This window comes from Scleropages formosus, chromosome 3 (genome assembly GCF_900964775.1).
Source record: "Scleropages formosus chromosome 3, fSclFor1.1, whole genome shotgun sequence".
NCBI classification, from domain to species: Eukaryota; Metazoa; Chordata; class Actinopteri; order Osteoglossiformes; family Osteoglossidae; genus Scleropages; species Scleropages formosus.
In genome coordinates, this window is record NC_041808.1 from 12,594 (window position 1) to 565,440 (window position 552,847).

General features: G+C 50.2%; 19 protein-coding genes and 1 long non-coding RNA gene across 49 annotated transcripts; 6 read left to right on the top strand and 14 right to left on the bottom strand.

Moving 5' to 3' along the window:
- Positions 1-13,768: 13,768 nt before the first annotated feature.
- tmem101 (transmembrane protein 101) lies at positions 13,769-25,238 on the bottom strand. 6 transcript variants are annotated; one of them, XM_018736480.2, is made up of 9 exons: positions 21,421-22,396; positions 20,787-20,900; positions 18,434-18,566; positions 17,615-17,750; positions 17,442-17,478; positions 17,013-17,155; positions 14,888-16,437; positions 14,676-14,800; positions 13,769-14,201 (listed from the first exon to the last, which is right to left on the bottom strand). In XM_018736480.2, exons 3-9 carry the CDS (start codon positions 18,513-18,515, stop codon positions 14,148-14,150), a joined length of 2,127 nt encoding a protein of 708 aa, XP_018591996.1. In that variant the 5' UTR covers positions 18,516-18,566; positions 20,787-20,900; positions 21,421-22,396; the 3' UTR covers positions 13,769-14,147. The 6 variants fall into 6 exon arrangements, with proteins under 6 accessions (XP_018591996.1, XP_018591994.1, XP_018591995.1 ...); XM_018736478.1 differs by lacking the exon at positions 21,421-22,396 and having other exon boundaries at positions 13,769-13,914; positions 14,145-14,201; positions 20,787-21,326; XM_018736479.1 differs by lacking the exon at positions 21,421-22,396 and having other exon boundaries at positions 13,769-13,917; positions 14,145-14,201; positions 20,787-21,326.
- A 5,298-nt stretch (positions 25,239-30,536) lies between these two features.
- On the bottom strand, positions 30,537-39,198 carry lsm12b (LSM12 homolog b). The gene is made up of 5 exons (XM_018736218.2): positions 39,029-39,198; positions 32,805-32,938; positions 32,435-32,544; positions 32,157-32,283; positions 30,537-30,798 (listed from the first exon to the last, which is right to left on the bottom strand). The coding sequence occupies exons 1-5, from the start codon at positions 39,153-39,155 to the stop codon at positions 30,706-30,708; spliced, it is 591 nt and encodes a 196-aa protein (XP_018591734.2). The 5' UTR covers positions 39,156-39,198; the 3' UTR covers positions 30,537-30,705.
- Positions 39,199-42,962: 3,764 nt separating this feature from the next.
- On the top strand, positions 42,963-52,667 carry g6pc3 (glucose-6-phosphatase catalytic subunit 3). The gene is made up of 7 exons (XM_018736386.2): positions 42,963-43,103; positions 45,499-45,717; positions 45,982-46,088; positions 46,263-46,353; positions 46,963-47,081; positions 47,218-47,359; positions 47,589-52,667. The coding sequence occupies exons 2-7, from the start codon at positions 45,500-45,502 to the stop codon at positions 47,929-47,931; spliced, it is 1,020 nt and encodes a 339-aa protein (XP_018591902.1). The 5' UTR covers positions 42,963-43,103; position 45,499; the 3' UTR covers positions 47,932-52,667.
- A 78-nt stretch (positions 52,668-52,745) lies between these two features.
- On the bottom strand, positions 52,746-112,918 carry LOC108924809 (histone deacetylase 5-like). Of its 3 annotated transcripts, XM_018736383.2 has the most exons (27): positions 112,572-112,918; positions 100,207-100,424; positions 92,676-93,183; positions 74,035-74,315; positions 73,521-73,665; positions 73,030-73,135; positions 72,776-72,909; positions 70,346-70,477; positions 69,299-69,411; positions 67,383-67,499; positions 66,601-66,835; positions 65,873-66,087; positions 65,185-65,505; positions 62,535-62,709; positions 61,960-62,093; positions 61,691-61,811; positions 59,653-59,702; positions 58,729-58,836; positions 58,480-58,535; positions 58,226-58,313; positions 58,017-58,136; positions 57,593-57,690; positions 56,808-56,926; positions 54,402-54,535; positions 54,222-54,306; positions 53,950-54,103; positions 52,746-52,954 (listed from the first exon to the last, which is right to left on the bottom strand). In XM_018736383.2, the coding sequence occupies exons 3-27, from the start codon at positions 92,827-92,829 to the stop codon at positions 52,915-52,917; spliced, it is 3,435 nt and encodes a 1,144-aa protein (XP_018591899.2). In that variant the 5' UTR covers positions 92,830-93,183; positions 100,207-100,424; positions 112,572-112,918; the 3' UTR covers positions 52,746-52,914. The 3 variants fall into 3 exon arrangements, with proteins under 3 accessions (XP_018591899.2, XP_018591900.2, XP_018591901.2); XM_018736384.2 differs by lacking the exons at positions 92,676-93,183; positions 112,572-112,918 and adding an exon at positions 110,029-110,194; XM_018736385.2 differs by lacking the exons at positions 92,676-93,183; positions 112,572-112,918 and adding an exon at positions 76,028-76,174 and having other exon boundaries at positions 100,207-100,233.
- An 825-nt stretch (positions 112,919-113,743) lies between these two features.
- Positions 113,744-124,359, top strand: cyb561 (cytochrome b561). 4 transcript variants are annotated; one of them, XM_018736243.2, is made up of 6 exons: positions 113,744-113,961; positions 116,290-116,504; positions 120,439-120,537; positions 121,729-121,832; positions 123,597-123,754; positions 123,838-124,359. In XM_018736243.2, exons 2-6 carry the CDS (start codon positions 116,297-116,299, stop codon positions 124,028-124,030), a joined length of 762 nt encoding a protein of 253 aa, XP_018591759.2. In that variant the 5' UTR covers positions 113,744-113,961; positions 116,290-116,296; the 3' UTR covers positions 124,031-124,359. The 4 variants fall into 4 exon arrangements, with proteins under 4 accessions (XP_018591759.2, XP_018591760.2, XP_018591757.2 ...); XM_018736244.2 differs by having other exon boundaries at positions 113,744-113,893; XM_018736241.2 differs by lacking the exon at positions 113,744-113,961 and adding an exon at positions 114,217-114,445.
- Positions 124,360-125,939: 1,580 nt separating this feature from the next.
- On the bottom strand, positions 125,940-240,917 carry tanc2b (tetratricopeptide repeat, ankyrin repeat and coiled-coil containing 2b). 5 transcript variants are annotated; one of them, XM_029250453.1, is made up of 26 exons: positions 240,848-240,917; positions 205,401-205,500; positions 185,225-185,407; positions 169,132-169,280; positions 164,185-164,374; positions 162,510-162,758; positions 159,170-159,295; positions 155,843-156,124; positions 154,420-154,544; positions 153,120-153,351; positions 152,802-152,971; positions 151,888-152,495; positions 149,157-149,265; positions 148,744-148,866; positions 148,219-148,455; positions 147,674-147,859; positions 146,140-146,233; positions 145,551-145,684; positions 144,761-144,884; positions 144,084-144,259; positions 143,833-143,965; positions 142,751-142,780; positions 141,355-141,446; positions 138,611-138,757; positions 138,223-138,323; positions 125,940-130,771 (listed from the first exon to the last, which is right to left on the bottom strand). In XM_029250453.1, exons 2-26 carry the CDS (start codon positions 205,465-205,467, stop codon positions 128,662-128,664), a joined length of 6,177 nt encoding a protein of 2,058 aa, XP_029106286.1. In that variant the 5' UTR covers positions 205,468-205,500; positions 240,848-240,917; the 3' UTR covers positions 125,940-128,661. The 5 variants fall into 5 exon arrangements, with proteins under 5 accessions (XP_029106286.1, XP_029106287.1, XP_029106288.1 ...); XM_029250454.1 differs by lacking the exon at positions 142,751-142,780; XM_029250455.1 differs by lacking the exons at positions 205,401-205,500; positions 240,848-240,917 and adding an exon at positions 195,661-195,902.
- A 10,782-nt stretch (positions 240,918-251,699) lies between these two features.
- cntd1 (cyclin N-terminal domain containing 1) lies at positions 251,700-256,988 on the bottom strand. The gene is made up of 7 exons (XM_018736305.2): positions 256,695-256,988; positions 256,243-256,318; positions 255,942-256,113; positions 255,639-255,801; positions 252,525-252,669; positions 252,319-252,415; positions 251,700-251,813 (listed from the first exon to the last, which is right to left on the bottom strand). The coding sequence occupies exons 1-7, from the start codon at positions 256,900-256,902 to the stop codon at positions 251,700-251,702; spliced, it is 975 nt and encodes a 324-aa protein (XP_018591821.2). The 5' UTR covers positions 256,903-256,988.
- Positions 256,989-257,795: 807 nt separating this feature from the next.
- On the top strand, positions 257,796-264,662 carry vps25 (vacuolar protein sorting 25 homolog). The gene is made up of 6 exons (XM_018736245.2): positions 257,796-257,914; positions 259,665-259,810; positions 260,508-260,561; positions 260,697-260,785; positions 263,059-263,134; positions 263,871-264,662. Exons 1-6 carry the CDS (start codon positions 257,868-257,870, stop codon positions 263,981-263,983), a joined length of 525 nt encoding a protein of 174 aa, XP_018591761.1. The 5' UTR covers positions 257,796-257,867; the 3' UTR covers positions 263,984-264,662.
- A 2,511-nt stretch (positions 264,663-267,173) lies between these two features.
- On the top strand, positions 267,174-310,838 carry wnk4a (WNK lysine deficient protein kinase 4a). Of its 4 annotated transcripts, none has more exons than XM_029250286.1 (21): positions 267,174-267,279; positions 267,666-268,212; positions 289,678-289,850; positions 290,204-290,424; positions 290,914-291,071; positions 293,975-294,063; positions 295,795-296,014; positions 296,107-296,497; positions 296,895-297,049; positions 297,244-297,311; positions 297,973-298,108; positions 298,599-298,715; positions 299,674-299,850; positions 302,168-302,222; positions 304,309-305,018; positions 305,136-305,217; positions 305,953-306,057; positions 306,179-306,683; positions 307,793-307,998; positions 308,818-308,912; positions 309,137-310,838. In XM_029250286.1, the coding sequence occupies exons 2-21, from the start codon at positions 267,700-267,702 to the stop codon at positions 309,137-309,139; spliced, it is 4,179 nt and encodes a 1,392-aa protein (XP_029106119.1). In that variant the 5' UTR covers positions 267,174-267,279; positions 267,666-267,699; the 3' UTR covers positions 309,140-310,838. The 4 variants fall into 4 exon arrangements, with proteins under 4 accessions (XP_029106119.1, XP_029106118.1, XP_029106120.1 ...); XM_029250285.1 differs by having other exon boundaries at positions 309,143-310,838; XM_029250287.1 differs by lacking the exon at positions 305,953-306,057 and having other exon boundaries at positions 308,818-310,838.
- Positions 291,441-293,710, bottom strand: LOC108924808 (uncharacterized). 2 transcript variants are annotated; one of them, XR_001965339.2, is made up of 3 exons: positions 293,402-293,710; positions 292,509-292,637; positions 291,441-292,377 (listed from the first exon to the last, which is right to left on the bottom strand). It is a non-coding gene; the product is annotated as an uncharacterized LOC108924808 (long non-coding RNA). The 2 variants fall into 2 exon arrangements; XR_001965340.2 differs by having other exon boundaries at positions 292,488-292,637.
- A 138-nt stretch (positions 310,839-310,976) lies between the features above and the next one.
- LOC108924806 (cytochrome c oxidase assembly factor 3 homolog, mitochondrial-like) lies at positions 310,977-313,548 on the bottom strand. The gene is made up of 2 exons (XM_018736381.2): positions 313,293-313,548; positions 310,977-311,412 (listed from the first exon to the last, which is right to left on the bottom strand). Exons 1-2 carry the CDS (start codon positions 313,489-313,491, stop codon positions 311,309-311,311), a joined length of 303 nt encoding a protein of 100 aa, XP_018591897.1. The 5' UTR covers positions 313,492-313,548; the 3' UTR covers positions 310,977-311,308.
- Positions 313,549-313,850: 302 nt separating this feature from the next.
- On the bottom strand, positions 313,851-344,394 carry LOC108924805 (rho GTPase-activating protein 12-like). 2 transcript variants are annotated; one of them, XM_018736378.2, is made up of 19 exons: positions 343,948-344,394; positions 339,103-340,127; positions 326,174-326,665; positions 324,793-324,999; positions 324,006-324,086; positions 323,636-323,758; positions 322,992-323,081; positions 322,804-322,866; positions 320,728-320,789; positions 320,320-320,407; positions 319,513-319,614; positions 319,204-319,302; positions 318,873-318,918; positions 317,295-317,414; positions 317,117-317,215; positions 316,221-316,298; positions 315,821-315,952; positions 315,627-315,732; positions 313,851-315,363 (listed from the first exon to the last, which is right to left on the bottom strand). In XM_018736378.2, the coding sequence occupies exons 2-19, from the start codon at positions 340,060-340,062 to the stop codon at positions 315,186-315,188; spliced, it is 3,126 nt and encodes a 1,041-aa protein (XP_018591894.2). In that variant the 5' UTR covers positions 340,063-340,127; positions 343,948-344,394; the 3' UTR covers positions 313,851-315,185. The 2 variants fall into 2 exon arrangements, with proteins under 2 accessions (XP_018591894.2, XP_018591895.2); XM_018736379.2 differs by lacking the exons at positions 322,804-322,866; positions 322,992-323,081 and having other exon boundaries at positions 313,852-315,363; positions 343,948-344,389.
- A 4,728-nt stretch (positions 344,395-349,122) lies between these two features.
- On the bottom strand, positions 349,123-370,605 carry plekhm1 (pleckstrin homology domain containing, family M (with RUN domain) member 1). 3 transcript variants are annotated; one of them, XM_029250494.1, is made up of 13 exons: positions 370,273-370,605; positions 369,845-370,184; positions 368,517-368,604; positions 367,842-368,089; positions 365,488-366,132; positions 363,069-363,459; positions 362,498-362,672; positions 359,015-359,935; positions 358,497-358,642; positions 353,570-353,763; positions 353,199-353,262; positions 352,161-352,318; positions 349,123-351,232 (listed from the first exon to the last, which is right to left on the bottom strand). In XM_029250494.1, exons 3-13 carry the CDS (start codon positions 368,583-368,585, stop codon positions 351,124-351,126), a joined length of 3,120 nt encoding a protein of 1,039 aa, XP_029106327.1. In that variant the 5' UTR covers positions 368,586-368,604; positions 369,845-370,184; positions 370,273-370,605; the 3' UTR covers positions 349,123-351,123. The 3 variants fall into 3 exon arrangements, with proteins under 3 accessions (XP_029106327.1, XP_018591987.1, XP_018591990.1); XM_018736471.2 differs by having other exon boundaries at positions 369,845-370,605; XM_018736474.2 differs by lacking the exons at positions 369,845-370,184; positions 370,273-370,605 and adding an exon at positions 369,565-369,810.
- Positions 370,606-390,365: 19,760 nt separating this feature from the next.
- LOC108924755 (interferon alpha-6-like) lies at positions 390,366-391,406 on the bottom strand. The gene is made up of 5 exons (XM_029250089.1): positions 391,293-391,406; positions 391,111-391,209; positions 390,799-390,948; positions 390,561-390,668; positions 390,366-390,461 (listed from the first exon to the last, which is right to left on the bottom strand). Exons 1-5 carry the CDS (start codon positions 391,404-391,406, stop codon positions 390,366-390,368), a joined length of 567 nt encoding a protein of 188 aa, XP_029105922.1.
- An 18,802-nt stretch (positions 391,407-410,208) lies between these two features.
- On the bottom strand, positions 410,209-413,276 carry cd79b (CD79b molecule, immunoglobulin-associated beta). Its single transcript, XM_018736348.1, has 5 exons — positions 413,166-413,276; positions 412,231-412,539; positions 411,929-412,047; positions 411,520-411,573; positions 410,209-411,022 (listed from the first exon to the last, which is right to left on the bottom strand). The coding sequence occupies exons 1-5, from the start codon at positions 413,215-413,217 to the stop codon at positions 410,921-410,923; spliced, it is 636 nt and encodes a 211-aa protein (XP_018591864.1). The 5' UTR covers positions 413,218-413,276; the 3' UTR covers positions 410,209-410,920.
- A 3,642-nt stretch (positions 413,277-416,918) lies between these two features.
- On the bottom strand, positions 416,919-444,996 carry scn4aa (sodium channel, voltage-gated, type IV, alpha, a). Of its 3 annotated transcripts, none has more exons than XM_018736422.2 (26): positions 444,797-444,996; positions 437,643-437,944; positions 436,714-436,832; positions 436,104-436,193; positions 435,743-435,871; positions 434,939-435,030; positions 434,301-434,531; positions 434,095-434,158; positions 433,600-433,741; positions 431,930-432,130; positions 431,500-431,667; positions 430,970-431,102; positions 429,719-429,957; positions 429,348-429,521; positions 428,431-428,787; positions 425,943-426,413; positions 423,627-423,756; positions 422,926-423,080; positions 422,538-422,711; positions 422,192-422,314; positions 421,722-422,000; positions 421,441-421,494; positions 421,157-421,294; positions 420,860-420,964; positions 420,319-420,589; positions 416,919-420,151 (listed from the first exon to the last, which is right to left on the bottom strand). In XM_018736422.2, exons 2-26 carry the CDS (start codon positions 437,895-437,897, stop codon positions 418,893-418,895), a joined length of 5,553 nt encoding a protein of 1,850 aa, XP_018591938.1. In that variant the 5' UTR covers positions 437,898-437,944; positions 444,797-444,996; the 3' UTR covers positions 416,919-418,892. The 3 variants fall into 3 exon arrangements, with proteins under 3 accessions (XP_018591938.1, XP_018591935.1, XP_018591936.1); XM_018736419.2 differs by having other exon boundaries at positions 442,909-444,856; XM_018736420.2 differs by lacking the exon at positions 444,797-444,996 and adding an exon at positions 439,844-439,906.
- A 1,829-nt stretch (positions 444,997-446,825) lies between these two features.
- ghrhr2 (growth hormone releasing hormone receptor 2) lies at positions 446,826-452,192 on the bottom strand. Its single transcript, XM_029250090.1, has 7 exons — positions 452,189-452,192; positions 451,390-451,525; positions 450,869-451,059; positions 450,499-450,709; positions 449,833-449,904; positions 447,574-447,748; positions 446,826-447,209 (listed from the first exon to the last, which is right to left on the bottom strand). The coding sequence occupies exons 1-7, from the start codon at positions 452,190-452,192 to the stop codon at positions 446,970-446,972; spliced, it is 1,029 nt and encodes a 342-aa protein (XP_029105923.1). The 3' UTR covers positions 446,826-446,969.
- Positions 452,193-457,900: 5,708 nt separating this feature from the next.
- LOC108924846 (myosin light chain 4) lies at positions 457,901-463,277 on the top strand. Its single transcript, XM_018736456.1, has 6 exons — positions 457,901-458,761; positions 461,607-461,634; positions 461,752-461,901; positions 461,990-462,163; positions 462,795-462,872; positions 462,976-463,277. Exons 1-6 carry the CDS (start codon positions 458,657-458,659, stop codon positions 463,002-463,004), a joined length of 564 nt encoding a protein of 187 aa, XP_018591972.1. The 5' UTR covers positions 457,901-458,656; the 3' UTR covers positions 463,005-463,277.
- An 18,231-nt stretch (positions 463,278-481,508) lies between these two features.
- LOC108924753 (microtubule-associated protein tau-like) lies at positions 481,509-500,508 on the top strand (the record flags this gene model as incomplete). The annotated part of the gene is made up of 7 exons (XM_029250093.1): positions 481,509-482,652; positions 483,859-483,908; positions 485,538-485,619; positions 486,928-487,184; positions 494,246-494,327; positions 495,379-495,485; positions 497,725-500,508. Coding segments are annotated over 7 exons (1,938 nt in total), but the record flags the coding sequence as incomplete, so codon positions are not given.
- A 704-nt stretch (positions 500,509-501,212) lies between these two features.
- On the bottom strand, positions 501,213-548,584 carry kansl1a (KAT8 regulatory NSL complex subunit 1a). 7 transcript variants are annotated; one of them, XM_029250252.1, is made up of 15 exons: positions 548,236-548,584; positions 530,024-531,521; positions 508,960-509,101; positions 508,637-508,738; positions 507,747-507,859; positions 507,267-507,462; positions 506,783-506,954; positions 506,348-506,548; positions 505,509-505,691; positions 505,036-505,190; positions 504,283-504,404; positions 503,955-504,012; positions 503,622-503,734; positions 503,239-503,491; positions 501,213-502,966 (listed from the first exon to the last, which is right to left on the bottom strand). In XM_029250252.1, exons 2-15 carry the CDS (start codon positions 531,433-531,435, stop codon positions 502,751-502,753), a joined length of 3,438 nt encoding a protein of 1,145 aa, XP_029106085.1. In that variant the 5' UTR covers positions 531,436-531,521; positions 548,236-548,584; the 3' UTR covers positions 501,213-502,750. The 7 variants fall into 7 exon arrangements, with proteins under 7 accessions (XP_029106085.1, XP_029106090.1, XP_029106089.1 ...); XM_029250257.1 differs by lacking the exon at positions 548,236-548,584 and adding an exon at positions 544,899-545,399 and having other exon boundaries at positions 507,771-507,859; XM_029250256.1 differs by lacking the exon at positions 548,236-548,584 and adding an exon at positions 544,899-545,398 and having other exon boundaries at positions 504,283-504,401.
- Between the last annotated feature and the right edge of the window lie 4,263 nt (positions 548,585-552,847).

Here is a 552,847-nt window from a genome sequence, read left to right on the forward strand (position 1 = left end):
GAACCCTAACCCTAGCTCCGGCCAAAACCCTACCTCCAGCCATAGGCCAGGCTCCGGCCCCGACCCTATCTCCAGCCCTAACCCGAGCTCCCAGCTGAACTCTGGCTGCTGTGCAAGCCACAGCGCCGGCCCCGCAAAAAGCTGAAACCCTTAGCCGGGCTCCAGCACTTGCCCTAGCCCGAACCCTAACCCTAGCTCCGGCCAAAACCCTACCTCCAGCCATAGGCCAGGCTCGGGCCCCGACCCTATCTCCAGCCCTAACCCGAGCTCCCAGCTGAACTCTGGCTGCTGTGCAAGCCACAGCGCCGGCCCCGCAAAAAGCTGAAACCCTTAGCCGGGCTCCAGCACTTGCCCTAGCCCGAACCCTAACCCTAGCTCCGGCCAAAACCCTACCTCCAGCCATAGGCCAGGCTCCGGCCCCGACCCTATCTCCAGCCCTAACCCGAGCTCCCAGCTGAACTCTGGCTGCTGTGCAAGCCACAGCGCCGGCCCCGCAAAAAGCTGAAACCCTTAGCCGGGCTCCAGCACTTGCCCTAGCCCGAACCCTAACCCTAGCTCCGGCCAAAACCCTACCTCCAGCCATAGGCCAGGCTCAGGCCCCGACCCTATCTCCAGCCCTAACCCTAGCTCCCAGCTGAACTCTGGCTGCTGTGCAAGCCACAGCGCCGGCCCCGCAAAAAGCTGAAACCCTTAGCCGGGCTCCAGCACTTGCCCTAGCCCGAACCCTAACCCTAGCTCCGGCCAAAACCCTACCTCCAGCCATAGGCCAGGCTCAGGCCCCGACCCTATCTCCAGCCCTAACCCGAGCTCCCAGCTGAACTCTGGCTGCTGTGCAAGCCACAGCGCCGGCCCCGCAAAAAGCTGAAACCCTTAGCCGGGCTCCAGCACTTGCCCTAGCCCGAACCCTAACCCTAGCTCCGGCCAAAACCCTACCTCCAGCCATAGGCCAGGCTCCGGCCCCGACCCTATCTCCAGCCCTAACCCTAGCTCCCAGCTGAACTCTGGCTGCTGTGCAAGCCACAGCGCCGGCCCCGCAAAAAGCTGAAACCCTTAGCCGGGCTCCAGCACTTGCCCTAGCCCGAACCCTAACCCTAGCTCCGGCCAAAACCCTACCTCCAGCCATAGGCCAGGCTCGGGCCCCGACCCTATCTCCAGCCCTAACCCTAGGTCCCAGCTGAACTCTGGCTGCTGTGCAAGCCACAGCGCCGGCCCCGCAAAAAGCTGAAACCCTTAGCCGGGCTCCAGCACTTGCCCTAGCCCGAACCCTAACCCTAGCTCCGGCCAAAACCCTACCTCCAGCCATAGGCCAGGCTCTGGCCCCGACCCTATCTCCAGCCCTAACCCTAGGTCCCAGCTGAACTCTGGCTGCTGTGCAAGCCACAGCGCCGGCCCCGCAAAAAGCTGAAACCCTTAGCCGGGCTCCAGCACTTGCCCTAGCCCGAACCCTAACCCTAGCTCCGGCCAAAACCCTACCTCCAGCCATAGGCCAGGCTCAGGCCCCGACCCTATCTCCAGCCCTAACCCTAGGTCCCAGCTGAACTCTGGCTGCTGTGCAAGCCACAGCGCCGGCCCCGCAAAAAGCCGAAACCCTTAGCCGGGCTCCAGCACTTGCCCTAGCCCGAACCCTAACCCTAGCTCCGGCCAAAACCCTACCTCCAGCCATAGGCCAGGCTCCGGCCCCGACCCTATCTCCAGCCCTAACCCTAGCTCCCAGCTGAACTCTGGCTGCTGTGCAAGCCACAGCGCCGGCCCCGCAAAAAGCCGAAACCCTTAGCCGGGCTCCAGCACTTGCCCTAGCCCGAACCCTAACCCTAGCTCCGGCCAAAACCCTACCTCCAGCCATAGGCCAGGCTCCGGCCCCGACCCTATCTCCAGCCCTAACCCTAGCTCCCAGCTGAACTCTGGCTGCTGTGCAAGCCACAGCGCCGGCCCCGCAAAGAGCCGAAACCCTTAGCCGGGCTCCAGCACTTGCCCTAGCCCGAACCCTAACCCTAGCTCCGGCCAAAACCCTACCTCCAGCCATAGGCCAGGCTCCGGCCCCGACCCTATCTCCAGCCCTAACCCTAGCTCCCAGCTGAACTCTGGCTGCTGTGCAAGCCACAGCGCCGGCCCCGCAAAAAGCTGAAACCCTTAGCCGGGCTCCAGCACTTGCCCTAGCCCGAACCCTAACCCTAGCTCCGGCCAAAACCCTACCTCCAGCCATAGGCCAGGCTCCGGCCCCGACCCTATCTCCAGCCCTAACCCTAGGTCCCAGCTGAACTCTGGCTGCTGTGCAAGCCACAGCGCCGGCCCCGCAAAAAGCTGAAACCCTTAGCCGGGCTCCTAGCACTTGCCCTAGCCCGAACCCTAACCCTAGCTCCGGCCAAAACCCTACCTCCAGCCATAAGGCCAGGCTCCGGCCCCGACCCTATCTCCAGCCCTAACCCGAGCTCCCAGCTGAACTCTGGCTGCTGTGCAAGCCACAGCGCCGGCCCCGCAAAAAGCTGAAACCCTTAGCCGGGCTCCAGCACTTGCCCTAGCCCGAACCCTAACCCTAGCTCCTGGCCAAAACCCTACCTCCAGCCATAGGCCAGGCTCCGGCCCCGACCCTATCTCCAGCCCTAACCCTAGGTCCCAGCTGAACTCTGGCTGCTGTGCAAGCCACAGCGCCGGCCCCGCAAAAAGCTGAAACCCTTAGCCGGGCTCCAGCACTTGCCCTAGCCCGAACCCTAACCCTAGCTCCGGCCAAAACCCTACCTCCAGCCATAGGCCAGGCTCGGGCCCCGACCCTATCTCCAGCCCTAACCCTAGGTCCCAGCTGAACTCTGGCTGCTGTGCAAGCCACAGCGCCGGCCCCGCAAAAAGCTGAAACCCTTAGCCGGGCTCCAGCACTTGCCCTAGCCCGAACCCTAACCCTAGCTCCGGCCAAAACCCTACCTCCAGCCATAGGCCAGGCTCCGGCCCCGACCCTATCTCCAGCCCTAACCCTAGCTCCCAGCTGAACTCTGGCTGCTGTGCAAGCCACAGCGCCGGCCCCGCAAAAAGCCGAAACCCTTAGCCGGGCTCCAGCACTTGCCCTAGCCCGAACCCTAACCCTAGCTCCGGCCAAAACCCTACCTCCAGCCATAGGCCAGGCTCCGGCCCCGACCCTATCTCCAGCCCTAACCCGAGCTCCCAGCTGAACTCTGGCTGCTGTGCAAGCCACAGCGCCGGCCCCGCAAAAAGCTGAAACCCTTAGCCGGGCTCCAGCACTTGCCCTAGCCCGAACCCTAACCCTAGCTCCGGCCAAAACCCTACCTCCAGCCATAGGCCAGGCTCCGGCCCCGACCCTATCTCCAGCCCTAACCCTAGCTCCCAGCTGAACTCTGGCTGCTGTGCAAGCCACAGCGCCGGCCCCGCAAAAAGCTGAAACCCTTAGCCGGGCTCCAGCACTTGCCCTAGCCCGAACCCTAACCCTAGCTCCGGCCAAAACCCTACCTCCAGGCCATAGGCCAGGCTCGGGCCCCGACCCTATCTCCAGCCCTAACCCTAGCTCCCAGCTGAACTCTGGCTGCTGTGCAAGCCACAGCGCCGGCCCCGCAAAAAGCTGAAACCCTTAGCCGGGCTCCAGCACTTGCCCTAGCCCGAACCCTAACCCTAGCTCCGGCCAAAACCCTACCTCCAGCCATAGGCCAGGCTCCGGCCCCGACCCTATCTCCAGCCCTAACCCGAGCTCCCAGCTGAACTCTGGCTGCTGTGCAAGCCACAGCGCCGGCCCCGCAAAAAGCTGAAACCCTTAGCCGGGCTCCAGCACTTGCCCTAGCCCGAACCCTAACCCTAGCTCCGGCCAAAACCCTACCTCCAGCCATAGGCCAGGCTCTGGCCCCGAGCCTATCTCCAGCCCTAACCCTAGCTCCCAGCTGAACTCTGGCTGCTGTGCAAGCCACAGCGCCGGCCCCGCAAAAAGCTGAAACCCATTAGCCGGGCTCCAGCACTTGCCCTAGCCCGAACCCTAACCCTAGCTCCGGCCAAAACCCTACCTCCAGCCATAGGCCAGGCTCCGGCCCCGACCCTATCTCCAGCCCTAACCCGAGCTCCCAGCTGAACTCTGGCTGCTGTGCAAGCCACAGCGCCGGCCCCGCAAAAAGCTGAAACCCTTAGCCGGGCTCCAGCACTTGCCCTAGCCCGAACCCTAACCCTAGCTCCGGCCAAAACCCTACCTCCAGCCATAGGCCAGGCTCGGGCCCCGACCCTATCTCCAGCCCTAACCCTAGCTCCCAGCTGAACTCTGGCTGCTGTGCAAGCCACAGCGCCGGCCCCGCAAAAAGCTGAAACCCTTAGCCGGGCTCCAGCACTTGCCCTAGCCCGAACCCTAACCCTAGCTCCGGCCAAAACCCTACCTCCAGCCATAGGCCAGGCTCAGGCCCCGACCCTATCTCCAGCCCTAACCCTAGCTCCCAGCTGAACTCTGGCTGCTGTGCAAGCCACAGCGCCGGCCCCGCAAAAAGCTGAAACCCTTAGCCGGGCTCCAGCACTTGCCCTAGCCCGAACCCTAACCCTAGCTCCGGCCAAAACCCTACCTCCAGCCATAGGCCAGGCTCGGGCCCCGACCCTATCTCCAGCCCTAACCCTAGCTCCCAGCTGAACTCTGGCTGCTGTGCAAGCCACAGCGCCGGCCCCGCAAAAAGCTGAAACCCTTAGCCGGGCTCCAGCACTTGCCCTAGCCCGAACCCTAACCCTAGCTCCGGCCAAAACCCTACCTCCAGCCATAGGCCAGGCTCGGGCCCCGACCCTATCTCCAGCCCTAACCCTAGCTCCCAGCTGAACTCTGGCTGCTGTGCAAGCCACAGCGCCGGCCCCGCAAAAAGCTGAAACCCTTAGCCGGGCTCCAGCACTTGCCCTAGCCCGAACCCTAACCCTAGCTCCGGCCAAAACCCTACCTCCAGCCATAGGCCAGGCTCAGGACCCGACCCTATCTCCAGCCCTAACCCTAGCTCCCAGCTGAACTCTGGCTGCTGTGCAAGCCACAGCGCCGGCCCCGCAAAAAGCTGAAACCCTTAGCCGGGCTCCAGCACTTGCCCTAGCCCGAACCCTAACCCTAGCTCCGGCCAAAACCCTACCTCCAGCCATAGGCCAGGCTCGGGCCCCGACCCTATCTCCAGCCCTAACCCTAGCTCCCAGCTGAACTCTGGCTGCTGTGCAAGCCACAGCGCCGGCCCCGCAAAAAGCTGAAACCCTTAGCCGGGCTCCAGCACTTGCCCTAGCCCGAACCCTAACCCTAGCTCCGGCCAAAACCCTACCTCCAGCCACTAGGCCAGGCTCCGGCCCCGACCCTATCTCCAGCCCTAACCCGAGCTCCCAGCTGAACTCTGGCTGCTGTGCAAGCCACAGCGCCGGCCCTGCAAAAAGCTGAAACCCTTAGCCGGGCTCCAGCACTTGCCCTAGCCCGAACCCAAACCCTAGCTCCGGCCAGAACCCTACCTCCAGCCATAGGCCAGGCTCGGGCCCCGACCCTATCTCCAGCCCTAACCCTAGGTCCCAGCTGAACTCTGGCTGCTGTGCAAGCCACAGCGCCGGCCCCGCAAAAAGCTGAAACCCTTAGCCGGGCTCCAGCACTTGCCCTAGCCCGAACCCTAACCCTACCTCCGGCCAAAACCCTACCTCCAGCCATAGGCCAGGCTCGGGCCCCGACCCTATCTCCAGCCCTAACCCTAGCTCCCAGCTGAACTCTGGCTGCTGTGCAAGCCACAGCGCCGGCCCCGCAAAAAGCTGAAACCCTTAGCCGGGCTCCAGCACTTGCCCTAGCCCGAACCCTAACCCTAGCTCCGGCCAAAACCCTACCTCCAGCCATAGGCCAGGCTCCGGCCCCGACCCTATCTCCAGCCCTAACCCGAGCTCCCAGCTGAACTCTGGCTGCTGTGCAAGCCACAGCGCCGGCCCCGCAAAAAGCTGAAACCCTTAGCCGGGCTCCAGCACTTGCCCTAGCCCGAACCCTAACCCTAGCTCCGGCCAAAACCCTACCTCCAGCCATAGGCCAGGCTCCGTGCCCGACCCCATCTCCAGCCCTAACCCTAGCTCCCAGCTGAACTCTGGCTGCTGCGCAAGCCACAGCGCCGGCCCCGCAAAAAGCCGAAACCCTTAGCCGGGCTCCAGCACTTGCCCAAGCCCGAACCCTAACCCTAGCTCCGGCCTTAACCCTACCTCCAGGCTCGGGCCCCGACCCCATCTCCAGCCCTAACCCTAGCTCCCAGCTGAACTCTGGCTGCTGCGCAAACCACAGCACCGGCCCCGCAAAAAGCCGAAACCCTTAGCCGGGCTTCAACACTTACCATTCTCTAACCCTAACCCTAGCTCCAGCCTTAACCCTATCTCCAGCCTTAACTCTAGCTTCCACCTAAACTCTAGCTGCTGCACAAAGCACAGTATCAGCCCAACACCAAGCTGCAACCCTAAGCCTAGCTCCAGGACTTACCCTAACCCTACACCCTAATCCCTAACCCCTAACCCCTAACCCTGAACTCTAACCCTATCCTAACCCTTAACCCTAACCCTAAACCCTAATCCCTAATCCCTAACCCCTAACCCTTAACCCTTAACCCTAACTCCTAACCCTTTCCCAACAAGTGGAAAGTTACTCACCGTAATTGTTATACCCAGAAATTAATTATGCATGACTTGACAAATAAAAGAAAGCAATCAAGACTGATCGGGGAGACACCCAGTTTCTGGGGTCCTCCCATCGGCCAATGTGAAAAGTCTTTCCTTGTCTGAGTTCGCTTCTTTCAGTGTCTCCTACGGCTGAACGGAAAGGAGAAAATTTCTTTCACAGGAGAAAATTAAATGTTCTAATAAATGTAATTGCAACTTTTATGACCCCCAAACACCAACTACCGGTAAACCAATATAAGAACGCCACAGGCATCAGGAGGACAGCAGAATGGTTCCCACCATTACAAGGTCTCAAAGTCATATCCATATACAACAGAAACCGAAATGTAAGGGATCTACTGGTCAGGCCCAAATTCACATTAGACACACGCAAACCCATATCACCACTTCTGAAACACCTCAAACAGACAAAATTTCTTATTTATTTTATTTTTTATAGAGCACTCTTCTTACACAGTGACACAGAGCGCTTTAACACACACACACACACACACACACACCTTCTGAACCGCTTGTCCCATACAGGGTCACGGGGAACCGGAGCCTACCCGGCAACACAGGGCGTAAGGCCGGAGGGGGAGGGGACACACCCAGGATGGGACGCCAGTCCTTCGCAAGGCACCCCCAGCGGGACTTGAACCCCAGCCCTGCTGGAGAGCAGGACCCGGTCCAACCCACTGCACCACCGCACCCCCTACCTTAACACAGACATAAGGCAAGAAAAGAAACAAACAAAGAAGACGGTCAACTAATGGTTACCATAATGAAGAACTTATTATAGAGCTATAAGTATACCTACTGGCCACTGGGAAAAGGAACAGAAACTCCCAACTGAAAGTTGAGGGAGAAAAAAACCTCTGGGGGCCCACGGGCCATTGGTAGCCCACCCCTCCTGGGCATTCCAGAAAATAACAATTTGTAGGCCAGTGTTTAACAAATAATTATAATGTTAGTAAATGGCATCTTGGATCCCCGACTCGGCATGGAACGTCTCGATCATCACGGCAGATGGACATCATCCTCTGTCATACATACATTCTTACAGTGGAGACAGGGGAATATCGATCCGACAGTCAGTGGACCTGTCTACCAGCAATGGGGTATACATGATCACGTGCAACAGATGCAGTAAAAGGTACATGGGGAAACGGGGAACCAACTCAGGGTCAGATTCAACATCTATATAGCATCAACAGAGGAGCAAGAGACTCAGCACTAGTCAACCACTTTGTGGAACATAAAATGGACAACCTGAACATAGCAGGTCTGGAAGCAAACATCCAGTGGACCACCAGGGAATGATGCAGGGAGAAGTGGAGCTGGACAAACATAGCCTGCACTTGGACTCCCAAGGGACTTAATGAGAGATAAGGGCATCAGGAGAATAATACCAAAAACACCCAGACGTGAAAACAAACCTGCAGCCTTAACCCCAACCCCACTCATAACCCCAGCATCAAACCCAGTGCCCTAACTCTAGCTCTAATCCTAACCCCAGTTCACACTTCAACCCACAAGGCAACAGGGACAATGGAATGGCACAGGAGTTGTGGCCTCTGAACTGGAAGGTTGCAGGTTCAAATTCCACTCCAGGCTGCAATACCTGAGGAAAAGGGATATAGCCCAAATCAATCCAACAAGAACTACCCAAAAAGGAAAATGCAACACACACACACACACATATTCAGAACCGCTTGTCCCATACGGGGTCGCGGGGAACCGGAGCCAACCCGGTAACTCAGGGCGTAAGGCCGGAGGGGGAGGGGACACACCCAGGACGGGACGCCAGTCCATCGCAAGGCACCCCAAGCGGGACTTGAACCCCAGACCCACCGGAGAGCAGGACTGTAGTCCAACTCACTGCGCCGGAAAATGCAACAGCAGAATATAAATAAAAAAAATAAAAAAGCAACTACATTCTCGGTAACCTCCCTAAAATGACCACAGGGTGGCGCCAGAATACAGCATTTTGAACGTTTCAAAACACGAATCCGCTCCTGGTGTACTTACCCAATACATTCTCTCTGTCATCCACAAGGGGGCAGTGTACAACGCAAAACGAAGGAGTTTACTCACCTCTATATATCTGGGTGCACAACAGTTGCCCAGAGAAAGGAACAGAGCTGGAAACGCAAAAAGAGGGAACAGTGATGAAGCCGGCAGAGCAAATGAAACACAACACTGGTTATTTTTTAAAAAAACGAACCTCTCTACCCTAACCCCCTAACATTGTTCCTGAATGCGTCTTTGTCCATAGCCTGTGGAAAAGCATTCAGGAAAAATTTTATGATACCTGTACTTGTACCTACAATAAACTTGAACTAACTAACACTAACCCTCGAAGCTCTGAAAAATTCGCACTGATCTACATAGTTTAAAAGTTACCTTTTTTGGTTTTGTTACATACGCACAAAACAGTTCCTAAATTATCCCACTAATATTTCCAGCTAGCTATTTTGATAATTTGGTAACTGAACGGACAAAATGACTCGACTGTTAGACTTTCAAAGTGTAATTTACTTTTTACACGATAAGATCACAGCCACGCGCTGCTGAACGATTGACTGCACATACGACGCTGGTCCCATAAAGATTATGAGCTGAAAAATTCTCATCGACCGGCGACGTCGTACTCTGCAACATGTTACTCAGATGTTCGTGGTGCTGCTGCTCTAAAAACAATCTGCTGCGCTGCCAGTTGTAAAAAAAGTACAGCACATAAAATTGTATACAGTACATAATACTTGCTAATTACCACCTGACTGTTACTGCTTTATGTATTTACTACTGTACTTTTTAATCGTTATTTTACAGTGTACTCTTTCTACTTCTAAAAAAAAATGACTGTAAGTGTACTGAGTTGTTACGCCAGCAGCAGTGTCATAAATCATGCGTTTATCGCGTGATCTATAGGCTATACCTCTAGGTGTGTATAAGTACGCTCTACGACCGAGGCTATACCATCTAGGTGTGTATTATACTCTGTGATGTTCGCACAACAACGACATCGTCTAACGACGCATTTCTCAGAACGTACCTCCGTCGTTAAGCGACGCATGTCTGTATTTTTTTACTTAAAGCGGAATGTATCAGATTGTAACCGAGCGTTCTTGTCGGGTTCGCCGAGACCGTTAGGGCTTCAGAAAATAACAAACGCTACCCATCCGGGTTGGTTTCCAACACCTTCGAAATCTTTATTGGATGCCACACGTGTATAACTTATAAAAAGACTTGCTGATACACTCCAGTGCGCATGTAGAGTCCAGCCTATAGCAAACCCCGAGGGGAGAAAAGACTCATCATAGACACATATGCATCACTAGTGAACAGTCTCCCAGTGTCACCACATCCAAAATTAAATGTGTTACAAGATTGTTGAACTCGTACACAATTCTTAGGTAACTTTGATACTTTCAATTGATTAAACTTCCTTAGTATTTTGTTTAGTTCGAGTAGAATTGCTTGAATAAAAAATCAAGAAATACAGTTGTTGCCTCAGCCATCTCTGCGTTAGAGAAGTGGTAAATAGATTATACTTAACGGAGGTAACAAAGTACACGCTCACACCATCGGTTTTCTTAAACCGGAAGAGAAGAACATTTATTTACATACGTGCTTCATCAGAACACATCGCATACAAAGGTCATGTGATCGATACTTCACCAACATGAGAGCACACTGAATAGAACCTCCAACACAGTTTATTGTATTTAATACATGTGTGAAATTCAGGCAAAAGGTACCTTGCCCCCTTGAAAGAACTGTACCCCCTAAGCCTATATCCAGATCAACTATGTGGAGTACTGCTGTGTCTTCCAGCAGAGTCTGATCCTGATAAAGGTTCCAAAGATTTGAAAAACATCTGGGCTGATACCTGTCCCCAAGAGAGGTCACCCTACAGAGTCAAATGAGTAATAGCCAGTGATGATGACCTCAAATATAATGAACACTTGAAAAGACTGGTTGCAGCACAACTTAAAACACTGGTCAGGACTGCACTAGACCCCTTCCAGTTTTCATATCAGGGTACCATACTGGAGTTGAGGATACCATCATGTGCAGGCTGAACAGAGCTCACTTCCACCTGGACATGATAGCAGTACTGTTGTTGATTTCTCATGTGTTGAACACCATACAGCTGGAGCTTTTGGGGGAGTGAAGCTTCAGGCCATGCAGGTGGACCTGTCAGGAGTGTCCTGGATTCTGGACAACTCGACTGGGAGACTGCACTTTGTCAGGCTGTGTGTCTGACATGGCCATGTGCGGCAGAGGCTCCCTTCTTCTTCACCCTGTAAACCCCTGATTCTAAGTGCAGCACCAAGTTGTGTCACAGAAGATCTCAAAGGATACAAGTGTTTCGTGCATCTGGGACGGACAGGCAGACGAGTACAGGAAACTGGTAAAGGACTTTGGAGCGGTGCAAACTGAACCAGCTGCAGCTTAACACCAGAAAGACCAAGGAGATGGCTGTGGATTTCATGAGGTCCAAGGGTCCAGTGTGTCCTGTAAGGATTGATGGAGTGGAGGTAGTGGGGATATTTAAAATACCTGGGGGGGGGGGGCATCTGGACAAGAAGCCGGAGTGGACATGAAGCATGGAGGCCTTACACAAGATTCTTCAGTGTGTGCACGTTAACTATTGGATATATTCTACCAGTTGGTTATGGCCAAAGCAACTTTCTCCGCAGTGGAGTGTTGGAGCGGTAGCATTGCCACAGGAGATTCCAACAGACGCAAAAAAGATAATGAGACATCTTGCTCTGTCCCGGGAGTGAAGATGAACATGGTGGAGGCCATAGAGAGATGGACTGAATAAACTCCAGACCATCCTGGACAATGATTGACACCTTTTGCCATACCAAAATAGTAAAACAGGAGTACTTTCAGCAACAGGATGGTCCAGTTGTGGTATTCCAAGGGGCTACCAGAGGTGATTTGTACCAGCAGACATCAGGCTCTACAGTGAGTTCTCGTGCTGCCTGGCAGTGGGGTAATTTCAATGATCCAGCGGTACTGAGCTGCTATGTCCCACTACATCCTTCACCACATCAATTCACTCCTCCCGTCCCTTACATTTCAATATTTGTGTGTTCTTTCACTCTTTAACTTATTTTTCTACTTATGTTTGGTTACTTTTGGTGTGTATGTATGTCACACCCACATCATCAGCACAACAAGGAGCACCTGAGGCGGCTCACGGGGCAGAAGCATAAAAAACGTGAGCGGAGCAGGGGCGAACACAGAACTTCGTTCAGCCTTGCGACTCGCTCATCTTTGTTACTCAGCCTTCTTACCTTCCCTGTCCTCCTGTCCTTGACCTTGACCTTGTTCCCTGCCCCTCTCCTGTATTTCCAGAACTTCATGGTATCTTCAACCTTTTGCCAGTTTCTACGGATTACAGCTTTCGGATTTCCCTTTGACCACGTACACTCATCGGTGACCATTTGCCTGTCTTGCGACTATGTCTTTTGGATTCTTCTAATGAGCACCGTTGCTCTGCACTTGGGTCCAACGACTTCCTTCCGGAACGAAATCATGACAACGTACCTGTACATATATGTCATATCTGTTTATGTATGCATGTTGTACATTGTACGCTGCTGCAACCCAACAGGAATTGCATTATTTCATTAATTACTTGATTGATTAATTAATTCATTCATTCACACATGCATGATTCTTGAGAAATCTGCATAAGGTCACAGGAGTTTACATTCAATAGTTGGTGACAAAACAAACCTTGAGAAAGAACAAAATCAATAACAGGAGAAGCAAACAAGAGTAAGTTTTAATGCAAATAAGAAATAAAAAAGTACTGTCAACTCAGTGACACTCAGACAAGGGATCTGAATATGAATTCCAAAAAGCAATCCAAAAACAGAGGACTTCTGATCTAAATAGCTGTGGATGAGAATGAGCTCAGGTGGCATTGCACAGTTCTGTTATGCTGAGTTTCTCTCAATATTTTGTAGTATGACTAATGATGTAGAGCTCTCACCCTAGCTGGAAGGTTGCAGAGGAAGTTTTCTTTTAAAAAACTTCCAGTTATTTAAAGTTATTTTTCATTTCAATGAAGCTTAAATTTAATAAACATTTTGATGAAAAAAATCTTACTGTATTTATTTATAGCCATGTCAGAGACCTTTATATGTCCTACCCAAACAAAGGAATCAAGGTACATCTTTTCTTTTATTCATTTAAAGCAACTGAATGATGCTTATGAATGATGCATAATCTGTTGCAAGTTGATAAAAGAAAATCTTGCAATGGATTATTTTCCCTGTGTTGTACTTTGTGGTCAGCTCTGTAACACAGCAACGCTCCATAGATGAGGGGCTGATGACAGTGGAATAAATAAAAGGCTTAGAGTGAAATTTTATTTCATTATAGTTCTATGTAAGGTTCATACGGAACCTAACCATTTGCATAAATATAAAATCTTTAAGGCTTCTTATGTCTCATCATAGAATCTCCAAAAATGAGGAATAGTCAGAAAAAACCATTCCAGCAGCGTTTCTGGTTCCCTTGTCTTAAAGAGAGCCACTGTGAAAACCACCGAGGGTCATCACCTCTTTTCTGTTTTGATAGCTAAACAGATGGGTTGTTATGGCCCACCGTAGTCCTTAAATCGTTGGTTAGAGACCTGGTGTCCTGGTAAACACATGCCAATGTCTGGGAACAACCCTGGTTTTTTAAGAGGTTGGTTGTTCTCACCCCAGCTGGAACGCATCGTTCGTCATACCACAAAATATTGAAATTGTCAGCATGACAATATTGTGCGACGCCTGGGCTAAAGCAAATCTGAACACACCTCTGTCCACACAGTTTTGAAGGAATTCAATAACAGCCCATTTGAAGCATGCGTCATGGCACAATGCCAATTTGTTGCACTATTCTGTCACGCTGCAGTAGCAAGTGGCACATTTCAAATTGACCACAGAACAGATTGTAGACGTTTCCTGTTCATTTTCACTAAAGCATATCAGTAAACTACCTACTTAGCTAACTTTATTTTATTTTGGCTTTGCTTCTGTTTTATTATCACCTTTTTTGTGGGAACTGCATGTTTCCTTTGTGTCTCTTTATGTGTCTCCCAGTACATAAAAGGAAACTTAACCGAATAGAATAAACATGTGCAGTGTTTGTTGGCACTTTAAACTTCCTTTATTATCCTTATTTTCATATCCTTGGCAGCAACACACCTGTTGTTCCACACTTTTTTTAATTGGGTGTGGTTTAACTGCTTTCCATTGGCTCGATGAAGAAACATAGGTCACGTTCACTCCACTGCTAAACAGAAATTTCAGTAAATAATAAGAAACTGGAACTTGTTGGAATATTAAAAAACACCTGGATCTTAAAAAATTAATGATTTGATCAGAACTTCAGGAACCATCGTACATTATTACAATTTCATTCTGCATTATTGTCTCAGTGTTTTAGTTATACTGGCTTTTTAAATGAATTCTTCATATGCTGTTCATAAAAATTCAAAACATAAGTTTACTGTAACATACCTTTTAGAATTTCTTCCCGTTCTTCAGTCCTGCCTCAGACCCAGATATGGGGTCCACCTTGTAATTGCAATTATAATAAAGCAAGAGACATGTTTTTTCTTTACCTTTAAGTCACCACTATAATATCTGCAATGTAAGTACCTTTTTCCCTCAAAGTACCGACTTCCACCAATAATCAGTAAAACTGACAAAAGACTTCATAAACTCATTGTTGCAAATGTGCATACAGCTCAGGCAGCAACATATCCTCTAGCTTAGTCTTGAGCACCATGAGCAGGAACCCAAATATCCTATTGTTCATCCTAGATTAAACCAGAGACTAAGGACCATTTTTAATTTAACGATAATCTAGATAAAGGTTAATGCAACAATGGTTCGTTATGAATATGAATTTCACTGCATATAAAAGTAATATATTTAAAGCATAAGGGGCATATTTCAAATTAAAACATTTTAAAATTGTAAAACCATACATTCTAATACAATGATCGTCTTTAATTGCTGACTCGCAACCTTGGTCAACATGCTTACCTCAACCTTAGAGCCACTGCTAGATCTGTGGTTTGTGGCCTTTGTGTTATTGACACCAGAATATTTTACAGCTGATGAAAGAGGTGTGGACTCACAGATGTCTTTAGTCTCAAGGAACTCCCAAACTGTGGACACACAAGAATGGCAAAGGGTAAACCGCTTCATTTTTTGTCAGTCACATTTATGTGTGTGCAGTCAAGTCAATAACTTACCTTGGTTACAGTCATCTATCTTCTCTGGAAGTAGTTTCATCACTTCTTGGGCCATAACTGTAATTAATGATTCTATGCTTGGACTGCTGAGTTCTAAGGAGGGCTTTGAGGCTTTCTGGGTGCTTTGTCCAACGTGGAGGTTCGAAAATTCATTCTGAGATGCTGGACTTGGCATAACCTGTATGAGAGTGCTTGAACTTGCAGACGTTGTTGAAATTTTTTTGGGGCTTTGTCCACTGGGAATGGCTGAAATGTCACTCTGAAATGGTAGACTTGGCATGACCTGCACCAGACTGCTGGAAGTTACAGGAGTGGTACAAACTACATCTTCAAAATTATCGGAGTGAGGAGGATGAGGAAGACAGTAGAGGCATTCCTGCAACAGCTTCCTCACACATTTCTCCGTGAATATGTAAACTAACTCAGAGAAAGCTTCCCTGGCGAGCTCCAACCTTCCACCTCGTCCCTTCGAAACTGCCGAATCAGAGTTGACTCTGCGTGCTGCTAATGTAATGACAGGGAGGGCACTGTTGTCCTCCATTATGAGGCGGTGCACTCTGCCAACAAGCTGCGGTGACAACATTTGAATGTTTTCTTTAGAGAGCAGCATATCAAACCTCAGATCTGAACCTGATTTACACATTCTGGGAGCAGCAGGTGAAATCTGCTCTACATCTTCACTAATCCAGTGCAGGACAATGTCTACAATATTGCTAGCAGTCCGTTCAGCTCCTGAGACTGGAGTCTCTGCCTCTGCGTTGAAAATGCTTGTTGTGGTTTTTTCATCGCAAGACTCCTTTGAACTGGAACGTCTTGCCAGTTTGCTGAGGGATAAGGGATGAAGGTCACTAAAAAAGTCCCGTATCCTGCAACGCACAGTTTCAAAAATACTAGTCTTGGAGACCGGCAGAGTTGCACTATCTGATAGAATGGGTGTACTAAAATCATCGAGTGACTGAACGGTCTCCGATAAGCTCTGCAGATCTTGCAATACAATTGTGACAATGTCAGATGCTGTAGAGTCTGCATCTGTATCTGATTTCAAGGAAACAAAGCTTGTTCCTCCAGGTACGTCCTCTCTGAGAAGAGGCAGAGCGATTTCACTGCTAACAAAGTCAGATGATATGTCACCTTCATGCACAGCTGTTGTGTGGAACCACTTACTGGAAAGTTGGTCAGTGATACCAGCTGGACAGCTGATGGTGGATATTTTAGCACTGCTATCAATACTGCTCTCTTGTAGACTTTTTGCAGGTGGTTGACAAGGTTCTTGACTGTCAATCAAACTGTTAGATAAGTCAACGGCCAGGGTGGAACTCTCAAAAGAAGCTTCCAGGGACACAGCAGAGCTTCTTTCTTCAACAAAGGGAAGACTTAATTTCTCTGCATCCTCTGACTCCAAAGTGCTGATATCTTGGGAAGCTAAACCTCCAACAATATTCAGCAAAGGAGCCCGACTTGAAATTGTCCTGGATTTTTTCTCATCTTGTTTTGTATCAAAGGAGGACTCTTCACCTGAAAGCTCCTTCATGCTCTCAGACTCTTCAAATCTACTATTAAAATTGACACTCATTACATTCCTCATTGAATGACCATTAACTTACAGAAGGACCCTATAGCCAAGACATTAGAAAGGAGAAGCAATAATATAGCCGCTACTTTAAGGTGCTTTCAGAATTGTGTGTGGATTTCAGATATAAACCAAAAGCTTCAGAAAACAGTAATATAACGGTCAGTTGTATGGTATTGAAATATACCAGTGCTCTGAAAAAACACACACACACACATTTTCAGAACCGCTTGTCCCATACGGGGTCGCAGAGCCTACCCGGCAACACAGGGCGTGGGGCCGGAGGGGGAGGGGACACACCCAGGACGGGATGCCAGTCCGTCGCAAAGCACCCCAAGCGGGACTCGAACCCCAGACCCACCGGAGAGCAGGACTGCGGTCCAACCCACTGCACCACCGCACCCCCCTTCTGAAAAAACTGTTAATCAAAAATTAATCAACTTATAACATAAAACTGCCTACTTCTTAAAATATCTAAACCTTTACAGTAAGACATCTGTGTAACACAAGGAGTAACTGGTTACAACAACAGTATTCAAGACGAGTTATTCTGACCTTGATATAGGCGAGGAAGAACTGCTCTCAGTGATGGTGACATCCAGCACAAGAGCAAGTGCCGGTAAGATGATTCTTGTGGCTGCTTCTGACACCCATCCTACGATGTCTGTGCACAGTGTAGTGAACCGACTTCTTGTCATCTGTAATTCAGAATACAAGGACACCCTGTATATGTGTAGTGCTGAAGGTCTTAAGGTGATACAGTATATTCAGTATTGGCTGTCTTTTTATTTGTATTTTGTATGATCTTTGTATTCTATTTAAATGATGCCTAGTGTTCTCTCCCAAGTGTGTTGAAATATCTGTTTTTTTTTCCTACATACATTTGACATTTTTCAATATGTGACTCTTCCACAATACATAGCAAAGGACTACAAAACTTTTCTTTGCATTTTAAAACTAATGTTAATAAAGGAGAAAGCTTACAGAGCTGTGCATGCTTTCCTCAATTCTGTCCCATTCCCTACAAAATAAATGAGAAAGATGCCCATATGCTGACATTTGGCAGGACAGTATGCATCATGAGCTAAGGATAGAATTCCCTCCAGGCTTATCTGCTTTAAATTAAAACAATGACAGGTAGAAGACTGTAAACTTACTCATCATTTAGATGCTGAAGCAATGAAAGGACAACCGGTGAAACATTCAAGAAGTGCGAAGGTGTAAATGACACACCCCTGACCTTGGGAGTGGATGCCTTGTCCTCGAGCTTCCCAGAGTTACTCTCGGAAGAGTCTGTACACACAAGGAAACATGAGAAAAGGGGAAACGCTCACACAATTTTTTGGCAACAATGACTCCTGGAGGAGATCGGGAAGCTCTCTTCTCTGTTACACTAATTCATTCAGCAGACATTTTTCTCCAAAGTGACTTAAAACATTAAGGATACAATTATTACAAGCTTACAGTTATTTACACCTTCATAGAGCCAAGTAATTTTATTTGAGCAATTTAGGATAAGTACTTTGCACAAGGACACTACAACTAGAGGGGAGAAGTGAACCTATAACCTTCCAATCCAAAGGCAGTAGCACTAACCACTACACTAACTGCTATGAGATACCCAACCCTTGCCACTATTAACTGAAACCATGTACGCTGTTTTACTTGGAAAGCAAACACATTCATAAAAAGACACTTTGTAATTCCAGACAGACAAGCAAAACAAGAAGAGTATTAAATTCAGCAGTTTTTTTTCCACGGGCCAAGGAATCCTAGTCATACGCTATATTATGCATTCATTGGCTTTACAATTTGTTTTCCTTTCCACTTATAGACTGCAGAAAAATAGCAAAAGCAGTCTTCAGCTTCCCATAGCAGATTACCCCAGGTATCCACCGTAACTGAAAAATACAGGAAATTCCTTATAGCCTGGAAAGTAAAAAAAATAAAAGATCTGTTGAGTACGAGGCACTGACTTGCAAGGTTTTCCATATCCTGTTCATCCTCACTGGCTCTGCGGAATATGTTTTTACGCAGAGTGAAGAGTTTTCTCATCATCCTGGGGCTCTGACTTTCTGCTGCTATAGACTAATGTAGTTCTTGAAAATCCTAACAAAACAAATCACATTATTAAAAAAGTATGTGTTATGGAACAAGCAAGGCAAACAGAAATTGACAGCAAGTGACAATTCCTGAATGTTTTCTTGAAACACGAGAGCAACAGTTGTTTTTGCAAAATTTCCACCGAAAACTGACAATGCAGCAAATTAGGGCAAATATCTGTGCACTTATGTTCAAGGTGAACTGAGGCAGGAAAGTCCACAATAAGAATGTTCTCTGTACAAGATGCAGGAAGAGCAAACGTTGGAACAGGGTGCATGGTTGTGTGTAGCTTAGACGACATCACTGCAAGTGTTTCTGGTGCTTAATAGAGTTGTGAATGTTCTCTTACTGGAGAATTTTCTAAAGCATCAGGACTCTCTCTGAACCTCAACAAATGTGAATTAGTGGCTATCTAGAATAATACAGACCCAATATATGTGGTATTCCTGTAAAAAAACAAGTGACATATTTGGGTGCATTAATAACTAAAGATGGAAACATAAGGTGTCCTATAAATATAAATGCAGCTATTGAGAAAAGTCTACTGACAAAGGCAGAAGGCCTGTCCAGACTGACATACGCTGGTCTTTCTCCCCCCATCGATAATCCACTGACTAAAACTATTGACAATATGCTTTTATGTTAAAAACATCTGTAATATTGAACACATATACATGTGGGGGTATGAATTTCCTTGACTTTGCAATATGGAACTGGCTCAAACAGTTCCTTAATACTCCATCCTCTATTCAGAATCTCATCCCTCATTATGTCTTCTCTAAGGTAGGTGGCCTCCGAATTCTCCTGAAGTGTAATTATAGTGTTAGTGAGACCCCGTCAAACTCACATTTCCATCAACAGGTGCTCTTAGCCTGGTCACAGGCTTATAAACACAACTTCTCTCCAGATAAATATGTCATCCGGAACAACAGGGATATTCTGTATAAACACAAGTCTTTGTTTCTTGAAAGCTGGGTTGTTGGTGGAACAGCTCTTTAATTCTAGTGTGCATCTGATGCGTTATGATGAATTCCTGACTAAATATAAGATACCTGTTACAACAAAGGACTTTGCCATAGTTTTTGACGCAATGCCTTCAGGTGTCATCATGCTGCTAAAAAACAACCTTCTTTAACCCCTGTCGCTCCAGACATGGATCCGTGTTCCTCTCCTGGGGGGAAGATCTGTTTCTGTTTCATCCAGTTTTGCAGAAATAACAGAGCGATCAGGGCCTGGTTCTGAACTGGAATAAATTTATGGATAATATCCTTTGGAAAAAGGTGTGGGCGTTACCCATAAACATTTCTTTAATGTAATTGACAAAGTTGACCCAACCCAACAGCAGGTGCTCGTTTTGTGAAGGTCCCTCAGAAGCAGCTCTTCACACCTATTTTGGTTCTGTCAATTCACACAGAAATTGAGGTTGGACCTTCTCCATGCAGCAGAAACCTGCTTTTCCTCTCATTTCTCCTTTACTGTAGAGCATCTTTGGTTTGGATTTCACAAATGTGAGAGATGACAATAGGTACCACATAATTAACCTTATTTTTTATTAGCCAAATATTATGTACATAAGTGTCAATTTAGCCACGCAAAGCCTTCGTTTCCCGTTTATAAGAGAAATTAGATGTCAATTAAACATCTGCCGAGCGAGTAATAAGTGTGAAGAAGGTGAAGATGGAAAAAAAACGCTGTAACATTAGAAAAAAGGCTACACGTCAGAAATCGCTTTGAATGAATGCAAAGAGCATTTTACATTACAGACAGTACTGAAAAATAAAGGAAAACTATATAGCGATGAGAAGTTTGAAAATTTGTTATTTTCCCAGCACATCTTTTTTTGCTGTAGTTTACATTCTGATAGACTTTGTACTGTATTGTCATTTCAGGTATGCTATGCTTTTTTAGGCAATTATACTAATTCATGTGCTCATAAATTATGTCACTCAACCCCATTTTCCCATTCAAGCTCATTTTTATTACGTCAATTAGCAGAACATGATGTTTCACAGAACACAGCTATGGCGTTTTAGCAGGATGATACTTCTCTTGTTTAACTGTGACGTATATTTCCAGGCCTCAACCAGAAAATCTGATATATTTTTCTTTCAGGAAAAAGGGCAGACACACACAATTTCGTTTCACTGGTTAAACGACTGCAGAAAATTCTAATAAAATGGAAAAGAAATGAAATAGAACAAGTTTGTCTCAAGTAATATGTCGTACCTCTTCTTGTTCAGTTTCTCTGACACTTCCCTCGTTCTTCTCACAGGATGATGGTTGGACCCAGATTTGTTAAATTCATTAGTGGACTTTTCCCCCAGCAACATGGAACCAGAACTAAGTCCAGAGAAAAAGGGCAAATAGGAACAGATGAGTAATACAGGCTTGAATTTCAGAACTGGATTTTCTGGTTCTGTTCTTTTTCTCAATTTCAGTTAGCAGCTTCTCACTGGGAAGCAGCAGTTTAAATAAGAATATTGGGAGCCATGACAACTATGTCTTCGTTTACTGTAACTAGGTGTGGGTGTGTGTGTGTTTTGCTGGAAAGTGGCCAGGACAACCTGGCTGAACTTGGTTCTGCCCCGTCCTCCAACATAATGAGTATAAATGAAAATCATCTTTTGCTAAGTTGAACAGGTTAGATAGGCTTAGCAGAACATCTTAACATTTACATTTATTCATTTAGCTGGTGCTGTTCACCAAAGCACCTTACACTATTAAGATAATTACCATTCTTTACCCAGTCATGCAATGGGGTCATTTTTACCAGAGCAATTTAGGGTAAGTAGCTTGCATAACCATACTAAAGTTGGGATTTGAACCTGTAAACTTTGGATACAAAGGCAACAGCACTAACCACTAGACCAGGAGCTACTCCTCAACCTGCCATTAAGAAATTGATATGCTGGGGTTAGGGTTAGCTCCCTCCAGCACTCTTCACAAGAGACGTGTTCCACCGTCAGTTCCCACTTAGTTCAATGCTCCCTGCTGTCCTACTCATTCCTTCTGCTGTGTCTATCTCGTCCTGAATCAGCTTCTTCTTCTTTCTTTTAGCCTTGTTATAACTCCATACTGGAACACCACCCAGACCAGCCATTCCAAACACCACGCTGCCGGGAGTGAAGCCGGGACTGCAGGTGCACGCTGCAGTCAACACACTCGATTTTGCACCTGTCTCTAAGAAGTGCAGTATTTCCATTATCCGTTATTCCAAACGCCTCTTCCCAGCTCCTAAACAATCCCAACAGTTTTTTTTTTTTTAGTCCAATTATATACCTCGTGACTTTTACTGGAGCAGGTCAGGTACATTCCGTGCCCAAGAACAAAAGCTTGAGGATTTACACACAGTCCTTTGAATGACAAGCAACAGCTCTATCCAATATGGTACATGCTGTTATTCCATTTATGCTGCCATTTGATTACACACAATTTCAGTCAGGAAGCACAGATCCCTTCCAATAAATGAACTTATAAGCACAGTTGTAGTAAAAAGTGGATTTCTTAGTTAGGTCTGCAAGATAAGGAATCCACAATTAATGAATAGGGTAATTGAGCATTCAGCATACTTTAAAATGTGATTCTTTCAGAATTTTAAACATTAACCAACAAAGTCTGAGTAATTCTTTTGGTGAAAATCTTTCTCTAATCTTAACGCAACAATTTTTAACATTTTACGCTGTGTATTATTGTATGTTTGAATTAAAATTACAATTATCCTGCTTATGTTATTATGGCTGATGCTGAAAAGATTTTTCTCTCACAAAATATTGGGCATTAGATTTGACTTCACAGAAAAACAGGAAGCAAAATTATTCCCTTGAAATAAACTAGTAGAAAAAAATATATAGATAGATGAATAGGCAAGTTATCCACAGCAAATAAGTCACCTACAGAACATCTTATTTTACCTGTCTTAGACAGCAAAAATACAGCATTTAATATGAAATGGTCAAGTCATAAAATACATACACAGGTGCAGGCTCTGTATTTGTACAAGTCTACATACTGAGGCTATATGTTATACAAAAGTACAATCCATTGTACCTTGAATATGATTAAACCAGAAACGAGTAAATGGAACTTAAAGTACATGAAAACCATTCAATGGACATTTAGATAAAACCTTTTGGAGAACTGTAGAGTTGTAAAACTAGCCTTCTGAAAATAAAATTAAACCCATGTCTTAAACAATACAAATAATAATCTATAACTTGAGACTCAAATGTATTCTGTGTTGGACACAAAATTAATGTGTGTAAACTTGACCTGTTTGTGATAACTAAACATTACAAAAAGAACCTAAGCAGTCTTTCCTAAGGCTCAGAAGGATGGTGGCAAGATGGTGGTCAACACCTGAGAACTGGTCCTCACTTTTTTCCTTTGTGAAGAGGAAGAGGGGTCTCAGCCATCAGTTGCCAGAATAAGTGCTGCGCCAAAGATGCCAACATTCTGCCCAATCAACTTCATCTGGTTCCAGAACTCAACACGTTGGGTGTGGTGCCAGTAGCCCACATTGCCATCGATGAAGAGTGCCACTAGAGGCAACACGGTTGCCAGGATCTGGGCAGAGAGGCTCACATAGTAGCCCGAAAGGAAGGAGAGGGCAAGCACACCATAGAGTACAAAGAGCAGCTGTAGAGTGAGCTCCCCTCCAGGAACGTGGTTCAGGTAAGCCCGCCTGTCTTCCTGGCTGTGCTGGAGAGAATATGCCTAGCAGAAAGCACCAACACCACAGTGAGAAATTATAAAGTACAGTCCATTTGCTATTGCCACATAAAGAAATCTGAGTAAACGCAAATTCATCTTAAATCCAGATGGTGAACGTTTAGGCCGCAACAATTCTTACCACGCATATTAAGTAGATACCCAGGAAGACCTGTCCGGTTGACTGCAGGGATCTGGTACGCGGTTTCTGACGGTAGACTTCACCTGCACCACTAGCCAACACAAGGAATCCCCCAATGATGGCGAAGGCCCTGGAGTACATTCTGACCTGAGAGGACACAAAGGTGGTAAAGTGATGTGCAGAAAGGCCTGTTTTTGCACTTTCAAGTCATGTGTTACTTAAACACTGACCTTCAGCCAATCACCATAGTGTACCTGACCGCCAGTGTAGGACACATAGGTGCTGATGGCCAGCTGCAAGGCAGCACCAAGCGCAAACCACCTCCTCTTCACCCCGAAGGACATGAAACTGGCACAAAGTACAGCGGCTCCCATGTCAAAATAAAGATAGGGCACAGGGATATCAGGCTTCCTGGAAGCAGATAGAAATATCATTGACTATGTGCAGCGGTCTCATGCACACAGAGGACAAGAATATAAAATGTATCCTTATTTAATTCTGGCACAAATACAAATGACAGACTGGACGCAATACACAGGAAGCAGATAGCGCAGTGTTTGGAGAGCTGCCTTGCAATCGGAAAGTGCTTCAGATCTACCTTCTGATTAATTAAGGTACTTAATGTTGCACAGCAGCCCTTAAAAATACTGAGCCATATAAATACGTAAATTAGTGTAAATAGCTTTGGACATATGCCTAACACTGTAAGCAGCTTTGGACAAAGTCATCAGATAAATAAGTAGCGGACAGAAGCTGAAACTGATCGTTTCCACTTCTTGTTTTAGTGCAACATGCCTTCTGACTTCTGGCACTCAAATGTAAGAGTCAAAGAATCAAACATGTGGCATATGGAAAAAATATGGGGAAAAGTCACTTAAAACATTAAAAACAGTGACCAGTGATTTCAATCTGGTCATCTAATTCCAGCCCTTCTCGCTCGAGTGGGACCGCAGGCATTCCTGAAAAGAAGGTGTGCAGCTCAGGCCATGTGGATGGCTGGGGCTGTTAGTATTAGTGGGACAACAACCTTCAGCAGGAGTTCTTAATCACGGCATCAGCTCACAACGGACACGAGATTTGTGGTTCCAAGACAGAAATAAGCAGGGAGACACACACTGTGACACTGTGCTTCACAAGTTCTGCACTCTGGTGCAGCAACATCTCCAAACGACCATCAAGTCTTCAGTCGCTCAGCAGCATGAAAACTGTGTGACACCGAAGCCTCTTGTCACATCTGTGCTTCAGCCATCATGGTATCGTGGTACGTGGTACTTACACAGTGCTGTGGAGTCCGATTCGATTGGAAGCAATTAATTAATTACTGGTTACTGGAGTCGGAGGTTTTGTGTGTACCGAGTCCAGCACAGCCCTGGCTGGTGGTACTTACTACATACCCTTCTCAACACTATTTCAGAGGTCTGAATCAGACTGATCGATCCTCTTCAAAGAAAACACGACACGAGGCGAGCGTGCGCACGGACACACACACAGAGAGAGAGAGAGAGAGAGAGAGAGAGAGAGAGAGAAAGAAAAACACACACACAGATACATACACATATATAGACACAGATATGATGATGCCATGATCATGATCATGGCATGCGTCCATGGCATGGGACAGAAGAGAAGAAACACAGGAGGATGAAGCTGCTCAGTGTTAATTACTTACGGGACCTACTGTTTACTTACCGTTTAACATCGGCGCGTTCAGCGAACAACATGAGCATACTGAAACAATTCCAGAAGGCAAAACGGCTCAGAATAAAGGCTCCGAATCGAGAGAGCAGCCGGAACACCTGCTTTCTGTTTAAGGAAGCCATGATGTTTGTAGGAAGAAGAGTGTGGAGCTCCCGACTTCCGCTTCCTGTCCCGTCCTTCGCGCTCCCTCCAACTTCCGGTGAATGTGCCGCGCGGGAGCTGTGTGTTACTCCTGTATTATTGTATTATTGTATTTAACAGTTTTTTTTCACCCATCATTTACCGTTACGGCTACTCACTAAGCACCAAAATAAACAAAAATTCTCACACAATTACAACATGAATCAACAACATTGTAAACAAACATACGTACAACTGATTTTCTTCTTTTTGCCAGCCTTTAGAAATATTTTCACACAATTATACAGTTCAAACAACTGAACAGGACTCCGTGTGTGTGTGTGTGTCTATCCTGCCATGGACTGGCATCCTGTCCCCCCCAACGTCGCTTTGGAGAAAAGCATTTGCTAAATGAATAAATGTAAACGATATTTACCAAAGATAATACACAGATTTCTTAAAAATATACATTAATATCATTATGCTTAAACACAAGAAAAATATCTATCTGTAAAGTTCACGTGTACTCTGCGGTATCTTCGTCGTAAATGTACCGTGTTAGCGAAACAGCTGGGGGTTGGCAGGCTGTACTTGTTCCAGTGCCAATATATCGACATGATACACTTAAAAGAAACACCAGACTTGAACATTTCAAGACGAATTTGTACAGCCCAAGATGCGCGGCCCAAGGCCCAAGGAGCGCAGCTAACCCTTCCCTCCTGCCGGAGTCTCGGCTGCAGGTGCGAGGAAACTCTATTGAATGGCGTGACGGAGGACAGGAGTCGCACATTTACATTTACATTTATTCTGCTGGCCTTGAGTTTTACCGAGACCCTCCGTAAGGCACTGAGCAATAGTTTAAAAATAATGTGTGACTTACTACCTCTTTCTGTGATTTCATCTGTCATGATAGAGAATGTATACATAACATGTCAGCGTAAAATATAAATGCGTACATTTACTTCACTAATCATTTAAGTCTATTCTTATTTACCCCCACCAAAATACAGAACACTGGAAAACCTTGTCTTTATTTAAGGAAATCCGTGATGTTTTAGGTATTTATTTGCAAGTAATTAATGAATATCGATATTTATTCATCGAACGCCTGTAACCAAGGCAAGTATGTGAGCAGCTCGACCTGCACAGGGGTCAAAATTACTGGTAGTGCATGCCGGTTCAGTCAAAGATTTGAGTTCTAATGAAAATATACTTAAGAGCTCAGTCCCCAAAGTGAGCATTCGTGATCATGGTCTGAAAATGACACGGTGATAAACGTGCACCGCCATAGCGCGTAGCATTAGCTGGGCCATAACTTTACACCAATTCATTGGATGTAATTTTATTCATTTACCAAATGCTTTTCCCCAAAGTGACATACACCTCAGCAAACAATCGTGCATTACACCAACAGGAAACATCTGGATGCAGACGTGTGTCTTGAGGCTCAGCCAGCTTGTGTCATTCCACAGTATAAACCGGTGTACATCGGTGGCTGTATATAGGGCAGCACAGTGGCACGATGGCACAGCGAGCAGCGCCGCTGTCTCACAGCGCCTGGGTGGCATGAAAGAACGTGGGTCTGATCCCTGCTTGGTCCGTGTGGAGTTTGTATGTCCTCCCACAGTCCAAAAACATGCTGTTCAGGTTCCCCTGCTTTGTGTGACTGCCACAGAGAGAGTCTTTTCTACTGATGTATGAATGAGTGACCCATTGTAAACAGTGTATCTAGCAGTGTAAGTCACCTTGGTGAATAAGGCGTGTGGGCTGATGACACCAGAGCTCACTGGAAGTCGCTTTGGAGAAAAGTGTCTGCTAAGCAGATAAATGTAAACATAGGATTTTCCCTTTATTAAAATGTACTAAACATAAACACGTACACGTTTATCGAGCACAGAGGTGATCGGGGAGAAGTGACTTTGACCCTCCCAACTCTGAACTGCTGAATCTCTCTCTACGATTAAGAAGGGTCTCAAAATTCACCTCTTTCAATCCACCACATTCACGCGACAACCAAAAACCTTTGTGCTTTTCATTTTGGAGCTCTTGCACCAGGGACCACCAGCTGAGCAGAGTTGAGGAGTGTAGCCGTCTGGTTGGGGTGTAGCAAGTGATCAGGTCTTGTAGATATTGGGAAGCAGATCCATCGATGCTTTTGTAGTCCGTAACCAGTGTTGGATTTGACCCAGACAGCTACAGGAAGCCCACGCAGAGAGACGAGGAGCGGGATACATGGGAATGCCTTGCTAGGTCAAACACGACTCATACAGTGGTACATGAGCTGGAGAGGCTTGATGGCAGTAGCTGGAAGGCCAGACAGGAAAGAGTTGCAGTAGTCCATATGGGGTATCACCATGGTCTGCGCCAGGAGTTGTGTACAGTTTGTTCTGTGATATAGGGGTGGATCCTGCAGGTGTTTTGCAGGATGTATCTAAAGATCCAGGTTGCGGGTTCAATATGTAGAGAGAATGAGAGATTCGAGTCAGTCGTTGCTCCCAGGCTCTTAGTCAATAAGGAAGGTGAAAAAAAGCAAGTTGTCCAGTTTTCATTACAGAGTTCTCGACAGGAGGGAGGCGAAGGATGTCTTTTTTGGAGAAGGGTTGAGTTGCAGGTGGTGATCAGACATTCGGGCAGAGAAGTGCGACAGACAAGCAATGATGTGCGAGGAAACGTCTACAGCTCCAGGTGGAAAGGAGAGGTAGAGCCAGGTATTAGCGGCGTAGCAGTGGTAGTTGAATCAGTGGGAGGTGATGACAGAGGTGTAGTCTGAGAAGAGTAGGGGGCCCAATACCAAGCCCTGTAGGATAGTGCTTACATATATTAATTTGTTAGGTAAGTTCCTGCTGTGGAAAAGTAATATTTCCAAATTTATATCTGAATTACCTTTTCTTTTGAAAAACATACTGTACCTCTTATAAAATATATCTTACAACATACTGTATATCTATTATAAAAAAAATTTTGGTATGAGGGTATGAGGATTTGTCTATCCTGTGTTTTATGCACATACTTGAACAATGAACCTCAGTGCAGCAAGTGGTAGGCAACAAACTAGATTTACCTGAGTCACATGTCTGCAGCTATGTCTCTTTCTCTTAATGTAATGCATAAATTGTACTTTTGCTGAAATGTACAAAAGCATCTGCTAAATGAATAAATGTAAATGTAATGCAAATGTATTTTGTAATATTTTTAGTATAAATTGTTTCTAACTTGCTGTTTAATGTGAAATTTTCATTCGTTTTCAATAATCCGCTGTTCAATGCAGGGTTGTAGAGATACAGGAAGCATAGGATATGAGGCAGTATACACCCTGGACTGAGACTTTTGATCATTTGGCTGATGTGTTTTTTCTTCTCACCCCACAAGGGGACCAAAGTAAAGGTAAAATATCCACAGCAATGTTACATTATTGTAGATATACTGTGTGTAGCCAGCATGCATGTTCTCACATCAGACACATTTAATTAAGGGACCAAAGTGATGACATCACAGCTATGTCACTAATCCCACCAGATGTCACAATTCCTCTGATTCTTTTACATAACAAAAATAAAGGCACCTGACTGCCATAAAGCCTGACAACTGACAAAATTCACTCATCCCTAAATCACCACACATCAATATAAAAATATTAGCAGCGTTATCAGTAGTAGTAGATTTACATTCACCTGACACTTTTCGCCAAAGCAACTTACAATGTTAAGCTCACAATTACTACATGCATACAATCATTTACCCATTTATACAGCGGGGTAATTTCACTGGAGCAATTCAGGGTAAGTACCTTGCTCAAGGGTACTACAGCTGGAGATCGAACCTGGGGTCCAAGGGCAGTAGCTCTAACCACTACGCTACCAGCTGTCCCTAGTACTACCATTACTGTTATTTCTTTACGCAAGCCAGTATGTACATGGCAACTGAATTTCTTAGTTCGCTGCACAACAAATGCAGGAATCAGTTTGAATGAATTAAATGTCCACATTGTCCTACAGGTTTCACAACTCACTGTGCTTCTTTGCCTTGGAGGAACTGTTACTGCAGCAGATTCAGCAATAAATTGTCATTTAAGCAGGAAAAAGACAGGGGAAATAAATCCTACTTGCTCGCTGCTGACCGAAGGCCCTGGATTTGTGAGTGTGAGAGAAAGACAGAAAGACATGTGTCCAGCTGGGCTTTCAGGACTCTGGACAGCTGCTCTTTGTGTCCTCTGCTCTGTCTCCCTCTGCTGGAAAGGCTGTATCCACAGAAAGGGGGGATTATTGACCTTTCCTGTGAAGCTCTGAATGTGTCCAGGTAAGTGCAGATATTAACTGAAGAATCCATTTATTGTACTTCACAAGACTTGGGTTCTGTCTGGTAAGAGGTATCGTAATGGGAAAGAAGACATTTTCAAAGCAGAACATGTACCTGCCTACTGAAGTGTGAGGTCACCACTTTTGAACCTATTCCATGCTCTTACGGCTGATTTTCACCAACTTCCCGCAAAATGTTTTCAGAGCTTGGACTGGGCACTTTTACAAGAATATTATTACCACTACTAATTGTAGTTTTGCTGAGATGTACATCACTTTGAACAAAAGCATCTGCTAAATGAATAAATGTAAATATATGAATACAGTTTGGTGGAGGGGCAGCAGAAAGGCCCAGAAAATAAAAATGTGACCATTCAACAAAAAGGTCTTTGGAAAGGGTTAAAATAAACCACGAAATTCAGAAAGGGACAACTTCCAAACACATCAAGCACTAGAATCAGTTTAAAAAGGCTGATTACCACCAATGCACTTGTCCCAGTTGAAAAAAATGGTGAAAGCAGCTAAGCTTTCCCCTGCACAAATTACCTTGGGCTCTTTCAGAAAGTCATTTCATGTCAAAAATTAATCCCTTTTCCTTTTAAAGTGCATTTTTTAACTTCACTTGACCCTGCAAAGTGGACATCTGCTACTACAATATTTAAAATAAAAATTCTTTCCCAAAAACACTTACAGTATTATAGTCAGAATTTTTGTTATTTTTATTTTAGAAAATGTCCTTTTCAAGTGTGGTATTTCAAGTCACATTTTGTTTAAAATACAGAAACTTGAGGAACATGGAAAAAGGTAAATGAAACCAGAAAAAAAAAAAAAGAGCTAACATTTCTGACTGGTCTTTTTTCAGCAATGAAATGAAATAGAGAACGGGAAAAATGAGGGGGCGGAAAAACAGGTTTAGGGTCAGGGAAGGGAAATGGAAAGTTAGTTAAAGAAACATTATGGTTTTTCTCTTTAAATTATCTTTAAAAACTCTAATTTGAGAATTTTAACTTTATCTTTTTTTTTTTTTTTTTTGCCTTTTTCTTTAATGTTTCCGGTCCCCAAGGCCAGAGGCCCTGGCCCTCCTCGTGGCCTCGGACAGTGGCTGTGGAACACGGGCCTCCTCTGGAGACGAACTGCATTGGTCGTCGTCCTCTTCCTGCTGGGCCTCGAAATCTGGGCCAGCTCAGGACGATAAAGCGGAGTCCTTCTGTGTTTGCTGTGCTTGTGAACGCTGCAGGGACTTCTGGCTTTCCACATCTCTAAAATGTTTCTCAACCTGTGAAGGAAAGGAGAACAAGCAATGCCTTGTTTACTGTGCAACTAGGCACGGGGGACCTTCACCAAGGGAATACAAGGAAATGTGCACCTTTAGAGGGAAAAGTGAGAACATAGAACCACTGCACTCAGCTCACTGCAGGCAAGGAGAACCAGGTCTGTCAAATTACCTTTATGGGTTTGGTTACCTATTTTATTCACCTCTGCAGGGAACTCCAAGTAAAATGTGACATAACTGCCCCCCCCCCCCTTTTTTTTTTTTTTTTTTATTAAAAAAAAAAGTGCCATGACAAAACTGCCTGCAAGAAACACAGGAGGCGAACGAACATCTCAGCGAAAATACAATTTGTACATTACATTGAGAAAGAGACATGGCTGCAGACATGATTCTGAAGTAAATCTAGTTTGTTACTTTCCACTTGATGCACCGATTTTCATCACTCGAGTAGGTGCATAAAACGCAGGATAGATGGATCCTGATCACCTTCCTACAAATTTTTTTTTTTTTTTTTTTTTATGAGGTACAGAAACATTCACATACAATGCAGGAGTAGCGGCTGTGTAAAGGCTTATCTGGTGATAATCATAAAGTTACGGTGCATGAACATTTACACCATGAGCTGGAGAGATCTAGATTTCAAAAATACATTTAGCTACCGAAGAACATCCGTACTATTGTACACACTACAAATAAATTACATTAGCAGCGATGTGAAACAAAATACATTGGTTTGAAAAAGAAAGTGCACCTTCGGAGAAATTCCAGAAAACCCAAAAGCTACATCCAGGGCTCTGCAGGTTTCTGACGACAGTATTTAAGTGTTTGCGATTTCTGTAAGAAAACACTGAACAAGTACAGCTAAAAGCCCTTCTCTCCAGAAAGAACTTTTGCAGCATGGCTTAGGATTGCAAACTGCTCCTGAATTGCCCCGATGGAATGTAAGATAAACATACTTAATCATACATGGCTGCTGCATGTCTACATGTTTAAATCCATAATGATCCATTTGTTCCATTTATGGGACATTATGTCCTACTGCAAGAAAAGGTGTTTTACAGTGGTTTACAATAATCAAAATTATTGCTAGGCAATTTGTAGAATGGAAAAAATTCTCCTGGTTGCTTTAAAGATCTGGCAGTTTGATATTCAGAGTAACCATCTGCAGAAGGAAAACACGATGCATTATGGATCGATTGCTTCATTTCGTGTCTTTTGCAGACTGCTGTCATGGTAGCTCTTATTACAGCTCAAGCAAGCGTAATTTGATTTGTTCAACAAAGAATGCTAAAAAGGACTCATTTTCATTTGTAGATTCTCATAATACTTAGTAAGCTGTAACTAAAAAGATGGACACTCACTATTTTGCGTACATGACTTAAAGCGCTTCCCTCTTTGCCTTTACAGTTCTCCACCTGGTAAGGCGGTGAGATGATGACATCATCCATCACAACAATGTTCTTCTCCTGCCATTTACAGTCTTTGATGCTGGAAAACCAGAAAAAATGTTTACACCGACACACCATCATACACAAGGGAGTGAGGCAGTGCAGTTCACTATTGCGTTACTTTACAAAGTAGATATGACTACAGTCTTTAAAGGCGACTATGAAAAGAGTTCATGGTCAGAAGCACTCACGTTTTATGTATAGTTTGGAAAAGCTGCTGGCCCTCCACAGAAACTCCTGCACTAATTGCATATGCTTGGGAAAGTTTGTCTTCCTTTTCCATCCGCGCCCGAGTTGCAAGCTGGGGGGGGGGGGGGGGGGGGGGGGGGGGGAGACAATTTGTTAAACAAATATAAAACACCAGTAGGTGTGCGATGAAGAGAGCACTGCACAATAAAGGTAATACAATCACCATCTGTCATATCTTGTCAACGTGGTTTATAAACTTGAAAACTGACAAAATTGTTTTCTTCAATACATTGCGCTGAGGGGAACTAAACATAATAGTCCAATAATAGCCCAAACCAATTCCAATGACATTCACTAACCGTTGTCTCTTACCTTGCTAACATTCAAAGATGCTAGAGGAGGTGGTGTTTCTGTGCGGTCGTTTATTATTTCCACGTCAGAAACATAAGCTAGGTTGATCAGTATGACATCGCAGAGGTTTGGCTTTCCACTAGAGGAAGCACATTCTGATGGAAAGCTGGAGTTAAGTCCAATAGTGGCGTTAAACAAGCAAGAAGCACAACCCTTAATGAATGAATCGATGAATGAATCAACACTGGCTGCCTGCATTGGCTCTGGCTCTCGAACATGTTACTGTGAAAACAGGGCCACCCTCAGAACGAAAGAAGTGGAAGATGGAGCAAACAGGTCCCAACGACACGAAGGTGGAACACTGGGGCCGTTGTCGTGTCCAAGGTGCGCAGCGACACTGCCAGTTGCATAGTCCCAAACGGAGGACGTGGGGATAAAATGAGAAACTGGCTAGCGTGATGTATGAGCAGGAGTGAAACCCTGTACTCTTACAAGTCAAAAGTTTTAATGCAAACAAAGTTCTGCACTTCTCACACTGCTCTTTTTCAGAGCAAGTGACAATAAGTAGGAAAACCTGCAAAAGAAGGGTCTTTGTGAAGCACATACTTTTGAAGGGAAAATCCAAGAGCTGCCACTATGGCAGTCAGCTCAGTTTAGACATGATCTAGGAAACCAACAGCTGTATTTGGCATAAAATCATGAGACCATTTCACCAGGTTCTTGCTGTTAACTTCTTTCAAATGGTCTTGTGTACCTATAGTTACAGCTTGTGTACACCATCTTCAAGGTGAAACTGATCATATGGCACCAATGAAGACTCCTCTGAAGTAAGCCACATGTAAATTTAGTTTCACCTCTACAATTATCAGTTCATGCTGTCATTTACGAACAAATTCACCCACAGCAGTTAAATTAATTCTAAGGATTTAAAAAGCCCCTGAATTATTGAAAATAGATGCCACTCAAGAACACTGAAACTCCCAAATGAAATGAGTCTTGTGCATTAAGGTAATTAAATTTCTGTTTTGTAATTTACAACGTGATATGAACTCTATTGTCAAATTCCTCAATTTTTTTATGCATTGTAGCAGCTCAGTCCTTCCAGACAATGCCATATTACAGAAGAGTAACACACAAGAATATTACAGAAAAGAAAAAAAGAAAATGACAAATTTAAATGTAATGTACAAAAAACAACTGAATTAATAAATAGGTTAGAATATAAAATTACGCACAGTGATTTTCAGTGTGTCACAAGAGTGGCTGGAGAATTATTTTTTGCCATATGCTTCTACCAGTAAGAATCTCTCGACATTACATTTACATTCAGTCATTTAGCTGCTCCTTTTCTCCAAAGTACCTTACAGTGTTGAACTGCTTACAGTTATTTACCCACTTACACATCTGGGTAAATTTAACTGGAGCAATGTTAGGGTAAGTACCTTGATCAAGAGTACAGCAGCCCCCTGTGCTGTAGAGACCACAAGTTACAACTTTGGTAGAGGGTCAATGCACGCTAACAAAACAAGGCTGTTGGGAATAAATACTTATGAGAAAAAAAAACTAAACAACTGTCCTGACTTAAGATCTGTGAAACATCAGAAGCATCCATCAAAGTCGCCGATCAAGTAGACCGAACATTTACATGGTCGAGTCACATTATGACGACCACCAGCTAATATCCAGAGTAACCGCCGTGTGCAGCACGGACAGCAGCTAGACGGGCTGGGAGTGACTCAGTAAGGTGCTGTCAGGTTGTCACAGGTATCTGGAGCCATGATGACTGCAGTGCATCCCACAGCTGCTGGAGGGTGCGTGGCAGAGGATCCATAGAGTGAACGCGGCGATCGAGGTGGTCCCACAGAGGCTCAATTGGGTTCAAGTCTGGGGAATTAGGGGGCCAGGGAAGTACTTAGAAGTCTTGGTCGTGCTCTTCCAACCACTGTCGGACATTTCAGAAATACTGCCACCCTTAGCCTGAAAGTCGATAATCATCCCTTTTTGCAACTCTGATAAATCGCCCCTTTTACCCATGACAGCAACGAGTGATATGTGGGCAGACGGCCTATCGCACACCTTATACCCACCAACCAGCTCACGACACGCGACGTACTTCATGGGCTACGCGCTGCCGACGTCAAATGCAGGAGGTGGTCATAATGTGACTTGACCGTGTAGTTTTGAGAGGAAGGTTTGACATTTCACGCCAAAGGTGGCAATGAGTAAAACAAAAACACTGATGCCTCCAAAAAAAAAAAAAAAAAAAAAAAAAAAAAAAAAAAAAAAAATCCATAACACAAAATGTAGCTACAATTTATAGAATGGAGAGAAAAAAAAAAAAGGGGTATGGCACACACATATGTGAATCACTGTCAATCTAAAATAAGCTGAGTACACAGAATGGGCATTTTACAATTTTTATTTACCTGAAACCTTTAAAAATGAAATTTGTACAATGACTTACGCATCTGTACAGCTGAGCATTCTTACTCCAGTAATTTTAGGTAAGTACTTTGCTCAAGGAAACCACAGCAGGAGTGAGTTAGTTGGGGTGGTATTACATTTACTTATTTAGCAGATGCTTTTCTCCAAAGTGACTTCCAATGAATTCTGTAGTGTTATCAGCCCACACACCTTATTCACCAGGGTAACTTACACTGCTAGATACACTACTTACAAACCCCATTTCCAGAAAAGGGACACTTTCAAAAATTCCAACAAAAACTAAAAACTGAAAACTAATCTGTTCATTCACTTGAACCTTTAACAGACAAAAGGACAAAAAAGATTCAGTGTTTTCACTGATGAACTTAATTCTGTTTAGAAATTGATGCCTGCAACACACACACACACAAAAAAAAAAAAAAAAAAAAAAAAAAAAGAAAGTTGGGACAGAGGCATGTTTACCAGTGGGGTCACACCAGCTTCTCTTTTAATTACACTTTGTAATCGTTTGGGAACTGAAGAAATCAATTCTTGCAGTTTTTCCAAGTGGAATTTTTGCCCATTCTTGCTGTATGCGAGACTTGAGCTCAACAGTCCGTGGTCGCCCTTGTCCGATTCTCCTCTTCATGATACACCATACATTTTCAACAGGAGACAGATCTAGAGTGCAGGCAGGGCAGTCAAGCACACGCACTCCATACCTCCGAAGCCACGCTGTTGTAACTCGTGCAGAATGAGGCCTGGCATCATCCTGCTGAAACAGACATGGAGTTGCCGGGAAAAGACAGCGTCCTGACGGCAGCACATGGCTCTCCAAAATTCCAGCATAAGCCTCCGCATCAATAGTATATTCACATATATGCAGATCACTAATGCCGTGGGCACCGATGCACCCCCATATCATCAGAGAGGCTGGTTTTTGCACTTTTCATCGGTAACAGTCGGGATGGTCTTTCTCATCTTTGGCATGTAGAATCCGATACCCATTTTTCCCCAAAAACAAGCTGAAACGTAGACTTGTCTGACCACAGAACACGTTTCCACTGCCTTTCGGTCCATCTCAAATAACTTCGGGCCCAGAGAACTCGTCAGCGTTTCTGCACAAAATAAATGGCTTCCTCTTTGCATAATACAATTTCAAGTTGCATTTCTTGATGCAGCGGCAGACTGTGTTGAGCGACAATGATTTTTCAAAGTACCCCCGAGCCCATGTGGCTATGCCCATCACGGTAGCATGTCGGTTTCTCAAACAATACCGCCTGAGTGCTCAGTAGCCATGCGCATTCAACAGCGGTTTCCGCCCTTGGCCTTTACGCACCAAGATTTTCCCTATCTCCCAGAATCTTTTCACGATATTATGAACTGTAGATGGTGAAAGACCTAAATTCTTTGCAATCTTGCACTGAGAAACACCATCTTTGAACTGACTGACAATTTTCTCACAAAGTCCAGCACAAAGTGGTGAACCACGACTCATCCTTGCTTGCAAAGACTAAGCCTTGGGTGGATGCTCCTTTATACTTAATCTTGATAACCTCACCTGTTATCGGTTAAACTGCTAATTGTGGAACCTTCCAGAACAGTGTTACTTGTAACCTTTTCAGTCTTGTTTTGCCTCTGTCCCAACTTTTGAGTGTGTTGCAGGCATTACATTCTGTTTTTTTATATTTACAAAATACAATTTACATTGTTAGTGAAAACACTGAAAATGTTTTCTCTGTACTTTTATCAGTTAAATAAAAGTTCAAGTGATTGAACAACTAGTTTTTAGCTTTTGTTGCATTTCTAGAAAGTGTCCTAACTTTTCTGTAAATGGGGTTTGTACAATGGATCACTCATCCATACATCAGTGGAACACACACACACACACACACACACTCTCTTTCTCTGTCACTTACACACTACGGGGGAACCTGAACAGCATGTCTTTGGAATGTGAGAGGAAATCAGAGCACCCAGATAACATGCAAGCCTCACACAGACCGACTGAGGATTGAACCCATTTCCTCATGCACCACCCAGACACTGAGAGACAGCAGCGCTACTCACTGCGCCACCGTGCCGCCCGGTATGTCGAGTATTTTCAAGAAGCCAGATTTGTGGCTTTCATGGATGCATTGTTCTTGCTCCAAGGATTGTAAACCATATAAATGCCAACAAGAGACTGGAGAGAGGTGCTCTCTACAACATACATCCAGGTGTACCATGGCCTTCAGCAGCAGGACCCTTTGAGAGGAAAGCTTTACACCACTGCAGCACCCATCACACCCAGAACAGCTCACAGATACCTTATTAAATTATTTAATGCACTCCTTCCTGCAAGCTGGCTTAGAGAGTGAAACATCTTTACACATTTACACAGAAGGGTTTGCACACTGGAGTAAATCAGGGGAAGAAGAATCCTCACGGATATTACAGGAATGAGAGCTGCACCTGAGACTCAGATTGTGAGGCAACGGCCCTAAACACTACATTCCTGGCGACCAGGAAGCTGCGCACCTTCACGAACAACACTGGTGAATGTTCTGGAAAAATGAAATGGGAGCCAAGAGAACAGCAGTGAAAGGCTTGTTACAAAATACACCACCACAATTGGTGCTACCCAAACTCTCCATCCAAACACATGTAAGTCAGAGATCTCCTCTTTACATTTACTTACTTAGCAGACGCTTTTCTTCAAAGCAATTTCCAATGAACTCTATGTAGTGTTATCAGCCCACACACCTTATTCACCGCAGTGACTTACACTGCTAGATACACTACTTACAATGGGTCACTCATCCATACATCAGTGGAACACACACTCTCTCTCTGTGTCACTCACACACTATGGGGGAACCCAAACAGCGTGTCTTTGGACTCTGGGAGGAAACCAGAGCACACAGAGGAAACCCATGCAGACACAGGGGGAACATGCAAACTCCACACAGACTGAGTGGGGATCAAACCCACGTCCTCTCGCACCACCCAAGCACTGCGAGACATCAGTGCTACTCACGCTTCCTTCTACAGCACGCACGTAGGCGCGCGCGCACACACACACACACACACACACACAGAAAATGTGACCCGTCGGCTAACAGAACAGATAAATCTGGAGACATGTGACAAGATTTCAGCTGTTAAAGATAAGGCACCTCAGGAAAACTCCCACCGTTATGATTAAGAGTGCAGGTTATGTGTATTAGGTATGACTGAGTGCAGAGCTGAACTTTTCAGGGACACTGTTACACTGTTAGCTTAGCTAACGCCACGGACAGCTCACAGCCTGGGCAGGCAGCACAGCACTGGCAGGAGCCCCCGCAGTCACAGCAAGAGAGCCAGAGCTGCCCTGCGAAACAATTCCAGAAGCAGTTTACTCACTGCGAACTGCAACGCTTCACCTGTAACAGACCCTGAGAAGGAGCCACCACGGTGCTGCGAAGTGCAAGTGGGCAGCGCAGCCCAAGTCAGCCATGATGCTCTGAAGTCAGCTGCCAAATAGGGATCGCCACAAAGCATGTTCCGGCAGCTCAACACATGCATGATGGCGCTCACGAACACGGGCTCCAGACCAGCCCCCTCATCCAACGCTAAGTGAAACCTTCATGAAACACGTCCCTTTACAAACGGCGAGCCTAAACATGTTACGTTAAACAAATGCAGAATGGCACTCATCTGTTACTCGGTCGCTCGAGCGCCGACTGCGCCTGCGCGGCTCACTATTTGGCAAGTTCGGGCCGGTTACCCCTACAGGCCCCTCACAGCCAAAAGGAGCCCGCGAAACAAGAGCGGAGCGCAGCAGGGATAGAAAAGGATACTCAGAGTCAACATCTTGGACTGGTAGTCGAAAGCCACGACCTCCCCTTGCAAACGCTGCCCCAAGCAGGTGAGGCAGGAGACATGGCTCCCAACGCTGAAATACTCCCCCGGTCCAGGAGCCGCCATTTTCTCCGCCAGGAAACCGGAGCGCCAGCCTCACGTAAACGTACGTACAACGCGTCACAGAAAGCGGGGGTGGGCGTGTCACCGTGTGATGAGCGTTCATTTCGCTGATTTCAATTGGTTGTGGGATAAACGCGTCATTTGAGCGATGTCTTCGACAGCCCAATAGCAGCACTCCTGTACACCAGACGTACTGCACTCACTAGAGTACAGCGTTTATTCGTAGAGCGCAGTACGGCGCCGATAGCGCATTTCTATGGACGCAGGGAGGGGAGGTCGAACTATTTCTCAGTCGTACTTAAAATTGAATATTTCCTCCAAAAGAATCCTTCGGGTTCCTCCTGGGTCCTACAATCTCCCGGGAGCTGAAGTGGGACACCTGTCGTCGACAGTGTTGACTCCATCATCATGTGAAGTAAAAAAGGCCCAACACTGCGGGATGTTCTTCCTTCGCCAACTGAACAACTTGTTCAACAAGTTGAACCCGCCGCCGCAGGACCTGCTGATCCGGTTCTACTCAGCTGTCGCCGAGTCTGTCCTGCGCGCTGCTGTATTATACTGTCTGCTTTGGCTCGGCTACAACGGGACAGAATTTGGATCAGAGGATCATCGGTGCCCCCCTGCCGACCCTCCAGCCCCTGTACGAGTCCGGAATGCGGGGGCGGCAAAATCATCACTCACTGACCGCACACCCACCCGGTGTAATGATGACGTATTATGGTGGAGACCGAGGGGTTGCGCGCGCAGGCTGATATACTTGGTCGTGTACACGTTTTGTGCCTCGCACGTTTTGGAGTTTACTTTAATGTTGTTTATTTCATCGTGAAGACAGCTGTGTGAAATATAAGTCATCCATAGTTGCCTACAAGATATTAAATGAAGAGCTTCCATTTTTTCCGTGTCCGTCTGGGTTTGTACACGTTGGTTGGAATCCACGTGAGGATCTGGGCTACCTGTCCTGAGTCTCAGTACTCATTCATTAGCCAGATCGTTACACCGGGCACAAACTCTTCGCACTCTTCCCCCTGCCCTGGCAGGTGTTGCAGAGCGCTGTCCGCCAGAACCGCCAGATACGAGGACATTTTTTCCCTCGGGCATCGCATTTATTTATATTAAATATAAATATAATATTTACATGTATTTATAATCACCCCCATGAAGAGTCAAGTCTCCCTAGGTCTCCTATCAGTACAATATATCCCATCAGTTTTGCAATTTACTTGTTTTTTTGTCTTGTCTTCATTCTTCTTACTTTGTACTGTGGCGCAGTGTGTATGGATGGGCGGGGAAAGAAAGGCGCACAGGCTGCATTCATCGCGAACGTTTTATATTATTAGAGCAGGGCAATAATAATGCTCTCGGTCCGAGGTCCCCGTTTCTTCTGCGCTTATTTATTATTTTTTTCTTCGCCAGCCCACCAGGGTGTCTGGTTCCACACTGTTCAACTCGACAGGAAAAAAATTCTCCATTCATCATTTCCGATCATTCAAATCCTAATTCAATAAATAAATGAATTCTAAAAACTGCCATTCCAATGATAAAATAAAACAATAAAATCAATACGACCAGCTAATGCCTCATAACCCTAGCTTCAGCCATAGGCCAAGCTGGAGCCTTAACCCTATCTCCAGCCCTGACCCTAGCTCCCACCTTAACTCTAGCTGCTACGCACACCACAGCGCCGATCCCGCAAAAAGCCGAAACCCTTAGCCTGGCTCCAGCACTTGCCCTAACCCTAGCTCAAGCCTTAACCCTACCTCCAGCCATAGCCCAGGCTCCAGCCTTAACCCTATCTCCAGCCCCGACCCTAGCTCCCAGCTGAACTCCGGCTGCTGCGCAAACCACAGCGCCGGCCCCGCAAAAAGCCGAAACCCTTAGCCTGGCTCCAGCACTTGCCCTAACCCTAGCTCGAGCCTTACCCTACCTCCAGCCATAGCCCAGGCTCCAGCCTTAACCCTATCTCCAGCCCCGACCCTAGCTCCCAGCTGAACTCCGGCTGCTGCGCAAACCACAGCGCCGGCCCCGCAAAAAGCCGAAACCCTTAGCCTGGCTCCAGCACTTACCCTAGTCCGAACCCTAACCCTAGCTCCAGCCCTAACCCTAGCTCCCACCTTAACTCTAGCTGCTGTACAAACAAAGACCGCATGACAGAACCTTTAAAACACTAAAAACATACCCCAAGGTTTAAAACCATAAATAGTTAAAAGGAACTTACCCGGTAACATTCACTGCTCAAGAGGGGCGGTTCCCTGGCCTGTTCCCAGGGTGTTGCCATACACCTTACCTACCGTTTTTGGGTGATTCCCTTTTCGCAACCCGTCTCCCCTATTAACATTTTAGTGGGATAGGTGAGGGGGGCGCGGTGGCGCAGTGGGTTGGATCAGGTCTTGCTTTCCAGTGGGTCTGGGGTTTGAGTCCCGCTTGGGGTGCCTTGCGACGGACCGGCATCCCGTCCTGGGTGTGTCCCCTCCCCCTCCGGCCTTACGCCCTGTGTTACCGGGTTGGCTCCGGTTCCCCGCAACCCCGTATGGGATAAGCGGCACAGAGAATGTGCGTGTGTGTGTGTGTGTGTGTGTGTGTATGGGATAGGTGAATGATAAACATGCATATGCAGAATTAAAAAAAAAACATGCAGCCACACAGCAAACTAATCTACACTAAACTATACATAAAAAATATAAATAACAATAAATAAATTGATTAATACAAACACACCACACACGTATTTATGCCTACTTAAAAGTGCAATAAGTGCTATAAATTTTAAAAATGTGCAATTAAATAAAATGTGCCATAAGCATTATAAACTCTACACCTAACATAAAACACATAACACACCACAGAACGCAACACTTACATTCACCAAAAATAGAGGTTTCGGTGTTTTGTAAGTGCAAAAGGACGTGTGTTATTTACCCCAGGATGGAGGATCTGCCACAAACCTGCAGGGTCACAGCCAAAAGAGGCCCTTCCACCTCTCTTTAGCTTCTGAGTAACCCCATTGAGTGACATCTTTCTCCATCCTAAACGTTAGGTCGGCCCGGATTTTATGATACACACCCTGGACGCCCAAGTCTACCCCTGTCTGGACCAGCTGGGTTCTTGCGTTCCAAAGCATTTCCAAAGCAAAAGGCCGAGAGTATCGTAATACCTTTGATAGCAATCTTGATGGTATAACATACAATTCCGGGAAAAGCTTTTACGTTTTTCCCATAATCCAAGTATTTACAATGAACACATTTTCCCGCTCAAACTCACAGTAACGCGGGTCGTTGAGCTGCTCCTCAAAGTTCCTAAAAAAAGTTTGATATATATGTTTATAGTGCTGCCACTAGTTTCTACTACATGTCGACTCATAGCTTTACATACTAAAATAACCTCAGTTGACATTGTTGTGAACTTGTTGCGGTGCAGGTGGTGCGGTTTTATTTTTCATTTACTCAATTATGTACTCAATGTACTCAATATCCCATCGCTTTTTAGTTTACTTCTTATTTATTTACATTTCTTGTATTTATACTACTGTTTATATTCTCGTGTTTGTATGTATACTCTGTGTAAATATGTTATTTAATTTATTTATTCTGTAATTCTCTGTCAGCGGCTGGTGTTGTCTAAATACTGGAAGCATCAAGAACCACAGCAAATTCCTTGGCCAATAAAACTCAATCTCTCATTTTCATTAATTGATTGAAGGAACTTATGTGACGATTCTCTTGAACACATTTCAAAATACAGTAATAATAAAACGCAGATAATGCGGCGTCTAAATAAAGTTTGTCCCTTTTCGCTCCCCGTCCGCGAGACCAGGAAGTGTCCTGTGCACGTGAGCTCACCTCCGAGCGCAGCATCCCGATGAAAGGGGAGGAGAGGGGCGACGTGGCCGCTACAAAGTGCCACAGACATTCGTCTTGTCTGAGAGGCTGGTTCCGTAAAGGCGCCCTTAGAAAAGTAAGACATATTCAAGTTATAGTTTATATATGTATCTATTTGCATTATTTATGTCGTCTAGCGGCCAAGACTTGAAGAACGGCTCGGGTTGTTCTCACTCAGAGAGACACTGTACACCACAAACTTGGCTTGATTATAGACACCACTGTGTTTAATTCAAGTATTTTATAGGTTTCGCTTAGGCAGCCAGGAATACAGTCAGCTTTATTTGTAGGTGGCACAAAATTAATAGAAAAAATGAACGCAGCACACGGTCAGGTGAGGGGTGTGTGTTCAGGAACGTCAGTCCTGGGGCACCGTATTGCTGCATCGTACATGATTCCCTACCCTCCCATGCCATGGTAATGTTTGTATGAGTGGAGTGAGAACATAAGGAAAAATGGGACAAAACTATTTAAAAATTCAACTGGGCTTCGCCAACATTTGATGCACTTTTTTTCTGTTTTCTGGCACCTCTGGCTCTGATTGTGACAGCGGTTCAGACATGTCATTTTATAAATTTGTGATGGAAATTTCCATGAAAACTCTGGTTGTACCAGTTTGTTTTGGTGTGGTTCACCTGTCTTACACTGAATTAGTGTAGTGAAAATTAGCTAGGTGTATAAATGGAAACACATGTCTTTGGACTGTGGGGGGAAGAAGAACATGTAACTCTGTGCAGACTGAGGACGATTCGAAGCCACGTCCAAAGGCACAGCGCAGCTCTTTCCTGCAGCACTGTGCCACCATAAGGCACAATCAGCAAAAGCTCCCTCACTTTACTTGAAGTTTAGGTTCTGCAAAAATCTCAAATAGCTGAAAAGTGCCCTGTAAAACTTCAGGACAGTCTGTATTAAAAGCAAAACTAGTTGAAAATTACTGAAAACGTATTCTCCGTATGTGTGTGGGTATGCTCTAGGTGCTCTGGTTTTCTCGCACTCCAAAGAGACGTGTTTCAGGTGAAGTGATGCCTCTAAATTGCCCTTTAATGGACTGCTGTCCCATCCATGGTGTTCCTGCATCACACCCCGTGCTCTTGGATAGACTCTGAACCACATGACTGTACACTGGACAAGTGACTATTGATGATAGATTCAGATATTGTTTACATTGTAGAATGATTCATATGCGATGTTTCTCATTTTCCTGCTGCTTTCAGGTTTGTTTATATCGTCGTGGTAATGATACTCCTTACTGGTGCTATTAAAATCAGTGTATACAAACAGCAGACACAAGGTGTAAAACACAGTGAGGAGGTGAGGTAATTATGGAGGTCCCACAGTCCTATTCCATTTGGCTGCTCTTTACAAACATGCTTCAGTTCAACAGGTAAACACAGGTTACACTCTCTGCTGTACAGACAGAAGTTTTAGAAGTAAAATGAGTGTGAAGAAAATGGACAATTTCTTTGGGGGAAAAAATAGAAATGTACAGTGAAAGATTCAGAACCCTACAGGTTGTAACTTGATGAGTTGGTGTGTTATTCCAGTGAAATGTGTTATTTACAGTTCTTCTGTGTATTCCTGTTAAATCGCAACTCAGTTTTTTAGATAGATATTTTGTAGGATATTTGCCATTTCTTGGTGTACTGTCTCTACCTACATGTTGCAGTGACCCTGTTCTGTTCATAAAACTAATTTTAAAAAGTACAATTGTACATTATGTATTTGAAAAAGTCATACAAATCTGGAATATTTTAAGATGGATATTTTGATGATTCTAAAGGAAGCTGCACAACACAGGTTCATTAGACATTTGGCAAAGAAATGCATTTGGTTGCTATGGTCTACATCAGAAACTCCCTCCACAGATAAAGAATTTTGAAAGAAACCACTTGTAGTGCTACATGACCACCTTTTCTCATCATTTCACTTTTGTTGTGACCCACTTCTGCTCTGTTGTTTAATTCAGTAATGAAACATAAACACATCTAGAGAAATAAGACAATTTCTTGTTCAATTAAGTGTTCTTTCTTTTTTAAATTAACCACAGCACACATCATACGCCCAGTATCTATCAAAAAAAGAATCTGGGTTGTGGTTTAATAGGATTATCTGAGAACAAAAAAGGTGTCTTACCTCAAGTCTTTATACAGCCGCTACACCCTCATTGTATGTGAATGTTTGTTTGTGTACCTTATTATTTAAAAAAAAAAAAAAATTGTAGGAAGATTATCAGGATTCACCTATCCTGCTTTTTATGCTCCTACTCGAGCGATGAACATCGGTGCATCAAGTGGAAGGTAGCAAACTAGGTTTACTTAAGAGTCACATGTCTGCAGCCATGTCTCTTTCTCTTAATGTAATGTACAAATTGTATTTTTGCTGAGATGTACGTCGCTTTGGAGAAAAGGGTCTGCTCAATGAATAAATGTAAATGTAATGATGCTGATGCTCTATCGAAACCACTTTTTCAGCATGGAAACGGTGTACACGCAAGGTGTGTGGCTGGCAGAAGCACTTCAGAAGAGAGTGATGAACTATGAGAAATTCTGGCTGTTTGTGACACATGTGAGCGACCCAAAGGCTGCCTTCCTCCTCTGTTTCCCGATGGCCTACTATTTCAGCCGGCGGACTGGAATTGCTGTTCTCTGGGTGGCGGCAGTTTCCGAATGGCTAAACCTTGTTTTCAAATGGTATGAGTGAACCCTTTTGTGCTCTGTGGCTGCCGGTGTCCAGTTGGTGAGCAAATGGAGAGTGGAAGTTTAATTGTAGCATGGTGACATGTCAACACCAAAAGTCTTGTTACCATGCAGTGTTTTCTCATTAGGAATCTTCCGTGATTGTCTTTTATGTCTCCAATTTCATTGTGATAAGAGGACAAATATTGACACATACAGACTGTCGCTTCAATTAGTGATCACTTTTCAAGTGTATTCCCTGTTCATAAATTATTACAGGATATTATTTGGGGAGAGGCCATTCTGGTGGATTGGCGAATCCAGTCTATTCGAGACAAAGCCACCCCAAATCCAGCAGTTTTCTTACACCTGCGAAACGGGTCCAGGTGAGTCAAGCTGAGATGTGCTTAGATGCAAAGGTAAAATGGCTGAAGAAGTCCTCATCGTGTGTCACAGCACATTGTCGTAGAGCGAGTAGCGATGCATTGAGTTAATAAATGCTTGAAAAAGGAACTTTCATGTACCTCTCACCTTCACTGTCATTTCTGTGGTATGAGCAGGAAGTCCTTCAGGCCACTCCATGGTGACATCAGCGGTGTGGTGGGTGATGGCTTCAACACTGGCCTCCTTCCTTTACTCGTACACACGCAGGTCTGTCCATTTGAACCCATCTAAACCTCTCAGAAAAAGAAAGACTGCAGATTGGAAAACTGATTTTGCAGCAAACACTCTTCTAGCAAAATGTCCTTTATACCATTTATAAAGGTTAAGTTTGTCACATTTGTATTGGTTTCGGGTTGTTTGTATTGTGCTCTTCTACTTTTCAGTTTTGTCCTCTGCACGCTTATGTCTCCTAGAAAGTGTAGATTTTCACACTGAACACAAATTCTTCAGTGTGGCACTAATGGCAGGGAAAAAAACTGTTCTTAACTGGGCCGTTTTCTTGCCTTTATTAGCAGTTTACAAAATGAACGAATGTATTACATGCACTCGTGACTTAACAGTAGTTTAGAAAAAGAGAGGAAAACCATGGAAAGATGATACTTTCTTGCTTAGTTATCTAATATGAAGAAGACAATTTCCTGTGTCACTTGTGGTTTTCCTTTCTTTTGGGTTGCTGTTAAGGAAAGGCAATGTCATTCAGAAGAACTCTTTAGATGAGTTCAGGATACATCAAGAGTGCTGCTCTCTGTAATTTTCAGGATCTTCAACACTGACACACATTGAACATTTGTAAGAGAGTTGGTTTTTTTTTTTTAGCATGCTATTGATGGTGGTACCTTACCTGCTGTATCTCATGGTCCTGGTGGCTGTGGGCATCTCTAGAGTGTTCATCCTTGCACACTTCCCACACCAGGTTGTCACTGGGACCTTGACAGGTCAGTGGTGGAGGGGCAGCCTCTGAACAATCTCCTAAAAGAAATCCTACCCGCTAGAATGCTGTGTTGCTCTTTGTCACACCTGGAGGGCACATATATCACTGCAGAGGATGTCACTGTCCTTCCTCTCTGGCAGGCATTGTGATAGGAGTGATTCTGAACCACCGGGTGCCAGATTTGCGCCCTCTGTCCTTCTTTGTGCACATTTCTATGGGTCTGCTGCTAGGGGCTTTGCTTTTCCACGCCGCACTGGAGCGCTGTGGCGTAAACCTTTCCTGGTGAGTTCAGCCCATTTGAGATCTTCTCACTCTTCTCTCCCCCCTGGCCCAGTTAAACCTCAGGCTCAGATGCATGAGAGTCTTTGCATAAAGATGTTAAGAAACCAATGATGACGATAAACTCCTGAGCAGCAGGGAAGCCACAATTTAACGACTGGATAAGAAGCGTCAACTCCTGCCTCGTCACTGGAAGAGGGTGTTCTGTTCTGTCCTCTTCTCATTCATCCAGGTCAATTGCACTGGCTAAGAAGTGGTGCTCACACCCCGAGTGGGTCCGCTTGGACACGACCCCGTTCTCATCGCTGGCGCGGGACTGTGGTGCCATGCTGGGCCTCGGGCTGTCCCAGTACTGGAAACCTGGTGGGTGGGCCCTCCCCCGGGCCCCTCGGGCGCTGTGCCTTGCGCTCTCTGCCATGGTCCTCTACCACTTCAACCGGATTCTCCTGCCCACCTCCCCACCATTGCTCTTCTACTGCCTCTTCTTTATCAGGTATAGCCTGGTGCCCCAGGTGGTCATGGTCTTTGTGCCAGGCCTGGTTCACCTCCTCACAGAGAAGAAGAAGAACAACTAAGCCTCTCACTACTGAAGGCATTAGCGGGTTTGAGAGGTTTTTACTAAAAATGGAAGACTTTTTTTCAAAACGTCACTGCCCTGAATGTGTTGAACTTTAAGTTTGCCGGAACTGATAAGTGAGCCGTACGTGTACATACTTGGCCGCAGTCTCCTACGGTGGTGGCGTTGGCTACTCGGCTTTGTTCGATTTTCCCAGGCAGCGCACCATGGCATTTCAGAGGCATTTCCTGTCATCTCCAAGGAGTTCAATAAAATGATCTCCCTTCTAAAAGTGTACTTACTAGGCTGCAGTGCCTTCTCCATCAGCTTTTTAAAACTATCTTTGTAACTATTCCACTGTGGACTCTACATGTACTATGTAAGCTTGGGACTTAAACATGAATGGGACCTTGGATCTTGCCAGAAACTAATTTATTTACACAAAGACAAATGTTATAACATGATACAAAATACTCCAAAACATTGAAGAACAAAGACTAGTAAAATGTTTCTTTTTAAAAAGAGAATCTCATTGGTTTTCTTTTGTAAAAGAACAAAAGAAGAAAGTGACAAAATTAACATCTGGTACAACACATTACAGATCATAAACCACTGTAAGGACACACTTGAACATAACAGAGCACTCAATATTTGGCCGTGACCACCACGTTATTTTATACAAAACAATTTGTAGTTCTTCAGACAACAGGAAATTCAAATAAAACACCTTGCCAATTTAAAGAGAAAATAAAATTGGACAAGATTTGCTGCTTGCCCTTATTGTAAAGATGGCTTCAAAAGTGCCACATCAGTTTCTTTTCCCCCAGAAAAAAAAAATTGATTTTTTTTTTTTAACCATGATATCAAGTAAACGCTTCAATCAAATGGCAACAAGAAAGTGTCACAGAGACAGTGGTTAGCAGGGACCGTTAACACATGACATAAAGGAAAAGCCAGCTTTGCCCCAGCACAAGATCACATATGCAGCTTATTACAGTCCATATCACTGGTGGCATGCACCGGCAGGGTAGCTTATCCTTGCGCCATCTCAACATTCCGACAGATTTCCTTGTGTTTACATGGCTGACAACTCAGAATGCGGTTACGCTGCGGGTTGTGGGAAAGTGCTACATACAACACATTACCCACATCCTTATTACTGATGATAAATGCATATTGTATGAAGAATTTTCAGTAACTCCTGCTATAGCTGTGAAAGCAAGAGCACAATTTGAAACCAGGCATTTCAGTGTTAATATTGCTCACTCTATTTTATTAAAATAGAGCCGAGTGGGAGGCCCCTTACACATCAAATGTGATGCTGTGTCCATTTATGCCATAAGGTATGTTTGTGTGGGCATAATTATAGCAAGTGGAGAATTTGTGCAATATCGGTGGATATATTTGCACAGACAGACTGTATGTGAGAAGTGCGATTCAACTGTGCGTACGAGCCTTTGGAAACTACCCTCAGTGCAGTAACTGATTCACTGCCCTCCAAGTTGCACATAATGGCGTAACAGCGAGGATGCCAACACGCAATTCCTTTGTGTCACAGCAAACCGAGGGGACACTCAATGATCCAACAGAGCTGCTGGTTCCCGTTTTATTTTTTTTATTTTTTTTTTAAATGAGGCACCAAGAGGATGTGAGGTGACAGGTCACTGAATTATGCTTAAGCTGTTATAAGGGCTCCAACTTGTCAAATGAGAAGTAAAGCCAGGCTGCACTCAGAGAAGGTGTAGAAAGTGCAGCACAAGACCACAAGCTGGCTGTCCATCACCTGCTGACTAGCATCCTTGGCCAAGGCCCAGTGATGAAGGGATAAAGCATTTCTCTCAAGGACAGAGAAGGCCGCTCTGCGGAGAACGGCACAAACACAAATCTGTGCTCTGTCCTCAGCGTTGCATTCAGAAGCAGTTCTTCAAGCTACCGTAAGATAAGAGCGTAATACATGACACATCAGAACTGAAGGAAAGGATCAAGGAGAAGTTCCCCATCCATGTATATAAACTCTTAAAATCAGCAGATTTATCCGTAAAAAAAGTGTAAAAAGGATCCCGAAAAATAAAAGGAACTATCGAACTATATTGCTGTACAATTGGCAGAAAGACGTCCCAAACGCGAGTTGGATGTTGAACACTGTCTGCTTGCGAGAGTTGTAGCAGTAAGGCCTGTTTCCCTGAAAACCTACACACAGGTTAAATCCCCACAGCCGACATGCCACCTAGTGCCCACGTAGCGTACTGGCGCGCAACCTAAATGGGAAGCGCTTCCTGCTTCCTGCACAGCTCTATCGAGGCCTCACCCTTCGGCGGACTCCAGCACAACTGAAGCCTGGGGAGCTTCGCTTCACTCTGTATTGTAGCTGAATCGAGTTATTGAGTTTCTGAAGAAACTGCAGGCTCTGCATGTTATAAAAAGATAAAGAAAATACTAACAGGCAAACACAGTATAATGAGAATCATAGCAAAAATGTTTGTTTCAATTTACACCCTGAAATCAAACGAGACCTAATATTCCCTTTAAAATCTAAGATGGTATTGCACCCGTTTACCTTTGAGGAGTGTTGTAGGCAATTCAAAGGAAAAAAAAAAAAAAAAACATAAAAGGGACAATGATTTTTCATTAAGGATATTCACAGTAATATATTACTTAATTGTGCAATACAATTACATTTGTATGTGTGTATACATATGTAAACATACATAAACACCCATACGTGTATCTTACATACAGTATATTCTACAAGAAAGCATTTTAATGGACAGTAAGGAATGTGCTTTGATAATTCTGATTTATGTATTTAACATAATCCAAACAATTTATATTTTCAAAATAAATGTTAGAAAATGGTCACATATTTTTAAAATCCAACCACAGTGCATGGAGATTCAAACACCAGAGGGGTGGAAGGGCACGATGTGAGAAACAGACCTCTCTTAGCAAAGTCAAAAAATATACAATTACTCTTCAATCATCAGTCACTAATACCAGTATGCACAACATATGAAATATCAACAAATATACATATTTACGAAATAGCAAAATAGTGTGGGCACGACAATAAAGCCATTTCCAGGCTGAATCATTGACATTATACAAGCATGTGTTCCAGCACACAAACACCCATCTCTGCCATCACACAGTTTTTTGTTTCCTGCCCATGTTTTACCGCAGCGGGTACCGGGGCAGTTCGGGGCCGACGCCGGCAGCCCCCCAAGAGCAGCACAGGCTCCGGTTCTCGCCCAAGAGTCCCGTGCGGTGCGGAGAGGAAACGCAGCGGCACGCGACACAGGTGCGGCAACAGCGGCTCCGTTGAGAAGCGGCCAAGTGCGTCCAGCTGAGGAGCTGCGCTGCTTGGGAACAGCTTGTGGATGGAAGGGGGCTTCGCTGTGCCTCGGTCACTTCCTGCGCTCTGGTTCGAACGACAGCTTCAGAGTGCTCTTGGAATTGGCACCTGTTCTCTCTCTCTCTCTCACACACACACACACACACACACACACACACACACGACGACGACTACGACTCTGGGTCCACAGTGTTTCACCAAAGGACAGCTGAGCGGGACTCAAGTGCGCAGTGGTTTGTTTTTTGGGGGCAAAGATTCTTTAGTGTGACACTGTGCTGTGAACAGCTCTTTGACTGTGTTCTCCCAGAAGTGTTTTCCAAGATGCGCCAAACAGCCCTCAATTAAAAAAATACACTTTGTATTCATTAAATAATACTTTCACATTAGACGCGGCGCAAGCGATACTGTCTATTACAGTACCGTGTTTCCTCCTGAAAAAACGAAAAACACAGACAAAAACGTGAAGAAGGATGAAAATGTCGATGGAACTATTTACAAATGGCAAGGAAAACATCGACACAGTTGGTCATCAGATCCTGCATTTGCTCAGAAAGGGTCACTTAGAGAGCAGCACGGACATGTGACGAGGAAGGAGACGGCGGCCCAGGGGACGAGAGAAGCCCTTTGACCTCGTGTCTCAAGAAGGGGAAGAAGGAGGGGAGAAAAGAGGGAGACGGACGACTTCAGCCACCTGTGTTACAAGACGACTGCCCAGTTGGCGCATTTTCTTCAGGAAATTAAGGCATTTTACAGTAAAAGTGAGAGTAACAGTTGTGTGGATTTTTTTGTTCCATGATCACTGTTCCTCGATATTTCTCTTAACATTTTCTATGAAAAGGCACCAAATTCCTGTCGCGCCTTCACACTCGGCTCACTTTGGCACCGCTGCCCTCGCAAAAGGAGCCAGAGGAGCCAAAAGGCGCTTGATCGCGCAACGCATCCTGACGTAAGGGCTGCCCGGGATCTGGTTCCCAAACAGGAAGGCCTGTGCAGCCGCCTTTCAAACCTAAGTTCACATTCTACAACATAAAAAAAAGACAGACAGCAGAAAGGAAAATACACAGCGTATGCATGTGCACACACGTGAAAGCATGTACCGCAGTAAATGCCTAAACATATATTGTCTACATCCAGCGTACGTGTCTTTCTATACGCAGTATGAACAGGAAAAAACAAAAACGAAACAAAGGTGAACAACACACACACACACACACTCACAGACAGACAAACTTATGAGACAGATATGCATTGATTCAACATGTTCTCAAAATGTTCTCTTCCTTTGTAGAACTTGTGCAGGAGGGAGGGAGTGTGACGGTGTGCTACTCCTCGCTGGCTCCTCACCCCAAGTGTACGAAGGAAAGGGGCTTTTTGGGGGGAACCCCAGGAAAAAAAAAAAAAAAGTAATAATAACAATAATAATAATAAATAAAATAACGGAAGGTGGTCAGGAAGTGCCGCGGCTGCCGTCCACTCCTCCCCCTTTCCAGCGCCAGCTTCCTGCCAGCATCTCGCCTACTGTCAGTCATCTGAACCGCCACGATGGCAGTGGGTGGGTTGGGGGTAGGGTGAAGGATCCTGGGCGTGTCCCGAAGGGGTAGCGATGGGGTTTGCCATGGATATGGAAACACAGCTCGGCCGCAGCGCCCCCTACAGCGTAGGTTCCTCCTCCATGGGCTCCTCCGTGGGCCTATAGGACAGCAGAAGCGCTCCACTGAAAGAGCATCTTGGGCAGCGTCTCGCACTGGTCACAGACAGGGAGTGCAGCGTGTGTGGACCGTGTGTCAGCTGATGGCGGTCATGCGAGAGATTTATGACTGATGCCAGACTGCGTCAGATCTCTAGATGCTATATCAGGGCTCGACATTAACTGACCGGCTCGGCCAGACTTGCGATTTGCTGCCATTTTCACAGTCGGACAGGTAGAAACTTCCTGATGCTCGTTCGACACGCAAGTGGCGCACACACCTTAAGGTAAAACATATTCTGAAATTCGACAACAGGAGACGTCATACTAACATACCGTGTGACGACACTAATTATCGGCATTCCTACAACGCTGACATTTGTCGAAAATGTAGCAGAAGAGGCTCAATATTTAGCACATTTGGGTAATTTACGGAAAGGCTGTTAGTACTAGTACACAATCAGCCCAAACAAGTCACTTTGTTTCGAATAAGAGAATAAATGAAATTACAAGCAGTTGAAACATAAATTCTTCACAGGAAGAACGGTTTCCTGCCACGACGGACACACACACAGCGGTACCTACACTTTTTGTGAGGGCAGCTGGTAGTGTAGTGGTTAGAGCTGCTATCTTTAGACCCAAAAATTGCAGGTTTGAATCCCACCTCTGACTGCAGTACCCTTAAGCAAGGTACTTACCCAAAAATCATTCCAGTAAAATTACCCAGCTGTATAAAAGGGTAAATAACTAAGTCACTTTGGAGAAAAATGTCAGATAAATGTAAGTGTTCCAAAACTGCACAAGTGCAGAGTGTGATGGGGCAGTCAAAATGTGCCTGTCTTGTGGACAAGCAGAAACAAACAATTAGTGTGGAGCCCTTTTACGTCACGATACTCTCTGCGGAATGTACCGGAACTCTGCGTGCGTGTGTGTTTGTACCGGGATGACACACGATGAGACTGCAACATCCACAGAGCATCAGCGTGTGCTGGACGTACCTGCAGGACTCCTGGTTGCAACCCTGCTCGGGGTCCACGGTCAGAGAGGCCATGGCGCTCACGGTGTCGGCCTCCTCCTTCTCCCGGCGCTGCGCCTCCACCGCGGACTGAGCCACCGTGGGGGCAAACCGCTGCACAGAGCTCCAGTGCTTGCCTGTAACGAGGAGGAAGAAGGGCCGAGGAGAGCCGTGTCACTCTTGACACTCCCAGCGGACGCTAAAGGCAAAGCGCAACAGATGGACGGATGTTCGGTGCTCAGCGCCGCCACTCACTCTGAATGTCGATGACCTTCTCGAGCGACGCCACGGCCTTCGGGCAGGGTTTCTGCTGCAGCACGGCTTGAGGCAGGGGGTCTGGCTGGGTAGGGAAGAGCCAGAAACAGCTGTGAGAAAAGCTGCGTTCCGGCACGGCCGAGCCCCCTCCCCGGGTTTGAATCGCTCGCGGTGCGGTACCTCGTCCCCCAGCAGGGCCGAAACGCAGGACTCGGAGGCGTCGCAAATAGCCGTGAGATCGTGTCCCCCCTCGAGTGCCAAGACCACGCGGCCTCCAGCCAGTTTCATGAGCTGCTTGGTGAGGTGACCGAAACCTGGAAAGCAGCGATCGGCGTGTCCACGTCAGTCGGACTCCTCTCACGGCGACTGTGTAGCACACTTTTTGAACATAGATACATTCTACATAACATCCCTTTGGTACTTTGCACACAGTCCATGTGGACGATGAATGCTGTCAAAAGGAAACAAACGTTTTGCTTATTTTTGGGAAAACCTCTACAGCGACTGTAGGCTTCCACGCTAAATCAGTGGTTTGGGAAATCAGTGTTCTTGTATCCAGCTCATGGCGAAAGGCTTTAGTCACCAATTAGTAGCACAAATAGAGGGAGACGGAGAAGAAAACTCAGTAGAACCCAATAGAACCCAGTAAATGAACTCAGTAGAACCCGGTAAATGAACCCAGTAGATGACCCATCACCCATCACACTGCCCGGTTCGCAATGGACCTCCCTGCAGAGTCATGCTCTTCAAATTCAAGCCACTCTCTGAATCTGAAATCTCCGACGTCCTGATGTCACACAGAGCCACCACCTGCTCGCTTGATCCGATCCCATCGTCACTCCTACTCTGATTTCCTCATCTGGAATCATCTCCTCGGTGGATATCAGTCTGGTTTCAAAGTTAGTCACTCCACGGAGACGGCGCATCTGTCCACAGTTCTCATCCTCCTCGATCTGTCTACACCATTGGAAACTGTCGATCACCAGATTCTACTCTCCTCTCTTAGTTAGCTCGGGATCAAAGGAGCAGCATTAAGATGGTTTGAGTCCTACCTACATATCTGACAGATCCTATCAAGTGGTCTGGAGGGGCTCTCGTTCTCCTCTGCCTCTCTCAACCGGTGTCCTGCAGGGCTCGGTACTGGGTCCTCTTCTCTTCTTGAGCTACACCTCCTCCCTTGGTCCGGTCATCACCTCCCATGGATTCAAATAGCACTGCTACGCTGATGATACCCAGCTCTTCCTCTCCTTTCCACCTGGAGCATCAGACATTTCCGCACATTGCTGCCTGCCTGTCGAACATCTCTTCATGGATGTCTGATCACCACCTCCAACTCAACCTCTCCAAAACAGAGATTCTTCACCTCCCAGCTGGCCTGTCCTCCTGTCACGATCTATCAATTAAACTAGACAACTCACTCATTTTCCTACCTCCTCGGCTAACAGCTGGAAGTGATGATTGACTCAAGTCTGTCTTTCTCTCAGCACATCGAAGCCACAACCCGGTCTTGCAGATACCTCATACTTCTCCGCCCGAATGTCTAATCATCACGTACAACTCAACCCTTCTCCACAAAAGACATCCTTCACCTCCCAGCTGGTCCGTCCTCCTGTCGAGAACTCTGTATGAAAACTGGACAACTCACTCTTTTCACCTTCCTTACCAACTAAGAATCTGGGAGCAACGACTGACTCGAGTCTCTCCTTCTCTCTACATATTGAACCCACAACCTGTATCTGCAGATACCTCCTGCATAAAATCCGCAGGATCCGTCCTTACCTCACAACTGACTCTGCCCAACTCCTTGTCCAGGCCATGGTGACTTCCCATCTGGACTACTGCAACTCTCTTTTGTGTGGCCTTCCTGCTACTTCCATCACATCTCTACAGCTGATACAGAATACCACGGTATAAGTTGTGTTTGATTTGCTGAAGCGTTCCCATGTATCTCCTCTACTTGTTTCTTTGCACTGGTTTCCTATTGCAGCCCAGATCAAATTCAAGACCCTGGTTATTGCCTACAAATGTATCAACAGAACTGATCCCAAATATTTACAAGACTTGATCAACCGCTACACCCCAACCAGACTCCTTCGCTCGTCTACTTCTACTCGCTTGGTGGCCTCGCACATGAAAAGTAAAGCATGGAGGTTCTCGGTTTTGGCTGTGTTGGGGTGAGACGACCTCCCCCTCTCACTCAGAACTGCTGAAACCCTGTCCACATTTAAGAAGGGCCTGAAAACTCACCTCTTCCAGACTCAGACCCAGTAGAACCCAGTACATGAACCCAGGAGATGAAACCAGTAAATGAACCCAGCAGATGAACCCAGTGCAATGTGTGAGGACAACAACTCCCCACCTCTCGTCTACAGTTTAAATGCAACAAAGGGCAAACATGGGGGAATATAACAGCGCTCCTAGAAGAAAAGGTGAGCCCACATCTTGGTGCACCTTGAACAATGTCCCCATACAGACGCATGCACACACGCGCACACACGAGCGCGCGAGCACACACACACACACACACACACACACACACACACACACACACACCAAGGGAGCTTAGCCTTGGCGGGTGTCACTTACACTTGGCTGTGACTGAATAGCCCCCCAGCGGAGACTGGTGACCTTCGACAGCGTCGAACCCAGCTGACACCAGCACCACATCTGGAGAGAACTCGTTGGCAATGGGCATCACCACCGTCCTGTGCCGGCAGAGACACAGAGTGAGGCGGAAGGCCGCCGCAGGTTGGCAGCATGGAGCAGCAGGCGCTGGGCTCAGAGAGCAGCCGTCACATCGAGCCACGGTGGCAGAAAAAGCTCTTCGGTGCCGCCAAACACTGTACCCCCACATTGCGACACCAGAATGTCAGTGCTCGCCGGTTACTCCCTCTCTCCTTCTTCGAATGGACACACGGCGTGAAACGTCAAGGCCTTTATTCCTTCCAGGTGTCCGTACAAAGACCATGCTGGGAGATGACTCCAAAGAGAAGCTCCCCCCACAACACATCTTATCGATACATATGTATGTGTGTGTGCGTAAGTGTGCGTGTGTGTTATGCTGTAAGGGAGGGACATGAATATCAACCAGTGGAAAACTACCAAAACACAGCACCAGTGACGGCTGCACATGTCTGTGAGCACAAAGGGCGAGTGCCGAGACAGTGTGTGCAGGACAACTGGGAGGCAGCGCCGAGGTGTCCAGGAATGGCACCCTTGGCTAGACAACAGCAGTCCCACGTCATGGACAACACGACTGCACTGGACAGAGGACAAAACGTGTTGTGCGTCACTCTTTCTCTGTCTCAGTGTGTTTCCTCGGTAGCGCTACTGCCTGCCGGAGCACGTGAGCAATGAGCACCGTTTCATACCTGAAGGCGGTCAGATACTCAACGTCCCCCATCGGGGGCTCAACGCCCCCAGTCCAGGCAATGTTGACGTTGTACCCGACCCCTGGACCCGTCCCCACCTGCAGACATAGAGCAAAGCAGCCTATCGCATTGTCCCCGAGGTCTCCAGGGGAAGAGAAGAACTAACACACCTCTTATGTGTGAAGCCACTTGACAGGTTAGGAGTAAAGGGGAGGTAGAAACACAGGATAGATAGACAAGCCAAAGGATGGACACAGGGGTGCACATGGACACATATGAGGAACGGGAACACGGAGGCACAGATGGACACATAGGGAACGGAGGGGGGCACGGAGGCATAGATGGACACACATGACGAATGAGGGCACCGAAAGGCGCAAATGGACACAGAAAAGTGGGCAGACAGAAAGCACAAGGGGCCAACCTCTTCTGGGGCTCCACTGCCAGGGAAGAAATTGCCGTCATCGTACCGATGCAAGGAGACGTACAGCACGTTCGGGTCGCTGTAGAAGGCCTGCTGGGTACCATTGCCATGGTGGATGTCCTGCAGGGGAGGACAGACAGACTGATGCTCACGCTCACTCAAGGGCAGTATGACAGACAGGCTGAGACTTATGGTGCTCTGTGACTCACCCAGTCCACTATGAGGATCTTGCCCACGCTGAGCTTCTGCTGCAGGAGCTTGGCTGTGATGGCGACCGAGTTGAAGAAGCAGAATCCCCTGCGGAAGTAGCGCACGCGCAGGCAGGCAGGCAGGCAGGCAGGAAGGCAGGCAGGCAGGCAGGCAGGCAGGCAGGCGTTAGCGCCGGGGCTCGGGACCAAGGGGGACGAGACTCCGTTACACACATCATTTTTAAAAGGGCCGCATTGCCCCCTGGGATACATACATGGCAGTGGACTCCTCTGCGTGGTGTCCCGGCGGACGCACGACCGCAAAGCCGTTCTGTGCGGGAGCACAAGAGACAAGAGGGTTGGGGGTGCAGTTCGGGGCTCTTGCCTTGCAATCCCATCCAAAGATCTCACGCTCGAATCGCACTCCCGCAGCAGTGGGGTGGGGGGTGTTTTTCAGACGGACGGACAGGGAGACAGAGACGGAGAGAGACCTTTCCCACCCCACCCAACAGGACATTTCTCACCTTGAGCTCTCCGGCAGCCACCTTGAAGGCGAGCTCGATGACGCAGCCCACAGCCATGCGCACGGCGCTCGACGAGTGCATCTCGTTCCACACGGTGTCGCTGTCCACCTGCACGGGCACAGTGCGGCGCTCACACCGTTCTCACCGTTATATCCCTCCCGGCGACTTGAGCGAGATTCCAAAAGACCACGAGTTCGTATGTCACGTGACGCGTGTTGCGGACTTCCAAAGTCGGGTGCAAGTTAAGACCAAAAACTTCAGCTATGACCAAACACTGATAAAAATGACCAACTCAGCTTAAAATGAACATGCAGAATTTCTTTCTAATTTTTTTTTCTAAAAAGGCATCATTGACAGTGCAGCAGTTACCTGTACAAAAAGGGTCTGAAAACTCCCCTCTTCCAAACTGAGTCATTTCATCCATGATCTCTAAAGTTCAAGCACTATAATTTTAAGATCATCCCTGGCTAAACCTTTACACAGCCACTCCTGTAATGTACTGTAATGTTTGTGTATCTCAAAAAAACACAGTAGGAAGGTGATCAGGAATCGTCAATATTCTGAGTTTTATGCAGCTACTTCTGTGATGAACATGGGTTCATACAGTGAAAGAAAGTAACTGTACTAAAGAGTCACACGTCAGTGTCTCTTCCTGCTAACGTAATGCACACATCGTATTTTCTATGAGATGTTCGTCGCTTTGGAGAAAAGTGTCTGATAAATGATTACATGAAGATATATGTAAATGTACAAGTCGTGCTGTCGTCGCACTGACACCTATCTAACCACACAGCGGCTCACATGGCGAGGGCAGGTCACTGCGTGGCTCCCGGTTGGCCGTGCCCAGAACCGCACGGCGGGCGTGTGCTCACGGCCCCCGGTGCCACCCTCCCGTATACAGCTCCGTACCTATGAGTTACTCACCCCGATGCCGCCACAGGGGAGCACAGCATACATCTTCTGGCTGATCGGACCTGAAAGCCGCATCAGATGAGAAAGAAAAGGTCAAGGAACGCAATAATGGGCTCAACTGGCTCTTGCTCTCTGAATTTAGAGGCATCGGGCACAAACCGCTGCTTAACAGCAAGAAAAGCAGTGCTGAGCAGGAGCAGCAGCAAGAGCAGTGCTAAGCAAGCAAGCAAGCGTGCACAACGTTGTAAAAAGCACAGTAAAAAGAGTAACTGGAAGCGGCTTCCTGTGGGCTGTCATGAGTCATGACTGATCAGGCATCCATTTGTTCTGATATTCACTCTATAGAAGGCTCATACAAGCAAACACATCGCTACACCCCAACCAGGCTGCTATGTTCCTCCACATCTGCCCGCTGGGTGGTCCCACGCATGAAAGGTCCAAAAGCAAAAGGGCGAAGGCTCTCGGTTCTGGCTCCGATGTGGTGGAACGACCTCCCCTTCTCACTCAGAACTGCTGAATCTCTCTACATTTAAGAAGAGTATCAAAACTCATCTCTTTCCAAGTCACTTCTCCCCGACCTCCGATGTGCTTGGTAAATATGCTCTATGGTATCGGTTTAATAATTTAAAAAAGGCCTATATGTAGCTACTCGTGTGATGTACACTGGATTATACCGCGGTATGTAACAAATGGACCATACTCTAGAATCACGTGTCTGCACTCAAATCTCTCCTCTGTTGCTGTAATGCACTCGTTGTGCTCTCAATGAACAAAGGTACATGTGAATGCGATGACTGCGACCACCTGTGGTCAACAAGACCGAGAGCTCCAGCTGGAAGCAGCTTCTAAGGGGGTAACGGAGAGAGAAGAAGGAGGTGGTTTCAGTCCTGAAGCGCTGTGCACATCCAAGTCCAGCCCTGTTTACTTTAGACTTTGCTTTCTTCGGTTCCGTTTGGCCCCATCGACGGATCTCTGCGTTTTGTTGCATTTCCTGCTTCTTGTGTTCGCAGATGACGAAAAAGAAGAGCTTCCGGCGGGTGTACTCAAACTTTTGACTGAAACCGTACATGTAAATGAAAGTTTAAATAGTTTCTCCAAGACGGAAAGAGAGCATCTGAGCAACAGAAGCGATTCGGGTCACACAATAAAAAACATAACGGTCACATTAAGAGCTCAGTTGTTCCCAAACAGGAAGTGGTTTCCATGCCTGTCAACAGCTCCACTTCCAGCGTCCAAATATCTTTGTTCGGTTCCTTTTTTTTGTTTAAACGCAGAGGCTCTCATGTTCCTCACATGCATCATTAAGGTACCTGCACCTGTGTCAATAATTAATGCTGCTAACGCTAAGCGAGCAGGAATAAGCAACTTCAAATGGACATTCTGTATAAACTGGGAGTGGAGGCATCTTCTTGCCCCCCAGCCCCAGCCCCAGCCCCGACATGGATGCCTCTTGTCTTGACGCAACACACTTTGTTTTGATCTGTTTTGTGCCTCGCTGGAGAACTGAGAGCTGCTGTAGCACACAGACAACACTCGTCCAGTTTGGATCATAATATCGCAACAGAAGGAAAGATAAAGCAGGAGAAACTCATTAGTTTTTTACTCAGATAGTATGTGAACTGGAGAAGATACAAGGTACAAGAGAATGTCCAGAGAATGTCCAGAGAATGTCCAGAGAAAGTCCAGGTGTTCTCCTCACAAAGTCAGCTGAGGAGCACAGGCAAGTCAGTGGACAGATCAGCTGCTGTCTGCATCTGGACGAGACATCCATCCTCCAGAAACAGAAAGCGATGATTCAGAGGCAGAGGAGGAGGTGGAGGGGCGGGGTGGATGGGGGGGGGGGAGTCCCCCACGTCTTCCAGAGCTAAAAATACTGAGGGCTCTTGGAAGCAGTCATCTCTCCGAGTGCATCAGGCGGCAGCTGGCTGAATTTATGGCAAAGCAAAGCTTTTTAGGGTGAAGACTTGGGAGTTCTGGAAGCAAAACACACACACACACACACACACGCACACAAAATATAGTGAGCAGCCGCAGAGAGCTGATGGCTCACCTAAGAGCTTCTTGCTGTCCAACTTCTGCCTGTTGAGAGGGCTGGTGCCATACAACAGTGTATGGTGCTCCGAATGGACTGTCTGAATCTCGTCTAGTGTCGCCTTCCTACCCCTGATCCTCTGCTCACACCAGACCCATCGGGGGGGGGGACAGAGACAGAGAGAGCGAGAGAGAAAGAGGGAAATGAAACAATTACAAAATCACTTTCTCTGTTAACAGGATGTTTAAATTGGCTGAAGGTCCTCCGGCCAGCAGGGGGCGCCTCACCTCGCAGCGATTGAGCAGCCCTGTCTCTTGCAGCCGGGACCAGATGCTCTGGATGCGCCCAGCGTGCTCTGGGTGTATGTGGGTGTTGCCGCACATGCACTGGTGCTTCAGCATGAAGGTGTCGTACACCACACCTGGGGTCGAGGCAGAGCACCATGGTCATCACAGTCATCAGGGTCACCGACAGCCGACAGCCTTTCTCCGAAATACTACAATCGGAGCACAGAAGGCGTTCCTCCGATACCCACTTCGGGGAGGAAAGGTCTCGACCAGGGTGAACCCCAGGAGTGCAACCCTGCGACCCCAGGAGGACCATGTTTTTGTTTACATTTCAAAGTCTTTAATTCCGATGTGACAGGTGACCATTCAAGAGGGGAAAGCAGGCCAGATTTAATACTTTTTCGTGTAAATCTCTATATCTAACCATCAGCACAGGCAAAATTCTTCATATTAGAAAAAAAATAGAAAAATAAAGTTTTCAACTGGCACAAACAACTGCACCGTTCACAGCAACGTCACAAGTTAGCGTAACACAAAAACACAAGCGTGCGAGCGAGTCGCGGCTCACGCCGAACCTGTCGTGAAGAGGTGCTTTACGGGCAGTTCGCACCCGGACGCGGCCTTGAGGCTCGCGGTGGCCGGGGACGACTGGGCCCTTCCCAGAGGCCTGTGGGGCACGCCAGACATGGACAGGGAGGCCTGGAACAGGTGGAGCTGCTGCAGGTGCTGCTGCTGCTGCTGCTCTGCAAACTGAGGAAGCAGAAGGAGGTGCAGGAATTATGCCGAGACACACGTGACCACGAGCCTTTCGCCGTGACCGTGGACGGGCAGCAGCGCCACTATTCTCCCCCTTAGAGAGAGCAACACTTTATAAAAGCGGCTCCCTCGCCGCTCAGGGACAGAAGGTGTCGGAGAGCCAAGGTGCGTCCGAGCGCGTACCCTACGTACACACACAAGTCGGGGGGTGGGAGCAAGGTAGGGGGGGGTTCTGTTCTCAAGCGCTGCTCGCAACCTGAGGCACAGTGTGCTGGGAGCACTCAGCCCCCCACACAAGGAGAGGAAAAGAGGAGTTTGCAGCCCCCTTTGTGTATGTGCCCGCGTGTGTGTGTGTGTGTGTGTGTGTGTGTGTGTGTGTGTGTGTGTGAGACATGTTTAAGGCGAACCGCGTCCTCTGTCCTTGTTATGAATGGGAAAGTGGAGCGGCGGGGGAGGGTCTGCGGTTTCCACCACTTCCGTTTCCCTCCATTGAAAGACACCTCTGTCGTCGGCGGCGGCGAGGAGGAGATGGGTATTAAAGATGGAGGGAACACAGATGCCAGTGGGTGGGGCAGTGGTGGCACTGTACTTGAGCGATGTTCTTAAGCAGTGCCTTTGGATCGATCCCCTGCTTCTTTCTCACTCTGTCTCTCACACACAAATAAAAATGCAGCTGCGAACCCCTTCAGACAAAGTGGGCTAAAATTGAGGAGGGAAAAAGGCGCGGGTGAAGGGGGGTGTGGGAGTGGGCAGAGCGTTAGTCACCCAGCAATGCAGAGATGACTCACAGAGATGAGCCAATTCGCATCTCTCCGCTCACTCAGACATGAGAAGGCAACAAGGAGGGAGAACGTGTGCGTGCGTGCGCACGCGTGTGCGTCTGTGTGTGTGTTTGCGCGCGTGCGTGTGTGCGAGCATGTGTGTGCTGGAGACAAAGCTTGCCCTCCCAGTCCCTTTCTTCTGACAGTTTCATTCCACGCCTGAGACACTTCACCAGCTTGTGAAGACACTAACTGCGGAATTCCTACCCCACAGAAACACACACACACACGCACACACACACACACACACACACACACTCCGAGAAGCAAACAGAGGACCTTTTCAATGTCCTATTGCATTTACTGGGCAGCAGGTGGTGTAGTGGCCTGGGTTCGAATGCCTGCACCTGCTGCAGCCAGCTTGATCATGGCACCAACTCTAATACAATAAACATTATCCAGCTCAATTAATGCGTAAATTGGTGTATTGGTACAGCTGATAGAGAATACCACGGTACAAGTTGTGTTTGACTTGCCGAAGCATTTGCATGTATCTCCTCTTCTCATTTCTCTGCAGTGGTTTCCTATAGGTCTCTCACACACACACACACACACACACACACACACACACACACACACACACAGTCTGAACCGCTTGTCCCATACGGGGTCGCAGGGAGCCGGAGCCTAACCTGGCCACACAGGGTGTAAGGCCGGAGGGGGAGGGGACACACCCAGGACGGGACACCAGTCCATTGCAAGGCACTCCAAGCGGGACTCGAACCCCAGACTCACCAGAGAGCAGGACCCGGTCCAACCCACTACGCCACCAGGCCCCCCTGCTTTCCTATAGCTGCCCGGATCAAATTCAAGACCCGGTTATTGTCTACAAAAGCATCAACAGAACCACTCCCAGATATCTACAAGACTTGATCATTTGCTACACCCCAACCGGACCCCTTCATTCTTCCACACCTTACCGCTTGGTGGTCCCACACACGAAAGGTAAAGCACAGAGATTCTTGGTTCTGGCTCAGCTATGGTGGAACGACCTTCCCCTCTCACTCTGTCTACATTTACGAAGGGTCTGAAAACTGATCTCTTCCCGACTCATTTTTCCCATCATCTCTTAAGTTCATGTAATGTGTAAATGTTCAGGCATCATAACTTTATGATGATGCCCAGATAACCCTTTACACAGCTACTCCTGTACAGTACGTGGGGCGGCACGGTGGCACAGCGGTTACAACTGTTACACAGACACCATTCTTTCACTGCAAGCGCCTGAAACTCAGACTAGGGACACCTGAGACTGAAAACGACAGGCAAAACCCAAGCATCACTTCCCCAGCACCATGCCAAGGTATCCGACTGCGCACCAGTCATCACAAGCCATCCACATGTTGCAACCCTGACGCTTGAATGAAGTGAATGCAGGAGTGGGTTTCAATCCCAGTGTCCGATTGCTGCGTCCCGCAGCGAAACTGACCCCTCCATGCTACAGCGCCGCCAGGGAAAACCATGGCTTCCCATTGTAGTCTCCAGACCAGGGATGCCTCAGCTAATACGAAAGACTTGCCGAAACAAGAGTACCGTATGTGCTACACGCTACTGGCCGCAAGGGTTCCTCTGCGAAGGTGTGTGTCTATGTGGACTCCTCCCCGAGAGTGTCTAGTGATGGGTGAGAGGAGAAACTCTACTCCTGTACCTGGGTGTAAGGGCTGCCCTGTTCTTCGCTCTCCCTCAGATCCTCGTCGTCATCCTCCTCCTCCTCCTCCTCCTCCTCCTCCTCCTCCTCCACATCGCTCTCCGCATTCTCCTCTTTCAGAGCGACCGGCTGCTCTGTGGGCACCGGGATCTCATTCGGCCTCTCGTGCACAGCATCCTGCTGCAGAGGTCCCTCCCTCGTCACTTCCGGCCCCAGCTCCTGTTCATCATCCTGCATCTCAGCTGTCTCTGTCAGCTCCTCCTCCGTCTCCTCGGGGTGGCTGGGTGGCTGGCGGGGCAGCTCTGCCCCCTTGGAAAGAATCTGGACGATGAGAAGGGGGTCCATCAGGAACACGGTGACCACAGGTGACCGGGAGCACCAGGAGCTCCAAGGTACTGACGTGTCCCACAAGAACAGGACAGCAGCAGCACGGAGCCAAGTCTGTGCCTTGGACAGGGTCACAGCGACTCCGAGACATTATGAGGTGTTACACCGCGAGACATCGTGGCTTAGACAAAACACACCTCTGGCGTCTTGACAGATACATACCCCGGGGTTCTGGAACAGCAGTCATTCAGAAAGATCACAATTAAGTGATGAACGGGCACAAAGGGCACGGTGTGAGGTCCGTCTCAGGAGGGCGGAACCGCAGATGCAAAGGCTCTCGGTGTGTGTAGGCGCCTCCCACCTTGAGCTGCACGTGCTGCTGGTACTGCTTCTGCTTCTCCAGGAAGTGCTGGTGCTGCTGCTGCATGACAAGCTGCTGCAGGGCCTGTGGGCTTTGGGGCAGAGGCGCCGACTGCGTGCGGCTCAGTGGCCGGTGCCGGGGCATCTTGTTGACAGCGCGCATGCCCGCGGATGCCCGCTCACCCGTCACCAGGGGCGACTGTCCATAGATGGGCACTGGGAGAATGGGGTGACGCAGTTAGCTTAGCGTGCATCTGTCGTTCACAGCCATCGTGTCATACATGATGAATAATTCTGCTTGATGAGGAAAAAATGGCATCATTTACTGAGAGGAGAATCTAGTCTACATGTACAGGCTGCGTAAACTGGTGTAAATGACCGTCTTCTCAGCCCCTGAGCGCTTGCTCTGTGTTCTGTTGTACCCAGAAATCAGCAGAACATGACTGGAGCTGTGCGAGTTAATGCCTGTGAACAAACGTGTGTGTTTGGCGGGGGCTGCATCTGCTCTCTGTGTTCAAGGGACACAATGAGGCTTGCAGTGACACGTCGCGCACATCTGCACCCGAATGCACCGGGAGGCTGCGCGGTCACAGAGCAGCTGGACGTGTCAGCATGTAGGTATGTTTGGGGAGGGGAGACACACACCTGGTGACAACAGGTGGAGTTAGGGGTGTACAGGTGCAGATGTGTGTACAGGTGCAGGTGAGAGAGTGTGTGCAACCAGGGCACCTGCAAGCAGCGCACTCTGCTGGCGGGCCTGTTCCAGCAGCAGGACGTGCTGCAGCAGGGACGAGTGGTTGTGGGTGTTGGCGGATGGCGGCTCCGAGTCGTGGACCACGCCGGGGGCAAGGCAGGCGGGAAGGGCGGAGGTGCTCACGAACTTCCCCGTGAGGGCGCCACCCTGCCGTATGCTCTGGATGGCCTGTCGCTCTGCCTCCTGCTGGGCCGACAGCTTCTGCGGAGCCTGGGGGGGCGGGGTGAGACGCAGAGCCGCCGAGTAGCATTACGACGACAAAACAGGACACCCTTCCTGACAGAAAATCACGGGCGGCAGCTGGAGTCGCACACACTGAGCTCGAGAGACACTATTAATTTACTTAGCAAGGAATCTGCTAAAGCCTGGCAAAGGCACCTGTTTGGGCAAAACGTCGGCAACTAAATAAAGAACATGCCTGGAGGGTATGGGGTGTCACTAAAAGCAGTGGTGCTACCAAATGGTATGAGCACTCCATGAAGAGCACACTGTAACACACACTGCGCTCACTGTCAGAGCAGTGCAAGGGATACAGGGGCTTCCAGTGGCACAGTGAGTTTATCACTAATAATACATGTTTACATGTGTGCAGCCCTGATAAGTTCATCACAGAAGCCAGCATGTAACCAGACTGAGCCAAACTCCTACAGTGTGTGTGTGTGTGTGTGTGTGTGTGTGTGTGTGTGTGTGTGGGTGCGTGTTTGCGCGTGCGCGCACACGCTTACATTCCCCCCATGAACCAGGGTGCAGAACTCACAGTAATGCTGGATGCCGGCAGGCCCAGGGAGATGTTTGGCAGCGAGGGGGACGTGTACAGGCTGAGCTGGCTGACCGGCCCGTCGGTGCTCGTCGTCTGCTGCTGGGAGTGCAAATGCTGCGGGAAGAGAAGACGGTCAGCGACTCCCAGCAACCCCCTGCGACCCTCAGCAGGCACAGCACCCTAGAATCATTTACTCCTTCCTGGTACTTACCGCTACACATGCATCCAGCGTGTGTGCATACTGGGGCCACGTAGCACACACCCCATACCCAAGAAAGCATTGCTGGCATTTCACTAACAAATAACTGTACCACACCAGCTGGCATTAAAAGCACACAGGGTCCACTACTGAAATCCCACTGGTTCTTTGTTTTAGTTCTGATGCGGTAGAATCAGAGCCCAGTGTCCCTCAGATCTGCTGAATCCCTTGAACCCACCTCTCCGAGAGCCACTTCTCTCTTGACCGCCTGACAGCTAAATAAATGAGTCCAACACCATCGGCTATGACGATCTCTGTACTTGCCTTTTGAATGTCACTTCTATAGGAGCTACTGAAGGGATGAGAACCAGCAACATGGTGGTGTCTCACACACACGGGGCTGTGTGTCCATAGCTCTGGGTCTGCTGCTGATGCACTTCTGTTTACTCTGAGTTGTATGTCGCAGCCAGAGCCACTGGCACTCCACACAGAGACCACTGTTGACCGGAGCAGGGCGGTCGTGCCATCACGTGAAACCCACTTAGAGCTCTGGACCTGCCATCGTGGGGGGTGGGGTTACATCTGCGGTTGTGACATGAAGCCGCTTTAACGAATCGCAGTTCAATTATCATCACTTCCACACCACTGCTCAGCCATTTGTAGATACCGAAAATAATTTGGTGTGATACTGCCAGAGGCACATTATTTGTGTTTGTTTTCCCACTAAACACTTTTTTATGTAGCTGTAGCTGCAAGGGGGGTGAGGGAGCTCGCTGTTAGGAATAAATGCGACGCTCGGCCGAACGCAGGCGACCTCCAGACTGGCTTTAATAAGCCTCATGAGTCATTTCAGCCTATCGGGATCTGACGACAGCTAATCAGCGCACAAGCGGGCCTGAACCGTCGATACGAGTGTGTGCTTGCGCACGTCACACCCAACTGCCAAACGGCAGCCGGGCTTTCGGCCCAAAATAAAGCACATTTCGCACTGTCCCTGCAGCACATATTTATTTGATAAATTCATTCCCGAATGTTATGGAAAACAGAAGCTTGAGAGTGTCTCTCTGTCACCTTGGCGCATGGCAAAGAGAAACCCTCCACTGACACACTCCACACATCACTGACTGAGTGCGCGATTGCTCTTTCAAAGTGGGGCCAGTCACTGCAGACTAAGGTCATCTAACTCTAACTGTAACCCTAACCCTAACTCAAACCCTAAATCCTAACCCTAACCAAAAACCCTAACCCAAAACCCTAGCCCTTACTCTAACCCTAACCCTGCTGAAAGACCCCTGGGATGAGTTAGGGTTCACTCATGGTCGTGCACATTTAACAGCAGAAACTCAACCACAGGTTGCAGCAGGAGCCGTCAGTGACCCCCCTGCCCACCTCCCGGCACCCTGCAGTCAGCACAACGGGGACTCGAACAGGGGGACGATCACAGCAGCACAAAGGACACAGCGGCCTCCTACGGGTATGGTACGGTACGGCACAGTACAGTAGTCGGCCTCGCCACATGGTACAGAAATTCGGAGCGTGGCTGTATGTGTAATCCGGTGACCGGTGGACCGGACTCTGCTGCCGAGGGTAAACGGCAGAAGCATTAAAACTGGAAGCGAAGGAAGAGCAAAAGTATCAGCAGATACTGAGGTATTTGGTGACCGTGCAGCTGTGTAGAAGGGAGGATCCCTCTGCGCTTCGGCGTCCCTCGCACCTTGTTGTGGATGTTGGGCACGGAGCCGCTCGAGCCGTTCTCGGAGATGGCGCTGTTGGAGCTGTTTGGGGAGCTGGGCCCGGAGCCAGGAGCGCTGCTGCACATGGAGGACACTGCGAGGACACACAGAGGCGTCGGAGAACATCTTCCGGCTCGAACCTCCGCTTACGTACCCGACCACAACCAGAAACTGCATTCTAGGAGCAGCTTATCTGAATGACGTTATTAAATGGGTCAAATTCAACAGAACACACAAACACACACAGCTCTTTCCACTTCTTAAGCTGACCTTCCGTCTACAGGGATTATCTAACTTATCTTCAGCATCCCCCTGAAAACAAAAGATGTAAATCATCTGCTTATTTGAGCTCAACAAACACGGTCCTGTGGCTCCGCCCGCATGGCTCTGCTGCCGCCTGAAACTGAAACTGAAAGGAAAGGAAAAGAAAGAACGCCTGTTTTATCCAAACACCCTGGCTTCATCAGCGAAATCGGAGCGAAACAGCAGTATTGCCAACTGAATGTTGGGAGGTACTATACCTGTCCAGGCTACGAGGCCCTGCGCTGCGGGTTCGACGCTGATCCTTGCAGAAGCAGCCGGGTCCATTGACCTGTGCTGCACATTGTATTCGTTTATGAAGAATGTGTGTGTGCGCGTGTCAGCGAGTTACTAGGCGGTTCATCTAATCAGGTGGCTAACACACACTTCAGCGCCCTGGCAACACACCTGGGCTCCCATCTCACAAATGTCACACGCTGTATGGCAGGCAACAAAGAGCACATGACCTGCTGGTTGACTCAGTGACGAGCTGCAGCAATAACTGGTTGACTTAAGCAGAATGAGGTGCCAAAACACAAGGAACACACTGACTAGTAAGAGGTTCACCATCGGGGGAAGACAGTGCATACAATAGTTTCACCAACTATGACAAGTGAAAAGCTGTTCGCCAAACCACAACGAATGTTAAAAAAAAATAGCTCCAAGAACAGGACAAGCAGCTTTACTCGCAGCTTTTACTCAAGGCTGAAGGGTGTGTCGACTCCCACCTGTGATCTCGATGGCTCTCTTCTTGAAGGTGCTGATGACCGTGCCGTCTTTACGCCTCAGCAGTGGGCTGCTGCGCCGCTCCGCCACCTTCTGCTTTAAGCGCGAGCGTACCTTCAGGTTGGGCTCCGAAGCTGGGGGGACGGGCAAGAGTTTTAGAACAAGGGTGTGGAGTCGAGTGGCCACTGCAGCGTTCCCAAAGCCATCGCTCTGGCTTCGATCCTCCACATGTGGAGTGGGGTGCGGGCACCAGGGGTGGCACAGCAGCGCAGCGAATCGTGACGGTGCCTAACAGAGCCTGGCCTGTACACCTGAGGGGGGATTATGTAGGTGAGTCTGGCTCAGTCTCTGTAGAGTTTGCGTGTTCACAGGGGTTTCCTCCAGGTGATCTGGTTTCCTTCCACAGACCACATACATTTGGCACATTTTTCATGTCAATTTGTCATGCTAAATTGCACTGTAAACGTGTGTGTGTGTGTGTGTGTGTGTGTCACACCGCTCTGGTGTACAGATGTGTCGATGACAGCAGGGGGTTCACCGCAGTCTATCTAGCACAGTAAGTCACCTGGAGTAAAATTTTCAGCTAAATATGAGTTATGACCTCATGTCGCTTTGGAGAAAAGTTTCTGCGAAATGGTAAAACGTGCCACTACTGATCGATTGCTCGCTGGCTGCCTGAGGCTGGGCTTCACCCTGCACCCTGACTCTGTCTCCATCAGCTGAGAAGACAATTCCTTCCCCACCATTACCACTACCCACTTACCGCTATCAGCTGAAGCACTTCACGGTTAGTTCTCCAGTCAAGGGTCCAACGATAGAGCCTTGGAGTACCACTTCGGTTTCCGTAAACAGCATTAAATAACACAACAGGGCCACGAGCTACAGCTCCTATTAGCAGGACATAGAGGCAACAGGGCCACTACATGTTTGTGTGTGCTGAGAACAAGCATATGGAAGTGATATTCTGATACCAGCACATACCAACAGCTCTAATAAGACCCTTATCAAGTATCAAGTAGTCTGGCAGTAATTTGTGGAAAATGCTACAGAAACGTCTTGGAGTAGCCTATGGGCTGGTTAATGTTGCAGTTTAAGGGCTGACTGATGAAGACTGAAAATTATCAGCAGAACAACGACAGCCTGCAATCAACAATCATTCGCTCGACCATTGACGGTCTGACTAACAACATTTGGTTTGACTCGTGAAATCTGACCCGTACTGAGTTATCTTTAAACAAAATGTGTCTCATCTTGCCTGGACGGATTAGGTCACGCTGGCAGTGCCTGACATTTTTCACATATGAAGCATCACTACATGCAGCCACAGAGGAGCGAGGAGACACAGAGCAGCGAGCTCTGCAGAGGACTTTGGGCGAGGCCATCAAAGCCGTGCCGCGCCAGGGCTTTCCACTCCGCACGGACTCGCATGGGAGAGAATGAGGAAGTCAGCATCATGCTACCCGTTACCATACTTCATACACACTATACTGAGAAACATAAAGCTTGACGTTTCAGCCACAGCAGATGAACAAACCAAGTTCAAGACGAGTAACGGTACTGTGGGTAGCACGTGTGTCAGCACCACGGACAGCGACACCGCGCTGACAGCCAGACTTATAATGATCCAAATCATAACTGATACCGAGGGCTTGCAGAAAGGCTTTACTTCTCTTAATTCAGTCAAGGAAAAAGACCCCAGACAACACGCAGGTGAGAAGCTCTACACTGTGATAAGTACCGACAAAATCCACTTCAATAGCTGCTTTGTCTGGGTTTCTCTTCTCAACCCATGTGCTGTGGTTCAAAAGTAAGCGAGGTGTGCGTTCTGCCAAAACAGTTGCCTGCTTTCAAACACTCTGCATCGAGCAAGTGAGAAAGGCACTCGGAAGCAACTGGGACAATTACGCAGGAGGCTCGAATTAGTTCGGCACAATTAGCCAGTGCTGTGGCTGTTGGAGCTGTTGGGGCCGTTGGGGCGCTCGGTACGTGACGTCTGCAAGTGCGTCAGTGACGAGCTGCAGTTCATTACCCCTAATACAATTAGTGGCTTTCATACACATTTCATCCTGTTTAAGAAAAACAACTCACAAACTATGTGTGTGTGTGTGTGTGTGTGTGTGTGTGTGTGTGTGTGTGTGTGTGTGTGTGTGTGAGAGAGAGAGAGAGAGAGAGAGAGAGAGAGAGAGAGAGAGAGGGGGCGGGCCAGAGCAGGTTACATTACAACATCAAACACCCCAGCAGAGAGTGGTCTTCCTTCCAGACCAGGGTACGAATAATGCAGCCCAAGCTGCAGAGTATGAGAACGAGCCATACTCTCGATATATCGGCGGACAACTGTGGAATTTAAGAGAAGCAGAAGAGAAGAAAAGAGCTGCACACGTTCACAGGTGGTGTAAAGACCCTCCCAGGGGTGATCAGCATGGCACGCTCACCCGTCTTGCGCAAGGGGAAGTCGTCCTTGCTGTCGTACGTGCCCAAGAGAGGGGGCAGTTTGTAGGAGGGCGGTGTCCCGGGGGTGTTACTCTGGGGCGGGGAGCTCTGGTCGAGAGACGTGTGGTGGGCCCCCCTGCGGTGCCACGGAAGAACCACTTTTACTGCACATCTGTGCCTTTTCTTCCCATAGTGACACAATACACGGTGGAAAGGTGTCCACAAGGCATCGCTGCACTCTGGCTCAAACACTCACCAGCACTTCTGGGGGAAGGAATGGTTGAGTCCGCCTGAGGTCGGCTCTTTCTTGCTCAGGAGAAACTCCTGAAGCTTCAGCTTCACCTCGGTGCTGGCAATTGCACCTGCCGGGGCGGACACAGAGGTCAGCGAGAAAATGACCGTCATCAACCACAGGAAGAGCATCCTCACGACATTACTGTGTTTACTGTGAATGTGTGTGTCAACATTCTTTCAGGTCTTCCTGACAAATAAAAACAACTCTTCCAGTTTCTTAGACTAGTAAGGGGAGTACTGGGCTCCTTGTAAGCAAACTCCAGCACAATGCACCATGGGATGAGTCTAGCTAAGAGACACAGTGTGTGTGTGTGTGTGTGTGTGTGTGTGTGTGTGTGTGTGTGTGTGTGTGTGCGTGTGTGTGTGTGCGTGTGAGAGAGAGAGAGAGAGAGAGAGAGAGAGAGAGAGAGAGAGAGAGAGAGAGAGAGAGAGATGCGGCTCGGCCCGACTCACTCTCTTTTCCTTTCTCCTTGTTCCGCAGCATGACCAGCTGCTGCTCCAGACGCTGCTTCTCCAGCTCCTCATGCCGCTGCTGCTCCAACTTACGCTTCTGCTCCAGCTCCTGTTGCCTCTTGGCAGCCAGGATCTCCTGCTGCTGCTGCGCGTGCACGCACACACACACACACACACACACACACACACACACACACACACGCCGCAAGCAGCATTTGCACAGAGAACGACTACATATAGACAATGCACCTTTAAACAGTCTACGCTGTTTACATGTAGTATGCTTCTACAAAGTGTAAACAAGCACACCCTACACACAGTGCACCCTCCACACACGAAAGGCTGTCAGAGTGCACCACTGAGTGATCCCCCCCAAGACGTTCTGCACTGAACATCCAGATTTGTGAACTGTGGGCCAGTAATGGCAAGGGAGCCACCCCTGTGACCTAACTTCCATTGCCTGCTTGGGTGAGGTGGCCATTGGTCAGCTGGTGCGGGAGCGGGTGCCGCTCACCTTCAGGTGCTCCTGCAGCTGTGCCTCGTGCTGCCGCGTGAGCACCTCGTGCTGTTTCTGAAACTCGGCGAAGAGCATCTGCTTCTGCAGCTCCTGCTGCTGCTTGAGGAGAAGCAGCTCATGTTGCAGCTGCTGCTCGCGCAGGGCTGGGTCCGCAGTCGCCAGGCCCAGCCGGGGGTCCGTGCGCAGGTCCACGGGCTCACCTCCGCCACCCCCCTGTTCGCCCCCGGAGCTGGGGCCGGCGCCGGGCATCGCCACCGGGAGGGGTGTTTTCACCTCCACTGCAGGGGGAGCAAAGGGGTCCAGTTGGCTCACAGAAATGCCAAATTAGCCAAGGGCAAAAGAGGGTAAAATACAATAACACAGTAGAACAGCTTTATTCTGGTAACACAACAGAGACACAGCTTCATTCTGGACAGCTCTGTCTGCCAACTGGACTACAATTCCTGCATAAAAGCACACAAAAGCATTGTGCTGAAAAGAAAAAAGGCTGTAAACAGAGAGACGGGACAGAGCACTCCGTGCGGTCGGGGGCAGTTTGCCGTGCTGGAGATGGATCTCATGGTTAGCGAGCGTCCCACAAATTTCCCCTAGTATCAGTCGCTCATGGGCTCAAAGCCTAAACATAATGTTATTCTGGGCTGTACATGAGTTACTGTGGATAATGTGCTGCATCTAACACTAATCACCTGGATAAAAATGGTGTCGCCACACACTAAATTGTGCTTGTGCGTCGCTCCAGAGAAAAGCGTTGCCTAAATAAATTAATGAACATGAAAAGTCACCAAGGTCTTGCTCGGAGGACACATGGGACGTAAGGGTCCAAGTCTGACAGGATGGCTACGCTACCTGTCTGTTCAGGGTGACTGTATATGCAAAACAAAGTGCAATCAGAAATGTATCCAATCATTTAAAATCTGACTGAAATGGTAAACTCTCTTAGCTCATCCTTTATCAGTCACGTTTAAATGGTATCTGGTTTTTACAGAAACCTTTGCGACTGTGTGATTCTGTTCAATGAAGCAAGTAAGTTGTCTTTCCTTGGGTTGCAAGGTACTAGCATTCAGAATGTTAATTTCTGGGTCCAAGAATGGCCAAAATGAAACAGCTTTCTCAAGAAAAACGTCATTCTACTTTTTTTTTTTGCAAAACAAAGGGTATCTCATGCATTAGACTACCAAGAAATTGAAGGTTTCATACGAAGGTGTCCACTGCTGTCTTGAGAAACGATGGCAAACTAGATCTAATCATGAGAGAAACTGAAGCGAAAGGCCCAGATACTACACAAGAGGATAACCACATCAGAGTCTGTAGTTTGAGAAACAGATACCTTACAGGTCCTCAGCTGGCTGCTTCCTTAAATAGTATATGCCAAAGACCTGTGTCACCTGCAACAGTGCAAAGACAACTTCGGGATGCCGGCATTAGAGGCAGGGTTTCAAAGAAAAGCCATATCCAAAACTGGCAAATAGAAAGAATAAATTGGACAAAAAAACATAAACACTGGACTGTGAATGGCTGGAAGGGAGTATTATGGACAGATGAGTCTAAGTTTGAGATGTTTGGCTCAAGGAGGAGAACAGATGTGAGATATAGAGCAAATGAAAGGATGCTGGAGGAATGCTTGATGCATTCTGTCAAGCACGGCGGAGGAAGTGTAATGGTACGGGGCTGTTTTGGTGCTGGTAAGGTAAGAGACTTACACAGAGTGAAAGGAATAGTGAACCGGAAAGGTTACCACTATTTCACAACATCATACCATCCCACAGAGGGATTTCATTCACATTCACATTTCGTTATGCAGCAGAACAATGATCAAAAGTGTACTTCTAAGCTATGAAAAATGTATACGGTTATACGGTGAAGAACCGGGAAGCCAGAGTACTGTCTTTGAACGACTGACCAGCACAATCACCAGTTCTCAACCCAGTTATATCTTGTGGTACAAGCTTCATTGTAAGGTCAGAGAAAAAGGCCTAGAAGCCAGTCACACCTCTAGGGAGAGCTGCAGAAGACGTAGGTTGAAAGTTCCTCTGAATATCTTCAAAAACTGACAGCTAGAATGCCAAAGGCCTGCAAAGCTGTAATTGCTGCAGATGGAGGATTCTTTGATGGATGCAAAGTTTGATGCATAGAAGAGCTGTATGACATAAAAATAAAGTTATGACATTGTCAATGTATTGACCATCCTTCGTGATCAATTTAATGCTACCTTAGTGAATAAAAACATTAATTTCTATCAAAAACATGAACATTTCTGGATGATTCCAAACTTTGAAGTGCTAGTGTATAGAACGCCCTGTCTCCAAGAGGCACACAGACTAGTGAGGTAAAGAAAGAAAAGCTGAGATCCCCACCCCTCGAACCCAAACAATCTACAGTCCAGCCATAGCTATACTGACAAGGAAGAAATATGACCACATGTATTTGGTGGTGGCGGAAATCTGCAGCTCACAGCTAAAGGGATTACTTTTTTTTCCCTAATGTAACATCCAAATATTCAAGTCAATTCAATGTACTCTTATAAAGCTTTTCTCAAGCAGTGACAGAGCGCTGAACACAGCATAGAGCAAAGAAACAAATACATCGGACAAGGAAACAGAGAAGACAGCTGACCACAAATATACAGCAACTTGCTGCGAGGGGCCTGTAATGGATCCCAGACGCTGACGTCAGAGGCGTAGTGAAGTGGCCCTTAAATAGAGAGAATCTCTGATTAGATGAGCGCAGACAGAGGTTCATCTCCGGATGTGGCTCTGCTGTTAATTTACATTTACATTTATTTATTTAGCAGTTGCTTTTCTCCAAAGCGACTTCCAATGAACTCTATGTAGTGTCATCAGCCCACACACCTTATTTACCAGGGTAAATGCAAATGAATAAATGTAAATGTAGGTGACTTACACTGCTAGATAGAGTACTTACAATGGGTCACTCATCCATACATCATTGACAATTTACTACCGCAGTTTTTTTTTTTTAAATTGCATGAATGAGCAAAAACAGGATTTAAGAGATGTTAGGGACTTACGGTCACTGGTTAGCATGGACTAATTTACAATTATTCATTTAGCTGACACATCTTCGCCAAAGTGACTTACAGTTTTAATGTACCTACCGTTATTTACCCATTCGTAGAGCTGGGTAATTTTACAACTTGGAGGAAGTACCTTGCTCAAGGGTACTATTACAGCTGGAGATGGGATTCAAACCTGCAACCTCCTGGTCCAAGGGCAGTGGCTCTAACCAAATGTATTTTATGCTACAATGTGCACTCAATGTTCCTTCTTTAATTTTGAACTTTCTTGCATTTACAGTAGTCGGGAATATGTGGACACCATGGTGGAAGTTACCGGATAGTGTTACGTTGCAACATGTTGATCTTTTGCCCTCATTTGGTGCTTGTGGCAGTATTTAACTGAAAATAATTTCTCGCTGCGTTGTTCCTGCGCTGCTGTGACTCTGCGCTGCCCATGTAACTCATGTCACATTAACAGGAAAGGGGATGGTGGGTGGGTGGGTGGATGGGGGGGGGGGGCGGCAGCGTAGCAGGTTTGGCTGGGGCCTGCTCTCTGGTGGGTCTGGGATTCGAGTCCTGCTTGGGGTGCCTTGTGACAGACTGGTGTCCCATCCTGGGTGTGTCCCCTCCCCCTCTGGCCCTGCCCCGTGTTGCCGAGTTAGGCTCCAGCTTGCTGCGACCCCGCTTGGGACAAGCGGTTCAGACAGTGTGTGTGTGTGGGATGGGGGGCTGCGCACCGGCACTCTGACACCCAACAACAGATGGAGGACTCCGTGGAGGGAGCTGCTAGCGTTACGAGGACAGGACTCGCACCGCACTGTGGGATGGTTCATTTTGGGGTCAGAACGACGAGGGATCCGACATTACGGAAGGATTCAAAAAAGGCTTTGAACAAATGAAGAGCGCCGGACCACAGCGTCCACTCCACAACCGCAGCTGATTCTGCGCCACGTATTCCTGCGCACGGCTTTCCTAGCAGCGGCCCGAGGGCCACAAGTTAGGTCAAAATGAGATCATTTTAAAAGGGGTACGAGAGCAGGAAGGAGCTGAAATAGCCTTTGTGGTTGAGGTAAAAACCCGGTGCGACTGCCAAAGGTCTGCACTGGGTTGTGGCACTAAGGCTGTTTCCCGGCCCATCCAACTTGAACACGGTGAGGAAATCCAACCGGAACGCACAAGGAGGGTCAGCGACGGGAAAGCGGCTAGACGGAGAGCGTCTCGCGGAGCGGCACGGCTATAAATACACGGCTGTACGGGCTGTCGAGTAAAACAACAACTGATTTGAAGCATTCCTGGGAAGCGCCCTCCAGGTTTACACTGGAAGAAGCAGGACTGCTTTAGCCTTCCCATCTCAGCTTACTCAAGCTGATTTCACAAAAGCATCTCTTGCAAGATCTGAGACATGAAGACAAGGGCAACACCGAAGAAAAATGGGGAATATTCCCTCACCGCTGCGCTCTGCTTCCCGCCTCTTGGTGGTACCAAAGGTGCCCGACAGGCAGGAGACGTGCCTCCTCATCAGACTTTGGGTTTATAGCTCTGATTGCCTCCTCCTCCTCCTCCGTGGCCTTAGTGTCACCAAGGAGCAGGGCGGTGCTAAAAATAGCCGTCGCTCCCCAGCAGCCGTTTACATGAAAGGGAGGGGTGTGTGCATGGGGGTGAGGAGGAGGAAAAGTACAACTCATCTTGCTTTGGCCATAAAAAATAATGTACCGGGTCAGACCGAGGAGCAGCGAGGAGCAGGAAGAAATGGCCACGGGGTCAGAGCGCGAGAGCGTTGCTGTTCCATCGTGTGTCCCGTCCCACACGGCGGTGGCGTCGTCCTCTTCATCGCAGCCACGGCTCGTCATTGTCACCACACGGCGGCATAGTGAACGCTTTTTACCAAAAAGCTAGCGAGCGACCGAGAAAACGCACCGAGTACCGCGGTAAAGCAGGGGGGCGCCTACAGGACCAGGCCGACCAGCCTTGGGCTCAATGTGGTGGAACAAACTCCTTCAGTCATTCCAGCCATGTGAGCTCCAGCACTTCAACTTCTTTCAGAGAACTTGTTCATAACAGAAATGGGATAAACGGACACGAAGCGCAGGTTCCTCCCAAGAGCCCGGACCCAGGATGCTGCCGGCGCTCAGCTGTGAGCTCCCACCGCCTGCTGATCTGAACGCAGCTTCTCGACACACTCAAGGAGCTGCTTTAATAATATCGCTTCTTGTCGTTGTCTGGATTTCCATTAATCCAGTCGAAGTCGAGGTCTGCGATTAACTCGAGTCGCATTTCAAAGTGTGTGGAAAAGACATGAGACGTGAGACACAGTGCCTTGTGGGAGCTGCGTACCCACGTTGTCAGCTGTGTTTCGCAATAGTATGCTCTTGCTTGTGTGCTCTCTCCCTCTCACACACACACACACGTTATGAACTGTGATCCATACTGATATTATGCATGACTTTTTGCGTGAACTTGAAATGGGTTTGGAACGAATTAGAATTTTTCCCCATAGGAAAGGACTGGATAAGTGATTTTGTTATCCAGTTCTGATATTCCATCAATTTCAGGAACAAATCAGCACCGGTTAGCAGGGACAAATGTGTCACCTGCCGGCACGTGGGCGTAGCGAGTGGCGCTGCTCTCTCACAGCGCCTACGTGGTGCGGGAGGACACGGGTTAGATCCCCACTCAGTATGTGTGAAGTTTGCATGTTCTCCCCATGTCTGTGTGGGTTTCCTCCGCGTGCTCTGGTTTCCTACCACTAGGCTTCCACGCTAAATCAGTGGTTTGGGAAATCAGTGTTCTTGTATCCAGCTCATGGCGAAAGGCTTTAGTCACCAATTGGTAGCACAAATAGAGGGAGACGGAGAAGAAAACTCAGTAGGACCCAGTAGAACCCAGTAAATGAACTCAGTAGAACCCGGTAAATGAACCCAGTAGATGACCCATCACCCATCACACTGCCCGGTTCGCAATGGACCTCCCTGCAGAGTCATGCTCTTCAAATTCAAGCCACTCTCTGAATCTGAAATCTCCGACGTCCTGATGTCACACAGAGCCACCACCTGCTCGCTTGATCCGATCCCATCGTCACTCCTACTCTGATTTCCTCATCTGGAATCATCTCCTCGGTGGATATCAGTCTGGTTTCAAAGTTAGTCACTCCACGGAGACGGCGCATCTGTCCACAGTTCTCATCCTCCTCGATCTGTCTACACCATTGGAAACTGTCGATCACCAGATTCTACTCTCCTCTCTTAGTTAGCTCGGGATCAAAGGAGCAGCATTAAGATGGTTTGAGTCCTACCTACATATCTGACAGATCCTATCAAGTGGTCTGGAGGGGCTCTCGTTCTCCTCTGCCTCTCTCAACCGGTGTCCTGCAGGGCTCGGTACTGGGTCCTCTTCTCTTCTTGAGCTACACCTCCTCCCTTGGTCCGGTCATCACCTCCCATGGATTCAAATAGCACTGCTACGCTGATGATACCCAGCTCTTCCTCTCCTTTCCACCTGGAGCATCAGACATTTCCGCACATTGCTGCCTGCCTGTCGAACATCTCTTCATGGATGTCTGATCACCACCTCCAACTCAACCTCTCCAAAACAGAGATCCTACACCTCCCAGCTGGCCCATCCTCCTGTCACGATCTATCAATCAAACTGGACAACTCACTCATTTTCCTACTTCCTCGACTAAGAGTCTGGGAGTGACGACTGACTCAAGTCTATCTTTCTCTCAGCACAACAAAGCCACAACCCAGTCCTGTAGATACATCCTGCAAAATATTCGCAGGATCTGTCCTTACCTCACAACTGACTCTGCCCAGCTACTGTCCAGGCCATGGTGACTTCCCATCTGGATACTGCAACTCTCTCCTGTGTGGCCTTCCTGTTACTGCCATCAAACCTCTACAGCTGATAACAAAGCTGATAGGGGCAGCTGGTAGTGTAGTGGTTAGTGCTATTGCCTTTGGCTCCAAAAGTTGCAGGTTTGATCCCCTCCTGTGGCTGTAGTACCCTTAAGCAAGGTACTTACCCTAAATTGTTCTAGTGAAATTACCCAGCTGTATAAATGGGTAAATAATTGTAAGCTGCTTTGGAGAAATGCATCAGATAAATGTAAATGGTATAGAATGCTGCTGCAGGAGTTGTGCTTGACTTGCTAAAGCATTCCCATTATCTTGTTTCTCTTCACTGGTTTCCTATAGCTGCCTGGATCAAATTTAAGACCCTGGTTATGGTTACGAATGTATCTCAGATATTTACAAGACTTGATCATTCGCTACATCCCAACCAGACCCCTTCACTCTTCCACATCTTACCGCTTGGTGTTCCCGTGCATGAAAGGTAAAGCATGGAGGTTCTCGGTTCTGGCTCTGTTGTGGTGGAATGACCTCCCCCTCTCACTCAGAACTGCTGAAACTCTGTCTACATTCAAGAAGGGTCCGAAAACTCACCTTTTCCGGACCCATTTCTCCCAAGATCTCTCCAGCTCATGTATGGTGTAAATGTTCATGCACAGGAACTTTATGATCATCCCCAGATAAGCCTTCACACAGCCGCTACTCCTGCACTGTATCTAAATGCTTGTGTATCTGTGTATGGAAAAAAAAAATTGTAGGAAGGTGATCAGGATTAGTCTAGTCTGAGTTTTGTGCACCTACTCGTGTGATGAACATCGGTGCATAAAGTGGAAACAAACTAACTGTACTTAAGACTCACACGTCTGCAGCTATGTCTCTTTCTCCTAATGTAATGAACACATTGTATTTTCTCTAAGATGTATGTCGCTTTGGAGAAAAGCGTCTGATAAATGAGTAAATGTAAATTGCCCTGCTCACTGGGTGCAGCTTACATCTTCTCTCCAAGTCCTGGTGAGAACCAGCCCCAAACAAGAGAGACGTTTCATGGTCTTCTTCCTTGAGCACCTGGACAAAAGCTCTCTCACTGTAGTCAAATGATGAAACTCATTAGGTGAGAGAAGATCAGCGGCAAGACGGACACAACGGAGCCAGAAGGAGCGGTGCTGTAGAGCATGCTGGGAACACAGTGCCACTGTGCGAGGTGTGTGGTGCCTCTGCACCCGTCTCCGGTTGTGTGGAGAACCTCTCGTAGCTGAGCACAGGAATCGGGAGGGGACACGGAACCCGCTTTGCTCCAGCCCGTTTCAGCTTGCAGCCCTCGCAACGCCTTCGCCAGGCGTTCCCCTGCGCACCCCTCCAGCTTCTTACTCCGACTTAGTCCTATACTTCCAGGGAAAATGAATGTTGGGAAGCAACAAGGAGCTAGTTTGTGCCATCGAAAAAGTAAGCTATGAAAAACATTTCATTAATGATGCGCGCTCTCTCTCTCTCTCTCTCTCTCTCACACACACACACACACACACACACACACACACACACACACACACACACACACACACACACACACACACACACACACAGAGCAACGTTCAGGGACTAAACACTGATGAGGCCTTAGAAGGCCTGGACACCCATGACTACCCCACCTCCCATCACATCGCCCTGCAGCGCTATTCACCGGGGTGTGGTAACACCAGGCCCCCCACAGCCCGAACGCGAGGCCTCGCAAAGTTCACATACCTCCGTCTCTCGCCAGCCTCCAACAGCGGCCACAGCGTCCACTGCGCACTCAGGCCATGGGCAAGAGGTCAGAGGAGGAAACGTACCCATGCGTTTACGCACGCACGTACGTGCAAACAAGCACAGACAGACCAGTTATTAACTGTGAAGAACATCTTGCAGCAGATGTTTGGGTGATGCTGACATTTTGGAAGTGGACTGTTGAGAACAAGTTGAGAGTACGTCACACATCCTTCTGCATTTCACCTCTTCAAACAATTAGAAATCTATCTTCTTCACAATTGCTGGAATTATGCATCCAGAAATACTGCGGAAGAGTACTTGTGTATTTGCACGTTATTTCAAGGATTTCACTGGCTTCCATTTCATCTGCTTTAATACCTTTTATCCTGTGGTTTACAGCAGAGAAACCTTTCAAATGCAGCTTTGATGACACAATCGCTAATTCTTAGTATACTTAAGGGAAAAATAGCAAACATAAGATTAGTCAATGAAAACAGATATCCAAAAGCTCTCCATGTGTTTGTGAATAACAGCCATGGGGGGGTGCGCGGGGGGGTTTCCACGCAGAAAGACAAAAATGACAGCAGAAGAAGGAATTATTGACATTTATCATTTATTAAAGTTCTGTTTCTTTCCACCTTGCTTAAAGAAATACCCTCCCCAAGTCAAACGTGGAGATGCCGTATCCATGGCGACCAGACCACACACCCATTGCGATGTGTACATTTACCGTGCTGCAAGACTACATGGCACTTTTATGAATCACAGCTCCTCGTCACTTCTGTCTTGTATCAAAATATTGACACCACAATGCCATTTCATTTACACGTATTCATGTGTTCATTTCTCAGACGCTTTTCTCCAAAATGACAAACATCTCATAGAAAATACAAAAAGGAAGAGACACTTAGATACAGACGTATGATTCTTAAATACAGTTAGTTTGTTTCTTTCCACCAACTGAACCAATGTTCATCACATGACACACACACACACACACACACACACTGTCTGAAACCGTTTGTCCCATACAGGTTCGCGGCGAACCGGAGCCTAACCTGGCAACACAGGGCGCAAGGCTGGAGGGGGAGGGGACACACCCAGGACGAGATGCAAGTCCGTCACAAGGCACCCCAAGCGGGACTCGAACCCCAGACCCACCGGAGAGCAGGACCTGGTCCAACCCACTGAATCACCGCGGCCCCTCGATAAGATTCCTTCCTGGTAATTTCTTTTAATATATATTGTGTATATATATATCTTATTAGCATTAATTCATTAATGATGACACCCTTATCACCTCAGTGATGAATTGTAAACTGCTTTCTCAATAGCTTATGAAGTCATGTTGAGCTTTATTAATATTGTTTTTTTATTCCATCTTGAACTGCTGAGGTTCTGTCTAACAGGTACTGCTGGGGCAGCAGGGGGCGTAGTTGTTTGAGGTGCCTCCTTGCTCTCAAAGGACCAGGTTCAAATCACCCCTGCTGCTGTGGTATACTTGAACAGGGTACAGTAAAAATTACCCTACTGTATAAATGGATAATTAAATAAGTAGCTTTGGAGAAAAGTGTCAGACAAATGATGATGATGAAACAATCAAACACATAATGTGGAAACAGGAAATAGAGAGTGACGTTTCACTGACAGGCAAATTCATCTGAAATATTTCCTTATTAGAGTGGCATAGACCACGTTTTTGCTGTGAATTTTGGACAAATTAGATCATCCATCCATCCATCCATCTTCCTCCGCTTTTATCCGGGGCCGGGTCGCGGGGGCAGCAGTCCGAGCAGAGTACTCCAGACTTCCCTCTCCCCGCACACCTCCTCCAGTTCCTCTGGGGACACCCCAAGGCGTTTCCAGGCCAGCCGGGAGACATAGTCTCTCCAACGTGTCCTGGGTCTGCCCCGAGGCCTCCTCCCAGTGGGACATGCCCGGAACACCTCCCCAGGGAGGTGTCCGGGAGGCATCCGGAACAGATGCCCGAGCCACCTCAACTGGCTCCTCTCGATGCGGAGGAGCAGCGGCTCTACTCCGAGCTCCTCCCGGGTGACCGAGCTCCTCACCCTATCCCTAAGGGTGCGCCCAGCCACTCTGCGGAGGAAACTCATTTCTGCCGCTTGTATCCGCGATCTCATTCTTTCGGTCATGATCCAGAGTTCATGACCATAGGTGAGGGTAGGAACGTAGATCGACCGGTAAATTGAGAGCTTCGCCTTATGACTCAGCTCCCTCTTCACCACAACAGACTGGTACACACACACACACACACACACACACACACACACACACACACACACACACACACACACACACACATTTTCAGAACCGCTTGTCCCATACGGGGTCACGGGGAACCGGAGCCTAACCCGGTAACGCAGGGCGTAAGGCCGGAGGGGGAAGGGGACACACCCAGGACGGGACGCCAGTCCGCCGCAAGGCACCCCAAGCGGGACTTGAACCCCAGACCCACTGGAGAGCAGGACTGTGGTCCAACCCACTGCGCCACCGCACCCCCCACCAGACCGGTACAATGACCGCATTACTGCGGCCGCCGCACCGATCCGTCCGTCAACCTGCCGCTCCATTTTTCCCTCACTCGTGAACAAGACCCCGAGATACTTAAACTCCTCCACTTGAGGGAGCAACTCCCCCCTAACCCGGAGGGGGCAATCCACCTTTTTCCGACTGAGAACCATGGCCTCGGATTTGGAGGTGCTGATTCTCATCCCCGCCGCTTCGCACTCGGCTGCAAACCTCCCCAGTGCACGCTGCAAGTCTTGACTTGATGAAGCCAACAGGACCACATCGTCCGCAAAAAGCAGAGACGAGATCTCGCGGCCACCAAAACAGACACCCTCCGTTCCCTGGCTGCGCCTAGAAATTCTGTCCATGAAGATAATGATCAGAATCGGTGACAAAGGGCAGCCCTGGCGGAGTTAAATTCGATCATACTTCCAAAAATTAAAAAGACAACTTTTCAATTAAAATTAAAGCACATCATTATAATTAACATTACATTTATTCATTTAGCTGATGCTTTTCTCCAAAGTGACTTACAATGTGAAGGTTACAGTTATCACAAGCTTACAATCATTTACCCTTTCAAAGAGCTGGGTAATTTTGGCAGAGCAATTTAGGGTAAGTACCTTGTTGAAGGGACTGGAGTCAGAGGTGGGGCTCAAACCTGCAACCTTCACATCCGGAGGAAGTGGCTCTAACCATGACGCTACCAGCCGTCCCTAACTATAAATTTGACTCTATTGTCTAGAACAACTTACAATGTTAGACCATCAGCTTCAGTGTACTGTAAATTTACTTATCTACACAGCAGGGTATCAGTGACTTCCTAATCAAGTAGTCGGGGGATTTGAACCAGGATCAATCCTGCACATTGTATTTAAAAAAGTAAGAAAGAACTGAACACTACACATATTTCAGTTATTTATATGATACATAAGCACACCAATGGAAAACACACTGATGGAACCGGGTACAACAGGTCATTTCAGACACTCTACTTAGAGGAGAGTGCGGTGGCGCAGCGGCGCAGCGGTGCAGCGGGTTTGGTCTGTGCCTGCTCTCTGGTGGGTCTGGGGTTCGAGTCCCGATTGGAGTGCCTTGTGAGGGACTGGCATCCCGTCCTGGGTGCGTCCCCTCCCCTCCGGCTTTGCGGCCTGTGTTGCCGGGTTAGGCTCTGGCTCGCCGTGACCCCGCTCAGGGCAAGCAGCTTCAGACAATGTGTGTGTTTACTTAGAGAAGCTCATTTAAATGCAGAAAAAGCAGCGCATCAACGGTCACGTTCGCACAGTGCTGGCGTTCGGTCTCTTTAGCCACTAGTGCGGATCGTGTGCGTCAGGGCCAATGAGTCCATTCTTGGTGGCCCCACAGGGAGTCCTTCTACAGTTCCGCTTTTCCCCGCGTCTTCTTAGCGCCAAATGCCGTGTCCAGCTGGCGTGTCTCCGTCGGGCTCCCAGCAGGCGTACTATAGCGCTTCCTTCACCCCGAGCTCACTTCAGCTCACTCGTTCATGTCGTAGTAGCTAAAGAGTGTGACACGCGTGCGTAGAGTTGCCCCTGAGATGCACACATCCCTGTCAGGAGAACCGAACTTTGCGAGGAGTCTCATTTGATAACCACCTTCGCTTTGCGAGGAGCGACTTTGGTCCTCCACACAGACGAGCAGCAGGAGAAGAGCTCCATCGTACGGTCGTCTGCTTGGTCACCTTCTGACTCGTTCTGCGTTCGGTTCTCACCCCCCACGAGTCCTTGTTCTAGTCGCAGCTGTTCTAGTGTCAGTGATCATGTCCCCGTTTGGACTGTCCAAACCACATCCACTCGTCCACTGAGGGTCAGTTGTTGACGTTGACGTTGACGTTGTTTTCGCGGATGTCTTTTCTCCTTCCTGCTCTGCTCTTTTTGCATTAAAGGTTAAAATAATACTTGCACATGTTAAGGGAGGGAAACTGTCCCGCTGCGCTACGAGAACTACTGCTAACTGCTGAAGAAACTGTTTAATGGTATTTGTTGATATTTTTACCCCACTGGGTTTGAGTTATGGGAACGAACCTTAATTATGTCATTCGTTCATGAGAATTCACCTTACGAAGGGTTTGCCAGGAACGACTGACCTTCGTAAGGCAGGGCAGCACCGCACACAATGAATACTCTCCTGCAAAGAGCTCCTTTCGGCAGCTGGAATATGAAACGAGAGCAGCCGCGTCTGCCGTTCTTTACGGGAACTATAAATGCTCATTCACTGACGTCAGTCGCCTGCAAGGAAGGAATTTTGTTTTCTTTCAGCACCTGGGTAAACGTCTCCGACTCCATTTCCACCGCCGCTCAGACGAGCGACGGTTGCGGAATCAAGCGCTCATCATGCTCATCAGCACTGGCGAGGGAAGTGCAGGAGGAACACGCCACCTGCCTCTCTGAAAAAAGCACAACTGTTTCAAGTTCTGACTCGAAAAGCAACGTTAACGGAGCACAAAGCAGCGTTTTTGCAAAGTAAAAGCATTCCAGTGATTCCTGTCCTCTTGTGCCACCAGAACATGACGACTGTTTTGCAGCGGTCACCGTCCTTTCCCTCGCGGCCACGCCACCGCGGCTGAGGAAACCAGCTCCGGCGTCCCTCCGAGTTGGGGGAGCAGCACGCTGCCGTTACATACTGCACGTGAACGATAATGAAGGCGGGTTTGGAACCACAATGTGATGCAAGACCCCGCTCGAGACATCGGAGGTGCCTCACGGCAAAGAATAAACTGGCACGTGAGTGAAAGTGTACCGGCTCATAACAGCGGAGCGCCGTTTAGGGTCGGGGAAAGGTCACCTCACGCCAACGTTAGAAAACACAAAGGGACACATCTGATCCCCTTAAAGGGGGCTCAGTGGGGCGGCACGGTGGCACAGCGAGTAGGTTTTCCTCCCACAGTCCAAAGACATGCTGTTCAGGTTCACCCATAGGGTATGAGCGACAGAGAGTGTGTGTGTGTGTGTGTGTGTGTGTGTGTGTTCCACTGATGTATGGGTGAGTGACCCAGTGTAAGTAGTGTATCTAGTAGCGTAAGTCAGCGCGGTGAATAAGGTGTGTGGGCTCATAACACTACACAGTATCCATTGTAAGTCACTTTGGAGAAAAGCGTCTGCTGAGTGAATAAATGTAAAGGATAAACCAGAAAAGTCCTTGTGTGCCTTTAAATAAAAATTGTGCACGCGATTCATTCGGTGTTGTTACCATGGAGATTATGATTATTATTATTTTATTTTTTATAGAGCGCTCTTCTCACGTAGTGACACAGAGCGCTTTAACACAGACATAAGGCAAGAAAAACAGATACAAACAAAGAAGACGGTCAACTAATGTTGATGTTTCTACAAAGTGGCCAGCAGACCTTTCCAAAGTGTCAGACCAAAGGACTACGGCCCCTGTGCGGGACTCTGAGACACGGGTCTGCTTAGGGCGTCGCATTTCCTCCCCAACCCACATTTGGTACACGTACCCAGGTATCTCAGCCAGCCTCACACAGCAAAGAAGATGCATAACAGTTACGTGCACACCTCGACACTGAAAGGCCTTTGTCAACAATGGTTTCTTAGCAAACGTAGTGGTTTGATTGCTCTCCAAATGAACACCACCACTGCCATCACCCTTTGTACACAGGATGCCTCATACAATGTGGTGACCAGATGGAGAACTACGACTGAAAACCTTGTCGTGCCATATGTTGCTAATATTTTAAAAAAAAAAAAAACAGTAGCATACAGACAATCTATTCCATACGTTCGCTTGGCACAGCGACAGTGTTCACAGGCATAACTGGAAGGCCAGCATCTGGTCGAGCAGCACCGTCAGCTTGTTCTGGGGTCAAGACGCCCGGAAACAGCACGTGAAAACTTGCAGACTGCAGTCGGGACGGTGCCCCCCGGCGCCCTTTGCGAGGGACTACAGAGGCCACCGTCTCACTGCAGAGGCAGCCAATAAGGCACAGGATGCACCCGCAGAGATACAACATGGCCGCTGATGAGTCATGGAGCTCGACACCTAGAGACGGGGCTTCCCTGGGGGAAGCGGGGCTTCTATTCCCACATGATGTCAGCACACCTCCACGCTGCCCGCAGAACCCAAAAACACTGCTCCAGGGTCCTGTACCAAACAAGAGATCCTGGGGGACTCGTGCACGTTTCCACAAAGCAGCTCTGCATATTACAGGTTTTGGACATCCTAATGCTGACCGCAAGCTGACTGCAAGCTGACCGCAAGAGCATCACTATCTGTGCCAGTGACACACTGCGCCGCTGCCCTCCGAGTCCTTGCGAGGCTCGCGTTGCCTTGTGCAGTTTACGTCTGGATCCGCTTGTGGTGACAGTTCCGTCTCGAAAGAAACCGTAAGAGCCTGGGCTCACGTTGCTTCAGCGCTCTGCAAAGGTGGCACAAATGAGGGATGCTGGGTAAAAAGGGTATTCATTTGCCTGCCAGGAGCTGTCTAGGCCAGAGGTTTTCAGTTGAAGGGATAGCCCAAAACGCCACTGCATCCCTTTCTAGTGCTTTCTAGCGCTTTCTAGCGCTGCCCGTCACAGCACAGTCCAGCACCCGGGGACCGAGGTGGCAGGGGGACACACTGACAACCAGTAAAGGGGAGCTTTCCCCACCAGGCCCCGAAATACCGCCGCTTACAAAGAGAGCGAGTGCGGGTGGGCAGCTGGTGGGGCTATTTTTAAGGGCGTCTTATTTTAGCGTCCTCTTGGAAGAAAAAGTACAACCTTGGCAGACGGACCCATGAATGTTCTTTGACCGCCGCTTACCCCGGCCCCCTGGGGTAACGGGCACCTTGCACAGTCCCGTCTTGCCAACCTGCTGCAGGCACCGCCCCGGCGGGCCAGGCCACGGGACCGAGTCCGCTGCAGCCAGCATCCCTCGGCTACCGCCACCATCGGTGCCGACGCTCCGCCGATTCCAGCCATCGCTAGGGTGCGGCCGCAGGCTCTCCTGCAGCAGCACTAAAAGACGCCTGAATTTCAGGCCTGATGGCAGTAATTACAGTTCTGGTCTTGGTCCCCAAAGCCCCAGCCCTACCACCACCTGTAAGAGCGCTGGGCGGCCAGGGCAAATTACAGGGCACCTGCTGGTTCCCACACATGTTTGCACCCCAGCTACGAGAGTAATTACAGGCTTGGGAGCAGCGCACTGGACAGGCCCGCACATCTGGAAGCCAGCCCTCCTCCGGCATGGTGGTGCGACCTGGCCCCTCTGGTTTCGTAACAGACACGCCTCACTGTGCGGGACAGCCCAAGCGGGAGCCACGTGTACCATCGCACGAGCCCCTGCGCGAGGAACGCTTTCGGACATCGGACACCTGTCGCAAGGCCTGCAGCTCTTCGCATCGCCAGCGGACTACAGACCCCCGCCGTGTGCACCTAGGGGTGGTATCATTTCAGCAGCCTGGCGAGGGCAAGCGGCCGGCGAACTTGGTCCGAAGCGCATCCGTCCCCTTTGACGTCGGCGTGAACTGTTTGACGGGTCCGTGTCGAACATCTGATGGCTCCGCAGACATACGGACGGAGAGCGAGACCCAGCCAGAGCACAGGGTGCACTAAATGGACACGGAGCACACGGAGAGACGAGCGGTTGTTAAGCGGTGACCAAGGCAGTCCGCTTGCCTTCAAAGCTATCGCAAGCTAAGGGAAAAGTTGCCAGTTTCTAGGGTCCACGTAGGACCACAAGGCGCCACCCGGCAGGTTAGTGCTGAGCAAAGTGCTCACGGCTCAAGCCAGAGTCTCATCTGTGCAAAAGGAAGCGGAGTCTGCAGCCTCGAGCCGGAAACGCACTTCAAAGCCAATAGAACTAGCAGCACCGGCTCCTCTTGCTCTGCTGAAACAGGGACCGAGGAGGTGAGCGCATCTCGCTGTGCGCGTCCATCCGCTGGTCTATCCCTCCCTCCCTCCGTCCGTCCGTCCGTCCGTCCGTCCGTCCCCCAGGCACGCAGTGAACCTCCTCTATCTGTTCGCAGAGCACCGACACGACCCAGGCCTGAATAATTCATGGTCATAATTCGACCTTCTCGGCAAAGCCTACCGGTTTGTACCTCTTTTCCTGTGCACAGGTGCAGATGCCGAAAAGATGTTCCACATGAACGCTTGTACAATCGCTTTGAAAAGACAAGCACAGTGGACTTAGTCATATTATAATCACACTTTTTGAACCACTTGCAAAAGAAGATCGAGAACTGTTTGCCTGCACTTCAGGAAAGATACATTCACAGGCCTACCTGCGTTTGGCGTTTGTGTACGAACACGTGGGAAGAGCAAGTGTGCAAATAGAGACCCGAACGTGGCACAGACCGGCAGAAGAGCCACAAAGAAAACAGAGCATCGTTTATTTCTTCGTCAACACAGTATGCGGAGTAGTGATGCTGCCCCCCGTGTTGCAGCTGTCGCACATCACTGCACATTGCAGAGGACTGCAGTGAAGGCGCAGTGTGCTCTTACTGGGAGCCCTACTAATGCAGTTCCTTCCCACACACGTTCCACTTACACTTTTCCTGTTCCTCTCATAGTGCCGCAGGCCCGTTCGCCCGTTATCTCCGATGGATTGACTCATATGAGTCAGGCTGCGTTGTGCAGGTGCTCGACACCAAAGGCCAACGCGGGTCCTGTCAAAGCAGCTCACAGCCCACAGCTGTAGTCGTGACGATACACACACTGGGTAATTACACTTCACGCCATAATGCTGAGCACATCGCTGCACTAATAAGGCTCAGCTTGCTGTTTTTGTAAGGAGACCGCTTACACGCAGCGTGTAAGCGGTCGGCGTCAACCGACGAGGGCTGCAACACCAGGCAGCCGAGTGGGCGCTCTGCTCTTTCCCCAAACGAGCAGGGCGGTACAGGAGTGCGGAGGGCAGCCGTGGCACTGCTGCCTTCACTGAGCAGACACGGGAAGGTGGCGGCAACCTGTCAGCGAGAGACACCGAGGGAGCAGATGGGAACGCAGACGTCACACAGAGAAGGCATACGTTAGTTTCGACCGCTCTCGAGGAGAGCTGGACTCGAGCCGCAAGGAACTGGCGGCGCTCCGGCTCGCACAGGAGGTGGAAAAACTTCTCAGAGTGGAAGCCAAGGCAAAGCCACTTGGCGCGTGTTAAGCAGCTCGCGTGAAGTCGGTATTCTGTCCTTCACCATAAGAGGAGGTGTGTCTCCATGTCGGCCTCTTCTTCTTGTCTTGACCGTTGGAACCCGTTACTGCTTTTCGACCGCGTGGACACCGACAAGCAAAGGGCGCTTTCGCCGAAGCCGGCTTCTCCCGCTGCACACCATTGTAAAGTGTGTGCACACAAGTGGATGCGACTGCTTAAGAGCACATGCTTTTCACAACACCCACAACACACACGACACACTCAAAACTGCAAGTTCCTTGCTTGCTGTTTGCTCGGCTCTGTCGGCAAGACAATGCCGATGAGCTTCGGGCCAAAACACACAGGTAACCAACAAATGTCCCAAATCTCAGTGGCGCTGCTCTCCAGCTGAGACTCACCAGCGCCGGGAAAGCCTTGCGCCCTGGACCACACGGACAGCATCTCCAGCGGTGGCTCCCAGACGGACACGGCATCCGACGAGAAGCAGGGTTCCATTTCGTAAATAGTCTGCAACATAGCGCGCAGCTCCGGCACCGTTGGCCTCAAAAGCATGCCAGTCCCAAGGCAGTGCAAGGCGTTTGCTAGGAAAACATGGGCTCACCAAATAACCCGGGGTGGGAGCTCAGTAGCAGCAGCAGGCACAATTGCTCCAAAAAAGGAAAAAAAATTTTAAGTCAGACATCCAGACCACAGGCTGCCATTCGATTACGTCCCAGAAGGACGAGCAAGTTCCGGAGACAAGCAGAATCCGTAGACGATGGACGACTCCGGCCAGCAGTCTCAGCACTGAGGTGCCGCAGCTCCGAGTCTCCTTCGGCTGCAGGCAGGACGGTTGACGAACAGGCAGGGTGAAGTGGTTGGACGAGGAGGAGCAAGGGACAGAGAGAGGGAGGGAGGGAGGGAGACCTGTAAGGAGACCAGAGTTGCTGAACTACAGTTAGTTCCGGTCCTGAGCTGCAGTTCCTGTCCCGAACTCCTACACGACTGCAGCGTGAACCCTGTCCACCAAGTACATCCGAAGGCACGCGGTACGTTTACAGCACACTCTTCAACCGTGCAGCACGTGTGAAAACCTCTCGAAGCCGGCAGCCTCATCTACCTTGGGAGGACAAGCCGGAAAAGAGGCGAGCGGTCAATAGCAAAGGCTGCAGCTGCCTGTCGCAGTGCCCAGGAGCCCAGAGTCCAGGAGAACGGCACCCGACACGTTGGGTCACGTCTTTGTTATGGTTCTCAGCGCCACCCCCAGACCCCGCTGCGAGGACAGGACAGGACGCTCTCGGAGTTTACAAACAGAATGGAACTGCTCGGCAAGCCAGGAGGCTGGAAATAGAAGCGGAGCTGCGGGTGGTGGGGGGGGCGACACTATAAATAGGACCCGGCCGAGCTGAGCGCGAGGAGGGAGCAATTTTCGTGTAAGCTGTGCTGGCCAATCAGGCGAGCCGCCGCTGTAGCCTGGGGGACCGCAAACCCTGCCTGTGCTGGTGCAGCAGACGAAGCCAGGAAGCACTGGCTCGCCGTGTACACACTGCTACAGGGAGACAGACACGCACGCACGCACGCACGCACGCACGCACGCACGCACGCACGCACGCACACTCTGGTTACTTTGCCTAATAAAGTCTGTGATGACTACTGCATAACTTAAAAATTTTTTCTAAAATTACTTAAGCCCAGGCAAGTGAACGAAAGAAACATTTGGGTTACGAGGACAGTTTTGGGATGGAGGAGCGCTAAGCCTGAACTCAAGGGGACGTGGAGGTGGAACACATCTACTAGCTGTTGACCCAAACCCCCCTGTGCAGGCACTGCGCAACCTGCGTTCGACTCTGCAGGCTCAGCACACTTTTCTGACGAGTGTGCGGCAATGTTAAGTATCAAAGCAACACATTAAAGGGTTAAAATAACCCGGCGTAAACGTAAAACTGTATTGCTAACACACACACACACACACACACACACACACTTTAGGCAGACTTCCCATAAACCAAGTGTGCTGAGGTTTTGCGTGTGTGCCTGCGTGGGCGTCTTTGCTTATGTTTGTGACGCCCGCCTGCCACGGTGCACTTTGAGAACCTGCTTCCAGGGGAGGTGGCGACTGCCGGAGTTTGGAGCTCGCTGTTCTAGCACAAGGAGCGGAGGCAGTCGGGGACGTCTACCAACGGGGCTCCGCAGAGCCGAACCCGTTACTTGTGTACACAGGTAGTTGGGCTCAGGGTGGAGCACGAAGCGTGTTCTGTAATCTTGAGTGCGACGCATGCAGGTCCGCATCGACCCGCAGCCGCCACCGCCGCTCATCGAACGCCTCCGATCTCACTTGGGCGGCACGTGGGGGCCGGAAGGAGAGCGCCGCCCCGTAGACACGGCGAAGGGCCCACGCCGCCGCACGCGACTCGTTCTCGTCGGCAGACGCCCGGCTCGGAGGCGCTCGAGGCGTTTCGCTCGCTGATGCGGCTGGACACTAAGCGACGGAGGCGAGCCGAGCAGTCGGGCGGCAGAACTTCCACCGAGGACCGGAAGTCGGCCACCTGCCTCGAAGGAGGCGGCTGAGGATGCCTTGCTGTGCCTGACGGCCGCCTGCACTTCCTCTCTTCCCCCCCCCGTCAATAATTTACAACTACTGCAGTTATTTATAGGTGAATGTACTTTTCTTGTTGAGTGATGTCAGTTGGGCTTATATTTAGACCCAAGAGGGAGGGGGGCTGGATAGGCTGAGGCTTGTTTTGTGTGGATGAACTTGTCGAGTTAATGTCAAGGACACTTGCTTGTTCAAAAAAAAAAAAAAAAAAAAAAAAAAGGTTAGTTGACTTCACTTTTTGCCTTCCTTCCTTTCTTTCTTTCCCCCCTCACGCACCAAATTAAGGACCAAAGCACAAAGCACCTCGACGGCTCTGCTCAGGACAGGACAGGAAAGGCTCGAATCACGCAGAGAACCGCTGCGTTCACATCACCATCTTCCCACACAGCACCTACCGCCCTTTGGGTCTGTGGCACCGTGTTGCCCACAAAACAATGTCTGAGTTCAGACATAAGTGTTATGAAGGTATGAGGAAATGATTCCCGTCCTCCAGAAAGACCATGTCAACCTGCAAAAGCACGAAGATTTGAACTTGGCTGAGGAACTGCTAGAGCCCATGACACAGAGCATGGAGCAGGTTCTGCACAGTTCCAGGCTCACGGACTGAATCAAGAACGCAGTCAAGGAGAGCAGAGCTGGAACACGCATTTCCATGGTTTCCATGGTGACACAACTACGCAGACAGAACGAGATGTGTACGTGCCAGGGTACCAGGCTACTCCCTGAGAAAGACAGCGAAAAACCTGCAGAACCCGCGCGATGGCCGGCTGAAAGTTGAAAGTTGTCTAATCCCGATTTAAAAACAAATTTTTTTTTTTTTTTTCTTTAAAAACATTTTTTCCCCCGCATATAAACACTTTTTTATAAACACAAAGATTACACTGACTCAGACTGTGGAGTACCATGTTCGGGGAGAATAAAAGCCCGAGCCACACGAACAGAAGCGCATCACGCCTAGAATACAACACACTCAAGACGGCACGGCGCTTAGAAGGAAATCGCCTTCTCACCCTGCAGACTAAACCCCTAAGAGCCCTTTACTCGGAGTGCCACAGAATAAGCCATGTTGCTGGATGTAGAAGCACCTGGGAGGAGGAGAATGAGAACATTCTGCTGATCTGTTAAGTGGCCAGCGGCTGTCCAAGCGTCCGACCAAACGGCAGGACACGGACGAAGCGCCAGACACAATTAAACTGTCATTTGCGGAAAGAGCAGGAAAAATACACAGGGCCAGGAAGGAGGGAAAGGGAACAGAAAGGGGGGGGGAGAAGAAAGGGAGAAAGGGAGAGTCAGAAATTCGTTTTCCTCAAATAGAACGCGGCAGTGACTCACTCCTCGCTCCGCTCCACTCGACCCCAACAGCAATTTTATAGTCTTGAAGATAAGTTCTTTTTGTCACATAAATAGTCGAGGACCACGTCAGCCACCTGGGGAGAGAAGAGCACGGTAGCTGCTCTTCCGCACGGCGAAAAGCACGTCCGTCTCCGGTTCTGACCCAACACGGACCCTTCTGCAAGGCCGCTTCTCGGCACAGGATGACTCACCGACGCAGCGCAAGAGAGCGGGGGCGTCTTCTCAGCGCCCGGGTCCTTCGCTCATCGTCTGGTACGCCAAGGAGGACCCGCAAAGCACGCTTACTCGCCCCCTTCGGACACAGCGCTCGCATCCCGCCGCCTGCGCAAACGACGCCTGGTCTGCTGACCCGTGTGCACCGAGCATCCGAGCTGCGCGCAAACAGCTCTGGCTGAATGACATGTCAAGCGTTTCAGGCCTTTCAGCAATTTCTGATGGAAAACAGGGAACAGCAAACACCGGGATTCAAAACGAGCAAAGGTGAACAAGGAAGCTGAGAGACGGCATAATATCCGCACCGCTTACCGCACGCGATCAAATCGGTCGGCGGAGAAAAGTGCGGCTCAGCGAAGGAAAGGAAAGGAAAGGAAGAGCAAACTTCACGGGAGCTTCGTGTCATGTTTTCACTTAATGAGAGCAAAAGGAGACTCCTGAGATCTCCCGTTGCTCCACTGACAGGCTAACCTGGTGGCCCACAATCTCGCAGCACCACGATGCCCCGGGCGCCTCGAGCCAAACGGGACTCGCGGGTCAGATGGGGGCAGACGCTCAACGTCCGACGTGGAATGACAACAAGTGGAGGAAACGACTGATTTTTAGCAGAGACCCCTACGATGCCCGGGGTCACGCGATTTCTACACACTGGCCTTCTGAGGAACCTCAACCTCTGTGGTAATGAAACCTTATCACGCACACGCCGTCTACCACAGCAACAAAAAGAATGACCCTCATTTGTCAAGATGCAGCTGTCCAGTGTCAGTAACGTGCAGCCCACTAGGAGGTGGAAACGGAGAGCGCGGCTGTCAAACGCAAACAGAGACACGGGAAAGGTAGAGGCAGCGGACAAATAAAAACAGCGTGCAAACAGGAAGAGCCCTGCGGCCTTTCCAGATCAGGGACACGAAGCGCCGCGCGAAGGTTGCCACGGCACCCAATGACATTCAAAGACGTCATGGACACAGAAGAGGTCAGGAAAGGTCCGGGTGGTCGTCACCACGTCTAATTATAACCCCAAGAGATGGCAGAGAGGCGGGCGGCAGGAGAGATGGGCTGCGAAAAAGAGGGAGGGGAGCGCGAGAGCATTGAGAGACAACCGTCACTGTGCTCCAGCATGCCGCTGATGCCCACTAGAGACCCTCTGTGAAGTATATCGAGTCACGCAGGCTTCCGCGGCCGTTGTCATTAGACTGGAATTTAGCATCTTCCGGAGTAGACCGCGTTGTCGTAGAGACTAATCCCAACGTTTCGTTTCCTATGTTGGAAACATCCTCAGGGTTCTGCATCGTAAACCGTTAGATGTTGTCTTCACGGATCATTGATGTAGGAGTGGTGAAGCTCCACAGAGAGCGGAGGGCAGCAGATCATTTCCAAACTGCTCCTCTAGCTCTGTCTGTCTGTCTGTCTGTCTGTCTGTCTGTCTGTCTGTCTGTCTGTGCGTGCGTGCGTGCGTGCGTGCGTGCGTGCGTGCGTGCGTGCGTGCGTGCGTGCGTGCACGCTGGACGCCTGCCTTGCTGTGGCATTCAGAACCTTCCAGAATCAAGACCCTGAACCCAGCGCACAACCAAGGCACTTTAGCTTTTACCACTCGAGTCTCCCTCTGCCCAATGCAAGAAGTACCAAGCGAGCAGAGAGAAGATTCTCATTCTTTCTGTGATGCTGAGGAGCTGCCGGCTGGATCATGACTCGGCTAAAAGGAGTGGCTGTACCACACACTGCATCTTGGGGTTGGAGGGGGCTGGAGTGGAAAGGGCCGAGCGCCACAGCGGGAACACATGGAATCACGGTAAGAGCCACTTGCCCCGACAGACATGATCTCATAATCTAACGCCCCCTTCAGGACAACTGACTCACGACAACAAACCCGCGCAGCCGCTGGCCTTCCTCAAGAACCGCGCTCACGGTTGTGGTCGTTACAGAAGACTCACAACTGACGAAGCCTTTAAACTGGTGACTCACGCATCTTTTACTGCACATTTCTACCCAGATAATGACGTTTGCGCTACTGGCTACTTTCGGTTCAACGCAACGTCACCTTCAAAAACCTGTCGGCTCAAAGCAAAAAATACAGGGCAAACCAAGACACAACACCCTGGGCGGCACAGTGGCACAGCACCTGGCTGGTGTGAGAGGACATAGATTCGATCCCTGCTCAGTCTGTCTGGAGTTTACATGTTCTCACGTTTGACCGTTTCCTCCCACAGTCAAAGGACGTGCTGTTCAGGTAAACCGGTCACTTGAAGTCACCATAGTGTGTGAGTGACAGAGAGAGTGTGTGTTCCACTGACGTATGGATGAGTGCCCCATTGTAAGTAGCGTATCTAGTAAGTCACCGTGGTGAATAAGGTGTGTGGGCTCATAACACTACACAGAGTTCATTGGAAGTTGCTTTGGAGAAGAGCGTCCGCTAAATTAAGCAACGTGAACGTAAACATCCACAGAAGGTTCATGCAAACGATGTGGCCACTACGGTGGAATAAAGCAGACGCGTGTTTATCGCTCCAGTCAGACACCAAGAGGCGCTCTGAGCATCTTGCACGGGTGCCACAAAGAAAGCAGCGGCTGCTAACGCACCTGGGGTGACAGCAGCTTCTAGAAGGAAGACGACGAGCACGTCCGCACGGGGCGTATGGCAGAAACATGCAGCAGGTCCCACTGCAGCGCAGGGAGCCAAAGTTTGAGATGAGAAAAGAGAGACCTCGGTCTCTCCACCCGGTCCTGGTTGCCAAGGGATGTAGAGAAGCAGGAAATGGGCACGATTCCAGGCGCTCCGAGAGCTCGGTTTGGTTAAAGCAGCATGAGGCTTTTTGTTTTCCCGGAAAATAAGAAACTGAACAAGTTAGGAAACTGAACAACAGGCTCTCATTCCAGGATTGCCGTTCATGAAAGAGAAACTGAGCAGCTCCCTGTTAATACACAGATCACATGCAAACTTGCAGACATGCAAATGATTCCAAAATAAAAGTCACAGGTGTGGAAAAAAGTAAGAAACCGTGAAGCCTGTGCTGTCTGGATGGAAGGCAGTACTTATGAGGCAAGTGTGGAAAAATATGGCTATGATATGCAGGCACTTGGACTGCATCTTGCATAACTTTGTCTTAATTCCATGTGTCCTTACACAATAATAATAAGCAACAAGTAATAGCAGTAATTCTTTGGGAAGTAACTCCTAAATATACTGTTATCTACTGGCCTGTTATAGAGCAGTGGGTCCACAAGTATGCAGGTATACGGGAGGCAAAATATAGCACTCCCACTCCCACTCCCACTCCCACTCAGAGACACATAGGCACACTGCTGCATCCTATGCTTTGTGCTTCCTGCAGGAACTTCCATACCTCACCGGACACAACGAAAGAGCACAGTGATGTACTGGTCCTGAGTGAGTCACTTTGCCCTTTTCGCACAACTTTCTTCTGCACTTGGGGAACTGCCGTCATCGATCGATAAAAGACAAAACTAAAACGAATGTTGTTCTGCCATCGCAGGACAGTGACACAGAGCAACTAACATCGAGTGACATCTATCCCATGTCGGAGAGTACAATGCCCAGCAATAAAGGTTTTACACATTTATGTTGCAGTGTGAATCTAGTTATCTTTTTTTATTGTTCTCCCTGAAAATGCTTTGTAGGAAGTGTCTCATCCAAAAAGTAGTTGCAGATGTTACCGTGAGTTTCGATCCAGGGAGTACCGTTACCAGCCACAGCGACAGGCAGACCTAGCGCCACACTGACAAGGGTCTAGGGAGCTGCACTTGACAGATACGCCCTGAACAAACCTTACCTGGGGTGGTTGGCGAGCTCATGGGTAAGGGGTTCAAATGAGCTGCTCTGCTGTCGCCCTCGTTCCGGTGGCCTCTCGGACCACAGCGAGGGCCAACGCGTCGACGCCAAAGTGGCTCGTGAAGGCGGGGTGTCGGCAAAGGGCACCGCGTTCTAAAGGGAGTCTTCCGAGTTGGCCATTTCCTCAGTCAGCGGATACGGGGGCCCACGGCGTCACGACTGGGAACAAAGCAAAGAGGAATTAATGGGCTTCGTGTGGAAACAGAGACTCACCAGGACCACGCAGCTTCTTAAACAAGTCGCTATGACCACACGACCACACACAAATAAACAGTTGGGGGCCAAAAAGCTTGGATGCTTGCATGGATGTGGGAATTCTGGAGGCAGGAAATGGCACTGTGGCCCGGGTTCCATTGTTCAAATGCCCACTGCTGCCGAGGCAAGAATCATCACCGTCAAAGAGTTTTCGTGGCACAAGATCATCCATCCTGTCGACCCAGTTTCAAGAACCACTTATGAGAAGGGTTGTGGTGAACTGAAACCTATCCCAGATGCATAGGGCGTGAGGCTGAGGGGAGGTACACCCTGGGTGGAACACCAGTCCACTGCAGGGAAGCAACGCGCACGCGCACGCACGCGCACGCACGCATGCACGCACGCATGCACGCACGCATGCACGCACGCATGCACGCACGCACGCATGCACGCACGCACACCAAGGGCAATTTAGAGTCACCAATCAACTTGAACTGCAAGTCTTTAGACTGTGGGGAGAAACCAGAGCACATGAAGGGAACCCATGCTGACACAGGGAGAACATGCAAAATCCACACAGACTGAACGGTGATTGAAGCCACATCCTCTCTCACTGCTCAGGCGCTATGAGGCGGCAGTGGTACTCGCTGCATCATCATCTAATTTCAAATGGCTTTTCATTGCTCCACTGCTAATTCACACTAACCGTAAACCTTGACCCTAAACTGTAAACCCCTGACCATAAACCCTAAGCCCTAACCCCTTGAGCATAAAGCCTAACCCTTAACCCTAAGCTCTAACCCCAAACCTGGACTATACCCTTAACCCTTCCCAAGTAAACTACGGTCGACCTGCAGTCTCAGGAAATCCAGGAAATAATTTGCGACAGACTTTATTTTGCAGACAGAATGTGAATTGGCTGCTGTCAAAAACTTCTTGGAAGTGCCCTTTCACTGAAACAAAGGTGTTTTTCTGACATAAAAGCACAACAACAAGTTACACTAACTGTGTCCGTCTTACAAAAGTCCCCTAATCTACAAAACTATCACCAAGAAAAACCTTCATCTTGGAGTTCTCCTCCAGCGCTCCGACACGGAGAGGCATTCGACACAAGGGGAAATAAAAAAAAAAAAAAAAAAAAAAAAAAAAAAAAGGAGAGCTCCTAAAAACAGCATCGGAAAGCAGAGCCACGTCGAGCGGGAGAAATGATTGCTGCGCCGAACCAGAACACTTCTGCCATGATTAATGCGATGACTCAGACACACTCCTTTCAGCTGCGTGGGGCCCAGAGACAAGGCGGCTCGCTGCAGGTAAGAGCGCAGGAGGCAGCAGGCCGCCCACAAGCCAAGCAAGCCCTCCGCCGGGAGCCGAAGCCCGGGCAGGAGGGAAAGGCACGTAAATAACTGTAGCACGCCGAGGCCGCCCGAGGAGGGGGCGGAGACGGGGTTAAAGCAGCCACGGCTGGGGCTGATTTCATCCCCTATTTCTTCCCCGGTGCCCAGCAGTAGAGAGAAGAGACCGAGGAGGAGAACCAGACCGAGACGACCGCAGACCCGAACCCTGACACGAAGCCCACGTCCCGATCGACCCGACTCCCAGCCAGCACAAAATCCTTCCCCCCTACCTGTTCCCTGCTCCCCCTTTCCCATCGCCTTCCTTCTCCGCTGTCTAGGCAAATAAAAGCCCACAGCTACGGGCGACTGCATCTCCTGTTTCCTGCCTCGTCTCTTACAATAACATACGAGGAGAGGAGGAGGAGAGGAGCTCAGCGCCACCGAAACCTGCAGTGTGACAAGGTGTCAGTGCAGTGACACAAAGGGCCACGACGGCACCAGTGCGCCAAGAAGGAGCGAAGCGGGGGACGGGGCCGACACAGCGCCACGGAAGCGCAGAGGGCCGAATACGGTAGATGGCCGGTGGCCCGTCTCAGCAGGGTCTCAATGGCTCAACGGCAGGTGTCTGAGAAGATGACTTAGAGAGATTAAGACACGGGAAAACACAGGGCTTGTACTTCAGTGGCCAACGTCCCAGGGTACCATTACTGTTCATCCTCCCGGTGGGCAGAAACATTTGTGACAAGCTCCTGCACGGCAGAATTAACAGCGAGACGCTCTTTAAGTTAATTTTTTTTTTTTAAAAAGCCACACAGAACCCAGGAGTAAAAGCTGGCGAGCGACACGCAAAAGTTTTCAAGACGACGACGGAACAACACAACCTCGCTTTTTCAAAATGTGTGAGCCACTACGTTTTTTTCCCCTCCGACCAATGACTTGAGCGCTTCAAAAGCCGTACAAATAATCTCCCGGCACTGCAAAAGGCACGTCGGGGACAACGGGTCGCAAAAAACGTGAGAAGAGAGTCGTGTGCAACATGCTGCAGGCGTGCAGCTTTACGGCAGGTCCTCAACCTGAGCTGCACCGCTGAAAACAAGCGGCTCGGGAATTACAAGCTGCAACATGTGGCGTTTTGGACAAAGTCTCCCGCTAAGCGTCCAAATGAGACGCACTTTTGCAAGGCCTCCCACAGTGACAGCTCTGGTCCCGCGACATCAGCTGCTGGGCACTAAGGGCAGCGGCACAGCGACCTCAGCGTGTCGCCATCGCTTCACAGCAGCCTTCCTTCTGAGCATCCAGGTCAAACGGGACGTCATGGCAACGGTCCACAGCTTCGAAATGTGCCTCAAAGAGCGCGAGGAGCTGAGCGCGAAAGCAGCAATCAAGCTGCAGTACCCCGGATGCTGGCAAGGAGATGGCAAGGAGCAAACGCCGGGCTCTCGTGCAGCAGAGAGACGAGCGGGTCGCGATCCCCTCTGCTTCACGTTGCGGCAGGAACACCTGGCACAGTCCCTCAGCCGGCTCTCCTACGCCGCGCTAGACTTCCTCTACTGCGGAGGCAAAAGCCTGCAGCTTGTATCCAATGCTGGAGGAAGAGGGACATCTGCCGTGTGATTAAGCATCAGCCTGCTTAGCAGCAGTTCCGCCAATTTATCGCTCCTTGGAAGCTGTCCTAGAATCGTAGCGCCATTCACAGAGGTAACAAAGGCAGCCTGGGCAGCAGGAGACAATGTGCGGATCTCTCTGGAACGCTCTGAGGACAAGCCGCTCCCCTCCCCTCCCCTTTGCTCCGATGTGTCGCAACGGTTGCGAAGCGCCACATTCTTGTGCCGGGCAGAGCCGGTCCGGCTTCTCCTCTTCTCCCGGGACCTCGGGCTGCCCCGAGCCAGGTGCCCGCCGGCACACCGCTGCGTGCGCGTGTAGCGAGATGCGGTGGAGGTTTAGGCAGCCGAAGCGGCAGGCGTTGGACGACAGCGCTGCGAGGGCATTATCGAAATGACACGCGGGCGGGGATTAGAGGCACAGAGAGCCCAAAGAGAGGCCAGCAAGCAGCGGAGGCTCTGCCCTCCTGCTCCAGAGCAGCTTGCCCCCCCAACCCAAATCCAAACCCAAACCCAGGAAATCCGGCGAGTTCCGAGCACTTATTCTCCCCGCTTCCCACGCTCCTTTCTTCAGACTTCGAACCTGCGCTCGAGATCAAGAAGTGACAATTTGATGACACGTATTACAATGCCTAGGCTTCCCATAACAATTTTGGCGTTCGCTGCCTGTATTTGTGTATCACTCCAACTGGCAGCAAAATCATCATTTATTCGACGCGTGTGCCATTGCACCCCTGTCGTTATGCTGAATGTGACAAAGGAGGACAGGAAGAAATACATGGTGGATTTTCCCCACTCTCCCTTTCTGTATTTTATAGCCTACAATCTAACACAGCAACACTTTTCAACCAAGGTCAACAACCGCTGGTGTCGTGCGGGGTCACGGCGAGCCGGAGCCCATCACGGAAACGCAGGGCGCAAGGCCGAAGGGGGAGGGGAAACTCCCTGGACGGGATGCCAGTTCAGCGCAAGGCACCCCAAGCAGGACTCGAACCCCGAATCCCGAACCCGCCACACAGCACTTTCCCCATTCGGTCAAATGCTTTTCGTGCTGGCCTTTTTTAACATGGAATTATATCAAATAGGCTCACACACCATTTGAAATCACACATTAAATTAATAATGCTTCAGCTTGTCGTTGACACAAAAGATCTCAAAGTCTGCCCTATTAACTTGCATTGGTGTCAAAGTGATAAGTAAGAAATATAAATGCACATAAATAAGCCCTGGAGGGAACCCACCAATACACAATTACTTTGACCTTCAGTTAAAAAAACTGTAATTAAACTTTGCTGTTCAGCACATTGCCTACAGGGATGTCTCACTCCCTAACAACCAAAATTAGCTTTTGGGGCTTTAAGAGTATATTTTTGTTGCATTCTGAAGTTTTTTTTTTTTTTTTTTTTTTTTTTTTAACCGTATTTCAAAGGAAGGGGGCGTGGTGGCACAGCGGGTTTGACCTGTGCCTGGTCTCCGGTGGGTCTGGGGTTCGAGTCCCGCTTGGGGTGCCTTGTGATGGACTGGCATCTCGTCTTGGGTGTGTCCCCTCCCCCTTCGGCACTGCGTTGCCAAGTTAGGATCCGGTTCGCCATGACCCCGCCTGGGACAAGCGGTTTCAGACTGTGTGTGTGTGTGTGTGTGTGTGTGTATGTGTTTGTTTCAAAGGAGGGCCAGAGGAATCTCATTCTCGGCTCCACCAATCACGTCATTATTTAAGAAGTGTCCTGTACATTTGGCAGAAGACACACAGTTTTAAGGGATATTTTTAAAGGTTGTGGCAGGAACTAAGAGCTATTCCCCCAGATTGTGCTGAGCTGAGCGACCTCTGTCCTGGGCCTGCAGGACTTACCAGCCTTACTTTTCACATCTCATCTGCTCACCATGAACGCATCTCCTCGATCAAACAGCACGAGCTACAAAACCATCATTACAACAGGTGGATCATAAGCAAATGAATGTTAATAACTCCTCGTTTCCTTTTTTACACTGTGGTATCGCTCATCTGTCTTGACTACTTCTTCAGAAGCGTCGCAGCTGTCAGTTTTAACTTCACGCACGGCCTGCAACTGGATTACAGCTGCAGTGTGCCGTATCGCCACTTCGCTCTCCCGTTGCCCTCCGGATGTCTCGAGGCGTCTCAGACGACGCCGGAATGTGACGACGGGCAGCACGGCGGCAGCGCACGGCACCTGGTCCTTCTAACGTGTATGGGAAGGCTGTGCCTTGAGGAGAACAATCTAGGTGCTGCTGCGCGCTCAGCAAAGTCACAGCAGGGAGACGTACCACCTGCTCCGAGAGGTGGGCCACAGCGGCTGCTCTCGAGGTCAGAGAAGCGCATGCGAGTGCGGCCCAAAGCCGAGCCCTCGGCCACCGCACGACGTTGCTGGAATAAGGTGCCCGACGGCGGATCGAAGCACCGGAGATGCCTTCGGCAATACCGCTTGTCTGACAATGTCTGCAGCCTCCATACTCAGCTAGAGAGCCCAGAACTCAGAGTGAACAGTTCATAGAGCGGCAAGAGTCCTGCCGCTACACAGCAACCAGGTACTTAGACTGCAGCATTTTTGGGGCGTGAACTAATAATGCTGCGGTGCAAATAAAGGAATACCCAGACAACTTGTTAACCAGGTTACAATTTCAGTGTCTCACTGCTGAGCACATGTGGCCACACAACACACCTCCATATTTTCGTACGGATGAGCCGAGGGAAATCAGGGACAGCTGGTAGCCTAGCGGTTAGAGCTGTGCCATTCGACCCAAAGATCACAGGTCCCACAATCAATTCCGACCGTATGACCCTTGAACAAGGTACTTACCCTAAATTCCATCCATCCATTGTGAAAAAAAATCGCTTGTCCCAAGCGGCGTCGCGGCGACCCGGAGCCTAACTCGGCAACACAGGGCACGAGGCTGGAGGGGGGAGGGGACACATCCAGGACGGGATGTCGATCCATCACAAGGCACACCAAGCAGGACTCGAACCCCAGACCCGCCAGAGAGCAGGACCGGGCCAAGCCCACTGCACCACGACGTCCCCCAGTAAACAGATGTAAATGTTGAAATGCACCATGCCTCGAGCTGGGGCCACTTTGTTCGTCCTCAGCATGGAAATTACATTATAATGTTCAGTTTATTTGTTGTTGCCAGACAAGACTTTACTGAGCTGAAAACAAGGTACGTACGTACCAAGGCCACCAATATTCTGTATGATCTTCAAGGTACTTACATTAGTAGAGGCCAAGCGAGACGTATGGTTCCGATATGTGTGCTGACAGCAGGCAAAGTGCTGCTCTGCTGGAGCACAAATGAGCAGAAATCATCACAAATACAGTCGTGTTTTATTCTTTAACGTTACATTAAAAGGCCAATTATACCAAAAATAAGTTGTACAACTATCAGCACTGTAGCAGCCCTGCGTTCACAGGTCCAGGTTACTAAACAAAGCACCATGGTGCTATAATGTTTTAAAAATGTAAATGTGAACCTCAGCGTAAACGGACTAAATATACACAGGTGTCAAAGCACGTGGCAGAGCCTCCGAAAACCACGGAGCCGGGAGGAGCCGAGATGTGGGACGTGTGGGTGGTCCCCTTGCAGGTTAAGATCTGCCGTGTGTCCAGAGAGCACCGCCATGAGGCGTCTGGACGAGGCGAGCGCGTTACAGCAACCATTGCACGCTGTGACACTGTCCTGGAGTTACAGGGACACTAACACACACGCACACGCGCACACGCAGAGTCCAGCAAAGCGCTGGCATCCTTTCAACGGGCTATCAAAACACACAAAGCAGCGCCAGGTTGTCCGACACGCCAAACAGCAAAAACACATTTGTTTACTTGACAACGTGTTCATGTGGACCTCTGCCCTGTGCTACGGAACGCTTTAGAAGAACGGCATCGATCGAGACATTCCATGCCGAGCTGGGGATCTAACATGCCATTTACCAACATTATCATTATTAATTTGTAAGCCCACATTGGCTTACAAATTGTTACTTAATCTAGAATGCCCAGGAGGGGTGGGCAACCACTGGCCCGTGGATCCCCAGAGGTTTTTTTTTCTTTTTTTTCCCCTCCCTCAACTTTCAGTTATTAGTTTTTTGTTCCTTTCCCCGGTGGCCAGTAGGTATCCTTATAGCTCTATAATAAGTTCTTCATTATGGTCGCCATTAGTCGACTGTCTTCTTTGTTTGTATCTGTTTTTCTTGCCTTATGTCTGTGTTAAAGCGCTCTGTGCCACTGCATGAGAAGAGCGCTCTATAAAAATAAAAATAAAATAAATAAATAAACGGCAACACGACCCGTCTGATGGAACCATGAGAGGGGTCTCTAAAAGATGGTGAAACGAGGCACTTAAGTGTGTCACGCAATTTAATGGCGATAAATAAGAAACAATAATTACACAAGGAAAAATGCAAATAAATAAATCTGCTAATTCAACCCCTTTGGAGGCAAAGTGAAAGAAAGACAATTCCAATATCATGTAATTTTACGTACATCTATAAAGTGGAGCATTTACATTTTTTTATTTATTTATCTATCAGACGCTTTTCTCCAAAGCGACGTACATCTCAGCGAAAATACAAGTTTTTACATTTCATTAAGAGAAAGAGACATGGCTGCAGACATGTGATTCTGAAGTAAAACTAGTTTGTTTCTTTCCACTTAAAGCACCGATGTTCACCGCTTGACTAGGTGCACAAAACGCATATCAGTGCGACTCCGGTTGAAGATGCAAGTGACCTCCAAAATTCAGCATGGAAAACAGGAGTGTGGGAAATGCTTCTCTCTCTCTCTCTCACACACACACACACACACACAGTAAAAGTAAGTGGACAGTTTGGAGTTTTGCTTCTTCACCAGATTCTTGCCACTTCCAACACAACAGGCAGGTTCCATGAACCACGGTAAAATCACTGTACACAACAGTAAACATGGGTACAAATGTAATCTTTGCTGACGACACCATTGTGGTGGTGGGCCTGATCTCTGACAACAACGAGAAGGCCTACCTGGAGGAGACAGTATGCCTGGAGCACTGGTGCCAGGAGAACAACCTTCTCATGAACGTCAGCAAGACTAAGGAGTTGATTGTGGACTTCAACACAAAGCAGGAGAGGAGCTACCAACCCCTCATGATCAGTGGGACTCCAGTGGAGAGAGTGGACACTTTCTGGTACCTGGGTGTTCACTTCATGCAGGACTTGTCATGGTCCTATCATGTTGCCCAACAGCATCTCTACCACCTTAGACACCTGAGAGACTTCAGACTGCCCTCTAAGGTGCTAAGAAACTTTTACACCTGCCCCATTGAGAGCATCATGACAGGAAGCATCGCAGCCTGGTTTGGGAACAGCGCCCAGCAGGAGAGACGGGCTCTACGGAGGGCGGTGCGCTCAGCTGAACGTACCGTCCGAACGGAGCTCCCTGACCTGCGGTCCATCTACAGCAAGCGGTGCCGGGACAAGGCCGGGAAAACGGCGGAAGACCTCGGCCATCCGAGCAACGGAATCTTCTCCCGGTTGCGGTCAGGGAAGCGTTTCCGCTCCCTAAAGGCCAAAAAGGAGAGGATGAAGAGGAGCTTCTTCCCTCAGGCTGTTGGGGCCCTCGACCGATACAATACCTAGGACTAGAAACCAGTGACCTCCAGGAAGCCCTTCAGCTCTGCTATTCCATTTCATATACAAACTCAAACTGAACTACCTGCGCGATCTTGCACATTACATGCACTGTTGCACACCCTATTGCACTACATCTTATGCCGCACAAATTTTTATAATTACGTATTTTGGTTTTACACACACACACACACACACACACACACACACACACACACAGTATATTTATGCATATTTTTTTTTCTTCAGATTTTAGTACCTGCTATTTGTCCTTCTAGATTGTTATGTCGGACAGCTGCATGAAAGCACTTCACTGCACGCCGTGTATGGTTGTGTAGGTGACAAATAAAATCTGAACTTGATTCTCCTGCACAGCAATACTGTACTGCAACAAACATTTCATTCATGGTTTATAGTGTCTGAAGATTTGACAGACACACACACACACACACACACACACACACACAATAATGCAGCCAGTCAGTGAGACACCAAATGCCTTTTACATTCAACACCAGAAGTTAGACCTTGCGCTTATGGATCATTTCATCATCGTCGCGATCATCATCATCATCAGTCATAATTTACAGCTCCTTCCCGCCACCGGCAAAGGTTAAGGTACCAGTTATGACACCTCTCTCTCTCTCTCTCTCACACACACACACACACACACACACACACACACACACACACACACACGTTCGCGCTGAGTTCGCACCGGGAGGGAAACTAAACTTAAGCCCAACGGACACAGTAAAAGGGGCTGAAGGGACAGAAGGAGGAGCCACAAGCGAGTCCGTCCGCCTGAGCACTGCATCATCATCATCATCATCATCATTATCATTTTTGATTATCATCTCCCCCCGCCAAACCCCCACACACAGTTAGACCCGCGGTCCCGCACTGACTGAGCGTCCGACCGACCGACCGACCGACCGACCGACCGACGCGGAACCGTCCGGCGACGAACGCAACGACGGACGGCGCAACCCGGTTACCGGACCGCAGCCACCTACCAGATTATAACGGCGGGATCTTTCGCGCTCACGCTCACGCGCCGCCGTCTCGTCTCGTCTCGTCTCGTCTCGCGGCGCTCCGTCCGTGCAGCGATGCCGAGCGGCGCGAGCCCGTCACCGCAGCCCGTCCTCCATGTTCGCCGCTGCTCTTCCACCGACAACAACATTGGCGCTGACGTCACCGCAGGCATCACGTGACGCAGCCGGCGCGCTCGGGCTAAAAATAGAGGCGCGCGCAACCGCCGGCGAGTAGCTCGCGTTCTGCGGGAAGAGCGCGCTCTGTGTCCGCGTGTCCGACGCGCTGTCCGCAAACATCATACCTGTGACTGCACGAGCACGAGCGGACAATATGCGGAAATCGCCAGATTCAAGTAAACCTCCGAACGCAGAAAAGCGGCGGCAACGACGACGAGATGAGCGCGCGAGCGCTAACTTAACTTACTGCGCCGTCGTCACTCACTGTGTGTTATTAGCGCGTCTCCTTCTTTTTTTGCCTGACGATCTTTGTACCATAACAGCATCTGCTTTCACTCATTCACCCATTTTTTCAGCAGCAGCAGCAGCAGCAGGGTACTTTGTTTGTTTATTTTTACTGTGCCGTCACTGTATACCCATTCATTCGTTGCGGGTAAAATAGTGGGGCTACCACTCCGTGCTCAGCGGAACGAGGAGGGATTCGAACCCTGGGACCTTCACACTGCAGTTTGTGGAGAGCATTTAGGGGAGCTTCGCATGATTCCATTTTCGTGAAAGTAACACCTCCATTTACTGGTGGTCAAGTATCGTTCCTGTGATTTGATCCCTCCGTCATCACAGGCTTACTGAATGTGCTCTTGTTGCGATGCATCAAGTGTCAAAATGCGCTTCCCATCGATCCCCTCTGTGCAAAAAAGCCACAATACTGCTGCACACCTGCCCTGGTAAAAGTCTGCGGCCGCGGCGGTGAATCTGCTGAGGAATCACAAGACTTTACCAGCAGCCTGGAAGTGGCTCAAGTGCGCGAACATGATCATCAGAGCCGCACTGCACTGGTCATCGCGCAGTGTAACTCACTTTTTTAGTTTATTCACTGCCTTCTCCAACTTGGCACTTTACAGTACAGTGCCACATCATGATCGGCGTTACACTGATTTACCCATTTATACAGCAGTGTGTTCTTACGCACTGCCAATAACTTCAGGCCAACACCATGGTGAACTGGGCCACATTCACTCAGCTACACTGTAGTGTATCCTCTTCTTTCACACTGCGATTGTGCAAATATTTCACTTGGGTCACTGTGAAATGAGCATTAATCAATCACTGCTACAGTGTGCTTTAGGGAAGGAAAAAACAGCGAGCAGGACTGTGCGCTTCCAGTCCCCGTGGCGACAGGCTCTCGGCGGTTGCCATGGTTTCCGCCGGCCGCGCGCCTGCACCGCATTTTAAGCAGCGCGGCTGTGCGTCGGATTCCCAAAGCGAGCGTAACAACACGACGCTGCAAGTCAGTGCTCGCGCCATAACGAGTGATACCACAGTTATGGAAGCGAAAGAGGAGTGCGGTCGGTTCATGACAGCCGCTTGCACGCGCGACGCACTACTGCCACCTCAGACATATGAAATCTCTCTCTCTTTGTCTCTCTCTCACACACACACACACACACACACACACACACACACACACACACACAGTCTGAAACCGCCTGTCCCAAGTGAAGTCACGGCGAGCCAGAGCCTACCCCGCAACGCAGGGCTGGAGGGGACACACCCAGGACGGGACGCCAGTCCATCACAAGGCACCCCAAACGGGACTCGAACCCCAGACCCACCAGAGAGCAGGACCCGGACAAACCCACTGCACTACGACGTCCCCCAGTAAACAGATGTAAATGTTGAAATGCACCATGCCTCGACCATGTGAAATCATGGTGTCATTTTCATTGCTCAAATCTGCAGTTATTTTTTATATTTTATGTCAATGGATTTCGGATTTTTTTCAGTTGAACAAACCTGCTTCACGGCGACTTTCAGGTGGAAGTTAGAAAGGAAAGCGGACTGCAGTATTTACAGGGGTAACAAATAGCGGCGCCTCATTTAACGGCGCTCAGCGCGCCCCCGCTGCAGTATCCGTGCGCGTTCTCGGCGCGTTTCCATGGGGATAGCTTGTCCTTAGGCTGCCTACGTCGGGTACCGATGTGTTCTGAGTCGGAGCCAGTACGACCCCCGCTGTGTCCCTGTAAGTCCAGTGAGGATCACAGTCCCCTGATAAGTGACTCGAAATCTCCAACAGTTACCCTCCGCTGCGAAACTCTTACCATAGTATCTCAAGAGGGGCGTTCACTTGTAAAACAGGAGAGGAAAAAGAGACAAATCGGTGAGAAGGCGGACCCTGCCCTTATTAATGCACCCATTAATGCATTCATTATATTGCCCTTATAAATACACTTATTAATGCCCTTAAATGCACTTATTATGTCCTTACACACCAGTATAACGGTAACACAGCTAGCTATGTACACTTGTACATACAGTACAATAATTGCATAGTAAAAGCGCGCCGATACCTCCTTTTACCAGGGTACCACTGCACTCACTGTCCGACGCGTCCGCTGCGCACCGCCGCAGTTTGTGTCTCTATTGCATCTGGAGAAAGAAGATTTTCAGCAGTTAAAATGTTCAGTGCGATAGTAGTTAATGGGTTCAGCCTGGAGGACACAACTTGATCCCATCCAAAACAAGGGTAACGGTAAGAATGAAGGTAAAAAGAAGGACATCCGTTCGTTTTGCTGGACAAACAAAGAGAGAGGAGCGCGGTGCTCGGTTCGAGACAAAACTTGCGGCAGAATATTATACTGTATAGTTTGGAATATTTCACGTGTGTTCACTTAGCAGACGCGTTTGGAGGACACTGCCTACGCTACAGGTCATCTGGAGCAACACACACACACACACACACTGATACTCTCTCTCGCTCTCTCTCTCTGTCCACACACACGCTCACTGTAAGCAGGTCAGAGCCCACATTTCACTTCAAAGAGGCTTCGCTTCCCCATCCTTAAGTCCCCGCAAAGACTGCGCAGGGGTCGACACCAGCGCTACTCGCTGGCCACTAACCCAAACCCATTTATTTATTTATTTAATTTTTTTTTTTAGCCGACGCTTTTCTCCAAGGCTGCTGACACCGATTTTACCCATTCTTACACTGCCAATTCAGGGTAAATCCCTTGATCAAGGGCACTGCAGCAGGAGGTGGGATTCCAGGCTGGGCCCTACCACCATGCCCCACATACGATCCACCGTAATAATCGTGACAGTTATGTCCACCGCCCCACCGTGAGCACGCACAGCTCGCGGGCTGGGCACGCGCCAGCGAGAAACCCTGTTAGGGTGTCGCGTGGTGGCGCACATCCACCGATCAGTCACGGAGCCCCCTGGGGTGACGCGCGCCAATCTGTTGCGTTCGATGGGCCCCGCGCCAGCTGGAAAGCAGCGAGCGCTTCCAAAGTGCCACATCCCATAATAACAATGTCAGGGCTAACGATCGCCGGGCGCAGGAGCAGCTCATCGCTGCTGTTCGGGTTCCGTTCGGGTTCCGTTCGGCCTGGAACGACGCGTGCGGTGCGTGGCGTCCCCACGTGGATCTCGACACAGTGAACGAGCGACGCAGAACACGCTTACAGAAGCGGCTCAGTTTCATTCTCTCCTGACAATGGGGAGGAGGGAGGCAGGGGGCGGCGCGCTAAGCAGGCTGGGAAGGTTGCTGTGAGGTGCAGGTCCTGGGGGCGAGAGCTTCATCGTTGCCTTCTGTCCTGTTCTCACGTGTGTCACTGCGGGTCCAGTAAACGTTCCCAGTACAGCTGGATTATTTTTACGCTATCGATTCAGGGTAAATACTTCGCTGAAGACTGCATCCTGCACATGTCCAGTGAAATGCATCAGCTGTGAGAGTTACAGGTGCCTTTTCACTCGTGTACTTTCTACTCAATTATTTGCGATACGGTATTTTAGGAGACGCTCACTTGGAAAGGAGAAAAAGCACATCAGCCTGACCCCTCGGTTTCCATGGTAACCACAGGGTGGGGCTCCTTCCCGCTCCAGCCAATCACCATAGCGAGGCTACCTGGACCCTCCTCCCTAGGCCCCGCCCCTCTCCCGTACGAGTGGCGGTGCTGGCCGAGGGGCGTGTCCTTTAGAGTCGGGACCGCCCCCTCCCGTCCTCTCCGGTCCTGCGCTCCTGCCGGCCGAGAGGAACCGGAGCGGAACCGGAGCGGCGCTGTGTGGCGCGGCTCTTGCGCTTTTCCTCGCTCTCCTTGCAGTCTGTTGCCTATAAAAGCGCTCCGCCAGACCGGGTCCTTAAAAAGCAGGAGGAGCCGCTGCGAATAGATAGGGCGGCACTCAGTGCGCGCGCAAGCAAACGACAGGTGCGCCATACAGCCAGGTACGTGCCGTCCGTCCGTCCGTCCACGTGCCTGCTTGCCTGCCAGTCCCGAGTTGCGCGTGCCGCAGCTCGGGCTCCTCTTCAGCGAACTTACGTTACTGTAACTGTGCTTGTGAGTTTTGACACACCTGGCTGGAGGAGGGTCTCGACGTAACGAGGGAGTCACACACGCCACGGTCACTCCGTGTGTGTTTGGTCGTTAGGACCACAGCTTATCAGGATCAGATACCAGGTTACAGGTAGGCCTCGTGTACAGCAGTGTGTGTGTGCGTGTGTGCGTGTGTGCGTGCGCTAGGGTGAGGCAGTGTTTACTCGGGTGTGTTTGGTCACTGAATGGATGTGCAAACATTGGCCTGCTTGTGTAACGTTCTTACCTGCAGGTTCCAGGGATGCAGTTGGACCGTAAACTGAGTGGCGCTCAGTAGCCTAGGCAAGTGTCGTGTCTTTGTGGCAAATACTGCGTACGATGGATGGATGTATAGCACAAAACTTCTTCACATTATTATTTCATTTAACTGACATCTTTCTCCAGAGTGACTTACAGTGTTGGACTTGTACTCTAAGGCACTTGCGGTTTTTACCCTTTCTTTACCCGTTTGTACAGCCGGGCACTTTTTACCGTGTCCTTTCAGGGTAAGTGCCCTGGTGTTGGTCACCGCGCGGTGTGAGTGGACACATAGCAAATGTTTAAAATCACTACACGTTGTTGCACTGCGAGTCCCAGTTCTCTGCACACATGTAAGTACGTCATGTTACTTGCTGTCACTTTGCACTTTTTCTACCACCTGTCTGAAGTTGTAAATATCCATTCTATTATCCCATATGATTATCTTGTCTTTGCCCTACTGTATTGTCCTGTCCTGCACTTTTTTTTTTTTAATTTCTCCACTGTCACCCCCCCCCCCCCATGTGTATTACTGTAACTTGTATTCATCAAAAATGCAACAATATAGCTTGAAACTTATAAGCATTATAAACGGTGAACCACGTTTAACTTGTCTCTTGGTATCTACATTTTTCCATGTAGACTTTTACCAAGTATCGGTAACTTACTAGGGATTTAGCTCTTCTAGATTCGACCACATCGTGTAAGACATAGGTTCCAACATTTCGCTTCCCTTGCTGGCTGCAGCGTTGAAACCAGAAGAGCTAAATCCCCAGTCAGCTGACACCAGCCGCAGAAGCCTACGGGTTTTGATATCAGTAACTTCTTGAGACTGGATCATTCAATGACAGCTGGAAGACTGTAACTGTAAAATGACTAATATTTCTTGATGTTGTACAAGCAAGGCACCAGCACTCTTGTAACTATATATCTTTGGCTTTGGAATTTTTTAAATTAATAATTTTAACAGGATTCACATACTGAAATACAAAGTTATTTACTCCTCTGAACTGCTACTTGAACACGTTTTCTGAGGGTGTAAGACCACCTGCCGAGAGATGGGGGGGAAAAAACCTCAGGGGTTCGAGGTTTTTTCAGTCCAGGTCATGTTACAGTCAGTCCCCTGAATTACTGAGATTTACCCAGAACTGGAAGAGCTTATCCATGCAGTTCATATGCTGTTACACACAAAAGGTCATTTTAAGAATAATCTTACAAAGCAGCTGGTTCAAAAGCAGCCTTTTCTGAGCAAATAAAGCTGATTTTGGTGGATTCTTTGTGGAGTTTTACTTTGCCACTAGTGTTCCTGTCTGTGCTTTTCTTGGAAATATTACATATGACCAGTTTTAATATCTGTGTAAAACATGGTCAAATTTACATGCTCAGCTGAGGAATTTCTACTTTGTAAAAGACTGTCTTGCACTTGAGGGTGTGGTTGAGCTGTAACCGTCTCACCCAGCAGGTCGATGGCAGACAGTCCGCTCTCAGGGTCCAGTCCGGCCGGGCTCCCCTGGTATGTGGCCGGCTCTCAGGTCCTGGGCCTTGCCTGCGTGGTCATCACTGGCGTGTGGATGGGACGCTACCGGGGTGGCTTCGCCTGGGACGGCTCCAGTCACGAGTTCAACGTTCACCCGCTCTGCATGGTCCTGGCGCTGGTCTTCCTTTACGGAGATGGTCAGTACTGCCCTGCAACACGGTCTGTGTCACCAGGATGCTCCACGGCAAGTGTACCAACTGTCCTGTCCCAAAACGTGTATCCAAAAGTCCCCTGAGAAAGAGGAATCATTGGGTGCGGTGCATGCAGTTCAGCTCTGCTGTAGAAACCACTTTAATCCTGGAGCCAGAGGCACCAAACACTCAACGGCTTGTGTTGGAAGTCTGTTCTAAACACCTCAACTGTTTTCAGAGCTCAAAGTTCCAAGGGCGGATTGATTCGAACGTTTGGAGGCCAAACCTGTCGTAGCGGACCTGAACAAGCCTGAACATTGCTTCGGGGTTGGGGGGCCTTCTCCTTCACACACTGTATGCTTGTTCTCGACACCCTATTCTCTCACACAAAAGCATTGTCTGAAACCGCTTGTCCCATACGGGGTCGTGGGGAGCCGGAGCCTAACCCGGCATCACAGGGCGTAAGGCCGGAGGAGGAGGGGACACACCCAGGACGGGGCGTCAGTCCGTCGCAAGGCACCCCAAACGGGACTCGAACCCCAGACCCACCGGAGAGCAGGACCCGGTCCAACCCACCGCGTCCCCAACACCCTATTTACTGCTGCAAAAAACTGGTCAGACATGCACAGCGGACAACCCTTTGAGATTGTCTTCAAGTCATGGCCTTTTTCTTTTTTTTTTTTTTTTTTTTTTTTTTTTTCCCCCCCATCAGTTCATGAACGGTAATGCTTGTTCTCCCCAGGTGTAAAGTCATCACTTACTCTTTCAGTGTCACTGCCTTTGAGATGCCTCCACTGCCCTACTCATTCTCTCTCTCCCTCCCCCACACATTTGGTTCAGCGTTCGTCACATCACGGTTTGCACAGCTGAAGAAACATTCCTTGCACCACCATCTTGACACTGGGGTTAAATAACTGGGCATGACAAGTAGGAGACTGAAGGGAAAACAGTCCTACTGGTGGTACTTGGTCACAAGGCCTTGACTTTAACCCCCCAATTACTGCGTAGCCCCAGTGCATACAGGACATGTGCAGTACAGTTGTTCTCAAGGAGTCCTTGTGAGCTAATACCCAAATTATTCCTTTCATTCTGCTGTTAAAGTCACTTGGATGTTAAGAAACGCAGGAGTGCGACGCAAAGTGCGACTGAGCAGTCTTGTGAGACGAGGCTCTTGCTGTAGGTCGCAGGCATTCAAACGACGACCCTGTGCGAATGGACGGTGCTCACGGCAAAGGCTTTTCTGTCATTCTGAGCAGCTGGTCTGAAAGTGCTTTTGAAATTGTCGACCCCGCAAAGTGAAATGGGGCTGCTGTGGTGCAGTGGGTTTGGCCCATACCTGCTCTCTGGTGGGTCTGGGGTTCGAGTCCTACTTGGGGTGCCTTGCGATGGACTGGCGTCCCGTCCTGGGTGGGTCCCCTCCCCTACCAGCCTCATGCCCTGTGTTGCCGGATTAGGCTCCGGCTCCCTGCGACCCCACTCGGGACAAGCGGTTTCAGCAAGTGTGCGTGCGTGCGTGCGTGCGTGCGTGCGTGCGTGCGTGCGCGCGCGCGCAAAGTGAAGTATGCAGCAGGCTATGGTGACGGAGTCATTTGATATCGGTGAGGGACTTCAACTGCCGCTGCAGTTATGCACAAGGCCTTCTTGCATGAAGGGGGTGCGGTGGCGCAGTGGGTTGGACCGGGTCCTGCTCTCCAGTGGGTCTGGGGTTCGAGTCCCGCTTGGGGTGCCTTGCGACAGACTGGCGTCCCGTCCTGGGTGTGTCCCCTCCCCCTCCGGCCTTACGCCCTGTGTTACCGGGTTAGGCTCCGGTTCCCTGCGACCCCATATGGGGCAAGTGGTTCAGAAAGTGCATGCGTGCATTCTTGTATGATAACGAGGATCTCGCATTAATGACAACTTCCGTTGACTGGCCACATCTTCTGTCCTGTTGAGACTGCAGAAGCACTGCAAAGTAGGATCAGCACATGGACCACGACACTTTGGGAGGGGCCTTGAGGTTGCGGAAGTGCTTGGCGCACAAGTGTCCTTTAGCTCGTTTCTTCATTCTAATGCCACGCTTGTCCCATACGGGGTCACGGGGAACCGGAACCTACCCGGCAACACAGGGCGTAAGGCTGGAGGGGGAGGGGACACACCAAGGACGGGATGCCAGTCCGTCGCAAGGCACCCCAAGCGGGACTTGAACCCCAGACCCACTGGAGAGGAGGACTGTGGCCCAACCCACTGCGCCACCGCACCCCCCACGGCACAAATATTGAAATGCATATTAATGTTTGTCATTTTTACATATATTCCAAAGGTTAGGTTCTTGTGGCACTTCAATTGACTCGTTTCCTCTCTCCCGGTTGCACATCTCCGTCTGTCCTGCGTTAATAAGGCAGGAGTGCATTTTGGGGTTTATGAGAGCACCTTCCCTGCGAAAGCAGAAAGCTGAGCTCGTATTCAGCGCAGCAGCAGATGTGCTTTTTGCTTGTGACACCAGCTGGGTGGGGCTCTCGCTCCTTCTATGACTCACTCCGTTCCTGAGGGATGACTGCTGTCTTCTCAGTGGTGCTGATGCAGAGACTATGGAGGTGGCGACTGATCTGAGAGAGCTGGAGCAGCAGCGCTTTGGCCTTCGGACACTGTGCTTTTCAGATAATTTTCCTGATGAAAAGTTTCCTCGTTTGCCAGGAACTGCGTGGAAGCGGAGAAGCCATTAGCTGGCAGATCCATCAATTAGTGCCGTTTTGGGGCTCGGTGATGCCATCGAGTGGCATGATGGTGGCCCTGTGGTGGTGGAGGTGCTGGTGACCAGGGGTGGAGGAAGGCAGTCTAAAAACAAGATAGGTCACACAGCAAATTGGAGTGGCAGATAAAGCTCACATGCGCAGCACGAACTGACATTGAAGTGTGTGTGTGTGTGTGTGTGTGTGTGTGTGTGTGTGTGTGTGTGTGTGTTCGCTCGCGTGCGCACACACACAATCAGGAAGAATCATGCTCAAGCTACAATTCTCTGCTTATAAAGCAGTTTGCCAAAATGTATCAACGAGTAAATCACTTTGTCATCATATTGAAAGAAAAATCTTCTCTGTAGCCCGTTACCCAAATGCCCCATCTGTCTGAAGTCACTTTTCCATTAAATTTAGAGCAAAACGTGGTGGTGGTGGTGGTGGTGATGATGATGATGATGATGATGATGATGATGATGATGACGACGATGACATCTCATTCATCATTCTTTGCTAATGTGTGTACCTGATGACCAGTGTCGTGCAATTACACAGTTTTGCCTTATGTGGCTCTGGAACTGATCACATCAAGCGGAGCTCCAGGCTCTGAAGTGCTGCTGCTGTAATTCTATTGTAGCCGAACCTTTAAAGGACACGCAGCCATTAGTGTGTCACCATCAGGGCAAATCGAATAAACCGCAGACATCGGCGTCAGGCCTGAAGGTGCAGGTGGAGCCGAGCTCAGCCCACATCGTGAGCAGTCCCCGTTGACCCCCGTTGACCCCCAGGTTTGGCGCTGCGTGCAGCCCCGTCACCGTCGCACCGCTTGCCTGTTTTCAGGCAGCTGGAGCGGAAGGAGCTTTTGCATTTGCTCACCTTTTCGCAAACTTCCGTCACTTGCGGAACTACATATGTTTGCGTGTTTTGGCCAGTTTAACGCCACTTTAGCAAAGCAGCTTGATGGCATTTACAGTAAGTCCCTTAAAAGTCACAATGACCGGAGGAGTAAATTCCACATCGAGGCCTTAGCTTAGTTGAAAGCAGCGTCGGAGTCCCTTGTGCTGAGTGTATTTCCGTGGCCCTTCCTCCAACGAGGACTTTACCTGTGCAGGTGGCGGTGCTGCGTCCATCACACCAGTGTATCGATTATCCTTCGGGCTGCATCAAGCTCGGCTCTCTGTACGACACTGTCTCAGTCTCTCCTTTCCTTCCTTCTCACCATCTCCCAGCGATCATGGTCTACCGGGTGTTTCGTAACGAAAGCAAGCGCAGCGTGAAGATTTTACACGCCGTCATCCACCTCATTGCCCTCGTCATTGCTGTGGTGGGTAAGTGTGTTCCTGTGTGTCGGAGCCAGTGCTACTCCAGGGTGTGCAGTGCTGTCCAAAAAATTTTTGCCACTTTTTTTTTTTTTTTTTTTTTTTTTTTTTTTTTTTTTTTGTGAAGCCTTTTCACATTAAATTTGATCCGGTCTTATTCTCACTTTCATTAGTGTGTGAAGAGAGCAAGCGAGAGAGAAAGAGAGAGACTTTAACCAGTGTTGTTATATCACTTCCTCGGTGCGGAAAATAAATGTGACTCATGGCATACGTGTTGCTTTTCGAGAGATTTTGGCAGGACGGCCACTCCTAGGTATATTCGCCACCGTTCCCACCTTTCTCCGTTGGACGAGTGTGGCTCTGACTATGGTTCGACTGAGGTTCAGAGCATTAGAAATGGCTGTGTCACCCTGTCCAGACTGACCTGAGAGCTTCAGCAACTGCTCTCCAGAGCTCTTCACAAATGTCCTTTGAGTGTCGCGTGATGTGTCTCTATGGATCTCGCTTTTGCCAACCGGACAGTTATATTGGGCAGCGCTGCCCGACTCGGTTAATGTGTGTACTCCTTTAATTCGGTTTATTAAAGTTAAAGTGCAATTACGTTTGTCTTCCACACGAAGAAAATTGCATAAAAACAAAACCTCTCTCTCTCTCTTAGGCTCCATTCCAAATACCTATAAATTGAAGTTAGAGAGAAATTGAAGTTGCTGTTCCCCCGGTACTTTAAATGTGTGTGCTTCTCCATGTTCTGCCTTTAGTGACTTATTGTGTTTAGACAGAGATGCCTGCTTTGCCCTGGGTTATTGCTCCTTTATGGTATCAACCAGGGATCAGTAATCTGTCAGAAATAATACATCCGAATCTTTGACATTTTATACGCTCTGCTTCCTCTTATCCTTAACATTTGTTATCTACAGGCTGAAAAGGCAGGATCTAATTAAATTTTTAGGTCCATTTTCATTTTGGCTGCATGTTTAGTCTGTCCTGGTGATCTTTGAAGGTGGAGTTGGGTCTGTCTCAAACCCCCATAAGTGCAAACCATCGATGAACGGTGCCACCTGTACAACCTCGTCTATCTACTGGCGGCATACGTAGCGCTGATGGATTCCAAACGTTTTGCACTTGCAAATAACTTCAGCATCTCTTATGAAATCAGTTGTCTGATTTTTACTGTTAATGGTTTCTGCCATCCATGCCCAGGTTTTGTAGCAGTTTTTGACTTCCATCGCAGTGCCAAGATCCCCAACATGTACTCCCTGCACAGCTGGTGTGGCATGGTGACGTTCATCCTCTTCTCTTTGCAGGTAGTCACTCGGTTGCACTTCCCTGCCGTCTCTCTCTCTCTCTCGTTGTTGTTGTTGTTGTTGTTGTTGTTGTTGTTGTTGTTGTTGTTGTTGTTGTTCCACTTGTTTTTGACACTGATATGCTGTATATTACTTGTTTTAATAAATCCTTTAAGCAATGTAACAAAGGCAGCAGATAGTGTAGCGTTAGGGCTGTAGCCTGAAGGTTTCTTGCTTGAATGCACCTTGAGCAAGGTACTTATGGAACTGCGCCAGTTAAAAATTACCCAACTAGATACATGGTCAAATCATTGTACGCAGCTTAATATTGTAAGGTCCCTAATTGGTAGTGATTTGTGTTTTTGTTGTTTTACGACACGAAACCATAATGGATTTAATTAGACTTTGTCACAGATGAACTGAGAGATTAGGAAAAACTACATCAAGAAGACAAAGGAACAATCTAACCAAATTCACAGCAGAGCTGGGGAAGGATGTAAGACAGTTTCCCAGGCAGTGAGTATCCCTTGGGTGCCATGATGGCGCAACAAGTAGTGCTGCTGCCGAGAATGTGGGTTTGATCCTTGTGCAGCCTGTGTGGAGTTGGCGTGTTCTGCGGGTGCTCCTGTTTCCTCCCAAATTCCAGCTGCAGTTCAGGTCAATTGCTGATGCTAAATTGCCCTTAGTGTGTGAATGGCTGAGTGACTCTGCATTTGTGGCTACTCTGTAATGGACTGGTATCCCATCCAGGGTGTACCCCGTTTAGCCTTGCACCCCGTGCTTCTGTGATCGGCTTCGGTTCACTGCAACCTTGCTCAGGATATCCATTGATGGATGGATGAATATCCCTAGGAGTACAGTTAAGTTGATAAATGATGATTAAAAAATGTAAGCAATATGGCACAGCTGTGAATCTGAATAAAGGAGGCTGTCCTCAAAAACTGAGTGATCGGGCACAACGAGCACTTGTGAGGGAGGCTCCCACGAGAGCTGTGTTAACTCTGTAGGGGTTATGCTCTTCTGTGGCTAAAATATGAGAGATTGCCTGGGTGTATCTTAGCTTTATGGTAAAGTGGCAAAAAGAAGTCAATTTTTGTTATCTCCGCTAGTGTTTGTCAGAAGACGTAGGAGAGTATGAAACAAGGTGAAAGAAGGTTCTATGGTTCTGTGCCATAGAAAAAGTCTAAATCAATTATGGTTCAGTGCTGTAAAGGCAAACACTGCCAGAAACAAACCATGACTAGTGTGAAGCATGGTGGCGGCAGCATCATGCTGCGGGGAAACTTTGCCGGCCCTGAAAGGCTCATCAGAATAGAGGGTAACGTTGAATGCAACAACGTACAGGGAAATCTTGGAGAGCCTGCTACTCTGCAATGTGGAAGAAACAAGCAGGGCAATGACCCCAAACGCAGATCCAACGCTACACAGCAGTAGCTTAAAAACAAATGTCAATGTCCTGGAGTGGCCGAGTCGGAGCCCTGATCTCAATCCAAGTGAAAATTTGTGGCAGGACTGGAAAAAATTGCAGTTTGCTTATGGTCCCCATCCAGCTCAACAGAACTTGAGCAATTTTGCAAAGAGGTATGATCAATAATGGGCAAAAACTGCATTGTCAGTATGTGTAAACCAGATACAGACTTGGTCAAATATACTTAAAGCTATAAATACTATTAAAGGTGCCTTTGCTAAATAAGTCAAAGTAACGGGTTGAAAGCATTCAGTCATAAGTATCCCTGCTCGCTGTCTACGGCAGACCCTGATTGGCTTTTTTCCCCACCTCCACAGTGGCTGATGGGTCTGAGCTTCTTCCTGTTTAGCAGAGCCTCTGCTCAGCTTCGCAGCTGGTACCTCTCTCTGCACGTCTTCTTTGGCCTGACTCTACTCGCTCTGTCCATCGCCACCTGCTTGCTGGGAATCGCAGAGAGTGCGATCTTCAACATCATGTGAGCCAACAACCCCTCCCTGCAATGCCATCCGAGGTCTAGCGTCTAGCGTTGTGCTTTAACTCCTCGCTTTTCTTTTCCAGGCCCGAGTATGTCAGGTTTGCTCCAGAAGGAGTGCTGGCTAACACTCTGGGGCTGCTGCTGGTGGGGTTTGGGGTCGTTGTGGGTTATGTTGTGACACGGGACGATTTCCGGCGACCCCAGCACCCCGAGGAGGAAGCCTTGTCCATGCACTTCAAAACCCTGACGGAGGGCGGAAGTCCCAATTCCCCCTAACTTCTCTTCCTTGTAACTCTTTGGTCTGCCAAAACTGAATGGAGATCAGTGAAAGAAGAGTATAGCTTTAGGTAACGTATATACCCTGAACAGATGGATCTCTAATTTCAGCCCTGCAGACTTAAAGGTGTCTTCAGTTCTGTTACGTGCCTATTAAGACAGTGAGTCTAAGTTGGATGTCCTTATTTATGTAGTTTTCATACATCCATGCCTCTATGCGACTGGCTTGGTGTCAAAATGCATGATTGTGATGTTGCTTTCAAATAAAATGTCTCGTTTTGTGAAAATCATACCGTAAGTTTTACGAGTGTGAGTTTAAAGTGGCAAAAAACTGAGGAAAAACAGGGATAAGCATTTACGTCTACCACTAGTATAACGGGAGCTAGTGGTTGCAAGAAGTTACACGATGTTAAAATTTTGTATTGTGCAGTATTTGTATGATTGATTGATTGTATGAACCTCAGTGCAGCAAGTGGTAGGTAACAAACTAGGTTTGCTTGAGACTTGCATGTCTGCAGCTCTTTCATGTCTCCTCTTATTGTAATGCATAAATTGTACTTTTGCTGAGATGTATATTGCTTTGGACAAAACCGTCTGCTAAATGAATATATGTAAACGATTGTAGCATTGCGCGCTACTCAAGAGCGCCCCTAGGGATGGGGAAGTACATTGTAAAACATTTGTTGATTTGCATATGGTGGTTCATCCATCATTCCATCCATTGTCAACAACTGTTTGTCCCAGGTCATGTAAAGAGGTGTGCAGCCATCGCGGGGGCTGCGTGTTGGTCTGTTAGTGTCTGCCTGTGTTCTAGGGAGGCTGGCCTGGGGTATCAACTTATAACTGAAAAGCAACATTTCATCCATCATCTGTTTCCATTTATTTAGCAGATGCTTTCTTCCAAAGCAACTTCCCATAAATTCTATATAGTGTTATCAGCCCATACACCTTTATTCACTACAGTGACTTACACTGCTAGGTACACTACTTACAATGGGTCACTCATCCCCACACACACACAATGATAAACCAATGATCCATGTCTTATGTTTATTCACTTGGCTGATGCTTTCCTCCAAAGCTACTTATCCTTATTTACTGATTGATTTACACAGCTCAGTAATTTTACTGGAGCAATTTAGGGTAAGTACTTCGCTCAAGGTACATTATAGCCGAAGGAGGGACTGGAACCTGCAACCTTTGGATAAGAAGGCAGTAGGTCTGTTACGCCACAGGCTGGCCGTCTCAAGATGCCAGTTGGTCACTCGGTCAGTAAGAGGTCATCCACCTGCAAAGTTTTTTTTTTTTTTTTTTATTTTTATTTTTTAAAAACAAGCACTTTCACTAGAGTATCTTTTTATGTAACAGTTTTTACTTAAGTGCAGTTTTGGCTGCTGCTTCTGCCTGTATTATGAGTGCCAAAATGATCAGTTGCAGCCTTTTCTCTTATTGTTACTATTTGTATGTTCTCTTTTGCAAACCTCATCTAAATCTCCTTTTTACTGAAAAACAAGGAGAAAATGGGACTTCGGTGTTTTCATCCATTGAGTTATGATTAATGAAGAAAAATCCGGAACTCACCATGGGAGAGAGGCTTTCTTTGCACGTCTGCTTTAGTAGTTGAGGGTAGATTAATGTGATTGTTTTGCTGTTTGGCAGAGATGTGTTTTAATCATAACTTTGACGTATTTGGTGGTACACATAGTATATGTGACTACAAGTCTGAATGAGCTTGCACTCTCAAAATGAAGAACCTGAAATACTTATGTAAGGTTGTACCTCTTTTATAAGCCACAAAAGAAGGAAAAGAGCAGACACTTTTTTTTTTCTTGCAGTTTTCAAGCATTTATAAGGGACCATTTAACTGGTTCAGATATTTTTTGAGTGTTACAAATGACTGCACTATTCATGAGATAAAAACGCATTCTTTTTTATTGGGCTTTTTCATTAAACTTTATCACAGCGATCTGACAGCTCACATTTACAGACAGAACTGAGCTCAGCAAGCAAATACACTGAACTGAAAATGAACGAATAAAAAAGGAAGTTTTGCACTTGTCTGGTGAGGCTGCAGAGAGGAGAGCGAGGGGAGTCCTGCAGAGGAATTCCCCTCCAGTGCCTCCTCTCTTCCCTACTTGAGTACAATATTGATATCACAAACCATAATGAGGAAATATATACTCATACTTATGTGTCAACTCAACTTATAGAAGGGAGAAAACATGCACCAGAGTATGTACAGCAGCAAAAGTCATTTACACTGGGAAGCTACAAAAACACGCCCCAAAACATCCTTTGTCTTCATGTCCCTTGTTGCAAATGCTGCCGTTTCGCTGTCCAGCGATTGGGTTCCTGACAGCGTTCACGGAAAGGAGGCCCGGCTGCCGGGGGCCTCCGATACAGCAGAGCCAGGAGCAGACACTCCTCCTGCGGGCCGCCTGAACGCATCCTCCCTTCGCTCTCAGCACGGCTCCACAAACTCATTTCTGTCGCGGTAAAAAGAGTACGAAATACATCATTATCACCTATCCAGCAGTGGAAAAAATGAGTAAGAAGTACAAGATGTGAAAGCGCCAGGCTGCCTTTGTGCATCAGCATCAGCAGCTCCCAAGTAAGATGTTGAGGGACCGACGGAAGGAAGGAAGGTAGAAAGGAAGGAGGCTTTGCTGGAGGTTGGAGGACCGCGGTCACAACTCTGAGAGCAGCGTAACGTAACAGAAATCAGTACGCTTAGACACCCGACAAAAACGGTGTAAACCAGAGTACTCTCCACACCAGCTCCGTGGAAGAACATCCTCATTAATCTCTCCTATTAATTGGACATGTTGGACCGTCGTCCGCTGCAGGACCGTACTGATGAAACCGAACGTCAGCCCGGAAGCTCCAGTGCGCTCGCATCCGAGGTGCACCAAGTCCTTCTAGAACAATCCTACCAAAGGGATGGATTGAGCTCAGTATTTCCCGCCTGCTCTGAAAAAGGACAGCTGAACAGTTAGAGATAGACTGGACTAGAGCAGATTCTGGGAGCACTGGGCGCACTGGGGGCGCTCAGTTTCTCAGCGCTGGACGGTGAAGCGCTCTCCTGTGACGGGCTGCATGTGAGAAAGGAGGAAAATCGCTGAGAAAACTGGGAAAGGGACATTTTGGCCAGTATGTACAGCAGATACACTTTGTGCTATAAAGGCCTTACATCTTCATTCGTTTAGAATATTTAAAAATTTATTAGAATTATTATTGTTGTTGTTTTTCAGTTACTTGCTTCAAAAAGGTCCACCAAAGACAATAACTGATTGTTATTTGCTCTTAATTCTCACAAACATTGTTTCCAGGATCGTTGTTGGTCTGACAAGACGCCTCAACCCACCCAAAATGCAACATAAAAAAACGAAACAATCATGATAAATGAATGAACGGTAAAGTGCACCTTCTATAGCAACTTCACAGGCATTTAGTGCAGAATTCGGTGAACGTTAGAAAAGAGACAAACAGAGTAAAAAAGGTAACGAACGAAAGCTGACGGGAAGAAGGATCGCGACGCGACCAAAGCCATTTCTCCATGAAAGTGGTTTGTGTTCCTCCAGGGGCCAAAACAGCACGACTGCATCCGCATCCAAGCATCATTGTGTGTCCTGGTCGGGGACATATCCAAACGGGACGTTCGGACACACACACACACACGCATCCCAACGGTGGACACGAGAGCCAGGAAGCGAGATATGACCGGGAAAGGAACACAGCCGTTCTGCGCTCTTTCTGAGGAACACGAAGAGACGCGCACCGTGTGCTCGGCGTTTCCTAACACTCATACAGCGGAGCCCTGAACACTCCCCTGTGCAGCGTGATGTCAGCGAGGACGTACGTGTACGAGGAACTCTTTCCACCTGTGGCACCGTAGTCCTGGGTCCAAGCTCTAGCGCACACTGCAGTGCACACACTGCTCCAGCACACACTGCACTGTGGAAGCGCTCCCTCTGTAACTGCCGTCTCAGAAAAGAGTCAGCTGTGAGGAAAATTCAGCAAAACGCTGCTCAGGGAAAGTTACACCAAGGCAAATTGACACAAAACGTTTGGAGATGTCGCCTCCTGTACGCTTCCCCTGTCAGCTCCTTATGCCTAAAATGAAAATTGTATGAAAACTAATGATGAACACCAAAACAAACCAAAACGTATGCAAGTGCATACATCTATATACAGTAAGTATAACTTAAAATTATAAATATGACTTGTTACCATTTCCAAGTACACACTTGTTACTTTTACAGTACAGAACATTCCACTCTGCTCTAAGAGCACAATTTTTCTCAAATTCTAGGGAGACAGTAGATCAATAGTTTGTCTTCCACAAATAAATTAAGGGCTTCCAGCATCCTTGTGACATGGGGGGTGGGGGTGGTAGAGCCGAGATGAACCGCAGCTGGAAAACCACACTAATACATTGGTTTACATGACATGTGGACCAGCCGTTAATCCCCACTGTGGACAGAGTGTAATTGAGCGCTGCAAAGCGCTTCCTTAAGGCTCACAGACGCGTGCAAACTTAGGCTCAAGTTAGCAAGCGTGGCGCCGTCTGTGCGACGGCTCCACGGCGTCATCGTCCTCCTGGCCCAGGGTCCCCGCTGTCACCCGCGCTCTCACACATTGGACTCCACGAAGGGTCTCTTTGGTTTGATGGGGGAAGTGGGGCCCTGCCTGGAATCGCGGGAGAGCTGCCGGTACACGTTGTCCTGGAAGGCCTGTGCCACCGGCAGCGTCCGCGCCACCTTCACGTCGGGGTAGGTGGGCACCTGGCTCACCCGCTCCAGGATGTCCCCTCTCGAGCCGTTGGCCAACTTGCCCAGTGACGACGGCTGTGCAGATGCGTAGTAGTCGTCTTCTAGGAGGTGCCCATTCTGGGCATTGTTGGTCTTGTTGTAGTAGGCGATGTTTCCAAGGGAGGTGGGCGGGCTGTAGGAGCCTCCGCCCCCCTGTTGAATCAGATTTGCACTAGAGGTGGGGCTGGTGATGACCATGTCCAGCGAGGACACGGCCCAGGGCCGCGAAGGCTGGTGCAGGTACTGCTGGGTCCGGGCCGTCTTGTCAATGATGCCCATGAAGGGCGTGGTCCGCGAGCGGGCGCTCTCCCCTGGGTACACGCCCCCTGCCCGGCCCTCACCGCCCTGCGAAGGAGAGACGGGCGAGAGGTCATCGCAGGCACGATCGTACGATGGTTGCAGCGGGATCTCCATCTGCTGAACGGAGGCGGAGGGCCGGAAGCCGGGGGCCAGGCTGCAGGCAGAGCCGGCGGCGATACTGCTGCTGGACGGAGAGAAACGCAGGCCCACGCTCTGCGAGTGGATGAGAGGCCGCGGTGTAGGGGGGTGCTGCTTTATCTCAGCCGTGTTGGCGCTGACAGGCCGGCGCACCAGGTGGGGGATCTCGGGTGAGCCCAGCTGGCACGGCGGCAGGCCGGCAGCACGCTCCAGCTCGTGCTTGGAAACAGGGTAGTAGGCCGCCGACTGGCTGCGGCTGATCTGGGGAGTCTGGCCATAGCGCAGGACCCCTGGTCCCCCGCTGCCGGAACGGTACGCGGAGGATGGCCGCTGCGGGAGCTCATCCTTCACCAGTCCGGAGTCGACGGAGCCCGGCCGCCCACCGTGCTGACACAGCGCTCCCGCGCTCAGGCTAGCCTGCACTTGCGCCATGGGCCGCCCATCCAGGGAGGGCTGGTACACAAGGCGACTCTCGATGTCCACGGAGCTGAGCGCGTAGCGCCCGCTGACAGAGTGTGCCACCTGGCTATACGCGCTGCTGCCCAGCACGGCGCTGGAGTGGACGGCCGAGCTGGGCTGGTTGGTTCGCACAATCTGGGCCATGGCGGGCTGCAGCCGGAGCGCCTGCTGCTGCTGGTGCTGCTGCGAGGGCTGCGAGCTCAGCTGGAAGGAGCGCTGGCTGCTCATCTTGGACAGCGGGGACTTGGGCCGACTGGGCAGCTGCTCCTGCTGGTAGCGCACCGGGGAGCCCGACTGTGATCGGTACAGGCAGATGCTCTCCACGGGGGGGCTGGACCGGTACTGGGTGCCTCTGCGCAGGGGGGAGGGTGGGGGGCTCTGGTAGTCTTTCCCCTGCCCGCCGCTTCCTACCCCTCCTCCCCCTCCAGCACCTAAGGGTGGGGGGCTGAACCGGTAGGAGGAAACCTGGTGTGCTGGGGAGGTATGCGGCGGGCTTGGCCTGTAGTGGGAGTTCTGGTGCGTGGGGGAGAGGGACGGTGACGTCGACTGGTAGCCCTGTCGGGTGGGTGACGACATAGAGGTCGGACTAGGCCGGAAGTCAAAGGCCTGGCCCAGAGGGGAGCCCCCTGACAGGTAGGCGGAGTCACGGTGGGCTGGTGAGGACGGGGGGCTCTGGATGATGGGCAAGCTGGCTGGACTGGCTCTAGGCTCTGGCGGCAGGCCGATGGTCATGCTCTCCAGCTCCTGCTCCAAGTAGTCCTCGTCCTCAAAAAGGTCCTGCACCGGCTCCATGTCCTCCAGCCGTGGCTCCGGGGGTGGGACCGGGGATGGGGGCAGCTCCTCTGCTGGGGGTGGAGGAGCAGGCGAGGATGAGGGCGGCTCCTCGTCCAGCTCTTGCTGATGCTGCTGCTGCTGTTGCTGCGTGACCTGCCTGCACTCCTCCTCAACACGCTGCAGGAGCCGCTGAATCTCCCGGTTGTTGGGACATTGTTTGATGGCCTCATTCAGGTCCTCAAGAGCTTCTTGGAACTGCCTGCAGATGGACGTAGAGGAAAAGGAAGTCTTTCACATTAGGAGTAAAGAATGAGTTGGAGTCATTGTGCATTAAATTTTGCGTTGGAAGTGCATCGCTGCTGTTCGTGGTGTTTCGGGTAAGCGTAGTTGTTTTGCTTTCGCTTTTTCCAGTCGCGCATTCGTGTCGTGTAGCTGTGCAGGTTGATAGATAGTCGGTTGTGTGTTTGTGTAGCATTGCGTGGCACTGTAATTATTTTGTTTAAGTAGTATTTAGTGGTTTGTTAAGACGACTGTTCTCTGGATCATTGTCCCGTAGCGGGAGTGGGCGTGACTCCGTGGTTTGATTAATCGTGTCTGGTTGGTTGATTGTTTTGGTCGCCATTGTTGGTGTAGTTTCAGTTTCGATTAGGAAGTCAGCTGATAGGCAGTGGCCCAGTTTAAATAGCAGCTGCTGACCTGTAGTGGCAGCGGTTGTGGCAGCCTCTTGGTGTGAAGACTTGGGGTGCAAAGACAAGGGAGTCTATCTGCAGGAGTCCATCTGCAGGAGTCCACTGAGGAAGGCCACTGTTACAGTTGTCCTCAAGGGAACATGCGTCCAACATGTCGACCATCAAAGTCTTCTACAGTAAGCAAGCCGTGTGATTTCGCCACCGCCGGAGACCTGGGCGCTCTCGCTGCCACAGTAATCTGGTTTATCCTCACCTGTCAAACCTTTCATCTTGCTTTACTTTCTCCATGGGTCTCTGGAACTGCCAGTCTTCTGTGAGAAAAGCTGACTTCATACCAGCCTATGCCTCCCATCTCTCACTGGACCTCGTGGCCCTAACCGAAACCTGGATCACCCCAGACAACTCAGTCACACCTGCAGCACTCTCTACAAACTACTACTCCTCTCACACTTCTCGTTCCTCTGGCAGAGGTGGAGGCACAGGCCTGCTCATCTCTCCCCAGTGGGAATATTCTATTCTTCCTCTTTACCTGCTTGATCTGTACTCCTTCAAATTGCATGTTGTATCTATCACTGCCCTGATCACTCTTGTTATAGTTGTTCTTTAGCGCTCTCCTGGCCCTCTTGGCCACTTCTTTGATGACCTTGACATCCTGTTGAGCTCTCTGCCAGGGGACAACTCTCCGCTGATTCTCCTGGGTGACTTCAACCTGCATATCGATGACATTCATGCAAGCGGCCTTCTGTTGCTCCTACAGTGCTTTGACCTCTCCCTGCCCCAGTCCCCTGCTACTCACAAAGCGGGCAACTGTCTTGACCTTGTATTTTCCCACAACCATGGCTGTCCCGTTCTCTCTGTCATGCCGCTGCTTGTCTCTGACCACTTCTTCATTTCCTTTCAATCCTCCCTCACCACTAACTCTTTGTCTCTTCCTGCACCCGTTGTCACCTTTCGCCACAACTTAAAATCTCTCTCACCATCCTGCTTTGCCTCTGCTACTCTGGCCACTCTCCCTTCTGCTCCACAATTCTCAGAACTATCTACAGATGATGCCACTAACACTTTCCTCTCTGCCTTATCTTCCTCCCTTGACTCTCTCTGTCCTCTGTCTTCTAGATCAGCACGCCCCATTGCTACCCCATGGCTGTCTGATACGTTACGTGCTAACAGGACCAAACTGCGGGCTGCAGAGCGAAGATGGCATGAATCCAAAACTCCATTGGACCTGGATGCTTACCAGTCACTCTTAGCTGCTTTTCAGTCTGCTGTCTCTTCAGCTAAAACCTCCTTCTTCCACAACAAAATAGTCTGCATCTAAAAAACCACACAGACTCTTTGCGACCTTCTCATCCCTTCTGTGTCCCCCGCCACCTCCTCCTCCCTCTTCTCTCACTGCTGAAGACTTTTCTTTGTTTTTTCAGAGACAAAGTCAAAGCGATCACTGATAAATTCTCACCATCAACCTGCCTGGTTCACGCTGGACCTCCTTGCGAAGCTATCCTCTCCAACTTCAAGCCGCTCTCCGAATCTGAAAAAACCCTCCCTGGACCCCAACATGGTTGAAAATTACAGACCGGTCTCCTTCCTCTCCTTCCTGTCTAAAACCCTAGAGCGGGTGGCCTGTGATCAACTGTCTGATTTCCTCACCCGGAACCGTCTCCTCGATGGTTATCAGTCTGGTTTCAAAGTTGGTCACTCCACTGAGACCGCCCTTCTGGCGGTATCCGACGCTCTCCAAGCTGCTAGAGCTGCCTCCCTCTCCTTGGTCCTCATCCTCCTCAATCTGTCTGCAGCGTTTGATACTGTCAATCACCGGATTCTACTCTCCTCTCTTAACCAGCTTAGGATCAATGGTGCAGCACTAAGATGGTTTGAGTCCTGTCTCTCTGACAGATCCTGTCAAGTGGTCTGGCGGAGCTCTCATTCTTCTCCTCTGCCTCTCTCAACCGGTGTTCCACAGCGCTCGGTATTGGGTCCTCTTCTTTTCTCCATCTACACCTCCTCCCTCGGTCAGGTCATAGCCTCCCATGGACTCAAATACCACTGCTATGCTGATGATACCCAGCTCTTCCTCTCCTTTCCACCTGGTGCATTAGACATCTTAGAATACTCTTAGTGGGCCTGCATTGATGGCACTGCTCAGCTGGCGACTCGCTTACCTGCTCTAGCAATCTGGTGTGCTGGTGTTTTTGTTCCTTTGTTTTTGTGATTGCTTTGTACATCTTTTTAATTGGACTCCAAAAGCATGTGGATGTTTTTGCATGTGGTGAAAGTTATACTATTTATCGGATTGTGTTTGTTTGTGTAAACGCCGGGCGTGTGTGATGTTGCCAACATGGAGCGTTGGCATAGTGCGAGACAGCCAGTGATTAGTTATAGTCGGAACATATTCCTGGCTCTCTGGATTCCAAGGGGATTGATAGACCAAGCGGCACCCGGGCTACTGGACAACATTCCGAATGATCTGAAACAACCGGCAGGACGCATTGAGAGGCGGACCGGGTCGACGGCTTTCGGTTGTGGCAAGTCCAGTAGATCAACAGCCCGGAGGAGAAAGCGCGGCAAATGGGGAGGAATCAGGAGGAGACTCCGGTCACGGGGATCCAGACCGGCATTACCTGCTATAATCCTGGCTAACCTGCACTCCATTGAGAATAAAATGGAAGAGATAAGGACAAATGCGAGGTATGCTTTTGAATTTCGAGAGGCTGCCCTTCTTTGTTTTACTGAAACTTGGCTGCAAGTGGCTGCCCCAGACTCTCTTTTTGATATAAACGGCTTTTCACTTATACGAGCAGATAGGAACAAAAGCTCTGGGAAAAGCCGGGGGGGGGGGGGGGGGGGGGGGGGGGGTATGTGTTTACATAAATGAGCAGTGGTGTCGTCAATATTCTGTTAAATTGGTATTATGTAATAATGATTTTGAATTGTTGGGTATTGGGTTGAGACCATTCTACCTCCCTCGGAAATTTGGTTGCATCCTGCCATTTGTTGTTTATGTTCCACCATGCGCCAAAGTGCATCGGGCTGCAGCTTTAATAGTGGACAATGTGTGCAATTTACAACAACAATTTCCTGATGCCCCCACCGTTGTTCTTGGTGATTTTAACATCTGCAACCTGGAGAAATCTTTGCCAGGATTTCAACAGGTTGTAAAATGTGGAACGAGGAAGGATAATATATTGGACAAATGTTACATAAACATTAGTAATGCCTATCATTCCAGAAGCAAACCACCAATAGCCAACTCTGATCACAATGTGGTGTATCTTATTCCAACTTATCGGACCAAACTAAAAAGTAATAAACCTTTGAATAGGGTGGTAAGGCACTGGACACAGGACAGCAAAGAGACTCTGGGAGCCTGCTTTGACTCTACTGACTGGTAGGTGCTGAGGGAGGGCACTTTGGACTCAGCATACTCAGTTACAACTGATTACATCAATTTTTGTGTTGAGTCTATTATTCCCACAAAACCAACTAAAGTGTACCCTAATAATAAATTCTACATAACCAAAGACATTAAACGTATAATGAATCAGAGGAAAATAGCCTTTAAAAATAAGGATAAATTGGAGCTGCAAAAGAGGGACAAGGAGGTGAGAGATAAAATCAGGAAGGCAAAGGCTATTTATAAGAGATATCTAGAAGAGTCTTTTAAGGCTAATAATCCCAGAAAAATGTGAGAGACCATGAAAAGCATGCCGGGTATGCCCAGTAAACAACAGAAGTTATTGGTAACAAACGATGAGGTGGCCTTTGCTGTAGAGTTGAATGCTTTTTTTCCAGGTTCGAGACTTCTGGGACTGTCGAGAGCTGCAGTGATGTGCTGAGATCAGTACTTATAAGGCCTGATGATAGAGTGAAAATCGCAGCAGGACAGGTGGCCAACGCATTTAGACATCTTAATGCACGTAAGTCCACTGGCCCCGACAACATCAGTGCCTTTGTTTTGACGAACTACAGTGAGGAGCTCGCCCCTGTGTGGCAGCCCATTTTCCAGCAATCGCTGGATACATATACATCCCCACAGCCTGGAAAACTTCCTACATAATCCCACTTCCTAAGAAAACATGTTCCAAAGAGTGTAATGATTATCGACCTGTAGCACTTACCTCTGTATTAATGAAATCTATGGAAAAAATCATTTCCCATTTGCTCTTTCAGTCTATGCAGGATAAATTAGATCCCTACCAGTTTACTTACAAGCGTGAGCGCAGCACTGAAGATGCAGTAGCTACTCTTATGCATTTTGTTTTAAAGCACCTGGATACACCAAAAAGCAAACCTTATGCTAGAGTATTGTTTATTGATTTTTCTTCGGCATTTAATACAATCAAACCAGACTTGTTGCTTTCCAAAATGTATCAGTCGAAGATAAATTCATGTCTCATTCATTGATAGAGTTCTTTCCGCACTGACAGACAACAGTTGGTTAAAATTAATAATACATATTCCCCTCTGCTTATAACAAGTACTGGCGCTCCTCAAGGTTGTGTCAGCTCACCATTGTTATTCACTATTTACACTAATGATTGCGTCATTAGTACTAGCCTAACCTAGCCTAACCATTATCTCATTAAATTTTCTGATGACACAGCACTGGTAGCATTGATGACTGAGGGGGAGAGGCCAGACTCCTATTTTGACAGTGTGAACACAGTGGTCCAATGGTGTAATTAGAACACCCTCATTTTAAATCCCATTAAAATAGAGGAAATTATTTTTGGATCCACACAGCTCACATCAGCCCCAGTCATCATTTATAATAAATCTATAAAGCAGTCCTCATCCTTCAGATATTTGGGAGTGTATGTGGATAATGCTTTATCCTGGTCATATCATGTGGATTACATATGTAATAAGGTCCAACAGAGAATCTACTTTCTGAGGAGACTTGGAGTCAGTAGGGAGATTATTTATTTATTTTTCTGCTCCACAATTTGCAGCATTCTGCTATATGGAGGCCCAGTTTGGTTCTGTGGCCTCTTGGTTCAGCTGAAAAGCAGAATTTTAAGATTGCTGAATATCTGTTCAAAGATGGTGGGTCATTCCTAGATAGTTGCATCAAGCACACCTTTAGAGCGGCGGAGAAGATCAGTTCAGATCATTCTCATGTTTTACATGAGGAGTACCAGCCTCTGCCCTCTGGGAGGCGCTTTACGGTGCCAGATTGCAAGAGGAATGAGTATAAACACTCCTTTATTCCTCACTCCATCACACTACTGAACCAACAGGGCAGGTTAAGGAGGTGACTCTCCTTTTTTCACGCACACATACACACATATACACACATACATACATACATACACACAGGTACACATACATCCCATGGACTGGTTATATACGGACTGATGTACTTGCACTAAAAATGCAAATGCAGATTTATCCATGTTGCTTTTGAGGATTTGTATTTGATTTTATGTAATGGCCTTTTACCATTTTTGGGATTACAACAAGTTGTTTCTGTCTTACTTGTGTTTCTGTGATGTAATAAGGTGGATGGATTGCTGAGCTGGAGAAGCAAGACAAATTTCTGTGTAAACAGACAATAAAGTGTTATCTTATTTTATCTTATCTCCGCGCACATTGCCGTCTGCCTGTCAGACATCTCTTCATGGATGCATGATCACCACCTCCAACTCAACCTCTCCAAAACACAGATTCTTTACCTCCCAGCTGGCCTGTCCTCCTGTCACCACCTCTCGATCAAACTGGACAACTCACTCATTTCGCCTAGCTCCTTTGCTAAGAGTCTGGGAATAACGATTCATGCGAGTCTGTCATTCTCTCAACATATCGAACTCACAACCCGGTCCTGCAGATACATCCTGCATAATATTCGTAGGATCCGTCCCTGCCTCACTACTCACTCCGCCCAACTATTTGTCCAGGCCATGGTGACTTGCCGTCTGGACTACTGCAACTCTCTCTTGTGTGGCCTTCCTGCTAATGCCATCAAATCTCTGCAGCTTCTACAGAATTCTGCTGCATGAGTTGTGTTCGATTTGACAAAGTGTTTTCATGTATCTCTTCTACTCATTTCTCTGCACTGGCTGCACAGCTATAGCTGCCCGAATCAAATTCAAAACCCTGGTTACTGTGTACAAATGCATCAATAGAACTGCTCCCAGCTATTTACAAGACTTAATCAACCGCGTCTCCTCAGCCAGGCCCCTTCGCTCATCTACTTCTGCTCACTTGGTGGTCTCGCGCACGAAAAGCAAAGCTTGGAAGTTCTCGGTTCTGGGTCCGTTGTGGTGGAATGACCTTCCCCAGAACTGCCAGTGTCCCTTCTCCCTTTTCTCTCAAAAACTCTGGAACATTCAACCTACAGCCAGTTTTCAGAATCACCAGTAAGGACTCAAGACTGGCTGCTCTACAGAGACGTCAACACTCCTCTGCAGTGATGTGAGACCCTGGACAAGAGCTAGAGGAAGAGTTTAGTTGCGGTCATTACAGCTAAAGGTGACACAAGCGGCTATTGACCGAGAGCATTTCACACCTACGATTGAACGTTTCGCTGTGTTCCACACCAAGGAGATGATATGAAAACAGCACTGAAGTCCGGCACTGGAGTCCCGCTTTCTCTCTCAGGCTCCAGTCACTCACCGCCGGGACTGACGGAAACATCTCATCGCATTTAATGTCCAGCAGCTGGTAAAACAGAGACAGCTGGACGCGGGAAAGAGTTTTTGACAGCACTGTAAGTGAAACAGGAAATTCAAAAATACGAGAATCCAAAACACGAGCTGCTGAACTGTTGAAAGTGAAAATGTGTACAATCGGTGTCCGTACAAAGTGTGAAAAACAGACGGCTCAACGGGACAACGTGACACTCGGCACTCGGTAAAAGGACAATCTCCGAAACAATTATGTTTGAAAAGGGAAAGTGCCCTCCTGGCTGACACACTGCTAGACATCACTTGTGATGTTGAATAAGTGAGCAACAATACAGACAGGTCACGGGAATGACAAGGGCCCCCTCTCCACGTTCCCCCCCACGCTCCCCCGCGGTCACCTGCTGCTGCGCTTGGCTCGAGCTCTGGCGTAGTAGGCCTCGTACGACTTGGGCTTCAGCTCCAGGGCCTTGTTGGCAAACTCCTCGGCCATCCCAAAGTCCTGCAAGGAACAGCAGCGGGAGGGTCACGTGCCGAGTCAGCGGAGCAAAGCGCTTGGACGCATCAGCTGTGCCGGCAGAGTCTCTCATGCCACACGAATCGCTCGAAACGCGAGGGTGACAAACATTGACCAAGATGCGCGTGCGCATGTGTGCCCGCTGCCTAATCCCTCAGGGGTTCGAGCGCCACCGTGTGCGTAAGACATGCGTAAACACATGGTACTGTATAAAGGCAGCATGACGGCGATCAGAGTGGGTGGGATGCATGATGGGAAATGTACAGACTCACGTTCATCTTCCTGCGGCAGCGCGACAGGTTCAGCAGCAGGGACACTTTGAGTTCGCGGAACGTCTTGAGGTCCTCGCTGAAGCCCTCGCGAGGGAACTTCTTCAGAGCATACTGGTAGCGCTGGGCAGCCTCCTTCACTTTCCCCTTCTGTCAGACACACACACACACACACGCACACGCACACAGGGTGTTCCTTATGCCGAGCATAAATATCATGGTGCCATACATGATGCAGAAAAAATCTCATATGTATCTTATACACAGTAAAACTTTTTCTCATACAAAATGCATTATCAAAAGCAACGTGTATAAAAAGACACAAAGAACAGAAAATATAGAATAATACAAAAAAGGTTTTTACATCAATGACATGTTAAGGCTAATTGCTTAAATATTAACACATTTCATCGGAACGATTATTTCCACATGATAGTCATATTTAAGGCAACATTCAGTGGACAAGTGTGCAGAATTGCCAGAGTGGTGCATATTTTTTACCAGGGTCCACGTCCAATATCAGCAAGGAACGGCACTGAATTGAACTGAATCCCCAGCCATGACGGACGAGACGTCCCTTGCTGATCTGGGGATTTAACGTACCGTATGGCAACAATATCATAATTACTTGTTAACTGGCTTAGAATTGTTACTTAACCTAGAATGCCCAGGAGCGGTGGGCAACCACTGGCCCTTGAACCCCCAGAGGTTTTTTTTTCTCCCTCAGCATTCAGGTGGGAGTTTTTCTTTCTTTCCTCTGTGGCCAGTAGACATACTTATAGCTCTATAAAAGTGCTATACTATGGTAGTCATTAGTTAACGGTCTTCTTTGTTTCTTATCTGATGCGTTTGTGTTTCTTGCCTTATGCCTGTGTTGAAATGCTCTGTGTCACTGTATGAGAAGAGCTCTATGAAAACATACTGAATTGAGTTGAACTGAATTGAATTGAACTGAATCGAAGTGTGTTCCACTGACGTATGGATGAGCGGCCCAATGTAAGTAGTGTATCTGGCAGCGTAAGTCACCGCAGTGAATAAGGTGTGTGGGCTCATAACACTAGAGTTCATTGGAAGTCGCTTTGGAGAAAAGCACGAGCTACACTGTAAATGTAATGTACTGTAAATGGAATGGAATGGAGCTGCTCCCGATATCTACAGTACCTGCTCACCCCCTACACCCCAACCACACTGCTACGTTCCTCCACCTCGGCTCACTTGGTGGTCCTATGCACAAAAGTTCCGAAATCCAAAGCACAAAAGCTTTTTGGTCCTGGGCCCAATGTGGTGGAATGAGCTCCCCATGTCACTCACAAATGCTGAATCTGTCTCTACTCGTCTCTTTCGGACTCACGTCTCCATCAGTCTCTTAAGAGCATGATATACATGCAGATGTTTATTTAATAATCTGATTATTAAATAATAAGAGAAATGATCAAGAATAAATCATTGATCTTGATTAGAAACTGGTGAATATGGATCAAGTTTTACGCAGCAACTCATGTGATTTATACTGGTTCATGTGGTGGAACCTGACAAATTAACTGAACTTTAGAATCACGTGTCTGTATCCAAGTCTCTCCTTCTCTTTAGCATCGATTAAATGAATAAATATAAATGCAAATGTAAACTGAACTGAAATTAACTGAATGGAACCAAACTGAATTTAACTGAACTCAATCCAAACTGATTCGAACTGGATTGAACTGAATGAAAGAGAATTTAATCTCACTGAATTGTACTGAGATTAACTGAAATGAACTGAATTTAATGAAACTGAATTGAATTCAACTTAACTGATCTGAACTGAGTGAAACCGAACTGTACTGAAAAGAATGCAACGGAACTGAATTGAACAGAACAAAACTGAACCGATTTGATCTGAACTGAAATCGACTGAACTGAATCAAACTGAATTGAACCAAACTGAACCGAACTGAATGAAATTGAACCAATTTGAACCGAACTGAACCTAGCTGTACAGGACAATTCTTTTTGCTTCACTACAGCTGCACACAGGGCTGCGGGACATCTTTTTTGCCGTTTTCAAAGGTGAGCAACCTGAGAACATACAGGCTTCGTGTGGAAAAATGTGGAGAAAGTCCCTGAAACGAGTGAAATCATAACTTGGACCGAGTCTGTTTGAGGGAAACCCTGAAGTCAGAGACCGCGCTAACGGAGCTCTCGGCAGGCGGGCTGTAAACGGAAAGAAACGCACATGTGCAGTGCGCACACTCTGCTTGAGCCTGGCAAAGGGAACACGTCCCTGAGAAACCTTCGTGACACAAACTCGGAGACATTGTTACAGCTCATTTGCGCGTATGACATCAAGGTAAATTAAGCGACACGGGTTCGATCCACGCTCAGTCTGTGCACAGTTTGCGTGTTTTACCTCCCAAAGCCAGCTGTGCATGTGTGTGTGCGTGTGCGCGCACCGTACCTCTGCTGCGTGACTGTAGGCGGTTCACTGTATCTAACAGGAAGGCACCTTGGACAAATTCAATAATCATTCCAATTTGCTTGAGAGAGAAGCGGCTGCTAAATGAATAAATGTAAACGTGTTGTGGCGCTCAGGCGTCAGGAGGGACTCGAAGCCCAAACTCGCTCCTCGGAGATAAACCCAGCAGGGCTCTTACATTCGAGCCCCCGCCAAGCGGAATGCCGTGTCCGTCTCCGGCTTTAGGGTCTCCGACATCAGATCAAGACCCGGAGGGCGCGGTGGATACGGTCGCGGTGCGCCTAAAGCTCACCTTGTAGAAGCCATCCCCTTCCTCGATGAGCTTGCTCAGCAGGATGATCATGATGTCCGGCTTTGAGGTGGCCATCGCCCAAGTTGCTGGACCTGTGGCACACAGCGTGCATGATGGGTACAAAAAGGCCCGAGAATGCAAACGCGCTCTTGACACAGAGAGCAAGAGAGAGAAGGAAAGAAAGAGCACGAGCAACAACGTATGAGTTACGAAAGAACGAGAAGACACACCGGATGGATTGATGGCAACAACAAGACGGTGGAAAAAGGTCACGAAGGAGAGGAACGCGTCTGCTGCAGAGAAGTGTGCTTTCCTACAGCTCACGTGCCCTGCTGTTGTAACGGCTCAAAGCCGCTGAGCATTATTACATTATTATTATTACTGTTATCATCATCATCATCTTACGGCGTGAGCCTCGTCTTATTCACCCATTTATAGAGCAGGGTATTTTTACTGCACCTTCACACACAAGGCAGTGGCTGTAACTGTGGTGTGTAAGAGGGCCTCCTCAGGGCCCCCGGAACCTTCCTGCACTGCCCGATTCCGTTGTACCATTGAGCGTCAAGAAGAGCCGCCTTCTACCGGCGTCGTTTCCCGCAGCGCCCAGTGCGGTACGGCACCGCGAGTCACCTCACCTCGTCGCCAGCGACACGGAGACCTGGGTCATTTCATCGGGCGGCGGCAGAAATCCTGCTTTGACGGAGAAAAATGTTCCGGAAAGAAAATATTCAAAAGCCTCCAAGGAAATAACTAGACGGACCATTTTTGGCTGGGAATCGCCAAGAAAGTTAAGTTCACGTGACTGGAGCAGCAGTACCACGGTAAGGCAGTGTAGCTGCAGCGTAACCCCACGTGTGGCACCTTTCTCTGCAACACGGTCAACTGACACACACACACTTGGACTGAGAGCAGCAATGAGGCAACGAGAGACTGCTGTCGCACACAAGGCGGTCAGGCGGCAAACTGGACACACGCGTGGCCTCAGACAGAAACAAGGTGTGCGTGCACCCGCAGGCATTAGCGGAGACCTTGGCCGGAAGCGTGATCGTCCCCTTTCGCGCAGGCCGACACGGGCCGAGAGAACAGCCGACGGCGGGCGGGGCCGCATGCAGCGGGGGGGTGGCGCATGCGTGACGGTGCTGATGACACGGTGAGGGAGGGGCCGGCGAGCAGGTGACACACGGGCGCTGGGGACTCGGTGGGGGGCCGTGTCTCACGCCGCACAAGGTTCGGTGCTAATACCTGCAGGGGGCCCTCTGGGGAGGAGCGTCTTTGTTTGTTTGCTTGCTTGTTTGTTTGTTTGTTTGCCTGCCTGCCTTGCCGAGGCACCACGACACAGAGAAAGAGAGCGGAGGAGGGAGGCGCGAGAGCACCCGGCACACTGCCTTGGCTTTACCTCGAGGCCGACTGGGGAGCGTCTGACATCCTGGTACCGCAGGGAGAGGCGGGGCCGGGGAGAGTGAGGAGCCGGTGTCGTGAGTGAAGGGGCATGGGGGGTGGGGGGATCGCCATGACACACGAGAGGCGGGAGGGGTGTTCGACACAGGGGGTGGAGGCGGCGGCGGCGGCGGCGGCGGCATGAGGAGAAGAGCAGAAACAAGCAGCCGTGAGAAGCAGGACCGAGGGCCTCGGAGCGGGAAGAGGAGACAGAAAGAGCCCGGCTCGTACCCCGGATCGTACCGCGGATTTTACCCGTTTGTACCATGAATCGGACCGCAGCTCGTACCACGGCTCGCCCCACGTATTGTACCGCAATTTGTACCACAAACTGTACTGGAGATCGTACTGTAGCTTGTACCACGGCTCGTACCACAGCTCGTACCGCGGCTCGGCATGTGGGGCACATGGCATAAAGCGGCGCACTGCAGGGGGCAGCGTGGGGGACATCAATCCCACAATGCAGCACACAGCAGCAGCCAACAGAAAGGCACCAGCAAGGGGAGCAGCTGTGGAGGGCAGATGAAGGGACCCTGTTACCCTCTTTTACCCCGTTACCCGCCTACTGAGCAAATCTTAGCACAGCTGCAGAGAGATGCCTGTCAAATTTTGATGAGATGAGCGAGACCTTGGCCACCCCCCAGCGCACAGTGGCATGCTGGGATTGTGAATGGACAGCAGGAGGTGCTGTTGTCGCCGCAGGATCACTAGTAAGATGAGCGGAGGAGGAGCCCACTGGGGGCACAGAGGTCACGCTCTCTGTGGGCAATAGCATGTCTGCACAGGAATACAGTGCTTACATCTATCCACAAAGGGCTTTGACCCAGCAGCTATGCGGTGCCACAGTAGCCTGGACAGTACCGGGTTCAGGTCTGCCCCGCTGCTCTCTGGGCGACTGCCACACTTTCCATTTGTGGTTGTGAGGAAAGGCCGCTTCGTGCTGTGTGTTTCCTGTTCGATGCCCGCGTTGCGCCACCTGATCCTGCAGCCCGAGGGAGTCAGGTGAGAGGAAGCCAACGCGCTGCCATCGCTCAGCCCTACCTATCTTGGCTCCCTTCTTGAGCAGGGCCACCACCACGGAAGTGTTGCGACAGCCGACCGCACGGTCCAGGGGCCGCATGCCGCTGTAGTCCACGTGCTCGACCACGGCGCCGTGATCCACGAGGAACTGGACCTGCAGCGCATGGGAGGGAGACGGATGCGGAGGACGGCGGTCGATGACGTGGGGAGCTGCAGGAATGTGGGCCGTCACATTAACGGGGTGTCGGACCCCAGGCTGGGACCCCTCTCACCACTTCCGCATCGCCATAGAAGGCCGCCAGGTCCAGGGGCGTGCGCCCGTTCTTGTCGGCGTGGTCTGTTGCCGCCCCCCTCTCCACGAGGGCTCGCACCACGGGCAGGTGGCCCTTGAGACACGCCCAGCTGAGCGCAGTCAACCCCTCCTTGTCCGTCAGGGGCAGGGAGGCTCCTGGGGAGGGCAGGTTCAAGGTACGACTGACTGTTTACTTTTACATGCACTTACGTAATGGATAATGATGAAAGCATTAAGAAAATGTAAATGTACAAATGTGGTCATGCACTTTTCTCACACTTTTCTCCAAAAAGTCACACTGATCTACCATTTACTATACGGCAGGGTAATTTTTACTGTATCGCTTCAGGGAAAGTACCTTGAGCAAGGGTACTAAAGCAGGAGCTGGGATCTGAACCCAGGTCCTCGAGTGCAAGGCTGCAAGTGTAACCACTGCTCCCCTGCTGGCCACTGACTTTGACCTGCTCACTTCACGCTGCGAGCACAGCGTTGTTTTTTGGAAAGAGCACGCTCTACCTCAAACCGGACCCTGGCCGAGTACGTTTGGCTTCGAAAGGCTTTCGGCAGCGCCCGGAGCGGCAGAGCCGATAAAAGCCAGGCTGCCGAGCGAACGTGTGCTCAAGGAGCGGGGGCCCCACGTGGTCACGCGGTCCTCACCCTGCGCCAGCAGGAACTCCACGGTGCCCAGGTGGCCCTCGGAAGCCGCCACCATGAGCGGGGTGCGGCCCTGCTTGTCCGCCACGTTGACGTCCGAGCCGTGGGTCAGCAGCACGTCCACGATCTGGCCGAGGGACACGCAGCACAGGTGTGGTACTACGTTACTGTGGTACTCAGGGTCGCTTGTACAGCTAACGGAATGAAGTAGAGTCCAAACACTGCTTCACACAAACACAAGCACACTTTCGTCGCTGTGAAGATATGTGAGTTTACTCTGTCACGTACTGACTTACCCTGTCAGATGACATCAGTACATGTTTTTATTCTAAATAATCTATTTTAGATCAAACTTTTCATGAAAACGCTGCAGGATTTGTTAGTAGTCCAGACAAAAAGTGACGGTAAAATAAATACCACTAGAAGTGAAAAAAAAAAAAAAAAAAAGAACACACACACACACAAAATCATCTGGTCAGGAAAAAATTAAAGCAGCATCTAATCTGGGACACGTGATTCTTTTTTGGTCTCATGCGCAGCGTTTGGGCTGAAAACCACTGTACTCAGAGTACTGAATATGGGTGATCAATTAGGCTTATAGTGATCGAGTGCCTCTGTTACATCTCTGTCTGAACTTTAGGGTTACAGTTAGGGTTAGGGTTAGCACCGAGTTCGGTACACTGCCTGCAGACATGAGCACACTGCGCCACTGTGTGTACCCTCTCTGTTCTTGTGTTGGGACCGCACCACGTCCTGCCCAGCGTATAAGGGTCATCGAGTGCAACGAACCCACCTGCCAGTGGCCTTGGCGGACGGCACTGAAGAGGGGCACGATCCCGCGCCGGTTGGGCTGCGCCACAGCCGCTCCCTGCTCCAGCAGCAGCCGACACACGTCCAGCTTGCCTCTCCCTGCCGCAGCCGTGAGAGCTGTGGAAGCGCGGCATCTCGTCAGCGCAAAGGCGAATCGCACGCTCACCGCGAGGTCATGGGGTCAGCGGCAGGGTTAGGGTTACACTGTGGCTGCGCTGCACTGGGGAGGAGAAATAAATGATGGCCCTGAAGCTCTGTTAGTGGACCTGCAAGTTCCCAGCCACGTGCGCGCTGCTTCTGAGAGACGTGGACACACCACACATCCAGCAGCAGCACACCGACGTCCCTCTGCTGGTAGCGAAGTGAAACTAACTGCAGTTAAAGACTCGCTGGTGTGCGGACGCGGTGCTGCGGTACCTAGAGGTGTTGGATAAGGACAGGAGTGACAGGAGCAGGATTCCACTGTGAATGTACAAGGGGAGCAGGGGAGTGCCTGTGTGGGCTCTGTATACATCCACACACACACACACGCACGCACGCACGCACGCACGCACGCACACACCCGCCTCTACCTGTCTCTCCCCAAAGTGAGTCGAAGCTGTTGATCTGCGCACGCTCCACCTCCTCCTCATCCTTCTCTGGCAAGTCCAGCAGGTAAGACACGATCTGTGGGAATAAAGTGAGCGAGTGACCTCCCGGGACACAGCGCGCCGCTCCGGCCCCAGCGTGTATGACGGACAGCGTCCCGGTTACGCAAAACACCTGCGCTCATCAGACACACGTGAGCCACGCACGCTGTCCAAGGTTTTCAGGCAGTGCATCTTATGATTCTCCTCCCAGTTAAAAGGAAGAGTCCAGAGCAGCAAGATGATAAGGCTGTGGAAAAGAGTTAATGTTAAGGTTACGGTTAGGGTTATTATTTTTGTCACAGGTCCATCATCAGCACACGGCCAGAGCTCCGGGGACTGGAGACTGGAATGATTCCACAGTCCAGTGCAGTACAGTATTATTTTTCATACATTTTACAGGATTAAAAACAATGGAACAAATCGGCAAAACGAGTGATTAACCTAGACTAAACTTATAACAGTAACATTTAAAAATTCTATTATAAAGAAACATTTAGTAGAAAAGTTTTTAAAACGGAGGGGGGTGCGGTAGGTTGGACCGGGGTCCTCCTCTCTGGTGGGTCTGGCGTTCGAGTCCGTGCTTGGGGTGCCTTGCCATGGACTGGCGTCCCGTCCCGGGTGTGTCCACTCCCCCTCCGGCCTTATGCCCTGAGTTGCCGGGTAGGCTCCGGTTCCTCGCGACCCCGTATGGGACAAGTGGTTCAGAAAATGTGTGTGTGTGTGTGTGTGTGTGTGTGTGTGTGTGTGTGTGTGTGTGTGTGTGTGTGTGTGTGTGTGTGTTATAAAGAAACATTTAGTAGAAAAGTTTTTAAAACAGAGGGGGGCGCGGTGGGTTGGACCGGGTCCTGCTCTCCGGTGGGCCTGGGGTTCAAGTCCTGCTTGGGGTGCCTTGTGACGGACTGGCGTCCCGTCCTGGGTGTGTCCCCTCCCCTTTCAGCCTTCCGCCCCGAGTTGCCGGGTTAGGCTTCGGCTCCCGCGACCCCATATGGGACAAGCGGTTCAGAAAGTGTGTGTGTGTGTGTGTGTGTGTGTGTGTGTTTTAAAATCCCTTTCAACATGGTAAATCTTCCAGTGTGGTACCTGCCCTTCATTGTCTTATTTTTTCATATTATGCCAGGTTTTGTTTCAAGAAAAAAAACAAATACTTCATTGATGTTTAGGAAGGTTATTGTAATTTAAAAATTATTTTGAAAAAATCACATATAAGGTACTTTGACCAGACTCCCCTCCAGCCCATGGAAATAGATGCTGTGTAAATATAACCCAGTGTGAGTAGCTCAACAGTGTCCTGTTGTTATTTCATTTTTTTTTTTTTTTTTTTTAAACTGCTTCCTTTAGAGAAACAGTGACTCAAGGGGTTAAGACTGTACAAAGCAGAAGTGCTCGCAAGGTTACAAGATGAGAGTGAGACGATGAGAATCCAGGACCGAAGTACGGTCACCGCGTAGCCGCCAGGACGATACAGGTTCACGCGCACCTCTGTGAAGCCCATGCTGGCTGCTGCGACGAGCGCCTGCTGAACAGCGAGGCTCTTGCTGAAGACCCCTTGCTGCTGGCCTCCCAGGGTCCAGTCGCACTGGATGAGGAACTTGACCACCTCCATGTGGCCTCGGAGGGCAGCGTGCACCAGGGCGCACTGGCCATTCTTGTCCAGATGGTCCACCTAGGCCACGCAGGCAGACAGAGCATGGTCACGCAAAGGGCCCACAACCGACCACGCCGGTCTTGCTGCGCGCGCATGGCATCCCTCTCGGGTGGCAGAGAGCAACCCTGGACCTGAAGGTGCTCTCTACCCCCGCCTGCTGAGAGCGACTCCTGGAGCACATTCTTTGCGACACGTCAACGTTCAACAGTAAACGGTTTGCAGAAATGTGCCAAAATGTGCCGAAAGTTCTCAAGGACAACGCTCTACTCGTGGGTTCGCTCTGCGGGCTTCAAATGGCACTTCATACAATGTTTTTACTGCCTCCTGCCGCTACTTCGGTGTCGGCCGAAGGCTTGCGTGTACTCGGGGAACGGCACCTTGGCTCTCCTGCGGCACAGCGCCGTCACGATGGGCAGGTGTCCCGAGGCTGCGGCGTAGCCCAGCGGCGCGAGTCCGCTCTCCGAGGTGGCGTCCACAGAGGCGCCGAACTCCAGCAGCAGGTTCACCATGTCCATGTAGCCCAGGTGGGCGTGCGCGCACAGGATCGGCGCGTTGTTCAGCACCTCCGTCCGGTAGTTCACGTTGGCTCCGCCCATCATCAGCAGCCTGCTCACCTGCAAGCACTCGACGCGTTACTGGACAGAAGACAACTGGGCAAAGAACACACTTCAGATCACGTGGGACGAAGCTTTTTTGAAGCGTTTTTTTGTAGCAACGTGACCATTTCGACTTCGACAGGCGCACTGGCTCCTTAACTTACCGCCGAGTGGAGAACTTCCCAAGACTCAGCACCCCCCTCCCCCCATACTTACATGGTAGAGCGGCGAGCGCCCAGACCAGGCGCACGTTTACGTAAGAGACCGTCCGCTCAATAAAGACCGTTTCCCTGGAGGCCGAACTACCTTGATGTTCGGCGTGTAGAGATTTCGCAGCGAAGCCAGAGCAGAAGAGAGGCCTTCTGTGCTGTAGGAGACCCAAAGGCCCTGCAGGATGGAGGAAGAGATGCCGACCTTCTTGCTGAGGCCCTGGCAGACGAGACGGGGGAGCGTCAGCGGCGGGAAACGTACCGCGGCACAGCAGCGCCCGTAGAGGGCAGCAGAGCCACACAAACAGGTGAGTGAGTATCTTCACAGCACAGCTCAACACGGCATCGTCGGGGGCTCTTTAGAGACGAAAGTGAAACGGCGGAAGAACCCATCGGGCGGTCCCACAGGCCACACGCGCTGCACGTCCGAGCCGCCCGCAGCGCGTCTCTGCCGACGCGTCCTTCTGGACCGCGGTGACTGTTCCGAGTGTGAGGCCGAGCGGAGCTCACCTTGAAGATGTGCGCTTTGAGGATGTGGTGGCCCAGCTCGATGGTCTGTTGCCTGTTCAATTTGCCTTCGTGGCGCGAGAACCAGAAGGCCAGCAGTGTGTGACCGCTCCTGTGTGTCAAACGCACGCACACACAGCATTCGTGAGCACAGGAAGCACCGCAGGGGACCTTCCTTTTCATAACGCTTGGCAAGTTACATAACTGCGTTGCACATTATGCAAGAAGCTGACAATGCGACACAATTTCACAGTTTCAAAGCCGCATCAAGCATCTGCAGCTGATCTTAAAAAAGCAGGTGACAAATTGTGCGCAATATTACAAAGAACACAAGTCATTTCCATAAATACAAGAAGCACGGTTCAATTTCTTCTTGAGACAAATAATTTAAAAAGAAACAAAAACAAGTTCTTTGTAATGCTATTGGTGCTTGTGGAGCACAAGTTTTATGAATTTTTATGGGACAAGCGGTTTCAGACGATGTGTGCGCGCGTGTGTGCGTACGCATTACTACACTAATCCATCTGGGCTTGAGATGATTTCTTGCTTAAGAAATGGGCTGCTCAATGAAACAGTGCTGTAAGAGGTCATTGATTCATTTGTTTCAAAATTTTTATTGTTTTACTGTAAATTATTATGGTACACTGCTCAAAGGAGTTAAACAAAAGAGCGCTTATAGAGACACGGAGTACAGAGACACTGAAGAAACGCAAATGGACGTCAGAGCCCGCAGCACACGTCACCCAGAGGGGAGGAGAAGTGAAATGCAGAAAAATAAGGATCAAATGAAAGGCGTCCTCAGAGAAGCTGAAACTGCTCGCGAAAGGGAACGCCGTCTGCAGAGACAGAGATGCGGGAGAGGCAGACGGAGATCTTCCAGAAGACCAGAGAGATGAAGAAAGAAAGAAAGAAAGAAAGAAAGAAAGAAGTTCCAGCCGTGACTTGGCTTGCACTAAGGTCTGAATGGAAAGGGGACAACGGAAAGAGGAGAGATCAAACAGGGATGGACAGAGAACGGAAGATCTGCGCTGCAGAGATACCAAGAGCCAAGACACGCTGGAAGAAAGTCCTTATGAACAAGAACCTTTGACAGCAGAGAATGACGCAAAATGAGCACCGAAACCAAGGCAAGAAGAGAGGGCACTGGAGCAGAGGTTCCTTCAGCAACAGAAGGGGAACCGGTCAAGGTGCTCACTGATGTACGGCAACAAATGTGGAGAATTGCGCACACAGCGAGCAGGAGACTGGAGAAGATCAGTTCACATCCCAAACCAAAGGAAGGAGATACGACAGACTTTCGCACGACACCCTCAGCGCCACGCGCCAGCAAGGTGAAGGTCGTGGTCACCGAATGCACGGGGAGAGAACTGCCTGACGCCCAGGCCGGTCTCCGAGAAGGACCGGCAACACGAGACATCGCTGCTGCTGTGAGGCCCATAACTGCAGAAGCCAGAGAAGATGGACAGGAGCTCTACGCGTGTTTGACTGACTGCAGAAAAGCCTTGGACTGAGATGACGGCATTAAACTGGGAAAAATGGAGGAACCAGAACTGGCAAAGAAGTAAAGCAGGGTTGCATTCCATCCCCTAACCCTTTCACATTGTGAGAGAAGCTGGACTAGAAGAGGAGGAAGATGGATTCAAAACCGGTAGAAGGAGCACCAACAATGTTTGACACGCCGACAACAGCACACCCAGCAGAGGATGGAGAAGACCTTAAAGCCACGATTCAGTCTGAAAACAACTGGAACAGCAGGGCACGGGACTGCTAATGGTGAAGACATACAAGCGACTGAGAACTTCTGCAACTTGAGCTCAGTGATGAGCAACAAGGGATCCAGCAAGCAAGAGAAGCACTGAAGACCAGCACTTGCAGAGCTGCAGTGAAACATCTGGAAAAGGTCCTGAAATGTGCTGATGTTTCCACAAGAACGAAGACTAGTCGTGTCCACTCAGGGCGCGTTTCCTGTAACACTGCGTGGAGGTGCTGGCTGGAGGAGACTTTTAAGGGCACCACGGAGAGCCAGGAAAACAAAAAGAGATGGATGCCGGATGAAATGAAAGCAGAGCTTTCCCTGGAAACATCAGTTATAATGCTGACATTATTGTACCGAATACGTTGTGAGAAGGCTGCACTTTCATAAAAAGATGGAGGAAAAAGAAGAGGACCAGCAGCAATTAGATGGATGGACTCAAGCACAGTGACGTTGGACACAGCCCTTTCGTGGAGCACAGAACTTTCTCGAAGGACTCTGTATACGCGGTCAATGAGAGTCAGAAGTTTTGCAGAATCTGCATGCGCGCGCACAGTCCGAAACCACTTGTCCAAAGTGAGGTCACGGCGAGCCGGAGCCTAACCCAGCAACACAGGGGGCAAGGTCGGAGGGGGAGAGGACGCACCCAGGAGGGGACGTCAGTCCGTCGCAAGGCACCCCAAGCGGGATTTGAACCCCAGACCCGCCAGAGAGCGGGACCGGTCAGACCCGCTGCGCCGCCGCGCCCTGTTTTGTAGAATGCCCTTCAATAAATTCGGACACTCATTTCAATGAGAATATGCTGAACCAGAGGCTTTTGGCCATTTCTCCAGCGAAAGCTCATCAGTTATGATGGAAACGGTACAAAGAATTTCAAGCGAAAGGCATTCATCTCAGACGTAAACGTGGTACCGAATGACGGTCCACTTAAACTTCCTGTTCCCCTGACCTTTAACCTCCCAACCCTGTAGACCTGCTCACCTGGGGTCACAGAGGAACTTGGTCTTCTCACCCTCCTCCCTCCAAATGAGCCACTCCCTGAAGGACGGGTGCACGAACATGCGCGTGCCATCACGCCTCTTCACCAGGAACATGGCCAGGTTGTCCATGCGCTGCAGGAAGTCCTCCCACTCCAGGGTGCCCTGGACAGCCCCAGCGTTGATGGCCTGGTGGATCTGCTCATCCGTCAGCGGGTGCAGCGAGGCCACGGCCACGTTGAGCAGCGGAAGCGCGCGCTCGAAGGACGACTGTGTGGGGAAGCGCATGTTGCACTGCAGCAGGTAGACCTCGGCCAGGTTGACCGGCACCACCTTGTAGCTGGAGCTCTTCAGCACCAGGTAGCCCTTCTCAATGAGGTCAAAGGTCAACTTCAGGTACAGGTAGGAGCCCTGGCTTAGGGCCTTCAGGTGGGCGCTCAGTTTGCCGAAGGTGGCGTTGTCCATCTTGCCGTTGAGCGAGATGTTGTTCTGAATCTCTGGGCTGCTGTGGATGCGGTGAAGGATGTAGCCCTGTAGATCCTGGTCGATGGCCTCGTTCTCCTCGAAGCGGTCCAGCGAGATGCGATGGAAGGGGAGAAGCTTGGTGATCTCCTGCAGCGGTCAATGCGGTAAAACAAGCCGGAGAGGTAAAACACAAACAAGTGAGCAACGGGAGAATGCTGGGGGTGGGGTGGGGGCACTTTAGCTTCTTTCAGCAAAGAGCATGACGACGAATGTGAATTTTGGAATCTGGCATCAAAGAAGATTTCAAGAATGATGAGAAAATATTAATGATACTAAACTGCACAAACTGGATTTCCATTATAGCTTTCCTTCTTCTCGCAAAGAGTGGCCACAATAATGACATACCACGGTACATGGTACATGTGAGTGGTGGCGAAAGACCACGCAGCCCACCTGCAGTGTGGTCCTCACGGTCACCACGAGCTTCAGCCAAGGAGGGAATTTGCTGATGGTTCTGTTCAGGAAGGAGACGATGGTGTCTCCGTAGTCCGGCTTGTGGAACTCGGCCTCGTTGAGCCCGTCAACCAAGACGATGAGGTCTTCATTGCTTGTGATTTTTCTCTCTGAAAGGCAGAGCTTAGCGTCTGTCGACTGAAAAAAGTCTCCCTTGAGACACGAGAAGGCGCCTGCTTGTACTACTTGTATGTTTTGGAAGCAGCAAAGGTCAGCTCTGAACTCCAGCAGCGTGTCCGGCGCCAAGACGCTCCCTACCTTTGTAGAGGGCATCTAGGGGCTCCAAGACGCCCCGTGTGAAAGAGGCCAGGGGGTCCTGGACGCAGGAGCGCAGGCTCAGCACGCTCTGCAGGTGGGGCTCCCGCAGCAGCTGCTCCCGGTAGGCGACGAGCTGAGGGGAGCGGCACAGGAGCGCCGCCACGTTGTGCACAAACTCCGGCACCAGGCACGTGTAGGCATTGTCCGCCTGGCAGTAGTGGTACGCCACCACCTGGGGGCGACACGGAGACGTTCACAGGGAGAGCAAACGGCTCACAAGGGGTCAGGTTCAGAGGTCCGCGAAGCTGGATCCCCTACGAACAACATAAATGAAGAAAACCTTATGATCCGTTTGTGCTACATTTGTGCCGATTTCTGCCGTTCAAAGCGCGGTTCTATCTCTGTACCAATTGGAGATAATGGAGGTTATTTATGTGGCACGTGAGGTCACCAGCCCCCCCCGTACCAGTTTTAGGGGGGCTGGAGTGACGTCACTTCTGAAAAAAATAAATGTTAGTATCTCAAAAACTACAACGGCACAAATGATCATTTTTATGCCACAAAACAGCACAAATGTAGCACTAATGAATCATAAGGTTTTCTTTATTTGCGCTGTTTGTAGGGGGGCAACTTCACGGAGCTCAGGTTCATAGGAAGAGCGGGGCAGAGAGGAAACGAGATGGCGTGTGAAATCAATCGATCCGCTCAGGACGCACGGACCTCGCAACAAAGTGCAGTTCGGAACCCAAGTGCGCAGCACCGTAACCCCGTGGCGACAGACTGACTCCGACTGCGAGTCTCCGTCAGCGCAAGGGAGCGTCGGCGCGCCGGAACGGGACGGCCGCTCGTGCACAGGGGTGTCGGCGAACGTCCCCGGAAGGAAAAGAAGCGAATAGAGGCTCCTGACAGCTAGCGCCACACGTCTCCTGCGGGACACGCAGCACGTAAGCGGGTGTCGATTTCAGACGCCGGGGGGTTAAGACACTAAAGAGAGGGAGAGGGGGAGGGGACCAGCGCAATTATTAACGCTCTGAGTTAACGAGGAATAACAGCCCGACTGAAAACTGCTTTCTGCTCACATGAATATTTCATCAGGCTTCACAGCAAAGTTGTTTTTTCTTATTAAACACATCTCCATAATGCGGTGCAGCAGTACCAGGGTGCAGATGGCCACATGGCAGGGTGCGCAAGGCCTGGCCACGCCCGAGAGCAGCCGTCCCCCTTTCCTCCGGCACGGATGGACAGTCATTGCGACTGGGGGCTGCGATAATGCGGTCGCGTCGGCCAGCTGAGGCTCTACCTGAGACGCCAGTCTCCTCATGGCCTCCTCCTGGCGCCGTCTCATCTCGGGCGTCCCGGGACAACTGCCCCCGCCCAGCGTACCGTGGGGGGGCTGCGGCTGGCTCAGGGGAACGCCCTCGGCGTCTGAGTGATAGGAGACAAGGGAGAGAATACTTCACAGCTGCCCTAGAGCCCATCACACCAAACCAAACATACATTTAGAAGAAAAGCAGCACAAGAGAAACGCATGGAAACATTCTTTACACTTACATTTATTCATTTACATTTATTATTATTCAATCTATTCACCCACTTATGTCATTTAGTCACTTAGTTACAAACATGTGGCTCACATAATTGACAGGGTTACTTGGTTCCATGACAACTCCCCGTATTACCATCATTTCTTCTGGGACAAAACAGAATCGGATGAAGGACAAAAATCTATCGCCGAAAATTTTATCACCAAATTAAAAGGCATGAGAACCGTAACACCGATATTTTTTATATTTTTAGATATTTTCTTCTAACAAAAACTTCTTCCTGTTTTTTATGTTACACTTTCATTCATTCACTATCAGCAATCGCCCATTCAATGCCTGGAATTTTACTATAGTGTATTTTAAACATGGTTTCAAGAACAGCTAAAGAAATGGAGCTTTTCTGCACCGGAGAAACTTTGTACCAACAGCGAAGGAAAATTATGTCATTTAGTAGTGTCTCTTTTTTATCTTTTCTTCTTATTGGTACCATAACGTGTTTTCAGGAAGACCGCAGTTTTACCCTGTTCCTGGACAGCTTGTGTTGTAAACGCTGTAGTTGTGTTTGTGAAGAAGTGCTTCACTGCGAGTGTTCTCTTTTCCTCTTGTACAATTAAACACACCGGTACTCAAGGACTCCTTTCTGCAGCAGCACTGGGGCTTAGTGCGTGTCTAGTTTTCCCTAAAACGACTGTCTGACTTAACGAAATCTGGACAACGGGGTTGTTGAACGCACTTTCTCCAACCGTTTCCCTCAGCGACCCGCGTTGCGTAGCGGAGTACAAGGCGAGCCGAAGTGCCGGAACTGCACCGCTCCTTGTCCGAAAGGGTGCATCTCTATTAAACGTACAAGTAAATGTAAGCGTGTGCCTTCATAAGCAGCTGTCACGTTTTGCGTGGTACAGGATCACGTTACACGCGAGTAGAGGCTGAAAAGGAAAGGAAAGAAGGGCTCCGGTACAGAGCTGGAGTTTCTACACCTGATCTCGGAGACGCCTCCATACCGGTACAAACCATAGGCGTGCAAACGTACGATGCTGCGTGAAAGAGAGCTCAGTTTATAGACAAACGGCGACAATCATACGTTGTGACACAGAAATTCACACCATTAAGGGAATAGATGCATTCGTGTTCATGTTCACGTTCGCACTGGCCCAGACTGGGCCGTGGAGGGAAGCCTACGTTTGGGCGATGCGTGGGGGCTCTCGGAGGCGATCTGACGCATGCGGGTGCCGTGGCAACTGAGCGCCACCAGGCGCGAGACGATGGCCGTCTTGCCGTAGCCGATGTTGCCCACGACCACGACGCCGCGGTTGGTGCTGCCGTCGGAGCTGCTCAGCCGGGCGTCGATCTCCTGGAAGAGCCAGTCTCGGCCCGTGAACACCGAGTCCACGGTGATGCTGGGCACCTCGAAGAGCAGGGGCTTCAGGGAGATGTCCGGGGCGCGGTAGGGAGCGAAGCGCACTGGGGGGGAGACAGGCAGGACTGCGCGTTAGGAAAGAGCAACACGCGGGACCGCGTCCTCCATCGATGACCCCGCACGGAAAAGTGACGTCACGCGATCGATGGCCACCGGAGACGAGCTCCACTTACACCGTCTGGCCTGCGAGCGCCGCAGTACTTCTCCTCAGCGTCCTTTCGTTCTTCCCCACATTCCTGGTTCACGTGCGGCCTGTGTAGCCCGTGAGCATCTTCGGTTCATTCCCAACCGTATCACTGACATGACGACGAATCCCCAGCGCAGCTTGTGTGGCTAAACACGCAAGTACATTGCAACATTCACACGTACGGTACGTGTAACACTTGATGGCATCCCGTGACAGTGTGAAACACTGTGATATTTCGGCGTGAAACTGTCTGAAAGGAACAGTAACAGTCCGCTGCCCACAAAGCAGAAAGAAGCCTTGATTTGATGGATGTGAAATATTAATGTACTCTGACAATAAACTGTAGTCGATGACACACCGTTATGTGAATGACAACACAGGTTACCCATATGCGAAGGTTCCTCGTGTTTATTGCTAAAATGACACATCTGCGCTGAGCTTCGACTCTGCAGTACCACCGTCCACCGGGTGGGGGGGGTGACCTTCAGCCGTAATGACTGCAACTGTGCTCATTTGTGTAACAAAAATGTCATCGGATCTTTTCATTTCTGGATACAGTGCCAGTGCTACATGTGCTCTCGTTTCTATCGTGAGCACAAAGACTGCACATGCTCATAACTGGTTCACGTAGGCCGATTATGAACGCGTGTGTTTTGGGAAGACACCGTCCCGTCTTAGGGTCAGGATAAAAAAGTGGAACCCGAGCAAAGACGGCACGGCTGGTGAAGACGGTGCTGAGGGGCTCAAGAGAAGAGAGGAGACATAGGCGAAGGCAACGGACACATGTGGATGCTAGCGGGGGACACACACATTTACACTTATTCACTTAGCAGATGATGATTTTCTCCGAAGCAACTTCCAATGAACTCTATGTAGTGTTATCAGCCCACACACCTTATTCACCGCAGTAACTTACACTGCTAGATACACTACTTACAGTGGTTCACTCATCCATACATCAGTGGAACACAGTCTCTCTGTGTCACTCACACACTATGGAGAACCTGAGCAGCATGTCTTTGGAGTGTGGGAGGAAACCAGAGCACCCAGATAACATGCAAACTTCACACAGACTGAGTGGGGATCGAACTCACGTCCTCACACACCAGGCAGGCACCGAGAGACAGCAGCGCTGCTCGCACACACACACAGTGCAGAGAGCAGGCACAAAGCTGTGCCAGGGCTTCTGGGGCCCGGCGTTCTCACACCACACACAACCACGCTGCCCCAGGGCTACAGGAGTCCATCTTTCAGATGCTCTCTTTCCACACCCAGGACAGGCAGCTGAGTGCATGTGACCCTCTGCTGGTATACAGCTTCTGCTGCGCTGATGAGCAACTTGAAGTCCCACCTATTTACACAACGGGAAATGTTGACAGAACAGAACTGCTCACGTACCATAGTACCTCCACGGTGCTCAACCACAACTTCCTCCCAGCAGTAATATAAATCGAGAAGAACTCAAATTAAAAACAAGTCGCAAGTGACAGCTGTGCATTTTCTTTAGCTGACTTCATACATAAATAAAGTTAACCGCAGAAATACAGCAGCGTAACAGCGCCATCAACAAGCTCGAGCTCCGCTGGCAGGTGACTGGCCCCGCGTTCCCCTAAGGGGGGTTAGCTCTACACACACAACTCGGCACGAAACCCTGGGGGTCAGGAGCGGCTTCGCTGACAGGTAGCGCGCAGTGGGTCTGCCGCTGCATTAAATATTTAGAGGTGCACAGCATTATGAACAACACACACACGCACACACACACACACACACACACACACACACACACACAGAGTGCTCAATGGATAAACACAGCTGCGACAGCAGCCTGTTTGTAAAGTCTTTTATTTGCTAGATAGGTTCTGTAAAAGTCTTGGATGTAGCCACAGTAAATAAAAAATACACTGTAAACCTCTTACTAAACAGTTTTTTTTTTTTTTTTTTTTTAACTTTGAGAGCCACATCAATATTAAAAAAAAGCAGTTTAAAATGACCGAAAACAAATCATCTCCACAAATTCACGTTCGGTGCTGACTATTCATCGATCCACCCCACAGACGTGCAACACCTGTCCTCGAGTCATGACACTCGGGAAGAGCAGACAGGAGCTGTAAACGCTGCAAACGACTTCACTTGATCCACCCACATCCCTAGTCTGTCTGCCTGCTCTTTACTGTCAACTAAACAAGTGTCAGTAGGGGGGGAATCTGGTACCATAGTGGTTAGCGGTGCTGCCTTTGGGCCCAAAGGTCGCAGGTTCAAATCCTCCTCCAGCTGCAGTACCCTTGAGCAAAGTACTTACCCTAAATGGGTAAAGAAATGTAAGTTGATGATGAGAAGTAACAGCTAAATGTAAACTAGAGGCTGTTTGTAGAAATGCAGGTTGTGTTCGCTCTGGAACAAACTTTTTTTTCAAAACGGAGAGCGGTGTGAGCGAATCCCATCTCCTGGCCGGAAAATTGTCCAGAGAGGCTGGAGCCCTTGGGGGCCTTGAGACATGATGGCAGAGGGCACAGTAACAGCAGAGAGATCCCTGCAGTGGAAACACTGCCGTCGTCGCCGCCGCCGCCACCGCCGCCACCGCGCAGCCCAGTAAAGCAGCAACGCCCTCTTAGTCCACAAGCCAGTACGCCGTGAGACGTCCGAACTAGTGACCAGAGCAGCTGCACCTGTCCTCACGGAGCTACGGGTGAGCGCAGCCGGACGAGCGGGGAAGCGGGTTTGTCTCTCTGGATTCCACCTGGCCGAGGGGCCGAGAACACATTTACCACACCAGGCTGCTTTGATGTTGAGTAGTTGTCCGTCATGGTTCACAGACAGAACGCTCAGGCACACACACACGCAAAACAGCCTCTTCGCAAGAGGGTCTGGAGCTGGTGTAGGACGGTGTGTGTCACCTCCTTACCTCTCAGGTCCTGCCCGGAACGGCCGGTCACCACGGTCTGCCGCGGCATCCGCAGGGACGTACGCAGCGGGGTGTGTCTCTGCTCGTCCAGGTAGGCCAGGTCTTCCAGGTGAGCCGAACTGGTGGCTACAGTGATGAGGGAACGAGAGCAGTGAGTGTCGGGATGGAGAAGGAAGCGGCCAGGTAAAGAGGACAGAAGGCAGAGGGATGCAGAAATGAAGCAAAGAGGGAGGACAGGGAGAAGAGCACTGGGACAGTCCTGCAGCGTTGGTCTTGTCTTGTGAACGTGGACACCCCTTGGACACCAATGTGGATTTACTCATTAGATCCCATCGCAATGCGGTGGTCCCAGCCCGCATCTCCTAGGCCTTCGTGGAGACGAAGCCAACGCCCGGCTGTCTGGGTCTCAACGCCGCAGGACCCAACCCGAGTCACAGCGAAATCTGCAATGCTGACAAACACCAAACATCCGCTGCTCCCTCTTGATCTTACTGCTTGTGGACTCGACCGGTGTGTGGAGGAGGCGTGGCCTTGCTCATTGTGCCGCCATGGGGCGGGGCTCGCTGTGGAAGGAGGAGGAGCGGACACTTTGGCAATGGCAGGAGGATGAGAATGAGAAACGCAAACAGAGTCGAGATCTTTCTTATTTTCTTCAGCGCAGCAACTCGAGCGGGTGCAGAACCCAGAGGGGGGGAGGCAGACGCACTCGAGAGCTTTGTCCTTCACGAAGAGCCCGGCTAACTGCGTACGGCTGCGGCACAGATCTGAGCAGCAGAGACGGGACGCAGGCGACGTTCGCTTCGCTGCACTTGCCGACGTGTCGAACCCGTGTCTCTTTGCAACTCCCTGTCACTACTCCGGTGGAATATGACTTCACGACTTTTCCTTGCTGCACACACGCACGCACGCACGCACCGTAGGGAAACGACAGACAACGCAGCTGAGGTCCAGCGAGAGACTGTTGCCGGGTTGTGTCCCCAGTCCCTGTGTGTGTGTACATATCAAGGCTCTTCACGGACAAAGAGCAGTGGAGGAAGAGTCAGCAGAGCCCTTCTCTGGGCAGCTCTGGATGAAAAGCTGTTTTGAAGGAGCCTCTTTGGCCCGGTTCTGATCCAGTGACTGGTGCCACTGAGGTGCGCACCCGCGTTCACAAGTTTGTGCGTCAGCATTTCCGTGAGTACGAATGGCGTGCGGTCACGTGCGAGCCTGTCACACACATACGCGCTTCCTTCCCAGATGCCCCAGCTTCTATTTCCTGCCAGAGATACCCAGGAGTCCTGAGCCCTCGCAGCTGGACATTCTGGACATACAGCATCCCACATTCCATTGTCCAAGCTGCACAGATGGATTGTGGGAGGGGGTAAAGATCTGGGTGTGTTGACCGTCTCTCCTCCATCCCACTCAACAGAAGTAGTGAAAATGAAATGTGCATCACAGGTATGAAACAGTAACTGTCCCTTCACACTCAATAACTGGTTGGACACCTTTAGCAGTAATGACTGTAACTAAACCCTTCCTGTAGCTGTTGACCAGGGTCTCACATCATTGTAGAGGAGTTCTGTCCCACTGCTTCATGCAGAACTGATTAGGCAGAACTTTCTTCCATAACTAAATTTTTTTCCCTTGTACTGCACCGAATGGTCCCCTTGGGGTTCAATTTGGGGTTCAATATCAGACGGGCACTAACCCTTACAAATTTCTAGTCTTACAGATTTCCGTTTCGTCTCATTTGCAGACTAATTGGGCGAAAAGTAAATTCTGATGTGTTCATTCTTCTTTATCTAAGAGATATAAATGTGAACTATTTTAGCAAGAGAAGAGCAGCTGCTGGGGCTGAAAAACACATGATATAGTGCATTTTCGCATGGAATGGGAGACACCTGAAATATGTGCTGAACAACAAACACGGGAGTCTTATGAAAAGTTTGGGATTATGTATTTTGTGTTAGAATGTTGTTTGAGCTGCGTGGCCTTTTCCCATGTCAGTCTTCCCGGATAATCCCTAAAATGAGTTACTTTGACATGAAGTGACACACACCTGGATTCACTCACACACAAGCCGCCGTTCATGTGTGTACCACGCAGCAATCACACGAAAGACACAAGTAGGGTGTCATTGTGTTCTTCCAGAGGAGAGCAGCTTCACACTGTATGAGGCATCTCTGAGCCTCCATTCATCAGGGCGTCGAGTTCCACGCGGTTCCACGCGGTTCCTGTCTACGACGAGATTCCGACTACCTGCCTCAAGCAGGAGCGAAGCTCAGGGTTCAGTCGCTGCTGATGGTGTCTCCTTTCACACGTGACGCGTACACAACTGGAGCGCCATACACTTTCTAATACTGACCGACCAATGTCAACGACCGCTTGTCCCGAGCAGGGGCGCTGGAGCCTAACCTGAGAACGCAGGGCGCAGGGCCGAAGGGGGAGGGGACAGGGGACATGCCCGGGACAGGACACCAGTCTGTTGCAAGGCACCCCAAGCAGGACTCGAACCCCAGACCCGGCGAAATCTCCCCACACCACCATGTCCCCTACTCCATACACTTTCTTTCCAGACTAGTCAACTTCCAGTCTGGCCGTCGGTCTTTCTTGTATTTTAAGAACAGGGTTAGGGATTGGGGTTAGGGTTAGGGGTTAGGGATAAGGGTTAGGGACTAAGATTTGGGATAAGGATTAGGGGTTAGGGTTAGGCACTAAGGTTAGAAATAAGGATTAAGGGTTAGGGGTTATCGTTAGGGACTAAGATTTGGGATAAGGATTATGAGTTAGGGTTAGGGACTAAAATTTGGGATAAGGATTAGGGGTTACGTTTTAGGCACTAAGGTTAGAGATAAGGATTAGGGGTTAGGGTTAGCACTGTGTCTGCCTGATGCAATAAAGGGAAACACCCTTGATGGGATCTTTATGCTGTACTGTATTTAATCTAGGGGGTGCGGTGGCGCAGTGGGTTGGACCACAGTCCTGCTCCCCGGTGGGTCTGGGGTTCGAGTCCCGCTTGGGGTGCCTTGTGACGGACTGGCCTCCCGTCCTGGGCGTGTCCCCTCCCCCTCTAGCCTTACGCCCTGTGTTACCGGGTAGGCTCCGGTTCCCTGTGACCCCGTATGGGACAAGCGGTTCTGAAAATGTGTGTGTGTGTGTGTGTGTATTTAATCTATTTTCGTATCACACTTGGTTGCTTTATATTTGCTCTCATACTTCAATATTTTTCCTGTAGTGTTAAATGTGTGTGAATGCACATCCAGCACGTGAGAACGCCAAAGAGTTCTCTTAGTCTCGGACGGGGCCGGCAGGGCGGCAACAGGCAGGATGCACGCGCTTCGCATCCTGGGACACAACTCACCTGCCACAGAGTTGGGCCGAGGCATCAGGTACAGGGGGATCGACTGAACCGAGTGGCACGAGATGCTCTCCAGGTTCCTATCGGGGATCTTGTTGAGGCTGTAGGTGGAGGCGGTCATGTTCTCGTCCACGCGGTACAAGCAGGAATCCATGCCTGACTTCTGGGACTGCCACAGCTTCAGGTTGCCCCGGTAGCCCTCGCCGTGTTTACCGCCCCTCTCCATGTTCTCAGAGTAACTCGTCAGGGTGGCTGTAATGAGGCACAAATGCGCAGAGAGCTGCTGACGCCAAAGACGGAGCCAAAGAAAGCGTACAGATGTGCTGCACAAATGAATGATACAGTTACAATGAATACACTGGTTCCTCATCTTACAAAACTAACAGGGACTGGGAGTCTGTTTGTAACTCAATTTGTTCATAAATGCGAAGTCACTGTTACCACTAATTCACAGTCACTAAAAGCTCATTAGTACAGACACCCCTGACTTCATTTGCTGATTTTGTTGTGCGAAAACCTCTGGAAAAGGTATGATGAACAAGATCATCTCCGCAACACATATTTCGACAGTTTTATAAACATCAAAAAAAATTCCAATTAATTTAGAATTACTGAAAAAAAAAAAAAAACCCCATCATTTCCATGAGCACCTTATCAATCAACAGATTCATCCCACAAAAATGCAATGTTCAGCAGCTTTCCTTATTTTCTAGACTGTCAAGTAAAATTTTGGGCAAAATGTAACATCAAAAGTAAAAAGAGCATGGACTTTTGGCATTTTTATTAAGTTTGGAAAAGTGCATTTTCTGCACAAATTCCTGCTCACTGAAATCTGTGGGCAATTGATCGCATAAAATTGTGCAGTGTCTGTTATTTGGTCATTGATCACTGACCCTCCGGAACATGAGACTGGAGCTGTAAACACTGAGGAAGGGAGCTGAATTACCGTGGTCCCAAACTGCTACCTTGTTTGGCTGCTCTTCGCTCTCAGCACAAATGCACTGTCCTCTAGGAATCACGTCAGCATCCAAATCTCTCCTCTGTTGGTGTGATAGCATTTTTACGGGGACACCTGGTAACGTAGTGTAAGAGTCCTTGCCTTTGGAGCCAAAGGTTGCAAGTTCGATCCCCACCTCTGGCTGTAGTACCTTGAACAAGGTTCTTACCCTTAACTGTAAGCTTGCAACTGTAATAACTGTAACCTTAACAGTGTACATTGCTTAGGAGAAAAGTGTCTGCTAAATGAATCCGTGCACACGACACGGGGCGACAGTGTAAACGATGTAACGTGCAGTCCGTGTGCTGCGGGGGGAGGGGTTGCCGACGCCTTCTTCATCTCAGACCGACTGCGATCGGCAGCTCCACTGGGGAGGAACTGAAGTGGCACGATGCTGCCACAGAGGTTTACAGTGACTTAGTGAATCCACGCAGGCAGGTTGTCATGGCAACAGACATGCTGATACAGCAGCTGCTCTCCAGGGAACTGTGTGTGCAGCGAAAGCTATAAGACGGCGAGCTCCGCTCATGTGGAGAGCATGCGGACGGCTCTGAGGGCGGAGCCGCCGCCAGCCGAAGCCGCTCGGGAACCCTGGAGACGAGTGTTGCGAATTTCGAAGCATCCAGTCCGGTGGCGACGCCCTGCAGGCTGCCCCTGCCCCCCCCCCGGGCCCGAGCTCACCAATGATGCCGCTGTCCCGGCTCTCCAGCGTCGACGTGGGGCTTGTCACGGAGCCATAGGCGCAGTCTCTGCTGCCGGGGTTCCCGGGGCCAGCGGGGGGCAGCGTGGAGCAGGGGCTGCTGGCCGGTGGCGAGGCAGTGCTGCTGGTCAACGTGGAGCAGGGGCTGATCCGCTGGGTCGCTGCCACACCCTGAGACGAGCCACGGGTGAGGACCGAGAGAGGGAGCACACGTTTATTCGGGCCTTTGTCCAGCGCTGCTGCTGCAGTTCGGCCTCCCGGAGAGGAAGAACACAGTTTACTGCAGCAACACGACGCAGGGCAGAGGGACAGTGCTTACAGAAACACAGTGTGCCGTAATATACCATGACGTGCCACGACACAGCATAACAACACGCGAGACACGTACTCGCTGCCGTTACTGTGCGATTGTTCAGCATCTCTGATTTGTTGCACGTGACCGCAGCGCTGTGTGTGAGGTAAGGCACAGCTGTGGCTGGCAACACGTGAAATACAGTATGTCCGAAAGGTGTTAAAGTGCGCAACACCAATCAGTCTGTCAGCTTCGCAGACTGACAGAAGCGGAGAGCAGAAAACACGCTTGAGACATAAAGATCATTCCCGCTATGAGAATGTGTTCCAGTACGAGCAGAAACATCAGAGAACGTTTGTGCAAAATCAACGCAGTTCCGCAAGCGGGGACAACATGACACGGCGGAGCAAAGTGACGAGAAGCGCTCATGTGCCCTTCACAGTCCCGCCACCGCCAGGACCTCGCATACGGGTCAGTTACTGCTCATTTACCGACATTCTGTGTACAGCTTCCCCTCAAGGTGGCTTTGAAGACAAACTTCGCCTGCCTTGGCAAAAAAATTAGGAAACTCTAGCAGGAGGCAGGGTTACCTGGGTGGACAGCTCCCCACAGCCCCCCCTACACACACACTAACTGCCTACTGAGGACAGCTGCTGCCTGTTGAAAGGGAATCAGGAGGGACATTAAAGCAGCTGGTCTAAGGACTTGGGGGAGACCTTAGAGAGTTCCCTAGAAGGGAGCCTGTGCTGTTATCTGTGTGGCCTGTGCTGAGGGACACGGTCCAGGAGGTCAAGGAACCCATCTGCATGCTGAAGAATAGCAAGGCTCCAGGAGAGGATGGCGTGTATGCTGAGATGCTGAAGGCAAAAGAGCAGGAGATGCCACGTACTCTCCAGCGTGTCCTACAAGAAAAAAGCCTCTGATGACTGGAGAACTGGCGTCATCATCAAACTGCCAAAGAAGGGAGACCTCAGAGACTGCAACAACTGGAGAAGCATCACCAACAAGGCCTTCGCCCGCATCACCTTCAACGCATCACAGCAGCGGCGGATGCCGTACTACGCCAAGAAGAAGCTGGTTTCAGGAAGGAGAGCTCCTGCATCGACTACATCTTCATCCTCCAAGAGATCCTTGAGCAGTCTCGTGAATGGAACAGCCCACTCTACGTGGTGTTTGTGGACTTTGAAAAGGCATTTGAGTGTCTGCACCGTGCCTCACTCGTAGTGTAAGATCCTCCGAGACTAAGGCATTCCCCAGAAACCGGTCAGCATCATCCGGTCCCTCTATGGGGACGTGGAGTGCTGGGTCATCCACAGCAATAAGCTGACGGAGCCATTCAAGGTGGACACCGGGGTGAAACAGGGATGTATCCTGTCACCGTTGCTGTTTTCCTTGGCAGTCTGGCTTCTGAAAAGAGTCACCCAGGGATGGCGACAGGGCATACGGTGGACCCTGAGCTCTGTCTTCAAGGACCTAGACTATGCAGACGACTTGACGTTGCTGTCAAGTAGGCAGCAAGACCTCCACCGGGAGACAGAGAGCCTCAGTGAGACAGCCAGCACCTCTGGACTCAAGGTGAACACCAGAAAGATGCAGGTGATGAGGAAGAATGCCAAGAATAGTACACCATTCACAGCGAACAGGAGGACAGTGCAGGATGTAGAGGAGTTTGTCTATTTGGGCAGCAAGGTAACAACAGATGGAGACTGCGCCAGAGGAATCAACACCAGAATCAGCAAAGCCAACTAACCTTAGCCATGCTTAAGCCAATCTGGAGATCCACTGGCCTCGGGGTCCACGCAAAGACTAGAATCTTCAAGAGCAATGTCCTCAGCGCCCTCCTGTATGGATCAGAGTGCTGGAAGACCACTGTCGCTACTGAGCGAAAACCTGAAGCATTCCACACCAAGTGCTTGCGTCTCCTCAAGATCTTTTGGCCAGACACCCTCTTCAACGAAGACCTCAGGAACAGGACAGGGATGGGCACCGTAGCGGGGACACTTCAAGTGCGCAGACGGACATGGTTGGGACACGTCTACCGCATGCCACCCAGCTCTTTACCCAGAACAGCACTACGCTGGATGCCCCAGGAGAAGAGAAACCGAGCGAGACCCAAAGAGACCCGGTGTAGGACAGTCGAGAGGGAGCTGAAGATGTTCATGTTCACCCATAGTGTGTGTTTGTGACAGAGCGAGTGTGCTCCACTGACGTATGGATGAGTATCTAGCAGTGTAAAGCACCGCGGTGAATAAGGTGTGTGGGCTGAAACACTACACAGAGTTCATTGCAAGTCGCTTTGGACAAAAGTGTCTGCTAAAAAACGAAATGTAAATGTGCAAAGTGTGTTCAATTCATTTCATTCAGCTCCGTTGTGAACTTGTAATACAACAAGTCAATATTCTTCATTTACACGTAACTGCAAAAAATGTTACATGTGTTTATAGGTTGTAGGGATCTATAAGAAGCATTGTGTGTACACAAGCGGGGGTGCGGTGATGCGGCGGGCTCGGCCCCTGCCCGCTGGTCTGCTGGGCGGGTGGGTCTGGGGCTCGAGCTTCACCCGCCGGACTACGCTCCGGCTCACCGCGACCCCACCCGGGACGAGCGGCTGCACGCAGCGCAGCGCAATGTACGCAAGCCACATACATCATAAGGCACTAAGCGACTGGCTCTGCATTAGATGAGCACCTTTTGTCGGAAGCGGTACAAATAAGCAGGAGAGCGCACGTGTGCACAACATGCAGAAGGAGCTTCCCCAGAAGCAGCTCCAGTCGCTCACAACTCGCTCTTTCCTGGAAAAGTGTCACCGGGACACCGAGCTGCTCGTATGTGCGCTCCGAGAACCCGCCACGCTTCCTGTTCCACGTTTTTCCTCAGCTGGGCGCCTCAAGTGTCCCACTTCCCACTACGCATCAAACGCGGGAGAGAGGCTGAAGCACCGCGGTACTTCTTACAAAACAAATGCCTTCCGGTGCAAAATGTCCTGCAGGGTGTGGGAGCGGCATCTGCTGCAGTGTGGAACTGCCGACAGCCAATAAATCATGGCGAGTTAATTGATGTAACAGTAATAAAAAGGATCCCTAAGTTCCCGAACGAGAGCTGGATTTGCACGGTGCCACAAACGTGCCGCGGGACTCTTTTTCTAGGACTCGGTGGGACACACATCTTGCTTCTGTCGCAGCCCGACAGTGGAGTATTGACAGGTGTGTGCCGAGAGCTTGCAGGGACCGCCTGTGACGGTGGCTCCGCACGAGCGTTCGCACCCGACTCCAGCAAAGGCCGCGGCGCCGCCGGTTCGCACCCGGCCCGGACCGGCAGGGACGGCACGCGGACGTCGGGAATAAATGAGCAAAGTAACGAGACGTCCAAGCGGCAGAAGGGCGGGCGGTTGGAGCGTGCGAGATGGCCGAGACCCCCGGCGGTACGTCGGGAGGGTGCCGTAAGTCCACACGTATCACTAGCCCTGAGCCTAAGGGTGGGGAACGGAAGCGCGACGCAATCCTCAACCTGGACACCGAGCAGACGACAGCTGGCCCGTGGGCTTTTCACACTACTGTGCTTGGACGTGGACTTGGACGTGGACGCAGCACGAGACGTAATGGGCACAACGATGGCGAGACTTCCTGTCAAGTGACTCCGCAGCAGAGGATCGTCTGTCTGTCTCTGTCCATCCCTCCGTCCGTCTTTCAACTGGCCAAGGCGAAAGCACCATCAGCCGGGGCGCGTACACCTACGACCGGCTCGTGGCACGGTGCACGTCGCGGCAATGCGAGCCGTCCTTATGGGCCCGTCACCCTGGTGCGATCGTCACAACACGAGCTGCAGCGGTCGTGAGGCCCGAGGTGCGCGTCTCACGCTGGGCGACGCCGCATCAGAGAGAGCAAAAAATTCTGAAGCGCATTTACGCAAAATTCATTAATGTCACTTAAACAGCGACTGAAAAGTGTGAGCGTAACGACAAGCCGAGCTTCTCCGACGACAGAAGTATCATTTTGCTCTATTTAGTTGGTCATTAAACGCTGGCTACACGGGACAGCAGGCAGCACAGTGCCTGGCGCTCCTGCCTTTGGACCCAAAGGTCGCAGGTTCGATCCCCGCCTCGGGCTGTAGACCCCTTGAGCACGGTACTTTCCCTCAACTGCTCCAGTAAAATTAGCCAGCCATACGTAGGGGTAAATAAGTGTAACGTTGCAAAAATTGTGACCTTAACGTTGCCAGTGGCTTTGGAGACAAGATTCCGCTGTAAGTGTACGGTGGCTATTTCCCGAGCGCCTTGGAGTCGGAGCTCGGAAATCTCTCATTCTTAGCGTTTCGGTCGGTAAGGAGCCCTTATGCGTACGGACACACGCTCGAGCGGAGCACGAGAACGACACGCTAAAGGCGCGTTCCGTTCCGCTCCGCAGCGCTCGGGTTCCTCACGTGTCCCGGCGGCGCACCGAGCTTCCAGAGAAAGCCGTCGTCCGGAGCACGAAACGAGAAGAGCATCTCTGGCACAGCGAAACGGTGACAGCGATGTCACACTTGTGACACGTTTCCTTTGCTTGTGTCTTTGCATCACGGTGGCACGAGAGCAAAAAAGTACAACTCAAGAGGACCCGCATGTGCGTGCGTGCGTGCGCGCGTCTCAGAGTCCTACCTGGCTGTCGTCCTGCTCCTCCATGGTGAACCGCACCCCCGGCTGCCCTTCGCTCACTTTCTCTCCCAGCAGGAAGCCGAGCCGCGTCATCAGGGTGTTGGCCGCCTCGTCCACCGACGGGGGGGGACCCAGCTCCTGGGTGGACTCCCCTGCGGACAGGGACGCAAAGTGGACACGGAGCGTCAGGCGGGACACGCGCGCACACACACGCAAGCAAGAGAGAACCCAGGGCCAGCGCATGGTGAAGTCGTTAGGACTGCTGCTGTTGGTGACAGGTTCGAATCCCAGCTGTAGGAAGTACAAGTAGCGCTAAGCGGAGTAACACTAAGTCGCTTTGGAGAAAAGCGTCAGATAAACGTAAGATGTAGAAACAGAGAAACTGTAACAAGAACGAAAGACCACGGTGCGAACAGCACACGCGGCAGCCTTTCACCTGTGGAGCGCTGCTCCACACGCGGTACTACCGCGGTACGGGGTTCACGACACGGTAGTGCTGCGGCAGCCGTCCGAGGCGAGCGTGGCGCGTGTGAACTGAAGAGCAGCGCTGCAAGCACACGAACACCGCAAGGCTCTCTGCAAGCGCTTTTGAAACACTCGACACACTTAATGATGTAACCTGGATTTCGCCAAACTGACCTGAGACCAGTTTGTACCTCAAAAGCCTCGAAGCCAAAGGGAATAAACAGAAACACAACCAGAGTTAGTGCTGGTGTTGGTGCTGCTTCAGCAGCGAGTTACCAACGCCTGCCTTTCTTTCATTTCACAGAGCAAACGTAACGGAGCCCCGTGTCGCACTCATCATCGCTCGTCACTCATCGTTCGTCGGACATTGCCTATCGCTTGTCTCTTGCCACTAATCGTTCGCCACTTGTCACTCATCACTTGTCGCTCATCGCTCATCATAATTTGTCACTCGTCGCCTGTCGTTCATCAATCGTCACTCGTCTCTTGCCATTCATCACTCATCAGTTGTCATTCATCATTTGTCTCTTGCCACTCATTACTCATCACTCATTGTTTGTCACTCATCGCTTATCACTTGTCTCTTGCCACTAATCATTCATCACTCATCGTTTGTCACTCATTGCCTGTTGTTCATCACTTGTCACTCATCTTTCAACATAATTCGTCACTCATCGCTTGTCATTCATCAATTGTCACTCGTCTCTTGCCACTCATTACTTTTCGGTCTTCGTTCATCACTCGTCATTCATCACTTCTCTCTTGCCACTCGTCACTAATTGCTTGTCACTCATCGCTTGTCGTTCATCACTTGACACTCATCACTCGTCTCTTGCCACTAATCGTTCGTCACTCATCATTTTTCACTCATTGCTTGTCACTCATCATTCATCAAAATGTATCACTCATCGCTTGTCACTCGTCTCTTGCCACTCATCGCTTGTCATTCATTGCTTGTCACTCATCGCTTGCTGGACATCGCTCATTGGTCATTGCTCATAGCTGGTCTTGCCACTAATCGCTTGTCTCTCATTGCTCGTCGCTCATCGCTGCTCCTCTGGAGAAAAATGAGTTCTGGCCGATAACAACTCGCGTGCAATTGCCACAGTGTGTCGCTGCATGTTACTCGCCACGTGTCACAGGCCAGCTGGGCACCATCATCACGCCTCTTTGTGCAACACGGGGGGCCACGGAGCAGCAGGTCCCACCGGAGCCGCGGATAACGGTTCCCGCAGGCCGGTCTCTGCGAGAAGCGGGTCTCTCTCGACCTTGGCCCCCCGACCTCCGACCCCCTGTCCACACGGCCACAAAACGAAAAAACGACCGTCCGTTTCCCCCGAAGCCCATTTGCAGGCGTTCGCGTTCCAACGGTGCCGTCATGTTTCTTGACTCAGAGATGCGGCCAAACGGTGCAGCGTCTTGTTGTATAACAAACACGGATCCACCGGCGCCGTTCGGGACGCCGACACGAGCCCGCGGAGCCCCCCTCCCCCCTCCGGATCCCTTTGCTGCAGTAAAGGAAGACAGATGGTTGTCATGGTGACTATCGGTGTGCCAAGGAATGCACTGCTGCATGGTGTAACCTCCCCCCCAACCCCGAGGGGCGACCGAGGTCTTCGCAGGGAGGTCTTGGCTGCCAGCAGGGGGCGCCGTATGGCTCGCAGCGGTCTGTCGCACGATGGCCTCTCAGCCATTTCCACAGAGCCACATTTACAGCTCGCTCTCCTGGAACCACAGCGCGGTACGTTATGGTAAAATGTGCCCCGTACCGCATCCATTTTTATCCGCACACCTACGGAGAGGGAGAAGCAGCAGGAGGCAGAGAACGAGCGTGAGTCACTTTGTGAAACACATCTCATTTCAACAAAGAGCACCCGAGCGCACGGCACCATCTGTACCGCGCTAAAACTCTCCGGTCTCATAATTACCTTAGTTCTGCGAAAGGTCTTTCAGAAATGACTGCTGACTAATGGCTCACATGAAGCCCACGTGTAACTTACTGATGTATTACCGTGGTAAGGACTGTGGTAATGCTTTGTGAGGTGCAGGAGGAAGTGACCGGCGGGGGGGGGGGGCTATGCTGCTGCCATGTGGTACTCAGCCTATGGGGCAAAGAACACACACACACACACACACACACAGAGCAGGGGAGTGTGAGTTCAATGCCTCAAAGTCATTCACTGAAAACAGCACCAGGACAGTACTACATCTTTACAGTGTATTTCTACTGTGTCCTGAATGAGATCAACAGCGACATGTGATGCGAAACACCACCAGGCCTCGAAGAACAGGCCACGTGTCCCACTGACCCTGTGTCCTCCTGTCCTCGTGACCTATGCCAAGCGCAACACAAGCAGCTCCGCCGGGAAACGTCCCACAAGTGCTCAGCCCCGGAGCCCTTTGCAGCGGGGTAGCAGCAGGTCAGTGCAGTGGTTTGGGTTCGAATCCTAGCTCCTGCTAAAATTCCTCTGACCAAGGTACTTTACCTGAACTGACACGGTAAAAATTACCCCGCTGTATAAATGGATAAATGGGTGTAAGCAGCTTTGGAGGACAAAGTTGGAAAAATAAATGAAAGCGAAAAGAAGGAGTTTCTGTGATCTGGGGTGCTGGAACATTTCTGTGTCGTGACATGATTCGAACCCAGTGAGAGCGAGAGACAGTGACAGTGAGGGTGACAATGAGCGAGTGAGTGACAGTGCCAATGAGTGACAATGACAATGAGCGACGGTGAGTGACGGGGACAGGGACACTGAGGGTGACAATGAGCGATAGTGAGTGACAATGACAATGAGTGACGGTGAGTGACGGGGACAGGGACACAATGACAGTGACAGACAATGACAGTGAGGGTGACAATGAGAGACAGTGACAGACAGTGACAGACAGTGACGCTCCTCTGGTTGAGAGAGGCAGGGCTGCTGTTCGTATTTACCAGTTGCACATGAAGCAACACAGTGGAAGGAAGAATGATGTGGTTGACGACACACGCGCACACACACACACGCGCACACACACACACACACACACACACACACTTTACGGTGCTCACACACACAGCCCCCGTGAGACACACACAGAGCAGAGCTGCAGCAGCATGTGTGGCTTGGGCTGCTGTTCTGGCCGTAGGTGCGAATCGAGCTGAAAGCGTGACGGTGAGGAGTGCGAACGCTGTCGAGCGCTCCGTTCTCTCCTGGGGGGGCAGCGGTAAAGGACGACACGTCGCTCTCCGACGGTAAAGTGTTTTGGAGCACAGGGCAAACGGGCTGCAACTAAAGGTCCAGACAAAGCGACTAAGGGAGCTGCCACAGAGCCCCAGGACACACACACACACACACACACAAAACCACAACCACGATGCTGACTCTGCAGTTGTGAGACACACTGGTTTTCACTGGGGGGAGGGGAGGGGAGGGGGGACAAACAGGACAGGAGAGGACAATGCATGTCCTCCACACACTCTGGACCACACATGAAAGTGAGAGAAGCAGCCTGTGAACAGAAACACGGTGAAATGAACCACAAGCGTGAAGGTGAAGGGAGTACAACGCACCCCACCCCCAGCACGAACCGTCAAAGAGCCGTGTGGAACGGAGCTGCGTGCACCTCAACCTTTTCTCGAACAGCTCGAGGAGGACGGGGGGAGCCATGTTTGGATCGTCATGGCGATACAGAGACACAAATAAACCGGGTTACAAACACAGAGCGTCGGAACGCTTCAGGAACACGGTTGCAACGCAGTGGGAAGATGTTAGGAACGCTTTAGGAACACATTGGGAACACTGTAGGAACATGTTAGGAACACTACAGGAACACTAGGAGTGCTGTAAGAACGCTGCAGAAACACTTTACAAACGCTGTAGGACCACTACAGGAACACCAGGAACGCTTCAGGAACGTTGCAGGAACACTGTAGGAACACTTTAGGACCACTATAGGAACACCAGGAACACTTTACAAACGCTATAGGACCACTGCAGGAACACCCAAGGAACACTATAGGAACACTAGGATCACTTAAGGAAGGCTTTAGAAACACTGTAGGAACACTAGGAACACTTAAGCAACGTTGAAGGAACGCTGCGACAATGTCACCGAGGGACATACTTGCGAGACACATGGAGCAGCACAAGTCCACCAGTTGCTTGAAGACGGAGAAGGTGTGTAGAACCCGGCCGCTCATAGCGGCGTAGCGGCGGCTGCGGGTCCCGATCAAGCTGTCGGCGCGCGTGTCCGCGCGGGACGAGAGATCGCCGACGAGGAGCTGCCGTCCCGGCCGGCAGCGCGACCCGGGGCTCCGTCGCACACTGGGCCGACGCTTCTTTGTGTTCGCCGAGGGAGGGAGGGAGGGGTCCGCAGAACCAGAGCCTCCGATTTGAGCAGAAAGCAGCGGAAACCCGAGAGGAACGACCCAGCGGGCGAGTGAGGGGTGGGGGGGTAGGAAACCATCGAACCAGTCGAGCGCAGGGCCTGGTGTCAGTGAGATGCCGCCGGGCATAGCACACACTCTTGGACAGAGGAGTGCGTGCACACACACACACACACACACACACACACACACACACACACACACACACACACACACACACACCATACGGAGGGACAAGAACAATGAAAGGGGCTCAGTATCCCACCAGAGGAAGAGCACATGTGAGTGTGCAAACCTTGGCTGGGGAAACATGGAGTGTGTGTGCCTGTGTGTGTGTGTGTGTGTGTCAGGGAGCAAAGCTCCAGTTCAGGAATGTGAGGGCTCTCCACAAACTTTGCTTTGCTCAGGAAAGCTGGGATTAGAGAGCGTACACACATTCCCTTTGTCTCTCTCTCTTACACACACACACACACACACACACACATACACACACACACACACAGAGACAGGGTGAGCAAAAGGGAAGGTCAGACAGTGACAGAGGCACGTGGGGGGGGGTTGTAGGGTGCTAGGAGCAGTGCACAGATGGAACTGCTTATCCACTGTGTGTGTGTGTGTGTGTGTGTGTGAGAGACAGCGCTCATGGGGCGGTACAACATGAGGTCATGTTTCACTGCTCTAGCGTGCAGCGGCTTGGACACAGCTCTGGGCTCGCGAGTGCTGGAAAGGGGGCTGGGGATACAGGCTCACTGTGGCACAACAGAATGAGGATGGTCCATCGTCGTCACCATGTTCACCACGTTTACCACAGTCAGCACATCGGCGCAGCATGCAGGGAAAAGCGCTGGGGGGAACAAGAACTCCCCTCCTAGTCTAAACACAAGAAAGGTCATCACATAACATGAGGTCAAGGCTCAAGGGTGAAGGGTCAAGGCTTAAGGTGAACCACTGCTGCGAACACTCAGTACTTCTGTAAAACACACACACACACACACACACACACACACACAGAGCAGTAGGGGACAGTGGAGCCTGCGAAAGACGCCTAGAAAAGTGCTGATTTAGGGAGAACATGACTAAGGGCCTGGAGCGCGGCACATGACTGAGGTGTGCGGTGTGCGGTTTGCTGCTTGCTGCAAGGCATTACTGCACCTGGGTTCAAGTCCTTATGCTTCATTTTAACGGTCAATGGAAGCGGTCGTACCGCATCACACACACACTTATTCGTTCAGCAGAGGCTTTTCACCAAAGTGACTTCCAGTATAACACTCTCTATGATAACACTATGCAGTGTTACCAGCCCACACCTTATCCACCAGAGTGATTTACACTGCTATACACACTACTTACAACTGGTCACTCATCCATACACCAATGAAACACACTTCGTTTGTCACTCTCACACACACTATGGGTGAATTTTAATCCACCTGAACAGCATGTATTTGGTCTGTGGGAGGAAACCAGAGCACCTGGAGGAAACCGACGCGGACATGAGGAGAAATTGCAAACACCACACAGAATGAGCAAAGATCAAACCCATGTCCTCTTACACCACCCAGGCGCTGTGAGACAGCAGCGCCACTGGCTGTGCCACTGTGCTGCCCTGATACTCCAGCAGAACTCCGGTACTTTCTGGACAAACAGTATTTTTTAGAGAACCTTGTAAAGAAAAAAATGCTCTTTTACTCTGGAACATTTTTGTGATCCTCTTCTTGTAATTTCTGAATTTTTCCCATTTTATGTCTAAGTCTTTCTCAGTCAGTGTCACCGCGACTCAACATTGTCTGCACATCTCCCTGCTAATGACAGCTGTCAATCACAGACGGTTTTACGGTGAACCAGTGAAAATGTTTCCTGTGTCACATCTATCAATGTCATTGGCCACAATTTGCCAGCAGCTGCCAATCAGAGTTCAGCGATGACCAATCAGAGTTCAGCGATGAGCAATCAGAGCCGGAACTGAGTTTCCTCCCGCCTTCATCATCAACATAGTTCATTCGGGCCAAGAAATGGAAGTCGGGGGAAAAAAGTGAGTCCCTCCTGTTATTTAAGTGTGTGGACAAACAAATGGCATTCTGCATGCATGCCTCCAAGATGTTAACAGTGAGCTACACGTCTGAAAAGAACAATAAAATATTATAATCCATTTAAATACATGAAGTACATGCGGTTTGAAAAACTTTTAATTGCTAGTGGAGAGGTACGAGTGAGCCTGTAACTGTAACACTACAGTCTGTGCTACTTTTATTTTACTACATTTGCATGATCTTCCCTTGTTCCAGCGTGTTTCCTCCCACTGTCCGCAGATGTCTCATACTGGTGACTCTAAATTGCCTACAGTGTGTCTGGGTACAATACCATGCACACTGGTCTTTTACTTGGCATACCACATTTTGTTTACTGAAATGATACGGAGATACACTTTTCCATGAGTTAGGACTATATTTAAACCGCCAAGAGCCTTCTTCCCACACTCCAGCATCATCCCCCGTAGAAGTGACACGGAGGGGGGGCTGTTGCACCACCAGCCCGGCCCGCACTGGTGCTGCAGGATATAGACATCTCTTCAAAGCCTCTTTATTCAAATGTTTTTTGGTAATGACTGTGGGGCCTGAATCACAAGGAGTGATAGACTGCAGGGTGAGTGACAGCCAGGATGCACCCTTTTGCTGGGCTCCCCTCTCTTTGGCAGGAGGCCCTACTGTTCAGGCGATGGGATCAGGGCCAAAAGTGTGGAGATCCTGAATGGCAGCTTGGCTCGCTGCTGTGCTCTCTGTAACCAGTGCAGGAACACCGCAGACAATTCTAACCGCTCGTGGGAAACCTTTACTATGGCACACATCAGTTGAGGGAGTGAACGTGGCCTGGTCTTGCGAACATGATGACATCCAGCTAAAATACAACTGGCAAGTGAAATGCCAAGCTCTGCTTGATCTCCGTTGGAGATCAGATGTCACTCACGCACGACCTTGTCTCCGCTTCCCAGCCTTCTGCCTGATTTTCCTTAGTGACATCAATGCACGTTTGCTAATAACAGGAAGCGCTGTTACGCCATGTCCTGGAGATGCTCCCTGAAGAAAGCAGCTCTCCAGCTTCCCTCTTGTGTACTGCAAGCTCAAAAGGCCACGTCACTGAATAGGCATAGTCAGTGCACACTGGTGGTGGTGGCGGCAGTGTAATGCTGTGGGGAATTTTTTTTTTTGTCAAATTAGGTTTTTAGTAGCAACTGGGCATTGTCTGAATTCCACAAAACACCAAAACACTGTTTCTGACCAGGGGTGTCCATTCATGTAGCTTTTCTGAAACTTGTGCTTCCAGCATGATAATGTTCCACAATCATGACACACCAGGGCTTGAACTGTCTCCAACTTCCAAGCCAGTGGAGCATCTCCAGGATGAGATACAATGTGATGTCAACCACCAAAAAATGTGCAGAAACTGTGTGAAGATGTGAAGCCAGCACAGACCCAGAGCCCTGTGGAGTGTCTCCCCCACCTTGTTGTGGAATTCAGGCTGTTCAAGAGACAAAAATGAGTCCAAACCTGCACCGGATAGGTGTACCTAATAAAGTGCCCAATGTGTGTTTTTTCATGAACGAGTGTACAAATCACTGCTGCTAGTCATGAGGCCTCTGCAAGCCTGGGCATTTGGGGTCAGCACTTCCTCCTCTGGCAAGGCTGTGAGACAGACATCAGGACCCCTAAGAAGCCTTTAGTCTGTTACAGAGCCCTTGGACAAGGCAGCATTTGAACCTTCAGAGCCAGTGAAGTAACATTCCACGTACCAAGAGCCAGTTTCTGTCACAAGGGGCCGTGACGCCATGCACCACCCCGCCCCCTCCCGCTGCCTGATACACATTGCACCCGACCCCCATGATGGACCTTGCAGGTGGTGGGCCCACATGGCCCCCCCACGATGCCTTTTCGGGCTGAGCCAGGTAAGGGGAGAGAATTTGCCCCAGGTGGAGGAGTTCAAGTATCTTGGGGTGTTGTTCACGAGTGAGGGGAGAAGGGAGCGTGAGATCGGCCGCAGACTGGGAGCAGCGGCAACAGTAATGCGGTCGCTGTACCGGACTGTAGTGCTGAAGGGGGAGCTGAGCCATAAGGCGAAGCTCTCCATTAACCGGTCGATCTACGTCCCTACCCTCACCTATGGTCATCAACTCTGGGTGATGACCGAAAGAATAAGATGGAGGATACTAGCGGCCGAAATGACTTTTCTCCGCAGGGTGCTGGGACTCACTCTCCGTGACAGGGCGAGGAGTTCGGACATCCGGGAGGAGCTCAGAGTAGAGCCGCTACTCCTCCACATTGAGAGGAGCCAGTTGAGGTGGTTCGGGCATCTGATAAGGATGCCCCCCGGACGCCTCCCTTTGGAGGTATACCGGGCACGGCCAACTGCGACGAGGCCCCGAGGTCGGCCCAGGACCCGCTGGAGGGATTATATCTCACAGTTGGCCTGGGAACGGCTGGGGATCCCCCACGTTGGGCTGGAGGAAGTTGCGGGGGACAGGGGCGGCTGGGCCTCTCTGCTCTCCCTGCTGCCACCGCGATCCTACTAGGACAAGCGGGATGGAAGACGGATGGACCTTCAGAGCCAAAGGCATCAGCTCTGACCACTGCGCTACCAGCTCCCGTCCATCTGTCCACCTGTCTGTCTCTCCGTCCGCCCCCTCCCCTATAACAATGTCCTGTTAGACATTTATTTGTCAGCCTTCAGCAAACTGGACAAAGAGGACAATGCCCACATGTCCACTGGTGTTCTGTTCTCTGCGGCTGCGCTGTGCGTTACAAAGAACAAATGGATTGATGAAGGTCCCCGTCTTGTCTGATGACAGGTGTAAGTTCACATTCTTCACGAGTGGAACTTCTATACTGGGCAGCGCGGGTACCAGCTGTTCCCTGCAACAAGATGGGCCACAATCCACACCCTGTGTGTGTGTGTGTGTGTGTGTGTGTGTGTGTGTGTGTGTGTGTGTGTGTGTGTGTGTGTGTGAGAGAGAGACGCCATGTGGCCAGTGCGAAAGGCTCGCAGAGATGTTTATTCCTTTTTCTGGCGCAGACCTCCGTCCTACAGCAGTCACAACATCTGCCAAAACAAACAGCTGGAGCGCTCAGGCAACAAGACGAGCCCTGTGCACGAGGCCATGAGAGGACGCGGCTGCGTGTCCCACTAGCTGAGGTGCGAGCCAGAATGGTACCTGACCCAGCCGGCGAAGATGGAGCAGATGGAGTGAATCACGGTGCAGCTGGGTTCGAAGGGCAATCGTAGCCTCAAGGAGAGCGGTCAGAGAGATGCAGCCCAACCCTAACCCTAATCATAACCTTAACCCTAGCCTAACCCTAACCCGGACCCGTGTGACGAACACAGCGGACAGCCCAGTAGTATTGTCCTGTGGCTTCCCAGCATGCTTTGCTGTGAGAGGAAAGCCCAGCGATTTGCCCCCTTTCTGTGGCACGCATGGTGACTCCCGGGACCCCGTTTCTCAAGAGGACATGGTCCTCAGTTGGGCCCTGCGCATGCAGACACAGGGACACGTGCATGCGCACGCTCACACACACACACACACACACGCACACGCACACATAGGGTGTTGCTAAATAAAGAGATTTAGTGAGGGAATGAAAAATAAAACAACGGCTAGAACGTCCAGCACCCGACACTCAGGGTCTCAGATCCCAGTCCAGCAGTTTCGCAGTCGTGTCATTATGTCCAGCGGGCCTCGTCCCACAACACATGGGTTCAGGAAGCCACTCTAGTGCAGCTGCAGCGGCGCCACTGTCTGCCTTTGTCCCACCCACACACACACACACACACACACACACACACACACACACACACTCTGGGGTAGTTTGACCAGGGAGACCACGAGGTGAAACTGAATGATGAGGAACGTATCCAAGGACAGATACGGGACACGCTGCAGGAGCTCACAGCTCACCGTCCTCTCGGAGAGGAAGTAGAACGAAACGAATAAATGAGAAAAAATGAAAAAATCAGTGAACAAAAGCTTTCTGAAATGAATTTCTGCTCTTTATTTTATTCCAGTTTTAATTATCATTTGAATCTGTGAATTGAAGACACGGAGCTACAAAGAAAGACACAGCACTGCAGGAGCAGGAAGAGGACATCTACACTCTCTGTGTCCTCAACTCTGAAGTGTCCATAAATGGAGAAAAGACAGCTCTTCAGTCTGGGGCTGTTTGGGAATCATCTGACCAAACCAGAGACAGGGAAACATTGAAATGAGACGCACAGAGGGACACAGAGAGAGACAGAGACAGACACAGAATGAAACAGACTAAGGGACAGAAAGAGTGAGGCAGAGAGACAGAGAGACCAAGAGACCTGCTGCCCGAACTCAACGTTTCTTTAACTGAACTGTTCCACTCACTGTCTGTCTGGGCCATTTTACACCAGTGACAGATTAGGCTTTAAGGACATGTCACTGTCATTGTTCCCACACAGTTACACACATTTCGAGCATGAAAATGAACATAAAGTAAGACTTGTCCACACACACGCACACGCACACACACACACAAGAAAACCAGCTGCTGTGATCTGCAGTTAATGGTGCAGTTGCTGATTTACCCATCATGTGGACATGGACACGTCCCCCACGGAGAACCTACACACTCCGGATGTCGGAGCCCTGCGAGCGACAGAACGAACACGATAAAAAGACTCGGACACGTGGCGCCACAGCCAGGACATAAACACCGTTTGCACCCTCGTGTGGCCCCCCCTTCGCCGCACGACGGTCAGCGTGAAACCTGCGTTCCTCAGCAAAGGGCTCCCAGATGTCACAGAACACACTGACGCACACAGGCGGGGTGGTTCCACGCACGACGGGGGGCATTATGGACTGTGGAGTGACACTAACTGTGCACAGTACACCACAGTACCCTACGGTATACCACAGTACCCTGAAGTCAGAACACTGTACAGTGTACCACAGTGATCTACAGTACCCTAAAGTAAAACCACAGGACCCTACAGAGTTACAATTTAATTGTAATGTTATTATTAATTGATTTTATGCTTTTCTTCAAAGTGACTTACAATGTGAATTTACTTACCCTTATTTACCCATTTGTACAGGCAGGCAATTTTTCCGAAGTAACTTAGGGTAAGCACCACTGTCCATCCACCATAAGTACCACCCCATCCCGTCTAGATACTGCAACTCTCTCCTGTGTGGCCTTCCTGCTCCTGCCATCAGACCTGTACAGCTGATACAGAATACCACGGTACAAGTTGTGTCTGATTTGCCGAAGCGTTCCCATGTATCTCCTCTGCCCGTTTCTCTGCACTGGTTTCCTATAGCTGCTTGGATCATATTTAAGACCCTGGTTATGGTTACGAATGTATCTCAGATATTTACAAGACTTGATCATTCGCTACATCCCAACCAGACCCCTTCACTCTTCCACATCTTACCGCTTGGTGTTCCCGTGCATGAAAGGTAAAGCATGGAGGTTCTCGGTTCTGGCTCTGTTGTGGTGGAATGACCTCCCCCTCTCACTCAGAACTGCTGAATCTCTGTCTACATTTAAAAAGAGTCTTAAAACTCATCTCTTCCAGACTCACTTTTCTCATCATCTCTTAAGTTCATGTAATGTGTAAATGTTCATGCACCATAACTTTATGATGATGCCCAGATAACCCTTTACACAGCTACTCCTGTATAATATGTGGGGCGGCACGGTCGCACAGCGAGTAGTGCTGCCGTCTCACAGCGCCTGGGTGGTACGAGAGGACGTGGGTTCGATTCCCACTCAGTCTGTGTGGAGTTTGCATATTCTCCTGTGTTTGTGTGGGTTTCCTCCAGGTGCTCTGGTTTCCTCCCACACTCCAAACACATGCTGCTGAGGTTCACCCATAGTGTGTGTGTGTGTGTGTGTGTGTGTGTGTTCCACTGATGTATGGATGAGTGACCCAGTGTAAGTAGTGTATCTAGCAGTGTAAGTTACCGCGGTAAATAAGGTGTGTGGGCTGATAACGCTACATAGAGTTCATTAGAAGTTGCTTCGGAGAAAAGCGTCAGGTAAATAAATAACTGTAATATGTAAATGTTTGTGTGCCTTTCAAAAAAGGAAAAAAAAATGTGTCGGAAGGTAATCAGGAACTGTCGGTATTCTGAGTTTTATGCAGTTATTCGTGTGATGAACATTGGTTCATATGGTGGAAAGAAACAAACTAACTGTACTAACAGTAAGTATCACATGTCTGTATCCAAGTGTCTCTTCCTCCTAATGTAATGAACACATTGTATTTTCTCTGAGAGGTCATTTTGCAGAAAAGCCTCTGATAAATGAACACACGTACATGTAAAATGTAAAATGTAAATGTTATGTAACTTGCCAGGGTTGGGATCTGAACTTGTGACCTTTAGGTCAAAAGCTGCAACCACTACGCTACCGGCTGTTTCTTCCAGTACCCCAGTAGTGTACATGGCAATACACCGTTGTCCACTGTTCAACACCACTGTGAAGTGATGTACACTGCTGTACCAAACTATATATCACAGTACATCACTCTATAGCACAGTACACCTCAGTACACCATTTTACCGTACTCCGTATGACACTGCAGGAACGCAGAATCAGATACGCACAAAGCCACACAGCCTGAGATTTACACACACACATACTCTGTCACCTCTGTGGTCACATGACCAGGCAGCGACACGGACACAGAGAGAGGGGCACAGGTCTTGCAGAGGAAGACTCACCGGTATCACTCCAGCGCCCACGCAGTACCCGCCCCGTGCTGGGACAGCAGGCCCGTCGGTGCCCGGCCGCCCACACCAACCGCTCCGCGGTCCGGGGACACGAGCAGCTCGGCTCCCTCTTGCACCCCGGGCCGGCAGGCGACTCGTCACCGCGCAGAGCCCCAAACAGGCGGCATCACTTCCACGAGGCTGCTCCTGGACAGCAAGGAGGATGAAGGTACGGCAGAGGACGGCGAGCGATGCCTCTGCTCCTCCCTCCCCGCCTCCCTACCCCTGCGCGGACGCGTGTGTTTGTGTGTGTGCGCATGCGTGTGTGTGAGTGAGTGGCTCTGTGGTGGGAGTGTCGGTGGGAGCTCAAGTCCAGGGCTGAAGCAGATGAATGGTGCAGTGCTGCTGCTGTCATGGCAACCATGCGGGGGGGGGGGGGTGTTCGTCGCTGGAGGAAGGGAGGAGGGGCTTCAGTGGAGCGAGCTGCAGCAATGGCTCCCGAGGGGCGTGGCCTTTTACGGGGACCTCAGCCTACCATACTCGCAACTGTGAACATGGCCCTCGAGCGTCCGCGTGGTCAGCAGCTCACCTGTGTGGCTGACCGCCGCACCCACCTCCGCACGTCTCCATGGTGACGTTCTGCAAGACGGCGCTTGCGTAACATCTCCACGTGGAGAGCTGAGAGCCCGAACGCGCTGGTGCGTCTCACCTGGCAGGCGTCTCGTGAACCACAGCGCCATCGCGTGGGGAGCGTGGCAGGGGGCGACTCTGCCGCTCGTTCCGACGTATCTCTGTGCGGTCACGTGTACGTCTCATGTACGCTACATACGTGAGCTTACTTAAAAGTGCCGGGCCGTGCACTCGCTGTGATCTGCGGTCACGTGCCGAGGAACCACACTGGCCGAATCGCGCCCGCAACACACACAGTGAGACTAAGCAGGACCGACACAGAGGACTGGCCACACGCTGCTGTTGCGTGTAAAGTACATGTGCACACGCAACACGCAACATTCACCGGCAGCAGATGGGTGAGCTGAGAAGCATCTTCATCCCAACAGCGGCAGAGCAAGAAACACCAGGAGGACAGAGATAGGCAGTCTGACCACAGGGAGATCTGTGTGTGTGTGTGTGTGTGTGTGTGTGTGTGTGTGTGTGTGTGTGTGTGCGCACACGCACACATTTGTATAACCATGTGAGGACAGTGGTGGGTGGGGAGATGTCAGCAGGCAAGCGAGCAAGGGGGAGAGAGAGAGAGAGAGAGAGAGAGAGAGAGAGTGGGAGGAGGAAGCGGAGCAGTGGGAGACGGACAGAGGACCAATCCATGGACTGTGTGCTGGGGCTGTGGAGCGGACAGCACAGGGTGCAAGACACACACTCAGAGTGAAGATGACATGAGTGTGTGGTGCGGTGTGATGTGCTGGAGGGATGATGGTGCCCAGGTGTTCAGTTGAGCTGTGGAACCTGAGCCGCTGCTCTCGGAAGGACCGACCGACCGAGTTCTGGTCATCGCTCCACAGAGCTCTCGGTAAACAGGGCTCTCGCACCTGGACCCGCAGCCCGGGCAGCCGTGGGACCGCTAGACCGGCATTTGTGCGGCACACAGGCCCAGCAAGTGACCGTGACTGTGCTGCTCGGTGAACTTGAACCGAACGGAGGAAGGAGGGACAGAAGAGGCGTGACGTGAGCCGCGCGCGTGACCGTTTCTCCCGGATCGCATGACACAGTCGGGGCATTTCAACACGACATGTAAACGGACACTCGGGCCTTTTCCCATAATGCAAAGGCGTTCGTAGGAAAAGGGAAGGACATGGGAAAAGCAGGCAGCGGCGCCCCCCTGTGGTGGACCCTGAGTACGCAGCTGCCTCTCCCACTGCAACGCTGTACAGGTGACCACGGAGACAGAGACAGAGACAGAGACGCCGCACTGCCTCCCTGTCCAGTGCGCAGGGATACAAAGCCCCTCGCTGCCCTACACCGAGCATCGCGCTGCCACACTGACACACACACACCGACACGGAAACACACAGACGCACACTGACACGCCTGAGCACCACTGGTCATGATATGTTTGGCAGTGTGTTGGCGTGACCACTCTGCTTCAAGCCCCTCCGGGCCGCAGAGAGAGACCGTTCAGACGCTGCACCGGGATTGAAGGGGTGACAAGGACCGGGACTCAGTTTTTGTCCCGCAGCCCTTCAGCTCGATGCCTCGCCCCACCTAAAATTAACGCAGCTCCTCGCGCCGGTACAGCCGGCACGCCGACTCAGCGAGTCGAGAGCCGTGCGGGTCCCACGTTAGCATTAACGGGCAAATGTGTGATCGTGAACGATGAGCAGCGACGCGTCAACATGACACAGAAAAATGAGCCAGTCCCAGCACAGAGGACGGCGTCCCCCTAATTGGCGGGGGGTCTGCACTCCTTTCCCACAAACTAGAACCGCAGAAAATGAACGAGAGCGCGGTCGTTGCCGGAGGAGCCCGGGGGCGAGGACGCGGCTGCGGGCGGGAGGGGGCGGAGCCTGCCGGGCACTCACCTGTGAGCTTCTTCATGGGCTGCAGCCGCACGCTGATGGTCTGGTGGGCGAGCAGCGGGGACGAGGGCAGCGAGCGGGACACGCCTTCCATGACGCGGATGTGCTGCATGCCTTCGCTCACGGGCAGCGGGGGCACGGCGTAGTCTCCTTCAAAGGCACAGTCGCCGTCCGCGGAGCTCCCTCCTGGGGGCCAGGAACACATGCTACATGTTACACGAGGCATCGGTTAGCGAGCAGTCGCAAACAGCGCCCCCCTCGGCATCGGCGCGTTTCTGAAAGAAGTCCACTGTCTCCTTAACTGTCCTCCTAAGAGCAAAGGCGCTTTGATAAGTGAGAGCATCGAACGCACTCGTCCCCGATACGACACGAACGCTCATTAATAAGCGAAACGTGGAAACGGGGTGAGGATGCAGGCAGACGCGAGAGAGCCTTTGCTTTCCAAACCCCGCAGCCGAGCGGCGGCCGTAACTCTTCTACCGCGTGGCTCAAGTGTTCCGGAACGGTTCCGGCGAAACGTACGGGCAGCGAGACGCTCGGTTTGCCCCTCCGGCTCTCCGCCGCTGAGGGACGGAAAGGGCTCCGCTCGACCGCCCTCACCTTTGGCACGGCACTGCTCGAGGTGGAGCCGAGAAGACGCCGCGACACCCCAACTGCGACAGGACGCTCAGATGCAGGGGGAACACGGAGACCGTGCGCTGGGAACGCTGGGTAACGGCCCGGTCTTCGCTGACCCTAGGGGAGACGACGACTACATTTCGTTCCCGCTGCGAGATGAAGTCGAAAGCACCGAGCTCCCCGTTCAGCAGCCAGGTGGGCACCAGGTAAAAGCCGCTCTTCCCGGCCTTCGGAAAAAGTGCAATACCGGTCATTTCAGGGGGCACAGCGAAACCCAACTCGGGACTGCGTGTGCTACGAGCGCAGCTTCCCCGCTCAGACCTCTGTCTCCTGGTCAGATGTTTGCTTTGGTTATCCTGTGGAGCGTGGAGTGCAACGGGCGACTTGACCACCCCCCCAACGGGGCAATACGGACACTTTATTTCTATTTGTTTTCGCTAGTTACCCCAGCTCTCCCAAAGACATCAATGGCTCTGAGAATCTCGAAAACGACAGCGGCTTCCACAGCGAGGACCACCGCTCACTTTGAAGAACACTCTTTGTTTCCGGTGGAGGAACTGGGAGGATGACGGCAGCTTCGCGGGCGAGTTCCTGTCGCCTCGGATGTTGTTTAGGACTCCTGGGCCTCACCGTGGAGGATGTGGTCTGTGGCGCTCTTGTTGTCCTTCGCAGGTTCTGAAGTCATATAGGATGAACACCAACTATCTATGTAACTAACCACCTCATGCCCCTGCTCCGGCCCACGTCTTTGACCCCTTTGTTTTTTGGCAGCATCTGTGGGAGCCTTTCTGGAAGAGTTTGTTGACGTTGTCGGTGGACACACAGACGTGCAGGATGAGCTGGGCTTCCGGAACGGGCGGAGACAGGTCCGGGTACGTCTCCACATTCGGACCCCGCGGGGACTGAGGAGGAGGGTCTGCAGGCAGATCCCACACGGGCAAGGGATGGACACCCATGTTTTGACAGGAAAGCTGGCTGTGAGGCTTACAGTGATGTCACGCATTACACTGCTAATAGGAGAGATGTGACGACACACGTGTCTGTGCTGCTCCCTCACACACACGCACACCCCCCCAGACAGATGCGTTTGGTGGAGAATCCCAGAGGCGGGGCCAGGGGATGAGTGGCCACATTGGGGGGCAGAGGGGATGGCAAACACTGTGCTGCGAGAAAGGATTCATCTCTGTTTTTACAGTTTTTTTGACACTGAGCTTCAAAAGATCTTTTTGGCAGTTCCAGTGGTGCTTCAATAGAGCCCAAGGGTCAAAAAGAGCTTGAAAACCTGCCAAAGTTGCTGAGCAGTTCTCAGCATGGAGAAGTGGGACAGAATTCTGGTGCAGTGATGTGAGACCCTGGACAAGAGCTAGAGGAAGAGTTTAGTTGCGGTCATTACAGCTAAAGGTGACACAAGCGGCTATTGACCGAGAGCATTTCACACCTACGATTGAACGTTTCGCTGTGTTCCACACCAAGGAGATGATATGAAAACAGCACTGAAGTCCGGCACTGGAGTCCCGCTTTCTCTCTCAGGCTCCAGTCACTCGCCGCCGGGACTGACGGAAACATCTCATCGCATTTAATGTCCAGCAGCTGCTGAAAGAGAGACAGCTGGATCGGAGGAATCTAGAGCAAAAGGTGGAGGAGAAGCACGAGCAGAAGGAAGCTGAGGAACAGGAGCAGCACTGTTGACCACAAGGCTGAACCACCAAAGGAAGAGAACGGTGATGTAGCTTCTGTTCCAACCTGCCTGGCCCAGTGTGACTCGGATGGCGGTCCACATGGGTGGGTCGCGCAGTGCCCCGCCACGTCTTCGCTGCCACCATCTGCAGACGGGCAGACGGAGCAGGTGCTGGACGGGCACAGGACCCCCAGCACACTGCTCACACAAAGCGTGTCCATCACATGCCACCACGGGGACCTTTGGGGCAAAGTGGCCGAACGAGGCCTTGAGAAGATGTGCCAGCCAACGGCTCCACCCCACTGCGCCAGAGCATCAGTGCCCTCCTTCTGGGTATAAGGCTGCTCCTTCTGAGGCCAACAGCTGCATTAGCTGGAATGGCTGGACACAGGGCAGCTGGGGAGATGTCCCACAAAGGTTCTCTGATCCAGATGTTTCCGAGTCACTCTTCAGTCCTCCCCAGCACCTCCTCAGGCCCCCGGTGCTCAGGGAGACCACAGTCGCTGTGGCATGCAGCCGGTGGACTGCTGGATGTTCGGGAAGCATGTGCTTCTATCGCTAATGACCTAATGATCAATTGTGCACAGGCACTGACCGCGTCCACAGAATGAGCAGAGTCTCCCGAGGGGGCGGGGGATGGGAAGGAGTGCCGGATCGATAGGCTACGGCCCCCATCGATGAGAACAGACCAGAGACCGCTGGCGAGCCCTTCGCACTGATCTCACACACAGGGGGTGAACGGCCAGATCTCATGGGGGAAAGGACAACAGGCAGAGGATAGAGAGCATGCGTCTATCCAGCAGCACATCCTGGACACGGACACCATGGGTCACGCAGTCCGAGAGACGGTGTAGGTTGGCGTTTGACTGAACTTCTGGACACATCACCAGGGCCTGCTGTGCACTGGCCATGGTTTTACTCACATTTACCCCGTTACCAAGGCTTTACTCGCATATACGCTTCAGTTCTTGTACCCCAGTGGAACGCTTAAAAAATTATATGGTGACGCACTGGCCGGTCTGGTCATCACAATATCCGCTCACCCGACGGGCAGTCGTGTGGATGACCTGTATAATAAGAAGGGCACGGTGGTGCAGTGGGTTCAGCTGGTGCCTGCTGTGTGACAAGTCTGGGGTTCGAGTCCTGCTTGGGATCCCTTGCCATGGACTGGCGTCCCGTCCTGGGTGCGTCCCCTCCCCCTTCAGCCTTATGCCCTGTGCTGCCGGGTAAAGCTCTGGCTCGCCGCGACCCTGCTCGAGACAAGCGGTTGTTGACGACGGATGGATAATAATAATAATAATAATAGTAATAACACATCATATTCCTGGTTGCATGCATGTAGGTATGTAGGTGCAGTGAGAAAGGTCAACCTGTCCTGCACTTCTCCTGATCTGTTACCCTGCTTCACCACAGTAGTGTCCCAACGGGAGGGTGGCCTCCGCCAACTGCAAGACTGCAGCACGAGCTGCGCAAATGACTACGCCTGCTGGCAGTTTGCAGCCGCGTTCCTGCCCTGCGGAACCAAGGTCGACTTGTGCAGATCGAGCGCCAAAGGGCCGCCGGCACGGCGAACCCACGAGCCGTTTGTCACGTGCGTGTTAGCGAGCACAGCGAGACAACAGAAAAGCTGTCAGCTTCTGCACCGTTGCCTTGAGAAAAGACCTGAGTGGGCAGCTGTACAACTCCCCCGGGTTCCCAGAATGCACTGCAAGCCCTCGATGTGGGAGAGCGTAGCGTGGAGCAGGGCTGGGATGGGCAGAGGCTCCGAGCAATGCAAACGCTCTTCTCTCGTTCAGACGCGGTTTTCAGACATCTAATTTACATGTGCACGTGTTCATTTATCAGATGCTTTTCTCCAACGCGACAAACATCTCATAGAAAATACAATGTGTTCATTACATTAGTAGAAAGAGACACTTAGATGCAGACGAGTGATTCTTAAGTAGAGTTAGTTTCTTTCTTTCTACCATACGAACCAACGTTCATCTATGTTCAGATAATCAACTCCATTCTTCTGTAATCTGATGTCCTCTATTCTATTCTACTCTAGTCTGTTCTAATCTACTCTAATCCACTGTAATCTCATCTCTCCTCCTTTCTACGCTAATTACTGTATTCTTATCAAATCCACTGTATTCTACTTGAATCCACTGTAATCTAATCTACTCCATTCTATTATAATTTAATCCAATAATTTAATCTATTCTATTCTAGTCTGATTCACTATATTCTACTCCAATCTACACCGCTGTGCTCTACTTTACTATTCTAGTGGAGGTGAGAAAGATCACTGGGAAACATGTTTTAATAACAAGACGCCTCGCCCTGTCACACAATGTGGACTTTTCTCCAACTCGTAACCCCAACTTCTCTCTTTAGTTTGCCAAGTGCAGCGCAGCGCAGCACCGGATCAACGGTGTGCGAGAGGAGGCCGAGCTCATAAACGCACTGTGATCGCAGAGGACACACACAGGACGGGGACACGTTACCTAAGAACCGGCAAAAATGAGACCCCACGTCTGAGGGAAAGATGTACACCTGTCCCCTATAGACATCAGAAGCCCCTAATCCAGGCTATATACCGCAGTATGCCAAGGATGCACCTCTACATGTCCAGATGTGTACGAAGGGGTGGCACGGTGGCACAGCGAGTAGCGCTGCCGTCTTGTAGCGCCTGAGCGGTGCGAGAGGATGTGGGTTCGATCCCTGCTTGGGCTGTGTGGAGTTTGCATGTTTGCTGCAGGCGCTCTGGTTTCCTCCCACACTCCAAACAGATGCTGCTGAGGTTCCACCATTGTGTGTGTGTGTGTGTGTGTGTGTGTGTGTTCCACTGATGCATGGATGAGTGACCCAGTGTAAGTAGTGTATCTAGCAGTATAAGTCACCATGGTGAATAAGGTGTGTGGGCTGGTAACACTACATAGTATCCATGACTAAGTCGCTTTGGAGGAAAAGTGTCTGCTAAGTAAATGAAAGGGTCAGGGTTAGCTTGAAGAGTAAGGTAAAAAATATTGTTATGGTTAGTGTTAAGGATAGAGTTGCGGTTGGGGTTCCGGTCACGAATAGAGATGTGGTCGGGGTTCCGGTTAGGCCTGTGATGACCTGCATAGGTGGAGATCACCCTGATAGAAATTTCTGACAATAGACAAGTGAAGAAAAAAAGTGAACAGAGTTTCAGTCTGAAAATTGTTCAACATTTTCAACACACTCCCAGCGTACCGGAAACATGAACACCGATTCACTGTTGGCTGACAGAGGCAGAAGGACGGCAGATCCGCACGCGCGCACACACTGACGTGGGCGCAAGCGTCAGCGCTGCCCGCCAGGCTGCCTTTCAGCAGGTACTGGACGGAGGTGTCAGTGGAACAGGAAGGGGGCGCTCTGCCAGCCATCCCACACACACCGGGCGGCTAAGAAAAGCTCTGTGTCACGGCGCTTCCCAGCGGGCAGCAGCACGAGGTCCTGCTGGGTACGCTACGCTACGCTACGCACGCACGCACGCACGCACGCACGCACGCCAAACACTGACGCGCTGGCAAAGAAAAACACACACAAACATGCAAACAAACACCAAGATGTAAACACACACAAACAGGCATTGCGAGAACTAAAAAAACGTAAACTGCCAGACATGTGAACAGACAGAAGGTTTACACCATTAATGATGTAATAAATCGGAATCCTCGCGTTTGTGTGCGTCTCAACAGCGTTGCTCAATGACTGCAGTAGGCCCACGTCAGCGTAAAACTACCACGTTTCGGGGCGGTGGCCGGAGCCCGCCGTCAGCGCTGGGACACGGGAGGGAAGACTAGGCCCGCGCAGCTGCTCAGGGTCGCCGCCCGTACCGCGGTACCGTGCTCCACGTGCGAAGGTACGAGGGCGGGGTGCACGGCGGCACCTCCTCCAAGTCCTTCTCCTGCAGCGGCCTCTCCAGAGAGCGTCTTCTCCCCAGGGTGCTCGCACACGTCCATAGGCGAGTGTGACACACAGCGCCGTCCCCAATACAGCGTGTGAGATCTCAGCCCTGAGCCCCGCGAGGGCACCGCCAGGAATCTGCTCTTTCGGGCGTTTGGCCCCAGTGACACCACAGAGGCCGAGGAAAACGGAGCACCGAGGTCAGAAGGTCTGAATCGGGTGCTCCCGAGCCACGGCCCTGCGCCGAAAACTCTCTGTCCAACAGCCGCTGATGAGCGCACGCGCTGCACGGTCGGGGGACGAGGGCTGAAACACTCCATTTATGCCCCGTCTGCATTCCGCTCCCGCTCCCGTCCGTCCGTCCGTCCGAACCACTCGCCCCATACGGGACACGGGGAACCGGAGCCTAACCCGGCACACGGGGCGTAAGGCCGGAGGGGGAGGGGACGCACCCAGGACGGGACGCCGGTCCGTCGCAAGGCATCCCAAGCGGGACTCGAACGCCAGACCCACCGAAGAGCAGGACCAGGACCAACCCACCGCACCACCGCACCCCCTTGCTCCCACTTCACTCTTCCTTTAAATTATCTAAATCATCGTACTGGTGCCATACTGTGTTTTTAGGAATAGCACAGTTTTACCCTGTTCCTGGACAGCTTGTGTTGTAAACACCGTAATTGTGTTTGTGGAGAAGTGCTTCACCGCCGAGTGCTCTATTTTCCTCTTGCACAATTAACCACACCGGTACTAAAGGGCACGAAAGTGTTCGGCTGGGGGTGGGGGGGCAGTTGCGGCAGCCGTCCGAGGCGAGCGTGGTGTGTGCGAACTGAAGAGCAGCGCTGCAAACACACAAACGCTGCAAGTCTCTTAGCACTTTTTAAACACTCAACACACTTATAATGAGCTAACCTGGTTTTCACCAAACTGACCTGAGACCAGTTTGTGCCTCACTGTTTACCCTACAAACTCCTGACTGCAATCGCTGAACGCTTCACACGGAGAGACGGGCAGCACGGCGGCACAGCGAGTAGCACTGCTGTCTCACAGCGCCTGGGTGGTGCGAGAGGACATAGGTTCGATACCCACTCAGTCTGTGTGGAGTCTGCATGTTATCTGGGTACTTTGGTTTCCTCCCACACTCCAAAGACATGCCGTTCAGGTTCCCCCATAGTGTGTGAGTGACAGAGAGAGAGTGTGTGTGTGTGTGTGTGTTCCACTGATGTATGGAGGAGTGACCCATTGTAAGTAGTGTATCTAGCAGTGTAAGTCAGCGCGGTGAATAAGGTGTGTAGGCTGATAACACTACATAGAGTTCATTGGAAGTCGCTTTGGACAAAAGTGCCTGCTAAATAAATAAATGTAAATGCTACTCAAACGGTTCGACCTGATCGATATTGCTGAAGAAGGAGCTGCATCTTCACTTGGAGCTCCTCTGGAGTTATTACTGTGGTATGTGCACAGTGGAGTGGTGGGGTGTGGTGCTGGGAAAGGCAGAGTGCATTCCTTCAGAATTCCTGTTGTACATTTGCAGCAAGGGGTGCAGCCACCTTTGGACTCAAAGGACCAAGGTTCAAATCCCACTCCTGCTGTGGAAGCCTGAATCAAGAAATGCACACTGTAGTGACACAGTAAAAATTACCCAGCTATGTAAACGGGTTAGTGTAAAATGAGACACTGGTGTGCCGTATGACCGCGTGAGCAGTATTCTCATAGTGACCGCAGCCTCCCACACGACCACACAGGCTAAAGGAAGTGGCCCTCAGTTGCCTCTGAACTCTCTCGCACGCGCACGCACGAGCAGATGCTGTCGGACACACAAAAAGCGCAGTGTGAAGTGTCACTCCTCTCCTGCAGGGTGAACAGCTATTTCTGTGCCTTTTATTTACTCTTTACTGCAGCGTTCATTTACTGCGAACACCTTTTCCACATGTATTCACGCGCTATAAAGTGTCCCTTCGTGACCCCGTGCGCAGTGGGGGGAGGGGAGGGGAGGGGGGGCGTGTCCCACATGTACAGGGTGTGAGAGGGCGGACAAAGGAGGCGTCCTCAACCAGGCCTGCGCAAAATCAATCTGTCCCATTTCATTTATTACCGCAAATTACCAACCGCACTCTAGAGCTTTGTTTGTCCTGCTTAGAGTGCATTAAGGAGCCGGGTTCGAAGCCCACCTCCTGCTGCAGTAGCCTGAAGTGATACAGCGAAAATGGGTCAACAAGCGAGTGAGCTCAATTTCAAAACGGAGAGGGTGTTGAATGTGCTATTTCAGTTGCGACATTACCGCTTACCGAGGGTACGTTTACCTGCATTCACAGTATGACTGCGTGACACTGTCAGCGCAACAACTGACGAAGGTGGTACAGCATCAGGCGAGAACATGAGGGGAGGGGAAAGCTAAATCCTGGAAAATTCAACAGGGTCATATATTCCTGCCACCCGTCAATCCGTCCACCCAGAGGAGTAGATCGAGGTACAAACGAGGTACAGACAGATACTGACAGGATACAAGGGGATATGAAGAGGATATGAAGAGGATACACGCGAGGAGGATATGTGAGCTCTGGGAGATGTGCACAGGTGCCAGGGGACGGGGACACAGACACGCCGCCTCTCCCCTTTAGTTTTGCACCCGGAGCGAGCGAGCGAGATGCTGCCCAGGTCAGCGGAGAGCAACGGACGGACGGACGGACGGACGGGGGGGCAGGGCACTGTGGGCGCCAAAGAGGACAGCTGTGAGCGCAGTCTGAAAAGCCCCCCCAGCAGAAAGGGAAGGATCCGCTGCCACGTGGGACGCCTCGCCTCCATCAATAATTGAGGTAAAAAACAGAGGGCATTGTGGGAATCGACACGCAGCAAGGGCACGGCAAGGAGCCCACGGGGGGCCGCTGTGTACAGCTGGGTGCTGAACGCCACCCGAGATGCAGGCAAGAAGCGCGCGCACGCACGCACGCGCTCACAGAAACAAAGCAAGCGCTCTGTCACTGTGCGTGTTACAGTGCAACGTGTGCCGAGTGTGTCGTCACCATGTGCGGCGACGGCCACCCTCCCGCGGACACCCTGCCTCCTCCCCCAAGCGCTGGCCCGCTCACCTCGGTCTGCCGGGCGCTGGACTGCAGGACCACGGTACGACAAGGTGAGAACGGCGTAGGACAGATGGCGCGGTGCGGATGCAGGGAGAGCTCCGCGGCGTGCCGAGCGGCAGGTGTCGGTGTGCGCGCGCGGGCGCACGCACACAGGCGCAGGCAGGCAGGCGCAGGCGCACGCGGCCATATGCCCCTCCCCATCTCTCTCTCTCTCTCTCTCTCTCTCTCTCTCTCTCACCCCACCAGCTCTTAACTCCTTCAAGACACACATCCCTGAGTAGCTCAGCAGATCCAAAGCAGTATTATTATTATTATTATTATTAACACCTTTGTCTTTGGCCACTGATCCACTGAACCCCTCAGTATAAATTCACACCGCACTGGTATTTTACCCTAGAAAAGACCAAATCATTGAGTCAATCATTAACGTTTGCAAACATCCACGGCTGTATCCGTGCGTGTGCCTCTTTACATGCCCGGGAGTTGTGAGGGTTTCACATAAGGTGCTGGACCACCCTGGCGCCATGGTGCTGCAAGACCCCCCACCACCCCGCCCCCCCGCCAGTGCTTACCTGAGCCTCAAAATGAACAAGAGCGAGAGAGAAGCGTCACACAGACAGACAGACAGAGAGGTGACCCAAGTCACAACACCAGGTGCACATGAGACCTGCACCGGTACCAGAGCGCGCCCACACACAGTGTGTGGATAAACAACGAGCAGCACCGAAAGCTCAGCTGCACCAGCGCACTGTGGGAAAATGAGGCCACGCTACGGGGCCCACGGTAAGGGAATGGACACAGCGTCCCGGCCCGGCGCCGTTCTCGAGAGGCGAGCCGCACCGACCCTTCGGCACCAGAGCCGGCTGCCGGCACAACCCCGTGACTCCTGCGGCGACATTCCCGACTATCGCCCAAGTGAGGCCATCGTGGGGGGCCACGAACCTACTGCCCCGCCCCAAAAACACCAGCGGCAGTCCGAGTACGCAGGAACAGAGTGCAGTGCGGTAAAGGAACAGGCCTACAGTCACTCTTCGCTGTCCTACATGGCTAAAGCACGAGAGCATCAAGAGACCTGTGATGAGGCACAGGGAGATGAGCATGAAGCAGCTCTGCCCACACACTGCAGTTGAGAGCGAGCGGCGACTCACCAGAACGTCCACACACTCACTCCAGCGCTTCTCCTCTCACTGTCATCGCAGCCTAAACATCTCTGCCACCGCGTCCTGGAACTGCTCCACAGGTGGGAGGTGCCCCGGCACAGATGGGCCATTCGGGGTATTCGCTGCGCGCAGAGATGTGAGCGAGATGTCCTCAGTCCTCACTGCAGAAAAGGCCCAGACGTCAGAGCTCCTGTCCGCGATCAGCTGCTCCTCGCAGCCGGTGGGAGCGATGACACGCGAACAGAGCTCTTCGCCCCACTCATCTGTGAGTTCAAGCTGCTGCATCTTGCTTGACTGAAGTGTGGCACTCGGTCGTGGTACAGATCACCCGTACCTTCTATTTTACTCCAGCCCACATCACCTCCCTGTCCTTGTGAGAGTCCCAGCAGAATATACAGAGGTGCTTGTCTCCATATTGATGGGGTCAATGAGGTGATCACACCCGTGAACCTCGGTGAAAGGCTTTTCACACACATCAGCCCACACGTTTCCAAGGTAGATGGACTGGTAGCCCTACTGATCTGCAACCTTTGATTGACGAGAGTCGTGTTGGAATCCAAACCCCAAAGCTGAAACCTCATTTTCCTCCTGGATGAGAAGGCCATCCTGCCCAAGGAGAAGCATCAAGTGAGCACCACAAACAAGTTAAGAGAAAGCAGAGTCCATCGCTCCGCTTTCAGACGAATGGCTTTCGTGCCCCTAACATGAAGAAGGCCCAAGGCAGGAGAGCTGATCCTCCTGTGATGGACGATGGACAGTGGTCATTACAATGGTGAGGAACTCAACAGCAGCCACAACACAACCCTCACTTCAACATGTGCCCTCGTCATAATATGACGATTAAGTAAGCCATCCCCAGTCCTTAGACAACTAATAGTGTAGTGAAGGCGACTGGCAGCCAGCAGACTCTCTGTCGGTACATCCTAAAAACACAAAGCAGTGTGCTGGGGCTCAGTGATGTTTCTTCTTCGTCAGCGACCACTGCTGTGAAGGAAGTCGACAATGATGAAGTGAACAAAGGTCTTCTCCATGCAAGCACTCGGAGGACTCGAAGAGGAGCAGTAGGGTGTGGACAAACCTAGAGAAGACGCAGAAGGCCCAATACACTCCTGCCTCCATGCCTTACATCCAAGGCAACCATGACCCTCAAAGGCAGCCGCCATATGGAACTCAAGGAGAGGAGGAGAATGGGGACGAATGAAACCATCATACCTAAAGCCTCAAGAGAAGGGACTTCACAGAGTAAGACTAGGGACATGAATGTCCCGTTGGACGAGCGCAATGAACCGTGTGTGGAGAGCGTGCCTCCTGTGAAAAGAGCAACAACTGGAGAGCTCCGGTGAACCAAAGCACAGACAGTGTTCATGTCCCAGACTAGGGCCACATGACTTATTCATGAACTGCAGGGAGCAAAGAAGCTCAACACAAGCAGTCCAGCGTCATGCATCCTGTGCCAAGTCGATGCAAAGCGCAGCAATTCACCACGCAACCAGTACGATTCTCGCTCGCCTTGGACTTGGAATTTCTTCATTTGTCCTTCAACCTTTAAATGCTAGATCAGAAAAACCCTTTAATTTCCCCATGGTATTTTATCATGGCTCTGTACTCACATGGCACAACAACAACAACAATAATGATAATAATAATAAGAAAAAGAAGAATACTAACAGGGGAGAGGGACATCTTTCAGAAGGAGCCGTTTACGGTTGTACGTGGATCTCCAGACCCTCAGTTCATTCTGTGGGGCACTTGCTCAAGGAATGGACGTGAGGTCAAGTGCAGAGGTGCTGTCAAGAGCACTGATCTTCTCAGCCTCTCACTGCACGGTGGTCCACTCACAAGAGGTCCAAAATTGAAAATCAACTGGTTTTCTGTTTTTTTCCACCCTGCAGTAGAATGAGCTCCCTCGGTCCCTCAGAGCTACTGAATCCTTCTCAACATTCAAGAAAGGTCTTAAAATTAATCTCCTGAAAAGTTAGGCCTCCACAACCTGCTACCTTTTATCGACCCATTTTCTTACTCGTATGTCACTTTTATTGGTAGCCAAGGGAGTACATGTGCAAGCTTCAGTCATCATGTCTTTGTACCCTAGTGCCTTTTCAGTTGTTGAGGCACTTTTGTTTACTCTGAGATGCACGTCAGCTTAGAGAAAAGTGTACAGACATTTGTGTCTCCGAAACATAGAACAACCTGGATGTGCAGCACTGAGATCTACGGGGTGGAACTGACCTGTAGGCTTGAGATTTTGCCTTCATGAAGGAATCATGGGAGATCCATGTAACAGTAAGCATTTCAAAACCAAGGAGATCTTGTACTTCACCAGCTCCTGGATCTGACATTGTGTCTGTGCTGTTAAGGAGGAGACAACTTGCACTCAGGGTAACGCTGGTGTCGTGCGGAGGGGTGCGTCATGCCTTTACTAAACTCTATGAATAATGCATTGACTCATGCCACTAGTGGAGGCCTGCAAGATCCAGATATAAAACATTTAATTTCCCTCTGTATATTAAGAACTGAATACATGTCAGCTGCAATATAATATTGTCTGTGAGTGGAAATGGATTTCATTTGTAGCAGTATTTTTGGGGTACATTGTGGATCAAATCACTGCTTTGGTTGAGTGTATGCAGGATTCTCCCAAAGGAAATTCCTCAACAGCTGTACTGTCCGCTGGAAAGATCAGCTTTGCGAGCTCCTCCCACGGCTCTTTTCACACTTGAAGTGAACTGTGGAAAGAGCAACACTATGCTACACCTCACATTTCATTCAACAACCTACATTTCAGCATCCTATTTCTCGAAAAGCTACTGTAGCACGCCGGGGCGGGCTAAGGGCCAGCCGGGGGGGGCGGAGCCACAGCACCGGATTCTAATCAGGTCCTCTATTTCTTCCCTCGGGCAGACCAGTGAGAGAGAGAGTGTGGAGCCTGGACACCGGAGACGAAGCTGGAGGCCCAGGAAGCACGAGCGAGAGCACACAGCCCTCGATTCCACGCCCGAAGCACCACCCCCCCGACACCAGTTCCCTGTGCCCCCTTTTCCCTCTTGTCCCTCTGTCCCCTGACCCGTCTACCCATTAATAAAACCCCGTAACGAGCACCGCACGTGACCCTCTTGGCCTCCCTTCCGTTACAGCTACTATTCTGTTAGATCTCATGAGGTTACTAAGCGACCCGAATTGCATTCATTCACAGTTCAACTGGTTTATAAATCCAAAATCACTTTAACTACTAACTCAAAACAAAAGTGTAGAAATACAAACATCTCTCCATTTATTCGCTGTCAAGGTTCTGTACAAAATTGCAGATAAAGCTATAATACATTTGAAAACCTCTAAGAATTATTTTTAATAACTTCAAATGACTTTAAAGTTAAAAATAATTTACAATTGCCAGACAGGAGATGATTGTTAACTTCAGGAGAGAATGGAGCGTCCGTTCTCTGCTGAACATCGACAGCTCCTCCGTGGAGATCGTCAAGAGCACCAAATTCCCTGGTATTCACCAGGCATAGAACCTCATGTGGTCCCTCAACACCAGCTCCATAGCCAAGAAAGCCCAGCAGCGTCTCTACTTTCTGTGAAGGGCTGGGAAAGGTCCATCTCCCAACCATCCTCTCCACATTCTACAGAAGGACTATCGAGAGCATCCTGAGCAGCTGCATCACTGCTTGGTTTGGAAATTGCACCATTTCAGATCTCAAGACCCTGCAGCGGACAGTGAGGACAGCTGAGAAGATCATTGGGGTCTCTCTCCCCTCCATCACAGACACTTACATTTATTCATTTAGCGGACGCTTTTCTCCAAAGCGACGTACATCTCAGCGAAAATGCAATTTGTACGTTACATTAGGAGAAAGAGACATGGCTGCAGACATGTGATTCTTAAGTAAGCCTAGTTTGTTACTTTCCACCTGATGCACCGGATGTTCATCACTCAAGTAGGAGCATAAAATGCAGGATAGATAAAATAATGATCACCTTCCTATAATTTTTTTCTAACAAGATACAGAAACAAACATTTACATAGAATGCAGGAGTAGCTGTGTAAAGGCTAATCTGGGGATGATCATAAAGTTACAGTGCATGAACATTTACACCATACATGAGCTGGAGAGATCTTGGGCGAAATGGGTCCGGAAAAGGTGAGTTTTCAGACCCTTCTTAAATGTGGACAGAGTTTCAGCAGTTGTGAGTGAGAGGGGGAGGTCGTCCCACCCCAACACAGCCAGAACCGAGAATCTCCATGCTTTACCTTTCGCGCGCGGGACCACCAAGCGAGCAGAAGTAGATGAGAGAAGGGGTCTGGCTGGAGTGTAGTGGTTGATCAAGTCTTGTAAATATCTGGGATCAGTTCTACTGATGTATTTGTAGACAATAACCAGGGGCTTAAATTTGATCTGGGCAGCTATAGGAAACCAGTGCAGAGAAACGAGTAGAGGAGATACGTGGGAACGCTTTGGCAAGTCAAACGTGACTTGTACCGTGGTATTCTGTATCAGTTGTAGAGGTTTGATGGAAGTAGCAGGAAGGCCACACAGAAGAGAGCTGCAGTAGTCCAGACGGGAAGTCACCATGGCCTGGACAAGTAGTTGGGCAGAGTCAGTTGTGAGGTAAAGAGGGATCCTACGGATGTTATACAGGACGTATCTGCAGGACCGGGTCGTGGCTTCGATGTGCTGAGAGAAAGACAGACTTGAGTCAATCATCACTTCCAGACTCTTAGCCGAGGAGGTAGGAAAATGAGTGAGTTTTCCAGTTGGATCGAGAGATCGTGACAGGACAGGTCAGCTGGGAGGTGAAGAATCTGTTTTGGAGAGGTTGAGCTGGAGTTGGCGATCAGACATCGAAGAGATGTTCGACAGGCAGGCAGCAATGAATGTGGAAATGTCTGACGCTCCAGGTGGAAAGCAGAGGAATGTGTAGGTATCATCAGCGTAGCAGTGCTATTTGAATCCATGGGAGGTAATGACCAGACCGAGGGAGGAGGTGTAGATCGAGAAGAGAAGAGGACCCAGTACCGAGCCCTGCGGGACACCGGTTGAGAGGCAGAGGAGAAGAACGAGAGCCCTGCCAGACCACTTGTCGGAGAGGTAGGACTCAAACCGTCTTAGTGGCACTCCTTTGAGCCCAAGCTGACTAAGAGAGGACAGCAGAATCTGGTGGTGGACATTTACACCACACACTGCATCCGCAAAGCCACCAGCATTGTGGACAACCCCATGTACCTGTGACACAAACTCTTCGCGCTCCTGCTGTCTGGCAAAAGGTACGGAAGCACTGGGGCCTCACGGCCAGACTGCGTAACAGTTTCTTCCCCCAAACCATCAGACTCCTCAACACCCAGGAACTAGGATGACACCACCCCACACACATGCGCACACACCCACAGAGGAACGATGTGTCGTTTCACTGTATAATGTATATTGCACTGTATACCGTACCAGCTGTAGGTTATAGGGTTAAGAAGACAATAAAGCCACAGCCCCTAACGGCACACGTAAGCACAGCCAAGTCGGTCCCATGTGTGCATTTTGCTGCCAACTACAGGCCAGGCATGGAAGCGCAGCTCACTTTCACTGTGCAACGCAGAAATTTCAGAAAACAGTTGAGTGAAGAAAATGCTGCTGAAAATAAATAAATAATCTGGAAAATATATCATCAAAAATTTATAACACAAATGTTTGTGACACAAGCAGCCAGTGTATGACTACTTTTAAGGGGCAAAAGTAAGACCACCTTTTGTCAGCCAACTAGTGACAGGGGCAGCTGGTAGCGTAGCAATTAGAGCTGCTGCCTTCGGACCCAAAGGTCGCAAGTTTGAATCCCGCTTCCAGCTGCAGTACGCTTGAGAAAGGTACTTATCCTAAAATTGCTCCAGTAACAGTACTCAGCTGTACAAAAGGGTAAATTATATGACAGTAAGTATGTTGCTTTGAAAAACACGTCGGTGAAATCAATAAATCTAACTAGCTTACTTATTCCTGATCTATCAGCAGTTTGTAGAAACAACAGAATTTGCATCTAAAAGTATGGTTCAAACATGAAAATTATTATGCACTGGATTCAAAAACCTCCACCCATGGCTTAGTCATGGAGCATTTGGTGGGAAAGAATACCCTGTGCTGTGACTCCTAGGGTCCAGGGTTTGAGAGGGTGACACCAGGTTTAAATGGACATGATGGGAGGATCCACAGGAAGCTGTAGCAAAGCAACAGTCCCAGAGATCAGCAAGCGGAGCGAAACTGATATGGATGTCCTGTGTGCCATTGAAACGGCGATCATTAAGTACACCGCTGGCGACGACTCCCTGAGGCGTCAGCCGAACACCAGCGGAAACCTTCTGTCGCACGACAACAAGTTATGACAAGTTCAAAGTTCAGTGGCATTACACATTTGTTCTGGTATTCAGAGCAAGACCATGACTAGATGTATGGAGTGACTGCACACAAAGAAGGCGACTCAGAGCTCTTCTGCTCCGCTGATCCACGTGAAACTGAAACGAAAACACAGCGAAAGCAAACGTCCTACGAGCCGCTGTCGCCCGAGTGTGTGAGCGCGGGTGGGTGGGTTCAATGCCAACAGTAACGCTCGCGAGGTACCCCGAGTTCCGTGCTCCTGCTTCGCACAGCAAGCGGTGAAGGACCACGCGTGTCAACATGCCACTGGGTCCAGGAGTGTGCCTACCACATGCGTGTGTCCAAACTGTAACTGGCAGCGTCACCCAGTGATGCAGCTTCCCCAGAGGAGACGAGCGAGTCCGTCGTCTTCACAGACTCGTGTTTCCACGTGCGTAAACGCTTGCACCGCAGGCCGCAGAGACTGGTTCGAAACAGAAATGAGAGGGACTCCAGGTGCGAACACGTGTGGAAGCAGCACGCGGTGACCGGTCAGCTGTCCGCCCGTCCGAACCCAGGGCTCCAGAGAGCCGCTCACGGCTCATGGCTCACGGCTCACGGCTCACGGCTCAGCTCTCCTTTTGACCGTGGGGAGGAAGTCAATAGTACGCAGCCAAGGCAACACAGGAGGAGAACTTCCCACTTGACCCACACTGGCAATGTCCAGGCATTAAAAGGAAAATGAATGAGTGTGCAGACACTCAGCTGAGACTCGCACGCTGTGTGTCGCTGTGGCCACAGGTGTCCCTCGTGTTCCCAAAGATATTATTTACATTGTTGTAGCTTCTCACACGACAACTGGGCTCCAGGATTTATGCATATCCAAGCTCATCCACAGCGGTGCCAAAACATTCGCCACGTTTCCCAGACACGCTCCATGGCGCCTTTGTTGGTGGGCTCCCTCTCCGTGCCCGCCGGCGTGCCCCCGTGTGCCCCCCACATGCGGCAGTGTTCACACGGACGAGTTTGACCTCCAGCTCAGAGACGCTCAATTGAGTCGATAAGCAGTAATTGCCGTGTCCCGCCCGCGGCCTCGGTCTTGGACCCGCCTCCCGCCCGCTGCCATCGTCTGTCAGTGCGTGTAATTGACAACCGAAGGCGACGCCACGCCTCCTTGGCCTGCCGCATCACTTTGAGGCCTCTTGTCGCCTGAAGGCCACAAAGAGGACTTGACCAGCAGCTTTAACGTGGAACCACCGGAGCTGGTAAATCAAAACGTTTTCCAAACAGACAGCGACACTCCTCTCTCTGACCCACACCTGATATAGTATATTTGCTTCATCAATAACCGTTTCAATCACACGTGAGTCAGGTTTCCGCAGTCACCGTGACGACAAAGCAGTATCCCAAGCAGAGGGTGGAGCGCTGAGGCGCCTGGCACGGCCACCAAGGCAGCGGAAGAGCTTCCTTTTCTTCTTCTTCCTCTTCCTCGCCATTCCTCTCAACAAGCAAAGCGGACGCCGTGGAAGCGCAGACTCCCTGCAGGCTGGAGACGAAGCTCTACTCTCCTCTCCTCTCCATCTCTTTCAGTTTACCCCACATTTTATTTGCAGGGGCTCAAGAGGCTCTCAGCAACGACTGCTTGTTTCTGTGCAGAAAGAAACCCTTTGGGGTTGCCCTTCCCGCACGGCAGACAGCGGGCACCACGAACGTCCTTCAGGCGCTGCTCTCTCACAGATGCTTGATTCTGCTCCACCCGAGTCCCCTGATGTCTCTAACTTCAGGAGGTCTGCTGGTCCCGTGGTGTCAGAGCTTCCGGAACCTCGGCTCCTGCAAAGTACGAGCTGTTACTGGACACCGTCCTCAGTCGAAGCTTCTTGTCTGTACTGCCATGGACGACACTGTCCAGCTAAGGAAGGATCTCCTTCCTTGATCTCCTTCGTGCCAAAGGAGGTCTTTCACCATCATTTGCCTTAAAGCAGAACCTTGCCGCGCCACAGAAGACAACAACTGATGGGAGCAAGCAAACCAGGCACAGGCCAAACCCTCTGCATTCTCCACGTAACACAAAGTTTATGACACAGATTTGAATTTGCAAAAAAAAAAAAAAAATAGGGGATATCATGCAGAAACATTTCATTCACCTATATTGTCCCCCAAAATGAAAGCCATATGGGACAAGCGGTTCAGACAATGTGCGTGTGTGAGAAGTAACCAGACGCCCACATCACAATAAAAGTGATGGCCACGTTACCAATTTTCAACAAGATCTGGGCCCACTGCATAATACTCTGCGTAGCCCTCTAGGTTTCATTACTGCTGGATCATCAACGGTCACCAGAAACGCAGACCCTGCGCAAACCGGAAGAGCTTCTCCTCGCCCCTGTTTCTATTTCACGAATTCAAATTTGCGTGACAAAAAGTGTGAAACAGATCAAGGAGGAGACGAGGTGCGAATCCTTTTGAGGACACTGTATTTACAACGTACCATAGTACCACGTACGATGGGAGTATGCCATGCCTTGTGCTGACCTCAGGGAGATGACAAAGTAGAGAGTGCAGAGGGTCTGGCATTCGCCTTGTTCACTTGGTCCCATCAGTTGTTGCCCTTTGAGCTGCACAAAGGGGACAGCTGGTAGCGTAGGGGTTAGAGCTGCTGAATAAATGAATAATGAATAATGGCTAAATGAAGTTGGCCACACCCATGTTCCATCCTGCCCTAGAAGGCCACAAGCCTTCCAGCTTCACCTGCTGAAAAACCACCTTCTCCAAACTTTCTTCTAATCTGTCTGTAATGCTGGGAATCTTTCTGAGTTCCATCAAGATGCTTGGAAAGCTCCACAGCTTGTCACTTGGTCTTCGTGACAGCGTATCTGACCCGATGTGCGGTTTCTAGCTCTGACATCTTGCAGTGAGGAATATTTACTGTAAAGTGCTGCACCTAAAAACAAATGCTCAAAAGGCGGGCTGCATTTGAGGGGGTGAATACTGATCAATTTAGGCATTTTCTTCTTTAAAAATACGAATACTTTAGTCTTCATGCTCTTCCCCGAATCTGAGGGTGTGACAGTGGTGTCACTATCAGCAGAAAAGGACGTCCCTTATGTTTGCCAGGCAAAGCAACCTAGAGCGGCGGTGTTTTCCGGAAGCCAGCGCTCGTGACAGGGGTCACACTGCGGCGCCGGGCAGGTCTAGCGAGCCGCAGGAAGACGCTCATCGCTGGGCTGCGACGACACGCGCCGGTCGGTTTGGCCGCACATTTAGAGGCACGGCGTGAAAACGGCGCGAGAGCTCGCGCTGCCTGCGCTCACACAGCCGCTGGACACCACGAGCTCGCGGCGACGCATCTCGCGGCGGAACCGAAGCTCGGACGGAGGAGACGAGGCCACTCACCACTGTTGCGGTTCTTGCGGCTCGATTTGCTGCCGCTGAGCAGCATCTTCAAGCTGTTCCGGAACATCGCGGTACCGGAGGACTGGGCTTACGGAGAGACCTGTGGAGAAAAGCAGAGGCGGAGTCAAGAGCGCTGTGCGCGTGCACACGGTGCCGCACCAAACGGCCGCACAGGACCACGACGCACACGAGGCAGAGTGACCGCACAGGCCTCAGCTTCTCAACTGATTGCCATAGAGATCCATCTGCAGCTGTGTCCAAAGCCAGCTGCTGAGTGACATCCAGCTGATGTGTTTTTCATGGACTGAGGGACAGAGAACAAACATCACGAGAAGGGAGGACAGAGACAGAGCTGCCGTCGTCAAAAGTGCGCTTGCCACCAATAACACATAGTGCTAGTGCAGTGGCTAGAGTCACCATACTGTAACTGAAAGGTTCGAATCCCACCTCCTCCTCTAGCGTCCTTGACCGAGGCACATTTTACAAATGGGTAAATCACTTTAAGTCGCTTAACGCTGCCTGTGACTTTGGAGAAGAGCGTCAGCTGAAGGAATAATCAATAATTAAAAACGGCACCGAGTGTGCTATTTCAGCCGTGACAATACCTTTATCAGAAAGGAGAGCTGTGATTGCGGTTGCCGCTGTCAGTGTGACAACTGCTCCGGTAAAAGGCATCCAGTAAATCATGGTAAGTTGCTTTTGAGAAAAGCACCAGACAAATACATACATGTGAATGCAATTAAGGTAACTGCTGAACATTCCTGATTCTGTCCACTTTATTTAGCCTTTCAACTGCCACGACAAGTACGCGCAACGTGTTACGAGCGACTCCTGTAGCCGAGCTGCGATCATCTCCCCCCTTCACAAATGACCACTCGCGACCGAGAGACCGGGGTGAACTCCCCTCTCGGACTCTGTACGGAACAGCAGGAATACCACGGTGGGAGCCGAGTACTACTCAATTAACGTTCACCACGTGCTGCAACCCGCCGGTGTTACTGTGGCTCCAGGTTGACGGCAAGCAGCTTTAATCGCACGGCAAACGCAACCGCTTTCGCCGAGCGGCCCGATGCAGTCGGGCGATGCGCACCGTTGGCCTTCGTGAAGAGCTAAACCTCTGTGCGACATGAAAACTGCATTACGGGAAAAAGACACAAACAAAAGCTCATGTATAATTGAGCGGTGCAGTGCGGTTGCCCCCTGTTCGCATGGCGGCGAGGTGATGCGTCTCCGAGTCTGCAGCTCTGCAGCTCTGCGGGCTCAAGTACAACATGAGCGTGTGCTCCCCGGGCACCACGGCACCAGCTGCGAGGGACACGTCTCCGTCGGTGCCACTCGGAAGGCACTCGCGAGGAACGGAAGGAGCTTTCCGATTTACGGCGATCCGTAGAACAAACGTACAAAAGACTCACCCTGAAACGGGGCGATGCAGGAGCGCTCATCCTATCAATAAAGGCTTCTGTAAATGGTCAGATAGACGGACACCAACAACAAAGTGGCCAACAGTTAACTGGCACAGCCAATGTTCACAGAGTTGCACTCCATCCACTTCCACGCGGGGTTAATACAAGGTATCGATCTCCTTAAACGAGAGAGAAACGAAGGCCTCCAAAAATGTTAATGATACATCAGCGAATCCCAACAAAACATCCCTCGGATTGCGCCGCAGCTCCAAAACGCAGCATAATGGCCGGTTATTCCTTCAAGCGACATTTAGCCTCTCTGCTCTGGCTACTGACATAGTTATTGCTCAGGAATGTACAGTCGTTACTTTACAGTGCGGCTACCACAGCTATGAGCGCAGCAACCAGCCCCAGACATGCGGTCATGCGCCGAGGGCAGCGAGTCGCACAATTCCCTTCAAGTCAATTCATTTCTATAGAGCTCTTCTCACGCAGTGACACGGCGCGCCGAACGAAGGATCGCACGTAATACAAATGAAATAAAATGTTGGCCATACGTTGAAGTGCGGCAGCAACTACGTAATAATTAAAGCTGTAACCCTAGTAAGTGACCCCACTGGCCACGGAGCAAAGCAATAAAAAGACTCCACGCTGAAAGGCAAGGGAGAAACGACCTCTGGGGGTCCAAGTGCCAGAGGCTGCAGAGCATTCCAGACTAGAAAGCGTTTTGAAGGTCAATTTACAGCTATTTACGACACAGTTGCTAAGCGCCAATAAGACGATGTCCCGGTTCACATCGACACGTGACACGCAAGTTATCGGCTCCCGTCGACATGGAGTGCCGCCATCACGAAGACCTTCAGACGACACTAACAACAGGCAGAGGGCAGGACGAAAGGGCTGAAATTAATGAAGCACAAAGAGGAGACGCACAGGAGAGCGACACGTGAGCCCGAGACCTGGGGAACCTACGAACGGCCAGAACTGCACATAGCGCCCCCCGTCTGCCACACAGCGCATTCTGATTTGTTAATCATAGAAACTTTTCATACCCCATCGTTACTCTGCAGATGCACGTACGTGTGTTATAAGCACAACCCGACAAACACTTGACGTGAGGGAGGGGGAAAAAAAGAAAAAAAAAAAAAAACAGGGGGACAAATGGCACCCAAGCAAGCAGTGTGAACACCTGCAGCCCCCTTCTGAAACCAGAGACACATGTCCAGGGAAGGAGGGAGGGAGGAGGGTCCGAGCCGCCCTAACCGCACGTGTGTAATTGCGCCGTGGGGGGAGGAGGCGGCCTCTTCCGGGCAGACAGCGCTGCCTCCCGGAGGTGTGTCCTACCTTGGAAACGCCTGCTTTTGCCTTGCAGTCCCCTGTCCAGCAGGAAGGCAGCTGCGAGCCCCGACCCCGAGCGTCGTACCCCGCTCTCGCTGTGCTCTGTCGCTGGGCGCTCCGTGAGCTCCGAGCACACACTCTGAGCTCTCCGTGTAATGAGTCGGGGGAACAGATGTTCCCTGTTACACTGGAGTGACTCAGCAGGCTCCCCGGCAGGTTTCGGGTCAGGCGGAGGCGGCAGGGGGGCCCATCGAACCCAAACACAAACAACATTACGAGAGAGAAACACGGACTGCCCCTCCCTCCAAAGTGCACGAACGATCCACCCCTCTCCCTCCCGGTGCTTCCAGGAACCCCAGCCTCCAGCTGGCCCCCCGCTGGCGCCCCGCTCGCCCCCCATAGCTGCAGCTACATTACGTGGCAGAACAAAAACACAGCCACAGTTAACTCTCCCTCTCCCCTGTGCTTGTGTCTGAGAATTTCTGAGCACGCGGTGAGCGCTCCATTGTCATACATGTGTTCGCATGCCAGTCCTCAACCATGGAGAGGTCCTGCAGGAATCTTCCCGAGCGCTTGCTGGGACACCGATTCGGGGTGCTTTTCCCTGACGGGAGGCCGAAGTACGGATATTGGCGCAAAAATCACAAGTACGAACACATGACCCTCTGAACCCCAGAGAAAACCTGGTTACTCTCACCACCACGTGGGCACAAACGGCGCGTTTAGGGCCAAGGTGACACGCACGTCCGATACGCACGAGCTCCATCCACAGAGACAAATGGCCCTCGTCAGAGATCATGTGCCAGACAACGGTGCCCGTGAAGGTGATGAGGGTGGGCGCCGGCTGCGCGGCGAGACAGCTCCAGCACACGGTCCGAGGACATTCCCCTAACCAACAATGGCGCCTCCAGGACCTGCAGAGGCAGCATGGATAACGTAGATGCGAATTAAAGACAAGGCCACCTGGCAGCCCTTCCCTTCCCTTCCCTTCCCTTCCCTTCCCTTCCCACCCACGCACACATGCATGGAAAAAAAGTGATGTGTGGTTCCCTTTGGGTCTCTCCTTTGGCTTCTGCAGTGTCCTTATAAGTAGGACCACGGTACAGCTCCGTCTCAATGCATCGCCTGGCTTGAAGCATCATCGCCCCGGAAACAATGAACCGGCTCCACGTTCGCTTATGGAAACTGCTGCATGTTTACATCTCCACATGCACACAGTTCTATTAAGAGACAGAAACAGCAGCGATGGCCACCACTTAGCTACCACGGCAAAGCTTGAATAACATGCCAAGGGCTAAACACCGGCCCTGGGCTAAATTCCCTTCCTGTGTCACAAATGCTTCAACATGACCGGGGCGGTTTGCTGACAAATGAAGAAATTCACCTGCAGGAAGAGACACCCGGAGAACCTAGTTTGTTACCTACCACTTGCTGCACCGAGGTTTGACGTTCAAGTAGGTGCATAATTTATACCAAGAAAACCTGCGCACGCACGCACGCACAGAGTGACTGAAACAGCTTATTCTGAGCGGGGTCATGTGGAGCCAGAGCCTAGGGCTGGAGGGGGAGGGGACACACCCAGGACAGGACACCAGTCCATCACAAGGCACCCCAAGCAGGACTCAAACCCCACACCCACTAGAAAGCAGATATAGGACAAACCCACTGCGCCACTGCACCCCCCTACCTGCACACTGCCATTTCTCAACTGTTTAACTACAATGGTTCTAGTAACAGGGCCTCATAACACAGGACAAGTCCAACAGTCTCGTCTTCAGTGATTAGTGTGATTACTGATAGCGTTCTAGTCTTGAACCCTGACATCATTCGGGCAACGACTGTACATCCACAAGTCTTCAGTGAGCACCCTGGGCCAGGGCACGACACACTGAACTATGTGGGTCAGAGCTATTTGCACCTTTGTTTCTTGCTACAACAGCTACGTTCACTTTTGTCTGTCGCTACAAACAGCTACGTTCACCTTTATCTGTCACTAGAGCAGCTACATTCACTTTTGTTTCTCACTACGAACAGCTACATTCACCTTCGTCTGTCGCTACAAACAGCTACGTTCACTTTTGTCTGTCGCTACAAACAGCTACGTTCACCTCTGTCTGTCACTAGAATAGCTACATTCACTTGTGTTCTCACTACAAACAGCTACGTTCACCTTTGCCTGTCACTAGAACAGCTACATTCACCTTCGTCTGTCGCTACAAACAGCTACGTTCACTTTTGTCTGTCGCTAGAACAGCTACATTCACCTTTGTTGGTCGCTACAAACAGCTACGTTCACCTTCGTCTGTCGCTACAAACAGCTACGTTCACTTTTGTCTGTCGCTAGAACAGCTACATTCACCTTCGTTGGTCGCTACAAACAGCTACGTTCACCTTCGTCTGTCGCTACAAACAGCTACGTTCACCTTTATCTGTCACTAGAACAGCTACGTTCACTTTTGTTTCTCACTATGAACAGCTACATTCACCTTCGTCTGTTGCTACAAACGGCTACATTCACTTTTGTTTCTCACTACAAACAGCTACGTTCACCTTTGTCTGTCACTAGAACAGCTACATTCACTTGTGTTCTCACTACAAACAACTACATTCACCTTCGTCTGTCGCTACAAACAGCTACGTTCACTTTTGTCTGTCGCTAGAACAGCTACATTCACCTTCGTTGGTCGCTACAAACAGCTACATTCACCTTCGTCTGTCGCTACAAACAGCTACGTTCACCTTTATCTGTCACTAGAACAGCTACGTTCACTTTTGTTTCTCACTACGAACAGCTACATTCACCTTCGTCTGTCGCTACAAACAGCTACGTTCACTTTTGTCTGTCGCTAGAACAGCTACATTCACTTTTGTTTCTCACTACGAACAGCTACGTTCACCTTCGTCTGTCGCTACAAACAGCTACGTTCACTTTTGTCTGTCGCTAGAACAGCTACATTCACCTTCGTTGGTCGCTACAAACAGCTACATTCACCTTCGTCTGTCGCTACAAACAGCTACGTTCACCTTTATCTGTCACTAGAACAGCTACGTTCACTTTTGTTTCTCACTACGAACAGCTACATTCACCTTCGTCTGTCGCTACAAACAGCTACGTTCACTTTTGTCTGTCGCTAGAACAGCTACATTCACCTTCGTTGGTCGCTACAAACAGCTACATTCACCTTCGTCTGTCGCTACAAACAGCTACGTTCACCTTTATCTGTCACTAGAACAGCTACGTTCACTTTTGTTTCTCACTACGAACAGCTACATTCACCTTCGTCTGTTGCTACAAACGGCTACATTCACTTTTGTTTCTCACTACAAACAGCTACGTTCACCTTTGTCTGTCACTAGAACAGCTACATTCACTTTTGTTTCTCACTACAAACAACTACATTCACCTTCGTCTGTCGCTACAAACAGCTACGTTCACTTTTGTTTCTCGCTACAAACAGCTACGTTCACCTTCGTCTGTCGCTACAAACAGCTACGTTCACTTTTGTCTGTCGCTAGAACAGCTACATTCACCTTCGTTGGTCGCTACAAACAGCTACGTTCACCTTCGTCTGTCGCTACACACAGCTACGTTCACCTTTGTCTGTCGCTACAAACGGCTACGTTCACTTTTGTCTGTCGCTACAAACAGCTATGTTCACCTTCGTCTGTCGCTACAACGGCTACGTTCACCTTCGTCTGTCGCTACAAACAGCTACGTTCACTTTTGTCTGTCGCTACAAACAGCTACGTTCACTTTTGTCTGTCGCTACAAACAGCTATGTTCACCTTCGTCTGTCGCTACAACGGCTACGTTCACCTTCGTCTGTCGCTACAAACAGCTACGTTCACTTTTGTCTGTCGCTAGAACAGCTACATTCACCTTCGTTGGTCGCTACAAACAGCTACATTCACCTTCGTCTGTCGCTACAAACAGCTACGTTCACCTTTATCTGTCACTAGAACAGCTACGTTCACTTTTGTTTCTCACTACGAACAGCTACATTCACCTTCGTCTGTCGCTACAAACAGCTACGTTCACTTTTGTCTGTCGCTAGAACAGCTACATTCACCTTCGTTGGTCGCTACAAACAGCTACATTCACCTTCGTCTGTCGCTACAAACAGCTACGTTCACCTTTATCTGTCACTAGAACAGCTACGTTCACTTTTGTTTCTCACTACGAACAGCTACATTCACCTTCGTCTGTCGCTACAAACAGCTACGTTCACTTTTGTCTGTCGCTAGAACAGCTACATTCACCTTCGTTGGTCGCTACAAACAGCTACATTCACCTTCGTCTGTCGCTACAAACAGCTACGTTCACCTTTATCTGTCACTAGAACAGCTACGTTCACTTTTGTTTCTCACTACGAACAGCTACATTCACCTTCGTCTGTTGCTACAAACGGCTACATTCACTTTTGTTTCTCACTACAAACAGCTACGTTCACCTTTGTCTGTCACTAGAACAGCTACATTCACTTTTGTTTCTCACTACAAACAACTACATTCACCTTCGTCTGTCGCTACAAACAGCTACGTTCACTTTTGTTTCTCGCTACAAACAGCTACGTTCACCTTCGTCTGTCGCTACAAACAGCTACGTTCACTTTTGTCTGTCGCTAGAACAGCTACATTCACCTTCGTTGGTCGCTACAAACAGCTACGTTCACCTTCGTCTGTCGCTACACACAGCTACGTTCACCTTTGTCTGTCGCTACAAACAGCTATGTTCACCTTCGTCTGTCGCTACAACGGCTACGTTCACCTTCGTCTGTCGCTACAAACAGCTACGTTCACTTTTGTCTGTCGCTAGAACAGCTACATTCACCTTCGTCTGTCGCTACACACAGCTACGTTCACCTTTGTCTGTCGCTACAAACAGCTACGTTCACTTTTGTCTGTCGCTACAAACAGCTACGTTCACTTTTGTCTGTCGCTACAAACAGCTATGTTCACCTTCGTCTGTCGCTACAACGGCTACGTTCACCTTCGTCTGTCGCTACAAACAGCTACGTTCACTTTTGTCTGTCGCTACAAACAGCTACGTTCACTTTTGTCTGTCGCTACAAACAGCTATGTTCACCTTCGTCTGTCGCTACAACGGCTACGTTCACCTTCGTCTGTCGCTACAAACAGCTACGTTCACTTTTGTCTGTCGCTAGAACAGCTACATTCACCTTCGTTGGTCGCTACAAACAGCTACGTTCACCTTCGTCTGTCGCTACAAACAGCTACGTTCACTTTTGTCTGTCGCTAGAACAGCTACATTCACCTTCGTTGGTCGCTACAAACAGCTACGTTCACCTTCGTCTGTCGCTACAAACAGCTACGTTCACCTTTATCTGTCACTAGAACAGCTACATTCACTTTTGTTTCTCATTACGAACAGCTACATTCACCTTCATCTGTTGCTACAAACAGCTACATTCACTTTTGTTTCTCGCTACAAACAGCTACATTCACCTTCGTCTGTCGCTACAAACAGCTACGTTCACTTTTGTCTGTTGCTACAAACAGCTACGTTCACCTGTCTGTCTGTCACTAGAATAGCTACATTCACTTGTGTTCTCACTACAAACAGCTACGTTCACCTTTGCCTGTCACTAGAACAGCTACATTCACCTTCGTCTGTCGCTACAAACAGCCACATTCACCTTCGTAGCGAGAAACAAAAGTGAACGTAGCTGTTTGCAGCGACAGACGAACAGCTACATTCACCTTCGTCTGTCGCTACAAACAGCTACATTCACTTTTGTTTCTCACTACGAACAGCTAACCCTAACCCTTTGCTGGCTGCATTCACAATTTGCTGACGTCAGTTGCAGTTGTTCTTATTTTCGTTAGCCAGTGGTAAAGGAGAGCCGGGCCATCAGGCCACAATTATTACCACCAATACTTTCAACGAATGCATCACACTGCAGTGCTTCTCAGTAAGCTGGGAGGACGCACTGGAATGGCGCCGCACTACTCTCACGCGGTCAGGACAGACACATAGGGACAGAGAGGCGATGATGGATGCACACGGAGCCCCATCTGACCTCCTAGAGCCGCTTCAATAATTCAGGGTGGTGCGCTGCGCTCTGCAAGGGAGCCCCCCGCCAGGACGGCTCTGCCCGCGCCGGTTCTCCACAAAGTCCAAACACTCCACAAAGTTCTCCACAAATCTTTCAGAAATGTGGACGTCTGAGTCACAACTATTTACAGCTCTGATGGCAACTTCAAACTATGAGTCCCAGCAATTAAAGTAAAAATACCACAGTATAGATGGTTTTACTATTGTGGCCAGTGGGGGAGCCACACGCAACCTCTCACTGGCTGCTGATGACAAGCTCCCAGTTTAGTGAAAACCAGTGGCTTATTCTTCCCAACTTCATGTGCAGTGACTTAAAAATACACTGGACATGGCGCAGTACATTATTAAAGCGTGTCTGTTCAAATCCACGGCCCCTGGTGTCGTACTGCGGTGTGAGGAGGGGGCCGTTCGCTCAGGTACGAATCACCATCACCATCACCAGGCCAGCGTGACCACGTCCACTGGTGGGTGCGGGGAAAGCTGGCTGAGAAACGCGTCCCTGAAGGAGCAGGATGATCTTGGAGTTGAGGGACTCCGGCAGCCATCAGTCACTGTGCATTGCCACTGACCCCCGTCCCTTGCCACACCTCCTATAACTCACATCCGTCTCCTGGTTTGAGACGGCATCCAGACAGGCCACATTAATCACATTAATATCAATAAGGGGAAGTGCAGCACACGCTGGTTAATCGGCACAGGGGTTACGTTTCAACCATCTATCGTCACCGGTAACACCGCTTCGCTCCTGGCAGCACTTGGACAACTAATTCATCACGGGGGGGGGGGGGTTTGCGACAAACCGTGCAGGGGGTCCAGCTCCTGCGGCTGACCCAGGCCCTGCACAGGTGCATTACGGGGGGGGTGGCTCTCACTTCAACGTGTGACTACGACTTGCAGAGCAACAGAGGTCAAAGCGCATAGGTGTGTACGTGATGTCTACGATCGGCTAACTGCGAGTGGGGGGTGACGGCAGCTCGAGTGCTAAAGTGCCGCCCCTCCCACAGGGAGCTGCAGGACATGGCGGCCGGACACTGCGGGAAGCATAAAACGAACACGCGCACCTCACCGCACGTGTGGACGGTGCAGCGACAGCTCGTTTGTGGAGAAAGCGCACGGCACGGCAGGGTCCCGTCTGGTCCAGTCGATGCCACCTCCCGAGGGCGCGTCTATCGACTCATCGGGATGGAGGCCAAATAAACACCGATCGAAAGACAAAACTCTTCATCTACTCTTGCAGCTCTAGAGCGTGGCCCAGTGGCCCGCAGGCTCTGCAGCACCGCCTGCCGAATAGCACCAGGGATCCTGCACTGGGGATCTTCGCCGGCAGTCCAGGGATCGGGGCTTAACCTTGTAAAAACCACTAACTAAATCAATGCTAAAAGTAACAACAAACTTACTGTACTGTTTACGTTCGACTAATTCCAACAGAAACCATTACGGGAGCTACGCGGATGCAGAGTGTGCGTCCTCTTGGGGTGTCTCTTCGCTCACGGACCCCCACGTTGCCCTTGTCCAGCAGCTCACTTGTGGCCGCAGCCCTGCTGACTTTCTTCATGTCCTGCTCCACGACATCCTTGACTCTTGAAATGGAATGAAATTAAGGATGTCACTGAGACTCGTCCCATGTTGGGAACACGATAGCTAATATCTACGCAGGGGGGAAGGGGGCACATATCGCTGGGCCCTGCACTCGGGTCTCTGCTCGGCAGGGAAGGTCGCTACTCTGATTTCGAAGACATCTCGAGTGTAAACCAACAACCTTCAGGCTCTGGCAGTGCGACTTGTCTTCCCCTCAGCTCCTCCATTAATGGGGAGAGCAACGGTGAAACGGTCCAGCGGAGCACAGATACTTGAAGATGTGACACCAAGCGGAGCAGCGGTTAAGGACTTTGTAGCCTGAAGGTTCAAGCAAAATCAAAGGTCTGTAGGTTCTCGGTTCTAGCCCAAATGTGGTGGAATGATCTCCGTGTCCCTCGGAACTGCTGAACCCGTCAACATTCAAGAAGGCTCTCAAACCGTTTCTGACAGAATCACTCCTCTCCTGATCTCCTCACTGCTCCATAAACTCACATCACACCATTTGTCAGTTAATGTCATTTACACCACTAATGCCACGTACACTACGCATGTCATTTACACCGCTAAAGCCAGGTACACCACATATGTCATTTTCACCACTAAAGCCAGGTACACTGCTAATGAAAACCAGTGGGAGTCTGGCACTGGCACTACAGCCTGCAGCACTGCCAGAGAAGCCTGGAACGAAAAACCTTGGCAGAGCACTCGGTATATGTGTGCACACATTTTATGATGAATGAATAATAAGTTACTGACTGAATGAATGAAAGTATAACATGAAAATACATATAAAATACGTGCGGGGGAGCGTGGTGGGTTCAGCCGGTGCCCGCTGTGTGGTGGGCCTGGGGGTTCGAACCCTGCTTGAGGTGCCCTGTGATGGACTGGCCCAGGGTGCCCCACCCCACCCCACCCACACTGCGCACGTAGTCAGCACCTTTAGCCAAAGTTAACACCACCAGACTAATCAATAACATCACACTGACGGTGTCCCGAAAGGGGCACAGATGATGTTCTGCTTGGAAGGACTCCTGGATGCTCAGCGCAGTCCTGAGGACTCCGTGTGAACCTTGCCTCCTCACTGCTGGGGTGCACTGGCTAGACACACACACACACACACACACACACACACACACACACACACACACACACACACACACACACGCTCAAGGACCCCTTTCGATGCCATTTGGAATTGCAAAGAAATTCAAAATTTTTCAGCCTGACAGCAAAAACACAAAAATGACCCTGAAAGTAAAAGTCCCAGCCGGACAGACGGTTCCGGTTCCGTCGCTCACGTGAGACGCCAGTCCACTCCGTACGGTCCAGTTCATCGGCAGCCTTTCGCGTCCCAGCTTCTCCGTTCGCTTCGCCGCGTTTAGGAGAGGCACAGCGTGTCCCACGGAACAGGGCTCCACCGCACGGCGCCCGTGTGGAGCGCAGCCAAGCCCTCGCCTTCCATACTCGCAAGTTGATGAAGTGTCACGAGAGCACCGCCCTGATAAGGGGGTCCTTGTGGAGCGCGGCCGGCGATGAACATGCACAAAGTTGTCTCTGAAAATTGAGTGTAGAAGGAAGTCTTATTCCACACTTACTCCGCCGACCTGCACGTCTCCGTTGCCGCGTCTCTCGCAGGAGGCAGGAGCGGAAGCGGCGAGTAGAGTTCCGGCACGGAGCCACTTTTCTCGAGCATCGGCGAGAAACCAAACTGTACGTCACCCAGAGAAGATACCGTCTCTTCTGGGCTTACCTTGCGCAGCACAGTCCTCTTTGTCTCAGGAGGACAGTAAATCCTGCTGGTACCCAGTTACAGTGAGCAGCGAGCAGAACGCGCGAAGTTCTCACCGCGGTACAGGCTGGTCGCACTGCTATCCAGCACAGCCCCAGGAGAGGGGGCATTGCGCTCGAGCCCATCCACAAGTACACACTTGCGCTCGCACTCATGTCGGACGGTCGCTCGGCTCTACGCTTTCTCCTGTGGTTAAAGCCAAGCTGGGCCCTGGACACCTCTGACCTCGACTGCATGCGGGCAACGAGCCGAACGCGGCGCCCTTGACACAGTCGCCCCTCCACCCCCCGCGGTGTGCCTGACGGGTGACACGGTCAAGGTTATGACTCGTCGCCGCGTTGAATTTAAAAGCAAGAAGATGAAGAGCGCCAATTAATAAGGGCATCCGGCGCAGGGACACGAAGGGGAACCGCCGAGATGTTCAACACAAATTCTCAATCACTCGTACCCTCGACTCTTTGAGAGGCAGCGAAGACAAAAGCAGAAGAAAAAGCAGAAGCACATGCTGAGCAGCACGAGTCGCTTCCTGGCCAACTTGTCACACGATGCACCTTCCTTGTCGTTGCAGGAACGCATCCTCAAAGTGCCCCTCGCTATTGGGACGCGACCCAATCCTGGACGAGCTGTGGACGCGCTTCCTCACAATAACGCAGTAACGGGTCTCCGCTATGAACCCTTATGGAAAACTGCACGGATCCTTTTGCATGAGAACCGGCTTCTAACGTTGTAAAACAGCCAAAAAAACCACATTGTTACAAAAGTTTGCGCTGCAAATGTTCAAATTTGAGCCGATTTTTCAGTTCACGTGTTTATGTTAAACTTCACTTTCTCCGTGTTCTTCCTGAACTTTCCGTCTGCCACCTGCATTTCCATGTGCGGCCATTAGTGGGCAGTACAAGCACACAAGTTCGGCCGCAGAGCCCCGCCGCCGCCACACGCCTTACTTGCACGTTACGCTCACTTTCCTTCATTTAGGGACGGCTTCTCCCCGAAGCGACTTAGAGTGCGAGTCCACCTGTAAGGAGTTACCTGTTTACACAGCAGGGTAACGTTACTGGAGCAATTTAGGGTAAGCACCTTCCTCAAGAGGCGAGATTCAACCCTGTGACCTTTGGGTCTACAGGCAGCAGCTCTAACCGCTACGCTACCAGCTGTCCGTGTCCCCGTCTCCCCGTCCCGTCTCCTCTTCTCGGACCTGGTTCCATTGAGCACCAAGCAGAGCACCTGCCCTCCTTCCCTCCTGCCTCCCGCCATCAGCAAAGCTCCAGGAAATGAGCACAGTGCCAGCTTTTTGTCTGATGAGCACTCCAGTTACAAATTATTCTTCAGCTTGTTTTTAATATCATCATCTTCACCAGACTCTTCGTACGACGTCTCCTGTTCGGCAGAAGACACCTGCATTTCCACGGCAGGAAGTCTCGTGTAGGCCTGCCGATCGTGCACAGTGCAATGCATTGTGGGTCATCGACGTGCTCCGACCCTGTGACAGAGTGGGACACGTTGCTCGGGGATCACGCTCAGGTCAGAAGAAGAGGGTTTTACCGCGGTTCCCCCTACACTGGACGACGCTGCCCAACAGAGCGGCCCGTTCATCGCTTTCGAGCAAACGCACACGAACACCAACAGGACGGCGAGATGCGCCTACAGCTTTTCTGAAGCGGCGTCATAACAGCTTCCTGGAGGAGCTTCCGTGGGCTTCTGTCCTTCCCGATCCGATGCTCTTCTTCGCCGCTGTGCTTCAGCCGTTTGCTCATTGCTGTCGCTGCCAGTTTGAAACCCCAAAACATGCATGAATTTTTCATCACCTCAAATTAAATTTCATTAATGTTTCATCATTTAACAATGACTCTGAAGCCAAGGTAACACACCGAGTGTGGTCAATTCGCTGTAATGGAGAGAGGAGTCCACAGCTCAGCCTCGTGGAGCCCTTCCTCAACCAGCGAAACGCAAATCGCCATGTGTGTTGAGGATGCCGAGATCATCCGAGATGTCTTGTAATGATGTGCAGCTGCACGGGAGATGCGTTTTCTGATGATCTGAGAAATTCACCCTTCTCAATTTTCCATTTTAAAATCTTACTTACATAACCACAACAGCACTGCACAGACTGCACAGACTGCATAACCCCCTGCATTTACATACCATTCCCTATTCATACAAATGTGACAAACGCAGTTAGTATGGGTAAACTGACCACGAGTCCAAAATAAGGAAGAAGAAAACACAGAGTGGGGCCACTGGCAGCCTGCAGAGCTCTCGACTTGACATGGATGGACTTCACTTCCAACTGTGGTGCTGCTCCCAAGTCCATTCAGGGACTATGACTAACCCTATATTGCCTTATATAGCTCTATATTGCCCTGTGTAACCCTACATTGCCCTACACTACCATATATAACGTAATATAGCCCTATGTAACCCTAAATAATCCTATACTGCCCTGTGTAACCATAAGTAGCCCTATGCAACAAGAAATAACCCTATATTGCCCTACGTAACCATACGTAGCCCTTTATACCCCTTTGCAAGCCTATATAACCCTATACAACCCTATATAGCCAAATACAGCTACACGTAACCCTATATAGCCCTGTATAACTCTAAATAGTCTTTTTTAACCCTATGTAGTCCTATATAACCGTATGCAAGCCTATACAGTCCTATGTAACCCTTAGCAAACAGCACTGAGGGAATACAAGACACACGGAATGCGCCCACACGGCGCCGGCCCACGCTAAGATAAAGACATCGCTACCAAGCTCGTCGCTGGCAGCGACCCGAAATGCCGCCGTCCTGTCCCGTACCGCTAGGATAAGCTCTCCGCACACAGATCATCCTCCCCGCGGGACACGAGTGTCCCGACAGTCACTTCCTTCTGCTTTAAAAGAGCCGCGTGGAACGACAGGAGCCCATTTGTGTTCTGCTGGCAGCTGTACGAGTTCCACTGCGGCCCAGTTACCCTGGAGGAAAGGATCCGTTTCAAGGGGTACGGTGCGAGCTAACATACTGCCGAGAACCTTGCGGAACCTCACAGCCTTACTGTGCACATCCGCACATGACATCTGCACCCTTCTTGAAAGTAATTTACACTGTCTTTCGTGTCTTATGGAGGCAGTTTGTTCCCCAATTCGCACAAGTCCAAGGCGTGACCGTCTTGAGTGTCGGTGCCAATGGACAATTTCTGTCCATCAGTTACTCCATAGTACTGATTACGTATTAATTCAGCGTCTCAGTGCAGGCACATCTCTGGACACGTAAATGTAAATCTGACTCTTCGCTACCGTAGCGAGACCTTCATTCCCTGGTACTTGAAAATACCACGGTATCACCCTCGGTGGAGGGAGAGAGAGAGAGACGGAGCTCACGTCACGAACGGCCGCTGCAAGATGGCGAGTGGTCCTTAGGGGCACGGTCAGCAGACACTGCGAATGCTGCACTGTGGACCTGAAGAGCAGAAGGACCATCTGACTGTGTTTTACCCCATATCTCCTCAGGGGCTTCATGCGGACCTTTGGACGCACCTGGACGGAGTAACTGAGCCCAAGATGACATCATATTTGCCTGAATATCGTCGGCACCTCTCCTCCATGACGGTCGCTAAGGACGCTCGTCTCTGGGGCCTTTCAGCAGGTGCTCTATGCTGTGCGCCGACGCTCATCCGCGTCCCCCGTGACGTTGCAGGGGACCACGTGGCCTGGACGGGAGTCGGAGCCCGAGAGACCGTCTGCGTTTCACCGAGATTTTCTCCCGCTGAAACCCCCCGGCGTCCAGGAAGGCCCTCGAAGCCACTTCTCTACCCTGAGATCTCCTCTCAGCTCCATCAATTAGTTGCATGGAAGCGCATGTCACTTTGAAGGAAAGGGTCCTACAAAGAAAGGGATGTAAATGTAAGGGGGCACGTTCTTTAACTATTTGCAGAAGGCGACTGCGCTGGCACAGAGAGAACAGGGGCACTTCTCTTTTCTACAGTGTTACTGCCTTCACCCTCTTTTACATTTTTATTCATTTGGCTGATGCTTTTCTCCAAAGTGACTTACAGTGTTGAGATTACAATTATTTACCTATTTATACAGCTGAGTAATTTTACTGGAGCAATTTAGGGTAAGTACCTTGCTCAAAGGCACTACAGCCAGAAGGGAGGCTTGAACCAGCCACCTTTGGGTCCACAGGCAGTAGCTCGAACCACTACACTACCAGCTTTTACGTGGTTTGACTGTGTTTCGCGAACCACAACCGACCGCGCTGCCATACCGCACCTGTACGGAAATGGAACGCAATGCAAAACGTGGAGTTCCGAGTCCTGCGAGCACAGAAGAGGACGGCGGCGCTTCTCCACCACGACACCGCGCCGCCCTTCGGGTACGAGATGAGATGCCAAAGCGCTGCGGCGAGTATTTTGTGCCCAACTTCACCTGCTTCACACAACCAGGCGGAGTCAGGTGAGCCGCGGCGACGGAGCCCCGGATACACATCCCACGAGCCCAAGGTCCCCATGGCAACGGCGCACAAGAGATGTGCCGGCTGACAGAAGGAGGTCGACCGGAGATCAGCTCAGCTCAGCCACATGAGGACCGGCGTACAAACACATGCCACGCTGGACTGATTACCTTCACCACGTTCCGCGCCCTTTTTGCTGAGATGACGGCGAAGGAGCGCCAAAGCCCCTGCAAGAAATACCTTCACCAGGGCAAACGCGCGGCTTAAAGGCACAGCCTGGCGAATTCTAACAATAATATTTCCAAGCGGCTCGGGGGTCTGACGCGCGTTCCCGGAACCGGCCACCGGGGGGTGCCTTTGGACACGGGCACGGTGCCCTTCGCCGCGTTCCCATCAGCCCCTCAGGCCGCGGGCAGGGCGACTGGTCAGCTCTCTGGGGATTACGAACACTTGAGATGCTCTGTCCTGCTTCTGGGGTCCCACACGTCCCGGGGACTGCGTGTGTGTGTGTGTGTGTGTGTGTGTGTGCGCGCATGTCAGCCTGCTTGCTGGAAATCTGTCTCTGTACGATGCCTCCATCCGTGTACCTTACCACACCGTACCACACCTTGTACTGTGCCCCCCAGTGGAGGATACTGAGACCTCAGGGGTCACACCTATGTGACCTTTGGGACACCGATGGCCTCAGATGACCCTGAAGCAGAGTTCCAGCAAGATCATGTGAAGACATGGGGGGGTGGGGGGTGTCCAGGCAGGAGATACATCTTCCTGGTCGTCCTCAATGCCATTCTCCACTTTCAGAGCTACAAGTCTCTAGAGTCCACAGAAACACGGTCATACTTGGGTCCGGTTTCCCACAGCCACAGGCGGTTCACTCCACAATTACTGACACAGCAGATCTCTCAAGATCAGGGAAACATTTACACCCCTTTGCCTGAGAGCATTGCGGTAAAGCGAGGTCAACGTCGCAGCCCCCAGCAGGCAGCCAACTCGCTTCGCAGCATCTCGCTTTTTGTCCGGCTCGCTCGGGTTCTGACCAACGACTGACCGCTTTCGTGAGCGACCATCACACGGAGACCGATGTTTTGCTGCCCATCGGGCCGGGTGCCGGGATCGAACCCGAGGCCGCAGACTGCCGTAGAGCGACCGCCCCACGAGCACCGCTCCTTCCCATGCTGCAGGGCTGCGACTTTGACGGCCCGTGCGTCCCACGCCAGGTCGACCCCGAGCGACTCCGGCAAGGTCATCGGGACACACGTGTCCCATTAGAGCCACTCGGCGAGTCGCGCCCACGTGCGGTTGCTCGATCCGAGGACTTTGACCACTCGACGCCTCGCTTTAGCAGCAGATCAAGGAATAAAGACTGATAGAGAAGAGGTGCTGTTGGCAGGGACTGAGACCGTAGAGCAGCGTCTCTGTCAGTCCGTCTTCCGGTGCTGTGTGTTCAAGTGTGCAGTTCCAAACTTCCCTGTCCCACCCTGGCCGTGACCGTGGCCCTGACCGTAACCTTGGCCTCGTTATGAACCACAAAACCCGGCAAGTAACACTGGTTCATGTTCATTTTTCCCCCAAAATACTTTCAATTTTTTTGCCCACATGATTTCCTCATTATTCAGCTGCTTTGCAAACAATGTTACCAGAAGGGTCTTTTTACCACAGTACCAGTAACTGCGGTAAAAACCTGCCAAAAGGGCAGAAAGTGGCAAACTGATCCAGTCCATCACCGCTACACTGTCTGCTCGCCCCTTGTTTACCGCGTTCCTCCGGCTCACGTTCACTCTGGCGGTGTGACACACACACACTCACGTACACGTGTGTACACACACACACACACACACACACACACACACACACACACACACACACACACGCGGCTGCTACAATAGGACAGGAGTGTGTAGCGTGTCCCCCAGCGAGGAATCCGCACACACCCCCGTGTCCTCGAAGCCACGGTAAAGAGCGCAGTTACACCAGAACTCCTCTATTCATTGGTTCAACGTGAGCGCGAGGGAACACGGCGATGTGGAAGGGAAGACCCTAGACGTCCCACGCAGCTCAAACTGAGACAGTGAGACAGGAGACACCGCAAGAGCACGCGTGCGTCCTCACGCACGGCGCGGAGACAAACCGGACAGAGTGCGACGACTGCTCACCGCCACCGAGCCAGAGTCACCGGGATGCAGCGGCGCCAGGACGAGAATGACGACGACGACCGTAGGGATGTCGCCACGAGACACGCCGACCGGGCGAAGAGGGATGGTGACGGGCAACTGGACCCAGCTGGACGCCCCGTGCCAAGCGCGAAGGCTCCTCCTTACCCTGCGGCCGAGCGTCCTCACCATGGTTTGCAGGAAGGACATTTCTGCGCTCGGGACAGTTGCTGCAGAAATGTTACGACGTAACAGAATGTACTTGAGCACGATGCAGCGTGTGTGTACTTGTGTGGGGGGTGGGTGGGTGCAAGATGGAGACAGCGCCCCTTGACCCCAGTGGTGCTGGAGGGGCCTTGGACGGGATTCCCACGATGCACTGCTGCAGCTTCAGAACAACAGGGAACCGGAAGCATCCGCGCAAGCAAACACGCACGCACGCCGATGGAGCTTGGAACAGGAGCCAATGAAAGGACCTCGACAAGCGAGAGCAAGACGCGTCCAACGTCTCGGCACAAAAGTATGTCCGCGCTCCTTCCAACGGCCGAGCGACACGTGGGACCCGGGGCTTCCGGGCTACTCACCTGCCTGCGGAAGACGTGGACAGAGGGACGGAGGGCAGGCGCTTCGGCAGCACGAAACCTCCCGATGCTGCAAAACCTGCTGTTTCCTTGTTTTCTTCCCACATTTACACTTATTTATTCAGCAGACAATTTTCTCCAACACAACTTCCAATGAACTCTATGTAGTGTTACCAGCCCACACACCTTATTCACCGTGGTGACTTGCACTGCTAGATGCACCATTTACAACGGGGCACTCATCCATACATCAGTGGAACACACACACACACACACACACACACACACACACACACACACACACCATGGGGGAACCTGAACAGCATGTCTTTGGGAGGAAACCAGAGCACCCCCACACAGACATGGGGAGAACATACAAACTCCACACAGACCAAGCGAGGATTGAACCCACATCCTCTCACACCACCCAGGCAATGTGAGACAGCAGCGCTACTCGCTGTGCCACCCACCTTCTAGTCACAAAGCAAGAAGGAGATAAAAATAAAAATACGAAAACTGTTTCTTGCACTCAAAGGAGCGACATAAGTGTAAAACGGATCCCTCAAAACCGGTACAATTTTGACACAAAAACATAGAGCGCGTTGCAGTCACTGAAAGAGGCAGAGGTGCTCACCTGGTGCGCCAGGTGTGTGTGTGAGGTGACACACCTGCGGCTCTGCTGCCCCCCTGGGCTGCAGTAAAGGCCTACGAGGCAGACGCCAAACACACTAATTAGCTGGAGGCCCAGCCGTCTGAGCCGGAAGCTGTGTGTGTGTGTGTGTGTGTGTGTGTGTGTGTGTGTGTGTGTGTGTGTGAGTGAGAAAGACGCCCCTAATCCCAGCAAAACACACTGTGCCCGGTAGGAGAGACCACCCTGATGGGAGAAAGCTGCTGCCCAGCTACCGCAACAGGAGTAAAGGTGGTAAAGAGAGAGGAAAAGGGATGCCACATGGGCTGAATAAGGGCAGGGGCCACCTGCTCGGTAGTCAGTGACATCACAGGCAGGGTGTACCGCAGTACAGACACCAGTACAGTAGGGCACTTTTTCTACTGTTTTAAAATGAACTACTTAAAAATTTAAACAAAAACATGTCTTTACGAGCCCTGTTCAGTGCACATCGTTAACTGATGGAGCCTAAAAACGCAGCCGTCCGAGGCGAGCGTGGTGCGCGCGAACTGAAGAGCAGCACTGCAAACACACCAACGCTGCAAGTCTCTCGGTGCTTTCTGAAATTAGTGCAGCGGGTAAAAGCGCTGCTTTTGAACCCGAAGGCCATGGGTTCGAATCCTGCCTCCAACTATAGTACCTTTGAGCAAAGAACTTCCCTTCAGCTGCCCCGGTAAAAATACTCAGCGGCGTAAATAATTGAGAGTCACTTTGGAGAAAAGCGTCTGATAGATGAACGCAGGTACATGTAAGCGTTTCCCTCACCGAACCGTGTTGTGTACCGGGGTACAAGGCGACTTGAACTGCTCCTTTGGAGAAAAAAAAAGGCCACCGGGGCTCCGGCAGAGACTCTTTTGGAGCCGCTGCTCTCCAAGTTGCAGACTGGCGGCGTAACGGGCAAAAATGCTCTCGTACACATCTGAAGCTTGTTGTATGAAAAAGGCTGTATATTTTCATAAGCCCTTGTAGCGTTTCTGCCTTGTCCGGGAGCCCGTCGCATGAAGACTCTGTGTAATACCATCACGATACACAGTGACATTCCCTTCCGCTCACTGCAGCACAACGGTTCGTGTTAAGAACACAGCTGTTTATTTCCTGCACCTTTTCTTCACCTGTGGCCCTTGACAGACACACATGGTTTGGGGGAAGGGAGGAGGTGTGTTTGAAGGTGACCTGCCCAGGGCGGCGCGGCGCAGCACAGCATCGCCATGGCAACGCTACGCAAAACATGCACGTGCGGAGGGAGCCCGTGACACGGGCAGGAGGACACAGGGGGCTCCTGGCATGAGTTCTCATAAAAAGTGTTATTCCATAAAGCAGCTTCTCACAGGAACAGCGACGTGCAGAGCAGAACGACGACGGAGCAAAAACAGAGTGAACTACCAGAGCCATCTAGAAAATGAAGCAGGAAGGCAACACAGCGGAAAGCGAAACGATGGTAAAATGCGGTGAGGGAGAAGGGAAGAGAGAGGAAGCGCAAAAATGTGTCGCCTGAAGGCGGTCACTGCGACCGTGCGGTCGAGTCTGATGCTGCCCAGAGCGGGAGGTCCCCTCGTGTTCCTGGGAAGGAAGGGCACAGCTCACACGTCATCTGTCCACCATGTGCTTTGTGAGAGAAGAATAAGGAAACGCAGTAAAACGATGGTACACATGAAGTGCACGACGGCTGTGCTCTAACTGCTGCGGAAAGACCGCCGTGAAGAAGCAGGATGGTGATGTGGTGAAAGGGCACCGCCAACTCAAAGGGCGAACCGACCCTGGCTGGGGCTGAAAAAGGCGAAAAGAAATAATGTTGGCAGCTTGAGAGATAAGCTGGGGGGTACAGGGTGTACAGGTACGTACGTACGTACGTACGTACGTACGTACACACACACAGACACACACACACACACACACACACACACACACACCACTCACTTTAGCCTGTAGGAAATGGAGCAGATAAGTAAGTAACATATTAGAAGAAACAGGAGCTAAATACATTTTGATCACGCAGGAAGACAGCCAGTGAAACATGTTATCATGTATGTAACAAGCACTTTTGGATCTGTATAGTGTGTGTGTGTACGTGTGTGTACTGGAAGCTCAGGCAGACTCCCTGCACTACGACACAGCGGACTCTCCCTCCAGATGAGGTGAAATACGGTAAGACACTCTCTCCTATCCTGGGTCCTGTGTTTGAGTTCCCTCAAATGTCTTCCACAGGTTCTCTTCAACGGCAGAACAGCAAAGCGACAGGGTAAAGCGTGGTAAAACTGGGTTTTCCCCCTCTGCTTACAGCAAAACACTTGCAGAGGAGGGACGTGCGACTCGCTGACGCTGACCTCTGACCCTGGTGCAGCGGAGCCTGTTGACCACCTGTCCTGTACGGCAGCGAGCGCAAACCCCGCCAGGACCAGAACAGAAAAGGCAAAACTGGGATCCTGATCCGAAGCAAAACCGCGCGTTTTCACAACCGCACACGCTGCCCGAGGCACATGTGAGCGACACGCACCGCCGCCGTGTTCAGGGAAGGGACACGGGAGCAGGAACATGCCGAGACACGTCCCACGCTACGCGGCAGGATGTCGATGAGCACAGGTGCGTGGCTCCCTGTCGTGGAGCAGAGAGGCCCCCGAGAGCACGCGCGTTGCACTGCACGGCTCCGACGACCGTGGTATTTCGCTCATGGAATCGAGGGACGAAGGACACGGCCGTGTCTTTGCTGCAAGAGAAGAGGGACGCCCTGCACGGCATGCTCCCCTCTGCCCCTTTCACTGGACATAGCGTTTCAGGCCAGAGGTGCAGCGGTATTTTTGTCGTGGCCGAGGCACGTGGCGTCCCGGAGGAGCGGAGGTCTGAGCGCGGACAAGGACGAGAGTCGGTATCTGGAGGCAGAGCGGCTGACATTTGCGTGTGCGTCGAGCGCTCTGTGCAGGATGACAGCCGTGTCACATCACATGTACATCAACAGAGGACCAAAAACCCTCATTTCTTGTGTCTCTCATGGCACATTTCAAACAGAAACACAGTACTTCCTGGCAGGAGCACAGTACTTATTGCACCATGTTCCTGTTCACCGAACCCTCAGAACTTTCAACAAAGAAATGCACAACGAAACACACTCAACGCTTTAGGAATGTGGCATCAAGTAGCCAATATACATCCCTATGCTGGTGGGAAAACTCCACATTTACCTCACAGAACACAGTGTCACACAACAGACCCTGAGGCCATCTATAAGACTTTCTGGTCTGAAGAGACTGAAGTGGAGCACTTTGCTCTGAAATGCATGCAGATATCTGACACAAACCAAGGCCATCAGTCAGACATCACCGTTCCTACCAACAAACATGGTGGCGGCAGCATCATGGCCTGGGGCACTTTTTCAGCAGCAGGCGCTGCCAGTCTTGTTGCCATCAAGGGTTTGATGGATGAAGGCAAACGGGCCAATTGTGCAGGAGAACCTCTTCCGGTTGCCAGAAAACCTGTACTTAGAGCAGAGTTTTGTGCTCCAATGACCCAAAACATGGCAAACACTACAATGAAATGGCTTCAAAAGAAAAACGTGAGATTCTGAATGACCAACAAAAGCAAATACTTTGAAAAATGCTCTCCACCAGCACTCTTCGTGTCCACGTTGGAGCACACTGGAGGCACGGACAAAAACGATAAAAATGCAAAGCTTCTCTCCACAAAGACTGAGAGGTGCAACTGCAGAACAAGACCCATCTGCAAATATGTTGCCAAAAAAACAACAGTGTTAACAATGTGAAGGCAGCTGAATACTTCCTCTGCGTGGAACACGTCTTCTCACTAACAAATGAACCAATGTGCAGCTTCCCGTGCCCCTCTCACACATTCTCAGCCCAGAAAAGACACTCCTCATTTGTTCCCACAACAAGAGAGACCATTTTCTTTGTTGCTCCACTCCAACCATGTTCTTCAGCCCAGCAGAGCATCTGCAGGACTGACATGAGCCCCGTGTCCTCGACTTGCTCCGGATCGCACCGGAACACGCCGAGCGGAACTGGGACCTGGAGGGAAGGCTGAGCGCAACACTTAGTCACCTCCTGCCTCATGGAACTGGAAAACGGCGAAGAGGAGGCAGCAAAACGCAGTTCCTTCAGGCCCACGGAACGCCGTCGACAAACGTGCTTCACACAGCCTGCGACGCACGGCGCAGTCATGAGGTCTTCGCCTCCCCCGGACCGGGAACTCAAAGAAGCCGCGGTGGGCGCGGTCACTGCCGCCGCCACCGGTGGAACGTCCAGCAGCTCTGCTCCAACAGGCCACGGGCCCTGGGCTGCAGAGCACCTGAACGCTGAGTTCCCTTTGACGTGCAAAGGGCTTCGTGTGTTTGCCTTCGAATACAGAACAGTCTTCGTTCCACATTGACTCGTTTCTTCAAAGTGACTTACAATGCTGGGCCACCTGCACTTTCTTAGCCAGCTGTTCAGACGGGTAAGTTGTACTGGAGCAACTGAGCTTAAAGTACCTCGACCAAGAGAACTAAAGCACTTGGGGGGATTTGAACCGGAAACCTTTGGATGAGAAGGTGGCAGGTCTGTCCACTTTGCCACCTGCTGTCCTTCAAACTCAACATTATACCAGCGCTGTGGAGACGGAGCCGGAGCCGTAAGAACGACCGGGTTACTGGAGTCGGACGACTCCATGGCCCTGCTTCACACTGCCTCTTGCACCTCGCTGGACTTGCGGGAAGACTACCGCGGGCATAAATGACGAATTTCTGCTCTCTACAGCAGCTCAAATAGATAACTTTTCAAGCCAGCATGCTGCCAAAACCAAGTGGACCCCGAGCGGCAAAACAACACGGAGAAACAGAATTGTCCGAACCACGCACCGCTCCTCTTACACACTTTGCATCATTGCAACTGCAGATGACAAGGGCACATAAATTAGCTGAAATGACTCTTAAATTCATGCTCATCTCAACGTGAGATCCTCACGCTTGGACCCATTTCTTTGTTGCCTTGGTTTCTCGAGCAGTCGAAGCAGGATCCCCATCTCCGTTGTTCTTGTGGGAGTGGGATCTGAGAGGAAAATCATGGTGTGCAGAACAAAGGCTCTTTCACAAAACCTCGGAGCACTTGGAGCATCTGTTTGTCCTTATTGCACATGATACAATGAAAAAACATCCTTGTAATTTATATTAGAGAAGAGTCCAGGGCTCTTGTGGAGCTGCAGCACAACTAAGAGGACAGAAACTCAGCAACGGAGGAACAGAAAGCGCACTTTCGACAGCACTCGTACGCATGCAGCCCACTGCGCTTAGAGCGAACAGAAATGCAGAAAACGGCGGGCAGGACCACGAGCGCGGACTTGCAAAGGCTCCGTTCTGCTTCGCGGTCATCGTTCCGCTGTAAACGGCCAACTGTCTCCGTTAGCACGGGACAGGCATGTTTACATGACCGCTTCCATTTCTCCAGGGTTGGGGATTTCACCTGGAGCCATGGGGCTCCTGAGGGTCTCTGCACAGCAGGTTTACCTGGGAGAAAGAACGCAGCGTAGCGTACCTACGTAGAGTTTAAAATAAAATGTAATGCTGTTATAATGACAGTGGAGTTTATTTACAGAGACTACAGCGTAGCCTGCAGAGTGAAACATCTCCAGATGAGCACAGGACGATGAACGCGCGCGCACGCGCACACACACACAGGTAAGGAGAGGGCTGAAAGGAACCTCTAGGACAATAAACAACAGCAATCAAGATCTTGGGAGCTTCCGTCACATGACTCGGGAAGCGCTGCGTCCGTGGGTGTCCTTCTCAAGGTAACTTCGGCAACATGATGGAAGCCAGGTGTTCAGGGAGACACTCAAAACAGAGAGGGAATTTCAAGCACATTCCCGAGATGTAGTCACTTGGGTTCTCGACCGCTGTGAAATTACCACGTGCAGCATTAACTGTAGGCAAATGAACTCAAATACGAGTGCAGTAAAGGTATTGCAACGTTTATTTTCGGACATTATTCCAGGAGAACATCCCTAGAAGTTCTTTCACATCAGATTCTCAAAGGGGCCCACGGCCCAGAGAGGGTGAAGGAACTGCTGCGGAGCGGAGATGTTCCGCTGCCGGAGGCCCTGCGGGTTCAGAATCCGCAATTGCGTGTGCTGCTGTACATCACTGCTGCGCTCTCCTCGCATGGTTCTGTGGCGAAGCCTCACTGCGAGGAGCTCCACCTTCCGTGGAGCGGAGCTCCTACCGCGTCACACCGCCTTCGGCACAGCCTGGGAAGCCGGCGAAGCACAGGGAGCCCAGGTCGCGAAACTCCAAGGCACCAAGGAGGAGTAACGAGTCCCTGTGACGAGCTCCACTACTTCCGGCAGGGGTACGGGGACCAGACGTCCGCGGAGGCAGCGGCGCCGGGAGAGAGCCGGGGCCGAGCCGGAGGGATCCGACGCGAGGCCGACCGCTTGCCCGGCGGGTGTCGGTGAGCTCCCGGCGCAGAACAGCCTCCTCCTGACTGCAGAGCCCGACCGCAAGCGACAGCAGCAGCCCCCTGCTCCGCATCGCATCGCATCGCATCGCATCCGACCATTAGAAAACAATACATCGTGGATCACGTTACGCTGAACACGAGGGTGAGCTCATTCCTGGATGAAATTACAGGAGTACAGATGCCGGCGCTTGATTACCTGCGTCGCAAAATGAAAATGTGCAAATGAGCTGCGTGACTGAGAAGGCCACACAGCCCATGAGAAAAATATAAGTGGAACCGAAACCCGAAAGTCGTCGCTCGCCGTCTTCGGTGTTAACGTACGGCTTGACGCACATTTTTAAGTGTTTTACCACAAATGTTTACTGCCAAATAGTTCAGCACCAGAGTATTTGTGGAATCCCAAACACACGTGCAACTTGCTTGGCAAATCCGGCATCACGGTCCGCTTGATTTATGGCCTCCGGTCCCGACAAACGTTCAGGGAAGCTCTCCAACACCATGAAGCCTTTTTTAAAGCAAATTGCGTGAACTGTTTTGTACACAAATTGACTTGAGGCACGTGGGAGGAGCTTGGAGACACACCGGTCCCAGGCTGAAGGGGCAACTTCCTCGAGAACAACGCTGCTCTGCTGCCTTTTCGCCAAGGTCAAAGGTCGTGCCAACCGCTCAACTCCATTAGGGTCACACAGCCTCTTCCACACTTGTTTTTACGGGACAGAAGTCGGAGACGTACAGCGGCAGAACGAGAGAAAGGTAAATCAAGGTGTCGAAGTACTGTGGAGTCAAAGCTATAGGTGCCACTTCGAAAGGCTCGTTTGAAATATGGTGCAATTTGGAAACTGCATCCGTCTCATGTTGCAAAAAGAGGCCGAATCCGTGTACAGCGGACGTGTGTTTCTTTGGGGCAACGCGTGGCTGCCAGCGCAAAGGCACGAGGCCGTTGGCTCGGCCACCGGGCGACTCACACATGCAGGACTAGAAGAGGGAGCGGCAATCCCACTGCGAGACGCCGGCCGAAAGCCTCCTGGCGGAGCCCTCCTTCACCCAAGAGCCTGTCAATGTGTCTCCGCAACGCACACGCCTGTCCCCTCCGCTGTGTCTGCGCAGGGTTGCTCGTCAGGGGCACGCTCCCATCTCGAGCCGCGGTCAAACACGCCCCTTTAGAGTAGGGGACGTTCACCGTCTGTCCAGCACTGGAGCCGACAGCACGGACGGCAGCAGGAACACACGATGCGACACCAGCAGCAAGGCTCCCCCCCGGCTCCCTCCGGACTCCTGCTCTTCGCACTGCTTCGCTGCTCCGATCCATCTGTGATCATCGGCAGCCAAAAAGACTTGGTATCAGCAGCTCACGGTAAAGGTTTGGCTGAACCAAAGTACACTGTACCTGCAGCCTTGAGTCTTTACTCATATTAACTGCGCTTATTCCTCCAAGAGGGAAGAGGGAATTACATCAGAGGTGTAACACTACGCAGTGAAATTCAGCGCTAAAAGAAGCACCAAGGAGAGCCCCGTGTGCACGTGGCGACAAGTCCAACGGCAGGACCGTGGCGGGGGCTGACCGGTGACGAAATGCAGCCAGGAATATTGGACTGTCAGGAAAGAGAAACTATCGAGGCGCGGTGTGTGCGCACGGCTCGCCAACCGTTCAAGGCGTCCCGCGCCCCGGAGCGGGAAGCTGCCATGTGACACCGGCACTAGTGGATGCGACACGTTGACGAAGAGGGGGACGATGCCGGGAGCGCCGAGCCGCGACCGTGCCTCCAACACCACCGAGCGCTGCCGTGCCGTCCTCCACGCACACGGCACGCCAAAGAGGACGGGCATGTTCACGAAGAGACCCGTGCGCACTGCTGCACGCGTGTATCGGTCCGTTCCCTGTTCAGAACCCCAGCAACGTCCCGTTTTCCCCATTTGCCGGTGCCCAGTGTTTACAGGGAAGACGGCCCATCGAAGCTTTTCGCTGCGAAGTTCTCGTGACAGATAGCTCATTTGCATAATGGACACGAGGAGAAAGGAAGCAGGTGGAGGCGAGAGCAGAAAGGAACGATGCTGCCGGCAGTGTGGGGGAGGGGAGCCATTCACCTGCCAGGTGTAAAGCTGCAACTCCCAGGGAAGTAAGCGAGGCACCGCAGGGGCTAAGGTTGCAAAGCGCAGGCTAACGCTCGCAGAACACCGGCGTCTGTCCTCCTCCGGGGAGCAGGAAGGCGGAACCGTACCGGGAAGCGTACGACAGAGCCGGGCGTAGCCGTGCCACCGTGATCCGACCGTCCCCCCGAGCCCCGGCGCGCGCCACCGGGCAACACGCCAAACCGCAGCGTCTAACGTCACCGGGCAGGCGTGCACAGGCACGCAAGGCGTGTTGCAATGGAAACGTTTTATAGAAGCCATAATCCGGGAGCTTCCGCAGCCCATAAAGGTCTGAGCCGAGCTGTTTCTGGTTGCGAAAGCACATCTAACCGGTATTTCCCGGAGCGAGCGGCAGTTGGGACAGCGTCCAAGTGGTGCCGCACTTCGCGGAAACTCAACGATAACGTGGTAAACGTGCTGAGCATAAACGGTGCCGCGGTCAAAGGTCAAGCTATTGGCTGCGGCGAAACATGGCGACCAAGATGCGGGAGGCAGCTTTCAGGGAACAATTACGAGCGGCGCAACTTGTTCCTCCCACCTGCACCCGGTCAGGGTGCGAGAGAGCGGCACAACAGGACCGCGAGGACCGCCAGCTGGGGGTCCCTCTGTCGCCCGCTATGGAGCCATGGTCCCAGGAGGGGTCCCATCTCCACACGGGGAACACAGGCAGACGTGAGGTGCGTGCATCATGCGCGCGCGCGCACACACACACACACACACACACACACACACACACACACACACACACACACACACACACACACCATCTACTGGACCGTAAGCAAAGAACGCATCTTTGAGGTAAACGCATTATTGTTCACACACAGAAACACTCACTTCCAGCAGCGAAATAAATGAGCCTCACACTCCTACTCCCACAAGAGGCCTCACAGCATTAAGGTGACGCTGCGGGACTCAAGTCGGAAAGAGTTCAACGTGACATTTGGGCTCAGAGACGCGACGCACAAAGGGGGACAACATGTTTGCACGCTGTTCACCGGAGCGAACGGGAACACGGCAAACTAAAAGAAGAGAGACGGTCACTCGGGTGTGGCGCACTGCCGAAAGCGCGGTACTCCAGAGTAAATAACAGGAAAGAAGCAGCTAAATTTGTACCGGGGACAAAAGGAGGTCCTCGTCTGGCCTGTTCGGTGCCACACCGCTGCCTATCACACTCGGCGCATCGCTAAGCGGAGTACAGTTTCCCATCAGCACAAAATACCGAGCTAAAGCGCTGCGGGCGCCACACAAGAGTCCCGCTTCTATACCACGGCACGCAGAGCACCCTGGTAGGAGGGAGGTCCGGGCCCAAACCCACATCAGCGGGCCACCAGTACCATGTGGGGGGGCACGGAGGCCATGGGGCACGAGGACCAGCTTTTCCCCTCTCTCTGTCTCTCTCTCTCGCTCTTTTCCCCACCTTCAACTCCCTTCTTCTGCTGTCCCCTCTCACCGTGACACCAAAGCAGGGCTCAGAAATGCACAAGTACCTTTCTCACCACGGTCGCCATGACAAGCAAGGTCGGGGGGGCAGCTGAAACAATGAGCCGTGCGTCTGCTTACATCCTCGGAGAAGTATGCGTCCAGCCCGATGTGCCGCACCTTCCGTCTTCGCTCCGATTAAGCCGTCGAAGGCAGGATGGCAGCAGCCGCTGCCGCCGCGCATCTCCGAGCATCGTGTCCGAGGAACCGCGGCTCGATGCGTTCGGCACAGTCACCCCGCTACCTCAAATGACACTTTCTGGGAAACTTAATGGATATATTTTAAAGAGCAAAAAGACGAACGAATTACAATGACTAAACACGCAAAGCCGAAAGCTCGACACAAGTGTTTCTGGCAAACCTGTCCGTTCGCATGGAGTTCGATGGCCGCCGAGCGGCATCGTGGATCGGACCGTCCGCCCGAGAGATGCGCCGCAGGCCATCTGTGCGAACGGCACTATGACTCCAAGGAACAAGCGGGCAACTTTTTAAAAGGAGAGAGAGCAGGATTACAGAGACACGGGGCAAAACGGCAGCATAGCGAGTAGCGCTGCTGTCTCACGGCACCTGGGCAGCGCGAGAGGATGTGGCTTCGATCCCCGCTCAGTCTGTGTGGAGTTTGCATGTTTGTTCCAGGTGCTCTGGTTTCCTCCCACACTCCAAAGACATGCTGTTCAGGTTGTTCCCCCATAGTGTGTGAGTGACACAGAGAGAGAGTGTGTGTTCCACTGATGTATGGATGAGTGACCCATTGTAAGTAGTGTATCTAGCAGTGTAAGTCACTGCGGTGAATAAGGTGTGTGGGCTGATAACACTACATAGTGCTCGTTGGAAGGCAGTTCGGAGAAACACGTCTGCTAAATAAATAAATGTAAATGTTGTTGTCCGCAAACACATGAACACCGTCCGTAGTCAGACCTGTTTTTCCACTTGATCATTTCATGTGAAGTTAAAGGACACACTGCCCTCGAGCCCAACAGCAGATGAGAACGTGGCACGAGCACAAGAGCGCCAACGGCACCACGGTTACCCACCAATGTTACAAGGCACATTTGTGACAGTCGGTCAGTTAGGGAAAAGATAGCGACTGCACGTCTTCCCATCATTTCCTCTTACACACTGCTACCCGCCAGGGAGGGTGTGTCTGTGTGGAAGACAGAACAGGCCTGCTCATTGTGTGCTACAACGATAAAGAAGAAAAGAGCATGATAAGCGGAGCGCTACAGAACGCAGGCCCACGCGGTGCACGGAGCGTACCGTGGTGCAGAGTGACCGACCGAAAGAGGCCGGCAAGGCAACGCAAGACGCGGCGAGGAGCCCTGCCGAGTGCCACGGACCGGGGCCGACCGGAGGGAAGCGCGGTCACGTTGCAGCCACGCAGGGTCAGCGCGCAGGCAAGTCAACCTCGAGGGTGGAGGAAGCAGGAAAGGAAATAGCACCACATGGGTTTGCAGGAACAATGTGTGTTTGCGTGCGTGTGTGCGTGCAGGGATGGCAGACAGCACGGGGGACGGGAGGGTGTGGACGTCACACTGCAGCGGAACTGTAGTTATTGTCAAGTTACTTTAGGCAAGGTATGACTGCCGTTCATCCGCGGCCTGCAGAACGTCACCGAGGTGCCCCCCCCAACGGTCCACGTGGGGCCGCGGTCGGAGACGAGGCGCGGCAGCGTCGGAGCCGCGGCACTTTTTCCCAAAGCAACACATCGGCGCTGGCACTTCCGGCACGAGTGCGGAACAGCGCGAGACAAGAGAGCGGTGTGCCCGACGTATGGGTCAGTCCAAGCAACGTTCACACTTTCGTGCGTTTCAACGGCGCTCTCTGGGCACAGCTGCCGAGGTGGACCTGCCGCTGCCTCGCCGCAGCACTCGAGCGCATTCAGTCACAGCCCTGCTAATGGGGGAGGATGAGCTCACCGCTGGCTCAAAGCCACAGCAACAAGTAAAAACACTCATGTTCCCACAAACTACCTTACTCGTGGAGGCCCGGTCACACGTCCAACAGCTCCAAAGAGACAGGCTCCAAAAGCGAGCTGCGCCAACATATAGTGCCAGTTTTGTGACGTGACGCTACTCCTCTCCTCTACCGGGGGGACCGGGGTCCGTCTGAAGGAGCCAGCCGTTGCACCGGGCAGCCAAAGCGCATCCGCCGTGGCTCCTCAGGAGTGGCCCGGCGCTGAGGCACAAAGCCGGCCGTGCTGCGCCGTACCAGGTCTCAGCTCGCAGGATCTCACCATACGGCGAAGAGCTGGAGGCCGAACCGGGCCAAAGGTGCAGGAGTCGTGCTGGAATGACAACAAAGAGGCGGCACACACCGCACCGCAGCACACCGCAGTGTCAGCCCTGCCGTCCCCACACACGGTGCTCACACGGGGGTCGCAGGGCCATACAGGTCCCCCGTGGGGAGGAGGCAATAAGCTCCAGCGTGTGGGGGAGGGGGAAGCTCTTTAAAAAACAGATGGACAGATGATCTGTCTCAGGAACATGGAAAGATTTAACCACCTTTTACCGCGGAGGTAATGTGCGCACTGGGAAAGGGTGTCACGGGGAGGGGGGCTCAGGCAGGAAACCCGGAACCCGGTTGTCTCTCTGGGGCTTCGCTAGCGCCTGCTGCTCTTCCCCCGTCGGCAGGTAAGTACCGTATGTCCGGTACAGCTGACCGCCAGGCTGAACACGTGGGTGCCCATCATTATCTCCCCCGGTGTTCCTCCGTAACGCCTCTCCCCCCACACGATCCAAGCGCTGTTCCTACGAGCCCCGCACACGGGTGCGCCCCAAAAGAGACCGCAGCCTTCCCTTCGAGCACAGCTGTTGCGGACAGCCAACTGATAGCGCAGGTGAACCGTGAACACGCCGCGACACTCGGCGAGCATCACGAGAGCGCTGGGGGTGGGGGGTAACGCAGGATGAAAAGCAGTGTGTGCCCACACAAGAGGAAAGAAGTCGCATGGAGGAGAAGTCCACGTGAGCCCAAACACCCGGTCCACTCGGCACGGCAACGCACCGATTTCCCCACAACACGTAACTACGTACACTGACGACAAGAACGTGGCAGCACAAGTGTCGCAGCTCGGGGGAAACGGCACAGGACAACAGCCTAACCCTAACCCCCAACCCCTAACCGTCGCAGTTCGGGGGAAACGGCGAGAGCCCTGAACGAGAGAGCGCCGTACAGGCAAGGACCCAATGAGCGCAGGCTGCCATCACGGTGCCACACGGCCTCCCAACGCTGGAACTCACTGCCCACAGCGGTAAACGCTCGCATTTATTCTTTCAGAAGACACTTTTCTCCAAAGCAACTTCCACTGAACACTGTGCAGTGTTACCAGCCTATACCTCATTCACCAGGATAACTTACACTGCTGTACACACTACTTACAGTGAGTTACTGCTCCACACACCAGTGAAACACACTGTCACACACACTGGTTGACTTCAGAGTCACCAATACACCCACAAGCAAACTCCACACAGACTGAGCGGGGATCGAACCCACATCTTGCTGCACCTTGCCTTTGAACCCAAAGGTCACAAGTTTGAATCCCACCGCTGGTGGTAGTACCCCTGAGCAAGGTACACACACACACACACATTTTCGGAACCGCTAGTCCCGGGGAACCGGAGCCTACCCGGCAACACAGGGCGGAAGGCCAGAGGGGGAGGGGACACACCCAGGACGGGACGCCGGTCCGTCGCAAGGCACCCCAAGCGGGACTCGAACCCCAGACCCACTGGAGAGCAGGACCCGGTCCAACCCACTGCGCCACCGCGCCCCCTGAGCAAGGTACTTACCCTAAATTGCTCCAGTAAATTTACCCACTGGTGTAAATGGGTAAGTAACTCCCCACTGCCCAAAAGACGGTGAGAAAGAGATGGTGCAGGTCTACGGAACTTGAGTAGACTGGGCAGCAGCAGTGGTCGGGGGTTAACTGTCCCTGACATTTTTCTGCAATCAGATGGGACCGTTTTACCACATTTAACCCATCTGTGAACACGACCTCGCTGACTCCAAGAGTACTGCGCTTTAATGTAAGAGTCGTGGTAACTGCGTAAGGGCACAACCCAAATGCGCAACCGTAACCCTCGTCGCTCTTCATTCTCCGTAGATGCTTCTGTTGACTCAGGCGCCCTTCGTCGAGTCGTTCGGGAAAAGCGTACCACACCGCACCGGCTCAAACGCACGGTGCCGCGCACAGCTAAGGAGCACTGCCACTCCTGAGCCAGTCAGTGTCATTCTGCACCGCACCATCTCATCAGCTTCTTGACCCTTCGGAGGTCGTACCGCGGTCGTACTCCCCGAAGCGACACGCGTGCGCCATCGTACACGCGGGATGGCGTTACCGCGGCTTCGCGTGCTCCTCCCGAACGTGTCGTGCCGGACCCGCCGGGAGATCCTCCGAAAGCGACACGGCGGCAGCGGCGGAGCTCGGTCACCACGGCGATGCACCGTCACGCTGCTGACGGCGGCCGTCACCTCGTTCGTACGGCATCTTCACACGTGTGTCTCACACCATCCTCACCTGCTGTTTCGCACCGCAGCGCAAAGCGGTCCGTGAGGTCCGACCGGAGAGATGGAAACCGGGAACAAAGCGGCGTCGCCTCTCGCGCCGACGGAGAACGACAACCGGACGCGGTCGCCCTCAGAACCCCCAACCGCCGCTGCCGCCCAGGAGCGCGATGGGCCCGGGACGCAGCGCTCGCCCGACCACGCGCACGTCGTCCTCGCGCGTCTCCGGCGCCGGGGTGCGGCGTCATGCCGGCGTTTAGTCTGGCTGCACCTGGGGGGGGGTGGGCCTTGGGAGGATGTCTTCGACACTGACATTCACGCATACGCACACACGTTGCACCCTCACGCAGCCGCATGAACGCGTCACACAGGTGTGCGATGAGCAGCAGTGACTGCGGCACAACAATGGGACACACCGCATCACGCGCACACTGCTACACGGCACACACACTCGGGAGTGACGTGTAACACAATCACACAATGTGCTGTTTTTGTGGGAGATCATGGAGGACAGAGTTTGCTGAAGGGGTGACTGTACAGGAAGAGTGTGTGTGTGTGTGTGTGTGTGTGTGTACGAACAACAGAGGCAAGGAACACTGCACTGGCTGGTCTGGAACTGTGCGCTCCTCCTGCTACTGCGTTTTTACCGTCTTCCCACACAGTGACACAGTCAGCTCGCGCACAGATGAGCCACCCTGTCCGCGACACTCGGGGGAGAACACGCTGCGCTCAGGGCGCGCACGAACACACAGTACTACGGTACAGTCAGTGTGTGTGTTCGTTCGGTTCGTACCTGCCTTCCACACACACACACACACACACACACACACACACACACACACACACACACACACACACGCAGGAACTCACCCCCGGGGGGCCGCTGTCCGCGCGACGTCTCCTCTCCGCTCCGTGCGCGCGCTCCCTCCGCTAGCTCGCGCGCAGCCCTTTGTTGCCGAGCACGCGCATTTCGCCGCCCAACGCAACGCCAACGGCCCTCGCGCTGCCCCTCGTTTCAGGGACAGGGTTCGGAGCGCGACGCGGCAGTTAGCCCGGCACCGTGTGTGTGTGTGTGTGTGTGAGTGTGAGTGTGTGTACCGTAACGTGACTCTGCGTGACCGTGTAAGAGGCGGAGAGACCGCGCGCGCGCACACACTCCAGCATTATTATTCATGAGCACCAGAAGCGGCGGCAACAGAACAGGAGCGAAACAACGACAAAAAAATACATTCAGTTTTCGTGAAGCCGATGTGATACATTCATGTAATCAGTATGTTATGTTACTATGTGTGTATGTAGAGCCCGTCACGTGATACATTCGCGTGTTACTGTGTTCGTAGCGCCCGTCACGTGATACATTCATGTGTTACTATGTGTTCGTAGAGCCCGTTACATGATACATTCGCGTGTTACTTTGTGTTCGTAGCGCCAGTCATGTGATCCATTCATGTGTTACTATGTATTCGTAGAGCCCGTCACGTGATACATTCGCGTGTTACTGTGTTTGTAGCCCCCGTCATGTGATACAGTCACGCGTGTCACTTTGTAATACATTCATGCACGGTACTATGCGTGTGTTACTTCACATCCAGGTATCGGTGCAGTGCATCACTTTGCTCCGGCCCCAGTCTTCATTGCCAGTGAAGGGGGTAAATACAGTGAAGTGCATTGGAAGAAGAAACCTACCGATTTCCCAGAAGCAACAGACACCCTCACAAACACAGACTTAGAGCAAATGCTCCCTAGGTACACGTACGAACATATTAAGTGGGTCTACTTGTTTCGGTGGTCCAGCCATGGAACGGAGCATGTTAATTCCCCTCCAGTGTGGGTATTGGTAATAGCAAGTCAATAAATAAACATTCAGTTCAATTAAATGTATTTTTATAGCAGTGACACAGAGTGCTTTAACACAGGCATAAGGCAAGAAAAACAAATACATCAGATAAGATGCTGATCATAAAAAATTTGTATCTGCTTGACACACAACAATGGCTTCATAGCGTCATCCGTCTGAGAACATGGATAGAGCACACATATTCCATATAGGACACATGTAAGTGAGACATCTTTTATTTATGGCACTGCTGCCAGCACTATCAGTGGCACATTGTGGTGGAAAAAGGAGCACAAGAAGTCTGGCAAAACACTCCTCATATCCGTATCTTCGAACTGTGGAATATTTTCCGAAGGAGCATTCAGCCCCGAGCGCATGCGTGCGTGTGTGTTTCATCTGATCTCAGCTGTTTCATGCAAATAGGATTTATCATATTACACAAGTGAGCGCCTGCACAGCTTCAGTGCAGCAGCTCCACGCATGAGAACAAAGGGAGACAGAAAGGTCATTTGGAAAACGTGCGTGGTGCAGTGATGCCCTGTGACCGTTGCCCACGGTGATTTCTGGTGGGTTAGTAATAGGAACGTAGCTGAGACTGCAAGCACATTCACTGGAATTTCACTGGATTTCTGCCACTTTCATGCTCATTCTCAGTTTAATTTGGTGAGATGTTGCTGCCTGATGATGATTTTGGCTCAGAATTACGAGCATAAAATTATGGGCTGCATGTGTGGAGCAGCGGTGTGGAGCCATTCGCATCACACGTGAACACACTCCAGAGCTTCGGTGCGAGGTGTTCGCCGCCGGTGTTGGGAAGCACTTTGCTGCACTGCTGCTCACGAGACACGAAAGACAAAATTCCAGAGACTCCAGTTGTTGAGATGTGATGAGCTCCATCAGTGTGAGGGAACACGTTGGAGGAGCGTGGGCCTTTGCGTGACGTTGCATACGCTGCACTGAGGCACACGTCTGCTGACCAAAGGGGTTCACGTGAAGGAGAGCGCAACGCGAGGATTTACCCCAGGTAAACTGTAACAATGCTTTGCATTTCGATAACCATTCACACGTGTGGGTTTCCTCACTGTAAATGGAGGGACGGTGGCTGTCATCTTCTCAGCAACATGCAGGTAGTCTACAAGTTTATGAATTACCGCAGTAAACATGGTGAAATGATGCTCTGCATGTCTCTTAGCAACTGCACTGTGTGATTTTGGCGGTTTTGCCCCTTAACCTTGTGTGCTGTAGCACGGAACCCCACAGACCCTGTGGACACAAGAACACACGGAGGGAAGGGATGGTCAGGAGAGTCGGACGTGCAGTGACCACACACCCCGCGATCGCTCCACCGAACAGTGCCGTTTCACGGTGCATGTGTGTTCTATTTACGTTCTATTCAGCAAAGTGTCACAACAGGGAACCAGTCCATGAGCCAAGACAGCTTGGAACAAATCACTCTGTTGCTGTCACATCGCAGCATCATTGTCATGTGACCTCGCTGGAACCAAGTGTCACTCGCTTCAGGGTCCCTGGCCCACACACACCGGTCCGCCCGGGTACGAGGAAACTGATAAGGCAGCTGTCAAAGCAAAGTGCTTATTTTAGCCCGGTTCAAAACAGGAGGTGGAAAAGGAGGAACAGCAGTGGGCCCCTCTCTCTCTGTGTCTCTCAAATACACACACAAATGCACACAAGCACACACACAGCAGCACTGCTTTTGAAGGCCATGCATCTTTGCCCATCCGTACAAATATTGTTTTTAGGGACATAAGAGCCCCCAAGTGACGGTTTAGAACCCAGTCAGAGAGCAGAAAGTGCGTGAAACGTTGTCATAAGAGTGCCGGAACATTTTATGTAAAGCGCGTGAACCGATGCTGTAAGAGCACGGAAACAGCTAAATGCCCCCCGGAGAGTAAACTGGTGCAATACACAACGCTATTTATCCTTATATTTATTTATCACATCATATCTTTTATTTACACTCCCTTGCATTTGTATATAACATACCTGTACATACATATAATGTTTAGTGTCTATTTTGTATATGGTGTACTTTATATTTTCTATATTTTTTATCTTTTATTCACTTATTCTATTTTTTATTATCTGTCTCTTGTCACTGTCATTCTGTCTGTGCTGTGGAAGTTTTGTTACCAAAACAAATTCCTTGTATGTGTAAACATACTTGGCAATAAAGCTCGTTCTCATTCTGATTCTGAAACATATGTAAAGTACGTGAACCATTGCTGTAAGAGCATGGAAACATAGCAGCTCTAACCGCTACACTACCAGCTGCATTGCACTGAACGTGACTTATGCAAACAGTTCATGCGCTGAACATATGTAAAGTGCGTGAACGTTGCCATAACATGCTTTTCTACTCGATTATATAACAAAGTGAGTTTCCTTCCATGTCCCATGGAGCCATGCTACAGTCCTTCAGTCATCCATCAGAGTTTGTTGCTACAGAAATGTAAGAGTTTGATTTACCCGTTGCCAAGTGGGACTCATGCAAATCTCTTCTTAACGGCAGGATTTGAGTTTAGATCCGGTGCTTGGTGGGATCTGTGGTGACTCCACGAAGGCCATCTGCTCCGTGGGCTTGCACCTCATCGCAGTGGACGGTGATGTTGTAGCACATGTTGAGCATAAGCAGACAGAAGTGTAATCTTCTGTCTAATCCCCTGTCATCCGACCCTCCTAGTCAAGGGACCCTCAAAGCACACAGGCGCCTGTGGTCACTGCGGCCCCGCCCCCACGCGTCCAGCCACGCAGTGTGCACACACAAGGGGGGAGCCACGTTTCCTTAGATAACGCAACAAATTCCAAATAGGGAAATCATCGGTAAGCACGGCTAAAGGACGGTGAGAAGCACGGTGCCAGAGGCCAAACTAATGCGACATGACGGGGAGCTATTGTCACATATTCATGTTTCCACAGCTAATGTGCAGCGGTTCGGAATTTGAGTCTCCCTTTTGTGTGTTGGCTGTTGATGTTTTTATTCTTATTTCTGTGGGAACGGTACAAAAGGTCAAAGCGCTTCTGACACCACAGTCTCCCCAATAAGGTGCGCAGCGCAAGGGGGCGATTAGCTATGAATCTCACGCACTGCATGGCAACAGTGGCAGCATAGCAACCAGTTGCTAGGGAGAAGGCGGAGGAAAGGCCCCGTAGAGCTGACACGCTTATCTGGTAAGTGCGCGGTAAAGAGGAAGGAATTCCCCAGTGACTGGTCCCACTGCTGCGTTTCCATAGTGACCATATGGAAGGGAAGGAGCCGGGAGTGGAGGAGGGCGGGCTTTGCCATGTGCTTCTCTGCGGCGACACGGGATGCCAGCAGGCACGAACAGGAATGTCCATTCACTCATTGAGGTAAAGCAGAGTAAATACTGCCTGTAAAAACGGCCCGGGTGGCGTTTGGGACAGCCATCCAGACACACCAGGCTTGATCCACAGTCGAAAGCAGCTTAAAGGCAGCAGTGTGGTTCTGTGTTGTCTGCCTCTGACACCACTGGATGCAAAACTCTCCTCTGACCCCTAGTGGCCATAGTGGGAACGTGCCATCCCCTTTTGAGGTCCACCTTCCATTTACACACACACACACACACACACAACGTTTACAACTGCTTGTCCTGAGCGGGGTCGCGGCGAACCGGAGCCTAACCCAGCAACACAGGGTGCAAGGCTGGAGAGGGAGGGGACACACCCCGGACGGGACGCCAGTCCACCGCAAGGGATCCCAAGCAAGACTTCGAACCCCAGACCCACCACAAAGCAGGCCTCGGCCAAACCCGCTGCGCTCCCGTGTCCCCCACATTCCACTTAAAATGTACCAATTTAAACACATTACATCTGAATTCAGGGGGTGCGGTGGCGCAGTGGGTTGGACCGGGTCCTGCTCTCTCTGGTGGGTCTGGGGTTCGAGTCCCGCTTGGGGTGGTGGACTGGCGTCCCGTCCTGGGTGTATCCCCTCCCCCTCTGGCCTTATGCCCTGTGTTGCCGGGTAGGCTCCAGTTCCCCATGACCCTGTCTGGGACAAGCGGTTCAGAAAATGTGTGTGTGTGTGTGTGTACATCTGAATTCACTCATCCATTCTGAGCAAAAGGTCAAGAAGCGAAGGAGAGCAGCATTATGTATTGCTATATTTTACATTATAACGCAGCAAGTGGTGCTTGGTGTGTCAAGTCAAGGGCATCCTAGGCATCATTCGGTCGAACCACACCAGAGCACAGCTTTCTTTCTTTTAGACATGTGTCTGGAGCAGTGCCAGTTCCTGGTTCGAATCTCACCTCCTGCAGCAGTACCCTCAATCGAGATATGTAGGTACATACAATAAAAACTGTAAATGGACCCTAAATCACTGTAAAGTCGATTATCTTTGTAAGTTCCTTGGACAAATGTGTCAATAATAACGTCTGAAGTGTACATCTGAATAAAATAGGTACTGAAATAGTTAAACCGAAAAGAGTTTTGTGTTTTTTTAATCCTGCAATTAAATTTGAGTTTTTCTTTTTCTGTGGGGTTTCAGATAAATTAGCAGAAAGAAGTAGTGCTTTATGTCGGTGTCTCCTTGCAGGTGTACCTTGATTATTAAAATGTCCAAATTATTACCCTGGCAGTGACAGTCTCAAAGTGACAGTTTTTGTCACTCGTCACTGCAGGATGTTCAGCATTGTTTTTTGTGTCTCTGCAGGTAGAAAAACTGCCTTTTCTCTCCAGCTGTGTCCCTTATCAGCCTCTGAACATTGTAAGAGAAATTATAATCCATGTGTGGACTGAATGGACAGAAAGACTCCACTGCTGCTGTACAGCTATAAATGGAATACAGTGTTTACACTGGTAACATATGGTACACTGTAAAGTCAGATAGTAATGGAGGGAGCCAGCTGACAAAAATGGAGAGGAAAACAACAAACTGTGAGTCACAATCAAAGGGAAAAAAATTAGCCTGTGGGGCTCCAAGAACCAGTGGCTCCACCCCCTGGGCATTTTACTGCAGTGACAGAGGACCTGTGTGGATAAACAGTGTGATATTACATTAGAAAAGCATTATATTACAGTACAGTGCCCATACAGTTGAAGGCAATGTGATGTTTCTCTGTGCACATCTTAATCACTCAAGGTGACTTACACTGCTAGATACACTACTTACACTGAGTCATTCATCCATACATCAGTGACACACCTTTTCTGTCTGAACTCACACATACACACACACACACACACACACACACTATGGGTGCCTTCAGAGCCAGCAATCCACCTGAACAGCATGTCTTTGGACTGTGGGAGGAAACCAGAGCACCCAGAGGAAACCCACACAGACACTGGGAGAACAATCAAACTCCAGACAGACTGAGCGGGGATTGAACCCATGTCCTCTTGTCCTGGACAAGAGACAACAGTGGTACTCGCTGCATCACCTTGACGCCCCATTTATTTATTTAGCTGACACTTTTCTCCACAACGGCACTCATGTATTAATTTAGCCAAAGCATATTGTTGCAGATACCAAATGTCTGTTCAGAAACGTTAGCGGACTTTTCTAGTTAAGAGCTCTGTTTTGAAGAAGCACTTTGCTTTTGCTTGTGTGTTTAATTATATTGATTTTTTTCTAAAACTTAATACATAATGTATATACACACACATTTGAGACACACAGACACACACGTTATCGGAACCGCTTATCCTATACGGGGTTGCGGAGCCTACCCGGCAACACGGGGCGTAAGGCCGTTGGGGGGAGGGGAACACACCCCGGACAGGACGCCAGTCTGTCGCAAGGCACCCCAAGCGGGACTCGAACCCCAGACCCGCTGGAGAGCAGGACCCGGTCCAACCCACTGCGCCACTGCGCCACCGCATCCCCCAGAAACACAGACACCGAAACATAATTCTGACCAAAAGCTTGACATTAATCTTTGACAAAAACCCAAGTGCAGATTTGGGACAAATATTACTCCAGACTCCTTGAGTATGCAGACACAGACACAGACGCAGTCGTAGATATAGACAGACACAGATCTAGACACAGATGTAGATGTAAACACAGATGTAGACGTAGACATAGACGTAGATGTAGACACAGACACAGATGTAAACACAGACGCAGATGTAAACGCAGACGTATACATAGATGCAGACGTAGATACAGACGCAAATGTAGACAGACACACGCGGACACACAGACACGTGCAGACATAGACACAGATGCAGATGTGAACACAGATGCAGACGTAGACAAAGACGCAGATGTAGACATAGACACAGATGTAGACGCAGACGTAAACGTAGACACAGACATAGACACAGACGCAGCCGTAGACAGAGATGCGGACAGATGCAGACACAGACGTAGACGCAGACGTAGACATAGACGTAAAGACAGACGCAGATGTAAACACAGACGTGGACACAGACGAAGCTGTCAACACAGATGTAGACACAGATGTAGATGCAGACGTAGACACAGACGTAAACACAGACACAGACGGATACGTAGACACAGATGCAGACGTAAACACAGACGCAGATGTAGATGCAGACATAGATGCTGACGCAGACACAGAAGTAGACACAGACGTAGATGTCTGGCTATGTAGACTTTCTGAGAAGAAATGACAGAGCAGCCTTTAAAGGGTGTGTCTGTTACATTAATAACTTTAATAATCCAAGACACCTCTCTGTGTTATTGCTGAGGTTCCAGCTCTGCATCGCTGTGGAGTCCTAGCGGGTCTTTCCCCCAAGGCCCTGTTACCTTGTCCTCGTCCTCGTTCATATGAGAATGGCTGCCAAGGTGAGCGTGGTCCCACTGAGGACAGCGGTCAAAACAGCTGTGATGATTGTGGAGTCTAGAGCAGCTTTTGTTTCTGGTATCAAGAGCACAAGAGCACAGCGACACAGTCACACTTTGTTCTACACACGCAATGCATGCACGCACACGCACACACACACACACACACACACACACACACAACATCTCTCTGCACTATCTCAGCATCTCCACATTTAGCTATTTCCTACCTCATTTCTAGTTCTTTCAGATGCACTACAGGCAAATGTAACCAATGTAACGTGTTACCCTATTTTCAACACCATCCGTCATCCAGCTTGCTGTTCGTACTCATCTATGTGACAGCACAGGTGTTTTCCCCATCAGACTCCCAGCTTTCAGGTACCTTCCATGCTCAGGTGTGTGACACTGCAGGTGTACAAGTATCTTACTGCAGTGCGCTTCCAGCTTGTTCTCAGCACTCAGGTGCTCACCAACACTCAGGCTGCTCCTCAGCTGGTAGGTGCCGTCTCCGCTGCGCCGCACCTGTCCTCCTGTGAGCTCCTTGTGAGGGAAGCTCCAGTTGTCCCTCGCGAGGGTCATGTTCATGAGTCAGGGGTCCAAGCCAGTGGTCACAGAGCTCACCTGCTTTCTCCTCCTGTCTGAATGTGTGTCTTTTCAGTCTCTCAGTCACTCTGGGACGTTCTGCAGAACAAATGAGCTTTGGGTTAATCTGCTGAAATTGGCTACGGCTAACTTGTGTGTGACATCGGTCAAAAATGAGCAGCGTGAAGAACGGCAGGCGGTCCCCACAATGGAATTGGGCCCTGGGTGTCACTGGTTTGAGCCCGTCTGCGGCAGCAGTGCTGTAAATCAAGGTGCTCATGTGGAACTGCATCGGTAAAAGTGCTCCACCTGTCTTTTTGGACGAGCTCAGAAAGATACTTTCAGTGTTAGCAAGCGAGCCTGTTGCGAAAGACTGCGATACAAGCCATCGTGTACCGGTGCTCATGAGTACACTCTTGTCCTGCTGTAGGTACTTGTTCAGCATCCTCACGCAAATACACCAGACGCATTTTTATCCACGTACTCGTTCATTTCTGCATCCTCGTTGTAGGAAAACCCACAGCATCTGTGTGCTTTCTTCTAACTGGCTATTGCATTTAGAATGTCACAGATAAATATTTCCTCTCCTTCACAGGTTCTTCTAAAGAAAAATGTAGCCACTTTGTCCTCATCCAACTCACATCCACAAATTTCCTGAAAAGCAAACACTCCTGTGGCATCCAGACAAAAACAGAGACACACTTTACATCGGCGCAAATAACTGACAGCATCTCAGACATACAGACAGACAATGGTCCAGTTTCCTTTGGGATCAGTAAAGTCTGGATCAATCTGTCTGTCTCTCTGTAAATGCTGTACCAGGAAACAGCAGAAATTAATTTCATTCTAAAGGAGTGAATCACCTTGAGTGCACCCATGCACTGCTTAATGGTCACGAACCTGTGGCCTGTCTGTGTGTGCGTCAGTGTTGCAGAGACCCTTGCGTGCCTATATGTGTCACACATACCTGGACAGCCTACAGGGAGGAAGTTCAGGAGCAGCGCCGTCACTGCAGGAACCTTCATGTTTACAGCTGCCACACTTTGTTTCCCTGGACCATTGTCTCTGTGAAACTCCTTTGCACAGAAATGCTTATGCTTATGAAAACAGAGACATGCACTTCAAAGCAAGGAGGTGTTGATTTCAACCACGTTCCAACCATGGCTGGAATGAATAAAGACATGTTTTTTGAAAAATAAGGACGTGAATAGTAAAGAAAGAATAAAGTAATTCCTCTGTAATACAGAAACTGTCCCAGTTGAGCCAGATTTAAAGCTGCAAGTAGAAGTACACAGTGAGACAACGAGAGAGTGAGACAGCGAGACAGTGAGACAATGGGAGAGTGAGACAGGTAGACAATAGGAGAGTGAAATATGGGAGAGTGAAACAGTGGGACGATAGGAGAGTGAGACAGCAAGATGATGGGAGAGTGAGATAATGAGAGAGTGAGACAGAGAGACAATGGGACAGTGAGATAATGAGAGAGTGAAACAGCGAGACGATGGGAGAGTGAGACAGCAAGACAATGGGAGAGTGAGACAGTGAGAGAGTGAGGGTGATAGAGTGAGAGTGTGAGACAATGGGACAGAGAAGAAAGAGTGAAACAGCGAGATAATGGGAGACTGAGACAGCGAGACGACGGGAGAGTGAGACAGTGAGACACAGCAATGTGCTGTGCTGGGTTTTTCCACATACAAATACTGTATAAAATGCATGTTTCTAGTCCTTTCAAAACATAACTGACCTTGAAAGATGCAGTTTGATGAGTTGTGCACCTTGTAATTAAGTTTTACACATTGAGTTAGGTGTCATCAGCAACTGACCGATACCAGAATGATTTTCATCCGCTGCATTTGACCTCTGTGCTAAATATATACTCTGTCTGACTGTCCTCAGATGTCATCTTTGGAATCTGTAAGTGCGGTTTTGGCCCGATATACCTGTCTCTTTAAGTCTCCTTCCACAAAGATATCATCTAAATAATAATAGTAATAATAATAACAGTAATAACAATGAAACAGCATTTTTATAAGATGTGGGCTGTCTTTGAATCAAAACAGAATGGGTTTATAAATGACACTGAAAGTCAGATTTTTTTATTTTAAAGAAAAAAACTGAATATAATAGTAAGCATAAAATAAACTGTGAGACAGTGGGACTGTGAAACTGTGAAACAAAACAAGACTGCACAAAAGATAACATTAATATCTTGTCACATTAATAAAGAAATTTATAATTTTAAAATATGTGACTTTAAAAGTTAATGTAAGCATAACTTTGTAAGGTAACAAATCATGACAATTTTTCTGTTTTCTCACTATGGAAACACCAATCTGAGTTCTGAACAATTGGCCTCACAGCGAACGGCTGGACGCATATATAGATAATGACTTCTTCCAACTACAGTCTCTCACACATCAATTTCAAAAATAAATCGAGCTAAGAGAATTTTAATGCACCGTGGCAATTTACCATTTAATGACAAAACACAAGTGTTGCAAGGATCTGGTTCAGGCGGTTTTGAAGGCACCTTCAGTTCTTGCTATGTGCAACACGGTGACCCTCACAAAGTCTGAAATGCTCTGTGGCGAAATCCCTGTTACGTCGCTCAGCTCTTGCACTACCTGTCACAAAGAGAGCCGTAAATATTAAAACTGAGCAATACACACAGTGAGCCTTGATTCATGAGGACAACTTATTAAACATGTCAATATATACAGTACACTGATGTGCAGGTGTACATCTGGCCACTTATATTACATTTACTCAATGAGCTGATGCTTTTCTCCAAAGCAATTTACAACATTAGTTGACCGACAATTATTTACCCATTTATACAGCTAGGTAATCTTACTGGAGCAAGTTAAGTGTAAGTACTTTGCTCCGGGTACTACGGTCAGAGGGGGGATCAAACCTGCAACCTTTGGGTCCGAAGGCAACAGCACTACCAACTATCCCCCACTCATGGAAGAAACACAGAGATTTCCCACTCAGGTGCTCCGGGAATGTGTTGAACAAACAGCAACAGCAAGCCCAAACTGCAAATCACATGAATGACCCAGGAAGTGAGTGGCCGCGTCACTCAGGAATTAAAGTTGAGGAGCAGGGCACAAACACAGCGCGTCTCACCTTTTCCCAGGTGGAAAGGTTGAGGACAAAGGCTGCCGCAGCAATGACCCCCACGCTCAGAAGCATGTAGTCCTCCCTCACACACACAAAATTCACCCTGCTTCCGCAAGGAGAGCCCACACCGAAGGATCAGTAAACCAGCCACAGGTGAAGAGAAGTAAACACACATTACGCACGTTACACACAGCGGCGCACGCTCCACGTACCTCTGCTCCAGAGACGGGCTCTGACACGCCGTGGCAGCCACCAGCAAGGAGTTGTATATGGCCGTCCTCTGCAGGAAGATGAACTGTAACACCCGCTGACTCAGGGCGTACAGGTGTGTGACAGGTGCAACTGCTGCATTGTATTCTGTGACAGGGAGGCCGGACAGACGATTAGTATGACACTGCTTTTAACTATGATTTTACACCTTGTACGCCTTCCCCTCTGTGTAGGACCACCTCTTCTCCTCACTCGAAATGTGTCATTGTCCTTGAATCAGTGTTTGAAGCTGCAGCCTTGCTCTCAAAGGACCTAGGTTCCTGCTGCAGTACCCTGAATCAATACAGTAAAAATACAGTACTTGTGTGATGAACGTCGGTGCATATGGTGAAGGAAACAAACTAATTGTACTTTAGAATCACACGTCTGCATCTAAGTGTCTCTTCCTGCTTATGTTATGAACACATTGTATTTTCTATGAGACGTTCGTCGCTCTGGGGTTCGAGTCCCGCTTGGGGTGCCTTGCGACAGACTGGCGTTCTGTCCTGGGTGTGTCCCCTGCCCCTCCATCCTTATGCCCTGTGTTGCTGGATTAGGCTCCGGCTCCCCGCGACCCCAAATGGGATGAGCGATTCAGACAATGTGTGTGTGTGTGTGTGTGTGTGTGTCGCCGTGGAGAAAAGTGTCTGATAAATGAATACATGTAAATGTAATGTAAAAATTACCTGGCTGTAAAAATGGGTAAAGTCAGTGTACGTAGCATGACACTGTCAGTCACTTTGGAAGAATCACCACTATATATATAGGCAGCTGTTCAAGTCACAAGAATTCCACTTTACCAGGAGTCTCATTTAATAGCCCTACTTAGGGTTAAGAGGCATTTCTTTGGATTTACAGTGATCAAACTAGGACTGAATGACAACATTTACACTCGAATTTATGCACTCATCAGACGCTCTTCCCCAACAAGACCTACCATGATTACTCAAGTATTTTGCTGACACCTTTATTCAAGGTTACTTATAATACAAGATACGCTGTACAAAACTGCACATACTTATTGTACCATCTCACCTGGGCAGCGTGACACTGATGAATGTCAATTAATTTGCATTGTTTTCATTGATTTATTGCATCTTTACTATCCTGTTTTGTTCTTTGCATGAAATGTTCAGTTATTATGTGGCCATTGAGTATCATATGCATCTATTTTTTCCTTGTCTGTGTGTGTTTACTGTTTGGCACATAAGAGCTACAAAAAAGTGCAGGTAGATAGACATACATACAGTATGTAACCCTAATCCTATGTAATATTACAGAATAATTAGTCGGGGTATCTTTTTGAAGAGTACTACAGCTCGAGTTGTGATTTGAACCGACAACCTCTCATCACTTTGCTACCAGCTCAGTAGCAGTTGACTCTAAGTACTGTACTGTAATTTATGAAGAGAAACTGCATTATGTTGTGTTATGCTAACTGAATAGTAATTATGCTCATTTAACTGGACTTGGTTATATTTTAGCATAAATAGATGTCATTGTTAGGCCCTGGGGACACAAACATTTTCACCACTGAAACTGAAATGCTCTGACTTACATTTACAGTGGCGTGAAAAAGTATTTGGGCCCCCCTCCCGATTTTTTTTTTTTTGCATATTTGTCACAGTTAAATGATTGAGATCATCAAACAAATTTTAATATTACACAAAGATAACCCGAGTAAATACAAAACGCAGTTTTTAAATGATGATTTTATTTATTAAGGGAAAAAAGCTGTCCAAACCTACCTGGCCGACAACTCATCCAGGAGCTCATAAAAGAACCCAGAACAACATCTAAAGAACTGCAGGCCTCACTTACCTCAGTTAAGGTCAGTGTTCATGATTCAACAATAAGAAAGAGACTTTGCAAAAATGGCATCCATGGGAGAGTTCTAAGGCGAAAGCCACTGCTGACCAAAAAGAACACAAAGGCTCGTCTCACATTTGCCAAAAAACATCTTGATTATCCCCAAGACTTTTGGACAAATATTCTGTGGACTGATGAGACAAAAGTTGAACTTTTTGGAAGGTGTGCATCCCATTACATCTGGCATAAAACTAACACAGCATTTCATAAAAAGAACATTATACCAACAGTCAAACATGGTGGTGGTAGTGTGATGGTCTGGGGCTGCTTTGCAGCTTCAGGACCTGGACGACTTGCCATAATTGATGGAACCATGAATTCTGCGCTCTACCAGAAAATCTTGAAGGAGAATGTCCGGCAATCAGTTTGTGACCTCAAGCTCAAGCGCACTTGGGTTATGCAGCAGGACAACTATCCGAAACACAACAGCAAGTCCACCTCTGAATGGCCCAAAAAAAACAAAATTAAGGATTTGGAGTGGCCTAGTCAAAGTCTGGACTTAAATCCGATTGAGATGCTGTGGCATGACCTTAAACAGGCCGTTCATGCTCGAAAACCCTCCAATGTGGCTGAATTAAAACAATTCTGCAAAGAAGAGTGGGCCAAAATTCCTCCACAACGATGTGAAAGACTCATTGCCAGTTATCGCAAATGCTATAACTTTTTCCCTTAATAAATAAAATCATCATTTAAAAACTGCATTTTGTATTTACTCGGGTTATCTTTGTGTAATATTAAAATTTGTTTGATGATCTCAATCATTTAACTGTGACAAATATGCAAAAAAAAAAAAAAAAAAAAAAAAATCAGGGAGGGGGCAAATACTTTTTCACGGCACTGTACATTTAGCGTTACAACAATTCACCTTACAATGTATTTTTCAGTTACATATCACCTTTCTTTGTATGGTGGGGGGAAGACTTTATCTTAACATGCAGCATGTTCCAAACCATATATGTTGTTGAAAGGCCATGTGCTTGTAGGTTTTCATTAAAAACATTCCCTGGCAGACTGCACTGTTTATATTCCCTCCTCCACAGTCATTGGTCTATTTCTTATTCAAGGGAGAATAATATATTTCTTGTTCTTCTTTTGGTTCTTCAAAAGTCCAGATCCTTCCAGAATACATGAATGACTTTACTATGTATGGATCCGTTCCACGTGACATATTCCGTGCACAGATGTTGACTGAACGTAAGAAAACTCACCGAGCACTTCCAGCAGTGTCTCCACATACATGAGAGGGTTCGGGAAGTTAATGGAGAAGTCCAGGGTCTTTAACACCAGAAGTTCTGATTCAAGAAGGGTCCCCTTAGAACAGGAATGGCCCACGGACTTCAGAAACGCCACTGCTCTGTTGTTGTCAAGGGCCTAAATGACAAAATGCTGTTTTCCACTTGTCTTTGTGGAGCCCTTTTTGGACTTGTTGAGAGGCCTAATAATGTTCACATAGCCAGCAGCTCCGAGAGACACTAAATTTGAGAACTTCGAGCTTGAGTACCCATACTTACACTAAGGTGGTGTGTTAGTTTGCTGGCTAGCTGGACGCAGGAGAACATGAGGAGTATGAATTTATCGCTCAGCATCGTCAACACAGCATCTTCACGGCTCCTGTTGTCTCCCTCTGCAGCGTCTTCCACGCTCTGGCTACCGAACAGGTTCTTGAGGTGTTTCACCATAAACCTGGGAGAGCAACACAACAGAAACATGGTTATGAGCACAATACAGTTCCGCCTGGCTCTTTTTGCGGCCGAGTACAAGCCAGCCGAGTCCATCAAACGCGACGGGTGTGGTGAGGATGCAATGCAAGACCTGTCCAGTATCTCCAGAGCCTGGTATCCCACCAGAGGGTCCAGCCGCAGCTCCTCACACATCAGGAAGACGCTCTCTGTCAGACACACATTGAGGTCAGTGAGGACACAGCTCTGCCATTGTGTTGCGCTGGGAGCACCACTACTTTCATCATACTTGTTGGAAAAAGGACACTTTTATAATAATTTCGTGAAACCAATGTCATACTCCTTTGAATGACTCCCCAAAATGGTCCACATACAGTATGTACACTTACTATATACCTGTTTCTTTATACCATGTTTGAAATATAATATTGATCTCACTCAAAGTTTTTAGCATATACTGAAAGGAACATATCTGCAATTATATGCTGTATACAGTAGTACGAATTTGTATGGACACACAGAAGAGAAAGTCAAAGTGCGGTATGTATGGGAGCTCTCCTCACTGCCTTCACCACACCGGCCTACCCACTAATGTGGCGTTCCGGAAACTCCCACAGCAACTGGACACATTCGCTAAATGCTGCTTATTTTTGTTGTTGAGGTCAGTGAGGGAGTCCAGCAGTGTGCTGAAAGGCACTTCGCCAAACTTCACATTAGGAGCCTGAGGCTCCGCGAAAAACGATGCTGACGAGGCATTATTTAGCGTGTGTGTTGTTGTGGGCATCTTTTCCATGACAAAAACAACTGGAAATATATGTATGAAAACAAAAAACACCAACACACTGCCTTAAAATGGATTATTAGCTCATTTCTCCGCTAGCTCGCTGCTAAACAAGCAAGTTGCTCCGCTAGCTCGCTGCTAAATTAGCAAGTTGATCAAGTAGCTCGCTGCTAAATAAGCAAGTTGCTCCGCTAGCTCGCTGCTAAATTAGCTTGTTTCAAGCTAGCTCGCTGCTAAATTAGCTCGTTGCTCCGCTAGCTCGTTACTCCGCTACCGCTAGTTCGCTGCTAAATTAGCAAGTTGCTCAAGTGGCTCGCTGCTAAATTAGCTTGTTTCAAGCTAGCTCGCTGCTAAATTAGCAAGTTGCTCAAGTAGCTCGCTGCTAAATTAGCTCGTTGCTCCGCTAGCTCGTTACTCCGCTACCGCTAGTTCGCTGCTAAATTAGCAAGTTGCTCAAGTGGCTCGCTGCTAAATTAGCTTGTTTCAAGCTAGCTCGCTGCTAAATTAGCAAGTTGATCAAGTAGCTCGCTGCTAAATTAGCTCGTTGCTCCGCTAGCTCGCTGCTAAATTAGCTTGTTTCAAGCTAGCTCGCTGCTAAATTAGCTCGTTCCTCCGCTAGCTCGCTGCTAAATTAGCTTGTTTCAAGCTAGCTCGTTGCTAAATTAGCTCGTTGCTCCGCTAGTTCGCTGCTAAATTAGCTTGTTTCAAGCTAGCTCGCTGCTAAATTAGCTCGTTGCTCCGCTAGCTCGCTGCTAAATTAGCTCGTTGCTCCGCTAGCTCGCTGCTAACCATCCGTCCACTAAAACAGTGAAATTAGGGCACATCGATGTCAGAGCGGCTCCACTAGATGCCGCTGGTACGGAGCCTGCGGCGGACCTACCGTTCGTTTTCAGAGCGGCTCTCTGTATCATTCCGGAAGAGCGGAAGCTTTTAGCTGATGCACACACTTCCGTGTGTTTGTAAACCAAATTGTGGAGATGAATTTTGAGTGGCCTTGGCAGTATAACTTCCCTCCTTTCTTCACGTAAGTGCATTTTCCTTTCATTTACGATATGTTTGTGATGTGGAGTAATGAAAAGTGTGCTTTCTTGAAATGCGCAGTAAGTGGAGCAGATCATACATATGGCAGCGGGAAGTGTCTGATCCACATCAGGAAATAAATAAAATAGTCATCCGTGAGAGGAAAGAAACTCGCGCCGGTGACCAGTTGGAGCAGCTGACATATCGCTTACAGACGATAAGTGTGTGTGTACGTCTCTGAGAGAGATGCAGTGGGATTTTGGGAAATTTTAAATTCTAACTAATAAGTGAAGTCAGCCAACTGACACTCTGATTGATTCACCTCACAATTCGTTCTTCTCAGAGCTGCATTAATTCTATATTTTGTTGTGTCCATCTGTTTTACTTGCTTTCTTGTTTCAAGGCACGAGTGGTTAGCGCACAGGTGAAGATGTTACTACTCAGTCAAAGGGCAAGTGTGTGAGATTGAGATACAGTTTGAGACACAAACAAAAACTGAGTTACATTCCCAGGAAAGGAGGAGCCGTGAGAGGCAAAGACTGAGTCGAGGGAAGCGCCGCAGAGGGAGAAAAGAGAGGGGCCGAGCACGGAGCCCTGCGGAACGCCAGTTCTTCTTATTGTCATTAGTAGTGCTAATAGTAATAGCCTTGTTTGTTTCACTTTTGTATCCAAGGGACTGGCAGTGTAATATTACGAGCTTCTCTATTACTTAACCATGTACACTTAGGGGAGAAATTCGGGGTAAGTACACTGGTTCCTTAACTTACGCTCACAACTGGAAAAGGGCATTTACCACTATTTTACAGTCAGTAAAAGTGTTAGGTTTGCACTAAGACATTTTAATTTAAATTAACTGCATCCAGCATTTAAAGTTGGGCACAACTGGTAGCATAGTAGTTAGAGCTGCTGCCTTTCAACCCAAAGGTCGCAGGTTCGATGCCTGCCTCTGGCTGTAGTACCCCTGAGCGAGGTAGTTATACGGAAAAAAAAATCTGTAGTTTTCACAGTCTTACAGTTAAGCTCAGTGGTTGACATTAATCCCAAAAGCATTTTCCCTTCTGGCCATTTTGAGCTGTCTTTGATATTTACACAGTCAGAAGATTAATAATATGTACCTTGATTTATTTACTGCTTAAGTTCTCTAAAAGTCTCTTATGTAGAAATTTGTTAACATTTGTATTAGCTTGAAGCTAATGAAAAGAGCTTGAGTATAAAAATACCCCATGTATACAAACTCCTGTGCTGTGGAAGTTCTTGATCAATTCATTCCATAAACATGCACAGCATTCATCATGATGTTATTGATCACTGATCGTCAGGAACACCAGACCTGAGCTGTACACACTGTGGTGGAAAGATGAATTAAGGTGGTTCTACACTCCGACACTGTTTGGGCGCGCTTTACTTCCAGCTAACGACTGCATGCAGAAACGCAGGTCACTTATGCTCTGCTATAGGCAGATGTTTTAGAAAACATGGAAGTGAGCAAAATGCTGTTAAACATGAATAATCTGGAGACATGTTCTTGTCTTCAAAAAATGTGTTACTCAAACATTCGTAACACGAGGAACCAGTTTATCTTGATCTTGGGTTCTGCAGCAGGAGTGGGAATGGCAGTGAGAACCCCGCTGTTACTACTGTGCCGCTGGCTGCTCCAGTGTAAATAATGTTTTGATTGTTGTTCCACATGAGGAACCTTTCAGTCGCACCAGACATCGCTCTTTAACAGTGCTACCCAATGTGTTCGCTGACAGGCTACAACCAAATGTCGACACTAGACAGAAGCAGCTGGCGGCGTGGTGCTCGCTGGTGCTCTCTTACTGTCGACACAGGAGAATCTACACCCTGGATGTGATGGAGGCTCAGGAAAGTCCAATGTTCAACCACAAGAAGATTGAGCGTATCCTTCCCCCGGCTCCCACAACAATCATACCTCTAGCACAGTCAGGAACTTGTGCTGTTCCAAAATCATTCTCCACACCCCATTCACTGCACATACAGCAGTGCGGTCATCTGAAAGAGATCATTTGCATTACATTTACATCTGTTCACTTAGCAGATGCTTTTCTCCACAGCCCCTTCCAGTGAACTATCTGTAGTGTTGTCAGCCCACACACCTTATTCATCAAGGTGACTTACACTGCTATATACACTACTTGCAATGGGTCACTCATTCATACATCAGTGAAACGCACTCTCTCTGTGTCAATCACGCACTCACATTTCCCTCATCAGCCACAGCCAACATGAAACGGTTCCTTTCGTTAAATGAATCTCCTCTTATCGGACCTGCATCCAGCTGGCAGCGGCCCACACAGCCAATGCAGGTGTGCTCCGCACCTGGATCTCTTCTAGAAACTGACTGCACCATTTTGCTGAATTAGTTGTCTTTTTTTTTATTCATACCCTAAAATCTGCTTGAGACTAATGGTTCCATGTCTAAAATACAGTTTTGGGATTTTTGTTTCAGTATCGTGAAACACCTGAGGTTACCGTGGTCCGTTACCTTGAACCCTGGGCTATTCCTGCTTAAAGTACAGCCCATGGTTTTATATTCTTAATACTGTTGTTATAACAGTCCTTAATAACGAGCCCAGGAAAACTGTCAGTGGAGGCCATCCAAATAGTTTTTGAAGAATTAAGAAAAAAAGGTATTGTGCTTCATATTTCCTTAAATTTGGCTGTTACGTGTTACTTCTGGATACATTTTGATAATTTTTCTGTTGGTTGTAATATACATTTAAGTTTGTAAGATGTGATGCAGTTGTTCTCTTTGCTGCTGCCAGGGAACCTGGAGTGGATAGACAAAAGCAAGACGCGCTGTCTGATAATGTGGCGGCAGCCGGAGGAGTGGGGAAAGCTCATTTACCAGTGGGTAAGCTCAGCGATGGCTCCGCAGGAGCACACTGATGTTCTCTAGGTATGTCTGTACAGTGACACGCAAGCAGGGCTCACCTGTCACACTCAGCGTGTGTCCCAGTGGGAGAGCTCCGTAATTACGCATCACGTTGGAGCGAAGCAAGAGTAGTGCCCCATCAGGGCTGCAGCCTCAAAAAAGACTTCGGACACCTTCTGTACTTGCGCACATAACTGCTGAAATGGCTCCGACACGTGTTGCACATACCTAAAGTTGACCGAAATCTTAAAACTGGGTTTACCATATCTCCCTTTTGGTCACGCTCAGTAAATGTGTACAGAAAACTATTTTAAGAGGCAGATTTTTACACAAAATCTTGATTATCAAATGTGTACTTAAGGAAATTGTACACTTCAGACATGCTGGCTCACCAGTAGGTGTCTTTAGTTTCACCCTGTCCATTGACAATGCTGTTTAGGTTTTTAACATTCAAAAAAGTTGTTTTACATTTATTTTTTTAGCAGATGCTTTTTTCAAAACGACTTCCAATGAACTCTACGTAGTGTTATCAGCCCACACATCTTATTCACCACGGTGACTTACACTGCTAGGTACACTACTTACAATGGGTCACTCATCCATACATCAGTGGAACACACACACACTCTCTCTGTCACTCACACACTATGGGTGAACCTGAACAGCATGTCTTTGGATTGTGGGAGGAAACCAGAGCACCCAGATAACATGCAAACTCCACGCAGAATGAGTGGGGGTTGATCCCACGTCCTCTCGCACCACCTAGGCGCTGTGAGACAGCAGCGCAACTCGCTGTGCTGCCCAATTTTAATTTTCCTTAGCCAGTCCCTGTGACTGCATGGAGGCGTAGCAGTTAGTGCTAGTGCCTCATACCTTCTGGATTATCTGTTCAATTCCCACTTGGTGGTTTTCCTGCCACAGTCCAAAGACATGTCTTTCAAGTGAATTGGGGGCTCTAAATAACTGATTGTGTGTGCGTGTGTGGCTAGCCTTCCTTGAAATGGTGTCCCCTACCTCAAACCTTATACTTCCAGGATAAGCTGTGGACCGCTGTGAGCCTGCACTGGACAAGCGGATAATGATAATGATAATGGAGGGATAGTCAGGATCTGTCTGATTTTGAAGCACTGCAGGTATTCGCTGAAGCCTGGAACACATCTGCCAAAATAAAGTGGTGAAATCTGGTCCAAAAGTGATTAAAACTGGCCAGTGTGTACGGGAATAAACATGGTTCTCAGCAGCGTGTTTTGCTGCAATCGCTCGCTATTTAAAAACAACACAGTACATGTTGTCACTGAGCACCGACGTAGAGAAAAACTAACTTGTTTCCCCGTAACTCAGACACGTCGAGTAAATGTACGGTGCCTCTGTTCTCTCTCACTGCATTGCTTTTTCCAATTTGAACTGATGTAATTCATTGCTTTCAATTATGCCAAAGAAACAGTGAATGGCGTATTGTGCTTGGTGTGCCGAAGCTCCCATTGGTTCCAGCGTCCCCACCCAACGGGGCCGCAGCCAAGCGAGACCAGTGCGCGGACCACACAGATGTTTGTCTCGTACCACTGGCCACTGCCTGATAGTGGATGGGAACTGAACCAGGCGTGCATGTTGGATGGTTTGTAGCTTAATCGCCATCAACAAAAAGTGATTGCTGCCATATGTCCCATCCCCAGTGAGACTGGGGGCTCGGTGCGCTCACTGGTCCCCAAACCACCATCATTAGCATGATAAACATATTCATCAGTGCATTCGTCAACATCGTCACATTGCTTTAAGGGATAAACTTCTTGGCGTAAAGCAGTGTAATTGATTGCAGATGTTATTTTTTTGGGTAGCTCTACACCGAAGTGCCGCGGCTCCAGAAGTTTTAAATTATGGTCATTATGAAACCAAGAGGAAGGTGTAATTGGGCTCTATTTGTGAGGGTGGTTCTCAAATTGCTGGGACGAGTATGTCCCGGGGGCCGCGAGTCCCGCACAGCGCAGCTCCTCCGAGACGTCCGGCCGGAAGTGGTCTGAAGCGGGTGCCCGGCTCCCTGGGGCGCCTCGTTGGGGGCAGACTACGTGGGTTCGAGCCGCTTTGTGTGCTCCCTGCAGCTTCCTGGGGCCAGTCTTCCTCTGGTCCACGCGCTGCATGGCAGCATAGCCAAGGTCCCCGTGAGCTGATGCAACGTCACAAGGACACAGCGAGGGAGGCACAAGGAAAAAGCTTGTAACTGAGACAGCTTCCTTGTGTGTGTTTTCCCTCCGCAGGTTTCCAGAAACGGGATGATCAATTCGGTGTTCACGCTGTACGAGCTCTCCAACGGGGAGGACACCGAAAACGAAGGTATGACACTCGGTGAACGCGAATCATTTCCACGCAGTCTTTTTGGGGGACATACAGTGCTGTGAAAAAGTATGATCTGCCCCCTTTCCAACTCTCCTATGTTTTTGCGGCTTTTTCACATTAAATTTGGTGATGAGACCGTTTTATCAGCTCCAACAGTACATGGATGGAGCCTGACAGAGAAACGGTGACTGCAGTCGAGTTCTTCTGTCATCTCCCTGGTGTGAAAGACAGTGAAATGTGTATCATAGGTGTGAAACACTAGCTGCCCCTTGACAGTTAGGACTGGTTAAGTCACCTTCAGCTGCGATGATTACAACGAACACAGCAACAGGTGGCACAGCGAGTAGTGCTGCTGTCTCACAGTGCCTGGGTGGTGTGAGAGGACATGGGTTCCATGCCCGCTCAGTCTGTGTGTAGTTTGCATGTTCTCCCCATGTCTGCATGGGTTTCTTCCAGGTGCTCTGGTTTCCTCCCACACTTCAAAGACATGCTGTTCGTGTAGATGGTGACTAAGTCACCCATGGTGTGCGAGTGACAGAAAGAGTGTGTTTCACTGGTGTATGGATGAGTGACCCATTGTAAGTAGTGTTCACTGGAAGTCGCGCTGGAGAAAAACGTTTGATAAATGAAGTAACGTAGCATAACGCTCACTTTTAACTTCACTCCCTCAAGTTCCGTTGCAGAAGGTTCTGTCACAGGTAACAATCCTGGTTTTTCTTTCTTCTGCTCCCAGAATTCCACGGGCTGGAGGAATGCATGCTGCTGCGCTCCCTACAGGCTCTGCAAGTGGAGAGCAAGGCTGAGATCATCACAATGGACGAGGGAAAGGGCGTCAAGTTCTTCTGAAAGGGGCTCCCCGTGGAGCCCGCGTGGCCCTGGGCGCTCTGGGAACTGCGTTGGTAGCTCTGCGATGGGCGCAGGCTGGGAGAGCGCTCTGTCTTCCACTCGCAACAAAAAAACACTTTGGCATTTGGGTCTCTCTTTCTTCCACTGGTCACCCTGAGAGCGGAAGACGTTTCAGGAAAGCCATTCTACTGTTGCGTCACTCTTGTCTTCTTGAGGATGCTGTCAGTGCGGCACCTGGGATCTCGACGAGGGGCTCTGCGTTGTTCCGCCACCTGCATTTTGTCCCAGAAAAGAGTAGAAACACAAGGTACTCATTTACTGTAGTTCGCCTGACAGTTGCCATGGATCATGTACCCATGCACACACCTGACGTTTCCCGGTGCATCTGCTCCCCTCATTATGTCTCCCTGTATTCGACTCCCTTTGGTTACAATATTTGGCTGTGAAATAAAACGGAAGTGAAACTGGGCATGTGTGCTTCAGCACTTTTTGCCTTTCTCTGAGTTACATGAAAAAGCGTTTTAAAAAAAAAAAAAAAAAAAAAAAATGACAACCAAAATGGAAAGTGGGACCACAGGGAAGGGGTTATGTAAGTGCCACTGGTAGATGGTTAGTGAGTTGGTTAGAAAAGTTCCTCTTGTACATTGTATGCTTTATTTACAGTAAATGTTTTATCCTCTTTTGTTGTGCATGTATTTCATTCCTTCAGCTGTAGTTCTCTTGACTGAGGTACACTTACCTTGAAGCGATACAGGAAAATTATCCTGCTGTATATTCAATTCAATGTATTTTTACAGAGCTCTTCTCTCACACTGACAGAGTACTGGACACAGGATCAGAGGTAGAACACAAATAAAAGGCTGGCAATACACTAAAGTACTATAGTAAATATTACAGCTGTAAGTGACCCTACTGGCCACAGAGGAAAGGAATTTAAAAAAAAAAAAAAAAAAAAAAACTCCACACTGGAAGACAAGGGAGCAAAAACCTCAGGGGTCCCCCCACATATTAGAGATGTATATGTATATATTTCTGGGGCACAGTGGTGCAGCGGGTTTGGCTGGGTCCCGGTCTCTGGTGGGTCTGGGGTTCGAGTCCTGTTTGGGGTGCCTTGTGACGGACCGGAGATGATGAAGAGATGTCCGATAGGCGGGCAGCAATATGTGCGGAAATGTCTGACACTCCAGGTGGAATGGAGAGGAAGAGTTGGGTATCATCAGCGTAACAGGGGTATTTGAATCCATGAGAGGTGATGACCGGACCAAGGGAGGAGGTGTAGATGGAGAAGAGCAGAAGACCCCAGTACCGAGCCCTGTGGGACACCAGTTGAGAGAGGCAGAGGAAAAGAATGAGAGCCCTGCCAGACCACTTGATAGGATCTGTCAGATATGTAGGTAGGACTCTTATCTTAATGCTGCTCCTTTGATCGCAAGCTGAATAAAAGAGTCAGAAACTGGTGGTCGACAGTGTTGAATGGTGCAGACAAGCTGAGGAGGAATTTACAGTTATTTAGTAAATTAACTGTAGTAATTTACAGTTATTCACCGCAACCCTGCTTGGGACAAGCGGTTTCAGACAATGTGTGTGTGTCTCTAAATGCCAAGTTGATGAGTTGATGTCCTGGTTCACATGGACGTGTCTCCTCCTCCATGGCATGCAGTCATCAGCTTCTGTCTACATGGCGCCTTGGTGTCATACATGGGTAAGTCACAACAGCAAACAATAAAATATGCTCCAGGTGAGCAGGACAATCAGGCGGAGTGTTATGAAGATGTTCAGAGACGTAACTAAATGGGCTGTCACAATAATAACCATGTGCAGTGAGCCCTGCCAGTTCGTTCCTGTAATTACACTCTTCTGGCTGTTTTATTACAATAACTTTGCTTCGTATGCTGTGGGTGGCTTCTGCAAAGTGGCAGAACAGGCACGTAGAGGAGTGTGAGAGAGAGCGTGTGTGTTTTAGCTGAGGTGTGCACTCTGGGCCCCGGAAGCTCCTCTCCGCGCACAGTCGGTCGCACGGCCTGCTGGGAAGGGGGCGCACGGCTTGGGGTCCCACCAGCAGATGGCGCACTTACAGTTCTCCACCTTGACAGGCCTGAGCAGCTTTTCTCCGTTGACCACCCATAATGTTCGGGTAGCATGCAGGTGACAAGGGACAGTCGGGATTGGGGTTTCGCTCGCAGCGGTCATTAGAGACGTCACTGAGCCGGAAATCATGTCCGATACATCCTTTACCTCTGTGTGTGTGTGTGTGTGTGTTGGGGGGGAGCTGGAAACGAGTGTGTGTTGAAAAAGAATACCCCCCAGCTCCAAACTGCAGACAAACACGTAGGAAAGAGGGGAGCAACGGGGGCTGTGTTCCTGCTTACGTGTGTGTTTGTGTGTTTGCTGTGTTTGTGCTGCACTTTGGAAAACTGTTCTTATTATTATTTGTCTTAATAATAATAATAATAATAATGATGTAATTGCAGTGACATACACTTTGAAATACGTATGTAGGAAGAGGGGCCCTGGTCGTGGTCACAGTGCCTGCACGCTCCTGCACACATCCATCCAACATCTCGCTTGTCACACACACAGTTTGGATGAGAAGCTGTGGACCCCACGCTGCTGCAGGACACTGTCCTAGAATCCGTGTCCACAGTCCCTGCGCGCTGTCAGTGAACTAATGAGAAACTAATCAATGGGAAAACTGAGCCATCAACACATACACACATTACTCACTACCGCAGTCTGATCCTGTCCTCTGCTGCAACGTTCTATAATATTGTCAGTCAAAATAAAAATAACAAAATCAATATGTACTCATGCTTCACACATTTGTCTAAGGGCCTTACACTGCTACGTTGTCAACGCACACGCACACGCACACGCACACACACACACACGCACACCGCTTCCAACCCCCCCGGGTTCAGGTGGGAGGAGGGGGCGGAGCCGCGGGAGCGCGAGCACGGAGCGCGGCGCTGGCTCTCTCTCTCTCTCACACACACACACACACACACACACACACACACACACACACACACACACACAGACACACACCGACCGAGAGACACGCGCTCAGAGGAGCACGAGCGGATCGCGCAGCAGCGTCGACACCGGGACGAGCGGAGCCTCTAGACATGATGTGTTTATGATGTTCGATAATTATAGACGATATTATTATATCATGAATAATGTGGGATGGGGCATGTAATAATATAAGATATGATGTATGTATGATATGATATGTAGGATATTTTTTGATGTTATGAGGAAGGAGCCCCGCGCAGCGACCGCGAGCGACTCTGTCCGTGAGTATTAATTATTAATCATGATAATATTCTTACTAATGACAGTAAGAAGCGTGAAGAGTAACAATGAATGTTAATGAAACACTCGAAAAGCAGCTTTACTTTGTTACAGTGAGACGGAACATCAGTGGATACAGTTAGTTAGTTAGAGGACAGTGCGAGCGCAGTAAACAAGAGTAAAACACGAGCAGAGTGGAGCAGAAAAGTTCTAGAAAGGAATAAGAGCAGGGGAACGTTACTGTGGTACTGTACACAGCTCAGCTGTGAGTGTGTGTGTGTGTCTTCTTTGTCTCTGTCTCTGTCTGTGCCTGTGTGTGCCTCTCCGCTGCTTTGTGACAGGTCTCCGATGTCCCCAGTTACTGCAGTAAAACTGTGCTCTGTTGCAGGAGGACTCGGCTCGTGCGCCCGAAGCTTTGCGCCATGTCTCAGGTGTCTCAGGTGTCTCAGGCTGACCCGGCGCCCCGTGGGTTCGCAGGCCGCGCCGCGGCGACGGCGCCTCTTGAGGACGCTCTCTCGGTGCCCGTGAGCGCCGTGCTGCGCCGGAACTCGTACAACCTGCACAAGCTGAGCCTGGACGCGCCGCCCTGGGCCGCCGGGGACGTCTTCGCGGACGGTCCCACAGATGAGAGCCGCGCCTCCCCTCGCGGCCGGGCGGCGGACCCCATCCCGAGCGCTCGAACGCCGGCGCCCGCCTCCGACTCCGAGGAGGAAAAGGCCCCCGGCAAGAGCCGGAAGGACGTTGCGTCGCGGCCCCCCGCAGAGAGCAGGTGGGAGCAGGAGGAGAAGGAGGACGTGGAAACGAAAGCGGTGGCCACCTCACCGGACGGCAGGTACCTCAAGTTCGACGTCGAAATCGGAAGGGGCTCCTTCAAGACCGTCTATAAGGGCCTGGACACGGAGACCACCGTGGAGGTGGCGTGGTGCGAGCTGCAGGTAGGAGAGCGGGTCCGTGCCGGCCCCGAAGCGGCGCCCGGCCCTCCGCGCTCTGCCGTGCTCTTTCCTGCGTCTTCCCGCGCTTTCTTTACCGGGAACACCGGACACGCTGTGCCGATGGACACACGCGCACACACACGCACCTGAAGCGGCCGCGGGCGGAACCCGGAGCCGTGCGTGTGCGGGAGGCTCTCGAGGTCTTCGACGTGATGGATGCCGGGGGGAAAAACCACGCGTGGTTTGGCGTGTGTCCGCGTCCCTTCGGGAGACTCACGTTCGCACGAGTCTGGGTCGCAGCAACGACGAAATGTCGTAGAGGTGTGTGTGAGAGACTCCGGTACCTGCTGGGCTCCGGCTTCTGCACACGTGCACTTTGACGCTTTGATGTTTCGACGCTTTGACGCGCTCGTCTACGGTGTCTGAGGATGAGTAACGTGAGCTCCCTCAGTACAACCTGTTCGTCTGTCCCGTTGAGGAACGGTGTCGAGTTTCGTGCTGCCAGGTCTAACAGATGTAGTCAAAATGGTAAAATCGGGGGGAGGGGGTCCCTCGGGTGGGGGTCCCTCTCTGAGCGCAAACATGACAAGACACTGCGGCTTCTGTGTCAGTTGGTCGGCTGGTCCCCTCTGCTTTTGTTCCGCACGCCTCCCATTATTTACACTTCTTTTGTACGTTTTACCCTCTAATTATTAGCACTGTATTAATTATAGTTATTAATAATTCTCCTGCGGCAAGGATCCCCACGCACCGTTTCCCAGGATCCCATTCCTCGCAGGGGGCCACGCCGCGGCTCCGCAGGTGCAGCCAGGGATCCTGTCGTCACGCAGGTGTTTACGGCTGAGAAACACGGACTCGCTTCGCGTCGTAGGACACGTGCGTGCGGGGACAGCGCTGCTCCCCGCTCGCTGGGGGCCTTTTCCCTCCGGCCCTTGGCAGGAAGAAAGGCTGCCGATGTGAGATGGAGCGCCTCCCCGTGGCGGCATTGCGCCCTGCAATAGGAGCAGGAGCTCCGGGCAGCGGATGCCGGGACCGAACTGGTGACGCACGACGCCTGTGCAAACGGCCTTTCCAGCGTAATCCGGTTTAATCTGTGTTTTCGTTAAGAAGCGGCCGCGCCGACGGGCCCTGGACGCGGCCGAAGCGGAGAGGTTCCGCTGTCGCGTTTCACCGGACAGTCAATGGTTCCGTTGCCAGGATCTTCTAGAAGCGCTGCAGTGCTTAAGGACATGCTCAGCCTGTCTTTAAATAGCAACACCGCACGTGCCTGTTTCCTGTTTCCCATTTCCTGCGGGCAGCGGCCGACCGGGAGGTCAGGGGTCCACCACGTCCGCGTGCCGCAGTGAGACAGGAGCAGCAAACGCACCTTTGTAAAACCGTGCTGCCAGTAGGGCTGAGCGTAGCTCCTCGACAGGACGGGGGGGACTGGGGGGTAGACAGACACTGGATGGACAGCGCTGCCTGGGGGGGGGCGGGGGGGGAGGGAAGTGTCAATAGACGTCTGTCACATATGGGCTTCGTGCGCCTGATAGCGGCCGTCCTCCAGCCGGAGCGATAGGGTATCTGAGAGATAGGCGGCGCCCGCGGGGGCCCACGACAGAGCAGGAGGCCCTGCTGGGCTCTGACCCCACATCTGCGGGCCTGGAAACCGCAGCGAGGCCAGAACACGGCGAGGTCCGCGTGAGCCGCTTACAGCGGTGCCCTGGACACCGCAGAGCTCCGTCCCCCGCAGGGTTCGGTGTGCAGCTGCACCAACACCGACGCATCACTGATGGCCGAGTGGTCGATCTGTGTCACTGTGCCGACAGGCATGCGGTGCGGTGATGTGTGGTGCGGTATGGTACCGTACAGTGCAGTGTTGCATGGTGCGCTACAGTGTAGTACGGTGTGGTGCAGTGCAGTGCAGTACAGTGTGGTACAGTGTGGTATGGTATGGTGCGGTGCGGTACGGTACGGTGAGGTACGGTGCCCTACAGTGTGGTACGGTGCAGAGCAGTACAGTGCGGTGCAGTGTGGTGTCGTATGGTACGGTGCGGTACGGTACGGTGCGGTGAGGGAGGGAGGGAGGGAGGCCCACACACGCACTGCTCCGGCCCCAGTAATCCGTTCCTTTGCTTGCGGCGAATGAACCACAGCTGACGCTCGGCCTTTTCTCCCTTTTTTCTCCGAATTTTTCACCCACGATGCCCCGTTCGTAAGCGTGACAAACGTGCAGCGTGATCATGTGCGCCGCTCTCGTTTCCTCGCTCTTGCGCCCGGCGAGACCGCGGCTGAGCGGCCGGGTGGACAGCGAGAGATGGCGCTCCTGGCCTCACCTGACCTGACGTGACCCCCGCGGCTCCTTTGCTCCTACCGGCCCCCTGCAGTCCGCAGCATAGCAATGTGCGCTGACGAGCGAATTGAAAACGCGTTACCGTAACGCTGTCAGAATGAGCGAGATGCAGCTTTTTGACAGCGACACCAAAGTCATACAACAGCTGCAGCCACTTGTGCAGAAATCGGTCCCTCCCTCCCTCCCTCTCGACGCTGATGCCGCTGCCCGTCGCTCCACGCGAACGGTTCCCATGGCGAGGCGTGCAGGACAGGGCCGCACACCTCCGCTCTCCAGGCGCATCCTGTTCTACAGGAGGCCCCCCGCCACGCCGCTGCCCGGTAGCGGTTAGAGCATCGCGGCTCCCCCGGGTTCACGTCCGAGTTGTTTGAGCGGAAACAGCCGGCTGTATAAAACAGTGAAAAATGTAAGCAAGAGAAGAGCTTTTGGAAGGAAAGGCGACGGCATGAGGAGGGAAAATGTGGGGGAAGGACAAGGCGGGCGCTCGGTGATGGAGCGTCACGGGGGGGTGAGTTCAGTCACTTCTCACTCTTCACCCTGCAGCTCTGTACACGTGACGCTTACAGGCCCCCGGTGAGCTGAGCTGGGGAAGGAGACACCAGGGACATGAACTCAGCTCTGAGCTCTTATTTCAGGCTCTGGCTGCAAAACTGCAAAGTACATTTTTACTCTGGTACTAAAGGGCCCCTTTTCTGCACTGGAGCGCAGTGTGTGTTTCATGTGGGTTTCAAACACGAAAGCCTTTTACTTATTTTAAACTGAGTTTTTCGACTCGCCGGGCTCGGCTGGGGGTGGGGGGCAGTTGCGGCAGCCGTCCGAGGCGAGCGTGGTGCGCGCGAACTGAAGAGCAGCACTGCAAACACACCAACGCTGCAAGTCTCTCGGTGCTTTCTGAAGTTAGTGCAGCGGGTAAAAGCGCTGCTTTTGAACCCGAAGGCCATGGGTTCGAATCCTGCCTCCAACTATAGTACCTTTGAGCAAAGAACTTCCCTTCAGCTGCCCCGGTAAAAATACTCAGCGGCGTAAATAATTGAGAGTCACTTTGGAGAAAAGCGTCTGATAGATGAACGCAGGTACATGTAAGCGTTTCCCTCACCGAACCGTGTTGTGTACCGGGGTACAAGGCGACCTGAACTGCTCCTTTGGAAAAAAAGGCCACTGGCTGCAGTGACACAGAGCAAAGGCCCCCGGGGCTCCGGCAGAGACTCTTCTGGAGCCGCTGCTCTCCAAGGAAGATGGGGATCGTTCCTCTTGTATGGAACCGGAAGCTCGCTGTATGAAACAGGGTTGCGTACTTTGCGAAGCTGCTTTTCGCCGTGCGGCACCACCTTGTCAGTGTACTTAGAAGGCAAAGCTTTGCTCTGGGGACCGAATGTCAACCCTGCGGACAAAATTCGTGAAAATGCTCCAAAGGACCGTCTCTCCCGGGCAAGTCCTCATCGTGGGCCAGCCCTGCGCTCTGGGGCTCCGCAGCTTTTGTCTTGGGTACAAACCGCGCTCAAGTGTAGGGGCCACACGACTGCGGCGGAGTCTTCCTCTTCCACTTGTGACAAGCGGTCACAAGTGTGCTCCTGTCCCCGCTGCCGTCCTCTCGCTACGTGTCTCCCAGGCCTCTTCGGACCTTACTCGTTCTAAAGTGTCCTGAGGGATACGAAGCTTTAAGCGAAACGCAGGCGGAATCCAGAGGCCTTGCCAGTCTTACTAAGGCGATGTGTGGCGGCGCGGTAAGTCCGGTGAGTGACCGGTCGACTCTAAGCTGTGCCTCCCTCCATGTTGCCGCTGGGAGGGGCCGTGTCACTTCTGGGGGCTTCGGGGTTCGGTGGCCTGGGGGCTGCTTTCAGAAACACATTCCTCTCCTCTTCTTATTAAATGTGCCCCACCCTAGCAACTTTACATTCCTGCTTTTCATAGGCAAAGCGTTTTTAAAACGACGTATGTTTGCTTCTCCACCGTTTCTTTCCAACCGAGTGTTGCAGAAGTGCAAGAGCACAAAAGTTGGGTTTTTGGAAGGTGTGTGAGCCCCTGAGCAGCACTTGGCCAAGCAGAGAGGAGCAAAGTACAGCAAAGCACAGCGTGCCATGAAATGTACGTACGTGTGCGTGCGTGCGTGCGTGCGTGCGTTTGTGTTTCTCTCTGGGGGATCTCAGCTCTTTAACAGGAATATTTCATACATCGACAGCAGCACACAGTAAACCACTGGAATAAGCCAGAATTTTACCCCCTTTGTGCTTTTTTTTTGCTCGTAAATAATGTTAGTATTAATAAATGTAGCGAGTTGACACTATGGAATATTATTTTTATTGTTCCTTGTGGTGATGGCTAACTTGGAGCTCAATGTTCCCACTGATTTTTTTTTTTACTGACGTATGGCGTTTTTCACCACAGTATATGAGAAAACAGAAAAGTACAGCCTTTGCTATTTAGGACAACTGGTGGCATAGTGATTAGTGTTGATGCCTTTGGACCCAAAGGTTGCAGGTTTGAATCCCACCTCCAGCTGTACTTACCCTGATTTGCTCTAGTAAAGTTACCCAGCTGTATCAGGGGGTAAATAATTGTAAGTTGCTCTGGAGAAAAGTGTCAGATATCTGCAGATTCAGTGTGTGCATTGCAGCCTGCACCTTCTACAGTGCATTGTGGGGGGGGGAGGCTGCAGGGCTGCTGCTGCTGTTCCCTCCTTGTTCTCAAAGGCTCATCTGTGTGTTTTTCAGCAGGCAGAAGCAGGTGTTCCAGCTGTGGCCCTGCAGCCTTTGTGCTGGAAACAATGAGGCACTTTTCCCAGTTGCTGGTGCCATCGTCTCACCTTCCCTCCGTACATCCAGACGGCTTCAATGCCTAAAACGAGTGCCGTGGGGGGCAGTGACTCATACGTTATTGTGTTGTCTCTCTTTGCCGCACTCTTTGAAATATGCAATATTTCCATGGTTACATGCATGGCAGCAAAGGGGACAATCTTTTAATTGTGACAGCTGAACGCAAACACATTTACTAAACCACGACTGTGCACAGGACATGACAATTATTAATTACCACAGTTCACACTGTTATCATGGTTTAGAAAAAGTGTTCAGCTGTATAACCGTAATGTTACACAGCGTCTGCTGTCACAAAGGTGTCCAGAGCAACACGTCACTTGTGTGAAACATCATGCATAGAGCATGAAGAACCAAAGGATTCAGTACTTTTCTATACTTTAGTGCACTGCACAGCACTCAGCTAAAACCGCAATCCAAGACCGTAAAACTATTTGGAAAGTAAGTTCACTACCTAACCCAGGACATTTGGTTCCCTAGTCAATTGCGAGTCAGAAAAGGATCAGCCCCTCCCTTTAAAGAAATCCTGCAAGTCAAATCTCATTTAATAAATGTAAACAACTGGCACGAAGCCCATTACTGGTACACGTGCACTCATGGATGGTTGGCAAAGCCCAAATGTTGAACCCTAACTAAATACACAGCAATTAACCTTCCAGAACAAAGGTACATGGAGTGCAGCTGTGCAAACACACAAGCAGCATTGCCCATGGACAGCCCATGACTGTAATAATCTCAAACGGAACGTAAATGGCAGAGCCCCTCCCATTATGCAAATCAGCATTCCAAGTGTGCATGGGTTCAGTAACCTGGGCTCCGTGGCCACAGGTGCAGTAGTTGAGGGAATGGTACTGTGGCAGTGGAGGGGCTTTACAAACAATCTGGTTCACAGAGAAAAAACACCCCCCCCCCCAATGTAGTGACATCCTGTTGTGTATCACCATGTTTCAATACTGCGAAATACACACACATTTGCCAAAACTGCTTGTCCTAAGCAGGGTCACGGTGGGCCAGAGCATAAGCTGGCAACACAGTGAATAAGGCTGGAGGGGACACACCCAGGACAGGACGCCAGCCCGTCGCAAGGCACCCCAGGCAGGACACGAACCCCAGAGCCGCCACAGAGCGGAACTCGGCCAAACCCGCTGCACCACCGCACCGCCACGCTGCTAAATCCAGTGATGGTTCGTGTATTTTCTAATACATTCTGCTTTTTTATACAATTTTGAGCATTTTTTCTAAAGTATCATAGTTACGTCACAGTTGTTTTGCAATAGGTGATATCAGACTGTAAAATATGTAATATTAGCATTGATCGCATAGTTATGATGTAAATGTACAGCACAAGCGGTATACTTTAAACTGCAAAAAACAGTTTTTAATGTTGCGATATTACAGTAAAATAAACATGTGTGGTAGCATTTTTATACTGAAGGAGGTTCTATTCCTTCCAGGGCTGATTTTTAATGTATAATACGGGGTCATCATGGCATTTCTCACGGGAGGCTGTTTGTCGCCTGGGTTTCGTCTCATGTCCTCTGGGAATTATGCATGTTGACCGAGGCTTGTTCCTCTCGTCACTGAACCCCGGGCAATGAGATGCACCGTGTAACTGGAAAAGAGACCTGGTTCTAAGCTCCAGGGCACAAACACGTCACACTGGCAGAGAAGAGCAGGTTTAGCCAGCGGTTGTTGGGACATGACCCGGACTGCGGAGCCTCGCAATCGGAGCGGCTCCAGCTGGTGTCGCGTCGCCCTATCGGCCTCGGCCACCAAAGGTCACGCGGCGCAGACCGTAGCGCCCCGGGACTTGTCCAGTTGAAGACTCCATTTGTTTTCCCTGATAAGCAGCTGGAATTACACAGCGTCTCGTGGTAAAAACTGTAATCACGATCGCGGCCGTCTCTCCCTTGTACCCGTTTTGGCTCGCTGCCCCTGGAAATGGGCATGTTGGGCTGCTCCTCCGTAGTTAGGAAAGGACTTCCCACTGGTTCGCTCCCGGAAAAACAGCCCTTACCTCATGTAGCCAAAGTGCGTCTGGCTGCGTCCGCACTGCCAGCGAGACATCGGAAGCCCCGGGGCGACGCGTCGCTACGTGTCGCTACGTGTCGCTACGTGCCGGCGGCCGACGCCCCCACGCAGGGCAATTGGCGCCTCGCTGGAAACACGGGTACGAACAGGCCTGGATCCTCAGGAGGACGAGAAGGAGGCAAAGAGTTCCCCTCTTGGCATTTGGTCGCGAGCGCCGCTCGTCGGCTCCTGCAAAGGCGGTCGGTGCCGTCGCCTACATTTGTGCTCATGCCTCTAGATACGATTTGTGCGACTCAGCATTTCAAGTGGTTCACGTGCTTCTTTCTTGCTTCTCTTCTTTTTTCTTCTTTTACTATCAGCCGCAGCAGCACAGAACTAGTCGCAGCGCAGTTGAGACGTGATCAATATAAAAAACGTCCACTCGAAATCAATTGAGTGATCAATATAGCGGGAAAGTGCAAATACGAAGCGGTGCAAACCAGTACGAAAGGGTATCGGCTCCTAGCAAAGGTGCTCAGAGGCACGGAGAAAAGAGCATTTACATTTATCTCACGCTTTTCTCCCAAGCGACTCGCAGGGTTAATTCTTACTTGCTCACAGTTATGTACCATTTATAAGCATAAGCATTATAAGCATTTACAGGAGCATCTGTGCCACCAGCGGTCGCCTGGGCAACGGGTTCTTCCCTGACACAGTCAGTTTACTCAACATCCCGCCGCCTCCCAGCATCACCCGGCGCAGTCAAACAGCGAAGTCGGCATCGCTCCATACACTACACACTGCCTGCAGTTCACAGCCCATCATGTCCTGTGCGTTTATTGACCCGCACTCTTCTCTCACTCTTGTGTGTTTACACTGTATGTAGTCCTGCGTTCTGTTCTGTGTTGCACCGACAGGGTCCCGGAGAAACGATATTTCGTTCCGCTGTATGCGAGCTCTGTGGAGGAATGACAATGTAAACCACTCGACTTATACAGCTGGGTGACTCTACCGGAGCAATTTAGGGTAAATACCTTGCTCGAGGGTACTGCAACTGGAGGTGGGATTTAAACCTGCAACCTTCTGGTCCAAAAGCAGCATTAGCAGCTGCCCCAGACAACAGGACTTGACTTGAAAATGAACCAAAATGACCCTACAGATGCCGTCAGTCAAGTCAGCAGCACCCTGGCTGGAAGAACTGGAACGGCGGAATGGCTCGAGTCCCTGCTGGCGTGAGCGTGAGCCTGCGAGTACTGCGAGAAGCCCTCGGCCCGTCAACGAACGGCCGCTTTCGCACCCATCAGGGCGTTCGTTCGGGCTGTATGACGCAGCCCTTTGTTTGGTGCACGACGTTCGATGCGAACCTGCCTGCCTTGGTTCCAGGCCCACGGTTCCGCTCCCACGGGGGCCCTGCTGGGCCTCAGCTCTCGTACCCTCCGGGGCGACCCGATCCCATGGAGTTCGGGAGCTCGAACCCGAAGCCGGGCCGAGTGCGTCCCACGTGCTGAACAGAACTGGAGCTGGTCTCCCTACCTCCCCCTGGTAGCGGCGTCACGCCTGCAGTGGTTCAGACTGCGTCCACGCTCTCAAGTGCTGCGTGTGTGTGTGTGTGTGTGTGTGTGTGTGTGTGTCTGTCGCTCAGTGACAGAGATGGTATCGGAGCAGCACGGACTCGTTCCCGTCGAGGCTCCTGCACTCATGTGGAGAGACATCTGGAGGTGACCGAAATGACTCGTGATGAGTGACGTCGAGGCTCTCGTCTCCAGATTGCAGGACCCTTAAACGATGACGCAGTGTTCTCGGTGTGCACTCCTCTTCATCGCCGTGTTCTCGGAACCTGCAGCTCACAACACACGTTACGCACCGTGCCGTAACCGTACCGCTCTGCCCCCTCCCCGACGTGCAGCTCAGTGTAGGAAGGAGGGCATCTGGTATCGATTGCAATGAGCCGCCATCTAGGAGAACAGATCTCAGATGGGCTCGGTTACCGCGGTGATCTCGGCACGTCTGTTTCGGCCTCTCGTGGTTCCTGTTGTTTACAGAGGCACTTTCCACATTTTGCCCATGATCTCATTACATTTTCTTGCTTTACACTCAATTATTCACCTAGTCAAGGCAAGTGTTACATGCTTGTGAATTTTAAGGAGAGCAGTATTTATGTGTATGCAAATGAACATGGGTGAGGAGGACAGCGTTGGTTTTGTAGCCATAAGAAGGACATTTTGCATCCACCTCACAGCTGCAGCGCTCAGAACCGTAATCGCGCGTCCAGGACGCCTGCTGTGGACGTGTGATCCGTAGCCGTGACGCTCGAGGGCGATCCATTTGCGTATGTGACAGCTGTAGGAGAAGAGGACGCGGAGGAGTCAGAGGACATGTGGACTCAGTTGGACTCGACTCTTTAGATCCTCTGAGGTGGACGCGGACATCGCTCCGCAAAGGGATCAGGACAGCTCTGTGGTTCCTCTCTGTCCGTCCTGGCTGCGGACAGCAGATCGTAGGGGGCTGTCGGTCCGAGGGCGGCGTTGGTCGTGGCGTACGCACGTGTGTGTGTGTGTGTTCTGTGTGCGATATTGTGGCTGTGTTGACCACTGTATTCTCTGTGTGTGGTGTCCCCTGTGTGCCACCGTGTCCACTGGCGCACATGAATATGCTTACAGTGAAAACCAAATGAAACAAATTGTCTGCATGTACTAACTGTCTCTCTCTCACTCTCACACACACACACACACACACACACACACACACAGACGTGGGAGATAACATCTGACACCGGTCCTGGGCTGCCAGGGGCCCGATGGCTGTGCTCTGTGGGGCCCCGCAGGAAGCATGCTCGAGCCTCTCCTTGATAAGTGGGCTTGTGTTCAGAGGCCATCTGTGAGGGTGTGTGTGTGTGTGTGTGTGTGTGTATCAAAGTGCACTCCCCCCGTACCCCCCTCACGGCTCCGTGCTGGATCAGCATCTTGTCATCACCGACAGCAACAGGAAGGTCAGGCTGATGCTAAACGTCCAGCTGGAGGTGCAGCACAAGGCCGCCTGTTGAGCTGGGGGGCCACGCTGGGTGTACGCAAACCATCTCCGCGGCAACACAAGGCACCCATACACATATAGGCACATGTGTGCTACGGCCGGTGTGTGTGCGTGTGTGTAACCTACAGCATCAGGGTTCAAATTGAGCTCGTCGTGGGCAGTGATGCAGGGCCCCGCACCCGTCGGCCTTGTACGTGACCTGGAATTACCTGAGTGTTACTGCAGTAAAACTATAAGTTCTTCCTGTTATAATCACTTCTGCCATTCAGCTGGTAGATGGTAAAAATAGTGACGGTAAGCCGTATGGCCTGGTGACCGTTCATGGAACGAGGTCGGGCTCAAAGCGAATGGGCTTTTGTCGGTGCGCCAAGACAAAGCGATCCTTCGGGACACAGACGTACCGTCCGGCTGGACCGAGCCCGGGGACACATCTGTGGCTTCATAACGAGGACACTGTAAACCAGGTCCTTCACAAGGGCAGCGCACCGGTTGGACGAGCAGAGACAAAGACGGCTCAAAGCGTCCCCCAGGTCGGGAACCAGAGCAGAGCTGGATGATCTCCTGTGTTAATTGACTTAACTAATTAACCTTTTCCATGTGACAGGGCCGTAACTCGCCGAGATGTCCGTGACAATCAAGTCGTGTCCAGGCAGCCACAACCATGTTACGGCAGCCAGTGGGCAGCGTGGGGGGGTGCAACCGGGCGTCCTGGTGTCACATTGTCACACAAAGCGGTTAAGGCACTTTAAGGCAGATGGCGGGTGAAAGAGATGAATGAGGCTGAGTTTGCTGGGCTCCTTTCTCTCCTCTGGGAGCTCAGATGTTCCACACAGGTGGCTGGTTCACCATCTCGAGGAGCCTCGTCTTGCGTCTCACCTGAGACCTGCACATACGTCCTGAGACTGAGGTGCGTGTTGGCCAGAAAGCGGCAAAGCACAGCGAGGCCTCAGCAGCGCAGCCGTCCGAAACGGCTCAAGTGCAGTTCGCACTCGGGGGTCCTCATGGGAGAAATTACCCCGCTGTATAAATAGGTAAATCGGTGTAAGCGGCCGTGAAACAGAAAATAAATGCGAATGGTTCCCCCCCGCACCCCTACTAGGAGACACATGGGGCTGTGGGGTTGGACAAGGTGCAGTGGGGCACCTGCGCAGGGTGGATGGGATTCTCTGGAATGGGGGCCTCGCTGTGGTGCGCGCTGTGTGTCGCATCTCCAGGCTTTTCTCAGGCTGCAGACCCAGTGAGCGACGGGCAAACAGGAACAGGAGCTGCGGTGTTAAGGTCAAACCACGTGTTCCTCACCTGCTCTGGACACACAGCACCTTTCCTCGAGGTTGAGGGTGCGCTTGGTGGGGGTGGGGGTGGCTGAGAGAAAGGCAGTTACTGTAAGAGTGCTGGTGGGGAAGGGTCACACCTCTCTGCGTTATTTACGTGTGCCAAGTGCCAGTGACCTCACCATTGGCTGCCGTACGGTCTGTACCCTGGATTCTGCGCCATGACGTCTCTAACTGGCTTTCTGTTTTGTGGGCGCTGTACCCTGGCTGCACATTTCCTGGTAGAGAGCAGTTCCCCAATGGTCAGAGGCAGCATGACTCTTTGCTTTGTAGTGAGCACAGTACTTTAGTACCATAGTACCGTTTCTCATTTGGTGCCCTTCACATCAAATGTGTGTGTTTGACCTAAAAGAAAACTGCGGTAAAAGACGTGTTGACTTCATTTTTATTTCTCTGTGCTCATATGCGTGGTCACAACTCACAACCCCCCGCCACCCCGAGGGCCGTGGTGGCTATGCGATATTTTGCAGAGATGAGGTGGCGCTTCAAACTGAGAGATGGGCGGCACGGTGGCACAGCGAGGAGCCCTGTTCTCTCACAGCGCCTGGGTCATGCGAGAGGACCTGGGTTTGATCCCCGCTCAGTCTGTGTGGAGTTTGTATGTTATCTGGGTGCTCTGGTTTCCTCCCACAGTCCAAAGACATGCTGTTCAGGTTCCCCTATAGTGTGTCAGTGAGAGTGTGTTCCACTGTGTGCTCCACTGATGTATGGATGAGTGAGCCACTGTAAGTAGTGTATCTAGTGGGCTGATAACACTACACAGAGTTGATTGGAAGTCGCTTTCGACAAAAGCGTCTGACTAATAAATAAATATAAATGAGTGATATTTCAAGCGATGCGTTGTTGCCGAAGGGAGGTGTCTGCCTTTCGAATTCGCCCTTGACCCACAACTGCTGACCTGGGTGGATGAGCTGTGGCGGGGGAGGCCATGCAGGGGTTTTCATCACTGCCCAGTGAGGCCACATGGGAACGGTCAGTGGCACATGTGGTTCAGCACAACGCTCAAACTGCTCAGGGAGCGTAAATCTCATTTCCAGTCTTTCTATGGCAACAGCTGGAACCTGTGTGCACAGAGCAGCGTTTAATTCCTTCCTGTCGGGCGCTTCAGAAAGTTACCTTCTGCCTTGACGAGCGGCAACAGGAGCTTTGCCAAGTGGAAAAATGAGGCTCTCGGCCCTTGGCGGATCCCACTCGTGTCCCGCGTGACGCAGCGGAGCTGCGGTGTCAAGTGTGTCCTTTGAACGTCTGCAGTGCGCTTGTTGTCCCGTTGTCCTGTGGACCTGCCAACGAGACAATCCAACGGAACACAAATTTTCTTTCATAACAACTCGTTGTCCAAGTTCGCCTCTTAAAGGAGCGTTTGCTCACATTTCGTTCAGGCGGCTTGTTCGTAAGCCCTCGAACCTGTGACAGCGCTAGATGCGAGCGATTATTTTCAGCCCACGTTGTTGCTCGGCTGTGTGGACAACAAGGTCACACGTACCTCATTAAAGTACTTTCTAAGGAATGAGGTCGCACGGTACACGTAACTTGTTTTTACCCGTCTTTGTACACGGTGTTTGCAGAACATCAGCAGCTTTTACCACATTACAGCTCAGCGGTATGCTTCCATTTACTTCCCCGTACCGGCAGTTAAATTCCAAGGCCGCGCGCAACAAGGTGCGTCCAAACCCGGACGGCTTCACCGCGAGGCGCCGCGTCGAACGTTTCGCTGAGCCGTGGAATCGACGCCGCGCCACTCGTGGAGGCCGCTCTCCCTCGCCGCACACCCCCTTTTACCATCTTTCTGAGACTCGGCCAGGAAGAGTCTGGAATTTCACTGGAGGGATTTTCGTTTGGACTCAAATTGCCGTTCAGCATTTCTTGCGTACATCTGTGGCCCGTTATGCCGTGAGCATGAAAATATAAAACAGAGGGTTATTAGGAAATAGCCACACGAGACTCGCGAATTGATCGTTGGCTCGCGCAGGCCTTGCGGCCAGTAAGAAAGAGCCCGAGAAGCAGCGGGAAGGAGTGCGGCCGCCGTCGCTAAGTTGATGCGTCAGTGGGCCCGAAGAGCGGAAAGAGTCAGAAGCAGCTGTTTCAGGGCAATGATCTAAACCACGAAGAAGGAAAAATTAGACCCGGACAAGCATTCGCGGTGTCGCGACCGTGCCTGGACGTCGCGTGGCGCGGCGTAGCCCTGCTCTCGCGGGCCCTCTCGTCCCGCTTCTCGGAGCAGCCCAACAGGCCGCTCTTGCACCGGCGGCCTTCGCTGTCCCTCCTCGTTACGTAACTGGGGACGTGCGGCTTCTGGCCCGCATATTTACGGCCCCCGCAGCAGACCCCCGAGCCTGGCCCTCGCTCACACCCCGGGCGCTAAGAATAAATCGGGCAGCGCCACACGATCCGGGGAGGGGTCTGCCGGGGCTCGTTTGAAGCGTGAGCGACGGCCTCTCGCACTGCAGCTCGGCACATCGGGGCCCCGATGCATGCGGGCCGTGGTGAAAACGGCTGGGAGGCGGAGTGGATTCTGTGAGCGGAACGAGGAAAAAGGAGGGAAGTGCGCTTGCGAAGCAGCGATGACGTTTGTACTGTCACAGGGGCAGTTAATAGAAGACGAATGTTCAGCAGCACCGGCCTGCCAGGACACCGCGGGGGTGTTTGCGCTCCACGCACGTTCTGTCCTCTTGTGTATCTTAGCAACCCTCGCACCATGATTTTGCCCAGCGCTTCCAAACAAGTGCATGGAAACAGCTTTTAATACCTCTACCTCTGCTCAGCGTTATTCTTCCCCTTGTCCTGCATTTATTCATTAATCTGACTCTTTCCTCCAAAGTCACTTTCGGCACCGCGACTCTCGTCTACCCAGTTACACAGCAGGTTACTGTTCGCTGGATCAATTCAGCGTAAGCGTCTTACTCAAGGGTGCTACAGCAGGAGGGTGGATTGGAACCCAGGCGCGCCGAGTGCAGGTCGGCAACTCTCACCGCTGCGCCACCTGCTGCCCCTTTACCTAAGTCAGTTAGGATGCACATGGCTCTAGTCAGTAGGTACTTCTTGTAGGTACTGACCACTGCGTACCGGGAACAGCCCACAAGACCTGCCGTTTTGGAGATGCTCTGACCCAGTCGCCTAGCCATCATAATTCGGCCTTTGCCAAAGTCGCTCAGATCATTACGCTTGCCCATTTTTCCTGCCTCCGACACATCAAATTCAAGAACCGACTGTTCACTTGCTGCCTAATATACATATACATTTATTAATTTAGCAGATGCGTTTCTCCAAAGCGACGTACATCTCAGCGAAAATACAATTTTGTACATTACGTTAAGAGAAAGAGACATGGCTGCAGACGTGATTCTTAAGTAAACCTAGTTTGTTACCTATCACTTGATGCGCCGATTTTCATCACTCGAGTAGGTGCATAAAACGCAGGATAGATCCTGATAATCTTCCTACAGTTTTTTTTTTTTTTATGAGGTACACAAACATTTGCATACAATACAGGAGTAGCGGCTGTGTAAAGGGTTATCTGGGCATGATCATAAAGTCACGGTGCATGAACATTTACACCATACGTGAGCTGGAGCGATCTTGGGTAAAATGAGTCTGGAAAAGGTGAGTTGTCAGACCCTTCTTGAATGTAGACAGAGATTCAGCAGTTCTGAGTGAGAGGGGGAGGTCATTCCACCACAACGGAGCCAGAACCGAGAACCACCGTGTTTCACCTTTCGTGTGTAGGACCACCAAGCGAGGAGAATTAGATGAGCGAAGGTGTCTGGCTGGGGTGTAGTGGTTGATCAAGTCTTGTAAATATCTGGGAGCAGTTCTATTGATGCAATATATAATTGACGGGTGCCATTGTAATGAGATAATCAGTGTTATTCACTTCACCTGTCAGTGCTTTTAATGTTGTGGCTGATCGCTGTAAGTCACTTTACAGGTAATAATAGAACTGTTGCTGTATGATAACTGGATTTTCCAGTTCACCAAGGTATGTCTCGTCATTTGAACATTATTGTATGACATCCATCCCTCTATCCATCTATCGGATTCTAATTTACTTCCAGTCGGGTTTTTCTTCTTATTTTTTTTTTGCAAGCATTAAATATGGGTTGCTATTGCTGTTTATTGGTTTTCCCATATCAGTTCATATGTGTGCATATGTGTGCATGTATGCAGGTGTAACGTAAATGTTATATACATATAGACTTAGACTTAGACTTAGATCCTCCCACTCCGTTCGGCGCATTGGGCAGCAAGTGCTCTCCATCATACTCGATCAATTGCAGCAGCCTCAGCTTCATCCCATGACAGGTTGATGGCCGTTAGGTCTTCAATGAAGGTCTTTTTCCATGTGATCTTTGGATGTCCTGGTTTTCGCTTCCTCTTATGTGGAATCCGGTTCATGGCTGTCCTTGGGAGTCGGGTTAGTGGTTGGCGTAAGATATGACTTACGAATCGGAAGCGTTGTTCAGCCACGATTTCCGGCAGCGGGCGCCTGCATGTTTGCTGATGGACTTCTTGGTTTCTGATATGTTCTCGATACAAGATGCCTAGGATTCAACAAAGGCATCGTTGCTGGAAGACATTTATCCGTTAGATGATGTTCTTTGTCATCTTCCATGTCTCACAGGCTTATATCGCTGTTGCGACAACGATGGCATCGAGAAGTCGTATTTTTGTTTGTGAACTGATTGTGCCAGTGCGCCATATCGGTTTCAGGCGTTGGAAGACTGCAGTTGCCTTTCCAATGCGACATTGGACGTCATGTGTCGCATCTCCATCTGCAGTCAGTACGCTCCCTAGGTACGTGAAGTTGTCAACCTCCTCAATCTGGTGTTGGTCAATAGTAACTGGTATATTTGCTCGCACATATCCAATCCACATAACTTTGGTTTTGTTGCTGCTAATCCGAAGTCCAACCTGGGCTGCCGTTTGTTTTAGTAGTAAGGTTTGTGTCACCGGTTCTTTTTGTGTCGGGCCAAGAAGAGCATCGTCATCGGCAAAATCTAAATCAGCAAGTCTTGTCTCCTGTCTCCATGGAAGCCCTAATATTTGGGTATCGATGGATCTTCTTAGGACAAAGTCAATTGTAATCAGGAATAGGAGTGGAGACAGTATGCATCCTTGTCGGACGCCAGTTTTGATGGTAAAGAATTCAGTGACGCCATCATCAGTGCGGACACAACAACTAGAGTTGCAGTATAAGCTGCGGAACAGGGCAACAAAGCGTTCTGGGATGCCATATTTGTGGGCGATTTTCCACAGGGTCTCACGGTCGACACTGTCAAATGCTTTGGTGAAATCAATGAAATTGATTGATAGTTTCTGCTGGTACTCTAGTCAGTTGCTGGTACTTTTTTTTGTACCTATATATATATATACATATATATACACACACAAAAAATTACTAGGAAGGAATCATAGGATTAAACTTTTATGCAGCTACTCATGTCATGAACATTGGTTCATTTGGTGGAAAGAAACAAACAAACTGTATTTAAGAATCACACGTCTGTGTCTAAGGGTCTCTTCCTGCTAATGTAATGAACACATTTTATTTTCTATGAGATGTTCGTTGCTTTGGAGAAAAGCATGAAGAATGAATAAATGTAAATGTAAATGCTAAACATGCATGTCATTTTCTATTTAATTTAAATAATTTAAGTGGCACACAGTCTGGAGAGCAGCACCGTTCTCCACCTGAGCTACGCTGCTTTTTCATACATTTCATATGTTTCATATGTTGCTTTTAATGTAACTGCTGCTTGCTGGCAGCACTAAGTAGAATCGCTCCTGTCCAACTGAGTGTTTACATGCAATCATGTCACATTCAACCTTATTCATCGGCGAGTTATTGCTCAGTATATCATTGCCAACATGGGGTCATTTTAAGATTACTCGTGTATTTATGCTTTATTCATATTTAATGTAGGCCTGAAGTTTTAAGTTAGTATCTTCAAAAGAAAAGGATGAGTGTGTCTCAGGTGCGACAGGTGAAAAGTACCATGTTCACATCAGACTGGTTTTTCAGTGGTTTTGGGTGGAGCAGCTGTTTATAAGCACTTTCTAGATTTTTCCAAAGACTGGCGGTAGTGCGGGGGGGGGGGTGCTCTGAGCCGCTTGTGGGACGCAGGTTGTGCTCATGTCTGTTCCTGTTGAGCTCTTTAATAAGTGTGCTCACTGAAGTATCACTGTAATGTTGCGTTGTGTTACACGAAATTGATGCCCCTTTGCAGCAGCGCTCACAGTAAAGGCGGTTGGCCGTCTCACATCTCGTCCTGGGCTCCTCTTGTACAGCGCTAGCTTGATTTAAAAACAAAACAAAAATTAAAATGCATTGGATACATTAATTGACTGTAGGTTTAAAACCACAGGTATAGGTGAAGAAGTCCTTTAGCGGGTCGAACATTATTGTATGGCGTCCACATGGCGCTTTAACACAGTGGGCAGCAGTATTTTCTCCAGTGAAGCAGTGAGCACCTGTCTTGCAGGAATAATGGGAGCCCGGGTGAATCGCAGGTTTTGTTTTATTAATGAAAAAAGCCAAGACGCAAGATGTGGAGCAGTAGTCGGGGACAGGTGTGAGTCGGGCGATGTGTGTTCGGGGTTTCTTGGGCAGACAAAGGGCATAAATGACGAGAAGAAGCAAAGGTCAGTAGCCATGAGATCAGGAACTTCGAAAGGACAGGAATCATTGGACACATGGGAGAAGCAGTCGCTCGAGTGAGGTTCCGCAAGGAGGCTTGTAAACCCGCTCCTTTTATCCTATGCCTCCTTGATGAGAGGCAGGTGCGGGCGAGGTGCACGTGACAGTACCTCCCACCCTACGGGAGGCTCCAGCCATCCAAAGGCTGCACTGGGGTGACCTCCGGGCCTGGGCGCAGACCAGTCCAGATGGTCCCCGTGGAAATCAGAGATCAAGACTGGGTCTAGAATGCCCCATGCGGGGAGCCAATTCTGCTGCTCTGGACCATAGTCCTCTCAATCGACTAAGTATTGCTAGCCCCCTTGCCGCTATTGGGGGTCAAGAAGGGCCCTGACAGAGTAGGCGGGAACGCCTTCTACCTGCACTGGCGGACGAGGCGCGGCGGTCCGAAGATGGACATCCAGACTCTCTGCCCGGGGTGGAAAGAGAGGGTGTGGCAGTGCTGACTGGCCTGTTGCTTCATCTGTCAGGTGTTCTGTTGGAGGTGCTCTCTTACAGCACGCCTGGCCTGTTGACTGCCCCGATGTCAGACGTCGACCACAGCACGTCACTAGGTCCAGGATGTCAGGGGAACAGCAGGGCTTGATACCTGAGAACACATTGAAATGGGGACATACCCGTAGACGCGTGGGACAGGGCATTATACGCGTACTCCACCCAGGGCAGGAACCGGAACCACTGATGTCTGCAGCAACAATAACTTTTTAGGAAACAGCCGATGTCCTGATGGAGCCGCTCCACCTGGCCATTAGCCTTGGGGTGGTACCCCGATGAGACTCACTGACACCCCCAGCTTACAAAAAAAAGCCCTCCAGAACCTGGAGGTGAATTGGGGCCCCCAGTCTGACATGATGTTTTCTGGGAGACCATAGAGCCAGAATGGTGTAACAGGGCTTCCGTGGTCTCTAACAATGTAGGGAGCCTGGGCAGGAGGATCAGGTGACACAACTTGGAAAAGCAATCAATTAGGGTCAGGACAACGGTGTTACCATCTGAGGGAGGTAGATCCACTAGGAAGTCCACCAGCACATGGGACCGGGGATGGGTTGGAACCGGAAGGGGTTCCAGGAGACATGCAGGCATCTGGTTTTGGGTCCTTGCCTGGGCACATACTTCACAGGCTTCCACGTACTCCTCTACATCAGACGGGAGCATGGGCTACCAGAAGTGGCCTTGTAGAAGGGCTAGAGTCCTGAGGGCGCCAGGGCGCCCCGCGGCCGGGGACTCGTGGGCCCACTACATCAGTGTCGGTTGCATACAGACAGGCACATACTCCTTACCCTCTGGTTTGTGTGCTGGTCCAGGTTTGGTCTTTTGTGCAGCCTGGAGGTCCTGGAGGAACTGCCATTGTACGGGGGCAACCACGCATTTTTCTGGGAGGATGGGCTCTGGCTGACCAGTCAGCGAGTCTCAGGTTTGGGCCAGTCCACCACCACCTCGACCTTCTTTGGGTCCATTGCCACCCCCTTAGGGCTTAACAGGAACCCACGGAAGGAGGCCTGGATCTGATGAAATAAACACTTCTCTCCTTTAACATAGAGGTGGTTGTCCAGCTGCGTTAATACCTCTTGTACTGCAGCATATGTTGTTCCATAGAGGGTGAGTATATCAGTATGTCATCCAGGTACACCAGAACACAGTGATTGACCAGGTTACCCAACACGTGGTTAACAAAGGCTTGGTGCATTCGACAGACCAAATAGCATGACCGTGTATTCATAGTGCTCAAGGGAGGTGCTGAATGCCATCTTCCATTCATCTCCCTCCCTGATGCGGATAAGGTTATACACGTTGCGCAAGTCCAGTTTCCTAAGCACCCGTGCCACGTGGACCTGTTCTAGAGCAGTGGTGATCAGCGGCAAGGAATGGGGATACCATCGATTGGTAATTGATGCAAGGGCACAGGCCCCAGTCTTTTTCCTGACAAAAAGAACCCTGCCGAGGTAGGAGACGTGGAGGGTCGGATGATCTCCGAGGCCAATGCCTCGGTTACATACTCCCGCATTGCCTGCTGCTCGGGTAGGGAGAAAGGATATATCCGACCCCTAGGTGGCGTGGTGCCCGGCAGGAGGTACAGTCCCAGGGCCGGTGAGGGGGCAAGGCTGTGGCCTTGCTTTTGCTGAAGACCTCCGTGAGGTCTTGATAGGCCGTCTCAGAGCTCTTAATGGAGCTGGTCTGACACAGAAGAGTGAGACAAGTTTCTGAGCACTGTGGCTCGCAGTCCACTAGTTCACCCTTGCTCCACTCAGACACCGTGTCGTGATGGGTCAGCCGGATAAAGCCCAGAATGACGGGTGTGTCCGGAGATCGTATGAGAAACGACACTATCTCCTCCTTATGGAAAGCCCCAACACGCAAGCTGATCGGTTCGGTTCGTGCCTCCACCACCCCGGAGCCCAAAGGCTGCCCGTCTAGCGCGCTGACCCGTAGCGTCATGTTACATCCCTGTACCAGTATGCCATAGGAGCGCGCAAACGCTCAGTCCATAAAACAGCTCATGACCCCTGAATCCACCATCGCGCACACATAGAGCTGGTCCCCTCCCCAGGACAGAACTACAGGCAAAATTAGCTGTGTGATAGGGCGACAGGAGCCACTGACCGTTGGTTCCTGGTGGGAGTCCTCGGTGGCAGGGGTTGAACCAGGCATGAGGCACGGAGGTGTCCGGGGGCCCTGCACTACAGACACAGTCTGTCCTTGATCCCACGTATCCCTTGATGGTGCTTGTGTGTTTAAACGAGGGTAGAGGAACATCTGTGTGCTGCGCTGGCACTGCAGCTTTAGGATGGGGTTTAGGGTTAGGGTTAGGATTGGGTTTGGGGGTTGGGGGTTAGTGGGGATTTAGCATTGGGGTTAGCATTAAGGTTTGGTTTTCTGAAAGCACCAGCATGCACTCCCAGGCCTCTCACGTCACACCAAAACAGTGTCCTTTGCATGTTTTGCCTCATGATAATGCTTCCATTTATTATGAAAAATTGATGTGTTCAGCTTGGATTCACAGAATTCTCCGAAAGACGCTTCCACACTTCAGTTAATGTTTACAGTAACAAATATCATGTGTCGAACATTTCTGCTCACAGACTTTCTGCTGTGTTATACAGCACAAGTTTGATGTTCACCTTCCGTTCGGCTTTGAAACACTCCAGGCTGCCTAGTCTGCATTTAGTCACTATAATTTACACAAAGTGCGTTCCTGCTGGGAGACAACTGACAGACGCGCTTTGTGATCCTGTGTTCCCGTCCTCCTCTTGTCTGCAGACACGCAAGCTCAGCAAGGCAGAGCGGCAGCGCTTCAGCGAGGAGGTGGAAATGCTTAAGGGCCTGCAGCACCCCAACATCGTGCGCTTCTACGACTCCTGGAAGTCCACCATCAAGGGCCACAAGTGCATCGTTCTGGTCACCGAGCTCATGACCTCAGGCACCCTCAAGACGTGAGTCCCCCCCTGTCGTCCTCCTGCTACTCCCACGAAGCGAACTGGTGGAGCCTGTTGCTCAGCACTGCTGCGTCAAGTCGAACCCGCATTCAGCCCAGAGGAGAGGTGCTCCGGGGCCTTTGGGTTGCCAGTTGCGACTTTCTGAAACCCCAAGAGCTCCTCCTCACCCGTCCTCTTCCATGGAGTGTGGGGGTCCCGCTGTTCGGCTCCCATAAGCCCTAGAATCCCTGGACAGAGACCGAGTTCTTTCCTCTAGTTAACAGTCAGACTTAGTGATGCGCACAAACCTTACATATGAAGATATGAATTTTCGCCCCCCCATTTTGAGTTACTTCCTCTCTGCCTTGCAGGTACCTTAAGCGGTTCAAGGAGATGAAGCTGAAGCTACTGCAGCGCTGGAGTCACCAGATCCTCAAGGGGTTGCACTTCCTGCACAGCCGCACTCCACCCATCATCCATCGTGACCTCAAATGCGACAACATCTTCATCACTGGCCCCACGGGTTCCGTAAAGATCGGGGACCTGGGCCTGGCTACCCTCAAGAGCGCCTCCTTTGCGAAGAGCGTCATCGGTGAGTCGGTCCTCACGGTGCTCCTGAAGGGCTGCGGAAACGTGGTGGTGAACTTCACGTCATTTGAACCGCAACTCGGTCTTTCCCTCGGTGCCAAACTCTTCAAACTGACCCATAACCCATGAATGAGGACTAAGTTTAGTTTCTAGTTTCGCTGTTGGAAGTACTGGTGCCCAGAACGTAGCAGGAGATGCACGAGAAGCTCCTTCCTCCTCGATAGTCCCACCGTGTGGGACGAAGCATCGGCGTCACATCTGTCACAAGGGACATCTCTGCAGCCAAGGACTTGCTGCCCAAGCTGTTGGTTAAATGTGAAGGCTCCACTAATGCCACAGCTTCCTTAAATGGTCCATGTAGTTCATTTACTTGTAGTGCTGAAACATGCATAAGCAGTTTCTCTGTGGCATTGCCTTGTACAGCTCCCCCGACACGTGTTCATTGTGTCAGAGCTCAGCCTGCGTCTCTCTCCTGTCCTCTTCGCTACTGCAGGGACCCCGGAGTTCATGGCACCGGAGATGTACGAGGAGAAATACGACGAGGCTGTGGATGTGTATGCCTTCGGGATGTGCATCCTGGAAATGACCACGTCCGAGTACCCCTACGCCGAGTGCCAGAACGCCGCGCAGATCTACCGCAAAGTGACCAGCGTGAGTGTCTCTCCCTGTGCCTGTCCAGTACTCGAGCACTATGTCCCTCACGTCCCTCAGCTGCTGCGAGGGCCCATGGGGGACTGTCTGATGAGCTGAGTGTGTAGGTGCCTGCTGAGTCCATGTGCGCACATGCGTGTGGCCTTAAATGTCCCCTTTAATGCTGCAGGACTCAGACACACACACACACACACACACACACACACACTGGCTAGAGCTGCTTGTCCCGAGTGGGGTTGCAGCGAGCTGGAACCTAACCCGGTAACATAGGGTGTAAGGCTGAGGGGGACGGGACACACCCAGGAGGGGATGCCAGTCCATCAAAAGCGGGACTCAAACCCCAGACCCACCAGAGAGCAGGACCTGGCCAAGCCTGCTGCGCCACCGCGCTCCCGCTGCTTCAGGACTGAAATGAGAATATTACATCTGTGTTCTCAGTAGAGTAAAGCTTTCGCTCTTCATTAATTGCCTCCCATTTCTTACACCCAGCAAAAATAGCTCTCAACAGCTCTCGAATCCCGTCTTTCAATGCTTCCGAGAGTGCGAGAACTGAAGCGACACATAGTTGTGCTAAAGGTGACACGTCTGTAGGATAAGAGACAAATCAAAGTCAAGGCGAACTTTACTGTCAGTACACATACAGGAGAATGAAACTTTGTTCCTCTTGTTCCCTCGTGCCACATAGAACACAGAGCGAAATCGGCGCGACAGTGCAGTAGACGGGCCGGAGTGCGGCGACAGCGTACAGTAAAGTCGTCTCGTGCCGGAAGTGCGTGTAGAACAGGTTCCGGATGTGTTCAGCCCTCCTTTTCACTCGTGGTTTTAGAATCAGTCGCTGTGCCGTTTTTGTGCCGAGGCAGTGAGATAAACTCGTGTAAATACTGAACTGAATAGCGATTACTGAATACTGAATACTGAATGTCACTCGTGTAACTGCAGCACTGCATTGATTTCAACGTTCAGCTTCAATGCAGGTGACGTTTGCATCTTCTGGAAAGTCAGCTTCATTGGAAGCCTCTTCAGTGTTGAGTTTCAGAGCAAGCAGAGAGAGAGCCTTAAGCGCACGACACGCGTGACCACATGCACCAGAAAGCTGTGTTGTGGGAAGGCCAGCTGCGGTGGCAATGTGGGAATGGCCTCTGTTGAAGTGATAAGAAAACACTGCGTTGTTTACAAAAGCCACACGGGGAAGGTCAAAGGAATTAAGATGAGAGTCGCTCGTGACAACAATGTCCGTCCCACCGAGCAGCAGCGGGACGGATTCTTCGGTAAGGGCATCGTGGGAAACCTTGCGCCCGGCACATCGCTGAAATGCACAAGACACAGGTAACAAACGTTAGACGCTGACTCGCCGTATTTCTGCCAAAATATGTTACAAATGTTATTTATACACCGCAACACACAAATAGATATTACGATCAATTTGTGCTGTTTCACCAAGGCCATGCAGCACTTCTCCTGCGGGTGGCGCTACAACGCGAGTGTGTGGCGCAGGACAGGCTCCGCACCCTGAGGACCCCTGGTTCCACGCGGCCAAACCCACTGCTGCCGGTGCCCTTACAGCAGCTGTAGTAAACCAAGGGAAAGCGTGGTCAGGATACTTTATTGCGGTTGGTGGAGGAGAGGGTAGCCCGAGGGTATTGGAATTAAGTGCCGAAGTGATGCGAGTCACACACAGCTGCGCAGAGACCGAGCGCGCTCAGTTCTACCGTCTGATCCTGCTGAATTACTGCACAACACAGGTGTCACAGTGACAACAGCGAGGCCCCGCCCCCTGCGGTGACGGACGCGTTGGGCTGCGGATGGGGGTCACGGTCAGCAGGGTCCTGCACTCCTGGCCTTGTCTTAGTGGTTTCTGCAGAGCTGCTTGGTGTCGGGCTGTGGGACCCAGTGTCGTGCTGGATGTGTGCCACTGACCCTAATCCTAAATGGTCTTTCCATCAAACATGTTTCCTGGATGACCGAGTCATCACCGATCACAATTGATCACCGCCAGTCCATCAGTCACCACCGATGTAAAGTCTCATTGAGAAATTTGAAAGAGCCCTTCTGTTCCAAGTGCTTTCATAAGAAGTCAGCAAATGCGTCATATTACAAGGAATGATGACTGTGTGTGTGTGTGTGTGTGTGTGTGTGTGTGTGTGTGAGATGACATGAAAATGCGCCAAGTGTGTAAATGCAGAACATTTCACCTGGTTTTACGCCTACTTTCTCAGGAGCCACAGAGACAATTAGCTCACATTACGAGGGCGGCGCTGGAGCCGGACGCACCTCTACGTTCCCGCCATGCTGATTGCGCAACACGAGCTCGTGGCGCTGATGTAACTAACCTGTGTATTGCGACATGGTACGCGGCCTGTGTCCCGTCAGCGTTCAGTACAGCGTTGCTCATCTCAGCCGCTGAAAGGTTTCTTTGTGGCTCTGCAGACACGTGTTCCGTGGCTCTTACGTCCCTTTTCCATGTCGCCGCTCCACTCGGGTTTCTGCAGCAGCAGCAGCAGCAGCAGCAGCAGCAGCACCGGCCGACCTTCTTCCCTTCCTCCGCTTTTCCTGCCCTCCACATCAAATAAGCGCTCCTCTTTTTTCTCCCTCCAACCGAAGCGCGCCAACTCGTGGGCTGTGCTGTGTGCCCGCTGGCACTCCCACGCCCTGACGTGTTACGCATGCTGCTGGGAAACAGGCTATCGGATGCGTCATCTTCATCCCACGTCACATCCACACCCAGCGACAGGCACCTCCTGTCCACACTGCTGTCCCAGGACCTGCTCCTGCCTTCAGAGGACATGTGCACCCCCACAGTGCCCAGTGACACTGCGGGGACAGGGACTCCCATGTTGTCCACCTTGGTGTCGATGGAAGTACTTCCTCTAAACGCCCCTCTGTCCTCTCGCTGTTCTTTTCAGGGCATCAAGCCGGAGAGCTTCCACAAGGTCCAAGTGGCCGAGCTCAAGGAGATCATCGAGGGATGCATCCGCACGAACAAAGAGCAACGGTACCTGCTCGACTCTGAGAAATGACTGTGTGCGCTTGTACGTAGAACACCGGGCCTCGGGTTCAAGGAGCGACCGGGCGGGGCTAATAATACCCTGGTGAGGTGGGTGGGGGGGCTCGATTAAGGTAATTTCTGTAATAACCCAGGACTGTAGGAACCATAGGTCACGTAGAAAAAGTCCAACCTGCTGCTCCCAAAAGTGATGTTCTTTCAGCCCCTCAAGTCTCTTAAAGCACACATCCTCTAAAGTGCTCATTTCCCCACAACGAGCCCACATCAGGTGTGGCCGTGTGCCGGTGCAGGGGTGGTGGAGCCCGCTCGTACCCGCAGCACTGCGTCAATAATCAGAGGAGCGATGTGAACGCTACTTAAAGGAAGAGGCTGTGGTGTTTTTGGCTGCTTGCGCTTTTCGTTTCATTTTGAGATTTTACATTCGGCCAAACGGCGACTGATGCACAAAGAAAGAAAGAAGTGAAGCACACAGCCCTGTGTTACACACGTCTGCATTTATTCATTTATCAGACACTTTTCTCTAAAGCGATGAACGTCTCAGAGAACGATACAAAGAGTTGATTACACCAACGGAAGGATGGTCTTGGATGCAGACACGTAATTCTAGAGTACAATCAATTTGTCACGTGCCACGGTATAAACTAGTGTACATGACACAGGTAGCTGCATAAAGGTTTGTCCATTATTCAACAAATTATTTAACATAAACACACTTATTCGTTTTAGCTGACACTTTTGTCCCCATTCAAACACCTTGCTCCAGGGTTCTACAGCCAGAGGAAAGAACCGGCCCTCCAACCTTTTGGTCCAAAGGCAGCGGCCCTTTCCACGACACTACCAGCCGTCCTCCCTGCGCTCGCGTACTTGCGAGATGAGCTTTGAGACGCAGTTAGTAAGTGCAGGATTAACAGTGTGTTCCTGGACTGAAAGTACATGCAGCGCTGAACAATTCACGGTTTTCTTCCAGCAAAAACGCCTGTGGATCATGTGCCCTTGTACACGTGTGTGATGCGTGTGTGTGAGACCCAGAAGTAGTTCTACTTATTGAGGTGCCCCAATCTACATTTGCAAAGAAGGCTTCCACTGCAGTCTTTCGCTGTACCATCATTGCACCGTCACTGTCGCTTCAACATTACTACGCTGTCACCTCATCGCTGCACCGTCACCTCACCACCGTTGTGCCGTCACTGCACCGTCACCGCGCCGTCACTTCACCGTCACCTCACCACACCATCACTGCACCGTCACCTCACCACCGCTGCGCCGTCACCGCGCCATCACTTCACCGTCACATCACCACCGCTGCGCCGTCACTGCACCGTCACCGCGCCATCACTTCGCCATCACTACACCACTGCTGCGCCGTCACTGCGCCATCACTTCATCATCACTGCACCGTCACCTCACCACCGCTGCGCCATCACTGCGCCGTCATTGCACCGTCACTGCACCGTCACCTCACCATCGCTGCACCGTCACCGCGCCATCACTTCACCACCGTTGTGCCGTCACTGCACCGTCACCGCGCCATCACTTCACCGTCACCTCACCACGCCATCAGAGAGGTTTTGCGAGCACTCGGACACCCAGAAGCAGCGTACCATGGTTGGAAGGCGGTGAAGGTGCCGGCGGCGCGCGTCCTCCCTGCACGTGCGAGCCACGGTGCGGTCCCGGTCGCTCGGCCAGCCCCGAACGTGACCCGTCGTGTCTGTGGCGCAGGTACACCATCCAGGACCTGCTGGAGCACAGCTTCTTCCAGGAGGACAGTGGCGTCCGTGTGGAACTGGCTGAGGAGGACGATTCGGTCAAGTCGGCCCTCAAGCTGTGGCTGCGCATTGACGACACCAAGAAACTGCACGGGAAGTACAAGGACAACAACGCCATCGAGTTCCTGTTTGAGCTCTACAAGGACGTGCCTGAGGAGGTGGCGCAGGAGATGGTAGGTGTGGCTTCAGCTCACTGTGGCTCTAGCCAGCTGGACACATGGACAGATGGACAGACAGGGAGAGAGACAGATGTGCTTTCCCGCAGGTGGTGCTGGGCTTTGTCTGCGAGGCCGACTTCAAGCCGGTGGCAAAAGCGATCCGTGAGCGAGTGACGGCCATCAAGCGGCAGCGCGAAAAGCAGCGCCGACTCTCTGAGGAGATGAGGAAGAGGAAGCAGGAGGAAGTCGAGGAGGAGGAGCCCGATCTGGGCTCGCCCTCGTCCTTCCTGAATTGGCAGACGAGGGAGGGCTCCGCCCCTGCGCAGACTCCGCCCGCCCCCAGCTCCCCGCCCGCTTCATCGGCGAACGGATCGTCGGACTCCGGCATCAACGGCAGCTTGCCAGCTGAACGCGAGGAGCCCGAGGCCGACCGGCACCGGCACCGGCCCCGGCACCAGCACTCGCACGTGCGCCACACGAGCTGCTCCTCGGCCACCTGTAAGGTTCCACACGTGGAAATCCGACACGCAAATGAACATGTGACACAGAGTGTGGTCTTGAGCTCTCCGTGTACAGCGCTGATTCCGCAGGAGGTCTTTACCGCAGCTCTGAACCTCATCTCTTGGAGAGATGAGACGGAGTGAACAGTTCACTCGCTGCGTTACTTTTACCCACAATGCAATGCAGTTGGTATGCACATGCCCCGCCTTGCAGGAGAAAGCACATGGTGGCACCTTGGAACCAGGTTTGCTGAAGAGGCGCACAGCAATCGTCACAAGCTGTAGAACCGTTACTGCATCGTCGGTGTTGCGCTCGTCACGGCAACCCCTGGCCCGCTAACCGCTCGCTCGCTCGCTCTCTCTCTCTCTCTCTCTCCCCCGTGCGATCGTGGCAGCTGACTGCGAGACGGACGGCTACCTGAGCTCCCCTGGCCTCCAGGACCCGGTGGACAGCTTTGCCCCGGCGCCGAGCTCTTCCTGTTCCCCACCCGCGATGCCGTTGATGGAAGCCCTGAGCTCGCCCCCGATGCCGGCGCTCCGGTTCCCCTCGGTGAGGCGTTGGGCGTACAGATCAGAGGACCTGGGTGTGAATCCCGCCTCCCGCTCTAGTACCGGGAAAGGAGTGCTGAAGCGCCGCTTCGGAAGATGGTCGAACCCGCTCCATTATTACCGTCTCTCTAACAGGACCGTGACAGAAATAAGGGGCTCTGCATGTCCTAACACACGTGTTGATTTCCTCTCCAGAGCATTGCTGTTTGCCAAAACGTGGGTCCCTCGAGCTCAGCCAGTGGCTTCTCCTCCCCTGTGGACAGGTAACCTTTACCGTCTTTTACTACATACTTGTACACGTCCCTGGTCTTTGATGTTTTTGTTCTCTCCTTGTGCAACACCTGTTTCAGAGACACCGAACCACACCTGTAGCAGCGCGTGAGTTGGGGTGGGGGTGGGGGTGGGGGTGGGGGGGCTGCCACCCATCACACTCCAAAGAGCTCAGGGAACACAGCGCTTGTGTGGAAAAGACCACAAACTGAACCGACCTGCTGGACGAAGGACAGACAGATGGACAGAGTTTCATAAAAGCAGATGTTTTGCTGCAGAGTGAAGCGATCGGCGTTTATTTGTGCTGTAAATTCTGCACCGGTTTATCATGAGCTCTTTTCGGTTTTGCTCGTTAGCTACTCAGCTACATTGTTCACACTGCGATCAACTAAATAGCATCATTAATAGGCAGGGGGTCGAATCCCACCTCATGTGGCCGTTACCCTGAATTGCTACGGTAAAAATCCAAGCCATTCAAGCCGTTCTGGAGGAAAATGTGGCACGACAAATGTAAATGAAATGACTCCTGGCTCCGGGTCCGGGTCCGAAGGGTGTCGGGTGCAGCTTTTCAAGTAACGGGTGACAATGAGTGACGCAGCGGAGCCGCGCGGCATCCGAGCTCTGACTCGACACGTTTGGTCACGACCCCCACAGCTACGCCTCGGACGTCACGTCTGGACTCAGTGACGGGTACGAGGGCCTGTCGGAGAGGAGCACCAAGGCACCGGTCAGACGCACGGCAGGCAAACTGTTCAGGAGGAGAGCGCGTTCCCGCCTGCGCATCACTGGGGTAGGGTGTCGCTGGCAAACACCGACCGTAGCCCTGACCCTAAGCCCGAACCTGACCTGAACGTAAGCGTGACTCTGACCTGAGCCCGGCTGTCCCTCAGCACCTGCAGCTGCCGGTCGTGGAAAGGAGCCCTTCCCCGAGGCGCACTCTCCTCTGCCGCACTGCTTTTCATCTTCATACTTTACCATAGTACCTGCGCTGCTTTCTTTCTCCTGCTGTGTCACTTTATGTGCTCTTAGCTTTGCAATTGATGAGTCTGGACAGAGTCGGTACACCAGGTCAGTTAGGGCAGAACGCGCACGCACGCACGTACGCACGCACGCACGTACGCACGCACGCACGCACAACCTCAGCACTGGCAAATGTAACGTGCTGCTGCACACAGGAACCTGTAGACTTTGGTCGTCGTGCGAGGGTCACACCACAGAATCCAAGTGCTCCTGGCGGAAAGGCATAAATAACCCCCTGTCCCCCGTCCCCGTGCGTCCAGCTCTCTGACGAAGTGGACCGAGTGGTCGAGTGCCAGCTGCAGACGCACAACAACAAGATGGTAACGTTCAAGTTTGACCTGGATGGGGACAACCCCGAGGACATCGCAACGGTCATGGTGAGACCCGGCCCTTGCCCCCACCTCCCCACGCTGTTCTTTGTAAGGACAGAGATGAGGACACGAGGACAAGGACACACAGCAAAAGCTGCGGGACACCAACTTCCGGGTTGCAAAAGGGACTTCCTGTGGTCCCTCTGAGCATGGTACTTTGTACAGCAAATTACCCAGCTGTTCTAAGACTAGTTTGGGGCAGCAGGGGATGTAGTGGTCAGAGCCACTGCAATGGGCTCAAAGGACCCAGGTTTCAATCCAACTCCTGCTGCAGTGCTCTTGATTAAGGTACTTGCCCTGAACTGACAGTAAAAATTACCCTGCTGCAGAAAAGGGTAAATCAGTGTAATTTAACGCAGAAACCACCTAGACTAGTCTGCCATCGATCGATGCTGCCCCGTGAAAGTTGTGCGGCTCCTCTGGACATTTACTGTGCTTTCACATCATGGGGGGGGAGGGCAGAAATAAAGTCAGTCTGTTTGTTTTGGCCCTCTGCCAGAAGGGCGGCCCTGGGTGGGTTCCAATCTCCTCAAGTCGTTCATAACAAGTGGCCTGCGACTGCATGGCGTCCTGCACCGCCTTCTGAGTGCGGCATGCGATTGGACCTCCGCCCCACACTTCAGCCCCGTCCCCCCGTCCCCCACAGTGGGCCCTTGTTTCTCCGCAGCCGCTTGGCGGGGCGGCACAGAGCCCCGCGCCCGGCTGCCTCTAATGGCCGGAAGCACGAGCCAAATGAAGTCGTGCTGACAGAAGGGCTGCAGCCCAGTGGGGTGGGAGGGGCGGTAGGGGCAGCGCGGGACCGAGTCCGCAGGAGAAGCCCGACGAGTACACGTCCGGCAGGTCCTCCGGGGACAAACCGGCCTGCGCCAATGCGCTGCAGCCACGAGCTCGTACCGGGCTCCATGCGAGTGACCCGTCGGCCCTCTGCTGTCACATGACCGCTCTGACCACGTGCGTCTCCCAGGTGCGCAAGGAGTTCATCCTCCCCTCCGAGCAGGAGGGCTTCATCCACCGCATGCGCGACATCATCGAGCGAGCAGAGGCCTTGATGGGCGAGGAGTGCGCCGGACACGTGGACGTCGACCCCGGAGGCCCCCGGTGGCCCTACCCGAGTGGGGCCGGCGCGCTCTCCGCATCGCAGGTGGGTGCCTCCCATGTGGAACGAAGCAGGAGGGTCCTTGTCCACAAATGACACAGGTTCTAGCGCTGTGCTTGGCTAGTCCAACAGCTGTCTCCCGTCTCCACGTCCCCAGCCGCACTAAAAGTCCTCTTTAATCCCACTGTTTCCCTCACTATTGTCAGCGTCCCTGAATGCGGTTGCTGCAGGGTTGCGCTTCTGCTTTCCCCGTTAAAGTGCATTGGTAACTACAGGGCGAGGTTTTCTACGTGGGAATAAAGGGCTGTGCTGCTACTCTGCTGCGAAAAAGTATGCGTCCCCTCTTTCTAAGGGTTCGGGTTAGCCCAGGGTTAACTCTAACAGTAAGTGCCACTCTTTCTAGCTGTGTCTCTTTTACCAGCTGCTGGACATTAAATGCGATGAGATGTTTCCGTCAGTCCCGGCGGCGAGTGACTGGAGCCTGAGAGAGAAAGCGGGACTCCAGTGCCGGACTTCAGTGCTGTTTTCATATCATCTCCTTGGTGTGGAACACAGCGAAACGTTCAATCGTAGGTGTGAAATGTTCTCGGTCAATAGCCGCTTGTGTCACCTTTAGCTGTAATGACCGCAACTAAACTCTTCCTCTAGCTCTTGTCCCGGGTCTCGCATCACTGCAGGGGAGTTCTGTCCCACTACTCATAATATGCCCAGAATCTGCCCTCTAACAGATTTCAGAACCTGAGACACATCTCTGCGCCCTGGGGTCTCGGTTGTGACGTTTGTTTGGCTGAACCAAACTCTTCTCTTTACACTTCCTACAGTTTACTCCAGTGGACACGGGTGTCACGGACGTGTGTCCTTTGTCACTCGGGAACTTGTTTTCGTGTCATGCCACGTTTCGGGTGCCTACAACGGGACGTGGGAGGGAAGTGCTACAGCTTTGCAGAGCGTCAGCGTCCCACCGGTGGACGTGTTCCCGCAACAGTCGAGACGCACGAGTCCCAGAAAGCAGAACAATGAGCGGGTTCATCCCCCACACCCCCTGCAGCGCCTTACAGTCAGAGCAGACTGCAGAGAAAACCACTTACCTGGCATGCTCCCAGGACCTAATTGAAACCAGCATCACCCCCATACCCCCAAGCTCTTCCCCACAATGCACTTCTGGCCACAGCAAGGGGTGAAGCTCAGGAACGTGAGCAGGGCATGGGATTCTGGGATGCGCTCATGGGTTACATTTACATTTCTTCATTTATCAGACGCTTTTCTCCAAAACGATGAAAATCTCAGAGAAAAATACAGAGAGTTTATTACATCAAAAGAAGGAGACCTGGACTGACTTGGGATCCAGGGAGGGTTTCTTTACCAGAGGTGAAATGAGGGCAGTTTTGAAGGCAGATGGGAAGCGGCCAGAGAAGAGCGAGAAGATGATGATCTTGGAGATGAAGGTGGAGAGTTGCGGGGAGACGGTCTGTAGGAGTGTCGATGGGATCGGATCTAGTGAACTTTGGTGGTTCTGTGCGACAGCAGGAGGTCGGAGATTTCGGTGTCTGACGGGATGAAATGTGGAAGAGCGTCACTTCGCAGGGAGGTCCATGCATGATGGGGGAGGTGGAAGCCGAGAACTTGACTGTGGCGGAGTTTACTTTTTCTCTGAAGAACAAGGTGGAATCGTGAGCAGTGAGAGAGGAGGAGGAGGAGGAGGCCACGGTAGGGATGAGAAGGTGGCGAAGGGTCTGTGTAGTTCGCTAATTGGAGACTGCAGTTTGTTGTGGAACAAAGTGGTTTTAGCTGAAGAGACAACAGAGTGGAAGGTCACCGCTAGATCCTTGTAAACTTCTGAGTCCATGAGAGTATTGGATTTCCGTCATCATTGCTCTGCAGCCTGGAGTGTGGTGCTTTGGCACTTTGTACATCTTTGAATTGGGGCGTCTGGTTTGGATGTTAGAGGACAGAGGGAGTCTAGCGAGGGGGGCAGGGCTGAATGGAGGACATCGGCAGCGTTTTGCCACTCAGGGCTCCGGAGGCATGATTCAGGAGGACACAGTACCCCCTGCACATCTCCTGCTGGTTCTTGGGGGCGCAGAGCATCAGCATCACCCAGCATCACATCCTGCGGGCATGAGTGTCACAGAGCCGTGCTGATGAGAGGGGCACCTGGTGATGCTGCGGTCGTGGTGCGCAGTGCTCTGTGCTATGAACACCTTCTGGTCTCAGCACAAAGGACCCAGGTGGTGGCGCTCTGAGCTCTAACCCATGGCTAACCCTAACCCTAACCCTAAGGCAACACAACACAGGTGTGTTACTTCAACGAGCTTCATGTTCAGACATGTTGTGACTCATTGTCATTTTTGTCCCCTTTCAGCCCAACCTGCACACGCACAGCCTGAATCGCAGCTGTTCCACCTCATCCCTCCCAGGTAGGAGCGCCATAGCCACTCCTGGTCTCATACGGGCCCGGCGGCTCAGCGCCGCAGGTCCCGTTTAATGCTCAGGGCTTAAGGCTCTGTGTTTACTCAGTCAATACCCTGAAATAAGGGGCTCGCGCAGCTACCAACCTGAAAGGGCCGGAGCGGCGGACAGCTGGACTCTTGTTCTCACTGTCCTGCCTCCTGTGTACGTCCCCTCGCGGACGCGTCCGGCCCTAGCCAGGTGACGTGCGGCCCTGCCCTGGCGCCGACCTCAGACCGCGTCTTCGACCCAGACGTTAGCTCAGCAGGGCGGCCCGCCTTCCGCTCGCAGTCTTTCCACAGCAGCACAGGTACGCAGCCCCTCCCCCATGCCACAGGCACATCGGTGCTCGATTACTCTCCCCTTGCTCTCCCCGTGACCCCCCTCAGCCGACTCCATCCGCAGGGTCCCACGACCGGCGCCAGTCCCGCTCGACACCGGGCCGGGTCAATGCCGTCGCATCCCTCGGGGTACCGCGCGTCTGCGCTGGCTCTTCCGCACGGCCCTCTGGGTAATTACCTCCCCTGAAGGGTGCCTTTGAAACGTGAATGGTGTCACTGTGGAGTGGCGGTCGGTCGGTCGCTCAGTCGCCCCCCTCCGGCAGCCCACCGTACTCCCAGGGGGAGAAACTTCTGCAAAAAGCTGAAAGAACAGCAATTATCGCAGGTTCGAACACAGACGCCAGTGACTCAGTAGCCATAAAAATATGCTTGTTCTCCAGGGCTCTTGTTTGTGGGGCGGTGTGTGCAGCGAGCGCTTCTGGGAACCTGTTTATTGGGTGCCGCTGAAGCACCGTTTCCGACCAGCGAAAGCAGGGCCGTGACCGCGGCCCCGACCGCAGCCCCTGGTTTGGGCCCCAGTTGCGACGAAGGGTCCCGACAGCGAGTCGCACCGATGAAAATGCGTTCTGCTCTAGAGTCCGGAAAGGGAGCCTTGTCCTCCTCTGCCATCATCGTCACGGTGCGGCTCGTGGTCCCGTTCCGTTTGCTCCTTAGTTACGCAATGACGTCGTCGGTCCCCCGAGCTCCCGTAAAGTCACCGTGGAAACCCGTCTTTCTTAGCTCACCGCCATTTATGTCCCAAACGGCTCGTGACGCGGGACTCAAAGGCCTTCTCACTGCATCGTTTACACGGACCAGCAGAGCAAAGAGAGCAGCGCCCCCTGCTGCGAGCTGCTCAAACTGCGGCGTCTGCGACAACCCGAGCCTTCGCACCCGGCCATCGTGCATTCCAACTTAGGGTCCGTAACCTTCAATAGAAATGTGCGCGCAACACCAAGTTTCTGCTCTTCTACTCATTTCTCTGCACTGGCTTCCTATAGCTGCCCGAATCAAATTCAAAACCCTGGTTACTGTGTACAAATGCATCAATAGAACTGCTCCCGGCTATTTACAAGACTTAATCAACCGCAACACCCCAGCCAGGCCCCTTCGCTCGTCTATTTCTGCCCGCTTGGTGGTCCCGTGCACAAAAGCTAAAGCTCGAAGGTTCTCGGTTCTGGGTCCGTTGTGGTGGAATGACCTTCCCCTCTCACTCAGAACTGAGGAAACTCTGTCTGTTTTCAAGAAGGGTCTGAAAACTCACCTTTTCTAGATCCACTTTGCCCAAGATTGCTCAAGCTCATTTATGGTGTAACTGTTCACGCATCGTAATTTCATCAGCATCCCCAGATACAGCCTTCATTCAGCCACTACTCTGGCATTGTACTTGCTTATTTGTGTATCTTCTAATCTTTAAAAAAAAAAAAATTGGTGGGAGAGTATTGGGATTTGTCTATCCTGTGTTTTATGCACCTACTCAAACGATGAACCTTGGTGCAGCAAGTGGTAAGTAACAAATTAGGTTTACTTGAGACTTTCATGTCTGCAGCTATGTCTCCTTCTCTCAATGTAACGCATAAATTGTACTTTTGCTGAGATGTACGTCGCTCTGGGCAAAAGCGTCTGCTAAATGAATAAATGTAAACGTAAACGTAAATGCTCCTCTGCGATGCTGCAACCCCGATACCATGGTGAATCTGTATCTCACAGCACCCCTCTTACCTCTGTGTTCCAGCATCTCCCCAGCCGTACTACGCGGCCGGATCCTGGTACTCCCCGGCGTCCAGCCCTGACCCGGTCCCGCTCGCCGTGCCCCTCAGTCCGCTGGCCCACGTGCCCCAGTACCCGACACCCCCGTACACGGCAGGCAGCTGCTTTGCGTTCCCGGCTCCGCCCGCTTCCCCGCCGGCTCACCAACCCGTCACGCGCACCTCCAGCAGCCCGAGCTTCTCCGTGTCGTCGCCGGGCACCCAGGGCCGCCGCAGCCCCCCGGCCCCCGCGCCGCAGCCCCCCCGTCGGCCCATTTGGCCGGCCCACAGCGAGCCGCTCATGTCCATCGCCAACGTGCTCTCCATGGCCATGAGCATGGCGCAGTCCTTCATGCCCACAGCCACGCTGCCCAGCTACAGCCCTCAGATGGTGGCTCCGCCCCCGTGCCCCCCGTTCAGCGCCCCATACCAGGCCATGCAGGGGCAGCCCCTCAGTTGCCGGAGGGCCGCACCAGCGAATCCAGACGCCCAGCGGAAGGAAGGTGACTCGGCGGCTCGGCAGCCGACCCCCCCACGGACTAACACGGCCCTCGTGGAGACACCCCCACCCGGTAGCCCCCTGGGTTCGGCTCGAACCGGGGACAGTGGCAGTGGCAGCCCTTTGCCCTTGGATGTTCCCCGCGCAAAGGCCAGCCAGTGCTCGTCATCCTCCTCGTGCTCGTCCGCGCGGTGCACGGTGAGTGACAGACGCCTCGAAGCAGAGACGTCGCTTGTCACACAGTAAACTGCGCGGTAAGTTGTGGCCACGCTTGCGGACGTCCCTGGACCAACAGGCTATCTCCGTTTCCCCCAGGTGTCACTGTCCAGCACGGGATCGCCATCCCCCCCGCCGATGACTAACATCCCTCGGGTCACACAGCCTCCTCTTTACCGCGGTGAGATTCACAGGTGTCTTTTTAGTACCTAGTTCCAGAAGAAACACCATTACCATTCAGGGGCTGTTCACTGCAGCGCTTCTCCACGACTGAGCCCCACTGAGTGTGTTGACTGTGATTTCAAAATTTCAGATATCGAAAGCCCTACCAAACAAATTTTCCGAAACATCACTAGAACTCTGTAAAGCACCTATATACCATCAACCCATGATTTGAGCACATTGATATAAAACACTTCCTTTTGTTTTTTTAGCAGATGCTTTTCTCCAAAGCAACGTACCATTCAGAAATAATGCAGAAGTGCATTAAACCTGACACTTTATCCTGCTTTCAGACCGTAGGCACTTTTCTGGAGTTGCTGCTCCAGAGTAATTCCCAGGTATTTTTTTGTTCTAATTTATCAGCTCTCTGCAGGATGAGCAATAAACCAAGCAGGGACCCACTGAGCACATCATGTTTATTATGAACAACTTTCTAAAACTGCCACTGTTGCTAAAATGTACATACAAAGCCAAATAACTGCTCTGCTGCCTCTGCAATCATTCAGTTAAATAAGACACTCAACTGGCCAACAGGCACATATCGAGGGGCACTTGTACCGTACCGTATTATTTCCGTTAAGCACCTGGGGGTGCCGCACTCTTCATGCACAGCTGTGCTTTTTCTCTGGAAAAAGCGTGTGTTCCTGCTTCCTGGTGCCCCCTCCAGGTTTCATAAAATGGAAAATCATTTCAGGGAAGTTAGATGCAGTGACATGCAGCGCAGTGCTTAGAGACATCACCTTCCACCGAAAGGACCCAGGTTCGAACCCCTCCTCCTGCTGTAGTGCTCTTGATCCAGGTACTGACACTGAACTCTTACAGCTGTATACTCGGGTAAATCAGTGTACACGAACGGAGATGTACTCGTTTGGGGTCACGCGTTGTAACTTACTTTCAGCGCTCTGCCCTCTCTCTCTCAGGTCACAGGGCCACCGTCACAGTGGGTCGCTTCCAGGTGACGCCCAGCGAGGAGATCTTTCCTCCGGATGCGTCTCCAGCGGTGTCCCCACCCCACGAGGGCGAGACGGGGAGCGGCACAGAGGAGCGCCGGGGGTCCGAGACCAGTCTCGGCCGCTCCCTGCCGGGACCGGAGCCCCCTCCCGCAGCGGTTAAGGAGTCGCTGCAGCGGCTTGGGGACGGGAGGGAGGAGGAGGAGGATGCGGAGGACGTGCCGCCGTCCCACGGGAACCTCAGTCCGGAATGCAGCCTCAGCCTCACGGGCACCTCGGCGGACAGCAGCCTGTCGGTGACGGCCCGGGAGTCCGAGGGACTGCGCCGGGAGGGGGCCGCGGAGAGCCACCAGCAAGGCGGGCCGCCGCAGCACCTCTGGCTGGGCTACAACCGCAGCTCCTCGTTCCTCAGCAGCGATGACACGGAGAGCGAAGATGAGGAGATGTGGCAGGAGCTGCAGGAGCTGCGCAACAAGTGAGCGTCCTGCGTGTCCTCGCCCACTTCCTTCTGCCGCGTCCCACCTTACCGCGGCGTGCCGGTGCCTTTTCCCGCTTCGTTACGGTTTCTTCGTTTAGGAAGGAACGACGCCGGCTCCTCGACTCCCGCGCGCAGCGAGGACCGGAAGTCTGTTCGGCCCACAATTAGTTTGTAACTACAAAGCCGCACGCAACACTAAATAAGAATGAACTCAGCAGTGCATTCATTAACAGGGTGGCTTTAGTAAACTCGTTGACGTTGCAATAATTTATTATTTCTATTTATTTCTTCGCGAGTCTGCCGCAGGACCTTTATGTTCGCGTCTTTAACTTGAAACAGCATGTGCATCAGCATGTGGACACGCTCCGTTTGCTTTGTCCTCTATACGATCACACACACACACACACACACACCTCCATTCATTCCCAGGGCATCTTATGAAAAAGTCCTGCATGTAGCTGTACAAAATAATCAATGATCAATCACATGTCAGACTTCTTAACATTTTAATAAATTTGGAGCAGGGGGGTGCGGTGGTGCAGTAGGTTTGACCGGGTCCTGCTCTCTGGCGGGCCTAGGGTTCGAGTCCCGCTTGGGGAGCCTTGTGACGGACTGGCGTCCCATCCTGGGACGCGTCCCCTCCTCTCTCCGGCCTCGTGCCGTGTTGGGCTCCGGATCCCCACGACCCCCGCACGGGACAAGCGGTTTCAGACTGTGTGCGTGTGTGAATTTGGAGCTGCGTTAAAAGTCCCGTTGAGTGGCGACTCGCCGATTCATCCCAGAGACTCGAAACAGTCGACACGTTGCCCTTCACCAGCGAAGGTGGTCCCACGTCTTGTCACTCCGCACTAGGCAGGAATGTTGGGCAAAGCAGTAATGGTGGAGAAAACATACTTGTGAATGAATGAATGAATGAATAGGCTGGAAAGTGTGTGAACTCTGCAGCTCCAGTCCTGTTACCGTAAGGAGGCAGCGTACGAATCACGCTTACGTGAGAAAGTGTCGGCAGGACCCGCCGGCTCAGGGTGAAGGACCGCGGCCTGAAAGCGGAGGCTCCCTGGTTCCCCTGGTAACCGCTGTGTCACCTGCTCTGTGGCTCCTCTCAGACACCTGTGCCAAGTGCAGACCCTGCAGGCAACTCAGAAGCGTGAGATCGAGGAGCTGTACGAGAGGATGGGCAAGGTGCCCCCCGCGGGCATCGTCTCCCCTGCTGCCATGCTGTCCAGCCGCCAGAGACGCCTGTCCAAAAGCGGGGGCTACCCCTCGTCTCGACGGAACAGCCTGCAGAGGCTGGACATCCTTCCGCCTGCCGGTAACGGGGCCCCGCTCTTCTCCCGCCGCCTGCTCCGGCTCTTCGTCTTACGAACGTTCCGGTGACACATTTTTGGGGATACAAACATTTTCCCACGTTATTTACTTTCAGTGCATTTTCTTCACTTTTTCTCGCTATAAACTTCCTGTCTGTTGCTGAGCGAAATGTGCGTTTCCACACCAAGCTCTTCGCTGCCAGTTAGTTGCTCTTCAACTCGCCCCTGACTTGTGTTCCTGGGTGCCGTTGCACATCCACACGATCAGTCGCTCGAAAATGTGCATTGAATACTTTGTGGAGAGTGTGCGTATTTTTATTTTCAGCCATTTCAGTTTGAATTAAGTCCTGCAGTATATTTTGTACCTCATTACAGCTCAATTTGAGAAGCTGCCCAGGGAATAAATGGAGATTTATTCTGCATTGCTCACGTTCCATTGATTGTGTACAAGAAAGCTGAAGGTGAAAGTGGCCAGAAGCTGACAAACACTCCACTGGCTCATGGGGGTGAATCGATCAGTTCTCAAGATTGATTAAGGGGTTACGGTTCTTCATACTCGATACAAATTTTTAAAAAGTTTTTTTTTATTTTTAAACTCATTGCAGCTTTATCCGAGGGTTTTGCATAAACTAACCAGGGAATAAATCAATGGATGTCTTTATTACTTAGCTGTCTTTAATTGGGCTGTTTCATTTATGAGCAAACAAATATGAACAGACTTTGGCTGCGTTTCTAAGCGGTGGAGTCAGCGTGTTCCTTCTGAACCCGAGTGCGGTTCGGCTGCAAATCGTCTCGAACCCACCGCGAACCCCTGCTCTCTCTAGGGATCATGAGGAAGAGGTCCTTCAGCGGCGGCAGCAGCAGCGGTTCCCAGGACTGGCCGGGCAAAGGGGTCTCCTTCGCCGAGTACAGCCGCATGGTGAGCGTAACCCGCCCCCACCCCACCCCACCCCCGATCTGAACCCTGTAAGCTGCTGTTAAGCACGACACGCTTACTCTTCATTGCTCTACCCACGTCTGCACGGTGTGTCCACGGCCGTTACCAGTGCACATACCGACTGTACGTTCCTCTGTAGTTCTCCTGGCTACGATGTGCACGGTTGGTTCTTGACATGCTCTGCGTATCAACCGCATTCCTTCCAGTGACAGGAGACTCCAAGGGGGCTGGATCTCACCCACTACTGGACCTGAGCTTCAACGAGAGGAACCTGCACACACCAGTCGCAAGGGTCCAAACCTGACCGGGACCACAGCACCACGCTCTGTGCGTGTGTGCGTGTGAGGGGAGATCAGCTTGGGACACTACAAGGACAAAGAAAGAGAGCAGAGAGCTGCACGAAAGCCCCACCTGCCTAGTGGTCCGCTCTCAGCTGGACATCACGTTCAGTCCTGGTCAAAGTCTTGTAGAAGGTGTAAAGGAGACCACTGAGAACATGGTAAACAGTGTCACAGCTGCTCTTCCTGAACCCTCAGGCTTCTTTCTGCACCTCCTGGCGTCCACCACAGACCTTCGTCGTGTCGGGTTTGTACTCTTCTCCGTATCGCTCTCGTTTTGCGCAACAACCAAAGTTGCGTTACTTTTCGAAACACAGAAGAGTGACAGTTCTGCCCTGAAGGCGCGTGCACACACACACGCACACGGTGCCTTCAGCACACTTGCCGGTTCTTCTCGACTTTCCCACAAGGTCTCCGTATCTCCATCTACTTCAACGCCAAGGCAGCACAAGAACACGGTCATTAGCGGTCAAGGCACACGACCGTAAGGACTGGAGATAGTAAACATCAAAGATTGTTTGAAAATATTAGCGTGTCTTTATTAATTAATCCACCTCGAGCTGCAGGTTTCACCTGTTTTGGACCCTGGGTAATGGAGGTTATGGCTTCTCCTGTGGTCGCTTTCAATCCTTTGTTTCATTTTAAAATCCTGTTATTACCTCAAAGTACTCTCACTCATCTTTGGAATATTTACAGTCCGCTGAAGGGGCCTCCAGGCGACTCACCGCAATCCCTTTAAAAGTGTCCCAGAGCACATCACTGGTCACAGCTGTAGTCACCGCGCTCTCTGCACAACACGGCTCTTCTTTACCGTAAAGGCACGCACTTCAGCGAAGACGTGCTGCTTTCACCGTCTCTGCTGAGCTCGACACGCATGGCGGCGAAATGCTTCCGACAGCAGCAACGGGACATGTTCCCAACAAGGACGTCACTCTCAGAAGGCACAACTGGGACACAAAAGCTGTTCTGTGCACATCTGAACCAAGAGCTTTCCAAGAGTGCGGTTCTGGCCCATGGGCGTGGTTCACCCATCTCACACACACTGCAGCATCAATGCCAAATAAGACATTTCGCCAAGGGTTGACGATATTAAAATGTAGCAAAATGCCACCTGTCGCAAGACTGTGGGAGCTCGATGTGTTCAGAAATGTTGAAGAAACTGTCGTTTTCCAGGAGTTCGCATGTCATCATTTTTAAAATACACCATCCTAAGTGTATTATAAGCTGTGAATTTCTATTGCCTTACAGTATGGACATTTTGAAAAGAGTCTATATTAATATTGATAAATTCTAAATATTCAGATGCAGAAAATGTGACAAAGTCACAGATGTCAAGCTCGAGTCTTGGTGGGACACGCGCACTTGCATTCACTGGAGTAAGAGCGTGGTACAGAGTAGCACATAACCATGGTCTTTGGGTACAAGGAGGCCAGAGGAGAGACGAACTCCTCCAGGAGCTCCGCTTGACACCTGTGATCAAGGATACGTTGTGAATGTACATTTTTAGCAAGAGTTGCTAAGAAAAACAAAAGTCATACTGCAGTGCTGAATCTGTGCCTTTTCTCATCTCCTCCTCAAACTTTTCTATATTTTTATTAAATAAAATGTAAATATAGATAATAAACAGATATTGTTTATTTGTTCATTCACTCATTCTAATCGAGTTAAAATAAAATTCTTAATTTAACGGAAAATGACTCAAACAAAAGAAACTTTCATGCCAATCACTCAACTATGGTTCAATTACATTTATTACACTATTAAAAAAATACTTTGATAACTACTATAGAGTAGTTCAAATTACGATCAGAAGCACTTATCAAAGCTCACAAAACACACTGTCGTCTTTAAGGCATTGCCTTTATCCAAACACCGGGCAGCCTGGCTCCATTCAGCATGTCTCCAAAATGCACTCATCACCGCACGCATGATCTGGACATGCAGCATGAGAGAGACAGAGAGAGGAAGTCGCTGACACAAAGGAGCACACTGTCCACTGCAGAGGGGAGCGTGGGCACCCGACCCACGTGGAAAGGGGCTTCAGTTCGCTGTGGTCTTTCCCCTGGTCGCCAGTGCCACACTCGCCTCCTTGTCAATCTCATCCATGATCTTCTCCTGCGACACGGAATAGAACGTGTAGCCGTCTGGTATGAAGAGTTGAGGTCAACGACAACTCATTTGCACGGTCAGGTGCTTAACCACTGGGGTACAAGTACAAGCCATCACGGTAAAACCTGGGCAATAGCATTTGCTCCCCCTATCCTCTCTTCACATGTTCTGCCCTTTTCCCCACGTGCACAACATCTTAGAGGAGTCGTGTATGCTGAGTGTCAAGCAGGAAGAGGACAAAACCGCAGGCAACTCAGCTGTTAACTACAGGGGCTGCAAACCTGAAGGTTGTTATTTCACAGTACAGTCAGGGCCTTGTATCTACGTATATTCAACGTACTGACCTTACTGTGGTATACTATGGTTTATAGAATTGCTGTCACCTCAAATTTAGGAAATATTAAACAGTATTTTTAGACATGTCAACGATAACACTGAAATTTGATAATACTTGTAACAAAAAATACAATTTCTGGCATTTCTTTCACAGTTATTCATTTAGCAGACATTTCTTTAAGGTGACATACACCTCCCAATGGACATCTCTTAATGCTATATTTTTGTTCAGCTATCCATGCTGGTCCAATGCAGGGTCACAGAGGTGTCCCCTGCAATGTGCCCATCAAGTTGTGCACTTCTGTGTGTTCAAGGGTCACAAAGTGACCAACAGTGAGCACAAATAAAAGTCTCTGCCAACCAAGTACCGAAAACTACATGGATCAGACAATCAGTGTAAATTGGCCTGGCAGCTGCCTGCTCCTATCGAGCCACTACACACTGTTACTGTGTAATTTACATCATGTCACAATAACTTCTTTGTTATCATGGTCCATGTATTTCACCTATGTAGCAGTTGGGGGGGGGGGCACTAGTCTAGAGTCCACCTAGGAAGCCCAGGGTGTACATAAGCTGTACATAAGGTACACCCTGGATGGAGACATTTTGATAATTTGGGTGACAGATGTTAATAGGAGTATGATTTTAAAGGAATAAAGATGACATCATCACTGCCTATATCTTTCCCTCTGTAGAGCACACAGACAATATGACAATAAAGGTTTATTTAAATTCCACCTCCCGCTACAGTGTTCTCAATCAAGGTAATTACATTTACATTCATTTAACTGATGCTTTTCTCCAAAGTGACTTACAACATTAAGCTCCCTACGAATGTTTACCTAGTATGTATAGACATGGGTAATTTTACTGGAGCAATTTCAGGTAACTATCTTGATAAAAGGTACTACAGCATTGGTGAGAGTCAAAGCAGCAACCTTCAGATCTAGGCAGCAGCTCTAACCGCTATCCTGCCCCCTAGAACTAATACAGTAAATGTCCCAGCTGCAAAAAAGAGTAAGTCAGTGTACAGAGCTTAACCTTAATTCACTGCACAAAAGTGTCAGATAAATCAGCTCATAACAACAGTATTACATCTGCAGTTTCCAACGTGTTGCTATACGTACCGCAATCGAGGACTACGACTGGTTGAGGTTACCCTCGTGACCGGAAGTAGGAAGTGTATACATGGAGGAAGCACAGTGTGTGTCCCCGTACTTTTCACCGTATATCAGAAGAGGCAATTAAGCGGCAGTATACATTACTGGAGCCGATAAACATTCGCATTTCGCGATGTTAAATGAGACTGTGGTCCGTTACGGGTTCACGTACAAGACGTACAGTTAGTTATCTGACCGTGGCGTGGTCCGGAACCTGGCTGTGTGTGTCTGAGCCCGCCCGCGTGTGTCGCTGGGGGGGGGGCTGCAGTCAGTTTTACATACACAGCGGCACGCACGGTCAAAATCGCTTGAAAGCACCAGTTCACCAGAGTGAGTATCACTTCTGTCGCCCGAAACGGATGCGGCGCGTCACGGAACCTGAGCCGTCGTGTCGTGTCGTGTCGTGTCGTGAAGGATACAGATACCGACGACAACGGCGCCGATCGCCAGGCCCGTCCAAACATTACGGGCCCGAAGTTTCTGCGTTTTCTTCTTCCACTGCTCCACCTCCGCCCTCCGGATGAACTGAATCTGCTCGGGGGTGAGCGGTTCCTTCGCCGTGTCGATTCGCTTGGCGAACCCAGCTTCGGACGCCCTCTTCGTCTCCTTTTCCGCCATGTTCCCTCGTGCGAGTCGCAGGCGGAGCGAGCGGAATCGCCTCGGCCAATGAGCGCGCGGAGTGCGAGCATGCGCACTGGGCGTCGTTGGCCCAGGGTTGCCAGGCTTTTCGAGAACTCCGCATTCCCGTCATGTCTTTCGAAGTCGACGAACGTGGATGCGGGCGACTTTTTTTAACAGAGGGGCCGCGGTGGTGCAGTGGGTTGGACCAAGTCCTGCTATCCAGTGGGTCTGGGGTTCGAGTCCCGCTTGAGGTGCCCCGCAATGATGGACTGGCGTCCTGTCCTGGGTGTGTCCCCTCCCCCTCCGGCCTTACGCCCTGAGTTGCCGGGTAGGCTCCGGTTCCCCGCGACCCCGTATGGGACACGTGGTTCTGAAAGTGTGTGTGTGTTTTAACAGAAACATTAATTCACGAGTTAGTTAATTGCAGGGTGTAGCTGAAATAGGGATGGCTATGGCGTACCTTTGCAATGTAGGCCGATGCACGTGCGTACACGAACAAAAGGCGAGGACATGTCTGTCACGTTTGCGAGCGAAACGTGAACATCGCATGCGGCGGCGTGTGCCGTCCACGGGCTCGGGCTGTGTCCCACGCAGGACTCCCGCCTCCACCTGGAGAAGGAGGCCCCGCTGCGTCCCCTTCCCGCTCTGCCGAGCTCGGGGGCTTCGGTTCGGTTCCGGAACCTTCAGCACGTCCGCCCGTCCAGCAGCGGTGGACTGCGAGAACACCGTCTCTGTCCCTCTCTCTGTCTCCCGGGGTCCCGCGCGGAACCCGGCTCCTGCCTCGGGCAGCACTTCGGAGCAACGGCACCCGTACAAACACGGACACGCTCATCCCACGCTTGTAGCAACTTTACAGTCATTTATTAAAAGGACAGAGGTGCATTATGGGTCATTTACAAGGCAGAGATCCTCTTTATGTACAGTGGCAGAAAGCTGGTTTTACTTTCAGTATGAAGTTAATGCTACAAGTCCCTGAAAATGTACAGCTAAAGTGTGCGTTCACCGATACAATGCGTAAACCGTGTAAAGACCGAGCGCTGCGGTAGAAAAGTATCTAAGGTTCACATTTACCGTTACTGTACAACTGCTTCGACATTTACAGAAAGGCTGAGATAGTTACATATCGTTTGTACATCCCTTTGTCTCACAGACAAGCATCTCTTCGCTATAGTTACTGTGCTGTAAAAACAGAGGCGTCGTAAGCTACTCTGCAGCTCGGAGGAAATGTATTTTGCGTGCCTTGAAAACATTCTCAAGAAATAAAAATGCTGAAGCTACTTTCTGCTAAAGGGCTCTACAGTGTCGCAGCTCCTTGGGCCGTCCTCAGACGTCCGGTCACAGGGTGTCCCCGACACTTCTGTATATCTTGTTTGAAGTACCCCTTTAGTGCTTTCCAAGTGCACCCTGCGGCACTCAAACGTGGCCGGTGGAGAGAGGTAGGGGACGGGGCGTTGGACAGGTTGCGCGGCGTCATGCTTTCGCACCCGAGGCCTGAATTTAAATGAAACAAAATAAGCAACAAATGAAAGGAGAAACGAGTCAACTGGCCCGGCTACTGCCATCGTCCTCCACAAGAAGGTGGACCCCCCGCCGCTTTCCTCGAGCGTCTCTGCTCCAGCTGTCAAAGGCCGAACGTGGCCGTCGTCCTCGGGAAGTTCGAGATGGGCTTCGCTCTGTCCCGTGGCAGGATCTCAGTCCTCACAGAAGATCTGCTCGTACTCGTTGAGGATGAGCTCCACGATCTGGTTCTGGAAGACCATGTGCATGGTGATGTTGGCCGACTCGGTCTCGGGTCTCAGCAGCGTGGGGCCAAAGACGATGGCCACGTTCTGCACCGTCATGCGGTTCTCCTCTCCGTACTCGATGACCCTGGATTGGAGGGGACGATCCCAGGACCATTAGCAACAAAGGAGGCAGCAGTGCTGGACGTGCGCTGCATCAGAAAACATCACCTCCAGGGCGCTGTGGTCATGCGAGGAGAATTCCACCGTGCACACTGACTTTCGTGTTTGTTTCACATCAAGAAGTGTTAAACAGTCTGAAAGAGATGTGCGGCGAGAGCCTTCTCGAATTTTGAGAGGGATTCAGCAGTTCTTAGGGACAGAGGAAGGTCATTTAGGGAAGCCTCTCACCTGCGTAGATGTCGGAAGAGCAGCTCCATCGTGTCGTGATTGGGCTGAGGGAGAGACTTCACGAGGTCACGCATGTAGGACACTTTCTGGCCGTAGTCGCTTATTTCTGGGAAGACAGGGAGCGCAATAAGACGTGTGAACGAGTACTTTTGCAGAACATCACTAGCATCGTGGTCACTTTGAGAGCCCCTCACTGATGGCTGCGATGAAGTTGTTGAAGTGGCTGTAGGGAAACAGCGGTTCGGGCAGCTCTCGGAAGAAGAGCTTCAGGGCACCGGTGATGACATGGACGTCCTCCCACTGCCCGTCCTCCAGGTCCAGCTCCTCTGCAGGTGCAAAAGGGCAGAGACACTGAGGACACCGAGGGTACAGAACACACCTGCTGCACGTCAGGTCTGCCACAAAGTGGGCCACAAGTAACTCAAAGTGTGACACCGCCATGTCCTCCAGTAGGACACTTCACAATGAGATATGGTCTCCACCAGTCTGTCACCAAACAGCCGTATCAAATTCCATCGTAATGTTAATGCGAGGATGTCCGGCGCTGTCTCTTGGCTCGACCAGGGACAAGACACGCTGGAGCAGGACGGTTACCATGATCTGCCTTGTAGCGCAGTTTCTGAATGACCGCCAGGTTGCCGCTGACCCGATAGATCCCGTCGATGTCCAGCCCTTCAGAAGAGTAAGTTGGGTCAGTCGTGCGTTCAGCCATTCACCCGTTTCCTTAAAGCGCTCGGAGCTTCCGTGTAATTTACACTCGGAACACAGAGGCCTACCCGCTGTGCAACTTCCAGATCACATGTAAACGTCGACATGTCATGAGTTACAAGGACCTGTTGCATTTGCAGTTGCACTTCACTGTATTGCAGAAGAATATTTGAGATGTAAATCGCTGTTCCTTGTCTCTTTTTTGCACTGTCGCTCCTTCGGCTCCATCGGAACCATCCAGACTAAGGCCATGGTGGCACATTTCACTAATGTTTATCTACATGATACTTTCCCGTTCACTATTGGCTTGGAATATACATTTATCCTCACGCGTATGGTGCATGGTCACAGCTGAGTAAAAATATGGGATTGAACATTGAGAGAAAAAGTGACTTTTCTACATGTGGACCAAGAGCCCTTTGGTACAGTAACATCGTCCAGAAAGCAGGTGAATGAGGGGAGCGTGCTAGAGCTATCGAATACTGTATATTGTTATTGTGTATCATATGTTTATGTGTATATTGTATCGGACAGCTGTGGGGACACTGGTTAGAGCTGCTGCCTTTGGACCCCCAGGTCGCAGGTTTGAATCTCACCAGTAAAGTTAGCCAGCTACATAAATGGATAAATAATGTAAGTTGCTTTGGAGAAAAGCATCACATAAATGTCATGTAATTGATAATATCATATATTGTACTGGACTGGGGTTCTGCAGTGCCAGCTCTGGTGTCCTCTGCGTCACGCTTCCATCAGACCGTGAAAGCCATGTGACTAAGACTTACCTCTCCTCTCCACTGCGCTGACGCACTTCTCCACGAAGCTGGGGATGGTTGTTCTCTCCAGGGCGCACAGTGTGCTCAGTGCACATCCAAACACGCTGTCTGATAGTGAAGAAGAGAGCAAAGTGTCACGGGCACGAAAAACAGTGTGTGGCGAAGCTCTGCCGAGAAAGCGTGTCACCTCGGATGTAGCCCTTCTCCTTGACTGACTGCAGTGTGGGCCGCTTCTGGAGGAACTTGAGGAGCTTGGTGCGCACCTTCTTCTGCTCTGGGTCTGATCCCAGGGTGCCTGGCCTGGTGGCTGGGGAGGGTACATAGACTCATGGGTGATGTGAGAGACCATCGGAGGAACGACAGGGACAGCGGGGTCACACTGACGTGAAAAGCACAAGGTTTGCATGAGAAATTCTTTGTTGTGAAAGCTGAAATTTGCATCGGACAGGTTTTGCATCATCGTGTAAACAGAAGTGTTAATGATGAGGAGGACAGTGTTGACCCTGTGAAACGTGAATTCCTCTTTTGTGCTGGAAGAAAGTAAGAGCCCTTTCCAATTGTCTTTATTCTTGCAGCTTTTTCATATTAAATGTGATCATATCTTTTGGTCAGTTCCTGTAGTACTTGAATGGAGTCAAGTGGACGAATTTGTCCCACTGCTCCACACAGAACCGCTTTAGCTCAGCAATATTTGCCTGTTTTCAGTTTTTTTGCCACAACATCCCCATCGGATTCACAGCAGGACTTTCACCAGGCCATTCTATAACTGTAATTTGTTTTTTTTTTTTTTCTTTCCAGCTATTCTGATATTGACTTGCTTGTATGTTTGGTATCATTGTCTTGCTCCCTGTCTAAGGCTGATGTCCTGACATCCTCCTTTGGAGTTTTCTGATACAGAGAGGAATTCATGGAATTTGTGGTTCATGACACCAAGGTGCCCAGGTCCTGTGGCAGCAGAACACCCCCAGACCATCACACTGCTACCATCATGCTGACTGCTGGTACAAAGTTCTAACTCCAGAATGCCGTATGTGGTTGTTTGGTGGGTCCGTGTCGTCCAAAAAGTTCAATCCACGCAACATTGTTCTAGAAGCCGAGAGAGACGCTCAGGTGCTTTTTGGTAAACTGTTCATGAGCTTCCATGCTCTTTCTAGTGAGCGGTCTTGGCTCTCCTGTCTGTCTCACACCTGTACAGTGTCCTTCTCACTGTGGACTCATGAACACTGACTGGAGCTGAGGCTGGAGAGGCAGGCAGTTGCTGGATGTTGTTCTGGCTTCAATTTGACCTCAACGATGACTTCACACTTTGCTCATGGGCTAAAATTTTGGCAGGACGGCCACTCCTAGGTATATTCGCCACCGTTCCCACCTTTCTCCGTTGGACGAGTGTGGCTCTGACTATGGTTCGACTGAGGTTCAGAGCATTAGAAATGGCTGTGTCACCCTGTCCAGACTGACCTGAGAGCTTCAGCAACTGCTCTCCAGAGCTCTTCACAAATGTCCTTTGAGTGTCGCGTGATGTGTCTCTATGGATCTCGCTTTTGCCAACCGGACTTTAGGTAATAAAGGCTTAAGTGCCCAAATCGGCCCTGATTGCGTTCACACAGTTGACTCTCGTAGCACTGTAGGCAAACAGTGTTTACTGATGTTTAACAACTGCAGCAGTAACAGAAGTTGAACACAGTCTCTCTGCTGTAACGATACACATTGGTTTTCACACCCAGAGACTTTAACTGCACGGTTTTTATAAAGAGGGTCCACTTACAGGCCCTCCTCATAGGCTCCCCACCCTCCTCTTCACAGGGCTGCTCCTGCATGGAGAAAGAACAGAAAGGAAGTGCTTGTTGGCAGTTAGAGGGAAAAATACTCTGTAAAGAAAACTGAACAAAACGATCATTTCCAGAATGTGAGCTGGAACTTTTGAACATGCAATTTTTAACAAAACAAGTGCCGATAAGTGTGCCATGACAGCACACCCTGGATGGAGCTCAGTAATAAAAGCCCTGCGACAACAGCCTATTGTACAAACAAGTACTGGTAAAGGCATCGGCCGGCCATTTGAGTTCGGCCTCTTGACTTAGAGCTGTAAAACTCACCAGCTGCCGAATGGTGTCTGTGATCACTTTGTGCCAGTCGTTGATGATGCTGTCTGTGTCGTACTGTATCAGAAACTCGGCCCCGGTTCGCGTTTTCAGCTGGAGACACATTGCACAGCAAACCTCTTTCTTCATACACAATGTGTAAACAAAATGCTCATCACACACGTGCAGCTCAGCAGTTAGAGCGCAATGGGAATGCCTTGGTTACTGCGTGACTAGACATTGCACATCCCACCCAAATTTTCTTTGAGAGAAGATGATGCTGGTGTTTTGTCTGCAGTTTTGTGCACATCTATCCATGGTTACCTCAAGGACATTCTTCTTGCTAGACTTGTCTTTGGAGGCCCATCCAATGGTCGCCCCTCGTAGTTCCACGGTAAATTCTGGGACTATCTGGTTCGTTTTATTCTGTACAGATAAAAAATTCATTCAGACACCTCAGAGCACCGTGCTGCTTGGATCAAACCAAAAAAAAAAGGCCCCAAAAGCTTCGCTCAATGAACAACTGGCAAAGAGAGTCAACAGGGATCTTTTACTGTTTCACTCAAAATGAGTAACCTTGACCCCAACTTAACTGTACCACAACCTTAACCAATCCCCAAACCCAGCAGAAAGGCCAACTCTAACCCAAACCTAGCCCTAATGCTAATCGGTTCCCAACCCCATCCCTGACCCAGCGCCAACCCAACTGCAAGTCCAAAGCAATCTCAACACCAACCCTAATCAATCAACAAACCTAACACACACCAGCATTCAATGAGTTAAATTAGTCATGATTTCCTGAGTTCACATTATATAAGGTGAATTTACGGAGAATTTATACATGAATGAATTTACTGGGACAGCTGGTAGCGTAGAGGTTAGAGGTGCTGCCTTTAGCCCTAAAGCTCACAGTTTCAAATCCCACTTACAGCTGCAGTACCCTTGAGCAAGGTACTGACCGTTGCGCTGGTAACGTTACCCAGCTGAGTAAATGATTGTAAGTTGCTTTGGAGGAAAATGCAAGTGAATGCAGACGTGTACAAGGGTGGTTGAGTTAATGCACGTTGTTGCTGGAATCTTCCGGGCTGAAGGCAGAACTTTCACACTCACACATGTGCAGAAAGGTCTTACCGAAGCTCCCGCTGCAGTTGACTTGGGGTCTTTGTGGAACGTCAGAACTCCACCATGGAGCACGGTCCAGGACTGGCTCCAGTTTTTCCTGTGGAAACGACACTGAGTGTCAAGACTTCGGAGCAGGATGTGCAGAATGGACAGCAAGGCCTGTGTGCTTCTCTTTCTGCTGACCTTTTACTTCTTACTTGTTTGCCAGTATTTACATGTGTGAAACGTGGAGTTACCATGCTGAAATGGTGCTTAGTGAAACATTTAACTGATGAAAGATGTATTGCCCCAGTAACGGTCCTCATTCACGTCCCCAATTACAAATGTGCTGGATTTGGTGTGAACTTAGTGTCACACCTTTACCGCAATTCCTGCATTTTTACTTCACTGTAACTACTGCAGAAGGGTCAGGATTACCTCACTTTTTTCCCGTTCTCGCAGACCTTAGTTTTGTTGAGAATTCCAGCTTTTTCCAAAACCTGAGAGAAAATGAGAAGCTTTTTTTTAACTCCCCGGTAAATGATGTACAGTTGGCGTACAGTTCTCTAGCGAGGGAAGGGCACTAAAGAGCACATGCGCCACAAAACCATTCCTGTGTTAGTATTGTGATCTACAGCCACGTGCTTAATGAAGACAATCATTAATACCAAGAGACCAACAATAAACAAACAAATAATACATGAAAATGAATGATTTGGTTTGTCTATTTTGACTGGAGATGCTGGAGCCGTGCTCTACGTCTTTATTATCCTCTATACTTTCATACAGCAGAACTTTCTGGGGACTAAAACAACAAAAATCCATCACTACGTCATAATGTCGGAATATGAGGTCAGAGAACATGGAATATTTCAAAATATTATCTGTGTGCCCCAGAATCCTGATGTTCTCCCATACCGCTCCAAATTTCAGACGACTGCAGTAAAGTACGGTAACTAGAGCAGAAGAGGTCAGAAGGGGGCAGTATAGAGTGTGTGGTTCTATGTCATTTTTCAGTTTCGAATCTGCAGTTGAAACTGACTTCAAAAATAGAAACTGATTTACATCGATTCACTTATCAGATGCTTTTCGCCAAAGTGATGTACAATGCAGAGTGAACAGTTCCCTTCACAACACAAAGTGTTTTGGATACGGATGCTCCATGACTGTCGAACCAATACCACTGTTTTTGTGGCGCATATTATATTACCAACTGCATATAGAATTATAGAAAATACAGAAGTGATCGTGACAGGTGCACGTGTAGTGGCACAGCTGGTAGCGTAGCGGTTAGAGCTGTTACCTTTGGACCCAAAGGTCGCAAGTTTGAATCCCAGCTGCAGTACGCTTGAGCAAGGTACTTATCCTAAATTGCTCCAGTAAAATTACCCAGCTGTATAAATCAGCAAATAACTGTAAGTAGCTTAACACTGCAAGTTGGAAAAAAGCATCAGCTAAATGAATAAATGTAAATGTTTGCATAACTATAAGATCAGAAGAGAAATCAGTCTAAAAGATGGGTTGTAATGCCCTTCGTGAATGCTGAAAGAAATTCAGCAGTTCTCAGAGGCAGAGTTCTTTTCACCACATTAAAGCCAAAACAGAGGACCTACAGACTTCTGACTTTGGACCCTTTGTGTGTGGGACCACCAAGCAACCAGGGGTGGAGGAACACAGCACTCCTGCTGGGCTCTAGGTAGTGATCAGGTCTGTTGGTATGGGGTTCAAATCCTTTGGCTGCTCCACAGGCCATAATGGGAGTCTTGATGCAAGCAGCAATGAGGAGGGGAGATACAAGGATACGATTTGGCAGGTCAAAGACGATTTGCAACACGGTAACCTGTATCCAGAAAATGATTTTCTGGATCTGTAAACGTGAATGTCAATGTAAATGTATCAGGTTGAGATGCTTGATGGAGCAGGAGCTGTGTAGGTCGTGTGCTATGGGATATGGGCACATGGCGCTGACGCGATGCAGGGTGTATCTGCAGGCTTTCACATCAGACTGTGTGCTCTGGGAGTGTGATTTGGTGGAATTGAGACAAAGGAGAGCTGCGGTCAGTAGTCTCGGAGGACTGACGTACCGGCATCACTTCCTAGGGTCCTGCGGTGGGACACGTTCTTGCTCTCATTTTAGTAAGTGTTGGACCGAGAGCGCTAAGGTCCCCCGCAGGTGGGCGCATGGGTAAGGGTTAGGGTTTGGGTTAGCGTGAGGGTATTTTCGTACCTTGTGCTCTTGGGTTGGTGAAAGACATGCAAGATGTGACTAAAAAACAAGGTTCAAAGGCACCCATGGTGGTAATACTTCGCGAGGTGGTACCAGGTATACAGAGCAACGGGGGCGAGCGGAGCGAGAAGTGCCAGCGGAGGGTTCGAGCTCCACCTTAGCCGTGTTAGTATGAAGGCGTGCATCTCTCAAGGTTAATCCCACATCCATGCCAGATGTTGTACAGATAAACGAACGTGTTCCCTGCAGAGATTTTGTTACAGGCCACGGCAGCAAAGGAAACCCACGCTGTGTTGCTGAGACTCGCAGCTCTGGCCGGAGAGGTTCCTGCGATGCCGGAACCCGTCGGCCTTCGGAGAGAAGAAAAGAGCGCGGTTGGGGGGCGGGGGCCACGTCTCCCTGTGTCGGAGCCGAGCTGTGGAGCGAGCGAGCGAGCGAGAAGCTCCGTCCAGCACCGGGTGCATGAGGCTCTTACGTGATGCTGCAGCTCGGGGGAGTTGCTGCAGCTGGACGCGTCGCTGCCATAATCAGAGACCCTCGTCTTGTGAGCCGAAAGGAACTTGTGCTGAAGATGAGCAGAAGGACAAGCCGGTGAGGCCATCGGGAGGTGTCACCGAGCGATCGGGTTCGACCGAGGCAGCAGCGGGGAGCGCAGGCCCTAAGACGGTGCCACTATAACCTGAGGGTCGTTGGTTCAAATGCCAGGAAGGATCCTGGAGCAGCAGCGAAGCCCAAGAGACATCAAGTGCGTCCATGAGATATCATCCTCGCGGCACAATACTGACAATAAGAGCCGTTATTATTGTCTTTTCTTACTACGCTCAGGCTTTGCTTAAAGGAGCACAGACGTGGAAATTCGGCCGGTCGGGCTGCTCGCTTTGCATTACCGATTTGCATGTGTGACCTCACGCTTAAAGCTGACGCAGGTGCTTCCTGGCCCGACGTTCCGCAAAGAGCTCAGAAGGTCAGGTAGGTCCTGCAGAGAGTCTCCAGCTTCCCGAGGCCCTCGAGGCGCCTCTGAGCGCTTTCTGTCCCACGGGGCCACGACAGCCCCATGCAGTCGCCCTTTGTCAAGTGGAGATGGCGTGTGGAGTACAGAGAGCCCATGCGTCCACTTACCAGGTCATCGTGCGAGGAGCTCAGCTGGGTCGGGCCCATGGTGTGTCGCCAGCTCCGGGGCACCGAGACGCCCTCCTGGTTGAGCCCGTTGCCCACCCTCGGCTTGCCCGAAGGCACCGGAACCTGCCGGAGCCAAAATCAGCGCTCAGCGGGTCTGCAGTTCAAGCCCAGAGTGACCATCAACGCTCACTTATTGCACAGCACTCATGACTAGTGGACGCTGCGAAGGTCTGAAGGAGTCCACGCGATGCAGCCCTGAAAATCGTATGCAAAGCGTGCCGGCCAATTTGACTAGAGGGAGGACGCCTCGGCCACGGCCAGCGTCCCCCTCCCTCCCACGGCACGCACACGGCACCGTGGCCCACGTTACCTCCGGCAGGTGCCACTGAGATCTGGAGCCGTCTTTCAAGTAATAGTAGGTCTGTCCCCTGTCGTCCAGCGACTGGACCCACTGCCGGCAAGAACGTGAAAAAGAAGCACGATTAGAAAATGAACCGCAGCACATTTTGGCAGCGCTGTGCCCTAGTGCACCAAAATACACCACAACGTTACCTTCAGTGAAACACACGCTGTGCCTACAAATAGGCTTCCAAATGTTTTTGTACCTTTGACATAAATTTACCGCAGCATTTAGTCACACAGCAGCTTAACTCCAGTGCTGGGTGTAAGTTATCGTATTACCCATGAACATTCAGTGTTTTTACTCTTTTAACAGCGTATTCCTCCCAGTGCTGCGGGTTCACAGCAACCAAATAAAACAGACGAGGAACGCAGGGAAACGACTACATGGCTGGGCCAGCGGCACTAGGGGTCATGTCGTCATGGAAACAACTGAATCCCGTGCCCTGCTGGGAGGGGAAGCAGGTGTCTGGTGCGTGGTGGACACTTGACACTCAAACCAAACACCTAGAGCACTTCTTCGCTGACGATTCGAGACGCTCTGCGGTATTCTAAAAGCTCTCGCTGCTTGGGCTGGTTTTAAACGGTGAAGTGAAGTGAAGTTCAGGAAATAAAGGTACGCTACTCAAGTAAGGTATACCTTTTGGCATACAGCGTACTGTGTTTTTGAAAACAACCACACCCACAGTGTCAGGTGTGGTCAACAGGAGTGTTTCGTGCACCAGGCGGGCTCCGATGGCTCCGATGGTCCTTCTCACCTGCTCGTGTGTGACGTCATTGGTGAAAACCCATGTGCCGTCCATGTCCATGGAGCGGGTCCAGCCCCCCGGAGCACTGCTGTCCAGGCTGGCACGGGGGATCGTGACCCGCTTCACGTGGGAGTAGTTCTGCTGCCTGGGGAAGGAGACGAGTGCGCCAGGTTCGTCCTGGCTGTCCGCAGGGTAGTCCTCCTCAGGGAGCGGGGGCTGGGGGGCAACGCGAAACAATGCAAGGGAAGCCGGTTTAGTGATACAAAGTCTTGACCTCACATCCCCAGGGGGTCTGCGGTACCGAACTTCCAGCATCGGGCAGCACGGTGTCACAGCAAGTAGGACTACTATCTCACAGCACCCGGGTGGTACGAGAGGACGTGGGTTCGATTCCCACTCAGTCTGTGTGGAGTTTGCGTGTTCTCCTGTGTTTGTGTGGGTTTCCTCCCACTCTCCAAAGACATGCTGTTCAGGCTCCCCCATAGTCTGTGAGTGACAGAGAGTGTGTGTGTGTGTTCTACTGATGTATGGATGAGTGACTCAGTGTAAGTAGTGTATCTAGCAGTGTAAGTCAGCGCGGTGAATAAGGTGTGTGGGCTCATAACACTACATAGTATCCATCGTAAGTCGCTTTGGAGAAAAGTGTCTGCTAAGTAAATAAATGTAAATCTGTGGAAATGGTGCTGGGTCCAGTCCACTGCTGCACTTCTCACACATACTGGGACACTCATTCATTCAACAGTTCAAACTCTTATTACTTTATTACTTGTTATGTCACTGAACCGACTTCTAATAATAACTCCCTCAATTCAACAAGCTGAAAAGTTTGACAAGAATTAAAACACTGACATCGCAGAGATGTTACGACTATTATATAATGACTCTAAAATGCAGGGCACTTGTCTTAAAAGTATTAGGAGAGAAAGCATTGCAGGTAGCAGAAGTCGCGTTGCTTTAGATGTGATCCTGTCCTTTCACAAGTGGATATATTGTATAGTCAAAGGCTAACTTTGATAAAAACAAATGTAGAATAAAACAAACACAGAAGCACGGATCCCAGTGTTGTCTCCGTCATGCCAAATTTCTGTCGCTTTGTATAGTTTTCATGCATTTTAACCCTAACCCTAACTCGAACCCTCTAACCCTAACCCTCTAACCCTAACCCTAACTCTAACCCTATGTCCTGCTATAGCGCCCTTCATCCCGGTAGTTACACTGAACTGATACATTAGAAATTACACTCTTATTGTAAAAACAAGTAAATCAGTGTAAGTCATTCTGCAGGAAAGTGTCGCATTAAATATGTAAATGTATGGTGTGCACTAAGTTCTCTTTCCACAGGGATACTGTGTGTATCTCGACGCTACGGGGACTCAGCGGGGGTCCTTACCGCGCCGTCGTCCCTCAGCCGCCGCGTGTCCTGCGCGTCCATGCGGGACGGAATGCAGAACTGCTCTGGAGGCTCCCAGGTCGTCTCTCCAGACACGTGGTTGTAGAAATAGTGGCGGCCGCTGCTCTCATCAAGCAGCTGCTCCCAGTCGGAGTCCGTGGGCGACAGCAGCGGCGAGGGGGAGGGCGACGGGGACGAGAGAGGCTCCGGGGGCAGCTCCTGGTCTGCAGGGCAGCTGAAGGGCGGCTCCCAGGTGCTCCTTCCCGTGCCAGGGTGGTAGTAATAGTCTCGCCCGCTCTCCTGGTCAGTGTGAGTCTCCCACCCGTCGAGGTCCAGCGAAGGGTGGGGGGGCGAGGGCGAGGGCAAGGGCAAGGGCGAGGGCGAGGGCGAGGGTGAGGGAGAGGGCGGGGGGGGCAACTGCTCGAGGCCTTCGCGCAGCTCCGCTACGTTCACGTAAATGGTGTCGCTGGGACTGGGACTGCTGCTGTGAGCCTGCGAAGGACACACACACACACACGGGGGACACGGTGAGCCATCAGCAGTCCTCAGCACAGTGAGTCGAGACACCAAGGAGCAATTTGAATGAAATACAATTAATTTCAGTTGAGCTAAAACAAATGAAACGTGTGTGACTGTGACAGTCGCAGGACAGCCAATCGAACGGCATCACCTGCAGTTTAAAAAAAAAATGCTGTGGATGAAATGATGGATAATTTTGTGTTTCACTGGGCTGGACAAAAGGGGGGTGCAGTGGCGCAGTGGGTTTGGCCGGGTCCTGCTCTCCGGTGGGTCTGGGGTTCGAGTCCCTCTTGGGGTGTCTTGCGACGGACTGGCGTCCCGCCCTGGGTGTATCCCCTCCCCCTCCAGCCTTGAGCCCTGTGTTGCCGGGTTAGGCTCCGGTTCACCGCGACCCCGCTTGGGACAAGCGGTTTCAGACTCTGTGTGTGTGTGGGGTCTGGACAAATGTTCATCCATCCATCCATCTTCCTCCGCTTTATCCGGGGCCGGGTCGCGGGGGCAGCAGTCCGAGCAGAGTACTCCAGACTTCCCTCTCCCCGCACACCTCCTCCAGCCCCTCTGGGGGAACCCCAAGGCGTTCCCAGGCCAGCCGGGAGACATAGTCTCTCCAACGTGTCCTGGGTCTGCCCCGAGGCCTCCTCCCAGTGGGACAAGCCCGGAACACCTCCCCAGGGAGGCGTCCGGGAGGCATCCGGAACAGATGCCCGAGCCACCTCAACTGGCTCCTCTCGATGCGGAGGAGCAGCGGCTCTACTCCGAGCTCCTCCCGGGTGACTGAGCTCCTCACCCTATCCCTAAGGGTGCGCCCAGCCACTCTGCGGAGGAAACTCATTTCTGCCGCTTGTATCCGCGATCTCATTCTTTCGGTCATGATCCAGAGTTCATGACCATAGGTGAGGGTAGGAACGTAGATCGACCGGTAAATTGAGAGCTTCGCCTTACGACTCAGCTCCCTCTTCACCACAACAGACCGGTACAATGACCGCATTACTGCGGACGCCGCACCGATCCGTCTGTCGACCTGCCGCTCCATTTTTCCCTCACTCGTGAACAAGACCCCGAGATACTTAAACTCCTCCACTTGAGGGAGCAACTCCCCCCTAACCCGGAGGGAGCAATCCACCTTTTTCCGACTGAGAACCATGGCCTCGGATTTGGAGGTGCTGGTTCTCATCCCCGCCGCTTCGCACTCGGCTGCAAACCTCCCCAGTGCACGCTGCAAGTCTTGACTTGATGAAGCCAACAGGACCACATCGTCCGCAAAAAGCAGAGACGAGATCTGGCGGCCACCAAAGCAGACACCCTCCGTTCCCTGACTGCGCCTAGAAATTCTGTCCATAAAGATAATGAACAGAATCGGTGACAAAGGGCAGCCCTGGCGGAGTCCAACATGCACCGGGAACAGGTCTGACTTACTGCCGGCAATGCGAACCAAGCTCCTGCTCCGGTCGTACAGGGAACGAACAGCCCGTAGCAACGAGCCCCGAACCCCATAATCCCAAAGCACCCCCCACAGGATGCCACGAGGGACACGGTCGAATGCCTTCTCCAGGTCCACAAAACACATATGGACTGGTTGGGCAAACTCCCACGAACCCTCCAGCACCCTAGTGAGGGTATAGAGCTGGTCCAGTGTTCCACAGCCAGGGCGAAAACCGCATTGCTCCTCCTGGATCCGAGGTTCGACTATCGGTCGGATTCTCCTTTCCAGTACCCTGGCATAGACTTTCCCAGGGAGGCTAAGGAGTGTGATCCCCCTGTAGTTGGAACACAATCTCCGGTCCCCCTTCTTAAAAAGAGGGACCACCACCCCGGTCTGCCAGTCCAGAGGCACCGTTCCTGAACTCCACGCGATGCTGCAGAGGCGTGTCAGCCAAGACAGCCCCACAACATCCAGAGACTTGAGAAACTCGGGGCGGATCTCATCCACCCCCGGAGCCTTGCCACCGAGGAGTTTTTTGACTACCTCAGCAACTTCAGCCAGGGTAATGGACGAGTCCCCCTCCGAGTCCCCAGCCTCAGCTTCCTCTACGGAAGGCGTGTCGGAGGGATTGAGGAGATCCTCAAAGTACTCCTTCCACCGCCCGAGAACATCCTCAGCTGAGGTCAGCAGCGCACCACTTTCACTGTAAACAGTGTTCGTGGAACACCGCTTCCCCCCTCTGAGTCGCCGGACGGTTTGCCAGAATCTCTTTGAGGCCGACCGAAAGTCTTCCTCCATGGCCTCACCGAACTCCTCCCAAGCCTGAGTTTTTGCCGCGGCGACTGCCAGAGCCGCGCTCCGTTTGGCCCGTCGGTACCTGTCAGCTGCTTCAGGAGTCCCATGAGCCAGCCAGGCCCGATAGAACTCCTTCTTCAGCTTGACGGCATCCCTTACTTCCGGTGTCCACCACCGTGTTCGGGGATTGCCGCCGCGACAGGCACCGGAGACCTTATGGCCGCAGCTCCGAACCGCCGCACCGACAATGGAGGAGCGGAACATAGTCCATTCGGACTCAATGTCCCCCACCTCCCTCGGGACCTGGTTGAAGCTCTGTCGGAGGTGGGAGTTGAAGACCTCTCTGACAGGGGCCTCCGCCAAACGTTCCCAACAGACCCTCACTATGCGTTTGGGCCTGCCAGGTCTATCCAGCTTTTTCCCCCGCCATCGAATCCAACTCACCACCAGGTGGTGATCAGTTGACAGCTCAGCCCCTCTCTTCACCCGAGTGTCCAAGACATATGGCCGAAGGTCAGAAGAAACGACTACAAAGTCGATCATCGACCTCCGACCTAGGGTGTCCTGGTGCCAAGTGCACTGGTGGACACCCTTATGCATGAACATGGTGTTCGTTATGGATAAACCGCGACTAGCACAGAAATCCAATAACAACTCACCACTCGGGTTCAGATCAGGGAGGCCGTTCCTCCCAATCACGCCCCTCCAGGTATCACTGTCGCTGCCCACGTGGGCGTTAAAGTCCCCCAGTAGAACGACAGAGTCCCCAGTGGGAGCGCTTTCCAGCACGCCCCCCAAGGACTCTAAAAAGGCCGGGTACTCTACACTGCCGCTAGGCGCATAAGCACAAACGACAGTGAGAGACCGTTCCCTGACCCGAAGGCGTAGGGAGATGACCCTCTCATTCACCGGGGTAGACTCCAACACATGGCGGCTGAACTGGGGGGCTATTAATAAGCCCACACCAGCCCGCCGCCTCTCACCTTGGGCAACGCCAGAATAGTGGAGAGTCCACCCTCGATCGAGTAGAGTGGTTCCAGAACCCAAGCTGTGAGTGGAAGTGAGCCCGACTATATCTAGACGGTATCTCTCAACTTCCCGCACCAGCTCAGGCTCCTTCCCCGCCAGTGAGGTGACATTCCAAGTCCCAAAAACCAGAGTTGGCGCCCGAGGTTTGGGTCGGCCGGGCACTCGGCCCCGACCACCGCCCAACTCACAATGCACCGGCCCCTTACGGTTTCTCCGGCAGGTGGTGAGCCCACTGAAGGACAAATGGACAAATGTTGTGTGACATTATTTCATAACTTTGTTACTTTCTTGCTTTTCTGCTTCTTAAAGTGTGTGGAGGAGCATCCGCCGGTAACGTGTTCTTTCACCAATCGTGTGTGTGGCAAAGGTGGACGTCGAGCACGGTGAGCAGCGCCACGACGAGGAACTTCCTGCCCAACGGCACCATGTTACCCGCACAGCATGGTAAAGGCGCTGGACAGTACCGCAGTGCGCTGCCTGCAGCAGATACAACTCGCTAGATGAAGAGATAAAGTGCTGGACGCGCAGTGACAACGAGCCAGAGCAGCAGCAGCAGCACACACACCACACACGACGCCACACGGCGCCACACACGTTTCTCTCGCTCCGTCATCGCGCCACCGTGTGCGCTGAGACAAAGGGCAGCAGAAAGGAAATGACTGAGCCCCGCTAGACGAGTCCTGGGCCCCGATGGAGCGATCGGGCTGCAGGACACGGCTTTTCAGCTCTTCTCGAACCCTCAGCCTTGCTGGTGCGAAGGATTCTGGGCCGTCGGCGCTCCGCTCGCCCTCTCAAACCCTGACCTCGAAGCCTGCTTGATGATGCTCCGCACACCTTCCTGCCAGCAGCTTGCAACAGCGCAAGAGGAACCACTGCGGTCCATGTGGACCACATTTTTCTAGAGTTCGCTCTCGCTGCACAGCACTTGCAGTGTCTCAAAGAGGCGCAACAGTGTAAACAGTGTAAACAGTGGTTCTGACTCCAAATTCACTGCCAGTGGTCTCATGAGTCCAAAAGAGTGCAAGATGTGAACGGAAAAGAACGAAAAAGAACGCAAAGCGGTGCGAACGTCGAGCAGCGCGGCGCGTCGAGACGTCCGTCCTGAGTTTGGGTCACGAGTCATAAGTGACAATTCACGAACAATCGGATCAGTTCTGCTCACGAGCGTCGGGAAAACAAAGTGCTTCCGAGAGACACGTGGACCGAAGAAGCGAACGGTGAGGAGCGCGAGACTCGGCTCTGCGGTTGCGGTTCTGGGGACGTCCGAGCGAATCCTCCACCGCGAACCGGCGGGTGCAGCAGCTCGACGGAAACGTTCTCCGTCCTCCAGACTGGAAACCAGACGCTTAGAGCCGCCGGCGACACAACAACCGCCTTCCTCCTCCTTCCAGCTGCATGAGCAGCAGAACGAAGCTAAAGGTCAGCAGGAGTGAGGAGGAGTGCGGTCGCGAGGCTCCGGTGCTGCTCTGGTCATCCTTACTCTGCCTTTACTCGCTCATACTCTGCCTTTGCTCACTCGTGCTCCGCCTTTACTCGCGCTGCCTCGTCCGTAAACGTTTATTCCTCTCCCGCGTTCGAAGCCCGACGAGGAGCGCTCGACACGACGCAGTCCCTCAGTACACGTCCTCCTACCCGTCACCTCGTATTCCATGTTCTAGCCTCAGGTGAGGATCCAGGCTCCGCGTTGGCCTCACGCTCCATCCCCATCCAGCGGCTCAGCCGCTCAGACCGGCAACACAGGCTGCGTCCCCCAGGCGTGCTTCTCCGTTCCGCCAAAGTCCCCTTTACCTCTGAGCCGACGACACGCACGCTGCCGGCAGCAGGGCTCCGGAGGGCCTTCGGGGACCCGGGCGGCAGGGGGCCCGGCGCTGGGTCCGAGGACTGGGGCATTGTCACGCGCTGCCTGGAGCCCATGTGAGCGTGTGTTGTGCTGCGAGCACCGTGTGCTCCCCCCCAACACCACCTCCCACGGGCTATTTCAGTCAGACCCGCACGCAGTTCGCCTGTTTGTCTTTTTCGAGGCACTTGTTTCCTGGTGACCGCAGCTCGGTCTTGGTTGAAACCACGGTAAAGGTGACACGAGGGGATGTTCGAGAAGGCAGCGCGCAAAACTACAAGGCACTTTCGCAGCAGAGGTCATCATTACGCAGCAGGGACATCGCTTACATGGGGAAACGTACATCCTGCTGGGTGCACTGATCCCAGAAGCTCCTTCGGTGTTCATGACCCCTGGTCAGTCAGGGGTCACACAGGGAGCGAGAAGGGGAGGAGCTCCAGCAGCCGAAAGGGCGGTCGGCTCACGCTGCCTTACGGCGCGTTTGCTGAGAGAAATACACTGGTAAGGAGTTAGACGCGTCTTGCACAGAGTGGAAAACGTCCACTGGAGAGCACAACGTGGGAAGTGACTGGAGAAGCTAAAGTGCTCAGCAAGAATGGTCAGGAATCCAAACTCTGTTCCGAGTCCCACGGTAAAGCGGAGGGACTCCGATGGACTCGTTCCGCCCTCCCACTGAGCTTTTTGTGAGAGTGCGTGCAGCTTCAGCCCAGAGGAAGTGAACGCTGAGCGAGTCGGGCCGTGCGGGCGGGCAAGCGAGCAAGCGAGCAAACAAGGTCTATGCTGCCAAGAAGGTGCTCTCTAAACACGCAGAGCTACCGCAACAATGAGGGAGCGGCACCAAGACCCACATCGCCATAGCAACTCATCCAAACAATCACTGGGCAGAGAGAACAGATGCAAAACAGAGGCTGAAACCGTTCGGTACGAGAAGAAAATACGCGGCGGCTCCACTGAGTCCAGCTGAGCTTGACCATGTCCTCCGAGAGAGCGAGGGACAGCGGGGCAGAGCGAGGGAGAGCGAGGGACAGCGGGGGGACAGCGGGGAGAGCGAGGGAGAGCGAGGGAGAGCGAGGGAGAGCGAGGGAGCGCTGCGGCCTCACCTGTTGCACCTGCTTCTCTACAGTTAGGGTCAAGGCCCGCGGCCTGACACCGTGCCGAGTCCTGAACATGCCGTCCACCATGCTGCCTCGGCGGGACGCAACGTCTCAGAGCGGAGCGACAGCACAGCACTGCCACTCAGCACAGGAGCCAAGAGTGAGTGGCAGGGCAGGGGCACGCACTCTCACACAGTCACTCACACACACACACACACAAATGGTCACACACAAGCAGTCACAAGCACGCCCTCAAGCCACACAGCGAACGGCATCCTCGCTGTAGCCAGTCAGAGCATCCGCTTGAAGAGAGTGAGAAAGCAGAAGTGCCGCCTGGCCAGAGCAGAGACGTGGAGGGAGAGAGAGAGAGACAGAGAGAGACAGACACACAGAGAACGAGAGCAAAAGTGGGAGACAAAGTGCCAACACACACTTTCTCACAGACAGGAAAATCCTGCGCAGGTGTAGCTCACAGTGTAAGTGAGACTGTAAGGACACAAACTGTCCACTGTCCTCTGTCCAGGGCTCTGTATCATGGAAGTGGGTGCCCAGAGTGCCTCCAGCAGGCGGAGAAAGGACACACAGCGACACATAGCGACACACAGCGACACACACAGGAAACTGGGTGGAGAGACAAATTACTTAACTGTCATTTCCTGTCTAAAGGGATCATTACAGGACGCCACTGACAGTTCATGTGTACACACACACACCCACACACACGCACACACACACACACACACACACGCACCAGAGAAGACCAATTTTAGGGTTGCAGCAGCTGCACATTTCCATCCTGGTTCCTGCAGCAGGAGACAAATGTCCAGCCTGTGGACATGTTCCTCGGAGCTGCTGCATCAACGCACGCTTGTCACTGGACACAAACAACAATAAGTGTGTCCACCTGGGGAAACTCCCCGACAAACTTTGCTATTCAAATGAGCTTTTCAGCAACTCCAGTCTTCTGTGGTGCTGTGTCCTCAGAGCAGGGGACATGAGACACCATAGTCTCCGTGCCACCGTGACCCTTTCGCTGGCAGTACACAGCGGTCGCAGGGACGAGGGACTCATTGCTGAGTGTACGGAATTGGAGACACACTCTCACACACTCTATAGTGCACACTTACTGTTAACATTCAATTCCTACTCACTTTGGACATTGGACCACTGTGATTGGACCACCACGTGTCCAAAAGTGGAGAAGCTCATTGCTCTTGCTGGGCTTTAGGGAACGATCAGGTCCTGTAGGTTTTCACTTTACAAGATCGGGGCCTCCGAAACGCAAAGAGTCCTGTGCCTGTGTTCAAATCTCCTTGGACGTTGCACCAAAGTGTCTGCTAAGGGAATAACTGGACAAGTAAACACTCAGCTTTGCCGCATGAGAGCTGCTGGCCTGAGAAGGACACCTCACTATGTCCCAGTTTGTGTGCTGGTCCAACATAAGAGAAGATCTGACTTGCGATCGGTTCACTTCTATCGTATGGTCCTCAGGGCGTCCACAGCGTCTCTGCCGGACGACTTAATTCTTCTCTTTTTCAGTTTGTTTCGTTTCACGGGATGTTTTTTGGAGTCTCACTTCTGCGTACAGCAAACAAGCCAAGCAGAGAAAAAAGGTGCAGAGGCCTCTGGGAAACACGTTCACTGGCGACAGCGAAAGGGGCTGGAGCACTTCCTCTTCTGGGTGAACCGTCACGATGCGGCACGCATGCAAATGTGTGTGTGTGTGTGTGTGTCTGTGTGAGAGAGAGAGAGAAAGACACAGAGGGAAGGAGAGACTTGGCCTTCCATTAACTCTCTCCACCCTCCTGTGTCGGATTGGAGATCCACACTGCCGAGCCAGAGAGGGATTTGGTCGCAGCCCCTGTGCCGGTTTTCACAACACCTCCTGGCCTTGTTATGTAACCACGGCAACGAGTAGCCAGGAAATAATGAGCGAGTCCCACGGGGCCCCCGACCGCGCTTTCGGTGGACAGTCAAGCCATTGATTGGACTTGAATGTACCTCCAGTTACATCAGAAGCCGTGGCCCGGAGCCCGGGAGGAGCTCGTTGCTCGTCCGCGTTGAGGGATCCTGTCTGTGCCACGCGCAAAGGCTCATGGGCTGTCAAGCACCAGGTGTCTCCGCACTCCGTGAGCCACTTCCTCTCTGCTGTTACTCTCCACTGCAACTGCGCCGCTCGCTATGTCCCCAGGAGTTGGAACCACTGCGCAGCTGCACTGGCACCGCATCTCAGAGAGCGTCACCATAGGAAGGTGCAGGACAGTGTCCTCGCAGTGTCCTCACACTGTCCTGAAAATGTCCTCACACTAATCTGACAGTGTCCTCGCAGTGTCCCCATACTGTCCTCACAGTATCCTGACAGTGTCCTCACACTGTCCTCATACTGTCCTGACAGTGTCCTCGCAGTGTCCCTATACTGTCCGCTGCAGGAACCTCCAGGGAGTGGTTGCGGTTACCATGGGAACCCTTTCGACACCAGTATTTCTGCACAGATTTATTCTATTGCTTCTTCAGTAAATTATTGATTAAAAAGTCACCAGATTCATGTGTTTATGTTCCACTTTGCTGCTATTTCCACCGCTGTCCCCACATGAGACACTGTAAACATCACAGCAAATATTGTACCGTACTCCCTACTGATCACATGTCACTTATCTCCTGCATCTCCTTGACAACATTGTGTTACTGCACAGTGACCACTGGGACCCGCGTGGAGCTCCTCTCTGTGCCGAGTGTGTGAATGAGCACGCTCTCCGACGCACGTCCTGACTCTCCCGGACACACACCCAGGGACACTCCCTGACGCACTCCCTAACGCACGCTCCGACACACACCTCGATACTCCCCGACACATTCTCTATCGCGCACCCTGAAACGTACCCCGACACACTCCTCGTTGGCCAGTAACGTGTGATCCGGTCCCGTTGTGTCTGTTGAGTCCCCCTCCAGTGTCCAACGTCTTGCAAGCTGTGACCCCTGAACCTGAGGAAGTTCAACACGCTGCCGCTCAACATGTTTCTCGGGTTTGCGGGTTCAGTGTCAGCTGGGCTTCCAAGGGCCGCGCCGGTGTCTCGCTCAGAGCTCTCGTCACGCTGAGTCTAGAGACGTGACAGATCCCGGCTGACGCAGGTGAAGGTCTCAAGTGCACTCCCCGCCCCCACCTTCGCACTCGAACACGTTTTGAAGTCATGAGGGAGATGAGGCAGCTGCTGTACAGGAAGTGCTCGGCAGGAAGCTGCTCGACACTCCGGGCCCTGAACCAATACCTTACTGCACACAGGGGCTTAAGCTGGAGAAACGGGGCTGGACTGATTGCGTGCGTGTGAAGAACTGCATAGAGCACACGTGACACGTGTGACACATATGCAACAAAGTGCACTCCTGTCCAGTGAGCCGAAGCACAGGAGCACTTTGTGGCACTCCTCTCACACACACACACACACACACACACACACACACACACACACACACGCTCTCCGAGCGTGATTCTGTGCTCCGTGTCCTGCTGCAAGCCTGCAAAGTTTGACCTGACGTCCTGGCGCTTGTGCAGGAGCACCGCTAGGAACACGAAAGGCCCCCTGTCACCAGCGGTCAGGGGTCTGCACTGCACTTTCCATGAAAGTGACACTTGGGTGAAGCGAGAAGACGAAGAGCTGAGAGGAGCCCGCAGAGAGTCAGTGAGAGAGACAGCGAATGCGTGCAGGGAGGCGACCGCAGCCGAACGTCCTCAGCTTCACAGGAGCCTCCGGCTCCTCAGTTACACCGAACCTCAGAGCTTCCGACTCTTCCCGGAGGGACACGTTTCTTCTCAGGGTATCTCCTCAGCTCCTCGAGCCAGAGCGTGGACGACAACGGTCCTCTTGGACAATAACAGCGAAGACCTGGACACGATATTGGACACTGGACTGACTGGAGCCGACTTACTGCAAAGACACTTTCATTGCTCAGTGCTCAACGGTCCACAGGGACACTGGGTGGACCACTAAGCTGTACCTTGCACATGCCGGTCACACTGGACTCTGCACTGCTGCAGAGCACATTTTACAGATGCTTTAGTCGCATGCCTTGTGCTCAAATAAAAATCTTGTTCCATCGAGGACAAAGAATGACCATGAACCGCATGAATGGTATGAACCATATGAACCGCATGAACTGCATGAACCGCTGCATCTCCTTCCAGCTCAAGAGGCCTTCTGCGAGGGATCGCCAGTGGAAGTACGTCCTCACCGGTGTCCACTGAACGTGGAAGCGGAGCACTGATTGCACACCCTGCAAAACAGACGGACTTACCGCAGACAGGTTATTACCGATGACCGCAGCCCCACGACACGCTCGTGTTACCACGGTAAATCCCAGCAAACCGCACCACCCTCACTATCCGGTGGAAACCTGGCTCGGCACAGACGAACCAGCTCTTGACGGGCGCCTTGCTCTTGGCAGGCGACGCCCCCAGTCCGTCCCTCGGAGGAAGAGACTGTGCAGTAAACACTTTAATTGAGCAGCGCCTCGTTTTCGGTCCAGATCCTCGCCGGCGATACGGGCCCTGTGAACATCTTGGACTCCTTCTGTCATCGATGTCCCTCACAGAGGGGGACACAAAGGAGCTGTTCTTCAGGCTCTCCGCAGCGAATCAGCACCGCTTGGCTGTAGGACAGAGCAGGCACCCAAGCGAGCTCAGGACAGCGCGGTCCACAAGCAACCGCGCCGCAGCGTTCTGCTTGCCGCTTTGGGGCGGGTCATTAGAATGTGGCCCTCGATTCCTCGCTCGCCCCACATGGGCACATCGAGAGCAGTGGGAACAGAGCGGCCCTTTGTTGCCCCCGCCAGCACCGCCCCCCCCGAGGCCCACGGTCTGCTGGGTAAATGGTGAAACGTGCCGGCGCTCGTCCAGCTGCGCTCCCGGTCACTTGTGCGCACGGTCATTAAGATAATTACTGCACGCCCATCCGTGCTGCTTCCTGTTTCTCCTGCCTGGTGCATGTAACTTCAGCCACGGATCCAACTTGCTCCTCTCCCCGCCTGATCTCTGCGGGACGTCCCACCGTCCAATGTGTCTGTCCAACATGCACTGCTTCAAGTCCACTAACAAAGGTTGAGACATGTTTTAACTCGACACGACGGGACAGGCACTGTCGTTCTCGTTTGTCCACATGTCCGTGATATGAGCACCGCGTGACAGCACCTCTGCACACGGTATACACTGTTTCTAGGGGACCGTCAATGAACCGCTCCTTCTTCCAAAGACAAGACAGCGCCTTGTGGATGTGAAAAGAAGGGGAATAGCGGTGCAGCGCGGTGCAGCGCGGTGCAGCGCGATGCAGCGTGGTAGAGTGACCCCAGAATTGTTTCCAATGTGTAACTCATCAAAGGAGGAGAAGGATGAGATGGCAAACAGCGCCTCCAGGTGTACAACAGGAGACCCACTTTTTAAATAAAACAGTCTGTTTGGTCACAGGTCTGGTTCCTTAACCGCTGTGCTGTTTTTCACCTAGTAACACCGTGTAAATGAGCTCTGAACCATTTTACAAGTTAATGTGAACCAGAGGTGCCCATGTGTAACATACACCAACCTTACACTCAGGTTCTGTACCTGCTTTTAGAGTATCAGCCTACACACCTTATTCACCAGGGTAACTTACACTGCTAGATACACTACTTAGAATGGGTCACTCATCGATACATCAGTTCTGCTACCGCTACTACTATGTAGTAGCAGTAGTAGTAGTACAGGAGTAGAGTAGTAGTAATAGTGGTACCAGTGGTAGTTCTCGTAGTGCGGTGTCAATAGTAGTAGAACAGTAGTAGTAGTAGCAGTAGTAATGGTGTAGTACTAGTACTACGGTAATAGTAGTAGTAGTAGTAGTAGCGTATCTAGCATTTCAAGCCACCTTGTGTTTGTGAGGTACATCAATATTTGTCAATATCTCCATTAAAACGGCAAATAATACGATAACCGAGTATCTGGTGAGGATGAGCAATATGTCAGCATGTGACTTTTCTGGATCGTGGTAAATTACTACGTTTCCTGTAGCGGAAAGCCCTCCAACCCCAACCCCCCAAGGAAAAGTACAACACATGTGCGCCTGTGGTCACGACAGCAGTATTTGAGCACTAATTCATAGCGATTTAGTGTTTAACGTCACTTTGGAACACTAAACGTGACAGTTTCCTGCTTCGGTCGCGTAACTGAGCGCCGCCGGTGGCTCCACACCTTCCTGACAGTAAGACGTACCTGTGCAGGTTGGGGGCCTGGATCATCTGGGGCTGGTGATGGACCTGGACCTGGAGCTGGAACCGATCCTGGAAGTGTAGCCGGAGCCGGGGCCGGGGCCAGAGCCAGAGCCGGAGCCAGAGTGACAACCAGAGCAGGAATGGAAACAGGAGCCGGGAGAGAATCCGGGGCAGAACCCAGAGAGTTCCTGGGTCTGTCTGTCACGTCCTCGATAGTTTCGTAAACGTTCTCGGGGACCTGTGTGGCGTCCGAATGCCTCCTCTGCTCCTTGGGCGCTTCTGGCGGTTCCACGTCGGCCTTTCGCTCGGCGCTCTTAGTGCCGGCAGCTTCAACCGGCTTCGCCCTTGTCGGCTTTCTCGCCGGGTCTGGGAGACCGGAACCGAGCAGACGGGGCTTCTGGGACAGGTTCTGTCTGTTGTCCGGCACAGTGCAGGAGCTCAGCTCAACACTGGCAGCCAAGCTGTGCCTCTTGATGCAGTTCGAGCTGTCTTTGGAGGACGACACCCTGCTCTCGCTGTCGTATGTGTGCCGGGCTACCAGAGAGTCGGCGCGGAGGCGTGGCGGCCAGCAGAGCTCCTGAGGGATGCCGAAAGTGGACATTCGGACTTCGGGGGCCTTGTCGCAGCAATTCGCCGGCGGGTGAACCCGGATCGTCACGGTGCCGGCCCACCGGTCCAGGGGCCCTGCGGGTTCCTTCGGAGGGTCCGGGCTCCGGCGGCCTTCCGCCGGCGCGCCCCCGAGTGGCCGGGGAGCATCGGGCGGGAGCTCCTTCACGTACTTGGCCGGGACGTAGAAGGGCTTGGTGCTGCGGTCGCGACGCACGTGCCACCAGTGCTCGTTCGTCCTGGACAGCAGGAGGAAGCGCTCGTTGGGCTTGATGGACACAAGGGCGCCATCGCGGGCTCTGTACTCATACTCAAACTGCACGAGCACCAGCTCTTCGTCTGGTCCGTCTGCCATAGCGCCTCGAGCCCGAGCCTTTAGCGCAGAGAAGCTATCTGGGCTCCACAAGGGTTGTCCTACACCTGCAGGCAGAGGGAAAGAGCTGCGATGTGATGGCTGTGGAGCCAGTCTACCAATGGCCAGCAAGGAACACACAAAAACGGGCAGTGGGTGGCGCAGCGGTTGGACTCGCTGCCTTGACATGAGAAAAACACGGTTCGATTCCCACCTCCAGCTGCAGTGCCCTTGTTCAGGGTACTTAGGGTAAAAGAGAGTAACAGATGAATAAGTGAAAGCAGCTCCCGTCGGTGAAGATGCGTCTAACCGGCTCTGCCAGCAGCACTTGTGCCCGAGACACCGTGGGGTGCAGTGACTAGCTGCAGCAGACAGGGGTCAAACTTGAGCTGACAGCTCACAGGAACGCAGCGGCTCATGGCTCGTTTCTCAGCCTAAATTCCTGCTCATCTAACGACTTTTGAGGCCGGGAGTAGTCGGTCAGTACTGCAGTTTACAGTGTGTAGCGTGCAGCATGCTGCTGAAGACTGCTGCGTGAACAAGTTTGCTCTCTTCATGGCACAGAACATGCATTACTCGTGTGTGTGTGTGTGTGTGTGTGTGTGAGACGCGTGTTTACATGGATTTTAACTGGGGAAGTAGGTCGTAAGTATTTACTCAAGTACTGACCCTGATCGACACCGGTAAATTACCGCGCTGTAGGAAGGGCAACGCAACGTAATCGCTGTAAGTCGCTTTGGAAGAAGGTGACTGCTGGATAAAGACGAACAGTAAATGGCTGCAAATACCGCCTCTTTTTACACTGTTTTTGCACTCAGTGTCTTTTTTGAACCGGAAATCATCCGTCAGCCTTCTAGAAGTTACTGAAAACTGGGGATTTAGTGACACTGTTACTTTTTCACAAGATCAGAGGGGTGTGTTGTGTGTTCTGAGCTCAGCGGTTACATGATTACAGCCTAAAGGAACCACATGGAGAGCAGCAGCTCATCTAATGAACAAAAGTGTGTCATATTGTGTGTGTGTGTGTGTGTGTGTGTGTGTGTGTGTGTCCCATACACACACAAAATAAGCTTGTAAATTTCATTCTTGCAAAGGTGAGATTCCACAAAATTGGTTTGTGTTGTCAGTGGTGATGATCAGCGCACAAGCGATTGGTGCTGTGTTGACACCCTGCTGTGTTTGGCGCTTTAGTTTCTCTAGCAGGCTCTGTGTGTGTGTGTGTGTGTGTGTGTGTGTGTGTGTGTGCGCGCGCGCTGTGTGCAGCAGCGGTGGCAGCGGCAGGAAGCCAGTGCAGTTTGCAGCCGCACGCCCATGCAAACCCCAAGACGGCAAACGCCAGAGGCCCTGAGACGGCCCCGCGGGAACAGGAAGCTCGGCGCTGCTCCGCCAGTTCCGGCCCTCCATATATGGCCCGAAGCGACACGTCGTGGGCGATACGACGCGGCCGAGGTGGCGCAGAGCGGCGCTCGCTCCGGCGTGTCGCCAGGGCACATCCCAACAGCAGCGACACGTGTTTGTAGTGTCATCACACGGGATGCAGTTGATGCTGTTGGCATGGAAACGAAATGAAAACTGCATACGGTGCTGCGAGGAGGTGAACGACAGCAGTTCATAGATCAGCGAATGGAAAACAACGTTCATATTAGCTGTTCCAAATATATCTGTGGATCATCAAAATGGTTATATAATATCACAATAGACCCTTACAATTATAATATAACACGAATCGATCGGGGCAGCTGGGAGCGCAGTGGTTAGAGCGGTTGCCTTTGGACCCAGAAGTCACAGGAGTGAATCCCAACTCCAGCTGTACTACCCTTGAGCAAAGTACTTTACCCTGAATTGCTCCGGTAAAAATACCCACCTGTATAAACGGGTAAAGAACTGCTGGTGACCTAAACGCGTCAGACAAATGTAAACTATGTGAAAACGGTGATGAGTGAGGGTGTTCCGTTCTGCTAGTCCTCATATTTCTCGATTGTACAGTAAATAGAGGAGCAGCACGGCGGCACAGCGCGTAGCACCGGTGCCTTGAGGCTCCTGGGCTGAAGGCTCGAATCCAGTTCAGTCTGCGTGGAGTTAGCACGTTCTCTCCGTGTTTGCGTGTGTGAGTGTCTCATTGCTGTGCGGTGGACTGACATGCAACCACGACGTATCTTCCCTCGCACCTCACTCTTCCTGAATAGGCTCCGGACCCTCGGGATAATGGCTTGGACAAGCGGTAATTGGCAGCGGGTGACACGCAGCGCAGCAGCAAATACGGTTCCCACCACAGCGTGTGCTTTGTATGTTATGCATGAAACACGTGGAAAGAGAGAAACACCGACGGGAGACAGTTCTCCCTTCCCTTGTGCTCCAAGTTCCCTGTTAGTCAACACGCGTTCGGCTGCTCTCCCCGGGCGCCCAGGAGCCCAGGTGCCGATGTGGCCGCCTCTCTGCCCTGCTGGACGCGCTCTATATCTACGCCATCAGGCGACAGCCGAGAAGCAGCGAGAAGCGTTCAGCTGCGCCGCTGCTCCCTCTGCGGGTTTGGAGCCCACGGAGGTCCAGCGGCGCCCTTTCTCCTACGCGGTGCCAGCACGGTAGAGTAAAAGGGAGTCCAGGGAGAACAGCGGTGGGAAGTGAGGCTTTCCCTGTGCGTGCGCCACTCGCACCCGTCCACGTCGGTCCCTCCCGGGACACGGTGGGAAATGGTTGCTCTGCAGTTTAGCTTCGGGACCCTTAGGGTCACAACCCGGAGCGTCGCTGTACAGCGCGGCAGTGCGGCACATCTTCAACGAGGATCTCGGACAACAAGGCGTGGAGACCTGTCCGAAAAGGGGCCGACTGCGACTGCGACTTCACTCCGAGAGGAGCCCGAAGGCACCTGCCAGGTTTACCTTTTCACTAGGGTATGGACCTCCTTCGCACACTTCGCTTACCAAGGAGAGCCTCCTGGTTTCACGGTCATTCTGAATGCTTTGTGTTGGACTCTTTCAGCCCTAGGCCACGGCACAGCTCTTCACTTGAGCTCTCTACAAGCCGGCCTTTGCTCATCCATGTCTTTGACCACGGAAACATCTGCCGCCTTCCGCTCGAGCGCACACACAGCGTCCGTCGTGTCCTCACCGCTGACTGAGAGACGCAGAAGGTCTGAGGTGCCCTCAGCATCCAGGCGCAACGTGTGCTCAGAAACCCGCTGCCAGTGGTGCTAACACTTACATCACTCTTCAGGGTCGAGGTGAAATGGAGCTGCTGAGAGATCAGCGTGACGGTTCGTCCGCAGTTCCTTTACTTCTCCTGCATTCTGATGAGAAACTGAGCTTCTGAGGACCTCCATCTCACTCACAGCTGCAAGAGGGACCAGACCGGTGGCTTCCACCAAGTGCCACTTGCATCCTGACATGTTCTATGGGTGGGTTGTGCCACCACAAGCATGGAAAGATGGCTTGGGTGGTAAACAGGTGCTGCAGAACCATAAAGAAATGTGGAAAAACGCAGAATGTCGATGGCCGTCTAGGTCCGTGGCTCTAGCTGAACCAAGAAGACCCCTCAGGAACCAAGCTGAAGAACCACGAAGACCTATGATTAACTACATAAAACCACGCAGAAGCGTGTTGGCTTCACCCCTGCGACACCAAGACACGGCAAGCTAATTTACTCCCTTTCGGCACTGGACCTCAAGGACCTCAAATGTTTCAGTAGCAGTTTCTTTGGCAAAAAAGCAGAGCCGATCCAACGTTTATACTCAACTACAGTCATAATCCCAAATATTGTGGGATCGCAGGCACAGTACAGCAAGAACTCAAATTCTGGAACCTCCATCAAGCTTGAGGAATAACAGAGCAAAGCATGTGAGTTTCAGCGGTGTGAAAATGTGAGGTGCTGAGAGTGGAGCGGCTGGACTACCTTGTGGAGCGTCCTGAGCCGAGCAGCACCAGCGTCATCCCGCTTTGGGGTCCGTCTCCCTCCTTCGCCTGCTTACATGTCCAAAGCCCCTCGCTTTGCTTGCGTTTCAGCGCCAAAGTGCCGTGTTTGTCCGTGCGCGCGGCTGCTTGGCGTGTGTGCAGGTCTCAGCCCGTCTGTCTGCGTCTGCGTTCATTTCCTGTTCCACTGCGTGGAGGGAGAGCGGAGCGGAGCGGCTCAGCTGTCAACAGCTCGCCGGGTCGGGACTCCCTTCGCCGGAGAACACGCGGCGCACACGTCACACAGCGGGCTCTCCGGGCGTCCCAGAGCTCCAGGTCCCACTCTGTGGACAGTTACAGGGGATCCTGGAGCCGGTGGACAAAAGAACTGAATCTGGTCCTTTGTCCAAATGCTCTCGTAGGCAAAAACAGCGAAAAAGTCAATGGTCTGTGGAGATGACGGAGGCGAGAGGGCCCTCCTGCATCAGTCACCAGAAATTGAGCACATCCCTGGCAGCGGGTGCAGAGCACAGCTCCTTGTGCATCTCCCTTTCTCTATGTGGCACTTTTTCGGCTCCCCCCAACGTGAGAAATCACGGAAGCTCACAACCGCACTCAGACGCTGCTCAAACGGTCACACTCTTAGGTGCACTTTGAAGAACTCTGACCAGTGTTGGCACGTGAAATCGCTCTCGTGTGACCAAGTGACCACAACGTGGCAGGAGGAACCGAGTTAATGGAATCCTGCACTGCGGTGAGCTCCAAACCCCTCACTTGTGCCTCTGGAAAGGGTGCGAAAAACGTGTCGGAAAAGGCACTCCGGATGCCGTACCGCGGTACAGCAAAGAACTCACCTGGGCCTCACGCCTCCTGGTACACAGGTGTTCAGCCGTGTCCCTGAAACATCATGGGAGTCGCAGTGGTCAGTCCTCAAGTCAGCCGCTAATTGGTTCCCGCATCCCACCGGCGCTTCTAAATACTATCTGTCGCCAGGGGTGTAATATTCACAAGCGCCGTGAGCCACATCCGCCGCTTTCCTACCCTCACTTTTTCCGAGCGCTTCGGAAGCTGACGGCATGGGATGGTCCTGGGAAACAGGGTCTCTCCCATTATGGACGAGGCCGTCGGCGCGGTGACCACGTTCTTCCATGAGCGTGCGGGAACCTCCCGACAAGGCTACGAGAAGCGAGCACCGCGTCCGTTCGTGAACGTCTGTGTTCCGCAACGACGTTCTCAAGGTGCCAGGTTCAATTCAATTCAATTCAATTTATTTTTATAGAGCGCTCTTCTCACGCAGTGACACAGAGCGCTTTAACACAGGCATAAAGAAAGCAAGAAAAACAGATACAAACAAAGAAGACAGTCGACTAATGGCTGCCGCAATAAAGTACTTTTATAGAGCTATAAGTATGCCTTCTTCCTAGTTCTAGTGAGAATTCTCGCAGCAGTATTTTGTACCGACTGTAGCCTGGATACAGTCTGGTACGGACAACCCGACAATAAAGCATTACAGTAATCCAGCCTGCTGGAAACAAAAGCATGAACCAGTTTCTCAGAATCCCAGGTTTACAGAACGAAATGCACAACTTAGTAACTGCACACATAAGGGGAGCGACTGCTATCGAGGAGGTTCGGGCAGCGAAGGAGAACCCAAACTGTACCCAATCTACGTTTAAATCGTTCATTTACAGGAGTAACTGGAGTGCCGTTGGGCCGAGCAATGAGAAGAATGACTGAACTGAACAGTATCCTAAAGACACTTTTTAAATGTATATTTATGCTGCTTATTACAACAGTGACTTCAGTGAAAAAAAAGACTCTGGTTGTGCGATGAGGGTCTACAAGGAATCCTAAAGTGAAAGGCGTGAAGAGCGCCGTTGGTCACTCGGTCGTTCCACTCATCATCTCCATCCATCCCTCCATCCCTCCCGCCATCAGGGTTGCTGCAGAAGAACTGCAATAGGAGAACTTTTCAGGTTCTGTGAGGAACTCCATCCCACCAAAGAGGAAGTGCTAAGATAGCTACTGCAGTTTTAACACAACTCCTAATGTGGTGCAGCCTGAATATACGTCATAGTTCTGCTCTTGGTAAGTGCTGGCTACGAGCGCTGGTCTGGAACCCATTCTACCGAGAGGACGGACACCGGGCCAGTGAGGAAGTGGGACTTCGGCTCGTACGTAACCGACCGCATGAGGTGCAGCGTATGCGATGCGTTGTTGTGTGCGTTGACCTTAATGTAAGCTGTCATTGTGTTCTGGCTGCGTGTGTGAAAGGCGTGGCTGCCGTCAACCCTGAAACCGATCTCTCCGAGGCTCTGGCCTCCGCAGATGGTGATGTGGTGTGCAGAAGCTGCAGTCCTCCAAGTCCCGGATTTCAGTGAGCAGACAGCGCTGGAAATCACAAGGTCTCCCCCCCTTCGCTACAGACACTAAACATCCGACACGGTGATGTGAGGAGAAGAGGACGGCTAAATGAAGCTTGACTTTGCTGTAAATAATGCATTGGAGCCAGAAGCGTGCGTCGGTGTACTGCTGCCTAATTCTGGAACTGCGAGAGAGGACTTTCCACTTATTTGGTACCAGAAACATGCAGCCTTGCAAAATGCATTTGCTCAGATGATAATATGGCATTGCACCAAATCTAAAAATAGTAGGCATCTACAGGTCATATGCAGCCGTTTGTTGAGACGCTGCCCCGTCATCTTCATTTCTCACATTTATGTAGGTGCAGGGATGAGCGAGTGACATTTGGCCGTCCTTCTGCGAAGCATCATTAAATGTCAAATTCCTGTTTTGGTAGTTTACCAATTACATTCAGCCCACATGAAAAAGTGCTACAACAGCTTATGAAAACATACTTTCTCATGGGTATGTGTTCCTTTTACTTCCACAACAGGTGAAAGAGTAAGTAAAAGTCACTACTTGGTCAGCGCAGTATTTATGCTTCTGTTTGTTCCCTTCAGTGCGGCTGCTACGCAGTTTCAAGCTCTTGTACAACCCGGTATAAGGACACTTTGATAAAAACACAGCTAAAATATTAAAAGCATCCTCTTTAAAAGCAGGTAAGAGGCTTCCAGCATTTCGGTCCATTCCCCCTTCGAGCAAGCGAATCCACTGAAGAAATGAACCGTTACGTGAGGAACGACTGTGTGTTCTCGAGCACAAGTGTCAAGTCACGATCCACAGAACCCATGACAAACGGATAAAGGTAAAACCCAGCAGATAGTTTGCATCAGTGAGGGCTTGAGATTCCCCAAAGTGACACTTCCGGCCTCTGAGAAAGCAGCACTTCGCAGTAATGTGGTGTCCAGATGCTCAGAGGTTGGGGCAGGTGAGCACAGTGGTGCACAGCGGCGCACAGCACTGGGGACAAATCACTGCCGGCAACGGCTCTGTCTCTGCGAGGAAGGACTGGCAACTCACCTCTCATCTAGTGTCCCCTTTCTGAAACAGGAAGGAAGGACACCCCCTCAAGAGAGCAAGAGTGGGTGTTTGCAAGGCTGCTGTAGCAGAGACGAGCGGGACAGCCATGTGCCCGTGACAATTGGTAATGATACCCTTTGGGTTACGAGTTCCACAAATGTGCTCTGAGGGCCCTGATGACCCTGTTTACCCCCCCTTAGGCTAATACTTATGTATAAAACAATGAGCAAGACAACGTTGCTACCGCTCTTCCATACTCAACAGTTATCTGCCTACAGGCAACCTAAACTCAGTCAAAATCCCCATCTCTTCATATAATGCATTAATGCAATTCTATTGTCTTCCTGCCTTTGATGAGTTACACAGGAAGCAAAGGGCTTCACGCTGCTGTAACAGTCGTCTGTGGCCTACGGGAGGAAGCCTGGAGCGGCAGCTGAAGCAGCAATAAGGAGAACAAGTCCATTTCTGTTTTAGTACAGAGACGCTCTCTGTTCCTCATTTGCCGCCTGGTTCTTTGACATGTGGCTCTGACAGGGTGTAGACAGCAAGCAGGCCTAGGATCAGGTGAGCGGTACGATGTCTACACTGAAAACAAGTATGCGTGTCAGGGGCTCTTGTACAAACTGGTATAAGGACAGTTTGATAAAAACACAGCTAAAATATTAAAAGTAGGGAAAAAAAAAGTAGGCTTCCAGTGTTTCGGTCCATTCGCCCTTGTTAGTTAAATGGAAAGGCTGTAGTACAATGAAGATACGCAGTTGTATGAACAAGGTATCTATATATTGGACAAAAATGGGACTAAATCCCCTAAGAGCTCTTTTAGTGAGCATTTAGCCATTGAGTAGGTTTACTGTGTTGCTTGAATTCATGCACAACAAGCAGCGCCAACGGGCACAAAGCGGCAGACTCACAGCGTACATGTTAGCGGTGCTGATTTAATTGTGATACAAAACTGTACAACATTAAAATGGCGCAACAGTAGTATCACCAGGGACACGGTGCAGCCGCACACACCCATCCACCTGCCTTCCATCATTGAGCTCTTCATTAGAGCCCGAGTGCTCACACACGTAGAGTACAAAAACAGCAAATGACACTTAAGTGCTGCTCCCTACTGGGAGTTAAGAGAAGTGAGTTGCTTCAGCTGAAGAGTCTAGTGGGGAAAAATGTTAAATATTGCATTTTATTCTCTTACAGAAACGATCAGACTAAAAACAAAGAAATCTTGAACATAGTTTACAGATGTTTTCTCATACAAATGCTTTGTCCTGAAACGACCTAAAATGCACTGAAACTTGGTTTATTGTGCAAGTAACAAAGGTAGAGGTCTGGGTCTGACATTTTCAAATAAGAGAGACACACACACACACACACACACACACACACACACACACACACACACACACACACACACACACACACACACACACGCAGAAGCTGCTTGTCCCGAGTGGGGTCGTGGCGAGCCAGAGCCTAACCCAGCAACACAGGGCATGGGGCTGGGGGGGACGCCAGTCCATCGCAAGGCATCCCAAGCAAGACTCGAACCCCAGACCTGCCAAAGAGCAGGACCTGGCCAAACATTTTTAACTTTCTAACATCAGAAGTTCATCTTTCAAAACAACAGGAGACAGGACAAAACACCATCTTTTATTATTAGACTTCAATTTAGTTAGTAAACAAAGATAGCGATAGTGCAATTAATGTGCCCGTTAGAATGCTTTTCCTGTTCCTGTTTCATACAGCATCTGCACCACATATCTTAACACACCAATACACATAATGTTTCTCACTGGAATTTAAAACAAAAAATATCAACAAATGTTAAAGTGGTTAAAATCTGAAATAATTCATCACCCATACCATGGCCAGATTTCCATTACAAGCACGGTCCTCCCCATGGGAAGCCACAGGGTTTCTTCATGAAGAACATATCTTTTTGATGTCGGATCGCTTTACGCACAGAAGCAGGGGGCACCTTAAACGCACCTACGTTCAAAGTGTGCCGTCACACAGCTCTTCAAACTGCTGTTCGCCCGCGTCTCCTCAACATACAAGGGAGACATGGCTTTCCAAAGATCATCGGCACATTCCTACATTCTCCGCCTTGAAATCTCCAGCTTGCAGGTTTGACCTAGCAAGTTTAACAACTCACCTGGACATGAGGTCACACATGAGCTTTGGGGATCACAGTGGAGCGTAGTGTGTGTCGGTACTCCGGCCTCAGCCCCCACAGTGTCCACGGCCGCTCTCTGGTGTGTGGCAAGGATTCCAGAGAAAGCACCACCATCCAGACATCCCTGTCTGACACGTGGCTCTATTGCATGGCTCCTGAATGCTCGGAGACGCAGGAACAGAAGTAACGCCACCGCTCTTCCGCAGGCCTCATCAAGTCTCTGCATAAAGGCTTCCTCACTGACAACGGTGACGAGTTTGGATCCCCTGCAGTTACCTGGGGTGTCCGATCTTCGCCTGTTATGACTACAGGCAGGTAAATCTTGGGTCCTTTGGCCCATCTACTTGCCGACAGGCAGCCAAAATTTAATCGTTTTGAGCCTGCCTCTGAAAAAATCTCAACGGTCTCCAAAGGTACAGTGCAAGAGCACCACTGCTTCTGCCATCCCTGTCAAACCAGTCCATGTGGATACAAGCTTGGACAGATGTACAGAAATGAAACGTTTCAGTAAAGACTGGCTTACAGTCACTGCTTGTAGCATCTGAGAGACATAAGTGACAGAGAGCTTGTGGTTTCAACAGGATGTTTGGTTATTCCTGCCACGCAAGAGCAGAAAGTGTCGCTCCAAAACAGTACACAAGTGGGAAGGAAGGAGAGAACAGAGCTCATGTAAAACATCACTGCTCATTCTGGGACACTTCCTGTTAATGGGTTTAAATTTAAAAAGCAGCGGCATGATTATTATAAACTCTTTCCAGACATTCATTCCACTGTGATTCACACAGATGAATAACAACACATATTACTGCATAAGAGGCATTTACCACATTTACCACATACAGAGTACAAGTGTTTTGAGCAAACGATGAAAAGGCAGAGAAACACCCTCTGCACTGCTAGGTTTACCCTTCCTCACCAGGAACACTGCATGATGAAGAGCACATCGTGATGGACATCCTGCACAGCAAACGTGGTAAAAAGGCACAAAGAGCTGAAAGCATAGCTTCAGTACATATAGGTGTGCAGATGTTTCCTTCAAATGCTGATCTGATTAAAAGTTTGTTGAGGTGTTCTCAGTGGTGAGCATCTGTGGAGGACTTTTCTCCACTGTTTCTTAGAAATAACGTTATATAAAACAAAGAAAAAAAACATTCCTTGTACGATAAACATAAGGCAAGGATAAATAAAATTAATTTTTGCATCCGAAGATACGTTTTAAAACTCTGCTAAAAGAACAGAGTTGAATGAAAAGAGCATTGACCTTTGTCCTCCAGTCACTGGACATCCTTCATTAGACGTCCACTACGCTGCAGCTGGACCACACCTCTCAGCTGTTGAGAGAGAGCTCAAGCTGAAGTCCAAGTGGTGCCCTGGAGATGCAAACTGCACACTGGGAACTGACGTTGCTGACACCTAGTAGGAGAGCTCCTCCACTCCAAGGTGCACAAGTGTCTGATGTGTTAAGTGTAGGCCAACGTCCCAAATCTCGAGGCTGTAGCGTGGGAAAAGAGGAAGTGCTGCCTGAGCACGCAGAGTCGGCAAGCAGAGCGACAGAGTGTGACACTGCTGCTCCGGGAGCCCTCAGTCCTGCATCTCCCGCTCCAGGTACTTCTGGAGGCGCAGGCAGCGTGGGCAGGAGGGCTGCTCCGCCTTGCAGGACGAGTGATACACAGTCTTGCACACTTTGCACCTGGGGACGGAGCACACGAGTGGGCCGAGAGCCTTGAGCACAGGCAAAGGGCATGGAAATGCGCACATGTCTGCATGCTCCTGGGCACGCTGTCGTACAAAATACACACATCCAAAGACGCACGTAGGCTACCATGTTAAGGTCAGGAGTGTTAATTGTTGCAGGTGCAATTACTGTGGCCGTATCAGTGACTCTGACCTGCTCGTGTTAACTGTGCCGCTTTCGAAGAGAGAAGCATGTCAGGCCCCCAATTAAAAAGACCAGGGAAAAGCAAACACACTGGGTCCTCATCTTACCAACATTTGTGTTACACATCATCAACGGTACAAACGGTTTTCAGTTTATTTTCCATTTCCAAACATTTGTTTATCGAGTAGCGTACCTCACCTGTGATTCTGAGCCCACTCTATAGCAGCAGCAAACGGCACCCAAACTGAGCAGAAGTATAGGTCTCGATCCGATTAACTCACTTCTACAGTGTTTATACGTCATGTCTCGTGTTAAAGTCTTGCTGTGTATTTTTTACATTTTCATAACTATATCTGAGACTTTTACAGAACCCAGTGAATAAATCAAGGTATGTCTCCATTGTTATGCTTTCATTGTTCATACAGATGATAAATGAAACTGAAACTGGTCAGATACTGATGCATTTGTTGTTTCAAGTTAATAAAAGTCCTGTAATGGACTGGTATCCCAACCACAGCATCTCTGCTTCACAGCCTGTGTTTCCAGGATAGGCTCTAGAGCACAGTGACCCTACATAGGACGAGTCTTAGAGCAAATATTCAGTTAGATTTACAAACAAAGTGGATTATGGACAGACTTCCAATCCCAGCTGCGTTTGTAAACAGAAGGCCCCGTGTAACCGTTTTGTTTTAGAGCAGCGGACATGAGACCTTCCTGACATTCAAGGGAAAAGCCTCACCTGGTAGTTGTGTCAAACTCAAAGGGGAAGATGATCTTGTTGGCATTGCAGATCTGACAGATGAAGCCTCTCTGCGTACACAGATCACACTGATAGACATGTGTGGAGCCAAACTGGATGAGGGAGTGCAGGAAGGGCTCGTACTGTCCATCTGCTATCTGCATATCGACACACACACACGTACGTACAGAAAGAGGTAACAGGAAAAAAATATGGAAAAGATAGCATGTTACTGCTCACTAAAATGATTTCATGTAGTCACTTTTAGATGCTAACTATACATTTGTGGTGCCTAAATGTGAAATTGCTTGCATAATTCCAAATTTATAGTTATTATTCATTACTTTTTATTTCTTATTAATCAAAAGAAAATCAGAAAATCAAACTGTCAGGCTGTGTTATCAGAGTCTCTCGCTTTTCCCTTTATTTGTGCAACAGGTACAGAAAACCGACGGTACAGTGGAGGTGTCAGTGGTTATTAGTGGGGCTGGTGGCAGTTGTCAGCAGAGAAGTAGAGGGAGAACATCAATTAGCCACCTGATCCTTTTGGAACAAACAGTCGATGGTGCTGTACTGCAGTAAGCGCAAACATTTTAGGCAAGCAAGTTTTACATGCAAATGAAACTGTGACAAAGGCTCATGGACATGGACTGGTGTTCAAGTTTCCTCTCTCACACATCACGAAAGGAGAGAGTAAAGCCAAACAGTTAAAGTAGCCCTCTTTCAGTGCTAACGTGACGTCGCAACACAGAGTCGGTGAAACCCTTTCCGTGTTTATGTGCATGTGCGTCTCCATCAAGGCCTTCGCATGTTTGAGCAGCACAGCCAGAGGGAGGCAGGCGTCACGAAGCTGCAGTAACATGGGTCAAGCATGGATAGTCACTGAGAGCAAGTCCAGGTGCACTCCTGCACCTTTTTTCTCCTTGTCTTGAGGTAGGAAATGTAAGACGGTCGAAATGAAGCCTGTTGCTCCACCTGCGCATCCTGCACCATGCACACGTGAAGGAAGGGCGATGCAGTGACAAGCAGAAGCATTACCTGCCGTAGATCTGTCACGCTGTACAGGCTGCAGGACTCCAGGAGGTAATTCCTCTGGTCGAGTCTAGAGACGAATCACAGCAGTTCATCAATAACTGTTTCCCAGGGATCAAAACCTGTCCGGGCGAGTAAACAAAGTGCTCTCCGAAACAAACGCACACAAAGCACACACAGCGCCATGTAGCCATGCTGCTTACACACCACACACGTTAATGAGCATGTAAATGAAGACATTTTACACAAGAACACACAGTGAAGCTCTCTCCTCAACGGTGGCCCCCAAGGCTCAGCTCCTCCAAGGGTGTGTTCTGCTCTTCACCAAGGCTCCACAGCCACCTGTCAGATCTGCCCACCTCACAGAGGGGTCTCACCTGGGCTGGATCCGCCTGAGGGCACCGCTGCGGCACGCCAGCAGATAGTCTCCGAGGAGGCGGAGCCGCTGGCGAAGCACGTGCACCAGGGCCATGGGCTCAGCATGTTCCCTCAGCGCTGGGTTCAGGGCCTCCAGGTCCAGCAGGGGCTCCACGGCCACAGTGGCGAGCAAGCGCAGGGCAGGTCGGGACACCTGCGGAACCATCGGCTCAGATAATAGCAGGTGCGGCAGCGTGCTGAACATATGAGACTTTTTTCTTACAATAACAACAACAACAACAACAAAAGTGACTTTCATATAAAGTGACTGAAATAGTTCACATTTTACACACATTAACACAGACAGATGCTTCTGCCCTGGGACTAAGTGACAACCCTGTGGATATAAGCCCGAGTGTAACTCCAAGGAACCTAAAGCTGCAGAATCACAGCAGTCACAGGTATGAGCATTTGCATACAGTCCATCTTTGGACTTACTGACAGTTAGAATAAACCGAAAAAACATAAGTTCCAGATACACAGAAACCTGGGAAAGGTCCAGACAGAGGACTCAAAGTGATCTACATTAGAGTGTGCATCATCCTTAAATGGTTTCTGACAATATCCGTTTTAAAAATGCTGTACTCTCTGCCAGCTCCGTATGCAGCTCCCATAACATGCGCTGACCGTATGTTGACCACACGCTGATGAGAATCACGTGTCTGCATCTATGTGTGTCCATCTCTTGGCGAAATTTAGTTACTCAGTTGTACGTCACTCCAGAGAAAAGCATCGGCTAACTTAATAAATGTCAAGTGACGGTTTGTGGTCCCGTAATCGCTCACGGCTAAGGTCAGCCTTACTGCTCTTAGATGAACATGGGTTCATATGGAGGAAAGAAAGTAACATTTAAATGTACATTTATTCATTTAGCAGACGCTTTTGTCCAAAGTGACGTACATCTCAACAAAAGTTCAATTTATGCATTACATTAAGAGAATGAGACATAGCTGCAGACATGAAAGTCTCAAGCAAACCTAGTTTGTTCTCTACCACTTGTTGCACCAAGGTTCATCGTTCCAGCAGGTGCATAAAACACAGGATAGACAAATCCCGATACCCTCCCACAATTTTTTTTTTCTCCCAAATATTAGAAGATACACAAATAAGCAAGTACAATACCAGAGTAGTAGCTGAATAAAGGTTGTATCTGGGGATGCTTATGGAGTTACGATGCGTGAACAGTTACACCGTAAATGAGCTGGAGCGATCTTGGGCGAAGTGGATCTAGAAAAGGTGAGTTTTTGCAGTTCTGGGGAAGGTCATTCCACCACAACGGACCCAGAACCGAGAACTTCCGAGGTTTGCTTTTCGTGCGCGGGACCACCAAGTGAGCAGAAGTAGATGAGCGAAGGGGCCTGGCTGGGGTGTTGCGGTTGATTAAGTCTTGTAAATAGCTGGGAGCAGTTCTATTGATGCATTTGTACACAGTAACCAGGGTTTTGAATTTGATTCGGGCAGCTATAGCTGTGCAGCCAGTGCAGAGAAATGAGTAGAAGAGATACATGAAAACACTTTGTCAAATCGAACACAACTCATGCAGCAGAATTCTGTAGAAGCTGCAGAGATTTGATGGCATTAGCAGGAAGGCCACACAAGAGAGAGTTGCAGTAGTCCAGACGGCAAGTCACCATGGCCTGGACAAATAGTTGGGCGGAGTGAGTAGTGAGGCAGGGACGGATCCTACGAATATTATGCAGGATGTATCTGCAGGACCGGGTTGTGAGTTCGATATGTTGAGAGAATGACAAACTCGCATCAATCGTTACTCCCAGACTCTTAGCAAAGAAGCCAGGCGAAATGAGTGAGTTGTCCAGTTTGATCAACAGGTCGTGACAGGAGGATAGGCCAGCTGGGAGGTAAAGAATCTCTGTTTTGAAGAGGTTGAGTTGGAGGTAGTGATCATACATCCATGAAGAGATGTCCGACAGGTAGGCAGCAATGCGTGCGAAGATGTCTGATGCACCAGGAGGAAAGGAGAGGAAGAGCTGGGTATCATCAGCATAGCAGTGGTATTTGAATCCATGGGAGGCTACGACCAGACCGAGGGAGGAGGTGTAAATGGAGAAAAGAAGAGGACCCAATACCGAGCCCTGCGGAACACCGGTTGAGAGTGGCAGAGGAAAAGAACGAGAGCTCCGCCAGACCACTTGATAGGATCTGTCAGAAAGATAGGACTCAAACTATCTTAGTACCACACTTTTGATTCCAAGCTGGTTAAGAGAGGAGAGTAGAATCCGGTGATTCACAGTGTCGATTGCTGCAGACAGATCGAGGAGGATGAGGACCAAGGAGAGGGAGGCAACTTGGAGAGCGTCAGATACCGCAGAAGGGCGGTCTCAGTGGAGTGACTAACTGAAACCAGACTGATAACCATCAAGGAGATGGTTCCGGGTGAGGAAATCAGACAGTTGATCACAGGCTGCCCACTCTAGAGTTTTAGATGGTAAGGAGAGGAAGGAGACCGGTCTGTAATTTTCAACCATGCTGGGGTCCAGGGAGGGTTTTTTTTTTATAACAGAGGTGAAATTAGAGCAGTTTTGAAGGCAGCTTGGAAACAGCCAGAGGAGAGTGAGGAGTTGACGATTGTAGAGATGGAGGAGGAGAGTTCTGGGGAAATGTTCTGAACGAGTGACAATGGGATCAGATCAAGCGAGCAGGTGGTGGCTCTGCGCAATATCAGGAGGTCAGCGACTTCCGATTCGGAGAGCGGCTTGAAGTTGGAGAGGATAGCTTCGCAAGGAGGTCCAGCGTGAACCAGGCAGGTTGATGGTGAGAATTTATCAGTGATCGCTTTGACTTTGTCTCTGAAAAAACAAAGAAAAGTCTTCAGCAGTGAAAGAGGGAGGAGGAGGTGGCGGGGGACACAGAAGGGATGAGAAGGTCGCAAAGAGTCTGTGTGGTTTTTTAGATGCAGACTATTTTGTTGTGGAAGAAGGAGGTTTTTGGTGAAGAGACAGCAGAGTGAAAAGCAGCTAAGAGTGACTGGTAAGCATCCAGGTCCAATGGAGTTTTGGATTCATGCCATCTTCGCTCTGCAGCCCGCAGTTTGGTCCTGTTAGCACGTAACGTATCAGACAGCCATGGGGTAGCAATGGGGCGTGCTGATCTAGAAGACAGAGGAAGTCAAGGGAGGAAGATAAGGCAGAGAGGAAAGTGTTAGTGGCATCATCTGTAGATAGATCTGAGAATTGTGGAGCACAAGGCAGAGCAGCCAGAGTAGCAGAGGCAAAGCAGGAAGGTGAGAGAGATTTTAAGTTGTGGCGAAAGGTGACAACGGGTGCAGGAAGAGACAAAGAGTTAGTGGTGAGGGAGGATTGAAAGGAAATGAAGAAGTGGTCAGAGACAAGCAGCGGCATGACAGAGAGAACGGGACAGCCATGGTTGTGGGAAAATACAAGGTCAAGACAGTTGCCCGCTTTGTGAGTAGCAGGGGACTGGGGCAGGGAGAGGTCAAAGCACTGTAGGAGCAACAGAAGGCCGCTTGCATGAATGTCATCGATATGCAGGTTGAAGTCACCCAGGAGAATCAGCGGAGAGTTGTCCCCTGGCAGAGAGCTCAACAAGATGTCAAGGTCATCCAAGAAGCGGCCAAGAGGGCCAGGGGAGCAATAAAACAAACTGTATTTAAGAATCACACATCTGCATCCAAGTGTCTCCTCCTGCTAATGTAAAGAACACATTGTATTTTCTATGAGATGTTTGTCGCATTGGAGAAAAGTGTCTGATAAATGAATAAATTAATGCACGTAAATGCAAATTACAGTTACATTATAAAAAATTATAGACCAACAAACACAAAAAAGATAGCAAATGAACTAATCAAACCTAGTCAAGCTAACCCAAATGACAACTTTATAAATTAGACACAAAAGAAAACCAGATGTGTGACTGCTACTATGACTGGCCACTAAATCATTGAAAGAAACCTAACAAACACAGGAGAAATTCTGCTATGCATAGCTATCAAGACTGATGTTGTAAACCTGGAATAAAATGCAGGAAAAAAGAGGCAGAATGACAAACATAGAGCACGCATTATTCAATTTACTTCAACAGTGTTTACAGCTCATGTCTGGTGTTCCTCAGTGTTGTTTGTCGTTATTTATTATAGCTTTATCAATGACTTCTATAAAAAGCATGTAATCAAGGTAAATCTGTATTACTACATCTTTAATGTAACTTTATTGATTAGAAAGTAAATTGAAGCTGGATGGTGACGAACGTTGCATAAGCTGCTACAAGTAAAAAGAAAAGTTCAACAATGGACTGGTGTCCATCGAGGATGTTGGGTTTAATACATGTGATAGATGAAAATGGAATAAATAAGTCTTACAACAAATTTTAATCCATTATAGCTTTATCGAAGGTTTTTACAGAATATAATCCGTGTATAAACCGAGGAATCTGTATTATTATGGTCACATTGACTGTGATGCAATGGTCAAATTTCAGTGAGAAACTGAATTACAGACAGACTTCTGGTCCCAACTGTACTCATAAGTTGAGGACCAAGTGTGATGAGAATGCGAATTAGTACTCTAATTTCCCTAAATATATTTCAGAGACCCCATGACCAGATCACATCTTAATATATTTGGCTTGCATTCTAAATACGATAATCATACCTCACATGCCACGACAACTAAGAATGATGAAAGGCGAGCAACGCATTGGAAAAACCACAATGCCCCTGGGATCTGGATGACAATGAATTAAAAGTGTTGCTGAATGATTCTGGTAACTTTGCAGCTCACCTTAAGAGCCCTGAGAGCTCACAAGGGTGACAAGAGTATGGGAAGTCATACAGTTAACTGCCCCCTTGCAAGATAAGCGGAAGGCGCAATGGTCCACCTGTAAACTGCATGCACAATTGATATAGCCTACCTCTCGTGCCACAAGGTCCCAGTTGTGCACCACGCGGGAGGGGATGATAATAGTGTCGCCATGGTGACAGGACTCGCAGTAGTACTGGCCGGAGAACTCGCACAGCCTGGCTTTGCCGAAGGAGAAACCTATCTGCTTGGGGCAGCCTGCTCGTGCAGCAGGACAGGGACAAGGACACAAGCAACAGGAAAGCGGTTGCATTTTGCTGGAAAAAATTCACACCTGCACAAATACAGACTTGACCTTTATAGGTATTATATTACACTTCTGTGTACTGGCAATGATAATCTGAGGTCACTGCTGCCAAGAATCACTGGGCCATATAATGAGTCCTGAGCATGACCTCTGTCAAGGTGGTGCTAACTTCTTATTTCCCCCAGCGGCACCAAGCTGTTTTTTTTTGTCCCGGGGATACTGAACTACTTACCGTCGATTTCTGCACTGTTTACCAATTGCTGTGTCTTCTCTCACTACAATGTGTTATGTATGTGCAGCTGTAGCCGACTGACTCTGCCTACCTGCACACTTGAAGTTCTGTGCGTCAAGCCCTTTCTCAGTGGGCACTGTGTAGAGGTGTGGCAAGAGCGTGGCGTCCTCCCGCAGACTGTGCTGTACCAGCCTGTGTATGTTGCCCCCCTGGCTGGAAACCCCTGCGGAGGCAGCATCCTCACACGTGTCCAGGTACGAGTCGAGGGCCCCCCTGATGAGCCCCCGCCAGGAGCGGGCCTCCTGCTCGCTCTGGGCGCGCAGCTTGAGTGTCTCTCGAGCCGTGAGCACCTTGAAGAAGGCGGGGCTGCCCAGCAAGGCATCGGGCACCACATCCCGCACACACTCGATGGGGTGTGTGAAGCGCAGCACCTTGCGACCCTCCCGCACCTGGAAGACCTTCAGTGCTTCCAGCGAGAGGGAGAAGATGAGGGGTGTCCAGGTCCAGTCGTCCACACACTGGTATAGCACCGCTTCCTTGATGGCATCGGGCTCGGGTTCGGTGGGCCGCGTCCAGTCCAGCTCGACCAGCTCCGGGGCTGCGTGCTCGGGGCTGGGAGGCGTGGACTTTCCCGGCGTCACCGCAGTGTCTGGAGGTGGGGCAGAAGCCTCCAGCACCTGCCACTCGTCGTCACGGTGGGCTGGCTGCCGGCACTTGTTGACCGCTTCCACGATGCGGTCCACCCAGTCCTCGGCTTCATCACGCGATGCCGCCCGCAACAGCAGCCGTCGGCCTGGGAAGGCAAGCTCGAAGCGGCCCTCAGGTGTGGGTGTGCAAATATCCTCGCAGCGCAGCAAGGAGCAGTTCTCGCAGCACGTGCGTTCCTCGTCGTTCTGGTACAGGCGCAGCTCGAAGGGCGACAGCTCACAGTAGTAGCGTCTCCAGATGCCAACGGCACCGCGCCGCTCCAGGTGTCCCAGCTTGAGCAGCCCGCGGAAGGGGTTCGACAGCCCTGAGGGATCGCCGAGATGGACACCGCGAGTGAGCAGGGGCAGAAACTGTAGTAGCTGCTGCCGCAGGCCTCGCATTTACATGTACATTTGTGCCACCTACAGGTAGGTCTCTCAACCTTCAAATAAGCCCTTGGCCTGAGAAACAGACCCACTATTTACTGCCAAAGGGAATTCACACAAACAGACAGGAGCATGAAAACGAAAAGAGCCAATAAAACAAAGTAAAATCTTGGGCTTCTTTGTGAGGAGCCGTGTATTTTCTAAGGTTCCTAAAGGCTAAGATTTATCTTGAAATGCATTTTACTTGTATACATACATGGATGGAAACAGCATCAAGTTGAGTCCAACTCTTAGTGACCACTGGTGTGGCTTCCAGGACAAGGGAGGAACGGAAGTAGTTTACTAGCGTTGTCTTCTGTGCAAGCGTAGGGGGTCCAAATTGCAAACCCCCTGAGCTGGGGTCGAACCTCGTGCCCACTGAACACATGAGGAGCTGTAACGCACCCACCGACAGTGCCACCGTGTCCCTCTAGATATTAGTGACATGTGCATGTGTGTGTAAATTCACAGACAAAAATTTTCACAAAAATTTCAATGTTAAAAGCAGTACGAAAGAAAAGAATTCAAAAACTCCTGACTGTGCACACATCTGCTTTCTATAATTACACAGTTTTACATCAGCGCTACTGCAGGCACAAGAGGGAAAGTGAAAGAAAGTGATGCGCCCAGATCTTACAGGAAAAGAAAAATACAATTTCAAAACAGACTATATTTTACATTTGAAAAGGCGACATTTACGTCGGTGTTTGTGTGGGTGTGCTTGCCTCAAATATTATTAGCAATTATCAGTATTCCTGTATTAGCCAAACTCAGTATTTATTCTTGCCATATGGGAATCCAAACAGAAACAGCATTTTGAACAATTAAAACTGTGTTCAGCTGCCATATGAACCACACGGCGCAAAGATGGCGTGAGAGAAATTTCTGCTCTCCTTCCTCACCCCGACTTCTGATTCAGTTCTGAGTGTGGCGGTGAATCACAGCACAGCAGCACCGTACTGGTGCTGTACAGTACAACTCAAGGAAATATACTTCTATGTATCTTTATATAAATAAAAAAAGACTCAAATTTAGTCATGCAGCATGGTGATCGTTTAGGGACCAGAAAGAAAACTAGGACCAACTATAACAAAGGGAAAAATGATCAAATGCAAATACAAGTCGACATGTTGAGGGATGTAGCTCACAAGACAAAACTCCACAAGAAGGTCAAACTTTGTATACAAAACATAACTGGGACCAGAAGTCTGTCGGTAACTGGTTTTGTTTGATCCAACTAGTACATCCCAATCAGTCTAAGCTTAAAAATACAGGTCTAGTGCATTTCATAAAAACTTTGCTTTACTCTTATCCGTGGAATGAATTAGTTTTGTTCCATATGGGTCCTGCCGATTCAAAGATTAAAATTTTCCAGCTTCAGAAACGATTTCCAGTATGATGGAAAAACAGCCTCATTGCAGAAATACCTCTAGGGAATACCTCTAAATACAAATGAATATATGCTCATGTACACAAAAATAAGAAACATTCCTCACAGACTTTGTAAGGCAATGAATGTGATATTGACTGTGATCAATTACTGACTGTTCAGTTCCACAAAAGGCACTGAAAGCCTAAATAATTTTTTTAAAAAAAGCAAAAAGGTTATTTTTTCTTGGTGACTTTACATTTATTCATTTAACTGACGCTTTTCTCAAAAGCAACTTACAATGTTGAGGTGTTTACAATTATTTTACCCATTTATGCAGCTAGGAAATTTTTTTTTACTGGAGCAACTTAGGGTAAGTACCTTGCTCAAGGGTATTACAGCCGGAGGTGGGGATTGAACCTGTAAGCTTTGGGACGAAAGGAAGCAGCTTTATCCACTATGCTACAAGCTGCTCTGTATGTTGCCTTCAAGTGCTAATGAATGGAGAACAGCCATCTAGAGGTATGGGAACAGTTACAGCAGCTCACACCCACTTACTGCCCTTCAGCAAAGAAAGGAGGAAGGTCACAGAGGCAGAGAATGCAGAAGTACCGACGTGGCCGAGGGCATTACGCGAGTTCCATTGTCGGGAACTTCCTCCCTCTACCTGCCAAACCGGCTGCTGTGGTCGACATCACAAGACTCACGGTGCAGTTCCAAAAGATTTAAAAAAAAAAAAAAAATTCAATAATTTGTTTTATTGTTGTTTGAAATCAAAATGAAAGAATTCAGAGTGTTTTTCCATTTCCTGTGGCATTAGCCAAGGTTTTCACAAAAGCTAATGTAAGCACAGAAGTAGAGGGATGTTTGTTTTTAAGCATTAAGCCTTCGTTGTCCATGATGTAGTGGTAAAAGGGCCTTTGGATTCACAAACAAATCGAGTTACGAATGGACTTTTGGCCCCAAGAGCGTTTGTGAGTTGAGAAGCTGCTATAACTAAAGCAATGGAGATGATCCTGTGAAACCTACGAGTGACCGATCCACCTTGTCGCGTACTGACAGGACCGGGGTATGCGGACGCACAGCCTCTTACCCATTTGTCTGCGGTGGACCACACTGGGAGGGGACTGCGGTGACTGCAGCTCCATGATGGGCGATGGAGTCCCGCTGGCCTGCTCTGCGCTGGGGCATGGCCCCTCCTCTGGCTCGGCCGCCTCTTCCAGTTGAGGCTTGTAGAAGTCGTCCTCGGAGATCCAGGACCTGCATTTCTGCAGGAATGAGATGCTAGTGAAGGGAGAGAACTGCCACACCCTCATCTGTCACTAATGATGAAAATTACAGCAGGAATGTCACAGCAATCAAAATCTAATCACGTGCCAGCATGACATGAAGGTTTCAAGCACACTGCCATTTCACCCATTGCATATCTATTAGTCCAGCCAGGCAGGTGGGACCAGCTATGCATATGGACACAGAGATGTTCCTGAACAGCAGCACCACCAGATGGGCTCCCTGGTGGCAGGAATTTTACCAGATAACAGAAGTCCCCTTGTTGGCACACTTTTTAAATAAAGGTAGCGCACAGACTTGGAGCAGACAGGCCACATCGAAAGCTCTTCCTACAGGGCTGGGACTTGGCACACACACACAGGACTGGAACTCACAGGGAACCCGGAGGTGGGCGAGTGGAGCGACTCCACAGACGTCTTCCTGCTGAGCGTGCTCTCTGAGCGTTGGAGTCGCACGGGTCCCTCTGGGCAAGGGGCTTGCAGCTGGACCTCAGGCCTCTGAGGGGGGGGTCTGAGGAGGGCGATGGAACTGGCTTCCCTGTTGGGAACCTCATCGTTTGGAGCAGCACATCTGGCAGTTTCGCAGGGGGCAGGGTGCTCAGGCTCACCAAGGAGGCTCTGGGGCTGCTGGGGATCGCTGTCGGAGCCGCTGGATGCCGCCACCTCTGACAGGTGTTCCGGGAGCAGGCTGGACAGGCCAGACTCATCCTGCATCGACTCTTCGCTGAAGTGTGTGGCTTCCGCAAAGCCTACCAAGGCAGGACATCTGAACACAGATGGAAGGGTGCAGGGACCAGAGACACACAAAAAATGAGGGGGCAGCGGTCCTGGATCAGCACTACATGCAAAATTCACTTTACTCAAACTGGGCACAGTACTTTTAGGTTAAGACACTAGATGACAGGAGTGACTGCAATGAAAACTGCACATTTCTCTGTAACACAATGATACTTTCAAAACAGTAACTTCTACACAACCACATTTGTACTTCTTGTGTTGCACACAGCTAATAATCAAAGGAAAGCGTTACTTCAACTGTTTTTCCTAGATCAGGAAAATAGTGGTATCATTGGTGGTAATATAATAAAAACAACAACAACAACAACAATAATAATAATAATAATAATAGCAGCAACAATCATCCTGTCTCTGTGCTAAAGATTAGCTGATGATCTGAGTGTTTAATCGCTGGAGAAAAGTGTTTCCCAAATGCATAAACGTAAATGTGAGTGAATTCAAGTGTATCCTGTTTGACAATTACTGAGATGATGTACTTGCAAATGATTTCAAAGACTGCTTTTGAAAGCAGTATTTTCTGTTTTTTGCATTTACATTTCTTGCAATTATTTGAAAATTCAGCTTTGTTTAAACCCAAGATGTGTAAGCTTAGCGCTGATACTTTATCAAAAAAAAATCTGAGACTCCCAACATATTTACAGAGAAAAAAGGAAACAAAATCAGTAAACTGAAACAGACACTGTAAAACTACCCATATAACCCACACAGACAAAAACAATTGTCTGACGCTGCTTGTACCAAGTGGGGTTGCGGCGAACCGGAGCCCAACCGGGCAACACAGGGCGCAGGGCTGGAGGGAGAGGGGGCACACCCAAGACGGGACGCCAGTCCGCCGCAAGGCACCCCAAGCGGGATTCGAATCCCAGACCCGCCCAAGCCCGCTGCCCCCCCCCCCCCCCCCCCCCCACACACACACACACACACACATTTTCGGAGCCGCTTGTCCCATACTACCCACATAACCATGTCTGCAATAATAAGTCTGCCTATGAAGAAGCATGAAAGCTCTTCATGTGTTTGCAAATAACAACCTGTCTCCCGTCCATGTCTGGGGGATTTTTGTGAGCAACATTAGTATGGTAAATAGATTACTTATGTGAACACATACATACTATCCAGTAAAGGAGTTAGAATCCTCAATCTGTGACCATGTTTACTGAAGTCACCAAGCAAACTGTAGTCTTGTGCCACAGAATATATTTGCCTACTGGGCTTTGTGAGTCTTCAAGGTTTGAGTAGGGTCTGGGCACTTTCAGTGAAGCGCAACTCCTTGTGCCAGCTGCTCGTACATTATCTCATCACACTTCATTCCGTTACTCTTTGTCCCTCAGACAATCTGAGTACCACGATGGACCACGGGACAATGTTGCATTCTGGGTGCTTATTAAGCAAATGCCAACATCAGTACTTCAGATATTCTTTGTTTTCTTATGAATACTAGACTGTTTGTATTATTTTGCCAATTTGTCATTGCAGATTGAGTTTACCGCCATAAAAATATTGCACACAGAAAACTCAAAAATATAAACGCAGAAATATACTGTACTATTCAGAAAAAAAACTGTTCATAGCCATATTTTGTGCAATAACTAAAAAGGGGTAAAAACGTATACAAATGCATTTTCGTTTTCTCTTTCTCAGTGTGGATATATTGGGAATCACACGATTGTGTCTTTAATCTCCCATTAACATAATTTTGTAGAGTTTGCACTCTTGCGATGTACAGATGAGGCTATATTTGCAAATGTCATACAGAAATTTAAATACAAATAACTACAAATATATTTCAAGTTCTTACATTGTCAAACAGCATACTGTAAAGAATTATTAACCTGCTATTTGGAAAAGGCATCTGAACTGATGTGTATAAGGCCCCCTCTATTAGATTTTACTGAAGTCTAGTAAATGCCGAAGACATTTTTTTACAGTGACGTGCCTAAATGCTATAATGATTAACTGCAGCTTATTCCATTATTTTTAATCCACACAGACTCACTGCTGTAGGGCCTTCCCAGAATCCTCTGCAGCAGCTGTGATGTCCAGGTCAGTGAGCCAAGGCTCCTTGTCTGGGCTTTTGTGGCCGTTGCCCTGCAGCAAGCTGTCTGAGCTCAGACTGGACGACAGCTGGGAGGAGCCTGTGGTGTCCAGACTCAGGTTCGAGGATGTCAGCTGGGTCCTACCCCCGGCGCTCACCACAGGCCTGCCTGGTCCCCGCTGCACCTCCACGACATCTGAGCTCCCAGAAGACTGCGACACAGTGTCCCAGGACTCCTTGCGCTTGGGAGCTTGGGGGCAGGTGGACCCGGCAGTCGGCGGCGGTGGCTCCACAGAGTCGGCGGGGCAGAGACCAGCGAGCGCAAGCGGAGTGGCGGTCCACTCATTGAGCACGGCACTCTTGTAGGACAACTGGAAGGTGAGAGAGCCCAAGCCCTGCAGATAGCTCAGCAGCACCTCTCGCTCCTCGGGGTCCAGCATAAGAGCCGTGGGCTGGTAGTAACCCACTAACTTGGAGTTCTCACGCAATAGTGATGCCAGGTAGCACTCGACCAGGCCGTCGTTCAGGGCCAGGCGTACCCAAGCCCGACAACGGCCCACATCGGTGTTGATGAAGTTCAGGTTCTCCAGCTCCGAGATCACATCCCTGCAAGCGGAACACATGGTCCTATCAAATACACAGTTTACAGGCACACTTGAGACATAATTTACCATTAATTTCAATAAAAAGTGATAATGTGGTCCTAAGGGGGGGGGGGCTTTCCACACAAATTACTTAAGATATTATGATTAAGCAAACAGGGACAGTGTTATGACAACATTTTGTATTGCAAAAATCACAGCACAGGGGACACAGTGGTGCACCAGGTACAGCTGGTGCCTCACAGTTCCTGAGTTACTCGATTGGCGTGGGGCTCAGGTCCCGCTCAGGGTGTGGAATTCACTTGTTTTTCCTCATGTCTGCAGCCCCCCCAGACATGTACTGAAGAATGCCCTGGAAAACGTCTCCCATTCCTCCCTCGCCTCGGGAACCACAAGAGTGCTCGCTACAAGTTGGACGCCCCTTGATGAGACCAACTACGTATTAAGGACCGCGCTATAAGATGCTACTGAATCCTTTACAGAATTAACAAAATAAAGATAACAAATGAGATCTCACACTATTATTGTGAGAAGATAGTTTGATATGCAGTTGCTGTCATATCGTAAAAGTTGACATTTCTTTGTGCATCGACACCAAGCAGAGGCTAATGCTGATGAATCAGAGAGTATTGTTAACCAATCAGAGGTCAGCAATAACTTTTGATTAACAGCCGAGTTCATTCAACTCTTTAAACTTTAAATTCAGGTAGTTTCCTCATAGTTCCACTTCACCTCAGAAGAACTATGCGAAAACAGCCTGAGTGTAAATAAGAGTAAGTTTATTCTCCCCTAACAGTTTAATAAGCAGGTCTTAATTATTTTTGAACTAATCTGATAAGTCTCTGCTGTTTTATTAACTTTTGGCATATGAGCTACATTAACAGTTCCCTCAGTAAGTTTAAGGTTTGAAAAGAACTGTACATAAAAAATAACTCTTTAAATGCACGCAAAGTACTATTGGTCTATAGCATTTTAATGTATCATAAGCTCTAAAAAAATACATCACCTGATGTTGCTAATTCCTAACATGCTAAATGAGCATGCCTCAAGAAATTCAATTTATTAAAAAGATATACTGTGTATATATTATATATATATACACACACACACACACACACACACACACACACACAACTTTTAATGAGATAAAATTGTACATTGAAACTGTGAACATTGTGGTTCAAAATGTTTTGAAGCATAATTTAAAACATTAACTTGAAACTTTGGTTGTTTTTGACCTGGTACTCTTTATATTTTACTAAAGTAGGTTTTCAGATGAGTACTTCTCATCTGAGAAGATATCTTCTAGATAGTTTTTTGTAAGCAACAGTAGTTCAACTACTGCCTGTAATATGTCATTTACAACAAACATTTCCAGTGTTTGCAAATCTGGGAGAAATAAAAAATGGACTCTGCAAGCACTTCAGACAAATCCACAATAAGCATCGAAGGAATGGCTGGGTTTTCGAACTGAATTAAGTTTTTCTCAAAACAAACATCTCAGATGAAAAAGACATGAATCATTAAAACTGCAAATTTATAATATATGGTAATCAACAGCAACAGGCAGACACATAATGATAGATGAATATTTCAACACTAACATAGAGCATTCAATTTCAGTATTAATGGGAGATGCTACTGTGACACATTATATCTCTTACTGTGTCCTTTAAGCTGCACTGCATGCATTTTCATCTTTTCAAAACGCACCGATGAGTGACGCTTTTCAGCAAGGTCCAGAACACGGGCTGAGGGAGGGGTCCCCGTGGTCCCACTTTGCGGCCCCGGCCCCCGACCTCTGTTCGGATGTACTTGCTCTTGATGCCGTGGATGAAGACCGCTTCCAGGGCACAGCACAGGAGGTTGGCATCGGCATCATCGCTTGTCACTACTGTGTCTGTTGTCACACAGCGCTTCTGCAGGGCCTTGAGCGACAGCGCGATCTTGCTCTTTATCCACTGAGTAAGTTGGAAAAGGATAAGTCAGACCAGAGGTGCCGGGGACCATGACAATCAGCACCCAAGTTCTCTTCCTCGTGATTCGGAAATTTTTTAGCCTCTTGCAGGGGCCTCGTTCCAACTTCCCAAAATACACCATCATCACTGAGACAGCACATGATGTTTTTCTGCCACAGTTTTGCAAAAGCTTTTCCAAAAGTGTAATAATGATGAAGTGGTACCAGAAGTAATGCTACACTGATACTACAACAACAACAACAACAACAACAACAACTACTACTACTACTATTATTATTATTGACTATACAATTCTTAAACTAGTCCACACACTGAGACCAAACATGCAGATTTCATTTACACACCACATGCTCACAGCGTTCACTCAGCAGCACTTCCATGTAGCTCAGCCCCTATGACGTACTTTTACCTGCTTGACGTCTTTCGGTTCGGGTCCGTTTTCGGACGTATGGGTGGAAAGCATCGCACCTCCAGTCATCTCTCACTTAAACATGACTCTGAAACATACCGGCACGCCTGTCAGCCTCCAAAGGAAACAGCAAGTCAGGAAGACAATAACGACAGACACGCACCTAAGCATAAACCCCCGGGGCTCTGTGACATACACTCACTCAGTAATAAATAATAAATACAGCACAGCTGCTAACGTGAATGCACAGCACAAACACACACGGGTAAGTGAATTCTTCCGATATCGACTCAGTGACCATGTGACACGCCTCTTCTTGATTAGGGAATCAGAAGTGAAATCCTCTCGTGTGTTTGCATCACAAGTACTTCTCCAAATACCTTGAACACAGAATACAAAGACCTGTTTGTTCAAACCCTACAGATCCATGTTGACTCGAACCTATAGGGCTGCAAGTTTGCACTCGACCGTCGTCTTATCATCTGAAGGGCCAGGGTTCAAGTGCCCTCCTGCTGTGGCACCTCTCCTCAAGGTATTTACCCTGAGCAGAATTCTGGAACGATACCCTCATGGAGAAATGGGCAGATCGTGATAAAACTGCATATGTAACCATTCCAAGTTGCTCCGGATACATCACGCGTCAACTAAATAATAGTTAACATTGACACTGTATGTGCTGCCACTCAATAAAATTTCTTGTTTCGTTACATGTGTGACAACAAACACTTAACTTGTGTCAAGACATTTTCACAGGACAGGACAGGAGTGAAATCATGTCCCCACAAAAGTTTATTTTGCATTAAACTTCAGCTGAGCCTGAACTCAGCCGTGGCCAAGAGCGCAGCAGCACCAGCAGCAGCAGCAGAAGTAATAATGCGGTAATGAAATAGTCTCCCTTCAGTTCCTTCTCGAGGAGCTCAAACTAAGGACAGTGGTGAGCCTTTCCTCTCACTAAGGCCAAATACAGAGAAGATGCTGCAATTTACCATGTTCTGCGCAGGTGACCAGTGAGCCGCAAAGTAAGGAAGAGAAGGACGAGAGGAGTTACCGTGTTCTTGAATGCAGTGGCGCTGCCGCTCTCTGGGGATGAGGAGGATGATGATGATGAGCAGGAGGAGGACGACGACGACGACCACGACCACACTCACTCACTCACTCACACTCTCTCTCTCTCTCTCGCGTGCAGCAGCGGCGCTCTCGAGGAGCTCTTTGATGAACTCGACCAACAGGTCGGAGGCGAATTTATGCCAAACCGACCGCACTGATGATGCGGAAATAATGTGTCGCGCGAGTCACACGCACCTTCGGGAGGGGGGGAGGACTCTCACCTGAGCTCCTGAGCTCGCACCCTCGCGCTCCGGCTTCCGTTCCCGTGTGTCGCGTCGCGCCGTTGAGGAGCGCGAGAGCGCGCGCGCGCGGCCGCGTTCCGCCGTTCCCGTGCAGCAGGCGCGCGCCAGTGGCAGTGCTGCCCGTCGTCCGCGGTGATCCGATCGCTCGTGCCCCGGCGACACCGCGGCTGCTCTCTCGCTCTGTGGCTCGCGCGGCAGACGTCACGGCCGCGTCGCGCGGAACTCAACCCTGATCGATCGGATCGCTTCGGGCGGCAACACCCCGTTTTTACCGACCGGCGCTTGGCGAGGAGAGGTGCGGTTTCTCTAGACTAGGGCACTAGAAACGGCACTTTATATACATCGTGTGTGTACATAGTACAAATAAAATAATATTCCTGTCAGGTCATGTCACATGCCATGCATACCATGATCATGGAGCCCCACGGCGTGCTGCTCGGTGCTGCTAGGCTACTACTAGTGGTAGTTGTTCATTTTTGCCGACCCGGCCGGTTTTTTATTTTTTTCCCCGACATTTCAAACATATAATTCTGCCGCGTCACGTGTATACTTGTTTTCGACTGACTCATTCGTTTCGTGGGAATAATGCCATCGAAAACTTATGCGGCATATTTAAAATACCTTGCCAAAAGATGCTACACTTCCTGTTTATATCGCTGCTTCTGCTGAGACTGGGAAGGAAGTCACGAGTCGGTCACATGAAACGGGCTCCCGGGTCACGTGACTGGCCACAGTGATGGCCACGTGATGCCGGGTCGCCCAATCGGGGTGGAAGCGGAACCCGCGTGCAGTAAGCGCTGTGCTCTGATCGCGTGCTGCGGTTTCCGCGTTCGTGTGTGTGTTCGTTCAGATTCAAGTTTATTGTCATAGATACAAGTACCGGCGTATATATCATGAAAATCTTCCTGAATGCTTCTCGACCACAGAGTCTATGGACAAACTAAGACAATAGAAATACTTACTGCACAAAGAAAACAGTGACAATGACAGTCAGTGAGTAGTAGTGCAACACAGCAATAGCGATAAATAATGGTAACAGTAGCAGTAAGTAATAGCAGTTGACAGCCAGAACTCAGAACGAGTGTGTGTGCGCGCGCTCGGTTTTAGCAGCTACTACTAGTATTGTGTTCGAATGGGCTTTTTGCTTCGACGACACTATAATTGTGCACACCACTGAGAAGGACGGGTACAGAGTATGAGGATTTTGATCGTATGATACGTATCGTGTGAATTCGGGGACACGTGATTTGTGCGATCGAGTTGAGAAATGAAGAAGTAGCTGAACTACTGACTATTTCACCGAAGAATGGACCGAAAGTGTGTCGTACAGCGAACGTCTCTTTTTACGAATAATTCGGAGTGCGAGTGCAAATACGAAAAAAAAAATGTTTCTGTATACGAACGGTGGCTCGGAATACGAACAGCGTGCGAACAGCCTCAAGCGAGGCCGTCGAATTCGGTATTCGAACATTCAAAGTGCGTATGATTCTGTTCATGAATAAATCGTGTGTTCGTAAACTTCTTCGGTTTTCGAAAAATCGCCTCCGAGCACGAACATCCTGTTTGAACCCGTACGAAGCATCGGGGGAGCAGCCCAAGAGACAACGAATACCCTCCGCCAAGCATCACTTGTATACGTTGTTGTGAACGTCTCGTATCCAGAGCTCTCGCGCACGCGTTCGAGAAATTCTTTGTGATTTTCTTTGGCGTACCTACGTACGTAAGCAACGATGACGTCACCCGAGAAGATAATAGCAGCATCTGAGAAGAAGGAGCCCTGTTGTCCGTATCCCGATAGAACGGAAGAAGGAAATCATCGGGAAGCCCGAACCGTACGTGGTGGTGTACGCGTGTCTGAGCTCGCTGCCAGGAGGATGTACGGCAAGTCGGCATCAGCGATCTGTAGCATCCCGACAAATAAGGAAGAAATCGCGAAGGCTGGTGGTGTTGCAAAAGGAGCGACAGTCGGTGTTAACAAAGCAACGGTCTCGGGCCATCGAGGACGTAGAGAAGTTGTTGCTTATTTGGATAAACGAGAGGCAGTTTAGTTACTGTTAGCGGGTGATCGCAGCGTGTCCGAAGCCGTCATTTGTGAGAAGCCGAGGCAGTTGAGTTGTACACCGATCTCATAAAGTGCGCTCAAATGTTCATTTTATTCTATTGTATTGATTTGTCTTTTATATTATTTAACGTCGTGTTAGGTAGGTTAAACTATGGTTATTTTGTGTGATTTGGTTCGGGAAAGTGATTTTTTTTTAGTAATATTTTTGGGGGTGTGGTACCAATTATTCTGTTATACATTATTTCTTATGGGGAAATTTCAGAGGGCGAATGAATACACGGAGCAAATTAAATTTGCAAACCGAGTTTCCACTATATTACTTCCCCACTGTTTTTCACCTCAGAAATGCACACCGGTGTCCCCCCCATGGTCCACACATCGTCCCCACACTGTCCCCCTCTACCCACACACTGTTCCTCCACTGTCCCCGCACTGTCCCCCTCTACCCACACACTGTTCCTCCACTGTCCCCGCACTGTCCCCCTCTACCCACATACTGTTCCCACACTGTCCCCACAGTGTCCTCACAGTGTCCCCAGGTTTGCCGCTAATTGTTCTTCCATTAGAAGAAGAACATGGAGCAAGGAAGCAGGATTTTCGACAGGGACCGTTATTTCCTCTCCTTTCAGTATGGACATATGTCATACCGGTAGTGACTAAATTACTGTCTGTGGTCGTCTTCATCCAAGTGGTGAATTTTACGCTGCAGGTGTGGAGCAGTACCGAGAAAGTGTAGCTACACACTGGGGAAGTTTTCGACGAGCATCATTTCACCGTGTGCTTGCTACATGATGCCGTTGCCGAGGGGCCCCCCCTCCGACCCCCGCCGGGGCTTGCTTGCGCGAGCCGCTTCGCGGTGCGTCCCAGTACACGTTTTGCTTTTCTCGAGCGCAAAGGGCCTGAAAGCGACGCACGCATGCATCTGTGTACGAAACGAACGCTGCAGTGAATGCGAAGTCCACCGACGAAGGCGGGATGGTGGCCTGTTGATGCTGCCATGATGCAAACAGCAAAGTAGCAGAAGCTTCTGGAAGGACGAAGGACCAAACAAAGACCCTCCTTTTCGGAGCGGGCCTTAGTTCACACACCTTGCCACACACGGGGCTTCACGGAGTCGCTCCATTTCACGTCGCGTGTCATGCGCAAGTGCCGCTGTGACTCGTGTGTCGCAGTCAAATAATTAGTTTTGTGAGCCAAAGGTGCAAGGAAAAGCACACGACAGCTCTGTGCCATCTTGTACAGGACATTATGTGTTGAGAAGGGCGTGTCAGCAGTGTGTTCTGAGGGAAAGGGCGGTTAACAGCAGTAAAGACGACACAAGGCCTTACAGTCAGCCCTAACAGCTGAATTAACAATAACACACACACACACACACACCCTGTGCTGAAAAGCCACTATGTCATGTTGGGAAGGTGACTAATTTTAGGTGATAATGACATCCAATTAAAGGAGGATGTGGAGAGATGCACAGGCACCCCACGAAGAGCTGTCGTTCCCAAAATGCGCTTCTCTTGTAAGGACTGTACAGTAAGTAGTATGGTACAGTACACTGCTGTGCCCGTGCTACAGCCGGACGAATGACGGGTTTCAAGTACAACCCGAGAAAGCGCCAGCGCACAATCCTCTGCATATGACTAAAACGAAGCTGGAAATTTTGCGACTGATTGCGTGACCAGACACACAGAGGCTTTTCCCAGGTGGCAGCGGACACTGACGCTGCGCCCCGCGTTGCTGCTTCGTGTTTGAAGCAGAGATGTTTATTCATCATAGACTGTTAGCAGAATGAGCTCTGGCTTTGTTATTTGTAACCGTTTTCGGCTTTTCCTTCTTCTTACATTGCAGCCGAGGCGACGAGAACTGGCTTTCATTGCTATTCGCTTCTTATTAGATTATCTCATTTTTACCGCTTTTAGCAAAAAAAAAAACGTCATACTTTCTCCAGGACAGTAGAACCGCTGTGGTTTCACATGAATCCAAACACTTTTATTTTTACATTTGAACAAAGCAGTTGTCTGCTTAGGTAATTGTAGTTTATTCCCAAATTCCCTTTTGACAGCAAGAGCAATGGCTGGAGATGGATGAATTGCATCATAACTAAACTGTATTATTTAGTAAAGGGAAAATTACTGCATCATTTGATCACATTAAGGTTTTAAAAAAACAATTATTGCTTTTTTCATATTATCAACCTGTACTTTATTAACAATTTTTTGATACTTATCAATACAAAATCAGCACTTCAACATACTTATATAGCACAAGAATTTGGTTTTCTGCATCAAGTTTGTTATTTATAAGCCAACTTCCAAATAGATCTTAATCAGCTATTCAGATCAAGGGACTTTTTACGCTCCTTGCTGTACACAGGAGTTTTTTATTTTCCTTTCCTCAGCTGCCAGCCAGCTTACTTACTTACCAGTTGAGCCACACGTTATCACCATTGATCCGTTGTTCACCGCTCTGCATCAGTCTGCTGAGAAGAGCACTCTGTAAAAAATAATTTCAGTTGACCTTTTGGTTTGAATGTTGTCTTTGGGCATCCCTATCATCATCATCCTTTTTCTAATTTTTTTTTAATTGTAGCAAATCCTGTGATAACAAATCCAGTAAATGAAAAAGACATCTCAATTATAGCTTTGAGATTCTAAAGGCTTTTTGGAAACTTTTGTGTGTTATAATGGTATTATTCTGAATTTGTAAGAGACATGTCCCTTGAATCCAAACATCTAAATTGATTTCGCCCTTTCAGAGCTGAGCAGAGGTTATATTATTAAGTAACTCCCACACACACACACACAACCTGAAACCGCTTATCCTGTATGGGGTCGCAGGGAGCCAGAGCCTAACCTGGCAACACAGGGCGTAAGGACACACCCAGAACAGGACGCCAGTCTGTCATAAGGCACCCTAAGCAGGATTCAAACCCAAGACCCACCAGAGAGCAAGCCTCGGCCAAACCTGCTGCGCCACCGCGCCCTCCTGCTCTTAGGGAACCACACACACATTTTCAGAACCGCTTGTCCCATACAGGGTCACGGGGAACCGGAGCCCAACCCGGCAACTCAGGGCGTAAGGCTGGAGGGGGAGGGGACACACCCAGGACGGGACGCCAGTCCGTCGCAAGGCACCCCAAGCGGGACTTGAACCCCAGACCCACCGAAGAGCAGGACTGTGGTCCAACCCACCGCACCACCGCACCACCGCACCCCCCCTCTTAGGGAACCAACAAGAGTAAAAATATGGGGACAAACACCAGAAGTTTCAGTGGCTTTGAATAATATGCATAATATGAATCGTTTGACCTGGTTATTAATGTGTTAAATAAAGGCACTCAAAAAATAAGAAATGAATGTGTTTCTATGCCTTCTGTAGAAGGAGACATCAAGAATCAAAAGAATCTCTAAACTAAATTTCAAGGCAAACATGAAGTTGTCACGTTGCTGGTGGCGATGATGTAGTTATTTCCTTTAATGCTGCTAAAGAAATTCAGGCTTTTCATGGTCATCCAGCTTTACACCCTCACCTCCTTCCTACGGTTTCTATGTCATATCAGTTTTCGAATTGCAGGAGTAGTCCCGATGATCCAATTAAACGCTTAGATTAAAAAGGAAGGACAAGTGAGAAAAGGTAGTGAAGCAGCCGAGTACAGAAGCAGCTAAAGTGCCAAAGAGTGAAACACCTAACTCTGAAGACTATTGAAGAATCTGATGAGCTTGGGCATTTTCAATGAGAGAATTTAGATTTAGATTTTTATCGGTTATTGAAGTCAATGGCTTTGAATGATTATTGATATCAATAACTTTGCTGAGAAGTGAATTTTGCACCTTTTTTAACGCCACCTCAAAATATATATGAGTTTATTTATCGGGTGTTAAATATTGTTAAGTTTTTATTAAAAGGATTTAGCTCTGTGCCAAAACGTGGATCTCACATGTCGAAATCTATTATAATTATCGGCTGACTGTATGCCCCTATTTATTTTGTGTTTATGTAATGCCAAATTTGTCTGTCATTTTCCCTAATGAGATCATGCATTGCTAGGCCTGGCTTATCGTTAGTGGTCAGTCAGGGTCAGGTGTCTGTATGAAGAAACAAAGGATACAGAGAGAATACATCCCCTTGGAATTTTCACTTGCTTTATGTTACAACTTGGAAAAATAATCAAGTTTTAATTGGGATTTTCACCACTGATCATCACAAAAAGTCCATTATGTCAAAGAAAAAAATTCTACAAGGCTATTTTAAATTAGTTAAAGTCAAAGAACCCTAAAATGAACAAATTATAGAAGTTTTCACCCCCACTTCGCTTACGAAATAGATGAATAGAATGTGGTTCAACCAGTTTTCTTCAGAAGTCAAATAATCACTTAAATGGACTCCAATGGTGCCCAGTTAAGGTGCTTTACATGAGTTCAGATTAAACCGGCGTACACTTCTTAACAAAATGCAGACACAAAGGAGCATTTGAAGTAAATATGGGATACAGTGATAGAAAAGCACCAGTCAGGGGAATGGCAGTGAGAAAGTTTCCGCTGCAAAGAAATCCCCCATGAAATAGTAAAATCCACTATAACGAAAGTGAGAAAGTTTGGCACACCAGAGATTCTGGGTAAAACTGAGTATTCTGAACTATTTAGTACCTGGGTGAAGAAGGCGCTACTTCTGGATGCCAACAGGAGGCCTATGACATGCCCACATCTGGCCAGGTACTTCACAAACCTGGGCATCGTGGCAGATTTACAAAACAAAAAATGGAACTCCCACCAAGCCAGTATTCTGTGGTGTGATGTGACCGGAAGTGACCGAAAGCGGCCCTTCTGGCCTCGGTGCTAAGCTCTTTGTGCAGCACAAGCGTAGCACCGCAGATCATCCCGAAAACACAGCTCCTATCAAGACACCCGGTGGTGGCAGTATCATTCTGTGGGAATCGGTTCCAGACACCAGGCGAAATGGTTTGAGGAGAATGGGAGAAGGTTCATTTCCCCAAAGGACACACCAAAAAACAGCTGCGGTCACACAGCAAACAAACAAACAATCGTGAAGACATGACAAGAGCTGAAGATTGTCCGAGCACCAAGAGTTCCCTCAGAACTGAGAGAAGTTACAGAGTTGTGCGGAAATAGCGTGGCAGAAACACACCGGTACAGGGTTCAGGGTATCGTGGTCAGTCGGGAGGCAGCGATCGTAAGAAGCTGCTCCATCGCCACCTCCCCAGACAAGCTTAAAGCGCCTATCACAGGGGAGGAAGTGTTCAATCAGCAGCCCGAGCGACGGACTTCCCCTCATGTATCATGAGCAGGGGGGGCATCTAGAACAGAAAAATTAAGTGTTACTGTTTCACTCAAGTTTCATCCGTCCCACAGTCCGTCTCAACGAGAGAGCAGTGAGAGACACATCTCACGTGGGACACATGCAGTGATTCCCCAGTGTCACATCTCTACTGGCAGAGCCACTTCCCTCCAGGTCTCCAGTCTACTCCATTAATTTGCACTTCATTATCTGTTCTCTTTGCGTGTCGACATCTATACACCTGAGTAATTCTTTTTTTATTACTGGAGCAATTCAGGGTAAGTACCTTACTTAAGGGTACTACAGCCAGAGGTGGGGATCAAACCTGTCACCTTTGAGTCCAAAGGGAGTAGCTCTAACAGCTATGTTACCAGCTGTCCTGAAAAGATTTACAAGGATGTTCACAATTTTTTTTGAGCTTTGACATTCTTTCCCTGCCGATTAGGGGTGGGGGGGATGTGGTGGCGTGGTGGTGCAGTGGATTTGGCTGGGTCCCGCTCTCTGGCGAGTTTGGGGTTCGAGTCCTGCTTGGGGTGCCCTTCACCAGACTAGCATCCCATCCTGGGTGTGTCCCCTCCCCCTCCAGCCCTGCACCCTGCATTGTTGGATTAGGCTTTGCTTCACCATGACCCAACTTGGGAGCTTTCAGCCTGTGGGTGTGCGTAGGATCCAGTCAAACACATTGTGATTCTTTATGGTAACACCATGAAATACAGAAGGAGTCAAAAAAAGCAAGTTTTTCTTGCCTTACGCCGGTGTTAAAGCGCTCCGTGTCACTGTGTGAGAAAAGCTCTATAAAAAATAAATTGAATTGAACTGAAAACAACAGATGTATCTGAGATGTTATGTAATGACAGCAGTAACTGCCCATACGATGGTAGTGAAAATATCTATTATGTGTCATCTGGGGGATAAAACTCAAGAGGCATTCTTAAAAAAGCAGCATGGAGAAGGTTGTAACAGAATATCACTTTTCCCCCAACAGCTCCTGGTGTAATTCCACATCACAGGGCACTCCATTGTACCCTGTGTTACTCTGTTTTACCCACTCTTTCACTGCATGCAGAAGAACTGGTCCTAGCGAGCACTGTCACTGGGCCCGTACTGTGTGCTGCCAACGTGGAGCCTGCAGAGCCACTGGGAATCCTCCACGCTGCTTCACTTCTCAGCTACAGCTTCCCATTCCTCTCGAGGCTATGAAAGCCTTCGAACCTGCGGCCTCTGTCACGTGAGCCAGCAGCCTCAGTGCTCTGCTCCACATGGCGCCCGTCCCCTCTCATTTCGCCCTCCCTTACACAACCTCACGATTGGTCCCCGGGCTCTGTCCTGCTCTCAGCGCCACGTCCGGTCTCACTCCACCACGACAGCTTCCACGAGAAGAAGTGAGAAAAACAAGCTGAATGGTGAAAGAAGAGGAATGAAAGCACACGTTGACATAATGATCGTGATGTGAGAAAACATGCCGCTGACCGCCAAGTTTCTTCCGAAACTTGCAGTCATTCACTCTCCTTTTTGTTTCAGACCACAGCTATGAAACCCTGCGAGGTGCTTCCCAGTGATCCACAAGTGAGTGACACCACATGTTTACTGCTCTTAATATGTTTGTCACAGTCCTTCTGAAGCCATGTGGCCACGTAATGTAAACATAAGAGGTAAACAGTATTGTGTTACACTGAAGACCCACTGACAGTGATATTTACATTTACTTAAATTGCACTTTTCTAAAAAGCAGCACATAGAGTAAACAGCTAATTTGACAGCAGAAAGAGAGCTTTTGGTATGATCACATGATTATCGAGATGCATTTTGTCTGTCCGATACCATCCTGCTGCACTGGCACACGTCACATGAGTAGCTCTGACGAAAGGTTATGGGAAGTGAGGAGATCAGCGGAGAAGTGGCTCTGAAAGAGATGGGTTCGAGATGGGATTCGGCAGCTCTGAGGGACACATTGAGCTCATACCACCACACTGAGGCCAAAACTGAGGACCTACAGATTTTTTGTTTTGGACCTTGTGAGTGGGACCACCAAGTGACCGGACGTTCAGGAGCACAGAACTCTTGCTGGTCTTTAGGGGGAGATCAGGTCCTGTAGGTACTGGGGAGCAGATCCTTTGACCATCTTCTAGGCTATAACTAGCTGCTAAAACAGAGTCTGCTCAGATTTCATTTGTCTGACTGGCTGCCAGTTGTGAAACCATCCTTTCTATGACATTGTGGAAGGTGCACATTGATGGTGTTTCAGTTCAGTTCAATTCAATCCAATCCAATCCAATCCAATCCAAGCTATTTTTACAGAGCTTTTCTCACACAGTGACACAGAGCACTTGAACACAGGCAAAAGGCAAAGAAACAAATACATCAGACAAAGAAACAAATAAACTGCAGAACTAGAGTAATACATTATCAATGATGTCAGATCCCGTCCTGTCAGCGATGTGCTTGGTGGCGTGAGGCCGACTGTAGTTACTGTATCCACGCGTCATGTGTGTCGCCCTTCCGCAACACTGCATTCTGTCACCTGTTTTGCTGCCCAGTGTAAGACGCTCGACTTTGTCCTGAATGTTGATATTTGTTGAATATCGCCTGCCATATACATACTGTGGAATACTTTTGATTAATGATTATGTTCATAAATACCTTGTAGATTTTTCATTAGGCCATCTACGGTACATCTAGAGCTTAACACAAAGCCACAAAAGGTACTGAATCTAAAGGGGGTGTAATGTAAAAGGACAGCCGACATCATTCATTCTTGTTCTTATTATTATTCTTAGTATTATATTCTTCTTATTCTTATTAACTTTTATTTAGCTCACGCCATTGTCGAAGGTGTCTGTTTAATGTCTTCTTTAAATTAATGTCTTTTTTCGGCTATTTTTTCGGCAAATCAGGAAAGGGACTCACATATTTACAACCATAAAGGTGACTTACATATGGGTGAGAATAATCTTTCTATACGTACAATATAATAAGTTGGAGATATATATAACAATGTAATAATATATAATAACGTCTCTCTCTCTCTTCCAGTGGAAGGAGGTTCCTTGAGCGTTCCTGCGCAGCACTCGAGCTGAGAAATGAAAATAAAGTCGAAGTGAAAAAAGGAACATGTCCCGGCCTGGAGCTGCACTGCTGGGATGGCAACACACTCGTGCCTCGCGCCTCTCCCAATGTGTTTCTGCCATGGCTTTCGCCTGAAGCAAGACGGTGGACACGAGATGCAGAGCACAGGTCTTTATTTCCAAGGGAAATCCAAGCCGGCGTAGTCGTTATTCGAGCCGGTCAATAGAGGCGCAAACAGGGTTGAAGGACGATCCGAGACCGTAGTCGTTGATCAAGCAGTGGTCTGAACACAAGACAAGGCAAGGCTGCAGCAGGGATCAAAGGAGTGCGAAGGGAAGGGAAGGGAAGGGAACGAGGACAGGAGAGAACAAGGGAAGGAAGATAAGTTCTGCCATGACGATCGAGGCGTTCCATGCCGAGCTGGGGATCCAAGATGCCATTTACCAACATTATAATTACTTGTTAAACACTGGCTTACAAATTGTTATTTTCTAGAATGCCCAGGAGGGATGGGCAACCACTGGCCTGTGGACCCCCAGAGGTTTCTTTTCTCCCTCAACCTTCAGTTGGGAGTTTTTGTTCCTTTCCCCGGTGGCCAGTAGGTATACTTGTAGCTCTATAATAAGTTCTTCATTATGGTAGCCATTAGACTAGTCGACTGTCTTCTTTGTTTGTATCATTTTTTCTTGCTTGCTTTATGCCTGTGTTAAAGCGCTCTGTGTCACTACGTAAGAAGAGCGCTCTATAAAAAATAAAAAAAATAAATAATAATAATAAGTTAGCGTTTGCGAGCCGAAGAGCGACGGAGGGTTTGCTGAACTAAGGCTAAGCTCCGCGCCTGGTGTTGTCCGTCTGCTCCTTTTATGCCTCTCCCCGGGCTGGGTGTCAGGTGTTCCTCGTTGCAACGATGCCATGGGCCATGGCGCAGCCAGCGCGGCGCTCAGGAATGCGCTCAGGAATGCGCTCAGGAATGCGCTCGACCCGAGCGAAAGTGAAAGCGCTGATGACGAAAGGAAAACGTGGGAAAAAAGAAGAACAACAACAACAAAAAAAAAAGGGTGTATCCTGGCGTTTGTTTCCCTGCCCTGGTTGAGCTCAGGTGGGAACGCGTGACGTGTGCGCCGATACGCTGTATACAGTCAAGAAGTGTGAAGCGTGTGGAGATTCTCGTGGAGATTCTCGTGCAGACTTCCCCCCGAACACATTAATCTCTGAGCCGCGGCTTCTTTCCCAAAAAGAGTGGAAATTCACGACGAACGAAAAGTGAAAAGCCAGGGCGAGGGGTGTTTATTGGCAGGAGCGAACACTGGACTAGACTGGAGCGGTGCGTCGCTGTGACTCTTAGTCTTAGTCTTACACCGCTGTTACATTGTCGTTACGCTACTGTTAGTAATACCCCCGTTACATCACCACCGCTACACTTACTACTGTTACACAATTGCTGTTGCTGTAGCACCGTTACGCCCCCGTTACGCCCCCGTTACGCCGCTGTTACGGCGCCGTTACACCGCCGTGTTGCGCACATCTCGTTCTGCGATCGCTGCGCGTCGCGCGCGCATCTCGGCCCCGCGCCACACGTGTCGGCCGCACTTGCTGAAGTCAGAGGGAATCCATACGGCCGGCACCTGCTTTGCAGAAGTCCGGCTAAAATACGAAACCGCAGCGCGCACGCGGGATTTTTCAATCGCTCTTTCAGTTTCCCTACATCAACTTTCCGCCCACTTCTCGCGCGCATCTAAAGGCAAAAAGACAAGAGCGCCGGGCAAAAAGTGTCTATGTATAAAAGCGGGGGGTTTGCCGGCGCCGCGGGAGCCGTTGGTTACAGCGGCGCGTCCTCGGAGCTGCGCTATGGTCGCTGCGGGAGGCCGCACGCTCGCGCTGATCTTCGTGCTCGCCCTCGTCCTCGTCCGCGCGGGACGCGCGCGCTGTGCGCGGGACGCCGAGATGCTTCACCTCCTGGAGGAAAGTCTGCGCAACCTCAGGTCCATGGTATGGCTGGTACACTTGGCACAGCTCCGCTTTTTCGCTTCGTGCCACCTGTGTGTGTAGGTGTAGGTGTAGGTGTCGCATACCACACACACACACACACAGAGTAATATATATGTGATTATGTCTATGTTACACGTGATATACTTGTGTGTATATATATATATATATATATATATACACAAACAAACATATATCTATGTATATATATATATATATATATATATATATATTTGCTATGCTACGTATTTTTCCCCAAAATATTGTGCCCGATTTATTTATGGGCTCTATTTTTTCCACGTTACATTTCCATGATTTTCTATTCATTGTCGGGCGGCTTTCCACCTGTACATCTGTCGTTATTAAAGTTTGAATAATTATTTAAAATTTGAAATAACTATAGACTATAGCAACAGTTTATTTAGATGCAAATACTAATAATTATATTTCACAGATGTTCCAGAACATATAGCAAGTCCATGTACATTTATTTGTGGGATACCTTCAATTAAGCGCCTTCTCCTTTTCCATGGCATGTATGCGGTCCTAATGAGAACTTTGTTTTTTTAAGGAGAAATTGTTGTAATATCCTCCACGTGCAGTGCAGTACCTTAATTTTACATTTCACACGACTGAAAAAAAGACATTGGCTTGAATTACGAGAGTCGTGTATGTACCGCGCGCGCTCTCTCTGGGGCGCTCTCTCTCTCTCTCTCTCTCACACACACACACACACACACACACACACACACACACACCCTATTAACTCGTAGCTCTGTGCACCCAATCAGGGGCCGAGGTTGCCCGACGAGTGTCTCGAAGAAGCTGTGAAGTTTAAAATATCCGCACGTCCAAGAACGATAAAAAAGGTAAGGAAACTCTATCACCAAGAGCAATGGGACATGGATGTATGTATAAATATATAATATAGTGAACTGTATAAATGTAGTACTCTGACGTCAACTAAACACTCAGGTACAATGAATCATGTTATGATTAGTTGTAAATTGACTTAAAACTCTTTTTTAATTTAGAATTCCCACAGGGATGAGGGTGGGGTGGGGGCAGCCACTGGCACTTGGATCCCCAGAGGTTCCTTTTTCTCTTTTGACTCTGGAGAGGAGTCACTCTGACTGGAGTTTTTTGTTCCTTTCCTCCGTGCCCAGTAAACATACTTTAATTACTGCATGGATACTGTATTACTCTAGTAAATAATCAACTGTCTTTTTTGTTTCTCAGCCTTACGCCTTTGTTCATCGCTTTGAGTCACTGTGTTACAAGAGCTCCATAAAGATTCATTGAACGGAATATAATAATACACACACCCATATATATATATATATATATATATATATACTGTATGTTTGTGTGGATGCAGTGTATAAAATATGAGATCAGGAGAAGGAGATTCGGAGAAAAATAAGAACAGAAAGAAGAGGTACCACTAGAGAGAGTTCTCGAATGCCGAGGGATTCAGTAGTTCTGAGCGACTGAGGGAGTCGGTTCGGTTCCTTCGTTCCTTCGTTCCACCACATAGGCGCTGTTGATACTTTGTTTACTTTACCCCCTCTTCCCCCAACCCCGCAGTGGTCCTCGCTCAAACTCGGCTTGCAACTCTCAAGCGAACTAATTCAGGAGGACGTGTCTTCGACCGCGTGGCTCCTGTCCCGCGTGACGAACCTGCGCGAGCTGCTGCTCCGACAGGCGCCCCTCTTCTCCGACTCGGTGAGTGTCGTTCCGCCCAGAAGAAATGGGGTTACGGAACACGCGAGAAGTGTGTGTCCATGTACGTGCGTCCGTGTGCGTCCATTCTGCGTCCCGCTTCGCTTCGTTGCGCCCTTGTGTCCACGTTGTGTCCTTTTCCATCTGCGCGCTGTTTACTCAAAGTTTCCTAAGAGACGAATCTCCTATCCTCACATCTCACTTCTGTCTCACATCCTCTTGTCCCCACATCTCACTCCTGTCCTCACATCACACTCCTGTCCCACATCTCACTCCTGTCCCACATCTCACTCCTGTCCCCACATCTCACTCTTGTCCCACTATGTGTTTCAGCACAACAAGAGGCTCAAAATGAAGAGGATGGAGAAATATTTTCAACAGCTGAGGGATTTCTTATCAAGAGAAGTAAGAAGCGTGTTTAAAATCATTTGTTTTATTCTATAGCAGCTCTGACATTTTATGATATTTCCTCACCTCGCGCTCATTGCACATTTTGTACATTACTATATTGATACACTTTACTTCAGAAACGTATCGACTGTTAGCAATTGCTGCAGGATCGATCTTAAACCAGTACAGTATTAAACACATTGATTCAACGTACAGTAACAGTATTTCTCATGTATCCATCGAGGACACCAGGCTGCTGCCAGGCATCATTTTCGTAGCTCTGCACTGCAGTGCACACGTCACGTGCCGTGTCTTTTTGGGGCTGCTGAGTGGGGCGGTGGGGGTTTCGCCTTGGGTCTCACACACACACACACACCTTTTCGCAGCACTGTTACAGCATTCATTCATGTGTTGCTCGCTCGTACACGTTGTTGTGCAGAAGCACGGGCGGTGCGCGTGGGAGCTGGTGAGGGCCGAACTGGAGCAGCTCTTCATCATCTTCACCAAGTTCTTGAGCAGCTACTCGGGCGCGGGCCACAAGGTGAAGGTGGAGAAAACGAAGGCGAGGCGTGTATGACAATATTTATTGTATTTATTTAGTTCGAGACGAGCGTCGTCTATAAGCTCAGCCTTTGTTCTTTCTAGAATTATGTTTTCAATTCCCCCACACGTTTTTTTTTCCGTACTGTAACCTTTTATACTGTAGAGTAGTTACTGCAATAAAAGGCATTGTTCAAGCAGGAGTATTCACGTGATAATATTCCATATATTTATATATTTATTTGTGTGTTATTTATTTGTATCCATCTCTGCACACTACGCCTTGTACTTTTCCATTTCTCTGTGTCTGTTTGTTTAAAGTTGTTATTAAACGAAGTCCGAAACTAAAGGTTTGAGTATGTTGTTTATTCACACATGAATACACTGTACAAATAGTATTGTTTCAGAAGAAACTTTTACCTTTAGAGGCATATTAACGCACCTTGATTCCGCCTCTGATGGTCACTACAGTTTCACCGCGAATTTTCAAATAGTTATTATTATTATTATTATTATTATTAATGTATCTGACACTTTTCTCCAAAGCGACGAACATCTCATAGAAAATACAATGTGTTCATTACATTAGGAGGAGGAGACACTTAAATACAGACGTGTGATTTAACTGTAACTACAGTTAGTTTGTTTCTTTCCACCATATCTGAACGCATGATGTTCATCACACGAATAATAATTATTAGTCGGTTATTATAAGACGAGAAACGTGTAAGAAACCCAAATGACTGTACTGAAGAACGTTTCCTTCGTTCACGTCCTCGCTTTAACCATTTTATTGTCATCGAGTCTGTGTTTCACTGAGTCAATCAGTGCCTTTCTATTCTAGTACAGTACAGACAAAAGCGCTTTTTCACCACGAGAAACCACATTTTTTACCACGCGCGCACACACCACACACAGATACACAAATTATTAGAAACGAGCGAACAGATCATTTCCCATCGACTTTACTTTAAATACTTGCTGTTTCCCAGATCAGCCGTAAAAACGTGTGCGTTTTGCGCGTAAAATCAAGGCATGAAGCACAAGTCCTGCCAAGAGGGACAACTTGTCCTTCTTTAATGACAGAGCGAGAGCGAAGCGGGCGGATCACACCTTCCTCGTGGTAAATCATGGTAAACGCAAAGGCAGCGCAGGGCTCGGCTCTCACACCGCTGTTCCTTAGCGCGCGAACACCGACTCCGCGCGTCTCGCCGAAACCAAAGCAAAAGAGTCGAGAACTTTCGATTTTCGGCGACGCCTCCTCAACGGAGAGCGCGCGCCTCTGTCACACTGTCGGGGTCCGCGTGGAGAGAGCATCCCGAGCATCTTTCTCTGGGGTTGGGGGGGGCGTAGAGAACCTTCAGCTCGAATCCCACAGAGCACCACGCAGCATGTGATTGGTGCCGTCCAGTCTCGGTGTCACAAAACACGTCAATGACACCTGCGAGGCAAACAGTTGAAGGAGCCTTAAGGTTCTCTGAGGTTCTGTCCTGGCTGAGGTTCTCCGAGGTTCTGTCCGCCCACCGGCTCACAGAACCAGAGGAGGTCGTGCGCGCCAGTTATCTGAGAAAATCTGTACGCCGCATGAGCTGCTGTGTGATTATGTGGAGGCCGGAGCTGTAAGTGACCCTAGCTCTGAGGGCTGTGACAGCACAGCCAACTGGTGTTGTGTCCGGGTTTTTCTGGGGACAACGGCAACAGCGAATGTGAACTGAGCAGGAGCCACATGGACCACTTAGTTCTGAAAGGAGCAGTAAATGTCATATATTTCCTTCCTCGGGAATGAGTGACAGACGGTCAGGAAGCATCTAGCGGAGGAGTTGCTGGCCTAGTGGTTCGAGGTAGTGGGTCGCAGGTTTGATTCCCACCTTAAGCTGTAGTACCCTTGAGCAAAGTACATACCCTAAATTGCTCCAGTAAAATTACTCATTTGTCTAAATGGGTCAATACCTGTAACCTTGACATTGTGAGGTGCTTTGGAGAAAAGAGCCAGCAAAATAATCGAACTTCGATGTAAAGGCTACAAGGACGAGTGAAAACACTCAACAGCAATCGCATCCCGCATGTGATCTCCTGAGGGACAAAGACTCATTCTGTGTGTCCTTTGCTCTTAGCAGCAGAGTATCACTGGGTCACAAAGGAGCGCAGAAGCGAAGAGAAAAGGCACAGGGACAAAGTAACCCGCACACAAAACAAGGGCAAGAGGTCAAAGCCCATCAAAGGTGTGATCATGTACTGGTGTTCAGGGGGTTCCCACAGGAGGTCCAGACATTGCGCAACTGGCCCGAACCAGACCACACTGTCCTGCAGAACAAAACGAAACACTTCGGGCATCAGCATCCTGTAACTTAAGTTCAACTGCACACGATGACAATGTGCCAAGTGGTCGCATCCGCTGGGGGCAGTTCCCCCGATGATCACCGGGGTCGTCGCACGAAAGGAGCGTGCAGGACCAAACACACCTGCAGTCATGGCGCTCGCAGGACGTCAGCCAGTGTTCGAGCTCGTTCTGCCCTGTGGTCCAGCCCTTGTTCAGTTTCTCCTCATGCCCCCTCGTGCTCCGATCCCGCGGTCAGCGCACGACTGTTAATCCACGCAGCACCGTCGTCCGGCTCACTTGGGTCCCTGGCATCACTGCTGTCCGCGAGATCGTGCAACAGGGGCACGTCCACGGACCGCTGTTCAGTAATCGATCATTGTAGCCTTCTGCACTCTTGGGCTGAACCATTACATACGTATCACACAGCAAAATGCCAAAGCTACGACTGTTACTGTTACTATAACACAAGGCTCGAACCCTTCACCTTTTACTTGAACAAGCATTCGCTTGTTCAGAATATGGCACATAACTCAGAGTTGCAGGTGGGGCTGAAAATACACTTAATTTACCTGTTTATTTACAGCTATTGCCAATGTTAGGGTTATACTTACAGCAGAGACTGACTGATGTACACGGTTTTGCTGGTCATGCTGCTGGCAACAGCTGTGCAATAGCGCCTGCTGGTGGAAAAACTTGAACCCTACACAATTAACACACTGCGGTACACTGTACTGTACTGTACACAGTACAATTACATTTATTCATTTACAGTAGTTTGGAATGAAAAAGAGCACATTACAAAAAGAGTTGACCACATTTCAGCTGTCTAAATTTTTGGCCCTACCACTGACCAGCAGGAACACACACACACACACACACACACACACACACACACACGCGCACAATGCCTACAACCGCTTGTCCTGAGCGGGGTCAACCAGGCCTGGAGTGAAGATCCAGACTAACACGATCTGAAAAACCCCTTTGGCGAACATGAACAAGACAACGTTTACCCTGCCTGGAATAGGGTCACCGGGACCTACCCCTGGAGCCAGGCCTGGGGTTAGTGTTCCTAGGTGAGTCTTTGGGATGAGATTGGCCTGGAACCACTTAAAGCCCTGGATGTTGTGGAGCTTTCTCAGCCTCCCTTGGAAAGTCTACGCCGGTGTGCTGGAAAGGAGGCTCCAGCTCATAGCTGAACCTTGGATTGAAGAGGTTGGATATCAACCTGAATTCAAAGTTGGTCACTCCACGAAGACAGCGATTCTGGCAGTGTCTGATGCTCTCCAGTCGGCCAGAGCGGCCTCCTTCTCCTCGGTCCTCATCCTCCTCTGCAGCGTTTCACACTGTCAATCACCAGATTCTACTCTCCTCTCTTAGTCAGCTTGGGATCAAAGGAATAGAACTAAGATGGTTTGAGTCCTACCTACATATCTGACAGATCCTATCAAGTGGTCTGGCGGAGCTCCCGTTCTCCTCTGCCTCTCTCAGTTGGTGTCCGCAGGGCTCGGTACTGGGTCCTCTTCTCTTCTCGATCTACACCTCCTCCCTCAGTCCGGTCATCGCCTCCCCTCCCCAGGATTCAAATACCACTGCTAAGCTGATGATACCGAGCTCTTCCTCTCCTTTCCACCTGGAGCGTCAGACATTTCCGCATATTGTTGCCTACCTGTCGAACATCTCTGCATGGATGTATGATCACCACCTCCAACTCAACCATAATCTTCCAATCAAACTGGACAACTCACTCATTTTGCTAACCTCCTCAGCTAAGAGTCTGGGAGTGATAACTGACTCAAGGCTGTCTTTTTCTCAGCACATAGAAGCCACAACCCGGACCTGCGGATATCCTGGATAATGTCCACAGGATCTGTCCTTACCTCACAACTGACTCTGCTCAACTACTTGTACAGGCCATGGTGACATCCCATCTGGACACTGCAACTCTCTCCTGTGTGGCCTTCCTGTTACTGCCATCAAACCTCTACAGCCTCTACAGCATACCATGGTACAAGTTGTGTTCGACTTGCCGAGGCGTTCCCATGTATCTCCTCTACTCGTTTCTTTGCACTGGTTTCCTATAGCTGCCCGTACCAAATTTAAGACCCTGGTTATGGCTACAAACACATCAATAGAACTGGTCTCAGATATCTACAAGACTTGATCAACCACTACACCCCAACCAGACCCCTTTGCTCGTCTACTTCTGCCCGCTTCGTGATCCCGCGCACGAGAAGTAAAGCCCAGAGGTTCTCAGTTCTGGCTCTGTTCTGGTGGAACGACCTTCCCCTCTCACTCAGAACTGCTGAAACTCTGTCTATATTCAAGAAGGGTCTGAAAACTCACCTTTTCCAGACCCATTTTGCCCAAGATTTCTCCAGCTCATGTATGCTATTAAATCTTTATGCACCGTGACTTTATGATCATCCCCAGATAACCCTTTACACAGCCGCTACTCTTGTACTGTATGTGAATGTTTGTGTGCCTTAAAAAGAATGTAGGAAAGTGATCAGGAACCATTGATATTCTGAGTTTTATGCACGTACTCGTGGAATGAACATCGGTCCATAAAGTGAAAAGAAACAAATTAGGTTTACTTAAGAATAGCATGTCTGCAACTATGTCTCTCTTTCTCCTAATGTAATGAACAAATTGTATTTTCTCTGAGATGTATGTCGCTTTGGAGAAAAGTGCCCGATAAATGAACACATGTAAGTGTATAAATTGATGTGTACTGTGAACCCACAGCTGTATAAATGGAATAACTCCTGTGAGTTGCTTACATAAACATCTCAGGTGAGCAACAAATTCATACCAGTGTGATCAAACAGCCTCCCAGCAGATTTCCCATGAACTGATAATGTTTCAAGTAATAGACAACAAAACAATTATGTGAATTAATTTATTCAAGCAAAAGCTGTTGTAAAAGAAGGTAAAAGATTTTCAAATACAAAACATTTTCATAATAAAAATGTTACTTAAATACTAAATAAATAGATAAAACACTGGAGAGACAAATCATAAATAAATAAATCTCAATACTAGGAAAACTCATTTTAAAACATAAAGGTCACATTTCATGAGGATACAGGAGGTTACAGTCAAGAAGAGAGTTTGTGTGAGATTCATGGCCACAGAAAGTCAGCGCTGTGTTCCACGATGAAGCGCAGAGTCCGCTCTAGTTCTTTTCGGACAATTTCCCACGCGCAAAAGCTGTAATTCTGAAAGCATCAAGGTACAATGGCAAGGAATGCGTCACACGTTACATATTATACATGTTATTATTAGTTGTTGTTGTTGTTACTAGGATACATGCATACCTTCTCTTGTAAAGTAGTGTCCAGCTTATCAAAGTAGGTTTCCACCAGCTTTGCTCTCTCGAGGAAATGGCTCTTGGCCTCATCTCTCAGGCCCTGGAGTCTCTCCGCCTGAAATGGACATGAAAAGAGCGCAGAACGGAGTTATTCTCAGCAGCGGAAGGTGTATGCAAGTAACGGCCTGTTGCTGGAGAAAACGGGTGCTGGACTTGAGGCACAGCGGGCTATGATGCTCACTTACACAGTGGCCTAAGTCGTCTGAGAGCCGATAAACCTCACTCTGAAAGTCCTCGAGCGCCTTGGGCTCCCACTCGGCGGGCAGATCTCTGTCCCCGAAGAGAGAAGTGATGCTGCTGAACGTTTCATTGATGAGCATCGTCAAGACCTTCTGCTGGAACACACACAATGTCATTTCACACAGTGTCCAACAGCACCCTCTCTCTCTCACACACACACACACACACACACACAAAATCTATGGTTCGTCAATGTCACATATCCGAGATGCGAGGGGAAAAATGAAGGTTCATCACGAGCACATGCATGGACGCACGGACGTTCTTACCGCATCGGTGCCATCAGAGCGGAAAGCGACCGCAGGGAATGGGACCATGACGTTGTCTTTGATGCATTTCCGTGGGAAAGGTCCTCCCTGAAGCACAAACACACGGATGGAAACACACCGCAGCCCTGGGCCCCGCCGGAGACCCTCACCGCTATAGACGCCCGACTCACCATGCTCCTCAGGAGCTCGTGGCTTCTTTTTACCAGGTTCCCGTTGAGCTGACAAGTGATGGGCAGCGAGGTGGTGTGTGACACACAGAGGATCACACACACCCAGAGGGACATCGGTGAGCTCTTTGGTGCCATTCTTCAGGTGGAAGGGGACGGATTGGAAGGCAATGAATTCGGGACTGATGCGTTTCGCCTCGTTATACCTTCAGTCCTTGTGAGATGTGATTTTGCTCCTGCCTGGCCCTCTTCCATTTATATGTGTACTCTCGAGCCATCTATGAAAAGTGAAAGTTTCGTTTTTTACTTTTCTTTTAATTATTCAGAAAAAAACCGCAAGATTTCGGTGAATTTCGGTTTTGGAGCCGGGAGGCGCCAACCGTCCGGGACAAATCGGGTTTTCCACCGCTCCGTTTCCGCACAGGGAAACGGGTACCTGTGGCACTGTGCAGGGCTGTCACTGAGCTCACGTGTAGGACACGTGGTCCTCACAGGTGCGCAGACCGTACTGCGTGTCCCCGCCTGTCCCCGCGTGTCCCCCTCCCTCTGCACCTTTTTTCCACATCTCACCTGCCACGGACAGCAGGACATGATGATGTGGGACATGATGATGTAGAGCTATAAATAACGAGAAGGAAACGACGCTCTGTCGTGGACATGAAGAATAACGGAATCTGTTCATTCATTGTTCTCAGGAAAAGAGAAGCGTACACTTTATTAATATTTGCGTTATTAATACTATTATATGTTCCAAGTATGTTATAAATACACCGTAACCAAAAAGGTCAAGGCAACTATCGAATCTTTTTTTTCATCTTACGTTTGATTTGATAGAAATTAATTAGAATAAAAAGGAAAGAAGTACAATTAGTGGCGATGTGACGGAATTGATCAAAAGCCGCGTTCGCCGAAAGCGCGTTTAACACAAATTCCTGCCGCGTCTTTCTGAAAATTCAAACAGAAAGAAAGGATCCCTTCTGATAGTCCGCATGTACATATTAATTAAAAGATAAAAACGCAGGTACTCCTCTTATTTAATCATGTCAGCGTTTATGTACGTATAAAGAAATTATTACTAGGAAGGTGATGAAGAATCGCGGATATTCGGATAAGATTTACGCAGCTACTCGTGCGATGAACATGGGTTCAGCTGGTGGAAAGAAACTAACTGTACTTAAGAATCACACGTCTCTCTTTCTACTAATGTAATCATGAACACATTGTTTGTATTTTCTATGAGATATTCGTCGCTTTGAGAAAAGTGTCTAATAAACGAATAAATTAATACATGATCTAAATCTAAGTAAGTGTAAAAAAATTATTTGGTTTCAACTTTATATACTGAAGTAATTTTCCTTTTCGGCAATAAAAAAACATTGCTCAAATGAAATATTAGTGAGAATATAAACGTTCACTTAGATGAGTACGAGTGCAGTATTTCCGCTGAATATACAGTATGTGAAGTGACACAGCAAAGTGTAACAAAGTGTAACAAAGTGTAACAGAGTGGGAATCATGTATTTTACTGCGTGATCGATATTATGAGTATTTGCGCAAATCACTGAGTAGTGACTGGAATATGCAGGAGTACAGTAGAGTACAGCGGTGTGCATGTAGTACAGTAATGTACTCTAGTACTGTACAGTCATTACCACAGTGCGGGCAGCAACACATATAGATATAAAACAACGTTTATAATGAGTTGCGTTACTTTTTTTCCCCCACATCGAATCCACCCGTCGACAGAACCGGACGGGTGTGGGATCGATCGACCAGAAACGGCGAAAATTCCACAGAGCTGGAGCTCGAGTTGGAACTTCGTCACAACCCTGACAACTGGTGGCCTCGCGCTCGAGTCGCACCTGCAACGTGTGCGCGTACGTGTGGTGCGCGCAACTTTAGTTTCCAGAAGAGGAGGGAAATTACAGCACTGACTGAGCAAATTGATGCTATGAATAAATTGTTGCATCAGGAGCAGAGAGCTGTGTCCCACGGGCAGTTGTGGCCTGCAATTCCCTTTTAAATAAAATAAAATAAAATAAAATAAAATAAAGGGATGTGTGTGAACCCTCCTCAGGGTGCGCTGTCATATTCAGCAGTGACAGCCAAGTATGGGCAGCAGGTGGCGTAGTGCTTAGAGCTTTTCTTTCCTGTGCACTCAGACTTAGGAGCCAAAGCCGCCCTCCTGCTCTGGTTTCCTCCCTCCAGGAATACTTGCCTCGCACTGAGACTCCACTCCACCTCTCATCTTCATCCTGCGGAACTAGTGGGTAAATGACCGACTGACTGAGTGTCACAAGTAGCCCTGTCACTCATTGTGACATTACAAGTGACATTATGAGCGAGAGCGACACACATGCAGTGCGTTGTTAACATTTGTAAAAAAATAAAATGTACATAATTTAGGAAGATCAATACATGTTACACTGAAGCGTGTGTTTATTTATATGCCATCTTATGGCCACAGAGTTATTATTATTAGTAGTAGTAGTAGTACTGCCACACGAAAGAGAAGCAGTAAGAGTGAAATTGCGAGCGCTCCTTTAGGAAGAACCCAAGAGGAACCGGTTTCTGTTTCCGACTCATTCGATCCTAATCGCCGTTTAGCAGCTGCGGGACAAAACGTGAAATTCCGCTCGTTTAACGGAGAAAAACGCGACTTGTTGACGAGACGAATTTCCGCGATTAACGGCCCAGTAACTGAAACATAAAAGTGTCAGGAGCTTTTTAACAGGATCCTGTGTGAAAAAGGAACTCGTTCAGTTGTGCACAGTTCAGGGATGCGACGACGTCCGTTGTTAACTACAGAGTGACAGCACACACACAATGACACATTTTTAATTTTTATTAATTTTAATTCATTTTTATGTGTTTTTTTGTTACTCCCTGTTGCGGGCTGTGTGTGTTCAACCTGCATCTGTTTTATAAACACCAGCAGTGGTGACTGGAGACAGTTAATAGCGCAGTGGTTAGCGCTACCGCTTCCTATATCAGGAGATCACAGGTTCAACCCCCACATCTGGCTGTAGTACCTCTGAGCAGGGTACTTACCCTAAACTATGCTGGTGTAAATAATTATGACCTTAAGATTTTAAGTCACTTTGGAGAGAAGTGTCTGCCGTATGAACAAATACCACAAGGCTAATCACAGTCACACGAAGGCAGCAGTGGGGGCTAGTTGACCGCTATGGACATGTTGACCAGTCTCTAGTCCCAGAAGAGTGTCCAGGAGGTCCATCTTAGCAAATTGTTCCCAGTGTGTTTGTGGAAAGGACACAGTTTCATTTTGATATCAAAGTTTTCCATCCATCCATCCATCCTTCAATAACTGCTTGTCCACAACAGGGTCGGGGTGAACTGGAGCATTGGGGGGAAGCTGGGCTGGGGAGGCGGGGGGGATACACCGTGGACACAAGTCCGTCTCAGGGTGTTAAATACAGTACATTTACATTAATTCATTTAGCAGACGCTTTTGTCCAAAGCAACGTACATCTCAGCAAAAGTACAATTTATGCGTTACATTGAGAGAAGGAGACATAGCTGCAGACATGAAAGTCTCAAGTAAACCTAATTTGTTACTTACCACTTGCTGCACCAAGGTTCATCGTTTGAGTAGGTGCATAAAACACAGGATAGACAAATCCCAATACTCTCCCACCAATTTTTTTTTTTTTAAAGATTAGAAGATACACAAATAAGCAAGTACAATGCCAGAGTAGTGGCTGAATGAAGGCTGTATCTGGGGATGCTGATGAAATTACGATGCGTGAACAGTTACACCATAAATGAGCTTGAGCAATCTTGGGCAAAGTGGATCTAGAAAAGGTGAGTTTTCAGACCCTTCTTGAAAACAGACAGAGTTTCCTCAGTTCTGAGTGACAGGGGAAGGTCATTCCACCACAACGGACCCAGAACCGAGAACCTTCGAGCTTTAGCTTTTGTGCACGGGACCACCAAGCGGGCAGAAATAGACGAGCGAAGGGGCCTGGCTGGGGTGTTGCGGTTGATTAAGTCTTGTAAATAGCCGGGAGCAGTTCTATTGATGCATTTGTACACAGTAACCAGGGTTTTGAATTTGATTCGGGCAGCTATAGGAAGCCAGTGCATAGAAATGAGTAGAGGAGATACATGGAAACGCTTTGGCAAATCAAACACAACTCATGCAGCAGAATTCTGTAGAAGCTGCAGAGGTTTGATGGCATTAGCCGGAAGGCCACACAGAAGAGTTGCAATAGTCCAGACGGGAAGTTACCATGGCCTGGACAAGTAGTTGGGCAGAGTCAGTAGTGAGGTAGGGACGGATCCTACGAATATTATGCAGGCTGTATCGGCAGGACCGGGTTGTGGCTTCGATATGTTGAGAGAATGACAGACTCGCATCGATCGTTACTCCCAGACTCTTAGCAAAGGAGGTAGGCGAAATGAGTGAGTTGTCCAGTTTGATTGATTGATCATGACAGGAGGACAGGCCAGCTGGGAGGTGAAGTATCTCTGTTTTGGAGACGTGGAGTTGGAGGTGGTGATCATACATCCATGAAGAGATGTCCGACAGGCAGGCAGCAATGCATGCGGAGATGTCTGATGCACCAGGAGGAAAGGAGAGGAAGAGCTGGGTATCATTAGCTTAGCAGTGGTATTTGAATCCATGGGAGGCGATGACCGGACCGAGGGAGGAGGTGTAGATCGAGAAGAGAAGAGGACCCAGTACCGAGCCCTGCGGGACACCGGTTGAGAGAGGCAGAGAAGAACGAGAGCTCCGCCAGACCACTTGATAGGATCTGTCAGATATGTAGCTAGGACTCAAACCATCTTAGTGCTGTTCCTTTGATCCCAAACTGGTTAAGAGAGAAGAGTGTGTGGACAGTAAATGTGTGTGGAAAATGATTGGATAGTGTAGAATCGAGAAATCAATGTATTAAGGTAAAACAATGTACTACATGCTGGTAGCAAAGAATGATCGGCAACTTATTGAAAACAACTTGTTATTTTCCTCCGCTGTTTGCCGAGGAGAAAGACACGCATTTCATGATATTTGAGCCACTGAGTGTAAGAGGTTTGAAAGAAATAAAGACACAAGGGGCCTCAGCGAAGCGACTCTTTTACCATGATTTTATGTGAGCCTTTCTTATGATGCCAAGTGAAATGAGGCTTAATTTATTCATCCAAATTTTGTCCAGGTACAAAGAGCTGAGATGCAGCCCAGTGTATGTCACAGAAGTGTTATTACATGTTTCAGGATAACATCATATTTTCATGACTGATTACATCATCTTTCCAGAAACGTCATTGCAGTTAATTGGGAACTTTCAGTGTATGGTGAACACTGACAAAACGAAACAAAAATCTGAACTGTCAGAGAGGGCAACGAGTGGCACGAGGAACTGAAAGAGAAATACGAAACACTCACCCCCCCAACATGCCATCATTTTAGTCACTTCATGGTCTAATGTAAATGCTCTGACATTTGTGAGTAAACGTTAAGTAAAGGCATGTACAGAAACAGACAAATGGATGTAACGCAGTGGCGTCACTAGGGTTGGTGTCACCCCCAACCCCCCATGGACCTCCTCCCGCATCAGACCACACAGAGTCCTTAGTAATGTTTTTTTTACTAATGTTCCTCGTTGTTCTGTGTGTTATAAACATGCTGCATCACTGATGCGTCAGCACATGTGGAGTGTTAAAAAATAAAGTTGACATGTTCTGTTCCACTGGACCTTGGTGTTTCATGGATTGCGAAATTAATAACTGGCGACGAGGATGGGATACCTACAGTAGGTAGGGACCCCTTATGCAGAGGTAGTCCAGCTGTGTCGATATGGAATTCTGACAAGCTGTTCGTACAAATAAATGCACCAACGTACACTGACAGTGGTCCGGCGAGGAACATCAAGACGGCGGGCCTTGTCGGACAGATCGAGGCTTATAACAGGAACATTTTGTTGGGTGATTATGGTGACAGGTTTGAACAATTTTGCATAGCAAATACACACACACACACACACACACACACATTTTCAGAACCGCTTGTCCTATACAGGGTCACGGGGAACCGGAGCCTACCCGGCAACACAGGGCGTAAGGCTGGAGAGAGGGAGGGGACACACCCAGGACGGGGCATAGCAAATAGCACTGATGAAAGTAAAAAAAGTGGCAAACTTATTAGCTTAGCTTGCTGAGGTCATTAGCAAATCACGAGCATCTGCCTTGTCCCCTCACAGATCCTGGGACTGTGCTATAGGTCTTCTACCAGAGACTACCCCTGCGAGGGGCTGGGTGTGCCTGCTGTCCCTTTCAGAGCAAAAGGCTATAGAGGACTATATGACTAAGGCCCTGGCCTTGGGTATCATCTGACCTTCTGCATCGCTGGCCTCTGCGGGTTTTTTCTTTGTGGGTAAAAAAGACAGTGGGCTGCATTCCTGTATCGATTATCTTGGCTTGAATGACATAACAATTAAGTATCCCCATCCCTTACTTTTTGTCAAGGCAGCACTGGAACAAGACTACAAAGCACAGGTTTTTACCAGATCAGACCCGCGCAGTGCATATAACCTGATTTGCATATGAGAGGGAGATGAGTGGAAGACGGCGTGAATATTTGGTTATTCCCTTCGGTCTAACTAATGCTCCCTCCATGTTTCAGGCCTTCGTTAACTACGTGTTGGGAGATTTGGACTCTCTCTCTACTGGAAAAGACGTACTGGTGGCCCTTGTTAAGGGAGGGCGTGCAAGAATTTGTGGAAGTCTGCAAGGTGAGTGCTCAGGTGAAATCCCCAAATCAGAAACTCACAGGGTTGATAGAACCTCTCCCCATACTATCCTGACCCTGGTCTCACGTGGCAGTGGACTTCCTGACAGACTTACCTCCTTCCACCAGTAATACTGTGATCCTGGTGGTCCTAGACAGGTTTTCCAAAGCCTGTTGGTTAATCCCCTTGCCCCAACTCCCCACTGCTCTAGCCACGGCTGAACATCTTTTTCAGAACGTGTTCCACATCTTTGGGTTACCAGAGGATATTGTTTTCAACTGAGGACCACAATTTGTGTCCAGGGTGGAGGGCGTCCTGGCAGAAACTCGGTGTCTTCGTCAGCCTCACCTCTGGGTATCATCCTCAGGCTAATGGACAAGTGGAGCAGCTAAATCAAGACATCGGTTGCTTCCTCCGTAGCTACTACAGCCGGGACCAGGACCAGTGGGCATGGTACCTACCATGGGCCGAATACGCACATAACTCTCTCTAACATTTCTCCACAGGTCTCTCCCCATTCCAGTGCATCCTTGGGCATCAGCTTCCCCTGTTACCATGGCACCCCGGTTGCTCTGATGTCCCAGCTGTTGACTCTTGGTTCCAGAATAGCAAGGCGGCTTGGCGTGTGGTCCAGGAATATCTGCGCTAAAGTGTTCACTGCTATAAACAACAGGCTGACTGACACCGTTGCACTCTTTTATTACAACCTGGACAACGGGTGTGGATGTCCTCCAAGGACATCCACCTCCATCTACCCTCCAAGAGGATCAGCCCCCGCTACATTGGGCTGTTCAAGATCCTTCGACGCATCACCCCAGTCACTTACCAGTTACAGTCACCACCGCACTTATGTATATGTCCCACTCTTCAAAACAAGTTGCTCTGGTGTGGGGGACCCCTATGGTTTCAGGGCCACATTGAGTCAAGTATGTTCAGTTAGCCTATTCCAGCCCTGCCCATGGACACTGAGGGGCAGAAAGTAGAGACAAGGCTGTTGACCATAAAATCTTGTATAAAACCATTTATTATATTTACATTTATTCATTTAGCAGATGCTTTCCTCCAAAGTGACATACATCTCAGAGAATAAAATTTGTGCATTACATTAGGAGAAAAAGAGACATAGCTGCAGACGTGTGATTCTTAAGTTAGTTTGTTTCTTTTCACCATATGCACTAATGTTCATCACACAAGTAGCTGCATAAAACTCAGAATAGACGATTTCTGATCACCTTCCTACAATTCTTTTTTCTATTTTTTTGAGATACACAAACATTTACGTACATTATAGGAGTAGCTCTGTAAAGGCTTATCTGGGCATTATCATAAAGTTATGGTGCCTGAACATTTACACCCTACATGAGCTTAAGAAATCATGGGCGAAGTGAGTCTGGAAGAGATGAGTTTTTAGACCCTTTTTAAATGTGGACAGGGATTCAGCAGTTCTGAATGGGGGTGGGTCTTTCCACCAGATTTGAACCAGAACTGAGAACCTCCATGTGTCACGCCCCCGGGAACAAGCAGAGGGGCAACACCTGCAGCTAATTGATGAATCCCAGTAAAAAAGGGAGCTCAGGGATTGCAAATTGATGCGGATTTTTGCAAACGCCCTTGTGTGGTTTTGCAGTATCAACGTCTTCTCTTCAACCTTCGTGTCCTGCCTTGTTCTCAAGTTCCTGGTTCTTGACCCGCGACTGCTCTCTTGACCACTGAGTTTAATCTTGCCTCTATTGTGATGTCTACGCCTGGAAGACCTTCGCCTGTCCCTGACCTTCGCTATTCGTCCTGTTCTTGTTGAAAATAAAACCGACCTGCAATTGGGTCCATCCACTTACCTCCTGTCTCCAGCCCGTCTGTATGACAGAAGAATTCGCCTTCAACATGAACCCAGCGGAGTTGGAGCACCTGCAAGAGGCGGTGTCCGTGCAGGGAGCCCTGCCGGGCTCACATGATCATCATGCAATCTGGTGCGTAAGCCGCCGGTCTCCAAACCTGCTATGACGCTTGAACCGGCCTCCGTGAGAGCACCTGCGGTCACTTCCGCTACACTGCCTGCATCATCAGAAGGTGCCCCAAGTCTGCCAGCGACGGGCCCCCAGCTGGCCACACCTGAGAGGTATGATGGCTCATTTGAGAAATGTCAGGATTTTATTTTGCAGTGCGAACTGGTGTTCGTGAGCCAGCCCCAGGTTTATAATTCGGATGCCAGTAAAATAACATATTTAATTGCTCTCCTAACCAGACCCGCTCTGGACTGGGCTACGGCAGTCTGGCACAAGCGGGAGCCCCCACCTATGAGTGCTTCCGGGAGCAGTTTCTGGCTGTGTTCAACCACCCGCTGTCGACATGCTTGGCCAGCGACTGCCTGATGGTGATCCACAGGGGAATTGGACCATGGCAGCCTACTTCCTAGAATTCAGGACCCTGGCGGAGAAGAGCGACTGGAATCAGGAGGTCCTCTTGGCCTCCTTCCGCCGTGGGCTGCACCCTTGGATTCAAGCCGAATTGGCGTACAGAGGGGAGGAATGGACCCTGACCCCTTTATAGAAAACATGTTCGTTGTGGACAACCTTGCTCGAGAGCATCTACCCCGTCCATGGCCGCCCCTTCTGGAGACAGTGACGCCTTCTGAGGCCCTGGAACCGATGCAGCTGGGACAGGGGCACCTCTTTTCCGAAGAGGGACAGCGGGGGCTCTAGGGCCAATTGTGTCTGTATTGTGGAGGATCGGGGCATTTCCGAGCCAACTGCCCTGTGAAACCACTCGGTGAGTGCCGCCCTCTGCATCGAATCACAGTTAATGGTACCATTAGAGGCGTCCTGGAGGGCCTCTCAGGTACAGACTTGCGCACTGATCAATTCAGGAGCTGCTAGTTGTTTTCTGTACGTGACCTTCGCTCAACACCATGACATCCGGATACGAGAGTGTGAAGTCACCCACCGGATCAAGGCCCTGGACGGGCAGCCGCTGGGCACGGGAGTGGTGGAGAAACAGACAGTGCTGTTGCGGGTCCGGGTCGGGGCGTACCACACAGAGGACCTTGCGTTTTCTCTTATCCGGTCCCTGGAGACACCAGTGATATTGGGGTTCACGTGGTTGACCCTGTCTTCTTATGGAGCAAGGGGGAATTAGTGGCATGGAGACTGCAGTGCGTCACCACATGTTTGGCCCTACCCTGTTGAGTCACCTTGGTAAAGGCCCTGGACGCGCCCGAGGCCTTTGTCGTCCCTGGTGAGTATCATTAACTGGCAGAGGTATTCAGTAAGAGTAAGGCACCCAACCTGCCACCACACAGGCCTTGGGATTGCACTATAGAGCTACTGACGGGTGTGTCTCCGCCTCAGGGTTGGATATATCCTCTATCTCTACCCAAATAAAAGGCGCTCCAAGAATACATCAAGAAGGCCTTATCTTCCAGGATCATTCGGCCATCCACCTCCCCAGCATCCACTGGGTTCTTTTTCATAGCAAAGAAAAACAGAGGGCTACGTCCCTGTATCAGTTATCATGGGCTAAATGCGGTCACTCTCAAATACCCACATCCCCTGCCACTCATCATTGAGGCTCTGGAGCAGGTCCACAGGGTTCAAGTGTTTACTAAGCTGGACTTGCGCAGCGCCTCATCTGAATCCGGGAAGGTGATGAGCGGAAGACCGCGTTTAGCACTCTTTGGGCCATTATGAGTACCTAGTCATGCCCTTCGGCCTGGCCAATGCCCCATCCGCGTTTCAGGCATTTGTGAATCATGTATTGGGAGATCTGGTGACCAAGGGAGTCATAGCATCCCTTGATGACATCCTGATCTATTCACGCACAATGGATCAACATGTTAGACTGGTCCAGCAGTTATCCAACGATTGTTGGATAACCATTTATATGTCAAGGGGGAGAAATCTTTGTTCTACCAGAAGCAGGTCTCCTTCCTTGGCTTCATTCTAAACGCTGATGGGGTGGCTATGAACCCAAAGAAGGTGCAGGCAGTACTAGACTGGCAGCAGCCCATGTCGGTCAAGGCTCTGCAGAGGTTTCTGGGGTTCGCTAACGTTTATCAAAGGTTCATAAGGGGTTTTAGCTCGGTGGCAGCTCCGCTTACAGCCCTTTTGCAAGGTGAGGGGAAGAAGCTGGAGTGGACTGAGGGGGTCCAGACAGCTTTCCAGACACTTAAGGAAAGGTTCACCACAGCCCCGATTCCTCCCTCCTGTCTGTGGTGGAGGTGGATGCCTCGGAGGTCAGGGTCGGTGCAATCCTGTCCCAAAGACAGGGCACTCCTCCAAAACTCCACCCTTGCACATACTTTTCATGGAAGCTGATGCTGGCTGAGCGAAATTACTATATTGGGAATCAAGAACTCTAGCAATCACGCTAGTATTGGAGGAATGGCGACATTGGCTCGACGGTGCTGGGCACTCATTCCTGGTTCTGACAGACCACCGAAATCTTGAATACCTGCAGAAAGCATGTCTTCTGAATCCTCAGCAGGTGCACTGGGCCTTGTTTTTCACCTGATTCAGATCCATCATGACCTACCGGCCGGGGTCGAAAAACACCAAGGGCGACGCCCTGTCAAAGATACATGGCAGGGAACTGGACCCGGCAGAGCCCGCCCCGATCTTGCTGGAACAATGGGTAGTGGCTTCGGTCAGATGGCGCTTCCAGCAGAAGTCCAGGCAGCTCAGGAAGAGGAACCTGGACCTCCGGACCAACAGGAAAGTAAGGAATACATGCCAGTCAGACTCCGACCTTCCCTCCTGCAGTGGGGTCACAACTCCCCAGCAGCAGGACACCCGGGGCACCGACGGACCCTTTTTCTCCTCCAAGGCCGCTATTGGTGGCCGTCCATGAGGGAAAATGTGCATGAGTACATAGAGGTCTGTGAGACATGCACCCAAGCCCGGACCCCCCACTCACAAGCTCGCAGGTCTGGTTGGGCCTCTCCTTGTACCAGCTCAGCCCTGGTCGCATATGTAGATAAATTTCTTGGTGGACCTACCCCATCCCAAGATAGCATCGTCATTCTCACTGTCCTCAACCGGTTCTCAAAGTCCTGTAGCTTGATACCCTTGCCGCAACTCCCATCAGCCTTGGAAACCACAGAGGCCCTGTTTCACCATGTCTTTCGTCTTTATGGCCTTCCGGAGGACATTGTCTTCACCCGAGGCCCACAATTCACTTCACAGCTCTGGAAGGCCTTCTGGCGGAAGCTGGGGGTTGTGGTAAGCCTAACATCTGGGTATCATCCACAGGCTAACGGACAGGTTGAGAGACTCCATCAGGACCTGGGTCGGTTCTTGAGGTCTTATTGTAGCCGGAAGCAGTAGCAATCGGCCCGATACCTACCCTGGGCTGAGTATGTCCACAACTCCCTACCGGACTCATGCCATTCCAGTGTGTTCTAGGGTATCAGCCTCCCCTATTTCCCTGGCATCTGGAACACAGAGAGATCCCGGCCATTGACGCCTGGTACCAGAAGAGTGAGGAGACCTGAAGAACGGTCACAGCCTGGCTATGCCATGGCATGCACCAGTACAAGCACCAGGCAGATTGCCACCATCATCCCGTCCCTTTTCACCCTGGCCAGTGGGTCTGGTTGCCCACCAGGGACCTGAAAATGTGCCTCCCGTCCTGAAAACTCAGCCCCCGCTTTATAGGCCCCTATCACATCGTCTGCCAGGTTACTCCGGTCACTTACCGTTTGCGTCTGCCCCCGTCTCTCCGGGTCCATCCGTCTTTCCATGTCTCCCTTCTTAAGCCATATAAAGTGTAGCACCTCCAGGTCCTGCGGAATTCAGAGCCACCGCTGCCGGTACAGGTGGATGGAACCCCGGCGTACCAGGTTAAAGAGCTCCTGGACTCCCGAAGGCATTGCAGCCAACTACAGTATTTGGTCGACTGGGAAGGGTATGGCCCAGTGGAGCGCAGCTGGGTCCCAGCAAAAGACATCCTGAATCTACACCTAATCGCTTCTTTTCACAGAGACCACTCAGATCACCTGGCGCCCCAGCCCCGGGGGCATACACCCCGGCCTCAGTGGGCAGCAGGAGCCGCCCATGGGGGGGGCGGGGAACTGTCACACCCCCGGGAACAAGCAGAGTGGCAACACCTGCAGCTAATTGATGAATCCCAGTAAAAAAGGGAGCTCAGGGACTGCAAATCGATGTGGATTCTTGCAAATGCCCTTGTGTGGTTTTGCAGTATCAGCGTCTTCTCTTTGACCTACATGTCCTGCCTTGTAATCAAGTTCCTGGTTCTTGACCCACGCCTTCTCTCTCAACCATTGAGTTTAGTCTTGCCTCTATTGCGACGTCTGCACCTGGAAGACCTTTGCCTGTCCCTGACTTTTGCTATTTGTCCTGTGTGGTGTTTTACACCAAGAACGAATCCTTGAGAGTTTTGTAAAAGAAAGGTTCCTGCCGGCCTGTAGGGTGTAAGTTGACAAAGGATAATTGTCATTGGTTAGTTCCTAAAAGAAGCGGGAACCGTTATTGGCGGCACTATATATAACGGGGGTGTTTTCGCGCAAAAAAAGCAGATGAGGTTCCGCGGTGTGAAGTGCGTTTGTGACACGAGCTACCGTTCTTAATAAACTCTTTGTTTTGCACACTTCAAGTGTTCCAGTGCTTTGTTTCAGGGAAACCTCCAAAGAACGGTGTACCTTCCTTTACGGACACCACATCCTGTTCTTGTTGAAAATAAAACCAACCTGCAATTGGGTTCATGCACTTACCTCCTGTCTCCAGCCCGTCTGTATGACACCATGCTTTACCTTTCATGCACAGGACCATCAAGCATGCAGATGTGGAAGAGCGTAGCAGTCTGATTGGGGTGTAGCAGTTGATCTTGTAAATATCTGGGTTCAGTTCTACTGATGCTTTTGTAGACAAAAACCAGGGTCTTAAATTTGATCCAAGCAGCTATAGGAAGCCAGTGCAGAGAAACAAGTACAGGAGATACATGGGAATGTTTCGGCAAGTCAAACAGAATTTGGGCAGCAGCATTCTGTATCAGCTGTAAAGGTTTGATGGCAGTAGCAGGAAGGTCACACAGGCAGACCATAAGGGCTTCAGTGGTCCAGGAGAACTACCTTGGAGCCCTACGTAGTGGAGTGGCCACCATGCTAAAGCCGTTAATGAACCAACGGTAGAAACTGGCAATTCCTAAGAAGCTAGGAAAGCTAGTAGTTGACAGGGATGCAGGGTCACGCAGGATGTTGGCGAAGTTCTTGGATCAGGGTTAAAATGCGCTCTCCTGTCTCACTTGAGTGTCAACTCGGTCTCATTTCTTTCTCAAATGCAGAAGGGGTTTAGAAAGGACAGGTCATTAGGAAGAGTTACGTCAGTGTCACACCTCTCTCCTCGCTTTTGTCCCTCGCCCGAGCCACATGTGCCACAGTGCTAGTTACCCATGTCCCTGTGGACTTGTTTACAAAAGCCAGGGTGACCGACGGGGCATTCGTGAGACCAAAAGGCTTAATCACATATTCAAAATGCTGGAAAGAGGTGTTACAAGCCACCTTCCATTTGTCTCCTTCTCGTGCCTCGATCAAGTTGTGTAGTCTATCCTTGTAAAAATGATAGCCACTACTCCAGATTCAAGGTCGCAGTGAAACTGATATGATCATGGTGTAACTGCAGTGATGAATTTCCAATGTGACACAAATGCATCGTAATAATAGTACATGTGGTCCCTGATTTACAATGGGGTTATGTTCCGCAAAACCCATCGTAAGTCGAAAATATCGTTAGTCAAAAATGCATTTAATACACCTAATACACACCTATGCATGACACTCTGGGAGATGCAGATCGCTGTCGCTTCCCAGCATCGTGTGAGAGTATTGCTCCAAGTAACGCTTGCCTGGAAAAAAATCAAAATTCTAAATGCGAAGTACGGTTGCTACTGAATGTCTATCGCCAGCTCAGCATCGTAAAGTCAACAAAATCGCAAGTCGAACAATCGTAAATCGGGGACCACCTGTAGTAATAGTACTGAATGTAATATTTCAGTCGTGATTTATATTTAAAGTGATTTCATTATATTTTTTAATGAATTTTGTGGTTGTGATGGACTGGGGTTGTTAGTGTGTTACAGAAGTAAAGCAGGAAGTATACAGAATCAGAATCAGAACGAGCTTTATTGCCAAGTATTTTGTCTTGGTGACAGGAACTTCCACAGCAGAGACAGAATGACAGTGACAAGATAGATGAGAAGATAGAGTATGTGAATAAGGGATGAAAAATATATAAAAATATGCAGTACCCAATATTATATAGAAAATAGTCACTAGTTACAAATGCAAGGGAGTGTGAGAAGAGATATGATGTGATAAATAGTTATAAATATAAATAGCGTTATGTATTGCACTGATTTACTCTCTAGGGGGGATTTAGCTGTTCATGAGGTAGGTGGCCAGTGGCCTGAGGAAAGAAACTTTTCTTGTGCCTGACTGTCCTGGTGCTCAGTGCTCTGTAGCGCCGGCCAGATGGCAAGGGTTCGAAGAGGAAGTGGCCTGGATGTGAGGGGTCTACAATGATTTTGCTAGCCCTTTTACTGACTCTGGACGAGTGCAGTTCTTGGAGAGCTGGGGGGGATGTGCCGATGATTCTTCCAGCAGTCCGAACTATCCGTTGCAGTCTTCTGATGTCTGACTTCGTAGCTGAGCCGAACCAGACAGTTATAGAAGTGCAGAGGACAGACTCGATGACTGCAGAGTAGAATTGCATCAGTAGCTCCTGTGGCAGGTTGAACTTCCTCAGCTGGCGAAGGAAGTACAACCTCTGCTGGGCCTTCTTCACAATGGAGTCTATGTGGAACTCCCGCTTCAGGTCCTGTGAGATGGTGGTGCCCAGGAACCTGAATGACTCCACTGTTGCCACAGTGCTGTTCATGATGGTGAGTGGGGATAATGCTGAGGTGTTTCTCCTGAAGTCTACGATCATCTCCACTGTTTTGAGCGTGTTCAGCTCCAGGTTGTGATGACTGCACCAGACAGCCAGCTCTTGGACCTCCTGTCTATAGGCAGACTCGTCGCCATTCCGGATGAGGCCGATGAGTGTGGTGTCGTCTGCAAACTTCAGGAGTTTGACAGAGGGGTCTTTTGCGGTGCAGTTGTTGGTGTACAGAGAGAAGAACAGTGGGGAGAGCACACATCCCTGGGGGGCGCCAGTACTGATTGTGCGAGTATTGGATGAGAATTTTCCCAGCCTCACTATCTGCTGCCTGTCTGTCAGAAAGTTGGTGATCCACTGACAGATGGAGGTGGACACAGAGAGTTGGGTTAATTTGGACAGGAGGAGGTGTGGGATGATGGTGTTGAAGGCTGAGCTGAAGTCCACGAACAGGATTCTCGCATAAGTCCCTGGTTTGTCCAGATGTTGCAGAATGTAGTGCAGTCCCATGTTGACTGCATCATCCACAGACCTGTTTGCTCGGTAAGCAAACTGCAGGGGGTCCAGCAAGGGTCCAGTGATGTCCTTCAGGTAGTCCAACACCAGTTTTTCAAGTGACTTCATGACCACAGACGTTAAGGCGACAGGTCTATAATCATTAAGTCCTGTGATTTTGGGTTTCTTTGGGATGGGGATGATGGCGGAGCGTTTGAAGCAGGAAGGAACTTCGCACATCTCCAGTGATCTGTTGAAGATCTTTGTGAAGATAGGGGCCAGCTGGTCAGCACAGGTTTTTAGGCAGGCCGGTGAGACACCGTCTGAGCCTGGTGCTTTCCTTGTCTTCTGTTTGACGATACAGGACAGCTGTAGTGCAGTTGTTAGCGCTGCAACTTCTGTACTCAAAAGTTACAGGTTTGAATCCCACCTCTAGCTGCAGTACCTTTGAGCAAGGTACTTATATTTACATTTATTCATTTAGCTGACACTTTTCTTCAAAGCAGCTTACAATGTTAAGGTTACAATTATTACAAGCTTACAATTATTTACCCATTTATACAGCTGGGTAATTTTACTGGAGCAATTTAGGGTAAGTACTTATCCTAAAGTGCTCCAGTAAAATTACCCAGCTGTATAAATGGGTAAATAAATGTAAGGAACTCAACATTGTAATTTTCTTTGGAGAAAAGGTTCTGCTAAATGAATAAATATGATTGACTTTGTTTTGGAAGAGTGACTGTTAATACAGTCCTTGGTCTCCAGCCAGTGCCTATTATTAAAAGAGGAAAAGGAGGAGTCCATTCAGCACCATTTGAACCCTAAGTGGACACCAAATCCCATTGTTTCCATGAAAATGTAATGTATAACACATTAAACATAGCCAGAAACTAGCCAGACTGACACCACTGAACGACTAAAACTGGTGAGTTTGAGTGTGCGTCACTGTCTCAAAATGTTTGATTAAATACCTGCAGTCGAAGTAAAATGATTGCATAACAGGCAAAAATACCATTGTGTTGAATAATAAGCCTATTGGACGAAAGTGAACTATTTTTATAAGCACTGGTAGTGGTTTTTGTTGGACTGGACATGGTTATATAACCAAATGTTGAGTGCATTTTCTTTCACAGAATCCAAAGATGTCTGTCTTGTATAATTTGTAAAATGGCCCGAGGATTTTCTCTTTTACGGTCTATGGTTTGAGCAAAGCACGACCTTACTTTCCTTCGCAGTTGCATCTGTGGCCTCTAGGGTGCGACACAGAGCAGAGGAATGCCCCTTAGCTATGGCACCTACGGCTTTGTACCGGCGCTGTCGCTTAGCGGCCTCCCTGCCACGAGCAAAACAGTTTGTGTTCTTCTCTTCTTTAGGGTGGTCCTTCCAGCATTTCAGTGCGTACCCTTACTCCATCGTCATATTCTGTGCTCAGGGCTTCCCTGCATCGTAACACCTGCGTGTTCCACTCAAACGTTCCTGTCAACACACTCACTAAAAGTTACCTGTCGCTGCAGCCAACCTTTTCCAAAGTGGTTCTGTCTCCTTCCGTGTGTCCTCTCCCGTTTTTTTCCAAAATTCGTACATACCAGGGTGTTCCGAGCGCCTTAGCTCAGCCCCTAACTTGCTCTGTACATTTAGTCGAGCACATTGTCTCTTGTTTCCTGCCGCTCGCTCGTTCCCCGGTACACAGGTGTTACAGGAATGTCGCATCTCAAACTTTCGGCACACACCGGAACACATTCCTTTACCATTACCCCCGGGATTTTCATGGTACTGAAAAATGTGCTGAAAGAATATTACAGTGGTTCAAAGATTTCTAAGGGAAATATTAGTTAATTAATTAGTGAAAGGGGGCGCAGTGGCTCTGACCGGGTCCTGCTCTCTGGTGGGTGTGGGGTTCGAGTCCCGCTTGGGGTGCCTTGTGATGGACTGGTCTCCTGTCCTGGGTGTGTCCCCTCCCCCTCCGGCCTTACACCCTGTGCGGCCAGATTAGGCTCCGGCTCCCTGTGACCCCGTACGGGACAAGCCGTTCAGACTGTGTGCGTGTGTGCAATTAGTTAATTGCAGCAAAAGACAATTAATTTTTAAAATAACTTTGAGAGTCCCCAACTGTGCGGTGTTTGGTGGATTTTTCGGAGGTGGGTCCTGGTCATGCTCAGCTAACTGCGCTCAGGGAATGGGAGGATACACACACACATGCAAATGCACAGGAAACCATCACAGGAAACATATGTATCTAGAGATGTATCATGTATCATATAGTATCATGGAGAGTGCTTCTACCTCGTCTTTACCTCAGTTTTACCAGTAGGACTATGTCCATCATCCCTTTTAATATGTTCATGCAATATGGTCAAAAGGAACGGAGGCTGCAGTTAGTGTCATTTGCGGTCAAAAACAACAAAACAAAAACAATACACTTCACTCTCTTTACAGCTATGGCGGCACTTTGTGCTGTTTGCGTGTTGTGAACAATTGTCACTTTGTGGCCGTGACTTTGTTTACTCTGATAGCAGCGCTCGGAGAGATGGGTAAATACAGTGTAGAGCCGTGAGTCCAGAGTGTCACGGTTCACAGATACGTCACTAACACTCTGCGTGTGTTTTCCCTACAAGCGCTTCTGTAATCCACCCATAAATGAGTAAAAATCACTGTAAAAAGAGTAAACAGCTGCTGTGGTGCCAGCTGTGTTTCTCAAGGTCGACTCTATTTTGTCCTGTAAATGATGGTTTGCTCTCCCCTGTTTTGGCCCATTATACTGTTCGTGGAGCCCAATTTTGGAAGGTACTTTATTGAAAATGAAACACTGGAAAGAGGACTGTCTAATACCAGTACGATAATGTTAATAATGTTTTCAGGAGAAAAACTTTCACAATAATACCTTTGCAAGAGTCACTCCCTGAAGCTGTCTGACTGGAGCTCTTCAATCAGCACAAGTATACGACGGGTGGTGTTACGGTGAGATGTTCGTCGCTTTGGAGAAAAGCGTTTGCTTAATGAATACATGCAAGTGTAAATGTAACAGCGGAAAGGACACAGCAACACGTCGAGGACGCGTCAACACAAGCGGTACTTAGCAGCCGAGAAGAACTTTTCTTCCCAGCCTGGAGCTTCACATTTACAGGTTCAAACAGTATATGCACAGAATATACACAATCGATACGAGAGCCGGGCTGCTAGAACTTTCCTCGAAGCATTCGGACTGCCTCCTCGCGATGTTCTCGTGTCCTGCGGGCGCACGCCGACGTGACACACATGATGGGCTGGCAGTAAATGGTGGCGGCGCGCAGGCCGACCACAGCAGAAGTCGGATCCACGAAGGAGCGCAAGAGGCATTGTCCAGTTCGGCATCATCGGCTCTCAGGCGGCGGGTGACGAGGCTGGCGCTGCGTCCATCTGAGGTCAACCGGCTGCGGGTTGGCGGTGCTGAAGCTGGAGGGTGCGGCGGGTGGGAGGAGCCAAAGTGAAGGCCCGGTCAAGGGTTGGAATCAACGGCGACCTTTCATTCTTCGCACGGAGACTCGGGCCCTTCCCACGGCGCTTCCGCCGGTTGGCTGTAGGCGGGGATGTCCTCGTACAGATCGCAGTGCTCGATCTGCAAGCCCTGGTGCGAAAGAAGCGCGGTTAGTGACAAGGCCGTCAGTTCACGTCGCTGTAAAAGGAGGGAGGCGTCGAGAACATCGAGAAGGCCGAGAGCACCGAGGTCCGTTTCGCTCGCCTCGCAGCCACGGTACGAGTGAGTGTTGTTTGTAAACGGCGACACAGGCAGAAATACCCGAGACGCACCGAGCGCAGGGCGAAGCGAGGTACCGAGGAGGGGGAAAACAGCGCGCGCCGCTCAGGGGGAGACGGAAGCAACCGGTGATGCGCAAAGACAGGGTACGAGACAAACACAGCTGTGCTCGGGCTGAGTGACGCTGCAGCGCGCCGCTTCCTGTTTCTCCCACGGGCCCTAAACGAAGCGGGTGCCTTGTGCGTGGGGCCCATCGAGCGCCGCGAGCCCCTTCTCCTCCACCGCTAACGAAGCTGGAAAGACACACTGCTGTGTGCTGTGTGTGTCACACACTCCCGTGGCAGAGCGAGCGCAAGGAGCCCACTCACCTCGTACAGGTGGTTGTCTTCAGGTTCCTCATAAATCCTGTCTTCTCTGGCAACCTGCGAGCAAAGACCAGTTAGTCACCTGTCTCTTCTTACGAGGAGCCGCCTGCTTGTCATATTATTAAGATAATAACGATGCGAATGGATCACCGCGGCAACAAAGTGATGGGTTTCTGCAAAGTCGGCGAGATGCGTTCATTGACAGGGGCTATTTTAGCTCATGAAAATAAGCCTTCAAATCCAGTTTAATCTTAACTGTCTTGCCTAGTGTGTGTGTGTGTGTGTGTGTGTATATACAGTGTCTCTCTGTATGTGTCTGTGTGTATTTACAGTTTCTTTCTCTTTCTATATAAATGTGCGCGTGTGTGTGCGAGCGGTGCTTCTCCGGGAGCCACTGCAGTGCAACACCTACTTTTCTCATGTAGAGCACAACTGGGATGAGCGCACACGCTGTCAGAAGCAGAGCTTGAAGAACAATGAAGGCATCCTTGGTCTGGCTTTTCTTCATGGCGTCCTTAAGCAGGATGTGTCCTGGTGAAGTGGACAAACATGAACGTTGTTTTCCACAAGTGTGCGGACAAGCGCCTTCATAAACAACGGAGCCGTCCGTGACGGGACGCTTTGCGAGGAGCTCCCGAAACACGGGGCAGGTGCGCGTACGCCGTGGAGGGATCCTCCAGGGTTTCACGGCACGGGAGCGCGTGGCTTACTTACGGAGAACTTTGAGCTCGCTTCCGAGTCCCCAGGTGTCATTGGCATTGCAGAAGTATATGCCACTGTGCTCAGGCATCACGTTTTTGATACGTAAATTAGACTGGACGGACGTGCTGGAGTTTCCGTGAAACACCTCTATTCCCTCGGTCTGGACCAGCGGATGCTTTTCCCCGTTGTATACGACGGCCCGGAACCAGTGTATGGGGCCCCTGATCACTGTGCCACTTTTCTCCACAAAACACCACAGCCTCACATTCTTCCCGCTTTTGACACCAATGAACCGTGGCTTTTGTTGCAGCTGCAGACACACTGTGGACACAAGAGATCTGCTGTAAACTCGCTGAACATGTTGTTTGGTGGTTCAGAAACAGGCTGCTGATGCACAATGCACCTGTGCTTATGAACTGTGGTCCAGTACGAACAAATACACACGCACACACACACACACACAACGCGTCTGGAGCTCATTGTCCACCAGCAAGAGGAGTCAGCGCTCCGCCACGCGTGCAGCACAGCGCTGACGAGCGACCGTGCTCTGGACCACGTTCCTGTCCGGTCGCACCTCTCACACACAGGTGGACCGCAGGTGAGGCGGCTAAAATGAGGTCCGAGAGACGCAAACACACAGCAAAGGAACGGTAGACGACGCAATGGCGACAACATGTCGCACGCGTGCACACACACACCGACACAGTGTAAGTGGTGTATCTAGCAGCGTAAGTCACCGCGGTGAATAAGGTGTGTGGGCTGATAACGCTACATAGAATCAGTTGTAAGTCGCTTTGGAGAAAAGCGTCTGCTAAGTGAATAAATATAAATGTAAATGTAAATGTAAAACACACGAGCGTCGTTTCCCTCACGGGTTCACCCGTGACAGCGCTCACAAAATGAAGAGCTGGAGCCCAGAGAGGAGCACAGCAAAGGAGAGGCCTCACCTGAGATGTGCGCCAGGACGAGGCAGCAGCCAGCGGTGAGAACGCAGCGCATGGTCTCGGGCGGATGGGAGCACGGAGGAGCGGAGTGGAGCAGAGCGGAGCGGCGGCGGCTCGCTGTCACAATGGCTCGATGGACACGCTCCCTTGCCATTTCCTCTCGCATTATCTCTGAGAAACAGGGGCGCTCCCAGCATGCAAAACACGCCGGAGGACGTGCCGTCGAACCGTGGGCCGTGGCGTCGGCAGCGCTGTAAACAAATGAGCACATCTGAGTGCCATTTCTGAAACTGCTCGGTGTTGCACGGGAGCCTTTGTTTCCCTCTTTGTTAAGCGGACGACGGTGAAAAGGCGGCTGTCTGTGTTTTCCCGCGTGAAAGTGCACAAAATAATGTGTGCGTTGGGGTGCGAGCGACACGCACATCGGAAAGGCGGCCTGGCGCTGCTCCCGCACTCTGCTCTGCCGCACAGCTTACTGTCAATAAGTGCCCTATTAGACATGCTGCGGATGTACTGTATACTGTAGCTTTTACTTGATACTCATTTTTGTGCACACATGCTGCATCTCGTTGCCATTTGGAACAACTTTCTCCTCTTGGCAGAAACGAAACGATTCCCCTGCATCGGCAACAGTAGAGATGAGAGAAAAACACACTGTTTACACAGAGCGCTACTTCAGAACTGCTTAGTGCGTGAATTGATACTCTGAAGAAAGACTGACCACATACTGTCCCGGTCGTTGACCAACGAAAGTGTTGCTCCATACAGGCAGCAGGTGGCGCAGTGGTTGGAGCTGTTGTGTGGTATTGACAGGGCTCAAGTGCAGCTCCTGCATTTTAACCCTTCAGCTGATACAGAACATTTATTCATTTTGCTGGATAAATTACAGCTATTTGCAGAGCTGGGTAATTTTACTGCTCAGTACCTTGCTCGAGGGAACTGCAGCCACAGGTGGGGACACTGGCTTTAACCACTGCGCTACCAGCTGTCCCCAGTGGAAATGACCCTGCTGTCTAAAGGGGTAAACGAGGTGAAAAAAGTAGCCCAGTATTGTAAGACGCTTTGGAGTAAATGCATCCGACGCTGTAAAAAAGGAGAGAGAAGTGGAACATCTGTACTCGTTGCACTCAGAGGATGTGAACAGTTGTTGTCATTTCTGCTTTCTGGCTCCTTGCAGGGCTCAGTGGCCATAGAGCACAACCTGTTGCTAAGATCTTGTTTTGAGACACAAGCTGTGCGAAGCCCACAGGCCTCGAGCTCTTTCACGCTCTTCCATGCCTGTTCATGGCTTGTGCTCACATGGGCTTAGCATGGCATCGGAGCTCGCGAGCCCTCAGGTCTGCAGACAGCGATCGAGCCTTTTTCCATTGGCTCTGAGAGCCACATGAGCTCGACCGACTGCTGATTGACCTCAAACGTTTCACAGCCTTCCGGTAGCCTGCAGTGCCACTGCCAGGACAATACTCACCTGAACCTGATGTCCTCAATCTCGGACGGCGAATGGTCTCCAGAAGGAATGTCTTCCAAAGCCCAGGAAGTCTGTCTGAAAACGTCTTGCTTGATGTGTCTTCTGTGGAGCAGCGTGACTCTGAAGATCTCTCCTGAAGGTCTATTATTCTTCGAAGGTTCAGAGTCCCCCTGTACAGTGTTGGGCTCTCGAAGGCTTCCACGCAGTACCTCAACGAGTACATGGCCAATAAATGACACTGGGTGCTCCGTGTAGTGTCTCCTCACTCGTGCACACAACTAAAACATCGTGTGAAGCTGAAGCCTCGCTAGACCCTGTGGGCGACTCCTCAAAATGGCCCTGAACCTGCTTCTCAGTCTCCATGTGGTCTATTGACACTGTGCGAGAACTCAAGGAACACGAGTGTTCTGATCAACCTACTTGAGAAGGTCTGTAGAAGAGGTAAAGGTCTGTAGAAGGGCAGTGTGGAAACCTGGTCACCATATGAGTCTCCACGGTAAGGAAGTTCTGGAACTCCTACCCCCCATAGTTCCCAGTATGACCTTCGCATGTGTGTCCCTGAGTGTCTCCCACCTCCGAGTTGCGTTTTGTGTCCAGCAAATGAACAAAGAAAATCGACAGCTTTGGCCAAGCCAACCCCTCACTGGACCTTGTGACATGTCCTGACTGGGCCGCGTAGACACATCATCTCAGAGCGAGAATCATAGGAACATCGAAAGGATCCCTGCAGCTCCACGCTAAAGACCCACAGGACAACAGGACAAAGAGACAAAGGGATACCTTCAGAAAAGTGTTGTCTCTCCAGCAGGACATGTCCATCTGTCCTCCTGCAGCATACGAACCTTGCATTAAGGACACAGTCCATTCCTTCAGGACCTTATTGACATTCTGTCAGAGACAATTGTCAAGACCAGGGGCGGCACATTTCTCTCCAGTCACGCTGCGGTAAAGACAAGGTAAATCAATCACTGTGGTCAAGTGTAACGTTCAGTGAGAACACTTCCTTCTTTTTGAAACGAAAATGTCTCTCAGGAAGCGTGTGTTCTGCGAGCGCATGCAGCATAACCAAGATATGCAATGGGCACGTTATGAATGTATGTGCACAAACAATGGACACTTTCATTTCAGCGCTTGTGCGCGTGTCCAAGACGTGTCGAAGACGCAGATAAAAATAGCGCGTGAAACCGAGAAGGAGCCGGGAGTCGACGAGGCCGCAGGAATGGGGTCACGGACGATCGTGTGGCAGCAGCGAGTGCCGCCATACACATTTGCGAAATGATGAGAAAACAGGCGGGGGAAACACTCCACACACTCCGGTGTGTGAAAACAAAGTAAAACAACGACATAGTCAAAGTAAAGCTACGTGTGTGTGGTCAACAGTTCCGGTACTCCTGAGTGCGACAGTGTTGGAGTGCAGAGGAAAACGAAGGACAGACACCATAAAGAGGGATCATAGAGCAGCTACAAGGAGAGCGCGTGCGCGCGCACACACACACACACACACACACACACACACACACACACATGCAGTGACATGTTCCACACATAGCCATGTACATTATTTCATCACAACAACACTGTCGATAGAAGAGAAAGAATGAACACAAAGAAACACCTGGCCCTATGGATCCAAAAACACGTGGAGATGAGGTGACACACACACAGGCGGTTTACCTGGACAGGTAAAGTAATGTACAAAGCAGTTACTGTACAGCTGTACAAGTTGCCGAATTTCTCTTCAGTTGTTCGTTAATACAATCAACAACAACAATAATAATAATACGTAGAATAATAACAATAGTAATAGGAACAACAACGATAATAATGATAATAACGATAATAACCATATGGACCGGGTCCTGCTCTTCTGTGGGTCTGCGGTTTGAGTCCCGCTTGGGGTGCCTTGCGATGGACTGGCGTCCCGTCCTGGGTGTGTCCCCTCCCCCTCCGGCCTTCCGCCCTGTGTTACCGGGTAGGCTCCGGTTCCCCGTGACCCCGTATGGGACGAGCGGTTCTGAAAATGTGTGTGATAATAACCATAATAACCATAATAATGATAATAATACGCCTGCAGGACAGTTTCTGCTTTTTTTGGAACCCGACATGTGTCGCACAGGGCTCTACCACAGTAAAATCCAAGCGGCAGAAGAAGGAAGATGAAATGTGCGTCACCAAGTGTTTTTAGGCTGCTGTTCAGTAAAGGAACTGGTTCTTGGCTTCATTAGTGCCTTTCTTTCTCAAAATACAAAAAGAAAATTGTAGCAATAATGTAGTACACAAAAAAGGCATCAAAAGTGCTTCTTTTATTTATTATTTGATACACTTTCAAACATAAGACATTTTTCATTAAGACAATATCGTTTTCAAGCAGCTGCAGCTATTAGTTTAAAACGAACTACTGCAAACTCGTCCTTCGAGGGCGACACGGAAACCATGTTTGAAGTAGCAGTGATTTCCATACAATCCCACACAGTGTCAGTCGGCCGCATCAAACCTGGGCTTTACAAACATGTCTAAAGGATGTGCAAAACGTCATGTGACAAAAAGAAGAGCTTCAGTGTGTGCCATATGACCTGCATGCTTGTGTGTGTGTGTGTGTGTGTGTGTGTGTGTGTGTGTGTGTGTGTGTGTGAGAGACCCAGCAGCCCAAACCACAGTAAGTATAAAAAAGAGGTGTGTGAATACAAAAAGAGCTCTCGATATGGAAAGTGGTGTGTTGGTGTGTCGAACAGACATGTCAACATGAGGGACGAAGAAATCAGAAATCGTGCTGGTCTGAGGAAACCCGACAGAGCGCTGAGGTCAGAGGTCAAAGGGGGACACCCTATTGCGGCATCTCTCTCCGTCTCTTTGCAGTTTCCGGCTGCGTTCTACGTTGTGCGTTCGGTGTTGTGACGCAGTCCGCTGCCCTGACGGGAAGCGCTCCGCCCGGGAACGTGGCCGGGAGCTCCGGGGTCAGGGGCTCCGGGGTCGGGGATCTTCCCATCCCTGTTTCATCCCTGTTCCAGGATCAGTGCAATAAGTGCACTTGCTGGCTGCTGCGCTGCACTTTCTCATTAAAACAGGTGAAAAATGGAGGAGGGCACCTGGGCGGTTCCAAAGAGCACATACACTGAGCGTGAGCATCGCACGGTGGTGCAGCGGGAACCGATGGCAGCTCACGCTCCTGAGCTGTGGCTTCGGACGGCGGCTTGAATCCCGCTCTGCCCGTGTTCGCGTGGGTCTCCTCCAAAGTCCAAAGACATCTCCTTCAGGTGTGCTGGTGGCTTTGAGCCGCTCTCAGGGTGTGACTGCACGTGAATGAGTGTGTGTGTGTGAAGAGGCTCCAGACCACCGCAACCTTGCACTGGAGAAGTGCTTATTGAAAATGGATAAATGTGTAATTAAGTCATTCAGTTTTCTTTGAAACTTTAAATTATTACACTAAATAAACCTGGTTTGGAATTTAAGTGCCTTTAAAAGTGGTGTTTGGGCTCGACGAGGTTCACTTCACACCTTTACAGTGGACTACACTGCTTACCCTGCTTCTACGCCTTTTTACATGAAACATTTTCTGGTTAATACTTCTGAGCTAGCTGTGAAATACACATCTTCATCTGCTTGAATGTTTTGTATTTGAAAGTTCATTTTTATGGGAAAACTTGCACAGTTTTAGGGCTCTTGCTTCCGGCAGTTTCTGTCTTCAACTGGAGTCCTTGCAGAAGCAGCGTAGAGTAATGAATGATGTAACAAGGGCTTGGAAGCAGTTAAAGTGCAGTGATATAAATGATTTTAAATATATATATATACACACACACAAATATATGTGTGTGTGTGTGTGTGTGTGTGTGTGTGAGATATCATAGCTGCAGAGGGAAGTCACCAGGCTACCCCTCTGCTGTGGTTCAAGGCCTGTACACAAAAACAATTCTTTTTAGTGTCATTTTCTACCAAATGATTGAGAAATTCGTGGACGTTACACACCATACGGCGAAGGTTCGACCTCCTCACGCACTTCCGCACTTTTCCTGGCGCGGGACATTTGACCGAGAGCTCAAACCCACCCCATAGCGAACTGTGAACTAAAATTTGTAACAAAGTTCCCGACTGAGATGTGTAACTTGCAGCAGCACAGACTGTGCTACGCCGAGCACCCGGAAACCCTGAAAACCACTCCCACCTGGAGCGACAAGCGTCCCGACGACAGTCCCTCGCCCGGCTGAGATCTGTTCTTCGAGTCCAGCCCAAGACCGTGAGGAACCTCCAGGAGAAAGGGCCGTTTGCTATACGACAGACTCCCTTGCGTTGCCCCCGGAGGCCGAGGGCTTGAGAGACGGGGCGGCTCGCAGCACCACGTCACTGGTGACTTCCACTGGCACCACAAAAAGCTTTGCTTCAGGGGTCACAGCGGTCTCCACTTCTGCTGGCCCTGTGAGCTGCTCAGGTTCTGCAAGGTGCGCCTCATCACTGAGGGCTTGGCTTCCGTACAATGCCTTCATTTTCCGAACAATCATTCCATCGGTTTCCGGTGGGTCCTCGCCCTCTCGCTTCGTGCTTGCTTTGGAGCGGAGCGTGAAGGACGCCTGCTTTATGCACCTTCTGAGCAGGTGCCTGCGATAGGCCCTCTGGATGACAACTGCAGCGATTGCCTCCTCCTTATGCCGCAGAGTGGTGACAATGGGCTCAAAAGATGCCTTTGATGGGTTGTTCATCATGAACTTTGTCTCCATGCTCACCTTCATGGCGGCCATTTCTAGTGTGTCACCCAGCACTTCCATGGTCAGGGCAGCAAGAATGTCCATGCAGTGGATTTTGTCCCCAGTGACCATCGGGAAGTCCATGGAGATCAATTTAATTCTGTTGGGCTTTGCAATCCTCAAAGGTTCCTGGAGTGCATCGCAGAAGTCTGACAGTTTGTTGTATTCCAAAAACTGGGTAGCTTCTGGGTCAAACTTCTCCCAAGTCTCATAAAACATCTCAAAGTCATCCTCACACAAAGGATCACTACTCTCCTCCTGAGCTACATTGAAGTTTTCCAAAATGATAGCGATGTACATGTTCACCACCACCAGGAAAGACATGATGATGTAGCTGCAGAAGAACACGATGCCCACACCTGGATTACCACAATTACCCCTCACATCAGAGCCAGGGTTCTCCACACTGGGGTCACAGTCTGGAGGTCCACTGTTCAGGATGGGCAGCAAAAGCCCATCCCAGCCAGCAGAGGTCGTGATCTCAAACAAGCAAATAATGCTGTTGCCAAAGGTTTCAAAGTTGAACATGTCGTCAATTCCCGCCTGTTTCTTCACATAAGCAAAGTTCGACATTCCAAAGATGGAGAATATAAACATGATCAGAAAGAGGAGGAGGCCGATATTGAAGAGGGCTGGAAGTGACATCATCAAAGCGAAGAGCAGAGTTCGGATACCCTTAGCTCCCTTGATGAGACGCAGAACACGACCGATTCTGGCCAGCCTGATGACACGGAAGAGTGTAGGGGACACGAAGTACTTCTCAATGATGTCTGACAGCATGATACCTGAAAGAGCAAGGATTGAGTGAGAACACGAGCACAACAACTTTCAATTCGTAGCTGCGTTAGACATGTAAAGCACACCTATCCGTTCAACGAGGAGGATGCACTATCTTGTCTCTCCTGACTGCACAGCGACATTTGGTAAAAAGCTGGCAAAAGGGAGAACCTACCAAGTACTGAAAGAATGACCACAACAAAATCGAAAATGTTCCATCCAACAGTGAAGAAGTATTGTCGGAGCGCAAACATCTTCAGGACACACTCGCAGGTGAAGATCACGATGAAGACCAGGTTTATCTGGTAGAGGACATTTTCTTTCTCCACGCTTTGATCGTCCGTCTCCACCATCATGGTCACCATGTTGAGGCAGATCAATACCATGATGAAAATATCAAAAAACTGCTGCATAATGAAGTCAAACACCATGCCTTGAATTTTATTCTTCGCATCCAAGTAAAAGGGTGGAGACAGGAAGGAACAAAAGGAAAAAAAATTGGAAAAATAGTTAATGTGGAGATTTGCTTTCTGAGAAAAACGACATGCTTCAAAGATGAAACATTCATTTCCTGACACAGGCCACATGATAGGTGACTCAGCGTTTTAGCTATAAGCTGTTCAATCTCATTTCTAGAAAAGGTTAAAATTGTCACAATACTACGATCAGTCAACTGGCCTGTGCGTGTAGTGACACTCGTGGAGGCGGCTGCATACCGAAGGTCTTGGTATGGGCTTTACTGGCTTCTTGGAGCCAAGTTTCTTCATGGCATTGTAATACTTCTTCTGTTCCTCAGTCATAAATATGTCCTTTCCTCCTAAGTGCAAGCACAGAAACAATTATCCTTGACAGAACTGTTACTGAGCACACATTTTATGTAAAGAGCTTTTTGCGCACTATCTGGACAGTGCTTTGCAGCACAACTTCACGTCACTGTCAACAGTTTTTGCTGCTTTCTTTGGTGTTGCATCAACAGCGGCGCGCAACCACACGGATCGCGCTCGGACACTTATCTTTTTCTTTTGCTGATTGAAGTTGTCGATGATGACACCAATGAAGAGGTTGAGTGTGAAGAAGGACCCAAAGATGATGAAGATGACAAAGTACAAGTACATGTAGAGGTTCTCCTCATAGGAGGGCTGCTCCTCCACCTGTTGGTATCACATGCATTAAAGAAATGTTTGACTGAGGACAAGTCACAGTGAATTTGGCAACTCAAACACCACTTTACGGTATATTTCATATTACACTGCTTACTTTAAACATGATGTCCTGTGTTATTTGACGAAACACATACCTCTCGTGAGTCCACAGCAGCATACATGATGTCCATCCAACCTTTAAATGTAGCCTGAATGGAAAGATACAGACAGACACAGACACAATAATGCTTTGCATTTCCACTCAGAAAAGCACGCAGTAATGCATGGTGCTCTATAACTCTTCGGCTCAGCCACGGCATCAACACCATCGACCAGATGGAAAGAGAACACGAAGAGCCAAGGCCTAAGCGAAGTTTTAGCCAGAACCTGTACTGAGCTCCTGGGATCGAGGCCTATTTGCATAACACGTACTCACCACTTGCAGCAGAGAGAGATAACCCAAGCCGACGTTGTCATAGTTGACTTTGACGTTGACCCAGCGCACCTCGTTGGTGTGCATGAGGGCCATGCAGTCGCTCTTGTTATTCACAACATCAGTGGGGAAGCGCTCCTCTGAGGTGGTGTTAATGCAGTGGTAGAACTTCCCAGCAAACAGGTTAACCCCCATGATGCTGAAGATGAGCCAGAAGATGAGGCACACGAGCAGAACGTTGAAAATGGAGGGGATGGCCCCCACGAGGGCGTTTACCACCACCTGCCGACCGACCAAGAGGACAGATCTCAGTCGGAATCCACAGAAACTGGGCCGATAACAAGTACGGAGCTGGACATGGACACATAGAGTAGACACCAAAGCTCATGTAGAAGCTTTAGTACTTGTCACTGATTGATGATAAACAAACAGGCCACACTTACTGTGTAAATGTGTCACAGGCACACACTCACCCTCATCCCCTCAAACCTGGAAAGGGCCCTCAGGGGCCTCAGGGCCCTAAGCGTTCTCAGAGACTTAATGGCCCCCAGCTCAGAGTAGCCCAGGAGGTTGGCTGTCAGACTGATCAAGGACACCTGAGAAGATTCGATGGGTTTTAATGCAGGGTATGCAATCAACACATGGGGTGTATTAATTTATGGCCAACTTTGTGTCTATCAAGCAGTCCATCAAGCCATTTACTGCAAAAGAGTTCACTAAGAATGTCAATTTCACAGTCTGATGATGGCAGGAAGGTTGATCTTGCATCAGTCTAACAGATAAGCATGAAAATAAAACACAAAAAGGCACGAAACGTACATCAACGATGAGGAAGTCCAGCCAGCACCAGGCGTTTGTGAAGTACACTTTGAAGCCGTAAGCCACCCACTTGAGGAGCATTTCGACAACAAACACATAGGTGAACACTTTGTCTGCGTATTCCAGGATGGTTTTGATAACTCTGCGCTTTTCAATGTATATGTCTTCGAAAGCCTTTGGAAAAAGCAACAAAACAGCCGTCTGAAACCATTTTAAAACAAATGCTCAAGACACGAAAAACCCGTCCTGTGTTGCAAGGACTTAACCAGAGAGGAAGTCTGTCGTCAAGTAAAAAAAACGCGCTTTTGTACTTTTGTGCAACCTTGTTCCGATAGAACGTTCTCCAGTGTCCGCACGCATTCACGCTGCAGCTACAGGGTGAACCTACCAGGGCTCCACTGCTCAGAAGGATCATGAAGATGATGAAGGTCTCAAAGTAGCCGTGCTCCACAATGGTAAAGCACGTTTTCCGTAGGTTCCACCAGGTCTTGCCCTTCCCCTCCGTGACGTCTACCATCAGACACGGCATACGCCGGAAGCAGTCTGCGAGGGGCACACGTCCAACAAAAAGCTCCTGAGGGCTGGGTTTCTGCCTTCATCTTCATCAACAGGACGAGGACGACGCGTTCGACACAGGGTCCCCTCTGTACTGCAAGAATAACTAAGGCAAAATCGTCTCACAGGTTCACACATGTTATTGCCTGAGACGATGGATCGGTGTAGAGCAATCCGTGATCCTGGACGCAAGTTAACGTCACGATGTGCAAGAACGAAGGCACAAAGAAAAATTTCAGTATGATACACATAGTATCTGGCAGCAAATGAAGGACAAAGACTGTGAGTCTGAAGTTTGCCAGTTTAGGTCCTGCAAACGGATCTGCTGTATCACTTTGGAGAACGGAGTTTAATCTGAGCGGCACCAGCAGAACGGTGCAGCTACATGGACTGGTCATATAATTGAGTAATCGTCCCTGGGTGCTTGATGAAAGGACAGTGGAACGCTGATGTCTATATGCGTTACAGAAGTGGAGAACATTGAAAGAGCCCCCTATATCTGCGGGTCTGCGAACCCCCCTGCAGAGTTCATACCCTCGGTGAAACAGGCCTCGGGCTCCTGCTGCTCGGGCTCCTCCTCCTCCTGCACCTCCTCCAGCACTGGCTCCGGGGGTCTGTAGTCCACCGTGCTGCATTCAGAGGAGTCATCCTGAGCGTGAGCCGGCTGCGTGGGGAGGGTCGATCCGGCAGGGGATTGAGAGAACATCCCGCTTATCAGAAACGGCGTGACATTGGCCGCACTCACGTGCAGCTCGTGAAGAACTGGTCAAAATGCGATGTGATTTTTTTCATGCCACCCTGGCAGCGACGTCATGAAGTCCTAGTGCACAATGAGTCTGACGCTGACTTTTCCAGACCTCAGAAAGCTGCAGACTGAAAAGCGTTCACAATTTCCAACTGTCAAAAAGACACAGGCGTATTACCTGAAGCACCGATGTCACCCTTCTGTTGAATCTTTTACGTTTTCTCTCTACATTCAGTTCAGTTAAACTGAATTAAACTGTGCGCTGAACGACTGAGCAGTGGCCGCAATAAAAACAGAAATAACAACTGCGATAATGCTAGAAACTATAGGAATGTAGTTCAGCGAGCGGTCGAGGAGAGGAAAACAAAAAACTGCGACCACGAAGAAGGTGAGAAAAACAAACGTCTGGGTGCCAGTGGCTCCCCACCTGCCAGGACATCCCGCTGTGGTCACAGAGCACAGGCGTGGGGGTGTCAAGCTGAAAATAATGAATAAACGGGAATGTACGTCCGCAGACAAAAGACGTGTACATCAGCCTAACGTGGTATTTAAGGGTTTCTCCAAACCGCCTAACCTCTGAGCGCCTTCGTTTTTCAATCGGAGTCCATGTTTGATTCACAAGGCTTCCAGTCTGAGCTTCCCGAGTCTGAGTCCAAGTCTCGTAAAACGGAGACGTGTGCAGTAGAGCACCGGGACAACAAAGCACGCCCAACTTTGTACTTGTTATCTGTCCAAATCGGCTCGATTCTGGTCCCGACAAACGTGCTCGTTGCCTTCAGCTGGTATGAGGACAGCTCGATAAAACCTGTTAAAGCATTAAATGGTCTTTGCTGACAGGTCAGAGACTCTCTTTGGGGAAGAGAGCACTGAGCGGTGAAGCACTTGTTCACAACGAAGAGCACACTGAAAACACAAATAAATAAATAAATAAAGAAATGAAAAAACAAATAACCCCAAAGGATATCTGACTTTAAAAAGACGCCGCTTCCCTCCGTTTTTTGGACAGGGTTTCCCATAACAGAGAGGCGCTTCCCAGTTTGGCTTTCAAACCAAGTTTAAAATAGAAAGTTGTATGAGGCACGGTGTCCATGTGCTGGACAAGTGGGCATTTATAATGAATGGATGGAAATATAACGTCAAAAGACAAACTAGTTTTTGTTACAAACATAAAATGTTTTGATGCCATTGTCACGCATATTATTTCAGTATTTTAATCTATTTAGCATAACATTTTTTTGCCTTGGAACCCATTTTTTACTTAGGGAATAACATCCTTCCAATGAGAATTCACCAGAAGGGGTAATTTTACTCACCACGTGGGGGGCACGTCTGTTAGTCTAAAGCTACCTTGTGACAAACTACAGCTTTAATAACTAGTCTTCTGTGGCACGTCACATTGCAATTAAGAGGAAATAAAAAGCATATTTTAATGAGATACATACATTGCAGAATATGAAGGGTAGGAGAAGTAAACAGTAGCTTATGTACCTGTAAGTTCTATAAGTGTGTAAATGTGGAACTATTGATCATTACATGTGAAAAGTGAATGGTGCAGCTATTTGTTATATAAACTCATCTCCTCTCTTTCCCACAATACACATGAAGTCACATGATGGATGCTCTGCCATCAGAACCCTTTCGAAACACAGATCGCCTCTGCAGATGTTCCTACTGACTTACGTAGGATCTTTTCTGAGCTTGTGAGAGCCGACACCAAAAAAGCCACAGTATCGAGCGTGTTCTGCTAAGGCGGCCGTGCAAACGCGACGGAAGAGCCTGTTCCGCCCAGTGGAAAAGTGGAAACCCGGCGACACCCGGCGACACACGGCACTACTGACAGCGAGCGCGGGACTGATCCCCACGGCACCGTTCGTTGGGCGCAGGTGCGTTCCGGCACCAGTCAGACAGGAGAACGCGCTGGCTGTTGGTGACTGCGATTGTTCATGCTAAATGGCAATAGCGTAAATAATACTTCACACCTTCGCAGCACTGCGGAAAAATACACTGGCCGCACGTACAGATGCACGTGGTCCCAGCCACCGTTTCAGTGTAATAAATGCAAAAATAAGGATCAGTTTGTCCAGCCTGTGACACAAGGAGCTTACCGTTTTACTTTGGCTCTTTTCCACTTGTTCGGCCTCCTCCTCTGAGCTGCATTCCTCCTCATCATCTGGGTTCTCCAAATCCGACTCTTCCTTGGCAATGGGCACGCTCAGGGTGCCTTCTGCATTGAGGAGGAAGCCGCTGGGGTGAACGTCATCCACCCAGTGGGATAAGCCATCCAGCATCTTGAAATCTGCACTGGGGGCTTCAATGGCCTCCATGTGATTTATGGCAAAGGTCTCCTTGCTCAGATCTTCCTGTACTTCCTCCTCAGCGCCACCGTCTCCCTCCTTGGCCTTCTTCCCAAGTAACTTCCATACCAAGCCCATGATGGAGGCTTTAATCCAGTCAATGCCTCTGGTGATCCTGCCGATGGCAATCTGCAGGTTGTTCATCTCGCCGTCATCGTCTCCTCCAGCCAGGTTGTCGCCGCTGAACGAGCTCAGCAGCAAAGCCAGGAAGAGGTTCAGGACCTTCAGTGGAAGCAGAAGGACACAAGAAGGTTACGTGCCGCACACCGTTTCCTTGGTCACTCGAAAACTCAGTGATTCTATGGTGCCGTTTGAAGGAGCTCTGAGGCTCGACTTGACCATACTGTAGGGCCGCTCCGCAACAGACCCCCACTACCCTTTGAGAAAAAAGCTATTCCAGTTCGTATGCCTGTGTCTTGTCTAACAACCTCAAATTATTTCCTTGCGCAAATTGCGTCTATACCTTTAGGATGGTACATATTGTACGTATTTCAATGTGTACAGTACATATTTCATTGACCGTACACATTTCAGTAAGTTGTCCACTCAGCCTTCTTCTCTTCACCCTGAAGCAGTTCACACCCACACTGGATATGACTAAATGACAAGACATGTGAATTTCGGCTGCCGCCACCGGCATCCTGAATTGCACATTCGGCAGAAATAATTAAACTTATAATGAACGTTTTGCATAATTCTGATTCACCCTCTGCTTCTAAAAGGAGGAAATTTGACAAGCAGCTCCGGAGAGGCACCAACCTGACAATATTTCATTCTAACAAAATCAATGAAAACATTTCAGATGCTGTTGTATAAGGACACGAGACACCTTAGATGTTCATTCAGAGAGCAAGACCCACATGTAAGGTCCGCAAATGGGAAGTAAAGAAAACCTCCATCTCGTTCGTTTTGAACATGATTCTGCTACACCTTGGGAAGGCTGACAGTTCAGTGTGTGTACAATCAAGTCAGTATTAGAGGAAGTGAAATGCGGGGCACGTACAAGGAATATAATCATTGAAAGGTGCTGTAAATCATCCCCAGAATAGTGCCTGCTGAGTCCAATGCGTGCTAAGGAACGAAACGTAAGAATTTCAGCGTATCTGCTGGAGCCGCTCAGAGACTCTTGAGTCGCGGAACAGCAAAAAAATCTACATTTTGTCCTCATTCTCATGGACTTGTGTTACTCAGATACTGTACACAACATATATTAGGCGAGTGCTGCTCTGCTCTGCCACGATGATGCCATCAATAAATATTATGCTGTCTGCAGCCCTCGTCGAGGAGGCTATCTTTAGTGCCCCATCCAGGTTATTCTGTTTCTTGGTTCCTGTTTCCTGTGTTTAGCTGGAGATCATGGTTACATGGGCTGGAGCACACTGATCTCTCCCCTGCTACCGTGCGGCTGCACTGGGTCACCACGTGGCCTGGGGTCCAGCCCACCGCTACAGCAGTAACTGTCACTTGCAGACTTGTAGCTGGACGCTCAGAAGCAAGCGGACCGGTTCATCCCAGATACCGATGACACCGTGCCATCGATTCGAGCCGCTTGGTGATCCGTGGAGCAAATTGTGTGCACCGCCCCAGTGCTCTGCATGTGCTATCAGCTGTCCGTATTTGTTCCCTGTGTGCCAGGGACTCACTCGAGACGGGTCTCAACACCTACTCCAAGGTCAGTGCCAGTGCTTGCTGGCTCAGGTCATATGACTTAAATAGACGCTCCCCAGAAAAAGAAAACAGTGCGACTCATCTGCGCTAATGTTTGTCTTCAAGATGGTCCGTAGCTACAGGCAAGAGACAAAAAAGCCACGTTAATGTTGGCACGGCTTCTGCTGCCGAGCTTTTGTTGGCTCCCCAGATGGAGCATTTCCTCTTTTTTCTATGAATAACCCCGAGAGGAAATAGATTTAGTTGCCAGCAGAAATAGAGCCATGTGTAACCAGCAGAAGACAACTCCTGTGCACATCTTTGCTCTGCAAGGCTTGACACGAAGTCAAGGACAAGATGGCGCAGTCAGACATCTTCTGCTGGTGGAAGGCAAATCCTAGTAGATGAGTCACCTCCAACCTGTCCTGATGCAACTCAGCAAACAGCGACAACGACATCACCTTTCAAATACACTCGGTAACCATTTAAGACACATAGGTGTCAAAATGCCATAGTGGTACAACGTCATTTTACATTGTTCAGATACAGCAAATGATTTAATTTAGACCACGTGGGTCAGGTAGTCACTCACCACCAGGTTGCCAATGACCATGACCATCATGAAGACAACGAGACACATGCCAGCGCCCGCCACCTCCATGCAGTCCCACATGGTCTCGATCCACTCGCCGCACAAGATGCGGAACACGATGAGGAAGGAGTGGAAGAAGTCGTTCATGTGCCAGCGGGGGAGCTCGCAGTCCTCCGCAATCTTGCACACGCAGTCCTTGTAGCTCTTGCCGAAGAGCTGCATGCCCACGACAGCGAAGATGAAGACGATGATGGCCAGCACCAGTGTGAGGTTCCCCAGGGCGCCAACCGAGTTTCCAATGATCTTGATGAGCATGTTGAGGGTAGGCCAAGACTTGGCCAGCTTGAAGACCCGCAGCTGTCTCCAACACACAACAAAAGCCATGGTTACCAGAGATACTGCCTTGGGACCCAAAGGTCACAGGTTTGAACCCCACCTCCTGCTGTAGTACCCTTGAGCAAGAGACGTATCCTAATCTGCTTTGGAGGAAAGTGTCTGGTAAATGTAATGTGTTTCCATCAGTAAGCTTTCGTGGTAACCCTTCCGCTGTGTCACACAGCAGTTATTCACAGGACTGCTACTCTAAAGTAGCAATGTCACTTGGAGGAAAGACATGGAAATCCTGCATCTACTAGATTATATTTCACTGTAAACACAAGTCATGTTCCCACAAAGACATGAGAAAGGAGACACGACGCTACCGAAGTTTAACATCCTCTAGCAGCATATGGAAAAACACTCAACCGCAAAACAAAATGACTAAAACAATCGAAAAGTTCTGGCCTGCATTTGAGTAACTGTGAAAATGCTTTATTTTTCAGATGCTCCACAACTTTTCTGCTACGTTTACAACTGTCTTTATGCACATATACAGTAAATAGTCTATAGAGCTGAACGAGAAGACAGGAAAGACTTACCAAACGGAAGGAGCGCAAGACTGAGAGGCCCTGAACGTTCGCGAGACCCAGCTCCACCAGGCTGAGTGTGACAATGATGCTGTCAAAAATGTTCCAGCCGACCTGGAAGTAGTAGTACGGGTCCATGGCGATGAGCTTGAACACCATCTCAGCTGCAAAGATCCCAGTGAAAACCTGGGGTAAGAAAATGTCAACAGCAAAAAGTTTAACACATACCTGCTGATCTCTGTTTACTTCCTCAAGCGTGATAAGAAATGTCTTGGTACAAGACAACCATAGATTTCACACTGGTAATCAAATGGCTGCATAAAATAATTATCAAATAATAATAAGCAAAGGTAAAATACTTCTCGCAGGGAGAAGAGGCTTACCAGGTTTCCCACGGACAGCATGTGGTCAAAGGCGGGACTCATTGGATAGTGCTCCATGGCCATGAAGAGGGTGTTGAGGACAATGCAGATGGTGATGCCCAGGTCCACGAAGGGGTCCATCACCACAAAGTGGACCCACTTCTTCATGATGATCCAGGGTGTGCAGCAGTCCCACTTCAGGAAGATGTCGGCAAACTTGTACCAGCCAGGAGGACACGGCCGCTGCGTTTCCTCCAGTTCTGCCACGATAGTGTGAGCAGGAAAAGGTGGTGGCACCACTTAGCCAGTGTCTGAAATGAGGCTTAAAACACCAAACGTTCACACGTGGAAATGTAAAATGAGACAGATCAACGGCTCGAACCCCGCTTGTTCCACACAGTCACTCCATTCCTGCATGTAACACCACACAACAAGATCAAGCACTAGTGAACAGCCTGCTTTCTATAAACGCCTCATGGCGAATGAGTTGGTTGAGCAGCGCTTGGAGACGGGCCTCGTTCACACAGAGTTTGGATCGGGGCGATCCCACAAAGAGGCCCGAACATCACTGCGACATGACTGAGGCTTAGCACCACCGAGGAATGGAGGAATGTTATTGTACATAAGCAGGGTCATTCTGGGCGCCGGCGAGCACACAATGTGTGTGTCCTCCCTGGGCCTCAACCCCTCCAGACAATGCAGCTCTAACTCTTCTCACATCAGGGGGGCGACGTGGGCAACATGACACGATAATCTTGGCAATTACACTTCACATTAGAGCACTGGCTCTTGCAGTGGCCACTAAGCCTCATGCATTTTACGTCTTCAGGCCACACTTTCACACATAGATGTTGCGGTGGCACCGGCGAGCCACTCAGCCACTGCACACGGAAGGTTTGCGCGCCAAGGAAAAAATTCAATAAGTGAGCAGAGCGAAGCCTCAGACGGCATGTTTCCCATGAGATGTGCGAATAAATGATTTCACAGAAGCATGCAGAGGGTGGATCTCGTTCCGTAAATGAAGCGCTCCTTCACATATAGTTATGCACCACGTAGGATGACAGAAACATGGAAACGACAGATGGGAGCAGATGGAGAAGGAGCTGCTCTTGTGACTAAATGGTTCAAATCCCAAGGACCTTCAGTGGAAATCCAGCGTAGTAAAAGTGTTGAGTAGAAGGGAGCAAAGCGGTAATGTCAAACTCACCAAGAGCAAGGTTGGTGAGCGAGCGAATGCCGTGACCCCGTAGGGCTCTTTGGACCACATCCTACCTTCCATTGCATTGGTGAGGACGCTGACGGCACTCGCACTTCTCTTCTTCAGTCCTGGTTCCTCCAGATGTCCCATGCTGGACTTGAAGCCCTTGCACTTCTCCTCAGTGGCCTCCAGCTGCCCAGCTGCAGACTGATAAATCCACAGCACAAGAACAAAAACAAGTCACACTGGCTGTTGAAAGGAGCTCATAACATCTATCTGCTGTGGATGTGGACTTTGTGAACAGAGGCTGCAAGTACGTCAAACATCAGGCCAAAGAAGCTGGTTTTGATGCTGGACATGTCGAATATGGGCATGGTGAACATGGAAGAGAGGTGCTCACGGGATGGAGGAAGAATGCGATGGGCAGATGATGGAGAGACAGAAGGGTTAGCTGCTCATTTGTGTGCTCAGAACTAACCATTCGGGCTACATGTCCTGCTCAACCTGTGCGCGTAACAGTAGTTACTGGAGTGTACAGTGCTAAACTAGAGTCTCGATGGGTGAAGCAGCAGTGGTCCACCTGCCAAACTAAATGCGGAGTCACCTCGTCATCTGAAGAGACCCTGTCAATGACCAGCCGGGGCACGATCCTCCCATTGCAGTCCTTGACGTCGGCGTCTCCATCATCTCCGCGGCTCAGTTCGTCATCAGAGAAGCCAAGCTCCGACCCCCCGCTTCTCCTGCTGGCCAGGGATGCCTTGCTATCCTGTAACTGTCATTGGGTTCCTTAATGAACGAATGCCAAAGCGGGGGAACTGAAAGTCAACAGCCTCACACTCCGAGGGTCAGCAACTCACATTGAGAGAATGGGAAATATGTACGTTTCTGCTCAAATATCGTGGAACCATTACAAAACATTTTCACCGTGTCTTCAGATTACATGTATTTACAACGTGCTCAGGACACTGCTCCAGCTTCTAACAGGTGAAATATGAACAGAGAATGATGGCAGCAAGTCAGCAGGAGGTTTCCACCTTGTTCTCCTGGTTCTTCAGCTGCTCCATGAGCCTCTGGAACTCCTCTTCCTTCTCCCTGGCCTCAGCCAAGGTGGCCTGGTTCTGCTCTTCATAGGCCATGGCCACCACGGCCAGGATCAGGTTGATGAGGTAGAAGGAGCCCAGGAATATGACGAGCACGAAGAAGATCATGTACGTCTTCCCTGCCGCGCGCAGAGTCTGACATGATGAGACACACCACATACACGGGGAACGATGAGTCGAAGGCTCTCCGCTACTACTGGAGAAAACGGGCTGTTCTGAAGTAACGGCATAAACATGAAAGCAGATCCTACCAGCTGACCTTCAGCAGTCAAGGGTTAAGGGTTCGAGTGTGAATTTTCCATGAGAACTCTGCTCAAGTGAACTGCAACATTTCCTCTTCTGTGACTTTCCTCTCTGACTAAGCTGCACAGGCTATATAGAGAACATATACAATTATTTATACCTGACAAACATGAAATATGTTTCATATGGAACATATTACAATTTATTAGCCGGTAATTACTGCGCAGTAAATAACTGGGGCTAAGACTTTCGTCAGCATCAAAAATGGCCAAAATGTGGGTTTTTCTTCTTAGGTATGTGGCAGGAACCACTCGCTCCCCCCCGGTGAGTCACTTGGGAAATTCACTGACTCACGCAGTGCTCTTTACGTAGAGTTACCAACTATAGAATTCCTGTTACAGTGGAATCAGTCTGGTTATAGCAATGTTCATAATTTGTGTCCTCGGAAGACACGTCTGTGTGAGACGGGACAGTCGGGAGCTGGAGGTCATCGGATGACGATGGAAACGTGCAGATGTTAAAGATGTACGCGTGGGGGACGTAAACTTTCGGCAACATATCTTTATGTTAATTAATTTGACCATGATGATAATGTAATCGCAGCTGCATCAAGAACAAATATTAAATAGATGTTTCCCAATAAAGGCTCGTGATGAGGGATGAAACGTGAATAACGAACTGCTAAAGGAGAACTGAAGGATCCCTTTCGACACGCTCCATTACACAAGCTACTCAGAGCATTGATCGTTTTTTTTTCTTCCTCACCTCATCTTGCTTCTGCCAGACCACTTACTTGTTTACTTGACTCAGAAGGAGACAAATCCCAGAGTAGAGAATGTAAAGGCCAAGAGGGTACAGTTCAAACGTACAGATTCAGTTACAAGTGCATCTCCTCAGAGCCTAGACTATAGTGGGGAAGGGCGGCATGATGGCGCAGCGGGTAGCTTTGTGTCCGCTCTCAGTCTGTGTGGAGTTTGCATATTCTCCCAGCCTTTGGATGGGTTTCCTCTCGGTGCTCTGGTTTCCTCCCACAGTCCAAAGATAGTTTAGATGAGCTGGTCACGTTAAACTGCACTTGATGGGTAAGTGAGTGAGTGAGTGTGTGTGTGTGTGTGTGTGTGTGTGTGCGCGTGCGTGCATGTGTGTGCGTGTGCGTGCGGCTACCCTGCAGCCGCTGATCCCGGGATAGACTCCGGACCACCACAATCCTGACCAGGACAAGCAGTGGAAGTGAGTGAGTGAGCAGAGTGGGAAAGTAAGGAGGGAGTGTACTGTGTCTTCCTTGCTTTCTCAGCTCGCCTTGCCTATGCTGTACATGACAGATGAACGCTGGAGGTGTGTGTGATGCGTAGCGCAAGTACCAGCTGGAAAAGGTTCTCCCAGTAGTCCTGTGTCATGAGGCGGAAGAGGGCGAGGAAGGCCCAGCCGAAGGAGTCGAAGCTCGTGTAGCCGTAGTTGGGGTTCCTGCCAGCCTTCATACACGTATATCCCTCTGGGCACCGCCTGCCGACGCAAGGCCAAGGTTAGTGGGAAGGTGAGCGTGAAGGTCAGCATGAAGGTCAGCTCAAAGGTCAGTGCGAAGGTCAGCGTGAAGGTCAGCTCAGCAGCCCATAATATACAGACATCAGGAAGTGGGAAACATTCCTGTAATCCTCTATGCTCTCATGACCCAGTGGATGGAGGTTCATTGTAGGCACCGGGAAAGCTCAACTCCAAGTGTAGGACACACTGTTAAAGTGGGAAGACACAAACACTTGCTCTCGTCCCCAAAAGAGGCTGGAGAGCGGAATGAGTTTCTGCGTGTGCTTGCGTGTGCGCACGCGTCCCACGCGGCGAGCACAAGCGCGGTAACGTACCCAGCATCAGAACCGTTGCCACAGAGCAGGGCGTCCAGGGCGCCACTCAGGTAGTAGTGGTTTTCTGCGCGGTGGGAAAGAGAGCGGAAACAGAGGACGTGAAGAGCCTGTCCTGCTCTTAACAGTTATTGCACATCTGTCTCACAAGCGCGTGTCCCTTTACAGACAGCGTCTCTCAAAGGCGCATCTCTGCGCGTCACGGAGACCTTCGCTGCCGATGTACTCGTCGAAGTCCAAGGTGCTGTTGTCGGTGGAGTTGCCGCTCGTCCAGGTGCCGTTGTTGGGCGGGGGCCACAGCACGCACTTGTGCCGCAGGTTGCCCATGAAGAGCTGCAGGCCCACGAGGGCAAAGACAGCGAGAGCAAACACGGTGAGGATCATGACGTCCACCATCTTCTTCACCGACTGAATCAGAGCCCCCACGATGGTCTTGAGGCCTGAGGAGCAGGGAGAGGAGACGGGCCCCGGTGAAGCCCAAGCACACGGTGCCGTTGTCTCGGCAGACACTAGGGAAAGGTCTAGTGATCGCGCGCACGCAGGCAGGCACGCACGCACGCACACACGATGCTCGTTCCGTCGAGGACGGACACGGGCGCGTCGTCCCGTCCCGCTAAACGCAGGACAACACGACTACGGCGCTCCGTCACGTCCCGTCGGTGCCCGCGCGCTTCTCAAGACTCGGCCGGAATGAATGATGTGACTCGGGACCTGTAAGGAGGCTCTTCGGTCGCCTGCAGCTCCGCGAATTCCTCACAGGAACGTCGGCTCCACGGAAAGTATCGGCGGCCGCGTACGGAGCGTGCGACAGGTGTGACGTCGACGGCGCTTTGCGTGCGACACGTACCGGGAATCACAGTGATGGTTTTGAGGGCGCGGAGCACACGGAACGTCCTGAGGGCCGACACGTTGCCGAGATCCACAAATTCCGTGATGTACCTGCGGACACAGGTGAAACCATGAGGCGAAAGTGCGGCATATCTAACGCTGCTACGCATTCTGCCTCTTATGGTCCGACTCCTTCCGCAGAGCCCCTTATAAAAGGCGGTTTTCTTCCCGAGCAAAATTATCTGGCTAAACGAGCCCTCGATTTGGATCAGAGCAACTGGCAGCATCACACGGGGAGCGAGCGGCGACGTCAGGATCGCCGCATGTCCGCCGGCACCTGTCCGCCGGTCGGTGCAAAGTGGCTTCCCGGCCCGGGAAGAAGAGCGAAACCCCTCGTGATACAGCGGTGGCGACACCAGGATCACGGAGCGCGGTGGCGCACGGCGAAGATGCGGTGACCATCCGCGTGTATTTATAGCGCAGTAAGAGCCCTGCGAATATGGCGAACGCAGCGGATATTCCCAAGAGCACTAGCAACGCGTCACTCATGCAAGAGAACCTTTTGTGAGCCTCTTTTTCACAAATGCCAGTTCCTACACGAGGTGAACATCTGACGGCGGAAACATCAGAACGCATCACCGTTGAGACCCCTGCTGAAAAAGAGAAGTGGACGCCGACTTCTCGCTCAGGATGTGGGGGCAGCAGCTACGAGCAGACAGAAAGCTTCGGAAAGCCGCCGCACGTCTGAGCCGTTTTCTGCCACAGGGTGGGAAAAAAGGCGAGAAACTGTCCACAGCAGCGAGTGTCCTGCCGCTCTACTCACGCCATGCTGATCACCATGAAATCTAGCCAGTTCCACGGGTCTTTCAGGAATGTAAAACTTCCGATAATGAAGCCTCTCGACAGCACTTTGACCGTCGCCTCAAACGTATAAATTCCAGTGAAAACGTACCTGCAAGACAAGGGGGTAAAACACACGTTCGGGTATCGGCCGCTTGCTGCGCTCTGCCAAGCGTTTCCTTTCACGTACAGCATATTTGTACTATTTTACACTGTTTTCAAATCTTTCGCCCAACAAATGGTGCGCTGATTTACGTTGCACACAAAGTGACGGTAAAGTGTGTGAAAGGCAGCGGTGAAACACTGGAAAGAGACGACGAGGACACGGAGGAGAGGACACTTACTCCACTGTTTTACTCCACGCTGGCGGGTTGCTCATCGTCATGAACACGCAGTTGGACAGAATGGTGATCATGATGAACATGCTAAACAATTTAATGAGTCATTAAGGGAAACATTCGGGACACAGAAAGCACTTTTTTTCAGATACACAACACTAGTTGTAAACAGTCGTCAGAATATTCCTATACATGGTATATTCGGCACACGGCGAAGTACGTTCCTCGGTATATTCTTATAAGTCCTCCAGATGAAGCAGTTCCTCTGTCTCTAGATCAGTGATTCTAACTGGGGTCCATGGAGCCCCGGGTGGCTCTGGAGGGGCTTCAGGGGGTCGGCAAACAACAGGGTTGCATTTAAAATGTCACTGTCTAACTAAATACAAGTTAAAAGTTAGAATAATAAAAAAAATGACTACGTCATTAATATCTGTGACGTAACTGTATGCATCAGTGCAATATTGTCTCCAAATGTATCGACAGATATCAGCCTCCATCACATTCTTAAAGGGCTCCGTGGCCCAGAGAAGGAGAAGAACAACTGAGATTTCTTCAGCAGAAATCATATTCTGGTGATTTTTAAAGCAACTTGGTAAAGATGTGAAAGAAAGGATATGAATGTATGAGAATTCGGATCGCTCCTCTCCTGACGATGTTGAAAGGGCTCAGAATGTAGCAGGCCGGTTCCGCGTTGAACCTGTATATCGTATTCCCTTTGCTGATCACTATGAACGTCTGCAGATGAAGGCAGCAGGTTAGCGGCAGCAGCGGCGGGGCGGCTGAGCGGGCCGATCGGCACGTCACAGGAGGCACGGCGCAATGCATCTCCTTCACACACTTACTGTATGCGTGAAACACACCGAAGGCCACGGGGAGGTGGAGCGTGACCACCAGTGCGGACTGTGGGAATGATCCCGTCCGCGACATGAGCACAGGGAGCTCAAATAAAGAGTCTGCGGACGCCTCCTGAGCCGCCGCTAGCGTCACGTGACCAGAGGCGGATGGGAACCGTAACTATTGAGCTTAAAATTACATCATTTTCTGTAGCGTAAATCCATGGATTTTAGACAATTCTGTAACTGTGGAAATACTTCATAAAGAACATCGGTGCATCAAGTGGAAGGTAACAAACTAGGCTTACTTAAGAATCACACGTCTGCAGCCATGTCTCTTTCTCTTCATGTAATGTACAAATTGTATTTTTGCTGAGATGTACGTCGCTTTGGAGAAAAGGGTCTGCTAAACGAATAAATGTAAATGTAAATGTAAATGTAAAGACCCTGAAGGAAAGAGGAGTTATCAGAACGCAGAACGACTGCCAGTTTTGGCTGTAGCAGGGCTCCCAGAAGCGGGTCGGACAGCGGTGGGAACACGTCAAGGGCCTTTACCACACTGTCACAGACCACGTGATCGGAGAGGTATAGATGTATAGACGGATAGATATAGACAGATAGAAATTGAGGTGTGTATAGATAGATAGATAGATAGATGCGAGTACTAATGAGAAGGCAACAGATATTTGCAGCGGGACAACATTGGACTGACTTTCTGAGTGCTGTAGAAGGGGTCCAGGTCCTCCAGAGGCTCATTGAACAGCTCCGCCGGCAGCTCTCCGTAGATCATGGGCAGGTCCTTGCCAGCCTCCAGGTCGTTGCTCGGTGCCAGCGGCTCTTCCTCCAGCCCCTCGTCCTTCGCCTTCTCCTTCGCCTGGATACGCTCCTCAATCTGGGCCAGGGACTCTGGGCTGAAGCGGCGGAGCTTGGCGATGGCGGCGCTATTCTTGGGGAGTTGGCTCGCCATCTTGGCATCGCGAAGAGACACCACCACGCCGGGTTCTCGGCAATGAGCTGAAAGGGAAAGAATGACGTGCACCGTGTGGTGAAGCTCTACTGTGAACGCCGCAAACGTGGGACGTGTTCATGTGAGAAACCCCTCAACGCCAAACATGCCGTTTATGTGCCTTCGTGGGTATCACCATAACTCTGAGTGAGAGCTTCAATATGTCCCTCATCCTAATGACAAATGTGCCATAAACACACACACACACACACACACACACACACACAGAGAAAAACACACATCGCTTCCTGAGAGGGCGGAAACAGTGGGTCCAGTGGACAGGCAACATACTGCATCAGCAGATGTGGAGGGGGACATGGAAGGGGTCCCAACAGGTGGCACAGAAGGCGAGACAACCGGGGACATGGAGGGGGACACGGAGGCCTTCAGGAAGCAGTGTGGTGCAGTGCTGAATGGGAGTGTAAGTGTGTATAATTTTACTGTATATGGAGTTTTACATGTTTTTGTCTTTGTTGTCTGTTAACTTGCACTTGAACTGGGGCCTCGGGGTGGACAGTCCAGGCGTTAACCCCTGTGCCACCTGCTGCCCACGATATGAATATGAATATGAATCTGTCCCAGTATGAAATGCTCCTTCCTACATAATAAACGCTCTGTGGGGAATAACATCATTACACTTTGGGCAGAACCAAAGGTGAACAGACCGATGTATTGCAATTACAAAAAACATCGGAATTACAGTTACCATTTCGCACAGCTAAATGGCAGAGCTACGCAGGGACAAACACATACACACGCACGCACACACACGCACACACACGCACACACGCACAAACTTTCTCTCTCTCAGGCAGATACAGTGGCCGCCCAGCTGCCATGGGCAATCACAGCGGGGGCGTTGGGTTACAGGCAGTGCGATGACTCTGCTCATTCTTGGTCCAGCGAGCTGCCCCGCCCCCCCCACTACCCCCCCCCCCTCCCCCGAATGGCACCAATAAACAGCTGCTGTTGCCTCGCTGCTCACGCTTCCCCCATTCCCCTTTCTCATAACCAAAGCACCTTTCCGTTTCCGCCCAGTCGCCCCCTGCCGCACCCCAGCCACCAGTGTGCCACCCAACCGGCCGGCCTCCAGGGCGACACACACTGCGGCTCGCACCGGCGTCCCGTCTCACAGAAACCCGTTGCTCTGCCTGCTGAAGATGGACATCTGCAGCTACTTTCCCACAACTATTAAGCTTCACTGTGCCATTCTTGTCACCCATTAAGCAGGCACCCCTCCAGCCCCAGGAGCTTCACTCCTCTTATTTTAAGACTCTCTCACTGGGTGCAAGGGCCAGGTGTGGGGGGGGGGGGGGGGGGGACAGGAGCTGGGGGTGAGTGAGCACAGGAAACATAACCCAAGGGGGCCTTCTGGTTATTAGAAAGTTATCAAGGCAGCCTGCTACTTATACAGACAGTTAGCTGGAGCCACCCACTGCGCTGCTTCACTGCTTCACTAAACATCACTGCACTGCTTTACATCCACTGTACTGCTTCACTATTTTACTTTACATCACTGCTTTAGATCCCCTGCGCTGCTTCACTGTCTTACTTTACATCACTGCTTTATGTGCACTGCGCTGCTTCACTGCTTCATTATACATCGCTGCTTTGCATCCACTGTGCTGCTTCACTGCACATCACTGCACTGCTTTACATCCATTGCACTGCTTCACTGCTTTACTTTACATCACTGCAATGTTTCACATCCACTACACTGCTTTCCTTTACTTTACTGTATGTTTCCTGTGCTCAATACCCCCAGCTCCTGCCCTCATTTCACCTCTGGTAAAGGAACCCTCTCTGGATCTGGACTCAGTCCAAAACTGCAGACCAGTCTCCCTCCTCCCTTTTCTGTCAAAAACTGTGGAACGGTCAACCTGTGATGAACTGTCTGAATTCCTCACCCAGAATGATCTCCTCAACAGGTGTCAGTCTGGATTCAAAGCTGGACACTCCACCGAGACAGTTCTCCTCGCAGTGTCAGATGCTCTTCGGCCGGCTAGAGCGGCCTCCCTCTCCTCGGTCCTCATCCTCCTTGATCTGTCTGCACCATTAGACACTGTCAACCACCGGATTCTACTCTCCTCTCTTATTCAGCTTGGGATCAAGGGAACAGAACTAAGATGGTTTGAGTCCTACCTAACTAAGTAGGTCCTACCAAGTGGTCTGGTGTGATCTCCCGATCATCTCCTCAGCCTCTCTCAACTGGTGTCCTGCAGGGCTCTGTACTGGGCCCTCTACTCTTCTCAATCTATACCTGTTCCTCTTCTATACCTCCGTCATTGCCTCCCGCTGACTCAAATACCACTGCTACACCACCGATACCCAGCTCTTCCTCTCCTTTCCACCTGTAGCTGCAGATGTTTCCCTGTACATTGCCGCCTGCCTCTCGCACTTCTCTGCTACACTGCTACACTCCTCCCCCTCTGCCTGCTTGGTGGTCCCACGTACAAAAGGTCCAAAAGCAAAAGCACAAAGGTCTTTGGTTCTGGCTCCGTTGTGGTGGAACGACCTCCCCCTCTCACTCAAAACTGCTGAATCTCTGCTCACATTTAAAGCTCATCTCTTCTAGGTTCACTTCTCCCATCATCTCTTAAGTTCATGCAATGTGTTAAGGTTCGTGCGCCATAACTTTGAGATCATGACTGTTAAACAACAGATAAAAATTCACACAGCTACTCCTGTTATGTAATGCAAATGTTTATATATTTTTTAAAAAAAAATCAATTCGGAAGGTGATCAGGAATCGTCAATATTCGGATAAAGTTTTATGCAGTTATTTGTGTGATGAACATTGGTTCATATGATGGAAAGAAACAAACTAACTGTACTAACTGTAAGTATCACGTCTGTATCTAAGTGTCTCTTTCTACTAATGTAATGAACACATTGTATTTTCTATGAGATGATTGTTGCTTTGGAGAAAAGTGTCTGATAAATGAATAAATGTACATGTAAATCACTGCACTGCTTTAAATCCAGTGCACCGCTTCACTGCGCTGGTTCACTAGAGTTCACTAGAGTTCACTAGAGTTGAAATTAATATTTGCTTCTTTAGCTGAGTTCTGTTGTTAAAAAAGCCTGATTTAAACCCCACTTTGGTTGTGCAGTGGAGGAAGCGCAGTGCTCACTGTTAGCAGTGCAGGTCCCACTTGAACAACCAGGACTCACACAGTAAACTGAAGTCATCCTGCAAAAAACATGTGTACGGCACCGCTGCCCACCTTCACATTCTAGGTTATGACGCATGTTCAATTAGGACATTACTCAATATAACAAGTAACATTAACAAATGTTTCCCAACTTTCTACAGCTGAGCTCTACAATTAGATGTTCGCTCACTCAAGTAAAGTCACTCATAAGTTGCGATGTATACGTTGTGAACTTGTAAGTTCATCAAAAAATGGTCAGTCCTCATTGAGAAAAATAAGTGGAAACAGTTATATGGTCATTTTCATCTTGCCATGAAAATATGTGCAGCAAAAAAAAAAAAAAATTAAATGTAGGATTTATTTTGTGCAAAAAAAGCAGGAATACTTTCTCTTCGCAAACTGGCCCTATGAACACCTATGCAGCGGTCATTACCTTGTTGACCAGGCAGGAGCTGTGAGGTGGGGCTCTTTACTGCCATCTAACAGCTGGACATGGAAAGACAGCTTGTTTTACACACACACACACACACACACACACACACACACACACACACACACACACACACACACACACACACACACATTTTCAGAACCGCTTGTCCCATATGGGGTCACGGGGAACCGGAGCCTACCCGGTAACACACGGCGTAAGGCCAGAGGGGGAGGGGACACACCCAGGACGGGACGCCAGTCCATCACAAGGAACCCCAAGCGGGACTTGAACCCCAGACCCACCGGAGAGCAGGACTGTGGTCCAACCCACTGCGCCACCGCACCCCCAGCTTGTTTTACATTTATGTTAATTAATTTAGCAGATGCTTTTCTCCAAAAGCACTTCCCATGTTAACATTACAGTTACTCACCTATTTATAAAGCTGGGTAATTTTACTGGAGCAATTCAGGGTAAGCACCTTGCTCAAGAGTACTACGGACAGAAGTGGGTATTGAACCTATGACCTTTGGATTTAAAAGCAGTAGCACTAACCACTATGCTACCAGCTGCCCCCGCTTATGAGCTCACTAATGAGGGAACTCGTGAGGAACATGCAACCGAAAGCAAATAAACTAGAAAACATTAGTGTCCTCAAAAATTTGTAAGCTGAACTTTTGTAACACAAGTCGCCAGCGTGTATATTTTAATTTAATCAATTCCAAATATAATTCTGTCAATGCCCAAAACTGTATGCAACTTAAACTGAAGACAAACAGGTGGCAAAGAGGACAAATTAACTGGGGACACTGGCTCATGTTCAGGAGATACTGGATTGCAGGAACAAAAACAACCCCAGAGCAGCCGAGACGAAAGGAGAAATACAAAACTTCTGCTAATGCCTTCGGAAAAGGACAACACCTTTCTCCTCGCGGCCAAGCAATCACACGGCTCCCCCGGGTGAAGGAAACCCAAAACCATCCGCTTTCCTCTCCAAGCGCATGTGACGCCATGACGCTCGGAGCCTGGGCAGCCCGCTGCTCGCACCACCAGCAAGGTGCGCCGGCCCAGAGCACGCCGGGATGGCAACACTGTCGACCCGCGACGGGGTGCGAGTGCCACTTGGACCTCGAAGTGTCCAGCTGAAAAGCGGCGCCCTTCCCAGAGCCCCAGCGCAGCGCCCACACTTGAGAGAGAGCGCAAAAGGTAAGTGACGAGTGACGTGTACCTGTAAAGGGACAGTGGAAAAAGCCACTTGCTGCACATTTCGGGATTCAAGCTGTGTCGTCTTTCCTAAGCACCTTCATGTCAGACTTGTCGCATATTCGCTCTACTGTATTCGCAGACAAAATATCGTGTTACAAAACAGGAGCAAAGCTCAACTCACCCTGGAAGTTCTCTCAAGTGTCACGACTACTTTTTCCAGTCGTCGGTCGCTGGAGTTCTCTGGGAACGACACCTCACAGGTGACAGCTGCTCTCAGGACGTCTTAGCAAAGCAGCGCCAGCGACGCACCGCGCTGTCGCCGGGAGAGACGGGAGCCGAATCGCAGCCCCGGCGCCAAGCTGGGACTCGACCCCAGCCTGTTGAGGGCAGCGACCTGTTGACGGACACTTATACGATGAAGAGGATACAACCTGATCTTCGTGTCGGACGAGGGCCTGGGGAGGGATGCCGTGGCCCCCGGGCTCTGGTTTGCATGGATTAGCGGCAGAGGGCCGGGGGTCCGGGGGATACGGGGGTCTGGAGGGAGGGGCAGCTTTAGGGCGTAACCAAGCATCCTTAGAGCTTGAAATGAAGCCACACGCTATAAATAAGGCCCTCGGAGGAGGGTTAGGTGAACGAGGCCCACATGGGGGACAGGTGCAGGCTTCCGCCAATCAACTCACGGCAGCCCACAGGACACACAGGGGCCAGGTGTGCTCTAGCGCCCCCTCTGGCCTGCTGGTGTAGGTGCGGTGGCACCACCGGCCCACGGCGCCAGGAGGGACGAGGGCGTCTGACCGCCACTGGAGTCCTGAGTCACGGACGCAGCGGGCGATACAGAGAGCAAGAGGAGGGCATTCAAAAAGCAACAAGTCGAGGAGTTCAGCCGCAAGCTGCTAACGGAATTTTAAAATTTATAACGTGATTAAGTGAAACCATTTTGCTCCAGGTTCAACGGAAGGATTTCGGCTGCATGGAGCTTGTGCCTCTTGTTTCAGTGACCTTTTACACGAGGGCCAATGCGAGTGTGTGCGTGTGTGTGTGTGTGCGCGTGCGTGTGTGTGTGAGCCCTGTTCACTGGCTCCCTCTGAATGACTGACAACCTCAGAGAGCTCAATTCTGACTCCTTTACGAAACTCTTTTACACACATACACACACATCGACATCCCGCAGAAGAGCGTCAAGAGAGAAGTAAAGTGCCAGTGCAGCGAGTTGTTGGAGGAGCAGCGGAGGCGCACGGGGTAAAAGATCGCCGCGGTCGGCTCATGCAGCCTAAGTGTACCTCGTTTTACTGCGCTCCGGTCTTCCACGGTGTTTTTGCTCAGTCTCCACTCCTGTGAACTGCACAGCGTTTCTGCGTCACGAAACGTATGAAAACCTGACCTCTCGGCAGCGCCCGCTGCCATCGGACAGCTCTCGTACCGCGCTGCTCGACCACAGCGGCGCCAACGGTCCTCATAGGAGCAGTGCTGGTGGTGGTGGTGGCGATGATGATGATGATGATCATGATGGTGATGATGATGGTGGCGATGATGACGAAATGGCACGGGCCCACTTTACGGCGGTCACCGCTCCGCTCCACGAGGAAAGCACAACAGGCTGAAACCGCACATCACATCAGTGCCCTAAACAGAACTTTCCAGAAGAGAGTTCTGCCCGATTGCTGCTCACTTGTTGGCCAAACAGCCTCCGAACGCCGAATGACGCAAAGTGTCCCGTGGCTCGAGCAAGACTCAGGCGCGTGCCAAGGACACTCAGGGGACACAGGGGAGAGTCAGGGACACACAGCTCGCGTCCCTCATCATCATCATGCAATAAACCCGGAAAAGCCAGAAAGACGCACGGAAGCGAACCTGTTACAGCGGAGCGGTGTAAAACACAGTGAGTGAAGTACAACTCAACGCAACGGTGCCGTGGGTCGGAAGGGAAGGCCGGTGACACGCGAGCGCACGAGGAGCCCGAAGGGACTGAGCAACGCAAGGAGAAGAGAAGCAGAAATACCTTGGCATGGCCCCGCGAGCCACGGCACGAGGGCACCTGAACGCGCCGCGCGCGACCCGCGTATTACCTGGCTGGCGCAGTAAAAGAGGGTATTTCCACAGCTGCCACGCGGTGCCCCGCTCGCGCTCCCGGCCCGGACGCGTCCAGCTGGAGCTTCTCGCCCCCCACAGTCCGAGGCGCTCTACCTCCCCCCCCCCCAACCCGAAGGGCAGCTGCCGCTGCTCCTGCTGGTGCTGCTGACGCAGGGCGCGCCGCCGTGAAACCCGAGCGCGGCTCCAGGTACGACCATCCCATCCGCGCGCCAACGGGAGCGCGCCTTCGCCTACGCCGCTCCTTTGCGCTCCCCCTGCGCGCGTCCCGTGTTCGCACCTACTTTAACTTCTGGAAAACGGTCAATAAGGACATTTGGTTCGGCGAAGGACAAGTTTTTAAAAGTTTTTATCTGACTCGTCGGGTATTGCGGACACAAGCAAATAAATATAATCAATCAATGAGCAGTTAATCATACCGTATCATATCATAATGATCATATCATCATATCATATCATATCATCATATTCATGTCATACTACACAGCAGAGTAGACAGTAAACAGTGTGTGGTGTTGCAGGACCAGTACAGTACTACATACAGTGAGTACTGTGTGTTGCAGTACCAGTACAGTACTGCATACAGTGAGTACTGTGTGTTGTCCTCTGTGTGACACTGTGACCCAGGAGGGGGAATCGCTCTTTCACTCCCGTGTCTTTTTCTACACATTTTCTGGAAGTAGTGACTGTAAAGTTCACTTTGATATTCGTACTAAAGAAATGTGTGTCCATTTCTGCTTATGTTACATTCAATGTATTACTACTTAACATTTCTCTTTGATCTATGTAATATTTCTCAGTATTGATTGGGTCTGGGGGGAGGGGGGGCTCACAAATCATGTGTGCAATTTCCTTCTGAATAAGTAAATCTATCTATCTACCTATGTACCATAGTATCAGCTGAAGTTGTACATTATGTTTTCTGTGTTGACAGCCGATGTTTTTATTATTTGTTTTTTTTATTTTTGTATCCGTCTTTTGTTCAGTTGCTCACTTATACATGTAAACTGTGTTTTAGATTTGATATTTTAACTGGAAATAATTGTAATTAAGCAAAATATATTAAGTAAAGGAATTCATTTTAATTATTGTAATTACACTGAAGCACAGAGTCACTTCCATCGTCTCCTGTGGTTGATGTTTGAAAATATGCGGGAGGGGGATAAAATAATATCTTGAGGCTTTATTATATTAAAATTAAAAAATTTAAATTTAAAATTATATTTATTAGTCTAGAGTCTACACACACACCAGAGCTCACGGGCCTGTTACAGGTGACGAGTGTGTGTGTGTGTCTCTTACCAACAGGCATAAGTGCAATAACTGTTAACATTGTTCACCTTTAATTCTTCACTCCTTTGTTTGTCCCAGCAGACATACAGTGTTAGATAATCAACTTTACACTGATTTACCCATTGAAACACACATGCTCACGCTCACACACACACACACACACCAAAGGACACGAAGGCGACGCTCAACGCGCTGAGCGCGTGACCACGGAGGAGCGTGCGCTTGTGAAGTACACAGGACAGGTGAGGAGACGCAGGACGCACAGCTACATGAGAAAATACTCTACCCAATAATATACATAATAACAACAGCAGTAACAATAACAATATTCAATGAATATGTTCACAGTGATGCGGCTTGGAGAAGCGTGTCGTGTGTCCGGTGGAAGGGCGCCCCCCCCTGGAGAGTGGCGGACAGGACAGGCCTCAAAGCTGAAGAGTCCACCCTAAGACGGAAGGGGAAGGACATCGTGGACTGAAGAGGCGCGCAGCACTTTACAGGTGTGTGTTTCCAGGTGAGGGGGGCGCAGTGGGTTGGACCACAGTCCTGCTCTCCGGTGGGTCTGGGGTTCGAGTCCCGCTTGGGGTGCCTTGCGACGGACCGGCGTCCCGTCCTGGGTGTGTCCCCTCCCCCTCCGGCCTTACGCCCTGTGTTGCTGGGTAGGCTCCGGTTCCCTGTGACCCTGTATGGGATGAGTGGTTCAGAAAATGTGTGTGTGTGTTTCCAGGTGTTACAGGTGCTTCCCAGGACACTTTGTCCGGTAGGACTCCGCTGCGCCTTGAGTGCACAGCCGTCATTGCTGTAACCCCGCGCAGAGTGTGAACGCCGTGCGGATGCCATGTGGACGCTGCATGCTGTTCACGCGAACCCTGAGCGCTGGTCAAGGCGACGCGGTCCAGCGACGCCATGGAGACCACGGTCATGTTGTGTTTGCTGGCCCTCAACAACCTCCTCATCTGCTTTTTCACTTCTTGCTGCACCTGAAAAAGGCCGCGTTGACAGGAGGACACTCCTCAGGACAGTCCACACACACACACAGTGTGTGTCCCGTCTCACCTCGCCGTTGAGGAAGCAGTAGAGCAGCGCCACGACGAAGCCCTGCAACACAAAGCAGACGGCAGGTTAGCAGGGCCTGTGGACAGAAGACGCTCCGTGTCAACACTGAAGGGTTCAGCACTGCAGCGCTGCCCTGGGAAAAGGCTAAAAAAGGGTAAAATGTGGTAAATGTGAAAAAATGCTTCCTAAAGACGTTTAGCTGAGACACATGAACAGAATATGGCAGTGAAACAGATCGTCATATTTCAGCAGCTCTAAGTTACAGTCGAGTCACAGATTTGTCACTATAAATGGGGCAAAATGTTGGAGCAACTCGAGACTCTGTGTGTGCGTGTGTGCGTGTGTGCGTGTGTGCGTGTGTGCGCGTGTGCGCGTGTGTGTGTGCGTGCATGTGCCCTGCCCTCACCTGGAAGGAGCCCAGGATGAGCTCAAAGCAGAGCCTCAGCTGGAAGGCCACATGATCAGGGAAGAGCGCAAACACCACGTAGCGCACGCCGAACAAGGGTACGAGCAGCAGGGTCGACTTGGCGAGTCTCCTACGCAGAAGACAAGGGTTCAACCACTGGAAGAGGGAAACGGGACTTCATGCGCAGCTGTAAACACACCCGTCACGAGGTGACTTTGTCTAACGAGGCCATCGGACCGATTGCTGTTGACAGGGGGACAAATTACCATTATTTCTTATGGGAGAAAGTCACGTAAAATTAATTTGACACCGAATAGCAAAATGAAAGCTCTTCTGTGTGTGTTTGTAGCCTGTCTTTTAACATTATGTCTCGTTCGGTCACTGTGAATAAGTGGGTGTCCAGTGCGGGGTCACAGAAGTCGAGTCCATCCAGGAGTCACGGCATGTGAGACCTGGCGCACTCTTTATACACACACACACACACACACACACACACACACACACACACACACACACATTTTCAGAACCGCTTGTCCCATACGGGGTCACGGGGAACCGGAGCCTACCCGGTAACACAGGGCGTAAGACCGAAGGGGGAGGGGGACACACCCAGGACGGGACGCCAGTCCGCCGCAAGGCACCCCAAGCAGGATTCGAACCCCAGACCCACCGGAGAGCAGGACTGTGGTCCAACCCACTGCGCCACCGCACCCCCTGACTATCATGAACACACGTGAGCCAAATGGTCGCTGTGTGTGTGTGTGTGTGTGTGTGTGTGTGTGTGTGTGTGTGTGTGTGTGTGTGTGTGTGTGTGTGTGTGTGTGTGTGTGTGTGTGTGTGTGTGTGTGTGTGTGTGTGATATGAAGAAACAGAGTGAACGAGATCACTGCCTGTGTCTTTCGCCGCGACGGTGCCGCGTAGGGCGACTGATCCCACCTCCTGCTGAAGGAACTTGAACCCTGAAGCGATGCAGTAAAACTTCAGTAAAACTGGCTGCATAAACGAGTGAATCAGTGTGAGTAAAGTAACGGTGTCACTTGGCTAAGTGAAGTGACCGATGCTGCATGTGCTGTTTGAGTAGCGAAATTTACTATGATATTTACCGTAATCAAAGCTCTCATTGGTCGAGTGACGGCGAGGTTACAGTTAACAGCTGGACCCGGGGCCGACACCCGTGCGGCTGCGAGACGCTTCGGAACGAGGCGTGTTCGTGGGACAAGAGCTCACGTGTACCGCGCTCCCTCGGCGCCCTTCGGGCCCGACGTCTTCATCTTGTGGAAGATAATCCTCGTGATGTTCACACAGAGCACAAAGTTGACCTGGTCGACACGAAGGCACGGAGGCGATGAGCTCGCAAACGTTGTACAAGTTCCCGCATCGCTCCTGCCGAAAGGGGCGACGCTCGGACGAGACGGGACCGTGGAAAGCGCCGTCAGAAAGTGTGAAACATGAACTGAGTTCCTCGAGCTGCTAAGAAACGCAAACAGTAACGGCACAAAAAGGTGCGGCGGCAGCGTTTCTGTGCTGTCGTTTAGTTCGTCGTTTTCTTCCTGTTGGTAAAAGCCTCTCAAGTAACAAAATTGCAGGGTAGCGTGGCGGTTAGAGCGGCTGCCTTTAACCCGAGAGTTACTAGTTCTAATCCCACGTGCAGCTGCAGTCCCCTTGAACGAGATAGTGACCCCACACTGCTCCAGTACAGGGACCCAGCTGTGTAACTATGTACATGAGTGTGGCTACAGTAACACTGTGGTGAAAGAAATATGACTTTTATCTGACATGTAAGAAGGTAATTTTATATTTACTGGATGCGTCATGAGTGTGAAACCCAAGAAAACATACATCGCACACATCGTCTGAACCGCTTGTCCCATTTGGGGTCACGGGGAGGCGGAGCCTAACCCGGCAACACAGGGCATAAGGCCGGAGGGGGAGGGGACACACCCGGGACGGGACGCCAGTCCGCCGCAAGGCGCCCCAAGTGAGAGCTGCCGGAGAGCAGGATGAGGGCCGACCCACTACGCCCCACCCAAGAAAATAATACCGAAAATTAGCGAGTAACATATTGGCACCAACTTGTTCAGAAATTTCATTCATTCTTCATGTTTAGTTTCACCGTAGAGAAAAAGTGAAGCGCAAAAAACGATGAAAGACAATGAAACGAGTCGCGATCCCCTCGCTGGGCCCGTATTCTCAGTCCTTCTTTTATTTGACCCTGCTGCGTATAAGTGCACAGAAGGTGAGAGTGTTTAGGCGCCGAACCCTCCCAGCACGGAGACGAGGATCGGCGCCTTAATGATCCACCAGAAGATGCCGTCCAGGTCGTCCCGGCATCTGGGCGGCGGTGCGACAGGAGCGAATTTGTGGTGATGGCGCACATAACCTAACACACATTTCTCAGAGCATGTAGTGCACATGTCCTGTACTAGAGTACTAGAGAAAAGGTACCCCATTTTACCAGAATAACTCACAAAAGCAAACCTGAAATGAAACTTGTAAAACCTTTGTGCAAATTAATGTTCAGCAAGGAAATGCTCACCCTCTGTTGTCACAGAGACTCTTGAACACAATCCAGATGACAGTCGTTAGAGAAGGAGACCCTTAACTAGGAGGCCCACACACACACACACACAGAGATGGGCGTTATTAAAAAGCTGGAAAACGTCTCTGAGAAAGATTTTTCAGCTAAGAAAAATCAATGGTATTCAGTGCTGCTTTTCATCCGTCTGCGTGTGTGTGTGTGTGTGTGTGTGTGTGTGCGTGTGTCCTGCGTGCATTTCAGTCACTAAGTGTGAACACTAGCCATGGATCGCAGTAAATGCTGCGATGTTCCGCTGGAGGTGCTCAGGTGATCCGAGGACCACACGTGGGCCGCGAAGGCGTTCTCCCGCCGCGTTCCGCCTCGTACCTCAGCCGAGCAGAGCGTACGTCCAGAAGAGCCTCCCGTGCGGCGCGAACGTGAACAGCAGCGCTGTGTGCAGGTAGAGCCCCTCCACCAGCAGCCACGAGAAGTTGGCCAGGACGCCTCGCGGGCCACCTGGAGGGAGGAGGGAGGAGGGAGGAGGTGACGGCGGCCGGGGGGGCGCGAGCCGTGTCGTGGGAGGGCGTGTGTGTGTGAGGTGTGCGTGCGAGAGGCGTGCTCAAGCTCACGAGGAACACGCACCGGACGGGGCTCCCAGGAGGAGCGGGTTCACGGCAGCGACGTGCCCACTTACTGAGAGCGGCGTGCTCCTCGTGTACCGATGCGGTGTGTCGCCAAGGCGCTCGTCTCCCGGACGGGAAGCGTCGCCACATTAACTGAATTCACTGACGTTAACGGTGGCCATCGGCCCAGGAGCGCCTCCCGGCGGCCCTACCGTGGACACGGCGCGGTGGTCCAGGCCCTCGTCGGCGAACAGCGCGGCGTCCTTGACGAACACGGCCGTCCCACGCAGGATGAAGGAGGAGAAGAGGTTCGGGCGGATGTAGGTCCGAGTGCGCAGCAGCGTCCTTGGGCACAGGGCGGGAACGAAGGATGGCGGTCACGCGAAGAGGGAGAAAGCGCTCGACGCTGTTTTTGGTCGGGATGGTGCGTGCGTGCGCCTGTGCGTGCGTGTATGTGCATGTGCGCGTGTGCGTGCGTGCGCACCCTTGCAGCCGGCACACACGCGTCGCCTCAAAGAGCTACAAAAAGCACCAGCAGCAAACAGACGCCGTTAGGATCCGGTCTTCGCGCGGAACTTGTCGCGCTGTCGGACGTGCAGCCGGCGCTCATACGCACCACGCTCGCGCCGAACGGACAAACGCAGCGAAGCGATGTGTTGAAGGCCGCGCGCTCACCTGAACGTGCAGAACGCGAGAGTGGCGGCGATGAGGGAGGCGAGCGAAAGCCCGTAGCCGACCGAGTAGACGGTCTTCACCGCGGCCAGGTACCGTCGCTGCGAACGCGAGGGGACAGCCGACACCCGCAAAGCGTCTCACCCGTCGCTCTCTTCGTGACGAGACACGGGGCCAGGCTTCGCCCAAACATTCTTACCTTGTCTCCGGTGTCTTGGGGGCCGTCTTCGAAACGGCACGCTTCGTAACGCGGTACACTAGGCGTGCTCCACCCATGAGGGGTACAGTTCCTTATTACTGGAACTAGAGGGATAAATGAGACGCAACCTAAATGAGCTGAGTGAAAGTGACCTGCAGTTCCACAAGCAACCTTTCGATGGCGCTGGAGCACACGATCAGCGCAGGACTGCGGCACCGCGTCGCTTCAACTCACTTCCAAAGTGTTCACAGGTTGCGTGCGGTGTTCCCAAGCGTCACTCATCGATACGTGACGGCGAAGCCCTGCGCGGGCCTCCGGCACGGACCGGTCGGTGGAGACAAAGTACTTCTACATTCAGTCATTTTTAAATTAGTTTTATTAGTTCTCTGGGGGGTCTGGGGTGCCTTGCGACGGACCGGCGTCCCGTCCTGGGTGCGTCCCCTCCTCCTCCAGCCTTGCCCCCTGTGTTGCCGGGTTAGGCTCCGGTTTGCCGCGACCCCGCTTGGGTCAAGCCGCTTCAGTCAACGTGCGTGTGTGTGTTAAAGCGAAGCACAAGTGTTATAACGTATTTTGCCGATTAGTACCGTTATAACCAAGCCAAACCCATCGCTATCGTTTTTCCTATTAATTGTGTCAAAAGACAGACTGGGATAAAGACGCTGCGCTTGTGCTCACGTGATGAATGAGCGAAGAACCGGAACGCAGCAGGAGAACACAGAGCTCACTGCTTGTTCTACTTCTTATTTTAAATTGATTTTAATTTTAATATGCAATGAACTGAGATTCGATGGAACAGACTGTCGGTCCATAGCAGGGTACAGAGCAGTTACGAGGCAGCACTGTACGGTCGCTCATGCTGCAGCAGATCTCAGCGGACACACACTTTCAGAACCGCTCATCCCATACGGGGTCACGGGGGAACCAGAGCCAACCCGGTAACACAGGGCGTAAGGCCAGAGGGGGAGGGGACACACCCAGGACGGGACGCCAGTCCGTCGCAAGGCACCCCAAGCGGGACTCGAACCCCAGACCCACCGGAGAACAGGACTGCGGTCCAACCCACTGCACCACCACACCCCCTTCCTCAGTGGACACACTTTCCTTAAAACACATGTAGCGACAATCATTTTTCCAGCATTTTTGACATAATTTCGAAAACAGTAAAGCGACACAACTGTGGGCCGACAGCAAGCGATTTTCATGTTGCCTTCATGTAAAGGGCAGGGTGTCCTGAGTGCAGCAGCCCTGAGCCCTTCACTCCCTGCTGCTCTTCACTTGACCAGGTGCAAAAACCCACTTTTAACGAGTGACATAAAGCGCTGATCCATATGGACCCCCCACCCCCACCCCCCTCCAGTCTGCGGGTTTAGAATGACAGCAAAGTGCAGGATTCTGGTACCTGGAGGCAGCGCCGGGTTCCGGAGCAGCTGGGGGCAGGACGTGGACACGACCTCGCCCACGGGGACAGGGGGCCGGCAGTTCGCTCCGTCCCAGTCCGGCCCGCACCCTGTACAAGCATTACTACGGTACAGTGAAGGATGCAGGCTCCTGCCATCCTGGCTGCGTACCTAGTGAACCGAAGCAGAGCGGAGAGGCCGCGCCGCAGAAGCCCCACAATCCAGTCCACTGCCGTTCGAGGTGGGTTTACCATACAGCGCCCTGGCTAAGGGCTGACAGTGTGTGTACAGTGACTAAGAGCTCATAACAGCAAAAGTAAGGAGTAACTGAGAGGTGACACTCAGTGCTGCGTTTTTTCCCGAAAGACAAACAGAAACAGAAAGTAAAGCAAATGAGCAAATTGTGGAATGAATCAGCAGAACTCTGGACTAAATTCAGAGAAGTTCGCAGTAGCTGCAGTGACAGCAAAGCAGACGGGAGGAAAATGATGAAATTGTTTGTGTGTGTGTGTGTGTGTGTGTGTGTGTGATCAAATGTAGTCATCTCTGCAGTAATAACCATAGCTGGAGAAGGACCAAAGGAAAAGTGTGTGGGACAAATATGACATGACAATGTGGACATCAATGCAGGGACAGCCCCTCTCCGCCCCGCCCCACCCCCAGCGAAGGAGTGCAGTGAGATGATGACGGAACCTGTCGTGTTGGACGGAACTGCTGTCCCACCAAGGACCGGCGCACGGCTGCACTCCGCTTCTCTTTGCTGAAGGTACTGCACGATGGAGCATGCAGGGTGGGGGCCCTGCACCTGGAGCTGCATGAGACACACACACACACACACACACACACACACACACACACACACACACACACACACACAGTGAAAGATGGAGGACACAAGCTTCTTGTTTGCAGAATCCATTCATACGGATGGACATTAACGATACATAAAATCAGCGGTAAAAGGAGGTAAAGTACACAGGAAAACTGCCTTTAGTGAGATTACATTTACATCACTTCACCTCATGTACACCCTTTTCTCCAAAGCGACTTCCGATGAACTCTATGTAGTGTTATGAGCCCACACACCGTATTCACCGCGGTGACTTACACTGTGAGATACACTACTTACACTGGCTCACTCATCCATACATCAGTGGAACACACACACACACTCACTCACTCACTCACTCTCACACACACACACACACACACACACACACACACACACACACACACACACACACACACACACACACACACAATGGGTGAACCTGAACAGCATGTCTTTGGACTGTGGGTGGAAACCAGAGCACCCAGATAACATGCAAACTCCACACAGACTGATCGGGGATCGAACCCACGTCCTCTCGCACTACGGATCACTCCCGCGGTCGGTAATATGCAAATAAGTAGGACGTGCACGTGCGTGCGGCTCTGTCCGCTGACGGAGCTGTAAGAGCTACGAGCGGACGGGAAAACGAAGTAAAACCCGAGGAGCGCAAAGGACTCACCGCTGTAACGGCGAACGTGAGCGCGCGGAGGGCCACGCGACAGGCGGGTGCGCGCGAAGCCCCGGAGCTCCTCATCCCGGACTCGCATCGGCAGCGGAGTACAGCGGTGATGTTGTGCGCGCGAGCCTCGGCATCATCAGCTCGCGAGTCGCTCACGGCACCGACCGCCGTCCCCAGCGGCACAGGGCACGTGCCGCCCCGGCGGAGGCAGGCGCGCTCCCGCTTCCGCGCTCGGGAGAGGAGCGGTGAGCGGAGAGAGTGACGATCGGAGGGAGAACAGGGCAAAAGGTGCAAGTGCGGACACTTCGGGCTCCAAAGGGGAGGAAAGAGCGACAGAAGCCACAGGTCATTTCGAGGGAGTGAGACAAAAAGTGTGACAAAAATGGGACAAGCGCTCCGAAAGACCTCGGGTGTCCCTTGCTTTCCAGCAGTCAGGTGCTGTGTTTTCAGCAGAACCGAATTCTAGATGTTTATGGTAAGGAGCCGCGTTACCGGGATTAGTGTTACGCTGGAGCGGGAAAAGGGGTCTGTTGGTAACAGCTGAATTGTGGGTAAAATGTGAATTAAGTGTTCAACCGCTGTGGGGACTCACAGGGAACATGAGGGGGTGAGTGTATTTCCGACTAGGGAAGGAAGGTGGGTAGGTGGTTCTGAGGTTTGAGATGCAGGTCCTTGGAGCGTCACGTGTAACACAACTTCTCTATCGCACCCCCGTTGCCCCCATCAGCGGGCAGGAGAACACGGGTGCTCAGGGACACCGGCAAGCGCTGATCTCTCATCCCCAGGAGAGAGGCAGATGCGTGCATCACGAGTAAATAATGTGAGACATACGGTAATGTACTGTAATGGGAGAGAATGCTTTTCCTTGTCTTTGTTGGGGAGGGGCTCGTTCTCGTCCGCTCGCGTCCCCGCACTGCCGCGGCGCTACAGCACTCGGCCATCGCTCGTGTTTAACGCGCCTCTCTGCACGATATCACCTCTAAAATATCGAAAGAGGGTTTGACACGAAGAGAAAAGTGTGTGGATGTCCGAATAAAACACGCAAGAGTGGCTGTGCGTCTCCTTCCAGCGTCACTTGGGCCCACGAACACTTTCCGAGTGCAGGAACCTGCTTGGAAATTCACTCAAAGTTTCCCCTTAGAGGCACAAATGCAAATGTTCGCCACTGTAGCGCTCACTGTGAAAGTGTGTGTGTGTGAGTGTGTGAGAGAGAGAGAGTAAATGAGTGAGTGAGTGAGTGAGTGAAGAATAACACACAAGCTGCACTCACAGTGATCGCTCAGGGTTCTCAAAGACTAGATGCCAATTTTTTAATGTAGCAGGTGCTGCTGATCATCCACACACTCGCTGTCCCTACAGCAGGAAGCATCCACACCCAGAATAGCGTGTTCCATATGCTCCATATGTCCCGGAATACCGCGGTACGAGCTGTGTTTGACCCACGATTCTCTCCTCCTCGCCACTCTCCGCTCACTTCCTGCTTCTGCCGTATCGAGTGCAACATTCTGGTTACAAGACGGTCGAAGGCTCTGCGGTCGACATGTTCTGGACCCCACCGTGCGCCGGAGTGTGGTGGACGCCGGACGATGCTGGGCGGCTCCTCCTGCTGCATTTGGCCAGCGAGCCATTGCTGTCCAGGATTCTGCTCACTTCCTTCTCATGAGGAGGAACAGGTTCACGTGGAGCGGTGGAGTGGGGTGGGGGTGCGAAGGAGCATCGATCCCAAGCAGCTGCCACTTTCTTTTCAAATGTGTTTTACTGCACAGTGACAAGGTGACATATTTGTCACCAGCAGCACTTGGAGCCCAGAGCTGTTTTCTCGCTTCTCTTTCAGTGTGGAGTTTTTTTCATTCCTTCCTCTGCAGCCAGTAGGGTCACTTACAGCTTTAACAGTTACATAGTTACTCTAGTAAATTAGTGTATCGCCAACCTTTTACTTCTTTTATACCTCTGATCCTGTGTCCGGCGCTCCGTGTCACTGCCCTGTGTGCCATGAGCAGCAAGGACAGGACCCACCGGAGCTCCTGCTCCAAATCTCCTGGCCGGAGGCGCCGCAGATGTTCCCGGTGACTCCCTCGGAGAAGAAGCCTGTAGAGTCGTGGGTCCCGTTCTGCCCTTTACTGCGGTGTTGTCAGGCGGAACACAGGGAGCCGGGACGGATGAACCCAAGTGCGGCGTTGTTCGTCAGAAGTTGAGGGGAGAGGCAAGTTCTCAAAACCGGGGACAGGCGAAGGGTCGGTCGGTCGATCGGCGAACGGGACAGGAACGAGGATCCGTGGACGCGGTCGGAGAACGAAGCAAGGAGTCAAAAAACCGGAGATCGTCAACAGAGAAGAGCAAGAGTGTGTGCGAAGCAATGCAAGGAAGGGCGGTCGTCCCAAACGAGATTCCGCAGCGGTACGGGAGCTGAAGAGGGTCTTTATAGGGTAAGCGATTACTCGGGAGCTCGTGCGGAGTCAGGTGTCGTCGCTTGTGTTGTGGGCGTGGACGTGAAGGGTGTCCTATCGGTCCCTCTTTACTGACTCGTTTCCAACGTTCTCCTGCTCACTTTCTGTTGCGTCTGTGCTGGAGCACCGTGTCCCACTCCTTGTCCGGTGTCTCAGCCCTGGTCTGGTGTGTGTGTGTGTGTGTGTGTGTGTGTCCTGTTCTGTGATTCGCTTTCCTCTCTTTCTCCTCTCACACCCGATCCATTCCTTCTATTTTGCTCCGTACGCGAGTTCCACACCGTTGCGTCCATACGGGGACGGTCCAGTGGTTCGCGTCTGTGTCTCTCCGACCTCTGGATGTGACAGTCAGTGTGTGACAAGAGCTCCGTAGAAATACACAGTATGGAGCAGAACTGAACACAACTCTGCAGTAACACTTTGTGTTGTGGTCTGTGGGTAGAGAAACATCTGGAAATTCAGCGTGATGCAGGAGCAGCTTCCCCGAGCAAAAGCCTCACTGTAACGATGGTAACTGAGCCTGCAGAGGAAGTGAGGAGATTTCGAAAAGCACATCTGTTTTTCAGGAAGCCGTTTTGGAATTAAGGCAGGGGCCCCGAGGAGCCGCGCAGAGGTGTCCTTCCCGTCTCTTTCGGGGACCTGCTGCACAAGCGCAGTCGTGACATTCCTGGGCTCGTAGAAAAGGTGCAGCTGCAGGATCGAAGCTTGACGGCTTTCCTGCACGCTGTGTTGTTTGCTTTTCAGCCACATAACTGTGTGTGACAAACACTGAAACAGGAAGAAAAATGTGAGAATTCACAACTAACAACTATTTCTTCACGTGGAAAGGCTCAGTTGCCCAGCAAAGGTGCATTAAAGCAGCCAAGTGGGACACAGGGGCCACTAACAGCTCTACGTTAACAGCTCTACGTTAACCGCTCTATGTACGCTATGTACGTTAACAGCGCTCGCACACCTGCCTGGCTCTTCAAATACACTGGAAGTGTTGCTTTGTGGGCTTTGCGTGACTCGGAAAGGATACACACAACACGTGTCACGTGTGGAAATGTTCATAAGTTCAGCTGCTGCCATCGAGCTCGAGGACGGCCGGTGTCCCCGAGGCACACGGCCGCTGCTGGTTGGCGAAGGGTCCCGAGGACAGTCCCTGCATCCCCGTGTAAGAGTCCCCAGTCTCAGTGCGGCGCGGTGCCGCCTGGGGACTCGGGGCCGCTAAGAAAAGAAGAAGCACGGATTGTGTTTCTTGGGGCAACAAATGGTGTCTATAAAAAGAAACGGGGTCTCGGTGAACAGCCCGCCTTCCCACATGCCCCTCTGCATTGTCCGGGCCCCCCCCCGCCCCATCACCGCCAACGCCGCCCCGCGCTCCGTCATCAGCACCTCCGGTTCATGCACGAGCAGTACCCGCCGTATCGCTGTAAAGGGCCGGGGGCCGACGAGGACGAGATAATGGGATGATCACCCTAGGGGATGGGGATGGGGGGTGATAACAATGGTGACGGCTGTCGAGCAGCAGCTGGGACTCTCCGTCGTCTCCTTTTATAGTCACTCGAGAGTCTTCTGCGCTGGACGCCACCCCTCCTTCCTCCGCGACCGCAGCCGACATTCCCTATATAAGTGGGAGCCAGGGCCCCCGTGGCCCTCTGAGCACTCCGCCCTGCTGGTGGCCCCTCGCGTCCTGGCCGACGGTCCCGAACCCGGACACCAGGCTCTCGTTCAGCCATGGCCCCCAAAAAGCCCGAGCCCAAGAAGGAGGCGCCCAAGCCGGCCCCTGCGCCGGAACCCGAGTTGCCCAAGGAGCCCGACTTCAACCCCAAAAGCATTGCGGTGAGTTGGGGACTCTTGGGATGGGGGGGGGGGCACTGTCTCTATAGGCGAACGTACATTTATTGTCCAGGGAGACGTTTCTCTCCAGATCACCACACATCCACTCGTTTAGCTGAAGGGTTTTTCTCCAAAGCAAATTACCATTATTTACCCATCTCTGCTGCTGGGTCACGTCACTGGAGCCAGTTAGGACACACACCTTGGTGAAGGGCACCGCGCAAGCAGGCGACATTTGAACCTGCGACCTTCACATGCGAAGGCAGCGCCTCTAACCAGGACGCAACAAGCTGCCGAGCGCCAAGGAGTCCGAAGAGAAGGGCATCGCCAACAGACCAAGGACTTTAGCTGGAGACACGAGGCTGTGGGACCGCAGTCACTGCGTCCGGCTGCCTGTGGATCGGAGAGGAGATGCGAGCACCAGCTGTTCTTCAGATCAGCGCTCGAGTCGCTGAAAGGAAGGGAGGTCAGCTGCGGTACAGTTGCGGTACAACACACGATGTCACCAAAAATGTACTGTGTCCATTTGTTTGCATTTTCCATTCACTTTTGTTACATTAAGCACACCTTTGGCATTAGTTGGTCCAAGCAGCGAATACTCCAGTACCTTTTAGGCTCTGATGATTTCTAGAATGTTTTGGTGCCTTCTAGAACCTCAATTCTTATTCCTATGGTCTAGATTCTAGTGCCTTCTAGAACCTTCTAATGGCTGCAAAGTACCAAAGTAAGAACTTTAATCATAATCAACCCAAAAATTGGCAGAGCTAAGAATTCTGAAACATTTTGATGTCATTTTCTCTGCACCAGCTGGCTCTGCCTTCACGTTCAGGACTAGCAGTGTGAAGCGGACACTGTGTTGCTTATGAATACGAAAGGAGGCCACGTTCTCGCCCCTCCCCCACCCCACCGTGTGCGGAGCTCTTGCCGCCCCGTTCACACGCTGACCAACGCAGGTCCCGGACACGACGCACTAACCCTTCCCGCCGCTCCGCCGGCGCCAGAGTCTCTCCGGGACCGGACCAGTGAGGCGGTCGCGTCCAGGCGCTCCGCCGCCGTGGTCCTTTCCCGCCTCCAGTCGACCGTGCGTCGGTGCTGGCGGATCGTTGCGCCGCGTCCTCCAGCGCCTGCGTCTCTCGGTTCACGGGACACTTGCCACGTGGACGACTGCATCTTTAGGCTCGTGCCAGCGGACGGCTGGCATTGCGCTGCCGAGAGCTCGTGTCCACAGGAAACGGGTCCCTAATCACATCTTGGCATTCCCATTGTTCCTAAATTAGCGTCCATTTTTGGCGCCGGGGCCTGTGGCGAAGATTCGGTTTCACACTAATCCCCGCGAGCTGCCCCTGTTATTCTTAGAGACAGAGAAGGAAGGGGAGGCCACCGGTACCACGGTGACCTTGAGCGGTTGACACCTTGTGGGGGGGCGTGGCCTGAGACACGTGTTCTAAACGGAGCCGCGAGTGAGTCCACGGCGCAGGTGTCTTTGCTCTCTCGTGTCTCAGTGGACCGGCTTCCGTGACGTCCAGAAGCACAGGAGGAAACGCAGGTGAGAGGAGCTTTCGAAGTCCGTCCACGGAGAGCAGCGCCGGCGAAGAAGGAAAATGTGCTCCGGAGTCGAGTTCAGGGCCGCTCCAGTTACGGTAGCTCTGCTTTCTGCGGGAACCGAGCTTCCAAATGTTCATCAAAACGATCATTTTCTCATATCGCTGCGTCCACGGTACGGACGGCGTGACTCTGCAGGACCTGCGTCACTCAAGCGCCGTACAGTTCCGGCGTTGATTTTTGTATTGTCGCTGCAATTTGTGGTGAAATTCGGAAATAAAAGCAGGCGTGTGTGTGGAGCGTAGAGTCACCGAGCTCAGAATGTGACCTTGGGCAACATTTCTCCAGCTCATCGTTCAAAGCGCTCCGAGTGCGATCAGTTCCTCTTGACATAGCGCTGGCGCCGAGCGCAGGCATCGCTCGTCGTCCGGCAGACGACGCTCGGCACCTACGGCACTTTCCCGGACCCTTCCGCTGCGTTTCGCATCTTCTGCTGTCCCTTGCTGCCTTCAGCACCGTTTTTGGACAGACGAAAACTGCTCATTGCCGCTGCGGGGCACGAGCCGTAATAATGGCATCAAACCTGCCCAACTAGAAGTAAACAAAGAACGGGAGTCAGTAGTGCATTTCGAACAAGTTGTTATGCGTAATGTTTGTGTCTCACTTCACTCTATTGGACACACATTGTATATTTACATTTACATGTATTCATTTAGCAGACGCTTTTGTCCAAAGCGACATACATCTTATGCATACAATTTATGCATTACCTTGAGAGAAGGAGACAAAGCTACAGACGTGAAAGTCTCAAGCAAACCTAGTTTGTTCCCTACCACTTGCTGCACCGAGGTTCATCACTGGGTCACCATATAGGGGTGGCATGCTGTGTGGTGCAAGAGGACGTGGGTTCGATCCGTGCTCAGTCTGCGTGGAGTTTGCATGTTCTCCCCATGTCTGTGTGCGGGTGCTCTGGTTTCCTCCCACAGTCCCAAGACATGCTGCTCAGGTTCACCCATAGTGTGTGAGTGTGTTTCACTGATGTATGTATGTATGTATGGATGAGTGACCCCGTGTAAGTCACCATGCTCAATAAGGTGTGTGTAGGCTCATAACACTACACAGAGTTCGTTGGAAGTCGCTTTGGAGAAAAGGGTGTAAGCGAAGTGATGTAAACGAACTCTCGCTGAAGGCAGCGTTCCTGTGTACTTTGTCTCCTTTTACCGCTCTTTTACGTTTCGTTCATTGGAAGTCGGAGAAAAACGTCCGATACATAAATAAATGTGAACATTTTCAAATTCTTTTTCAGATTGAATTCACCGCAGAGCAGATTGAAGGTACGTGCCCTTACGAGAAACTCTCCGTACGTTCAATGGCAGCGTATAAGAACCGTTTCTGTGAGCCGCGCGGAGCTTTCGGTGGCGGTGCGCTGACACGTGACCATGTCCACACAGAGTTCAAGGAGGCCTTCTTGCTGTTCGACAGGACGCCTAAGGGCGAGATGAAGATCACCTACGCCCAGTGTGGCGACGTCATGCGAGCCCTGGGCCAGAACCCCACCAACGCGGAGGTCATGAAAGTACTGGGCAAACCCAGAGCGGAAGGTGAGCGCTCACCTGTGCGGCACCGCCGGCGTCATCATCGCGAGGGACGCGCGCCTCTTGGGCTCACCCGTGTCTTCTTCCGGCACAGACATGAGCAGCAAGCTGATGGACTTCGAGACCTTCCTCCCGATGTTCCAGCACATCTCCAAGTCTAAGGACCAGGGCACCTTTGAGGACTTCGTAGAAGGGCTGCGCGTCTTTGACAAGGAGGGAAACGGCACGGTGATGGGCGCCGAACTGCGGCACGTGCTGGCGACGCTCGGTCAGTCTGTGCTCCGAGGCCGGAGCGGCACACGCGCGCGGCACGGCGACCGGAGACACGCAGGAAAGCAGCACAAGAATACACGCGCAAAACTTAGACGAGTATAACGTGCCAAAACGGAGCGTGCGCACATGAAGGGAAAGCAGCTCGGGCGGCTCGGTGCCACTTGGCCAGTAAGCGGTCGGTAAAGGTGAGCGGCGGGACGTCCACCGCGACACTGGAGCTGCAGGGATTCCAGAGCCACTTATGCACATGCCGTACGCGTTAGGCGAGTTTTCAAAGCGCCCTTAGCCTACGACCTCGGTAAACGTCGGCCCGTTAAAAAAGCTTTTCGACGAAAACGCGCGTACATTTTCGTACATTTGTCATTCTCGCTGCTGTCTGATCAGAGGGTTTAACGGAGCTCCTCAAATCACATCCGCTTTCGTCGAAAACGTTACTTCTTACAATATGCCGTGCAGTTATGCTCCGGGCGCCTTCCCGCTTATATGGGGCCGTGGGTGCAGAGTGCCGCTCCGTTCGTGTTCGACACGAGGGTCGGGACCCTGGCGCTCGGGGCCGGGAGCTGCCGCGGTCCCACGCGCGAAGACAACCGAAGAGGTAAAAGATACTGTGGTCACGGTGCTTACAGGTGAGAAGATGTCCGAGGGAGAGGTGGAGCAGCTCCTGGCCGGACAGGAGGACTCCAATGGGTGCATCAACTACGAAGGTGAGAGAGCACAGGACTCCAGGGTAGCGTACGCCGTGCGATCCAGCATTTAGCAAATCCAGACCGGAGTGTCAGCAACATCCTCTTTGTGCTTCCGTTGCAGCTTTCGTCAAACACATCATGGCCGGATGAAGAGTGACGTAAGCGCACACGCGCTTCTGTATTTCTGCCCCGTAAATCGACTCTGCGAAAAGGAATTCGAGCTCCAGCTTCCCTCGTCTGCGCGGGACGTCGGCCGCCCCTCGGACCGAGCGTGCGGACAGGTCGCCGTCAGCGCACCTCGCGTCGTCCACGTGTGGCGTTACCATGGAAACCACTGTAAACACGCGTCTTCGCCGCAATGTCCTGACACACGGAGCCCTCCTCTTATGGTCAGCCCTGCGGCTCCTCCTTTTCTTTTTTAATGGCTTCACTCACGAAAATAAAGATAATTTTCCATTCTAAACAATGTTCTTAGTCCTAAAGTGCTGTTTTAACACCCAGCCAACTGAGGATTACAGCAGGAGAGAACGTCCTAAAAACACAGCGGCAGCGCGAGTGAATGTTGCCCTCAAGGAAGGCGTGTGAACTGGCTCGTTATATATTATTATTATTACTATTATGTATTCGCTCGGCTCTCACTTTTCTCCACCTCCATCAAGGGTACGCAGCAGGACTTGGTGGGTTGGGACAAACCTGGGTTACGTGGGTTTCGGTTACAAGACAACAGCTCCAACCACAGCGCCACCTGCTGGCCTTTTCTTACTGGAAAGTGCCGCACTGCACTCTACTTGTAGGTACAGCAAAAGCCACGCCGTAGTAAGAGCGCAGATGACCCCCAGCGCACAGCGGTCACTCCGCCGTGATGTCACGGAGCTCGCCTGATCTCATTAGCGACGTGTCGTGGCTCGCGCTCATTAAAGGGGTTTTAAAATGGCTCACAAAGGCGGCAGCGAAGAGGGAGAGCGAGGGAACGGGGGAGCGAGGGAGGTAAAGGTCATTAGAGCGAGTGGAAGAAGTGACCGTGCTCTTCTGCAGCTACAGCAGAATTAAAGTCGAGGGCGTTGCCGACAGACTGCAGCGCCGCACGTCGATGTCAGGGTGGCTGCTCAGCACTTACCCGACGTATGAGCCCTACGTTTTAAAGAATACCGCAACCAGAGGAGGAAGAGGCGCTCGCCGGGCACCGTCATCGCGCTTCCGGACATCCATCTGGGATACGTCACCTCTTTATGACAGAAGAGACCAGAGCATTTACCATGCTTGGGGGTGGGGGGTGCCGACTCGTTCACAATCCTGCTTCTGAAAGCTATGTTCGGAACGGTAGGCTGGATGCATTATGAAAATCGTTGCCATCAACGGGAAAAGAGCTTTGCCTTCATGCACCTCTCTGCTCCTTCACGAGACAATTAGAAACCCACACGCTGTAATTACAGTAAGAGGAAATAGGGCTTCTGGAAACGACTCGAACGGAAGTCGAACGTTTCCTCCGTCCACGTTTAAGATGTCCCCGCTTCCACGGGAGCTCGGTGTCACGGGTTTCCGGTTCAGCTGCTCGCATCAATCGAGAGCCACGTGGAAATTAAAAATGACACACACTTTGCTCACCTAGAACAGTCGTACATATATACGGCGTATACATCCATCATCAGGACGTCAGACGAACACGAGGGGACACGTGCGTGAAGCGACAGAAGCGCGTTTTCCGTGTTCCGTGTTTAGCCATAACCATGTACATAACTACCGTTCGCCAAAACTGCTCCACGACCAAACACGAAGAGTCGGCCATCAAGCTCTGTCCCGCTGCACCGGTCACCTTCACAACACACCCAAAGTCATCAGCCTAGCTGAGGAAGACACACAACGTTCGCCACTTACGCTCAATGAAACGCTGCGCGTGCGGCGTTTGGCCTTTTTGCGTGACAGCCAGGCGGCAGGGCCACCCTTCTAGAACTCTCTGCGGCCCCTGTCGGGCGGAACGGAGGCGCCCCCTGTCGGGCGGACCGGAGCAGCGCGCCCTCAGCCTCGAACCCGTTCGAACCCCGCACACGTCCGGCGGGTTCTGCGGCCACGCTACGCGACAGTATGAGCGCAAGAAGAAATACGCTGCGGCAGAAGAAGACGGCCCCCAGCTGTTCGAAAAACGGAGCCCTGAGGTGGCCGAAAACGGGAAAATGAGAGCCGCTTTCGTACGTTGACCTCAGCAATTTCGTATTTACTGTTTGTTTCGCCCACCTAATATTTACCGTAAATGTAGCTCACGCACACAAAAGCGTTATGAAGACAAATAATGGATATTTATTGCAAAATATAGTTAGAGCCTAGTGTGGAACGAGAACGTGCAGCGTCAGCGAGAGACATCGCGAGAGAGTGGAGGAAAGAAGCCGAGATGGACGAGTCAACGCGCAGAGCGTGTGCGTTATATCGGTTACTTATGTATAAATATATTAATAGGAAAACGGTGTGAAACACCTGTTCTCCCTGACGTGTCCATGAAATAGCAGAAGGAGCGAAAGGGCCACAAGCGCAAGGCCGGTGGAGGCACACAGCTTCTCAGCAGAGTACAAACTCTCTGGAAGACGTCTCATGTAAGGGACCGAGATGCGGGCGCGAGAGTGACACGTGCGGCAGGCGGCACACGCCGACGCGTGACGAGTCCACGCCGTGCCGTGCCGTGCCGTGCCGAGCGGCTCTCGGAACTTTTCCCTCGCTGGACGGCGCGGCCTCGACCCCGCCGCCGCACGGTGCGGGAGGAGGAGTCGGTGGGCTGGGGACAGGGGACTGCGCCGAGGTAGAAGCGGCCAAGCGACTCACGCAGCCAACCAAAGGGTAGCAGGTACCACATTTTCAGGGTTCTCGTCTAGTAAATCTGCAGCTTCCTGGTTCCAATCCGTCTCTTGCCGAAGTGCCTTGAGCAAAGAACTGAACCCGAATTGAACAACATACACACACGCGCACACACAGAGGCTGAAAGTGCTTGTCCCGAGCGGGATCGTGGCAAGCCGGAGCCTAACCCGGCAACACAGGGCACGGGGCTGGAGGTGGAGGGGACGCACCCGGGACGGGACGCCAGTCCACCGCAATGCACCCCAAGCAGGACTCGAACCCCAGACCCGCCAGGGAGCAGGACCCGGTCAAACGCGCTGCACCACGCCCCCCACAACTCAACAATAGCTGTAGTAAAAATGGCCCTTCTGCATAAAGGGTTAGGGGGTGCGGTGGCACAGTGGGTTGGACCGGGTCCTGCTCTCCGGCGGGTCCGGGGTTCGAGTCCCGCTTGGGATGCCTTGCGACGGACCGGCGTCCGTCCCGTCCCGGGTGCGTCCGCTCCCCCTCCGGCCTTACGCCCCGTGTTGCCGGGTTAGGCTCGGGTTCCCCGCGACCCCGTATGGGACAAGCGGTTGAGACAGCGTGTGTGTGTGTGTGTGTGTGTGTGTGTGTGTGTGTGTGTGTGTGTGTGAAGGCTTGTGCAGCACAGTAACAATAGGGAAAGGACAGACACGGCACCGTACGTGTCCACAGCACAGTGAGTACAGCACTAAGGGAAGCGGCGCGGGTCAGTGCTGCCCCCTGGCGCCACGCAGCTGCCACTGAGTGGGATCGATAAATAAGAGGTGTGGTCAGCGCAGCATCTCGCGCTCCGAAACCCGCTCGCAAAGCGGCACTTGTTTCAAAAAAGGGCAAATCGGGGCACCTGAAAAAAGAAATTATTATTCAGCGCGTCTGTTCGGCTCACGCTTCCGTGCGCGGCGCCACACACGCTGTGATGTGGACCATATACTTGACAGTTGGGTCCGCGGTGAGACAAGGACAGCGCACAGCCGCGAGCACATGTGTCCAACGTGTGTCCAACGCGTGTCCGTGAACTATGACAAGAAATGACGAGAAGAAAGACAGCAGGAAGCCACACACACTTTCACTTTGTGAGCGCAATTTCAGCACGGCGTTGCGCCAATCCGGTTCCCCCCCCGCCCCGCCGCCGCCGCCGCCGCCGCGTGCTCTCTAGCGCCCCCCCATCCCCCTGCGGCCGCGCGCTCAGAGAGCGACTGCAGCTGGAGAGACAATAAGAGCGTCCGCCGCGCAGGTGAGGAAAGCCGCCGATCCTCGCACGTCGCTCGGACCGAAGCGCCTCCAGCCGCGACGCGACCGTAACTGGCGCGAGGGGCGCCCGCAGTGCGTGTGTGGCGCGTGCCAGCGGTGCGTGTGTCTCGCGCCGCGGCGTTCGCTTTTCCGAGCGGCTCTACTCCGCCGCCCGCCGGAGCCTCGGCGCCGGACGATCGGTGGAGGGAGAGGCCGGGCCTGCGGGGCGCGTCCGCGCGGACCGTTAGATCCGTCACATCCGCGCGGCGCACCTGGCGTCGCGCGCGCGCTCCCGCGTGGAAGCGCACAGTCCGACGTTCGTCACTGCTTCGCATCGGATCCGTGTCCGTGTACGTGCGTGTAATTATTTCATCTGTATCATTATCATGGCGTTGAAGTGCGACGCATGACATACTGGGTCGCGAGGCACGAAGCGGGTAGACTAGAGCGCGCTCGCCTCGCGCTTGTCACCTTCTAGACTTTTCTCTCCGCCTTCGCGACCGACCGACGGCGCCGCGCGGGATGAACGCGCCCCAAGTCCCGGTCCGGCGGAGGATGCTGCAGGTGGCGCGCGCGCGAGCGTGTGTGTGTGTGTGTGTGTGTGTGTGTGTGTGTGACAGAGAGAGAGAGAGAGAGAGAGAGAGAGAGATTCTGCGGTGCTGCACACACGCACGTTGGCTGCACCTGACACTCCTTGTTCTTGCATTAACCGCCGGTGTCGCCCGGGCGACGATATGATACGAGGTACGATCTGACACGTACACGGTAAGGTAAGGTAAGGTATGGTAAGGTGAGGTACGCTGTGCTGCTGCGCTGCTGTGCTGCGGTATGTAGTTAATCAATGCCGCGGGCACGCGACCGCTCGCTCCGTCTTCCTTCGCCGGTAATTTTGTGGAGGGGAGCGGAACAAAGAGCCGTGTGTGAGTGTGTGTGTGTGTGTGTGTGTGTGAGAGAGAAAAGGGCGGATGGGCAGCGCGACGCCCCGCGCGCTCATTCATTGTCACTTGAGCGAAGAAAGAAGAGGAGCGGCGCGCGCCAGCGCTTCTCGCGCTCGAGGCCGGCTCGTGCGGAGCGTGGAAACGCGGTGGTCGGTGGTGCGGCTGCGCGCCACTGAATCTTCTGGAAGCGCGCGGACACGCCTCTTTTCTATCGCGCCGTCTGCGGTTCGTCCGGCTCGTGTCGCAGCGTCGAAGCGTTATTAGCGCCGTCGTCGTTAATGTTCATATTTCGGCAGCCGCGCCACACCCGCTCCTCCGACGGGTCCTGTGCACGCGCGCGCCCGCGCCCGCGCTCCTTTCAGGTGACATCTACACTCACCGGGCGCGCGCGCGCGCGCGCGGGCAGACAAAGGAGAGGGAGATGCACCGCCGTGGCGTCACCTTACGCTGCTTTACCTTGCTCTCACCGCGCCGAGTGTGGGCGACTGCGCCCGGATTCATGCGCGCTCCCGTCCGTCCCTTCCGCTCAGCACGTGCCACCGTCCCCTGCAGAAGCAGAAAGAATAAATATGATGCTTTGAGTGACGGTGCAGTCTGTGGCAGCCATTGTATCAAAGTTGATGATAATTATTTTTAATAAAGAAAAAACAAATCGTTTGTAAGGAATAAATAGATGAGCGGTGTGTCCGAGGAACTTTCGTGTCCTGAAATACGAAAGTCTTCTCTTTTTTTTCCTGTAGCCAGTAGCAGGTGTGGAGAGGAGAAGCGTAGAGCTGTAGAGCCCACCCTGTCGGACCCCCACCCCCAGCCCCGAAGATCCAGCCAACGGCCTCTGATTTAGTGCATTATGAACAATGTGTTTCGCCAGCAGCTTCTCCAGGCGCTTTGCGGTAAAGAAGGAAGATGTGCGGTAAACTGCTGTGAACAGAGCGGCTCTCCATACAGGCTTCAGGATCTTTTCGTGACAAATGTCTCTCTCACACACACACACACACACACACACTGCGCTGCTCTCCTGCAGCTCCTGAAAATGGACTCTGAACATCGGTGAGAAACGGCTCTCGATCGCAGGGGGCCTTGCGCCGTGCGTTGGCTGTGTGTGGGAAACAGCAACGTGGTATTTTGCAGTGTTTGAGGCAACAGCGACACACACACGCACGTTTTAAGAAGGTGCGTGTCAAAGCGCTGCTGTAAATGCGGTAACGGCTGCAGCACGCGGATGCCGCGCGAGGAATCGGCCCCAGAAAACGCCGGAAAGCCAGGGGAGTGGCGTCGCGTGCCTTGAGTTCCGCGGCTTTCTACCTCCTGTAGATCTGTGCGCACCAGCCGAGTCGGGTGCGAGCAGGATGCCGATTGATGAGCCCCCCCCCCCCCCGGGACTCACAGTTCAAGTCTTTACTTCGTTAAGGCTACACACATAAAAGCGGCCCTTGGATTTACACCAGTAGATACAGCGGTCCTCGTTACAAACATCCACGTTTCGCATTTTTCAAGGTTCGGACGTTCTTCCACTTTATTTATATGTTTAATTGCGTTTTCGTCACCGCACAGCGAAGCCTCCCGCGTTTCCCCGTCCAGCCACTAGTTGGCAGCAAAACGCACTCAGCCAGAAAGTGGGTGGAAACGCACCGGGAGTGCGAGAGCCTCAATCCAACTCACTGCCACGGCGTTTACAGCTCGGTTGCGGTGCGCTGGTCACTAACGACGCTGCACATATTTATGGAAATTGGCCGGCGGTTGGCATCGTTTGTGCATTTCGACTTTGAGTCTTTTCTGAATTAGTTTTAACGGAGCTCCAAGTCGAGAAAAATGCGAAAGTGAAAACTCTTCTTATGCCTTAGATTCTTATATAGCTTTACCTTTTATTAAGTTTTATTGATTATTTTTATTGATTCTGTAGGTAATGAAGTTTCCCGAAGCGGACACACATCAGACATGTTTATGTGATTAATTGCTCACGTTTTCACATCTTTGCTCACATGCTGTAATTTCAGTGGCGTTTGAAGCGAATAGAAAATAACGACATAAAAGTGTCCAGCTGCGGTGCGGCGGCGCCCCGTCCAGGGCGCTCACTCCCTCGTGTCCTCTTTCCGGGGATGACCCTGCACCGAAATGCGTGTGTTGACAGTGGGGGGGATGGAGGGGCTACGTGATATTTTTTGTTATGTCTTTGAGGTTTTTGTAGAAGGAACCCGTTAATAAATGGTGGGACGTCGCGGTCGTTCGCTGTTACTGACTGGCTTAGCGCCACAGGTGATTTTGGAATTATGAACAGGCTTCAGAGCCCAGGTGTGTTTGGGGGGCGAGGGCCTGGTGTGCTGTCGAAGTTGAAGTCATCATTAGGGTCACTCTGGGGACCGTGACCAGTGTTTGCGGTGCTCCTAGGGCCGGGGTTCAACCTTTCTGCTACTGGACAAAAGTGTGACTTCTGCCAAGCAGTTGGTGCACACGGCGCACATGTTCGTTGAAGCGTGGTCACTCTGCCGGATCCCAGGGATAAAGAACCTGCCCTGATTCGAGGTCCCGAGAAGGTCACGGTTCTGTATGGAGACAAATCCCAGCCGCTTCCGTCGGGTTGTTGGTTCTGTTCCCTAACGATTTGCTGAGCTGCTGCAGCGGGACCGTGGACTTCTGGACCTTCTCTGAAAGGGGGGGTATGAGCTCAGCGCTCCACCGCCTCTTTGTGGGGCCTCGGGGGTCGCAGGGGTACGAGAGGTAAGAGGCGCGGTTGTGACACTCCTAGCTGCCGGGAGCAGTTTCACACTCTGCCGGATTAACGGGGTTTAGGTCCGGGTTCGACGCACAGTGACGCTTCAAACCGGCTTTTCCGACTCTGGGGTCAGGTGCGGTCATGGGGGGGGGGGGTTGGGGGGGGTGGAACACGTGGGACGCATTTCCTCCTCCAGCTCAAGGAGATTAGTGAGGTCCTCCGCAGTGCTTTGCCTGTACACACACACACACACACACACACACACACACACACACACACACACACACACACACAGATATAGGCCTCAGCACTACACTGTGGGTGTGTAGTTTACAAAAGCAGTGTGTGTTCTTTCTGGAGCTCCACACACACAGTGACACCCACATGGGCACTGGCTCCATGCCCTGTGTGAGCCAGCGGGTGGCGCAGTGGTTAGCGCTGCTCAAGTGCGTAGCTCCGCGCACAAACCTCACACTGGGAGCCACTTAGCAAGAAAGTGTCCTATAAACGAAGAAATAATAATAACAGCAATAACGATAACTCCAGAGCCACCCTAAAACGTACATATCTGCACATCCACCCTCACCCTACGTGTTGGCGCGGGATTACAGCTCTTCCCGTCTGGGTTCGGATCCCACCTTTCGCTGTAATGCTGTAGTAGGAGGCCTGCGATTGGTCCGCACTGGTAGCGCAGTAAATTAAAGTACGGTACGTAGAAGCACCCGAAGAGCGGGTCCGTGCCGCCCTGCGGCTCCTCTTCTCTCGGCCTGTCTGTCCGTCTTTCTGCATACGGTGTTCGGCGAGCCGCTCAGAGTTTCTAGAAATATTCCTGCAGTCCTGGAGGCAAAATGTGTTTTACTGCGGCGCTCGAAGGAATTCGGCGGAGCAGCAATGCTGCGCAGGTATCCCCCGAACCCGGACGTGACGGTCGCTGCGGGACGCCGTGAAAGATGCGGTAAAACGAAGGGTTCGGCGTGCCGATACGTGCGGTACATCGACGACGTCGCCTAACGAGCGCGGTTACACACGGGTCAAATCAGTCAGGCGATCGATCAAAATAGATGAAATGCTCGCACGGGTGCGGTTTCGGTGGTACCGTACGTACTGAGAGTCCCCTGTGGAATCTGCTCGCTTTGTGAGTTTTGCAGCGTTGTGTTTGTGCTGCACCCTCTGTCATGTCCTGGGTGAAGGAAACTGGGGCTGCGAACCAACAGCCTGCTTGGGCCATTCGGCCAGATTGAGCCCTTCGCTATTGAATATAATAGTGAATTTTGTTCTTCATTCTTTTTTCAGCCAGATCCTCATGAATGAGAGTAAACTGCACACTGTCGATGAGAGGATGCAGTTTGGAACGGATTCCACCTGCCGGGCACTGGGGTTGGCTGTGTGCAGTTGGGGCGGGGGGTGGGTGTGTGTGTGTGTGTGTGTGTGTTTCCGGGAGCCACACGCAGGAACCACTTGAACTGGCCTTTCTTCACTAGCACGCCCCCCTCCCCCTGCTGCGACCCGTGCGCCGCGACGCGAACGCGCTCTCAAACGATGCCGACGTCGCGGTCGGCCGCAGGCCAGCGGCTTTGCGCTAATCGGCCGTTTAATCCTCTCCGAGTCCCGTTGTCGGGCGTTCCCATTGGCCGGAGCCCGAGCGCCGCCCTCCGATAGCTGGGCCTCGTTCTGCGCCCGCACACCGACGGACAAGTCAACAGTTACGGCCCTGCGGTGTCATCTGGGTGAAAGGGGTTCCCCGCATGCGTCGGCGGGGGTCCCCCTCACGTCTCCTCGATGGATGTCCGTGAGCGAGCGCCCCTGAGCCGCTGTCGGTCAGGGTGACCGCTCAGCGAGCGCCTGTGGGTCGGGGGTCAGGAGGGACCGGGTGACCCTCGACCTCCCCCCACCGACACAAGGGCATCTCGGTGAAACGGGAAGCGAATCGCTGATGAAACGAGCGGCGGGACCCACTGCTGATGCGTCCGTTTCCTGGCAGTCCGCCGCCCCTCATCCTCCCCGAAATGACGGGTTTGGACTGGTGTGTGTGTGTGTGTGTGTGTGTGTGTGTGTGTGTGTGTGTGTGTGTGTGTGTGTGTGTGTGAGAGGCTCAGCAGTGTTTCGCGTCTGAGAGGACACGCCGACTCGTTCGGGGGGGCGCTCTGCCTGCGCTCCTTATCGTCGGCTCGCTTCTCTCCGTCCACATTCCGCGGCGCCGTCGGCCGAGGGAGGAGGAGCCGAAGCGCGAGCGCGGCCTTAAAGAGGCGCTCCTCGACTGCCGACCCTCGCCAGAGCCTTTGAACCGACGCCCGCGCTTCCGTTCCCCCGCGAAGCTCCTCGGCGACAGCGTTTCCGCACGGGCTCCGGTCACCTTCCGTTCACATCGTGTGCAGCGGCCCTCCCGGCCGGGACACGCCGACAGAGACCGCGACGCAACGCGTGGCTGTCGTGACGGAACGAGGTCGTCGTTCTCGAACGGAGCGCATCGACTCGCGAACGCACTCCTCGCTCGCTCGGCTTCGCACAGAGTGAAACGTTAGTTAGAAGCGGAGGAACCGCAGCGAGACCAGAACGGACAAGAAGGACGAGGAAAACCGGGGTCGCGTGACTCCCGGGGGGTCGGGGGGGACACTCTGTGTCCGTTGACGCCATTTACTTGTTCACAGTATGGATTGTGTGACCCGGTCGCTCCTTCCGTCCCGCAGCCTGAACTCGTGTTACCATGGACCAGCACCAGGACGCCATGAACTCGGACCCCAGCGACCAGACCGTGCGCTACAACTCGGGGGAGACCATGGCCGCCGCCGCCGTCGCCGCCATGTCCGACTCGACCTTAAAGGACGGCCACCGGGAGAACGGGGTGCCAACCATGAAAGGTGGGTGGTGCTCCGTTCCTGTCGCCCTGGCAACGACCGAAGCTCTCGATCTCGCGTCAGGTGCGTAGAGTATGGAGTAACAACAAGGAGTCGTTGGGCAGCTCTTCAGAGCCAAACGAGGTCCGGCAGAGCTCCGGAGTGACCTCACCCGTACGGTCAGGTGGGGAGAATGAGAAAAGCGGCGTCTGGCCGCGTTGCTTCTGCCCACGCCCTCGGCCGGTGGGCGTGGCTCTCAGCCTCACGCCGTCCGCTCCTGTGTCCGCTAGAGCCGCGCTGACCGTCCCGGGACGTGAGGAATAAAGTATTAACTCTGCACTCAAACTTCCGTTTCATCACACGCAGCCTTCATCGATGATCCCAGTACTCGGTTAAGGCTGGAGAAATGTTCCCGTTTCCCGTTTCGCTCTCAGACGTATAAGAATGCCTCCTTTTCTCTTTATTTTTCACCCTGAAGATGAGGGCCAGGCCTCATGAAACGAAGAGTCGCAGACGGGGGAAGGTTGTGCGAACAGGGAGCCGAAGGGTCGCCTGTGCCCCGCACGCTCCCGTTTCCTCTTCCTGTCCGTGGCGACGGCAGCGGCGCAGCGTTAGCGTTCGCTCGTTCCTTCTCTTAATCCGGCTCCGTAAAAGGCACCAGTGCAGCTGTGCGCGGTGTGATCCTGGCATCTGGGTTGGTTCCGACGCGCCGCCTCGGCCAACCCAACCCGAACACCCCGAAAAGCCTGTCAGAGCGCCGCTTCTACACACCCGGTGACCCGGTGCCGCGACCTCTCGTTTGCTCTTGTTCCACTTTCTGCTTTTGCAGCTTCTTCACGTTCGGTTTGCCGTCATGAAGCGAGCCATGAATTCCTCTTTGTCCCAGAAAGTTCTAGAGAGCGGTGAGCTGGGTCGTGCAGCAGAACAGCGAGCCCAGACGTTGGAGCGAGTGACTGGAATGGCCCAAAGAAGCAGATGTGTGGCGGACGGTTCCGGAAGGGTCCGGTCAAAGGGCCGATCTGAATCCGATCGAGACGAAGTGGCAAGAGCTGAAAAGAGCCGCTCGTGTCCGCAAACCTGATGCGAGACCCTGGACAAGAGCTAGAGGAAGAGTTGAGTTGCGGTCATTACAGCTAAAGGTGACACAAGCGGCTATTGACCGAGAACATTTCACACCTACGATTGAACGTTTCGCTGTGTTCCACACCAAGGAGATGATATGAAAACAGCACTGAAGTCCGGCACTGGAGTCCCGCTTTCTCTCTCAGGCTCCAGTCACTCGCCGCCGGGACTGACGGAAACATCTCATCGCATTTAATGTCCAGCAGCTGCTGAAAGAGAGACAGCTGGACGGGGCGTCTCACACAGTCAGTCCGAGTGCTCTTGTCGCGTGTGTGTGTGTTTGTGTGTGTGTAGGTACACGCTGTGTTGTTTCTGAACACAAAGAGTCGCCGGCGATGCTGACGATGTGGACGCTGGGGTTTTTTCTTTTTTTAATACTGTTTTTCTAGTGACTCACCTTGACAGGTAAACACCGTGAGGAGCACATCCTGAACGGGCCAGTTTGAGAGGATTCGTGGGGAACGCCGGAGCTCTTTGATTGCCGCCAGAGCTCCGCTGGAAAGGGGGGGGGAGAGCCCAGCGGGCGCCGTCCTGTACGGGAGCAGCGTCTCCCACCGAAGAGCTTCACGGGCTCGGCGGGGGAGGAGGACAGAGAGCGCGTCAGCAACAGCGCCGCACTCTTGCAGCAGGATTTACGCTTCAGCAAACGAGGGACAAACCTGTACGCTGCACAAGCCCGGTCGCTTCCCTTCCTCGGCACCACGTTTTACCGCATTACGTTAGTTTCGGCTTATAAAAATGTACTTTCTGAAATGGTTTCCTCGCCGATGGCGAAACTTGCCGTCCTCCCTACAGTCGGAAAGCAAGATCGCTTCTGCTTCCCTTTTCCAAAACGTATCGGCAATAAGGGCATCGGAGAGCCAGACCGCGTTTTGCGTACCGCGTCCGGCACGCAGGGGTCTACGCTCGTCTTCCTCCCGCGCTGCTCGTCTTTCCTCCGCTTTCTCGCATGCGTGGCGCCGCATGCACCCTGCGAACGTGACCCGACTGGGAGCGAATTGATGCGGGAAATCTGCCGACACAAGCGGCTCTCGTGCTCCGGGAATTTGACATCATGGCTGCAACAAAGCCCCGAGCGTTCGGGAATTAAGCTCTGTCGACGCCTGCGCGAACGGGCACCGCAACCCTTTCGTAGCGACGACGGCGAAAGGGAGCAAATGGAGGGCGGCCCCGATCGAGGGCCCCGAGACGCACGCTCTCGAAGGACCTGCCGCCAGCGTAACGTTTTCTCCCTGCCCCTCGACCCGCCTGCTGCCGTGGCTCGCCGCTCCGCGCCCGTAGTGCGTAGCCTAGCCTTCCCGAGCCTGCGGCCCTCACTAGTGCGCTGCTTCTTCCCCTTCGCTCTCCCCGTGGCCCCCCACGCAGGCGCGAAGCTCGACCCGCACCCGTGCCCGCAGCCGGAGGACCGACGCGCCCGCGCGCCCACGCATAGTGAGTACGCAGCACGTAGAGCCGCCGGACGGAGCCCTAGGCGCCCCGCGTGTCGTGCCGTGTGCCGTGCCGTGTGCCGTGCTCGAGAGTGGTGCCGTGCACGTGTAGCGTGAGGAAGAGCGTAGAGTCCCTGCGAACGCTGGCACCGAGCTCTCGCCACGTCCTCGTGTCGGCGGTACGGTGTTGCGGGAAGGTGCGAAGGTGCAGCCGTTCCTCACGCGACGGGGCTCGTCGCTCCCTTCGGACCGTGCCGCCGGGGGGGAGAGTCCCGCCGCGAGGGGGTCCGGTTTACTCTCTTCCTCGTGGGAAGAGTTGCTTTGTTCCCGCGCAAGAAATGTCACCCGTGCAGGAATTGCTTCGCGTTTGTCCCATCCCGAGACACGCAAGAGTGAAACGAGCACATCTGTAGCGCAGGAATCCCTCATTTTACCACGCTAATGCGCTTCCCAGACCGCCCGCGAACGCTGTGCTCTCACGAGGCGCTCCGCGGAACATCCGTTGCCCGTTGCATCGCAACGCCAAGGACTGTTCACGATATACGTGCCGTTCGCATCGTCTAAGCATGTGAATTGATCGCTCGCTTTTGCAAGAAGTCAGAGGACCCGGGCTCAGACGCAGCGGGAGAGAAGCACGAGCTGAATGAAATTCGAGCCAACTGCGAATCGCGATGAGGAACGTGCCGTTTCAGTCGCGATATTATATTTAGGCGAACGAGGGCTGCGATTGGCGGAGGCTGCGGGCGTGACAGGAAGTAGGAAGAAGCAGGAAGTAGGAAGTGGGTTCGGGAGTCGGTTCCTCCCGGAAGACGCACGGCAGTGGAAGTAAAGTGTAACTGGCAAAAATGCCCCCGTGCTGAGTCGTAAGGCCGTCGTACGAAAAAAATACGTATTTCCTGTATTTTTGTTCTACGGGCCCCGTAATATGAGGACCGAGTGTAAAGTAGTCTTGTTAAGTGTTGTGTGAAAAAGAAAAAATCCTAGGAAAGCAAAAGCTCTGCAGCATGAAAACGTTAACGGTGTCGTTTACCGCCTTTTCCAAGCGGTCAAGAGCGGAAACGCCGGTGGGCGTCGTGCTCTGTACGAGCGCGTCGATCCTGAAGAATCTTCGGTCGTGATGGAACGGGCAAATTCGCTCGCGCTCCAGCGGTCAAGAGCGATGTTGTACGCTAACACCGACACGCGCCCCCTTACGCTCTACGCTGGCTCCCGGACTCGCGAACGCAGCCGTGGCCAAAACTCGACTTGTTCGGAAATCCTTCGTGCCAAAAATCCGTGACCGAAAAAGCCGAACGTTACGGCAGCCCTTGGATTCCGTCGCTCGCTGACTCTTCCCAAAAGACGTGAGCCGGAACAAGAGCGCGACGAAAACGCCTTTAAAATGAGCGAGTGTAAAAACGGAGCCGTTTCCAGAGCCTCCTAACGTTCCGTAAGCGCGAGTCGGACGGCGTCTCGCGAAGAAATAGCTGCGAATGCAAATATGCTGAGCCAAATGAAGCCGGATGATGCAGGCGAGTTCCTGCAAAAGCCTCGGATAAAGCCGTGACTATAAAATATGGCGCGCGACTATTTGAACATTTTTTCTTAATGAAAAAACAAATTAAAAAGACCTTCTTCCCGCAGACTCCGTTTGACGGATTCATGCCGTAAACATGCTCGGCGCTCCTAGGTGGCTCACGGGCTGCGAACACTGCGCAAGTGAGGTGAGGGTGACCCCGCACTCCTGCTCTCTGCCGCCCACTAGTGGCTGCGCGCGGAAGCGCAGGTCACTTCCGCTCCCCGACAGGCACGCTTCTGAGAACGCGTAGGTGAAGAAAGCAGAACTAAGACGTGAAAAATGTTTGAAAACTTTACGCGAGCGTTCGTGACACGAGGAGCCGGCGTAATGCTCTCGGCCGGGTTCGGCCCGTTTCCGCCCCGGGAGCCCGCGAGGAGCCCCGGCGCTCCTGTTCTAACGGAAAGCTTCGTTCTGTTTCCCAGAGGAGTCCCGGCAGCCCGCGCGGGACGAGGGGGCGGAGGAGCGGCCGTCTCGGTTAGATGAGCCTCCGAGCGCCCCCCGTAAGGAGGAGGCGCCAGCGGGTACGGCCTCGTCCGGCCAGCCGGCCGCGTTTCCCGCCTGCGGCTCTTCTTGCCGCTCTTGCTGAGCGTCGACGGCGAAGAGTCGTGCAGCGCTTTGCTACCGCTCATGCTACGTTTGCCCCCTTTTGTTATTTCCTGTATTGCTGGAGCGGTCACCGAGACCGTGCTTTCGCTCTCTCGCCAGAGTTGCCTTTCTTTTCGTTTGCAGCCGCTGCTTTCCTCTGTTAGCCCAAGTGCCTCGATTTGCCGAACCCTAGCCAGCGTGTTCCTTCTCTTCGTCGACTTTAGTCGCCACCTCAGAGCGTTCTTGTCGCTGTCACTTGTTTGTTTTTTGCCAGCTTATGCGATGCTTCCATTTGGGGAAGAGCTTGCCCTTCCTGCCACTTTCACTCAAGCGTGGCTGAAGAGCCCCCCACCCCCCTCCCTCCTCGGCGCCTGTGGCGCCGGTGGCCTCAGCTGAAGGGCGTCCGTCGCGTCGCATCGCATCACGTTCCGCGTCCCCGTGTCCGAAAGCCGACCCTGTGCCCGCCGTCACCGCGACGTTCGCGCGAGCGCTCTCGCCCTCCTCTCCGTTCGGGGGCCCTCGGACGAGAGACACACGTGGCGACAAGCATCCAGCGCGTTTCGCACCGTGATGTAAAGCCCACTTGTTGGACGGTGAAGGGCGTCGACATCGTTTCTGGCACCTCGCTGGAGGCGCGGACACACTTCGAAATGAAGAAAGTGACAGCGGTGCTTGTGGCTCCCAATGCTGACGATTCGGGGCTGGACGCACGGAGACAGAAGTGTCCGCGAGGCGCGAGGCACGAAACCGCGAGTCTCGTTTCGAGCCGGCCTCGGAAACGCGGCGCTTGTCCGCTGGACCTTCGCGCTGCTTTTCCGCGCGGGGATTCGTGTCCAAAGTGCGCTTCGTTCGTGTCGACAGGCACGCGAGGTATGAAAAGAGGCGAGCGACAGAAGAGAGCGGGCGGCGGTGTCGACAGGACGAGAAGAGAGGGGTTGCTCGTGCGTTGTCGTCGTGCGTCGTCACGCTCCACGTGAGCTTTCTTGTTCAGCGTTAGCGTACAGGGACCTCAAGCCTCCGTCTCCTGGACGGCGGCAGGATGGGACGCTGATGCTGACGCTGAAAAAAGGCCAACGGCTCCTGGAGGCGACGGTGCCGCGTCACGAACGTCAAGATGTGTCGCGAACTTGTCCGCGCCTACAGGTGGGCCCTCGAACCCTCTGCTCCCACGCTTTGAGGAACGCTCGGCCCTAATGAATGGCTCCGGTGTCCGAGGAGGCCCTTCGCCCATCTAACGCGTCCCTTTCACTACAAGCGCTTAGCGTGCGTCCCCTCTCGTTCGAGTAAAGCTTTGCGCTTAGCGGAGCGGGCAGCTCTTTCGCACAGGAGCATTTCCAGCGAGTAAAGTGTGCGGCGGCACGGCGGTACGTCCCGCGGATCCCGGCACCGGACGCTAAATGCGCACGGTGTTGGGATAGGAGGGCATCTGCGTTATAATGATGATAATGATAATCTCATTGTGGTCTTAGACGGCCTTTTCTTGCGGCCCCCTCCAGCGAGTCACGCTGCCGGCGAAAGTCGGGGCGTAACGTGTGGGTCGCACCCTCCGCCGCAACGCCGCTTCCGCGACACGCTCAACGTGATGTGTTGCGATGGCTTCGCTCGCACCCGCGCTGCCGGCCCTGCTGCGTCACACGCTTCTGCGCACTTCGGGGCGCGTGCGCGTGCGCGCGTGTGGGTGTGCGTGTGCGTGCGCTGCTAACTGCCGTGTGTTCCCCTTTCTCCCCCGACCTGCCCGTGAGCAGCCGCCGCCGCCGGAGGAGTCAGGAACGCCGCCGGCCCGACGACGGCTCAAGGTACCGGGAGGGGGGGGGGCGGGGTACCCGCCGCACGCAGCCGAAACGTTGGAGCTGCCGAGAAGATGCGCACGTTGCGGTTTGCGCTCAGCTCCGCCGACAGAACGGGGCACTGCTGAGCGCTGCCAATGTGTGCGCGATCCCTCCGCTCAAACACACGTGAAGAGGGACGATGTCAGCGTGCCGCTCGCTCGCTGTCGCCTCCTTCATCCTCACACTGCTCTGGACTTGAAGTGACCCTTTCTTACATATGCAGTGTAACTGCCTGTCTGTAATGCACTGTGTGTCTTTTCTCATGCAGCTTTTCCCCTCTAGTTTCCCTTTTCTCGTTTCTTTTCGTCGCACCTTTAATCTGTGTTTGTCGAAGGAAACTTTTTACAGAAAGATAATAGAATGTCGTGTAAACATTTGTCAGAGGTTCGCTTGGGCTGTGGGGTAGCACCAAGCTTTTTGCACAAAGTTCAGCAAGGGACACGTAAACGATTTTTTAAAAAACTAACCACTGTAGTTTGCGTGGGCGCAGCAGGTTGAACCGGACCGGGTCCCGCTCTCCGGTGGGTCTGGGGTTCGAGTCCCGCTTGGGGTGCCTTGCGACGGACTGGCGCCCCGTCCTGGGCGTGCCCCTCCCCCTCCGGCCTTGCGCCCTGTGTTGCCGGGTTAGGTTTCAGACTGTGTGTGTGTGTGTGTGTGTGTGTGTGTGTGTGTGTGTGTGTGTGTGTGTGTGTGGTTTGCATGGACTGACTTGAGGAAGATAATGGCTATGTGTCATGTTTCAGTAAATAAATGAATAATTGAAATCATGGCGCAAAGCACGATGCAGACAGAAACACACAAGTACTCAAGACTTTAGAGTCCCAGAACACAACTGAGAGTGTGGGTACACACTTCCCATAATGCAGTGCGTCTCACAGCATCTCTCACGCTTTGAAATGCGTCTCAGGTTAGCGATACAGTCTGGACGGGATCGGACGTCTCAGGATACAAGGAAATCTGGACCTACCGATGATGTACCGTGGTGTAAATAGCTATTAATAGGTGGAAAAGCAGACATCGGGAGACCGAAAAAGCGGACGATGCGTGTCGAAGGAGTTTGACGTGGTGGATGCTCATCATCGGGACGTCAGCTTACTAGCACGTAGCAACAATGTTATAAATAACTGTGCATTGACAGAACAGTTTATTTTTCCGGTCTAGAATTCCCAGGAGGGGGTGGGCAGCCACTCGCACTTGGGCCCCCAGAGGGTTTTTTCCTCCGCTTGCCTTTCGGTGCGGAGTGTTTTTGTCCTTTCCTGCGTGGCCGGTAGGGTCACTTACAGCTTTAATAGTTACGTAGTTACTCTAGTACTTTAGTGTATCGGCAACCTTTTACTTCTGTTACACCTCTGATCCTTTTTTCAGCGCTCTGCCCCTATAAAGTGGATCGAATTCAGGCACATCCAACATAGAGAACAACATAAAAGTGGAATCGGAGAGTATTAAAAATAGAGAAACACGGTAAAAAGCATACAGTTACTGCCATACAGCGGTAGTAACGTAAAGCATTAATAGACGTAGCTGCTCAGACACCTTTGCTGCCCGGGCACGTAAAACCTCAGTAAAATCCCGGTAATTACGGACAGTCGGCAGCACCGTTTCCACGTTCCTTTGTGAGGTCCCAATGGTGGACCTGCCAGGGTCCACCGGTCCTTGCGTTCCGTTCGTCCTTGTTGTGTTCCAGCCCCTTCTTATGTTGCTCCGCTTCCCCTCCTCGGTTTCCTTGGCTCCCTTGTCGTGAGGAGAGCGCACCAAGTGGTGCCGAGCCGCTGTCGCACCGTCGCTGTTCCTGTCATTGTGCTTCCCAAACACTAGAGGAGCTCCCGGAAGCCATCGGTCCTGCCGGAAGCACGCCGAGCGGCGGCTCGGACCCAGAGCACTGGAGCGACGACGAGGAGCTCCGCTCCGGGAGTCCGTCCGATGCAGACGGAGCCGAGAAGGCCGGCGCCACGACTTTTTCACGCGCGGCGTCGTGCTCCGAAGAAGTGGAACGCGAGAGGGAGTCGGCGAGCGCCGGTGGCCTTAGCCTGAGCGCGACCCCTGAGGGAGAGGTGACCCTCAAAGGCAGGACTGGTCCGAGATCGGCTTCCGACGAAGACTGGCTGCAAGCGCCGAGCTCCGCGGGGCCCCTCCAGGCTCACAGTCTCCCGGGGGCATCCCTGGTGCGCAGCGCCGTCGTGGCCGACCTGTCGTCCCTCGGAGAGAGGGGTTCGGAACCCGACGGCGGCGGCGGCGCCGCGTTGTCCCCCGGCGAGGCGAAGAAGCGCGTGCTCTCCTTCGATTACACGGAACTCCAGGCCCCGGGAAGCGGCCACCCGGACAAGATGCCGCCGGGAGGCCGAAGCCCGGACTCTTGCCTCGCTGACCCATGGTCCCCGACCTCCCTGTCGTCGGAGATGGACAAGCAGTTGTCTCCAAGTGCCGGTGGACGTCTGACGGACGCCAGGTCCGAGGAAGGAGTGGCTCCACGCGGAGAAGCAGCCGGCGCCGCGGGGGAGGGGAGAGCCGCCGAGCCGGTGCCAGGAGACGAGTACATGGAGACCTCGGAGGAACTTGGCGATCGAACGGGCGGCCGCGGACCGGAAGCTGCACCGCGGGACGATGGTGGCCCCGAGACTCCGAAGGAGACCGGGCAGAAAGCTGCCAAGGATACGAAACGCGGTCAAAAAGATGGCTCCCCAGGCAGAAAGTCAAACGTGCCGCTCTCTACGAGCAAAGGTCTGTCTTGTCTCTCTGCTTCCGTTCTCAGCCCCCTGCGGCTCCTCTCCTCTTTCGTTCACTTTCACTCTTCGTTTCTCCGAGCTGCGCCCCCCGTGAAAAGCGCGCACTGCACACGACCGCGATTGGTGATCGGTCCAGGAAGCGGACCGCTTGTGGCTTCCAGCCCGTTCCCCACACCTCTGTGTGCACTGCCCCCTGGGTGCCGCCTGACTCGTGTCTTGTGTGTGTGCGCCCGCGTGAGATGTACACGCTGCCCACGGTGTCCGGCCTGCATGTCACCTTGCATGTTTGCGTGCCTCTCGCTTCCACTGTGTCTGCGACACGTTTCCTTGGCAACGCCACACGAAAGAGCTCCTAATGTGAGGGCCCCCGTCCTCCTTCCTTCCCGTTTGTTTAGACGCCCAAGTCGTCTGGACGCTCGTGTCCTCCGTGCAGCGAGTCACGTTCCGTTCACAGCACGCGGAAACGACCGTGCTCGGCACGGAAGTGTATTTCCCGGCATGCTCAGCGCAGCCGTGTACGGTTCCCCCCGTCGCCTTCCAGGGGGACCGAGCTCGGCCGCGCTCCGCATAGCTGTGCCTCTCGACCGGAAGTTGACCGGTTGGAGACGTTGGACCGCGCGGTCCTCCTCTGCCACCCAGTCGTACGGTTCCTGCACATTTTGACCGAATTTCTCTCGCGGCACTTTTGCCGAAATTATTGACACCGTGAGCGGACTAAACGATGAGCGGATGTGGTCGCGTAGCTCTCGATCCCGGGATGCTCTGACCGTGACCGCATCGAGGGACCAACGAAGGGTCACTACTGCTGCTTCTAGAAGCGGTCGCGCGGTGCCAGGTGTTCGCTGTGCTGCTGAACTCAGGTGCCAGAGCTCCTCCTTCAGTCACACACAGCATGGTAAAGTGTAAAGGTACTTTACCGCATTGTTCCGACACCGCGCTTCTCCTGTCCTCTTCGGACCTGATTATTGTTCCACTAACAGAGCTGTGACACGTTGTTGCGCGTCTCACGTGGAAGGAGAAGGGGGCAGCACGAGTGTTGAGGTGCCCCTGGTGGTGTCCACGCGCTGGCCGCGAGGTGTGCGCGTGTGTGTGTGTGTGTGTGTGTGTGTGTGTGTGTGTGTGTGTGTGTGTGTGTGTGTGTGTGTGTGGTGGCTGATGCTCCGACGCCCTGACTCTGCTCTGTTCTGCTTCACTCCTGCAGCCAAAGCGAAGGCGGACGGCGAGAAGGATCCCGCCGGCGGGAATAAAAAGGTGGGTCACGTGAGCGGCGGCTCGAGAGCGGCGGTCGCTGTGTCCTCGTGCCACTTCTTCAGCAGGAGCTTCCCTGTTGACCATAGCGAGAGCAGGTGGAGAAAGCGTGCTGTTACCATCATCGTTATTATTATTAATATTGACCCCGGCGGAACAGTAGCGGGGCTTTTCCTTGCACCTCAAGAGCGACCCGCAGCGCTTAAGTTCCACAAGGTGACGCACGAAACAAACGCAAACCGTCATATGAAACGCACGTTTGCGCAAGACGTGAAACACGGAACAATAAGTACACGTGAGGCGACGGGTAAATCCAGCAGGCCGAAGGCCCCCCCACCTCCCCGTTGCCCCCGCTCCGCGTCCCGCCGCCCGAGCTCGTTCGCGACGGAGGCGTCGCCCTTCTTCTTTTCTTTTCCATCATCCGTGTGTTTTATTCCAAGTCTCTTTATCGTTCGGTCCTCCTTTCCTTTTCCTCATGTTGTCTTCTGCTTTTCACCGATTTCTAACAAACTTCCTCCTTCGCACTTCGGTAACTGGAACTTTCCAGTGACGGCGAGTACATTTCACTTCGTTTTGTGTGCATTTCAGTACATGTCTGTGTATCTTATGTGCATTTCGATACATTTCGCATCGTTTTGGCACAATATGTTTCGGTGCGTTTGCCATGTCCATTTTAGTGCATTTCATTACATTTCAATACATTTCAGTGGCACCTGCTAAACCTGCCTTTTGATATACAGTCATGATTCCTTTGAAACAAATGTATTTTTTCCTTCTTTTGTTTTATGTTGCTCCCCTCCTTGGCATAAAGACCCCCACCACAACACCACCCACCAAAGCTAGAGTCAGTTCCGCCCCGCAGCGGCCCTCCTCCTCCAGCACAGGGCCGCCGAGAAAGGTTGCGGCCCCGGCTAGCGAACCCGTGTCCGGGGACAGCAGGCCGCCGGTGAGTTTGTTTGCCGGTGGCCCGAGCGCCGCCGCAGCCTGGGGGTCCCGTCCTGGCTCTCCGTACCTCCCGTCTCCTCCTGTCCCGCTGCCCTCGGCTTGCCGTTCAGAATTCCCAGAAGCGCAACGCGGTCGGCGATGCGGATGACACAGGAGAGCCCCGCACCGCTGTGTACCTGAGGGTCACCTGCCCAGAAAAACGAATTGTCCGGAACGTCCGCGTCGCGTTTGCTCTGCTCTGCTAGTACAGCGTCGCTCGTTTCCGCGTGAGTCTGGGTCAGCCGAGAGGGAAGAGTGTACCTGAGACGGTGGAGCAGCATCGGTTACCTTTATGGCCAGGGCAAGCTGAGCCAAGGGTCCGACGGCGGAGGCGGCACTCATCCTGCGCGCTGTGCGAACTTCGAGCGGCCTCACCGCGGCGCCTTTCCCTCCTGCTCTGTCTCAGTGGAAATAAGAATGTGCTGGTTCTCTGCTTCCGTGGTGCTGGAGCTGTAGGAAGGAGGAGTCACAGCCTCAAGTCAGAGCACACTAATAATAATAATAATAACGACGACGGTAATAATTTAAGCTGCTTTACGTATGGCTAACGCTGGCAGAGCTTCAGCTGAATTTCACCTCTCAAAGTGGAGCGTGGCGAACCTGGTGAACTTGCGTAGTGTAACTGGACCCCATGATCTCCACCTCCAGGCAGCAGATGGGAAGACTCAAGGTGGCGCTAGACCTCACGCTGTTGGGAGCAGGATCCCTGCCAAGACCCCACCTCAGTCAGGTAGGACACACGCTTGTGCTCTGACACGGACTACTACGTTCAGGGCTCCTTCTCAAGCCACCGAGCGATACGCACGTTGTGAAGAAGTGCGCAGCGACCGTGTGGCTTTTGTCCTCTCGGCACAACGAAAGAGCGTGCGGCAGCTGGTAGCGTAGCGGTCAGAGCTGCTGCCTTTGGACCCAAAGGTTGCAGGGTCGAATCTCACCTCTTGAGCAAGGTACTTACCCTGTAATAGCTCTGGTGAAATTACCCAGCTGTATAAATGAGTAAATAATTGTGAGTGGCTTTGTGGGAGAACTGTCGGATAAATTAAATGCAGCGTGGCAGAGCGAGTTTATGCCCGTCGTCCAGCGCTGTATCTAACCCGAACCCGTTGTTTCTCGAAGCGGCGAAAAGCACAGCGGCGGTGCCACCCGTCGTTTTTCACCGTAGCGTGACGGAAGCTTGCTCATGTACTATAGCAAAAGATTTTTTTTTGGTTTCTGTCTTCGAAAGCAAAATTTTCATGCTAAAAGGACGGCATTTCGTGCTTTCTACACCGCGTCAACATTTCAGACTCGAACGTTAAGAGAAAGCTTTATTGTTTCAGTGAGAAATTTGTAATTCCTCCTCCAAAGAGAACCAAAGTGTCAGTTGGTTCCCTCTCTTTACGAAGCTAGTTGTTCCCTGACACACCCTTCCTAAGGTCAATTTGATAAATCGTCAACTTTGCCTGGTAATTTGGTCATTTGGACAGTATTTTTATCTGAGGCCCAAAACTGGCTCCCATTTACCATGAAATACCCCCAAATCCCGCCGAGATGGACAGTCATTTACGTGAAATTATGACAACGCAACAAGACAATTTCCGTCCATCATTTACTCGATAGTTCTGATTATGTATTAATTCAACGTCTCAGTGCAGATTGTAACTCCGAAAGGAAGGAAAAAAGACATCAGCGAATACGTCAGTGAACTGACCCTTAGTGGACAAGTGGACATGGTTTGGACAATCCACACGGGGACATGATCACTGACACCGTAACAGCTGGAACTAGCAAACAAGGCCGTGTGTTCTAATAAATGCAATACACGAATTGCAAATTGAAAGCACCTAACTCTAGTTGTATTACAAACGTAGAAATCTGTGTCAGTGAGTGAGTGTGATTTATATCGATGGGTAGAGCGGAGTTTCGCTGTTTTCCACATGAATGAAAATGAGCTGTGTGAGGTGCGAAACCTAAGCCCAAAGATGAGCCACAGCGAGCAGGGGCGGAGGAGCGCGAGCTCTCACTCAGGGAATGTTGAACGTCGCTGTTCTCGGAGCAGATTCGCCCAAGACCCCGGAGCGCAGCGGCTCCAGCACCCCCAAGTCCCCCGGGAGCCGCGCTCAAACACCCGGGCAGCCGCTCGGCGCGGCCGGCAAGGACGCGAAGAAGGTGGCTGTGGTGCGCACCCCGCCCAAGTCCCCCGGCTCCCTGAAGAACCGTTCGCCTGTGCCCCTGGCCCCCATGCCTGACCTGAAGAACATCAAGTCCAAAGTGGGCTCCACGGACAACATCAAGCATCAGCCCGGAGGAGGCCGGGTAGGTGCCCGCCGACAGTCCGCCGAGCTGCGCCGCGCCGCGTCCGCGTGGGTCGGCTGCTCCGAACGACGAAACGAGCGGTACCTTTAGCACCATTAGAGCCTCCGCCGGGGCGGGCATTCGAAAGCGAGGAGGGTTTCCAGCAGCCCCCTCCGTAGATAGGAGCACGCAGAGCGTCGTCCTTTGCGTAAGGGACCCCGTGTGTCGGGTTAGGAGTTTTTTTTCGAGGCCGTGGACTCCTAGTCAAGTGTCGATGCCAAGGAGGGGACGCGTGTTCCAGGCGTCGGTGGTGAGGGCAGGCTGACGTGTGAGAAAACGCACGCACGCACGCGCTGCTGTCGCTTGTAACAATAGCTGCAAAGAGAAGCGAGACTAGGCTGACGTGCCTCGCGAAGCGATGGTTTCTCACGCATCCGTGACTCGGGGTGCCGCATAACGGATGACGGTCACCGTTGCCCTCCCGCTCACTCTTCCAGGTACAAATAACTGAAAAGAAGATGGACTTTGGCAACGTTCCCTCTAGGTGTGGCTCCAAGGACGATTTAAAGCACGTCCCTGGAGGTGGCAACGTGAGCGACTGGGGCGCGAACTGCTCCAACAGTTACGATCGCATCCCCGCAATCTCGGTCGAACCCGAAACGTCACCAGGCGTTAGTTTGACGACGACAGAAAGACGCGTTTAAGGAAGAATCGTTTTGAGGCGCCTTTGCTCCGCCCGCAGGTGCTCGCCCGGGTCGTTTAACTCATACGCCAAGTAATAACCACGGGAAGCGTGTGACGTGGACCAAAAGCAAGAGTGGACTCCGCGCGCTAAAATCCCGAGGGCTGAGGCCGGGCTCCCGGAGTATCCTCGGCAGTAAACGCCTGCCGTGTTCTCCCGCTGCTTCTCGGAGCGACTCGGGCTTTTGGAGCCGCGCCGGCCCGGGGCCTCACGTCGGTTGCGGCGCATCGCGTTAACGGTTCAACCTCTCGCTGCTTCCTCTTACTCTTCCGGGTGCAAATTATGAATAAGAAGACGGCCTTTAGCAAAGTTCCGTCTAGGTGCGGCTCCAAAGACAACGTGAAGCGTGTCCCTGGAGGCGGCAGCGTGAGCGACTAGGGGATGAGCCGAGCGCGTAACGGCCTCGAGTCTTCGCACAGTTGACCGTGACCGCGGCACGAGGATATTCGTCCACATTTGGCTCATTGCACCTCACGGAGAACTTCGCTCGTGCGTCTTCTCTGTGAATTAGCTAAATAGAGTTTTGGGTGTGACCAGATGTTTTTCTTTCTTTTGCCGAGCCACCAAGCGGAGCGATTTAAAAATTCAGCATGACAATTGACGGCACGTATTCTCTCCGTAAACCTCTGAGCGGCGAAAATAAACGCGGTCGATGTTCGCTATCCTGCTGTTTCGCTACAAACAGAAATTTTACGACGCGCATAAGTTAAGAAAATTCAGTTAAAATTAGTAATAGCGAATAAACAGATGAACCGGAAAAGAAACTTCTAGAGGACTAGGAAAATGTTTTTGTCTTTGAAAATCTCTAACTCAGCCATTGATAAGATGGGGAGCTGCGGTACGTTTTCCTCAAGTAAGCAAATCCTGCAAAAAGGTGATGTGCGATTTCGAAGGGTATGATCATATTTCGATGCACCAGTAACATCACTCGCATCTTACGTTCACACACGGGATCCATTAGAATTTCGCTGCCTGGTTTCAGGTTGTTTTGTCGCAGTGTTTCTGCGTTTACTTAGCGGGTAAAAAAGTACGACTATTTAAGTGAATGTTTACTCGCTCACCGTAGCCTTTCCACTCTCCTCCTCGTTCTTTTCCCAGCTCGTATTCACGATATTTTCACATCGCATTCTCTCTTCTTAGCCTCTTGAAATCTCAATGTTCCTTTAAACCTTTAAGTGACAGTTTCTGCAAATTCAGGTCAATTCATTTTACTTTTACTCGTTTATAGCGCGCTCTTCTCACACGGCGACGCGGCGCACGTGTCCTCGAGCGTTCTTCTTGGGGTCGGATGTCCTTGAACCGTTGCCGCCGCTGCTCGTCTAGTCCGCCGACAGGGATCCAAAGCTAACGAGTCAAAGATCTGCGCTACTGGACCGAAATGAGCCGTGCCGCTTCCTTAGGGACGCCCGGTTCTCTTGCGGATCAATTCAAGCATTCTTGCGTTTACTGGAATCCTGCTCGAGTCTCGCTTCTCGCTTCACAGCCCCGAGCGTCACCGGGCCGCTGCTCGCTCGCTCGCTCATCTGTCTGTCGCTTCGAGGATTTGGCCTCACGCTGGTATTTATCCCGTACTGTACAGCTGTCAGGACACAAGCCCCTCCGTGAACCGCCACCTTACCGTGGTGGAGGAGTTTGAGTGCCTGAATGAGTCCAGGAGCTTGTTGTCTGGGGCTATATGCCCCTGGTAGGGTCTCCCATGGCAAACAGGTCCTGGATGACAGACAAGACAAAGCGCGGTTCAAAAACCCCTTATGAAGAAAAAATCAAGGCTTTCGTTTACCCCGCCCGGTATGGGGTCACCGGGGCCCCACCCTGGAGCCAGGCCTGGGGGGGGGCTCGCATGCGAGCGCCTGGTGGCCAGGTCTATGCCCACGGGGCCTGGCCGGGCTCAGCCCGAAGCCATGACGTGGAGCCGCTCTTCGGTGGGCTCACCACCTGCCGGAGAGACCGTAAGGGGCCGGTGCATTGTGATTTGGGCGGCGGTCGGGGCCGAGTGCCCGGCCGACCCAAACCTCGGGCGCCAACTCTGGTTTTTGGGACTTGGAATGTCACCTCACTGGCGGGGAAGGAGCCTGAGCTGGTGCGGGAAGTTGAGAGATACCGTCTAGATATAGTCGGGCTCACTTCCACTCACAGCTTGGGTTCTGGAACCACTCTTCTCGATCAAGGGTGGACTCTCCACTATTCTGGCGTTGCCCAAGGTGAGAGGCGGCGGGCGGGTGTGGGCTTATTAATAGCCCCCCAGTTCAGCCGCCATGTATTGGAGTCTACCCCGGTGAATGAGAGGGTCATCTTCCTACGCCTTCGGGTCAGGGAACGGTCTCTCACTGTCGTTTGTGCTTATGCACCTAGCGGCAGTGTAGAGTACCCAGCCTTTTTAGAGTCCCTGGGGGGTGTGCTGGAAAGCGCTCCCACTGGGGACTCTGTCGTTCTACTGGGGGACTTTAACGCCCACGTGGGCAGCGACAGTGATACCTGGAGGGGCGTGATTGGGAGGAACGGCCTCCCTGATCTGAACCCGAGCGGTGAGTTGTTATTGGATTTCTGTGCTAGTCGCAGTTTATCCATAACGAACACCATGTTCATGCATAAGGGTGTCCATCAGTGCACTTGGCACCAAGACGTCGGAGGTCGATGATCGACTTTGTAGTCGTTTCTTCTGACCTTCGGCCATATGTCTTGGACACTCGGGTGAAGAGAGGGGCTGAGCCGTCAACTGATCACCACCTGGTGGTGAGTTGGATTCGATGGCGGGGGAAAAAGCTGGACAGACCTGGCAGGCCCAAACGCATAGTGAGGGTCTGTTGGGAACGTTTGGCGGAGGCCCCTGTCAGAGAGGTCTTCAACTCCCACCTCCGACAGAGCTTCAACCAGGTCCCGAGGGAGGTGGGGGACATCGAGTCTGAATGGACTATGTTCCGCACCTCCATTGTTGGGGCGGCGGTTCGGAGCTGCGGCCATAAGGTCTCTGGCGCCTGTCGCGGCGGCAATCCCCGAACACGGTGGTGGACACCGGAAGTAAGGGATGCCGTCAAGCTGAAGAAGGAGTTCTATCGGGCCTGGCTGGCTCATGGGACTCCTGAAGCAGCTGACAGGTACCGATGGGCCAAACGGAGCGCGGCTCTGGCAGTCGCCGCGGCAAAAACTCGGGCTTGGGAGGAGTTCGGTGAGGCCATGGAGGAAGACTTTCGGTCTGCCTCAAAGATATTCTGGCAAACCGTCCGGCGACTCAGAGGGGGGAAGCGGTGTTCCACGAACACTTTACAGTGGAAGTGGTGCGCTGCTGACCTCAGCTGAGGATGTCCTGGGGCGGTGGAAGGAGTACTTTGAGGATCTCCTCAATCCCTCCGACATGCCTTCCGTAGAGGAAGCTGAGGCTGGGGACTTGGAGGGGGACTTGTCCATTACCCTGGCTGAAGTTGCTGAGGTAGTCAAAAAACTCCTCGGTGGCAAGGCTCCGGGGGTGGATGAGATCCGCCCCGAGTTTCTAAAGTCTCTGGATGTTGTGGGGCTGTCTTGGCTGACACGCCCCTGCAGCATCGCGTGGAGTTCGGGAACGGTGCCTCTGGACTGGCAGACCGGGGTGGTGGTCCCTCTTTTTAAGAAGGGGGACCGGAGATTGTGTTCCAACTATAGGGGGATCACACTCCTTAGCCTCCCTGGGAAAGTCTATGCCAGGGTACTGGAAAGAAGAATCCGACCGATAGTCGAACCTCGGATGCAGGAGGAGCAATGCGGTTTTCGCCCTGGCCGTGGAACACTGGACCAGCTCTATACCCTCACTAGGGTGCTGGAGGGTTCGTGGGAGTTTGCCCAACCAGTCCATATGTGTTTTGTGGACCTGGAGAAGGCATTCAACCGTGTCCCTCGTGGCATCCTGTGGGGGGTACTTCGGGATTATGGGGTTCGGGGCTCGTTGCTACGGGCTGTTCATTCCCTGTATGACCGGAGCAGGAGCTTGGTTCGCATTGCCGGCAGTAAGTCAGACCTGTTCCCGGTGCATGTTGGACTCCGCCAGGGCTACCCTTTGTCACCGATTCTGTTCATTATCTTTATGGACAGAATTTCTAGGCGCAGTCAGGGAACGGAGGGTGTCTGTTTTGGTGGCCGCGAGATCTCGTCTCTGCTTTTTGCGGACGATGTGGTCCTGTTGGCTTCATCAAGTCAAGACTTGCAGCGTGCACTGGGGAGGTTTGCAGCCGAGTGCGAAGCGGCGGGGATGAGAATCAGCACCTCCAAATCCGAGGCCATGGTTCTCAGTCGGAAAAAGGTGGATCGCCCCCTCCGGGTTAGGGGGGAGTTGCTCCCTCAAGTGGAGGAGTTTAAGTATCTCGGGGTCTTGTTCACGAGTGAGGGAAAAATGGAGCGGCAGGTTGACGGATGGATCGGTGCGGCGTCCGCAGTAATGCGGTCATTGTACTGGTCTGTTGTGGTGAAGAGGGAGCTGAGTCGTAAGGCGAAGCTCTCAATTTACCGGTCGATCTACGTTCCTACCCTCACCTATGGTCATGAACTCTGGATCATGACCGAAAGAATGAGATCGCGGATACAAGCGGCAGAAATGAGTTTCCTCCGCAGAGTGGCTGGGCGCACCCTTAGGGATAGGGTGAGGAGCTCAGTCACCCGGGAGGAGCTCGGAGTAGAGCCGCTGCTCCTCCGCATCGAGAGGAGCCAGTTGAGGTGGCTCGGGCATCTGTTCCGGATGCCTCCCGGACACCTCCCTGGGGAGGTGTTCCGGGCATGTTCCACTGGGAGGAGGCCTCGGGGCAGACCCAGGACACGTTGGAGAGACTATGTCTCCCGGCTGGCCTGGAAACGCCTTGGGGTTTCCCCAGAGGAACTGGAGGAGGTGTGCGGGGAGAGGGAAGTCTGGAGGACTTTGCTCGGACTGCTGCCCCCGCGACCCGGCCCCGGATAAAAGCGGAGGAAGATGGATGGATGGATGGATGGATGTACGGCTGTCAGGACACAAGTAACTCATGGTAATGATATTGAGGTACGCTGGGTCCCCCACTTATGAACTCAGACATCCCTCATGTGAGGTTCTTTAAGGACCTCGTTAAAAACTGCGTGATGGACTGGCATCCCGGCCAGGGCGTACACCACCTCCCCCCCCCCGGCCTTCCGCACGGCGATTCCGTAACAGGCCGTAGACCGCCGCAACCCTGACCGTTGCAAGTGGTTATTGAAAATGGACGGCCGGGTGGATGGATCATTAAAAATGGGCTCTAGACTCCTAAGACTTTAATCCATTTTCATCACCAAGCACTCGCCCCACGCAGGGTCACCGCGTTTCAGAGTCTATCCCGGCAAGGTGACGCGCGGCAGGAGCGCTGCGGACAGGACGCCGGTCCCACTTTCATCAGCTCGGAGCGTCGTTAAAATCGTCTGTGAAATTGCCGAATGTGGAAAATCTCAGCCACCCCCCATTTCCGTCATCACCTACATATGCAACATTGCCCGTCGTCTGTGCGCTAATGGGCGTACCTTGATTTATTCAGTGGGTAAGTTCTGTAAAAGTCTCGGATACGGCCGGTATAAGCGTGACCTGATGCTCATTTTACTCTACTTTAAAGTTAAATGTAATCTTTAAATATACGTGCGCTCGACAAACTCCGATCGCTCATTCATCCCATAAACACGCGACGTTTTCCGGCTTGTTATTCGTCGCGGACGCTGACGAACGTGAGCTAAATTATTCCGGTCCCACATTAATTTCTCTCTTTGGGTGCTCTTTGCTGCTAGTGGATAAGCAGGAAAGGAATCTGGCAAGTGAACGAATCTCAACAAATTTTTGTGCCTTTGAAAAGTCACAGCTCGAATGCTTGGACCCACGGGGACCAAACTTGTGTCACGACGGACGGACAGAAACCAGTAACTATATTGTCTTCCGTGCCCTAAAATGCCAACAGTATAGCTCCGCTCTACCCAATGTAGCTGCGCGAGGAGGCGGACGCTCTTTGGACGGCGCGCTCGTCCTCCGTGATGCCGGCTTCTCGCGTACGTCTGCAAGAAACGAGCGAAACGCTAAGCGCTAGATTCACGGGCCGCGAGCGGCGCGGAACGCGCCGGGGAGTCTCTCGCCGGAACGGAGGCCTCGAACGTGACGGTCTTGGGCTCGCAAGCCGCACAGCTTCCCCGTGCGCCCCGCAGACGGCCGTGCGTTAGGGCTCTCCGTCCCTGCTCGTCGTCCCCGGGCCCCAGCGGCGCGATGTCGGCGGCGCCGCCCCGTTACCCCGCGTGCCGTGCAGCTTGAGCGCGCCCGCACACACGCGCACACAGGGCTGTCCCGACAGCCAGTGACTTTCTTCTCTCCTTCTCCCTCCACTCTACTGCACAGGTTCAGATTGTTCATAAAAAGATGGACTTGAGCAACGTCCAGTCAAAATGTGGCTCCAAGGACAACATTCGCCACAAACCAGGTAATCGGTGCTGTGTGCGCGCACTTGAAGCACAAAAAACAAGGTGAGAAAGTAACCAAAATTGGCTTTTTCGGGAAACCGTGCCGTTTGATGGGGACAGCGAGCACCAGGCGGCACACTTGGTGGCGCACTTGACGCCACTGCAGGCGTGTGGACAGCTCGCTAACAGACACGCGTGTTCACGCAACGTAGGCATCCGTGATTTTTGACTGACAACTTTGAGAGCCTGAGCAAAATGCCACAGAGCGACGTGACCCAGGTGTCGGGGCGGTTGGCGGTTTGGCTTGTGGGGCACCTGCGGCGTCGCCTCTGCTTACGTTACTAAATTTAGCAGACGCTTTTCTCCAAAGGGACTTCCGATGAACTCTGTACGGCGTTATGAGCCCGCACACCTTATTCACCACGGTGACTTACACCGCTGGAGTAGAGACATACAGCTGTGAACCATCACATGATTAGTAACTGCCTGTGCAGTGAAGTAGCCTGTCCTGAAAGCGCACGCACGCACGCACGCACGCACGCACGCACACAAATGGAAATTTAGAGTCACCGGTGCACCCGAAACACGTGTCTTTGCAAGGAAAGCCATGCAAACGTGGAGAAAATACTCAAACTGCACACGGACGAAATCGGGTTCAAACCCATGTCCAAGCTGATGCCCCAGGAGCGTGCGGCACCGGCGCTACCCGCTGTTCCCCCCATGAAAGAATAAGGCTGCAGATTTGCTGATGAAATGGGCAGATGTTTGTGGCTCATTAACATGTGGCCTATTTTCCCTCTGCGAGCAGATGTTTACTTTTACACTTATTCACACAGCAGACGCTTTTCTCCAAAGTGACGTACATCTCATAGAAAATACAATTTGTACGTTACATTAGCAGAAAGAGACATAGCTGCAGATGTTGAGGAACAGATTGGAAGCTGTGCCAAAGTTATACAGATGCTGCATCCTGTTTAAAAAAAAAAAAAAGAAAAACAGGTGCACTGTGTAAAAATGGTAAATTCAGAGTAACTGCACTGATTGTGCATCTTTACTGCACGTCCTTGCAAGGTGGCGGCAACATTGAGATCAAATCGGAGAAGCTGGAGTTCAAGGCCCAGTCCAAGATCGGCTCTCTGGACAACATCGGACACGTGGCCGGTGGTGGAAGCAAGAAGGTAAGAACATCTTTAGATGATGAGTCAACAGCAGAGAAGAAGTCCATCAGAAAGCAGGTCAAAGCTCTGTGACGTTTCCATCATTGTATGTTTAAATGCGAATGAACGTTTGCGTTCACCGTGACCATGATGATCCGTGTGCAGACAGCATGTCTTCATGTCTTCTTCGCTGAACACGCAGCTCTCCTGCCACAGCACCTCCGGCACAACGGACCCCGCGGCGCGGCTCAAGACGCTCACTTTCCATAACACGCGTCTGTCCGTCCGTCCGTCCGCCCGCCCGCCCGCGTGTCCTGGACACGCACGCACACGCACCTGCTCTGCCATTCATGCTTGTGCTGCTCTTTGTGTGGCTTTATGTGGCTTTGTGTGCCTCCCTTTGGAGGACCTCTCTCAGTGGACACTAACCGCAGGTACGCTCACCCTAGTAAAGCTGTCCAGTCCTGTGATCCGCAGCGACGCGTCTGCCCTTCTCCGCCGGCACGAGCGTAAACGCAGCTACGGTGGTTTCCATGGCAACGCGGCTTCGTCCACGCGGACCCAAAGGAGGAGACTGCGCTTGAGACATGGACCCTTTTCAGTTAGTACGTCCAAGCAACCTCCTCCTGTTCAGTTAGCGCATCAAAACAACGTCCTGCCTGTCGTGCCGTCTCGCAGACGGTCCCTTCGTGGGCGTCGGACCCAAAGGCGACGGAGGGCAGAGTCTTACGGTCCCGTACCGCAGTCACCTGGACGCCCGTGTCTGTATCAACTGTGCGATGTGGCGGCGCCCCCTACCGACTGCTGCTCGGTGTCCTCGACGGCCCGGAGACAGCGTAGCCGTGTGTGTTGCCGCAGGACCGAGCGGGTTCATTCCGGTGTCAGTATTACAAGACAAAGGATGCATTTTATGGCAAAAGTCTTAATTTTTGAGGCGTGAGAAAGAAGGCTTCGATGTCGCCGCTGCTTCCCTTCCCTTCTTTGGCTTCTAACACCGGTTTGGCTTCACTGCTCTGTGACTCCCTTCCTTTGTTTGACCTTCTCATTATTATTTCATTTTTATTATAATCATTATTGTATTACTATCATCATTATTATTATTACTATTACTAGCAGCACCACCATCATCGTAGTGCTGCGATAACCCTGTGCTGCTGTCGGAGGAGCCACAGCAGCGTGTTTAACGATCACGCATGTTTCTCACCGGCGACGCGCCGCGGCTCCTCCCTAGAGAGAGCGGGGCACGGAGGCGGAAAGGCGCTCGAAAGACGTTCCCCTAAACGGGGGCCATCGCAGCCCCGCCCGCACTGACCCTCCCCTCCCTCTGGGCCCTCGGTACCCGGGCGGGGGAGGGGCCCCGTAGAGCCGGAGGACTCCGGTAAGTACCGGTCGATTCCACCGCTTCGGATGAGCCGATCCGCCGTCGGCGATGGTGCGAAATGAAAGCGAGAGAGAAAAGAAACGCGGGTTTGTGAGCGAACGATGATAATAAAGGGCAGCGCTGTCCGCTCCCCAAAGTGCGCGTGCAGGGTGCTGCGTCAGTGTCTGAAGACGGAGTGTTGGCTCCTTCGGTCTGTCTCACTTTTACCGTCATTATCATCATCATCATCATCATCGATAATATAACCATTAGCGCAAATAATCAGCTGGTGTAGAGCGGTAACCCCTGTGCACTGTACTCTCTTTACTGCGGTGAGTGACTCAAAGTCTGAACAGTAAAACCTGCCCAAAACGCTGGCTTCATTAATGTCAAAGAGTTCTGGAAGGAATATTTATAACATATGCAGAACAGTGTGTGTGTGTGTGTGTGCGTGCGTGCGTGTCGTATCACGTTCCAGCATGCAGCGCCTCAGATTCAGTGTACAGTACGATAGCTTTCTCTCCCTTTCTAAAGAGTTGTGTACAGAGCATTCCTAATGTAACAATGAATACTGTTCCGCAGACACACACACACACACACACACACCTCTCCTGCTCACTGCGTGGTCTGTCTTCGCCCCGTTTTCTCACCCGTCTCCGTGCGTAACGCTGGTGCCACAAGGGGGCGCCGCACAAAGCCGCTCGGTCACGGCTCGCTACCGAACGGCGGCGGTTCCGCGGCAGGCTGCCGTCCGGCGAAACGACTTTGTCCCGGTAACCCGTTCGACGGTCGACCGGCAATACGCCGCGCGAGCGCGGGACGTCGTGTCACGGACCGCCGTGCCGCCGACGAGCGTTAGCGCTCCGCTAAGCCCTGCCTCGCCTCCTTTGCCGCCCGCAGATCGAGTCGCACAAGCTGATGTTCCGCGAACAGGCCAAGGCGCGCACCGACCACGGGGCCGAGATCGTCTACAAGTCGCCCACGGTGTCCACGGACGGGTCGCCACGGCGACTCAGCAACGTCTCCTCGTCGGGCAGCATCAACATGGCCGAGTCGCCCCAGCTGTCCACCCTCGCCGACCAGGTGTCGGCCTCCCTCGCCAAGCAGGGCTTGTGATTTGCGCAGCCGGGCTTCCCCGAGCCTCCCCCCCGCCCCCCCCCCCGGTTCTCCCTCCTCCCCCCACCCAGAAAATAAGAAGAAAATAACATACAGCAAAGTGAAGTAACGGTTAGAGAAAAACAGCCTGAAAACATTTAGGACACCAACCCCCCCCCAACTAGTTGTGTGCAGGACATGGTGACGAGGACAGTCCACCTTCGTCCTCCGAGTGCATGCGTCCACTCCGCACGGCGTCTCTAACATAGCGGGACAGTGCTGTTGACCGTGCCAACGCAGCCTGAGCCCAGGTCCCATCTAAGAAGAAAACACAGTCACCGTTGGCCAAGAACCACCGGCCCGCTGTACACACACACGCACGCACACGCACGCACCCTCTCAAGGTTCTGACACACGGAATGACTCCAGGCAGACGTGGTACACGAGTCCTGCTCCAGAGTACAACTCCAAGTGTCTGGTGCTCTGGTTACTGCATTACCTTTGTTTACTGAAGCTAAAGTACCACGTTTCACTTTCTCTTTACACATCTGCTTTGTACCATGATTATACTGAAATTGTCTGGAATTGACTGGAATTCCAGGCTCTTTTATGGCGATGCCAGTACTGAATCTGCACCATGTTTGTACCGTAATTCTGTACTGTGCAGCAGAACTGCTAGGTTCATCAGCGTGAAGCTGAAACGTCCCAAGATCAAGAGAAAACCGGTTCATGGAGTGTTACTACGGTAATGATGGACATGCACATCTTGCAGGCAGGTTTCATTGAACCGCGGCACTGTTGCCATGACAACCGTAAGCAAACCCCTTAGAGGTCAGACACAGGTTTCCCTTTTGGACAACCATTGCACCTTCTCTATACACTCATTTCATTTTCCCCTCATGTTTCCACACACACACACACACACAATGATGGCCGTTACGCCTTCACACCTCGTTCCTGGGGCTTCGCGAAGACCCCCCCACAGAGTGCCGGCACACCTTCCTCTCGCTCCTCTTCGGCGGAGCTGCAGAGATGTTCCGTTCCAGGGGTGGACCGTGTTTCTATTAGACCGATGGGTAAACGTTCCACTGACTCTGTGGTCACGACGGAAAGGTGTCTCCTCCTCCTGCGTCCGAGCGCCACGATTCGTCTCTGGCACAGGGTCCCGCAGAGGGGATCGCGACGGGCTGCAGCGAAGACGGGACCACAGTGTGACGTTACACACGACGCCGTGTGGACACCAAGTACACGCATGACTCCATGAGCATGACCCACAAAATGCCCTGCTCACTGGCCCTGCCCCCTCCCTGCATGTACGGCTAGAAGACGGAAAACTAAAGCAAGAGCCCAAGCAAGTGGCCCAAGCAGCCCTTGTCCCCCCCCTCTCCCCCCCCACTCCTGTTCTCCTCTCGCTGAGGGTTCTGGATGCTGCGCATATCAAGGAAGTCAATATTTTATCCTGGGGGGACATGAAACAGTGAGACGTACAAATAGCATAAACGTAAAAGACCAAGCTTGTGTTGCGCACCTTTTCTAAATAGTATTCCGTGGACGTGCGATGTACCTGCTACCAACATTTGGTTTTCGCCTCGTGCCGCTGGCCTAATTTCCCTTTTTTCCTCCACGTAAAAACATTCCTCACAAGACGCTGCCGAGTTGTTATGTTGACACCGAGAGCGTTCGGGCGGACAGCGCGGTTCTTAGACGAGACGTTACTGAGACTGAGGACAAGTCATAACCTGAGCTGAGCTCTAACGTAAGGAAGGGCAGCGAAAAGGGTCGCCGGGACTTTGGCGTACGTTTCGGCACGTGGCGGAGCGCGTCGCTCAATCACGGTGTCGAGAACCAAGTCGAGTCGCGTCCCAAAGGCAAGCGGGCAGTAGGTATGTGGAAGGGCCTCGGCGCGGTAAACGGTACGGTAATGGTTCAAATGCAAAAAGCCTCAGGGCTTCGCGAGTTGTTCTGCCGTCGCCCCGTCCGGCTCGCACCGCAGTCCTCTCTCCTACAGAGTCCGCTCGCACGTTGGGTGGACAACGCAAAGGCGAGCGGGCAGCAGGAGGACCGAAGCGTCGACAGCCCCCGAAACCACTACAGAATTATCCGGAACGCAGATCGGGCCTACTGTCGGACACGGTAAAAGCAGCCTGTCGATGACGGCTCTCTCTCCATCGCGTGTAGCCTTTTAACGTCCTCCTACCGCTAATAACACCAACACTCGAGTGACACAGATGGACGTCTGCTCGGCTTCTCACGTCCTGCCTAAGAATAGCGATGGAAGCTTCTGGTCTTTGGGAGAAAGAAAGGAAAAGAACAAGGCAAAATGGTGTGGGAAGAGTTTGTTCTGTGAGGTTTTGTGTGTTGTAAATTATTATTTGCAGCTCTCGCCTCTTGTATGAGAGCTTTGGAAATATTTCGGTCTAACTGACGCCTTTAAACTCTTTTCCCAGTCTCGTTTTTTTGCACTTCTACATCTAGCTTGGCAATTGTGATTGTCCATATGGTTATTGTGAGTTTTATTACTAACTGGTTTACACTGATACATGTTGCTGGAAATGTGAATTTGGAAATAAAATCTGTATTAAACAGCAAGGTTTGTTTGTTATATCTAAGTATCAACAGGGTAAACAGCAGTGTAAACTACTGCTCTGATGGTCTTCCAGCTCCTCCTGGAAATATGATCCACACTACAGCTGGTTGTTGTTATATTGAGGAGGATAAATGTTGCTTTTCCAGAAATAGTAATTACTCATTGCAGATGTTGCCCTGTGAACTTTTCCTATTAACTTTTCACATCCGAGAGCCCAACGCCCATCTTTTAAGGAAAACTTGTTAGAAAGATTGCGGTCACACACACACACACACACACACAACATTCTCATGTCCATGTCAACATTTCCCGTTGCACGCTGGCACTTTTCAGGCAAACACTTACTGTGATCACACGTGGCCGACAGCTTGGGGACGCTCGCTGACAGTGGTGTGTGGAGCTGTGTGGTGAGCGACGCGCTGCAGCGGAACTCCTGCTCCTCCTTCGGTCCTTGGGGTCTGACTTGCTCTCTCTGCCTTGCTCCATTTGTTCGATGTGCAGATGAAAGAAACCTTTGTGTAGCACTTACCACAGTACCAGATCATATCGTCTTTATGAGGAAAAGGCCGGTGAGCAGCTTGGAGACACAGACAGCATCACGTTGCCAGAAGCGCTTTACCTGCACGTTTACAGTGCAGTGATTCCGCAAGTGCGACGGAAACCAAGCAAATGAGTCCCACAACTCGAGCAACTTTGAACATGGATGGTTTTAATGGTACTATTTACAAAACAATTTTGTAACTGAATGTTAACTGCTGCAACAATTAAACTTGTACAGTTCAACCCGTCTTGCGTAACTACAAAAGGGTACAGTGACACAGGATTGAGGGAAATTCACAACTGAGGCATAAAATATAACCTACAATTTATATATTCATATATATATTAACAAAATCCAGATTGCATAGCAATTTGCAACTAAAAAGGGTAATAGTGCTTCAGTTTGATAAGTTTTCTAGTCATCGACAAAACGCTGGGTGACAGAAACAAAGTAATTGTGCAGCCAAGTAGTCTCTTGCAATCATACTGATCACAATAAATAGTAAAACGCTAGCAAAGCTCAAGCCCCAGAGTATTCAGAGCAGCGTTCCCTTAAACTCCGAAACCTGAGGTCTGGGTGTCGTTCGGTACGGAGCGGCGGCTACGCGCCGATCGCGGGCTTCCTTTTAGAGAACACCGCATTTCTGCACACTGGACCCACAAACAAGTGAGGGAGGGGGGAATGAGAAGACTGAAGATGGCACTGAAAAGAAGAGAAGAAATGCATTCTGCCAGTCCCTACAGCACCTCGACTGGGGGAAACGGCTCAAACTGCTGACAAATCTTCCCCCGCAGTTCCGCTTCCGTGCAAAGAATGGACACGGAGAGGAGCCAACGGACCCCGTTGCACCAGTCAGTGTGAGAGAGGCCCTTCTGAGCTGCTCAAGTTTATCCAGGAACAGGTTCTGCACACAGCAGCGCCCCCCAGTGGGGGAAGTGCTCCAGAGCAGCCGCAGCGACACCTCACCTGCACCGCACTCCTCCATCCCCACGCAGGAAGACACGGCACACACGTCACACTGCTTCCGAGGGGAACAGAAACGCTTCCTTTATTGGCAAGAAAAGGTGAAAAAATACACAGCTGAGTGCTGACAAAAACACTCGCTAATGCTGAGCTGCGTGGGGAGGGGTGGTGGTGGAACATCCCAAGACAGCGGAGAAACGGAGGGCGCTTCCCCCATGCCTGCTGGTAGACTTCCCGACACCCCCCGCACCCAACATGTTCTCTCAAAAGGAAACCACAGATCGGAGTGAGTGAGGGAGGGAAGACGGCGCAGACAGGCCCTCTCCTCAGCCCAGGCGTCGCAGACACCAAGTAACGGACAGAACGGCGCGCTGCCGGGGCCTCACACAAGTGTGCTACATAGTGCGCTACAAGTGTACACCTAACATGGCAGAACACGACACTGAGCCCCACGTTCGTCATCGTTCAGCATCTGATCTACTCTTACTACGGTTTTCTTCTTGCAAGCTTTCTTTATTCCCCATATTTTTTTAAACATTTGTTTCACCTGCAACAAAATAAGGTTAAAAAGAGGTTTTCTACAGTCTGTGTGTTCACTAAAAACTGTGAAAATATCTGACTGATGTTTGAATATCAAACAACAGGATTCAATTTTTAAAGTTTGTTTTCACTCTGAGTTCTTTATTTTAATGCTTGGATTGGGAACTGGGGGTGTGGCAGAGAAAGGCTGTTTGCGTAGCTCATCGGTACACAGGGAACTTCTGCTTGCCGCCCTCGTCCGGGAAGGGTGACGCCGGTCCATTCTCGCACTCGGACTTGGACGAGTTGAGCCTGCTGCCCGAGATGCGGCGGAAGCCACGTGCCGGCCGCTCGCAGTCTGTCCCCGCCGGCTCCTCCGGCTCCACCGGGGGGTCCTCCGGCAGAGGAAAAGTCCTGCGTTCCCATGGCTGTACAGTCTGGACAAGGCAGATCATGCGAGTGACGTGAGCAACTGTTACCATGGCTACGCCACATCAACACCACAGTGAGCTGGGCTTTATTCCTGTTGCTTCACCAGAACTCCACTGGTTCCCCAACAAGAGGATTCCCGTGCGACTATTTTGATAATGTGCTCCTTTCAGTCATATTTAACACGTAGTCACTTTACACATTGCTGAAGATACAACAGCTCCGTTGTGTACACCAGTGTTTTCACAATGCTAGGTGAACGACACTGCAGAAAACTCACCAGCTCCTCAAAGGTGAAGTCGGGTGTGGAGCAGCGCGTGTCCTCGCTGGACTGCAGCCGGTGCGAGTCGCGGGAGCAGGGTGTGTACAGGTTCGACAGGAGGTCTGGGCTGGCCGGGCTGTGCGGAGATGGCACTGGGCCATAGTCCTGCAGCGCGTGGAAGTGTGGTGTGTCAGGGGATGCTGGCTGCGGCGTGGAGGGATTGGTACCGCCAAGCAAAGGGGTTGTCCGGCCATCCAAAGACTTGTACGACCTGTGTGCGACATCCAGAAGTAGTGTGGGGGCAAAATAAAATATTCAAAAAACAACAGCCAATTCCTTTACTACACCCCAAATGAAAGCATAATTCACTGGGACTGGGGCAGTGAAGCTCTGGCCCCTACCTGCTGCCCCTCCTTTTGGCTGGAGCACTGGCCATCCAGGTCCACCTGGAGCGCTCCTGTTCCTCACAGGGGAGGTGCAGCTGGGCAAAGGCAGCGTCTGACAGATCCTCGATCTGTGGGGATCGACAGAGGAACACCGGGTGGCTGTCTAGTCAGTTGGGGACAATATCGTCACCACTATACTGCCATTAACTCAAGATGTTTCTCTGATGCCTTGGAAATTGCTAGCTACCTGAAGTACCAGTCGCTCTGCCCAATTTACCAACAAATCTTAAAGATTACAGTAGGATCTCTGTCAGGAAACTGTTTCAACGGTTCAGTCATGAGACAAACCTCAACGTTTTCATCTTCTTCTGCGATTGGATGTGCAGAGATATCAACTTCTCGCCAACTGAAAACAGGAAGGAGAAATATTATCTTTGAAATCTGCCAGCTGCTTTGGCGACAGAAGGAGTCTAGAAGGTCCACTAAGTCTTGAACAAATAGTTTTTGTAAAGCAAAAATGCAAAAGTTTCTTGGGGAATGAGCAAGCTTCGGTTTTCATGGAATGTTAATCTCTCCGTCCAACATTATGTTATAATCCACTGCTTTTTGAGCATCCAGGATAGTTGCAGGTTTTTGCTCATCGGTGGCCAGTGGTTTCCAGCTGTCAAGAACCTACCTGGGTGTGAGAATCTCCTTGTACTGCAGCTTCTCAACACGCGTGGTGGCAGCCACCGACATGGGGATCACAATGTTGTTGATGTCAAAGGAGCTTTCCCCCCTTCGCCTCCTGACGGGCTGCTGGAGAGACAAGCTACTACTGATACCACTGTGTGAACTGCTACAGCTGACATGCCATGGTGGGCAAAATGTGAGGCCTTCAAAAGCTACGCTTTGCTAATGGAGGTTTTTGTACAGCCACAATATACTTTTTCTTCAATAGTGCTCTATCCCAAAGGTGAGGTTTCAGCATCACAGATAAAGCAACTCACAAGCATTACATAACACCTGTTCGCAAGAGGCCCTTTATTTAAGTATAAAGTGCACCTAACAGAACAAAAGCAAAGAGCGAAATGAATAAAAACATCAATAAATATAAGAAATAGTTGGCAATGGGTAACTTCATGATGAAATTATGATGCACTGTGTGAGGTATGAAGCTCTAATGAAAATCCCTTCACAAGGAAGATGACCTGGCAATCAGCTGTGTGCGCGCGCGCGCGCGTGTGTGTGTGTGCGTGTGTGTGTGCATGCGCAGAAACGTGGATGTCTTGGAGGTCTTTGTAGAACAGTGAATACATGGTGTTATTCGTGCATTAAACATTGCTGAAGAGAAGTTGACAAGCGCCCGCGCGCGCGCACACACATTCCAGCAGCAGACAGCTGTGCAAGAGGGCCAATAAAGCACATGGACAGAGGAGTGCTGCCTTACCGGGGTGCTGGTGGCACTCTGGCTGCTGAGTGCCAGGGGTGTGGAGCCCTCCGAAGAGGTGGACAGCTGCCTTGTCAGGGGGCTGTGAGTGGGTGTGTGCAGACTGGCTAGAGATGAACAAGGGCTGCCTGTGTCCGTGAAGAGTCTGGGGGTCACTGGAACACAGGGAGAAAACACATCATGGGTCACCAAAGAGGGAAAAACAAACACTCATAACAGTCAGATCAACCTAAAGAACATCACAAATAGCAGTGTGTTGGAATAACTTTCAACCCAGTTTTACATTCTTTGCATAAAACAGACACATAGGAAAGAAAAGGCTGAAGACAATGATAAATTTGCCTTCTTCAGAAACACACTGGTCTTTGGATTCCGTTACTCAGTAAAGCTGACTACATGCAGCTCTCAACAGTGCCAGAAACCAGCTACTCGAGCCATGAGAAGGTGTAACTGCAAGGGACGGAGGCACTCACTGTCGCTCCTCTCCATGGAGTGCTCTCGGGGACGTTTGCGACTGTGGTTCCTGTCAAAGGGCCCCAGAGAGATGCCCTGGGTGCGTTCTGGCTTGCAGAGTGCTCGGCCCTCCGGCCTCGACACACTAACCAAGCTGTCCAGCTGCTGACGGTGCAGCTTCTCTGGCCGGAACTTGTGGAACCCTGATGGGGGGACAGCGTGGTGTCAAAGACTTGGGAGCCTGCCTTGTCCTGTACTGATATCTGCTGGCCTGCATGAAGCACGGCTATAATGTAGCTTCATAATCAGATGCTAGTTTAAAATGCTGTGCTCAAGTGCTAGTAGCACGATGGTGCAGCGAGCAGCGCTGTTGTCTCACAACGCACGAGGGGTGTGTGATAGGACGTGAATTTGACCCCAGCTCAGTTTATGGCTATTTCACACGTTCTCCCCGTGTTTGCATAGGTTTCCTCCAGGTGCTCCAGTTTCCTTCTACAGTCCAAAACACATGTATCAAGTGAACTGGTGATTACACATTGCCCATAGTGTGCGTGCGTGATACACAGGTGCTCTGGAGTATAGATGACTGACTGACTGGAGGTAATGTGCTGCACTGTAGTGCATCAAGCACTGTAAGTCACCTCGGGTAAAAAGGTGTAAGCTAAATACTATATAAACGTGAATGTAGATGACAAAGTCAAAACGATGCAAAAGCTGAAACAGCATCTCTTCATTAGAAATGTTCCGGAAAAAACATGAAAAGATCCAATCCACACCAAGAATGACGCATCAAATGACAGCACAACACAACAACTATGCAGATCCCCATTTTGTAGAGTCTGCACAGAGGGCTACTTACTGATGGAGGCAAGGAGCGAGTTGCACAGCTTATGTTTTTCTTTGGTGGAGGAAGCAGAGGTGGAGGAGGAGTCTGGGATTCGGCCTCCAAGGGACAGCTTGTGTTTAAGGGAGAGCTTCTTGAGGGGCCTGATCCTCTCTAAGGACTTGTCTTGCCAGTGGGACTTCAAAACTCGCTGTAGGTGCAGGTTCATGGAGACATCTGTAGAACATGGAGCACAGATTGGAGGCTCACAACAGAGCAGGACAGAATTCCACTTAGTCACTTTACCAGCCTTACACCTTCCCAAGGCTCATATGGGTGGAGGTTGTATCATTCACATCTCCAGGGGGTATTCTGCAGGGATTAATTGATGGCAACATGAAGAACCATCAAGGCCCTTAAAATATTCCTCTCCAACACCATAGTGTCTTATGGGTATCAAACCTGACTTACCATCACTGAATGACAAGATAGGGTGGATGCAAGGGTCAAACTGTGACAGCCTCTCCAGGAGGGGGCGCTCATATGGGAACTCAGGGCTGAGGCTGGGCCTTGGCCGGCTTCCACACATAACACACGGAGGGTTGACATCGCAGCTACATCGAGGCCCAGAACTTCTCTGGATCTGTGTACAGTTGAGCATTAGAGATTCACAGGACTACCAACACTGACAGAGCTTTGCTGTCGCTCGTGAAACCCCCTCTAATTAACAAAAATAAATGGCAAGGAATACATTTTTATAAATGAATGTCAAAAGGGACTAGTGTAAAGATAGTCACATGGATTCTGGGAAAGCTCTTTTTGTCTCTGCAGGCTTAACCCTCAGCAACATAAGCAGAGAGGTTCCAGAGGAAAAGATTACATTAAGTGTGTTCACACCCATAAGCCACAATGTGACACGCTCAGAAAGTCACAAAACCTCACCAAACAAACTCACCTTGCGGTTCAGATTGGCGACAGTGCCGGGCTGGACCAGCCTACGCTTTTTGTAGCTGAGTACAGGACGTGTACGGGCAGCAATACAGCTACTGTCAAGGGGAGGAAGCAGAGGGGTCAGCGGCAGCTTCCGGGCAAGCTGCTCGTGCGGGTCCTCCGTCTGTGGCGGGACGCAACCCTGGGGGTTGGGATGCAGGCTGGAACAGAGAGACACATAAATGGTCCTTTATTCCACAAAGCAGGGACAAATCACAGTGCAGTAGTACTTTTGAAGAGTTTTGCCAGGTGGAATACGTGCAATTAGTTGAATCTTGTAGGCTGCTAAATGCCCTACAGCCACTGATATTAAAAAACAAAGCCCTGATGCGTTTATCATCCTTTGTTTTGTGACACAGAGAATCCCGAGCAATGTTATGTAAATATGCTGTGTATCCCAGCAGGCTGCACATGCAAATGAGCAGTAAAGAAAACCTGCCTGTACCTGTTGATGATGCCATTGACTTGCCTGCCAGGGCCACACCCCTTCCAGAGGCCAGGATCTGTGACAGGACTGTGGGTGGATACCATGCTCTCAGTGACCTCCAAACCAGCATCCTGGAAAAGCAGAATAAGTATTTCAGAATGGCTGCTCTAGGCCTCTTTTCACCAGCATTCCCAGTGAGGCCGACTCCATTCCATCTGATTTGGGTGGGGCTTGGAGGGGAGGGAAATAGGTCAGCACCGCTTGACAAAAGCAAACAAATGCCAGCACTGTGTTGATATCCCCTGCTGCACTTCCAGCCTCCCCGTGACCAGACCACCCCACTGGGGCCAAACTGTTTGATCTTTTCCCAGTCTTTTCAAGATGGACATTGCGCCAAAGTGTTATCAGGACATTTTCTAAAAACAAGGACCCTGAAAGGCGTGATGGGTGCCTGCGGGATTAGACTCTTCTGAACCATCAAAAGGTTCTCTCTTTACAAATCTCCAAGTGCTGCACACTGTACGTTATCTAAAAAGACACACAACTTCATCAAGTGTGTTCTGACAACTAGTCAGTTTTTCCTTTTGATATGACTACTGGTATCAGCTCATCACTGCAGTATTCTGAACCCCAACCTAAAATGCAAGTACTCTGGAGCACAAAGAACTGCATGCTACTGCTCCAGATGAGCAAAACTTTGTTTAAAAAAGCCCACCTTTCTTTTCAGAAGATTTATATTTGAAACAATTACAAAGCTATCATAATGCAGCTTCTTAGTCTCTTCCATTTGAATGCTAAGAGGCCACGCTATAGCCACCATTAAAAGCTCTGTAGTGTGTATGTTACAGCAGGGCTGTATGGTACAACACACCTTCACCGCTAATGGGAATAGAGCCCTGCAAACTTACCTGGCTGAGATGACAGGTGACAGGCTGATCAAACTGCCCCCTCGGCTGTATCCTGTCCTCAGACACCTCACAGGGGCTGTTTTCTGCCAGCTCTATTAAGCCCTGCAGAGAACCACAGAATACACTTCCTTTTTAACACATCTTTGTATAAAACAATCCTTTAGAGCAGGGCTAAGTAAAAAGGATGCAAAACCGCACATCATAATAAAATGTTACAAATTTTTACCAACATAGAGTTGAAAAAGGTGAATTAGCAGGAGGAGCAATTTATTTATACCATTTTACCCTGATGAGAAACGGTTGGTGTTGCCAAAGATTCTGACCTTGTTGGTACGGATATGCCGGTAGATGTCTGTCTGCTGCCGAATGCGGTACTCCAGGTCAGATATCTGTGCCTGGAGCCAGTTCCAGTGACTGATGATGGAGGCTCTCTCCACTGCATACCGGCCCTCTGCCCTCCTCCATCTGCAGCAGGACATGCAACCGTGGACTTGGTCAGCAAATAGGAACTGTACTTTCGTAACGTGCTGGCAAGCATGACAAGGTGCTCACAGGTGCTCCATTCTGGACGTGCTGTTAAATCCTTGCCACAGGCTGCACTTTTGCAGGCCAGCGTGTGGTTATCCTCAAGCTGACATTCTGCCTCATAGGCAAGTGGTCTCACATGGGCTCTACATTTACACTTATTAATTTAGCTGACACTTTTCTCCAAAGTGACTTACAATGTCAAGGTTTTTACAATTTATACAGTGGGGTAATTTTTACTGAGCAATTTATTTATATCTGTATTTTTACCTTTATTTAGCAGACGCTTTTGTCCAAAGCAACTTCCAACAAACTCTATGTAGTGTTCTCAGCCCACACACCTTATTCACCGCAGTGACTTACACTGCTAGATACACTACTTACACTGTGTCACTCACCCATACATAAGTGGAACGAACACACACACACACACACACACACACACACACACACACACACACACACACACACACACACACACACACAATGGGTGAACCTGAACAGCATGTCTTTGGACTATGGGAGACCAGAGCGCCCGGTGGAAACCTACATAGACACGGGGAGAACATGCAGACTCCACACAGACTGAGTGGGGATCGAACCCATGTCCTCTTGCAGCACCCAGGCGCTGTGAGACAGCAGTGCTACTCACTGTGCCGCTGTGCCAATTTATGGTAGGTACCTTGCTCAAGGGTACTATAGTTGGCAATGGAAATCAAACCTGTGACCTTTGGATCCAAAGGCATGTACATAAAAAGCGGGAACAAGTGAAAAAGGTCACTGTGATCCTCATTATGATACACCGGTTCATGTCAGAATGGAAAAAGTGCCAAGGGCTACAGAAGTTTTGAGGGGGGGGATCAGTGATTGAAACATGGTGCACCACATTTTGCATTGCTTACCTTCTGAACGATTTGGACAATCCCATGAAACAAGGAGCTGTTGCACAAAAGGAGGTACTGATGCCTCAAAACTCTATATTGTTCATGTCCTTCTAACTTTGTAACCCTTTAGAAAAAGCTGTGAAGGACCAACTCAAGGTTTCCTCTGAGTCACAGAAAAAGCTTTGCAAGCTGTACAGTCCGTTTACAGGGCTGTTTCTCCCCTGCTGCCTTCCACAGTGTAAGATGCTCTGGCAGCTGATGATGGTAATCTTATTAGGGTACCAGAGTACTGCTGCAGCTTGGAATTAAAATCAGATGCTGCTGTACATCATGATTTCCAATGAGAATAAATGCAACACTTAGCACTCCTCAGCCATGTTTTACAATTCAACAATCCAAGAAACCTTTTGATTTTCCAAATGAAGCTATTACAAACAACCTGTGTGAAAACTTACTCAGTACTACATATGACAAAGCCTGTGATTTACCTGTTATCACTGTCAAGGTTTAGCATGCCCATGTCCAACAACACGGACTGAGAGAACTCTGAATGAAACACTGTGACACTGCACAGATAAGAGGGCTACACCAAGACTCTTGCAATAAATTAGTCATCCCTAAAAGTCATGAACTACCACCTGGTAACAGAGCTGACCTGTTTGTACTGCTACACGCTTAATCTTTAACACGCACTCCGAATATAAAATCATAAACCATAGGCGCCTGTGGAATGATTCTACTTTGAAGTCAGAGGCACTGAAGGTTCCTTTTGTTCTAGTCATGTAATGAAAGCCAAAACAAAATAATTCCACACACAAAACTCACTAGAACTCCAGGAGGCATCCTCACACCGAGGTTTCAATCACAGCATGAGGGGGTGCCATTAGCTGTCAGGCTGGAACCTTTCAATCAATTTAATTCCAGATGAATGTTTTTAAAAGGTAAATTCTAAGTAGCTTCAGCAAACCTCCTCCCCTCCTTTTAATTAAAATTTTCCACTAGGATGGGAGGTGGCACATGGTAGAAACTGTGTTTATGTCAGCAGTGGGGGAGGGGCACCGACAGTGCTGGAGGCTGCAATACCTCAGTTGGCCACACCAGGTGCTGGAGCCACTGTGAGCAGCTCTGGGTGCTGCTGCTCTATGGAGAGCCACTCATTCTTTGTGACACATGAAAGCAGAACATAGGCAGGAAGCTTCAACACCCAAACATGCAGAGGGTGGCTGGAGCTCTCTGGAGGTCCCTGCTTCAAATAGCCATTTGCCTGCTGTTGGGGGACCTGACTGAAGCTACTAATAACAGACTGGCTGTTACACATGAAAAGTGAAAATGGCATTTGGTCACCAACGGTTTTTGTTTGTGAACCTGCAAGAAGCTGAAAGCGCAGGTACAAAGCGACACATCCTGTGTTTCAAGGTGTTAGAGGACAATAGAGCACAAAGGTGCCAGGTGATACTAAACGAAGTAACATAACTAATGTAATGATATTCATCCCTGATTTAAAACTGATTCTCAATTAACAAAAGTGTACAGAAACATTCATTGTAAGGCACATACACACAGCAGCCACTTTAGAGAGGAAAGCATGAAAACACTGAGACGACCATTCACATATTATAAAAACAATCTGAATCAGGGCTGAATCACATGCAGGCCTTTGCGGCTAGAAATAGATGGAACACTGAGCCTTTGAGGGAACAAGGCTGCCTCTCTTCCCCCTCGGCATGTCTGCCTCTCTGAAGGAAGGATTCCTGGTTAGGGCTGAAGAACAAAGACTGATGTGGCAAAAGCAAACATCCCACCCCTGCATCACATGACCCTGCCGTGGCACATGGAGCATGGTGGAGTGCAAAGGGGGGTGACTGTGAGAACCTTCAGGGAGGGTGGGGCAGGATGAGTTCAGGCAGAAGAGTGGAGAATAAGGTGGCATGTGTAAAAGTAGAAGAGAGAAAGCACTCAGAGGTATCTTCCATTTCCACTGCACAAAGAGGAAGGCAAAAAAATGGTAGAGAAACAGCAAACCACAACACATTTCTGCACACCCTTACCTGTCACATGCTACAGCTCTGGGATATGCAGTAAACTGCACAAACCAAACATATGGGACCAGAAGAAGTAGGCGAGCACTCTCACAACGTAAAACACTACAAATGAACCACACACACGAACTACTAAAGTGAATACAGTGACACCAGAGGGATAAAATTCTATTCTGATTTCTATGCACCAGCAAGGTTTTGCTTTACGGTTGACATGCACAGTTTATGTGAAAGCATAACATGCTTGCTCAAATATAAAGTGAGACAGTTATGTTATTGCTGCTCACAGTAGTTACAAACAATAAACAAAGAGGAAACAAGGAAAACCTAGAGTACCACAAAAACACAAAACAAGCAGCCACGTCCTTTCTTTGCTCTTACTGCAGCATGAGAATTTCATCTAAAGTTCAAGAAGTACTGTTCCCGAGTGAGACGCAGAGTATCACTGTGTCCTCTGCCATGATTTAAAAAAAAAAAAAAAAAAAAAAAAAAAAAAACCGTGCGTTTGGAGTAAATGTGGTCAGTGAGCTCATGTGTTGTGTCACATGCACCTGGAGCAGCGTGGCCATCAAGAGCCCCTGGTTACTACTGGCCACACTTCAGCAATGACAAAGCTAATGCCTTCTGCTATAATACTTTCCAGAAGATACACCAAAACCAGAGCCTGAAAACCTTGATAAAATTCAGTGCTTTTCATTGCAGCTGGGGACTTCAATTACTTTACTTTGATTGGAATTTTCAAAGAATGTGCTTGTATGATTCAAAGCCTGTAAAACTGAACACATTCATTGAAAACACAATCCAATTTACTGTACTTAAGATTGTCTTTAAACACTGCCAAATGTGAGATTCGTTCCAGAATCCATCCGCTAGCATGCTTTCCTACCACAAGGAAACTCTTAATCGGGACAGCTGGTAGCACAGTGCTTAGAGCAGCTGCCTTTGGACCAAAAGGCTGCAGGTGCAATTCCCACCTCCTCCAGTAGTACCCTTGAGCAAGGTACTAGATTGAAAAGTCACCCAACTGTATAAATGCAAATGGTTGGTGACACTTTCACTCTGGGTTTACCCTACACACAGACATTAAACACTCACCAAAACACATAAACAACAGCCAGCATGCATGCACACACACACAGATTACATGCTGGTGTCAGTACTACTCAATGGAGTCTATGGTATCACCTGAGGACAGGTAGGACTGGATTGCATGTGAAGTACAGATGGTCCTTGGGCTACACACACTCAACACACTGCCAAGACACTCAGTGCTCTGAGAGAACAAGCAGAGAGCGAGCAGCAGGCCCTGGACATTCCCGAGAAGAGCTGGAGTGGTGTGGAGGTAAGCATACAGCTGGCTTCTACAAAAGAGCTACAAAAATCAAAAAATTAACCTGCACTAACAAATGTCACTTCCCTGGACTAGGGCATCTGTCAGAAAGGGAAATCTGGATCCTTACTGTTATCAACTACTGAGACTTGCACCTATCACCAGAGCAAGCTGTTGACATTTTAAATGTGAAATTCAATTTTATGCAAAAAAAAAAAAAAAAAAAAGTGCACAAAAAGCCACCACCTGCCACAGACATATCTCCATTCTGAACACATAATATCTTCCAGAGCAGGCAAACCAGGGTCTCCTGAACACCTTGTGTCAGCAGAAACTCACAATGATCTCATATTTTAGGTTGAGGAAGAGGTTGAAAGCCGTGCTGCTCACTGCTGAGAGTGTACGCGGCAGGAGATGGTGGGCAGGGCCCACTCCCCCACTGACTTCACATGGTCAGGTTTAGCTGAATTACTGAAGCCATTACATAAAGAGAGAGCTTATGCAACTGGCGAGGGAGCAGGGCTGAAGCAGTACTGCACTGGGAAAGGCGTCCATACACGGAGACAGGAAATGGCACAGAAGCCCGCTTCCTGCACAAGACTGGACAAGTGAGGGCACGGACAACTGGCGTAACGCGTACTCTCTTCTGCATCTACTTCAACAATTGAGAAATCCAAAATATTGACGTCGCTTCAAACTGTTAAAATATAAACCTGAAGTGATCATCTCGGGGCTCGGGTGTGCGGTGGCGCAGTGGGTTGGACCGCAGTCCTGCTCTCCCGTGGGTCTGGGGTTCGAGTCCCGCTTGGGGTGCCTTGCGACGGACTGGCGTCCCGTCCTGGGTGTGTCCCCTCCCCCTCTGGCCTTACGCCCTGTGTTACCGGGTAGGCTCCGGTTCCCCGTGACCCCGTATGGGACAAGCGGTTCTGAAAATGTGTGTGTGTGTGTGTGTGTGTGTTCTTAACAATGGGGAAAACACAATCATGATCATTAAGGTTATCAAATGGCTAATACTCAAAATTAAGAAAGGTTATTAAATATTTCACATACAGTGATGAACACTCCCACTATGAGAAAGACACAATATTGAGGCAAACAAATGCAGGACTGTTTTAACAGCTGTGCACACCTACTAGCAATCCCCACCCCAGCACTTTTCCCCCCACGAGTCTTTTCCTCCCCAATGCCCTTAGTCTGCACAGCACAGAGGCCTCCTCCATTTACGAGCCCTGTCTGCAAGAACAGTCACTGTCTCCTGTCACATAAATCCATATGAACTGTCGGAGCTACACAGACAGCTTGCTGAAAATTCAAAAATTATATGGGGCAAAAGTAGTTGACACATTAACAAGACTCACACCAAGGCCCAGCATTCTCAGTGCTTGCATGGTACACACACCAGAAGGTGATGATGTCATGAGGTGGTGGTGGGCCGCTCCATCATTTGAAAGTGACTAGGCTTTGTGGAACAGATGGGAACCGCCGAAAACACCCATTGCTACCTTCTCTCCAGAGTCACAAAGAAATGTGTATGAAGCAACCAAAGGAAGCCAGAATACTGAAGAGAAATAAAAAAATGAACATTTACAAAGCATTATTCCAAGTGTGATGGGTAACATAGTAATAATACAGGTAACTGCTAATGCATTCTTGTAGGAATATACAATGAAAATGAAGAAAAATGTATATATACACACACACCAAATGATAATGGAGGTTCATGTGTAAAATGGAGGCTGAAGTTAACTTAAAAAATCAAATGCAGACTTAAGTTCGATCAGCTACTCCTTGAAAGCTATTTTAGGCATCTGAAGTATACTGTAACCTCAGTAGAACACATTATCGAGATGATAATTTCAAAGTCGCCTTTAATTAGAACAGACATTTGAAGAGAGCAACATGCGAACAAAAGGAAATGTGGTCTCTTTAGACAACCCGATTAGGGGCTAGCAGGAGAGAACACCAATAAATATCTTAGAAAGACTGCCATGATCGGGGCACAGCCACCATCTTGGTGATCTTCAGATTAGAAACAGACATCGAGGACAATCACAGAGTGCTCCATTTCACCTGCAACCCGCACCATTTGAATTGAGGCATGTTGCAATGTGTCATTCATTATTCAACAAAACGCTGAGCTCATGCGAGCCTGCACCCGCAGCCTGGTCCTCTGCCTACAAAGCTCTCAGACAGGGAATTCAAACAGGAAATACTAGCAGGGGAACAAGTAAATAACCTCCACAAAAAAACCTTTGTCTCAGGGAAGCTTCATTCTTGCCAAATCTCTCAAGGCTCACTTGAATATAGGACAGAGGGAAAAATCCTACAATGTGAGCTAGACATTAATTTCATCAGGAGTCCTTGACACCATGCAGAACACAACTGATTATTTCTTTTGCGTGCAGTTTCAAGAACGCTGACCTTAAACATGGTTTGAGGCCTTTCTGAGCTGTTACTTTACACTAGGTCACCCCTTTTGTCTTATGAAAATGCATGACTCAGTGGTACAGCTGGTTGCATTTACTAAGCAAAGAGGAAGGGGTGAGATGACCGCTTGTGGTGGACTGTGGCCACAGCGGTCGCTGCCCAGCGACCTTAGGCTGGTAAGGACATATGTCGGCCCTGTAGCGCCTTTTGTACCGATTCCTGTTAAGATTGCTAGTGCGTTTGCACAGCATTGCATCAGGGGCTTGAAGGAGTGGCCCACCATTTCAAAGCCAGAAACACCCCACTGTACTGTGCTGCTGAAAAATCATACATGCCAGGAGATCCCACCATGTGCCGACCACACAGCCACGCATGTTTCATCTTGTCTTTTGGTCTGCAGGAAAAAGTCAGCAGCTTCCAGTGTGGTTTCTTCAGTGGTTCTGTAACAGCACATCTAACACATGAACTGTATCTCCTGCTGTGTACGTCATTACAAACAAATGGAAATACAAGGGGCATCAGGTCTACGGCCATGCACAAGGTAACAGGTTAAGGATATCACATGTAAACAAACAGCCTTCAAACTATCAAAACATCAATACAAGTCTTTAAATGAACTGGGAAAATGTGTGGCATTAAAGGCTAACACACCATCATTTCTGTCACGCTGTGTATGTGTGGATGCTAATCCTTGATGTCATTGCCATTTGCTTAGTCATTGTTGCCTCACATGACACTGCTGAGTGCTGCTGCCAAATAAATCCTGGTGATCCAAACAGCAGGTCTCATATAAAAACGTATATCAAACCGGTAGTTTCATAGCAGCCAACAAGTGAACATAGATACGGGTGGTATGAGGGATCAAAGAAAACAGAGTGGGTAACCTGGCGACACATTTACATTGTACAATTCATTCAACAGATGCTTTTCGCCAAAGTGATGTACAATGCAGAGTGAACAGTTCCCTTCACAACACAAAGTGTTTTGGATACGGATGCTCCATGACTGTCGAACCAATACCACTGTTTTTGTGGCGCATATTATATTACCAACTGCATATAGAATTATAGAAAATACAGAAGTGATCGTGACAGGTGCATGTGTAGTGGCACAGCTGGTAGCTTAGCGGTTAGAGCTGTTACCTTTGGACCCAAAGGTCGCAAGTTTGAATCCCAGCTGCAGTACGCTTGAGCAAGGTACTTATCCTAAATTGCTCCAGTAAAATTACCCAGCTGTATAAATCAGCAAATAACTGTAAGTAGCTTAACACTGCAAGTTGGAAAAAAGCATCAGCTAAATGAATAAATGTAAATGTTTGCATAACTATAAGATCAGAAGAGAAATCAGTCTAAAAGATGGGTTGTAATGCCCTTCGTGAATGCTGAAAGAAATTCAGCAGTTCTCAGAGGCAGAGTTCTTTTCACCACATTAAAGCCAAAACAGAGGACCTACAGACTTCTGACTTTGGACCCTTTGTGTGTGGGACCACCAAGCAACCAGGGGTGGAGGAACACAGCACTCCTGCTGGGCTCTAGGTAGTGATCGGGCAGTGATTTGACATGCTCAAAATAAGTCGTGGTGCACCATTGTGGTCTCAAGTGACCGACACTAATTAGCAAGTTACCAGCAATATCCCCCTGTGCAAATGACATTTGCAAAGGTCAAAGCATAATGCCAAAAGCACTCAGTAAATAGATGGTACTAGTTGACAAATGGACCAATTCTGCTTGTATTGCCTATTTAAACCAGATGAGCAGCTACCCCTCTGGTCTCCCCTCCTCCAAGAGCAGAAGTCTCAGCAAGAACTGCCAAGCACAGCTGACTGGAACTAGAGCCCTTTGGGTGCACGAGTGGATTCAGGGGCTAGGTACAGCCTACTCACATGGGTAGAGCTGCTCAAGTATGCTCAGTGAATCATGTTCAAACAGCAGAGAAATAATAAATAATAAACACCTGGTTTCTGATATTTTCCAACAGAATGTGAGTTGTCTTCTGCTCTCTTCAAATGAAAAACCAGGTACGTGAACATTCCATTTGTGTATCATGAACTGCTGCTTTTTATCCACATAACTTTCACTATTTGTCTGTAAGACTCTATTTACAACATAGCATAATGTACAGGTTCTGCTTTCACGATCAAACTCTGGTCACCTGCGCTGATGAATGAGTACTCAGTCATCCCTAATTGAGATAATTCATTTTTAATTAATCCCATAAAATGCTTTCATCCAAAAGCAACCAGCTGTAACAATATATACAGCTGGATATTTTCACTAGAGCTGCTGAGGGGAAGCACCTTGCTCAAGAGGACTAAAGATACAACAGTACTGGAGAGCAGGGCTTGAACCTTCAGAGAGCAACCTTCAAATTATATACAAATTATTAACTGCAAAGCTACATACTGCACCTTATGTATGTACCGGGGACAGCTGGTAGCATAGTGGTGAGAGCCACTGCCTTTAAATCCAAAGTTCATAGGTTCAGTTCCCACCTCTGGCTGTAGTACTGTTCAGTACTTACCCTAAATTGCTCTGGTAAAATTACTCAGCTGTATAAATGGGTAAAGGATTGTAAGCATGTAATAATTGTGACCTTAACATTGTAAGTTGCTTTGGAGAAAAGCATCAGCTAAATGAATAAGTGTAAAAAGGTAAAATACTTCAGATTGGAAAAGAAAACCTCACAAAAGACTGTGAGTAAGACCATTGTAGATCATGGCCCAGGCCTTCACCCAAAACTGTTCTGCAACACCAGAGCCTTTGGCCAATGCTGCCTGATGAAGAGCTCAAAGCCAGAGGAAGCAGGCCTCACTCCCCACTAAAAAGGCAGGCGTGCCCACAAAGCTACTTCCTATGCCCAAGTTACACACAGAAAAGGAAAAAACAAAAAGAAAACCCTGAAAATCTGAGGATACTTTCCAAGCAAAAGCTATGGATGTTTGGTTTATTAACTAAATGTTATTTAAATTTATTTATTAAATAATGTTTAAGAAATAACATATTCTAAAATACTTTTTATAAGCAATATCAAGACTCCGAATATGATTGCTAAGTTCTGTATAGTAGAAACTCATTTTCCATTTGTTGAACACATGAGAATAGGAAAAGCTGACGACGATATAACCCAAACAGTCACTTTTGGTTCCCATCATATGCACTGCTTGAAGGAGCTGGCGAGTAGCTATGGATTTACAATAAAAAAAATGGCAACCTACTTTCACCCCTACACTAACAGGTAGAATAAAAGGAGCGATATTGAACTAAATTAGGGTTCAGAATTTTTCATTATGTTAAAAAGACAGAAATGGGCAGGGGGGAAACTGACAGAGAATGCTGTTACTACAGCACTGTTCCAACTGGTATGCCCAGATGCCCAAGGCTGTGCTGAAGTTACACTTATCTCTCCATCTCTGAATAACGAAAAACAAAAGTATAGCTCTGCACTGACTTAGCTGATGTTATTCATCAGGAATGCTTACATACATTGTGCTATACTCTTTTCATGACTTAATATGCAAGGTTTTACTTATGCTATCCTCATGTAACTTCGCCCTGACTGATAAGGGATAATAAAGTTCATATGAGACCTAAAACATGACACAGAAAATATAAAAAATAAATAGGGAGTGATGCAGCCAAGGGGGAGCCATAGAGAATTTGTAAAGGTCTGACATTCCCATTCTCTTCAGGCCGACTGGCAGAAAGGCAGCCAAAGCATGGTACGCCAAGAGTGGGACAACTGGAGGAAGCCAATCTCTACCCTGTGTAAGGGGCTGCCCTCTGAGGCTGCAGAACCAGTGTGCACACTGTCACAGAGCTTTTGCTTAAAATACCAGAAATTCAACAAAGCACTTAAAACGCTGGGCAGCACGGTGGCACAGCGAGTAGCGCTGCTGTCTCACAGCACCTGGGTGGTGCACGGGGACGAGGGGTTCGATCCCCGCTCAAGTCCGTGTGGAGTTTGCATGTTCTCCCCATGTCTGTGCGTGGGTGCTCTGGTTTTCTCCCACAGTCCAAAGACATGCTGTTCAGGTTCACCCATAGTGTGTGAGTGACAGAGAGAGTGTGTGTGTGTTCCACTGATTTATGGATGAGTGAGCCACTGTAAGTAGTGTATCTAGCAGTGTGAGTCACCTTGGTGAATAAGGTATGTAGGCTGGTAACACTACACAGAGTTTATTCGAAGTTGCTCTGGAGAAAAGCAGCTGCCAAATAAAATATAAAATGAACCACGCTGTTTGCAAATCTCTGACAGCATTACAACCTGACTCTTGGTTCCCCATACATAACCAACACACATTCTTTCACCCATTTCCTTAGACCTAAAGAGATGCAAGTCTTCCATGTGTTTAAGACCTCTGGTTTTAGCCCCCAAAAACAAAGCAAGTGCATCTCACTCTTCTGGAGACCCTGAAAACATCCCCAAAACAAAGCATGATCTCTGCATTCTGTGGTTTTATGCGTTCTAGGACCACAAACATTAGTAATACACCTTCAGATCTAAAGTACACTAAGCTAACTTCAGTGACAGCTAGGAGTCATTTGCAACAACATTAAAAAAAAATAGTAATGCAGCACTACCTTCCAATTTCCGGCATGTCTGCAAAACTTCTGTGAGCACAGACAGGGTTTAGAGTGCAAGCTTTAGCGGGGGGGGGGGGGGGGGGGGGGGGGGCGCTCTACACCATGCAGGAGAGGTAGCAGCTCTTTTAGAGAAACATTGTAGTTCCACACACTAGTGCCAGGAAAGAACATCTCCACATACTCATACAGCATTTCATAACAAATCAAATTACTACATCAAACACCGATGTAGGTGGTGGGGGCAGGGAGAGTAATCTTAGATGCATGTCAAAAGCACCACAAGGTCAGATGACAATACAACACAGTAATTCAGAGGAACACACATCCTCGCATCCACACTACATTGACAGTAGAGTGTGTGCCATCACTGGACTGTCAATATTCACCTCACTGCTTTCCTGACCATCTCACAGCAAAACACACTGCACCTCTACACTAAGGCATGGCCATAGGACTGTGGTGAATCTGAAACATGAGGAAAGGCCACCTTGGACAGTATGTCCATATGGCACAAACATGTGCATAGCATCACGTCAACTATTCTACACATTGACTGAAAACTGAAGACTGTGGGAACACACTGGTCATTTGTCTCAAAACACCTCACTACCATTTATTGTTACCTGCTTATGTCCCCAACTAGAAATGACATTTCTCAGGCCCTTCAAATGGTTTCATGTTAATGATGCAGAAGCTTTTATCTTTTTAAGCACAGGAGAATACAAACTGCATACAAATTGCGATAGTAAATGCTGTATCTCAGTGGACTGAAACAAAACCACAAAATGCTCTTATGGAGAGGTCATTCCAAGTGTTTCTCCCTCCACATTCCCAAAGCATGCCACAGAAAGAATGGTTTCTATAGAAATGCAACAAATGTCATAAAGCTAACAATACTGCAAAAACTTGAAGCTAGGCCTCAGACGACTGTTGTCAGGTGTTTGACTGCGATCTCTGTCAACTGGAAAGACGCATGGAAAATCAATCAAAAAAAAATCCAGCAAGCAATCTGAAGTAAGACACCCACAAGGCTTTCGCAGATCAGTCAAACATCCACAGTGCTTTCTCCAGATCTTGACAGCACATCATTTCTGATAAAAACATCATCAAGACCTTGAGCATTTTCTTGAAGAAAATCAGGATCAAATGCACCACTAGAAACATCTTAAAGGAAAAAACTTGTTTGTCAAATCTTGCACTTAATACTCTGAAATGAAAACATGTACAGGAAACCAAGTGAATGAGACAGGAAATCAAAAGTTGCACCCTTTTAATGAGCAAACAAGTTCAAACCCATATGCAACCTATTCTGTAAAACAAGCACTGGCTCTCACTACATTCAATTCAATTTATTTTTATAGCATGCTCTTCTCACGCAGTGACGCATGAGCACTTGAACACAGGCATAAGGCAAAGAAACTATTACATCAGACATCATCTCTCTGCTGTTGTCATATGAAGATTTTTAAGTATGTCACATGACACAAACATTGCTGGGGTGACAGATTACAGGCCTGAACTTCACACTGATGAGCAAAATATGAAGTAATACCAAATGGTGCTGCTAACAGGCGTTATATTCACAAATGCCCTAAAGATACAATAAATCAGAAAAGACCCGCAACTACATTTACTGAGGCTGACCTTAAACAGGATTTACTGATCTCAAGTAGGAGATGGACTCGAGCCAAAACACTTCACAGATGCAGAACTAAACCACGCAAAGTGACCTACAATAGCAGAGCATCAAATGAAGGAATACGGAAGACTACTGTTTAGGTTAGTGCGGAAACCATGCTCTGGCAGAAAGGCCAAAGGCCATCCCAAAGGGCCCTAGCACCTTCACAGCAGACTCGAAGCTGACATTTGGCTATTGTACCTGTAATCTTGCAAAAATCAGTTGGCACTGCAGCTAACATTTGAAAATATATTTTATGTAATCAAGTGACCACAGTAAACAGCAACTACAAAGTTAAAAGTAAAAGATGTAAGAACCTGTATGAGCTCTTAATGACTGAGCGGCACTCAACTTTTCTCTCCATTCCACCACACCCTGCACCACCTTCACTCACCTACAAACTCCACTCATCTCATTGACTCCTCTTTCTCTTGCATTTAAAAACATCTGCCTGTTCATTTACCTGAACTTCTTTTTTTCTTGTTTTTAACGCATTTACTTTTCTTCTTACGTACATGTTCTGTTGCTTGTGTGTGTATGTTGGACATTGTATGCTGCTGCAACTAAAGTGACTTTCCCTCCAGGATTAATAGTTGCATTTATTCTTTTGCTTCTGTAATGAAGCAGGACCGAGTTTGAAGCTTCCTCATTTTGGAAGATTTTTTTTTAAAGGGCAGACAAAACTGGATCACCAATTTTTAACTCTTTTACAGTAAGTTTCCTTCTGCTTGTACTCATAAGGGTCATAGTAATTTCTTTTTCAATCCCAAAACAAATTAGAACCCTGCATAACCCGGATGCCCTTCAATGAAATGTATGAACATGCATTTAAGAAAAGCTCTTTAACGAGACTGATGTGTGTGCCCACGCGTGCACGAATGTGTGTTATCTAGCATTTTTATTTGTATAACTGTTAAACCCTTTGAGACTATTGGTGCTACAGGTGCTACATATACACATGTACAAGCCACTGTGAAAACCTGTGATTCCCTTCAAATGATAGTTTGCCCCAGAGAGGTCAAGCCAGCTGACCAGAGGCTTTATTTTGCTTGACCTACCTTCTCCTCTGTCATCTTCTGGCTTTTACCAAAGATGTTTTAAAGTGGGTATCATTATTACTTATTCAATTAATGCATGCCAGTCTGTGAAGCAACCGCTTAGGAATGGATCTTTATTCTTCAGCAACGCATCATCATTGCACTGTTTGCTGTGTACAGTATAATGACAAACATATATTCAGGCATGTATTTTTTTGCCATATGATGAATCAGTATCTTAAGGGTCCAAGGACAAATAATGAGGCCATAAAGAGACTACACTTGTGAGTTAAGTATTAGCAGCAAACAGTCACTGCCCACCAGGTAGACAATGAGACCATCTTAACCATTTCAAACATATCAAGCTCCACGGTTTCCTTTCCAATGTATTACACATGTTGTGGACAATAAAAGTTGAACCCGATCCAGATACAAACATTACTTATGCCACCAGAGTGCAGCATGACAAATATTTTAAATATTGAGCTAAGGTATTGCCTTACAATTATAACTTATCTGTGTGCAAACATTTACATATCTGAAATTTCTTCACATTTTCTAAATCAACTAAACTAGGTTCAACACCTAGCAGAAGCAGAGGGGTTTTAGAAGTGAAATAGTTCAAATTCTCTGTACCATTCTCATGTTTTTCTTTGTTGAGGCCCTAGACACACAGCTCCCACACACACACACACACACACACACACACACACACACACACAGTACTGTGCAAAAGTTTTTGGCACTCGGTTGGGGGGGGGAAAGTTGTAAAGTGAGAATGCTTCCAAAAATAATTCTCTTAATTAATGAACTTCCTACAAACTAAGCTTAGTAACCATGCATCGTCAGCAACCGCTTGTCCCAAGCGGAGTCGCAGCGGGTTTGGCCAGGTCCGGCCGGGTCCCGCTCTCTGGCGGTCGAGTCCCGCTTGAGGTGCCCTGCAATGGACTGGCGTCCCGTCCTGGGTGTGTCCCCTCCCCCTCCAGCCTTGCACCATGTGTTGCTGGGTTCGGCTCCGGTTTGCTGCGACCCCGCTCAGGACAAGCAGTTTCAGACTGTGTGTACTTTAATGACATATAAAACCCTTGCTGTAATACTGCAACTTTTTGCAAAAGGAATGCTTGGAAATGTAAAATATGCTCTTTCCCATTGACACGAATTCAGAAGACATTAAATAATTATCAACAAGAGCACAGATACTTTAATAACTCAACCTTAACCCAGAAAAATCAATACGAATGTGTTCTTTGTGAAGTGCCATTCAGTTCCTTATGCCTCGCACCTGAATCAAAACAGACGTCGGCTGATGTGCTGTGGATGTGAAAGGTGGCTCAGCAGAACATAAACAGGAAATTCAGGCATCTACAGTTTTGCATGCAACAGTAAAGGGTGAGACCACAGAGGGGAAGAGAGGTTGTATGGAGCAGAACAAAGTAAAGCTCATCCTCCCTTTGTTCTTGCACCAGGCCAAACTTAATACTGAACTGAGCCCAAATCACTTCAAGCTGCAGCACACTGATTTCGCAATGTACATCTGGAACCAGGATCAAACATATCAGGAACCAACTAGTTGGGTAGTTAACAGTTAGCTCAGTTTTAGGATGAAAATCCCTGCTGTCAATTGTAAACACATGCTCTTCTGTATTCATCATGTGTTCCTTGAATTGTTCTGTTCTACGCATATCACCATAAACGAGCACATTTCTCGCACACACACACACACACACACACACACATGCATACTTAACCCACAAGTTCAATAATGACCTGATGCTGAAGCAGTGTTGTGCTTCAGATTCACTTCTTTAGATAAATGTTTTGTACAAGAGACACTTTAATTAACATGAAAAGACACAGAAGGTGATAAAAAGAAAAATGGAATAGTGTGAAAATTATAGACAGGAAGAGAGACCCAGACTGCAGTGATTAAACAGTTAAACAGTAAACGCTCCTGGTGGACAACACACAGTCTGCAACCACATTGAAGTAAACAGAACATAGATTTTGCACTGGGGTGAGACATTGAACTCCAGTGTCAATCTGGCAATAAAACAATTATTTTCTATGCTGTATTACAGTACGAGACACAATGTTGTACTGAGCCTGGATTATCCTTTACATGATCGCCTTTTCATTTGGTCCATTAATGAAAAGGTGAAGCATGCTGTTCACTCATTTCTAATTTTCCTACATCTACAGAAGCAACAGTAACAATTTTACATCACTGCTTCAAATACACCATGCTTATTAAAAAAACCCCAAAATATTTTAGAAAAACCTAAGTGCATACCCATTAAAACTAAATGTGACTAAGGACAATAGTCAAGCACTTGGTGACACCTATTACTGAAATGCTAGAGTACAAAGGTCAAGTAACAAACATTGTGTTTCAATACTAGAGTAAGAGCAAAATGTACTTCCTAAACATGAGAAGAATCATTTGCTGGACATTTAAAGGCAGACTGTGATCCAAAGCTACTTTTTATTAGAAAGAATAAGACATCATCTTCTGAAACATGAAGCATAAGTGCAGCAGGATTCCATGCTAATAACAACACACAGGATGACATCTAATGTGTTTGAGATGATCTTTAATCACAGGTGCACATGTGGAATTCTGACCGTGCACACTATGTTTACATAATCAATAGCTTGTGGTAAAAGATAAAAATGAAAACAATCAGTTGCACCCATTTCTTTGGTCTGTACATTTAATAAAATACTATATTATCAACATAAGAAAAATGAAGTTAACATGAGTCATCTTCGGCCATTTACATAAGAAGTTTTAACGTCTTCTTTGTGCACTCCAGTTTTTACTCCACCTGATCTCAATTTCTTGGCTTTTACTGGGATTTGTGAATGTGCAACACAATTCAAAGCAAGAAGGGGTACTTATGTGCATCATGGGGGAAGTGAGCAAATACTGTAAAGGACTGGTGTCACCTAAAGACTCTCAAATGGGCACTGAAACATATACATGAACTTGTTTTGAGATAAAGTTTAAAAAAATCCAATTACACCATGCTTATGCAAATTTTATTCTTTAAAGTTTTTTTTTTAAAATAACTGGTCCTTTGCACATATGTTGCCACTGCATTCCACAAGTTTCATTCTATGAAATTGCACAAGTTTCATTCTAAAATCATTTGCATTTACCTTCATCCTTGAGCTTTACCCTTCTCCAGAAAGGCAAGATTCAAATATTCTGTATTTTCCCTTAGCTAATACTCAAAAAAATTAATAAAAAAAAAAAAAAAATATATATATATATATATATATATATATATACACACACACACACACACACACACACACACAAGTGTTAATCATCTTATTCCTGATTAGTCAACTCTTAAGTTCTACAGTTTCTATGCAGAGAATAATAATAAGGCCTACATTAACCCTTATTTCACCAAAAGTCTATGCAAGTCAGTTTAGGCTCAACATCAGCTTAGTGGAAATTTTCTTCAATGAAATATGGGGGGGAGCCGCTCCCTCAAGTGGAGGAGTTTAAGTATCTCGGGGTCTTGTTCATGAGTGAGGGGAAAAATGGAGCGGCAGGTTGACGGACGGATCGGTGCGGCGTCCGCAGTAATGCGGTCATTGTACCGGTCTGTTGCGGTGAAGAGGGAGCTGAGTCGTAAGGCGAAGCTCTCAATTTACCGGTCGATCTACGTTCCTACCCTCACCTATGGTCATGAACTCTGGATCATGACCGAAAGAATGAGATCGCGGATACAAGCGGCAGAAATGAGTTTCCTCCGCAGAGTGGCTGGGCGCACCCTTAGGGATAGGGTGAGGAGCTCGGTCACCCGGGAGGAGCTCGGAGTAGAGCCGCTGCTCCTCCGCATCGAGAGGAGCCAGTTGAGGTGGCTCGGGCATCTGTTCCGGATGCCTCCCGGACACCTCCCTGGGGAGGTGTTCCGGGCATGTCCCACTGGGAGGAGGCCTCGGGGCAGACCCAGGACACGTTGGAGAGACTATGTCTCCCGGCTGGCCTGGAAACGCCTTGGGGTGTCCCCAGAGGAACTGGAGGAGGTGTGCGGGGAGAGGGAAGTCTGGAGGACTTTGCTCGGACTGCTGCCCCCGCGACCCGGCCCCGGATAAAAGCGGAGGAAGATGGATGGATGGATGAAATATGCTGTTTACAATGGAAAACCATTGCACAATGGCATCTCTATCCCATTGATGGGACAACTGGCCTTAAGAGTCAAGAGAGCACACGAGAACTAGTGTGGATGAACACACACAAAGAACATGTCTGCTGAAATCCAATGGCAACTGAAGCTCAAGGAGATCCAAACCCCATGGAATATGATACGAACTCATCACCTTCAACATCACACAAATTTCTTCCCACTAAATACACTGCCTTCTGCTAAAAACAAAATGAAATGTTCCTTGATTGCGTAATTATATTTAACCATTAAATGGCAAAAAACATACTTTTACACTGACAAAAGTATTGATTATCATCATAACTACTCAATGACTATTTATACAGTCATTTTTGCCATCAGAAACAGCACGTAGTATAGGGTCAGGGTTACAAACTGGTTAAACTGGTTACTTCACAGGTTTCAAAGCAGTGAAGCTCAACGGTCTGAATGTTCCTGACATGAAATGAAAATGGTCCGGTACAAATATATTGCTTTCTCAATGGACACAATGTCATTAACATCACTGAGTTCCCTTGCTGAAACTAAATGAAATGGAGTTACTACTTAAGAGATTCAAACAAACAATGTTCAATAGGTGGAAGAGGAAGGACTCTCTACTGAACTCTGAAGGTGTGTTGGATTTTTCATTTTGTTTTTCAAAAACTTACAACACTTCGTGTTTTGATTAGTATACTTACAGTATGTTATCACTATTGGTATTAACTGCTATTGTATTGGTCACTCACGTTAAACTAAATTAGTGTCCGTTAATAGAGTCACGTTGGATTCTATAAAAATCTATACATCTTTAAGAAATTAATTTATCAGACTTCATTTTAATACAACTGAGCTCAGATGTTAAAATTGAGACTAAAAATTCATACAATTTTAAAAAAAATGAAAACTAAAATGACTGGGGAAAAATACTTTATCACCACGAGCTCCTATTTAATACTTAAAACTGTTGACAATTCATCCCATAAAGGAAGAAAACCTAGAAGTCTGTGACCCAAAAGAATGTGAAGCTAAAATCTTGGCTGTGGTTTAAACCAAAAAAATATTCTAGCTGTGTATTTTTTTTTTTAATATATTATTTATTTATTTATTTTTTTACAATACTTAAATACAATTTCTCACCATATTAAAACAAATATACACTCAACCTTTAGATCCCACAAACTTATAACAACTTATGTTAAATATAAGCAGAATGGAACTTCTGCTTATGTGGTTATTTAACTTCCATAACAGTGCTGCCTAAATCAGATGTTACAGGACAGAGATGCACACTTCATATGGCAAGGATTTAGTCATTCCAACATGATGTCTGGTTAAATGTAGTATATTAAGTATAAGTAAGGGACAGCTGGTAGCATAGTGGTTAGAGCTATTGCCTCTAGACCCAAAAATTGCAGGTTCAAATCCCATCCCTGGCTGTAGTACCCTCAAAGCAAGGTACTTAGTCTAAATTTCTCCAGTAACATTACCCAGCTGTATAAACAGGTAAATTAACACTTTAATTCACTTCAGAGAAAAGCACCAGCTAAATGAATGAATAAATAACAAATATACATTAACTACCGTGAAAACAATGACCACAATTATAAATGGGGGGAATCAATCAAATGAAGGTCATCCAATGTCAAACATCAGTTAGTAACGCTTCACAGCCCTTCTAATGGGACAGTGTCTGTGTGCTTTGCAGAGAAAGACAAAGCTCGCTGAAAGGCTGCAAAGGTAGAGAAAGATATTCTGGATAGGAAAAAGTATAACACGATGTCCTGCAATGATCTGGAAGTCCATCCAGAGTGTACCCTGCCACAAGTCTTATGCTTTCAGGATCCAGTGACATTTATTTATTTAGGGGACGCTTTTCTCCAAAGTGACTTCCAATGAACTCTATGTAGTGTTATCAGCCCAAACACCAAGGTGATTTACGCCGCTAGATACACTACTTACACTGGGTCACTCATCCACACATCAGTGGAACACACTCTCACCGACACAATATGGGGGAACCTGAGCCTTCAGACTGTTGGGACGAAACTAGGGCACCTGAAGGAAACCCACGCAGGCACAGGGAGAACATGCAAACTCCACACAGACTGAGCAGGGATCAAACCTATGTCCTCTCACACCACCCGGGCGCCGTGAGAGAACAGCGCTACTGGCTGTGCCACCGTGCCACCCCTTTGGATAGAGTCTAAACCTCTACCACTTTACTGTGGACAAGTAGTTAATGAATGAATGAATGAATGAATAAAAAGTTTGTTAAATACAAAATATCTGTTATCAATGTTAAACATAAAAATACATTTAATTTAGCTTTTCTCAACAATTTCACATGACACTTTTGTTTAGGAACTGATTTTTAATCAGTCATCCAATCTCCTCAAAGTGGATTTAATACAACAGGATTATTTCATGGAAATTTATCTTGTTAAAAAAATGGGTGCATATACCCAACAAGAAAACTTGTGCAACAGTGGTTACTAGCAAAACTTTTCTTGCTAACTTCTTAGCTAAACTGCACCTCCAAATTCCAATAGTTAACATGCATGCAGACCAGATTAAACAGACACAGATTACTGAGATGTGTCATTTTCAACACGAACAACAGTTTGACAGGGACGGCTGTTCAACAAAAGTTGAGACAGCTCTCATTTTACCTTGCATGTTTTCAGATTTAAAAACACACCGAACTAAACTCACATTACTTACAGTGGGATATGGCACTGGTCGAGGTCCACTTTGGTCAGCTCATCCTCCTCCACATCCGTCTCCCCACCTGAACTGCTCTCTGTAGCATCTGAGTCAAATGCACTCTCAGCAGCATGCAGGTTGGCCGTGCCACTGAGAGCAAGGTGCTCCAGCTCTGCGGGCACCGTTCCGCTCCTCAGGAACCGGCCCAAGCCATCCTCTGCAGCTGGATCGCTGGCAGCCCGCCACAGTGCTGCCTCTGCCTTGCGAGTGAGCACAGCCGGGCTGCGCTGCCGTAGTACATCCAGGCTAGGCAGCTTACTGAAGGAGATCTGCACAAGGCCACCTAGCTGCTGCTGCACATGTCGCTCCACCTGCTTTGCCTGCACCACCTGCAGTCGCTTGCGCAGCCGACGCAGTCGGCCCTCGATCTCACCCTGCCTACTCTGGCTCAGCAGCATGCGCTCACTGAGGTCATCATCCAGGCTGCCAATGCCGAGCTCCTGCTGGGGATTCTTTGAGGAAGTGCAAACGTCCGAACTGCTGCACACAGCCCCCTCACCATCCGTCAAGGGTACCGCCCGAGGATTCGCATCAAGGCACATGGGTGCTAGATGGCCCTCCGGTGACCCTGTGTTCATGCCAGCACTTGATGAAGCTGGGGCAACTACCTGCTCCAAGCTGCCTGACATGTTGCAAAGTCCTGTTGCCTGCTGCTGGCCCTCCACACATCCTCTCAGGAGAACTGGACCGGCCAAGTCCCCCTGTGTAAAGTCAGGGCTGCCCTTCTGTGGAGTCCACAACGTGGAGTCCTGGATTACAAGAGGCCGGCCTCCATTCACCGAGGGCACACAGTCCTTGTCAGTGTTGGCCTTGGCCACCTTCTTGGCCAGGCCATTTACAGGTGCCTGAGGGGGCGGAGCAGCCACTGGCTGGCCCCCAACACCACTGCTGCTCATGAGGCTCTTGAACTGATCGCCACAGCTCTCCAGAGTTTGCTGCTTTCGGGAAAGAAAGTCACCACTGGTGAGGTATGAGTTGATGCTTTGAGTCTTGAGGACAGACTGCTTTATGAGGACACCTTGCAGCTTGAGGGATTCCTTAGTGGATGGAACAGAAGTGACATCAGAGCAAAGGTAGGAAGCCACCAGTGGCTGCAGCTTGCCCAGAGGCGTGGCTGGTGTGTCGGAGGTGTGCTGTTGCTCGTCTTTACAGTTGTTCCCACTGGCCCGAAAGTCCAGGGAGCACTCCTCGGCAACTGTTACGGTGGTCTTGTGCTTGACCGTGCCGTTGCTGGAAATGAGTATGCTGCCGGCGTTGCCGCTGTTCTCTGTGCTGTCAGGGGAGAGTGTGGATGATGGAGGGGCCAGTTTGAAGCGGATGTGGTGAGCTTCGGCTGGCGCGTCGGTAAGAGCGGGCGCCATCGCAGCCATGCAGCGCAGAGAGACGGGCACAGCGGCCTCTCCCAGTGCCGAGGCCTGCGCCACACCACCCACCTACTGCCTTGCCTGAGGACAACCTGTTGAGAAGGGGAGGGAGATGCCATCAGACTCAGGTAGAGCACCATGAAAGTTAACCAAATGTAGATAACAGGCATTACACACTGTGTGCCCACAATGAGGAGACATTTAGATATCCCAGATGTTGGTATCTCTGTTTCACTTTACTTTTGGGATCAGTATTTTTGGCATCCTTCTGCAGTTGCAAGGCACTCATTGTATTTTTCTCTGAGATGTATGTTGCTTCGGAGAAAAGCGCCCGCTAAAAGAATAAATAAAAACGTGAATGTATTTCTTGCAAACAAAATAGACTGAGGAGGTTACTTTGTATAATTGACATAAATTCATTGTTTCCAAAAAGTGATTCAAGAAAGAGATTAAATCAAAATATTGCAAAATGGGTGATTAAAAACAGGCCTCATTGCAACAAGACCTTTTGTAACACATCTGGATGCATCACCATAATTTTTACTTCTCTGGAAAGAACCTGAAGAATGCAAAGTGCACTGCAGAAAAATATGGAGCAGGCAGTCATTTTACTGGCTAACTAAAAAGTTACTGCCAGTAGAGGTCACAACTTGGACTAGTGCTAATAGCTCATTATGATGGAAGGGGTCCTCCCATAATGCAAAATGGCAAAATGAGTGACAACAGCAGCTCAATATGTAAAATTTGTGAACTAATGGGTCACTTTTTTTAAAAGAGGGAAGGGGGAAAAAAAGAAAAAAAAAAAACCCTACTTCTCTCTCTACAACTGACAGGTGTGAAAACTCAACCATCAAAACATAGTGTGGATAGAATGGAACTAAACATCTGAGAACTGACAACCACCTCCAATATTTGGTTGACAACTTCCACACTTGGAGAATGCACTGTTACGTTACCGTGGACTCATTTTTCACTGCAGGACGATATTCATTTATAATTAAGGACAAAAATAAAATATGCATGCATGCGCTGACCGGAGTGTAACCCTCTAACTGTAGACAATTTTTCAGAGACATCTGCAGGCATAAAAAAGGAGGAGTCAATATCATTCTTATTAGGATTTCAGAATACAGACTAATTAAAATAATCACAATTGAAGCATTCAGCTAATTATTCACACAAACTCCCAATAAATCCAATAAATTCACATAAACCACCTGGCAAATCTCCAGAAAAGGACCTAAGAATCAAGACCCAAAGAGATAACTCCCTCCCTTAGTCTTGTGAGGGAATTAGGATTCTCTGAAAAGACACTTAATGCATTAAGTCTCCAACAACACACACAGTTTTGTCCCCAGGACAGAGGTAACGTTGTCTACACGTTTCCCTAGTAATTTTACACAGCTTTGCAGTGCAAAGGGAACTTTTTTTTTTTTTTAAACTGAAAGTCAACAGACTATATAGTGCATGTAAAGCTAACAGTAATACTTTCAAAATTTTTTACCAAAAGCAATAAAAAGGCACATTTGGAATTCTTGAAATGTAAGCTTCAGGATACCCAAATAATTTCAGAAAAATATAACATGACCTGAACTCTGAATCTCTCAAAAGCTAAGCAGTAGGTTAGATATCCCTACTGATGGTACAGTCATGCTCCCAAAGGGACTCACAAACTCAGCACTGAAATGCCAAAAAGACACTACTACACAAAAAATGTAAGAAGTCATTCTGCAAATAAGTTTTCAATATATTACCAATTAGTATTTGTCAAAAGACCAGGGAAAAAACCTGTAAAAACAATTTAGGCCTGAATGAATCCACTGCCAACAAAATCGGGGGGGGGCTTCAGATTAGATTTTTGCAGGAGATGTATCTACTTGTGCCCTGAAACACTGACCTCTAAGTGTGGTAATTTGGAAAGAGTGTTTCATGACAAAGTAAAACTGCTATGGTGGACTGTGGATGCAGTCTGGGAATGTGTGTACAGCAGACAAAATTACAATATCAGAAACTGACAATTTGAAAAAAATCTACTCTGAAGTTCACACAAGTGACAAACATTAACTAGACATTAAATACATTATGATCTACATGTGCATTAGAAATCAGACACAGAGTTACAGGCTTAGGTCTTTGGTTGAGGTGTGAAGAATGTGACAAACAGGACACTTTTAGCACCTTCCATTTCAATGCACAATCACATATTTAACAAAAAAAACACTGGATACCATCTGCTCAGTGCAAATCATTCAATCAAAGCACTTGTTAGATTAGTAAGACAATACCTCTTTCCTATGCTTCACATTAGCACCTACTCATACTTCAATGGCAAAAATTTTGCTGTCATGTTAGATTCCTTCATTAAAATACACATTACAGGGATTCATCCTTATTACAGCAATAACAAGCCTGTTACACAAGCAAATGTGTCTCAAAAAAAATGAAGCAAGGAAGTTGGTTTGTGTGAAAATTAACATATATAGTACTTCAAGAGTACTTCAGAAGACAATATTGATCTAATGCCACTAATTGCTGACAACACAGGGTTGTTCAACAGAAAGTCCTAACCATTACCAATTTAGAAAGTACAAATTCTCAAAAAAGCAACTCAAACAACTACACTGAAGAAGTACTTAAGAATGGTATGTGTTCAAATGCGTGTGTGATACACTCTAGAAGCTTGAGAAAACTTTAAAAAGCACAGCTCAGTGGTCAACTGCAAATGTGGAGATATTTGCTCCATGCTAACAACTCCCAACTTTCTCTCAAATGTAGCTATTCATTTACATTGATGCATTCAGCAGATGCTTTTCTCCACCGCAACAAACATCTCCAGGAACAATACAAAATGTACACTGCAACACAAGGACAGGTTTGGATGCAGACATGTGATGCTTGAGTATAGTCAATTTTTTCCAAATGTACCAAATTTCCCTATATTCCAATAGAAGCAAGAGAGCCACAATGCCACAGAAGGCCTTAACAGGTGCAATCACACCACCGCTCTATGCTGTCAGTCACCTGCGTTTCCCCCCTACTCTGCCTGGCCAGTGTATCAAGCCTGGAGAAAGGCACTATTTGTCCAATTCCATCAGCAGCACGGCAAGTGCAACATCACCTGTGGTGTCACTGAAAGCAGTGAGGGGGGGAACCACAGTCAGCTGTGCTTCTCAAGAGAATGCAACATTTTGTGTTCCCTGGGGCTCTCTCTCACAGATGGAAAGTGTGCTACAGTGGACATTCAAACTTAAACTTCCATTGTAAGATTCATAGCCATTTAACAATGCACCACCAAGGAAGCCTGACAACATTTTAATAGATTCTACAGTGCTTGTTATTATATAATACAGATAAAGCCCCCCCCTCAGATACTTGTTTTGTATATTAAGAGAACAGCTTTACCTAATACTTTCAAACCTGAACAAAAGTGGGATGAAAAGTTTAAGAATTTCTTCCATTTTGGCTTGTTAAACTAAAATATATTACTGGTATTTTGTCCTCTCACCAAAATCTGTATTGCTCCCTCCCCTTTCGCCATCAATTTTTGTTATTCAAATTTAAAAAAAAACTCAAGCAACTCAAACTGAATTTGCTACACATTTTCAAGAAAAGTCTGTTGCATTCCTGTGACTTTACAAAAGCAACTCAGATTTTCTTCAGGAATCTCACATACAACTCCACTATTTGAACAACGCCTGACACTACTTACTGACTCAATATGATTGAGAGGTGGCAACAGCTTACGCTCTTAAATGAATACGTCAGTAAACAGCTGTCATATTCATCAAGGCGTATGTAACTACAATAGAGCATACTCACAGCCAAGCCCATCTGTTCAACTGAGAGAACATTCAAGAAACAAACACGTGAGTTCATTGTGCCTATACCTGCAGATCTCAGACATGGAAGGTGGGTAGATGGGTTTAAAATATATCCTAAAATGTATGCACAAGATTTATCTTTTAGAACATTTTGTTCAGTATGATGTAGCACGCCAAGGCGGCGAGGAAGGGGGGCGGAGTCCAAGGTAGGACAGTCGCAGCTGGGACAAACTGCAGCCTCTATTTCTTCCCCTGGGTCCGCAAGTGAAGGGAGAGAGGAGGAGGAGAGAGCCAGAGAGACGGAAAGCGACAAGGACATTCCTAGACCCTACCCCAGCCCCAGATCACGAGTCCCCGTAGCACTGCCCCGACACATCTGTTCCCGGTTCCCCCGTTTCCTCCCCTTACCTCCTCACCTGCGCTATCATGAATAAAGAGTGGCGATAGCCAAACACCTCCCTGGGTTCGTCTCCGTCTGTTGCATATGAGTTTGTAACTGGAAGGAAAAAAATCTTTATAGATACAATAGCCTTTAACTTTGCCACTTTATGTATTTTTAAAGCTTAGAAATTTCATGTCACCCTCTTTGAAACCCTTTAACACACCCAACTTCCTAAGGTACTGTTTAACTTTGACCACTCATTAGTTTCTCTCTAAAACCTAAATAAAACCTGCTTGTGTATAACTATCAAGTGGGGTTTTATTATCATTCCTCTATATAGCTTCTATGCAGTGGTACGAAATGTCATTTCTCCAAAACCATAGTGCAACACAGAACAGTACACAGGAATACACAACTGCACACAATAAATATTGATCAAAATTGATTCTACAAAGCATATCATGCATTTTATCTAGTTTATGCATCAAGTACTATAAACTACGATGTGAAAACACTTTCTAGAATTGATGGCAGGTCTAAAATGTAAAAAGAATGTAAAGAAGCACAGGTCAAGCAAACTTCCTTAATTGTCTTTTCCCCAAAGCATGGGACTCTTCCAAGATGGTCATGCCCCATACTTTCATCAGGACAGTGATGTCAGAACTCAAAACTGTTGTCAGAGCCTCCTACAAAATTCTGTATTTTTTTTCCCCCTTCAATTTACATCACTGAAACCTTTCTGCTCTGTGCTCCTACTATTTTCACTCACCAAAATGGCAATTGGCAGTGTCCTTGGATAGCTCAGCTAATGGAATTCCGTGACTTTCAAGTAGGTGTAAAAGGGTTGTTTTTAACTACAGGTACGAAAGCTCATTGGCCAGGGGAACTCAGCTGGATACTGTACTTGCACCCATAACTGCCAGGTCAAAGAAGCACCTCTCCTGGCAGTAATCATCTTAAAACATTCACTCTACTTTAGAATCACACGTCTGCATACAAGTATGTCTCCTGATGTAATGCACTCACTGTATTTTTGTGAGATGTATGTTGCTTTGGTGAAAAGCATCTGCTAAATGAATAAATACAAATGCAATGTAAACCACCGAGAATATCAGCATCACTGTCACTGCAATTATAAGCCCCCCTCTGGAGACTGATCGCTGAATTTGGACTGTACTTGCTTACAAATGCACTTTCCCTTTGCCAATTACTCTGTAGGAGTCAAACACACAATTGATTGAATAACATTCAACCCCAGACCACAGGGTAAGATCATTTGTTCACTGAAAAACCACAATGATAATCACACAATATATTCTAATCCCAAAACCATACAGGTACCCATCAAATACTGCTTTTACATTTACATTACAGACAGTCCCCGGGTTACAAACATGAAACTTATGTAGAAGTAGGAGTTAGAAACCACCCCTTGTAAAAGCTATTATATTAAAAATTCAAATTACATACAATGATTCGTAATAAACAGGTGCTACTTTGCAACACGCATCAAAACAATGCACATCTGCAGTGGTTCATCAGCTTGTGGGTGACTTCCTTATTTTCAGTTGGACCACGCTGCTGTTAAGTGTCTCCTGTGTTACTTTATTTGGTATTTTTTTGTTTTTACCCTTCTGCAAGCATAGCAAAGCATAAATGTAATGCAAGTGATGGTGATGCATCAAAGAAAAACAATCACAATTGCAACTAAAGTGGAAATAATAAAGCGAAAGGTGAAACGCCAACAAACACTGGAAAAGCAAACAGTTTCTTTAATATTTTGCATGTGTGCACGCACACACGCACACACACTCTCTGGGAGATCACTCGGCTATAAAATATTTCTTCCCAGTTGCCGAATTTCACTCGACAACGATCCCCTCTGCGCTCTCAAACTTACCTCGCTTTGCTCTTCCAAGTCCTGTCTCTCATCGTTCCCCAGTTCCGGTACACATCTCCATGATAAAGACTGCCCGCCTTGACCCTCGACCGCGATTGCGGATCCTCGCCTCTGTTCAGTTCGCTGATAGACCGACCGACCATTCGCCCATCCTCGACCATGGGAACACGTCTAGCCCTTTGATTCTGAATAAACAATCCTGCACTTGGGTCCAGCCTCTGTTGTCTCCGTGTCCTCTGTTCATCATGACAGTAGTAATGTTTCTCTTTTCATGTCTCTACTATAAATACTGTAGTTACATTTATTATCATTACATTGTATTACTGTATTGTCACATTAAAGATGTTTTAGTTTACCTGGCAGTGTCTCTTTAATGTTTTTTATGCATATAAAGGTATACGATATACTGAGACAAACGAATGTTAAATACCCACCATACTTAACTGTCCTGACTTGCGCTGAAATCCGACAGAGACTGAGGAACGGAAGTCGTTCGTAATCTGGGGACTACCTGTATATTTATTTATTTCTCCAAAGTGACTTCCAATAAACTCTATATAGTCTTATTAGCCCACACACCTTATTCACCAAGGTGACTTACACTGCTAGATAGACTACTTACAATGGGTCACTCATCCATACATCAGCAAAACACACACACTGTCACTCACACAATATGGGTGAACGTGAACAGCATGTCTCTGGACTGTGGGATGAAACCAGAGCACCCAGATAACATGCAAACTCCACACAGACTGAGCAGGGATCAAACTCACGTCCTTTCGCACCACCGAGGCGGTGACAGAGCAGCGCTACTTGCTGTGCCACCGTGCCGCCCAACATAACAGCCTTTTTAACTTTACTAAACAGCTTATGATTACAGGCTTGATGGAAGAAAATAAGCCATAACAATAAGCAAGATAAATACAATGTACTTCGTGTCATTAAATGTAAGGTTTAAGGATTTGTCACAACAAGCATGTGTCCTTTAAACTTTGCTGTACATTGTTCACCTTTTCCTTGCAGCTGGCTCCTCAACCCTGCTTTCAATTTTAACTGAAGTGTTGATTAGTCTTGACTGAGAAGTTAACAGAATTAATTGCATGGTCCAAGCCAAACTAAATTAAATGTGTTACCTGGTGAATTCACTGAATTTTCCATGTTTTTAACAGCCAACTTGTATGACCAACAATATTACTGAACTTGTAACCTGAAGGTTCAAGTCTCACTACTCGCTACCACTGCAAGACCCTTCAGCAATGTAGTTATCCCCACCTATTCTTCTACTAAAATAAGCACCAAACAAAGAAAAAAAGTGTGTCCTGCAGCTCTGACTAACCATACAGTCTACTGGAGCTAAAGTGTTATGTACTACGCTACAGTGTGGACACTGATATGTACCTTGACATGTAAGTAAACTTTTACTGAAGGTATTTCTCTGAAAAAGACTGATTAAAGGTGGAGGAGTAAGAAGAGGATAACCAGCTACTCAGCTACATGACTCAATCGCAACATCAATGAACACACAAATACCAGTCAAAGGACACCAGCAGAATTTTCTGGACTGGATGACGTCGACATATTGGCATTTAACAATAGGTTTTCAAGGTTTTTCCAATTTTTAAATTCTCTCTAAGACAGACCTCATAATCAGCAAGGCAGATGTCCTGACAGTTTATAATGTATTAAGCACCTATGTGAAAAAGGTCTCCTTAGAATATAAACAAAAGTATGCAAGAATTAAGTTTCCAATAAGCAAAACTGAATCTGGTATTCCTGACATTTTTCTTTTGTGATGTCGAGCCCCTTGCAGTTTTGTGCCCATTGTAAAAGAGCCTGAAGAGGCTGTTGCACGTGTTTATCCAAGAAATGACAACCCACTCAGCATTTACTACAAGTAATGTAGCTGAGACAGCAGTCTCGAGCTTTCCCAATCTTTTAAGGGCCAAGCTAATGTATATGTCTTGTGTGGAAAGTCATCTACCTGTTGCAACTTGCAGATATATAATTACATTTACCTAAGCAGTGGATTTGTGTTGCTGCATCAGCATCATCCACTGTACACTAGCATTCAAAAGTTTGGAATAAACCAGAAATGTTCACGTTTTCAAAAGAATTTCAACTTTTAAGTCAGGGTACCATTAAAATGATTTTAAAATATATCCAAGACATCATTACTAATGTTGTAAACAGCTATTACTGCTTAAAATTACTGATTTATAAATTACTCACATATATAACTACAAAGTTCCATTTTCAGTAGTCATTACTCCTATGCACTAATGATAAACTCTAATGGCAATGGTCCTAATGTTTGAGAAAACCATGTGTTAGCATAGCTACAACCCTTGCTCGGTTCAACAAAGCAAGTAAATTGTCATTCCTTGGCTTGCAAGATACTAGCATTCCTAAGGTTCATTTCTGGGTTGAAAAATGGCCAAAATGAACAGCTTTCTCAAGAAACATGTCAGTCATCTTGTGTTTTGCAAAATGAAGGTTATTCTATGCATCACACTGACAAGAACCTGAAGATTTCATACAAAGACATCCACTACTGCTTTGAGAGAAGAGAGAAACCTTCTCAGTGGAGAAATTGAAGCAGAAGGCCCAGATACTACACAAATGGATAAGTACATCAGAGTCTGTAGTGTGAGAAACATATCTTACAGGTCCTCAGCTGGCTGCTTCCTTAAATAGTACATGCCAAAGACCTGTGTCACCTGAAACAGTGCAAAGACAACTCCGGGATGCCAGCTTCAGAAGCAAAGTTTCAAATAAAAAGTCATTCCCCAAACTGGAAAATAAAAAGACAATGATAAATTGGGCAAAAGAATATAGACATTGGACTGTGAATGGCTGGAAGGGAATATTATGGACACATGAGTCTAAGTCTTGACTGTTGCAGATTAACAAAATTATGCTAGCATTAAGATAAAATGAAGATGAATGTTAAACATCACACAGACAGGCAATTTCACCCCACAGAGAAAGTGTTCAACATCAAGTTTCATCCATAACTTATCCGCAAAAATAATTTGTATTTATCAAATGACATGAAAAAATATTTGCTGGGAGGACTGTTTTATGTACAAGCAATGTACTGAATTTGCTTGAAATGACTGACTAAACAGATGAATAACAATGTAGCAAATAATGAGTATCTAAGCAACAACAGAAAAACAACTGTTTCACAGAGAGGAGGAAACACATTGGCGATTACAGGTGGTCCCCAATTTACAATGGGGTTACGTTCTGCAAAACTCATTATAAGCTGAAAATATCATAAGTAGAAAATTCACTGAATACACCTAACCTATGGAACATCATAGCCTAGCATATGTGCGATGGCCATTACAGGCTTGCCACCTTCATGCTGGGCAATTACCTCAACAGTAACTGGCCTCCTTTTCTTCTTCCCACCAGTAGCAGAAGACACAGATGGGCGTTTCCGTGACATTACAGATGCACAAAACACAGCGGAGATACTGGGGGGTATATGTATAGCGACCGCATGGCAGACTTGGAGATCCAGATCACTGCAGCTGCCCAGCATCGCAAGAGAGTATCATACCGCATATCACTTGCCCAGGGGGGATCAAAATTTGAAGTATGGCTTCTACTGAATGTCTATCGCCAGCTCACCATCGTAAATCGGTGACCACCTGCACATATGCAGCAAAAATAACCAAAGAATGTATAGTTTAAGACAATTATAAATTGAAAAGCACTCCATAAAGATGTCCAAGGCATAATGAAGTAGCTTTCATATTAGTATTTACATAATTTACCACCACCATATTACAAACCTTGTTCAGAATGTATTCATTTAGGCAAAATTATTCAAATCATGGGGGCGCGGTGGCGCAGTGGGTTGGACTGGGTCCTGCTTTCCGGTGGGTCTAAGGTTCAAGTCCCGCTCGGGGTGCCTTGCGACGGACTGGCGTCCCGTCCTGGGTGTGTCCCCTCCCCCTTCGGCCTTATGCCCTGTGTTGCCGGGTTAGGCTCCGGCTCCCCGCGACCCCGTATGGGACAAGCGGTTCAGACAATGTGTGTGTGTGTGTCTGTGTGTATTCAAATCACCTTCCCTTCCATCCTCACACGATTTAAAGCAAGGGAACTTGAATTTCTGGGGGAATCATATCAGTTACCCCCCACTCATTTAACAGTGCATGTTAGGCTAACATGGGACCAGACAAGAGCACCGAAAAAATCATATCTAAGGATCACTGCCAGGTATCTGTCAACAAGAGATAATATAAGAAAAGTACTGGGTGAACAGCATTTATATTAATCATGCGTATGGGTCAGGACACAAATGTTAAGTTGTATGTTTCGACTCAAAAGCATGAACCTCCTGGTGATCTCTGGATAAATATTTCCAAAAAATGACATTTTTTAGATATGTGACAGGACATTTGTGTCTCTGGTAAGAGTGCAAACTGATATTTTGAAAAGACAGAAAAGTACACCAAGGACTCATATGACTACCTACCGACCATTAAGCAGATTGACTGGAAATCCCAACAAGGAGTGAAACAAGCTCTGCAAAACACCAGACAGAATCATGACACATCCACTAAACCAGCCATTTTTATAAACTGTTATGCTGTCATCCTGCAATTAACTCATGTGCAATTTAGTGTCCAAAAGTTTGTTCTTAACACCACAATGGTTAACTAAAAACAAATGAACATTAACCGGAATTCCAAAAAAATCAAATTAAAAACACTAGAATGTGACACAGGCTTGTCACTTATGTTCCATTCTCCAATCCACAATTTCACCACAAAGGCATTAATCATAACCTACCTTTCCCATATGCATGATTACTGATGTAACCAGCATGTAGTGCAGCAGCTCTAGCTACTACCGCTGGACTCAAAGGACACAAGTGTTCAAATCCTACCTCCTGCAATAATACGCTCAAGCAAAGTAAATACCCCTTAGTGTTGTAAAAAATTAAAAGAAAAAATCATGTATAATGTATTGACCTGTATAAATTGGTAAGTCAGTACAAATAACTTAACACTAAGTCATTTTGGAGAGAAACGTCAGCTAAATGAGTAAATTTTACCTTCCAGGTTCCCATGCTTCTAACGTAACCTGTGAGAAACTTTGATTTTGACCACCATAAATTAGAACAGAACACAGCACACTGTAACAGCCTTCACTGTACCACAAACATACAAAACAAAGGGGGAGAAAGAGAAAAACAGCTCGCTCACTGGATAGCCACTACTTTTACACACCTGAAGTGAAATTCTGAATTAGCAACAACACTGCCTTATATTTTTACAACCACTGACCTTCCCCTTTTGCTCCAATGCACGGTCAGAAAGCTGGGATTAACAGAGCACATTCCCCAGTCCTCAGAGTGAGCGGTAGCACTTCCACATAAATGAACATAAGGCGCTGGGTCTGAAGGACAAACACTACTGTGTTCACCAAACCAGCTTTTTGCTTTTCTGGTATTGAAGGCACTACATACCCATTGGCTGAGAAACAAGACCATCTGCAACCACTGAAACAATGCCTTAGACACATTAATTTGCACTGCTTACAAAATATTTTTATAAAGATGAAAAAAAGTCAGCCTACTTGTACTGCTTTTCTTATATTGACATACTATACGAGAACACTAAAATAAGGACCATGCCTACCTTGATCAGATTATTATACCTCCCAACAGATTACACGTGTAAAACAATGTGATGACAACACAGGTTTAGAAATATGAGAAATTAGAAAAATTCAAAACACATAACTGAAATCGTCAGCTGTTCCCAATCAGAGGATCTGACAGCAAATCCACATCATCAGCACAGACCACAAACTTATTTTCCATTCAGCTATTTCACTACATACAATTTCGGAATCCAATCAACTCTATATCAGTTTCAAGTTTCAGAATCAGTCAAGTTGGAAGACATTTCACTGTTGAAAGAAAAAATCATCAACAATACGTTTTCCAACCCTGTAGTTTAAGAGGGAACCACAAACAACACAAAATGGGTCAATATCTGCCCACTGGGGCCATGGTCAGAAAAAATAGATTAAAAGTTAATGTGCTCTTTTTATGGGCAGAAAGATCGCAACAAAGTTCAGTGTTTTGTAACACTTTAAAGCAGAATGAGCCCATCCAGCATTGTGAGCGAACTGCAAGGCTTGTGTGAACACAGCTGCCAGTAGCACATCAGAATGTGGAGATTATGTAATTCACCCAGTTACTGAAACTGCCCTCCGCCTGGACAAATCAGATTAGTCTTTCTTATTGCCATATGTCAAAAGTTGATCACTTTAAAACATACACACACTGCAACACAGCATGTGCACATACTTCTTGAAGCCCCTACCCTGACCTTGCTCCTCAGCCGTGCGGGGAGAGATTGAGAAGGGCCTGGAAAAAGACACACAGAGCAGTACCCTGATAAGAGGGATCAGCGCGAGCGCGACAGAACACATGGACACACACTGCGCCATTCGACAATTACACAAGAACACACTGCGGCTGGCCGAGGCACGCGTGTCCACATCCCGCAGCCAAGTTTCTCGCTGGGCCGGAGTCGCTCAACTTCCACACTGCAATGAGATGCTGCAAAACTGGGCCAGAGCTCCCTGCCAACCCTGGAAGTGGAAGAGGAGTGTATGACACAAAGTCACACACAGCTGCGTGTGGAAACCGGTGTGATGTGTGTAGGAGGGAGGACAATGAAAATCCACCCAGCACTATGTGGGGAGCTTTTTTCTCATACTAGGCAGCACCACATATTACATGCACACAGCCCTACCCTCAGCAATCCTGTGTCATCGCACATGCGTGTGGTGTGTCACAAACAAAGTGCTCATGTTCACACACACACACACACACACACACGGTCACCTTCTGGAGCCAACTACTAGACAGCGCACCAACAACATCATCATGTGCTCCTGTTTTAGCGCACTTCACTTCACACTTGCCTACAACATTGCCGCTGATTGAAAGGCTTCGCTCTGAACTTGAGTGTAGAATTGTATTTAGAAATATTAAATTAATAGCTGTGTGTGAGCCTCGAGGAGCCTTAAGCGCTCCTCCTCGGACCTCGGCGCGCCTCTGCGAGTTGCGCTTCGCTTGTTGTTGTTAGAGCCTCCGAGCGCACTGTGACAAGTCTTGTGCTTTTCTGAGTGAGGCGTTTTATGTTGTTATAGTTACGGTAACATGCTCGTTGCGCGTGTGTGTGTCTGTCTCTGCGAGCGCGTTTGTCCCCGCGCGAGCGCAGCCGCGCGTGTTTGTGTGCGGCGCGGTATGTGCTACTAGCTGCCGCGCGCCGGGGCTGCCCGTGGGCGAGCGCGCGAGCTAACAAAGGGAGAGAAAGGAGGCACCTACCACGTGACGGGGCGAGCGCTCCGCGGCGATTTCACCGACGATTCCCCCCCGTTTTCGATAATACAAGAAAAACACCACAAAAAGATGCTGAAAAATTTTGTATTGATCAAAAAATCCACCCGTTTACAGCCGACGTCCTCTCAAAAGGGGCCCTCTCCTGCAGCCCCGCGATTCGCCCTCGCCTCAGAGTCACGAAATGGGCGAACGACGGGCGAGAAACGGAGCTCGCTCAAATTTAACACAAAACCCGTGTTTTTTTCTCAGATCCCTTTTCTTCTGGCTTTAAGGGCGTCGTTGCGCTCCTCTGCCCATGTCCGGGCCTCGCTGTAACGCGTCTCCGAGCCGCGCACTGTGTGTTTTTTCGCCTTGTTTGCGCGAAAGCGACGCTCTGAAAATGGCGGCTCGCCCCTCTGCTCTCCCTCCGCCTCGCGCTCTGACGAGCAGCAGTGGAGCGCGCGGCTGTGCAGCGGCGGGAGACATTCCTCTCCACACACCGCCGGTACTGCGGCTGCGCGGCCGCACGGGGGCGCCTCCCTACGAACACGAACACCGCGAGCTACGAACGCTGCGGACCGCACAAGGAAACGAAACTGTCTGAGATGTCCGCCATCTTGGCTCTATGTTTCTCTAACCGTCAACATGTCTGACGAGAGAAATACTGTACTGTATAATAACGTAATGTTTACAAGATTTATCACATGTTTTCACAGGAAAAAAAACCATTTGCACCCTTCGTCATGTCTTTTGTTACTGAAATTTTTTACGCAGTATTTTCAAATCTTCAAAATCTCATTTCAGATAAAGTTAGTGACCACGAATGAACAAATAATAACAACGCTCTTTTAAAAACAAATCTCATCCAAGAGCAACTGGAACTGTGTGAAAAGAGTTAGTTAAATCGAGCGGACAGAACAGAGAGCCGGGCCCGACGTAAAGCGACTTTTTGTGACCTTTGGCATCGGAGTGCAGCTGCCTGCACAAAGGTCCAGCAAGGGCATTATGGCACAACCGAAGGAAATCCCTGTCGAGATCACAAACAACGGTTGATTTCTATCAGCCTAGAAAGGGTCACAGAGACATTTCCAAGGCTCTGACACTCCAGGGACCGACAGCGAGAGCCATAATCTCCAAATGGAGAACAAACACTTGGAGCAGTTAGGGAATCGTACCAGGAGTGGCCAAACTGCCAAAACTTCTCAAAGGGTGCAACACAAAATCCTCCAGGAAGTCACAAAGGATCTTAACGAAACATCCAGAGAACTGCACGCTTCCCCTCTTCATGACTCCATCATGAGAAAGACACAACCAGTGCTCATCAAGAAGAACATAAATGCTCCTCTCCGATTTGCCAAGAAGCACCTGGATTCTCTCTCTCTCAGTCTTTTGGAACAAAGTCCTATGGACAGATGAGTGAGAATTGTTACTTTTTGGGCGGCATGTGTCCAACTACGTATGGCGTAAGAAAACGCAAGGTTCCACGGTGAAAACATCATGCCGGCAAACATGGTGCTGGTGCTGTAGAGGGTGTGGGGATGCTTTGCTGCCTCTGCATGAGGATGACTGGCAATAACTGAATAAACTAGGAATTCTGCTGTGTATCGGAAAATCTTAAGGAGAACGTCCAGCCATACGCCTTTGAGCGGAAGTGTACTTGGGTCACGCAGCAAGACAAAGATCTCAAACATAAAAACAAGCTCACGTGAGAATGGCCGAGAAGAAGCAAAAGGAAAGTTTTCGGGTGCTTGGTAATCAAAGGCCCCACCTAAACGCCACGGAGATATTGTGGTAGCACCCAAAACGAGAACCTACTAGCGTTTCTCAATTAAAGCAGTTCTGCACAGAAGAGCGGCTAAAATTCTTGTGCAGCGATGCATCGGGCTCATATTGAATTACAGAAAGCGTGTGGTTGCAGTCATTGCAGCTAACGGTGGAATTACATTTGAGCAGAGTGTCAGTGGACGTCACGTAATTTTGTTCAGTGACTAAGCGAAAAAGCTCAGGATCAAGACCTGAAAACATTGCAGGACAAAAACAGTTTCACCGCACTGTACACACAGTAAAGAAAAAGATGAAAGAGCGCTGCTTTGAGTCAGTACTGTCCCACTCTTTCTTGTACACATCTCGTCATTCTGACAGGGACTGTAATTAGTTGTGGCAGCCGACCGACATTACAGCTCAACAGCAACTCTGCGGGGGGGGGGCAGGGATGATGAAGCGAGCGAGAGCCAATGAGCGCCAAGAACCGCACTTCCTGGGCCTGGCTTCCAAGGGGGGGGATTGACGCCATCGTTACACATTGTACAGCGGTTCTCCCAACGCGCGCGTCCTATCGAGTCACAGGGATCAGACCATCTTGGTGCCGCGCCCTGCTGGTTCAGCTCATGGTAACGCTCACGAAGCCTCCTCGTTTCATAGTTTCCACTTATTTCCCAAGAAAATATCTGTTCAGTGTGCCTGTTACATGCAGCCAACGAGCCGCTTTATTGATGCCCACTTAGCATCGGATTACGGAAGAGAGAAAAACAAAAAAGGCACGGAGAACCAGGTCCCTCCACTGGTTCGTGGGAGAGCAGTGCACTGACGGGACTTGAGCGTGAAGGGTGGTGAAGGCACGCCCCCTGGCGCTCGTAAGCGCACATACATGCTGAGGCCCGCTCATGCGTTGTGCCCACTAGGCTTCGTTACTTAGTTAACTGGCTCACTTGTCTCCACTGCTGTTCATCTGTTACCACGTTTACCGCAGTGGCTTCACAGCAAGTACACCGATTGTACTCTGCAATCATGCGTCTGCATCCAAAGCTCTCCTCCTGCACACGTACCGCACTCTCGGTGCCGTTCTCAGAGACGTACAGTACCTCGCGTCAGACAAAAGGCAAGTTGTGTGTAATACGAGTCCAGTCTCTCAACGGAAGCGCCGTCTCCACGTTAAAACGCGGTAAATGCCACAATAAAGAGGCCACTGAGTCAAGGAAGCTGGTAATGTAGGGGTTGGAGCTGCTGCCCTTGCTCACAGGTTTGAGTCCCACCTCCAGCTCTTGTACCCTTGATCAGGGTACATACCCTCAACTGATGCAGTTCAAATAACCCAGGTAAACAAATAGGTAAATCAGTGGAGAACCTTAACACTACTTTGGAAAACTGCGTTGTAAAAAGGCGTCAGGTACATGTATAACTGTAAGCAGTTTTCCTGTCTTCATTTCCAATGTGGTGACCGCATGGCACAGACTGGAAAACTGCGTTCAGCAGCACTCTGGTGCAGCTCCTCGCTCTGTGTAAGCGTCGTTAATGCAAGTAACTCGTTTGTGACTAGAAAGATCCAGCTCGTTTGTTTTCCTACCTGCACCTCAGAGTCCATCTTCCAGAGATGCGCACAAAGCGTAGCGCTTTTTCTGCCGCTCTGATGAGTGGAGCTGCTGCGCTGTTGGATTGCTGGGAGTGGGACCAGCAATGTCCTGCAGAAGGAACAGAGACACAAGGAGAGGGTCAATGAGAAACACTGCGACTGCCATCTAATCTGGTCAGAAAACTGGACAACATGGGCCTTGATTCTTCTCTGTGCTCACGGGTCATGAACTTCTTCACAGACTGATCACAGGAAGTCTGAGTTGGTAACCACATCTCCTCCACCCTCATCCTAAACACAGGAACCCCAAAGCATTGTGTGCTGAGGCCTACGCTCTTCACCCATGACTGCACCCCCCTCCACACCTCCAATTCCATCATTAAATTTGCACACGACACCACAACAATTGGGCTGATCTCAGACAATGAAGAGATGGCCTATAGGCTTGAGGTGGAACATCTGGTTGAGTGGTGTAAGGATAACAACCTGGTCCTTAACACCTCTAAGACAAAGGAGATGGTTGTGGACTTCAGGAGAACAAAGGAGATAGACCACCTCCCCCTCCACATACATGGAAAGTGTGGAGAGCCTAAAGTTCCTTGGAGTCAATGTAGTCACCATATTTACATTTACGTTTATATTTATTCCATTAGCAGATACATCTATCCGTACAACTCGGAAAAAGGAATTTGACCCCTTCAGCTACAGGAGGCCCATGCAGAGAGATGGGGAAGGGGGATATATGGGAGCGCTTTCCTAGGTCAAACACAATTCATACCGTGGTACAGCGTATGGGCTGAAGAGGTTTGATGGCAGTAGCTCGAAGGCCAGAGAGGACAGAGTTTCAGTAGACCAGGTGGGGTATTTCACCATGGTCTGGACCATGAGTTTTGCAGGAAATATCTGCAGATCCAGTTGTGGGTTCAATATGTAGAGAGAAGGAGAGACTCGAGTCAGTCGTTGCACCCAGGTTCTTAGTTGATAAGCAAGGTGAAAAGAGCGAGTTGTCCAGTTTTCATACAGAGTTCTCGACAGGAGGACGGACCAGCTGGGAGGTGAAGGATGTCTTTTGTGGAGAAGGGTTGAGTTGTACGTGATGATTAGACATTCGGGCGGAGAAGTATGAGGGACAGGCAGTGATGTGCGAGGAAACGGCTGCAGCTCCAGGTGAAAAGGAGAGGAAGAGCTGGGTATCATCAGCATAGCAGTGGTATTTGAATCCATGGGAGGTGATGACCGGACCAAGGAAGGAGGTGTAGATGGAGAAGAGCAGAAGACCCAGTACCGAGCCCTGTGGGACACCAGTTGAGAGAGGCAGAGGAAAAGAACGAGAGCCCTGCCAGACCACTTGATAGGATCTGTCAGATAGGTAGGGTTCAAACCATCTTAGTTCTGTTCCTTTGATCCCAAACTGGTTAAGAGAGGAGAGTAGAATCCAGTGATTGACAGCGTCAAACGCTGCAGAGGAGGATGAGGACCGAGGAGAGGGAGGCCGCTCTAGCCGGCCGAAGAGCATCTGACACTGCGAGGAGAACTGTCTCGGTGGAGTGTCCAGCTTTGAATCCAGACTGACACCTGTTGAGGAGATCATTCTGGGTGAGGAATTCAGACAGTTGATCACAGGTTGACCGTTCCACAGTTTTTGACAGAAAAGGGAGGAGGGAGACTGGTCTGTAGTTCTTTTGCAGCTCGGAGTTTGGTAGAACACGTGAGCCACGGGGTGGAACTGGGACACGCTGATCCGGACATTAGAGGACAGAAGGTCTAGACGGGAAGACATTGGTAGCACTGCATGTGGACAATTCAGAGAACTGTGCAGCAGAGGACGGGGGAGGAGGAGGAGGACGAGGGAGATGTTAAGATGAGGGTGAAGAGGGGGCAAGGGGGTTAGCAGTGGGGACGCCGGAATGTAAGGAGATGAAGAAATGGCGGGAGACGTCACGTCCCCTCGCTGCACAAGACCCAAGACCACAAGAGAGTCGCGGGCCTTCGGAGGAGCAGGGGACGAGACTCCGAGATGACCGGATATCCCCCGCACGGCCCATTTTTCACATCGCACACTTCATGACGTGCACATCGAGCGACCCATTTGGGGCACGCGCTAAGACATCTCACGTGCAGCTCATTCACTGTCGCGTGACGTCACCTCACCTGCTCGTGACGACTTGAGCGGGATCACGGAGGGCACGAAGGGGCGTTTGTGTGAGTGTGTGAGAGCGAGACACACTGTGCCCCCGTACTGCACGCGCCCGTCCGTCCGTCCCGCGCCACCCCGCCACATTGTGGCCCCGTGCGTCTCGCGGCTGCACAGCGAATCTGAATGTTGGTGTGTGCGCGCGCGCGCACGAGCAGCCAGCCCTCCAAACTGAGTGCCTCCTGGAGTTTAATTCTTCAAATCGCGTTTATTAGCTGCTTCTCGCTCATTTTAACACGCGACTCGCAGAGCCTCCCCGTGGCCTCGCGCTTGAGCGCGCACAAAGTGTGCGTTCTGCAACACCGCGCCGCGCTCTTCACGTCACTTCGCTTCGCTTCACTTCACGTCCTTGTTCTTTTACCTGCCTGAGCAACGCGGGTCGCTCCTCGGCGCTGCTCGGAAAAGAAGAAAAACGCAGCTGTTGGACGCGACAACGTCAAATCCATGTTCACTTACCTGCACAGAACAACCAGGCTTGACTATGGGCGGCCCGCCCCTCTCGCATCGTGATTGGACGAGCTTCCACCGTCACGTCGTCCATTGGACGGAGTGTTTGTCACTCGTGGCGGGGAGCACGAACGACGAAAAATGCGAAGCCAAGTTTGCGGGACTTGTTTTCATAAGTGTGAGAATTTTCTTTTTCTTTCTTTCTCTAGTATAAATATCGCAAAGTTTCGCACACGTGCCGAGAATGTACAATTTGAAAGTGACCTCAGCATTTACCACTTGAAACCGTTAGTCTTCTTTCCTGCAGCCTTTGAATGCACTCGCAGCGCGTGACTCTTCCGTTTCCCTCCTTTTTTTCAGCATCAAATTCCCACAACGTGAAAAATACTGAGCAGAAACTCCAAACTGTCATTTGCTCCCAAATATTAGGGTTTTGTACCTTGAGATTTTAAACCAGCATTTAAAAAAATAAGCAGGAACATTTCATGTCTACCAGACATTAATTATCACTATAGTAGTACTGCATGGTGCATTACCACACTGCAGCACTCTGCACTGTAGCGCTCTGGGACAACTCACAAAATACGCTAAGTGTAGAGGACAGTGTTCCACCGCCACAGATGCCGCATGGCCTGTGCTGCTGCCCAAGTGGCTTTTTGGGGATGAACCGTTCTTGACCGTCCCCATCCTGCTCCCACCTCCAACGTGGCCCGTGGCTGGAGTGCCATGTCTGCTGCGGCAGTATATATTTGTGTGTGTACAGTCCAGAGAGCACCCCGAGACAGCCATGCTCATCATCTCAGGTTTCTGCAAGAAATACTATCGTACTGAAATTATTAAATGTGGGGTTCACTCTTTACAGCTACATACAGGGTAAAGGTGTGACCTGTACTTCCCCAGCAGGCAGTAACAACGGTTAAGGACCTGAGCTTACCCTCAGATGGATTCCCTTGTGGTAGACTTCATGTGTGTGTTTAATGTGTCCTCAGTAAAAACTCCTGGGTGGTTAAAACTGATAAGGTTTGCAGGTCATATCTGACCAATTTTAAAAAAAAAAAAAAAAAAAAAAAAAAAAGCTTCTGGTGGAGAAAATTAGCACAAATCTGGATCATGGATGTAAATAAAACATTTTCATGAACACAAAGGTGGATTTGGCCATTGTTACACTCTACCCACAAGTGTGAGGAAGAACCCCAGCAAAACCTGTTACTGTACTCCTGAGTGAACACCTGATCTCTCACACACACACACACGCGCGCGCGCGCGTGCAAATACCACTCATGGACACCCTTCCCCCACCCACATGGCTATTTCTGTCAAATATGGGGAGCTGCAGTAGCAATGGATGTTATTGGTATGAAGATCCAGGAATGTTTGCAGGTAAAAGCCAACATGCTTCAGAAAGCCCAGGTGACACAAGGTATTCTTTCACCTGGTTGTTTATATTTAGAGGTCCAAAGAAGTCATTCCCATTCCATATAATTTCAGGGGGTACTTTATCAAAGTAATGGTACATCATATAAATGACCAACTTCCCTTCTTTTCCTAAGCGAGTATGAAAATAACTTTTTACTGCATGAAGAAACAGGATGATGGTTTCATCAATGGGGCCCCATCAGAAGTTAGTGGATTGAAAACTTTGAACAACATAGCTTTAGTCCCATTTTGTCACATCCTTAAAATTAACTGAAAATTGATATACGTCAACGTACCTTTGCTAAGACTCAACGTTTAAGACATCAAGTCCCATATAACTGATGACTCCTCACCCATCATGGAATCAAGAGTTGACCGTTTCCTTTCTTCCCAGTAACCTTTGACACATCCAGTTCTGTTACAACTGTTTACAGTATTCATCCAATTTACAATGAGAAAACGAATCAAAGTAATCATTCACGTGGCCCAATGGATTTCTGACTAGTTTACTGTACAATGACAGCTTCTCTCTGCATCACCAACACTATT

Excerpts from the sequence above, each read along its gene's own strand:
- cyb561 (XM_018736243.2), top strand. The coding sequence starts at position 116,297 with ATGGCAGACAGTCCGCTCTCAGGGTCCAGTCCGGCCGGGCTCCCCTGG. Across the intron at positions 121,833-123,596 it reads TCATCCTCTTCTCTTTGCAG|TGGCTGATGGGTCTGAGCTT; the intron begins GTAGTCACTCGG and ends CCACCTCCACAG. Across the intron at positions 123,755-123,837 it reads AGTGCGATCTTCAACATCAT|GCCCGAGTATGTCAGGTTTG; the intron begins GTGAGCCAACAA and ends TTTCTTTTCCAG.
- vps25 (XM_018736245.2), top strand. The coding sequence starts at position 257,868 with ATGAATTTTGAGTGGCCTTGGCAGTATAACTTCCCTCCTTTCTTCAC. Across the intron at positions 259,811-260,507 it reads CAACCACAAGAAGATTGAGC|GAAAACTGTCAGTGGAGGCC; the intron begins GTATCCTTCCCC and ends TAACGAGCCCAG. Across the intron at positions 260,786-263,058 it reads GAAAGCTCATTTACCAGTGG|GTTTCCAGAAACGGGATGAT; the intron begins GTAAGCTCAGCG and ends TTCCCTCCGCAG.
- LOC108924846 (XM_018736456.1), top strand. The coding sequence starts at position 458,657 with ATGGCCCCCAAAAAGCCCGAGCCCAAGAAGGAGGCGCCCAAGCCGGCC. Across the intron at positions 458,762-461,606 it reads TCAACCCCAAAAGCATTGCG|ATTGAATTCACCGCAGAGCA; the intron begins GTGAGTTGGGGA and ends ATTCTTTTTCAG. Across the intron at positions 461,635-461,751 it reads CACCGCAGAGCAGATTGAAG|AGTTCAAGGAGGCCTTCTTG; the intron begins GTACGTGCCCTT and ends ATGTCCACACAG.
- LOC108924809 (XM_018736383.2), bottom strand. The coding sequence starts at position 92,829 with ATGCTTTTGAGGCCAACGGTGCCGGAGCTGCGCGCTATGTTGCAGACT. Across the intron at positions 74,316-92,675 it reads GCAAGGCTTTCCCGGCGCTG|TGGAGGTGAAAACACCCCTC; the intron begins GTGAGTCTCAGC and ends CTCCCCCTGCAG. Across the intron at positions 70,478-72,775 it reads CTTCCCCTTGCGCAAGACGG|CTTCGGAGCCCAACCTGAAG; the intron begins GTGAGCGTGCCA and ends CCGTCCCCCCAG.
- wnk4a (XM_029250285.1), top strand. The coding sequence starts at position 267,700 with ATGTCTCAGGTGTCTCAGGTGTCTCAGGCTGACCCGGCGCCCCGTGGG. Across the intron at positions 289,851-290,203 it reads ACCTCAGGCACCCTCAAGAC|GTACCTTAAGCGGTTCAAGG; the intron begins GTGAGTCCCCCC and ends TCTGCCTTGCAG. Across the intron at positions 306,058-306,178 it reads CTGTAGTGCTCTTGATCCAG|GTCACAGGGCCACCGTCACA; the intron begins GTACTGACACTG and ends TCTCTCTCTCAG.
- tanc2b (XM_029250453.1), bottom strand. The coding sequence starts at position 205,467 with ATGTTCCGGAACAGCTTGAAGATGCTGCTCAGCGGCAGCAAATCGAGC. Across the intron at positions 153,352-154,419 it reads TGAGGAGACTGGCGTCTCAG|GTGGTGGCGTACCACTACTG; the intron begins GTAGAGCCTCAG and ends TGTCGCCCCCAG. Across the intron at positions 148,456-148,743 it reads TCTACACGCCGAACATCAAG|GTGAGCAGGCTGCTGATGAT; the intron begins GTAGTTCGGCCT and ends GAGTGCTTGCAG.
- cntd1 (XM_018736305.2), bottom strand. The coding sequence starts at position 256,902 with ATGGAAAAGATGCCCACAACAACACACACGCTAAATAATGCCTCGTCA. Across the intron at positions 256,114-256,242 it reads GCTCTGGAGATACTGGACAG|GTTTATGGTGAAACACCTCA; the intron begins GTCTTGCATTGC and ends TTGCTCTCCCAG. Across the intron at positions 252,416-252,524 it reads AGCCCGTCTCTGGAGCAGAG|GGTGAATTTTGTGTGTGTGA; the intron begins GTACGTGGAGCG and ends TTGCGGAAGCAG.
- kansl1a (XM_029250252.1), bottom strand. The coding sequence starts at position 531,435 with ATGGCTGCGATGGCGCCCGCTCTTACCGACGCGCCAGCCGAAGCTCAC. Across the intron at positions 503,735-503,954 it reads AAGAAGATGAAAACGTTGAG|ATCGAGGATCTGTCAGACGC; the intron begins GTTTGTCTCATG and ends CGATCCCCACAG. Across the intron at positions 502,967-503,238 it reads ACTTCACCTTTGAGGAGCTG|ACTGTACAGCCATGGGAACG; the intron begins GTGAGTTTTCTG and ends TGCCTTGTCCAG.
- plekhm1 (XM_029250494.1), bottom strand. The coding sequence starts at position 368,585 with ATGACTGGAGGTGCGATGCTTTCCACCCATACGTCCGAAAACGGACCC. Across the intron at positions 359,936-362,497 it reads GGTCCACCGCAGACAAATGG|GGCTGTCGAACCCCTTCCGC; the intron begins GTAAGAGGCTGT and ends GCGATCCCTCAG. Across the intron at positions 352,319-353,198 it reads GCGTGACAGATCTACGGCAG|ATAGCAGATGGACAGTACGA; the intron begins GTAATGCTTCTG and ends GTCGATATGCAG.
- tmem101 (XM_018736480.2), bottom strand. The coding sequence starts at position 18,515 with ATGATGAGAAAACTCTTCACTCTGCGTAAAAACATATTCCGCAGAGCC. Across the intron at positions 17,479-17,614 it reads CTTCAGCATCTAAATGATGA|GGAATGGGACAGAATTGAGG; the intron begins GTAAGTTTACAG and ends TTTATTTTGTAG. Across the intron at positions 16,438-17,012 it reads TCTTCCTCGCCTATATCAAG|ATTTGAAGAGTCTGAGAGCA; the intron begins GTCAGAATAACT and ends TTTTAATAGTAG.
- scn4aa (XM_018736422.2), bottom strand. The coding sequence starts at position 437,897 with ATGGCGAGCCAACTCCCCAAGAATAGCGCCGCCATCGCCAAGCTCCGC. Across the intron at positions 436,194-436,713 it reads ATCCGAATTCTCATACATTC|ATTGTTTAGCATGTTCATCA; the intron begins ATATCCTTTCTT and ends ATGACTCATTAA. Across the intron at positions 429,522-429,718 it reads TGCTGTCCGTGGGAAACCTG|GTTTTCACTGGGATCTTTGC; the intron begins GTAAGCCTCTTC and ends TTCTTACCCCAG.
- ghrhr2 (XM_029250090.1), bottom strand. Across the intron at positions 450,710-450,868 it reads CGTTAACGTCAGTGAATTCA|CACGCCTCTCGCACGCACAC; the intron begins GTTAATGTGGCG and ends CGTGAGCTTGAG. Across the intron at positions 447,210-447,573 it reads TCATCCTGGGCTCCTTCCAG|GGCTTCGTCGTGGCGCTGCT; the intron begins GTGAGGGCAGGG and ends TTTGTGTTGCAG.
- lsm12b (XM_018736218.2), bottom strand. The coding sequence starts at position 39,155 with ATGGCGGCTCCTGGACCGGGGGAGTATTTCAGCGTTGGGAGCCATGTC. Across the intron at positions 32,284-32,434 it reads TTCCAAACTATACATAAAAC|CATCAAAGACTGTAAATGGC; the intron begins GTGAGTGCTTCT and ends CTGGTTTTCCAG. Across the intron at positions 30,799-32,156 it reads TAAGTCATGTACGCAAAATA|GTTGAGAAACATTTTAGAGA; the intron begins GTGAGTGTCCAT and ends TTTCCTTCACAG.
- LOC108924806 (XM_018736381.2), bottom strand. The coding sequence starts at position 313,491 with ATGGCGGAAAAGGAGACGAAGAGGGCGTCCGAAGCTGGGTTCGCCAAG. Across the intron at positions 311,413-313,292 it reads CGCCGTTGTCGTCGGTATCT|ACGGCTACACGTTCTATTCC; the intron begins GTATCCTTCACG and ends TCTTCATACCAG.
- LOC108924805 (XM_018736378.2), bottom strand. The coding sequence starts at position 340,062 with ATGGCAGACGGACCAGACGAAGAGCTGGTGCTCGTGCAGTTTGAGTAT. Across the intron at positions 320,790-322,803 it reads GCGAGTCTCAGCAACACAGC|GTTTTGGAAAAAGCTGGAAT; the intron begins GTGGGTTTCCTT and ends ATTTTCTCTCAG. Across the intron at positions 316,299-317,116 it reads CAGCGCAGTGGAGAGGAGAG|GGCTGGACATCGACGGGATC; the intron begins GTAAGTCTTAGT and ends ACTCTTCTGAAG.
- g6pc3 (XM_018736386.2), top strand. The coding sequence starts at position 45,500 with ATGGAAACGGTGTACACGCAAGGTGTGTGGCTGGCAGAAGCACTTCAG. Across the intron at positions 46,089-46,262 it reads CACCTGCGAAACGGGTCCAG|GAAGTCCTTCAGGCCACTCC; the intron begins GTGAGTCAAGCT and ends TGGTATGAGCAG. Across the intron at positions 47,360-47,588 it reads TGTGGCGTAAACCTTTCCTG|GTCAATTGCACTGGCTAAGA; the intron begins GTGAGTTCAGCC and ends TCATTCATCCAG.
- cd79b (XM_018736348.1), bottom strand. The coding sequence starts at position 413,217 with ATGCGCTGCGTTCTCACCGCTGGCTGCTGCCTCGTCCTGGCGCACATC. Across the intron at positions 412,048-412,230 it reads AAGCGAGCTCAAAGTTCTCC|GACACATCCTGCTTAAGGAC; the intron begins GTAAGTAAGCCA and ends CCACTTCACCAG. Across the intron at positions 411,574-411,928 it reads TTGTGCTCTACATGAGAAAA|GTTGCCAGAGAAGACAGGAT; the intron begins GTAGGTGTTGCA and ends CTTTGCTCGCAG.
- LOC108924755 (XM_029250089.1), bottom strand. The coding sequence starts at position 391,406 with ATGTCCCTCTGGGTGTGTGTGATCCTCTGTGTGTCACACACCACCTCG. Across the intron at positions 390,949-391,110 it reads CCGATGCGGTAAGAACGTCC|CAGAAGGTCTTGACGATGCT; the intron begins GTGCGTCCATGC and ends TGTGTGTTCCAG. Across the intron at positions 390,669-390,798 it reads CAGACGACTTAGGCCACTGT|GCGGAGAGACTCCAGGGCCT; the intron begins GTAAGTGAGCAT and ends TGTCCATTTCAG.